Source organism: Podarcis liolepis, assembly GCF_965112155.1.
Source record: "Podarcis liolepis genome assembly, chromosome: 3".
Taxonomy (NCBI): Eukaryota; Metazoa; Chordata; class Lepidosauria; order Squamata; family Lacertidae; genus Podarcis; species Podarcis liolepis.
Window position 1 is genome coordinate 121288665 of NC_139557.1, and position 576716 is coordinate 121865380.

A 576716-nucleotide genomic window follows, 5' to 3' on the forward strand; every position below is an offset into this window, starting at 1 on the left:
TCTCCTCCAGCACCATAATTCAAAAGCATCCATTCTTCGGCGATCAGCCTTCTTGATGGCCCAGCTCTCACTTCCATACATCACTACTGGGAAAACCATAGCTTTAACTATACAGATTAAAAGGTAAAGATAAAGGGACCCCTGACCATTAGGTCCAGTCGTGGCCAACTCTGGGGTTGCGGCGCTGATCTCACTTTATTGGCCGAGGGAGCTGGCGTGCAGCATGACTAAGCCACTTCTGGCGAACCAGAGCAGCACACGGAAACACTGTTTACCTTCCCGCCAGAGCGGTACCTATTTATCTACTTGCACTTTGATGTGCTTTTGAACTGCTAGGTTGGGAGGAGCAGGGACCGAGCAACCGGAGCTCACCCCATTGCGGGGATTCGAACCCCCTACCTTCTGATTGGCAAGCCCTAGGGTCAGTGGTTTAGACCACAGTGCCACTATACAGATTATTTACCTCTAATCCCTGCATTGCAGGGGTTGGGCTGGATGACCCCCTGGGGTCCCTTCGAACTCTCCAATTCTATGATTTGAAGGTGAGAGAGCCTGGTGTGCAATCAAAGAAAAGTGGCAAGTAACCGTATCCCGCCAGATAAACAACCATTAAGATTTAATTGAAAATCCAACAGGAAGAGAGGGGAGGGAGACAGCAAAGCACACCAGCCGGGACAGAGCGCAGCGATTAACTGCTTACGGATACTGGATAAGTGGGGTGAGGTGCAGAATTGGAGGGGTTTCTGACTCCTTAAGACTAATAGATTTATTCAGGAGTAGTGATTAGGCATTTCATAACTCACATTTTTGCATCTTCTATTTTACATAAAGAAATGAATTGAATACATAAACGTATAATCCCTTTTGACTTCCCTTCCCGCCCCCCGCCCCCCATTGTGGATCTTAATATAATGATTTCCCCCTTTATTGGTGAAATATACTCAGAGTCGCAAAGTGATTTCATGCTCTTTATTCAGCTCATAGTGGTGAGGAGGAATGAATGAAAGTCCCCTCAAAGTATCTGCTTTATATACATTATTTACACAATGGGCTGCACATGATTGGCTAATTCTGGAATTCTACTGTAAGCCAATCAGGTTGTGGATTCACTTATATCTGGAGCAGGATTGGGTGGTTCCTGCCAACCAATCATACTGCTGCATTGTTCTAGGACCAATCGGACTGCTGCAATTTGGATCCTATTGTTCTAGGACCAATCAGACTGCTGCAGTTTGGATCCTATTAAACTCAGTACCTAACAATTGGGGGGGGGGGGGACCCATAGATCAGTGGCAGAACGAAAGCTTTGCACGCAGAAAGTCCCAGGAGCAAATCTTGGTATTTTCAGATTTTTTAAAAAAACACCCTTTTTTTTCAAAAGGAGCAACTGAACATGAAAGACCTCTTGACTGACACCCTAGAGGGCTGCTGCCAAACAGAGTAGGCTCCACTGGGCTGAATGGCCCAGGTGGGCCATAGCTTAGTGGTACAGCCTTAGCCTCTGCCAGAGGACCACAGATCACTGAGAAAGCAGCTGCGCTGTATGCAAAATGTCCCAGACTCAACTCCCAGCATCTCCTGAGACAGCTGCCAGTCAGTGTAGACAATACTGTTAGATGGACCAAGGGCCTGACCTGGTATTAGGCACCTTCCTCTGTACACCCTGTGGTTGGGTGCAGAGACCACTCACCATCACTGCCTCGCAGAAGGCTTTCCTCCAGGGATATATATTTTGGCCATATCCTGGAAATCTGTTCCAGGCAGAAGCAGAACTTGGGCAGTTTATTCAGCGGATGTCCGTGCAGTACAGACAGGATCAATAAACACTTCTCATTACAAGTCTCAGTACTTTGATTTAACAAGAAACCGATAACCAGATGCTCGAGCTGCTTTCTGAAGTGCACATATCTTCCTCTGCTTCACCCCCCCCCCAGCTCTGCCCAATATCCTCTACTCCCTTTCCCTCTCCCACGTGGCACAGGGCAGAGCGAAGCCTCTCCTGCAAGAAACCGCTAAGCTGGACATTCCCCTTGCTTCTGGGCATCCGGGAGGCATTTATTTGCCTCATCCCCCAATGTAATTAGGATTTTTGCCACTGATTTCTGCTACGTTAATGAAGTACCGGAACTAACAATCTTGGTATACTTGGTATATAGTATCCTGCCTGCCTGCGAACCTTCCACCCCAGCACAAATTTATAATAATGCTACTTTTGGACTTTTGGTCAGCTTTAACCCAGTGATTTCTGTCATCTCCTTAAACACCCTTTGCCAGAAAAATTGTACATACCACACTTTCTTCCTATATTAATTAAAAAAAATTAAAAAAATAAAAATAGCACCTTATAGACCATGGGTAGGCAAACTAAGGCCCAGGGGCCGAATCCGGCCCAATCGCCTTTTAAATCCGGCCTGCGGATGGTCCGGGAATCCGCGTGTTTTTACATGAGTGGAATGTGACCTTTTATTTAAAATGCATGGGTTGTTTGTGGGGCATAGAAATTCGTTCATTATTTAAATATATATATATAGTCCAGCCCCCCACAAGGTCTGAGGGACAGTGGACCGGCCCCCCTGCTGAAAAAGTTTGCTGATCCCTGGTTTATACCAACTAAGTTTGTTCTGGTATAAGCTTTTGTGTGCATGCACACTTCTTTAGACCCTGGAATCTTCTGTCTATGAAGAAGTGTGCTTGCACACGAAAGCTTATACCAGAACTAACTTAGTTGGTCTAGAACAGACATAGGCAAACTCGGCTCTCCAGATGTTTTGGGACTACAATTCCCATCATCCCTAGCTAACAGGACCAGTGGTCAGGGATGATGGGAATTGTAGTCCCAAAACAGCTGGAGGGCCAAGTTTGCCTATGTCTGGTCTATAAGGTGCTACTGGACAATTTTTTGGTTTTTTGTTTTTATTTCGACTGCGTCAGACCAACACAGCTACCTACCTGTTCCTATATTAAGTTCAGGTGGATCTGCATCGCACGTCTACACTAACCAGCAGTGGATCTCTAAGGATTAAGGCGGGGAGTCCTTCCAAGTCCTATTTGGAGATACCAGACTTTGATCCTGGGACCTTCTGCATGCAGATGTTCTAACACTGAGCTCCAGCCCTTCCCCAGAACTGTTATTTTTCTTGAAATGAACTCAAAATGCATTTTTTTAATAAATAAAAATACATAAAGAACAAGGAAGTCTACCCCCTTCTCCTTTCCAGGAGGCGCAGTCTGGATGCAATGATTAGCATGACTGATGAAGACGGATACCCTGTGATGTACTTAATGGCATATCGTCTTCTGTCTATCTGTACCGCTGCTGTTGCCATGACTACGTCCATCCCGCGTGATGCCTTGATGCATTGTCCTGGTGTTGAAAAACAAACAACAGCTCACAACTGTTGTTTTGCAAGCCTCCTGGATAATGGCCTTCCCTGGAAATGTTCCGCAAAACACCAAAATAGATGGCTTACAAAGAAACACATTTCAAAGGATTTGCCTCTCAAGGAGAAGGAAGCAAATGTCAAGGACCTCTTACACCTTCCCGGATGCTGAAGTGGTAGGGATGGATGCCCACAGAGACAGTGAAATAATAATAATAATAATAATAATAATAATAATAATAATAATAATAATAATAATAATAATTTATTATTTATACCCCGCCCATCTGGCTGAGTTTCCCCAGCCACTCTGGGCAGCTCCCAATCAAGTGTTAAAAGCAATCCAGCGTTAAATATTAAAAACTTCCCTAAACAGGGCTGCCTTCAGATGTCTTTTAAAGATAGGATAGCTGCTTATTTCCTTCACATCTGAAGGGAGGGTGTTCCACAGGGCGGGCGCCACTACCGAGAAGTCCCTCTGTCTGGTTCCCTGTAACCTCACTTCTTGTAATGAGGGAACCACCAGAAGGCCCTCGGCGCTGGATCTCAGTGTCCGGGCTGAACGATGAGGGTGGAGACGTTCCTTCACATATACTGGACCGAGGCCATTTAGGGCTTTAAAGGTCAGCACCAACACTTTGAATTGTGCTTGGAAACGTACTGGGAGCCAATGTAGGTCTTTCAAGACCAGTGTTATGTGGTCTCGGCAGCCGCTCCCAGTCACCAGTCTAGCTGCCACATTCTGGATTAGTTGCAGTTTCCGGGTCACCTTCAGAGGTAGCCCCACGTAGAGTGCATTGCAGTAGTCCAAGCGAGAGATAACTAGAGCATGCACCACTCTGGCGAGACAGTCCTTGGGCAGGTAGGGTCTTATCCTGCCTACCAGGTGGAGCTGCAGGTGGCATCTTGATGGAGTTAGGCAATGGGTCTTCTTGGTTTCTAAGAAGAGCCTCTCGGATCAGGCCAGTGGACCCATCGGGTCCAGCCTCCTGTTTGTACAGTGGCCAACCAGATGTCCAACCAGTGAAATAAAAAATTTAAGGTCCTATACATATATATATATAATGTTCATAAATGTACCAACCAAGCGCATACATAGATGTGTGGACCACATGTCTGGAGCAGCACAGGAGGACCGCCCTGAAACCATTTTCAAATGTTCTCTCTGCAAGGAGGAAGGAGGTGGGGGCGCCTCCCCATTGTCCTTTCCTTCACAAATCCTGTCTGAAAGGTATGTCTGTGTATGAATAGGGTGAGCCTGTGACCTGGCTCAAGAACTAAGTATTTGTCATTGCAAAAGACTGGCCAGGCTCCCCAGGGTATCCAATCAAGTAAGCATTAACCTGCCAGACAGAAGGTAAACAACGCACTCAGATTTCTGTTGTAGACCGCCCTTTCTGTGATGTAGGTATGATGTATCGGAGGGGTACACCCCTTCTGTGATGTAGGCTGGATGTTTTGGCCTCTGTTATTTTCTCCGACCGATGGAGAACCTGCAAAGGGCTCTATAAGGGCTCTTGTGTCCCTCCAACTGGGGAGGCAGCGATGAGCCCTCACAGCTAGTAGACACTGGTCACCTCCTCCTTCTCCATGAGTTTGCTCAGTCCTCTTTTACAGACATCCAAGTTGGTGGCCATCTCTGCCTCTGGGGCGAACAAGTTCCATTCTGTTTCTTCTCCCTGTGTGGACTCTTCCCACATCCAGTTTCGTTGGATGTCGATGAGTTCTAGTGCTTATGTGCTGGGCTCGGGGGTAAACCATGAAACGCAGTCCAGGACCGGTCCAGAATCCAAAGGTTCCGCTGGGAGTCAGTCCGACAGGGCCAAGGCAGGAAACCAGGCAAGGACAGGTACAGGATCTCAGGCAGGATCTAGCATACAGCAATGTTGCCCCTGCAACCTGGGGCGGGGTCCGACAGCCTTTTATCTCTCTTGGGGTAACGGCCGGTCCTGATCCCCCAGCCACTCACCTCCCTGTCTCGCTCGAAGGCAAGCACTCCTCCTGCGAGTCCTCAGGTCTCTCCTTCTCTCAGACCTCAGTCTCTGCAGCTCGGGAGATGTCGGTAGGTTACTAGACCCAGAGGCCACCTCAGCCTCCCCTGACCCAACCGGTAGTGGAGCAGCTGTAAGTGGTGGCCCAGCTGGAGGCAACGAGGTCATCCCCGCATCTGGAGCCAGGGCAGGCTCAGGCCCCTGACTCGGCCCAGCTAGGGAACCTGTGCAGACTGGGACTCTTCAGGATCAGGCCCCAGACTTGGTTCAGATGATGGCTGAGGCAGAGGACCCAGTGCCCTCCACATATTTTGGAACACAATTTGTGCTGATGGGAGTTGCCATCCAAAACCTCTGGAGGGCACCAAGATGGGGATAGTTACTGGGGAAACAATGCCAGTTTGGTCCACATCTTCTGCTCTGCTGTGCAACGCTGAGACGTAGGAATAGGAAAATGGACATGTGGGGCCTGGACCAATCTCCACTGGTGACCACAACTATTGCCTCTGACTCATTGATCTTCTCTTGCCTTAGTCAGTATATAGCACTAACCCACAAGTTTGCAGACTGATGGCTGGAGACAGCCGGATGGGTTCGATGGACCTTTGGCTTGACCCAGCAGGGCAATTTTTAATGGCTCACCCCAAAGGAATTTCGCCCTTCTGTTCTTGCAGCCGAATATGACGGTTTTGAAAAGCTATTTTTATTTCACCAGACGAGAAAAGAAGATAGTTAAAGGTGGCGTAATTCCTGGGGCCTCTAATTGTGAATTGATCACAGGGCTTGAATGTGTGAACTCTGCCAGCAACGGCGAATTCTTGGTCGGAGGTCTCTTGTTCTGGCTTCTTGCAAGAGCGATGACGCGGAAAAGGCTCTTAAGTGAAATGCAGACTATGCCACTAATTGATTTCTGGCGTAAATCTCTTTCTCTTTCTCCCCCCAACATCCCTTGCAGGCTCCTGTCTCACCTTCAGTCTTTCCTCTGACAAATCTATTGCCAAAATAAGTATGTTCTGTCAAATTGGCTCATCTACCCACTCTGTACTGCGGGGTCCTCTTACATTCATTTGCAGGAAGCGCGTTCCTGCAGGTGTAAATCTATTTTCTGAACTTTTACTTTCTCTCCAAACCCATCTCTGGAAATAGCCCTGTTACAAACTTTAGTTTGCAAATGTCCCAGGTTGTGTTTTGCTTTGATCTAGGAAACTCAGCTTTTGGACAATTTAAAATAAACCCCAAATGCTGTGGGAGCACAGATAATGAAGTTGGCTCCTTGCAAACCATGGTTTGAAAATTGGGAGCTAACCATGGGTGCATGTGATCTCTCTCCAGGTTCAAGTTTCTCTATCCAAAGCCTTAGCGATGTCACGCTTTTTGTGTACTGGCACAAGCCATAGTTAACACACAACAGGTTTCCAAATATCTGATTTGAAAGGGAAGACCTGGATTAATGTGAGGTTATTTCCTGAATTTATTAGGCACTTAATAGCCAACCACTTACAAGTTCCTTCAGAATAGCGCTGTTGAGCTTGAAAGCCTCCTCCAAGTAAGCTTATTGAGCGTTCATCCTGATTTTCTTGCACAAAGATTGCATAGAGTCGAGGCTATGTCTGGTCTTGATTGAACTTTCATTTATTTGTGTGTGAGGGAGAAATTAGATATTAATGACCTCTCATGGGTGATCTATAAAAGATCTGGTTGGATCCTTAGATCCAAAGGACGGGGCTAAACTCAGTCTCTAGTCAGTGGCGTATTGGGGGTTGCTGGGGCCCAGGGCAGGCAAGCCACTGACACCACCAGAATGCCCTCCCCAGCGGAGCCAGGCAGGGCTGTGCTGCGCCAGGGCAGGGATCCCCACTGAAGCTGGTGCCTCCATGGCAGCACCTGGTTGTGCCCACTCAGAATTTTGCACCTGGGGCCCTCCCTCCGCTGCCGCCCCATGCTACACCACTGTCTCTAGCGAAAGAGAGAGCCCCCCAGTAGAGTTTTAAGGTCACAAAAGCAAGCAGCAGTATTTGTTGTCATTGTTGTTTAGTCGTTTAGCCGTGTCCGACTCTCCGTGACCCCATGAACCAGAGCATGCCAGGCACTCCTGTCTTCCACTGCCTCCCGCAGTTTGGTCAAGCTCATGCTGGTAGCTTCGAGGACACTGTCCAACCATCTCGTCCTCTGTCGTCCCCTTCTCCTTGTGCCCTCAGTCTTTCCCAACATCAGGGTCTTTTCCAGGGAGTCTTCTCTTCTCATGAGGTGGCCAAAGTCTTGGAGTCTCAGCTTCAGGATCTGTCCTTCCAGTGAGCACTCAGGGCTGATTTCCTTCAGAATGGAGAGGTTTGATCTTCTTGCAGTCCATGGGACTCTCAAGAGTCTCCTCCAGCACCAGAATTCAAAAGCATCAATTCTTCGGTGACCAGCCATCTTGATGGTCCAGCTCTAGCTTCCATACATCACTACTGGGAAAACCATAGCTTTAACTATACGGACCTTTGTTGGCAGCAGTATAAGCGTGGGGATTTGGGCTGTTAGAACTTTTAAATGCAGGCACCCCCCCACCCCAGCTATGCACAATCGAAATAATTAAATTCTATTCAAACCCAGAAATGGCAGAAGAGAGCTAGAGAGTCCTTGCGGCTCACATTTGAATTCTTTGAGGCCTCTTGGGTGGATGGCATCTGGACCCAGCAATCTGTCAAGTTTTTATTTCATCTCTCAAGCCTAGAACTTGACAGTACTGGATTTACATATAAGCTAAACAAGCTATAGCTTAGGGCCCCACTCAAAAAAATTAAAGGAAAAAACACACCTGGATGTACGTTGATAAAATACATATTTTGTTACAGTGGTTCCTCGGGTTAAGTACTTAATTCGTTCTGGAGGTCCATTCTTAACCTGAAACTGTTCTTAACCTGAAGCACCACTTTAGCTAATGGGGCCTCCTGCTGCTGCTGCGCCACTGGAGCACGATTTCTGTTCTCATCCTGAAGCAAAGTTCTTAACCTGAAGCACTATTTCTGGGTTAGCGGAGTCTGTAACCTGAAGCGTATGTAACCCGAGATACCACTGTATGTGCAAATGGCTTTAGATACCTATTAGGTCCATAAATTACCATATAGCACATATTCAACATAAAACAGTGACAATTTGTTGTTGTCAAAGGACAGCTGGACATATAAAGGGCCCCATTACCTTCAGTAGCTTAGGGCCTCATCAAACCTAAATCCGGCCCTGGAACGTGACCTCGTACCAACGCTATTTGCCTCACTCTGTTTTCCCCTGGACCCCAGGGTGGGTTGCAGCAATAAAGCGCACAACAATCAATAGCCCCAAATTAAAATAAATTGGACAATAGCACCATTAGAGGTGAAATTCAGTGCAGCTATGGATTAAAGATGCAATATACTCATGAGTATTCGCATTGACTCTGGCCAGTTTTAATGGCTCCATCTGGGCAGTGTTAGAGAACAACTATCAAGATGATTTGCAAACTTCCTTATGCGTCCAGCGCTCACCTGAAATGGCATCTGGTTTCCGGATGTGCACTATTTGAGCACCCCCACGCATGCCTTTGCTCTGGTCAGCCCCTGCTCTAATCAACCACCCCTTTTCAGAAGACCCTGTTTTTCATCGAACGTCCTGTTTGCCCCTAAATCCAGGTGGACGTTACACAAAGCACCTGGCTGACTATTAATAAACGGTCCTGCTGTGTCTCAGTGCTGCAAGAAAATGTCAAGCCATCAAGTCCACCCTTCACATTACAGCAGCAAAAGGGGGCATTTAAATATTCCCAAGCATACCTTGCAGACGTGCAAGAATTAAAGAGAGGCTCGTTGCCCTGATTTAATTTAAAACATCAGTGCATTCTTCAGATGTACAGGTCTTATCTGACGTCTACCAACCAAAGCCATTTGTAACCATTATAAATATAACTGGGATAGTATGAGCAGGGTTTCGGGGGAGACAACAAAGGACATCTGTAAGATTGGTTTTTGTTTTTTTTAATGAATAGAAGAAAAGAACTCCATAATTCACTGCTTGTTCATTCATTGCATTATATTTCATGCCATTTAACTTGTTGTTGTTGTTTAGTCGTTTAGTCGTGTCCGACTCTTCGTGACCCCCTGGACCAGAGCATGCCAGGCCCTCCTGTCTTCCACTGCCTCCCGCAGTTTGGTCAAACTCATGCTGGCAGCTTCGAGAACGCTGTCCAACCATCTCGTCCTCTGTCGTCCCCTTCTTCTTGTGCCCTCAATCTTTCCCAGCATCAGGGTCTTTTCCCGGGAGTCTTCTCTTCTCCTGAGGTGGCCAAAGTATTGGAGTCTCAGCTTCAGGATCTGTCCTTCCAGTGAGCACTCAGGGCTGATTTCCTTAAGAATGGAGAGGTTTGATCTTCTTGCAGTTCATGGGACTCTCAAGAGTCTCCTCCAGCACCATAATTCAATAGCATCAATTCTTTGGCGATCAGCCTTCTTTATGGTCCAGCTCTCACTTCCATACATCACTACTGGGAAAACCATGGCTTTAACTATACGGACCTTTGTTGGTAAGGTGATGTCTCTGCTTTTCAAGATGCTGTCTAGGTTTGCCATTGCTTTTCTCCCAAGGAGCAGGCGTCTTTTAAGGCAGATCTAAAAGCCTGGGATTGAAATGGAGACTTTGTGGAGTCGTCCGTTCCACCGCCTGCCCCAGTTTTTGTTTTCAGTTTGTAACCATGCTGCTATGTAAACTGCATTTTGCGTTAATTAGATGTTGTTATTGCTGCTAACTGTTAAGTCATGGGTGAACATATCAGACGACACCGCGATTCTTCAAGCAGCTCTTGTTTATCCACAGGCCAGAACTGAACTGAACTGAAGGGTTCAGCCAGCCTGCTTATATAGAGCTCCACTACAACACAACAGTAACCACTTTCTGTAACTATCCAATCACTGAACGTCACTTTCAATCCCTTATTTGCATACGTGGACCTGAGTGAAAACTATCTACAGTATCCCCCTGCTGGCCCAGGGTGAGAACTAGGCATAACACTAACCATTTTTGGTTCCTATCATGTGCTTCACAGCTTCAAATCTGACTGGCTTCCAAGTTATCAACGTTTAGGATTAAGGATAAAGACTTTGGGTAGTATTTAACTTTTACTCAAGGTAGGTCCATAGAAAATAATGATCAGGACTAAGTTGGTCAATTAATTTCAGTGGGTCTACTCTGAGTCAAAGTGAGTCAAATTCCACCTTGCATTCTGATTTTACAGTAGCCATATTGGAACAAAGCCAGCAACATGAAACTGCTGAATGCACATCCATCGAGAGCTTCAGTGCTATCACTTCTGAACAAACAGGATCAGGTGTTTTTTTTCCAGTCAGGACTCACCAGTGGCGTAGCGTGGGGGGTGCCAGGGGTGCCGGCCGCACCGGGCGCAACATCTGGGGGGGCGCGCTCGCTGCCTCCGGAGTCGCCGAAGAGCCTCGGGCGCAGGCTGTAGCGGAGCCGCATGTCTCGCGGAACCGACGAGCTGTGTGCGCGTCCGGGCTGAAGGCGCCCGGCAGGCAGCGGCTCTCAGCGCTTGCCGCGGAGGACGCGCCAGGCAGCCCCTCCTCACAGCCCCGCCTCCGCCGGTGCTGCTGCAGCTGCTGGGCCGTTGCATTTTCCTCGCCTCTCTGCCCCCTCCTCCTCCGGGCAAGCGGCGTCGTTTGGGCGGCAGCGCCAGCGGCAACTCGCAGGTTAGGGGTTAGGGGGGGGCGCAAATTACTTGCCTTGCCCCGGGTTAGGGGGCGCAAATTACTTGCGTTGCCCCGGGTGCTGACAACTCATGCTACGCCGCTGGGACTCACCAAAACTCGGTCCTGGCACCTCTTACGAAAGTGCCATTGCCGTTATAAGAGAACATGGCAAAAAAATTGCACCGATCAGGACTAATGGTGTTGCTTTTTTTATTGCACTACATGTTTAATTGGCTTACCAATGCCAAGATGTCTGTGGTATCAAACATAAGTCTGTCTGTGTGAATAGCTATTGTCAGTGCATTTCTACATTTACCGTATTTTTCGCTCTATAACACGCACCAGACCATAACACGCACGTAGTTTTTAGAGGAGGAAAACAAGAAAAAAAAATATTCTAAACGAAATAGTGGATATATGATTTTTGTGGTTCATGCTGTGGCCACAGACATGTGATCTGACAGTGATTTTGGAGTAGCCCAATGCAAAAATCCTGAGGATCCATGTGGATCCATGCTTTGTAACCATGGAGGAGGGAAGGAAGGGGAACCATGGATCCTCTGCTCACAACTGCAGCAGATCCCCCCCCCCCCGCCACCCGCAGGCATTCGCTCCATAACACGCACAGACATTTCCCCTTACTTTCTAGGAGGAAAAAAGTGAGTGTTATGGTGCAAAAAATACGGTAATTTCCTTCCCGCCTCCCTGTTTACAAACCACCCCACTGCTTGTTGCCCCTACCATGTGTATATACTGTATACCTCAGAAGAACACTTCAAGCATCTGATTAACTGGATTATAATATAGAAAGCTACTGCAAGGTTGTATCCTTAGGCAAGTATGCCTGATATCAGATCCTCAAAGTATCCTTTTACTTTCTAGGGATAGTCCTGGATTTACAGAAGCTGTCCTGGTTTCTGATTTCGTCTCGGAATATCCTGCTTTTCCTTAGGATGTCCCTATTTTAATCGGAGAAATGTTGGTGGGTATGGAGCTACGCGACCCCTGAGCCAAGGAGATAAATAACTATACAACCTTCAGAAGACATCTGAAGGCAGCCCTGTAAAAAGAAAGTTTTTAAATGTCAGCTGGGTGGGGTATAAATAAATAATAAAACTATTATTATGGAATAGGATGCCCCTATTTTCAGAGAAATGTTGGACAGTATGGGATATTGTAGGCCAGGGCTGCCAACTTTTGAAGGTGTCCCTTTGGGTGTTCGTCTAACAGCACTTAAAAACCTGCTAATGCACTTATTATACTTTGTTTGCAAAAGAGCAAAAGGAAACAATCTCAACCACCAACATTAAGGTGGGGGGAATTTATTTAGTGAACAGCATTAAATGACCAATAAAACTACATTCATAAACACTTTCATTCTACATTATACTCCTGCAGGAGCATCTCCACCACTGTCATCCAGCCTGGACACTGAGGTCCAGCTCCGATGGCCTTCTGGCAGAAGCGAGATCACAGGGAATCAGGCAGAGGACCTTCTTGGTGGTGGCACCCACTCCCTTCAGATGTCAAGGAGATAACTACACAACTTTTAGAAGACATCTGAAGACAGCCCTGAACAGGGAAGTTTCTAATCTTTTATTGTGTTTCTGTATATGCTGGAAGCCCCCTTGAGCAGGGGGCAACCCAGTGAGATGTGTGGGGTGCAAGTAATAAAGTTGTTGTTGTTGTTGTTATTTTATTATGTAGGTGCCTCTTTTAAGGAAGCTTTTAATGTTTAATGCATTACTGTATTTCAATATTTTGTTGGAAGCCGTCCAGAGTGGCTGGAGAAGCCCAGCCAGATGGGCAGGGTATAAATAAATTATTATTATTATTATTATTATTATTATTATTATTATTATTATTATTATTATTATTATTATTATTATTATATTCAACCAGGCATTTTAAATGTGATTGTGTGAAGCCAGGAGGGGGGTTATCAGTCTGCTTCTGTTTTTATTATGTATTTTGTGTTCTCATTTTGTAATTTTACATGAACTGCCCTGTAATCTTCAGGTGCAAGACTGTACAGTATACATCAATAGGACTGTAATATATATCTATAGGACTGTAATAAGTCAACCAAGAATAAGGAAAGAAAAGAAAAGGGACAAAGCTTCCCAACGCAAGAGGCGGGAAGCCACTTTGGTTTATTCTCGCGAGGTTTCCCAGCTCTCGCGTGGCGCGGCGGCTTCTCGGCCCGCTCTCGCAAAGCTCGCGAAATCTCGCGAGGCGTCGGCCGGGTCCTAAGCAGCCGCGTCGCCGCTGTCGTCAAGCGGGCCATGGGGAGCGGGGCGGCGGAGGAGGCGGGCGCCCTGGCCGGCGAGGGGCCCCCTTGAGCCCCGGCGAGTCCAGCCCGCGTCCTTCGCGAGATGGAGGCGAAGCGGAAAGAGCCGCGGAAGGCGCTGAGGATCAAAGTCATCTCCATGGGCAACGCGGAGGTGGGCAAGGTAAGAGCGGGGAGGAAGGCGCCTTATTGGCTCGCGGGGCGGGGAGTGACAAGGCGCGCAACCAGTCAGTCGCCCCCCCGGCCGTTTTGGCCGTTATGGCAGTTGGGCGTTAGCGTGGGATGGGGCGCTGATTCTTTGGCCAAGCGCAAAGGCTTCTGGGAGGACAGGAGCAATCCTTATCTGTTGAGTTACATTTGCATATATGTATATTGCAGGCTTCCCCAAACTCCGCCCCCCAGGTGTTTTGGGACTACAACTCCCATGATCCCTAGCTAACAGGACCAGTGGTCAGGGATGATGGGAATTGTAGTCCAAAACGTCTGGAGGGCTGAGTTTGGGGATGCCTGGTATAGTGTGTGTGTGTGTGTGTGTGTGTGTGTGTGTAAAAATATATATACAGTGGTGCCTCGCAAGACGAAAAGAATCCGTTCTGTGATTCTCTTCGTCTAGCGGTTTTTTCGTCTTGCGAAGCAAACCCATTGACGGATTAGCGCTATTAGCGGCTTTTAGCTGCTTTTAGCGGCTTATCTGCTGATCGGATCAGCTGATAAGCGGCTTAGAAAAAGGGGGGGAGGAAAGAAAACCCGCAGGAACTCGCAAGACATTTTCGTCTTGCGAAGCAAGCCCATAGGAGATTCGTTTTGCGAAGCACCTCCAAAACGGAAAACTCTTTCGTCTAGCGAGTTTTCCGTCTTGCGAGGCATTCGTCTTGCGGGGCACCACTGTATATGGTAATGTTTATATTGTTACGGAAAAATCTAGGTGTGAGGCTACTCAATCACCCAGCTGGTCGGGCAGAGCCCACGGGTCCCTGCAGAATAAAGGAAGGAGTCCAGCCACCAACCGGAGCAAATACAGTGAAACTTCGGGTTACATACGCTTCAGGTTACAGACTCCGCTAACCCAGAAATAGTACCTCGGGTTAAGAACTTTGCTTCAGGATGAGAACAGAAATCGTGCTCCAGCAGCGCGGCGGCAGCAGGGGGCCCCATAAGTGGTGCTTCAGGTTAAGAACGGACCTCCGGAACGAATTAAGTACTTAACCTGAGGTACCACTGTAGCTGTAGACCAAAGTTTATTGCACAAAATTCAAAGAGGAATTTTGAACCCCGAGGATGGGGTGACAAGGACTTTTAAAAGTTTCTATCTTATCCCAGCATACAGTTCATTAAGCATCATCACTACATCATTGGTACATCAGAAAAGGGGAGGGTTATACATGATTAACATAGGAGGAATGTGTTGGGGCAACAGGTGGATACAGGATATGTATTGGGAAGTACATTCTAAGCACCTACTAAAGGTAAAGGGACCCCTGACCATTAGGTCCAGTCGTGGCCGACTCTGGGGTTGCGGCGCTCATCTCGCTTTATTGGCCGAGGGAGCCGGCGTACAGGTCATGTGGCCAGCATGACTAAGCCGCTTTTGGCGAACCAGAGCAGCGCACGGAAATGCTGTTTACCTTCCCACCAGAGTGGTACCTATTTATCTACTTGTTCTTTGAAGCACCTGCTACAAAGGGACAGTAGAACTTTGGTTTGCATAGTCTGCCACCTGGGCAAGTCCGGAGGAGTGCCTTTGCCCAGCGAATGACACCTATGAGTACCTTCCTGTGAGTACGTGACCTCCTGCTTGAGGGATTATGGGGAAACCGAGTGGTTTCCAAGTCCTTGGCCAATGAAGCAAGGAACCTTGGCAGTGGAATGAAGGAAACTGGGAAAGGAGTTTATTTTATATGATTTTTAAAGCTAGGTAACTTCCTGAGCAGTCAAGTCGAAAGGATACATTTATGCATAATATTTGTAACATTTAACAACTTTAGAGATGTGCCCCCCCCCGTAATTTCCGTAACAATATGCTGACTCCGAGGGACTCAACTAAGACAGCATAGCATGGTTCTGATTACTGCCCACGCCCACAATAACCCTGCGAGGTTGGTTAGGTGAGAGGGACGTCTGGAGGACCCGTTTCCCGCTTTGTTTTTTGTGCCGGACTCTGACTGTTTTATCCAACCAGGACACACACATATCGTTATCTTTTCTCATTTCATTTGAAAATAATTACAGGGCCACCCAATCCTCTTTGAGTTGGTTTTGGTTGAGTGCCGCTGGGAAAGGGGAATCCATTGGATTTCATCCACAAACAGTAGAAGTATAATAGGTCACCCATTTTCCCTCTACAAACACTGACGTTTGAGGAGTTTGGGAAGTTTTGCTTCCATTGTTGTTGTTGATAATTTCAGGGGCAGACACCTGTTTCTTGTTTTTGTTTTGCCTATTAAGTTAATATAGAGTGATTGCAGCATGTTTAAACAGTAATAACTTGGGAACTTACCCTCTCAGTTTTTAGGAAGATGTAAATTGTAGGCGTTTTAAAATAGAAAACATATATTCTAAACCATATCTTGACTTACTAAAGCAAGATATGCACAGACTTTTTGCCTGCTCAACCTCTTTGCTCTTCCCTTTGGAAGCTTATAATTAACCACAGTTTACTGGTTCAGATGAAATAGGAAACTATGGTTAATTAGAAGCTTCTTGGTTTAATCAAACTGAAGTGTGGTTGTTTCAACTGCCCTTTTGCTTTTTAAGTTGAAATCAAAATTTAAAATAGCTTATATTGAATCAGATTTGCCAGTCATGCACATACACATACAGATATGTGTTTTAAAAAGACGTGCTTTGCACTTAACCCGGCGAAATATGAAATATAGTGGGTTGAACAGACAGCTCAGCCAATTGGGTAACAATCTCCATTCTTTTGCATTTTAGAGCTGCATTATAAAGCGATACTGTGAGAAGAGGTTTGTGCCCAAGTACCTTGCAACAATTGGCATCGATTATGGTGTCACCAAGTGAGTACCCTGTTTCACAATAGAGAACACTTGACACAGCAGCTCCTGAAACTAAGAACCACGGCATTGTGTGTGTGAAACAGAAAGACGGGAAATTATGCTTTGATTTTTCACTTACTTCAATAATTCAACATTTTGTTGCTATGATATTAACGGAAATTGCCACTGGGAAACTACAGGTGTTTGTGGGCATCTCATTTTGTGCTATATTTTGCATACAAGTGGGTCACATCCCAGTGGAGCAGATTTTACATCTCTGATCAATCCCTTAAAGGTAAAGGGACCCCTGACCATTAGGTCCAGTCGTGGCCGACTCTGGGGTTGCGGCGCTCATCTCGCTTTATTGGCCGAGGGAGCCGGCGTACAACTTCCGGGTCATGTGGCGAGCATGACTAAGCCGCTTCTGGCAAACCAGAGCAGCGCACGGAAACGCCGTTTACCTTCCCGTCGGAGCGGTACCTATTTATCTACTACACTTTGACATGCTTTCGAACTGCTAGGTTGGCAGGAGCAGGGACCGAGCAACAGGAGCTCACCCCGTCACGGGGATTCAAACCGCCGACCTTCTGATTGGCAAGTCCTAGGCTCTGTGGTTTAACCCACAGCGCCACCCGCGTCCCGATAAATCCCTTATTAGCTAGTAAAATTCTCATTGAAAGCAGAGTACAGGCGGCAAGCATTTTGCATGGGGGTTCCATTCCTGCTCCCTGCACATGTTGGCAGAGTGCACATAACTGCACCCTGCCCCATTCTTTTCCGCCCCCATTCTGCCCTCTTCTTGATCCTAACGGACCCACGCGTCAGTGACTGCACGTCAATTGGGCATGCCTAAAATGGTCATCGCCTGTTCGTAATCTGGGTGCCTGTGGGTCACCCTTCACTGATCATTTATCCAGTTACAATTTTTCTTTGCAGATTAGCCCAGAAGCCTTTTACTGAGCCCTAAACGATCACGCCAAAATTCATCTGTGTTCAACAGTCGCGTTGCAATGCTTGCCTAATACCCATGTTGTAGAAAAGTTGAACTTGGTCTGAGAACGAAGGGTCTCAGGAGTGTGTTGCACTTGTCCCTTACGGCTGTGTTCCTCTTTCTTTCAGAGTGCAGGTTCGGGATCGGGAAATCAAAGTGAATATTTTTGACATGGCTGGACACCCCTTCTTCTATGAGGTAAGCGAGGTGGCAGCTTCCTGGCCATTAGTTTAGGACATAAATCCATAGACCTCTGGTCCTGGCAAGCTAAATTGCTCCATGGTGAAAATTGTGGCCCACTTCATACCCTCACATGAGCTGGAGGGCTTTGACTAATTTGCATTTAACATTTATAGATTGTCTGGGCATTTTGGCTTACGATCATTGTAACTGTAGGATATCTATTTTAAATCTTAGTAACTATACGAGAGCTGAAAAGTAACGAATTTGTACATGGCCTGTCCCGATGCAGTTAATCTGCTAAAATTGCTGGTCAATCCAGCAGCAGCTCTTTTCTGCCCGCACAGATGATGTCAGATCAGTTGAAAAGTGGCACATGTGTAAAGGGAAACTGATCCAGAGATTCCAAGCCATTCTCTTTCCTGTAGCACCCTCTTGGTCCCAAATATCCAGTTGTTTGTTTCTGTGCTCTGTTAGGTACGCAATGAGTTTTACAAGGACACGCAGGGCGTAATCCTGGTGTATGATGTTGGGCTGAAGGAGTCATTTGATGCCCTCGACTCGTGGCTCGCTGAGATGAAGCAGGAACTTGGACCACATGGAAACATGGAGAATATTGTCTTTGTAGTTTGTGCCAACAAGGTAACCATTCCCAAGAAGAGGCTAAGGTGTGGAAAATCTTGCTTGTAACCATGGGCTCTTGCAGAGGCTGCCCCCACTCACAAATCAGAGAACAGTATGTAGTTTGAAGACTTTACCAGTGTGAATTACTGGATATTAAAAAGGTTAGGTAAAGTCATGGAGGCTAGGTCAGTAGCTGTGAGCCAGGATCATGCTTCCTCCCACCCACCTGTGTTTCAGGTTGATTGTACCAAGCACCGTTCTGTGGACGAAAGTGAGGGGCGGCTGTGGGCAGAGAGCAGAGGCTTCCTTTATTTTGAGACTTCTGCTCAGACTGGAGAAGGAATCAACGAGATGTTCCAGGTAAAACCAACTAGAAGCCCTCATCCAGCCCTTTTCCTTGGCTCTCAATGGTCTGTGCTCTGTAAGGTTTCCAATAAATGCAACAAATGAAATAAATAACATTTTGTAAAAGAATTATATCAAGAGAGTTACCCTTGAAGGTGAAGTTGTATGCCCCAAACAATTTGTTTGGCTTATTGCTGCATTGCAGGGGGTTGGGCTAAATGACCCTCAGGGTCCCTTCCAGCTCCACGTTTCTCTGAGTCTGATCACAATGCACCTGCTGAGCACATCACCACTTTTTCATTTTTAGAGCTGCTTCTGCAATTTTCCTTCTCTGGGGATTCACACCCTACACACCCACTTTCCTTCTCTCAAATATATTTTCCCGGTCCCATGTTAAAATGCAAGGAATGACTTAATTGCTTGAATTCCATTTTGTTGTCATCTGTTTTTAATGACTTTCAAGTGAGCAGCCCTTCACTTTTAAGTAAGTAGAACAATAGGAGCTAGTAGTACGAGAGACTGGCCCTGCTGACTGTGGGAGGCCTTGTGGGTTTGGGGTCAAGAGAGACAAGGAACAGTGGTCTGGCAGATTATAGGTGAAGACAACCCCTTTTGACTGTGGGGTGGCTAAGCGGCCATTGATGTGGGGGAACTGAAAACCCCAAAGAATGGTCTGAATGTCACTGCAACTCCCAGAGATCCATGCAGTGGCTGTTCTGACACCTTCAGATAAAAAAGGAACTGGCTGAGGAAGAAGCAGCAGTGGAGATGAGGTGGTGGCGGGTGGTAGGTTTAAGAGTCTTGATCTTCCCCACAAAATCTATAGATGTTCTCCCTTTCTCAAGTTTCTTGATATGAGGTAGCAGAAGGACCTGAGGTTTGGTCCCATTAATGAAATAGGGATTGTCAAACCACGGGCACATATAAAACTTTGCTACCTGTTCCTTCTGTGTGATTGTAGACTTTCTATTCTGCCATCGTTGATTTGTGTGACAATGGGGGAAAGCGGCCCATGGCCAGCATGAGTGTCAGTTTCACCAAGGAGCAAGCGGACACCATCCGAAGAATCCGCAGCAGCAAGGACAGCTGGGACATGCTGGGTGTCAAGCCAGGGGCTACCAGGTAATGGAGGCAATCCCTGCTGGTTTAGAAGCCAGCAAGGGGGAATTTGGCAGACAGAGAATGGGAAGGGGCCCTTGGGCGAAGCTATAACTTTGGGAGCTTATTCGGCTTGTGCTTGTGGTGACCTCTCTTAATGGATGCCTGTCTTGCCCTCCAGGGATGAGGTGAACAAGGCCTATCGGAAGCTGGCGGTGCTGCTCCACCCGGATAAGTGCATGGCTCCTGGCAGCGAGGACGCCTTCAAAGCTGTGGTCAATGCACGGACTGCCTTGCTTAAAAACATCAAGTGAGAAAGGGAGGAAGCAGCTTCTCCCGAGGACAACTGATCCCTTTTGAGAGGGCTGCCCTTCTCCAGTCCAAATGAGAGACCTCAAGCGTTGCCTTTGAGCAAGGATGGTGGGAGCAAGATCCAGAGGGAACCACTACAGACAGTTTCCCCCTCCGCACCTCAACCATCCAGAACTGTGCCCTGCACTGTTGCAACCAGCTCGTCCATCTGTGGTGGATTGCCAAATCCATCTGAATGCATCCGTAGCTGTACTTTCCTCTGCAGGGAAGCTGGCTTTTGATTGAGTTGACTCTGAAAAATATTTATTCTTTGTTTAAAGAGCTGCTCCTCTGTACTTTGTTATCCCAAACTTGGTGCTTTTAAGTCCAGCCTTTTCTCCTCCTCACCCAATGCCTGGCAATGTGTCCTGTTCCTTTCGAATGGTCCTCAATAAGTGAGCTATGGCTCCCTGCCCTCCCTTTCCCATGGTCATAGCTGTATAAGGTGGTCACCTCACATAGCATATAGCCATTCAGACCGGAGCACAAGGAGGAGTGGCTTAGGAGGTGGGCTGCCCCATCTAGGCTATCTAGAACACCTCAAAAACATAACTGGAAGTGGAGGAGCAAAGAGGGTGGAGATAGGATCCTCCCCTTTTGCTCGTGGCCTCTTTTCATTTCCCTTCTTCCAGTCTCCTAAGGCAATGGGTTTGTCTGGCTGGGAAGATTAACTGGAAAATGTGCTTGTGAGGGACAGGGGATAGCAGGATTCACTCTGAGGCTCTGTGGTTTCCATCTTTTGCATCCCTTTGCCTGACTACTCATAAAGAGACATTTGCACCTACAGGTGTCACGAGGCCACTTTTCAGAAAATTGCCCAGGGAGCACCAAAATGTTCCAACCGGGAAAGACTCTGAGATTGTCTCTCTACAGCCCTGCTTCCTGGAGTGTCAACCATGGGAAAAGGAAGCTTTCTCATGGATTACCTTTGGGTCAGAGTTGGAGATGAGCGAGAACTGCAGGACTGTACCGCTTGGCATTTCTTGCCTGCCTTCAGTGCAAACTGTTTAGCTTTTGATCAGATAATGGAGGGAGAGATTTGCACACACACCCCCAGCCAAAAACGATGCCCTCCCCTGCAATGTTTGTATAGATATATATTGATTCACATGTGCACTTTAAGCCTTGGGCAACGGTTTTCAGCTTGCAGGCTTGTATGAACCCCACTGTAGTTTCTTCCCCTCCAATTGCCCGTGAAGCTCAGTCTTAACAACCATTGTAAATGCCTTGTGATATAAATTCCCTGTGAACTTAAGGTTTTGCTGTATACCCTTGCGATTGCACTTTCCTGCCTTTGTTTTCTGCCCACGGTGTTGCGTGACTGAGATCTGCCTCCATTCCGCCTGCCATTTTGTTCTCCTGTTGAGCTTTTGACCTTGTGAACTCCCATCTCCAGGGCAGGCTTTTCTACATGTGGAAGGTACTGTAAGCCCTCAGCAGTTGGTGTGGTCCCCGACAAAGATGGCTGTGCAAACCAGAGCAGGCTTGGCACCACAGGAAGCTGCCTTGTACTCAGTCAGACCGTCGGCCCCGCCAGCTCAGTGTTGGACACACTCAGTAGCAGCTGCTCTCCAGGGTTTCAGACAAGGGGCATTCCCGTCCTTACCTAGAAATGCCACGGATTGAACCTGCCATCCTTCTGCATGCCAAGCAAGTGTTCTGCCATGAGCTATGCCCCTTCCCCTCATCAGGCTGCTGTAAGTGCAGGGCTGCCCCACAGAAAAAGGGTACCTTTGTATTTTAGGAGACTGTAGATCTATACTGGCTACTCTCTTATTTCCACTTCAGGTCTGACAATTGGGGCAGCCCAGCAGGCATGAAACTAAACCAGGGTGGAGGTGGGGGAAATCCACCGTAATCTTTCCTACTGTATATATATATATATATACATTGCAGGTTTTGGTGTCTTCGGGTGTCTTCCCGTGTAAGAGTTGGGGTGTCTAGGCGACGTTTCGACGAGGTCTCACTCGTCATCTTCAGGCTGGTGCTTTCGGCTTCTTGTTACTGGAACAGAGCAGGATCTCAGTGTTTGAGTTCTTATAAATACTGTTGAGGGGGTGTGGTGTATAGCCTCCAACGTTCTGGGCAGAGAGGAAGTTCCCAGGTTAGTGTGCCTTTTCTTCTTTTGTTCCTTAATTACTTGAGGGATATCTTGAGTGATTTCTTGAGTGATATTCTGAGTACCACTTAGGTGGGTCATTAAGTGTGGATTAGTTGCTAAAGCTTTCGTGTCTTGACCTCTTGAGCTTGTGAAGAGTTTTTCTGAGAAGATGGCTGTACTGCACTTAGTTGTGCTCTGGCTTGGCTTCGTGTATAGGGGCGAGCTGTGGTTTTGTGCCCTGTGCCAGCCAGATCTGTGTAGGGATTGCAGGGGGGTGCAGCATCCGGAGGTGCCACTATGGTTTGGCTACTGGATGGTGTCTGTAATTTGTCTGTGGAGAGGGTCTGGGTTTGGGTCTGGTGTGGTTGATTGGTGATGGCGTTCTGTGTGCCTCTGGTTCTGGTGTCGGTTTTTGTGGGGAGGGCTAATTTCCAGATGTCTGGCAGGCGGGACGTGTCGTCACGCTTGTTCATGTTGTGAGGGTGTTTCTCTATCTCGATGGCTTCCATGATTATTCTCTTGTGGTGATGTTCCATGTTAAAGAGCAATTTGGAATCTGCAAAATTAATTTCGTGTCCTGTTTCTTTCATGTGTTGGAAAAGAGAGGAAGTTTTTTCTTCTTTTTTGACGGCATTCTTGTGTTCTGCGATACGTGCATTTATTCGTCTGTTTGTTTGTCCAATGTACGTGGCTGGGCAGACACCCGAAGACACCAAAACCTGCATTCCTGTACCCGTGAAAATCTACGAAAGCATATATATACATTATATATATGTTCTGGGCACCACAGTTCAAGAAGGACACTGACAAACTGGAACGTGTCCAGAGGAGGGCAACCAAAATGGTCAAAGGCCTGGAAACGATGCCTTATGAGGAACGGCTAAGGAAGCTGGGCATGTTTAGCCTGGAGAAGAGGAGGTTAAGGGGTGATATGATAGCCATGTTCAAATATATAAAAGGATGTCACATAGAGGAGGGAGAAAGGTTGTTTTCTGCTGCTCCAGAGAAGCGGACACGGAGCAATGGATCCAAACTACAAGAAAGAAGATTCCACCTAAACATTAGGAAGAACTTCCTGACAGTAAGAGCTGTTCGACAGTGGAATTTGCTGCCAAGGAGTGTGGTGGAGTCTCCTACTTTGGAGGTCTTTAAGCAGAGGCTTGACAACCATATGTCAGGAGTGCTCTGATGGTGTTTCCTGCTTGGCAGGGGGTTGGACTCGATGGCCCTTGTGGTCTATTCCAACTCTATGATTCTATGATATATATATATATATATATAGAGAGAGAGAGATAGCTTTCTAAGGCAGATTTTTTTTACCCCTTTGGTTTCATTCTTGCATCATCACCCCCCCCCCCTCATTTTGGGTGCAGAGCCTTTACATTTTTGTTTAAAAAGGCTATTGAAGCTGCAAGCAGCTGTCCCATCACAAGGAAAGGCTTTGTCGGGAGGTCTTGCTCTGTAACGAAACTGTTCTGCTAAGATGACAAATGCCATCCCATCAGAACCAGAGTGCAACATGAAGAGATCAGAGCACACAATATTGCCACTGTGATTTATCCGGGTCAGATCCTGCCCTCGAGAATGGGCAGCAGCTTCCTGTAATTTTGATGTGATCCTGGCATGCTAAGTGGGGCCTATGGGAGGTACCCTGTTCGCTAGTGAAGGCATTTTTGGGGTGCTTGTATAGTTCAACTTTGCATGATCTCTGTTGAATCCTCACTTGCGCAGCCTCTTTGGATGAGCAGGGAAATGGAATAAGCCTGGGACATGGAGCAAATGTGTTCTCCCTCTTTGCATCTGCCCAAGAACCTTCCAGTGATCATGACCTTGTGACCGATTTCTCTGTAAAATTCCCTCCCAGTGCAGGCTTTTCTTCTGAAAGTGGAAAAAGGTAAATGCAAGGTGACTTAAACTCCAAGCCATAAAGGCAGGGATCTCTTTCAAAGCATTTTCTGTTTTTCAGAAACAGTTCCTACTCTCCACCCACCCCATTCTCGGCCTGCCTTGTGTGATAAATGGATCTGAATGCACTGTATTTATTTGGTATTTACTTACACTCAACCTCTCTCACCATACATCTGAAGGTGTGGATCAGCTTACTGTGAGCTGACTGAAGATGTTGGAACGCCAGACACCTGCATGTTCTTGCATAGAAAGTGTTTCTTCTTTTGAAGTTTATGTATTATTTTTTTACAAAATTAAATTGGATTTAAAACACACTTGATGCTTTTGTTATCGAACATGTGCATTACTGCCTTTTTGAGACCCTTGTATGATGGAAGAGGTACAAAAGCAGCTTGATTGGGGTTTGGCGAAGTGCTGTTGAGCCAGTCCAGTTTGGTAAATTGCTCTGGTTGGATTTAGACCTTAGACATTTGCAGATTCAACCCCTACCTCAGCCCTAATTCATGAGTGGCTCTGTTGCTGGGCATGACAGTCCCAGAGCTTTATTCGTGTGACTCTCCGTTACCTGCGAGTGCTGCCCCCATTTCAGTTAGGTTCGAGGATATGGACAAGATGTTTGGTTCTTTCAGCGCAACCGCTTGCACACTGGACCCTTGCCCTTCTTGGCTGATAAAAACTAGCAGGAAGGATAAAAACTAGCAGGAAGGAGACAGCTGGCTGGGCCAGGGAGGTGATTAATGCCTCCTTGTGAGAGGGGCTGGTCCCTGAGTGCTTGAAAGAGGCAGTGGTAAGACCACTCTTAAGAAACCCACCTGGACGGAGAAAACGTAACTACCGGTCAGTTGACAAATCTCCCCTTCTTGAACGAGGTTCTTGAGTGAGTGGTCATGGACCAGATCCAGGCACTCTTGGAGGAAACTGATTTTCTAAATCCATTTTGATCAGGGTTTAGGCCCAGTTTGGCACAAAAACTGTCTTGTTCAGCCAGGAGAGAGACAGGGGTCCATGTATAGCCATTTATAGCCTAACTTCTGTTTTTTATGCTTTGGTAATCTGGTAGATTACTGAAGATGCTTCAGTTGGTGCAGAATTTGGTGGCCAGGTTGCTCACTGGGGTTATTTATCTCTATCTATCTATCTATCTATCTATCTATCTATCTATCTATCTCTCCTGCCCATCTGGCTGGGTTTCCCCATCTGGCTGGGTTTTCCCAGCCACTCTGGGTGGCTTCCGACAAAATATTAAAATACAATAGTCCTTCAAATATTAAAAGCTTCCCTAAACAGGGCTGCCTTCAGATATATCCTAAAAGTTTGGTAGTTGTTTTTTCCTTTGACATCTGGTGGGAGGGCGTTCCATAGGGTGAGCGCCACTAGACCGTTTGAGCATATGACATTGATTCCAGCCCGACTACATTGGCTGCCAGTTAGTTTCTGGGCCCAATTCAAAGGGCTGCTTTTGACCTATAAAGCCTAATGCGGCTCAGGACTGCATTACCTCAAGGACCACCTCTCATATGAAGCAGCCTGGATCATGCAATTACCCTCTGATCCCCTTCTTCACGTGCCTCTTCCCAAAGAGTGGCAGCATGAGAACGGGCCTTTTCTGCAGTGGCTCCCTTGCTTGTGCAACGCTTTCCCCAGAGAGGCTTGCCTGGCTCCTTCCTTACACATCTTTATGCGCCAGGCAAAGATTCCTCTTTAACTCGGCCTTTGGCTGATTAACAGTCTGTGGCCTTTTAAACATGTTTGTGGGAGGGGGTTATTGGCTTGTTTCAGTTTTATAGAATCATAGAATCATAGAGTTGGAATAGACCACAAGGGCCATTGAGTCCAACCCCCTGCCAAGCAGGAAACACCATCAGAGCACTCCTGACATATGGTTGTCAAGCCTCTGCTTAAAGACCTCCAAAGTAGGAGACTCCACCACACTCCTTGGCAGCAAATTCCACTGTCAAACAGCTCTTATTGTCAGGAAGTTCTTCCTAATGTTTAGGTGGAATCTTCTTTCTTGTAGTTTGGATCCATTGCTCCGTGTCCGCTTCTCTGGAGCAGCAGAAAACAACCTTTCTCCCTCCTCTATGTGACATCCTTTTATATATTTGAACATGGCTATCATATCACCCCTTAACCTCCTCTTCTCCAGGCTAAACATGCCCAGCTCCCTTAGCCGTTCCTCATAAGGCATCGTTTCCAGGCCTTGGACCATTTTGGTTGCCCTCCTCTGGACACGTTCCAGTTTGTCAGTGTCCTTCTTGAATTGTGGTGCCCAGAACTGGACACAGTACTCCAGGTGAGGTCTGACCAGAGCAGAATACAGTGGCACTATTACTTCCCTTGATCTTATTTTGTATTCATTGTTATTGCTTTGTATTTTTATGTCGTGAACTGCCCTGTGACCTTTGGATGAAGGACAGTATACAAATTATTATTATTATTATTCAGGTCAAGCCTAAGCTCTGCCCCAACCGAAAAAGAGGGATAAACCCTGACAATAAATAAGCCCCAACGTGACTGGGGAACATGTTTCTGCATTGTTCTTGCACCCCTTTATTTCCCATTCTGTAGCTCGGTCTTTGAGCACTGGCATTGCATGCACAAGGTTCCATCTCTGGTATCTCCTGGTAGGACTGGGAAAGACTTCTGCCAGAAACACACCAAACTGTTGCCACAAGTCAGTGTGGACAATACTGACCAAGATGGACCAGGATAAGGCAACTTCATGTGTAACACAGACACCTGGGAAACAGTACAGCCAGTGACGTCACAGGACCCATGTCCCTCTTGCCCTGCTGGTCGCCTTCTCTTTGTGCTGGAACACCTAAGTTTTTCTTGTACAGTGGTACCTCGGGTTAAGTACTTAATTCGTTCCGGAGGTCCGTACTTAACCTGAAACAGTTCTTAACCTGAAGCACCACTTTAGCTAATGGGGCTTCCTGCTGCTGCTGTGCCACTGGAGCACGATTTCTGTTCTCATCCTGAAGCAAAGTTCTTAACCTGAAGCACTATTTCTGGGTTAGCGGAGTATGTAACCTGAAGCGTATGTAACCTGAAGCGTATGTAACCTGAGGTACCACTGTAATGGGCATTTCTGCTGCTGGAGAAGACACCTGAGTTTTACTTCAATGACCACTGGGTGACACTATAGGCACATGCTTAAAGTAGAGCTCTTAAAAAATGTATTCTGAGTATATTCTGAGACACGATTTTCGGCACCGCGGAAGCGAGTCCCCATGCCGTGCTGCGCTCAGTTCGGGGGCAGCTTGTGGGCTGGTCAAAGGACCTCCGCAGGCCGGTTCTGACCCATGGGCCTTAGGTTGCTGACCCCTGCACTATACCTTTAAAACAACAACAACAACAATAACACCTTTATTGTCCCCTGCACTATACCTTTAAAACAGACTCAAAGCACATTTCCACCCTCAAAGAATTCTGGGCTTTGTAGTCTATTCCTCACAGAGAAAGAGGAGTTACTATTTTATTGCCCACCCTTTGCCCTGAGGTCCCAGTGTGGGTTAAGTGTTACAAAAATTTAAAATACAACACTTTCGATTCCCAGCCGCCCTTTGTTGTTTAGTCGTTTAGTCGTGTCTGACTTTTCGTGGCCCCCTGGACCAGAGCAGGCCAGGCACTCCTGTCTTCCACTGCCTCCCGCAGTTTGGTCAAACTCATGCTGGTAGCTTCGAGAACACTGTCCCACCATCTCGTCCTCTGCCGTCCCCTTCTCCATGTGCCCTCCATCTTTCCCAACATCAGGGTCTTTTCTCATGAGTTGGCCAAAGTCTTGGAGCCTCAGCTTCAGGATCTGTCCTTCCAGTGAGCACTCAGGGCTGGTTTCCTTCAGAATGGAGAGGTTTGATCTTCTTGCAGTCCATGGGACTCTCAAGAGTCTCCTCCAGCACCATAATTCAAAAGCGTCAATTCTTCAGCAGTCAGCCTTCTTTATGGTCCAGCTCTCACTTCCATACATCACTAATGGGAAAACCATAGCTTTAACTATACGGACCTTTGTTGGCAAGGTGATGTCTCTGCTTTTTAAGATGCTGTCTAGGTTTGTCCAGCTGCCCTTAACAAACTGCAAACTCATGCCATTTGTAGGCTTTTGGATTTGTTTATTTATCTGCCCCCTGTTTGAGAGGTCCAGCTGTTTAATCCCTTTGAACAATTCAAATCTGTGTTTCCTATAGAATGGTGAATTGGGTCCCACCAGAAACCAGACAAAAGTTATGTAAACGAGTTACATAACTCCTAATGTATGAATACCCAAAATATAGGCAAGGAGAAGAAGTGTATTAATGAATGCAGAGGAAGGAACTGCAAATTCATAAATGATGAATACGAATTTCACAGCAGTTTACTGAAAATCATAGACTCATAAATCGTAGAGTTGGGACGGAGCCCAGGGAAAGTCATCTAGTCCAATCACCTACAATTCAGAAATCTTCGAACCCACAACTCTGAGATTAAGAGTCTCGTGCCCTACATGTTCTACTGACAGAGGTATCTTATTGATAACCAGCCATGCCTGGTCTGTAAGCACATGAGGGTAAAAATGTAAAGGACCCCTGGAGGGTTAAGTCCAGTCCAAGGTGACTATGGGGTGCGGTGCTCATCTTGCTTTCAGACCGAGGGAGCCAGGGTTTGTCCACAGACAGCTTTCCGGGTCTTGTGGCCAGCATGATTAAACTGCTTCTGGCACAACAAAACACTGTGACGGAAGCCAGAGTGCATGGAAATGCTGTTTACCTTCCCGCTGTAGCGGTACCTATTTATCTACTTGCACTGGTGTGCTTTCGAACTGCTAGGTTGGCAGGAGCTGGGACAGAGCAACGGGAGCTCACCCCGTCGCGGGAATTCGAACCGCCGATGATTGCAAAGTATTTCAAAAGGACCTGCCCAAACTGAGTGAATTGGCGGTGAACTGGCTAATGCAATTCAATATAATCAAGTATAAAATCAAGGTGAAAAACATCTTAATTTCACATACAACTCACTGGATCTGAACCGGCGGTGACTTGATCAGAAACAAGAGCTGGGGTTCAAAGTAGATGAAAATGGAGACCCAGTGTGCAGTGTGGAAAAGGCAAATTCCATGGTAAGGATCACTCAGAAAGGAACTGAAAAGAAAATTACTAATATTGACAGAAGTGAAAAAAATAGGAAAGGGAAACAGGGGAAACTCCCAAAAACTTTCAATGATCTCCAAGAAAATTTAGATCTAATAGATATCTGGAGATACAAAAACCCTATAGAGAAACAGTTCACCCATTTCTCTGGAGTACACCAGAGCTGGGGTAGAATAGACCAGATCTGGGTCTCCAGGGAACTTTCGCTGAGAGCGGGGAGATGTACAATAGAACCCAGAACGCTATCGGATCACAATTCAATCTTTTTGGAAATAAAGGGTACCCCATCAGGCCCGTATAGATGGAGAATGAACGATTACTTACTGGATCAGGATGAGATTACTGATAAGGCAAAGAATGTCTTGAAAGATTATTTTGATCATAACCTACATAAAGAAACTAAAATTAATGTGGTATGGGATGCCAGTAAGGCAGTCCTAAGAGGTTTTCTGATTCAACAGAACAAATATAGGAAGAACCTGAGAGAAGCAAAGAAGGAGGAGGTAATTAAACAACTAAAAGAAGTAGAGGACAAACTAATAACAAACCCTGGGGATGAGAGGTATATTCAAAATTATAAATTATTACAAACCCAATACTCATCACTGCTGAATCAGGAAATAGAATGGGGAATAAGGACGATGAAACAAAGATACTTTGAATCAGCAAATAAAACTGGTAAGCTGTTAGCGTGGCAGTTGAGGAAAAAACAAAAACAAAAGGTGATTAATAAAATTAAATTCGAAGACCAAATAATAGAAGATCCCAGCGAGATTAAGGGAAAGTTCCTTCAATATTACGAAAATCTGTATAAAAAGAAAGAGACAGAAGATACAAATGAGATAGGAATGTATTTGGAAAGGAACGGGAAAGAGGATTTAACAGATGAGGAAAAGATAATGTTAAACGAACCAGTAACTATGGAGGAGGTTAGAGATGCAATTAAGAAAATGAAACCCGGAAAAGCCCCTGGCCCAGATGGCCTTTCTCAAAAATACTACAAATCTTTAGAGGAACATCTGGCCCCAGTACTCTGTAGTGTAATTAATAATATCCTCCAAGGAGGGGAAATGCCTGATTCGTGGAGAGAGGCACATATCACATTAATACCCAAAGCAGACTCCGACACACTTAACATATCAAATTATAGACCAATATCATTGCTTAATAATGACTACAAGATTTTCGCAGGAATAATGGCTAATAGACTTAAGAAATATTTGAATAGAGTAATTCATAAAGACCAAGCCGGATTTCTGCCGGGCAGGCAAATAAAGGAAAATGTGAGACATGTAGTCAACATAATCGAATATCTGGATCTCAGGATTGATATCCCTGCTGCCCTAATCTTTATAGACGCCGAAAAGGCCTTCGACAATGTGTCCTGGGAATTCCTTACTAAATGTATGGAGAGGGTAGGAATAAGAGGGCCATTCTTAGAAGGCATTAGAGCAATCTATTCAAACCAAAGAGCGAAACTTATTATCAATGGTAATTTAACAAATTCATTTAAGATCACAAAAGGTACAAGGCAGGGGTGTCCCTTATCACCCCTGTTATTCATCATGGTCCTGGAGGTATTACTGAACAAGATTAGAGGAACTTCGGAAATAAGAGGGATTAAGATAGGTAAAAAAGAATATAAAGTTAAGGTTTATGCCGATGATCTCGTAATATCAATAGAAGAACCTCTAGAGAGGATAAATGTAGTCATTGATGTAATGGAGGAATTTGGGAGACTATTGGGGTTTAAACTGAATAAAATAAAAACAAAAATGTTGGTAAAGAACTTAGACGAACAAACAAAAAATAAAATTGAATTAGATTCTGGGATAAAGACATCAAAAAAGGTTAAGTATCTGGGCATTTGGCTCTCAACGAAAAATATAAATTTGGTGGAAGATAATTACAATAGAACGTGGAGCGAATGCAAAAGAGATTTAGACTGCTGGAGCAGATTACACCTCTCATGGGAGGGGAGAATGGCTGCCATCAAGATGAACATCCTCCCCAAAATGATATTCCTGTTCCAAAACATCCCGGTAATCAGGGGTACAACTATGTTTAAGAACTGGCAGAGGACCCTTTCCAGATTTATTTGGCAGGGCAAAAGGGCCAGAATCAAGTACAAGTTACTCACTGATAAAAGAGATAGAGGCGGATTTGCACTCCCGAATTTACAACTTTACTATGAGGCCTCGTGCTTATGTTGGGTGAAGGAATGGATAGTGTTGGACAACACCGACTTACTAGACTTGGAAGGTTTTAACGTTAGGTTTGGATGGCATGCCTACCTATGGCAAGGCAAGGGAGGTGTGCACAAAAGTTTCTCCAATCACATCATAAGAGGAGCGTTATTGGAAGTGTGGAACAGGTGCAAGAATTTGGTAGAAAAAAATACCCCTTTATGGTTGTCACCCATAGATATTCTAGTAATTAAAAAAGTGAATATGGAAGGTAGAAGATGGACCTATGCGGAACTCTTGAAAAGATCTGAGAAAGGATGGGAAATTAGACCCTACGAAGAGTTAAAAGATAAACTAATGGGGTGGATACAATACCACCAAATTCACTCTTTATGGAATGAACACAAAAAAGCTGGTATGAGTAAAAATAAATCCCAATTCCAGTTAGAAATAATAGAAGGGAAATCTAAGCTCCTAACTAAAATGTATAACCAACTACTAGACTGGGACACTATGGATGAGGAAGTCAAAGAAGTTATGATTAAGTGGGCCATAGATATAGGACACCCTTTAGAATATGAAAAATGGAAAAAACTATGGACCAAGGACATGAAATTTTCAGCATGTGTCGGCCTCCGAGAGAACATGGAGAAGATGATGTATCGCTGGCACATCACACCAACAAAATTAGCTAAAATGTATAAAACCGGAGATAAGACCTGTTGGAAGTGTAAAAAGAAAGAGGGAGACTTCTTCCATATGTGGTGGTCCTGTGATGTAGTAAAGAAGTTCTGGGGCTCCGTCTATGATGAACTAAAAAAGATGTTAAAGTATACCTTTCCAAAAAAGCCCGAAGCATTCCTTTTAGGAATGGCGGGTAGTGAAATTAGCAAGGACGACCAAACCCTATTCCAGTATGCAACAGCAGCCGCTAGGGTACTGCTAGCGCAGAAATGGAAAAACACCAGTATTCCAACAATCACGGATTGGCGAACTAAACTAATTGAATATATTGACTTAGCAATAATGACGCAGAAAATTAGGCATCAGGAAAACACTAAATTTATTAAGGACTGGAACAAATTTTTTTCATACATAGAGATGACATTAGGAAGCACCAAAGTCACAGTAGGTATAATTTAAAAATTGCGAGGTAAAACACGATAGTTAGTAAAGGACACTGCTGTAAATACTGCTGAGATAGAGGTCTCGTCGTGGTGGTGGGAAGTCAAAGAACGGAAACATTGTATATTGATTTTTGAATTATTTTACTATCTTTGTTTTTTTTGTGTTTTGTTTTACTATTAATAATGTATATGTCTTTTTTAGATGCTGGATATAATAAAATCTTTTTTAAATCGAAAAAAAAAAGAAAAAGAAAATTACTGATATAATTTGGCCGTTATACCAATCAATTGTGCTTGGAATACTGTGTATGGTTTTGGTTGCCTCATCTCAAAAAAGGATATTGTAGACTTGGAAAAGGTTCAGAAAGGGGCAGCTGAAATTATCAAGGGAGCATAATAATAATAATAATAATAATAATAATTATTATTATTATTATTATTATTATTATTATTATTATTATTATTATTTATACCCCGCCCTTCCTGGTTCAAAAACCGGGCTCAGGGCGGCTAACAACAAATTTAAAACACTTAATTGTAAAAGCAGCATGAAATACAGTATAAAAACATGAACAACAATAAAATTCAAAGTTCAGAAATCAATTTGGGGGAAAGCCATCCAATAAGCATTAGATAGTCACTAGGGCTAGCTGGCTGAATTGGTCCTACTTGGGCCAGCGAGGAGGCCAGGGGAGAATTAGCTGTGGGGTCTCAGAGTGGGTGATCTTCATAAAAGGGGAGGGGAAGAGAAGGGAAGGGAAATAAAAGATCAGGCTGAGTTCAAATTAAAGGCCAGGCGTAATAGCTCTGTCTTATAGGCCCGGTGAAAGGAGGTTAAATCCTGCAGGGCCCTGGTCTCCTGGGACAGAGCATTCCACCAGGTCGGAGCCATCACTGAGAAGGCCCTGGCCCTGATGGAGCGTAGTCTGACTTCCTTAGGGCTCGGGACCTCTAAACTATGGTTATTCATGGACCTTAAGGTCCTCTGCGGGGCAGACCAGGAGAGGCAGTCCCGTAAATACAAGGGCCCTAAGCCACAAAGGGCTTTAAAGGCCAAGACCAGCAGCTTGAACCTGACCTTTTACTCCACCGGGAGCCAGTGAAACTGGTAAAGCACTGGTAAAGATTCTCCTTTGAACAAATGTTGCAGTGTTTGGGATGCTCTAGATTTAGAGAAAAGGTGAGTAAGAAGTAACAGAATAGAAGTGTATGAACTTGGCGAAGAATGGAGAAAGCGGGGTTCAGAAAAGTTTTCTTCCCTCTTTGATAACACTAGGGCTGGATCTACGCAGAAATTAAAAAACGCTATGAACAAGCCATGGAAAAACCCACTTAAAAATAGATACACAATTTGCCATTGAGCTCTACAGCGCCATCTGGTGTCACTTTTTATAACGTTATAATTGCAGCTGCGTAGCTGAATCCCCAACTAGTAGACATTCAACGAAGCTGAACACTGGAAGATTTAGGATAGATAAAAGAAAGGACTTTTTCATGTAATGTAGTTAAACCTTGGAACTCACTTTCACAGGAGGCAGTGATGCATAGCTGTCAACCGTCTCTTATTTGGCAAGAAACTCCCTTATCCCAGCGCCATGTCCTGCTGCTGTCCCTTATTGATGATTTCCCTTAAATTTCCCGGGTTTCAAAGGAAGCAGCTCCTCTCCCTCCCTCCCTGCCGACCAGGGAGGAGGGAGGCTCCAACTGTGTTGCTTGGCTGCGTTGCTCACCCAATAAGGAGTCTAAGAACGACTGGGGGGTGGAGCTTGCATGCCTTGTGCCGATCAAATCTGCCGTGTTGCCTGGGGACTCGCCTTTGCTCAGCGCTTCCCAGCAGAGAGGTGACGGTGGTTTTCCTTGCTGCATCCCCTTTGCTGGGTTGCTGCGCTGTGGGAACCACCGCTTGACGCTTCATTTGGCTGCTGGCTGGGCTTTCTGCCTTTGGCTCAGAGGGGCTCAGAAGTTGAACATACCTGTGCCCCTTGGAAAATCCCTTATTTTGGCTGCTGATCCCTTATTTTCGAGGCTGCTGGTCCCTTATTTTCAAATCTGTGATAGCTATGCAGTGATGCCAACCATCCATTAATGGAGTTAAAGGCTAGCCAACATGGTGATGATCTGCTGCCACAAGCCTCTGGTGGGCCACTAGGAGGATAGGATTTTATTTTATTTAAACACATCCCTTTCTTTCTTCTCCTTATACCTGGAACTGCCTTGCACATCCCGCCTCTATTACTTCTTTCAAACCCCTCCTCAAAGCCACCTTTTCCACAAAGTGCTTGGCCTAATAAATGCCCTCTTGTACCTAATCCTAAACCCTGGTATGGAGAGACAGCCCCACTTTTATTCTGGATATGTGAGGTAAACCAGCTTTTATTTACCATGGCTTATTCACCTTCCAACCGCTGCCACCAAATGTCTGCGCTCTACTGCTTTGCCAACACCTTTCGCTGTATCCCAATCGCTGCGGTGATTTAAATGTGGTATAAAACCAGCCAGACACACTTTATAAGGTAATAAAAATAGCAAATGCTCTTTGTTTATTATTAGCTGTAAAGGTAAAATAAGGTAAATATTATACTTAAATGTGTTACCGTCACCTTAAGGTTTCATGTTTACTTTTAAAGGGGGACTGTTATTTTAATTGGCATTGAAAAATAAGCTGATTTTGTAAAGCGATAACCCTGTTTAATTTATATGTTCTAACCCTGTTTAATTTATTTGTTAATTACCCTTATTCCTCTTTCCCCAGTTACAGATAGGTAGCCGTGTTAGTCTGCCATAGTCAAAATAAAAAAATTCCTTCCAGTAGCACCTTAAAGACCAACTAAGTTAGTTCTTGGTATGAGCTTTCGTGTGCATGCACACTTCTTCAGATACACTGATATCTGAAGAAGTGTGCATACACACGAAAAGCTCATACCAAGAACTAACTTAGTTGGTCTTTAAGGTGCTACTGGAAGGAATTTTTTTATTTCCTCTTTCCCCAGTTAGCAAATTCCCAGCAACCCTTAACCAACAACAGTGCACAGAATATTTGATGGAAACAATGTGCTTCAAATGTACCGTACTTTAAAGGCATAGTGTGTACACAACAGTGTGATGCAGCAGCAAAAAATGTGAATTCTATTCTAGGCTGCATCAACACAAGTGTAGTGTCCAGATCAAGGGAAGTACAGTGGTACCTCGGGTTACAGACGCTTCAGGTTACAGACCCCGCTAACCCAGAAATAGTACCTCGGGTTAAGAACTTTGCTTCAGGATGAGAACAGAAATCGTGTGGCGGCGGCAGCGGGAGGCCCCATTAGCTAAAGTGGTACCTCAGGTTAAGAACAGTTTCAGGTTAAGAACAGACCTCCAGAACAAATTAAGTTCTTAACCCGAGGTACCACTGTAATAGTACCACTCTATTCTGCCTTGGTCAGACCACACCTGGAATACTGTGTCCAGTTCTGGGCACCGCAGTTTAAGAAGGATATTAACAAGTTGGAATGTGTGCAGAGAAAAGCGACCAACATGATCAGGGGTCTGGAAACCAAGCCTTATGAGGAACGGTTGAAGGAGCTGGGTATGTTTAGCCTGGAAAAGAGGAGACTGAGAGGAGATAGGACAGCCATTTTCAAATTCCTCAAGGGCTGTCACATGGAAGAGGGAGCAAGCTTGTTTTCCCCTGCTCTGCAGGATAGGACTCAAACCAAATTTTTGAGAAAGGAGATTCTGACTAAACGTCAGGAAGAACTTTCTGTCAGTAAGAGTTGTTCAGCCGTGGAACAGACTCCCACAAGAGATGGTGGTCTCTCCTTCATCATAGATTTATAAGCAGAGGTTGGGTGGCCATCTGTCATGGATGCTTTAGCTGAGATTTCTGCATTGCAGGGGGTTGGTCTGGATGACCCCTGGGGTCCCTTCCAACAGTACAGTTTGTTCTGCCCCAGTGTTGACTCCACAGACTGACAACAGCTTCCTTGGGTTTCAGGCAGTTTCCTTTCAGTCACATAAATATTTTTTGGGTGCCATCCACTTGTCCCACACAGTACATTTTATATCCTCGTTTTAAACTGGAGTGAAATTGCAAAATGAAAACCTGCAAGAACAAAGTGCTTCTCTTCGGCAGCGTTTGATTTCCCAACGACTACAGAAATACTTTCTGACACCACGTAGTATAATAATATAGGGTTGCCATATTTCAAAAAGTGAAAAAATAAAATGAATGGTTTTCTCCCCCAGGACATTTCAGCGATTTACGACCGGACACTGTTTCCAGCAGACATATGGCAACCCAAAATAATAGTAACAACAAGAAGAGAAAATCCTCACCATCAAGTGATGAATGTGATTCACATTATCTAGTTGTACTCCTCACAACCACCTTGCATGGTGTTGGCAATTTGGGCTTGTATATTGACCCAAACGGACGCGGGTGGCACTGTAGGTTAAACCACAGAGCCTAGGACTTGCCGATCAGAAGGTTGGCGGTTCGAATCCCTGTGACGGGGTGAGCTCCTGTTGCTCGGTCCCTACTCCTGCCAACCTAGCAGTTCGAAAGCACACCAAAGTGCAAGTAGATAAATAGGTACCACTCCAGCGGGAAGGTAAACGGCGTTTCCGTGTGCTGCTCTGGTTCACCAGAAGCGGCTTAGTCATGCTGGCCACATGACCCAGAAGCTGTACGCCAGCTCCCTCGGCCAATAAAGCGAGATGAGCGCCACAACCCCAGAGTCGTCTGCGACTGGACCTAATGGTCAGGGGTCCCTTTACCTTTACCTTTATTGACCCAAGCCCTTATGAAATGATAATCCTGTTAACCCATCTATTTATTAGGATAATATTCCCCTCCCCGTTTGAAGTTGCAGTAGAATGCGAATTCACCAGAATATTTGGTATTTGCTTTGCTCTGCCTCCAGTTGTTGGAAATCACAGGAGGGAATGATCTTCTGCTCAAATGCTGCCTGCGGATTTCCCACGGGTATCTTCTGCTTGACCACTGGGAAAACGAGATGCTGGGCCAAGATGGTCCATTGGCCCGGTCCAGCAATCTCTTCTTACGTCCAGCCCCCAAGGAAGCCAAGGCCGGCCACCAGCACCCCGCCAGCTGATGGCGCGCGGCGCGCTCCTGAGCACGTGCAGAGCGCCCTTCCTTCCTCCCCTCGCATCCTTCCTGGGCGCGGGGCGGAAAGGGTTACCTCTGCAAGCGGCCGGCGGAGGGTGGGATTTGGGAAGGTCCTTCCTTCCCTTTCCCTTTCCCAGGCTCCGCAGCCCCGGAGCGGAGCGTGGGAGAGGCCAAGCCGGGCCGCCCGGAGCGCAGCCAGAGCCACGAAAGCGGCTCCTCCTGTTGCAGCAGGTCTTCCTCGGCCGGAGCCCGGGCGAGGGCCACCCCGGAGGCGGCGCGGGCCGGCTCAGCCTCCTCCGACGGAGCCCCGAGGCCGTGGCAACTGCGGCAGAGGCGCCTTCCCAAGCAGCGCGCGTTGGCTGGGTAGCCAAGGGGACCTCCTCTCTCCTCCTCTCCCTTCCTGGCCTGGAGAGTCTTAGTTCGGCATCGTCTGGCCTGGGTTCCTTGGGAGACCCAACCTCTCCCTCCCTCCGCCGCCGCTAACCACTGGGCGCTGCTGCCGCCGCCTTTTGCTGCGGGAGAAATCGCCCTCCATCAGTTGCAGCTGCGCCCGGGCGCACGCACCCACACGTGCGCCTCCGGCTTCCCCCTTGCACTTGTTTGAGTTCGTTTCTCCTTCTCTCCACCCTCTGCCATCACCCGCGCCGAGGCCTCGCTTCGCTCCTCCTTCTCCCTCCTCTTTATTCTTTTTTTTGCCTGGCGCACACACACTTTTGGCGTTGCGCTGGGGAGGAGATTTCTGCCTCGCTCCCTCCTTCCCTTTCCATCCATCCGCGCATTTCTCCTCCGCCTGCGACGCGCGCCAGGCGCAGCCGCCCAACCCAGGCGCTCCGCGGGTCTTCCAGGCGACGGGAAGCACCTCCCCGGGCCGGGGAGAGAGGCAGGGGAGCCGGGGTCCGAGACGCCAGCGAGGCAGAACCGGGCGAAGAGGGACGGAGGGCGAGGGATGCGATGAGCAAGGGAGCCTGAAGGAGCCGAGCCGGGCCGTTCTGCTGGCAAAGGAAACGTGGCTCTTTGGGAAAGATGCTCCTTTAGTTTGGGAGTCCGGAAAGAGGCGTCGGCGTCGGTTTCCCTTCTGCTGGATGCCAGCTCCGTCGCTGGCGCCCCATTTCTTCCAGCTGGCAGACGGGGAAGAGATGCCGGAGGAAGCTTGAATGGAGCCTGCGCGCATCCCCGCCGCTCCCTCTCTCCGTGGGAAAGAGCTGGCCGGCTGTGCCAGCCCTCCGGGTCCTTTTGACGGGGCCTGAGCCCAAGACTTGACCCACACCGGCTTGGAGACACGCCCTTGGGGAAGATGGTAAGGAGGGAGAAGAGGCTTTTGGGGGCGAGGGACGCTGGGGGTCGGTCGGTGGGGAAACCGAGGGAGACAGCAGGGTGGCGAAGGGTGCCGGGGTGCCAACTTGAATCAAATATTGGGAGCCCCAAGTAGGCCCCACCCTGCTTAATCGATCACACACACCATTTGAATGGCAATGCCCATCATCTTTGGGGAGGCCAGGCCCCCTCAAGTATTTTATTGGGGGGTCCGAAGACCCCTTGGCTCTTACGGAAGGGAGCGTGCTCCCCCTGGAGACCAACTTGTTGACCACTAGTCCTGCTTGCCTTTTCAAACCACATCTGGGTGCTGAAACCTTCGCGGCCTGGAGGGGCAGTGGAAGGGCGGGAGATGTTCAACATCTGCCCAAGAATTTTGCTAAAGCCGAGCTGATAGGGATCGATTTGCCACTGGAATGATTTGCCAGCATCTTTCCCGTCTCTCTTCTGTGTTTGAGGGGGTGGTCTGCAGTTCCAGTTCTTCGGACTTTGCAGGAACAGCCCCTCGACTCATCGGCTTCTTGAACCGTTTTCTGATGAAAGTTCCTCTGGCGCTTGGCCAGCTGTTTCCCCACCTTCCCGCATGTGAATTCTCTCAGCACAAAAACATTCGTTTGGGTGGGGTTCGGATGAAAGCAGAGAGAAGCGTGCTTTTGGGTGCAGCCGGTTTGTGGCGATCTTCTGCTTGCTTGGGGGGGGGGGTTTGCTGCACTAGGCCGGAGGTTGGCATTAAAATGGAGGCCATGTGCGTTTTGGGTGACCAACACATTCCCCCTCCCTCTCTCTTTCTGCCAGAGGTGTGCGCACGCTGGACTGTGAGAGACATCGCTTCACACTGGCCTTGGAAGGAGGCGCTGAATAATTGCTCCGGAAGCTTCCGCGCCTGTGTCCCGCTTTTAATGGGAGCTGGACCACTGCTGAGGTAACTTTTTCAGCAGATCCTCTTCGCAGATTGACGGTCGGTAACAGCGAGCGAGATGCCTCGGAACAGGGCCTTCTCCGAGCCCGAGTACTCGGCGGAGTACTCGGCCGATTACTCGGTCAGCTTGCCGTCCGACCCCGAGCATGGCGTCGGGCGCACCCACGAGGTGACGGTGAGGAACTCTGGCTCCTGCCTCTGCCTGCCGCGATTCATGCGCCTGACGTTCGCCCCGGAATCCCTGGAGAACCTCTACCAGACTTACTTCCGCAGGCAGCGCCACGAGACCCTGCTGGTCTTGGTGGTCTTTGCCGCGCTCTTCGACTGCTACGTCGTCGTCATGTGCACGGTGGTCTACACCGCTGACAAGCTGCCCACCACCCTGGCGGCCTCGGTGGGGCTGGCCGCCCAGATCCTCCTCTTTGTCCTATGCAAATACCAGCTCCTCCCGGACCGCGTCACCCGCAAATTCATGCCCTACATCCTGTGGATCCTCATAGCCGCCCAGATATTCTGCTACCTGGGCCTGAACTACGCCCGCTACCACGAGGCCAGCGACACGGTGGGCTGGCAGGCCTTCTTCGTCTTCTCCTTCTTCCTCACCCTCCCTCTGCGCCTCACGCCCATCGTCCTCATCTCGGCCGTCTCCTGCGCCATCCACACCCTGGTGCTGGGGGTCACCATAGCGCAGCAGCAGCAACTGCAGCTGAGTCAAGAATCCATCCTGGGAGGGTATTTGCTGTGGCAGGTAAGGAGCCGGCGTTGGCGGGGGAGACTACCCAGAGGCCATCCAATCAACCCCCATGCCCAATAATAATAATAATAATTCCCCAGCCGCTCTGGGCGGATTCCAACAAAGTATTAAAAATACATTAAAATGCCACACATTAAAAACTTCCCTTCAGATGTCTTCTAAAAGTCTGGAAGTTATTTTTCTCTTTGGCATCAGGTGGGAGGGCGTTCCACAGGGCGGGTGCCACTACTGAGAAGGCCCTCTGCCTGGTTCCCTGTAACTTGGCTTCTCGCAGTGAGGGAGCCGCCAGAAGGCCCTCAGCGCTGGACCTCAGTGTCTGGGCTGAACGATAGGGGTGGAGACGCTCCTTCAGATATACTGGGACGAGGCCATTTAGAGCTTTAAAGGTCAGCACCAACACTTTGAATTGTGCTCGGAAACATGCTGGGAGCCAATATAGGTCTTTCAGGACCGGTGTTATGTGGTCTCGGCGGCCGCTCCCAGGCACCAGTCCTGCTGCCGCATTCTGGATTAGTTGTAGTTTTATAAAGATTACTTTATTGGTGGCCAATCGGCCTCTGCTTAAGGCCCCCTCTCTAACCGACACTGTATGCACACTCCTGTTTGCTCGGCTTTGGGTGTGCTTCCGCTGCTGGCTTGGGAAATGGTTGTGCGCATGGCATTTTCCAAAGCCCATCCTTCTCTCTCCTGTTGTTACTAATGAAATACTGAATTATGATGCATCGCGCGCACACACACCTCCCATCAGCTTCGGTCTGAATTGGGGGAAATGAATGACCTAGGTGTGTTCTGTAATTGAGTACAGAACCCGAGAGCCCCCACCCCATCTTCCCAATCAGTCTGCTCAGATTCCTGCATCGCAGCGGAGGGTTGGTCTAGATGTCCTTTGGGGGTCCCTTTCAACTCTGCGATTCTCTGATTGTCGTGGAACGCTAAGCAAAAGGGAAAGGGTTTTTGGGGCGGTGCGTGATTGAACTTGCGCAGGCAGGGAAGGGCTTTGCAGGCGGGAGAGCTGTATCTGTTTGGAGGCCAGTTGAATTGAATGGGTATGACTAACTGAAGTCCCTCGATTTGAGTGGATTTGCTATGAATATGACGTAGTTTGATCCAGCCGGCATGTTTCAGCAGGGCGGTGGATGCCCTCGCCCTTTGCTTCTGCTCAGGCACGTTAACGGAGGAGATAGTGGGGTTTTTTTATCAGCAAGGATGGCTATTACATGAATTTCTACCTATATTCGGCTTTTTTAAGACTTTTACTTCCTCGCCTGTGTGGCATCCCTAGCTTAATGTAGTTGTGAACTGTGCAGTTTTTGGATTGCCAAGAAGCAGAGTTTTCCATTCCTAAAAACCTCTCTGCTGCCACTTAATAAACTAAACTTCGTGCTGGCTTCCTAGTCCTCATGACTGTATGGCGGTTCAGTAGTGTTGGAGGCACAGAGTTCTGTGTGTCCCTAATTATCTCCCCTTTTTCGTAATGGTCCCCCTCACACCTGCTCTAATGACTTAAAGCGCCCCCCCCCAACCACCCCTGTGATTTGGTTGCTGAGAAATGGCACGGGCACATTTGCATACGGCATCCAGTGCCGGATTTATGTATAAGCTAAACGAGCTATAGCTTAGGGCCCCACACTCTTGGGGCCCCACAAAAAATTAAATAAAAAAACCTGGATGTACATTTCCAAAAATATAAGATAAAAAAACAAATAAAATAAAACCTACATACAGCAACAGTGTTTTGTGTTGTGTAGGCTCCTAGGATGTAAGTCATGGGCCCCGCCTGCTCCCTAAAATATCACTGGTTTGCTCATTTCTATATATAGGGTGCCCACATTCTGCATGGACTTTTCAACAATTACTTTTGATAAAATGCATATTTTGTTTTGTGCAAATGGCTTGAGATACCTATTAGGTCCATAAATTACCATATAGCATATATTCAACACAAAAAAACAGCGACAATTTGTTGTTGACAAAGGACAGCTGGACATATAAAGGGGCCCATTACCTTCAGTAGCTTAGGGCCCAATCAAACCTAAATCCGACCCTCATGGCATCCCAGCAAAAATTACCGTATTTTTTGCTCTATAAGACTCACTTTTTCCCTCCTAAAAAGTAAGGGGAAATGTGTGTGCGTCTTATGGAGCGAATGCAGGCTGTGCAGCTATCCCAGAAGCCAGAACAGCAAGAGGGATTGCTGCTTTCGCTGCGCAAGCGATCCCTCCTGCTGTTCTGGCTTCTGAGATTCAGAATATTTTTTTCTTGTTTTCCTCCTCCAAAAACTAGGTGCGTCTTGTGGTCTGGTGCGTCTTATAGAGCGAAAAATACGGTAGGTCCATAGGGAAGCAGGCAGTTTCTACAGGTCTGCCTTGAACTTTTTAAGAAAGGTGAGACCTAAATGTTTGAAACAAATAAATAAATATTGGTGGGCATAATTTATGTGAACTCCATGATTCAATTGGTGAAAGATGAAGGGCCTTTGCGAAACCCCTGGGTGTAATAATAATAATAGTAATAATAATTTATTTCTACCCCACCCATCTGGCTGGGTTTCCCCAGTCACTCTGGGCGGCTTCCAGCAAAGTATTAAAATACAGTAATTTATCAAATGTCAAAAGCTTCCCTAAACAGGGTTGCCTTTAGAGGTCTTCTAAAAGTCCACTGTTTCAGATATTTTGGGCACAGAATGATGCACTGGAGAGCAGCACAAGGTCTGTAAACAGTACAAACAGTATGCTCTGCTCTTTATCCCAGGAGATTGCATATAATTCAGGGATGGTTTCCTCCTTTAGGGGAGCAGCTGAGATTTCCCCTTGAGTAATAACTCTTGCAAAGAGAGTCCACTATGGTAGTCCAGTTGTCTGCGTTGGGAAGCGGGGGAAAGATGCTTGGTTTAGACAACGCGGTGCCTTCTGGATTTTTAAAAATATATATTTTTATTGGGATTTTTATGAAAGTGATACAAAGCAGTTCCAAGAACAAGTCAATGACCAAACAGTAAAGAACAGTCAAACCAGATGGGATCAGGGCGGAGGCATAAAGTAACCAGTAGGAAAAATTATATCAGGTATATACAATATGAATCACAATTTTTTTTGAAGTTGTATCGAAAGGAAAAGATGGTCAGAAGTTGAAAAGGCATGCAACTCAAAGACTTTATTTTCCATATGTCCAGTGATGAAAATGGAAGAGGTTGTTGCAGTTGGTCATTAAAGGTAAAGGGACCCCTGACCATTAGGTCCAGCTGTGACCGACTCTGGGGTTGCGGCGCTCAACTCGCTTTATTGGCTGAGGGAGCCAGTGTACAGCTTCCAGGTCATGTGGCGAGCATGACTAAGCCGCTTCTGGCGAACCAGAGCAGCGCACGGAAATGCCGTTTACCTTCCCGCCAGAGCGGTACCTATTTATCTACTTGCACTTTGACGTGCTTTCAAACTGCTAGGTTGGCAGGAGCAGGGACCGAGCAACGGGAGCTCACCCCGTCGCGGGGATTCGAACCGCCAACCTTCTGATCAGCAAGCCCTAGGCTCCGTGGTTTAACCCACAGCGCCCCCCACGTCCCGCAGTTGGTCATTACCGACGTTTAAATGGAAGTCTTACCATCCAGTAATGAAAGAGGCCAGTTTAGCTTTTCCCATCCACTTGTTGTTGAACTACAACCCCCATCATCCTTGACCACTAGCCTTGCTGGCTGGGGGCTTATGGGAGTTGTAGTCCAAAATATTGACAAAAGCTGGTGTGGACACAGGTATAGATGGGCTAGTGATCTGGCTCTTAAAGAGGGAGCTTCATATTTTTAAGTAAAATATAAGATGATAACAAGATAAAATCCACTAACCTCCTCTCCACCCTCCTCGTCTGAGATCAAACCACATTTAGACCACACCTGGAGCTCTGGCTTGGGAAAAACCTTTCCTTGATCTTTGACTAGCCAGGATGAATTTCCATGCTTTTCCTAAACCTTCATTTTTTGGCTAATGAAATCAAATAAAGCAGAAGAAACGAAAGGGCTGTTCCGTGGATGAGGCTTAGACTTTCTATGTTAAAGCTAAATTTGCTCATAGCAAATAGAAAGAAGAAAGGAAGAAGTCGACTCTTGAGGACTGTTGGGTACAGTGGTGCCTCGCAAGACGAAATTAATCCATTCCGCGAGTCTCTTCGTCTAGCGGTTTTTTCGTCTTAGCGGATTAGCGCTATTAGCGGTTTAGCGGCTATTAAAGGCTTAGCGGCTATTAAAGGATTAGTGGATTAGCAGCTAAAAGGCTATTAGCGGCTTAGAAAAAGGGGGGGGGAGCGAAAAAAAATCGGAACACTTGCAAGACGTTTTCGTCTTGCAAAGCAAGCCCATAGGGGAAATCGTCTTGCGAAGCAGCTCAAAAACGGAAAACCCTTTCGTCTAGCGGGTTTTCCGTCTTGCGAGGCATTCGTCTTGCGGGCACCACTGTATATCCAACTTGGGGCATTTGGGGAAGAGCTTGTAACTGAAATATAAAAGAACTTTTTAATACCAGCCCCAAATGAAAGAGATCCTTTATGCAGAGAGAAAGCTGACGAAGGCACTGGGAAGCAGGTGGAGGTAAGAATCGGAAGGGCCACGCGCATGTTGTACTCGCGCAATCCTTGGGAAATAAATATTTTCACTGGGCTTTCCTTCAGAGTAGAGTCAAAAGGTGAGGCAGGGTGACTGGGCCTGCAAATTCTCTGCTATGAGTAGTAAGGCTGCAAGCCTCTTCACTTACCTGAGAGTAGGGGCGTGAGGCAAATTAATCTGCATTTAAAGCATGGGTAGGGAAACTAAGGCCCGGGGGCCGGATCCGGCCCAATCGCCTTCTAAATCCAGCCTATGGACGGTCTGGGAATCAGCGTGTTTTTACATGAGTAGAATCCGTCCTTTTATTTAAAATGCATCTCTGGGTTATTTGTGGGGCCTGCCTGGTGTTTTTACATGAGTAGAATGTGTGCTTTTATTTAAAGTGCATCTCTGGGTTATTTGTGGGGCATAGGAATTTGTTCACACACCCCCCCCAAAATATAGTCCGGCCCCCCACAAGGTCTGAGGGACAGTGGACCGGCCCCCTGCTGAAAAAGTTTGCTGACCCCTGATTTAAAGGCAACGCTACTCGATTCACACTTTCCGAAATATTGCAATAACCGAGACAGGCATAAATATGTATCTTTACGTGAAAGCAACCTACAAGTGCATTACGTTCGTGAAGATTGCTTTGCATATACACAAATGTGTATATATTCGGAGAGGTTTGTGCTATGATGCAGATGAATTTTCACGAGGAACTTTCAGAAAACAGTTTGCAGGCCGATGTGCAAATGCGGAGAACTTAAGATGGGGAAAATAAGAAACTGAGCGAAGCAAGGATGGGCAGGTTTTTCTCATCCCTACCGGAGAGTAACCTCCGTCGAACATAAAGGAGGCTCGTATCCAAGTCAACAGACGTAGGGCTATTGCTGCAAGAGACCTACAACCTTTTCTATCTTCCCATCCACAGAATTAGCTCATTTATCCTTACCCTTGCTAAGAAGCTATGCTGATTGTCAGGAGACTGGCTTGTGGGTAGATTAGGAAACTGAGCGGTTTGCAAGGAAGTTGTGCCACTTCAGGCTGTAATTGGAGAATCTACCGTATTTTTCGCTCTATAACACGCACCCGACCATAACACGCAAGTAGTTTTTAGAGGAGGAAAATCCGTAGGTATGCCACCCGTAGGCATTCCCTCCATAACACGCACAGACATTTTCCCTTACTTTTTAGGAGGAAAAAAGGGAGTGTTATGGTGCAAAAAATACGGTATTTTTTTTTTCCAAACACTTACTTACACTGAAACTCCCAGCAAATAGAAAACCAACAGAGTAGTGTCAGTTACAGATAGGTAGCCGTGTTGGTCTGCCATAGTCAAAATAAAAAAATCCTTCCAGTAGCACCAGGTCTCTCCATGGTTTTGCAACTCATTACCAAACTTAAAACCATGGAGAGACCTGGTCTGAGCAGAGACATTGGATTCTTATCTCATTATACATGACTAAGCCATTTCTCACCTTCTCACCCCTTGCCTTTTCCTGTAAGACCTATTACAGTCGTTAAGAGTCGTCAACAGGCTCATCTCAGCTATCTGCCAATCACCCATTCCCACCACCCTTCTGAGTAACACCCCTCCCCACCTTCTCACTATATAGAAGGATCTGGCAACTTCTGTTTCAGTGTATCTGAAGAAGTGTGCATGCACACGAAAGCTCATACCAAGAACTAACTTAGTTGGTCTTTAAGGTGCTACTGGAAGGAACTTCTTTATTTTAACAGAGTAGTGTGTGTGTGTGTGTGTGTGTGTGTGTGTGTGTGTGTAGAGCCTTTCTCTCTGATGTGCTCATTTTGTATCAGCAGAGATATTGTCTTAGGCAGCGGGGCATTCAAAAAGTTGTGTTCTCACCATTGTGCCTGTATGATGAGCCACTGCTTCAGCTGCCTGCCTGTATAGCCAAGGCCAACAGGTCTTGGAATTACTGAAACCTTGTAAACTGGGAAGGAGCAGGTGCCTAAAATGTATAGAAAGCAAGGACAGGTAGCCAGTGGCTTCAAGTCAGCAGTTTTTTACCTGGACTTAAGCGGCCTTAGAGCATGCATGGTGTTCACAGGAACAGGATTTGCTCAGGAATGTTTCTGAATTTCTTGTTATTCACGTTTTATACTGTATTTTATGCTTTTTTGTTGTTGCATCAATTAAGTGTTTTAAATTTGTTGTTAGCCACCTTAAGCCTGGTTTTCTGAACCGGGAAGGGCGGGGTATAAATGAAAATTTATTACTATTATTATTATGTAAAAACACGCTGATTCCTGGAACATCTGCAGGCCGGATTTAGAAGGCGATTGGGCCAGATCTGGCCCCCGGGCCTTAGTTTGCCTACCCATGGCTTAGTGCATCGTCTGAACGCAAGCTCACAGTTTAGCTCTTGCCAGACAAAATATGAGCTGCAAACCAAGTTTCTCCAGTGGTTTGTGGCTTGAAGCCTGGATTGGGATGCTAAGACAAACCGTGGCTTGACTCAGGGTAGCAGTAAGAAAACCAAAGAGGAAGAAGGCGAGTGCTAGCTCCTCTTGCAGAACTCGCATGCGTGGTTTTGACTTAGCATGATGTGCAAACCATTCCACTGTTGGCATGAAATAAAGATTAGCTTGCAATCCCCGCAGACATGCTTGCTCACCACGCAGTTAAATGCCATGTGAATATTTGCTTTGCAAGGGCAAAGTTCACGTGTTAACACTTCCGTGTGTTTATCTTGTGTTGATTTGAAGCTTCTTTCCAATGGATGGGAATAAAGGATTTGGACACACTGAAGCAAGCAAATAAATACATATTTTTTCAAAGAGAGTGCTTTCCAGAGTAACTAATTGCAGTCACAAACAAATGAGGCCATTAATTATGGATTTCACCACAAGCCACTGGGAAAGTGAACTCGAGGTGTCTGTCAGACAAGCCTCTTCAGAGGTCAGGATGAGATCTCTCAAAAATATAGCTCCCCCCCCCCCCCCGCAGTGGGGGATTTCTCCCGCCAGATCTGCGTAAAGAGAGCCCTGCTGCATCATAGCAAAGTCTCATCCTGTTTTCCCACAGTGACCAGCCAGTGACCCGACTTATGAAGCCTAGGCTGGGTGGCTCAGGGACTAGAGTGCCGAAGGCCTGGTAGGCAAGATACGCAGGTCCCCTGAACACCTTAAATAATAATAATAATAATTAATAATTAATAATTAATAATAATAATAATAATAATAATAATAATAATAATAATAATAATAATATATTATTTGTACCCCGCCCATCTGGCTGGCCGCTTCCAACAAAGATTAAAAATACATTAAAATGTCACACATTAAAAACTTCCCTGAACAGGGCTGCCTTCAGATGTCTTCTAAACATCAGATAGTTGTTTATCTCCTTGACATCTGCTGGGAGGGCGTTCCACAGGGCGGGCGCCACCACCAAGAAGGCCCTATGCCTGGTTCCTGTAGCTTTGCTTCTCGCAACGAGGGAGCTGGACCTCAGCGTCCGGGCAGAACAATGGGGGTGGAGACACTCCTTCAGGTAAACAACCTTACACCAGGGTTAGCCAATACAGTGTGCTCCAGATGTTGTTGTACTACATCTCCCATCATCCCCAGCTGGTATGGCCAATGGAATTGTCATCCGCAACGCCTGGACAGCATCATGTTGGCTACAGGTGCCTTAACGCCAAATCAACTCAAAGCACGGTTTCCAGAATCTTGCTTGCTGGGTGGTCACAAACTGTGGCTTGCCAATTCAGAAGCTTCTGGCAAGCCATGGCTAAAATCCTTGTACCAGGGCTTGGTGTCATGTCTTCTCTGCAACCAAGGCAGAGGTTGTTTGTAGCATAGCTGTGAATGGTAGCTATGGAGGTCTGAGCAGTGGCGTAGGAAGCCACTCAGGCTCCTGGGGTGGCGCGCCCAGGGGCAGAGCAAACAGCCCATAGTGGTGGGGCAGCGTGAGGGCGGAGCAAGCTGCCCATAGGGGCGGGGCAAGGTGAGGGCGGAGCAAGCCGCCCATAGGGGCGAGGCAAGGCGAGGGTGGGGCAAGTTGCCCATTGGGGCGGGGCAAACCGAGGGCGGGGCAAGCCACCCATAGGGGTGGAGCAAGACGAGGGCAGAGCAAGTTGCCCATTGGGCGGGGCAAGGTGAGGGCGGGACAAGCCTCCCATTGGGCGGAGCGAGGTGAGGGCAGAGCGAGCCACCCATAGGGGCGGGCTGAGGGCGGGGCGAGCTGCCCATAGGGGTGGGGCTTCCCGGAGTCTGCCTGCCTCTTCCCATTCAGCCGCCCTACAGCTGGGGAGGGAGGCAGTGGGTGGACCATTTGGGCAGCGTGCAGCCTGCCTCCCAGGAGAGACGCGGGGCTCAGGTGTGCTGCAGGCCTCGCGGGGAGTGCCGCCTGACATTTTGTCACCCCCCTCAGTAGTGGCACCCGGGGTGGACCGCACCCCCCTTCCTCTGCCCTGGGGTCTGAGTGTGTCATTCAGAAAGGATGGAGTGTGTGTTTATCACGTCACTATTTCTGGGCCTTTGGCGAAGGAGGAAGCACGTGCGCCTGTTCTCCCTCCAGGGCTTCACATTCGTGCTTTTGTGTATGTGTGCTTAGTATTTGGAAAAGCCGGCCTTTTGAAACGGTGTAGGCTGGCTGCAGAACACGGCTGGCGGAACCACATCCTGATGGGTCTCACGAACCTGCAGACAGCCAACAGCTGTTTCAGAGATGCTGTCTCTGGAGGAAAGCCAGGGTGGTGTAGTGGTTAGAGTGTCGGACTAGGACCTGGGTTCAAATCCCCTCTTGACATAAAGGTCACTGGGGGAGCTTGGGGGCCAGTGACTTCCTCTCGGCCGAACCAAGCTCACAGGGTTGTTTGGGGGGGGATTAAATGAGGGAGGGGGGAGAATCTCGTAAGCAACCTTGGAAAAAAGTACAGTGGTACCTCGGGTTAAGTACTTAATTCGTTCCGGAGCTCTGTACTTAACCTGAAACTGTTCTTAACCTGAAGCACCACTTTAGCTAATGGGGCCTCCCGCTGCCGCCACGCGATTTCTGTTCTCATCCTGAAGCAAAGTTCTTAACCCGAGGTACTATTTCTGGGTTAGTGGAGTCTGTAACCTGAAGCGTATGTAACCTGAGGTACCACTGTAGTGGGATAGAAACACAATAGGTTAATAAGAAGGGAATAGAGAGAATTGTTTGTGCTTTGTAGTAGTAGTAGTAATGATGATGATGATGATGATGATGATGATGAAGGCACCAGCTGAACCTCCTTGGGGAGAGCATTCAGCAAACGGGTACCACTGCAGAAATGTCCCACTCTTGTGTTTTATCCACCCTGAACCTTTCAACTTTCAGTTTCATTGGCAATCCAAAGGCGTCTTCTTGTTTCAGTTTATTGGTTAATTTTTCTAGTAGGGCTGTTTCCCATACTATTTGGTACCATTGGTCCATGCTCACTCCTGACAGGTCTCTCCAGCGTCTGGTTATGGTGTTTCTGGCTGCTGAAAGTAGGTGGGTTGTGAGTTCTTTGTGGTGTAAATGGGCATTATTGTCTTGGAAGATGTTTAGTAGGGCCGATTCTGGGGTGATGTCTAATACTTGCTTAGTTATTTTACATATTTCTCGTGTGGCTGTTGTCCAGAATAGTTGGATTTTGGGGCACTCCCACCACATATGGAGGTATGTGCCTGTGGAGGTGCACCCTCTCCAGCATTTTGGTGAGGTTCCTGGGCGTATTAGCGCTAGTTTCCTTGGTGTTAGGTACCACCTGTAGGTGAGTGTCTGTGACCGTAAAAATAAAATTCTATTCTATTCTATTCCTATTGCTGGAAACTGTAGGATGGGAAAGCTCTCTTGCACTCTGGTCTTACCTTCGCAGTTTCCCACAGTGGGATGCTGCAGGATGCTGGAGTAGAGGGGCCAATACAACAGGTGCCTCTTAAGTGTCTAAACAAACTGCTTTTTACGAAAAACCCCAGGGTGCAACTCAGCGTGGAACTGCTGCCATTCCTGCTTTCAGACCCGGAGCTCCTCGGAGCCAGAGCTTGCCTCACTAGGCTGGTCCGGTGCTATTTATAGGAGCGAGTTGTGTGTACACAAATTTTCTGTCACAATAACTGCACGCAAACACACACACACACTCGGAGGCCGGCTGGCCCAGTGGGGCGACGTTGGGAGTTTGTTTGCGTGTTTTCAGCCTCTCTGCCTCCCTTGCCCTCTTTAGAGCTAATTGCTTGTGTTTAACGCAGGCAAGTAAAGCCCCGGGCGTCCGTCTCCGCAGGGAGCAGCCACCTCCTGAGCCACGAGCCTGCAGGAGAATAACACACACTTGGCCAGGGCGATGGCAGGCCTTGGGCTTTTTTTTTCCAGAACCTTTCCTGCTGCATTTAAGCCCGTTTTTGGACATGCACCTTGCTCATAGGGGGGTACATCCGAAAAATCAGCAGTGGGGGGGAAGAAGGAGGTTGTTTGTGAGCGTTGAACCCGAGGGCTTTGCGCTTGCAGATCACAAGGACAATCCACAGCCTTTTCTGAGTGGAGAAACGCAGAAAGCACAAGCAGGGACCTGCAACAGAATACTGTCATGCGTGGATCATACAGTCCTAGAATGGGAAGGGACCCTTAGGGTCATCTAGTCCAACCCCCTGCAATGCAGGAATCTTTCGCCCAATGTGGGGCTTGAATTTCTGACCCTGATATTTTTTTAAAAAAATAATTTTTATTGAATGATTTTATGTTACAAAAAACAATACAGCCATACTACCACTAAATATAATTAAGAAATAAAAATTACATACATCGATAGTTTGTTATTTGTTATTTGCCGTCTTATTTCCTCCCAAACATTGCATACAACACACATATGTGCAGACAACCACACACCCGCACACAAAATGATAATAATAAAAGTAAATATTTCCCCCCTTTTATCTTCCAAAATCTTTTCTTCAACTTTGACTTCCTGTCAAGTCCCTTTGCACATATTTTATCTTACATTTGAATGTACACAAAACAATTAACCTTTCTATATAATTTTTCTAATACATTCTGAAAACATAATAAATCCTTAATTGTTATCCACCTCTTTTTAGTTCCTTTATCACTCGAATGGTAGCATGGAGTCAAAACTATTACTGTATTTTTGAACATATCTTCTATAACCATCCCATTTTTCAGCAAATTTTTGCTTTGAGTTTCCTCTGAGTTTACTAGTCAGTTGAGCCGTCTCCACCAATTCCTGTAATTTGATTTGCCAATCTGTTATTTTTGGAGCCTCGTGATCTTTCCATCCCTTGGCCACAATTATACGAGCCGCTGCGGTTGCATACAAGAATACCTCTCTTAGATTTTTGGGGATCTCTTTATCTAAAATACTTAATAGAAATGCCTCCGGTTTTTTAGTAAAAGTTATCCCCATCATCTTTTAAAATTCATCGTATATTCCCCCCCCCAAATCTTAATCTTTTCACACGTCCACCACATGTGGATCATGTCTGACCCTGATACTAAAAGCCTGGTGCTCTACCAACCAAGCTGTATCTGCCGTCCATTGCTATTCTTTCTCCCAGCCAGCCAGCCAGCTGTTTTCTCCATCCCATGCCTCCCAACTTCCGTTTTCTGGTCCTTGCCCCCCACAGACAGTGTTCTGCTTAGTCCACACTGGGCTGTTTTGAGGTTTCTTCCCTTTAGATTAAAAAAAAAGGGTAAAGGACCCCTGACCTTTAAGTCCAACTCTGGGGTTGCAGTGCTCATCTCGCTTCACTGGCCGAGGGAGCCAACATTTGTCCGCAGACAGTTTTCCTGGGTCATGTGGCCAGCATGACTAAGCCGCTTCTGGCGAAACCAGAGCAGTGCATGGAATAATAATAATAATAATAATAATAATAATAATAATAATAATATACCCCGCCCATCTGGCTGGGTTTCCCCAGCCACTCTGGGCGGCTTTCAACAGAATATTAAAATACAATACAGTGGTACCTCGGGTTACATACGCTTCAGGTTACACACTCCGCTAACCTAGAAATAGTGCTTCAGGTTAAGAACTTTGCTTCAGGATAAGAACAAAAATCGGGCTCCGGCGGCACGGCGGCAGCAGGAGGCCCCATTAGCTAAAATGGTGCTTCAGGTTAAGAACAGTTTCAGGTTAAGTACGGACCTCCAGAACGAATTAAGTACTTAACCCGAGGTACCACTGTAATCTATTAAACATTAAAAGCTTCCCTAAACAGGGCTGCCTTCAGATGTCTTCTAAAAGTCTGGTAACACTGTTTACCTTCCCGCCGCTCCCGTTGCTCGGTCCCTGCTCCTGCCACCCTAGCAGTTCGAAAGCACGTCAAAGTGCAAGTAGATAAATAGGTACCGCTCTGGCGGGAAGGTAAATGGCGTTTCCGTGCGCTGCTCTGGTTCGCCAGAAGCGGCTTAGTCATGCTGGCCACATGACCCGGAAGCTGTACGCCGGCTCCCTCGGCCAATAAAGCAAGATGAGCGCCGCAGCCCCAGAGTCGGTCACGACTGGACCTAATGGTCAGGGGTCCTTTTACCTTTAAACTATGGAACTCACTGCCGCGAGAGGCTCTTGTGTTCGAATCCTGCTCGAGGGTTTCCCATTGGTTGGCCGATGTGGGAACAAGATGCTGGACGAGATGGGCTCGTGGCCTCATCCAGCAGCCTCTTCCTACATTGGCTTTATCTCTTTGTCCAAACCCGGAGAATACAAATGGCCGAGGGAGAAACCACCGCTGCAGAATTGGGCCAGGCTGCTCACAGCTTTCCTTTTGGGTCATGCTCCTTCCATGGTTTATGGGCTTCCCGGGAAAACGGTGATCTCCACCCCAGAGAGAACGGGTGCAATTCTTTTGCAGTCATCGATCGCTGGGTTTCCGAATCCCTCTCGGATGCTTCCTCAGTGCTCCAAAAGCAGATTGGTTGTCATGACAACCCCGAGGAGCTAAAAATAGCACGTCCCTGGTGCACATTTGTTGGGGTGGTGGAGGCTTCCCTCCCTCACCCCCCCTTCAGAACCTGTGGAAGGGGATATCCCTCTTCTCTGATGCATTTATTATGATTCTATATGAACATGATCCTTTCTCCTACCTTCTGTGACTGGATTAAAGACTTTCTGATGGATCGGACAGAAACGGTGAAGATCGGACGTGTAACATCTAATTCCTTAACAATCATCACTGTCACACCCCAGGGATGTGTGCTAAGTACACCCCAGGGATGTGTGACCTGTATTCATTGTATACATATGATTGTGTATCATCTGACCCGTCTACTGCAATTATAAAGTTTGCAGATGACACCACCATAATGGGTTTAATAACAGGTGGAGACTAATCAGCGTATAGAGGGGAGGTCCAAAAAATATCTACATGGTGCCTAGGGAACAACTTGCACCTTAATATCAGCGAGACAAAGGAGATGGTGTTGGACTTTCGGAGGAAGAGAGGAGAACTAGCCCCACTGTACATCGGGGAGGGCTGTGTGGAGAGAGTCTCTTCTGAGAAGGCCCTCTGCCTGGTTCCCTGTAACTTGGCTTCTCGCAGAGAGGGAACCGCCAGAAGGCCCTCGGTCCTGGACCTCAGTGTCTGGGTAGAACGATGGGGTGGAATTGTGCTCAGAAACGTACTGGAGAGACAGTCCACAGGCAGATAGGGTCTCAGTCTATGTACCAGATGGAGCTGGTAAACAGCTGCCCTGAATGTTTATTGCATTCATATCCCACCTCCCCCACCCCCAGGTGGAGCGCATGGTTCTGTCCCTCCTCATTTAATTCCCAGGACAACCCTGTGAGGTGGGTCAGGTTCAGAGGCGGTGAGCGGCCAAAGGCCCACCCTGTGAGCTTTGTCCGCAGCTGAGTGGGGGATTCGAACCCTGGTCTCCTGGGTCCTGGCCTGACATTCTCACCACTGTAACCACGCTGGCTCAGTTTGCACGCCCGCTGTTTGACAGTGGTTCAGTTGTTTTAACCGTTGCTTCCCGAGCCCTGCCGCGCTTTGCACCAGGTAAATATTGACGAAAAACTTTGCCTGCTGATTTGCAATCAAGGAGGAGGAAAAGGGAAAAAAAAAGACAGATACACGAAGAGTGTGGGGAGGGAGTTGTGGGGAGGATTAAAAGAAATATATACAAGTTGGTATTAGTAATGGGGATCTTACGGAGAGCCTCCATGTTCAGAGCCAGTGTACCTCCGAATATCAGTTACTAGGAACATAATTCTTGTAGTCTGCCCTGGGTACTTACTGTAGGATATAAGAGCAAGATAGAAATAATAAAAGGCAGTAACAGTAAATTAAGACAGCATCTTAAAAAGTAGAGACATCATCTTGCCAACAAAGGTCCGTATAGTAAAAGCTATGGTTTTCCCAGAAGTGATGTATGGAAGTGAGAGCTGGACCATAAAGAAGGCTGATCGCCGAAGAATTGATGCTTTTGAATTATGGTGCTGGAGGAGACTCTTGATAGTCCCATGGACTGCAAGAAGATCAAGCCTATCCATTCTGAAGGAAATCAGCCCTGAGTGCTCACTGGAAGGACAGATCCTGAAGCTGAGGCTCCATTACTTTGGCCACCTCAGGAGAAGAGAAGACTTCCTGGAAAAGACCCTGATGTTGGGAAAGATGGAGGGTCACAAAGAGTCAGACACGACTAAACGACTAAACAACAACAACAATTATTATGCTGTAAGCCACACAGTGTGTTGGGGAAACCCAGTCGGATGGACAAGATATAAATGATTTTTTAAAAATTTATTATTATTATTATTATTATTATTATTATTATTATTATTAGCATCCCTCCTCCACCATTCCTCACAAACATGCATCCATCACCTTCAACGTTGCCAAGCACTCCTCTCCAAAGAGCAAAAGCCCACCAAGAACTGTGGTTTTACTTTTTGGAGTTTGTAAGAAGAAGAAGAAGAAGAAGAGTTTGGATTTGATATCCCGCCTTTCACTCCCCTTCAGGAGTCTCAAGGCGGCTAACATTCTCCTTTCCCTTCCTCCCCCACAACAAACACTCTGCGAGGTGAGTGGGGCTGAGAGACTTCAGAGAAGTGGGACTAGCCCAGGGTCACCCAGCAGCTGCATGTGGAGGAGCGGAGACACGAACCCGGTTCACCAGATTACGTGACTACCGCTGTTAACCACTACACCACAGGGAACATTCACTTTAAAAATGACTGCTCATTTTAAGTAACTGGAAAAATCTATCTACCTTATTTTATGTCAACCTCTTTTATTCCACTGTACACATTTGGATAACGCATGTTTTCTACTTTGTCTCCTTTAACTCTCTGTGCTGTTCCGTCAACCATAATAATAAAGATTTGATTCGATTCCTCTCTTACATGCCTTTTCTTCGAACCAAAATCCCCCAAATACTGCAACCCTTTCTGCAACTTCTGGGGAAGTCTCTCCTCCTCTTGATGACTTCTGGTTTCCCCTTTCTGAACCTTTTCCAGATTAACAATATCCTTTTTGACCCATCCTGGGTGCTCTTTAGATATTTCGGACTACAGTTCCCATGAGCTCCATCTCTCTCCCTCTCTTGCGCAGACCCACATACTTTAACTCAGGCTGCCAAAAGTTTTGTTTATCCAGTTAGACAAACTTTCGTTTTATTTTTTAAAAAGCTATCTTATGAGTTTTGCATTAAGCACGTCTTCCATGGGGTTGCTGGGAGACAGTAAACACAACATCTCGTTTATCTTTCAAATATCACTGCATTTGAATCGCTGGTTGCCGTTTCTTAAAAATGAAATAAAAACCCACGATTCTCAGGCTTCCTCCCTCCTCCAAAAAGAGTTATCCTCCTAACTCAAGGACCAGCAAGGAGGCTAGAATCAGAGGCAGCGTCAGCTTCAGAGCAAGTAAAAGGTGACATGGTAGAAATTTATAAAACCATGAATGGCATGTAGAAAAATATTTCTCCCTCTTTCGCAACACTGGAACTCGTGGGTATCCAATGGAAGAAGGCTGGAAGATTCAGGACAGATGGGGAAAAAAGGACTGCTTAACGCAGTGCGTTGTTAAACTATGGAACTCCCTGCCACAGGAGGCAGTTGGCGGTCACCAAGTTGGATGCCTTTAAAAGAGGATTAAACAAATTCATGGAAGGGAGCATTGTCGGTGACTACTAGCCACCTGTTGGAAGCCTTTAATGTTTGATGCATTACTGTATTTTAATATTTTGTTGGAAGCCACCCAGAGTGGCTGGGGAATCCCAGCCAGATGGGTGGGGTATAAATAATAATTTATTATTATTATTATTATTATTATTATTATTATTATTATTATTATTATTATTCCACGGTGCAGGATACTCAGCTATTGCTCTGGCACACAAGCAGGCAGATTCCTCTGTTTATTAAGATTTACTGTTGTTGTTTAGTCGTGTCCGACTCTTTGTGACCCCCTGGACCAGAGCACACCAGGCCCTCCTGTCTTCCACTGCCTCCCGCAGTTTGGTCAAACTCATGCTGGTAGCTTCGAGAACACTGTCCCACCATCTCGTCCTCCGTCGTCCCCTTCTCCTTGTGCCCTCCATCTTTCCCAACGTCTTTTCCAGGGAGTCTTCTCTTCTCATGAGGTGGCCAAAGTATTGGAGCCTCAGCTTCAGGATCTGTCCTTCAGATCCTGTCCAGGCTTGATCTTCTTGCAGTCCATGGGACTCTCAAGAGTCTCCTCCAGCACCAGAATTCAAAAGCATCAATTCTTTGGCGATCGGCCTTCTTTATGGTCCAGCTCTCACTTCCATACATCACTTCTGGGAAAACCATAGCTTTAACTATACAGACCTTGGTCGGCAAGGTGTTGTCTCTGCTTTTTAAGATGCTGTCTAGGTTTGTCATTGACAGCACAATAATAAAACATAATAAAACATCAGCTGGCGATTTGATCATGAAGAACATAGATTGCTTGCCGGGGGGGGGGGCGATGGGTGTGCAGACGGCAGAGTTATTTGCATGCCTGCGGTGTGTCTTATCGTCTAAATAGTCTGTAGATAGTGCTGGGATGGAATCAGTGACCATGGTACATGCCAGCACCAAGGACATAGGGAAATGTTGTTGTGAGACGATGGAAGGAAAGTTTAGGCTGCTAGGGAGAATGTTGAAAGCAAGGATCTCCCTGGGTATCTTTCTCTGAAATGCTACAGGTTCCAGACGTAGGGGCAGCTTTGCAGTGTTAATGCATGAATAGCATACCAAGGAGGGGTTTGGATTTGCTAGGCACCCTGGGGGAACATTTTGGGACAAACTGGGCCTGTACGAAAGAGACAGGCCCCACTTGAACTGGGATGAAAATAAAATAAAAGTCATTTTGGACTCACAGCTGTCCATGGAGGCGCAGGTCAGTGCTGTGTCCAGGGCAGCTGTTTATCAGCTCCATCTGGTACGCAGGCTGAGACCCTCCCTGCCCGCGGACTGTCTCGCCAGAGTGGAGCATGCTCTAGTTATCTCTCGCTTGGACTACTGCAATGCGCTCTACGTGGGGCTACCTTTGAAGGTGACCCGGAAACTGCAACTAATCCAGAATGTGGCAGCTAGACTGGTGACTGGGAGCGGCTGCCGAGACCACATAACACCGGTCTTGAAAGATCTACATTGGCTCCCAGTACGTTTCCGAACACAATTCAAAGTGTTGGTGCTGACCTTTAAAGCCCTAAACGGCCTCGGTCCAGTATACCTGGAGGAGTGTCTCCACCCCCATTGTTCTGCCTGGACATTGAGGTCCAGTGCCGAGGGCCTTCTGGCGGTTCCCTCATTGCAAGAAGTTAGGTTACAGGGAACCAGGCAGAGGGCCTTCTCGGTAGTGGCACCAGCCCTGTGGAACGCCCTCCCAGCAGATGTCAAAGAGAAAAACAACTACCAGACATTTAGAAGACATCTGAAGGCAGCCCTGTTCAGGGAAGCTTTTAATGTTTAACAGACCACTGTACAGTGGTACCTCGGGTTACATACGCTTCAGGTTACAGACTCCGCTAATCCAGAAATATTACCTCGGGTTAAGAACTTTGCTTCAGGATGAGAACAGAAATCGTGCTCCGGCAGTGCAGCGGCAGTGGGTAGCCCCATTAGCTAAAGTGGTGCTTCAGGTTAAGAACAATTTCAGGTTAAGAACAGACCTCCAGAACGAATTAAATTCTTAACCTGAGATACCACTGTATTTTAATACTTTGTTGGAAGCTGCCCAGAGTGGCTTGGGAAATCCAGCCAGATGGGCAGAGAATGAATGAATGAATGAATGAATGAATAAATAAATAAATAAATAAATAAATAAAATTATTATTTTTAAAAGGTGGCAGAGAAGCTTTCAAACTGATGGTCCATGACAAAGCCAACAGGAGCCGAGGAGAGTCTGGTTTGGAAAAATCCTCCCTCTGGGGTGAATATAAAGGCAAATGCGTTTGTGGCAATTTAAAATATAGAGGGGTAGAACTTGGTATTATGAGTGCAGAGGCACTGGGCAGCGATTCAGACAGAACAAGGCAGCACAGGTCAAAACGCGAGTGCCAAAGACGCTTGAAAAGAGAGAGAGTGCATGGAAGTGTTTATGTGCTAAAGTCTCCGAACCAAAGAACTGGAGAGCTTGGTCTTAGGGGACGGCACTGATATAGTGGGCAGAATGAAAACCTGGCAGGGATGAAGACGACCAGTGAGAACACTGTCATCTCTGGATATAATTGTTCAGCAGTAGTAATTTAGACCCTCACAGTTTCATTACTGCCAGTTCTACTGCTTCTTACTGTGTGTTTCATCCCAGAGTGATAAAAGATTATTGAAGAGGTTGAAAACCTTTTATCCCACAATTTTCTAAGTTAAAATGTTAAATGCAGCTTTTGCATAATACTTAGGAGTTCTTTTCCCTTGTTCTCTTTCCTCTTACTGACAAAGTATTGCCTCTTCTCCCTGTCGCCACCCATTTCCATGTGCTGGTAGCATGTATGTTTGTTTGAATTTCTTTCTTATGGTATTTCCAAGGCAGGTAGTTAAACCTGCACTCCTAAACCCACTCACCTGGGAATAAGTCGTACTGAATGCAATGATATTTATTTCTGGGGAGACATGAGTTTGAATCCAAACTAGCACTATGTGCTACTTAAAATGTGTCTGTGGGAGAAGGTGGGGGAATAGGGGTTATGGTTTTGCTTTGCTTTGGTTTGGTTTTTGTTACGCATTTTGTGTTTTTATCTTGTATTATTACCCTGTGAACCACCCTGAGATACTCAAATGAAGGGTGGTATACAGATTTAATAAATAATAATAGCTGCTATCCTTCCCCAGAAGGACAGTTTCAATCTGTCCCGTATTTCCAAATTTGTCCTTATTTCTTTCCATGTTGTTTTATAATTGTCCTTGAATAGGTTTGTGTTCTTCAGGGAGAGCCAGACCCCCAGATATTTTATTTTCTTTACTGCTGTTATTTCCGTTTTACTTTGCAGCTGATCTGTTTGTTCCACGCTCATGTTTTTCACCATCATTTTTGTTTTACCCTTATTAATTTTCAATCCTGCCAACATTCCAAATTCTTCAATTACTTTTAATGCTTCCGCTGTCGAAGTTATAGGTTCCTGTACTGTCAAGACTATATCGTCGGTGAAGGCTCTAACCGTATATTATTTTTTGCCACACTTTATCCCTGTAATTCTTTTTGTCTCACTTATATTTTTAAGTAGTACTTCCAATATTGATATAAATAACAGAGGTGACAATGGGCAATCCTGTCTTGTACCCTTTGTGATTCCGAAGCTCTCTATTAATCCACTGTTTATTATAAGTTCTGCGTTTTGTTCTTTGTAAATTGCCTCTATACTCCTTAGAAAATTTGTACCTATGCCCATTATTTCTAAATTCTTTTTCAAAAAGGACCAAGACACTTATAATAATAAAATATAAATGCTACTGGAAGGACAGAGAAGGATCCTCTGGAGGTGATGTCACACTGCACACCACCAGAGAAGGCACAGTGGTAGCTAGAAATCTCCAAAGCAGGGGTCAGTGAGGCTTACCAGCCATGGGCTGGATCAGTCCCGTGGAGATTGTCCATGGGCTGGACCCGTGCAGCGCGACACCGGAAATTCATGCCTGTGCAGAAGTGATTTTCGACGTCTGGGCATGCAAAGAAGTGATTTTCGGTATCTGCGCATGCGCAGACGTGATTTCTGGTGCCGCTCATTGAGTCTCTGCACGCTCCGCTGGTTTAGCACAGTGCACGGGGACTCGCCGAGCGGGCGGCTCGGTTTGGGGGCAGCTTGTGGGCTGGTAAAACGGTCTTCGTGGGCCGCATCTGGCCCATGGGCCTCACGTTGCCAACCCCAGCTCCAAAGGGACGGACCCCTCCACAGAATTTCTGTGGGTGGCGATATCTGGCTCGGAAAGGAAGTTGGTACTGCGGACAGACTATTGTCCCCCCAATCAAAACGAGACCTTGAACTGATGAGTGAAGTCTAGGAAGCATCTGAAAGGGGAGACACATGGACTGATGCGGTGTAAGCCAGATTCCTATACAGGGGTACATCAGGTTAAGACCTTAATTCGTTCCAGAGGTCCGTTCTTAACCTGAAACTGTTCTTAACCTGAAGCACCACTTTAGCTAATGGGGCCTCCCGCTGCCGCCACACTGCTGCTGTGCGATTTCTGTTCTCATCCTGAAGCAAAGTTCTTTACCTGAGGTAATATTTCTGGGTTAGCGGGGTCTGTAACCTGAAGCGTCTGTAACCTGAGGTACCACTGTATTCCAACGTCGGGGACATGCACAACTGTTTCACACCAAGTCAGACCGGTGTCCCCTCCAGTCCAGCATCTGTGTGCAAATATTTTAAAATTAGGCATCTCTGTAGCACCTGAGCCCAGGCACGATCTGGTTCCTCCACGGAAGGCAAGAAACTGTTTGCTGCAAAGGCCATCAGATGCAAAGCTCCATTTAAGAAATTGCTCTCCCCAGGTACCTCCCTCAGGCCCCTCGACACACAGGTGCTTAGAGACCTGGCAGGTTTTTTCTTTTTTCTTTTCCAAAACACCTTAGCCAGTTGTAATTAGCAAGGTCATGTGAGAGGCATCTGAAAGGCAAGACCGGGGGTGGAAATACCGTATTTTTTGCTGTATAAGACTCACTTTTTCCCTCCTAAAAAGTAAGGGGAAATGTGTGTGCGTCTTATGGAGCGAATGCAGGCTGCGCAGCTATCACAGAAGCCAGAACAGCAAGAGGGATTGCTGCTTTCACTGCGCAGCGATCCCTCTTGCTGCTCTGGCTTCTGAGATTCAGAATATATTTTTTCTTGTTTTCCTCCTCCAAAAACTAGGTGCGTCTTGTGGTCTGGTGCGTCTTATAGAGCAAAAAATACGGTGCTTTGTGTTCTGGGAACAGCCGGGACACCCACACATACTTTACCAGGAGCGGTGGGCCTGGGAGGGTTGCCAATGTTTTTGTCAGCTCTTGCTCCTCTGCCTTTAACAGCAGCTTTGATTTTCAAGTGCCCCAGCTTCTCTCCGTGCTCCACAAAGCTTCCCTTGTTGGTGTAGGCCAGGTACCCAAAAAATGCGGCCCTCCAGATGTTTTGGGACTACAATTCCCATCATCCCTGACCACTGGTCCTGGTAGTTAGGGATGATGGGAGTTGTAGTCCCAAAACATCTGGAGGGCCAAGTTTGGGGATGCCTGGTGCAGGCAGATTCTGCGCAGTAGCAGAACAGTTTTGTACGTTGGTTTCTCCACATTCTCAGCAGGAACAAGACAGCACTTTATGAAAAAACAAATTGAAATAATGGGAATTAGAGGAAGAATGGGAAAGGCTATAGCAGAGATATATTACCAGCAAAGAGCAAGGTTAATAATAAATGGAAATTTGACTGAAAGTTTTCCAATCACCAAAGGGACAAGGCAGGACTGTCCCTTATCACCCTTATTATTTATACTAGTTCTGGAAATCCTTTTGAAAGGAAGACAAAATAAAAGGAATTGTAATTGGGAAAAATCCTATAAAGTTAGAGCATTTTCGGACTACTTAATAATAACAACACAAGACCCAAAAGAAAGTATTCTAATGGCATTAGAATTAATTAAGACATATGGGGAAATGGCAGGACTAAAGGTAAACTACCAAAAAACCAAATTATTAACTAAAAATTTAAGTGCAGATGAAAGTAAATAAAATAACTCCAACAACTGGTGAGTTTAGAAATTAAAAATAAGGTAAAATATTTAGGGATCTGGTTATCAAAAAAGAGTATTAATTTATATGAAGACTACCAACTCCCATCGGGGGCTGAAAGGAGTTGTGGTCCAAAACATCTGGAGGGCCGAAGTGCAGTACTGACCAATGGTGACTTCTTAGGCGTAGGTGCGACAGGAGCTTGGTTGCTCTCGTCTTCCATACCTGCCTCTCCTGGAGCAAAGAAATGGCCTCCATCTTCTGCAGATTGACTTACCACCTCTTTCTTTCTCCCCTTCAAGATCTTGTCCAACGTTGCCATCTACCTGTGTACCATCTGCGTGGGCATCATGTCGTACTACATGGCCGATCGTAAGCACCGCAAAGCCTTCCTGGAAGCTCGTCAGTCTCTGGAGGTCAAGCTCAACCTTGAGGAGCAAAGTCAGCAGCAGGTAAGAGATGAATTGCTCCGACAGTAACCAACATTATCTCCCTGTGTCACGTCTGCATGAGCAGTTGAGCTGGATATCCAGGGAGGACAGGTCTACTCTTGGTGGTTCTTTGGTTTCTAGTGGTTCGTGGAGTCTATGTCCAATAGACATCTTTCTTTGCTGCTCCTCTCCAGAGATGGGCTATGGCTCAGTAGTTTTGCATCTGAGGTGAGACACCCACATAGCAGAAGTTGCCCCCAGTTCTGGGCGGCTCCCAACAGATGATTAAAAACACGATAAAACATCAAACATTAAAAGCTTCCCTAAACAGGGCTGTCTTCAGATGTCTTCTAAAAATCAGATACAGTGGTAACATGAGCAGAACGCAACCCGCGTCTGCGCGGGTTGTGATTCGCCGCTTCTGTGCATGTATGTGACGTCATTTTGAGCATCTGCGCATGTGCGAGCGGCGAAACCCGGAAGTAACCCTTTCCGGCACTTCTGAGACGCAATCTGAAAAGATTTAACCCGAAGCAAACGTAACGAGGCATGACGGTAGTTGTTTATTTCCTTGACATCTGATGGGAGGGCGTTCCACAGGGTGGGTGCCACTACGAAGAAGGCCCTTTGCCTGGTTCCCTGTAACCTCACTTCTCACAGGGAGGGAACCGCCAGAAGGCCCTCAGCATTGGACCTCAGTGTCCAGGCTGAACGATGGGGGTGGAGACGCTCCTTCAGGTATACTGGGCTGAGGCTGTTTAGGATTTAAAAGTCAGCACCAACACTTTGAATTGTGCTCGGAAGTGTACTGGGAGTCAATGAGGGTCTTTCAGGACTGGTGTTATATGGTCTCGGTGGCCACTCCCAGTCACCAGTCTAGCTACCGCATTCTGGATTAGTTGTAGTTTCTGGGTCACCTTCAAAGGTAGCCCCACGTAGAGCGCATTGCAGTAGTCCAAGCGAGAGATAACTAGAGGATGCACCACTCTGGCGAGACAGTCTGCGGGCAGGGAGGGTCTCAGCCTGCGTACCAGATGGAGCTGATAAACAGCTGCCCTGGACACAGCACTGACCTGCGCCTCCATGGACAGCTGTGAGTCCAAAATGATTTTTATTTTAAGAACCAATGGTCTGGGTTCATCAAGGGGGCCTGTCCCTTTCGTACAGGCCCAGTTTGTCCCAAAATGTTCCCCCAGGGTGCCTAGCAAATCCAAACCCCTCCTTGGTATGCTATTCATGCATTAACACTGCAAAGCTGCCCCTACGTCTGGAACCCGTAGCATTTCAGAGAAAGATACCCAGGGAGATCCTTGCTTTCAACATCCTCCCTAGCAGCCTAAACTTTCCTTCCATCGTCTCACAACAACATTTCCCTATGTCCTTGGTGCTGGCGTGTACCATGGTCACTGGTTCTATCCCAGCACTATCTACAGACTATTTAGACGATAAGACACACCGCAGGCATGCAAATAACTCTGCAGTTTGCACACCCTTCACCCCCCGGCAAGCAATCTATGTTCTTCATGATCAAATTGCCAGCTGATGTTTTATTATGTTTTATTATTGTGCTGTCAATGACAAACCTAGACGGCATCTTAAAAAGCAGAGACATCACCTTGCCGACCAAGGTCTGTATAGTTAAAGCTATGGTTTTCCCAGTAGTGATGTATGGAAGTGAGAGCTGGACCATAAAGAAGGCCGAAGAATGTATGCTTTTGAATTCTGGTGCTAGAGGAGACTCTTGAGAGTCCCATGGTAGACAGCTGCCTTGGACACAGAATTAACCTGTGCCTAGATGCTCGACTAGATTGCCTGATCCAGGTTTTTAGTAGGCTCTTACGTTCGCCTCCTCCAAAGAACTTGAAAGTGGCTTACATAATGGATCGCAAGCATCGAAGGCTGTGACAGTCCAGAACATCTGCAAGGGAGCAGGTTGAGGGAGGTTTGTTTGCAACAACTGTGTCATGTGCAGAGGGGAAAGGTGCGCTCGCACACCATTCCTGGGTGCTTTGGGAAGGGGGCTAAGAATAGACATGCCGCTCTTTTTATAGACGCGGCTGCATCCAATTCACAGCTCTCGGCCCCCCGTCAACAGCTCCTGCTGTCTGTCCCACACCAAGGCGGCTCCTAACGCTCTCCAGACCCGCGTCACCAAAGTGCTATTGATGTCAAGCCGGAACTGCGGGTTCATGGGGAGATAAACTTTTGCAGGCGTCAGAGAGTGCTCGGCTGGGTCTTTGAAGAGATATTTATGCATTGCTGTGAGAGAGACAGACAGCATATCACCAGCCCAAGGCTTGTGCTGTACGACTGATAAGCAGAGACAGGTTCCCTGTGAAGGGTAAAAGATAGAGAGAGAGAAAAAAAGGCAATGGAAGTGGAAAGGAACACGAATGTTTTTGAGATGTTGACAAATTCCTTTAAGCAGAAACTTGACCTCTGCTCTGCATTCTTGTGCATGTCCCTCTTCCTTTTATACATCAGGACAGTTAGCGAATGGCACCAGTTTTGCATAAAGACACCAATAGGGCTGGATTGACCCTTCAGCTCTAAAAGAGCTCTGCCTGAACAAATTCAACTTTGGAAGTACAGCGGTACCTCGGAAGTCGAATGCAGTCCATTCCAGAAGTCCGTTCGACTTCTAAAACCAAAGCACGGCTTCCGATTGGTTGCAGGAACCTCCTGCAGCCAATCGGAAGTCACAGAAGTCGTGTCGTACGTTCGGGTTCCAAAGAACGTTTGCAAACCAGAGCACTCACTTCCGGGGTTGCGGCTTTCGCGAGCCAAAATGCTAGACTCGCAAGGCGTTTGGGATCCAAGGTGCAAGTATTCTTAACATGTGGCTGCTAATTGGATACCAAGATTTTTTAAAGTTTATTTCATAAAATTTATACGCTGCTTGGTTGTGAAGAACCTCAAAGCCTTTTACGAAAAGATGGAATCGAGAAAGAATTACATCCCTACTTTAAAAAGCACAAAAGTTAAAATGCTAAAACGGAATAAAATGACTTCCGCTTTCTAAGAATCTGGGAAGGCTTGCCTAAACAAGAATGTTTTTAGCAGGTCCCGAGAAGAGCATAAGGAAGGCGCTAGCTTGATCTCAACAGGCAGGGGTAAAGGGACCCCTGACCGTTAGGTCCAGTCGCGGACGACTCTGTGGTTGCGGCGCTCATCTTGCTTTATAGGCCGAGGGAGCCTGTGTACAGCTTCCGGGTTATGTGGCCAGCATGACTAAGCCGCTTCTGGCGAACCAGAGCAGCGCACGGAAACGCCTCTACCTTCCCGCTGGAGTGGTACCTATTTATCTACTTGCACTGTGACGTGCTTTTGAACTGCGAGGTTGGCAGGAGCAAGGACCGAGCAACGGGAGCTCACCCCATCGCGTGGCGCTGTGGGTTAAACCACAGTGCAGGTGATGCCACACTAAATGACCAAGTTCTTACAAACGCGGAACGGGTATCGTAGAATTGTAGAGTTGGAAGGAACCTGTAGAAGTATATATAGGATATAGGAACAGGATCAGAAAATTAGCTTGTGCAGTGCTTAGCTTTGAAAGTGCTCTATAATTAGTCCACTTTTAAAGCTTTGTTTTAATAACATTTTGTGAGAGTTACAGCCAGTAGAATGTATCACTTTGAACTGGGACTTTGAGTGAACATTTTGGAAGGGTTTAAAAAAACACCAAACATTGGTGCATATTTATACTATTCTTCCCTCTTGAAACATGCACGCATTTTGTGCTTCTATACTTAGGTTCCATCTTTTAACCATATTTGGGTAACTTTCTCCTAAACCTTACTAAACCGGGACATGGTTTGTTGCTTATAAAAGGCTTTATGGAGGAAAAGTTCCCAGTGGGCTGAATCCTTGTTGTTTGGGTACCGAAGCCTTGCTTTCGTCTGTAGATCAGTCTGGATTCTGGATAAATCACAGCCTTGCAAATGTTCCTTTCTCAGACCTTGTTTGTTCATTATTGCTGGGGAGAAAACAACTCGCTGCTTTAAAAGCACTGTGGTGGGGTCAGGTTCAAATAGCACTGAAAAAATAAACGGAAACCTTCCTGTCACTATCTTCCTCAACCCAGCTAGCATTGAGTTTGTTTGCTCTAAACACTCCTAATCTGCCTTTTCGGCTCAGAGAATTTTCAAGGCAACTTCCAGCAATGAAGACAAACAATGATAGCAAAGATAGCTCATAAAATATAATTACCGAAAAAAATATAGCCAATAAAACAGCACATTTCATAGCCACAGTGGCAATAAAAAGAACCCGAGAGATATTATTCACGGAGAGCTTGGGCAAATTAAGCATTTTTGACTCGGTGTCTAAAATGCAATAATATACCGTATTTTTCGCTCTATAAGACGCACGAGACCACAAGACGCACCTAGTTTTTGGAGGAGGAAAACAGCAAAAAAAAATTCTGAATCTCAGAAGCCAGAACAGCAAAAGGGATCGCTGTGCAGTGAAAGCAGCAATCCCTCTTGCTGTTCTGGCTTCTGGGATAGCTGCGCAGCCTGCATTTGCTCCATAAGACGCACACACATTTCCCTTTACTTTTTAGGAGGGAAAAAGTGAGTCTTATAGAGCAAAAAATACGGTATATCGTGGAAACCACAGGAGAGGAGAATGAAATTGTGTTCAGATTCTGCATGTGGGTTCCCCACAACAAACACCCGGTTGCCCATTGTTAGAACAATATGCTGGTCTAGACAGCCTGATCAATCAGGGCTTTTTAGGTTCTTACCACTTGGCTCCTCTGCAAATTTTTAGTTTATTTGCAGTGCTTATCTGTCTCTAGGAAAGCCCTGATGTGTTCATCCTAGCACAGCTTCCTCCTGCCGCTGTAGGCCTGGAAAGGAGGGAAGCTGCTAATGTTCAAAATTCGCCAGGCGCATTTTGCACCAGGATGCAGGTGGCGCTGTGGGTTAAACCACTGAGCCTAGGACTTGCTGATCAGAAGGTCGGCAGTTCGAATCCCTGCGACCGCGTGAGCTTCCCGTTGCTCAGTCCTTGCTCCTGCCAACCTAGCAGTTCAAAAGCACAAAGTGCAAGTAGATAAATAGGTACCACTCCGGCGGGAAGGTAAACAGCGTTTCCATGTAATGCTCTGGTTCGCCAGAAGCGGTTTAGTCATGCTGGCCACATGACCCGGAAGCTGTACGCCGGCTCCCTTGGCCAGTAAAGCAAGATGAGCGCCGCAACCCCAGAGTCGGCCACGACTGGACCTAATGGTCAGGGGTCCCTTTACCTTTACCCTATTGGCCACCAAGTGAAGATGTCCGGGATCCCTTGAGCTGGACACTAGACTTCTGTGGATGCAGCCTAGAATAAGGTTACCAGATGTCCCCGTTTCCCAGGGACAGCCCCAGATTTACAAATCAGTCCCCTGACAAAATCCTATCATTCCTACTGAAGTTGAAAAACGTCCCCAGATTCATTGAAAAAAAATCTGGTAACCTTAGTCCTAGAATAGCATTCACTTTTTTTTTTGCTCTGCTTCATCACACAGCTGGAGCCTGAAGAAGAGGAGGACGAGGAAAGCAAGCCTATATCTCAGGCTTCCTCAAACGTGGCCCTCCAGATGTTGTTGGCCTACAACTCCCATGATCCCTATCTAGCAGGACCAGTGGTCAGGGATGATGGGAATTGTAGTCTCAAAACATCTGGAAAGCCAAGTTTGAGGAAGCCTGCTCTATCCTTTACATGTTATGTTGCTCTTTCGGGGAAAATGGTGGTGGTACCTAGACAAAGCTCCTCTATGTTTGTATGGCAGGCAGAAAAACTGGGGCTGATTTTCCTAGGATGAATAATAGATTTGTGGAGTTGGTTCATCCAGTCCAACTTCCTGCGATCAGCATTCGGAATTCTCCCGGCACATTTAGCACTTGGCTTTTGGCCACTTGTGACCAAGTGAAGATGCCCATGTGCCAGGATTGGTGCCTGATGTCTCCACCATCTGGAGGTACATGCCTGGGGATCATTGGATCTTGACCGTTTTCACACACTAGCAACACCTCCTGTAGAATTGTACCTGTTATGTTTTATCTGCACAATCAGAACGAAATTCAGGAATCTAAAAGTCGCGTTGACAAATACCACTAGGCGTTCCGTTTCGGCGGCTGTAACCCTGGTTTAAGGAGCCATTTGGCGCATAGCTTAAATATCTGAGTTTCTAATGCACTGGGAACTGCCTTCCACCCCCTCCCCAGTCAGTTCCCCACCATAAAAGCCATTGCAGCGGCTTTCCCTGGAGAAGAGTGTCTTCGCCTGAGTCCAAAACGGTCCATGTTTCCCTGTGGCCAAATCATAGAGAGCATTGGAAGCTATACTGACACTGATCCCTCAGCCCATTTACCTGAGTGTTTTCATCATCTGGCAGTTCCTGTTCGGGGTTTCAGATGGGGGTGGGGAGCTTTCCCCCCTCCCTACCTGGAGACTCCTGCCTAAAGCGCTGGGGAGCAGCTGCCAGCCCGTGCAGACAGTACTGAGCTAAATGGACCAATGTTCCCACATGGAGGAGGTAAAAGTCACCTGGTGGAATTGATGACTTAGCCCATTTGCGGGTGGCGCTGTGGGTTAAACCACAGAGCCTAGGGCTTGCCGATCAGAAGGTCGGCGGTTCGAATCCCTGCGACGGGGTGAGCTCCCGTTGCTCGGTCCCTGCTCCTGCCAACCTAGCAGTTTGAAAGCACACCAGTGCAAGTAGATAAATAGGTACCGCTCCGGCGGGAAGATAAATGGCATTTCCATGTGCTGCTCTGGTTCGCCAGAAGCGGCTTAGTCATGCTGGCCACATGACCCGGAAGCTGTACGCCGGCTCCCTCGACCAATAAAGCGAGATGAGCGCCGCAACCCCAGAGTCGGCCACGACTGGACCTAATGGTCAGGGGTCCCTTTACCCTTACCTTTACCATTCATCCATCCCAAATGCGGGCTAACCCAATTAAACAATTGGGTTTTCTTTTCACCACATCCTTTTCTGGGTGTTTGGAATGGCCTGTCCGTAAGAGACAGACCCTTTTTCAACGGTTCCCGGGTGTGTGTGTGATGGAGCTTCTGCTCTGCAGCTTAGGATTTGCGTCCCCGCAGCTTCCTGTTGCTCTCGGCTGGAAGGATTTCTCCTTGTTTATACTATTATAGATTGCCTGTTCTCGGAGAAATCAGGAGGGAGGCCCTGGTGACAGTGCAGTTCCCATAGCAACACTCTCTCTGTATCTGCTGCCAGAGAGTAACCCCTGTAGGCTCTCGGTAAAAATCCACTTAATTAACCAAGTTATTTACATTCAGAGCAAATCCCAAAATAAGATCCGAACATGCCTTTTGAAATCTCTCTCTATCTGTGCGGATGAAACCATCCTTGCATGGAAATCATAGAATTGTCGAGTTGGAAGGGACCCCATGGGTCCATCTAGTCCAGCCCCCTGCAATGCAAGGACCTCAACAAGACCTCCTCTTTTCTTTTTGGGGTTGGTGTGTCTGTCTGTATTTATATCCTTGTTGCATTTGGCCCTCCAGGTAGCTCAAGGTGGTGGCTTACACGGTTTTCTTCCTCCACATTTTTTATCCTCACGACAACTCTGTGAGGTAGGCTGGGCTGAGAGGCAGTCAGCTGCCCAATGAGTTTCATGGCTGGGCGGGGATTTGAACCCTGGTCCTCCCAGGCTCTAGTGCAGTGCTCTAACCACTAAGCCACACTATCTTGCCTTCTGTTGTGGGGCAATCACCCTCTTCATTGACTTAAGAAAATTATACAGACAGCAAAACGAAGAGGCCTAAATTAACATTGCCTGCTACCCATAAGAAATAATAATAACTATTACAATAATGAAAATACTAAAAATACATTTACTTCCCCTTTTGAACTTCTATTCTGGTTACCATCATCAAATATCCTTTATTAGGCATAGCAAACCACACATTATCAAACAGACACCGTATACAAATTGTGCAAAATACGAGCTCAGGATAACAAGGTTTGTCCCGGTCAGATCTTTAACTCCAGAGGAAATCATATTCTGGTTACAATAAACTACTATTCTATATGAATCTATTATATCCTTTGCTGTCCCATATATTATTTTATTTCCCGAATTCAACCTAACCTTCCCCTCCTCCCCACTGCTTCCCTTCACCTGTGTGAAATCTTTCCATCATAATATTTTTCCCCCAGTTGCTTTAATAAAATAGAAGAACATGAAAACTTACACGCTTAACAATTGCCTATTAAGAGTTCTGCTTTAACATCACATTTCTTCATGTATTCCCCTATGCACTCCCATTCCGTATAGAATTTTTGATTGGAGTAGACCCTGATTGATGCAGTCATTTTTGCCATCTCGGCAAACTCACAAATCTTAGCTTGCCATTCTCTCATTTGTGGTCCTTCCTCTGTTTTCCAATATTTTGCCATAAGTATTCTTGCGGCTTCGGTGATATACAAAAATATATTCCTTTTTTCCTTGGGTATGTTGTTTGTTTTCTCTGGCTCCAGTGCGTCTGAAGCCAGGAGTACACAACATTAGCCACAGTCCATTGGTATCCCGCAGTTTCTCAAGAAATGTTGCTGTTCAGATGCTGTCTTCACCGAATAGGAGTTTAGGGTGGGGAGCTTTGCATGTGCCGGGAAACAGGTAATGGGCATGAGGGGAGTCTCCACCAGCCCTCCTGCCTTAGCCAAGGAATAGACAAGCTGTAATAATAATAATAATAATAATAATAATAATAATAATAATAATAATAATGAAGCAGTTGCCCCATTGTAAATCCACAAAGAAACACAGGTTGGGCTGCAGTAGTTAAATCTTGAAGTCATCACATTGCAACCTTTGCTATTTAGTAAAGTAAAGGTAAAGGGACCCCTGACCATTAGGTCCAGTCGTGGCCGACTCTGGGGTTGCGGTGCTCATCTCGCTTTATTGGCCGAGGCAGCTGGCGTACCGTTTCCAGGTCATGTGGCCAGCATGACTAAGCCGCTTCTGGCGAACCAGAGCAGCGCACGGAAATGCCATTTGCCTTCCCGCTGGAGTGGTACCTATTTATCTACTTGCACTTTGACGTGCTTTCGAACTGCTAGGTTGGCAGGAGCAGGGACCGTGCAACGGGAGCTCACCCCGTTGCGGGGATTCAAACCGCCAACCTTCTGATCAGCAAGTCCTAGTCTCTGTGGTTTAACCCACAGCGCCACCCGCGTCCTTGCTATTTTGAGTGTTAACTAATTCTAAAATTGGCATTTTGCCTTTATTTCTAAGTTGAAGCCTAGACGACTAAAAAATAAATGAGTTTACAAACAGTTAAAATCATTAGTAGGATTGGAATATCACTTGTAGTTTAAGGTTGATTCTGGACATAATGGAAGTGGTAAAGGGTTTGGATTAACACAGAAGATGCGGGAGAAAATGATTAAGAATGGGGCACACAAAGGGAAGGATGGAGGTCCAGGAGATTCCTTGGGATCTTGTTTTTATGGTTTATGTTTGATATATCTCTGTAAAAATGTAAGTTGAAAAACCAAATAATTTTTATTTTTTTTAAAGAGTTTCCAGTATCAATACCTACAAATCCTAGCCATTACCTCAAAGTGACTCGGTTAAAAGGATTCCATTGTAAACTGCTGATGGGACTTCAAGAGATGTTATCTTTCAGACATTGAAAGCCTGCTTATAAGATTTGTTTTTCCCCTTTTGTAAAAAGTGGCAGTGTCCTGTTTCAGTGGGTCAGGAAATCCCCAGTACGATCTCTGTTAGAACCCTTTGGGAATGAAGGAATCACAGAACTGTCAAGTTGAAAGGGACCCTGGGCATCGTACGATAATCTTTATTGTCATTGTCCCATACAGAACAACTAAATTGAAAAATCTACATAAGACATTCAAAACCCAACAAGCCTGCTATCCCAGCTATATCCCCCTAAAAACTCTGATACCCCATTTTTAAATACAATATACTTCCATACAGACTCCTTAAAGGTAAAGGTAAAGGGACCCCTGACTAGTAGGTCCAGTCGTGACCGACTCTGGGGTTGCGGCGCTCATCTTGCTTTATTGGCCGAGGGAGCCGGCATACAGCTTCCGAGTCATGTGGCCAGCATGACTAAGCCGCTTCTGGCAAACCAGAGCAGCGCATGGAAACGCCGTTTACCTTCCCGTCGGAGCGGTACCTATTTATCTACTTGCACTTTGATGTGCTTTCGAACTGCTAGGTTGGCAGGAGCAGGGACCGAGCAATGGGAGCTCACCCCGGGGATTCGAACCGCCAACCTTCTGATCGGCAAACCCTAGGCTCTGTGGTTTAACCCACAGTGCCACCCGCGTCCCTTCATTGTCCCATACAGAACAACAAAATTGAAAAATCAACATAAGACATTCAAAACCTGACAAGCCTGCTATCCCAGCTATCCTAACCTGGTTAGCCCCCTAAAAACTCTGATACCCCATTTTTAAATACAATATACAGCGGTACCTTGGGTTAAGTACTTAATTCGTTCCGGAGGTCCGTACTTAACCTGAAACTGTTCTTGACCTGAAGCACCACTTTAGCTAATGGGGCCTCCTGCTGCTGCCGCGCTGCCGGAGTACGATTTCTGTTCTCATCCTGAAGCAAAGTTCTTAACCTGAAGCACTATTTATGGGTTGGCGGAGTCTGTAACCTGAAGCATATGTAACCTGAAGCGTATGTAAGCCGAGGTACCACTGTACTCATATACAGACTTCTTACAATGCGTTTAAAACCAACATCGCATTTGGGTAGAAACTGTTTCTCAGGCATCTATAGTCCCAACTCCTTGCAGTGCAAGAATACGCATCTGTCCCATCCGGGGATCAAACCTACAACCTTGGAGATTACCTGCACTGTGCTCTAATCCAGGTGTGTGCAGAGCATCTCATGGGTCAAATTCTGCCTATGGGAACTTAGGTTCCAAGCCTCTTCTCTCATGAGCACAAAGCTGGTGTCCTGGGAACCTCACAAGCGGGGAACAATGAAAGGAAATTTCCTCCCCTCCACCCTGAGCAACTAGTAATCAGAGGAATATTTATGGTACGTCAAAACGCTTTCGGAGCCGGCAGTTAAAGTACAGGTTGCCCTGAGAGCAGTCCAGCGATTAGCATCACCTGCATCTTAATTTCCTGAACAGGAAGGTCTTAGCCTACCAGCAGAAGGATAACAAGGAGGGAGCCAATCTGGCCTCTCTTGGGGGTGAATTCCACAGTATGGGGGCAGCCAGAAAAAAGGCTCCGCCTCATGTCCCCATCAGATGTTGGTGAGACCTAGAGATGGTGCTCACCTGAGGATCTTAGCACCTGGGCAGGTTCAGATGGCACTTGAATACTCAGAATACATTTTTTTAAATAAAAAAAAACCCTAAGCGATTTTGAAATTAGCGATGATGATGATGATAAGGGAAGTTTTTAATGTTTAATAGGTTATTGTATTTTAATATTCTGTTGGAAGCCGCCCAGATGGTCAGGGTATAAATAAATTATTATTATTATTATTATTATTATGCATTTAAGATCGAACTTTTCAATTCTACCCCCACCAGCATCAATACTCCAAAGCTGCCCTTCATCCCTGCGTCTCAGAATGACGGAGCTTGCTTTGATCACACCCAGAACCAACTTGCGCCTCGGTTCTGCTTAGCAAATGTTGTCCTGGCCTCATCGGCAGCTCTGCCAATTAGCCTAGGCAGCCACAGAAGAGCTAATTAGTCTGGCAGGCTTCATCTTTAAACACCCTAATAGGGTGCCTAGAGAGCTGGAGGGAGGAAGGAGAGAGAGGTGTGTCTCTGATATAATCTGAATTATTACTCTTGCCTTCTGAGCGGCGTCTCCTGCAGTGTGAAACTGCTGCAGTTTTCGGCTGAAGGAGGGTGAGCTTGGGAGCTTCAGATCAAACCACAATTTCAGCATCTGGGGGCCCTTTTGCCCATTCCCCCCCCCCCCGATCTGAAGATTAATTGTCAGAAAAAGTGTGTCTTGTGTATGCAGTTTAACCCTGGTGTCTGCAGATTCTCCCCTGTGGGAAAAACAAACAAACAGCAGGTGTAATCTGGACATATCCTGGCAGTTGGATATAAAATTGGGGAGAATGAGGAGAACAAGACTTAAGGCTGGTGGGAGAGCAAAGCACTTGATGAGCAAATTGGAAGGATGTTAACTCCTTCAGTTTTCTCCTGCAAATGTGTATTCCTTGCATTCCAGGGAGTTGGGCTAGAGCAGGGGTCAGGGGACGCGGGTGGCGCTATGGGTTAAACCACAGGGCTTGCTGATCAGAAGGTCGGCAGTTCGAATCCCCGTGACCGGGTGAGCTCCCATTGCTCGGTCCCTGCTCCTGCCAACCTAGCAGTTCAAAAGCACGTCAAAGTGCAAGTAGATAAATAGGTACCGCTCTGGCGGGAAGGTAAACGGCGTTTCCGTGCGCTGCTCTGGTTCGCCAGAAGCAGCTTAGTCATGCTGCTCACATGACCTGGAAGCTGTACGCCGGCTCTCTCGGGGGTCAGCAAACTTTTTCAGCAGGGGGCTGGTCCACTGTCCCTCAGACCTTGTGGCGGGCTAGACTATATTTTTTGGGGGGAATGAACTAATTCCTATGCCCCACAAATAATCCAGAGATGCATTTTAAATAAAAGCACACGTTCTACTCATGTAAAAACATCAGGCAGGCCCCACAAATAACCCAGAGATGCATTTTAAATAAAAGGACACATTCTACTCATGTAAAAACACGCTGATTCCCGGACCGTCCGCGGGCTGGATTGAGAAGGCGATTGGGCCAGATCCGGCCCCCGGGCCTTAGGTTGCCTACCCATAGACTTGATGAACCATCACAGCTCTGCAATTCTATGGTTCTGTGTTCAAGTTACAGTAAACGCAAGCTAGAATATATTGTGCATGCAACCTGGAAGAACAGTGCTCTTTGGGGGGGGGGGGAGTTGGAATGATTTCGGTGGGAGTGGTGAATCGGTTTTATGCAACACACTTTAGTGCAAGAATTCTAGCAAGCTGAAGTGGAGCGATTGAGATTTGCAGGGAGTGTGTGACGCCATTTTCTAATGCTGCTTCCCATGTCGTACATACCCCTTTCTGCTGTCTCCAGTCCAAACAGGCTTGGCGGTTTTGGGAACCAAGCAGGAAGCCTGCAAAACCTTTGCAGCCTTTTGCTGTGATACCTGCGTAGCAGGGGGTTTCTGTTAAATCCCTGACAGATGGCTGCCCAGCCTCTTCTTAAAAACCTCCATTGAAGAAGAGTCAACCACTTTCCAAGGCCGTCTGTTGAGCAGCTCATAACACCAGAAAGTTTTGTCTACCGTTTAGTCAGAATTTTCTTTCTTGGAATTTGAATCCACTGGTTCAAGTCCTACCCTCTGGAGCAGGAGAAAACAAGCTTGTTCGCTCTTCCATGTGGCAGCTGTTGTGAACAAGAATCTGCCCTTTTCCCCCTTATGGAGTATCCAAGAGCCCATATAGAGTCCTTATGTAGGTTCCCTATTGGTGGGAGAAAATAACAGCGGCCAACCAGAGAATATTGAGAAGCAAAGCAGCTAGTAAGCCTGATCTTTATTGATCTGTTGCAACAGGGTCCTCACTCCCCACACGCAGGAGGGAGGAGGAACACAGAACAATGGTGTACAAGCCTTTATTTAGACTTTTGAAACTGCCACCCTGTAGATCAAGACCAGCCCCAGAAACATCATACCTACATCACAGAAAGGGCGGTCTACAGCAGAAATCTGAGTGCTTTGTTTACCTCCTGTCTGCCAGGTTACCTGTTTAATGGTCACTTGATTGGATTGCCTGGGGAGCCTGGCCAGTCTTTTTTAATGATAAATTCTTAGTTCCTGAGCTTCCAGACCCATGATTATCTTGGTTGCCCTCCTCTGCACACCTTCCAGCTTCATAGCTGTCAAGTGTCCCTTATTTGAAGGGACAGTCCCTTATCCCAGCGCCGTGTCCCGCTGCTGTCCCTTATTGATGATGTCCCTTAAATTTCCTGGGTTTCAAAGGTAGCAGCTCCTCTCCCTCCCTCCCTCCCTGCCGGCCAGGGAGGAGGGAGGCTCCAACTGTGTTGCTTGGCTGTGTTGCTCACCCAATAAGAAGTCTAAGAACGACTGGGGGGTAGAGCTTGCATGCCTTGTGTGTGGCTAGCTAATGCAAGCTGAGGGGTTTTTGAATGCTTGATGCCATTTTGTTGCATGTGCTGCTGCAAACTTTGCAGTGCAAAGCCAGGCCGGGGAGCCATCTTAAGTTGAGGCTGCATAGGCCTTGTGGTGCATGTGATTCAGATTCTATTCAGTTGAACCTCTGGTTACAAAGTTGGTTGGACAGTGTTCTCGAAGCTACCAGCATGAGTTTGACCAGATTGCAGGAGGACAGGAAGACTGGAGTGCCTGGAACAGGTGAGGCTGCAGGTCCCTTATTTTCAAGGCTGCTGGTCCCTTATTTTCAAATCTGTAAGTTGACAGCTATGTCCAGCTTGTCAACATCCTTCTTAAATTTGGGTGCCCAGAACTGAACACAGGACTCCAGGTGTGGTCTGGTCAAGGCAGAATAGAGCGGTACTATTGCGTCCCTTGATCTGGACACTTGACTTCCGTTGATGCAGCCTAGAATAGCATTCACTTTTTTTGCTGCTGCATCAAACTTCTGACTCATGTTAAGCTAGTGGTCTGCTAAGACCCCCTGATCCTTTTTCAGATGTACTACAGTGGAACCTCAGTTTTCAAATGTAATCTGTTCTGGAAGAACGTCCAACTTCCGAAACATTTGAGAACTGAAAGTGGGAGGAGCCTCAGTTCAATAGGGAAGCTCAAAATGGAAGCCGCGTCAGACGTTCGGGTTCCAAGAAACGTTTGAAAACTGGAGCATTTGCTTCCAGGTTTTTGGCGTTCGGGAGCCGAAACGTTTGAAAACAGAGCTGTTCAAGAACTGAGGTTTGACTCTACTAGTAAGTCAGGTGTCCCCCATCTTATATTTGTGCAGCTGATTGTCTCTGCCGAAGTGTAGAAGCTTATGTTTGTACCTACTGAAACTGATTTTGTTCGTTTTGGGTCAGTTCTCCAGTCTGTTAAGGCATTTTGAACCCCAGACCTATCACTTGGGGTGGCAGGTATTTAGAAATACAGTGGTACCTCGGGTTAAGTACTTAATTCGTTCCAGAGGTCCGTTCTTAACCTGAAACTGTTCTTAACCTGAAGCACTACTTTAGCTAATGGGGCCTCCTGCTTCCACACCGCCGGAGCACGATTTCTGTTCTCATCCTGAAGCAAAGTTCTTAACCTGAAGCACTATTTCTGGGCTAGCGGAGTCTGTAACCTGAAGTGTATGTAACCTGAAGCATATGTAACCTGAGGTACCACTGTACCTCTGCCTTGTAGAAACAGATGGTTCCTCGCCTCCTTCTGTTCTCTCTCTCACACACAAAAAGAAGTTTATTACTCTTTTTCCTTCTTCATCTCTTGGCTCAAATCATTTCTTTCCACTTCCTGTAATTCGGCCTGGATGTCAGGTGGGGTCGCTATGGCAACCCATTTCCATGGCTGCAAATGGCAAACATTTCCAGACAGTTGCCCCTTCTGGTGCCACAAAACACACACACCCAGACAGAGCAAGCAAATGTCTCCCTGGCAAAGGGGTGAATGTATTTCTTCCTGCAAAAGGTTTCCATCACTCCTGCCTGCTCAAACCGGGTCTCAACCGAGCTCAGAAACAGGGCCGTGGTTTTTGTCCCAGCGCAAGGAGACAAGGAGAACTGGAATTTCTCTAAAAACAAGCTGGATTCTCAAGCCAGCTCTGCAACAAAACGTTGCAGTTCAAAGTGTCCCTCTTCAGGGTTTCAGCAGCCGGTCAGGGCCTCATCGATGATTCTGCACGCGGTCCAGTCTTCCTCCTGCACCAGCAGGCATAGTCTTCCTTAGACCGCTTTGGGTTTGGGGCACTGAAAGTACGGCCTGTAATTCAAACGACAGTACAGTGGTATCTCTGGTTGTGAACGGCATCCGTTCCGGAGGCCCGTTCGCAACTTGAAAGGAACGCAACCCGCCTCTGCCCGGGTCGTGATTCGCCGCTTCTGCGCATGTGTGTGATGTCATTTCGCACATCTGTGCAGGCGTGAGCGGCGAAACCCAGAAGTAACCCTTTCCGGTATTTCCGGGTTGACGCAACCTAGAAATATAGAATCATAGAATCATAGAATCATAGAGTTGGAAGAGACCACAAGGGCCATCGAGTCCAACCCCCTGCCAAGCAGGAAACACCATCAGAGCACTCCTGACATATGGTTGTCAAGCCTCTGCTTAAAGACCTCCAAAGCAGGAGACTCCACCACACTCCTTGGCAGCAAATTCCACTGTCGAACAGCTCTTACTCTCAGGAAGTTCTTCCTAATCTTTAGGTGGAATCTTCTTTCTTGTAGTTTGGATCCATTGCTGCGTGTCCGCTTCTCTGGAGCAGCAGAAAACAACCTCTCTCCCTCCTCTATGTGACATCCTTTTATATATTTGAACATGGCTATCATATCACCCCTTAACCTCCTCTTCTCCAGGCTAAACATGCCCAGCTCCCTTAGCCGTTCCTCATAAGGCATCGTTTCCAGGCCTTTGACCATTTTGGTTGCCCTCCTCTGGACACGTTCCAGTTTGTCAGTGTCCTTCTTGAACTGTGGTTCCCAGAACTGGGCACAGTACTCCAGGTGAGGTCTGACCAGAGCAGAATACAGTGGCACTATTACTTCCCTTGATCTAGATGCTATACTCCTATTGATGCAGCCCAGAATTGCATTGGCTTTTTTAGCTGCCGCGTCACACTGTTGGCTCATGTCAAGTTTGTAGTCAACCTGAAAATGTTCAACCTGAAGCAAAGGTAACATGAGGTATGACTGTATAGAAATTATTTGAATTGCAGGTTACGAGGTTTCATAAGCCAGTGTGGTTAGAGTGTTGAGCTAGGCAGTGGCGGAACAAGCCGACCAGGAGCATGGGGCAGCGCGCATGCCCTGCGCCCTGGCGTGGGGCCAGCTGCCTGCAGGGTGCTCCGTGGGGCCTCCGAGGAGTCTGTCTGCCTCCTCTCCCCCCTCAGCTGCCCCACAGCTGAGGGGGAGGCGGCAGGCGGACTGTTTGGGGCAGCGCGGAGCCCAGGAGAGATGCGTGGCTCAGGCGCACTGCAGGCCCCGTGGTGAGTGCTGCCTTGTATTTTGTTGCCCCCCTCAGTGGTGATACCTGGGGCTACCCCCCCCCCCCGGAGCTAGGATCTGGGAAACCTGGGTTCAAATCCCCAAAGCTATTGGGTGACCTTGGGCCAATCACTCTCCTACCTCACAAAGTTGTGTGGGTGTATAGGGAGAGCTTATGTACTGCCCCAGCGTGAGCTCCTTGGAGGAAAGGCAGATTATGAACGCGAATAATATAATAATAGTAATAATTTATTTATACCCCGCCCATCTGGCTGGGCTTCCCCATCCACTCCAACAAAATATTAAAATACAGTAATGCATCAAACATTAAAAGCTTCCCTAAACAGGGCTGCCTTCAGATGTCTTCTAAAAGTCTGGTAGTTGTTGTCTTTGACATCTGGTGGGAGGGCGTTCCACAGGGCGGGTGCCACCACCGAGAAGGCCCTCCGCCTTGCTCTTTTTCACCGTTTAACTGTTGCTTCTTCTGGGAAAATCTTTTGGTTTACTAGGATCTTCACTTCCTCCATGTACCAATACCACTTTCCTTTAGCAGACATGGGCTTGGCTTCTGTAACTGTCCCCAAGATGCCTCAGAGCCTTCTGTTTCAGATCTAGACCATCTCCTATGGTGGGTGCTTATGGCAGATGTATTTGTACATGGAGTTTGGCAACACACGCAGCTTCCTCTTGGCTTACAAGGCTTATTATTATTTTATTTAATCATTTATTATCAATTAAATTTGTATACCATCTTATAACCGCAGGTCTCAAGGTGGTTGCAGCATAAAACCACAATATAAAAAGACAAAATACGTAATAAAAACAAAAACAAGGCCATAATTCCCCGCCTCCCAACACATTTTAAAAGGGCACAATTCCGAGCAGAATCCAAAGTGTTGGTGCTGACCTTTCAAGCCCTAAACGGCCTCAGTCCTGTATACCTGAAGGAGCGTCTCTACCCCCATCGTTCTGCCCGGACACTGACGTCCAGCACTGTGGGCCTTCTGAAGGTTCCCTCGCTATGAGAAGCCAAGTTACAGGGAACCAGGCAGAGGGCCTTCTCGGTGGTGGCACCCGCCCTGTGGAACGCCTCCCATCAGATGTCAAGGAAATAAACAACTATCTGGCCTTTAGAAGACATCTGAAGGCAGCCCCGTATAGGGACATTTTTAATGTTTGGTGTTTTATCGTGTTTTAAATATGTGAAGGCAGAGCAGATCCATCCTGGTTAGTAGCCAAAGCCCCCCTAGCCCTCTCCTCCTCCATGAATTTGTCCAATCCTCTTTTAGAGCCATTTAGAGCATGAGTAGGCAAACTAAGGCCCGGGGGCCGGATCCGGCCCAATCGCCTTCTCAGTCCGGCCTGCGGAAGGTCCAGGAATCAGCATGTTTTTACATGACTAGTATGCTTCCTTTTATTTAAAATGCATCTCTGGGTTATTTGTGGGGCCTGCCTGGAGTTTTTACATGAGTAGAATGTGTGCTTTTATTTGACATGCGTCTCTGGGTTATTTGTGGGGCATAGGAATTCATTCATTCATTTATTTTTCAAAATATAGTCCGGCCCCCCACAAGGTCTGAGGGACAGTGGACTGGCCCCCTGCCGAAAAAGTTTGCTGACCCCTGATTTAGAGCAATGAATCCCCCCTCCCCTTTAGACTTCCCAGCTCAGTGTGCAATGGTTGGGGGGCTGAGCCTAGGTATGTTGGAGATGAGTGTGGCTGTTCAGGGACACTTTCCTCCCACCTCCTTGCTTATCCCCCCCCCCCCCACTTTGGAAGAGCCCCTGAACCTTGTGCCTGTAGTCCTCCGGTGCCTGGACCATCCCTTTTGCAGCCCTGGTGCTTAGAGCTCCTGTAGGTGGTTGGCATGGCAACTTCAAGCACCCGCTTCCTCCTTCCATAGAGAGAAAGATGCTAGAGTCAACACCAAGCAGCTGCGAGGAGGGAGCAGGCTGCTGGCAGGTCACGCTCCCACCCAATGGGTGGCCTTTTGTGGCTGTGGTTGTTGTTGCTGCTGTTTTATTTAAAAATCTGTAGAGTGCATTCAATGTACAGTGGACGCTCGGGTTGCGAATGTGATCTGTGCGGGATGTCCTGAATGGGGTAACTGTGCCCCTGAAGGACCAGGTGCGCAGCCTGGGAGTCATTTTGGACTCACAGCTGTCCATGGAGGCACAGGTCAAATCTGTGTCCAGGGCAGCTGTTTACCAGCTCCATCTGGTACGTAGGCTGAGACCCTACCTGCCTGCGGACTGTCTCACCAGAGTGGTGCATGCTCTGGTTATCTCCCGCTTGGACTACTGCCATGCGCTCTACGTGGGGCTACCTTTGAAGGTGACTCGGAAACTGCAATTAATCCAGAATGCGGCAGCTAGACTGGTGACTGGGAGCGGCCGCAGAGACCATATAACACCGGTCTTGAAAGACCTACATTGGCTCCTAGTACGTTTCCGGGCACAATTCAAAGTGTTGGTGCTGACCTTTAAAGCCCTAAACGGCCTCGGTCCAGTATACCTGAAGGAGCGTCTCCACCCCCATCATTCTGCCCGGACGCTGAGGTCCAGCGCCGAGGGCCTTCTGGCGGTTCCCTCATTGCGAAAAGCAAAGCTACAGGGAACCAGGCAGAGGGCCTTCTCAGTGGTGGCGCCCTCCCTGTGGAACGCCCTCCCATCAGATGTCAAAGCGATAAACAACTACCTGACATTCAGAAGACATCTGAAGGCAGCCCTGTTCAGGGAAGTTTTTAACGTGTGATATTTTACTGTATTTTTGGTTTCTATGGAAGCCGCCCAGAGTGGCTGGGGAGGCCCAGCCAGATGGGCGGGGTATAAATAATAAATTATGATGATGATGATGATGCACATTTGCAACCCACAGTGGCGCATCTGCGCACGCGCAGGTTGTGATTCGGCACTTCTGCGCATGTGCAAAGCATGATTTAGCTCTTCTGTGCATGCACGAGCGCCGAAACCTGGAAGTAACCCGTTCTGGTGCTTCTGGGTTTCGGAGGTCCGTAACCCGAAAAAACGCAACCTGAAGTGTCTGTAACCTGAGGTAGGACTGTATATTTCCCCACCGGCTGGGGGTCCTGATCCTAAGAACATAGAAAGAGCTTGCTGCTTCAGGCTGGTGGCCCAGCAAGTCCCCCATAGGAGCCAACTCCTAGGGGCGGAGGGGTCTTTGGACCCCAAAATTAAAAAATCGAGGGGGCCGTCCTCACCCCAAAGTCGATGGGCATTGCCATTCAAATAATGTGCTTGCACAGCATCATGGGGCATCAATTATATGGGGCAGGGTTTACCTGGAAACCCCCCCTCCCCATATTTTATTCAGGTTGGCACTCCTGTAGAAGAAGAAGAGTTTGGATTTGATATCCCGCTTTATCACTACCCTAGGGATTCTCAAAGCGGCTCACATTCTCCTTTCTCTTCCTTCCCCACAACAAACTCTCTGTGAGGTGAGTAGGGCTGAGAGACTTCAGAGAAGTGTGACTAGCCCAAGGTCACCCAGCAGCTGCATGTGGAGGAGCGGGGAATCGAACCCGGTTCCCCAGATTACAAGTCCACCGCTCTTAACCACTACACCACACTGTCACTGGGGAGGCTTTTCCATTTTCCTTGACCTTGCAGAGAAATCATTTGGTCAGTTTGGGAGTCAAAATGGCTTCATGGCTGTTTTCCTGAGCTGCTTCAGATATGTGGTTTATATATTTATGTACGTATTTGCTTGGTACATTTATCAACATTTATTATATATATAAGACCTTAATTTTTTTTTATTTCAATAGCATGCTGTGGGAGGGGGAACCCTCTTCAGCCTGAGGGCCATATTTTCTTTGAGGCAGCCTTCAGGGACTGCACGGCAGTGGTGGGCCAAAGGGGTGGAGAAGCAAATGCAATATTTACCTTCGTACAGTAGTCTAGTTTCTGTGCACCACCCTCCTCTCAAACTTAGCAGAGGTGAAGGCCAGAGGCAAAAAACCTTGTTATACAAAGCTTGGTCAGCAGGGAGGGTGACCTAGGGCGAGTCTTCGAGGTGTGTGTGTGTGGTCAGGTAGAGAGACCTTTAGGGCCACATTTGAACCCAGGGCTTGTGAGCCACTCTTCATGCTTTATTTCTCTATTTTTCTTGGTTTGGCATGCGCGGCTGTTGCAAAGAGGGGCGGAGGCAAGCCGGTTTGCCTGGACAGCTGAAGTGTTTACAGCAGCCGGTGAAATGAGCACTAGGGGCTTTTTCTATCTCCTGCCCCCCCATCCTCTGTGTTCAAGCCTTGGAGTAAGGCTGGCTTGAGCCGTTGATGTTTGCTTTTTTGCGTTGCCATTTGCCTCCCCCTGGGAGTTGTTCAGGAGGATGCTGTGGGTATAATTTGATGCTTTGGTTTTAATGAGGATGATTTGACAATACAGATCAGTTCAGGAAATGAAGGATGAGATGCTAAGTGCCGGCTGACGCTGAGTGTCTGATGTTCCGAAGGGGGAAAGCAAACTCCCAGCCAGGAAGCGAAGGAAAGCTCCCCAAGAAAGCTAAAGATGAGACGCGAGAGATCTGTAATGAGATCTTCCGATATTTCCACTTTGGGTTGAAAGCAGCTTTCGTTCAGAGCTGTGGACCGCTGTCTCCCCACTTGCAATTTCTTGCAGCTGGTGTTCAGAGGCGTACGACCACCGGCAGTGGGAGTAGTGATCATCATAGCTATTGTGGCTTGCAGCCATCGGTATCCTTGCCCTCCACAAATTTGCCTAGCCCTTTCCGGAAGCCGTCTCAAGTTGACGGCCATGGCTGCATCTTGGCAGTGCAAATTCGACCGTGCACGTTGCAAAAGGAGTAGTTTTGTTTTGTTTTGAGTTATTAAAGCATTCAAATAGAGTGGTACCTCAGGTTACAGACGCTTTAGGTTATAGATGCTTCAGGTTACGGACTCCGCTAACCCAGAAATAGTACCTCGGGTTAAGAACTTTGCTTCAGGGTGAGAACAGAAATCGCGTGGCAGCAGCAGGAGGCCCCATTAGCTAAAGTGGTAGGTACCTCAGGTCAAGAACAGTTTCAGGTTAAGAACCGACCTCCGGAACGAATTAAGTTCTTAACCCGAGGTACCACTGTACCACCTTTTGAATTGCAGGGATAACACACTCTTTACAGAGAGTTGGTTTTTCTCATGTTTGCATAGGATGGGATGAGCCTGTCAAAATATCCGATCGTCAGCAATGAGAAGGGCTGTGTGATGTGTATTATATTTAGTCACTTGCTTCTGTATTGTTAGAAAAAGCCAAAAAAAGGAATGTACAGGCTGCGAGAGCTAGCTGAGGATCTCCCTGATGTATTTTGGGACTGATTCAGACAACCGCAGCAGGGTGGCTTGAATGGGGAAAGAGGTGGGCAGCCTCCCACGTGGGTAGCTGCTTTGGGGAGATGGGTAGCTCTCTACATCCAGCCTTTGCCAACCTGTTGCATTCCAGATGTTTTTTACTCCTGGCTGTAGTCAGCTGGCTGTGGCTGATGGGAGTTGTGGTTCAAAACATCTGGAGGGTACCAGTATGCTAGGCCCGGGGGTAACCCGAGCAACGCGGTCCAGGTCCGGTCCCAAATCCAAGGGTTCCGCGAGGAGTCAGTCTAACAGGGCCAAGGCAGGACACAAGGCAGGAAACCAGACAAGATCAGGCACAGGATCACAGACAGGGTCTGGCAAACAGCAACGTCGCTCCCGCAACCTGGGGCGGGGTCCGACAGCCTTTTAAATTTGTTGGGTAACGGCCGGTCCTGATTCCCCGGCAACTCACCTCCCTGTCTCGCCTGAAGGCGAGCACTCCTCCTGCGAGTCCTCAGGTCTCTCCTTCTCTCAGACCTGAGTCTCTGCAGCTCGGGAGACGTCAGTGGGTTACTAGACCCAGACGCCACCTCAGCCTCTCCTGACCCAACCGGTAGTGGAGCAGCTGTAAGTGATGGCCCAGCTGGAGGCAACGATGTCATTCCCGCATCTGGAGCCAGGGCAGGATCAGGCCTCTGACTCGGCTCAGCAGGTGTTTGCTGCAGGGGAACCTTTGCAGACTGGGACTCTTCAGGATCAGGCCCCCAACTTGGTTCAGATGATGCCTGAGGCAAAGGATCCGGTGCGGACTGAGACTCCTCTGGTTCCGAGTCCGAGTCCCAGGCCATCACAACCAGGTTGGCAAAGGCTGGTGTAGACCGTACAGGGGTGGAGAGACCCATGGCTGGCCCTCCTGCCCACCCACATGAGAACATAAGGAGAGCCTTTAGCAGGATCAGGCCGGTGGTTCATCTGCTCCAGCATCCTGGTCCCACAGTGGCCAACCAGAGGCTCCAATGCGAAACCAGCCAGCAGGATTTGAGCACGAGAGCAAGTCTCCCCTCCTGTGGTTTTTGGCGCTGTGCACTGCTTAATGTGGAACATCAACCCCATGTGCATCCTTTAATGCCCCCTTGCAAACCCACCAGCATTTATCTGATGAAAAGAGGGACGTGCTATTCCATCATCATCATCATCATCATCATCATCTTTAGACCCTGCCAATCTGTTTGTTTTTTTAAAGTAATATTTATTAAAGTTTCATAAACAATCAAAAGCTTCAAAATTTAAACATAGAATACAAAAACCAAGAAAAATAGAAAAAATACAAAAGAAAACACATAAAAAAATACACAAATAGAGAACAGTTAACAAAATAGAAGAAAAAGGAATAGAAAACACCAATAAGCAAAACAGAAAAAAGATTAGTATTTTCATATCTTATATTTCATTCGCTAATTTCTTGACCTCCTCACACCTCCCTTTTTGTATTCCAATTCAGATATTTAGTTCAGCAAATCCTTACCCTCTATCATTCATCCTTACTCAGCATCTTTACCTATAATACATATATATTTTCCACCATTATCAATCCATATTTACATATTCTTATTAATCTTTTTACCAACACCACTTGTTTTCAATCCAACATCCCTTTAACATTCATTAATTTTACAGTATTTCTGTAGATAGTCTTTAAATTTTTTCCAATCTTCTTCCACCGCTAGATCCTGCCAATCTGACTTGGTTGCCCCGGCCCCTCTGGGTGGCTTCCAACATATATAAAGACATAGTAAAACATGAAACAAAAAAACCTTCCCTAGACAGAGCTGTCTTCAGGTGTCTTCTCAAGGTTGTATAGTTATTAATCTCCTTGGCTCAGCAGGTTGCATAACTCTGTACCCTCCAACATTTCTCTGATGAAAATATGATACGATACTATACAGTAAAAAGGTAAAGGGACCCCTGACCATTAGGTCCAGTCATGACTGACTCTGGGGTTGCGGCGCTCATCTCGCTTTATTGGCCGAGGGAGCCGGCGTACAGCTTCCGGGTCATGTGGCCAGCATGACTAAGCCGCTTCTGGCGAACCAGAGCAGCGCATGAAAACGCCGTTGACTTTCCTGCCAGAGCGGTACCTATTTATCTACTTGCACTTTGACGTGCTTTCGAACTGCTAGGTTGGCAGGAGCACGGTCCGAGCAACGGGAGCTCACCCTGTCGTGGGGATTTGAACCGCCGACCTTCTGATCGGCAAGTCCTAGGCTCTGTGGTTTAACCCACAGCACCACCCATATACAATATGATAGTCTTTATTGTCATTGTCCCATACAGAATAACGAAATTGAAAAAATCTCCATCAGACATTCAAAAACCAACAAGCCTTCTATCCCAGCTATCCCAGCCTGGCTAGCCCCCTAAAAACTGATACCCCATAATTAAATACAATATACTCCCATAGAGACGACCTTACACTGCATTTAAAACCAAAATCACATTTGGATAGAAACTGTTTCTCGGGTGGCTAGTCCTAGTCTTTATAACCCTGTACCTTCTTCCAGAAGGCAGACGCTGAAAGAGATCATTTCCAGGGTGCGCACTATCCTGCGCTATCTCTGCAGCTTTCTTATGGCACCTGGAAGCATAGATTTGATCCAAGGTGGGAAGAGTGCACCCAGTTATTCTCTCTGCAGTCTTTACAACCCTGGACAGCATTGATTTTTCCCTGAGCGTGCAGCTCCCAAACCACACACACCTTAGGGACATCCTAAGGAAAAGCAGGACATTCCAGGGTCAGATCAGAATCCGGGACAGCTTCTGTAAATCCAGGACTGTCCCCGGAAAATAGGGGCACATGGAGGGTCTGTGGTTGTTCATGCAATGTCCAGCGGAAACAGCTGCTGTCCCAAACTTTCTCCGTGCAAAATCCAGAGTTTTCTTATGCTTGGAAAATCTGAAACTCTCCCCTCTGCTTTAAAAGCTAATAGCTTTCCATGGACACCACTGTTTTCTGTTGTTGTTGTTGTTAAAAAGTGGAGTTTTTTTTTAAATGTGGAACTTCTTCTAGAGAAGCATGGTTGCTCAAAACAGCAACTGGGGAGAATGGATGCGAAAACTTGGGTTAAAATCGCCTCCATATATAAACCACTTGGGAATGGACTGCTAGGGGACAAATTAATTGAGTAAAATTGTGGATTTCATGGGCAAGTCTGTGTGGGCCCTATGGCAGCTCGCTGTGTTTGTATGATTCGTTATGCTCAAGGTACAGCCTTGGTCTCCGCTGCGTTTGGCCAGCATGTCTAAGGAATTGCTCCTGTAAGAAGGCGATGGCGTGTTCATGGAACCATCATCGTTCTTTGTGCTGTAAGTCCCACCAGAGGGAAGCCGCCGGCACATTAATGCCAGAGCCTAACAGTGCGTCGTGACGCTCCGAAATGCGGCGGTTGCATTCTGCTGGGGTGGTACAGGTGGTGTCTACAAACACAAGAATAGGAAGAAGATTTCGCACGGAGGAGGGGAAGAGGAGAGTGGCAGTAATAATGTCTCATTTCCAAAGGAAATGTTGTAAACGCTGTCTGGGGTCTGCACTAGCACATTGAGGCCTTTGGATGGTAGCAGGTGCCCTAAAGTGGCCACTTAGGGACCAGCAAGAAAAAGATCAAAAGAAGGACAGCTTTGCATATAAAATGTGTGCATGCTGACTTATAGGCACAGGTGGAAATCGAGGAAAGGTTGCTGTAATTTAAACAGAAATAGAATACATCTGGGCAGGATGGTGATTGGGCGTTCCAGCTCAGGCTGCCCTCCAGGTACTAAAGCAATGGTCCTCAAACATTTCTCTCGGTGCCACATTTTCAGAATAAACAATGGTTTGCGCCACAGCAGATGTTTTATTGATTAGAAACACATCGGAAAACAAAATGAAACAACTCCTAGCAGTGCTTGATTTATAACACAGAACACAACTGCTTTATAATACGTTTGTGGGGCATCTGGAAGGTACAAAACAATTCAGCGACACATTCTCCAAATTAAAAAACAACAACATTTTTTTGATACTGTTGTTGGCATCTGTCTGTCTTGGGAGACAAAGGGAGGAGGGCGCCTTTGTGGGTGAAGCCAAACTGTTGGAAGATTGCAGCGCCTGCTGTGGCTGTAGAGACCGATGTGGGAGAGACATGTTTTGTTGCAGCCGGGGCAGAGCAAGGCGACTGGTTGTTCTGACGCAGGAGTGCCTTGACATTTCTTCCTTCTGTGCTACTCCCAGCGGTCATTTTTCCACTGGTCACTGCTGTGAATGCATGACCTGACTACATGTTTCCAGGCGGTCGTCTGCATGGGATTCCTGCACGGGGGAGTTGATGTTACTATATTATACTACAGTGGTGCCTCGCAAGACGAAATTAATTCGTTCCGTGAATTTTTTTCGTCTAGCGAATTTTTCGTCTTGCGAAGCACGGTTTCCCATAGGAATGCATTGAAAATTAATGCGTTCCTATGGTCAAAAAAAGTCCAAACAAAGCCAAATTTGGTACAAGAGTTTATTAAGTGCTCTTTAAAGTCACACATACTGTAAAGAGCATTTCAAAATTCAAACCCAGAATTTTTTTTAAAAAACAGCAGAGTGGCCCAATGGTCACAGAAAATCATAAAAATGCAGAAAAAAACCACAAGCTTCCAGATTCTTGCAAACCCCTCCCCAACTGTGCCCCCAGCCACCCAGCACACAGAAATTCAAACCCAGATTTTTTTAAAAAAAACAGCAGAGTGGCCCAATGGTCACAGAAAATCATAAAAATGCAGGAAAAAACACACAAGCTTCCAGATTCTTGCAAACCCCTTCCCAACACCAAGTCCTTGAATTCCAAACACCCCAACCCAAAATCCACCCCCCCAAAAAAAAAGTTTTAAAAGCTTAACTTACCAAATGGCTGCAAAAGAAGTTTTGGAAAAGCTTCAAAAATCACCAAAGTCTTTAAAAACCTCAAAAAAGGCTACTATGTACACTGCGTTCTATGAGTTGCTCCTCGAAGTCAAGTCGCAACTGTATTAACGGTGTTAAGAAAAAGGAAACAAACTTGCAAGATGTTTTCGTCTTGCGAAGCAAGCCCATAGGGAAATTCGTCTTGCGAAGCAGCTCAAAAACCACAAAACCCTTTCGTCTAGCGAGTTTTCCGTCTTGCGAGGCATTCGTCTTGCGGGGCACCACTGTATGCTGAAATGTTTAAATGTTTCTTTGATTGCCCTTGAATCTTCCTGCTGCACTTGCCACCCTCTCCTGCCGCACCAATAATAATAATAATAATAATAATAATAATAATAATAATAATAATAATAATAATAATAAATAAATAATAAATAATAAATAATAATTTATTATTTATACCCCGCTCATCTGGCTGGGCTTCCCCAGCCACTCTGGGCGGCTTCCAACAAAATATTAAAATACAGTAATGCATCAAACATTAAAAGCTTCCCTAAACAGGGCTGCCTTCAGATGTCTTCCAAAAGTCTGGTACAGTAGTACCTTGGGTTAAGTACTTAATTCGTTTCGGAGGTCTGCTCATAACCTGAAACTGTTCTTAACCTGAAGCACCACTTTAGCCTCCTGCTGCTGCCGCACCACCAGAGCATGATTTCTGTTCTCATCCTGAAGCAAAGTTCTTAACCTGAAGCACTATTTCTGGGTTAGCGGAGTCTGTAACCTGAAGCGTATGTAACCTGAAGCGTATGTGACCCGAGGTACCACTGTAGTTGTTGTTCTCTTTGCCATCTGGTGGGAGGGTGTTCCACAGGGCGGGTGCCACTACCAAGAAGGCCCTCTGCCTTGGCTTCTCACAGTAAGGGAACCGCCAGAAGGCTGCTCGGACACTCAGTGTCCGGACAGAATGATGGGGGTGGAGACGCTCCTTCAGATATACTGGACCAAGGCCGTTTAGGGCTTTAAAGGTCAGCACCAACACTTTGAATTGTGCTCGGAAACCAGTGTGGCTCTTTATCTTGAAACTGGGCCAACTCCTTCATGGAGAGCCAGCCTAGTAGTTCACTCTAGACGTTCAGGACTGCAGTTCTCATCAGCCCCAAGCAGCAAAGCTGTACGATGCAGGAACTGACAGGAGCTGGACTCTAAAATACCCAGACAGCCCCAGGTTGGCCAAGGCTGGAAATTTCATCCTAAGGTTTTCCACATGCGTATGCTGAGCTCTGCCTCTCTTGCTTGCCACAGGAGGAGGAAATTCCAATATTGTTGTTGTTGTTTAGTCATTTAGTCATGTCCGACTCTTCGTGACCCCCTGGACCAGAGCACACCAGGCCCTCCTGTCTTCCACTGCCTCCCGCAGTTTGGTCAGACTCATGTTTGTAGCTTCGAGAACACTGTCCCACCATCTCGTCCTCTGTCGTCCCCTTCTCCTTGTGCTCTCCATCTTTCCCAACATCAGGGTCTTTTCCAGGGAGTCTTCGCTTCTCATGAGGTGGCCAAAGTCTTGGAGCCTCAGCTTCAGGATCTGTCCTTCCAGTGAGCACTCAGGGCTGATTTCCTTCAGAATGGAGAGGTTTGATCTTCTTGCAGTCCATGGGACTCTCAAGAGTCTCCTCCAGCACCAGAATTCAAAAGCATCAATTCTTTGGCGATCGGCCTTCTTTATGGTCCAGCTCTCACTTCCATACATCACTACTGGGAAAACCAGAGCTTTAACTATACGGGCCTTTGTCGGCAAGGTGATGTCTCTGCTTTTTAAGATGCTGTCTAGGTTTGTCATTGCAATCCCAATATTAATTGACTGTAATTCCAGGGTGGTCTTGCAGATGAATAAATCTTACCCAGCCTTCTCACATTCCCCTTCTTTGTGTCCCCGCCTCAGGAAGGCCTGATGCTGTCGATTTTGCCCAGGCACGTAGCTGACGAGATGCTCAAGGATATGAAGAAAGATGCCAGCCAGAAGGAGATGCAGCAGTTTAACACCATGTACATGTACCGCCATGAGAACGTCAGGTAAGGAGCGGGACTTCCTTTTGCAGGGAGTTCCACATGCGAGGTGCCACTACCGAGAAGGCCCTGCCTGGTGCCGAGGCAGGTTTTGCTTCTCAAGGAGACACAGAGGGGAGCCTTTTGCCCAGAGCTCAGCAAACGAAGGAGGCACAAGGTTTGCAGCTGGGAAACTGAGATTAAAGGCTAATCCAAACTTCATTTTGTGCTGTGCTTTCCAGGTGCACCTCCACACTTTAAAGCTCTGCGTCTGAATAGGTTCGCTGCCGTCCCCAGAGCATTCCCCAGGAAAAGCACCTCCAAAAACAGGGCTTACATTGCAAGAAATATTGAAATATCTGAAATATTGTTGGTGCTGTACATAAATAAAATGAATAGTCTCACAATTTAAAAGTGTTGAGACAAAGAGGAGAGGGGAACTGAGGAAACTTCACGCAAGCTGGGTGAGATGTAAAATAGTAGCCTTAAGCTGAGATACAGGCGGACCAGAAGTTGGCACCTGTCTGTCTTGCGAGACATCTGTAGAGACTGATGTGAGAGAGACATGTTTCGTTGCAGCCGGGGTAGATGAAGGCAACCAGTTGTGCTACTGCAGTCATACCGTGACATTTTTTCTCTCAGTGCTGCTCCCAGTGGTCTTTCTTCTTCTGGTCACTGCTACGGACACACGACCTGACTGCTTGTCTCCAGGCATTGCGGTCATCTGCAAGGGATTCCCAGTAAGCAAAATATAACCAAAGACAACATGAGATCTGAATAAAGCTTTCAGTAACAACAATAATATTTTTTTTATTTATACGCCACCCTTCCCGGTTCAAAAACCGGGCTCAGGGTGGCTAACAACAAATTTAAAACACTTAATTGTAAAAGCAGCATAAAATACAGTAGAAAAACATGAATAACAATAAAATTCAAAATTCAGAAATCAATTTAGGGGGGAAATCCATCTAATAAACATTAGATAATCACCAGGGCTAGCTGGTTAAGTTAGTCCTATTTGGACCAGTGAGGAGACCAGGGGAGAATTAGCTGTGGGGTCTCAGAGCAGGTGATCTTCATAAAAGGGGAGGGGGAGGGAAGAGAAGGGAAATAAGAGATCAGGCTGAATTCAAATTAAAGGCCAGGCAGAATAGTTTTGTCTTACAGGCCCAGTGGAAGGAGGTTAAATCCTGAAGGGCCCTGGTCTCATGGGACAGAGCATTCCACCAGGTCGGAGCCATCACTGAAAAGGCCCTGGCCCTGGTAGAGGATAGTCTGACTTCCTTAGGGCCCGGGACCTCTAAACTATGGTTATTCATGGACCTTAAGGTCCTCTGTGGGGCAGACCAGGAGAGGCGGTCCCGTAAATAGTAGAATCACCAGTCTGAAAAAGTCAATTTTGGGAGGAATCTAGTTGGCCCCCAACTTGGTACAGGATCTTCTTGCTGCAGCAGCTATTCGCATGACCTGCCAACCTAATCTCCTTTGGTCCTTCTGTTTCACAGCATCCTCTTTGCGGACATCGTCGGTTTCACGCAGCTATCGTCCTACTGCAGCGCCCAGGAATTGGTGAAGCTTCTAAACGAGCTCTTCGCTCGCTTCGACAAATTAGCAGCGGTAAGTTTCCATGGCAGACCGTGCGTTCCTTCAGGATTTGCCCTCTAGGATGCTGGCCGGACTGGTTGAATTGGGGATGGGATGTCATGAGAACAGTCCTTGTTCCAGTTATACACCGCTTTGTGTGTACAATTCCTTCTCCTGTGCGGCGCCAGAGGCCAGGAACAGGAGGGACATAATTGCACAGCTGTCAACTTACAGATTTGAAAATAAGGGACCAGCAGCCAAAATAAGGGATTTTAGTCAACCAGTTAAAAGGGACCAGATAATTTTGGAGAGCAGCGCCGGTTTTTAGCCCTTCGTTTCCAGAGGTTGCTGCTCAAGACACCAGCTGATGAAACACTGCAATTAAAGAACTACAAGCAGCAACCGCTTTTCGCGCAAAACGAAGTCCAAGCTATGAAGATGCTGCTGCAGTTCTGCATCTTTTCTCTCGTGCTCCATCTGCAGCTCTCAGTTCCATCAGGCGAGGCGGGGGGGGGGGGGGAAGAGCGCCCGAAGTAAACCCGCAGATCAGACCATCTATGCTAGTCTACCACTACAAATCTATGGGAGAAGCGATTGCGGTCCTTCCCTTGTAGCCCTTGGAACACCTGCCCGCGCCTCCGCCTCCTCCTCCTCCTCTCTCTGAACTGCTTTCTCTATGGTTGCGCTCGCTCTCCTCTCAAGGCTCCTCAGCAATTCATAGGCTGCGCCAGGCTGCCCATCTTATCCGGGTCCTTCGGTGGTGCAGCCGCAGTACGGCCTAGTGGGAGCGGCGGTGACAGGCAGAGGGGAGGCCCCAGGCAGAGATGCTCAGTTCAACAGCCGCGAGGAGGATGGTGGCGGAAGGGCCCGAGGCTCCCACCAGTCCCGGCAGGGAGGGGCTCCCGGGGGCCAAGGCTGGTGAGAGGGGGCCGGGCCGGGCAGCCAAGCAACACAGTTGGAGCCTCCCTCCTCCCTGGCCGGCAGGGAGGGAGGGAGAGGAGCTGCTTCCTTTGAAACCCGGGAAATTTAAGGGACATCCATCAATAAGGGACAGCAGCGGGACACGGTGCTGGGATAAGGGACTGTCCCTCCAAATAAGGGACGCTTGACAGCTATGCACAATTGCCCAAGCAGCGCTGAGTTCTGCCACCTTGTTTTATTGGCCTTGTGGGCGTTCTCAGAAAAGCGCTCCATTGCATGAGATCAACAGCGCTCAGGGACTGAGAGGCTCATATCCTGGTAAACTGATACCTTTATATAGCTGCGTTTCCTGGAATATCAGAATATAAAACCTATTTACGAAGCCCAGGGACACATTATCCTCTGTTCTAATTCAGCCTCGACCAGGATTTAGCCACTCTCTTCAGGAACAAGAGATTTCAACAAGAGATTAAGAAGTTTCCTGAGAGGGCGGGGGGTGGGGGGTGGATTTGCTTTTCATCAGTGGAAGAGAACTGCCTCAGAAATTGGGGCGGGTGGCGGGTTTTGCCTTGATTAGAGAGTTCTAAGAAGAGGCTGGAGGGCCCACCAATCAGGGATGCTGAATTTCCAGCGTTGGCAGAGGGCTGGATTGGATGACCTTTGGGAGACCCCCTAACTCTGTGCTTGTAAAAAGCTGGGCACTGCTCTGGAGCACGGGGGAAGCTAGTGTGGCAGAGTCGAAGCATAAGATGAGCATGGATCAGGCCAGGGCCAGATTTTTTTTTATTATTATTATAAAATATTTATTAGAGTTTCAGAAAAAGGAATTACATAAAATCAAAAAATACAAGAATAAAAGACAAAAATAAAAATACAAGAAAAATACAAAATAAATACACATACAGAAAAAAGATAAAAAATAAAAAATCAACCTTTCCGTATCTTACATTCATATCCTTGTTTCCTTGACCTCCTCATACCTCCCTTTTTTGTATTCCAATTCAATTAATTAATTCAGCAATTTCTTTCCCTCCTTTTATCCTGATCTTTGATCTTAATATATTATAACATTAAATTTTTACCTATTTAAAAAACCAATTTTTCCATATTCTTTTATATCATTACAGCTAAAACCGCTTAACTTCATTCAAACATCATTCTAACCTTCATTAATTTTACAATACTTTTGTAAATAGTCTTTAAGGCCAGGGCCGGATTTAGGTTGGATGAGGCTATAAGATACTGAAGGGAATGGGGCCCTTTATATGTCCAGCTCTCCTTTGTCAACAACAAATTGTCGCTGTTTTTTGTGTTGAACATATGCTGTACAGTAATTGATGGACCTAATAGGTATCTCAAGCCATTTGCACATGTTGTTGTGCAACCAGTCCATGCAGAATGTAGGCACCCTATATATAGACATGAGCAAGCCAGTGATATTTTAGGGAGCAGGCTAGCAGGCGGGGCCCATTGCTTACATCACAGGAGCCTACACAACGCAAAACACCATTGCTGTATGTAGGTTTTATTCTATTTGTTATTTATCTTATATTTTGGAAATGTACACCCCATGTTTTTTGCTTTAATTTTTGGGGGGCCCCCAAGAGAGCGGGGCCCTAAGCTATAGCTTGTTTAGCTTATACAGTGGACGCTTGGATTGTGGACGTGATATGTGCGGGGTGCACGTTCGCAACCCGCAGCGGCATGTCTGCGCATGCGTGGGTTGCGATTCGGCACTTCTGCGCATGTGCAAAGCGTGATTTAGTGCTTCTGCGCATGCGCGGCCGCCGAAACCCAGAAATAACCCATTCCGGTACTTCCGGGTTTTGGCGGGTCCGTAACCCAAAAAAACGCAACCTGAAGCGCCTGTAACCCGGGGTATGTCTGTATGTAAATCTGGCACTGGATCAGGCCCATCCAGTCCAGAGTCCTTTCTCACCATCTCCAACCAGGTGCCCCCACGAGAAGCCCATATGCAGGAGCTGGGAGAGACAGTACCCTCCCCACCAGTGATTCCTCCCAGTAACTACTGGTATTCACACTGGCTCTGATGGCGGAGCGAGAACAGTGGACAAGGACCCGAGGACAATAGGTTTCAAATCCCTGCTCAGTCACCTTTGGCCAGTTGCTCCCAGTATAAATTACCTCTCAGGGTTCGCCCTGGAACTGGCAGGCTATGCACAGCCCTAGAAAATGCATATTTTTTCTCCAATAAGAAACAGACAAACAAATGTGTAAACCTCAGTATTTTTGGGTTTCTAAGAATTCACAGGCAACGCTGGATGCTCTCTGCGAGTCTGCTGTATATTTTGCAAACTAGTTCATTTCTTCGCTATGCGTTTCGACACCTCTTAAGATGTCGTAATCAAATTTTGCTTTTATTTAGCTACGTATTTATTTCTTGCCCTTCCTTCTAAGGTCCCACTGCTGGTTACAGCATCAGAAGCAATATTAAAGCAACTTAAAAAAAACTTACAACCATAGAAATACGGTTCCTGGTACCAAGGGGGCATGTGCTTGTTTATATTTGGATACAGTTGGCTGCCATCTTGAATCAAGATGGTGGACTGAACTTTGAACAGCACTGATTTTTTTGTTTTTTTAGGATTCCTAAGCAGGGCTGGGGAGGAGCCTGCTGGTCTTACAATAAAGAAGGGCTGAATTATTATGACCTGTTATAATGCCAGCTGTTTAAAATCCACATTTTTGTGGCCGAGAAGAATAAACCATCAATAAACACTGGAGCAAAACTCCTCCTTTGTCTGCCTGGGAGCAGTTCTATGGATGAGCATTTGAATCCTTTTTAAACTCACGTGATAATCCTTTTATACTACCAATATCTGCTTGGGAAATTGCTTCTTTTTTTAATTACTCTTGCAAATTTTCATGGTTACCGTCCTCTGTTATTTAATTAAGGCCTTGTTCCGTTGGGAAATAAACAGAACTGGGTTGGTAAGATTTGTGAATGTAACTCGAAGAGAAGAAACAGCTTCTCTTTAACTAAACAGAGAGGCTGAATGGATAAGGAAGGGTGTTTTGGGCTCCCAACGCTTTCTGTTCAAACAAACGTTTTGAATATAAATGTTTTAAGTAGAAATATCTTTTTACTGATCGTTTTATTGTTCTGTTCTTTTTTTAAACTTCTTAGAGGCGGTTCTGTTTTTTTGCACTTAAGCGGGATGTAAATTTATTATGAAATAATAAAATAAACAATTTTAACAACTGCGGGTGCCGATAACATGGTGCTGATTAACTCCAAGGTTGCAGGTTTGATCCCCGTAAGGGGCAGCTGCATATTCTTGCATTGCAGGGAGTTGGACTAGATGATTCTTGCTGTCTCTTCCATCTCTACAATTCCAGGATTCTCTTCTTCTTTGGCGATCACTCGTAGCTGAGGAAGATTGTCTTCCGTAAACACAGTTTTAACAATGAGTCCATAAGTGACTGTGGAGGCCAATTCTGGATCCACACGTCCTTCCATAGCTGTCAACCGTCCCTTATTTGGCGGGAAAGTCCCTTATCCCAGCGCCGTGTCCCGCTGCTGTCCCTTATTGATGGATGTCCCTTAAATTTCCCGGGTTTCAAAGGAAGCAGCTCCTCTCCCTCCCTCCCTGCCGGCCAGGGAGGAGGGAGGCTCCAACTGTGTTGCTTGGCTGCGTTGCTCACCCAATAAGGAGTCTAAAAACGACTGGGGGTGGAGCTTGCATGCCTTGTGCCGATCAAATCGGCCGCCTTGCCTGGGGACTCGCCTTTGCTCAGCGCTTCCCAGCGGAGAGGTGACGGTGGTTTTCCTTGCTGCATTCCCTTTGCTGGGTTGCTGCGCTGTGGGAACCACCGCTTGAGGCTTCGTTTGGCTGCTGGCTGGGCTTTCTGCCTTTGGCTCGGAGGGGCTCAGAAGTCGAACATACCTGTGTCCAGAAAATCCCTTATTTTGGCTGCTGATCCCTTATTTCCGAGGCTGCTGGTCCCTTATTTTCAAATCTGTAAGTTGACAGCTATGCGTCCTTCCACAGTGGGGACATAGGGTTCCGGGTGGGAGATGGTGTGCATTTGCCAAGCGTGCCTTCCTCTTAGCATGTTTCTCCCTTGCATCCTGAGTTCGAGTGTCTTCAAAGCCCATGACACCTTTAAACCTCTTTTGTTGGCCACCAGCATTACGCTTTCCATGAGGCAGATTTCTACATTATGTCCTGGCAACCTTCCACTGTCGGAATTACTTCCTTTTCTTTTCTTTTCCCCTTTCCTGCTCTTCCAGAAATACCACCAGCTGCGTATCAAGATCCTGGGAGACTGCTACTACTGCATCTGTGGTCTGCCTGATTACCGGGAAGACCACGCTGTCTGTTCTATCCTGATGGGCCTTGCTATGGTGGAGGCGATTTCGTAAGTGTTCCTATTAATACATTTATTTATCTGGTTTTCAAATTAACATTTTACAATCACAAACATACATCATAAAAACAAGATTCCAAGGAATCTCCTGGACTCCCCTCCTCCCCTTTGTGGGTCCTATTATTAATCATTTCTTCCTGCATCTCTTATGATAGTAGTCCAAATCTTTCACATCTCCATTATATCCAAAGTTCATCATTAAACTACAAGCGTTATTCAAATCCTACTAACGATTTTAACTGTTTACAGTGGTTTTTAAGGTAAATTGTAAGGTAAATTTAAGGTCCACCCCATATGGGAGATAACCTGGGGAACTGCTGTGGGAGCCAGAAGTACAGTGCAGGTGATGCAGGAAGCAGGCAGGAAGAACAGGAAGGTCAAAAAGAGGACGGTAGCAGCGTGACTTTGCCTTTTACCAGGTCTGGAAAGGTCACGCCCACCTACTAGTCACATTCAAGAGGAAGGATGCTCCAGGCCAGGAGGAACAGGAAGTTTCGACTGGCTGGACCAAACATTCCCTTGCATGCCACTCTAGCAAAACAAGGAATGTTGTACTTGACTGCTCCCAGTGGATTACATCCCACACCCTCGTGGTCCCTTCAGCTCTATGATTTGGAGGAATCATTTCTCCCTCCCTCCCTCCCTCCCTCCCTCCCTCCCTCCCTCCCTTGCTTCCTTCCACAAAGATCCGTTGTTGAGATGGTTTTCCTGGACCACTTTTCCTGCTCTTTCCTGAAATCTGTGGGATCAGAGATTTGCAGCCCCAAATATGGCTGGTTCATCTGGTGTGTACGGATCTCCCAGAGGCATGGACTTGCCTGTAATATTTCTCTGAGGAGTTAGGATCTTTGGACCACCTCCCTGCCCTTGCCTGCCTTCCTTGAACTAAGCAAGTATTCTTCCTTCCCTGACTCAAGCCAGGATTCTCACACCTTGTGGTTCTTCTCCTAAAGAGGTGGCCCAAATGCAACTCTCCAGGCCCCTCTATGTGGCCCTTGGGACAATCACCAGGCCCCTCTCCCCAGGCCACACACTGCCCCTCGCTCGCCTGGAGGGAGCAGAGAAAGGGGTGTGTAAATGTAAGAGTAGAAACTAGCCTCCTAAGGGGGGAAAATGGCATTTGTCGCTCCACCCACTTTTGTCTCTCACTCCAGACATTGCCATGTGGCCCCCAGAAAGTTTGTCCAGAAGGGAATGCTGCCCCCAGGCCCAAAATGGCTCCTCTTATTAACGCCTGGCTGCTTCTGAGCTGTGAGCTTTTATATGAGCTGGAGACCTTTCTCGACAGATCTTCTTTCCACCCACAGAGTTCATCACTAAACAATCTCCCTCTCCCGCTAATTATTCCTCCTCATTTTTCTAAAACAAAACTTGGTCTCAGGGACGGAAAGCTCTTAATGTTTATGGAAAATTACCAGGGGATAGCAGTGAAAGCTGGCTTAGTAGCTCGTTTATAGAAACAAGGGACAGTCGTCTAAATTCCAGGCGTGCAAGAAGGGAGAGAGGAGTGGTGGGTTGCTCAGCTCTGTGTTTTTGGAAACTCAGATCTCTTTCGCTATATGAATGATAGAGTCCTTCACAGCTGAAGGATCCCTGAAGGATCCCTGACAGAAGGCCACCCAACTTCTGTTTAGAAACCTCCAACGAAGGAGAGTCCGCCACATCCCGAAAGAGTCTGTTCCACTGTCAAACAGCTCTTACTGTCGGGAAGCCCTTCCTGATGTTTGGTGGAAACATCTCACACCCCTTGTCCAGAATCTAATAGAGATGTCTTCTTAAGGACACAGTATAAACCTGCTAGATCAGGTTGGTGGCCCATCGAGTCCAGCATCCGGTTCTCACAGTGGCAACTCTCTTCCCTACTGCGGTTTCCAGCAACTGGGTTTCAGAAGCCTTGCTTCCTCCAGTTGTGGAGGCAGAGCGGAGCCCTCCTGGCTAGGAGCCATCGATAGCCCTCTCCTCCTCCATGGATTTGTGGCTATCCCTGCCTCTTCAGTACTGCTGCTCAAGTTTCCAAACTTTTGGCTCAAAGTCGTTTTTTAAAAGTCAAACACAAGGGTTGTGTGTTTTTCCTATTAAGCGGAATGATTCTTCTTATCATCATCATCATTATATCTCTCTCTTTCTCTATCATCTATCTATCTGTCTAATCACTCTCTCATCTATATCTATCTATCTATCTATCTATCTATCTATCTATCAATCATCTATCTACCTATCTATCTATCTATCTATCTATCTATCTATCATCTATCTCTATCTATCTATCTATCTATCTATCTATCTATCTATCTATCTATCTATCATCTATCTATCTATCTATCTATCTATCATCTATCTCTATCTATCTATCTCTATCTATCTATCTATCTATATCATCTATCTATCTATCATCTATCTATCATCTATCTATCTATCTATCTATCCATCTATCTATCATCTATCTTATCTCTGTCTATCTCTATCTATCATCTTTCTTTTTTTCTTTCTATATCTATTATCTATCTATCTATCTATCTCTATCTATCTATCTATCTATCTATCTATCTCTATCACTATCTATCTATCAATCTATCAATCTATCATCTATCTCATCTATCTCATCTACCTAATCTATCATCTATCTATCTATCATTTATATCTATCTATCATTTATTTCTGTCTATCTGTCTACCTACCTACGTATCTATCATCTATAATAATATATAATTTATTATTTATTATTTATAACCCGCCCATCTGGCTGGGCTTCCCCAGCCACTCTGGGCAGCTTCCAACAAAATATTAAAATACTGTACTACATCAAACATTAAAAGCTTCCCTAATCAGGGCTGCCTTCAGATGTCTTCTAAAAGTCTGGTAGTTGTTGTTCTCTTTGCCACCTGGTGGGAGGGCGTTCCACAGGGCGGGCACCACTACCGAGAAGGCCCTCTGCCCGATTCCCTGTAACCTCACTTCTTGTAGTGGAGGGAACCGCCAGAAGGCCCTCGGAGCTGGACCTCAGTGTCTGGATAGAACGATCTATCTATCATCTACCTACCTACGTATCTATCTACCTATCTATCTATCTATCTATCTATCTATCTATCTATCACCTATCTATCTATCTATCTATCTGTCTGTCTGTCTGTCTGTCTATCTATCATCTATCTATCTATCATCTATCTATCTATCTATCCTCTATCTGTCTATCTATCTACCTATGTATCTATCTAGCTATCTATTTATCTAGCTATCTGTTTCTATCCCTATCAGCTGCCCTTCACCCTAATGTCCCAGAGCAGGTTGCAGCATTATGACCATGTTAACCAAGACAACAAGAACACACCAACAGCATACAAATCAATATGGCTAACTTGATCCAACAACCAACCTCCCTCCCGCAACACGCATGTAAACAAGCCTCACTGCAGTCAGCTGAAGGCAGCTAACCATGCCCTGGGCCCCCCAGCCCCTCTCACTGAAAGCTAATAAATGAAAAGAAAGAGAGCCTATCCATGTGATACTATACTGACACACAAACCTTGCACATACACTATGGAAAAGAGGGCAAGTTTGCTACCCCCTTCTCTTCTCTCCATACCTTATATTGTATACAACATTTAAAGTGTCACATTGAATAGAACTGTGCAAAGGACTTCATGATCTGAAAAGAGAGACAAAGTATGTATTATTATTATTATTATTATTATTATTATTATTATTATTAATGATTATTATTTGAATTTATATACTGCCCTATACCCGGAGGTCTTAGGGCAGTTCACAGAACAAAATCAAAATATAAAACCACAAAATATATAATCAAAATAAAAACAACAACCCAATAACCCCCCCAACCCCCCCAACCCCACATTTTAAAAGGGTATAGGATAGGGGACTTTGGTAACCCAAGAAAATCTTTAATAAAAACCATTTTAAAAACCCGACATTGACAACGATTTAAAGCAACTTGCGTTTGAAACCTTTAAAAGTGTACAGGCGACGCAGCCAAAGGAATGGCAAACAAATGCTCGCAGGTTGTCTGTGAGCTGCTGGGTGCAGATTTTTGTTTCTCAAGAATTGAATTGTGTGTTTCGTTGTCATCGTGGGCTCCTTCCTCCCCAGCTACGTCCGAGAGAAGACCAAAACAGACGTGGACATGCGCGTGGGAGTCCACAGCGGCACCGTCCTGGGCGGCGTCCTCGGCCAGAAGCGCTGGCAGTACGATGTGTGGTCCACAGACGTGACGGTGGCCAATAAGATGGAAGCCGGCGGCATCCCAGGGTGAGAGGAGTTTCCCCACTGCTTCCTAAATGTCCTGTGTCTGGGATGGGGACCATTCCAGCATCATAGGCTTGCTAAGATGTATAAGACTGAATCAGATAAGTGCTGGAGAGATTCAATGAGGTTGAGGAGTATGTTCTTTCATATGTGGTGTTGGACTTGTAAAAGGGTAAAAGAGTATTGGGAAACGATTCATAATGAATTGAAAAAAATGTTTAAAAGCACTTTCCCAAAAAAACAACAACAACCAGAGTCCTTTTCGTTGGGGATAATTCAGACAGAAATCCCCAAGTGTCTAAAAAGGTTATTTATGTATGCCACTACTGCGGCCCGTGTTTTGCTAGCCCAAAAATGGAAAACGAGCAAAGTCCCAACTAAAGAAGAATGGCAGTTTGATGGAATACGCACAGCTTGTGGACCTTACATATAGAATAAGAGAACAAGGAGAACATATGTTTAAAAAAGATTGGAAAATGTTTATTGAATATATGGGGGGAAATTGTGTATATTTTAAAAAGTTGACAACATTAAGATAAATTCAACAGTGTAGATAAGTTTTGATGGATGTAATAATGGAATACTGAATAGTTTAAAGGTAAAGGTAAAGGGACCCCTGACCATTAGGTCCAGTTGTGGCTGACTCTGGGGTTGCGGCGCTCATCTCGCTTTATTGGCTGAGGGAGCCAGAGTACAGCGTACAGGTCATGTGGCCAGCATGACTAAGCCGCTTCTGGCAAACCAGAACAGCGCACGGAAACGCCGTTTACCTTCCCGCCAGAGCAGTACCTATTTATCTACTTGCACTTTGACGTCCTTTCGAACTGCTAGGTTGGCAGGAACAGGGACCGAGCAACGGGAGCTCACCCCGTTGTGGGGATTTGAACCACCAACCTTCTGATCGGCAAGCCCTAGGCTCTGTGGTTTTGTTTATGTAAAATATGCAGGGATTTATGACATGCAAAATGAACCATTGAAAGAGAAGAAGGGAAATATTTTAAGGTTGTTTAAATGAATACTCTGAATTGTGAAGCAGAAAATTTATATATATGGAAATCATTCCAGCAGGCGAGAAAGAAGAGAGGACAAAAGAAATAGGAAATACAGAGAGAATCGTGTTTCTTTTCATAAACTCATGCTATATAGCCATGGTGGTCTAGTGGGTTGGACAGCATAAACCCCCAGGTACAAACCCCCACCCAGTTATGACATCCACTGGGTGACCTTGGGCCAGTCACCTTGTTGTTGTTGTTGAGTCGTTTAGTCGTGTCCGACTCTTCGTGACCCCATGGAACAGAGCACGCCAGGCCCTCCTGTCTTCCACTGCCTCCCGCAGTTTGGTTAAACTCAAGAACACTGTCCCACCATCTCGTCCTCTGTCGTCCCCTTCTCCTTGTGCCCTCCATCTTTCCCCAACATCAGGGTCTTTTCCAGGGAGTCTTCTCTTCTCATGAGGTGGCCAAAGTCTTGGAGCCTCAGCTTCAGGATCTGTCCTTCCAGTGAGCACTCAGGGCTGATTTCCTTCAGAATGGATAGGTTTGGTCTTCTTGCAGTCCATGGGACTCTCAAGAGTCTCCTCCAGCAAGTCACCTTAACCTACCTCAAAAGCTTGTTGCAAGCAGACTATTTTTTGGGGGGGCGGGACTTTTTTTGGGGAGGAAACTATAGCCAAATGAAAGCTATAGTTCTCATTTACCTGCTGCAACTACTCCATAGAGCTGAAAGCACAGAGAGTCAGAAGGATTAATCTGCAGGATATTAAGCATTTCACTGGTTCAGGTATTTAGCAGGAAGCCCAGAATTCTTACCCCATTCTGCCTGCGCAGTAGAATAAGTTTTAGTGAGGAGGATTTGAATGAAAGGCAAGGGAAGGAGAATAAATAAATTGTTGTAAAATAAGTTGTAATACAATAGAAAGTAAACGGCAGTTACGGCGGCAGGTCAAGGAAGACAACAGGAACATCGTGGACGTAAGCAGGGGAAGTCAAAATGTAAGAAATTATTCACTGAAAGTGAATTGAATAATGTCAAGTTTTGTGTCAAAAGCTAATAAAAATTATTTTTTAAAAAAGAAGGCAAGGCAAGGAGGAGAATTCAACATACAGATTCATGGGTTTTGTTTTTGTTCCTAAAAAGTAAGGGGAAATGTGTGTGCGTCTTATGGAGCGAATGCAGGCTGCGCAGCTATCCCAGAAGCCAGAACAGCAAGAGGGATTTCTGCTTTCACTGCTCAGCGATCCCTCTTGCTGTTCTGGCTTCTGAGATTCAGAATATTTTTTTCTTCTTTTCCTCCACAAAAAACTAGGTCCGTCTTGTGGTCTGGTGCGTCTTATAGAGCAAAAAATACGGTAAATCATTATAGCAGTTTTCCAAAACTAATTTTACATAAAATTTACTTAGTCCCATTAACATCTTTCTTTCTTTTCATTTTAACTTTTATCCATAGTATTCTACAACATCACATATTTAAATCCTAGGCCGATTTGGTACTCGCAAGTAATTCTATTTAAGTTATCTCAACATATTTAACTAAATAGTCTTTAAATTTCTTCCATTGATCTTGATACTCCTCCTCCTTCTGGTCACAGACTCTTCCGGTCAGGTCGGCTAGCTCCGAAAAGTCCATCATCTTCATCTGCCATTCTTCCACTGTTGGTACTTCTTGTGATTTCCAATTTTTGGCCAGCAAAATTCTAGCAGCAGTTGTGGCATACAAAAACAATCCGACATCTTTCTTGGGCAATTCCAAACCTATTATTCCAAGAAGAAAGGCCTCTGGTTTCTTAATAAACGTATATTTCAACATTTTTTTCAATTCATTATAAATCTTTTCCCAGAAGTTTTTTCACCTTGGGACAAGTCCACCACATATGGTAAAAAATACCTTCTATTTCTTTACATTTCCAACATGGATTATCACTCTTATGATAAATCTTTGCTAGTTTTACAGGGGTTAAGTACCATCTATACATCATTTTCAGATACATGGGGTTGGTTTTTTTTTACCGCTTCCCCATTATACGTGGAACGTGTTGTTTTGCACATTGATCTTCCGTGCTGGCTCTAGAACAGGGGTGAAGAACTGTGTTTCTCTGGACTACAACTTCCATCATCTGTGACCATTGGCCATGCTGGCAGGGGCTGATGGGATCTGGAGCGCAGCAACCTCTGGAGGCCTCTGGCTCCCCACCTCTTGCGCTGGGGCTGTCTACTCGGCTGCGTTCCCCCCCCCCTTGCAGTTGCTACGAAGCACAAATAAATGCGTGCTCGTAAGCTGTCAGAAATTGTTGCTTCGGGGCAAGGATCAGGCCAAAGAGTGAAACGCAGTCAGCCGAGAAGCAAAAAGGAGCTAATGAATGTTCATCATTCCGAGAGGGTCAATGGCGAGGGCCTTTCGTGCGTCTGCTTTGGAGGCAAAGGGCTTGGCTATTAATAGCGCTATCTGGGCTTTATTTAGAAGTTGCAGTACCACCCCCACAGCCCTGAAATGCTAAAGGACTGGCCAGCTGTGGCTTCTGTGAAGGCCAGATTTGGGGAGTTGTGTTCCCGCATTGCTGCTTGACAGCGAAAAAGTATTTCAGAGCTGGGAGCTATGTGCCATCCAGGTGTTTATCCTATTCAATTCCTTTATGTATTAACAATGATCTGCGTCCGGTTCTGGGCGCCACAATTTAAGGAGGATATCAACAAGCTGGAAAGTTGCGCAGAGGAGGGCAACTGAGATGATAATAATACAGTGGTACCTCGGGTTACATACGCTTCAGGTTACAGACTCCACTAATCCAGAACTAATACATTGGGTTAAGAACTTGGCTTCAGGATGAGAATAGAAATAGTGCTCCGGCGGTGCGGCGGCAGCAGGAGGCCCCATTAGCTAAAGTGGTGCTTCAGGTTAAGAACAGTTTCAGGTTAAGAACACACCTCCAGAACACATTAAGTACTTAACCCGAGGTACCTCTGTAATAATAATCAATTTTATTTATACCCCACCCTCCCCGGCCAGAGCCAGGCTCAGGGCGGCTAACACCAGTTAAATTACAGTAAAAACCTAATAGGAACCCCCCCCCCAATTTAAAATGCAGCCTCATTTTAAAAGTAGCCCATAGATCAAAACCATAAGGGGAAGGAAACATAAAGGTCAGACCGAGTCCAAACCAAACGCGGGGGGAACAGCTCTGTCTTGCAGGCCCTGTGGAAATATGTCAAGTCCTGCAGGGCCCTAGTCTCTTGTGACAGAGCGTTCCACCAAGTCGGGGCCAGTACTGAAAAGGCCCTGGCCCTAGTTGAGACCAGTCTAACCACCTTGCGACTTGGGACCTCCAAAGTGTTGTCGCTTGTGGACCTTAAGGTCCTCCGAGGGGCATACCAGGAGAAGGGTCTGGAAAGCAAGCTTTATGAGGAACGGTTGAGGGAATCAGGGATGTTTAGTCTGGAAAAGAGGAGACTGAGAGGAGATTGGAGAGCCATCTTCAAATATCTTAAGGACTGTCACATGGTAGAGGGAGCAAACTTGTTCTCTCCTGCTCCGGAGGGTTGGACCCAAACCAATGGATTCAAGTTACAATAAAAGAGAGCCCAACTAAAGATCAGGAAGAACTTTCTGATGGTAAGAGCTGTTTGACAACCAACAAGAGTTTGGGTGGCCTTCTGCCATGGATGCTTTAGGTGAGATTCCCGCATTGCAGGGGGTTAGACTAGATGACTCTGGGGGTCTCTTCCAACTCTGTGATTCTGTGAATTTTTGTACACCACAATTTCATTAAAAAAAACAAACATCCAAGCAGTTTACAACTGTAATACAACTTCTACCAGCACCAGCCACCCATGACCAGGGCATGATGGGATTTGTAGTCCAACGACATCTAGAGTACCACAGAGGTTCCCCGGCCACGCTCTGGCTTTTCCTGCAGTCTCCCCTTCCGCTATCTCTGACACCTCTGTCCTTGGCAATGACCGCCTTGCTTTTGATGTGGTCCTTACAGGCGTGTACACATTTCTCAGAGCACCATGGACTGCCTGAAGGGGGAGTTTGAGGTGGAGCCGGGAGACGGCGGGGCCCGCTGCGAATACCTGAAGGAGAAGGGGATCGTCACCTACCTCATAGTGGTGACCAACAAGCCGCTCAAGAACGGGATCAACGGCGTGGTGAGTGTTCTTGGCCCATAGGAACAGATGTCCCATTTGCCCAACGTTAGGGCTGGCACTGCATGGATCCTGTGGAAGCAAAGGAAGTTTGGCCTTGCAGTGCCGGTTCCTTTTTAAAAAAATATATATACATTTTTATTTATTTTTTAACATATCAGTTCCAACAGTCATACAACATATCTTCTCATCTTATACAGTGTTTTAGACGTCCGTCAACACCTCTGATGATTTTCCATTCTTTATCACTTATTCTGCATGTATTAATTTCTATATTGCATTTAATTGTCCTTAACTAATAATTCTTTTCATAGTCTTTCTTGTAATAGTTCAGATAACCCACCTTACAAAACTTCTTGCAATCCTACCAGCGTAATCTGTTCATCACAATTACTTTTCAGATAGTTCATATATTTACTCCAGTCCTCTAAGAATCTCTGATCCTGGCATTCCGGTTCCTACGTTGCAGTAGATTGGGGAGTAGCCAATGTGCTGCCCTCCATCTCTTGCCGGACTCCCATCAGCCCCAGCCAGCATGGCCAAGGGTTGTGGCCCAATAAAACCTGGAGAGCACCATGTTGGCAAACCCTGCCCAGAACACAGAGAAAGCTGAGATTTCTCCATTGCAGTGGGTTGGACTAGATGACCCTTGGCTCCCCCTTTCAGCTCTACGATCCATTGCAAAGCAAGGATGATGAAAGATCAGCCTTGCTGTCATTTTCTTGCACCAGAACTGGGCTGGTTGGCGAATCGGATGTTTATGTTACAAGTCTTTCCCAAGCTGGTGCCCTCTGGATCTTTAATAATAATAATAATAATAATAATAATAATAATAATAAATTATTTCTACCTCGCCCATCTGGCTGGGTTTCCCCAGCCACTCTGAGCGGCTTCCACAAAGACAAATAATAATAATAATATTTCATTTATATCCTGCCCTCCCCAGTCAAAGCCGGGCTTAGAGCGGCTAACAACAGTAAAAATAGCACAGTTTACAAAAAATCACAGTCAATTAATTGAAATACATTCTAAAATCAATTCATTCTAAAATCAAATTAATGGCAACCATTGGGCTAGATTTCTATGAGGATTACCAAAGGAGAGAGGGGGTCAGACTGTGCCTCGGCCAAAGGCCTAGCAGAACAGCTCTGTCTTGCAGGCCCTGCGGAAAGATGTCAAGTCCCGCAGGGCCCTAGTCTCTTGTGACAGAGAGTGTTCCACCAGATCGGGGCCATGGCCGAAAAGGCCCTGGCTCTGGTTGAGGCCAGCCTAACCTCCCTGTGGCCCGGGATCTCCAAGATGTTTTTATTTGAAGACCGTAAGGTCCTCCGTGGGACATACCAGGAGAGGTGGTCCCGAAGGTACGAGGGTCCTTTAAAGGTTAAAACCAGCACCATAAACCTGATCCTGTACTCCACCGGGAGCCAGTGCAGCTGGTATAGCAGCGGGTGAATGTGATCCCACGGCGAGGACCCTATAGGGAGTCTCGCCGCAGCATTCTGCACCCGCTGGAGTTTCTGGGTCAGTCTCAAGGGCAGCCCCAAGTAGAGCGAGTTACAATCATCCGGTCTGGAGGTGACCGTCGCGTGGATCACAGTGGCAAGGTCAAGGCGAGAGAGGTAAGGAGCCAACTGCTTAGCTTGGCGGAGATGAAAAAATCCCACCTTTGTTATAGCTTTGGACTACAACTCCCATTAGCGCCAGCCAGCACTCCTGATGAGAGTTGTAGTCCTTGGGGAAGGCTGCTGCTATAGGCGAACAAGTGAAAAGGGATTTGATGGTGGGAGCCTGCTTCTCTGCCTGAGTTAGTCTTCATGTTCTACATTTCCATTCCAATCCTCTTGGGTGCTGAGGATCAATAGTTGATTAACAAGCCTAGTTCTCCGTTCAGCCGGGAATTTAAATAGCCTGTCCCAGCGGGCTAATTGCTCTCGGGGTCAAAGAGGATGCCTTCTCTTAGTGCCGGGCTCAAAATTTCAGAGCCAGTAGCCGCAATGGCCGTGCCTGCCTCTATAGTTGAGGGCAACAATTCTTCTGAATATCGGTTGCTGGAAACCCCAGGAAGGGAGAGGGCTCTTGGGTTCGAATTCTGCTTGCTGGTTTCAGACAGGCATCTGGTTGGCCACTGTGAGAACAGAATGCTTTTGGGGGGAAAAAATCATTTAAAAGCACCACTGGGACATGAAATTTATTACGGTCAGAGACCAGCCTGAGAAACACAAATGGAACTACAATCCCAAAAGCAAAACAAACATTTAAAACAACACACAGTAATGGATTTTAGGTGTAAAAGTGCGATAGGCATATAAACACACAAAAACTTTAAAATAGACTACTGTAGAGGAATGACCCAAAGTTGCCCGTCGATCTGGGTTTGGGAATTTTCTTAACAAACTAGATTGAATCAGGGGGTGGTCTGTGCCTACAGATCTGTGCGCAGAATCTGGCGACAATCCTGGTCGTCTTGTGGTCTTTGCCTAAGAGGAGAAGATCAAATTTTTGCTTTACTGGGTGGTCAGCAAGCCTCACCAACAGGGGGTCAATGGTTTCTCTACGTGCCTCATCCTAAAAGGGACATCTAAAAAATATGTGTTCAGGGCTTCCTATCTCCCCCAAAGGACAGGCGCAAATTCTCTGGAAGCACCACTGTAAGTGTTTATGTGAAAAGTTTATACCATGGGTAGGCAAAGTAAGGCTGGATCCTGCCCAATCGCCTTCTAAATCTGGCCTGCGGACGGTCCGGGAATCAGGGTGTTTTTACATAAGTAGAATGTTTCCTTTTATTTAAAATGCATCTCTGGGTTATTTGTGGGGCCTGCCTGGTGTTTTTAAATGAGTAGAATGTGTGCTTTTATTTAAAATGCATCTCTGGGTTATTTGTGTCGGAAATCAAGCCTATATCGGGAGTAACTGGCAACACTCCCAGGCACCCGGCTTGGTCTCCTGTTGACCTCCCTGTCTGCATTCCCAGCAGGCTAGGTCGCGATAGGCGATTCTTCTCAGCATGAGAAGAACACACCCCCTCCCTCCTGCTCTCCCGGCAGGGAAAAGGAGATAGACAGAAACGTTTTTACATGCTTTTATTTCTGTCTTTGAAGAATAACAGAAAACATGACTGCTCTCTTCAAGCTCCAGCAGTCGAGAGACAGCAGCTTCTTGTACTTCCTGTACAAGAGCAAGAGGAAGAGCTCATATTACACTCTGAGCTAATTCCGGTGCATTGCCCTGTGAATTGACTGTCCCTCTGTTTCCCACAGAACAGTCCCAACATTCCCATTAAGTTTTGCTTTCAAGCTACCAGTTTGCACCCGCATTGCTTCTATATCGTAACAATTTGTGGGGCATAGGAATTTGTTCATATTTTTTCCCCAAAAAATGTCTGAGGGACAGTGGACCGGCCCCCTGCTGAAAAAGTTTGCTGGCCCCTGGTTTATACCCTGACTTTCCTAAATATAGTAAGGTCCAAGGCAGCTACTGACATTGTGATTAAAATGATTAAATTAAATCAAAATGTTAAGCCAGCCTTGGGCAACCTGGTGCTCTCCGGATATTTTGGACTAAGGTTCAGAAAAGGGCAGCCAGAATGATGGATGGAGCCACTCCTGTACGAGAATAATATTGCAGCATTCGGGACTTTTCAGTTCAGAGAGATCAGAAGCGAAAGGGGATGCGATGGAAGTTAAAAAACAGGAAGCATCCCCTGAAAAGCCCCCATATGCGATTCAAAATAAAACTTTAGAATACAATTTCATTATAAACAAATGAAATTGGGTGGGAGTGGGAGGAGACAGTCAGACTCTTCCGTAGCCCCACGGAACGTCCTTCCCCGACTTGCCCCGCCCCGTGGTGGCTGGCCCCGCCCCCACGGGCTCCTAGCCCCACCCCCACGGGCTCCTGGCCCTGCCCCTGGGCGCAGGGCACATGCGCCACCACCAGGCGCCCAATCAGCTTGCTCCGCCGCTGGCCTCAGGATCTCCTCTCTATTCCTTGCCTTGGACCTCCTTTGCCCATGTCCTTGTTTCTCTCTGCAGAAGCTGTCCGTCTCTTCCTCGCACGGCGAGTCGCCGCAGCTGATCAACACCAAGGAGTGCAACGGGAGCATCAACACCACTTGCACGACCCCTGATGAGGCAGAGGAGTCAGACACCAGGGTACGATGGGGCTGGGGAAGGCCGAGAAAGAGCCACAGGGCCAGAACGCACCACTCAAATGCTTTCCCCAAGGAAAGCACGTGGAAATTGAGAATTTATTTATTTTTGAATTTGCATTTTTTTTATTTGTTAACATTCTTATATTACATCGGTAAACGTCATATTACATTACAGGACTTACTATAATATAATTTCCAACATGTATACAAAAATTATATACAAATTTTATATACAGTGGCACCTCGGGTTAAGTACTTAATTCATTCTGGAGGTCCGTTCTTAACCTGAAACTGTTCTTAACCTGAAGCACCACTTTAGCTAATGGGGCCTCCTGCTGCTGCCGTGCCACTGGAGCCCGATTTCTGTTCTTATCCTGAAGCAAAGTTCTTAACCTGAAGCACTATTTCTGGCTTAGTGGAGTGTGTAACCTGAAGCGTATGTAACCTGAAGTGTATGTAACCCGAGATACCACTGTACCTAGAAAGAAAATGAAACAAAAAAAGAAAAACAATCCCTCCCCCAAAACCATACTAGACTTCCTGTCTATCCCGTTGTATATTCCTTTTTTCAATCAATTGCTAGCATAGATAGTGAACCTTTACTGTATTTTTGAACATACATTTTATATCTATCCCACTTTTCCATAAATTTTTGTTTTGAATTGCCTCTCAGGGTATTGAGAAAATTTGCGCACCTGGGCATATCTAACCAGCTGTAAAATGTAAAAACACAAGTTGTTTGTTTGTTCGAAGCACGTTTCCCTCTCCCTTCAGCTGAGAGAGGTTCCCAGACTGGCTTACAAAGATCAATAAATGACTATCATAAAAATAATGGAGCCACAGAGCCATAAAAAAGATGACAAAACGCAATGGGAGCCTCAAAGATCTGCACACCAGTCACTGAATATGCTGGAATATCTGGGGATTTATTTGTTTTTTTTAAGCCTTTGATAGTTGAGGACCCTGCAGGCATCTTTGGGGAGAAAAGCATCCCGAAGGGGTGTCAAAGCGTTGTGAGATTTCACCAGGAACTGACCATGTGTTCTCACACCTATATTGTTTCCAGTCTTGAGGGCTAGAAACTTGGCTTTGTTTTAAGTGAAACTTGGGATGTTGAACTCTGTGTGCAGTACCAATGACGAAGATCCTGAGCGGAAGCAAAAATAGAGAAACTTTGAGATGGATTTACAGGAGGAAAGGCTTCTCTTGATTTTCGTTCACTTGCTTGCATCCTGCCTTCAGTCTAGGATGGCTTAATCAACACTCACCCTCCCTGCTCCCCTGTGGAAGGAAAATGCATTTTTAGAACTCCTTCGCCAAGAGCTGTCTCTGCACACACACACACACACACACACACACACACACACCCCACTTACTGGCCCCTGGTGTGAGATTTCACATTTGCATTCCCTTTTAAAAACAGGAAATTTATGTGCTGTCTTTCCTGCAAGGAGCTACTGTATTTTTCGCTCTATAGGGCGCACCGGACCATAGGGTGCACCTAGTTTTTAGGGGGGGGGTTAAAGAAAAAAAACCCATCCCCCCCCAGCCCCAAAGAGCAAAGAAGCCAAGACAGCGAGCGGGATCCATCCTCTTTAGCCGGGCTTCCTCTTTAGCCGGGCGCAACCTCTCCAGCCGGGATCCCGCTCGCTGTCTTGGCTTCTTTGCTCTTTGGGGCTGGGGGGGGGGACCTCGCCTTCGCTCCCAGAGCTTGCTGGGCTGGGGGCGGGGGAAGCCTGAGCTTCCCCCAACCCCAGCCCCCAGAACAGGCAGCTATCCGCAAGCCTTTTGAGCCCAGCAGGAACTCCCGCTGTGCTCCGAAGGCTTGCGGATAGCTGCCCGAAGCCTGGAGAGCAAGAGGGGTCGGTGCGCACCCACCCCTCTCGCTCTCCAGGCTTCAGCGAAAGCCTGCATTCATTTCTCCTTCATTTTTGGAGGGGAAAAAGTGCGTCCTATAGAGTGAAAAATACGGTGCATTCACCCAGCCTAATTTCACCTAGCCTAAGTTCACCCAGCGGTCTTTGTGGGCTGAGTGGGAGTTTGAAGCCCCGGACCCCCAGGCCCGAGCCTGGCACCCTAACCACTGCGCCAAACTGCCTCTTCCCTTCTGCTCAGGTGGTGAACCCCTCCTTCCCCAACCCGCGGCGGCGCCTGCGCTTGCGTGACCTGGCCGAGAGGGTGGTGGACGCCTCCGAGAACGAACAGGAGCTCAACAAGCTGCTGAACGAGGCCTTGTTGGAGAGGGAGTCGGTGCAGGCGTAAGTCTCTCCTCACCACACCTTGGAGTGTGTCTGGTGTGGTTGTGGGTTGGAGGGAGTTGTGGTCAGAAGCAGCTGGAGGGAACTGGGTTAGTGCCCATATACGGAAGTCCTTGGCTATTTTCTGTTAGGGTTTCTATATCTTTAGACCTGCCACCTTTCTTCCAACATGGAACCCAAGGTGGTTCTTCAGCGGTCTTCCACCCAGGCTTAGCACCGGCAAGGCAATGCAGTTGTGCAGCTGTAAGCACTAACTTGCTTAATAGACATGCCAACAATCCTACTGTTCAGGATTGGAGAGCTCTGAAGCGCATAGCCCGATATTTGAAGGGGACTTTGCACTACAGGCTGAGGTTCACAAGCCAGAAGACTGGAGGTCTTGAAATCTTTGCAGATGCTAGTTTTGGAAGTGACACCACGGATGGTACAAGCACTTCTGGAGTGTGCTACATGTACAACCACTGTCTGTTTGACTGGTTGTGCAAGAAGCAGACGACAGTGAGCCTACGTTCCTGTGAAGCAGAACTCAATGCCCTGTCATTTTCACTCATGGATTGTGAATGGTTGATGCAACTGTTTCAGGACATCAAGGTTTCTGTGAAATGTCCTATACAGGTGTATCAAGACAGTAGATCCTGTTTGGCTTTGCTGAACTCAGAGAGTTGCAAGCAAAGAACCAAGTACTTGCAGATTAAGCTACATCGTGCAAGAGAGTGTATTCAGAAAGGACTCATTCAGGTTTCCTACGTGCCAGGAAATGAAATTCCTGCTGATCTGTTGTCTAATGTTGTTAACAGAGAACAACTTAAGGTTTATGTACAGAGGCTGCAATTGGTACTACAGGTACTACAGGTTACATGGAAAGGGGGAGGATGTTAGGTTAAAAGGCTTCCACCTTAAAAGGCTCAGGCATGATTGTTGTGTATCACATGCCTGTTTACTTCCAGCACTGTTTGCTGGGAACTTCCGTTTTGTATATAGCTTTTGTTTCTGGCTGTTTTCCTGGACACGGAGGCAAGCAGTCATGTTTTCCTTTGTTCTGAACTATGTTGAATAAAGCTGTAAATATGCTCTCCTGTCAGCATCTTTTGTTATGGAGACTCTGCTGGAAGGGTGTGCACGGGTCATGGAATGTCTCTGAGGCTCGTGTCGCTAATTGACTGATGCTGTTCCACGGGAGACCGGTGATGATCGTCCAGAGACGACTGGGGGCCTGCCTGATGCCTCCGTCTCCCTGGCAGTATCCCAACAGTGTGTCCTCAGACCACGTCCCGGGAGCAAATACAGTGGTGCCTCACAAGACGAAAATAATCCGTTCCGCGAGTCTCTTTGTCTAGCGGTTTTTTCGTCTTGAGAAGCAACCCTATTAGCGGCTTAGCGGATTAGCGCTATTAGCGGTTTAGCGGCTATTAAAGGCTTAGCGGCTAAGCGGCTAAAAGGCTATTAGCGGCTTAGAAAAAGGGGGGGAAGCGAAAAAAATGGCAAGACTCGCAAGAATTTTTCGTCTTGCAAAGCAAGCCCATAGGGAAATTCATCTAGCGAAGCAGCTCAAAAACGGAAAACCCTTTCGTCTAGCGGGTTTTTCGTCTTGCGGGGCACCACTGTACCTGATTTACCATTTTGGAAAATGGAAACCTGAGGTTCTCAGGAAGCAGGGCACCAGAAAGAAGCCTGGAGGCCAGACCAGTGTCCCACCTGGTCCAGCATCCTGTGGCCAACTGGATTCTCCCAAGGGAAACCCGCAACCAAGACCTCAAAGCAGGAGGCCTCTCTCCTCCTGTGGTTCCAGCAACCAGCAGATGGAAGCATTGCTTCCTCCAGCAGTGGATTCCCAGGGGTTCCCAAAACTCTGCTCTGCAGCTCTTGTTGGACTACAACTCCCATCATCCCCGACCACTGGTCTTGCTAGCTAGGGATGATGGGAGTTGTAGTCCAACAACAGACGGAGACCCAAGTTTGGGAAACGATGGGGTGTCGAGCATAGCCATCAGTGTTAGCAGCCCTTGAAAGCCTTGTTCTTCATTTGGAAGGCTCAGAGAGGAGACAGTGAAAAAATGCCTTAGATAACCCGGTTGGCTGGCATCCGTCTGTCTTGGGAGACCAGGGGAGAGTGCACCTCGGTGGGTGAAGAAGACCACTTCCAGTCAGAGTATGTAGCACTGATCTAGATGGGCCATGGTGTGATTTTGCATGAGGCGGCTGTACAGTGGGCCTGAGGACTCATCTCCTGCCCAAGGACATAGAATAGGGTTACCAGGCGGTCCCTGGATTTGCAAATCTGTCCCCGGACAAATTCCGTCCCTGGAATGTCCCCAGATTTGCAAATCTGTCCCTGGGAAATGTGGCAGTGGCAGCCTCAGCAGCCCGGACCCAGCCTGGTAGCGCAGTTGGCTCTGGCTGGCTTCAGGAGCTGCTCACTGCCGTGGCACCCGCCATTTTTCCTCCCTGCAATCCCCATATGATGTGTCTTATGTGCAAAACATCATATGGGGACTTCTGGTGAGGAAAAAAGGTGGGTGCCACAGCAGTGAACAGCGAGTGCTACCAAGCTGGCTCTGGGCTGCTGACTGCCGCTGCCGAGGGGGAACCAGGAGCGTCCGGCGGTACAGATCTCCTGCCCCCTTCCCCCTTTGTTTTGACGGATCGGGGGAGGCTCGGGAGTTGCGGGTGGGCGGGCATTGCCCAGTTTTTTAAAAACTCTGCGCATTTATGTTTCACAGGGTGCAAAAGAAGGGCTTTGCACCTTTATACAACGTGCATGTGTGCTTGGGCCCAGGGTCTTTTGCCTCACCATCCCCACTACTGACTCCCTGTTGCTACGCAGATTCAATAATAATAATAAAGAAGTGTCTCCAGATTCATTGAAAAAAATCTGGTAACCATAACATAGAAAGATGGTCCATCTAGGGCAGAATCCTGGTCTCAAAATGGCCGACCGCATGCCTGTGGGAAGCCTACAAGCAACAGCACTCACCTGTCAGATTTCCAGCAGTAGAGCTGGGACATAGCTGTCCTGCAGACCTTCTAGGAATCCTAAGTTCTCCGCACGTCTCTTGTTTCTGGCAGGATGAAGGGCAGATCCACCTATCGACTCTCCATGCGCTTCATCGACCCTGAGATGGAGACCCGGTACTCCGTGGAAAAGGAGAAGCAGAGCGGGGCGGCTTTCAGCTGTTCCTGCGTCGTCCTCTTCTTCACCGCCCTCGTGGAGATCTTCATTGATCCACAGTGAGTGCAGCTTGGTCAAAAATGACATGCATGTCAAAGCTAGAGGGTCAAGCATTGCATGTTCCTTTTTGGTGCTTCTAGACTGTCAGTGTTTCGCAGGAAGGATTCGAGTGCATGCCGTAGGTTTGCATGATCATTGTAAACCATTTCAGTTTGTGTGTGTGTGTGTGTGTGTGTGTGTGTGTGTGTGTACACACACAAAATAAAATGATAACAAAAATAAGAAAGTGGATCAATGCACCCTGTTGCTCTAGTGTAACAAATTCACCAACACACACACACATACACACCCTTTAGGAATGTGGGATGAACAGTGTGAAGCCCTATCACGATGGAATTTTAATATAAGGAGGCTGCATTTTAATGTTTTAATGTTGTATTTTAATCTTGTTTTTTTAAGTTGTATTTCGATCAATTGTTTTATATCGGGTGTTAGCCGCCCTGAGCCCGGTCTTGCCTGGGGAGGGCGGGGTATAAATACAATTTATTATTATTATTATTATTATTATTATTATTATTATTATTATTTATTTAATATGTTCAAACATTCAAGATTAAAAAACATTGGGTAAGCTTTGTGTAGAGATGTCAAGAGCTGGGAAAAAACCCCCTGGAAATATGGGGGGACATTTTCTCTCATTTTCCCCCTTTTTTCAGAATCAAGGAGGGTGAGGGACTCAGAAAAAAATGGGGGGAGAATGGGATTTCCTCTGCCACAATTTTTCTGTCCCTGCCCCCCGCACCAGGTTTCACATCACCAGTTTTGTGCAAGAAAGCTGGGATGAATGCTGAAAAAAGCAGACTCTGTAGAGACCCCCTTAACCCTGGAAATCTCAGGGGCAGCCCTGAAGCCTGCAGAACATCTGCTAGAGGCTGATGGGAAGGTCTGCTCCTTCCACCCACGTTCCATCTTAAGACAATGAGTTGACCATAGGCTGGTTTTCTCCAGATGGCCCTCTTTGCAGAGCATTCATTGGTCTGCACAAAGTTCGTGGGGAGGTCACATGATGTTGGCTGCTTATTGACCTGGTGGCTAACCACTGCACCACACTGCCTCTCATTATATGCTTTTAGATTTATTTATTTTCCTGCCGAGAATTCTGCTTCCTCTCAAGTCTCTGTAGAGCAATGGATCCTTGACTTACATTTTGCCTTTCTCTTTTTCTTCCTGCCTTGCAGGCTGATGACAAATTATGTGACGTTCGTTGTCGGGGAGGTTTTGCTGCTCATCCTTACCCTCTGCTCTCTGGCTGCCATCTTTCCCAGGGTAAGGGCCTCTCCCCACAAGGCCTCTCCCCTTCCCTCTCAACACACACACACACACACACACACACACTCTGAATGTGCAGTCATTACTCAAATGCATCCATCAAATGTATATTGTGCCCTTTCTTGCAATGGAGCTCAGGGTGGATTTGTGGGGAAATAAGACTCCTGCGCCCCAAGCAAATCCTTCTGCACTGGGGCTCCATGCTTCCCCAGGACTCAGCCTGGGGGAAATGTGCTTCCATTGTGTTGTATCTGAATTAGCGCTGAGTAATGTGTCCCATCAGCACTATCAACTCCCCTATCCTCTTGCACATGTGTTCATGCTTTAGTTATCTCCCTCTTGGACTACTGCAATGCATTCTATGTGGGGCTTGTTGGGATACTGCCGGGGAGACGGGGGCATCAGGCAGGCCCCCAGCTGGCTCCAGCCACCGGCCGGCAGCCGGTCTCCCTTGGAACAGCATCAAACAGCGACACGAGCCTCAGTTACGTTTAGAAACCCGTGCATGCTCTGTCAGCAGTGTGTAAATCACCACACAGCAGATGAGGCGGACAGAGGCAGATGTGCAAGCATATTTACAGCCTTTATTCAGCACAGTTCAGGAACAAAGGAAAACATGTCTGCATCCTTTCGTCTCCGGCAAAACAGCAGTATAGCAAAAACAACATACAATTGAAGTTGCCAGCAAGAGCTGGAAGTAAACAGGCATGTGACACAAAAGCCTGCTCCCTTTTAAGGAAACTACAACTAATCCAGAATGCGGCAGCTAGACTGGTGACTGGGAGCAGCTCCTGAGACCACATAACACCAGTCTTGAAAGACCTACATTGGCTCCCAGTACGTTTCCAAGCACAAATCAAAGTGTTGGTGCTGACCTTTAAAGCCCTAAATGGCCTCGGTCCAGTATCCCTGAAGGAGCGTCTCCACCCCCATCGTTCAGCCCGGACACTGAGATCCAGCACCGAGGGCCTTCTGGCAGTTCCCTCCCTGCGAGAACTGAAGTTACAGGGAACCAGGCAGAGGGCCTTCCCGGTGGTGGCACCCGCCCTGTGGAACACCCTCCCATCAGATGTCAAGGAAATAAGCAACTATCTGACTTTTAGAAGACATCTGAAGGCAGCCCTGTTTAGGAAAGTTTTTAATGTTTGATGTTTTATTGTGTTTTGAATATTCTGTTGGGAGCCACCGAGAGGTGGGGGAAACCTGGCCTGATGGGCAGGGTATAAATAATAAACTATTATTATTATTAATTCTAGGGGTGATTCCGGCCCTCTGGAACATATTTTGGGGAAGGTGTGGTATTCCTCCAGGGTGTGTGTGCGGGGGGGGGGGGGCAGGGGTCATCTAGCCCAACCCGTGTGGGATGTGGCCCTGGGTCCGAGAAAGGGCTTCTCCTCCAGCTCTGCTTCGAATGCCTTCCTCTCCCTACAGGTTTTCCCTAAGAAGCTTGTGGCTTTTTCCACGTGGATCGACAGAACGAGGTGGGCCAGGAACACCTGGGCCATGTCTGCCATTTTCATCCTCACCATGGCGAACATCGTAGACATGGTAAGCAAGTCTTGTGGAAGAGCTCTGCCCGCCTGCCCTCTCCTTGCTCCCGCGTCCAAAGCACGGTGAAAAGAGTCGTTCTGGGATGTGCGAATGTCTCGCTTATCACTGAAGGCAAGCCAGTGTGGTTGTTTCCAAAATACGGCATTATACTAAAAGCGTTGTGTCCTGGGGTGGGGCAGCCACACTCCTACCGGCAGCTTTCTGACTGCAGTTGTACAAAAGCACAGTCATACCTCAGGTTACAGATGCTTCAGATTGCCATTTTTTGGGTTAAGGACCTGCCGAAACCCGGAAGTACCGGAACAGGTTACTTCCGGGTTTCAAGGGTCGTGCATGCGCAGAAGACCAAATCTCAACCTGCGCGTGCACAGACATGTCGCTGCGGGTTGCGAATGCTGCGGATTGTGAACGTGCATCCTGCACGGATCACGTTCGCAACCCGAACGTCCACTGTAATGGGCATCTGTGCTACAAGGACAGCTGTCCCCATCTGGGTGACTTCCAGGTGATTTGGACCACAGTCCTTGGTCCCACAAAACCTCTGGAGGCCACTGGGTTGCCTTTTCGTAGGAAAAGGAAATGCATGGTTTTGAGACACTTGGTTTCAAAAGAAATATTGCTTAACAGAAAGTGGAGAAGATGCATGTGAATGTCTTAAATAGCTTTTTTAAACGTAACCGGCTGATGGAAAATCGGAAGTCCATTTGAGTTTCCTTTATTTCTTCTCTTCTCTTCTGGGTGGAACTCTGTGCCACCTCGACTCTAGCCCTGAACGCACAGAGGGTCCATTGGGGAGGGAGTTCTCATGGGCCCAAAGTCTCCCCATCACCGCCCTCCCCTCCCCTCTTTTTCCTGACATCCCTGTGAACTCTCCCGCTTCTGGTTTGCAGAGCAGTGCGGTGCAGATCATTAAGGGAAATTAGCAGAAGGCCAGCTGCGGCCGGTTTATTTTTAGAACCTGTTAATAATTGGCCAGACCTTGAACCCTTCCCGGCTGACGCGGCTGATACGGAGGCGCTGCCATTTACACGCTGGGAGACCTTGAGGAGCTTTAAGAAGGCCTTTGGGCGCTGTGGGTTGGATTGATGGGGAGGGAGAGAGCTCTGATCTCTCTTTGCAAAAAAGAAAGAAAGAAAGAAAGAAAGAAAGAAAGAAAGGGGAAAACACACACAAGTGTTGCAGGAATTTATGTATAGGTTGGGGGGGGGTTGCCCCTCCAGCAGATATCATGCACATGCAGCCCACTACCAAAATCATCACAATCGCTTTTGTGACTTTTGTGATTTGTCCCCACAAAACACTTCATCACAGTTTCTTCCTATCTATTCAAAGGGCCTCTGCTGCACGATACCAAATGTAAGAATTCACTGATAAATGTCTCTATGTACTGGCTCACTGGGAAAACTTCAGAAATTCCTATAGACCTGTGAGCTCAGCTCCTCAGCAGCCCCTCTGCCTGAGGGATGATCCCTGGCCTCCTGATACCTGAGTGCCAGACAGTAGCCATTCCAGAAATAACAAACCCAGATGAAGACAAAAGGGCGTGATTAACTTGGCTGGGAAACAGGGAAATGTAAATATCTCTTTTGTTACACTTGATTTAAATGTTGTGACCCGAGAGAAAACCACCATTTCCCCCCTCAGCCCTCAGAATGACAGTGTTGTGACTCTTTTTCACCCTCTGGTGGCTAGGGATCTTAAAACAAATCTCCCTGAGAAATCTGTTTCCAATGGGTGGGTTTGTGCAAATTCAGCAGGAACTGGTTATTTATAAGGATTATAGCACTAAGGAAAGAGATGGGTGAATGGGTAGATTTGAGTGAATTCCATTTTTTAAGAAAGCAAGAAGAGATGGAAGAATCATGTAGTTCTCCTAAAAGCAAGCTACTCCACCCACAAGTTTCCCAGCAGGAAGAATGAAAGTGATAATTTCTACAAACTTACTGAGTGAGATCCATTGTTCTCTCTGAGATGAATGCTTTCCTTTGCTGGAGACTGGGCAGGTGAGGAGGGTCAGTGGCTGAAACCGAACAAGCACCAGTTTCTGTTGTGTCTGATGAAGATGGTTTTATTTTGGCAAGCTTTGGGGAACTGATTTCTTTTGATAGATACGTTTTAATTCAATAGGTAGTTTAATTACTTCTAAACAATGACCTTCTGTAAGTTTTTAGCTATGTGTGTTTTATCTGTGTTGGTTTGAAAACATTGTAAGCTGCCTCAAGTCCCAGTTCTGGAGGAAATAAATAAAGGAACAACAATAACAGCAGCAACAACAACTCAACTGCCGTAGGGCTGGGTGATAAATTGTTATATCACCCAAAACCAGTTTGAAGTCCATATCGTGATACAGTATTGGTTTCATGTTTTTTTGACCTGGCAATATATTGTGTATCATGCTTTGTGTGTGTGTGTTGCAAAAATCACAATGTGGTAAAAACCATGAAGCCAGCCCATGCCTCTGTATAGCTCCGTCCCTATTTTAGACATCGTGATATACCAATATATTGCGATGTTTAGCTGGCGATATATCACAATGTCGAAAACCAGCTCCATCCTTACATCAGACATTGCAATATACTGGCATATCACGATGTTTAGCTGGTGATAAATTGTGATGTTGAAAACCAGCTCCATCCTTATTTCAGACATCACGATATACCAGTATATCGCAATGTTCAACTGGCGATACATTGTGATGTTGAAAACAAGCTCCATCCTTATTTCAGACATTGCAATATACCAGTATATCGCAGTGTTCAGCTGGCGATACATCGTGATGTTGAAAACAAGCTCCATCCTTATTCCAGACATCACGATATACCAATATATCGTGATATTTAGCTGGTGTTATATCGTGATGTTGAAAACCAGATACCACCCACCCCTAATCTGCTGTTTCTGCCTCTGCAGCTCAGCTGCCAGCAGTATTACAAAGACACCTCTTACAACAGCACGATGCAAGCACTGCTGGACGGGGGCTGCGTGGAGAACCCCAAGTACTACAGCTACATCACCGTATTGGCGCTCATTGCGACCATCATGCTGGTGCAAGTCAGCCACATGGTCAAGCTCACCCTGATGCTCATGATTACCGGTTCGGTGGGAGTGGTCAACATCGTGGCCTGGGAGCACATCTTCGACAAATATGATGAGGAACGATTCCAAGAGAGCAGGTAAGCCCCCCGGGGTCAGGGGTGTTGGCATCTTGGGGTCGAAAGCCCAGTTGGCTCAGTCCCAGCTGAAACGTCTCCCTCTCAGCCTTGCCGCTGCGAAGATTCATCAACCTCTGCTCTGACGTACATCAGCGACTCAAGCTTGCAGACTTGAGCACACTTGACTCAGCAGTGTATACTGCGCTACAGAAGAGGCATGAGGCTGTAGATACATACTAAAACTACGCATTTATTTTACATAAATCAGGACAAGGAAACATGTTGTCTCTCCTTGCTGTCTTCTCATAAAAACAACAGCTGTACAGAGTGGACGTTCCGCTTACGCCAGCAATCTGTGCTGGAATGTAAACAGACATGTGGCACGCAACAATCCAATGTCTGCAGCAAAAGGTGGAATGGAATCCCAACATTGGGGAGCGGTGTGGGGTGATGCACCTAGGGGGGTGGTGGGGAGGCAGGAATGGAAGATCTCACTATGTGGAAGAGCACAGTTCTTAAAAAAAACAACCAACCAACCCACACCACTAAGATCTTCCTGTGTTCTGTGACTTAAGCCTGCAGGTTGGTACGGTTCATAATGGAGGAACTGCTGCAAAGCTATTATTTGCAAAAATGAAAATCATAGCGTGTTCTTAAACCACTACGAATATGATCCTTTTACATGGGTTTGTATGTATAATGGTATTTTAGGCACTGTGACTTGCAGTTATTTTTGTTGATCACAGTTTAGTGATTATTTATTGTAGTTGTTAAGAATGAATTCCAGTTCAATTACTATTTGCTGATGTTTTGAGAGTTAATTTTATTGGGTACTGTTATATTCTACTAGATTATTGACTATTACTTTATTTGGTATAAGTCATTCCATTTTAAAGTTAGGTTTCATTATGACATTTTGTATTGGATCAGATTGTTACAAGATGTGTGTTCTTTGTGGTATATTGTATATTTTGTTGCTGCCACCTTGTGTATAGCAATATGGGACACTCTGTGGTCTAAACAACTGAGCCTCTTGGGCTTGCCAATCAGAAGGCCGGCGGTTCAAATCCCCGTGATGGGGTGAGCTCCCATTGCTCTGTCCCAGCTCCTGCCAACCTAGCAGTTCAAAAGCATGTCAAAGTGCAAGTAGATAAATAGGTACCTCTCTGGTGGGAAGGTAAACGAGATTTCCGTGCACTCTGGTTTCCGTCACAGTGTTCTGTTGCGCCAGAAGCGGTTCAGTCCTGCTGGCCACATGACCCGGAAAGCTGTCGGTGGACAAACACCGGCTCCCTTGGCCTGAAAGTGAAATGAGCGCCGCAACCCCATAGTCACCTTGGACTAGATTTAATGTCCAGTGGTCTTTTAGCTTACCTTAGAAAGGTGGTGTACAAATTAAAAGTGAAATGAAATATTTCTAAATCCTACATAAATCCATCTGTGTAGAAAACTAGCACATCGAGGGGAAAGGGACTAATTTAGTCTTCTCCCAAAGAGTGGCTTTCTCCATGCAGGGATATTGTTTGGTTTATACCGGGGGTGGCCAGCTTCCAAGAGACTGTGATCCACTCACAGAAGTAAAAACTGGCAGTGATCTACCCCCATTTTTTAGGGGTTCAGGTCAAAGTTGATGAGCTTTTTGAGGGGAGGGGAAAAGCCCAGTTTTAGGGGGTTCGGGAGGCATAAGTTTCTTAGCTTTGGGAGGGGGGGCGCAACGTTTTTACATTATATTGAGGTCAAAGATAAACAGCAACTCACCAAAGGATCGCTGGGGGGAAAACAGCCTCGGTTCTCCAACAATGGAGGGCGAGGCTGGAAGGGGGCCAGTGATCGACCGTGATCGACCAAAACCTCACAGGGATCAAACACTAGATCGCGATCAACCCGTTGGACACCCCAGGTTTATACCATAGTGATTTGGTTTTGCTGGAGGTGCAAATCAGCCTTCCACTGTGTGGCCATGACTAATTTTGCTCTGCTCTGCAGGTCCTCGCTGATTCCGTCCAAATATTCAATGACAGCGATGATCTTAGTGATGATGCTCAGCTTCTACTATTTCTCGCGCCATGTGAGTAGCCTGCCGGTCTCTCTCATTCCCAGAATCTGAAGGTCCAAGACAGCAGCAACAGAACATAAGCAATGATGTCCCCTTGGGATGTGTATAGAGTCCAGATGTTCCTGGACTCCAGCTCCCATCAGCCTCAGCAGCATGGCCAAAGGATTGGGAATGCTGGGAGTTGTATTCCTACAACAACTGGCAAGATAACCTTGCTACTCTCATATGCAAACTACTTCTCCATGTTCATTCATGTCCTTCCAGAGCATGAAAGGATGGGCAGATTTTACTCAGTTGTGTTGGGGAACCATTTCCCATGGAAACAGCGGCACTCATCTGCCAGGGGCCAAAGCTGCTCTCTGCCTCACAGGCTGGCCCAGAAACTAGCATATTTTCCAAATGCAAAAGTACCTGACACAAGCGTAGCTTTGGATCATCTAACTATAGTGGCAGATTGTCCTTATTAAGGTATCTTAAGGCGCAACCGAGATCGGACACCCCACGTTTATCTGAGGCATTCCTGGGATGACTCTTTGGCAGGTGGAGAAGCTGGCCAGGACTTTATTCCTGTGGAAGATAGACGTTCACGACCAGAAGGAGCGGGTCTATGAGATGAGGCGCTGGAACGAGGCCTTGGTCACCAACATGCTGCCAGACCACGTCGCTCGACACTTCCTTGGCTCCAAGAAGCGGGACGAGGTGAGCATCAGAAGGCGAGCGGCTTGAAGGATCAGGCTGGGAGAGGGTAGTTAAGGCTGTCTCTCTGCCAGAGACCAGGGAGAGCTTTCACCAGCCACAGCGGATGGTTTTGGGCTAGATAGATAAATGCTGCGGCATTTGGAGCTTCCTGTGTTCATAGGTTGATTTCAGATTAAAAAAAACAAAACATCTGGCTGTTTGCTGCCCTCGGCCTCATCCAGCTGTGGTCTTCAGCTATTAAAGCAGCGTTTCCCAAACTTGGGTCTCCAGCTGTTTTTGGACTACAACTCCCATCATCCCTAACTGGCAATACCAATGATGAGGGATGATGGGTATTGTAGTCCAAAAACAGCTAGACCTAGGTTTGGGAAACACTATATAACCTACCTATGGGACCGCCTCTCCTGGTATGTCCCAGAGGACCTTACGGTCTTCAGACAAAAACATCTTGGAGATCCTGGGCCACAGGGAGGTTAGGCTGGCCTCAACCAGAGCCAGGGCTTTTTCGGCTGTGGCCCTGATCTGGTGGAATGCTCTGTCCCAAGAGACTAGGGCCCTGTGGGACTTGACATCTTTCCGCAGGGCCTGCAAGACAGAGCTGTTCCACCAGGCCTTTGGCCAAGGCACAGTCTGACCCCCTCCTTTGGTAATCCTCACAGAACTCTAGCCCAATGGTTGCTATTAATTTAATTTGATTTTGAATTGATTTTAGAATGCTGTGTTGCTTTTACTGTTGTTAGCCGCTCTGAGCCCAGCTTCACCTGGGGAGGGCGGGATATAAATAAAATTTTATTATTATTATTTATTAAAGAAACTATTACAGATCTCATTCGTCCTTATCCCTGCCAAAAATCTCAGCATCCAATGAGTTGATTTGCAGATTTCACCACTGGTCAGATCTGTGTCCTCTGGAGCTCCATAGAGGTTTTAAGCAGGACTTCCAAAGTGTAGGGTATTCTCATCGTCTGCTCTATCCACTAATGGTAACACCCAAATTGGCCGCGAGATCCTGGACTTTGTTTCTGCTTCCTTCCTCTCCCTCCTGTTCAGGAGCTATACAGCCAGTCTTACGACGAGATTGGCGTCATGTTTGCGTCCCTCCCCAACTTTGCTGACTTCTACACGGAGGAGAGCATCAACAATGGCGGGATCGAGTGCCTGCGCTTTCTCAACGAGATCATCTCGGATTTTGACGCGGTGAGTGGTCCCTGATGGTTGGCCAGTTTGCTGGAAGGGAGTCCAGAAAGGGAGGAAAATGTATTATGTGGTCTTGAATGTCTTAGTTTGTGTTTTCCTTTATGGCATTCCTGCTAAGGAAATTTACAATTCCAAATAAAAGAACCAGTAAGTATATAACTCTTCAGTTCTATGGTTCTGTAAGGTACAAAAGCTAATGCAGCAAACCAGCAGAATTTCCTCGGGCTGATGATCCATCATGGAACCACAGAATTGTAGAGTTGGAAGGGGACCCCCAAAGGCCATCCAGACCAACCCCCCGCAATGCTGAAATCTAAGCTAAAGTGTCCGTGACAAATGGCCGTACAACCGCTGCTTAAAAACCTCCAAGGAGGGAGAGCCCACTGCCTTCTGAGGGAGTCCGTCTCCCCATCGAAAAGCTTTTCCTGTCAGAAAGTTCTTCCTTATTATTATTATTATTAATAATAATCAAATTTATATACTGCCCTTCATCCGTAGATCTCAGGGCAGTTCGCAACATAAATAGACTATTAAAAAGAACACAAAATACAGTGGTACCTCGGTTCTCGAACATCTCCATTGACGAACGTTTCGGAACCCGAATGCCAAAAACCCGGAGGTAAATGCTTCTGTTTTTGAACGTGCCTCGGAAGTCGAACGGCTTCCACTGCGTGTTTTTCAATTTTCTCAATTGAATATGTTGACAGCCCTTTGCGCCTCAGTTTTCGAACATTTCGGACCTTCTGGAATGGATTACGTTTGGGAACCGAGGTACCACTGTACATAATTGAACAAAAATAAACCAATAACCGCGCCGCCCCCCATTGCTTAGTCAGAATCTCTTTTCTTGCCATTTGAATCCGTTGGTTCAAGTCCTGCCCCTCTGGAGCAGCAGAAAACAAACTGGCTCCCTCTTCCATGGGAGAACCGTTCAGGTATTTGAAGGTGGCTCTCATAACACCTCTTGGTCTTCTCTTCTCAACTTCCTCCACTGTTTCTCATGGGGCCTGGGTCCCAGACCCTTTGCGCATGCACCCGGTGCATTATGTGCTTGCTGGAGTGGGGCGGTGCGTTATTTGCTTGGTGGGGAGTATGTGCATCTGCCCCTCCATCCAGGGAAGGGGGTCATTAGCCAAGAAGTGCAGACCGGCCCTAGAGTGCTTTTGTTCCCAACCAACTCCACGGCAACTGCTAACTGGTTTGCTGCCCTATAGTAATCACAATTTTTTTGGGGGGTGTGCTTTTTGTCCCTTGATTCCCACAGCTCCTGGATGACCCTCAGTTCCGCTGCATCACCAAGATCAAAACCATTGGCAGCACCTACATGGCAGCTTCTGGAGTGACCCCCGACGTCAACACCAATGGCTACAACAATGCTGTTAAGGTAAACGGAAGGGGATAGTTTGCACAGCTATGGGCATGAAGTGAATAGAAAAGCTTATTCCAACAGCTGGTGAGAGTTGCAGTCTAAAACATCCAGAAGGCACCATATTAGCAAAGGTTACAATGACAAGGGGACGTGGGTAGTGCTGTGGTCTAAACCACTGAGCCTCTTGGGCTTGCTGATCAGAAGGTGGGCAGTTCGAATCCCCGCAACGGGGTGAGCTCCCATTGCTCGGTCCCAGCTGCTGCCTACCTAGCAGTTCAAAAGCACACCAGTGCAAGTAGATAAATAGGTACCACTGTGGTGGGAAGGTAAATGGCATTTCCATGCGCTCTGGTTTCCGTCAGTGTTCTGTTGCACCAGAAGCCATTTAGTCCTGCTGGCCACATGACCTGGAAAACTGTCTGTGGACAAATGCCATCTCCCGCAGCCTGAGAGATGAGCGCTGCAACCCCATAGTCTCCTTAGACTGGACTCAACCATCCCAGGGGTCCTTTACCTTTTTACAATAACCAGGGGAACTCCTGAGTCCAGCCTACTAGATTTGTGTAAGAAGCACTGCAGCATGTCAAATCCTTCTGTAGAGCCTGAATGAGAGAGACTTGACCATTGCTCCTCTATTTCGAGTGACAGAGCTCTGAGAAGGAGCCGGGAAATGTTAGATATGGGAGCTTATGGAAGAGAGAGGAGTCACGGGTTCTGCTCATTCAATGCTTGAAAAAGACTTTTTGCATCCATTTCAGAATTAACAAATGGGCTTCAATGTGCAGAATATTAGGAATAAAGAAAGAGCATTAGTGTTCAATAAATAAAATTTGGCTGTATTCATTCCCTTTGGAGATGTGCAAAGTAACTCATTGTGTTAACAAGAATAGAGGATCCATTGCTCAGGAGGCTCGTGAAGTACTTTGGAGTGGAGTTGTGCCTCCCTGGGGGGCCTAATCCTGTCTGCTTTCCTTCTTTTGCTTGGCTCAGAAGGAAGATCTTTCGGAAAAGGAGCGCTGGCAGCACTTGGCAGATCTTGCCGACTTCGCCCTGGCCATGAAGGAGACCCTGATGAACATCAACTATCAGTCCTTCAATAACTTCATGCTGAGAATAGGCAAGTGGAAGATTTCGGCAGAGCCTAAAGAAGGCGGATAGACATTTTTCTCAGCGGTATCAGGCACAGAGTCCTTCACAGACATTGGCTGACAGGAGAACCGGGACAAACAATAACGCTGAATAGCTTTACGGAATTTACTGCTGCAAGACGCAGCGATGGCATTGGGCCCAGGTGGTTTTAAAGAGAGATTGGGCAGATTCATTGAGAGGGGAGGTCTGTCAGTGGCCCTAAGCCTCAATACCAAAACAGAGCCTCCAGATTTCAGGCAGTATATTTTGACAGGTTGCTGGCAGAGGGAGGGTGGGAGTGGTCAACTGGGAAATGGTTGTGGGCTTCGCTAAGGCATCTTGGTTTGATTTGGCAAGGGGTTTCTTGCGTTCTCCAGCCTCCTCTTAGTTTGGCCCTGCACACTGGGGCAAAGTACACACTTATAACTTGAACAGAGAGCCAGTGTGTTGTAGTGGCTAGAGGGTTGGACTAGAATTTGGCAGAGCAGGGTTCAAATCCCCACTTGGCTGTGAAGCTCCCACTGGGTGACAGTGGGGGCCAGTCTAGCCTGCCTTTCAGGGTTGTTGTGGGGATTAAATGAGGGGGTGGGGAGAACCATGTACACCACCTTGAGCTCCCTGGAGACAAACTTGTGGGGTATAGAAGCAATAAATAAATAATAAACATTTTTTTTCTCTCTCCCTCTCGCATGGCTTTGGCAGGCATGAATAAAGGGGCAGTGCTTGCGGGGGTCATTGGTGCCCGCAAACCTCACTATGATATTTGGGGGAACACGGTGAACGTGGCCAGCCGAATGGAGTCCACAGGCGTCATGGGGAACATTCAGGTGAGGAGGGTCATGAAGGGTTGTGGTGGTGGGAATGAGAGTGACTCACACAAAACTTCCAAAGAAGCCCTAGGTTCTCCAAAATATTAGTTGAAAAGCCACACCTTGTTAGCGCATTTAGAGGAGGAGGAAGAGCCAGCCGTACTTTTCATTTTGCACAAAGCACCCTTTCCGCCTTAAACTGCTGTCACAGCTCCCAGGAGCCTCAGAGCAGTGCAGGGTCAAAACAGCCCAGCAACCCTGAGTTCAAGGGGTTATTGAAGTCTATGCCTATTTCTATCTCTTGACCATCTTCCCATCTTTAGGAGCTTAATTGGGAAAGCAAGGCTGAAAGCACAGCTTGGGTTTCCTTGCACACTGTTTAATTGTGTGCTTTATGGATTGTGTGATCAAATCACATGGCATTTCCAGATCTCACATTGCCCTTTGCATGGGATTGCCCTCCAGCAGATGTTTTCTCTTTCTGGCTGCTGTTGGTGGTGGCAACAACTAAGCCCAAGCAACCCAGCTCCCCTCCAGAACGTGCCACTTCCTGCCCATTCTCATTCTGTCAATCTGAAGTCTCGTCGATACAAGACAGGATGGGGTGAAGCAGCCAACCTGCTGCCCTGCAGATGTTTTGGGCGCCTCTTGCCATACCTTGTCATTGGCCCGACCGATGCAGCTTGGAGTCCCCTTGACATCAGATTGTGGGAGGGAGCTTTGCAAGGTTGGTCCCGCCAGATGGTTGCACCCATACCTTCTCCCTCCTCTTTTCCAGGTGGTGGAGGAAACCCACTTCATTCTGAAGGAGTACGGGTTCCGCTTTGTGCGTCGAGGGCACATCTTCGTCAAGGGCAAAGGAGACCTCTTGACCTACTTCATGAAAGGCCGCGAGAAACAAGGATCCTTCGTCAACGGCTCTTGCGTGACTTTGCCTCACCAGGTGGTTGACAGCTCATGATACCTCTTGGGCCTCGCATGCGTCCGCTGCGGAAAAGGGTGGGTGCCTCTTGCGCTGCCCAAGGAGGCGCAGTTCTCGGCACCTCCTACTCTGGACTGATATACACACCACTAACACCATTAGATTTACAGGAAACCACCCCCTCCCTTTGCCTGTCCCTTTCTTCTGGGAGGGTTATTATTTGTAAAGGGGCTCCCTCTGACAGCAGTGCCTGCCTTTGCCTCGTGACGTCGACTGCAGAGGAGTAAGGAGGGGTCGGTGGGAGGAATTCCTGTCTCTTGCACAAACACACGGGCTCTTGCACATTTGGGTCTGGAAGCGGGAGTAGAATTTCCACTGCAGCATCGCTTGAGTAGGGTCAACCTTGGCTACGTTACCTTTTTCTAGTCCAAGAAAGGGGCAGGGGATGTGGTCTTAATTTTCCACGTGCCTGGCCTCTGCATAGAGCTTTTTGCTGAAACAAATGCCAACTCAGGGGTGGGTATTATGGCAAGCAGGCTGGGAGAGAAAGCCAAATGAGATTCGTGGTTGGGTTGTTCGTTCTTACCTTTGGAGCTCACCTTTTGCCACAAAACCACTGTAGGTAAGTAGGAGGAAAAAAGGGGGGGGGGAAGAGAGAGCAAGTGCAATCTATTTCTTTTGAGACTAAGAAGATGTCCTATTTCAGATATATTATATATATAAATATATATATAAAAGATACAGATTAACTTTATATTTTTAATTGCGTCTTAATTCTGAGAGTGAGGTGGCTCTTTCAAGCCACGCCTTGCATCTTTTTTCTGCTCTCACCTCTGCTGATGCTGTAAAAGAGAGAGATTTATATAGCCTGGTCCAAGACTGTTTTTACACCTTCATCCGATTGTTAAGTTGAAATACAACCTGTAATTATTTCTCTAGTTTCTCAAATAGAATCAGTTTGGTTTTAAAGTTACAAGGCGTCTTGTTTTGTCTTTGTTGGGGGTGGGAGCGAAAACGCTCAGTTTCCTTGCGCAGAGTCCAGAGAGATGCCATGATACCACAAGCAGACAAGTGGACAGTGTGGAGTTTGGTAGGATGATGGCTGAACTGGCTCCGGAGTGGTGGATATTTGAGAATACCAGCTTTCATTTAAAGAACAGGTTTCCACGTCTCAAAATGAAGCCTAAGAGTGACAGTATGTGATTTTTTGAAAAGCAAACCATTCTGAGCAGGAGCAAGCAGCTGGTTTGGGTGGCAGTGTTATAGAACGGCCCTCCTGCACTATCCTTGCAGGGTTGAGCTCAGGAACCTGATGGGAAGATGTTTTCTTCCACAATTAGCGGAAGGTCTCAAGGCAGAGAGGATATGCAGTACATTGCTTGCCTATTCCTCCTGTTGCAGAAGTTAGAAAGTGCAGCTATTTGAATGCAGAAGCTCCTTATCCAGGTAACAGAGGCCAGTGGTGAGGGAGCCCTTGCTTCCAGTTGCTTTGCAGATGGGATCCTGCAGACTCAGTAATGGCAGACGTCTGACGGCGATAAAGACACAAGCTCCTGAAACTGAGGCAAATGCCTCTGCCTTCTGCTGAAGACATACAGGGGTGCTTATCCTATTCCTAAATAGCCCTCCTAGATCAAGCCAGTGGCCTATCTTGTTCAGTATCCTGTTATGTCTCAAAAGCAGGACGTGAGCACAACAGCCTCGCTCTTCCCATTTGTGATTCCCAGCAACTGGCGTTCAGAGGCAGACGGCATTATGCCCAAGTGAGTGCGCTTGCTTGAAGCATCTGCTCAGCTTCTGTTAGTTATGAAATCACCTTAGTAGATCAGGCTTACTATTACATGGCTTGAGTCCTGTTAAGGGTGCTCTTGTGGAAGAATCCATGTCCCAAAGTTTTTTAAGTCTGTGGTGTCTTCCACGCCACGTCCAAGATGTTTCTTGGGAGCTGGACGGGCTCTGTACAGAAGGAAGCTACTGGCACAGGCCCAGCCAGCCAAGTCTCCACAGCACATGCCATGCTCTGATGTCTCACCGCTGAACAAATCAGAGGGGCATTAATAAGGTGATAGATACAGGTAGATAGCTGTGTTGGTCTGCCGTAGTCGAAACAAAATAAAAATATTCCTTCCAGTTGCACTTTAGAGACCAACTAAGTTTGTCATTGGTATGAGCTTTCGTGTGCAACCACACTTCTTCAGATACACTGAAACAGAAGTTGCCAGATCCTTCTATATAGTGAGAAGGTGGGGAGGGGTATTACTCAGAAGGGTGGTGGGAATGGGTGATTGGCTGATAGCTGAGATGAGCCTGTTGACGACTCTTAACGACTGCAATAGGCTCATCTCAGCTATTTGCCAATCACCCATTCCCACCACCCTTCTGAGTAATACCCCTCCCCACCTTCTCACTATATAGAAGGATCTGGCAACTTCTGTTTCAGTGTATCTGAAGAAGTGTGCATGCACACGAAAGCTCATACCAATGACAAACATAGTTGGTCTCTAAGGTGCTACTGGAAGGAATTTTTTTTAATAAGGTGATGCGTGGAATCAGAGGGCTAGGAACCCTGAGCTGGCCCTTTGCTGCCCCAACATTTTGCTCAGTGTCACCTGCCCTACCCTTCCTCCCACCGCTGTCAGGTCCACCAGTGCTAACCTTTGCTAAAAAACACACCCATGGCCTGATTGGAATTCAAGCTGCCACCAGCCAACTGATACTTATTAAAGACCCTGCTGAAACAACCACTAGCACTAACAAGTTAATTTTATTTAACCAACTTATTTCTAGCAAATGTATTAGTGCCGGTATATGAAACAGAATACCAAGCTAGTTAACTCTGGGATGTGACACGACTTTAAGAGTAGAATAATAACAAAAAGCCAACGAGCATGCAGAAATGGGAAGATTGAGACACAGTCTTGGGGAAGCTGCTCAAGTGAGTGATGTTTGTCCAGCTTCAAGATGAGATTGCATGAAATTGCTTATTTGAGTTCAGTTACAGGCCCAAAACAGCCTTGGTTTCCCTGATGGCAAAACTAATGGAGACTGGATGCTTAACAGGAGAAAAAAAAAGACAGCAAAATATTAGAGCTTAACTATTGGCCTTTTATAAAGAGCAATATAAGACTGATATCAATAAGCACATATGCTGCAGATTCTTGTATATCCTCACCAGTGAAGTACACATTACTGTCCATGTGAGCAATTAATTTGCTTTTGAACGTATTATAAAAGTAGAAACATTTAATTTTTATAAAAAGGAAACTCCGTATTGCATTTTAAGGTTCTCCACGTAGTTCCAGCTGCTTTTGCATGGTTGGCAGCTGTTTTGGAGATGACCAGTGGCCAAGAAGCTTCTTGCATTTAAAATTGCAGCATCGAAACACTCTAGCCGGCCTCAAAAGGAAATAAAAGAAAAGAACTGTTTCCCATGTGAATCCTGCCACGTGAACCTGCTTTGGCCCCTTTCATGGTAAGAATATGGGATGGAAATGACTTCCACAATGTCACAGAAAGCACAAAGGTTGAAAAGTGAAAAAAACTGCCGCACCCATAACTGGATTAGCAGCATCTAGCAGAATATTTTGCCGGTAGCTGCTTCCATCACGCTTCAATAACGCACACCACTTTAGAGGTGCACACTTTGCCCACTGGGCTGGCAGAGAACTCCAAACAGCCAGCTGCTTAGAAGGCATCTTTTCAGCAACACAGGGAACAGAGGTTTTCTGTGTAGGGTCGATCTGCAGAAGTGCCACTGTTGATAGGTAATTCACATTGCAGCAATCTCAGAGAGCTGTGTTGTCATCGGAAGTCACGCCCGTGGAAGGGGCAGGCAAACCCGGTAAAGAAGATGGACTCTGATTTTCTTCTGAGGTTGTGATGCAATGAAAAGCTTCATGAAGAGATTTCTCTTGAAACAGGGGCAAATGAACTGCCGCCATGTCTAGCACAGAGGCTGGAGAATTTTCTGTTGAAGAAGAAAAAGCGGGTGGGAGGAAGAGTAGAGGGTTACAGTACAAAACAGCCAGTCTCCCTCCCCAACACAACTTATTTCCTCCAGACTCTGGGGAAGTGACTTGGTTTTGTTGTTGTCCCAAATATCTACACATGGCGGAGAGAGAATATATCCCAAAAGGAGTTTCTCAAGTGTCGCTTTCACAAGCTAATCTGGACTCTCTAAGGATGGTTTCATTGGTTACATCATTAGCAGGAAAAGGCACTCTGCAACTGCCTATCTTTCTCCTTTTTGGGTTGCATGCATATTCCCTGGAGACCAAAGGCCATCCACTCATCCTCACAGCTTGTTCACACACTCATAAAAAGGGGGAATGTTTATCTTTTGCATTTTATGAAGTAAATGGTGGTACAGGGAAAGACAGCCAGGGGAGCCTCACAAGGTGGTAGTATTGTTTATTTCGGAAGCCCTAGTTTTCTACACTTACAGCAACATATCTTGAGTGTAATAACTCTTTGGAAGCAACTAAAACACAAACCCAGAAAACGTAATTCATGCAAATGCGTCGTGCCATTTAGGCACACTCTATATACTATTTCTGTGAGTTCTGCAGAGGACTGCTCAAAACGGGTGAGGAACCTGTGGGCTTTCAGATGATGCTAGACTACATATCCTATAACTATGACCACTGGCTAAGCTATTAGGAGTTTGTAGTATTTGAAGATTCACCTCTTTAGTTTTTTTTTTGCACAATCAAATCCTAGCTTAATACACCAAGATATCCATGAGCTTTATACAGGTGTAGGCAGTCCCTTTGCCTCACCTTTCATGTGAGCATTGAAGCTCACCCTTCACTTCTGATTCTGTGCAGGGGAACCCTGTGCCTTATGTTGGAGGTTGGGCTTCCGTGACCCCCTCATATCTGCATCTCCCTGTTCTGCCTCATTATCCATAGAAACCGCCTGCTTCTCTGTAACTTTTGCTCTGGGAAGCGCCAAGTCCTCTTTTGAAGAAGATTCCTCCAGCAGGGGCATGAACAATATCTTAAGAGGTGTGCACTTTTGAACCGTTCAGTCGGCCATCTTGATTCAAAATGGTGCCTGCCAATATCCAAATGTAGACTAAAATCCTCTCTTTCATCTCAGGGACCATGCCAATTTGGGCAATGATTACCTTCAGAGGTGCCCAAATAAGTGGCATTTGGAATGGTTCAGTCTGCCATCTTGAATCAATACAGCGTCGGACGATATTCAGAAGTAGACAAAAACTGGCACCTACATCTCAGGAACCAAATTGGGCGATGGTATTCTAAGCTGTTTTCAGATGCATAGAGAACAGACGGACAGGGAGTGGGAGACGGACAAACAACTTTCTAAAGTATATAGTAGATTATCAACCCCAAGCTGCAGTTCTCTCACCTTTACATGCAACAGTGACCTCGGTTGGGAAGGCACTCACAGGATCTCCGTAAGTTAGTTTTGCTGTGAATGGGAAAGTCTGATCTTCTCCTGCCACACCATAGTTAAATTTAAGTAGGTTGTGTAAGGAATTCCCCTGCAAATGTCCTTCAAGGAAAGCAGCAAAACGCTCCTGCAAGCAAGGAGAGGCAACTGTAGAACCACTAAGATCTGTAGGAAAAGCTCAGCTCTGCATGCAGCACCCTGGATGTCGCCAGAGGTCAACCACTGTAAAAAACACACACACCGCTTTCCCAAATGTGTGGATGGATACGTTTGTTCTAAAGCACCAGCCTGCCTTATTCAGAGGTTATCCAGCCTGACAGGAAAAGTCTGTGCCGGATTTGGAATTGCAATTCAAATTACAGCTCTTATTCCAGGAGGTTGTTGTTGTTTGGGGGTGGGGGAGAAAGTAAAGAGAGAATGAGCTTTCAATCTCGCTCCCTGGCTTAATCCCGACCAGAGGTGTTGGACAGAACAATCCTGTGCTGGAGACAATTGTTCTCCTTCTGGGGGGAGATGCACTGAGTCCCACACTCAAAATCCAGTTTTTTCCCTGGGCTGCCACTAGGAAGGCACTGGACATAGCAAAAGATCCATCGCATCCTGGTCACTGTCTCTTCGAGCTCTTGCCGTTGGGACGGAGATACAGGACGATGAAGACAAGAACAAGCTGTCTTAAGAACAGCTTCTTCCCCAGAGCGATCTCGGCCCTGAATGGGAAGCCCGGACTTTGAAAGTCATCTAATCTCCCTTGCTGTATTATACTGTATTGCTTAATTAGTGTTTTTATGGAGCAGTCAAGTAATTTCGTTGTCCCCGAAGGGGGCAATGACAATAAAGATATTATTATTATTATTATTATTATTATTATTATTATTATTATTATTAAGTTGGGACGGTGTGTTGCTAGGCTCCCCTGTTGCATGCATCTTGCTTGATCCAACTGGATGGCTTTACTCAACTGGCCTTCAATCACAGAGGAAACCTTTTGCTCCCATTGCTGTGGGCGTGAGGGATAATCCACAGAGCGGCTACCAACAGGTGTGGGCTGCAGGCAAATGAATGCAGCTGAATCAGTGACTGTTTGGTGGGTTCCAACCCCATGGGTGGTATCCAACTAACTCATTCTGCCAGTGCAAGAATGCAACTCGTCACCCACTGTGCATTCCCTGCACACTCCCCAAATCTGCTGCAGATTTTTGAGATAATCCACAGAACAGATTTAGGGGGCATGGAAGGAAGGGGGTGGAGTTCCACTACGCAAGTGGAAATCCTTGAAATGATGGAGCATGTTGGCTGGATACTGCCCCATGTCCTTTATGAGAGAAAACAAAGCTAGAGAGAGAAGAACCTAGGCTTCTCCCTGCAGCCAGCAGCGTATCACTTTGAGGATCAGGGCCTTTAGCAGGATCTCTATTATTATTGTATTAAGTATTGCGTAGAGCTTTGTGAGGCCAAAGCTTACTTGTCCAAGGCCACCTAGTGGCCAGCCTGCATAGTGCATATTAAGAGTGTCTAAAGCAGGCTTGTGCAGAGCTTATCCGAGGCCTTGTTAGAATACAGTTTGAAGCTCAAAAAAGCAATCGGCTCTTGGAGGGGTCCCCGGCCGCCTTAGACCTCTGAGGCCCAGGGTAAGAGGCTTGCCTCCCTGCTCTGCATGGGCCTTGTCCGAAGACACTGTCCATGCCGATGCTCACATGGGAGGGGGTCAGTGGGCCAAGGCAAAATCAGTAATATTTACCCATTTAAAACAGAATTTTAAAAAAGTTCAGTTATATTAAGTGTCTGTTAAACATATTCAGTTTGAAAACACCATCTTTTGTAATCCAAGCACACATATCCTTGTCTGTAAACATGCTTTTAAAACTGAATGCATGACAACGTAGCATGACTTGAAATCTGTTTACTAAAAAACGCAAGCGCAATTTTGAGGTCAGTTATTATACAGATTGCTTATTTATCATGAATCGTAGTCATTATTGTGCAAAATATGAACCTGTCAACCAAACACAAGGACCATTTACTTTCCATGTAATGGAGAAACGCCTTTTCTGACTAGCAAGTAGCAGGCAGTGCTCCTGCAAAGTTCTAGGTACTTGGTATCCATGTATGATCTTGCTCAGGGTTTTTACAGACAGCCAAACATAAATAACTAAATTTTGGTTATTGTATTTTTAATGTGTTCTGGGGTTTTTTCATTTTCATTTTTCATTTTCTCATCTTAAAAAAATGGAAATCACAACTCCTCCCCTAAATTCTGCTGTGCCAAAATCCTGTGGGTTGCCCCATGATTTACATGGTTTGAAACACAAATTGTACCAGCAACTGGCCAGGAGCAGTTGACCCCTCATGGTGGAAGCAGTCAGAAGCCTCAAGGCAAAGCAGAGTTTTGAGACGACAGCAGCTCCACCCACCCTGACCTTCAGTAATGCTCTCCCTTTTGACCGATCGTTCAATTACAGTGAACAGGCAGAATAAAAATATTGCTTCCCGTTTCACACACATGGACTCTGGAGTGCACAAATAGGGTCTCTCCTACCTGTAACTGATCTGCCTGGAATTTTCTCCCAGCGTAAGCGTTCAGGTGGTTTGAGAGCACAGACAAGAAGCGCTTGATGTCTGTCTGCAGATGCTTGCGAGCGATGTGCTCCAAGGGGATGAAGGGCGGCACGGAGTGGCGCAGGATCCGGACTGGCTGGTGAATGTGGAGGTCCAGGTAATAAGAGTCCAGGTAGGTGCCTTCAAAGGCAGTGCTGATGCACAGACAGACTCCTTGCTTGGTAAGCTTCCCACTGAGGCCTAGGGAAAAACATCCTTACTCCGTATTGCGACAAATCAGATTTACAAAAGCGGGAGTATTAAGAGTAGACTGCTCCTTTACAGTGGGGAGGAGCATCAGATGATGAACAGTTTCCAGCTTCCTCTAATATTGTGCCAATTTATTTCTTATTTTTGATCCTGGCACGTGGTTTCATGAAACACCCAGGGTGCCCAGCTACGGTCTGCTTCTGCTTGGTCCCAAGCTTTCTCTTCCCTTTTTGGCCTTCTAGACTCAAAGGACTTGTCATTGGAAAAGAAAGAAGGAACTTGCACCCTTAGGTGCTCAGGATGACCCCCAACGTTTGGGATACATAAGAAGCAGTCCTAAGAGGAGAATGAAGCACACAAACAGCTGCTATAAAAAAGGGTATTAAGCTATATTACGAAAATAGCAGATTGTGAAATACCGATGGATCTCAGAAATATGCTTGTAAATTATTTGGAAGAATTATTCAAATGGGGGTTATTTTGACCCCAGTAAAATGTCAATAACTATTTGTAGAAATAAACATATTTATCCTGTGTCTGAATGGTTTTTGGAATTTGGGATGTTGCTATTATGTATGTTAATTTATTATAGCCATACAAGAGAGATATAATGTATGAGAATAAACTAACAGACAAACAAGTCATTTCTATAATGAAAAATTTGAAGAGTGTAAGATGCTTTTCATTAGAACTAAAAGCTTTCCTTCTCCTTTATTTGTTATTTATGGTGTGATGAATGCCTATTTCACCAACACCTTTTGTATACTTTTTACATTTACAATAAAAACGAAGAAAAAAGATCGACGCAAGTAGGGAATTAAGAGATGAACCACCCCACAACCTCTGTGTTCTGCAGCAGAGGTGCCAAATGCTGAATTAAGTCATTAGAGCAAAAAAGACAGAGACCTGGGGGAGACTCCACCCAGCAAAGACCTAGCCAAGCAGCATACAACTGAGGAGATTACCTGTCAGACGAAAGACGTGTAGTAACTCCTTGGTGCTCTCAGTCTTCCACTCCAGAAGGACTTGTTGAATCTCTGTAGCCTTAGAAGTCAGAGGACCACTTTTGGTTTTGTCTTTGGCCCCAACAATCTACAAAAGACCACACGCTCAGCTGTTATTAAGTGGCATGTTCTGGCACTACAAGCAGAAACCAGTTCAAGTGCTGTTGAAGATGTATGAACCTGGACATCTCTAACTGCAAAAAGCCACCACAGCAGAGGCTTCAGTCTAGGATTTCTAGAAAGATTTCTTACGCATAGCCAATTTCCTTAAGGGTTAAGACAAGAATGTTAAGTTGCTAAATAAATATAAGCAACTGTTCTGACTTGATCATAAGGTATTTAATTTTTGCACATTTCCCCACTTGTGCATGCAACCGTGTGCTGCCATAGGCTTAAACTTCACCATGGTTCACGGTGCACGTTGCACCTACTTGAGAACGACACACTTCCAATTTGGCCCTCAGCAAATCTCTTTGACGCCTCAGTTCCTTGATCCTTGCTTTCATTCTGTCCACATTCTCCTCATGTTCTCTCTTTTCCCTTTGTTTCTTGCGGGCAGAAGCTTCCAGCGTTTCCAGGTGGGAAAAGATACCTGCAAAGAACCACAATGCAAGTCAATGGCAGCAGCATCCATTTGTTTCTACTGCAGAGAACAACCGAACTATATTTGCATATTTGGTGCAGTGGACAAATGCAAAACTTGCCATTAAATTCACCTCGTGAGAATTAACTTCTCTAATTTTAAGTTAAGACTGGAAGAAGAGCCTGCTTTGTTGTTGTTGAGTCGTTTAGTCGTGTCCGACTCTTTGTGACCCCCTGGACCAGAGCACGCCAGGCACTCCTGTCTTCCACTGCCTCCCGCAGTTGGGTCAAACTCACATTAGTAGCTTCGAGGACACTGTCCCACCATCTCATCCTCTGTCGTCCCCTTCTCCTTGTGCCTTCCATCTTTCCCAACATCAGGGTCTTTCCCAGGGAGTCTTCTCTTCTCATGAGGTGGCCAAAGTCTTGGAGCCTCAGCTTCATGATCTGTCCTTCCAGTGAGCACTCAGGGCTGATTTCCTTCAGAATGGAGAGGTTTGATCTTCTTGCAGTCCATGGGACTCTCAAGAGTCTCCTCCAGCATCATAATTCAAAAGCATCAATTCTTTGGCGATCAGCCTTCTTAACGGTCCAGCTCTCACTTCCATACATCACTACTGGGAAAACCATGGCTTTTATTATACGGACCTTTGTTGGCAAGGTGATGTCTCTACTTTTTAAGATGCTGTCTAGAGCCTGCTGGATCAGGCCAAATGGGGCCCATATAGGTCAGCACCTTGTTGTTACGGTGGCCAAACAGATGCCCATTATGGGAATCCCACAAACAGAATCCCAGCATAAGAGCCCTTTCTCCCCTCCTGTCGCTTCAAGAAACTGGTATTAAGAAGCATTTGCCACCTCCAATCTGTGGGATAAATCAGCCTCATATAAACAAGATGCCCAGGTAGGTTGTGCTCTGCTCTCCACAGTCAAGGCAGTAATGCTCCTGAGCACCCGTTGCTGGCCTGATCTGGCCGCAGGGCGGCTCTAACGATTCTTCTCTGGTCTTCCTCAGCCATATCAGTGACTAGAGGACACACCCCTTGCGCCCCGCACCCACGTGTGGCTTGTTTATTTAATTTGTCCTCCATTTGATTGCAAAACAAACCAAGAAAGCACAAAAGAAATAAAAACAATAAAATTATCAACAATAATAATTTTATAATTTATACCCTACCCATTAAGAAAAATTGGCATCCATGATGTAAGACTTTTAAACTTTTTAAAAGTTATAGCTACCTATCTATAGATACATATATATATATTTAGTTAAATTAACATTTAATAGCTTTTTAATCTGTCTATTTACCTACCCTACATATATAGCTTGAATTGTATTAATGTTTAATAGCTTTTAAAAATCTATCTATAGATTTTACCTTTATACCTGAAGGAGCGTCTCCACCCCCATCGTTCTGCCCAGACACTGAGTTCCAGGGCTGAGGGCCTTCTGGGCCTTCTTGCTGGTGACACCCTCCCACCAGATGTCAAGGAGCTAAACAACTATCTGACATTTAGAAGGCATCTGAAGGCAGCTGTGTTCAGGGAAGTTTTTAATGACTGATGTTTTAATGTATTTTTAATCTTTTGTTGGAAGCCGCCCAGAGCGGCTGGGGAATAATTAATTAATTGTTGTTGTAAAAAGATGGGCGGTGTAAAAATAACAAATTATTATTATTACTATTATTATATTACTATTACTATATTACTATTATTATATTACTATTAATATATTACTATTACTATATATATACTATACAGTATATATATTGAATTCTATTAATGTTTAGTAGCTTTTTAATACACATATTGTTTTAGTTCAATTAACGTAAAACAGCTTTTTTATCTATCTACATTGAATCTATCTATATTGATTAACATTATATATATATAATATATTATATTATAATATATATTAATCTATCTCTATTGAATTCTATTAGCGTTCAATAGCTTTTTATTCTCTTTACCTGCCTATCTATATACCGGTATATTTTGAATACTATGAACCTTCAGTGACTCCCCTTTGCCTTCAGCCTTTCCTCCTGACTCCCCGGAGCCCTTTCCATGCCCGGAACCGGGCGCGGCCCAGTCCTCACTCACCGCCGCCGCCGTCCATCCTCCGCCAAGGGCCGCCCTGACAGGGTCACTCGAGCGCCTCCCTCGCCGGAAGAACAGGCCGCCGTCTCCGCGGCAACCGCCGCCTTCGAAAAGCCCGCGCGACCGGCGCCCAGCGGCGGAAGTGCGTCACGCGCTCGCGTGCGTGGGGCGTCCTGGGCGCTGTCCCGCTTTCGAATGATAACCCTCAAGAGCGGCCTCGTTCCGTTCGAACAGGACTTTCCGTACAACAAGATGGCCGCCCTCTTGTGGAGATTTCCAACCCCCCTTCCTGGCGTCCTTCTCTCTCTCGCACTTCCCCTCCCAGAATTCCGTTCGCCGCCGTCCTATTGGCGGAGCCCTGATTTCCTGGAGCCGCGGGCCCCGCCCACCCGGAGCAAGATGGCGGCGCGGGCGCTGGTTCAGTACGTGGTGCTGAGGGGGGACCTTCGGCGGGAGCCCCTCTCGTGGCCCTTGGGCGCCTCGGTGGCCCAGGCCTGCCACGCGGCCCTGGACGTGGTGCACGCGCACTACCACCACCCGGACACGGCGGCCTACCTGGCCCAGGGCGGCAGCATGAGGACCGTCGTGCTGGAGGTGAGGGGGGAAAGGCTTTGCTTGTTTATGTATTTGTTATTTAGTCGTTTAGTCGTGTCCGACTCTTCGTGACCCCCTGGACCAGAGCACGCCAGGCACTCCTGTCTTCCACTGCCTCCCTCAGTTTGGTCAAACTCATGCTGGTAGCTTCGAGAACACTGTCCCACCATCTCGTCCTCTGTCGTCGCCTTCTCCTTGTGCCCTCCATCTTTCCCAACATCAGGGTCTTTTCCAGGGAGTCTTCTCTTCTCATGAGGTGGCCAAAGGTTTGGAGCCTCAGCTTCAGGATCTGTCCTTCCAGTGAGCACTCAGGGCTGATTTCCTTCAGAATGGAGAGGTTTGATCTTCTTGCAGTCCATGGGACTCTCAAGAGTCTCCTCCAGCACCATAATTCAAAAGCATCCATTCTTTGGCGATCAGCCTTCTTTATGGTCCAGCTCTCACTTCCATACATCACTACTGGGAAAACCATAGCTTTAACTATACGGACCTTTGTCAGCAAGGTGATGTCTCTGCTTTTTAAGATGCTGTCTAGGATGCTGATTATTATTATGTATTTACATACCACCTTTTCCTCCCACGGAGCTCAAGGTGGTGCACATGGTTCCCCATCCCAGTTCATTCTCACAACAGCCCTGCGAGGTAGGCCAGGCTAAGAGGAGGTCACCCGGTGAGCCCCGTGACTGAGCGGGGATTCGAACCTCGGCCTCGGCCACTTGGCTCATCAGGACAACCCCCCGCCTCCCCAGGGCAGTACTTCCCAGTGGTCAGAGTTGGCTGAGGAGTTACAGCCCTGCTGGCAGCTCCAGGTTGGGCTAGGAGAGACACTGCTGCTGCTGGCTAGTGTAGGCAATACTGAACTGGACATGCCAGTGGCCTGGCTTGATATGGCGACCCTTCCTTGGTTCTTCAGTAAGTGGGTGGGGATTGTGTTGCTTTTTGCCGTACAGCCAGCCCACCAGTCTTCCAGCTCAGCATTGGCCTGTGACGGAAAGACCCAGAAAGGCTTGTTAGTCAAGGGGTTCTTCCTCTGCCCAATAACATGGGGGGTGGGGGTGGGTGGGTAACCTGTCTCTCATCCCTTTAGCCCCCTGTAATCAAGAGTCACTCCTGTGGCAAGTGTTAGAAACAGAGATATGAAAGTTAGGAGTTAAATGGCACCTTCTACCTAGGTTGTGGGTGCAACAACAGAATGTCCAGGCACACTTTTTAATAACAAGAATACAAAGCTGAAAATGAATGAACTGCAGCTAAAATATTGTGTTCATTTTTCACATGGCCTAGTCCTTCCTCTGCCCACCCCTATGTATTCTTAAAAGGGCCTCTTCCCCAGTCTTCAGAGAGTAGCTTGAAGTGGGGAGGCAGAAAATGGTCCTCCTTTATTTCCACTCTGCAGTTTTAATCTCAAATCTTAGGCCCAGTACTGCACCCAGAGCTCGCGCTAATGAAATTCCCTGTTGCAAAATGCGTTGAGAACCATGGGAGTTTCGAACACTGTGTGGCAAAGTGGAGGATTAGAGGGGAGCTCTAGCAGAGCGCTTTGGGGCAACTCTCTTTCCAACAGCAGCTTGACTGTTGCAGGGGGCATGCAGGAAGTAACACTGCTAGAGAGGGGCTGCAGGTGAGTGGCAGAGGCTCAATCTCTGGCATCTCCACATAGGGATGAGAAAAGACTCCTTGTCTGAAGTCTTTTGATAGCTGCTGCCAGTCAGTGTGGACAATACTGAGCTAGATAGCCCAGCAGTATAAGGCAGCTTCTTGTGTTGGTGAAGGGCTGCAGCTCAGTGAAAGAGCATCAGTCTCCAGGTAGGTCTGGGAGAGACTCCATGTCTGAAATCCTGGCAAGTCACTCCCAGTCAGTGTGGACAATACTGAGCTAGTTGGACCAAGAGCTTCCTTTGTCTCTGCTTGTGCTAAAGCTGAGGAGGGGGAACCTGCAGACCTCCAGATATTGTTGGACTCCAACTTCCATCATTCCTGTCCATAGACTGATAGGAACTGCAGTCCAGCAGCATCTGGTGGAAGGTCACAGGCTCCCAGTCTCTGCAGTAGGAGAGCTCTCAGCTGATGCTGTTTATTTTATATTTTATAGCAAGTAAATTTCTTCTGGTATTAAAAAGCAGAGGTGAACTAGTCCTTCTGCTGTAACCCTGTGGAAGCTACTGCAGTTTGGCATTGTTTTAATGTTGGGTGTTGCAGTAAGAATCTGGTTTCCTTCCCCTGCCCACTTTTCTTTCCTTAGGCCCCAGATGAGTGTGCATTGACTGCGTTAGCAGAGGCACTGCAGCAAAACAACATCGATCACAAAGTGTGGGTTGAACAGCCAGAGAACATTGCCACTTGCATTGCTCTCCGCCCATACCCTAAGGAGCACGTACACCAGTACCTGAAGAAATTCAAACTGCTGAAATGATCTTATGTATTTCTGGCCCTATTCAGGACTGGCCAAGAAAATCCAGTTCTCAGGTAGGCACTTGTGGCCGAGAGTTTATGGACAATTTGCAGTACCATGGTGAAGTGCAATAACTGAATCAGGAACCATCTTTTCATTGCATGTTGCTGGTAATTGTGGTTTCAACTGATGTGCGTCTCTGCAGATGATTAAAGAAGGGTTTGTTCAGACCGATATAGAGCTGGGGTTCTTTTATTTTAGCACAAAACACCCCTCTTATTTTAAGAAGAAACTCTTGATGCACACCTTGATCGATTTAAAGATGAAAAAACCAGAGGCAGGATTCTGGGTGACATTGATCTGTGCCTGCTAAAATATTCTTGGGGGTTTGAAAGCTGACAGCAGTATTCATGTTAGAGAGAGAAAAATATAGGGCTGTGGGAGGAAATCTGTGGCCTCACAGGTGGTGTTGCTGGCAGCATAGCCAGTGGTCTGGGTTGGCTAGGAATTCCAACATCTGAAGCAGTGGGGAAGCTTACATGCCAACATCTGGAGGGACAACTCACATCATCATCATCCTTGACCTGCAGCCACGCTGGCTGGGGCAGAGGAAAGTTGGAGTCCTACCACAGTTGGAAGGCCACATGCTCCCCACTCTGTTTTATGGCCTGTTGCCTAGGAATTCCTTTTCCTTTATTAGCATTGTTGCCAAGATTGCACACATGGGAGGGGACAGCCAAGTAGATTGCTGTAAGGCAAAACTTGAGGTTATACTTGTCTCTTGGACTGATGCTATACATTTATGGAAACAAAACTTGCTCATTGACACTGATTGTTGGGCTAGGCTCAGAAGTGGGCTATCAAACAATGGAGAAGGCCATTTTTATTTTTATTTTTTTTGCAAAGGCTTGGAAAATGTGTTGGGGTGGTTGTCTGCTTTTCACAAGTACAGTGGTACCTCACAAGACGAATGAGTTTTTAGTTTTTTGAGGTGCTTTGTAAGACGAATTTCCCTATGGGCTTGCTTCGCAAGACCAAACGTCTTGCGAGTTTGTTTCCTTTTGAAGTGGGAACTGGGCTGGCAGGGAGCGAGGGAGCGACCTACTTTTTTCAGAGGGATCCTCTTCTGGAAAGGGCACAGAGGAGGCAGGTGGGCTGGGATCCAGTGGATCTGGCTGGGTCTCTGCGCCGCCTCTGCCTCTCTCTCTATCTCCCCCTCCCCACGTGGCTGCTCCATTTTGCCCTAACTGCACGAAGGCAGGAGGAGGGGGACCAAGGAGGAGGAGGCATCCACTGTGCTTGGGCCGCCGCGAAGGCGCCTTTGCGGGGGTGGGAAGAAGCCAGGAGCAGCTGCCGAGACTGTGGGGAGCCCGGCGGCGTGGCGCAAGGTAACGGGGGGAGCAAGGGAGAGTCCGCGCCGGGTGCTTCGTGCGTCCGCCCTCAGTTCCTGGGCTCGAACTTCCTTTGGCACCTCGTGGAAAGAGAGGGAGAGGAGTGGGCTGGGGCTTTGATGTGGGACGCGGTTTGGCCGAGCGAAGACGTGGCAAGGCTTGGCGACAGAGGAAGGGGGGCTGTTTTCGTGGGGAGGTGGGAGGGGGTGTCTTTGCCTCTTCCCGGCAACAGATCCTCCAGGCTGGGGAAACTCCTCCTGCTGGGGAGCGACCCGCTTTGTGCTTTGCCCGCTATCCCATTATAATACAGTACCAGGGTGCATCCGTGCTTCGGAAGACGAAAAAATCCGCAAGACGAAGAAACTCGCAGAACGGATTAATTTCGTCTTGCCAGGCACCACTGTATGTAGGAATCTCAAAGGCCTTGCTGGAATCTGAAGACGTTTCTGACAAAATCGCTCACCAAAGGTGCCAAGTAAACTTAGCAGTATTCTTAGGGATTGCAAACTGGTTAAAAGAAGCCTTTGCCAACTTGCTTCTCTCCCAACTGTTTTGGATTGTAACACCCATTGACCACAGTACTAGCTAACTTCTGTGAAGTCTGCAAGCTGGACATGAGCGCAACAGCATTCTGTCCACCTGAGTCCCAGTAGCTGGTAATCGGGGGCACAGTGCCTCCAACATTGGAGTCCAAAATCTGGAGGACCGTGAAAGTATTTCAAGACAGAGCAAGTGAATAACACTGTTTCTTCACAGCAGGCCTTTGAGGTGCTGCTTCACACCTTTTGCTGTGCTCTGTATTCCACAACCATGTGCAAGAACCCATTGTCCTCAAAATGCAACACTCAGTCACTCTGGCTGCATATTTCTGAAGTGTCTTGGGCATATAATTCACCACCTGCTTCAGTCTGGCTGTGAAATTCCTAGCCATGCAATACCTAGATTTGTTATTTGGGATTCTTAAGTTTAACTACTTAAGTGTGTTTATAGCCTTGGAAGGCACCAGAGCTTGTGGCAGCTGGAATAGTTTGTTTCCGCTCCCCTTTTATTTCTGGGGAAGGTGATGTGCCGGACGAGTGCTGAAGCCCCACACATTCCTTGTTGTGGCCTGGGGTCTAGGAGCTGCCATGCTTTGAAACTCAGCAGCTACTTGGACCAAGCTGCTCCCTAGAATCCATTACAGAGCCAGGTTAATAATGTAAGCAATAACTTGGATGTTACGTTCAGCAACATGGTGGGGTTTCAGTTCTCTTCCGAGTGCTTCACACCGGTGCTTGTGAGGGTTTCTGCAGGGTTGAGCCATGTTGTGTGAATGGCAAAGCAAGGAAGGATGAAACCTCCCCAGACCCCTGGCTGCAACAGGAGGGAGTAAAGCATGTTATAGAGGCTCTGAGGCCTGGTGCTGAATCATGGCCCTGCCCCAGCTTCATAAAAACTCCAGTACATATGTGAAAGAGCAAGGAAGGAGTGTTGCTCTGTATAGCAGATCTCGGCAGCTGAGGGTAGGCTCAGAGGTGCTCTGAAGTGTACACTTTAATAACTAGCATGGTCAAGAGGACTGCTATGCAACCATTTTTTCCTCCACACGCAGGTCTAGCGCTACTATCGCTCTTTCCGGAAACCATGCAAAATGTGTTCTATAAGGATCTATAAGCTAAGCTGGGATTGGTGATGATGGTGGAACTGGCATATGGCGGCTGCCAGTCACAGAAAGCGTCCTAAAGTGTTAACAAACAACTGAGAGGGGTTAAATCTAAAGCCTCGCCCTCAGTTATTTGGTTTCCATTTGTCAAATTTGTTTTGCAACCGCAGGTAGCAGTCCTTCCTCCAGATCTCCATCATCCATTATGGACTGGTATACCTTTTTTGTGTCCTATAGCTTGAATTCTAGATATTATCTTTCTTGGTCTTCCATAAGTGCTGTTGCTATTTGGGTTTTTCTTTCTGTGCATTTGCAAGCAGCAATGGAACTCAGTTTGTAGTCAAGCTTTGTTAAATGCGTCTTGTTTGCTACTAGGTGCTTTTTGTTTATCTGAAAAATCTCAATAAAAATATTTAAAAGACTACCGTTCATGGGCTCCCTTTCCTTCCTAGCCCTTCTCCCCATGAAGCCACTTCCCCACAGCCCACAAAAAAGCACATACGCACACAGAGCCCCCCATGTTGTCCTTTTTACGCAATAATGCAACATAAGCCACCGACTTTGTCTCTTTGTTTTTTTAAACTCTTGCAAATTCAATTAACAAAAAGCTACACAGTTTTGTTTTCACACATCAACAAAATTTCAGAAAGAGGAAAGAAAGAAATACCCCCCCCCCGTCCAAAAGCAATGCTATTTAAGAGCAACCCACCCCACCCCAAAACTAAAAAGAGAAGGAAAGCAATTTATACAAGAGGTTTGAGCTATTTACACTGAAAAGGCCTCAGAGGGGCAAAGAACAAGCTTGTCTCCCGTTCCACAGAGAATTGCCTTTTTTATTATTATAATCATCATCATCAATATTATTTTAAATAGTTTTAAGCTACCTTGGCTGTTAAACACAATCAAAGCAGAGAGAGAGAGGACTGCTTAATTTTTAATAAGAATTTTATCTACAATAGTAGCCCAAGGACGCAACTCTGTCGCAGGCTTCTGCTGTCAACCCCTCCCACTTCATCTCCAAAGGGTTACCGCATCACAAACCCTGTCGAAATGAAAGGAACGATGGCACAGCGTCGACCCTCGGCGTTTTGCTCCCCGAGCCACTGCTCCCCAGCCCTCCCGACCCCTAAAAAATATTGCAATTATTCCCCAAACTGTACTTGTGTGTCTGTCTTTTCAAAAATTATTATATTAGCTTTTTGTACGAGCTCCCCACCCCTTTTTTCATATACACAGAGGCCTTTTTTTCGCTAAGGAGGCCGTCTATATACCAGCATAAAACATGGAAAAAAATGGGTCAAAATACTCTATCATCATCGTCATCATCATGATTATTTCTTTAAAACCGACAAACTCACAATTGCTAGAAAAAGCTGATTGCACAAACGGGTTGGGAGGGGAAGGGGGGGCGGTCAGTCAAGGGCGTGTGCGTTTTTTAAGAACAGCTAAAAACATCCCAGAGACGAGACGAGTGCGATTATTCACCCAATTCCTGCTTCGCTGAAGACGCAAATCAGTGACAGATCCAGCTGAAACTGAGAACTCGACTCCTCTTCCTTCCCACCCCCCAGCAAGACGCCTCCCCTCGCTCTCGTAACACGCTCCCCCCCCCTTAAAACCAAGTAACCTCCATCAGGGATAAGAAGAAGCCAGCAACTGATTACAAAAATAAGGATCATCTGTCATTTTGGCTCAACTGGTTTGTCACTTTGCGACATCATCCATTACCTTTTTTTAAAAAAAAGAAAGAAAGAAAGAAAGGGGAGGGGGAACTTTTTTTTTTGCTCCAAACACTACGAGAATGGCTGCAAGTTTTTGAGATATCAAAAATCTCAGAAAAATATAATATATATATATTTATATTTATATATATATCTCTATGTCTTATTATTTAAATTTCACATTCCTTTGAAAAGCAGGTTATTCAGTCAGTAGCTGCTGCAGGAGGCTTTTCTGCTGGGCCTGGGGGGTCTGGGGGCCGGCAGAGGCTTTCTGGGCCCCCACAGGACCCGGCTGGTTCAGGTAAGGGTCTCCGCCCACCAAGTTGACCGTACACTGTACATCAGCAAACACCTGCACCTGCTGCACCTGCCGAGAGAGAGAAAGAGAGGGGGGGCATTAGCCATGAGGGTGCCGGGGGAGGGGGTGAGAGGGGGGAGAGCTTCCCGGTGGACGGAGGCAGGTACTACGGTGAAGTGGAAACTCACTAGAGAGAATTCCTCTAGCCTGTAGTCACCACAGAGAAGAAGAACTCTTCTGTCTTCTTGCCCTACAAAAAGAAAACCGCTGCACTCATTTGGATCGGAGCTCAGAAGAAGTTCTCGCGTCAAAGGTTAAGCCGGGGCAACCCCGAGTTTCCAGACACCACTGGCAGAGCAGGGCTGCAACAGGAAGGAATCAAACCACCAGGCCCTGGGCAGCCCAGGAGGTCAATTTTCTCCGCCTTTCCCAACTGGATGTCCCCACCCAGATGCTTTGGGCTGCACCTCCCGTCATCCATGTCTGCGATTCTAATGTTGTGAACTGCCCTGAGATCGAAGTTTAATAAATAATAATCAGCCCTATGGGGCACAATCGAAGGAGTCGTAGCCCAAAGCGGATCTGGAGGGCACCAGCTTGGGAGAAGACTGGCTTTACGTTTGGATCCGGACCCCCTTTTCGCAAACTCTCTCCCAGCGGTCAAGAATAATGGGGCACCACCTCCCGCTGCGAGCCTTTCCTTGAAGTTGCAGATTCTCTCCCGCTGCTCCGGGGCAGAAGGCAGGTCTCTGTCACGAATGGCACCTGGAAGCAAGAGGGGCTGAACACCAAGTCTCAGAATATTTCCCCCAACGCCCCTTTGCCCTTTGAATTTTCCTCTGCTCCTGCCGCCTTGGGTTTTCCCGGCATCTGCTGGCAGTTTTAGTAATGTAAGTTCTAGTAAGTACAGAATCGGATAACCCACACGCCGAAAGCGTCTCTCATAACAGGGCAATCCACATTGTTCCAGAATGATGTAGTACGTGGACAGGTGCCTCAAATTGTCTATCCCCGATGCCCACGTTTCATCTGTCCCTCTGGTCAGTGTCCACTCTGAGGCCCCCACCCCACGCCAGATCTTCATTCCTGTGCCCCATCCATCACCTTCCATTCCCCCTCCCACAAATGCCTAGGGACACAAAACTGCCTCCAGACACACAGAAATATTGCCCCGTTCTATTTAAATCACCCCTCTGCTCCAGAGTCAACACATTCCTTGCTTGAGGGCCCCAGTGGGCGAAAAAACTGCTTTGGCTGCAAGAAAAGGTGAAGAGCCACAGTCGGGAGTTCGGTTCAAAGTCAAAGTGAATGTTTTCATCTGGCTCTGGAGTGCCAAATCTCTGGGTAAAAATAAACTTGAGAGAAGAGCGTATGGAGAAGGGTAATGAACAGATTTGAAATGCTACACTTACCTCAATTTACGGGATATAGAGCAGTTTTGTGGGCCAAGGAGTCGTTTCTGTAATCTTGAATTCCTCCTTGATCTAGAGCAGCCTTTCTCAACCTGTGGGTCTCCAGATGTTGTTGAACTACAACTCCCATCACCCCTAGCTAGCAAGGCCAGAGCTCAGGGATGATGGGAGTTGTAGTCCAACAACATCTGGAGACCCACAGGTTGAGAACAGCTGAGAAGAGCATTGGAAGGGGAAGGGGGGCTAAGCAAGAGTTTTATTGTGCCTCACCAATATCACCCCCCCCCCCAATTTTATACAACTTTTACTGCTCTTATGGCTCTCCTGCAGTGATGCCCGAAGAGGTTTTAAAACCTCTCAAGGCCCTCATTTTTAAATAAAATAATTTTTAAATGGTTTAAAAATAGTAACTGACTGTTCCCATAGGTTCCTCATTGAGATACTGAGATGCCAGAAGTAGCCCCCGATCCACAAATGTGTCAACTTTTAACAAAAGGGTATGGGCGTAGCTGGGGGGCAGCTGCCCCCCTAAACCAATACAAATCTGAGGGTCTGCCCCCCCCCAACAAAAATCCTGGCTACGCCAATGCAAAAGGGGTTATTTTTTACTGACCAGTCCTGAAGGTTCCCTGCTATGGTGCCAAAAAGTTTTTCTGATGCCCCAGACTTCAAAATGTGTCTTTTTGACTATATTCACTTTTATATTTTGTCCACACCCACTGGCCATTTTGATGTGTGCCTCTCTTAAGGATTGACCATGAGTCAAATTCAGCCTTTTCCCCTCCCAAAGGTTAGCCACCTGTGATCGAGAGCCATTGCTGCCCTTAAAATTCCAGTAAATGCCCTCCGTGTTTCTGAACGGATTGCAAGTAGATTGTCTGACTGCGGGCCGCAGGAAACAGAGGGCACTTGGGTGAATCTCCAAGGAAGTCAGATCTACTGCTATTTCACGTTGGTTGAATTGGTTCTGCTATCACCCTGTGACTGCAGAACCCCTAAATGGGATCCAAACCGGCTCCTAGGGGACAGACTGACTAACCACGGTTTCCAGTGGGCAAGCAAGCTCAGTAAACCCTTGTTTGAAGCTAGCAGGATGGCGAAGCTCTTACCTGATAGCTTTACCATTCATTTGTACGGTTTTTAAGCCACAGTAGAACTCTGAAAAGCCTCTTCAATGTGAAAAAAGCACTCCTGAGAAATGTCAATTGGGCGAAGCAAATAAACGAAGGAAAACATTTTTAGCATTGAGAGTGTCAGCTTGCCCAAAGCGGGGGTGGGGGATGGAGAACTTGCGGCCCTCTGTATGTTATTAGATTCAAACTCCCATCAGCCCCAGCAGGCCCGCTTTCAAAGAGGCCGTACCATTTAATGCACCAAGAGGAGGAGACCCAGCTGATTAATTGCATCTTAATTTCGTATGCAGCTTTCAGCCCCACATGTGAGAAGCAGCCCAACTAGATTTCCTAGATCCAATTCAATCTGGTTTCTGGCCTGGATTGGGGGCTGAAATCACCCTGATTGCTCTCATGGATGATCTACCCTAAATGGCGAAGAAGGGTCTGTGTGACTTTTCTCAGCAGCTTTTAATACCATCCTTCTGAACCAGTTCTGAACCATGAGGTGGGGCCACTGCCCTTAACTGGTTCTGTTCCAACCTGAGAGTTGGCGGTGACACTACAGAGTTTCCCCAAGGCTCTATTTTGTCCTCCATACTGCTTTAACATCTACATGGAACTGCTGGCCAGGGTGCAAAATTTGCTGGACACAAAAGTGCTTAAATCCTCCCCCCAACACCTACCAGCCTGCCCCCGCCTCCATGTTAAATATGGTTTTCCCTCTCCTGCTTAACCATCACTGGGCAGCTTGATCCTGAACCTACTAACTCAAGAAGGAATTTCTGTTCTCCTGCGGCAAGTGCTGAAGGAATCATAGAATTGGAAGGGAGGGTCATCTAAGTCCAGATTCCTGAAATTCAGGAATCTTTTGCCCAGCACAGGACTCAAACCCACAACCCTGAGGTTATGAGTCTCATGCTCTCCCATCCTGAGTTCCTCACACACTGCTGGGGCCCTGCCATGGGGGTTTTCATGTGCCATCTCTGTTGCTGCGAGGATCTGTGTGGGCCTGAATGTGCAGGATTCACTGGCAAAAAAACCCTCATGCAGACCTGCCAAAGAGAAAGGAAGGTGGCTGCCTTTGGTCAAATTTCAAGCAGGGCAGTCTCCAGAGTAAGTGGGCGTTTCTGACCCCAAGGACCCAATTTGCTCGTAAGCCAAAGCCCTGACGTCGTTCTGGACTGCTCTCCACGTTTTCAGAGGAAGTCCAAGGCAACCGAGGCTGCCGTTGCAGACTTCCCCGAGGCAGTACTGGGCTTAGGAGAGTTTTACTGACCTGTGCGCCATCTGCTTCTGTTTTCAAAAGGTCAGAAGAGAGCTGGTTGCAGTACAGACCTGCGGGTCTGAGAGCCTGGTCGTTTACCTGGGAGAGGAGGGGGGAAAATAAAAATAAACCAGGAATTCAGAAATGGTTTGGAAGCAGCGTTTCATCCCAGTGTCTCTCCGGCAAATCTGGTCTCTCACCACCGGAAAAGGGAGACCAACGAACAACCAAGCACAATGGAAATGCTTGATGCAGCCCAAACTCACTAACTCTGCAGCTAGCCACTGATCTTCACACACACACAAAATGAGAATCCGTCGGGCATACCTAGGACCAGACTTAAAGTGGCTGTTAGTCGCTCCATCCTCAACTGAATGGGGAGAAGCACAAAGAACCACATTTGTTGGCCCGGATCCATCCAGTCCAGGGTCCCCTTTTCCTTGGGGGCCAACCAGAGGCCTCCAGAAAGCTCTGAAGCAACAGCACTCCCTTCCTGATCGCCCCTGAACACAGACAGATTTGTCTAATCCCCTTTAAAAACCATCTTTGGGGGCTTCCAGACAGATGGACAGAGGGCTCCCTGTGCTACATAGCTACTGCTCCTCCGCTGTAAGTTACAAGCAGAATTGCAATGGACTTTCCATAGGTGCGGACGTTATTTCTGTGTATATTCCACTGTGTTCTACCCAAAAGAGAGCTGTGTGGTCAGAGCTTCCTTCCTTCCTTTCTCTCTTTCTCTCTTTCTCTCTCTCTCTCTCCTTCCTTCCTTCCTTCCTTCCTTCCTTCCTTCCTTCCTTCCTTCCTTTCCTTTCCTTTCCTTTCCTTTCCTTTCCTTTTTTCCTTTTTCTGTTCTTTCTTTCTGTCTCCTTTAAAACCAGCTCATTTATTTAAGTGCCATCAAGTTCTTGCCTATGTGCATATTGTGTTAATTCCACGCAGGGTGAGGAGATGGGGACTGTCGCTGCAAACAGAGAAACTAAGGAGGAGGAGAATTTCTTCCAGGGCAGGGAAAAGGGAAAGAACTTGAAGGGGGGGCGCCCACTCAATCTTCCTTCTCTGCCTGCTTTAGCAGAGTAAGCCAGCGGCAATCAGCTTCTAGGGTCTCAGAAGTTGTCACTGCTGAGAGGTGCTGAGAGTTTCCAGGCTCTTGGTTCCCGCAGAAAGTGTAGTATCGCTCAGAGATGTCAATTTCTATAGTGTTTTTCAGACAAGCCTTTCAAGCACCCTCTTGCTAGTCATGTTACTGCTAATCTCTGTTCATGCGCTGAATGGGGACCCTCGTCACGTGCGTGAGCATCTTGGCCAATGGAGATTCACACTTCAAGCTCGATAAAAATAACATCTGCTTTGAAACTTCATGTGTGATTCCCATTGCGTAAAACGTGGTTTCCCCTCTACCAGCTGCGTATCAAAGTAGCTTAAGTTAGAAGACAAAAGAATTTCCAGTGAATTTCAACAAGCCTTGGAGCTCAATGGAATACCTGGGCAGGAGTCCTGGGGCCGGTGGGACACTTAAAAACAGCAGAGTGGGCAGGAAAGAGCAGACTTTTAAAACCGACTCAGTGCCCCGTTTTACACTCTTAAAAGTTGCTTAGAGACTCTTTACGTAGCAAGCGACCGCTAAACTGAATTAGCAATATTATTACAGTGGTGCCTCGCAAGACGAAATGAATTCGTTCCGCAAGTTTTTTCTTCTTGCCAGTTTTTCGTCTTGCGAAGCACGGTTTCCCATAGGAATGCATTGAAAATCAATCAATGCGTTCCTATGGAGACCGTCCGGGGACAGAGGGGAAACGCCGCGCGCCTTCCCCTCTGTCCCCGGACCTGTTTTAAAGCAAGGGAAGGGGCAGCGGGGAGAATCGATTCTCCCCGTTGCCGCCCCTTGGTTCAAAAGGGGTCCGGGGACAGAGGGGAAGGCGTGCGGTGCTTCCCCTCTGTCCCCGGAGATTGCGGGGCTGACAACGAGGAGAAACGATCTTCTCCCCGCCGCCCCTTGCTTCAAAAGAGGTCCGGGGTGCGGGGGCAAGCTTCGTTTTGCGAAGCAAGCCCATAGGGAAATTCGTCTTGCGAAGCAACTCGAAAACGAAAAAACCTTTCGTCTTGCGAGTTTTTCGTCTTGCGGGGCACCACTGTATTTAATAATAATATTTAATAATTTATTTTAATATTTTATTTAATAATATAATAAAAAAAATTATTTAATAATATAATATTAAATAATAGGATTGCAGAATTGTAAAGTTGGAAGGGGTCCCCCAACGATCATCTAGTCCAACCCTCTGGGTGCAGGAATCACAGCTAGAGAATTCCTGGCAGATGGCATTCCGGCCTGTTCAGAAACCTCCAAGGAAGGAGAGTCTGGGTCCTCCCTTCTGCAGCAGCAGAGAACAAGCTTGCGCCATCTTCTGTGTGACAGCCCCTCAAGGCTCTCATTTCACCAGGCTATCATATTTGGAGACGGGAAGCAATTGGGCAGAGAGGACTGTCCACCACTTCCTCCTCCTGCTGCTGCTGCCCTCTGCTGGTGGGAAGGAGAAGTGGCCAATGGCAGAAGTGCTTAGCACCCCTTCCTTGCCAGTTGTTTTCTTGACCTCAACCCCACTGACAGGGATCCAGGGTCTACCACCAAGCCACTGTCTGGTTACGGTTGCTGCTTTCAGTGGCTTTCGCTGATCTTGCCACCACCATTATGAATTATTATTTAATTGAATGTATATACTGTCCTAAGGGACAGCGGGTGATGCTGTGGTCTAAACCACTGAGTCTAGGGCTTGCCGATCGGAAGGTCAGCGGTTCGAATTCCCGCGACGGGGTGAGCTCCCGTTGCTCGGTCCCTGCTCCTGCCAACCTAGCAGTTTGAAAGCACGTCAAAGTGCAAGTAGATATACAGGTACCGCTCCGGCGGGAAGGAAAATGGCGTTTCCATGCGCTGCTCTGGTTCTCCAGAAGCGGCTTAGTCATGCTGGCCACATGACCCGGAAAAACTGCCTGTGGACAAACGCTGGCTCCCTCGGCCAGTAAAGCAAGATGAGCGCCGCAACCTCAGAGTTGTTCACGAATGGACTTAACTGTCAGGGATCCTCTACTCTATACAGTGGTACCTCAGGTTAAGTACTTAATTCGTTCCAGAGGTCTGTTCTTAACCTGAAACTGTTCTTAACCTGAAGCACCACTTTAGCTAATGGGGCCTCCCGCTGCTGCCGGAGCACGATTTCTGTTCTCATCCTGAAGCAAAGTTCTTAACCTGAGGTACTATTTCTGGAGTCAGTAACCTGAAGCATATGTAACCTGAGGTACCACTGTATAGCGCCTTATACCCAGAGGTTTCAGGGTGGTTCACAGAGTAAAATCAAAGTATAAAACTGCAAAATAAAAATAAAAACAGTCCAATAAACCGCCCCCCCCCCACAGGCCTCCCGGCCTGCCCTCTCTCTCTGCGTATGGAGAGTCAGCTGCTTGCACTGACCTGCTCGGAGCACAGCTGGTTCATGCCTTGCACCTGCAGCTGGCTCATGGGCATCTGCCCAGCCATTGGGTTCATATTCTGGACGTTGGCGTTCCCGCCGGCCATGGAGACAGTGATGCTCATGTTGTTGTACATTCCCTGCTGGGCTGGCGGAGGCTGGGTCTGCCCAGCTTGGCCAAAGACACTGCAGACCGAAGAAGAACAGAGAGAGAGAGAGAGAGAGAGAGAGGAGAGAGAGGTTGTTACGCACAGAGGACAGAGCAACTCGCCAGATTTTCAGGGGTGCCAATTTTGTGTGTGCCCCTTGCCCCCCCAAAAGCTTCCCTGCGTCCCGGAACTTTTAAAACGTAGACGTTAAGCCTATGGAGGCGTACACTCTGCACCCTCGGGCCTGGCTTACTTGTTACTCCCCATGGGTCCTTGCTGCCAGGTCTTCATATCGGGCGACTGGTACCCAGGCGTTGGCGGAGCCGACTGGAGCATGGGGCTCTGAGAAGGAGGGATCTGCGGCGACATCAAGGGGCTGCTGGGGCTGAGCGACGGGGCAAATGCCGCCTCCCCTTGCTGGTTCATTCCTGGGACGAGAAGAGAACGACAATCCTCAGGGTGAACCTACATGAACCCCGGAGGACCCAGAACGCCATCTGTCTAGAGATCCCTACAACAGACCTTCCTCCCAATACCCTGCTGTCTGTGCCAGCTGTTAAGGAAGGGAGAGATGCGAGAGGCCGGGAAATCCACCTCCACGTCCCTACCTGGCGCCTGCGGACCTCGAAGCCTGCATTTCGTTCAGCTGGAAATATTAATTTATGTTCTTGCCATTTTGCTCATTTACCTTATGACAGAATTGCTGGGTTGCTAATGGGTCCTGTTTATATGACTCCTCACAATTTTAGTGTACTATTTCTGCACCCCACCCTGTTTATTTTTACTACCATGTTTTTCACTCTATAAGTCACACTTTTCCCCTCCTAAAAAGTAAGGGGAAATGTGTGTGCATCTTATGGAGCGAATGCAGGCTGCGCAGCTATCCCAGAAGCCAGAACAGCAAGAGGGATTGCTGCTTCTGGGATTCAGAATTTTTTTTCTCTTGTTTTCCTCCTCTAAAAACTAAGTGCGTCTTATGGTCTGGTGCGTCTTATAGAGCGAAAAATATGGTACTTTGTTCACTGCTCTTGGATTGAAAACACTGAATGAAAAGCAAGCTATAAAGACTGTAAGCAAGCAAATAAGATGCCGTCTAAGCTGCCAGGCAGTTGCAAGACTTTATCTCCAGGGAGAAAGACTGGGAATCCTGCAAAATCTGAGCTGGGATTCAGACACAGGGTAGTTCCAGCGACCCCCAATTTCCTGGCTGACCTGGCAGGTGGCCAGAGAGGCCTTGGCCATCGGTAGATGTCATGGATGAGTTTGTGTCAGGGCTTATCTTGAAGGCAGGGGAGCCTAGAAAGCAAAAGGCTAACTGCTTACAAGCATCTGAAGAGAATGCTTGTTTCTGCCACATCCACACCACGCCTTAGAATCACATGACTTCCCCCAAAGAATCATGGGAACTGTAGCTCACAGAGCTACAGTTAGCTACAATTGTGAGCTACAATTGTGAGCTACAATTGTAGCTCACAGAGCTACAATTCCTAGCTCCCTCAAGAAACTACACTTCCCACGATTCTTTGGTGCTTCAAATGTCTGGGGTAGATGTGACTAGTTGAAAGGCAAATCCATTTTCACACACTGCCTAGCAGCCCTGGTGACCTTGAGGCTCATAATTTCATTAAACTGGAAATACAAATTTAAGTTGTTGTGATTCTGCTTGTTCACCTTCTGTTAGAATTGCTTCGTTGTTTATCGGCCCCGTTCATGCAACTTTTGTAATATTTCCGCATTGTCTTCCCTCTGTTTCTTTTTATTACTTTGTTTTCTGCTCTAGGATTGAAGACACTCCATGAAGAGTGCACTACAAAGACTACAAAGAAATAAGTGCACTACAAAGACTACAAAGAAATAAAGGGCTGCCGGCCCATTCCTTTTTGCCTTACTCTCATCTCACACCAAACAGGCATTGCGGGATTTTTGAAGCACAGAAAACCTTGCAAAAGTGTGGAAGAAGGTCCAGGGTTATAAAGACTAGGACTAGCCGCCCGAGAAACAGTTTCTATCCAAATGCGATTTTGGTTTTAAACGCGGTGTAAGGAGTCTCTATGGGAGTATATTGTATTTAAAAATGGGGTATCAGAGTTTTTAGGGTGCTAACCAGGCTGGGATAGCAGGCTTGTTGGTTTTTGGATGTCTTATGTAGATTTTTCAATTTCGTTGTTCTGTATGGGACAATGACAATAAAGAGTATCGTATCATATTTGATTAGACAAAGCAGGGAGGAGCACACAAGGCCCTCTTAAACCTTTCCAGCCTTCTGAATTCTCTGCCTGCAGCCGGAAGCGGAACAGTCCATAAGGAGAGATGCAAACCCTCATTTTCTGCCCAGAAGTTGGAGAGGAAAAAGTAGCCAGACTACCATTAGCTTTGGCAAAGCCCTTGCCTCACTTCTCTCTCTCTCTCTTTTTCTCTGAGTAAGGCACAATGGAGCAGAATCCCACCCCCCTTAAGCAAGCCCAGCCCGGGACGCACCTGATCCCGAATACTGGAAGATGTTCTGCTGCATCTGAGGGTTCATGCCAGGGCCGAACTGCCCTCCTCCGACTCCTGCCATCATCCCCCGGTTCACCATGCTGTTGCGACCGGCCAGCGCCGCCTCGGGGTTGGACGCCAGCTGCGAGAAAGGGCTGGTGGAGGTAGGGGGGTTTCCTGGGCTCGTACCGTAGTTGGGGGGGAAGGGGAACTGCTGCGGGGGAGCCTGGGGGAGGCGCCCGGCCCCCAGCGGCATGGGGACCCCGGCCGAGGGGGGGAGGTTGCCCGCGAAGCTTTGCTGCTGCCTCATCAGCATGGCTCGTTGCTGCATCAGCTGCCTCTGGCGGTGCTGCTGGCTGTACAGTTCCCTCTGGCGCTGGGCCAACATCTGAGCATTCAGGGGTGGCTGAGGAGGACAAGGAGGAAGAGCACAAAGAGGTTAGGGGGCGAGGAAGGTGGCACGGAGAGAGACAAGCAAACAGAGGGGTTTTTAAAAATGAGAACAAAACAAAATTACCCCCCCCTCCAACGTACAGTCATACCTCGGATTGGAGTAGCTTCGGGATGAATATTTTTGGGTTGCGCTCCATGGCGACCCGGAAGTAACGGAGTGTGTTAATTCCGGGTTTCGCCACTCGCGCATGTGCAGACGCTCAAAATGATGTCACGCGCATGAATGGAAGCACCGAATCGCGACCCGCGCACGTGCAGACGCGGTTTGCATTAGCTTCTGGATGCGAACGGGGCTCCGGAATGGATCCCGTTCGCATCCAGAGGTATCACTGTACAAACTAATACTAGAATGGTATGCAGAGTAATAATAATAATCAGTAATAATACACTGGGGCGAGAGATTTTGGGTATAACATGCAACTTACAGCATGGGAGAAGTTATGGAAAGAATATAAAATCCCTACCAGAGAAGAATGGCAGATCAAGTTGATGGACTATGTTGAAATGGCAAAAATGACGGGAAGAATCAGAAATCAGGCAGACCAAAACTTTAATAAGGAATGGGGGAAATTTTATAATTTATCTTAAAAACCATTGTAAACAGTTAAAACTGTTAGCAGGGCTAGAATAACACTTGTAGTTTAATGGTGAATTTTGGACATAATGGAGATGTAAAAGATTTGGATTATTATAAAAGATGCAGGAGGAAATGACTAACAATAGGACCCACAAAGGGGAGGAGGGAAGTCCAGGAGATTCTTCGGAATCTTGTTTCTACATTGTATGTTGGATATGTGACTGTAAAACTTTGATTTGAAACACAAATAAACAAACATAGATAGATGATAGATAAATGTTACATAGATAGTCAGACAGACAGGTAAAGGTAAAGGTAAAAGTAAAGGGACCCCTGACCATTAGGTCCAGTCGTGGCTGACTCTGGGGTTGCGGCGCTCATCTCGCTTTATTGGCTGAGGGAGCTGGCATATAGCTTCCGGGTCATGTGTCCAGCATGACTAAGCCGCTTCTGGCGAACCAGAGCAGCGCATGGAAACACCGTTTACCTTCCCACCAGAGCGGTACCTATTTATCTACTTGCACTTTGAGGTGCTTTCAAACTCCTAGGTTGGCAGGAGCAGGGACTGAGCAACGGGAGCTCACCCCGTCGCGGGGATTCGAACCGCCAACCTTCTGATCGGCAAGTCCCAGGCTCTGTGGTTTAACCCACAGCGCCACCCGCGTCCCTGTATGTTGGATACGTGACTGTAAAAATTTGAAATGCAAATAAACAAACATAGACAGACAGACAGACAGACAGACAGACAGATAGATAGATGGTAGATAGATATAGCGCAAAGGAGCCTGGAAGTGCAGACACTTGGGGGGAAAACGCAACCAAAGAGTGGAAAGATCACGCAGTTCTGCCCTGTGTCCTCCACAAACCTTCCCAAGCTCAGTAAGGACTTAAGAAGAGCCTTCTGGGCCAGGCCACTGGCCCACCCATAGCAGCACCCTGTTCTCACATAGGCCCATGATGGGAAAAACCCACAAGCGGGGCCTGAGCACAAGGACACGCTCCCTCCCTGCCGCTTGCCCATCACACGACAGGATCTGCCAGGGCAGAGGCAAAGCCGGCAGCCCCAGAGGGCCCAGATGTTCTTAAAAGATGCAGAAGTCAGTTTGGAGCAACACCGTTGCAACCTTAAGGTCTCTTCCTCGTTCAGCTGTGGTGTGGAGCAGCCGTGAGCAAATATTCCTGCTCTCCATTGTTGTTGTTGTGCTTGGTGCAGCTGCTAGCTTGGGGGGGGGGGAAGTGTGGAGATATACCAGCTGCCTCTCCTGCTCCTACCAGCGGCTTGCTTGCCTCGAAGAACAGCTGCTGCTTGTCTCTAGGATGATGTATACTCGTTCCTTTACAATCCTATGCCTTATAGCCCACAAGCTTATCCCTTCCCCCAACAGCTTGGAAACTCAACCCAACTCCTTTCCGTTTCCTCTTGCCCAGCTCAATGAGACTCTCCACATTTTGCAAGCAAGAACTGGCTAAGAATGTCGCAAGAGCCCTTGGGGTGGTTTAAAAGAGGACTGGAGAATTTCATGGGGGGCAGCAGTGCTTCTGAATGCTGGTTGCTGGAAACCAAAGGCAGGGGAAATGTCCTTGTTCCCTTTGGCCTGATCCAGCAGGCTGTTCCTATGTTCTTATCACCTTTCCTAGCACCTGCAGAATATTCCTCTCTCAGGAACAACCAAAACTCCAAACATGGGAGCAGGTATTTATGGAATTCACTGATGCTTCCGGTCTGATGTCTGAAAACATGTGCTGTTTTCACTGCTGGTGCTACACTTAGTCGATATATCCAGAGTTGACCACTCTGAACCAAGCCAAGCTGTTTTTAAAATTATCTATTGGAGTATCCCTCCATCAAGTGAACTGATTCAAGAGGGGTGGTCGCTGGCTGAAGAAGCGATCACTGAGCATAATGCCATTGGCGGTCGTTCTTATGCAGAAGTCACAAAACCTTAGAGAAACCTGGTTGCTGATTTGGCTACTGGGCCAAGTTCTAGGTGCTACTATCAGTATACAAAGCCCTTAACAACCTGGGGCCGGTTTACCTATGAGATCACCTTACCCTAATTGTGCCCACTTGATCGCTCTGAATAGTCGAACTGGTCCTGTTGCAAGTGCCACGTAACACCCGTTCCCCATTTGTAAGAACTCAATCTTCAAGAGTGGCAGAACCTACACCTTGGAACTCCCTGCCTCTTGATATCAGGCAGTTGCCTCCACTGTATTCCTTTTGGTGCCGGATAAAAACATTTCTGTTCAGGCAAGCTTACCCAGATGTCTAGAAGGACGATGTGAGTCATAATCTGCTTTTAATCTTATTTTAACTTTTCAAATGTTTTAATTTTTATGAAATAAATAAATTGTGCATTGCTTTGAAACAATTTGTTGGGTCTCTGGACCGTAATAAAGAATGATGATGATGAAATAAATTACTAGAATAAACAAAGAAGGCAGAAAGCAAAGCCCACCCTATTCCAGATTAAACAGTGTGTGTGTGTGTAGTTCCAACCCCACCACTGGTTGGTGCCAAGCTCTACAAATACGGGACCTCAGCTGTGCTGGCCCCAATGACCACAAAGGAATCGCTTACCTGTGGCGCCATCTGCTGCTGCATTCCTGTCCTCATGCCGATGCCGCCTGCAGAGTTCACTGCAAACTGGTTCAGGATAGCCTGCCGATTTTGGTGTATCAGCTACAGAGAAGGCAAGAAGGGAGACCTCAGGGCGTGACAGGCTGCCGTTTGGGCACAGCTGCCCTTCGGCAAACAACATTTGCTCCCTCCACATCTATTGCTCTGGTGTTCTGGACCCAGGAATGGCCACCAGGAGGGTTGTTTGCATGTTAAGAGAAAGCCCAGTGACGAAAGCAGCTGTGCAAGATAAGGAAGGGAGAGGTGCAACCGTGCCTGGACCAAATCTTCCAGGGAGCCTTTGGCAGCTGGACAGAGCGCGTTTCAGTGGTCCCTCCAGCTACTTCCCCCAAATGGCCCTGAGGTCCTTAAAATACAGTACAATTGAACCTTGTGTGCATTTAAATAGCACGGTTTCAACCATACGCAACTGAAGGCAGGCTGGCTGAAATTGTGCAAATTTGACAACAACAACAACAAACAATAAATGCAAGCAATGTGGAGAACTTGAAATCTCTTTCTGTGCTGTGTCCGCTTGGGGGTTTCCTGGTGGGGAAAGAGCTTTTAAACTTCCTGGCTTGCTTGGGGCGGGGGGAAGGCATGTGCGTGAGCGTGCTCTGGTGGGACCTCACGCAAGCACCCCTAGGCTTCTGGGTTTCCCCAGCCACTCTGGGCGGCTCCCAACAGAATTTTAATAATAATAATAATAATAATAATAATAATAATAATAATAATAATAAGTGATCAAACATTAAAAACTTCCCTAAACAGGGCTGCCTTCAGATGTCTTCTAAATGTCAGATAGTTGTTCATTGCCTTGACATCTGAAGGGAGGGCGTTCCACAGGACGGGTGCCACCACTGAGAAGGCCCTCTGCCTGGTTCCCTGTAACCTTGCTTCTCGCAGGGAGGGAACCACCAGAAGGCCCTCGGAGCTGGACCTGAGTGTCCGGGCAGAACGATGGGGGTGGAGACTCTCACTGGGGCATGATCTCTCCCCTTTCCCTTCTAGCCACAGGGAGGTTCCAAGGAGTTTAGTTCCATGTGACTTTTGTGTACGACCGGAACCCTTGGAACCGAACCCCCGTGCGAGATGCAACCGTGCTGTGATCATTGGTGCCCTTCAGCGACACGGAGGCCTACCAGACAAGCAGGGCGTGGCTCCAGCCGGCCCCGAAGGCCACGGGGCTCTGGCAAGCAAAGGGACCGGCCGCACTGGGTGGGAGCTCACCTGCTGCTGCCCCTGGAGCCGCTGCTGCAGCTGCAGTCGCAACTGGTTGGGGGCTGTCGGAGGCCTGCTGAGCACCTGCCGCTGCTGCATCCCCATGTTGGTGGGGTAGGCCCCACGGGGCGGCGGCACCTGGACCGGCATCGACCCAAAGGACTGCTTCTGCCGGACCATGCCGGGGAAAGGGCCGGGGAGGTTGGTGGTGGGGGAAGCGGAGGGGTAAGCTTGTGGGTACATGCCCGGCTTCTGGTCCATCATGAGAGGCGGCGGCGGCGTGGCTTGCTGGGGCTGGAACCTCTCCGTCAGCGCTTCCAGGCCGCCTCCCTGCTCACAGAGAATGAAACAAAAGCGTGAGGCCACCGTGAGTCCCGACATGGTTCCAAACATATGCAGCACTTTCTGCGACTTTAAGGGCTGCTTCTCTGTTGCCCGGCTGCAAACCCAGGCGAGTCACCGGCAAAGTGGAAACTTTGGCCAGGGAGCGGCAGCCCCTCTCAACTCTGCAGGGCAGAAGTGTTCGCAAAACTGTTCACTCAGAACACTTTTAGGTGCATGCGCAAAACACCTAGGTGTAATTTTTATTTATTTTTAAAAGTAGCGTACGAAGTGGCTTTCAATTGCTTACGACTAGAAGAAATAATCCACTGACAGGTTTCCCCTGGCAGGAGAGGTTTGGATTGTGGCTGACGTCTGGCAACTGAACAACAAAGGGAGGAAAATGGCTGAAGCGTCCGAATATGGAAAAATAAACTGCAGGGGTGGTGGTGGGGCAATTCAGTGCCCCTTTTCACACATGCTTCTTTTATTGTTGAGGTGAGACCCTCCCCTCTCACACACACCCCTCCTAGGCATGTCACACTTTATTGGGAATGTGTTCTGCATCTAGTAAAAGCTCTGAAACCCTGAAAGGTGTGTTCTGATGGGGACAGGGAGAGATCTTCCACTGCGCCTGGACGTCCTCAACATTCACTGTTTTCCACTCCTCCTCTTTTAAGGCAGTTTTGCATCAGGACTAAGTCCCTAGCCTTTATTGGTGGGCACAGCCTCAAACTGTGATGCTGAATGGGTATGTTGTAATAAAACCAACCAGAAGCTGACGCACTAGATGAAAGCATCAAATAACACCTGTAGAGTTTCCATCCTTGTAGAATCTTACTTGTGGAATCAGCATCTCAGAGTTTAAGGGCTTATACATACTTAGATGTCCTTCACTTTAAAGCTCTGTGCCAAAGTATCTCCTCTCCCCCCCCCCCTTTTCTTTTTTGTTCCAGAGCTTTCCCAATGCAAACTTGCTCTTTAAAGCTCAATCGGAGCAAACAGTCATCTGTGGAAAACCCAAATTGTCATTTGCTCCGATTGAGCACTAAAGAGCAAGTGTGCACTGGGAAAGCTCAGGGCAAAGAAAACACACAACAACAACAACAACAACAACAACAACAACAACAACAACAATGCACAGAGCTTTTTAGCATGGACCTCTGCTTGGAAAGAGTGGGGCAACAGTTAAGTGTGGATATGCCCTAAATCATTGGGACAAAGAAGGGAAGAGTGGATACCTTTAGGAACGCCTCTGTAACAGAGGGGCTATGGTGCATTGGGAGAGTCTTTTGACTCCAGCTTTTACAGGGTAAGGGGCACATGGGCTACTCCTGTTCTTTGCTACTTTTCAAGCAAGCGCTCCACCCCCACCCCCTGGGCAGGAACTCCGGGTGCTGGAGCGCCTTCTGGAGGAGCAAACAGGAGCAGGCCTTGGGGCTCTGACACCTAAGAGGCAGCTTGCTACCTGGACCAGTTTGTCGATGCCAAGCGCTCGGTCCAGCTCTGCCAGCTCGTTCTCGTCTTTGCCGCTCAGGAAGGACACCAGCTGCTCGAGAAGAGCCTTCTCGTCGTTTCGCCCCTCCGGGGTGGTGGGAGGGCACAGGAGCTCATCGAGCTGAGAAGCGATGCAATGGCTGTAGGGGTGCAAACGAGGAAGGTGACGCAATCGAAAGGCACTCGGTTGTCTATAAGAAAAACCCGTTTACTTTGATATGGGCCCATCTGCTAATGCAGATGGTTGCAAGGGGGAAACCATTTGTGCGCTCTTGTGTATAAAGTTAGTTTGCGGTTTCCAAAAATCTGGGGGCAACTTTCACCCCCTCCCACCTCCGCAAAGACCAATGACCCCTATCCACCAATGTCTGTGTAGTATTACGATGAACGCAATGCAAACTAAGGTTGGGCTGGAGGATCCACCTGCCTGGCTCTGAGGTTGGTATCCGTTAGAAGCCAGCCAAATGTCTCTGGCAGCTCACAAGCGAGGCATGAAGACAGTGGGCTCGCCCCCAGCATCACTTAAGCAGAGGGGCATCTCCTCCTCCATGAATCTGCCCCATCCTTCTTTAAAGTCATCTTGGCTGTTCTGTCCTCTGAGGGGAGCCAACGAGGATGACCTTGTTCCAGCACAGTGGTGCCTCGCAAGACGAAAATAATTCGTTCCGCCAGTTTTTTCGTCTTGTGGTTTTTTTCGTCTTGCGAAGCACGGTGTCGGAAAAGTTTTGGAAAAGCTTCAAAAATCACCAAAGTCTTCAAAAACCTCAAAAAAGGCTACCACACCGCGTGCTATGAGTTGCTCCTCGAAGTCAAGTCGCAACTGTATTAACGGTTTTAAGAAAAAGGAAACAAACTTGCAAGGCGTTTCCGTCTTGCGAAGCAAGCCCACAGGGAAAATCGTCTTGCGAAGCAGCTCAAAAAACCAAAAACCCTTTCGTTTTGCGAGTTTTCTGTCTTGCGAGGCATTCGTCTTGCGAGGTACCACTGTATAGGCTAGTTTGTTAGACTAGAACTGGGAACTTTTCTATCCATGTTATGTTTCCTGCAATGAACGACTTTGCTATTACCTACAAGCATCTCTGTGGGTGTGCTTGTGTGCGCGATTGCAACAGGGATAAGTCTGCTCTCTAACCAAGATTCAACCCCTTAATGTTGCCTTACTCTGCATACTAAAACGGTTTGGACAGGTAATTGGAACCCAATACTTGGACAAACTTGAACTCTGGTCCCCAAGAGACTGGTCTAGTACTCTAACCACTACACCAGCGGTTCTCAACCTGTGGGTCCCCAGATGTTGTTGGACTACAACTCCCATCATCCCTGAGCTCTGGCCTTGCTAGCTAGGGATGATGGGAGTTGTAGTCCAACAACACCTGGGGACCCGCAGGTTGAGAACTGCTGCACTACACTGGACTGACTGCTTCCTGAGTCCATGCTGCCAGCCCCTGGGCATTGCCCCCCTTGCAGTTTACATCCTCCATGAAGTGCCCAGCTGGTTCTAGGTGTCACGATAAGAACAACAGCTTCTAAGAACTGGGGACAGGCTTGGGGGAAAAGAGCTAGAAGGAAGCAGAACCCTACCCCTCACTCTCTCGCTCGTGCCCCCACTCCCTCCCTGCGATCTATTTCCAATCTCAGAGTTGTGTGGGCGTGTAATAATCCTGATGATGGGGCTAACTGAAGTCAAAGGGGTGGCTGGGCCTGACATCATCAGGAGCAAGGACATCATGCTCACTGGAAAGAGTCAGGAAGCCAGAGGTCGCTCCCGCCATGTCAGAACTTCCTGAGGAGTCAGCAAGTCTACACAGTTTGCTCCAGATGAGCACCACATGTAAATCACAGGGTGGGGATATCCAGCCTAGCCCCTCAGTTGCCAATGCACATGGTTGATGGCACGAGAAGAAAGAATAGGGAAGACAGGGATAGAGCAGCAGAAACTTAGACTTGGTCCATAACAAGGCATCGCTTCCGCCTTCTCCCCCGCTACAGTTCCACAGCTAAAATTCTGCACCAAGATGCACTGATCCTGTTCTATAGGACTGCCTGTCTGCAAAGTGTGCAGCAAACGGCACAGGGATCTCCCACCAAGGAGATTCAGGGGCTGCAAATGGTGGGGCACAAAAACCAAGCCCAGTGATTGGTTCAGATAGAAAAAGACAACAACCATCGAACCTGGGCTCGTGGCTGAGCTTACACTCAACATGGAACCAGTGGCGGTTCTGGCCTTTTAACAGCGTTGTACCTGCATGAGGTGCATGCTTTCTGTATTCACACTTTGAATTTTTAAAATATACACTTGAATAAGAAGTTTGATGGAAACCAGCTCTAAAGAAGGAGCAGGAAATGTATAACCAGGTTGAACGGAAAGGGTGAAGTCCAGAGGGTGGAAACGCAAGAACAGGCCTTTTCTGTGGTGGCCCCCCTTTGCGAAACGCTCTCCCCAGCGAGGTTTGCCTAGCGCCTTCATTATGTATTTGTAGGTGCCAGGCGAAAACGTTCCTCTTCCACCAGGCCTTTGGCTGATTCATATTCTACAGCCTTTTAAAATGTGTCTGTGGGAAGGGGGGATAATCGTTCTGCTGTTTTGCTTATTTACTTGTTTTTATCCTGTATTTTATTCTGTGAATTGCCCTGAGAGCTTATGATGAAGAGCTGTATATAAATCTAAAAAAAAGAAAAGAAAAAGAAATGCTAAGGGTGAGGAAAAAAACCTCTTGCATTTCCAGCATCTGAAGTAGGAGCAAGGCCAGGTTATTATTCATGCGGATGGATGCAAGCTGGTGGATGGTCTGGAACACAAAAAAAGGAGACCTAGACTGTTCTCTTCAGTCTGAATTTGTACACACAACGGCGTGACGGCTGCTTGAGAGGCAAGCTCTTCCAAAGAGCAGCTCGGCACATGGCTCCAGCATGTGTTGTGGAGGTGTAGAGAAAACTGACAGATTTGCACACTGATTATTTGGCCAGAAGGCTCCATAAACCAGCTTCTGCCGTGGGTGCATTGATGCTTGTTTGTGTGAATCAGAACCTAAATTTTCATGCGAAAGTCCCCTGGTGGTTCAGGATCCTATGTTTTTTCCCCAGATTCCCAGAGAGGACGTCTGGTGAGATGTGCAAGAAAAGCTGAGCTAGAAGCACAGAGAGTCACACGCATGGCCTCAGGGCAGTGCCGTGGAAATGCCAGTGTGTTGTGGGAGTGCAGAACGTGCCACCTGAGCTCTTTTCAGCTTTCCCTGGGGGGTAAAAGGGTGGGAAAGCACATTTCAAGTTCTTATAGGCGCTTATAGTCGTTTAGTCGTGTCCGACTCTTCGTGACCCCCTGGACCAGAGCACGCCAGGCACTCCTGTCTTCCACTGCCTCCCGCAGTTTGGTCAGACTCATGCTGGTAACTGGGCTATTCAGACAGGTTTATGCGTTGATATTTTATGACCCACTCTATCCTATGGGATGCGGGTGGAGCTGTGGGTTAAACTAGAGAGCCTAGGACTTGCCGATCAGAAGGTCGGCGGTTCAAATCCCCACGACGGGGTGAGCTCCCTTTGCTCGGTCCCTGCTTCTGCCAACCTAGCAGTTCGAAAGCACCTCAAAGTGCAAGTAGATAAATAGGTACCACTCTGGCGGGAAGGTAAACGGCGTTTCCGTGCGCTGCTCTGGTTCACCAGAAGCGGCTTAGTCATGCTGGCCACATGACCCGGAAGCTGTACGCCGACTCCTTCGGCCAGTAAAGGGAGATGAGCGCCGCAACCCCAGAGTTGGTTACGACTGGACCTAATGGTCAGGGGTCCCTTTACCTTTTATCCTATGGGATCAGGGTGAAGGACACATCCTAAACAACCCTGTCCTAGAGGAGTCCCCCACCAAGGCAGTGGAAGCTACTGAAGTAAAAGAGACCACCAAACAGTAAGGAAATTAAACACTGCACTTTACAAAAGAAAGGGAAGTCAACTATGGAGAAAACAGTTTCATCCCCCCCCCTCACATTTCCTCGCCTCGGTTAACAATCCCGCATAACACAGAATAACCAGCTTGCTCCCTCCCCTAAGCCAAAGTCTAGGGGGGAAATATAGAGGGGAAAACCCCACAAAAGACTTCCTACGGCTGCTGCATCTGGTACTCAGAACGCCCTGTTGTGGGGGCTCCTTGCAGGTGATCTTCAGAGAAGAAGGAAGGGAGCAGTTGTTGTCGTCGCCCCCCCGCCTCCGTCCCCCCAGCCCAGTCCCGCTCGGCATAGATCTTGCAGCAAGCCCCAATCACAGCCCTCTGGGGAAAGCTTGGCTAAGAACAACGGGGATTGTAATGAACTCTGTGCATTCAGCTCCATCTCAGCTTCAAGGCGGCTCGCCAAGAGCAAAACCGGGGCGGCGGGCCAGGAACCTGAAACTGGATCCTTTCCCGCTCAAGAGCGCTAATGGACTGGGGCTCCCTCCTGGTTGCCCCCGAGCTCTTCTCTGCTCCAAAACAGTTTTATGTTCCTTGTTAAGGGGACGGGAGAGGGAGGAGGAGATTTCTGTCCTGAAAACCCTGCCTTCTCAAGACAGCATGTAGTTTGCTCCCTGCTCCAATCCCCCTTTCCCATTGCAGTGAGAAAAATGGTTGTTTCCATATCCAAGGACAAGGACCGTGGCAGAGGGTGTTGTGTGTTGGCATGGTCAGTAGCTGCAAGCTGAGAAGGAAGTTGTGTGCCGTCTCTCAATTCAAGCAGAATATTAACTTACAGAAGCAATAGCTTTGGGGCTAAGAAATGCTGTGGCTTAGCTGTTTTGTCCATGCTTGGGCTGGTGGTTTATCTCCCCCCAGGCAAACTTATAAATGGGAAGTCAAGATGGCCAGATAGAGATTATATATCCTAGTTTGTGTGGGGAGAGACAGGCCGCCAGACCAGGTCTGGACGCAGCGGCACTAAGGGTTTGCCCACATTTCCGCTTGCCTGCCCTATGCCTAGAAAAGCAAGAATTTGAGCGGTTTCCCTCTTGCCCTGCGTCCTTTCCTAGGGCTAAATCGGAGCAAACATCTATCTGGAGAAAACCTGAAATGCCGTTTGCTCCAACTGAGTGCTAAAAAGTGCTTTCCCCCAGGGGGATGTGTGAGGAAGCCTTCAGCCAGACCAGGGCTGAGCTCCAGTTAGCACTGCAGCAGCAAGACTGTGGAAGGAGCACAAATCTTTCTCCCAGTTTCTGGCCCAGATCTGAATCTGTTTTTATATTTATAGCTTTTTTATATATATAAAAAAATCATGTTTATAATATGCAATTGTTTCTAGCTGCTTTTATATATGATACTTTTAATGTGTGCCATTATACTGGAAATGGTTTCAAGATGCCTCGTGAGAAGCGATTAACAGATGAAACGAAATGAAAAACTCCTAGGGATATTGCGCATGGACATTTGCCTCCAAAGCTGGTCCCAGGATGGCCAGCTGCATGTTGACACCTGACCATAAACCCTGCCTGGAATCGCCAACAAGCAACAGGAGGATGGCGGCGGGGAAGCCCCTATACTTACTCGTCCGGTTTGCTCATAGGTCCCCGATTAATGGAGGTCATGGGGTTGTCCGCCCACGGGATCTGCTCCCCGATTGTTGGCTGACCGAACTGATGATCTGTGACTCCCAGTTCCAGCTCAGGCAATCCTGCAGGGAGGAAGGAGGGAGGAGAGAAGAGAAGTTAAATGGCAGGATCCCACCCTGTCCCGCTCGGAAACTTCAGCTGGTGCAGAATTCAGCGGCCAGGTTGCTCACCGGAGCAAGATGGTTTGAGCATATTCCACCGATCCTGGTCCAACTGCACTGGCTACCGATTAGTTTCTGGGCCCGATTCAAAGTGCTGGTTTTGACCTGTAAAGCCTTAAACTGCTCAGGACCGCAAAGAGAACAACAACTACCAGACTTTTAGAAGACATCTGAAGGCAGCCCTGTTTAGGGAAGCTTTTAATGTTTGATGCATTACTGTATTTTAATATTTTGTTGGAAGCCGCCCAGAGTGGCTGGGGAAGCCCAGCTAGATGGGTGGGGTATACATAATAAATTATCATCATCATCATCATCATCATCATCATCATCATCATATGCCTCAAGGACCGCCTCTTCCCATATGAACCTACCCGGACCCTGAGATCATCTTCTGATGCCCTCCTTCATGAGCCTCTTCCACGAGAGGTCAGGAGGGTGGCAACACGAGAGCGGGGCCTTCTCTGCGGTGGCTCCCCGTCTGTGGAATGCCCTCCCCAAGGAAGTCCACCCGGCGCCTTCACTATACACCTTTAGGCACCAGGCAAAAACGTTCCTTTTCAACCAGGCCTTTGCCTGACTTGATCTGCATCCTATGCCCTTTTGATTTGATTTGATGTATTTGATATTCTATGTGAACCGCCCTGAGATCTTCGGGTATAGGGCGGTGTAGAAATCAATCAATCAAATAAATAAATAAATAAATAAATAAGATGATGATGATGATGATGATGGCTGACCGAGTAGCTGGGGAAACTCAGCCAGATGGGCAGGATATAAATAATAAATAATAAACAATAAACTATTGTTATTGTTATTGTTATTGTTATTGAAATGACAAAACCAGGAAAGTGTGTGTGTGTGTGTGTGTGTGTGTGTGAGAGAGAGAGAGAGAGAAATGAGAAATCTGTGAGCAAGACTTATATTCCTTTTTAAAGGACCTCATTTTAAACTGAAGTGTTTTCACACACACACACACACACACACACACACAACCACGTTTAAGGAATAATATTTCCAAGACTAACTGGGGCTAATGAGGCTGCTAACGTAAAAGCTTTATTATTTTAAAATTGAATTCAATTTGTGCTCTTCAGCCCGGTGTAAGAAGTTGAAAAGGCAGCGCAGGGTGAAATCTAAATGAGCGCAGGCATGTTCATCCAGATAGCTGTGCCTGCCCAGGATGGGAGAGACCACATTAAAGGTTTGCTGCGGACTGCCAATTAACTGGCCCAGTCTTTTAGCCGATGCATTAAGAGATCCTTCCAAGGGCCTTTAGAGTTCCACAAGAGACATCGCTTCAAATCCCCGCAAGCGGGGATGAGCCAATCAGAAGCAATGTTGCAAATGCTCAAAAACTTCCACCCAGGATGGCAAATTCTCTTCTTAATTATGGGCCAAAGTGATGGGAAAACTGTGTTTATTATGTGTGAGATAAGAGAGAAGAGGCGGGGGTTGCCAAAGGCACTGAAAGGTCTACATTGGTTGCCCAAAGCAGAAAATCTAAACCACTAGCGTTCAACATTTCTACAACGAAAATAGGGGCGTCCTATAGGGACGCGGGTGGCGCTGTGGGTTAAACCACAGAACCTAGGACTTGCCAATCAGAAGGTTGGCGGTTCAAATCCCCGCGACGGGGTGAGCTCCCGTTGCTCGGTCCCTGCTCCTGCCCACCTAGCAGTTCGAAAGCACGTCCAAGTGCAAGTAGATAAATAGGTACCACTTCGGTGGGAAGGTAAACGGTGTCTCCGTGCGCTGCTCTGGTTCGCCAGAAGCGGCTTAGTCATGCTGGCCACATGACCCGGAAGCTGTACGCCGGCTCCCTCGGCCAATAAAGCGAGATGAGCGCTGCCACCCCAGAGCCGGCCACGACTGGACCTAATGGTAAGGGGTCCCTTTACCTTTACCCTTTATTCCATAATAATAAAAATACAATTGTTATTATTCTACCCTGCCCATCTGTCTGGATTGCCCCAGCCACTCTGGGTGGCTTCCAACATATATCAAAAACATAACAAAACATTAAAACATTTCAAAACTGCCTTCAGATGTCTTCTAAAGGTTGTAGAGTTACTCATCCCATTGGCTTGGGGGTCTCACTAGTTCCCAAAGTGAGTGGTAGCACCCTCACCTCCACGGGGGAAGGTGTAAATAAATGGTTATCAGCCTTTGAAAAGCTAGATCAAGTTCATCAGTTTTGCTGACTTAATTAAACTGAGTGGTTTCAATTGGATTCTGAAGAAATGTGCAATTACCGTATTCTTCGCTCTATAGGACGCACTTTCCCCCCTCCAAAAATGAAGGGGAAATGTGTGTGCATCCTATGGAGCGAATGCAGGCTTCAGGCAGCTATCCGCAAGCCTTTGGAGCGCGGCGGGAGTTCCTGCTGCGCTCGGAAGGCTTGCGGATAGCTGCCTGTTCTGGGGGCTGGGGTTGGGGGAAGCTTGGGCATCCCCCGCCCCTAGCCCCGCAAGCTCCAGGAGCAGCGTCGAGGTTGCGCGCAATTTTGCCGCCGCTCCTGGACCGGGGGGGGGGGGAGATAAATCCCCCCTTTATCCCCCCCTAAAAACTAGTTGCGCCCTATGGTCCAGTGCGCACTACGGAGCAAAAAATACGGCAATTGTTGCTGAAGTTTATTGTGCTGTTATCTTCCGTTGCGGGTCACAGAAACTGTTATTCTGAATAATGCTTTTAACAGGGTAGGGTATGGGGAAATTGGGGGTAATTTCATGGAGCCCTGAAAACGTCTGGGGACCCCTGATCTAGAGCTTTGCCCTGGTTTTGAACATCTGCTTAGCTGGCCGAGCCCTGGCCATCAGGTTCTCCTCCCGTGGACGGGCAACACTGCTGATAATGCGAAACCCGCAAAGTGTGCGCTGCAGCCATGGGTTAGAGAGCAAAGTTGACCAGAGAGAGCAGGTTTTGTTCTTGCGCTGGCTATGCAGCAGAGAGGGTTGCCTGGCAACCGGAAAATAAAGGGAGCACTGGCAACAGCAGCGGCGCTGCCAATTTACAGCTGAGCAAGGATATGCGCCACGTGGGGGGAGAGTGGCTCAGGTGCGCACTCCACCCATAGGGTGTCGCCTGCCCAGCTGCCCCTGGGAAGTGCAACTGGAAAGCAAACCCGGAGATGATCTCAGCTGTGCATCTTGCCTTTCCAGAGGCCAAACCAAACATCCTTCCCGAACATGCTAGCAAGCACAATCACATGGCGTCCTTTCCTTTCTAAGCTCCGAGAACGAGTTGTTCGCTGCTCGTGAAAGACAAGGCGTATACCCCCCCCCAACACTGTTTGTGTGTGTTTTAAAAACAGTAACTCCAGGAGACCAAAACTTGCATCCTGCATCGCCTAACTGACCGCAGTTGGAGACACAAGGCAGTGCTAGGTGGCCTTTTCGTCTGAGACAGCATAGCTGTTTCCTAACATTCTGTCCTCTTGAGGTAGCACAGATCTACCATTCTTGCCATTTGTTTAAAAAAACCCAAAACCAAGCGAATAAACCTTCAACCAGATTATTTTTATGAGCAGTCATCTTGCGAGCCAGATAAAAATACAGTCATACCTCGGGTTACAGACGCTTCAGGTTGCGCGTTTTCGGGTTGCGCACTGCACTGAACCCGGAAGTACCGGAGCGGGTTACTTCCGGGTTTCAGCACTCGCGCATGCGCATAAGCGCCAAATCGCAACCCAGGTGCGTGCAGATGCGGCGCTGCGGGTTGCAAACGTGCCTCCTGCACAGATCACGTTTGCAACCTGAGCGTCCACTGTATTTGATTTCTTTTACATCTGACTTTTTAAAAAAATATTAACGCTACAGCTTTCTTTTTAACATTAGCCCTGCTGTGCTCGGATAACCTCTAACTCAGTTAATATCTAAACAGAATCTATGCCTCTGCCACATATACTGACTTTAGAAGAGGCTTTCCTTTGTAAATGAAGAACCAATTTGATCCGACATGAATATTTACGCTCTAGACGCCAAATGCAGGCAATTTCATTTTCGGCGGATGAAAACAACCTGCTCTAGTCTGCCCTGCTTAATCTATCAGATCTTGCTTCGATCTCTCAGTGGTGAGACAGAGATAGGGGTGGGGCTGAGCTAAGTGAATCTCAAAGGACAGGCTGCTTGCATAGGCTGCTTGGGTGTGAAGGCCATGGACTGCTTGAATATTCCCTCTGGCTCACACTGCATCATAGGTTTTGTAGTGTTTAGAAATACCGAAAACCTTTTTCATCTGTCTGATGGTTGTGCTGCAGGATTGGCTTGGCAGCGGGTGAAATGGTCAGAAACTCTGCATTCAAACTCAGTTCTGCTTTCTGTGGATTTTGGCAGCAGCAATACAGGAGCGCATCAGAAGAGGCTCCTCGTTGCACAATTCCCCAAACGGGAGTGCCGATATCCCAGATGTGGCGACACTGACAAAATGAGGGGCTTTGGGATTTGATGTGCAGGAACTGCTAAAGCTGGGGATAATTCCTAAAGATTTCCACACACGTTTAGAATGCCACAGAGCTGATCTCCCCGTCCTGCTAACTGGGACAATGATAGGAACTGACTTTTCTGGGTTCTGTAGCGAAGCTGCTTCCCTGCGCTGACTTTCAACACAGCTCTGCTATTGTCTCCTGTGCCTTGCTTCAGGGTGAAAGACGGAGCTGGCAGGCTGGGGGGCATTTGCTTAACATGTCAGAACTAATGCTAGGCTGCTTATTTCCCTAGCAGGTTAAGCATGACTTTTAAAGACACGTTTATTTGCTCAGGCCCTTTGGAGGGAGTTGAGTCTGTTAGTTTAATTCATCTCAGTTTCGAATTCCTATGAGGTTTTAAGGTTTCTTGAAGGTTTAAACTGCATGGTTTTACATCATGTGGGTATACCGACCTATGATCTTCAGATCTTTAGGCACCAGGCGAAAACATTCCTCTTCAACCAGGCCTTGAGCTGGTTAACATCCTATACCCTTTTAAACAGGGACGCGGGTGCTGCTGTGGGTTAAACCACAGAGCCTAGGACTTGCCGATCAGAAGGTCGGCGGTTCGAATCCCCGTGACAGGGTGAGCTCCCGTTGCTCGGTCCCTGCTCCTGCCAACCTAGCAATTCGAAAGCATGTCAAAGTGAAAGTAGATAAATAGGTACTACTCCGGCGGGAAGGTAAACAGCGTTTCTGTGCGCTGCTCTGGTTCGCCAGAAGCGGCTTAGTCATGCTGGCCACATGACCCGGAAGCTGTACGCTGGCTCCCTCGGCCAATAAAGCGAGATGAGCGTTGCAACCCCAGAGTTGGTCACGACTGGACCTAATGGTCAGGGGTCTCTTTACCTTTTAAATGTGTGTTTTGGGAAGGTTTTTGTTTTGTTTTTATTATGTATTTTGCCTTTTTTATATTGTATTTTTATGTTGTGAACTGCCCTGATGAAGGGCGGCATGCAAATTTAATAAACAAAATAAGGGTACTTTAGCAATAAACTGGTGAGCATAACTCACAACAAAATGGGAGTGGGAGACAGACTACAGCGTGGTGAAAGTCCCAGCACAGTTCTGAGTTTTGGCGGCTCATCATTTCTCAGGCCGACTACCTCAAAGGGTCATTGGGAGAAGGACTATACAGTGGTACCTTGGTTTAAGAACAGCTTAGTTCATGAACAACTTGGATTAAGAACGCTGCAAACCCGGAAGTAGGTGTTTTGGTTTGTGAACTTTGCCTTGGAAGCAGAACATGTTCCACTTCCTGTTGAGTGTGTTCTACTTGTAAATTGAGTCCCCCGCTGATATGGGAAAGCACACCTTGGTTTAAGAACACTTTGGTTTAAGGGGGGGGGGAGTTTGGATTTGATATCCCGCTTTATCACTACCCGAAGGAGTCTCAAAGCGGCTAACATTCTCCTTTCCCTTCCTCCCCCACAACAAACACTCTGTGAGGTGAGTGGGGCTGAGAGACTTCAGAGAAGTGTGACTGGCCCAAGGTCACCCAGCAGCTGCATGTGGAGGAGCCGGGAATCGAACTCAGTTCACCAGATTACGAGCCCTCCACCCACTCTTAACCACTACACTACACTGGCTCCCAGACTTACGGAACGGATTAAGTTCGTAAACCAAGGTACCACTGTGTATTTTGTCTATTGAAAGAACGCCAGGGGTCCTTCCCTCTGGTGCCACAGATGCGCCTACCTGTGTCAGGCTGGAAGGGGCTTGGTCCAGGTACCGCCCCCCTGCCTTGCTCAGAAGGCAAACCAGGGTGAGGGCTGCTGCCGTTGGTTGCGGAGAAAGGCGCCGTCCTGAGCTGAACCGGCTCCAGGGGGTCGCAGAATTCGAAGGGGGACCGGCCGGCCTGCATTCCCTGCCCACCGTTGACAGCTGGAACACAGAAGTAAAAAAAATCAGAGGGTGACTGTAGGCCCAGGAGCAACTAAGAGGGATGTGAGAGAAGGATCAAGCTGGCACCTGGGTTGCAGAAACTTCAATGGGCTCATTCGGGACAGCATGGCTGCTCGCCCTCCAGGAACCTCACTTCCAAGAGTGGCCAGGCTTAACGCCATGCAGATCAACGGTGAACAATGGCAAGGAATATCCAGGCCATATACGGCAGTGTTTCTCAACCTTTTTCCTTCTCTGTTTTCTTTTCTGTTTTCTTCTCGGTCACTCCTCTCTCCCCTCTGCGGCCCTCTAGTCTTGTGCTGTGGCCCCCTTGGAATATCCTGGGGGGGGGGCAGGGGACTATATCCCCCCCTCCACCCGTTGAGAAACGCTGATGTAGTCTCCACCATGTGCTGGAGTTCTTGCACAGTCCACCAGAGGGCTCTCCTGACCCCTCTTCTCATCCAAACTACTCCTCCAAATTAAATTGGCTTACTTTCTTCTTCTTTTTTGGACCGCTGCTCTTTTCAGTTACTCTTTTCATGCAACTGCAACTAAAACACTCAAGTTGGTTTGAAGCACAAGTCCACAAGCTGAAAATCCTGACTGCAAACTTTCACATTTTTTATTTCCAAACTCTATTTCTTCTTGTTCACCTTCCCAATAACGATTTATCTCGTTTGAGAGCTAAGCATTTAAACAGACAAGCTTTTTTTTTTTTTTGCACGATTGCCTGGAAATTTACCAAAACCACAAAAGGATTTTTTTAATTTAAGAAGCCTCAAATTTGAAAATTTTCAGAAATCAAAAAGTTCTTATTCAGATTTTTTAAAAAATGTTGCCAACTTGACAAGTGTTTTGGGTTTAATGGAATCTACTTGGTTGCCTTAACCAGATCAGGCCATATAGATATACTCCAATATCCACTTCCTACAACTTTTTTTTTGCCGTATACATTTCAGGGTCCACTCCAAACCATTCCAAAAGATCATTTTGTCTTCTGGACCATCTCCAAGGCATGTGTAAGCTTTTGTATCACACAATGCCCTTTGCCAGGAAGAACAGTTCCGTGTTAACTCAAAAGCTTGCACACTCCCAGCCAACGAAAGCCCATTCCAATAAAACAAGAATAAAAGGGAAAGTGATCACCAGCCAATGGAACTGACGGTCAACTCTAAAAGACTTTTCTGCATCACTGATGTCCCCGAATCTCCAGCAGTTACAAGGAGCCCAGTCAAGTCAAAACATGCCAATGACTTCTGAATGGCCTTATAAGCTGGATTTTCTGCAGGCATTCAGATCCTTGGAATAAGGATTTTTAGCATGCAAGGAACAAGCTTGGGTGGAAAGCAGCTGCCTGACGTTTGGGAATTTATCGGAGAGGGGATGGAAGAAGCAGGGCAGCTTGGGAACTGACAGCACTCTTTCAGGCCTCCTGACTCTGGGAAGGCAAAGCTCCTTCCTTTCATGCGTCTTGTAGCTGTCACTCACAAACGTCACTAGGGCTCAAGAATCTCCTCTCATGACCTGAGGTGGGCTGCTCTCATCTGGTGGCTGTTGACCCTCTGTTTTAGGTGCTACTCAACAATGGTAAAATCAAGCAAATGAATGCTTCTTCCCTGTGAGTGAGTCCTTTTATTTTGGTTTACAGCCAACATGGTGAATTCCAGACGATTTGGGGATGCAACCCCAATCATCCATCACCCCTGGCTATGCTGGCTGGGGCTGAAGGAGCGTCTCCACCCCCATCGTTCTGCCCGGACACTGACGTCCAGCTCTGAGGGACTTCTGGCGGTTCCCTCCCTGAGAGAAGTGAGGTTACAGGGAACCAAGCAGAGGGCCTTCTCGGTGGTGGCACCCGCCCTGTGCAACGCCCTCCCAGCAGATGTCAAGGCAATAAGCAACTATCTAACTTTTAAAAGACATTTGAAGGCAGCCCTGTTTAGGGAATTTTTTAATGTTTCATGCTGTATTGTGTGTGTATGTGTAAGCGTATGTTACCTACGGGACCACCTCTCCTGGTATGTCCAACGGAGGACCTTACGGTCCTCAAACAAAAACATCTTGGAGGTCCCAGGCCGCAGGAAGGTTAGGCTGGCCTCAAGCAGAGACAGGGCTTTTTCGGCCGTGGCCCCGATCTGGCGGAACGCTCTGTCCCAAGAGACTAGGGCCCTGTGGGACTTGACATCTTTCCGCAGGGCCTGCAAGACAGAGCTGTTCCACCAGGCCTTTGGCCAAGGCACAGTCTGACCCCCTCCTTTGGTAATCCTTATAGAACTCTAGCCCAATGGTTGCCATTAATTTGATTCTGAATTGATTTTAGAATGTATTTCAATTAATTGATTGTGATTTTATGTAAACTGTGTTACTTTTATTGTTGTTAGCCACTCTGAGTCCGGCTTCGGCTGCAGAGGGCGGGATATAAATAAATAAATTATTATTATTATTATTATTATTATTATTATTATTATTATTATTATGTGTGTGTACACACACACACACACACACACACACACACATGGTTGGAAGATGCCCAGAGTGGCTAGGGAAACCCAGCCAGATGGGTGGGGTATAAAAAATAAATTATTATTATTATTATTATTATTATTATTATTATTATTATTACTACTACTACTATTATTATTATACATGATTGGAGTTGCAGAGCCACAGCTTACGAGGCAGGGTGGCAACAGGACATTTCTTATGTGGGGCACATTCTTCCATCTCGGCAACACCCACAAAAGAGAAGACTAAGGGAAGATTAGGCAAACTTCTCTTCCTGGTCAGGTCACCTACTCCATGCATGCGACAAGGTAGGCTTTTGCCTCCCCAACACAATAAATTAGTTCACGTACAAGACGAAACTGCATTTTTGCCAACTTAAATTGACAGGAAATTGGCACAGGACTCTAGCCAACATTTAACGTACCCATCTCCTACCTTGGGATCCGAGTAGCTAAATCTTAAGCCCGCCCATGTTAAACACAGCCAAACCAAGTGTTGGGTTGGTTGCAGAATTTGGAAGGGGAATTCCCCCTGCCTCTTTCTCCTCAACCAACGCCTGGCATTCAGCATGCCAGTGCAATGGTACCAGGCTCCAGCCTATCAGACACATTGTGAAGAACATGGATTAAGCGATTGGACGAGAAAGTTAGAGCAGGTCCAGCCCTGGCAGTTACAGAAAGGGAAGAAAGACTTCGCAGAAGTACGTACAGCTCATCCCCGTGGGAGTTCTTGCGGCGGTGCCAGGCTGGAGGGAAGGGGTCAGGATCTCTGACTTGATGGCAATGCCGCCACTTTCGGCCGCCTCCGACCCGCACAGTCCTGGTGGCAGCTGAGCTTTCTCCAGCGACGGCAGAATCTGGTCGAGGTCCGACGCAAACTGAAGGAAGGAAGCAAGGGCACAGGTCAGCCACGGAAGCTCCGAGGGCAGCCACGGGTGGAACAAGAAACCAACCACAAGCCTTTTGCTCTGGCCTGGATGGCGCAAATTCGCAAAAGCCCTGAACAACTTGGGTCCACTCCCTATGCTCCATCCTGATAAGAGCACTTCTGGGGGGTTCCCCACACCTCTGAAGTTCAGTTGGCCTTCCCCAGAGACCGAGCCTTTAGCCCTGTCCTGTGGAACTCCCTGCCAGTAGAGGTTTGGCAGGAATAATCGCAGCTGGCTTTCAGACATATTTGGAAAGCCGCGTAATTCAGACAGGCCTGTGAAATGTTCATAAAAAACACACACCTATATTCATCTTTTTATGCTAAATACTACGCTGATTTAGATAGCTTCCTGGCTATGTTTCTGTATAAAGCTTCCAGAATGGCAAACAATCAGTAATAAAATTACAGATAGGTAGCCGTATTGGTCTGCCATAGTCAAAATAAAAAAATTCCTTCCAGTAGCACCTTAAAGACCAACTAAGTTAGTTCTTGGTATGAGCTTTCGTGTGCATGCACGAAGAAGTGTGCATGCACACGAAAGCTCATACCAAGAACTAACTTAGTTGGTCTTTAAGGTGCTACTGGAAGGAATTTTTTTATAGTAATAAAATTGTAATAGTAAAGGTAAAGGGACCCCTGACCATTAGGTCCAGTCGTGACCGACTCTGGGGTTGCGGCACTCATCTCACTTTATTGGCCGAGGGAGCCGGCGTACAGGTTCTGGGTCATGTGGCTAGCATGATTAAGCGGCTTCTGGCGAACCAGAGCAGCGCACGGAAACGCTGTTTACCTTCCCGCCGGAGTGGTACCTATTTATCTACTTGCCCTTTGACGTGCTTTCGAACTGCTAGGTTGGCAGGAGCAGGGACCGAGCAACAGGAGCTCACCCCGTCGCGGGGATTCGAACCGCCGACCTTCTGATCGGCAAGTCCTAGGCTCTGTGGTTTAACCCACAGCGCCACCTGCGTCCCATTGTCATAATGCAGCATAAACTTAAGACCATTGCGTCCATTTAGCTCAGTGTTGTCTACAAGGATCAACACTGGCTCTCCAGGATTTCAGAGCAGGAGTCTCTCCCAGGCCTATAAGGAGAGGCTGAGCACCTTCTTCATGCCTTGCAGGTGCTCTACCACTGAGCTAAAATCCTTCCCCTTTCTTTTCTGCAAGTACAGTGGTACCTTGGTTTAAGAACAGCTTAGTTTATGAGCAACTTGGATTAAGAACGCTGCAAACCCAGAAGTAGGTGTTTTGGTTTGTGAACTTTGCCTTGGAAGCAGAACATGTTCCATTTGTAAATGGAGTCCCCCGCTGCTATGGGAAAGCACACCTTGGTTTAAGAATGCTTTGGTTTAAGAACAGGCTTCCGGAATGGACTAAGTTCGTAACCCAAGGTACCACTTTTATTTCAAACAATGCTTAATTGAAAAACAAACAAACAAACCATGATCTAGAAAGTTCTACACTGGAGGTCAGAAGCTGTTGTATATTCTACATGGACCACATCCTGCAGAAACCCAGCAGTAATTTGACATTTGGCTGGATGGCAACACACAGCCTCCAACCAGAAAAATAATAATAAATTGTTTCCTTAAAGGTGCTAAGTGGAGGGGGGGGGGGGGAATGCTGTATGGAACAAGCTGGGCTTGCAGTTACAGCAACAGCAGTGTTCAGTTTCCCCGGTCTGTTCCAGGCACACACCGTGCCTGGACAAATCAGATAAGTCCGCCGCCGTAATGTAACGGAAGAAAAGGGAAGGGTATGCATTACATTCAGTTTGATCCAGAGAGTGATAGCACATCACGGGCTCAAAAAAGTGAACATCCAGAAACATTCCGAGAGTGAAAACATTGGCAAGGTGAGGTGGGCTTCTCTTTGAGCAGAAACTGTTCCAGTTTGGAAACAAGACATTTCAACTCTCACACCCACAGAGCAAGATGTTTGAAATGCTGAATCAGTCTCTCTCTCTCTCACACACACACACATATTCACATGCATGGGGAACAGTTTCATAACCAGGAGCCTGCAGAAGAGAGAAAGAGAGCAGCCATATCCACCAGGTGGGAGTTCTGCATCCACTGTGCTCAGGAAAACACAGGCACACATTTCTGTTTATTCGTGTTCCGAAAAACGTGAGATTGCTGGTTCGCCTTTCTGTACCTGGGCATTTCCTCTGAGGCCAACAGGGCCTAACTAAACCGTAACATGATGGCCCACGGGGCATCATCTCAAGAAAGATTCCCTCCTGCGGAAGAGAGAGACAGCAAATGCCTCGTCCACTTGCCACCCCGGCATTAAAAACTATTAAAAGTTACTTGCATTAAAAGCTACTTGTAATTAAAAGCTGTTTTGAAAACCTGAACGTCTTTTTGGTGGACTAGATTTTTTTTAAAAAAAATCGCTTACACTATCGGCTTAGCTACTTTCTTTTTTTTTTAAAAAAAATTAAATTAAATTTCCAAAAATAAAGAAAAAGAAAAAACCACAAGAGATAAACTTACATCAAAATGTCATACAGTTCCACGTGTTGAGATTACAATGAATCTCATTGACTTCCTCGCCCCCCCATCCCATCCATGGGTCCACTTAATTCTATTTTAACCGCATATCCATATTTCTCCAATTATTTTGTCTTCCTAATTATCCATACTTACACTTTCATTACAAATGTATTTAGAATCCTGCTAATGTTTTGATCTGTTTAACAATGTTTAAACTAACATTTGTTAAAAGACCAGAAGCCTTTTTTATTAGGAATTATAGGTACCGAGATCCCAAAAGATCAGAAGAAACTGTTCATGTGTGCTACGGCCGCCGCTCGGATGTCCATCGCCCAGAGGCGGAAGGAGGAGACAACCCCAATGAAAGAGGAACGGCCAACCAAGTTGATGGACTTTGCCGAAATGGCAAAGTTAACTGAGAAGCTCAGGGACCAAGAGGATGAGGAATTTTAAGAAGAATGGGAAATGTTCATAATGTATATACAAAAATATTGCAAACAAGGCTGAGCCACTTTCCATATTGTGTTCCTCCTCAAAACAATCCCTAACTTGCACTGAGCTGCACTCTTCAGAATTCCTCCTCCTGGAATGAGGCCACTCCATGGGTTTTGGAAGCTCCAAGCAATGGTGCCCCACACTCTGAGAGCTGAGCTCCAGCATCCTTCAGGCCCTGGGAGCTGCCTTCTCAGACAGAATGGGGATTCACTGCTTCCCCTGAACTTATTGCCACCGAAGGCTGATCGCCGAAGAATGGATGCTTTTGAATTCTGGTACTGGAGGAGACTCTTGAGAGTCCCATGGACTGCAAAAAGATCAAACCGATCCATTCTGAAGGAAATCAGCCCTGAGTGCTCACTGGAAGGACGGATCCTGAAGCTGAGGCTCCAAGACTTTGGCCACCTCGTGAGAAGAGAAGACTCCCTGGAAAAGACCCTTAAAGGGGAAGATGGAGGGCACAAGGAGAAGGGGGTGACAGAGGACGAGATGGTTGGACAGTGTTCTCGAAGCTACCAGCATGAGTTTGACCAAACTGCAGGAGGCAGTGGAAGACAGGAGTGCCTGGCGTGCTCTGGTCCATGGGGTCATGAAGAGGTGGACATGACTAAACGACTAAACAACAACAACAAGAAACTGATGTGTGGGTTGCTTGAGTTGCAGCTGAATTGTTCCCAGGTCCCCTGTCAAGATCAACCTTCCCCTGTGCTCTTGATCAAGGGAAGCACAAGACCAAGATGCTGTTGGATAGTAAATGCCTCCCCACAATGGGTGAATGATCTTTGCCACAGCTGCTTTGTCTGCTAAGGATGGGGCCTCGGATGGGTATTGATGCAGGACAGCTATGTCTCATTAGCTCAGATCCAAGGTTCGTTCCCTCTCTCTCTCTCTCAGATCAAAATTTCTCCACAGTTATTCGTAAGAAAAACTGCAAGAGACAGCCTTGTCTGCTTAGATTCATTCTATCTCTCCCTCCTCTCTGTCTCTTCACTGACACATTTTAGCAAATCTCCTCAACAAAGGAATACACTCTGGAAATGTACTCGAAGGTGGGAATGTGATCTAAGGAGACAATTGGAGAGGAAATGATATAATGAGAAACCAAGCCCATCACGGTGCCTTAAGAAATAAGAGTTTACTTGCATCGTTTTGCTCAACAAGTGTAAAACAAAGCACTCTCCATTTAACACAACCAGTCCTGTCTATTGTATGCTATACTACTGCATACATACTATAGCTAGAGTAGCCATGAGCTGAGGCTGATGCAGTGGAGAAGAGGAGGTTAAGGGGTGACATGATAGCCATGTTCAAATATATAAAAGGATGTCACATAGAGGAGGGAGAAAGGTTGTTTTCTGCTGCTCCAGAGAAGCGGACACGGAGCAATGGATCCAAACTACAAGAAAGAAGATTCCACCTAAACATTAGGAAGAACTTCCTGACAGTAAGAGCTGTTTGACAGTGGAATTTGCTGCCAAGGAGTGTGGTGGAGTCTCCTACTTTGGAGGTCTTTAAGCAGAGGCTTGACAACCATATGTCAGGAGTGCTCTGATGGTGTTTCCTGCTTGGCAGGGGGTTGGACTCGATGGCCCTTGTGGTCTCTTCCAACTCTAGGATTCTATGATTCAGTTCAAAACTTCTGGAGGCTGGCAAAGTTTATGATAATGACTTGGGTGATTTGCATGCTGCTTTCATCGTAACTGATTGATTGATTGATTGATTGATTGAATCTTTATTTGTGTCAGCCATCGGCCATAGCAATACATTTTATGGTTTTTAATCAATAGTCAAATAGTGGATCTTATTCTGATTGCCCCAGCTAAAAACCTTTTGCTGTCCCCTGCTCATCTTGATCTGCCAAGAGAAAGGACACTGAGGCAGTGGTCGGGCGACCCGGAATGGACATTTGGAGCAGATGGTTTACTTAGCAGAAGTGCCACAGAAGCACCTCTCTAAACAAGGATGTAGCTGCCATTTAGGCCAAGGCCAGGCTGGCATTAGGGATCTTGACCGCCCATAAAGCACACCTCTCAAATGCAGCCTGCGGTTCTGCTCTCTGCATCTCAGAAGCAATAAAGAGCAAAGGTCCAGGAGGGGAAAAAAAGCAAAGTCTTACAGAGTCATGGAAATCAGTGCAAAGGCCACTGAGTTTAAGCCTCTGTAATGGGAGGATTACAAAGGCTAAAAGAAAGCAACAGGGAAACAGCCCAACAGAGAAAAACTACAGTGGTGCCCCGCAAGACGAAATTAATTCGTTCCGCAATTTTTGCTGTCTAGCGAATTTTTCTTCTTGCGAAGCACGGTTTAAACGGTTTAACAAAGTCGCAAGACGTTTTCGTCTTGCGAAGCAAGCCCATAGGGGAATTCGTCTTGCGAGGCAAATCGCGAATGAAAAAACCTTTCGTCTAGCGAGTTTTTTGTCTTGCGAGGCGTTCGTCTTGCGGGGCACCACTGTAACAAGTAGCGGAGATGTAGAGCACTTTCCAGACCAGGAGCAGCCAGGAGGGAAATGCTCTGCATGTAGAATGCTGCTGCCTTGCTGCTTTCTGGAGTGGCGAGGGGGAATCACATTACCCTGATCCTCAAATCACCACACTATGAATTTCTGAGCCCTATTCAAGGCATCAGCATTAGTACCCAAAGCCCCAAATGACAGGAACCTGAGAGAATGCCTTCGCCCTCCACAACTGCCCTGCCCAGCTATCAAGGTTCTGCAAAGAATGCCCTGCTTGTTATTCCAGCTTCAGCTTCTGTGGGGCTGGCGGTGATGTGCGACAGAGCATTCTTGGTGGTGGCCCCCCAGTTATGCAGCTCCCTCCCAAATGACATGCAGTTGTTCCACACGTAGGCCTCGTTTAGGCACTTTCTGTTTAACTTGGATCCTTGGACTGTAGCAAACCTTCTTGGCTGACTGCGTTTCCTTTCCAGGTTACTGCGGTTCCTATTCCGCTTTCATTTTTGGCTAGGTTTTTAACTGGTTTTAAAAATGTTTTGTAATGCTGTGCGCGCGATACTGTATTGTCAGCCACTCTGCGCTCCCATTGGGAGGAAATGCAGGACTTAAGTACCTGGGGGGGGGGGAATAATAACTAAAGAGATTTATGTTGTGCTTCCTCAGTGCTCAAAGCACTTCACACGCCCTGTCTCAGAATATCACTGTAGCGAAGGCCAGGGCAATTATCCCCCTATTGCAGAAGAGGGTTCATGGCAAACTGGCTCAAGGAGCAGTGTTTTCAGTTTCAAGTCTGTGCACATGTGGCCGGGTGTGCAAGGGTCGCAGCAAGAGAGGCAGTGCCGTGTAGTGGTTAGCGTGTCTGACTAGGAACCAGGAGAGCAGGGTTCAAATGCCCACTCAGCCATGACGCTCACTGGGTGGTCTTGGGGGGCCAATGGCTGCCTCTCAGCCTAGCCCACCTCACAGGGATTAAATGAGGAGGGGGAGAACCAAGTACGCCACTTTGAGCTCCTTGGAGAAAAAGGCAGGGTAGAAATAGGATAGATAGATGATAGATAGATAGATAGATAGATAGATAGATAGATAGATAGATAGATGATACAGTGGTACCTCGGGTTAAGTACTTAATTCGTTTCGTAGGTCTGCTCTTAACATGAAACTGTTCTTAACCTGAAGCACCATTTTAGCTAATGGGGCCTCCTGCTGCCTCCGCAGCGCCAGAGCATGATTTCTGGTCTCATCCTGAAACAAAGTTCTTAACCTGAAGCACTATTTCTGGGTTAGTGGAGTCTGTAACCTGAAGCGTATGTAACAGATAGATAGATAGATAGATAGATAGATAGATAGATGATATAGATAGAGAGATGATAGATAGATGATAGACAGATAGCTAGATAATATAGATGATAGAGACAGGCATAGCTGTCAAGTGTCCTTTATTTGAAGGGACAGTCCCGTATTCTAGCGCCATGTCCCGCTGCTGTCCCTTATTGATGGATGTCCCTTAAATGTCCCTTAAATGATGTCCCTTAAATTTCAAAGGAAGCAGCTCCTCTCCCTCCCTCCCTGCCGGCCAGGGCGGAGGGAGGCTCCAACTGTGTTGCTTGGCTGTGTTGCTCACCCAATAAGAAGTCTAAGAACGACTGGGGGGTGGAGCTTGCATGCCTTGTGTGTGACTAGTTAATGCAAGCTGAGGGGTTTTTGAATGCTGGATGCCATTTTGTTGCACGTGCTGCTGCAAACTTTGCAGTGCAAAGCCAGGCTGGGGAGCCATCTTAAGTTGAGGCTGCATAGGCCTTGTGGTGCATGTGATTCAGATTCTATTCAGTTGAACCTCTGGTTACAAAGTTGGTTGGACAGTGTTCTCAAAGCTACCAGCATGAGTTTGACCAGACTGCAGGAGGACAGGAAGACTGGAGTGCCTGGAACAGGTGAGGCTGCAGGTCCCTTATTTTCAAGGCTGCTGGTCCCTTATTTTCAAATCTGTAAGTTGACAGCTATGGAGACAGGTGATAGATAGATAAGATAGATAAATATAGATAAGATAGATAAATATAGATAGATAGATGATAGATAGAGATAGATAGATAGATAGAGATAGAGATAGATAGATGATAGAAATTGAGAGAGAGGGAGATTCAAAGGTCTGCTCTTGGACAGACCCAGAACTGTGTTGGAAAACAATGTTGGTTAAGAACATTCTGTTGTGGATCTAGAGACCAGCGAGAGAGGTGCCCCCTGAAAATTTCTGCTTGAGTGGCTCTCTCCTCCAGCGACCGATTTCATGGCACAGATGAGATTCCGACTTGCCCGCACAGTTATTATTCATTTATTTCATCCATTTATACCCAGTTCTTTAACACTAAAGGGGCTCCCGGAGCAGCTAACATGTACAAGGGTAAAAAAAAAGAAGCAACCAATTCAAAACACCCGCTCCCTAAGAGAGATCACTGGAAACCAACTGAAGAGCACTAGGAACGCACGACAGCCCTCTTCAGACATTCCTTTGTATGCGCGCGACAAACATCGCCAGGAGGAGGAAGCAAGGATGAGCTGCTTGGCCTGGCCTCTGCATGATGGGGGGCAACTGTCTGCTGCAGGGGGGAGCCTGCTGTACTCACATACGCTCCCCCCTGCACACAGCCCCCCACGGAGGGTGAGAGAGCAGGTAAGGCTTGAGTGTGCTCATCCCTGCTGCTTCTTTTTGCATGGAGAAAGGGGCATCTGGAGAGGGCTTGGGAGGCACAGGAACCAGATGGAAGCATGGTGGTGCAGGATAGGACCTCGAAAACCAGGGTTCAAATCCCCACCTGGCCACGGAGCTTGCTGGGTGACCAGGACCAGTCACTCACTCCCAGCCAAACCCACCTCGCAGTTGTGGTGAGGATGAAATGGGGAGTAGAATTATACAGCCCCACCTTGGAGGAAAGGCTGGCTATAAATTTGACAAAAACAAACATAAAGGTAAAAGTTAAAGGACGCCTGGATGGTTAAGTCCACTCCAAGGTGACTGTGGGGTTGCGGCGCTCATCTCGCTTTCAGGCCGAAGGAGCTGGCGTTGGTCCACAGACAGCTTTCTGGGTCATGTGGCCAGCAGGACTAAACCGCTTCTGCTGCAACGGGACACCGTGACGGCAGCCAGACCATATGAAAACACCGTTTACCTTCCTGCTGCAGTGGTACCTATTTATCTACTTGCACTGGCGTGCTTTTGAACTGCTAGGTTGGCAGGAGCTGGGACAGAGGAACAGGAGCTCATCCCGTCGCGGGGATTCGAACCGCCAACCTTCTGATCGGCAAGCACAAGAGGCTCAGTGGTTTAGACCACAGCACCATCCACGTCCCTAAACAAACCAAGAAACCAACAACTAGATAGGACTGCTTCCACAATGGGGTTTGCCCTCTCCTCTCCCTTGTGCCCCCTGAAATGGGCTGTGGGGGTGGGATCAGGAGAAACCCCCTCCCACAGAACAGCACAGGGAGGAGAGGGCTGTTCTTGTCTAGCCAAAATGCTTGCCCTGAAAAAATGATTGCCTTGGTGCACCGCTAAATTCCTCCCCAAGATTCTTTGTTTAGCTAGTCCAGTCCTGCGAATGGCTGCAGTTACTCGGGACCTAGAAAGAACCTTGCCCACTGCTCCCCGATCCTTCTGAACTGGAGATGCTGCCAAGGGCTGCAAGTGGTGGACCATCTGCATACAGAGCAGGTAAACTAAAGGTACAGTTGTGTTTCCTAGTCCAGGATATCAAAACCAAATGGCAGCAGGGCCAGTGAAGATAAACAGTGCATCTGCTGAGCTTGACAGATCACAGGAGAGGCCTGAGCAAACCCATACATTTCAGGATATGCAAAACCTGAGCTGTTAAATCTAACACTGAGCGCCTTGCAAGACCAAAACTCTTCCCCGAGGTAAATATAGTTTCAGGGGTTTCAGAAGCTTCCAAATTGGCGTTTTTCAGGTGCGCAGGTTCCTTCTGGCCTGCACGGCCAAAAATGCAAAGAGCACGACAGGCTTCCTGCGAAACCGAGGTGCCCCTTTGCTTCTGATTTAGCGCTGCGATGGAACATGGGAAGCTGACATACGACGAAGCTCCGTTTACAAAGTCTGGGAAGAAACCAGAAAGAGAAGGCCAGGAGCAGCTGATGGGAAGCCGTCAACTCAAGGGCCTTTTGTGGGGCAGGATACAAAGAGAGCTGAAGTCCCTGTGCCGGATGGGATCACCAAGTGGGGATTCCCAGATGAATGGGCCCCTTAATTTAATTAGGGCGCTTTAGGGCACTATTTGTTATCTGAGGCTTTCCAAGGGGCTCTGGGGCTATTCACACACAGAAGCCCCATTCTGACACAAGCCTGTAAGTGGCCTCGCACTTGAAATGTCAAACTCTCCCTGGTCTGTTTGATAAAAAGGATTAACACAGTCTTATCCATGTTGTCATCTTCCTCGGCTGGAGAAGACAAGAAAAGAAAGCAGTGCCCTCTCCTATTCATGGCCAATTGTAATGAATATTTATACGCCGAAATCTCTCTTGCAGGGAAGCGTCACTGCCATTTAATAACTCTATTACAAGAGATAATGGTACCTTAAAGTTGCCGGTTCCCAGCCAGCGAACAGGAGGGAGACTGAAAATTCTCTTAGCCGTGCTTAGCCCATTCACAGACTCGCATCATATGAGGCTCTTGAATTCAGGAAATGTCGGGGATGAATAGCCCAAAGCCCTTTAAAAGCCTGTGAACTCCCCTGCCCTCCTGTTGGTGATGCCAGAGGGGCTTCTGAAACAAGGTATGTCTCTCCGTCATGCCAACAGAATCCACAATGAAGCCTTGCAACAGGCTTGACTGCAGAGATTTAATACCACTGATTTAAGCAATCATTGGACGCAAAATTTAATAAAACAAAAACACCTCAGTCCGCACGGAAGTTTTTCTTCTGCCTTACGCCATGGCAGGCACAAAGGGGCAGGCGTTGTGCCTAGCAAACAGTTCACACTGCAGGCCTCTTTTCAGTGTGCAACTAAATTAAGTGATCTTTGAAGATTTGCCCACTGACGCAGGTACACTTATCTGAGAACTGGGTCAGCTGCAGGACTCTTATGACCAACAGTGACAACATGGGTGGTGCTTTTGAGGTCTTGCAATTTCACTATCGAAACCCCTGCCTTTGACTTTTGAGTCATCAGATGCTGGTGTTGGCATGTGGCTATTACTCCATCTTACTACGATTTATAATAATAATAAATTTGTATTTATACCCCGCCCTTCCTGGTTCAGAAAACCGGGCTCAGGGCAGCTAACAACAAATTTAAAACACTTAATTGATGCTACAAAAAACAGCATAAAATACGGTATAAAATGTGAACAACAATAAAATCAGAAATCAATTTAGGGGGGAAATCCATCCAAGAAACATTAGATGATCAGCAGGGCTAGCTTTATATTTGTGGTGCTTTATACCATAACATGAGCAAAACAAGCCAACAAACCAGCTCCTTGTTCTGGGCTCTCTGGTCTGAAAGCACAGCCCCCCATCAGGACTGCTATAGTGGCATTGCATGTCTCAAAATATATGAAGAGCTGGTGGATGTAAGGAAGACCATTTCTTGCCTCTCGGTTGCCAAGTGGCAAACCGGGCTTGGGTTTTCCTTTGTAGCGCAGCTCGCCAGCCAGAAAAGGAAAAATGGATCGCCGGTGGGGTGGCAGATCGTTGACCCCACCCACCTGTCAAAGTGGTCTGCCACGGGTCAGATCCAGTTCTCTATACCTGTTCTTAAGGCTTTGAGGATGGGGTGGAGGAGAGAGGGCCACTAGCCGAGTGGAATCCTAGTGAACTTTGGCTCTCTGAAACCGGCTAGAATCCCTCCCCACCACAAACTCCCTTAGCCTGCAAAAGGGGCCCTGAAATTGAGGAAGGGGCATTTCAACCAAGCATGAGTTTCTGTGTATTTTCAGTATCAGAAAATAAATGAGCAGAGTAGACATAATATTACTGAAAACTATCAGTAGAAAACTCAGTAGAACCATGCAGCTTGCAGGCTCTTGATCAGGCAAAAATCAACATGCTGTTCCTGACGTCATTCCTAATGGCACTACCTTATACAGAGTCTGACCACTGGTCTATCTAGCCCAATATCCTCTACTCTGACTGGCAGCAGCCCTCCAGCAATGGAAGGCCTTCTCCGAGACTCATTTTAAACAGAAGAATGTGAGGACTGAACCTTGTGTGTACAACCCTTGTGTCTCACCCACTGCTTCCTCAAAGGATCAAGGCTCAACAGACAGACTGCAAAAGGGTATTTCTAATAACGCCCTCCCTTCAGATGTGAAGGAAATAAGCAGCTATCTTATCTTTAAAAGACATCTGGAGGCAGCCCTGTTTAGGGGAGTTTTTAATATTTAATTATGTATTGTTTTTAACACTCGATTGGGAGTCGCCCAGAGTGGCTGGGGAGACTCAGCCAGATGGGCGGGGTATAAATAATAAATTATTATTATTATTATTATTATTATTATTATTATTATTATTATTATTATTATTATTATTACTACTACCCCCTTCTAATATTGTGAGTTGAGCATCCACAAATCTCAGGGTCGCGCAAAAAGCTCACTTGCACTGGGATAGGTCGTGCAGCTGCAAACAGTTGCAGTGCCAAACAAGGAAGGCGCAAGCCAAGAGCAGCGACCCAAGACCCAACGTGGAGCGACATGTTTGCTGCTCTTCTAAGAGGAAAGGACCCCTTCCCCCGGGAGAGAAGACCCACCTGGCTCTGCGGCTGCAGTTTTCCTTCCTCTGGCGCGGGGGGCTTCGTGAGCAGGGACTGAGCGACGCCGCAAGGCTCCAGCTGCTCCGGGTTCTCCTTCACCTTGACGTCATCCAGGCTCAAGGTGGGGTTGGACGCCAGCTCTTTCTCGTCCTTGTCCAGCAGGTAGCGAAGGAGCTGGTTGTCCTTCGATTCCTTCTTCTTTGCGGCGTCGGCCTCCAGCCGGGCATCCGGGGCCCCTGGGGCCTGGTTCTGCAGGGCAGGGGCCGCTGTGCCCGGCCCTCCACTGTCCTTCTTCTCCTGCTCCATGGCGGCCAGGCTGCCCATGTCCGAAGGGCTGCCCTCCTGGAGGAGCCGGTGCAGAATCTTGTGCCGCTCCGTCAGGGAGCTGTGGGAGGACGGGCAGGCACTGCCCACCGGGTTCCCGGAGGCAGGAGTCCCGGAGGAGCCCGTGCAGGACAAGGGCTCCTTGCAGCTGGTGTCCACGTCAGCGTGCCGCAGCTGTTCCTGGGCCGTGGTGGCCAGGAGCTGGACCAGTTTGTGGCTGGTAGCCTGCAGGCCCTTGTGGTCGCCCTCGGAGAGCTCCACAGGCTTGGTGCTGCCCGGGCCGCCATTAGAGTGGATCATGTCGCACAGGATGGAGGCGATCTCCTTGCTGTCCTTGGGCTCCGTTTTGACGGGCGGCAGGCTCATCCGGCTGGGTGAGTTCTGGTTGCTGGGCTGCCGCAGGACAGGGGAGGGCGTGGAGTAGCCCACCGGGGGGCTGGGCCCTTCGGCCAGTCCCTGCATGGAGTTCAGCGGGGTGCTTGGGTACGGCCTGTTGCCGAGGGAGCCACCGGAGCCACAGCCGCTCACCATGCCCACCGGGGAGTGCGTGGTGGGCATGGGGGGAGAGAAAGGGTTGCTTGGCACTCTGGGCCGGTGGACCAGCCCGGGGCTCACCCGATGCCTGGGGGACATGAACTGCGGTGGGGTGACCCCGGGGCTGCCCATCGGGGAGCTGTTGTGGCTCATGGCATGGCTACTGTTCTGGGGACCGGCCTGGCCCTGGCTTAAGGCAACGTTCGTTCCCATCTGGCTCCCAGGCGAACATCCGAAAGCGGCTTGGCTGGGGGCAGTGTTGCTGCTGCTGCCGTTGCCACCGCCATGTAGGCTGGATCCCGGCGGGTGGCCTGCTGCGCTGGCAGTTAGCATGCTACCGTTGGCAGGAGGGAGAGGGGAGGGCACAGCCATGCCTTGTCCGGGGGAGATGTTGGGGTTCAGCGAGGGGCTGACGCGGGGAAGAGGCATCCCGGAGTTAGTGTTTTCTTGAGGTGACAGCGTGCCGTGTTCTCTGAGTCAGGAAAAAGAAGAGAGAGGGGGCATGATTAGTGGAGGAAAGAGAGCGGCAGCTTGGATGTTTCATATGTCCTAAGGCTTGGTACCCGCATCACTTGGTAGTCCACATCACTGGAGGGGAGAGGGGTATAAATAATAGATGGTGATGATTTGTGAGAAACATTAAAGGTAAAGGGACCCGTGACCATTAGGTCCAGTCATGGCCGGCTTTGGTGTTGTGGCACTCATCTTGCTTTATTGGCCGAGGAACCAGCGTACAGCTTCTGGGTCATGTGGCCAGCATGACTAAGCCGCTTCTGGCAAACCAGAGCAGCGCACAGAAATGCCATTTACTTTCCCGCTGGAGCGGTACCTATTTATCTACTTGCACTTTGACGTGCTTTCGAACTGCTAGGTTGGCAGGAGCAGGGACCGAGCAACGGGAGCTCACCCCATCACGGGGATTCGAACCGCCGACCTTCCGATCAGCAAGCCCAAGAGGCTCAGTGGTTTAGACCACAGCGCCACCCGCGTCCCATGAGAAACATTATATAGGAGCTAGTTACCCACATGGAAATTAGAAGGGAGATCAGTGATCCCATTGCTTGATCACCTCTGCATTTGCCCCACAAACATTCACAGAACCGCACCACATTTGGCCAAATCCCCATCTAACCTTCTTTCTGTAACAGAAGAAGTCAGGAAGCCCAAAGAAGGGAAACCTTCTAGCTGGTTCTTCCTCCTCTTGAGCATCAGAGAAAGGCATGATAACCCCCTTGTGATTTTTCAGGGAACTTTGAAACCCAGGGTCTGCCTTAGGGGTTTCCTTCAAGCTCCACCTTCCCAGGGGTCAAAGGCCCAAGCGCACTTCTCTTCTAACGAGAGGAAAGGCGAACGAGAGGAAAGAAAGCAGGCGGAGAAAACAGTCTTTTAAAGTTGAGGGGTGGGGGTGGCAGAAGGGGAATGAAAAGGCCAAAGTCATCCTCACACACCCACCCTTCTGGTTCTCTGAAGGTAAAGCGGGTGTGTGTGTTTGTGTGGCAGTGGGGCTGCTTGCTCACAGCTGTGTCCTCTGAACGGCCAAGGCTCAAACACAAGCTCCATCTGTTCACATACACACTCTCTCTCACACACACCATACTTCACAAAATGCGGTAAAATGGGCCATTTCCTGTCAATGAACAATCTTCACATTATCATCGGAAAACTATCCTGTATGAAGGGGACACAACAGAGGGTGCAGCTACACTTCTGTTGGGCCTATGACCTCTTCTGCCTCGCCTCTTTCCCCGGGAAAAGCCCGTTTTCTGAAGACTGATGTTTCTTCTGAGTTTTTCTCAACAAGAAGTCCCAGACCAAATGGAAGAGAGGGAAGTCAACTGCTATCACTGATACATAAGAGTGCCACCTCTGTACCGGGTGTCTTGTGGGGTCGCAAAGGCAAAAAAGAGGCAGGTCGCCCAGCCAAGGAGCTCACAGCTTAATTCAGACCATCAGAGGGTGGGAGAGAAGGGAGGAAGAGTAATGTAACTGGGGGGTTCTTGAGACTCACCTCTCAATTATGTGGATGCCCATGATGAATGGCTGCATCTCCGGGCCTTGAGGGCAGCAAAGTCTGCACTTGGTATGAGCGCTCAGGACAGTCCCATCGCTCAGTGTGAACCGGTAAGATGGGCTGAAGGCTGTGCCCCGTGTCATCACTGGGGAGGAGGGAAACATGGAGCGAAGGGGAAAAAGAGAGAGAGAGAACGTGGGTTAATGGGCTGGGTTGCCTTACATTTCATCATTGTCAGGTGTTGGTGTGTTTCCTCGAGAGCAAATAGGCAAGACTCCAACCTGTCTTTTCCAGGCTTTATTATTAGTGCAAAGTATTTACAGTGAAGAGTGTTGCAAGTTCATGTCCGGCTCACTCGCTAGCAGAATCTGGGAGTGGGCGGTCCTTGTACCTCTCCCAGCGTAACAGTTGTGTGACCCCCAGCCTTCTCCTCCTCTCCTTGCGCCGAAACTGACTGGGCGCTGGCAAAGGGGTACTTCCCTCCTCTCCAGCCTGCTCTCCCTAGCATCCCCTGGTCCCACCACCTCCTCTCCACTGGAGGTGGGGCTTTCCTCCTCGCCAGAGGAGGAGCTGCTTTGCAAGATCTTCGGAGGTTCCCTATAACACAACTGCCCTTCCACCTCTTGCTTCTGACCTGATGGCAGTTCCCTGACAATCATCATCATCATCATTTTTAATTTGTACACCGTCTTTCTATCTTACAATATTCAAGGCGGTTTACACGCTGAAGAAACAAAAAATGTACATCTTCCAACATTCTAATGCAATACAAAAATGTGATAATAAAACATATCTTTAAAATAGGCAACCTACATCAAATAGTAACATTCAACAATCATTAGAATATTATTAAATAATAATAACATATAAAAGTTAAACAGAAATCCACTCAACAGTTACAATAAATAATTTCTAAACTATAATCAATAAAACAACGGCAAGCCACAGTACATAAAATACCGTATTTTTTGCTCTATAAGACTCACTTTTCCCCCCCTAAAAAGTAAGGGGAAATATGTGTGCATCTTATGGAGCGAATGCAGGCTGCACAGCTATCCCAGAAGCCAGAACAGCAAGAGGGATTGCTGCTTTCACTGCGCAGCGATCCCTCTTGCTGTTCTGGCTTCTGGGATTCAGAATATTTTTTTCTTATTTTCCTCCTCCAAAAACTAGGTGTGCCTTGTGGTCTGGTGTGTCTTATAGAGCGAAAAATACGGTAATACAATACCAATTGAGAAGCATTGTTCTGCCTTCTGTTTACCATGGCCAGTTTTTGCTGTATAATGGTGTTTTGTTTTTTGTTTTGGTCCTCAAATCAACGTGGAGGCTGGTGAACATGGCTCCCATTTGACAGATGGGAGAACTGAGGCAGTGGCTTGTCAAGGTTACCCAAGTCAGTTTGTGCTGGCTCCCAAATATTATTCCTGCCCCTTGCCCTAGTGCCCAGGGAAATACAGGGAGATGTGGGGGGGGGGGAGAGAGAAAAAGACCCCCAGGACCTGGGTACCAGGAGGAAGCATCAAACCACCACCACCACCCTACGCACAAAATATCCATAGAACTCATTATTGCCAAATGCTCCCAGGGCTACAAATGAGGAGAACCAATTCATGGAAAGGCAAATACGTTATTCTCTCAGCCTCCACACTGTGGGGGTGATGTACTGACCCACCTTGCAGAGGTCTTATAAGGTCACACAGGGTAATGCATGTAAGGTGCTTTGAGCACTCAGGAAAAGTGGCTTATAAATTTATCCATTAAAATATTTGTGCATATCAACGTGGTTTGCAGCAATAAAAAGATAAAGAGCTAGGAAATTTGACTATCTGTTCCATTTTTACCCCACCTTTCTTTCTCCAAGGAGTTCAAGGGAGCATGGGTTAGCTATCCCCTGCCCTGTGCCCACTTATATCCTCTTAATAATAATAATAATAATTTTTTATTTATACCCCGCCCTTCCCGGTTCAGAAAATCAGGCTCAGGGCGGCTAACAACAAATTTAAAACACTTAATTGATGCAACAAAAAACAGCATAAAATACAGTATAAAACGTGAATAACAATAAATTCAGAATTCAAAAATCAGTTTAGGGGGAAAGTCCATCCAATAAACATTAGATGATCACCAGGGCTAGCTGGCTAAATTAGTACTATTTGGGCCAGCGAGGAGACCAGGGGAGAATGAGCTGTGGGATCCCAGTTAGCAACCCTGTCAGGCTGAGAGAGACACACAGAGAGAAAACAGAGCAGAAGAGAACAGAAGAGAGGAGAGAGAGAGAGAGAGAGAGAGAGAGAGAGAGAGAGAGAGAGAGATGAATATGCCTGATCATGGTATACGCAAGGGAGCTTCAAGGCCATTGGGTACCCAATCTCCCTCGTCTCAGTCCAACACTAACCACAATGCCCACGTTAGCCTTCTGGATAAAAGGTGCCCCCCTTCTTAAAAAAAGAAAAGAAAAAAGACTTTTGACCATCTCTATCCTCTTTCAGGACCAAGAAGGCAGCCAGCCTTGAATAACTTGGCTCACTCACTTTCGTTCTTCCTTCCTGAAAGGGCCGCAAGAAGGCCTCGGACTTGGCACGCCACCCCTGAACTGCAGGCCAACAGCCTCCCAGGCAAGGTTGCCATGGGAGTGTGGAGAGACAACTGGCAGCAGGTTGATGGAATCCTATTGAGTGTGCAGGCAAGGACCCCCCTTGCCAGCCAGAGAAGCCACGGGCATCAGTCAGCCATTTCAGCTACTTCCTTTGGGAGCGTTATTTGCCTTCTTTGTCTGGTGTGTCCCCCCCCCCCCTTTAGTTTTATTTTTCAGTCCGGAAAGCACTTATCCAGCAACAATGGCAGTGCGTGCAAAGAGAGGAGCCTTTTTACCTTCCTGAAATAGCTGCTTGGCGTAAGATGGCTCCCTGCCCTGAGGCTGGAAGAAAGCGTAGATGCATTTCCTCACTAAATCCTCCCAGCCGGTCCGGCCTGCCGCTCTCAGCGAACTGGTGTCGATGGAGATGATTTTACCTGAGCGGAAGGGAGAGAAGCACATTAGGACTGAACATCTAAAGAAAGAGCAATGGAGGGGTGCGGATTCAGAAGCACAGCTGACTCTTATCTATGGATCTGTAGGTGGTTTTTTTATTATTTTTATTGAAATAAAAGTCCTCTGGATAGTTCTGGTCGTAGTTGTTGTTTTTTTTAAATGCACGAGCTGCCTTGACTGCTTTGTTTTGGAGGTTGAAAGGCAGGGTAGAAATTCCTCAAGAAATAAATAAATAAATACCAATAATGCATTTATTTAGGGAAGCTTTTAATGTCTGATGCATTACTGTATTTTAGTATTTTGTTGGAAGCCGCCCAGAGTGGCTGGGGAAGCCCAACCAGATGGGTGGGGTATAAATTATTATTATTATTATTATTATTATTATTATTATTATTATTATTATTATTATTATTGTATTGAATGTATATCCTGCCTTCATTCTTCCAGTTCCATCACTTGAGCTTCCCCGCTGCCCTGGCAAACAATTCCTACCCATTCTCCTGCTCAGGGCTCTTTTTCTAGAAATAAGTAAGTAGACTATTCCACACAGAGCGTTGGCCACTGTCCCTTCTCCTCCCTTCCCTTGCTCACTTCCACTGATCCCTCCCCTCCCGCCATGTTTCCTTATGAAATGGTTCAGGGGAACAACTGGGATGTGCCCACTGAGTTCTCCCCAGTTTTGAAGATAACAGAAGCCCCTCTTGCTGACACAGAACTCCAAACATACATAGGAACTGCAGACTGTGGCCAAGGTAGTGCACTTAGGCTACCAGTTGCTCTCAAGCAGGCATCCCCAAACTCAGCCCTCCAGCTGTTTTGAGACTACAACTCCCATCATCCCTCGCTAACAGGACCAGTGGTCAGGGATGATGGGAGCTGTAGTCCCAAAAAAGCTGGAGGGTTGAGTTTGGGGGTGCCTGCTCCCAAGTCAACCCTCTCCATGCCACAATTGGTGGCTGCACTGGGGTGAAATGCCCTCTGGGGCCAAGGGCTTGGCTACCCTTCTGAATGGTACCTGTAGTATCCTGCTTGGTCATGAAGGATTCTGATGTAGCAGGAGGTGCGGATCGAGGTAATCTTCGTGCGATGCATATCAGACAGGACTGCAAGTCTGCCGTGAAGAGGAGGAGGAGAAGCAGAAGAAAAGCAAGGTTGGAGGTGGGAAGGGTTATACGGAGCAAGTGCTTACCTGTAAAAAACCCTCTTTCTTTTTACTCGCCTCTTCCAGACTGCAAGCATCAGCAGCAAACCTCACCCAGCATACATGCCTTCAAAACCACTATTCCCAAAGAGTAAAGTAGATCCCCCTTCAAAGAAGATGTGACTTTTGCCAAAGGAATTACATTCCCTGCAACCAACCTGAAAACGGAACACGGAAACAGTGGCTCCTGACTGGTATTTGGTGTCAGAGGCGTGAGCTGTTCCTAGGAGACATCCCAGAGAATGAAGAGGAGGAGGAGTTTGGATTTGATATCCGCTTTATCACTACCCGAAGGAGTCTCAAAGCGGCTCACAATCTCCTTTCCCTTCCTCCCCCACAACAAACACTCTGTGAGGTGAGTGAGGCTGAGAGACTTCAGAGAAGCGTGACTAGCCCAAGGTCACCCAGCAGCTGCATGTGGAGGAGCCGGGAATCGAACCCAGTTCACCTGATTACGAGTCCACCTCTCTTAACCATTACACCACACTGGCTGAACTGGGGCAAACGACTCTTTAGAGTGGTAGGCCTTAAGGAAGGACTCCAAGGAGGAAAGGGAGATGGAGGCAGAGAGATGGGACTTCTTGCACAGAAGAAAAGTCCTGGGGGATGCCAACCCATCTTTGTTAATTTAGAGAAGATCACTGAAGCCAAGCCTAAGCCAAGGCTTTTCTGCATTTCGCAATGAAAAGCCATATTGTTGAGTTAAACCTTACACAGCAGCTGAACTACGGAAAGTTTGCTTGGGGAGATTGGCACTGGCACAGTGTGTGTGTGTTCCTCATTGTTTGGGAGAATTAATTCTGAGGCCATTTGGATCTGGCAGCACTGTAAAATAAAAGGCAGCGGTTGAAAGCCAACTACTATCATCTCCTGGGCAAAGTATCTGCTCATAAACCCCTGTGTGATTTATTCCTTCCAGTCATGATCTCCTGTGTAAGCTGCAATGGATTAATTCAGCTAATGCAATTGAACAAAATGGCCACCGTGGAGATATGAGCCCAAAGTGTTCTGATGGAAAGTCTATTTTGCACCAGGGGGTTGAGCCAGAGTGCAGATGTGTATTGAGATTCCAGTCCTGAACTCAGGTCTGCTAAACACACACACACACACACACACACACACACACACCACCCACTGTGGCGCTTGAGCAAGCTACACATGCTCATCAATGGCTCCTGGCGTTAAGGGAGCCAAGTAATGCAAATCAAGGGGGACACTCCTGCAGTGGAAGTTAGCAAACACCTGAGATCCACTGGCTGAGGATCTTCTTTTAACGGTCTCAAGGGAGACAACTCATTTGCTTCTCTGCAGCCAAGACCAGAAAGGTCTTGTGCTTGTTTCTCCAATGTTAAAGGGGGCTGCCAATATTAGAAGAAGAAGTGTTTGGATTTTTATATCCCGCTTTATCACTACCCGTAGGAGTCTCAAAGCGGCTAACAATCTCCTTTCCCTTCCTCCCCCACAACAAACACTCTGTGAGGTGAGTGGGGCTGAGAGACTTCACAGAAGTGTGACTGGCCCAAGGTCACCCAGCAGCTGCATGTGGAGGAGCGGGGACGCGAACCCGGTTCACCAGATTACGAGTCCACCGCTCTTAACCACTACGCCACACTGGCTCTGTACGAAGGGTAATGTGAAAGACAACAGCAGTTTATTAGGATTGCCACTGGGAAGAGGAAGGGGAAGGCCTGCGCCAGACCTTCTGGAACTCCTGCTTGCCCTGCAAGCAACGCACCTGCCACACTTGCCTCTCACTCAAGCCCGCAGCGCAGATGTACCCGTGGCCAGCTGCACAGGTAGAACACCTCCCACCTCCCCAAGGGTGGGCTTGTGGGCTGCGTACATCGAGCTGCAGGCATCCTGAGTCCTCCCCTCCAAAGTGAGCAGGGAATGCGGCACGCAGAATATCAAGCCCTCAGAGAGCCGCAGTCCCCTTGCAAGGAAGGTCCTGCAGGAGGACGGCTGAGGACGATTTGTCCCTCCCTCCTCCTCCTCTCCCTCTCCCCTCCCCAGAAATGCAACACTGCACACGCAAGCACTATTTCCCTCTCCAAACAAGCCACCGTCTGCTCCTACCTTCGCCTTCCTCCTTGATCAGTTTCGGCTGGGATACGGTGAAGCACTGCATGACTTCGTAACGCTGCCGGGCCTCCTGGTTCTCTGCCGCCGGCTCGTCCGGGGGCCGGATCAGCATCCTGCAGTTGAAGGTGTGGCTGTTGCGCCGGGTGGACTCTTGAGGCCAAGGGACGCCGTTCACTGCAGAAGAAGGGAAGATCAAGGAGCCCTATTGAAAGGCTTTGAAGAAGCGGACGTGCAAAAAGACCAGGATCTGGAAACCTGGCAGAGATGTGAAATCACAGCTCCCTCTTTTTAAAAAAATCCTTATGATTGCAAGCAACCCCCCATTTATACATTCCAAGGCACCACATGTTTAAGTATATTTGAAACACCATTGGAAAAGCCTGCAAACACCCTGTTTTGCCCCTGCAGATGTTTCTGGGTCACTTCTGAGTGAAGTGTGGTGTAGTGGTTAAGAGCGGTAGTCATGTAATCTGGGAAATCGGGTTCGCGTCTCCGCTCCTCCACATGCAGTTGCTGGGTGACCTTGGGCCAGTCACACTTCTGTGAAGTCTCTCAGCCCCACTCACCTCACAGAGTGTTTGTTGTGGGGGAGGAAGGGAAAGGAGAATGTTAGCCGCTTTGAGACTCCTGAAGGGGAGTGAAAGGCGGGATATCAAATCCAAACTCTTCTTCTTCTTCTTCTTCTGGGTTTGGCGCAATTCGTGTGTGCTCAGTTGCACACATACTGAACATGCGCAAATGGGGGGGATTGCCTGTATATGAACATGGAAAGCTAACATATGGAGTCAAAGCCTTGGCTTCTGCCTGCTGTGACTCTCAGTGGCTCCCCAAGGTGCGAGGCCGAGGTCTTTTCCCAGCTCTGCTACTGAAGATCCAGGGACTGTAGCTATGGCACCTGACACGCAAAGCATGCACTCCACCATGGAGCCATCCGTGTCCTTCGGTGGTTCTGATTCACTGACTGTATTGCTGAAACCACTCACGGAGCTTATGATACATTTCGTGGTCTTCAAATCCATAAACAGAACGGAGCGACTACATTAGCGGAAAGGAGCCAGATTTATTTATTTTTATTGAGCCAGCACTACCTCATCGTCTGAGATGCAAACCCTGCTCTGCATTCACCGCCATCGCTAGGATTACTGAGATAATGTATCAGAAGGGCTTTCAACACACACAAAACCACCACATTATTAGCGTCACTTGAACTCGAGAGCAGGTGACAAGTATCTCCTGGGACATTGCAGGTCCTTGAATCTTGTCTTCACCAGCCTAGCAGCCCCCGGCTGATCTGGAGCTCTCATCAGCCCCAGGGAACATGGTTGTGTGATGCTGGCAATGATGGAGGCCTTAGTCCAAAACATACAGAGGACACCGGCTTGCTTTTCTCGGTTATGCTGCAGGTTTGCCACAGCCCTCTTGCTCAGTCTGCAGGCCACTGTTCCTACCAGGCGCTGCCTGGCAGCTGGTGGCCACATGAGGGTCATCAACACCACCTAGTCCACCTCCCTTGGTTACTATTACTGCTGCACCTTTGTGCTGTCCAAAGCGGCACATGGGCACAGATGGGCACACACGCATCCCACCATTAACAGTGAAGGCACCGGAAACAGCAGATACACAGGAGCAAAGATGCCTTATTTAACTGCACAAGACTAGAGACTTCTTGTGATCTTTTCGGTTGCATCATCCAACTGCGTGAATCAGGAACACAAATGCCTAGTATAGTCATACCTTAGATTAAAGTTGCTTCAGGTTGAGCGTTTTATGGTTGCGCTCCGCAGCGACCCGGAAGTAACGGAACGCGTTACTTCCGGGTTTCATCACTCGTGCATGCGCAGACGCTCAAAATGACGTCACGCGCATGCGCCGAATCGCCACCTGCGCACACGCAATGCGGGTTGCGTTCGCTTCAGGATGTGAACAGGGCTCTGGAACGGATCCCGTTCACATCCAGAGGTGCCACTGTATACTAATAACCAAGACCCCACTGCTAATCTGATGCTTCAGTTGTGGACCGCTGGAATCAGGAAGCTTCACTGGGCTCCCTTGCTCCCTCCTACTTCTGCTGGGGGACCAGAATGGCACCATACCAGCAAAGGGATGCTGCACATTGCAGAGAGAGATGCAGCCCAATGTGGGTTTTGCTCGCATGAACATCCAGGGCTGCCTTATTACACAGAGCCAAACTTTTGCCCGGGATCCTGTTACTTTGGGGTGTCAACGGATTGAATCAGAGGCTACCTTTGTCTCTGCTCTACCACTGAGCTGTGGCCTCATCCCTAGGAACTGTACTGCACCAAATCCTTTTCAAAGTGGGGGTGCCAGGGACAGAATCTGGGGGCCCCTGCAAGCGAAGGATGTGCTCCAGCCCCTTCCACAATTCTCTTCCATCCTTGCATAGTTGCATGGCAAAGTAGTTCCCTTGGCAACCATATTCACAAGTTGAATACTGCCTCACTGGAGTCAGCAGGCTTCTGAATACGAGTTGCTGGGAACTGTAGGAAGCAAGGAGAGTCGCTCTTTTTCTCAGGTCTTGCTTGCCGGCTTCTTCCTTTTGGGGAATCTGGTTGGCCACTGTGAGAAGCAGAGGCTGAGCTAGATGGGCCAATGGCCTGATCCAGCTGAAGGCTCTTCTAATGTTCCTTAGGGGGAAAACCCATGTTCAGTACAGTGGTACCTCGGGTTAAGAACTTAATTCGTTCCAGAGGTCCGTTCTTAACCTGAAACTGTTCTTAACCTGAAGCACCACTTTAGCTAATGGGGCCTCCCACTGCCGCACGATTTCTGTTCTCATCCTGAAGCAAAGTTCTTAATCTAAGGTACTATTTCTGGGTTAGCAGAGTCTGTAACCTGAAGCATCTATAACCTGAAGCGTCTGTAACCCGAGGTACCACTGTACTGAGGTCCAGCGCCAAGGGCCTTCAGGCGGTTCCCTCCCTGCGAGAAGCCAAGTTGCAGGGAAGCAGGCAGAGGGCCTTCTCAGTAGTGGCACCCGCCCTGTGGAACGCCCTCCCACCAGATGTCAAAGAGAAGAACAACTGCCAGACTTTTAGAAGACATCTGAAGGCAGCCCTGTTTAGGGAAGCTTTTAATGCTTAATAGACTACTGTATTTTAATATTCTGTTGAAAGCCGCCCAGAGTGGTTGGGGAAACCCAGCTACATGGGCGGGGTATAAATGATAAATTATATTATTATTATTATTATTAGGAACATTGTCTCTGTGAGTTAATGCTACGGTGACACTTCACAAAACATTAAACCGCATCTACACAAAGTGTGCAGCGAGGTAAGGATCAGTTTGAGGCCTGATTAAGTGAGATATTGATTCAAGCCTGCCTTATATTGAATTAGCTCAAGTCGATTTCGTATTGAATGGAGCTAATTTGATACAAACGATGCTGAAATCAATGTTATACGGTGTCGTCTGCAGCGGGGCTGGCACTGGCTTAAAGGGAGCTGCGTTTGAGAAGAGCAGCATTTATTAAAGGGCACAACTGTGTGGCCCATCCAGCTGCATGGGCTTGCAAGGCGTGTGAGGCCACTCAGCCCTTTCTTCACTGTTGCTAGACTCAAAGGGGCCTCTAGGTCACGGGCACGGACCCTGCAGGGCGGGAGCACCCATGAATGCCCGGCAGAAATCCCTCCCTCCCTGTCTCTGCACTGCAGAAGAGCCACAGGCCACAGCAGCTGCCCAATTTGGTAAGTCCGAGCTTGGCATGGATTATTACCCTGCAGCTCACTGAACTGGAAAGGGACGCATCATAACACCACCAGCACCACCTATAGCCAGCCTTGAAGGTTTGTGTGTGTTTATCCTCCTAAGAACCCTGTGAGGGAGGTTAAGCCGGAAAGATTGTGACGAATCTGAAGGTCGCCTGGGTGACTTCATGGTATTTGAATTTAGATCTTCTAGGACCAAATAAAGCACTCTGTTATGCCATACAAATTTCCACATACAGTGGTACCTTGGTTCTCAAACGTAATCCGTTCCGGAAGTCCGTTCCAAAACCAAAGCGTTCCAAAACCAAGGCACGCTTTCCCATAGAAAGTAATGCAAAACAGATTAATCCATTCCTGACTTTTAAAAACAACCCCTAAAACAGCAATTTAACATGAATTTTACTATCCAACGAAACCATTGATCCATAAAATGAAAGCAATAATCAATGTACTGTACTATAAAATAAATAAGACAGTACTGTAGATGATAAAAATTAAAGTTATTATTTTTTCTTACCTGCACTAATGATAGTCATTGTTTGGATGGGGGGCTTTTATCCATTTCTCCAGTCACACAACCAACCAATCAGTAGCTGAACAGGGTTCCACACAGTCACAAAAACAAATTAACTGAAAAAGCCTCAAAAACGCAAAATAAATAGCAAAAACAAAAGCATCAAATCCGTTCCGCAAGTCGGTTTGACTTCCAAAATGTTCGAAAACCAAGGCGCAGCTTCTGATTGGTGCAGGCGCCCTAGAAACAATAGCCGACAGCCGCATTGGACGGTCGCCTCCCGAAAAACATTCGGAAACAGGAACACTTACTTCTGGGTTTTTGGTGATTGGGAACCAAGGTGTTTGAGAACCAAGGCATTTGAGAACCAAGGCATTTGAGAACCAAGGCACCACTGTACTATTGTGCATTTTACCACCGTCAAGTGGCAGCATGCAACATTTTCAGACATGGGACCTATCTGAAGCCCAAATGTGCATGTCTACTGCCAGGTGGTAGTGTCGCTGTTGTGATTCACCTTAGGTCAACTGGATCTACCACTTGAAGACTTATTGCCATGAAGCAAGTGTAGGGAACCTGCAGCCCCCTGGGTATGACTGGACTACAACTCCCATCACCTCTGATGGACCCCACACTGGCAATCTCTAGGGAGTAAATGAGAGGAACAAAGCCATTTGCAGGACGCTCCCCGTACAGCCATTGTCCAGTCTGACTGTACTGCAGCAATCCCTGCTGATACTGGCAGCTGCCCAGAATATAAATGCTGTGAACTCTCCTCCTACTGTTGATCTTGTGCTCCCTGAGCCTCTGCGGTGGGGATTCCTAGCACTCTCAGTCTGCTAGGGGAGCAGAGCCCTCCTTGCTTGCTGCTCCCACATCTCTGCTGGTCCTGACTATTCTGGGCAACTGGTTTCATCTTGGCTGTGTGCCCAAGAGCCTTCTGCTGAATCCCAGCTCTCTTGTGCACTGCTGTCTCTGCTCCCTGACTCCCTCCTGGGCACGGCACTCCTCACATGTTACGTATGATTTGATAGCATTTGGCCTTCCTGTGACTTCCGGTGGGTGCGCATGCATGAGTATAGACTGTATGTTTCTGCACCATGTGCATACATAGGGGCACATGTGTCATGGACCGGTTGGACGCAGAGGAATGGTGGGAGGAACCAGCAGGGGAGCCACCAAGGGAAGAAGGCTCAGAGCCCAGGGAGTGGTGGTGGGATAATGATGAGTAGTCATTGGGAGAAGACTGGGGAAAAGAAGTGTCAGATGCTGAAGAGGGAACAGGGCTTTGTGAGCAGGGGGAGTCTGTGGCAGAGAGAAGTCTGGAGGCAGAAGCTGAAGTCGGACAGTGGGAGGAGGAAGAGGCCAAGAGGCAGATATAAGCCAGGCTGCTGAAAAGCTACAGATGTCTCCGCCTCCCGCTGCGACAAGCTCCCAGAATCAGAAGAGGCATGAAAAGGGTGGAGGCGAGGTTGGCTTCATGCAGGCGCAGTCTCCGATTGCTTGGGGAAAGCTTTGGTGAGGACCTAAGACAGCTGTGTGGAGGTAGGAACTTTCAGTCTTGGCAACTGAAGACCTAATGGTGATGAACTGCTCTGCTCATTAGGCCTGACACTCAGCCCATGTAGATTGTGTTTTTGCTAAGAAAAAGGTAACTCCAGCCTTAAACAGCGTGATTTACTGCCAGCTCACTCTTTGACAGCAAAATGCATGTATGCCATGCATGGGCATGCAAGACTGTGCTGGGCAGAGGGCCCCACATAGTGAGGGGAGGGAGATTCGACTCTCTTGCTTCTGCGCCCATTTTCTACCCACCCTGTCCAAGCCCCACAGGACACTCGCAGAATGGAGTGGAAGGAGGACTGAAAAGCCCCCTCTTTCCACCTGCCCTGCTTTCTCTCCCCACTGCAAATCGTGGTCCCTTCCAACTATACAATTCTATGATTCTATTATTGCAAGCTCCCCACTTGTTTTACATAAAATGCTTGATGTGCTGCTAATAGCTCCCCATGCCCTCCAGAGGACTGTAATTTCTACGGTTTGCAGCCTTCAGTAGACTCCTGCACTGACAGGAGGCAGCCGTAACAGCTATGAGAGTTTACTGGGTCAGTGGCTCGTCAACTAATAAGGCTTTAGCTAATAGGCCATAACTTTGATAAATGGAGCTGTGTTTAGCAAGAAGAGCCTTATCATCGAGTCGATTAAACACTGGCAAGGTTGGCAGGCCGCAGAGTTGACCTACCTTGAACAAAACATTGATCCGGGAGCAGCAAGAATCCTCTTTGCTGAAACCAGCCATGCACTCAGCGTGCCACAGCAGTGAGGACCAAAGAGTGCCCCTTGCGCCTGTGGCTGCAGGTTGAGCCTGCTGCTGGGGCTGGCACCCAGCAAGCAACTAACGTTTTTTTTTTGCCTTGCAGCCTCCACAACAGCAGAAAGCAAAGCTTTTACATCTGTTGGGGTTTCTGGTTGGGTAGTCAACTGAGGTTCTTACTGGGAATTACATTATGATGCTCTTGAGTAAGCATATTATTCAAAAAATGAGCTTAAATGCAGATTAAATGACACGCATTCGGAATGGCAGCGAGTGAGTTGTCGACAGGATTAAATTGGATCCCGTCTGCAAAATAGGGCCGCCTCCTAATCTCCCCAGCCACCCGCTAGTGCTCTTGAGTGCGGCTTGCACCTACTCAACCCGCGCACCTTCCGAGCAGAATTCAGGCAACTAAACTGGAGCCTCAAAGAGCTGAAAATGTATTGTATCAAGCGACCGCTTTGGTTTGTGTCACAAGGGAAACGATGTCCTATGCTTTCCAGACACAGGCACCCTGCTCCCCCCCAGCTCCCCCCTCCCCTTTGATCCATCCAAAAAGCTACACCTTAAGCCTTTCTTCACAAGCGAGAGTACAGAACCCCCTTGGGAAATTGGGTTGCCCTCAAGGAATCAGAGTACTTAGCTCCTTCACTGAAGCTGACCCTTCTAATTGAATCTTTCAGCTTCCAGTTAACTAATGCCTTCATTTGCCTTAAGGTCCACAAATGACAACATTTTGGAGGTCCCGGGTCGGAAGATGGTTAGCTTGGTCTCAACTAGGGCCAGGGCCTTTTCAGTAGTGGCCCCGACTTGGTGGAACGCTCTGTCCCAAGAGACTAGGGCCCTGTGGGACTTGACATCTTTCTGCAGGGCCTGCAAGACAGAGCTGTTCCGCCTGGCCTTTGGTTTGGACTCAGTCTGACCCTTATGTTTCTCTCCCCTTATGATTTTGATCTATGGGCTAATATTAAAATGAGGCTGCATTTTAAATTGCATTTTAACCTGTATTTTAAATTGGTTTGGGTTTTTTTCTCCCCCTATTATGTTTTTTACAGTGATTTTATTGGTGTTAGCTGCCCTGAGCGGCTATTATTATTATTATTATTATTATGATGATGATGATGATGAAGAAGAAGAGAGATTCCCCTTTCTGAAAAGAAACAGGACTATGCTGGGCCAATTCCCCCTCTTTAGATAAATAAGCTTTCCTGGGTAGAACTGGGTCTGATGCTTGCAATCTGTTCTAGATCTAGAGGCCACAGGAGACAGTGATGACTACCGTCCTAGTTAAAAGAGGATTGGACAAGAGGCCTATTGGTGGCTACTAGCCAGGGGGCGATGCTCAGCCTCCACAGCTGGATGCAGCAATGCTTCTGAATACCAGTTGCTGGAAACCACAAGCGGGGAGAGTGCTGGGTCTTGTGTTCCGATCCTGCTTGCAGGTTTCCCATAGGCATTTGGTTGGCCACTGAGAGAACAGGATGTTGGACTAGAAGGGCCACTGGCCTGATCTTGCTAAGGGCTCTTCTTCGGTTCTGCTTAGGATGTCCTGAGGACCTGTTGTCTTACCTGCTCCCTGACTAATTACCCCTCACAGCATCGGGGGGGGGGAATTACCCCATTGGTTGTGACGTGAACTGACATTGCCACAGCTTGCTAGTGATTTTGTTCGCCTGGTTCCGCAGGGTCTCTGGAAGAGGAGGGGGTCAGGAAAGCCAAGCTGCTTACCAAGCGACTTGGGCAGCAAGTTCTTGACAAACTCAGCGTGGTCTCCCACGTGCAAGATGCTGTAGACGCTGGTGTTCATGAGCTCCTCCTGGTTATAGCCCAAGTAGCTGGTCACGTTCTCGGACACAAACACGATCCGCCCTTCGCGGTTCACAACGAAGAAGAAGCCGTCGAGCGCCTGCGGGGCCGAGAGCAAAGCAAAGAAGCGTCAAGGAAAGCGCTGCGTCACACAGGACAGGGCTTTGGGGGACTCTGGCCTGCGCTCCTCACCTCCCCAGTGGAACTGTCAGCGTAATGGGAACCTCCACTCGCTTAAGGATTGGTGGCGATCTGATACAGGGCCTGGTGAGAGGGTCACCCTGCTGAAAATCCAGAGAACAGCTGGCGATTTTGCCATGCAGCCACCATATCTGGGGTGAACTAGTGCTAACTCTGCCACGCACTAGAGCAGCCTTTCTCGACCTGTGGGTCTCCGGATGTTGTTGGACTACAACTCCCATCACCCCTAGCTAGCGAGGCCAGAGCTCAGGGATGATGGGAGTTGTAGTCCAACAACATCTGGGGACCCACAAGTTGAGAACCGCTGCACTAGAGGGATGTCTCTGTAATAAGCCACATGCACGATACTGTACGAGCAGCAGAGTCCACCTCTCTGGCCCAGTCCATTTCGTACCACCTACGTCAGGATACAGAAATCCTGCTCTGCGTGACGTGGGATCTGCTGGACCTCAACAACAAGCCCACAAAAGCTACTGTTCCCTACCCCACCTGGCAAGGTATCTTCATTGCACCTGTGATGTTCTTTGCACCTCCAGGTTGTTGGGCCAGCAATCCTATCGTGACTCGCATGCTTCCTTACAACACTGAGCCTGCCCAGTAAAATGAGGGGGAAATGGCTGCTAGGATTGGTGCTCCAGCAGCCGCTAGGTTTCTGAGTTTGGCAGAAAACCCCAATGGCACCGCTTTTAGCAAGGAGTGCTACTCAATTTGGGGAAAAAAAAATATTTGGAACAGCTGCCACTGCTGATGGCGTTGAGCGATGGCAAGCAAAATCTAGCAAGAGGCATCGTGGGTTTCTGATTGAGGTGTACGTTTTCCAGAAGAGGCTGGAGAGGTCTCCCTCGGGCATGGTTGGTCTGGGGATTCTTAAGCTCTGCCTGAGATCTGAGAGAACTGACAGAGTCCAGCCCCTTCATAATTCGAAGCTATATAGTCACAGGCACATCCACCCACATGTGCATAACTGGCAACATTTGCGCCCCTTTCCCAGATAATTGATTGCCTCGCTAAGCAGACAGACACCATTTACTTGGCTTCACACTCTTTTATTTTTCATTGGAATAATTGTGTTTCCCCCATCCTGCTACTTTAGCTGCTGGAAACAGGAAGCAATTTCATCCCCCCCCCACGCCTCAAATTGGCCCATGACCCGCAATTTCCCTTAGTCACAGCTGTTGCCTGTTGCTAAGCAACCAGAGGCTTCTGCATTCTACACCCCCCCCCATGGCAAGGGGTGAGTTGCAGATCAGAGCCAAGCAGGATCTTGCCTGAATTAAAACTCCCCACCCCCTTTAACTTTTCGCCTGTTTCAGTGCATCTTCCAGCCCTGCCATTAAAAAACAACAACCCTGGACGCTTTGGCGTTTTAAAAAGGTATTTAGGAAAGGAAAAGCAGCATGAATAAGTCAGGCAGGATATACAGCAGGCAAAGGGGAACGGAGTGAATCAGCGGCTCAGAAATGGTAGCGGGTGTAAATCAATCTCCGTTCCATTAACGCAGGCAGCCTGGTGCCTAACCAGCGTGCAACTGGTACTGAATAATCCATTTCCGGAAATTGGGAGCAGGGCCCCCGTCCTCTCTCCTGAGCATCCTAAATCAGAGAGAAATGATTAAAACAAAAAAACCCACATGCCGCTGTTGCGTTTCAAGAGGCGTTTCAAGCAGGGGCACACGGATCGTCAGCGGTAACAAGATAACGAGCCGCTGCAGGGCTTTCCCCCTGTGGCATTATCGTCGCGCTGGCTATGTCGGTCACTCCCTCTGCCCGCTGCGTAAGGGGAAGCGAGCAGCGCAGGCTTTCAAACTCTTCTAGGTCCTATGTGGCTGAGGCAGCCGAGAGGGCAAGCCCACAACCTCCAAAGTGAGGGGTGGGGTGGGGTGGGGCGCTAAAAAAGCAACACAGGTGAACATCGGCAAGGCATTCAAAATGGCAAGGATGAGCTGGGGAGGGATCTGTGACAATGTCTGTTCCAAGAACAAATTTATGGGAGATGGGAGGCTGGGTCTCTAACTACAGCCAGTTGCCAAAACACCTCCCAGGTTCAGAGGTAACGTACCAGCTACTTGGGGGGCAAACAAGGAGGGGGGCTGCAGCCTTCGTCAAAAGCTTCCTGAAAAGAGAGTTACTGCATCCTGTGTCAAAGCGGGATTCAACAGGTGCACCACCTCACCCTGTTTTGGGGGGACAGGAGGCAGGTGGGTATGGAGGACTCCCTGGTCCTGAATGGGGTAACTGCCCCTTGGGAGTCATTTTGGACTCTCAGCTGTCCATGGAGATGCAGGTCAATTTTGTGTCCAGGGCAGCAGTCTCCCAGCTCCATCTGGTACGCAGGCTAAGACCCTACCTGCCCGCGAACTGTCTCGCCAGAGTGGTGCATGCTCTAATCTCCTGCTTGGACTACTGCAATGCGCTCTACGTGAGGCTACCTTTGAAGGTGACACGGAAACTGCAATTAATCCAGAATGTGGCAGCTAGACTGGTGACTGGGAGCGGTCACCGAGACCACTTAACACCTCACCTGAAAGACCTACATTGGCTCCCAGTACATTTCCGAGCACAATTCAAAGTGTTGGTGCTAACCTTTAAAGTGCTAAACGGCCTCGGCCCAGTATACCTGAAGGAGCGTCTCCACCCCCATTGTTCAGCCCAGACACTGAGGTCCAGCTCCAAGGGCCTTCTGGCAGTTCCCTCGCTGCGAGAAGCCATGTTACAGGGAACCAGGCAGAGGGCCTTCTCGGTAGTGGCGCCTTCCCTGTGGAACACCCTCCCAGCAGATGTCAAAGAGAACAACAACTACCAGACTTTTAGAAGACATCTGAAGGCAGCCCTGTTTAGGGAAGCTTTTAATGTTTGATGCATTACTGTATTTTATTATTTTGTTGGAAGCCGCCCAGGGTGGCTGGGGAAACCCAGCCAGATGGGCAGGGTATAAATAAATTATTATTATTATTATTATTATTATTATTATTATTATTATTATTATGCCTGCAGGTAGCTATGAAGCAAGGGCACCAACTTGAAAAACTTAATACTGGGAGTGGTGTGCTGCAGGTAAGCCCCACCCAGCATAACTGATCACATGACACAGGGCACGCACACCATTTGAATGGAAATGGGCATCAACTTTGGAGGGGCTTAGCCTCCTCAAATGTTTTATTTTGGGTGGGGGGGGCGAAGGGACCTCAGCCCCTAGGAGTTGGCTCTTGTGCTATGAAGGGGATCTTGTGCACAGAGGGGAAAGCTAGGTCAGTAGCAGAGCCTTTAGCACAACAGGCAATTTCCAGCCTGCTTAGGTCCATCAACATCTCATGACTTGGGTCAATGCAGTTGAGGTGGCTGGGTTTTGTTTTCACTCCAAGGCAGATTGCTTTAATCGGGTGCAAGCTACAGGTAAGGGCGCCCCCAGTTAAAGATCTGCATTAGATCTGAAGAAGTGGAAGAACCACTACAGAGGGCAGGATGAAGGAATTACCCTGATGAAGGCACTTCTGTTATGCCAGTGGGTCCTCTTTCCGCACTCATTTGCTCCCGCATTTCATTTCGGCCCTGCAGTAAAGCCATGCTTCCCATCCACTAATCTGGAACGGAAGTTAGGCTAATTGGCCTGAAATCCCCTTTTTAAAGACCCCTTCTCCCTGCAACCATGAGTACTAGAAGCTTTTTTAAAAAAAAGAAAGAAAATTAACATTGGTGCTGACTTCCTACTGAGGACCTGCATGCGAACCGCCTTGGAGGGAGCTTTGAGCTGCGCAAACTGTCTCCTAGATTTAAGGCACAACTAGGCGTATTTAATCCATTGGCCTCAGCTATTTTTCTAACCTGTTTTGTAAATGTTCCGGGCTGCAGGACTCTATAGTCCCCGATTTCCACTTTCAGAACAGTCTTAAAAGAAGACTCCTTCCCTGATATTTAGAAGGTTTTTTGCATGACGGCAATGCAGAGCAGCTGCCTCCCTTAAGTACATACCTCCAGGAGAAGAGGCCCCAGAGATTCCTTTTCGATCACTCCTTGGCTGCTGGACGAGATATCAGACTTCTGCACATCATCATCAGCTGTTTTCTCTGCAACACATAAAAGGGCACTTTCAAGTCAAAGGAGATTCGCTTTCAGTTTCGAGTACATCTCATCTGTGTTCCAAAAAGGATGGACAGAAAGCGGGACAAATGTTTAGACCGCTTGGGCCAATAAAGTTCAGGGACTAGGGACATGGCAGGGAAAAGCCACACACACAAAGGCTGCCGAGCTGAAGCCGAATCAGGCTATGCATTGACAGCCAGAGACAGTCCTTGTTTAGGAACAAAAGCAGCCGATCCCTTGCCCTTGAAGAAGAGTTTGTCAGCTGTAGCTCAGGTACAGGGACCAGGCTGAAGCAGCGTCAGGAACTAGAGAGCTGATTGAAGCTGAGGAGTCAGTCCAGGGAGAGGGAGCTGTTGTGGCCAAGCCAGGTAATGGAGAAATTCAGTGTTGAGGATGGAACGGGAAACAGGAGCTGACGTGAGGCACAGACTGTCAAGAAGCATGAAGCCCAGCAGTGTTTCAGTCGCGCATTTCCAGGCTCTGATCACCCTGAGTGCGCACAGAAAGGAATCCTGGCCAGTCTGGATTGTCTAATGGCCCTTTCCCTTTGAACCGTTCTCCTGCAATGTGCGGTGTGAGCTCTCTGAAAGCAACTGCAGTGGAACCACGGTTCCCAAACTTAATCCGTTCTGGGAGTCTGTTCGATTCCCGAAACAGTTCGGGAACCAAGGCGGGGCTTCTGATTGGCTGCAGCAGCTTCCTGCAGCCAATCAGGAGCTGCGGAAGCCGCGTGTCTGGCTTCCAAAGAACGTTCTCACTTCCGGGGTTTGCGTCGTTCGGGAGCCAAATCGTCCAAGTACCAAGGCGTTTGGGATCCAAGGTATGACTGTACTCTGATCGTGACACACAAATTGCAGAGATTAATCTGAAGGGGGACTGAAAAGATACATACACAGCCCTGCCTGCAGCTGAGGATTGGCCCGGCCAGGGTGGTGGTGGCGGCTGCTGGAACCTTCCAGCTCTATGGTTCTGAGTAAGAGAATACTAACATTCTCTCTCTCTCTCTCTCTCCCGTTGCGCATGCTGGGGGACAGAGCTGGGAGGCACAAAGGTTTCCCCTCCCTACAGGACAAAAGATTTGCCTCCCGCAAAGCCAGCCCCTGGGCCAGGAGCGCAGGCGAGGATCAGGCCGTCTTAGAAGGAAGAATGGCTTATCTTGCTGCTTCCACCCCAACTTCATATATTCACATACTTAAGAGTAATGCGGTGGCTTTCCATTCTAATCCTTTAATTGGGCTGTGGAATCCTCCTCCAACTTTAGCAAAATAGTTTCATACAGCGCTTCCAAGCCTATTATTCAAAAGGATTAGCGGGTGGAACGAGGCGCCACGGCCTTCGCCATTGTGCCCGGGAGCCCTTCCCCTCTCTTGGCTTCAGAAAGACGGGGGCATTCACAGACATTTCTAGGCTGGAAGCAGAATTAAGATCAGGAGTAGGACACCCGCCCCGCCCCCCATGCAATGTCTCCCACTCCCCAAACCTGGCCTCCACTTTCATTTAACACACACTTCTTGATGAGCATTTAGATTCTGTGGTTGAAGTGGTACCTTTCACATGCATTTCAGTACGTTGCAGAATTAGGAGCACCTCTTGGTTAGCTCTAGGCAGTGCTGGAGGCCTGGAGCTTGCAGGGGGAGAAGGTGTTTGTGCCCTGAGCTAGTTTCTGCGGCCAGGAGCAGCAAGGGGCAGAAACCAAACACAAATGGTGACGGCGATAGTAATCCTCTCTTGCCTTTCGCAACTTGATGTAAAAAGGACCAGTGTGCGTCTAAGATGAAAACCTCCCAACAAACACTAGCCCAAAACAGGACGTGGCTGATGTTGGTGTGCTCCAATTGGAAAACTGGGGGCGGGGAGGGATTCTCTCTCTTCCACAGCCCTCCTCACTCTTAATAATAATAAATTTTATTTATACCCCACCCTCCCCAGCCAAGACTCAGGGAGGCTAACACCAGGTAAAAACAATTGATTAAAATACAGCTTAAAAGCAAGATTAAAATACAACATTAAAACGCAGCCTCATTTCAGTAGAAACTCAAATAAAAAATGTTTTGGGGATGAAAACGTCAAATCTTCACCAAGGCCAACTATCCAGACTGGTCCTACATGGGCCAGAAAAAAGCCATGGAAGTCCCCAAATAGGAGTTCTATCACAGAAGGAAAAAAGAAAGAGGGGAAGGGGATCAAGTTGATTCCAAGCCAAAGGCCAGGCGGAACAACTCTGTCTTACAGGCCCTGCAGAAAGAAATCAGATCCTGTAGGGCCCTGGTCTCATTAGACAAAGCGTTCCACCAGGCCGGAGCCAGTGTTGAAAAGGCCCTGGCTCTGGTTGAGCCTAATCTGACTTCCTTAGGGCCCAGGACCTCTAGGGTTTGGCTATTTATGGACCTTAAGGTCCTCCATGGGGCATATCGGGAGAGGCGGTCCTGTAAGTACGAGGGTCCTAGGCCGTGAAGGGCTTTAAAGGTCAAAACCAGCACCTTAAATCTGACCCTGTACTCAGTGTGAGAGCGAGTGTGGTGTAGTGGTTAAGAGTGGTGGACTCGTAATCTGGGGAACCAGGTTCGCGTCTCCGCTCCTCCACATGCAGCTGCTGGGTGACCTTGCGCTAGTCACACTTCTCTGAAGTCTCTCAGCCCCACTCACCTCACAGAGTGTTTGTTGTGGGGCAGGAAGGGAAAGGAGAATGTGAGCCGCTTTGAGACTCCTTAAAGGGAGTGAAAGGCGGGATATCAAATCCAAACTCTTCTTCTTCTTCTACTCCACTGGGAGCCAGTGCTTAATATCCCAGGAACCTTTCAAAGGAACCAGCACCTTCCAAAGGAACCAGTAGCCAAATGGTGGCATGAGAAAGCCCAGTCTAGTCTCATGTCTATTACTTAAAGTGGGTCAGAGCATCCAAGACCATCTCCGCCACATAGGCGTGGTCCTTTCTCACAAACAGAAAAGGTGGAAACCTGGTTCCGAATGTACTTCAGATAAGGGAGCTCTGATGCTCCTCCATGTGAAAAGAATCCCAGCTCAGAGAGGAAGCAAAACTCAACCCTTCTCCCTGAAAGGCTCCTTTTCTTTGTGAAGGGAATGTGTTTGCTTAGGAGAACGTTTCATCTTGAAAGCCCCAGCCCACTCCATCGGCAGTCGCAAGTGCTGCAAAACCGGGCACACGTTTACCTGATGCGTTGTGAGAATAGGAGAGATTTGGGCATGCAGAGAGAGGCAGTGGCTGAAAGACTCTATCCCTGTGTGATGTTAACATATGGGAGTGCTGGAGGTGAATTAGTTAAACAAGTTACCCAATCAGAACCCAGGGGGGTGGAGTCAAGAGGGACTATAAAACCAGCTCTGGGAGGAGTTCGTTGGGAGTTGGGTTGGTTGGAGTGGGAGTGAATTGGGGTAGAGTCTGTGGGTAGGTTGAGTTCGTGTAGCGAAATAAGTTGAGTCAGGAACAGTTAGGAGCTAGGAAGACAAGTAAATATCTGACAGGTGGTTTAGTGAGCGAGAGCAGGTAGCAGAAGTTATAGGTCTGGACAGGCACCCCATGATTGTAATTGACCGATACCGTTTATGAAACCACACGCTTGTTAAAGTGCAATAACTAAACAAAAGTTTATATTTCAATTTAACCCTGATTGGACTCAGTATTGTACCAGGTAGGGCCTGGGTGGTGGCAGCGAGAAATAAAGTGGCGGCACAGGGATCAATAGACGGTGAAACGTCCGGGGACCCTGTGTGATCGCCACACCCTGACACAGACCAGTGGAAGCTGGCAAGCTTGGATTGGTTAACTGGATGAAAAGGTGGAAGGCTAAGAGTGCAAGATAGCAGGTCCCATAAGCACAAGTATCCCCATGTGCTCTCGAAGCAACACAGCTCCGCACCATCTGCCTCCTCAACCCTCCCCTTCTGGACAGCAAAGGTGTTAAGAGAGTCCTGAGCCCAGGGCTGGCCCTTCTCTTCGTACGAGCAACTGGGGAAGCAACAGAAGGCGAATAACCGCAGCTCCCTTGATGCAGAGCTTTGATCTTCAGTTAATTAAAATCAAACCTAAAGAGACTCCGGTGCGGACATCGATCAAGGGCTTGACACAGAGTCATGCCGTTCATTAGTACTTTGGTACGGAATTAGTCCAACACGGCCTAACCCACAGGAAAGAACAGGCAGTGGGAAGATCAGCAGAAGGATTTTGGGGATCAGCAACACACAGGTGTGTTCGATATGTGTGCAACTAGAGGGGAAAGAAGAGGAAAGAGGAAAGGTTTGCCGTGACAGGAAGGCTGCATGAGGGTTGGGAAAGTGAGGCTAGCTAGAGCACCTGCAGTCATCAAAAGCTGCAGCGGCAGGAGCAGGGGCCAAAGCAGGCTGCAGATTGCCTATGGAGTGGCTGTCCTAGTTTCTATCACTCCTGGAGGTGCCATTGTACCTCCTGAGCTGTAACTTTAAAGCTGACCTTTAAAGCCCTAAACGGCCTCGGCCCAGTAGACCTGAAGGAGTGTCTCCACCCCCATCATCCAGCCCGGACACTGAGGTCCAGCTCCGAGGGCCTTCTGGCGGTTCCCTCGCTGCGAGAAGTGAGGTTACAGGGAACCAGGCAGAGGACTTCTCGGTAGTGGCACCCGCACTGTGGAACGCCCTCCCAGCAAATATCAAGGCAATAAACAACTATTTTACTTTTAAAAGACAACTGAAGGTGGCCCTGTTTAGGGAAGTTTTTAATTTCTGACGCTGTATTGTTTCCTCTGTTCTACATGCGTGGAGCTTGCGGAACCCACCGATTTAGGGTTTCTGGCTTTATAAAATCTAGGATTCAGCCGCACTGAACTCAAACTCTCAGCTCTCCAGGGTGGTCCTAAAATGGATGTTGTCTGAATTCAGTCCCAAGGCCATACCTGGGAACTGAAATGCACAGCCAGGCCGGATCTACTGGAAAATGATGCACTGTGGAAAGACCTCAGGATGTTGGTGGGGTTTTTCACTGTGAAATATTTCTTGCTCTTTATGGCATTGTCACTATCTAATGCATTTAAACCTCCACAAATCTGCCTCCAAGGTGCCCTCGGGCTTTTGGCCTTCCACCGGAAAGAGCTGCAATCTACGTGGCTGATTCATTCAGTCAGGAGGTGAAAATCCAGCTATACGTTGCTTCATCTCTCTTGAAGCTTCTACTTCACTTTTCATTTATTAGCAATCATTTATAGTGCTCCTCGAGCAAATTACTTTATCGTCTTTCTCTTCAGAGGGAAGCTCTCATCGTACCCCTCTTGCCATTGTGACTTCTGCCAGGTGACGCCCTAAGCCACGGATGGGGAGCAATTTCCAGCTTCAGGGACATTCGCGTCCTGTTCTGGGCAACTTTCTGGGGCCCACATGGCAGTGGTAGGCGGGGACAGAGGCAAAAAGGGCAGAGTGACGGATGTGAATTTTACTTTTGTAGAGCAAGCTCATTTCTGCACACCCCCGTCCTCTATCCTCCATCCTGGCAAACCATCAGAATCCAAGGGCACATCTCAGCCAGCCAAAAACACTCAAGGAGGGTGCTACTGAGGGGTGCAGTGGGCAGGAGATATTGTCTGGGGAGAGTCCCAAGGGCAAGATAGAGGGACCGGGAGGGCAGCAGTTGGGCTCTGGCCCTGAGGTTCTCCACACCTGCCTTCAGCCAAGACAAGTTCCCTTTCTCTTTTCATATGCCCCTTTCTTTAGCCTTGTTCGTACTATAGGATTCTTTAATCATGGTTTGTGGGGAGTTTTTTTGTTGTTAAAAAAGTGCAATTCTAAATTAACTGTTTTGTAAGAGGAGACTCTTGAGAGTCCCATGGACTGCAAGGAGATCCAACCTCTCCATTCTGAAGGAAATCAGCCCTGAGACAGCCCTGGAAGGACAGATCCTGAAGCTGAGGCTCCAATACTTTGGCCACCTCATGAGAAGAGAAGACTCCCTGGAACAGACCCTGATGTTGGGAAAGATGGAGGGCACCAGGAGAAGGGGACGACAGAGGACGAGATGGTGGGACAGTGTTCTGGAAGCTACCAGCATGAGTTTGATCAAACTGCTGGAGGCAGTGGAAGACAGGAGTGCCTGGCGTGCTCTGGTCCAGGGGGTCACAAATAGTCGGACATGACTAAACGACTAAACAACAAAAAGCACGGTTCTGTTCACAGAACATTTGGGTTCTGCAACAATGGGACCTGTAAGGAAATGATGTGGTTTTCAAGTGCCCCTCTTCAGGATTCCAGCCAAACAATCCACTCCATTCAATCCCCCCCCCCCGATATTTTACCACCCCAAAAGCCACTGAGCATGCTCAGTCCTCACTATGCTATTCGGGGGGGGGGGCTTTCTTCCACACCATTCTTTTTTCTAAAGTTTTCTCTCCCCCCACCTTAATTACTTCTACCAACTTCAGGGTTCCCAAAGCTTGTCGATGCAACCTACTTGTGTGTGGGGTCACCCCATTTTGGATCCACATGGATTCACGCTTGGAGAATGGTTTTGATATTAGTGCACTGCTTTATTTATTGTTTCCGTTTTGGGTCCTGCCCTTTGTACCACGGGTGGCAGGCCAGGATAGCCAGTAGTAAGAAAATGTGAAATGTAACTAAACAGTAATTAAAATAGCAACGCAATGTCTTATCAGACCATTAAAACTTAAACCGAATTGTGCTGGACTCAGTGGGCGTTTGCTCGGATCCAGGAAGACTTCTGAGAATAGTTCACTCGCTAAAGCAGCCTTCACCATCCTGATGCCCTCAAACTGATTTAGATTACCAAGTTCCCATCTGCCCCAGCCAGGCTGGTGAAGGTGGCACTAAAAAAACTGGCCCGGGATATATCAAGCCCTTAGTAACAATTTCTTTCTTTCTTTTATATAAAGCTTATCCAAGGCATTTGCATTGTTCAAGGCAGCTAACAGCCAAACCAAATCACGAAAACCAAAATACAAGTAGGTATTTGGGCTCGCCACATAAAAGCTCTCATTCCAGCAGACCACGTGCCTGTCCGGGGTGGGTGCTGGGGAAACGAATTTCCTGAGGCAAGGCATTCCACAAATGAGGTGCAACCACAGAAAAGACTTTCATAGCACTCCCTCCTGACCAACCCCGATTTGGCCACAGAAGGTACACTTCTGTGGCCAAATCGGGGTTGGTCAGAAGAGTCTCTCCCTGGCTGATGTCAGGGAGCAAATGACAAGAGTCTTTTCAACATTTGCGATCTTGCCGTTTTGCGAGCAAGGTAAAGGTAACGGGACCCCTGACCGTTAAGTCCAGTCGCAGACGACTCTGGGGTTGTGGCGCTCATCTCACTTTACTGTCCGAGAGAGCCGGCATTTGTCCACAGACAGCTTCTGGGTCATGTGGCCAGCATGACTAAGTCACTTCTGGTGAACCAGAGCAGCACACGGAAACACCATTTACCTTCCCACCGGAGTGGTACCTATTTATCTACTTGCACTGGCATGCTTTCAAACTGCTAGGCTGGCAGGAGCTGGGACCGAACAACGGGAGCTCACCCCGTCGCGGGGATTCGAACCACCAACCTTCTGATCGGCAAGCCCTAGGCTCTGTGGTTTAGACCACAGCGCCACTCGCGCCCCTTTTTACGAGCAAACATGAGTCCAATTAACTCACTAGAGCCGACGAACACCACTGAGAATTTTTCGTGCACATTCCCCGCTGAAATAAAAGGGGCCTGGGAAGCGGGACGGAGTCTCTACAGAGTTTGGCGTCCTTCGTGTCTCATTACGGAGCAACCTTTTCAAAGCATAAGCAGAAACCACAGAGGCACCACCTCCCACAACAGCAGCAAAAGGAAGCCATTTCTAGCGGCTGCACATACTGCATTGGTGCCTTATGAAGTCGAAAAGGGCTGGTTGCCTGAACTGTGACAGGGGAAATTATGCAGCACCGACTGAACATAAAATTAATGAGCAGTGACTGCCTGCTGATGTACGGCTTCTTAAGGAATGTGATACTAATTGCACATCTCCCCCTCCCCCCATTCTTTAAGCAGCCATTCATCCAGAATTGGTTCGTACTCCACCCATCAAGACTCAACCAGAGCTTTTCCAGTAGGTCCCCCAGAAAATGTTCCCGATTTCAAAGGCTGGAGACAGAGGCCTGGCTCCAGGAGTCATGGTTACTTGTCACGGTCTGACCCCCTGTCAATGTGCTTCAGGATCCTGTCTTTCCATTCCCTCTTCAAATTTCTGGTTCACGTGGCTGGCCTGAAAGTCCAAAACGAACACACTGCGCTTACCGCAAATTAGTTTTTTGCCTCCAAGTCCGAACTGGGATCCCGGCTGAAAACAGAGCTTTCTAATTCTGGTTTCATGGCAAATAATGGGCAGCTGGTAAAGCATGAGCCAACGTTGTAAACAACTGCCCAAGTTGTTGGAAAGCTTATGGACGGAGAGTCTTTTTTCTCTCCAGGATTTCAGGGTGCTGAACTGATTCTGCTTGGGGCTTCGAATACCTGCTAAAGGGGGTGGGGGTGTGCATGTGTAAATAAATAGGCTGCCCTGGAATTTCCGCCAAGAATTTCCTTCAGGAAATACTTGCCTTTTTCTCTGCCAACCTTCACACAGTCAGCCCCACATGAAAGAACACACAGCCCTCCAGTCCCCTGGCTTCTCAGTATCTCCAGCTGAAGGAGGACCACAGTGTCACACCTCAGGATTAAAAGGGAATTTTAAATGGGAGTCCCTCTCCTGGAGCTCGCATAGAATGGTTAGCCCGGCGACCTTCTGGTGAGCTATTATGAGAGCAATTCATAAACTGGCATGGAGAAAAGGGATAGAGGAAAGTTTTTATCCCTCACTCATCTCGCTAGAACTTGTGGATCTTCCATGGAGTTGATTGTTGGAAGGTTCGAGACACATAGAAGGAAGAACTTTTTCGTGCAGCACTAAGTTAAACTATGGAACTCACTCTGATAGGAGGCAGAGATTGCCACCAACCATAATAATAATAATAATAATAATAATAATAATAATAATAATAATAATAATAATTAATAATAATTTATTACTTATACCCCACCCATCTGGCCAGGCCTCCCCAGCCACTCTGGGCGGCTTCCAACAAAATATTAAAATACAGTAATGCATCAAACATTAAAAGCTTCCCTAAACAGGGCTGCCTTCAGATGTCTTCTGAAAGTCTGGTAGTTGTTTTTCTCTTTGACATCTGATGGGAGAGCGTTCCACAGGGCGGGTGCCACCACCGAGAAGGCCCTCTGCCTGGTTCCCTGTAACTTGGCTTCTCACAGTGAGGGAACCACCAGAAGGCCCTCAGCGCTGGCCCTGGGCATCCGGGCAGAACAATGGGGGTGGAGATGCTCCTTCAGGTATACTGGGCCGAGGCCGTTTAGGGCTTTCAAGGTCAGCACCAACACTTTGAATTGTGCTCGGAAACGGAATGGGAGCCAATGTAGGTCTTTCAAGACCAGTGTTATATGGTCTCGGCGGCTGCTCCCAGTCACCAGTCTAGCTGCCGCATTCTGGATTAGTTGTAGTTTCCAGGTGACCTTCAAAGGTAGCCCCATATAGAGCGCATTGCAGTAGTCCAAGCGAGAGATAACCAGAGCATGCACCACTCTGGCAAGATAGCCTGCGGGCAGGGAGGGTCTCATCCTGCGTACCAGATGGAGCTGGTAAACAGCTGCCCTGGACACAGAATTGACCTGCGCCTCCATGGACAGCTGTGAGTCCAAAATGACTCCCAGGCTGCGCACCTGGTCCTTCAGGGGCACAGTTACCCCATTCAGGACCAGGGTAGCTTTAAGAGAGGATTAGACAAATTTACGGAGAGGGCAATCGTTGACTTCTAGCCATGATGGCTATGCTCTGCTTCCACAGTTGGAGGCAGCGATGCTTCTGAATGACAGTTGCTAGAAATCACAGGAAGGGAGAGCTGCTCTTGTGCTCGAATCCTGCTTGAAGGTGTTCCACGGGTATCTGGATGCTGGACTAGAGGGGCCATTGGCCTGATCCAGCAAGCTCTTCTTATGTTCTCATTATACAGTGCTTCTCGCCAGAGCAAAGACGATTCAGGGCATGGCTAGAGACCTTTCAGGCACAAAACGGGGGGGGGGGGGGCTTAGAGACACAGGACCTGATCCCAGTCAAGACTTCAGCATTCAAAGCGGGGCCGAGTGGTTAAGACTGGTCACCTCGGTGTTATCTGCTCTTTCATTATTGCTTCCGGCTCTGATAAGAAACCACTTGGGGAATGTAAACATGCAATTCAACATTTCATGTCAGAAACTCCACTTGAGAGTGCAAGCCCTCCCCAAAGGTTAACACAGTGCTGTTTCCAGTAATGGGGACTTCAATGATTATTTAGTTTTCCTCCAGATATCTGGGAAGGAGCATGAAGGCAGTGGCGCCAAGGCTTCGACTATCGCATTCGTGGTCTGAATGTGACCCATACTGGGGCAGGACAGAAGGCAGGTATTTCAGCCCTTAAAGGCCAACTCTTCAGAGCCCATTCAAGTCCAGGGAATAGAAAAGACCAGCAAAGCACAGCTGAGACTCCCAACTCCTCTTTTTTTCTGATGCCAGTGTCAAATTCAGTGGGGACTTGGGGGGAAACTGGGGGTTCTAGATATCACATTTTGTGCCCATTGCCAGCCTCTCATCTTGCATGACAGAATAGTGAGCCTGCAGAAATTGTACAGGCCTGGATGAGGGAAGACGCAGGGGCAATTCCTCCCCTGCCTTCATCGTCTCTCCTTCCCCTTGTTCTATATATTTAGCTGTCAAGTAGATTGAAACTGTCAGCAGATGAATTAGAATTTTATTGACTTGCTTCATAGGAGGGAGGGCTCTATAAAATAAACGCACGCAGAGCAAAGTGCCCAGCGCTGCTGCGCAGACAGAATTTTACAGCAGTGACTGGAGTTTGTATCTGAAATCAATCCCTGATAGAAGCCAGATTCAAGGGGAGGAGACAGGGAGGCCAGTTTTTATAGATGGGGGCAGCAACTCAGCCCTACTGAAATAAAGGGGTGGAGGAGTTTGCCGGCTCACTGGAATTCATGACCCGAGGGGAAAAAACATGGCTCGTTTACAGAGGATGTGCTTTGCAGCAGCATGCTAAAAAACCTCTTGCTTATACAGGGCTGCAGGTGGCTGGTTGAGAGTCTGGAAGCTGCAAAACACAGCAGCACCCAGGCAAGTACAGTCATACCTTGGGATAAATATGCTTCAGGATAAGTATTTTCAGGTTGCGCTCTGCGGCGACCTGGAAGTAAAGGAGTGCGTTACTTCTGGGTTTCACCGCTCGCGCATGCACAGACGGCCAAAATGACATCACATGCATGCGTGGAAGCGGTGACCCGTGACCCATGCACGCACAGACGCGTCTTACGTTCTATTCGGGATGTGAACGGGGCTCCGGAACGGATCCCGTTCGCATCCCGAGGTACCACTGTACAGTCCAGGGTGCAGAGGACTGGCATGTCCCAATGCTGGCACTTCATGAAAACAATCCCAATTTCCTAGTCTGTAGAACTGTAAGGAAGGGGGAGGAGAGGACGAGAGAAAAGGTGATTGGCAAATCAAAGGATGCTGGTAAAGGGAACTCCTAATCGCTGTCGTTGGACTTGGAGGGAGAGGAACCAATGGAATCAGGAGAGGCAGGAGCAGGCACCCTGGAACAGGACTCGGACATCATTGGGCCCAAGACAAGAAAACAAGGACCTTCTTTCCTGAGACACCTAAACTGAGACACCAAGTGACTACCCCCTTTCAAGTGGGACCTCTCCAAGGGCCCAGGATCTTTGCTCCAAGACCCTCTTGTGCGGCCAAGTCTGCGCACAACTTCAACAAGACCCAGGAGAGGTCTTGTTTTGAGTGCCAGGCTTTAGGCCAAATGGCTGCCTCTTTAAGGGTCTCCACTTTCCAACAAGGATGCAGAACTCGAGAGGTGTCCTCAGGCTTCAATACTGTTAGGTACTGGAACGCAATCCCTATCCATCCCAATACAAGCCATCTCTTCCCATGGGCCTGTCCAGGGTTCTGAAACACCTGCTTCTCACTCACTCTGGTTCCTGACTTGTTCAGTTGCTATGCAGTCTCTGCCTCTAGGTTACCAGGTGCTCCAAGATAATGCGCAGCTTGCTTCCACCAGGGCAACTGGCACTGGAACATCAAGGGGAAACAGTGGGTCCAGGAGAACCCCCAAACAGTGCAAGTGCTCCTTTCAGGGAAGCAATACCCAGGTTAGAACTGGTTATTAACCATTATTTTCTGGTTTTCCTTTATAACCTATTGGCCAGTAACCTGATTAGATGACACAGTTCTGGCAATTTGAGAAAGATGTCCATTTCTATGTCCACTCTCTCCATACTGTCTTATGAGCCTCTTGTGTCTCCCTCAGCCCCCCTCCCTAAAAGAACCCCCTGTCAAGTCCTGGTCACGTTTTGAATAGAGTGGAACATAGAAGTGTGAGATCTTCCTTATCTGTTTCATTCCAAAGCATGGGGAACACAGAGTGCCTCTTATGGAACACATGAATCGATTCACAATTTTGGTTTCCTTTAAATCAAAGAGGAAAGACGAGAACTCCATTAAAATTCAACGTAGCTAAACTGACACGATTAGATTTAGACTGACAATCAAGCTCTGATAAGATCATGATCCAATTTTAGATATGACATAGCCTTTAATGTGGCACCACCAAACGCGTTGATTTAAAATCCTTTATTTAATTTCAAATCCCCTTAATTTGCAAGTCAGAGGTCTGCAACCACTCTGCTGATCAAGCTTGCATACAGTAAGCATAATTCTTTTTAAACTCCTTCTTCATACAAAACAGTGGGCAGCAGTAATAATGATGGAGAATATTGGTGATTCTAACTGTCAACTATTATTCTTAGCACGAGAGTAACAAAAGCAGTAAAGTTCTTATAAGATTCAAAAACATGTGGATTGCCTTGCGCCATCAAGGCTGTTAATTCAGCAGATTATCTCCCCCAAAAGCCAGCCAGGCACTGCAAACTAGCTCTTGTGCACAGCACCCTGACTGTACCTCTCCAAATCTATCATCCCATGGCCTCATCGCTGCAGGAGGAAAATGCAGGGGTCTAAATCAGGGGACTTGATGCTGTGCAGAATGCAGAAACAGACAATAGTCACCTGAAACACCCGGACTCGGTTCATTCCTGGGCAAATAATAATAATAATTTATTATTTATACCCTACCCATCTGGCTGGGCTTCCCCAGTCACTCTGAGTGGCTTCCAACTGAATATTAAAAACAATAGAGTGTCAGCCATTAAAAACTTCCCTAAAAAGGGCCGCTTTCAGTTGTCTTTTAAAAGTAAAATAGTTGTTTATTGCCTTGACATCTGCTGGGAGGGCGTTTCACAGGGCGGGCTCCACCACCGAGAAGGCCCTCTGCCTGTTTCCCTGTAACTTGGCTTCTCACAGTGAGGGAACCGCCAGAAGGCCCTTGGCGCTGGACCTCAGTGTCCAGGCAGAACAATGTGGGTGGAGACGCTCCTTCAGGTATACAGGACCAAGGCCATTTAGGGCTTTAAAGGTCAGCACCAACACTTTGAATTTGCTCGGAAACGTGCTGGGAGCCAATGAAGATCTTTCAGGACCAGGGTTATCTGGTCTCGGCAGCCGCTACCAGTCCCCAGTCTACTCTGCTGCAAAGCTCTTCTACGGAGCTCTCGCTCTCGCGCGCTCTCTCTCTCTCTCTTTAAGTAATGTTTTGGAAGAACCAGGTGTGAAATCAAAAACTTTAACAAAAGCAGTTGTGTTCCAGCAGGGAATTTAAAAGGGATTAACACTGCTGAACAAACACATGCAAATCCACAACTGCGAAAAGTAATTTTCAGATTTAACTTGGGTGTACAAGTTTGATTCCTTCCAGAAGAAAAATCTGATGTATTCAAAACCTGCTTTAAAAGTTCAGGGTGGATTTATTTTTTAAAGGGGTGGTGGTGGAACGCATGCACCTGGACTCTGTGGGCACTAGGAGAGGTGCCTGACCCACCAGGCAACTCACATTTGAAGGGCTGCAGCACAGGCCTTTCATGCAAAAGGCCACGGGTTCAATCCCTGTCATCTCCAGGTAAATGCGGAGAGTTACTTCTGTCTGAAATCCTGGAAAGCCGTTGCCAGTCAAAGTAGACAATACTGCGCAAGATGGACCAATGCCAAAACTGTTATAAGGCAGCCTTTCTATGTTGCTCCTATTTTATTAGCAGAGCAACATTGCTGGCTTCCAGTGGCCATGGTTTAAGCTTTTAAGGGTGTCCGGTTTCAGTGTGCATTCTTTCGGCCTGATTTTATTTGATTGATTTAAAGTTTGTCAATAGTCCTGGAAAATTTAATTAAATCAAGCCGCGGCCTGCTTTAATTAAGGGGATGTAAATTAATCCATATGGGAGATAACAGGCAGATGCTGCCAAAGGGCTGGAGGCAGAGCAAGATCACCTCTGGGTCTGTCCCAGCCCACGATCCACAGGCAGCGAAGAGAATCAGCAGCAAGTGTTGCAGGAGAGGTGCGCCTTGTTGACGCAACCCGGGCAGATATGGGTCAAAAAACAGCTTTGGAAAGGGAGCATTACTAGGACTGCTCTAAACATTTCAGGTGCTTGAGGAAGAGAATTTGAATGGCACCCAACATACACTAATGACATGGGTCGCAATTCATCAGGATGCTCTCCATCTTAAGCCTCTTTTTTGGGAGGGTGGGGATCACTTTGCAGCTTGTGGCCAGTGGTGGGAACAGAGTCAGTCTGGTACACTTTGTGGGTGGGGGGGCGGGAGAGGAAGACTTCTCAGAGATGACACGTAACAATTTGGTAGATTGACGCTGCATATAAACTGCTATTGCAGGAAAAAGCTTTAGGTTGCTGCTTTGGGAAACTCAATGCTGGGCTTTGTGGACCTTGGCCTAGACCAGCAAAGGACTCTCGTAACCAGAGGGGTGCTATGCAAGATGGATCAGCAGCAAGCAACACTGCTTTCTCCAAGGTGCAGACATTCAAACCTCCTTCCTCATCCACTTGCAAAAAAAACTCCAACCCAGCAAAATTATGACTTCATCAAGAGAGCTTTTCTTCTGCTCTCTGGCAAACTGGGGCGCCGAGTGCTTGAAAAGCAGCATTCACGGAGCCTCACTGGCTCAGAATCGCCATGCAACTTTTGTGGGATGGCGGAGTGCTGAAAAATTAACTGCCTGGCCCCTTCCTTTGCCTGGTTTATGGCTGTCTTGGCAGATGCACCCCAGGCTGCTGCCACCGCCGCAAACTCCGTGTCCTGCCAACTGTACATTACTAGCCTTGGAAGGGCTCCAGCCCCGGGAAAGCCGCTCTAAAAGCATTTGCTTGATACTTTCAAACAGCAGCCCAGCATGCAAAGCTCTGGCGGCGGCGGAGGAGGCCTCCGCTGATGTATAAGCACGCGGGGTGGATTCAGAAGGCCTCCTGTGTTCTCCCTTGGGCTCCTCCCTCTAATTCCGAGGGAGAGAAAGAAATGAGATGCTCTCGGCTGGGGAGGAAGAGGAAGAGCTGCCCTCTCACCTCTTCACGAGGGGCAAGCTTTGAAATCCGTCAGCAGGAGGAACTGCCTCTGGGGAGCACTTGGCGAGGGGAGACTGAACTGGGGGTTGTTTCCATTCATTGCTAACTTCCACCTGCTGCTCCGCAGCTCTGCTGTTTGCAGAGAGCTCCAATTAGTGCTCTCGATGCCGGAGAAACATCCATTAAAAATTTCTGCTTACGGAATTTGAAGGGGATTTTTTTTTTTGGTCTCTTTATTTGAAAATCCCTCCCTTCGCTGCATTAGAAATTCCACAGCAGCCAGTCTCTCTTTTCCTACTTAGCTATTCCCTGAACTTATTTGCAGCCAGGAACCTTGTTAGCCCTGGCTTCTGGTTTTGAATGTCAGAGGGCCTACAATTCAGACCGTGTATAGAGTACCGCCAATAAGTCAGCGCAGCACAGATCAATCACATCGGCTAAAATTGTGTAAAATTATTTTTCTTTTCCAGATTATGCTCAACCCTGGGAAGGGATCCGTACAGCTAAGCCACAGAGCCTTGGCGGAGCTAAATCTTTCTTTGAAACAGATGGTAGCAGAAGTGTGGAGGGGAAAGGAAATCATGGTGTCTGAACACTCGTCAGAGGACAGTAATATTTACTCCTGGGCAAAGAGACCTTCCCTTCAAACTGACTGCAAGCAAGTGGATCAGCTCTACATTGCCCTAACAATCCGGGACACTGGGATGGTCTGAACCAGGATTTCTGCCCTGGTGAATTCCTGCTGTAGACCTTCATAAGGAAGCAGCCCAGGAAAGCAGAGGAATCAGAGCATAGCAATAATTAACAGGTAACGTAGCTGCACATGTTTATAGCTCTTTCTGCTCCAGGAAGGAAGCATTTACAAGCTCTAATGAAGTCAGCTTCATCATCTCTTCTGCATCAGCTGGCCTGTGTCCTAGAGCTCTGAAAGGCATTTCCTTTGCACCACTCATCACTCCTGGTGGGTTCCTGAAGCATCCCGGCTCCAACCACAAGCAGAGTGGGGAGAAGGAGCCCCTAAGTTTCACTGCAGAGTGACTGGTGGCATCTGACTCTTCTGCAGCTGAGCAAACAACATTGCAGCTCATTAGGCTTCTGCTGCCCCCCCATGCAACTCTGCTGGGCAACTCGCTGCACCACATCCTATCTTTGCAATGAAAACTGTTCTACTGCTTTATTTAAGGCTTTGAATTCTGCCTGGGTCTGTGCATTTTATGCCTCTGAATATTCATGACAAACTGAAAAACAACAAGAACAACAACATGCAGAATTATTCCGAGACCTTAAGTTTCAATTTTCAAACAACACTGCAAGATTCTATTCCTCGATGAATGTGGACAATGGAAATCAGGTAAATGTGAAGGTATCAGGAAGGCTAGGCAAGGTTTTCCAGTGGTTTGGGGAGTAGGGAAAAGAATTTTCATCAACTTGTGTGAGTCCCTCTCGTATGGCATGCTGTTTTATGTTTCTTAAGGTAAAGGTAAAAGTAAAGGGACTCCTGACCGTCAGGTCCAGTCCTGGCCGACTCTGGGGTTGTAGCGCTCATCTCGCTTTATTAGCCGAGGGAGCCAGCGTACAGCTTCTGGGTCATGTGGGCAGCATGACTAAGCCGCTTCTGGCGAACCAGAGCAGCGCATGGAAACGCCGTTTACCTTCCCGCTGGAGTGGTACCTATTTATCTACTTGCACTTTGACGTGCTTTCGAACTGCTAGGTTGGCAGGAGCTGGGAGCTCACCCCATCGCGGGGATTCGAACAGCCAACCTTCTGATCGGCAAGTCCTAGGCTCTGTGGTTTAACCCACAGCGCCACCCACATCCCTCTTTATGTTTCTTAACTCCCTACAATCACTACCGCTTTACCTTACATCCAAATATCCATGTCCTTCTGCCCCCTCTTGAACAAACATCTCTAGGCCTTAATCTTGCAGCAGGCAGCAGGTGAGTACTGAGTTCTGATTCTCCTGTGCCCCCATCAGGACCAGAGCTCAGTAGGAACTTTCTTGCTGAATCCGTCCAAGGGTTTTCCTAGTCCAGCATTCTGTTTTCAACAGCTGCCAGCCAAACACCTCTGGAAATCACAAGGAGGGGAGCAGGGCTTGAAGGCTCCTTCTCTTTTTCTTGCCTCCAGAACCTGAACATGGAGCTCAGTCCCCACCTTCTCTCCTTGCCCTTTCACCCAACAGTCTCTCCGCCCCAGCCAAAACTCTGCAAGACCCACCTGTCCCCAGTCTTTTAGTAAAGACTCCTGCACCTTATGCTTAGCAGGGAGCATAGCTGGGGGGAAAAACATAAACAGATCTAATAGTGGTACTTTTCTCAAGTATATAATCTGCTTAACCTCTGAGGGCTGCAGTGTGAAACATATCCACACATCACATTTCCCTGGGTATCCAGAGGTGGAAGATCACCAATGAGCAAAAACATAAATCTAATGCACAAATTGGTGCTAATGCCTGCTGGAAAAGGCGTGCCAGCAATGGACAGGGCTGGAGCCCAAAAGGTGAATGAGGCCACAGACACCTTCTTGATGTCTCACACTCAGATGCATGCATCCCACTCCCCATGCAATTGATCATTCATTCATCTCCCACTCTTAAGAGAGAAGATCTTCCTTTATAGCTAGTAAGCTTTCAAATAATAATAAGCTTCACTGGTGCCAATAGGACACCCGCTGCTGCAAACCCAACTGCTCTGTTAGAGGCAGAGCTGGAGAGCGGAGGCCACAGGGTGGATTTAAAGATGTTGTGGGCCGCATCCGGCCTCCCAATCCCTGCCTAAGATACTACTCTGCTATCGTCTCGTGTCCAACAGCCCAGAGTTAAATGGAGTGAAACTGAAAAGGTGCAATTTCCTTCCTCCAACCCTCCCACCCCCACAAACAACATGGTCAGCAGAAATGAGACCAGCTGGTAATGGAGAGCAAAGCTCAAGGAACCACTCCGTGTAGTAGCTCTTGCTCTCGTTAATGTTCAGCCATGCTGTGCCCTGCCAAGAAAACTAATGACTGCTGAAGAGGCAATAAACGGGAGACTCTCAAGCACTTACCTGATAAGAAACTCCCTTCTAGTTTCATCTGTAATGTGCATGAAATGTGACACCCCTCAATACCAAACAGGAGTTTCCAAACTACCTGCCCTGTCTAAATTCTGTCTGACCTCTGGGTTCCACAGAATCACTCCTGAGGCAACAGGAAGCAACGGAAGGAATAATAATAATAATAATAATAATAATAATAATTATTATTATTATTATTATTATTATTATTATTATTATTATTTATTTATACCCTGCCTTCCCCGGCCAGAGCCAGGCTCAGGGCGGCTAACACCAGTAAAATTACAGTAAAAACATAATAAGGGGAAAAAACAATTTAAAATACAGGTTAAAATGCAATTTAAAAAGCAGCCTCATTTTAAAATAGCTGATAAATCAAGACCATAAGGGGAGGGAAACATAAGGGTCAGACAGAGTCCAAACTGAAGGCCAGGAGGAACAGCTCTGTCTTGCAGCCCCTGCGGAAAGATGTAAAGTCCCACAGGGCCCTAGTCTCTTGGGACAGAGCGTTCCACCAAGTCGGGGCCAGTACTGAAAAGGCCCTGGCCCTAGTTGAGACCAATCTAACCACCTTCCGACTTGGGACCTCCAAAGTGTTGTCATTTGTGGACCTTAAGGTCCTCTGGGGGACATACCAGGAGAGGCAGTCCCGTAGGTACCATGGGTGTGTTTCCTACATATACAGCCCAAATGATGTGTTTTTCCAGGAAGGCTGGCGCTTCTGACACCCACAAAAAGGCACAGGGAAAATTTCTCTCTAGGAACCGTTTAGCATGTATGGGAGTATTTTTCAGTTGTCAAAGCCAAAATCAAAATTTGAGCAGAGGGAACTGGATCAAATGTAGTTCCTTGTCCGAAACTTTCAGTTTCAGTTATATCTAGAATGCCCCATTAAGCAACCACTGTTAGTCTTCTGAGAAAGCACACCTGAAAGCTACAAGGGCAGAGACAACTTCACTTCGATACTCTATAAGATTCCTTAGTGCAATATGAAATAAATTATTTAAAGAAACTGTAAACGTTCAGTAAATTTCTATTTGTCCAACACAGCCTTCCCCAGCCTGCTGCCCTTCCAGTATCTTGGACTACAACTCCCACCAGTATGTCCATGCTCGCTGTGGCTGATGGGAGTTGTAGTCCCAAACAGAAGGAGGGCACCAGGGGAAGGCAAACTGATGTGAAACTTGTAAGCTTTCATATCCTCACAGCATCAGAGGTTGATATCATTAACATCAGATTACCATTTTTACCCAATGATATATGGTTGCCCACTAGAGAACCAGACCATTGGTCCATCTGGGTTATAACCACTTACTGTTCAGAGAACAGATCTCAAGTGTTATACAGATACAGTGGATGCTAGGGTTGCGAACGTGATCCATGCGGAAGGTATGTTTGCAACCCGCAGCGTTCGCAACCCTGCGCACGCGGAGGCCGTGATTCGGCACATCTGCGCATGCGCAAAGTGCGATTTAGTGATTCTGTGCATGCGCGAGCGCCGAAACCTGGAAGTAACCTGTTCCAGTACTTCCAGGTTCGGCACAGTGCGCAACCTGAAAACACGCAGCCTGACTGTACCTTTACCAGTCATGTTATCCTTTAACAAGCCTGCAACTGGACATGTCAGAGACAAACCCAACATCTTCTGCCCACCAACTACGTGTGCTACACTTGAGCTAGGGCCTGTTTCAAAATTAGATTCAAAACATTGTGCATAAATACCAGCATACAAAATTTGACACACACAGTTGTTGGATATTATTTTTTTTAAAAAAATAAGCCAACTCTCTACACTGGAAGAAAGTGAGGAATACAGATGACTAGAATCTCAAGACACTTTCGCAAGTACCAACAACACCTCTCTGTCCCCAACACATTTATATTTAACTTGGGACAGGAATAACATGGTTCCTAATGTGGAAACCATCCATTTTACTTTTGACAATAATCCTGAGAAGTGCGAGCATTTAATTAAACAACAGCAGCAGCAACAACGAGGCAGGCACGACCAGGAGGGCATCATCAGTTGCCAAGGCCTCCTGCAAGCGCGGTATTTTACCTCCAAGGAGCACAAATGACAGGAGTAAGGCCATGAAAACATTATGATCGGAACATGCATATTATGGGACACGGCAAATCTCCTTTGCAAAAGCCTGAGGCCCTCTCCCCCACCCCCTTGCATCTTGGGATGCTGAGCACAGCCTTCACTCCCAGGCAAGCTGACAAGTTCCACGCCCAGCGCTTTGTCTTTTGAAAAGAGCTGCTGGTGCCACAAGGCGAGCGTTTCATTCGAGGAGAAATATGGAGCGCCTTCTTCCAAGCTAAGGAGGGACTGCTCTCTCTTTTTGGAAATATGCATTATTTCCACCTGGATATTTCCACAGCCACTGACTCTGTGAAAGGGCTTCTCTCCCACTGCCTCTTGCCCCCACCCACCCAAAAACGGAAGCTGGGCAATGCAGGATGAGGCTGAGCAACACTGGGGAGACCTCAGTGGATGGATTCTCAGGGCGCTTTCCCATGCATCCAGGCTCTTTCTACAATTAATATTTTTATTAAACAAACACCTGGATTCCAAAAGACTTAAAACCAGAGATTTACTTTTAAATGTCAGTTACAACGTCATTAAAAAAAAAAAAAAGTACAGTGGTACCTCTGGTTGGGAACGGGATCCGTTCCGGAGGCCCGTTCGCAACATGAAAAGAAAGCAACCCGCAGCGGTGCGTCTGCGCACGTGTGGGTTGCGATTCGCTGCTTCTGTGCATGTGCGTGACATCATTTTGCGCTTCTGCGCATGCGCGAGCAACAAAACCCGGAAGTAACCCTTTCTGGTACTCCTGGGTTGTCGCGGGATGTAACCTGAAAGAATGTAACACGAAGCGGACGTAACATGAGGTATGACTGCAACTTGGTTTAAAATGAAATCTGAATGTAACATAGGTAAAGGTAAAGGGACCCCTGACCATTAGGTCCAGTCGTGGCCGACTCTGGGGTTGCGGCACTCATCTCGCTTTATTGACCAAGGGAGCCGACGTACAGCTTCCGGGTCATGTGGCAAGCATGACTAAGCAGCTTCTGGCGAACCAGAGCAGCGCACAGAAACACTGTTTACCTTCCTGCCGGAGCAGTACCTATTTATCTACTTGCACTTTGACGTGCTTTCGGACTGCTAGGTTGGCAGGAGCAGGGACCGAGCAACGGGAGCTCACCCCGCTGCGGGGATTCGAACCGCTGACCTTCTGATCGGCAAGTCCTAGGCTCTGTAGTTTAACCCACAGCGCCAAACACGTCCCCAAATGTAACACAGCAAGATGTAAACACTGAAATGTCCTCTAGCTGCTATACCACACTGCAGATGTAGGTAGGAGAGCCTATCTGGGGGCGGGGAGTTCTGTGTTTGAACCCCCAGCCTCTGCCTTGAAGTTCACGGGTGATTCTGGGATAGTCGGCCTAACCTACCACAAAGAGTTTTTGTGAGAATTCTTGTAAGGAGAGAACTATGTATGCTGCCTTAAGTTCCCTAGAGGAAAGACGGGATACAAATGTAATTAATCGGTTGACCAATCTAGTGAATGAATGAAGAAATGAAATATCTTCAGAAGGTAACAGCTCAAGATTCTCTTTCAAACACACTGAACTGAAAGCCCACTTTTAATGTGTGATGTTGTTTGTATATTATGTTGGAAACTGCCCAGAGTGGCTGCGGCAACCCACTTAGATGGATGGGGTACAAAAACTAAGTTGTTATTCTTGTTTTCTTCTTTGGAAAAGGGGGGTATTTGACTTCTAGGACAAGTGTTATAAATTAAAGGGTCATGTATTGTATTTATTATTGTTACAAATTATGAATATTTTATCCACCACGCCAAGCAGTGAGAAAATGTACTTTCCATACTGAAAAACCAGTATTGGGGAGTGGTTAGTTTGTTGGGCTAAGACCAGGGAAACCAGGGTTCAAAGCCCCACTGAGTGATATTGGGCCCATCACTGTCTCTCAGTCAAACCCACTTCACAGGGTTATTGCAAGGTTTAAATGGGGACGGAGAGAACCATATGAGCTCCTTAGAGGACAAAGGGTTCCTCATGTGGAAGACATGGGGCAAGTGATTCCAGGAAGTGAAAGGGAAATTGCTCACAACCGAGCACTCCAAATTCTGCTGTGGATCATGGCCGTTGTCTTTAAGCGAGTGGTCTTACTTAAGTTTTCTTACAGCTAAGTGGGAATCTATTAATTTCCCAGTTGCCACTCCAGTCTCTAAGCAGACAATGGTCAAACGCAAAAGGTCCGAGGACCGCATGGCCAGACGATTTGGATGCTGCTCCCAGCCTAGGTAGTATGAAGGCTTCATTTAGTTGCAAACTAACCACTTTTGATTGTTATGGAAACCCATTAGTACAAGCTCTCATTACCAATATATATATATTTAACAAAATAAACCTGATGATGATTAGGATGCACTCTTGTTCAGGAAATGCATGAATAAAAAAACACGAGCAACGTTATTTGAACCAAATTATTTAAATTGGTCTTTTTTCTGAGCAATTTAAATCAGTGGTTTAAATTGCCTTAATTTAAATCAATCCACCCTGTAGACAGCCTCTTTTTACTAACTAAGCCGTATTTGGATGAAGCTGAAATGAAATAAAAGCAAGGAAGGGGCTGTTCACAATAACACTTCAGTCGTGGTTTGATGGTGGAGATCTCCCTAACAATCTACAAGTAAATATTATTTAGTTACAAATTCTATCAAGGAGAGCAAAGATGGTTCTGAGACTTGACCTCTGCAGTCCTTGCAAAGCCAGAAGGCCATTTCATACAATACACCTTCATTTGCCTCTGTCAATAGACTCAAGGGGTGGCTGCCGGTGATGAGCACGACTGCAGGATCCACGCACTACACTTTAAACCTACACTTAAGTTGCCACTTAAACATGCAGTGTGCGAAGCGACTGCAAATTTGCTGACCAAAATGCAGCAGCACCCTCGCCTCCCTCAAGCTATGCAAAGCGCAACAGGGCCTTATGCTGCTCCCTGTCTCTGTGTACCCCAGACACATTCCCCAAATTTGCTCTGGGTGATTAGGAGAACTCCCAGAACGGGGCACAGGGGTAAGAGATGGCTCCACCAGATAAACAGAAATGCTTGTGCTGAAGGAACTCTCTCTCCTTTGCACGACACAATTACCGTATTTTTCGCTCCATAAGACACACTTTTTTCCTCCTAAAAAGTAAGGGGAAATGTGTGTGCGTCTTATGGAGCGAATGCAGGATGAACAGCTAGCCCAGAAGCCAGAACAGCAAGAGGGATCGCTGTGCAGCGCCTCGTGAGAGCCAGTGTGGTGTAGTGGTTAAGAGAGGTGGACTCGTAATCTGGGGAACCGGGTTCGATTCCCCGCTCCTCCACATGTAGCTGCTGGGTGACCTTGGGCTAGTCACACTTCTTTGAAGTCTCTCAGCCCCACTCACCTCACAGAGTGTTTGTTGTGGGGGAGGAAGGGAAAGGAGAACAGCTGCTTTGAGACTCCTTTGGGTAGTGATAAAGCGAGATATCAAATCCAAACTCTTCTTCTTCTTGGTCTGCTGGCTTCCCAGTGAAGCAGGATGAGGGACGGAAGGGGCTCCATAAGGGCTAAGCAGCTTCCTCTGGCTTTTCAGGGAGGTGGGAGAAGGGATGGAGGGCAGCGCGTCAGTCCCTTCTCCCACCTCCCGGAAAAGCCAGCAAGAACCGCTGTATCTTTAAAGAGCCACGCCAAGCGAGTGTGTCTGTGGCTCTTGCTGGCTTTTCTTGTTTTCCTCCTCTAAAAACTAGGTGTGTCTTATGGTTGGGTGCGTCTTATAGAGCAAAAAATACGGTAATTCCATCCTAAATGCCTGATCTCTAGTTGAGGCCAGTCTGAAAACCCCTATTTGCAGAGATTGCGAGTGACAGCAGGGGAGGCAACTGTAGGGGAGAATGAATGAGTTAAGAGGTTCCAGTTACAGATAGGTAGCCGTGTTGGTCACTTGCTGTATCTGAAGAAGTGTGCATGCACACGAAAACTCATACCAAGAACTAACTTAGTTGGTCTTTAAGGTGCTACTGGAAGGAATTTTTTTTATTTTGACTATGGCAGACTATGGCAGACCAACACGGCTACCTATCTGTAACTGGAACTATGGAAGGCACCACATTGAGCCGCATGAAATGGAAGTCCATCAACCTCACCAAGAAACTTGCACAGGTACAGACTGATATCTTCTTTCTTACTAAATGCAAGAACCTGGACATTATACCCAAGGGTCTTAGAATTAAGAACCCTCTACAATCCACGTATCCCACCGAATATGCAAGAAAACTATGCAACACTTTCTCTAAAGGTGTATCTGAAGAAGTGTGCATGCACACGAAAGCTCATGCCAAGAACTAACTTAGTTGGTCTTTAAGGTGCTACTGGAAGGAATTTTTTTATTTTGAGTTAGGAGGGTGTGTGTTTGTGTGAGCATGTGTTGTGCTGAACTGTTTCTGTGCTGCTGACTCTCCCTGGCAAATGCCTCCTTCAAAGAATCACAGAACTGGAGAGTCGGAAGGGACTCCAAGGGCCATCTAGTCCAACCCCCTGCAATGCAGAAATCTCAACTAAAGCATCCCTGACAGACGGCCATCCAACCTCTGCTTAAAAACCTCCAAGGAAGGAGAAACCACCACTTCCCAAGGGAGTCCGCTCCACTATCCAACAGCCCTTACTGTCAGAAAGTTCTTCCTGATGTTTAACCGGAATCTCCTTTTTTGTAACTTGAAGCCCTGGGTTCAAGTCCTGCCTCCCAGAGCAGGAGAATACAAGCTTGTTCCATTTTCCATGTGAAAGCCCTTGAGATATTTGAAGATGGCTATCATATCTTTGTTGTGGGGAAGGTGTTTAGAAAGGGGACTCAGCCGTGGCAGAAGGATGTTTTTTAATCATATACTTTTATTACTCAGTTGCTGCAAGGAGCATCTAGGCCACACCTTGTGAAAGTCTTGCCTTAAAGCAGTGGTTCTCAAAGTGGGTGGATTAACCCACCAAGAGGCAAGGGGGTGGCAGGGGGGGGGCTGGAGGTGTAAATGACTATTAGACTTTGAAAAGCTGGGATCATTGGATTAAGCCCATCCATTTTGTTGAAATAATTAAATTAGTTTTAACTGGATTTTGAATATATGTGCAATTAATTGTTTTCAATTATATTGTGTTATTATCTCCCTCAATGGCTGTGCAAACCGTTATTGTGAATAGTGCTTTTTATTGGCCACGGGGCAGTGTGGATGCGTTTACTGAACCAAGGGGTGTGTGGCTTGGAAAAGTTTAGGAACCACTTGCCACCTTCAAACACACCAGTGACAAGCAAGAGAAGACCAAAGGGCCTTGCCGGTTTACCTTGTTCAAGCCTCTTCATCTGCTGAATCTGGTCAACCGTTTTCTTCAGAATCTTGCATTTGTCAGGTTTGACGCTTAGGCTGTCGATCTCTCCGATATTGGCTGAGAGCAGCTCGGCCAGCTCTTCCAAGTATTTGTTCTCTTGCTCCCTGCGCCGTTTCTCATTGCTGTTGGAGAAAAGCAACGCTCAGTTACTAAGCTCCTCAGTAACCAAAGCCTATGCATGCTTTAAAATAATTCAAAATTCACACTAAGGGCAGCCCAAATTAAGGACGTGAGTTTCTTTAATATTTGTGGGTGTTTTGTGAATATGACTCCGACTGCAATCGAATCCATTCAAACAACAAGTCATGAGATGTGTAAGCGAGAGTCCAGGCATCAGTTCAAGATTATCTGATCCAACTCCATCCATATTATACCCATTTCAAACGCCAGTAAAAACAAAACCAGACCAGTGTCACTAATGTACAGCATCAGCTAATGATAAAATGCAATGATAAAGGGCTTACAGCAACTTGCTAAGAATCTAAGGTAAAGGTAAAGGCCCCTGACAGTTAAGTCCAGTCTCAGACGACTCCGGGGTTGCGGCACTCATCTTGCTTTACAGGCCGAGGGAGCCAGCATTTGTCTGCAGACAGTTTTTCCGGGTCATGTGGCCAGCATGACTAAGCCGCTTCTGGCGAACCAGAGCAGTGCACGGAAACACCGTTTACCTTCCCGCCGGAGTGGTACCTGTTTATCTACTTGCACTGGCATGCTTTTGAACTGCTAGGTTGGCAGGAGCTGGGACAGAGCAACAGGAGCTCACCCTGTTGCGAGGATTCGAACCACGGACCTTCTGATCAGCAAGCCCAAGAGGCTCGGTGGTTTAGACCACAGCGCCACCCGCGTCCCTTGCTAAGAATCTACATGTTAGCAATTCAATTATTCAGTTGCTGCCTTTGGGAAGGGCTGGAGCTCAGTGGTGGAGCATCTGCCCAGAAGGTCTCAGGTTTAGTCCCTGGCATCTTCAGGTCAGGTTGGAAGAGACTCTTCCAACTGAAATCCTCAAGAGCTGCTGCTAGCTGAGCTAGATGGACCAATGCTTTGACTGGGTATAAGGCAGATTCCTATGGTCAGTGTGTACAATGTAAGGCTAGTCAGCTGGCCCATTTCAGACCACCTTAATCATGAGCATGAAAAGGGGGATTCAAAAAGAATGCAGGAACATATAATGTGTTCTCAAAAAACTGCTTTTCCTGCTCATTACTAGAAGTCAAGAGGATGCAGACTTATTATTGTCAGTTTTATGAGATTTTTGATCCACAGATATGCATTTTCTTACCAAGTACAGTCATACCTCGGGTTACAGACACTTTAGGTTCCACGTGTTCGGGTTGCGCACCGCACTGAACCTGGAAGTACCAGAATGGGTTACTTCCAAGTTTTGGTGCTCGCACATAAGCACGAAATTGCGACCCGTGTGTGCGCAGACGCGGTGCTAAGGGTTGCGAAGGCTGCGGGTTGCGAACATGCCTCCCGCACGGATCACGTTCGCAACCCGAGTGTCCACTGTATTGCACTAGGTTCATTATTATCACAGCCTGCATTTTTGTGCTTAAGAGTTCATTTACTATTCCTATGCTAGCTCTCCAGCTGCAATGCACTTTGGCTGCTTTTGCACAGAAACATGCGAGGCTCTCTCTTTCTCTCATAGGTTTAGGCTCATACTTCTCTTCTACACGCATACTCTGCCTCAGCAGGCTATACGGCTATGAACACAGAACAGCCACTCAACCGCTCAAGCTATAAGGAGGCCACTAAAGGCAAAAAGAAACTGGCAAATTGCCAACAGGAATAAATTGTGATGGCAGTGTGCCAAGAAAGCAAGTTAATAAGCTAAAAGGCAGAAGAGGTTTTTAAAAAAAACAAAATAAAATAAAAGAAGGGCAATCAATCTGTTTGCAAAAGCTGCTAAAGCAATCGCTTTATAAGCAAATCTAAGAAGCTTCCAACACACCATAGAACTATGTAGATGAAGAGCAAGTAGCCTTTACTTGGCTGCAATTACTCGTTTTTATACTTTGGAGCATCTGAGAGCAATTCTGCGGGCTTTTTTCTTTTTTCTTTAATGCAATGATAGCACGGTTCATTGCTGAGTGGGATTTGGCTGCCTTTCCCCAAGGTTGCACTTCTGTTGCTGAGGGGGGTGGGGATGTCCTGCATTTTCACAGCACTGCAACTATAGGATCTTCGTTGCTGGGGGAAGCACAACCGCTCGCTCCCTCCCTCCCACCCAGCGCCACCTCCTGTTAGCAGGGCTTCATCAACACAGGGAACAAAGTCCCCGTCCCTTCCCCAAAATGCAGCCCCAGCAGCTATCAAGTTACCCTCCCAGCTCCCACTCAGTCCTGCCATTTCAATAACCACTTCCATCTTCTCCATGTTGTTCTTTGGAGATTACAGTGGTACCTCAGGTTAAGTACTTAATTCGTTCCAGAGGTCCGTTCTTAACCTGAAACTGTTCTTAACCTGAAACACCACTTTAGCTCATGGGGCCTCCTGCTGTTGCTGCCGCAGGATTTCTGTTCTCATCCTGAAGCCAAGTTCTTAACCTGAAGCACTATTTCTGGGTTAGCGGCGTCTGTAACCTGAAGCGTATGTAACCCGAGGTACCACTGTATACTGAAGCGTTAGAAGCTGTATCTAGACCTATTGACATTTTTTAAAAAGCTTGAGCAGGAGCAAAGCTATCTTTTGCAGGAAACCTCCCCCCCCCCAATGATTTTGTTAGATAAGGGCTACTGTGACTGTCTCTCATGGACTGGTTGAACGAAGAGGAAGGGGGTGGAGATGTTCCTTCAGGTATTCTAGGCCAAGGCCGTTTAGGGCTTTAAAGGTCAGCACCAACACTTTGAACTGTGCTCAGAAACGTACTGGGAGACAATGAAGATCTTTCAGGACTGGTGTTATATGGTCTTGGCAGCCATTCCCAGTCACCAGTCTGGCTTCCGCATTCTGGATTAGTTGTAGTTTCCAGGTCACCTTCAAAGGTAGCCCCATGGAGAGCACATTGCAGTAGTCCAAGCATGGAGGAGAGATTGGTGGCACTTAGGCGCAGTCTCAAAGGGACGCGGGTGGTGCTGTGTGTTAAACCACAGAGCCTAGGACTTGTGGATCAGAAGGTCGGCGGTTCGAATCTCCGCGACGGGGTCAGTTCCCGTTGCTCGGTCCCAGATCCTGCCAACCTAGCAGTTCGAAAGCACCCTCGGGTGCAAGTAGATAAATAGGTACCGCTCTGGCGGGAGGGTAAATGGCGTTTCCGTGCGCTGCTCTGGTTCGCCAGAAGCTGCTTAGTCATGCTGGCCACATGACCCGGAAGCTCCCTTGGCCAATAAAGCGAGATGAGCGCCGCAACCCCAGAGTCGGCCACGACTGGACCTAATGGTCAGGGGTCCCTTTACCTTTACCTTAGGCACAGTCTCAGATTGCTTAGAAAAAACCCCTGGAGAGAACAGAACTTAGGCAGCTATGGGGAGGTGGGACAAATGATCCATGGGGCAAGACCTACCAGAGATGAGTTGCTGTGCTCATTACGCCTGACACTCTGGTGCAAATTGCATTTTTGCTAATAAGGAGTTAATACCAACTTGCACAGTATGATTTACTGCTGACACACTCCTGTCATGTTAAGGAAGGGGTACTGGAACATCTGGAAGATCTGCTGGATAATGGGTTTGCTCTGATGATTGAAATATTAAGTAAATAGTAGCATGAGCACTTTAGTTGAGGTCAAATTAAGAGGGGGGATCAGTAAAGTAACTTGTGCATGAATTTATTTAAAGATTAAAGAACGTAACTCAATGCCCCTGTTGCTATGGCAACATGTAAGCTGTAGGAAAGAGAAGAATAAAGGCAATTTCCCCTAGAGAAAAGCATCATAAGGATATGATTTCAAAGAGAAAGTCTTCCTACCATACCAAAGTACCATCCCCTGCAACAGTTAAAACTCTCTAGAGGTTAATGCAAAAGAAAACGGCAAATTAGCAGACCCAAAGCTAGAACGAGGGCTGACAGCCAATGAAAAAGTATCTCAAGTCGATTAATCATACAAGCTAATTGATGAATTGCTTAATCAATCAGTTAAATTGGCATGGGCGTGCAAGTGAATAAAATAATAGTTAAATGAAAAATAAAGTAGTCTATTTTAGTTGATGCAAGCAAATGAAACAGCAGGAACCATCTTAAAAGAGAAGGAGAGACTGAGAGAAAGAGAAAGAGAAAAAGACATTTTCTAACGAAGGATGAACAGAGTTCTTCCATTCCATTATGCTAATGTTAGGGATGCCTACTTGGACTGGTGAGGGAGCTAAAAAAAACTGAACTCCTCTACTGGAAAAGGGAGGATCTGAATTTTCAGATTTCACTCTATTTTATGCCTCTGCAGCAGGCCCTCCCTGACAGCTTTCCCAGAGAATATGTTAATTTTAGTTTCTCTGCTTCTCTTTCTTCTAGTTTTTCACATCAGTTTTCAATATTTTTTTTCAATTTTCAATTCCCCCCCCCAAGACTTCATGAAAATTCAGCAGCATTTCAAAGCAAATTTATCTGAAATACACTTTTCGTATGTAATGTTGCCTAATATATATATTTCGGTGAAGTTGTTTTCCCTAAAAGAATGATTTTTATATACATTATTTTTACAAATATATGCATTTATAGGCACACTTTGCACTAGTATTTGCATTTCTGTACAGCACTTCCTTGCAAAATTCAGAGAAGTATGAATTCAGAGACTTTTGAAGGATAGCAGTGCATTCGTTCGCACACTGTTTCAGAAAGTACTTATGACATAGCTTTGCTTTGCACATGACCAGTTTTGCACAAAGCAGCTATGTGCTACAAATAATAATTAATTAATAGTAATTTTATTATCTATACCCTGCCCATCTGGCTGGGTTTCCCCAGCCATGTAAAGAACTGTCCACACAAAAGATTCACAATACACTTTATTGTGTGATTTCATGTTGGATCCCCACCCTTTTTCAGATTATCTGTGAACCAGAAAATCTAGATTCAATCGCAAAAATGGTTGAGGAGGATGCCGTGTGGACTCTAGGAAAAGCATGCAGCTGCAAGTAGCACCAAATACACACTGAACTGCCGTGTGGAGGGAACCTACTGCCAAAATGAGGTGAAAATGTTCAAGACATTCCTCCCGGGAGGTGACAAAGGCAGAGCGAATCATGCATGGTTCATGCCTGCCTGCCTGCCACCCACATTTTCAAAGAATTGCAAGGACCACCATGTCCATGTCTGGGAGCCCCAGAAAGATGCTCAAAGCCACAGGGAACCAGGCAGAGGGCCTTCTCGGTAGTGGCGCACACCCTGTGGAACGCCCTCCCACCAGATGTCAAAGAGATAAAAAACTACATTTGGAAGACATCTGAAGGCAGCCCTGTTCAGGGATGTTTTTAATGTGTGATACTTTAATGTATTTTTTATCTTTGTTGGAAGCTGCCCAGAGTGGCTGGGGAAACCCAGCCAGATGGGCAGGGTACAAATAATAAATTACTATTACAAGGGTCTGTCTACTATTACAAGGGCCTTCTCGGTAGTGGCGCCCGCCCTGTGGAATGCTCCGCCTTCAGATGTGAAGGAAATAAGCAGCTATCCTATCTTTAAAAGACATCTGAAGGCAGCCCTGTTTTGGGAAGCTTTTAATATTTAATGCTGTATTGTTTTTAACACTTGATTGGGAGCTGCCCAGAGTGGCTGGGGAAACTCACCCAGATGGGCGGGGTATAAATTATTATTATTATTATTATTATTATTATTATTATTATTATTATTATTCGCAAGACCATTTCTACCTTATAGCACAGCTGTGGGGTGGCCAAGTTAGAAAAAGATGAGGCCTGCATGAGCATGCAACGCCCTTACAAAGTTGAAGAAGGAAGACATTAATCGTGACAGCCAGCTTCTGCGCTTAATGACAAACCAGGGGAATGGAAAGGACAGGAGTAAAGGAAGAAAACAACTGGGTCTGTTTGCTCTGTGCAAATCCTGTAAATCCAACCCAAGAGGCATCTGGATTCTGGACACATCAGTGCTAATCTGGAAGGGAAGCTATTAAGCTGAAGTCCAGGATTCAGCTGGGAAATTCAGAGGGGGAGAATTTTGGAAGAATGGCTGTTTTTGAGATACCACAGGGGGCTGGCACTAACTTCTTGTATTTAACAAAATTTGCTGGTCAGTTAATGGGGAGGGGGATAGTTAATTGAACAAATAATTACATTCTGATGTTTAATCTTATGGATGAATTAACTAAATGTGGCAGTCTTAGTTAAAACCCGGCCTTTGGGCGAGAACTGAGCAGTAGGAGGTTTCCTTTACCTGTTCATGGCGGAAGAAAGACTGCCATCTCTGGATGAAAAAGAGAACATTATACTACTTAGTCTGGCGGGTGGTCAATATTGCTCCTCCAAGTTTTTAATTCCCAGTGGGACTTTAGGATTCTCTCTCGTTTTGCAATCCAAACAACTGTAGCACGTGGACTGAACGAAAAGCCTGAATTAATCAGCAAGTTAAAACAGATTCAGCAACAAGCTAACAGTTGCTCCCAAGGAGTGAAGAGGAGCAGATGGGAAGTTGAGCTCCATCTTGCACAGTAGCTACTCTCAAACACCCGAGCCCTGGTGGGAAGTGTGAACTATTTGAGTTGATGAAATCTGCTCCCATCTGCTTGTGAGGAATGAGAGTGTTAGAACGACAGAGGACGCTCCCCACCCCTGGACGGAACAAATCTGCAAAGTCCTTACTCACCTCTGGGCTAGGGTGTTACACGGAGACCCCTTCCTCTTCTGGGAATCTGGGTTTGCCGGGTCTGTTGAACTGTTCCCGAGGCCACTCATGTTGAGTCAGTTCACACCTGAGGAGCAAACAAGGAACAAGGCTCAAGGACAAAGCAGAGTAAAATGGGTAAAATCAAGGGATTGCGTGGTTGGCCCAGAGCAGATTTCGGCTCAGGTGATCCAGCAGAGGAGATGTGAGGCAGGTGCTTTCTAATAGCTTCCTCTCTCTTTCAACAGCCACATGACACCAGGGCCCAACCTCCAACCAGCTTTTATGCAAAAAGCTTGCCACATAATATTATGTCTTCTCAGCTTTGCTAACCTTTAGCAGGACTTTCTGAAAAGTGCTTAGTCCCATCGCACAGATGCACTAAGGCAGGCAAGCAGTAGGTACGTCTTCACTATGATAACCTCTTCCCACGTGTCACCATCTGCTTTGGAGTTTTAGAGAAGCCCCCTGAATAATTTTCTTGGGGAAACAAGAGGGAGGAAGCCTCTCTCCTTCATTGATGAATACTGCAACTCTGATAAAGGTAGCACTTAGTGAAGGTGCTGCAGGATGGAATGCGCCCGTTCAGGTTTTTCACCTGGGATGACGGTTTTCTGGACAATTTTGAATCCTATGCAAATTAGAAGATTTTCAGTTTGCACTGGAAACTTTTCTGATGCCCTAGAACAGGGGTGGGGAATCTCTGGTCTTCAGGTGCTGTTGGACTCCCATCAGTCCCTGTCAGGATGGATAGTGCTCAGTTGGTCCAAGAACATCTGGTGGGCCACAGGCTCCCCCTTCCTGCCCTATACGTAAAGGTCTAGGGACCTCTGACCATTAGGTCCAGTAGTGACCGACTCTGGGGTTGCCGTGCTCATCTCGCTTTATTGGCCAAGGGAGCTGGCATACAGCTTCTGGGTCATGTGGCCAGCATGACTAAGCCGTTTCTGGTGAACCAGAGCAGCACACAGAAACGCCGTTTCCCTTCCCGCCGGAGCCGTACCTATTTATCTACTTGCACTTTGACATGCTTTCAAACTGCTAGGTGGGCAGGAGCAGGGACCAAGCAACGGGAGCTCACCCTGTCGTGGGGATTCGAACCACCGACCTTCTGATCAGCAAGTCCTAGGCTCTGTTGTTTAACCCACAGTGCCACCTGCGTCCCTCCTGCCCTACAGAGCAACTTAATTCAACATGCTTGTTTTAAACAAAACTGAAAACTTTGAAGCTGCCACGCTTGCCTAATATTGTGTGCGCAGTTGGCATCTATTTACTGCAGTGGTGGAATGTGTCTCCACGCCACCTGGGGTAGGGCGAGGGGAGGAGAATAAACCAGACCCACCCCACCCCCACCGCTGGAATCAAAGGGCACACAGCTGCTGTATCCCCACGCTGCCCTCCCCGAGCAGCCTTGCAAAGCTGGGATCCGGGGAGGGCGGTGCTGGTGCAGGAAGAAAACAACAATCACGCACTGTGCCACCTGCCCACACAGTGGGGAGCCTGGCCAGCCAACACAGAACTTGGCGGGCACAGAGCCGGCACCCGCATGCTGGTACCCGCAATGTGGCGTGGCCCGTGCTCCCCTCCCGGCATTGGTTGGGAGGAACCAACACCGGGAGAGGCTTGCCAGGCTGTGCTGCAGACACACACTTCGTACCCCCTCAAAACTCTACACACGGGGCCACGACCCTTCTGATTCACTGTCACCAATGAACTTATCAAACAGAACGTTTTCCTTGGAGAAATAAGCACTGGAAAAATTCCCATCACGTGTCACTGGGCAATACCCAATGCACTGCTTTCACTAGCACAGGGTTTCCCAAACTTGGGTCTTCATCTGTTTTTAGACTACAATTTCCATCATCCCTAGCTAGCAGGACCAGTGGTGGGGGTGATGGGAATTGTAGTCCAAAAACAGCTGGAGAGACAAGTCTGCGAAACCCTGCGCTAGCACAATGACTTTGGGCAGCAAAACAGTTTCTTCGCCGTGGTGCCTAGTTATGGAATGTCTTCCCTTTTTGCCAGGCAAAAACATTCTTTACTGCCCAGGTGTTTCTAATGTTACATGCTCTTTTAACCCTTTTCTCTATTATATTATTACTGTCCTTGTATTGTGGCACAAATGATTGTACACCACACTGAAATCCCAAATAGAATGAAAGGCAGTATGGAAACAGTTTGGGGCCACCAACTTGCCATTGTCTAAGCGTATCTGGTTGGCTGCTATGGGAAATAAGATGGTGGGTTAGGTGGACCTTTGCTCTGATCCAGCAATGCTCCTCTGATGTTTGAAGGAGAGAGGAGCATCAAGAGCCATCAACCTCCCCACTCCGCTCCTCAGCCAACCAAACAAAAGCATTTAATCCAGACCTCTGTGTGGTACTTGCAGGAAAGAGGTACAAGAACAAGCAAAGGAAGAAGTGCTATAGATCAAACGGTCTTAGATCACCAGCAAGTGAGCTAGGCAAAGAGAGATGGAAAAGGAACTCCTCAAATAGCAAGCTAGAACCTTAGCAAAGTACATTTACTAATAGCCCCTAAGGAAGCTTTTTTAGGCCAAAATTCCACCCTGTATTCCGCCCTAGGTCTCTAGCTACAGCCGTCCTTAAACGAAGATTTTAAAGGTCAGTTCCTTTAAGGAATAAAAGTGTGGCACCCTTGGGATGCCATTTCCTCATTAACACTTGCTTGTAATTTTCAGAGGAAGATGAAGCAGACACCTTGCCAGGAAGACACTTGTGAGGCTAAGACTGCAGTCCTAAGGAGTACACCTCACGGAATGTAATGGGGTTTACTTTTGAGTAAACATGCACAAATCCCTAATCCTAGAAGTGATTAATTTGGAAGTCAGTCCCATTGATTTCATTGGAAGGAGGTAAGCGGTTTCTGCTTGTTACTAAAAAGTTAACAGAGTCACTTGTCCTAAAATGGATTTGTCAGTCTGAAAAGGACTGGGCCAAATGTTGTCATTTTCAATCACCTATAGTCGGTTTGAAATGATTCTCTGCGTGTTGTTTGCTAACATACAAATCATTTTTATCAAGATGAAGGTGTTTGTTCAAAGCCAGAAATCTTTTTAGTAGTATTATCACCCCCAATAGATACCGGTAATTCCCACCTGTGCAAGCTTTGGAAACCTTGGTCACCTGTCCTGATTTAAAAGGGAGAGAATAACCATAAAAATGAGAAAACTGCTGTTCAAGAACCAGCAGCTGAGCCAATGACCACTGATATAATTTTATTTCTCTTCTGTGGCGTACTTGGAGACTAAAACGATGCCAAAACAAACGTAATGGGGAGGAGGGGGAACAGACTTGGCCCTTTCCAAGCCAAAGACTGCAAAACTCATCTGCTCCGGGTACAAGAGCTATGCATTCATTACAGGCTTGATTTTTCAACCATTTCCTCCAGGGCTCTCCAATTTGCTTAAACCGCTCTTTATTTATAGCCAGCTTTGGCTCTGCTTCAAAAAAAATTAAATTCACACCAGAAATTATTATGCCAATATGAAAACTCTTGGCCTGCTCACACGAGCCAGGAAACCATTCACAAAAGACTTGAAATGCTGTTAATGAAAGCTAGGCACTTTGTTCAAAGGGAATGTTTTCCAGGATCAGGGCCACAAACCAGATATCTATACCCTCCCACCCCCTCAAATCCCATTCAGGGAGAAGATAAGAAAGAAGATGGTGACCTTGGCAAAATCGTCTGCATGTCCAATAAAGCCAAAGACAGAACTGCAGGCTTAGCTGAAATATTTGGCTCCATCCAGACTCGAGATGTAATATGTTCAGGGCTTCTTTTTAATTGTAAATCCAGTTTATTTTGCAACGGACCTTGCCAAGGCTGACAAGCCAAAAACAATTTAAACTATCCTAAAAATAGCTTTGATGGTGTAGTTGGAAAAATGATTCGACCCCTAGAGCTCCAAATATGTCTCCCAGCTCTAAAGGTGATACTTGCTCCAGGCGGCGGTGGGGAGAGAGCGGTCATCTGCAGTTGTGCGCACGGACCATCCCTGTACTGACCACCTTTGCTCCACATCCTCTGCCCTCTTCTCAGTTACCAGAAGACGGATTCCTGAGAATGTGCACATTCTAGTCTGCTTGCACATAGGAAATGGCACAATTAGTGGGAGTCCCAAACCATGCATGCTTTTTTTTTTGGGGGGGGGGGGACATGAACGGCCACTGATGGAGCAAGAGGGGTTGCAGCATTGAAACTAAATAAAGAAATCCTGAACTGTTTTGAGATACTGCCTGGAGCAGTTATGTACTTGCGGCAAACCAAGAGTCTAGTGACAGAATTCAGAAATGGCAGAGGAGTAGACAGATTGAACACACTGAGGTAGAAGGCCTGGGATGATGATGATGATAATAATAATTAATAATAATTACTATTATTATTATTACTATTATTATTAGAATTGCCATCATTCTGCCCGGATACCGAGGTCCAGTGCCGAGGGCCTTCTGGCGGTTCCCTCGTTGCGAGAAGCCAAGTTACAGGGAACCAGGCAGAGGGCCTTCTCGGTAGTGGCACCCGCCCTGTGGAACGCCCTCCCAGCAGATGTCAAAGAGAAAAACAACTACCAGACTTTTAGAAGACATCTGAAGGCAGCCCTGTTTAGGAAAGCTTTTAATGTCTAATAGAATATTTTATTTTAATATTTTGTTGGAAGCAGCCCAGATGGGCAGGGTATAAAAAATAAATAACAACTATTATTATTATTATTATTATTATTATTATTATTATTATTATTATTATTATTATTATTGCCTAATAATAATAATAATAATAATAATAATAGAAGCCCCACCCATCTGGCTGGATTTCCTCAGGAGAGAGGGAAACAGACCAGAATGACCTAGCTAAGAAAGCTTTCTTTCCAGCTCTTCCGATTTGTTTCCCTCTATACGCAGAGTCTCTCAGGAGCCGAGTAAGAAGGGAATGATTGAGACACATCAGCGAGAAGAGGAATCCTCTTCTGGATAAGCTGCTCCAGCCCATTCTGCTGAAACCACCTCCATTCTGGCACAGGGAGAAGCAGTTGCTGAAGCCTGCAAGGTGTTACTATTGAAAAGGATGGTCTACCCAACTGATTTACCTGAAGTTACTGTGGACCGATTTCCATTCTGAAGGAAATCAGCCCTGAGTGCTCACTGGAAGGACAGATCCTGAAGCTAAGGCTCCAATACTTTGGCCACCTCATGAGAAGAGAAGACTCCCTGGAAAAGACCCTGATGTTGGGAAAGATGGAGGCCACAAGGAGAAGGGGACGACAGAGGACGAGATGGTGGGACAGTGTTCTTGAAGCTACCAGCATGAGTTTGACCAAACTGCGGGAGGCAGTGGAAGACAGGAGTGCCTGGCGTGCTCTGGTCCAGGGGGTCACGAAGAGTTGGACATGACTAAACAACAACAACAACCGTGGACTCCAGAACTGACCCCTATGACCCTTTGCCAACTCCTGGGATCCTTGAAACTGAAGCTTACCTCCAAACCTATAGCCTGAGGGATACATCCTGGGTTAGTTCCAGAAGCAAATCCACAGGTAATTAGAAGTCAGATTAGGGAGCTGCAGCTAAAGCAAGCATCAGATGCTAGAACAAATATTTCCTGGGCAGCTTTTATTTATTGTTCTGGTTTCTGTCAATCAGATGCCTCTCCTCTAAGCAAACATCAACCGTTCTCAATTAGAGATGATTAAGAGCCATCCAAAAGGACTCGTTTATATCTATATCTATCCTCTTTCAAAGACCCTATTAGTCGCTTAGCTCCATACTTGGAACGTCAAGTGTCTCTTCTACTTTTGCAGATTCCAAAATACTGAAACCACCTGTTGGCGCAGCAAGGCAACGCATGAATCATTAAGTAAACCACTCCACTGAGCCAGAAAGGGCTGGGCCCCGACTTGATTTTGTAAGTGGAATTTTCTGTTTTTGACCTCCCATTAAGAGGAAACGGTCAACAGTCCACGTCAAACCAGCCACATCAATAATGGCCAAGGAAAACAAGCACACTCGGCTGCCTGGGGGCGTCGTCAGGAAAGGGCAAGATTTCAGAGACCCATCTGTTACTGGACGGGCTACCATGCCAAATTCTGCTTGTGTTCTCTTCTCACCTGTTCCACGCGATCCATTCCAGCAACTGTGCAATGCAGGATTCCTTCCACTGGACGCTGAACCTTGACTGGCACTTCCCAAGGCACTACCTTATTGTGCCCCAAATGCTAACAGCTGGCTCCGGATTAGAATCAAAAACAACTTCCCACAATCCTCTAAGCACAGTTGCTCTTATCTTCCCCCAGGCTAAGCTTGATGGAGAGGCTGACAGATGGAGCTACTGGCACTGCTGCCAGACAATATGTGGGGTGTACAGTCAGCAGAATCTCTTTCAAGGATCAGAAGAAGCACCGACCCAGAACCAAAGAATAAAGCTTCCATCAAGGGGCATTCGCATGGAAGCTTCCCACATTAGTGGATCCATGAAGATGTTGATTCACCAACTTCCAAATGTTTTCTCAAAGCCTGCCTGCACATACCTGTGCTTCAATGGCAGGTCACACATGCAAACAGGCACCAGGAAGCCCAGGCTGAATGTGCAAGTACCTAACTGCAAGTTCTCAGCTGGTGCTCAGGAAGAAATTCTTGCAAAAGGAGACAGGACACCAAGTGAGAGACCCCAACTCTGGAGCACAAATAGTGACCCAGCGCAGATGAAGCACGCCTTGCACTGAAAAGCACATTGATCAGATTCACACAATGCACTCCAAGCAAATGTGCCGTCCAAAGGGCATTTCACATGTTATGGGTTGAGGGTATACATAACATGGACATTCTGAAGCTGGTATCTATCACCAGGCAGTGTTTGGTCCTACCATCCAACTACGACCAAGCTTGAAAAGCTCATCCTCTGGTCAAGTCCTTCGGAATCGCCTCCGACGATGATTAACGACCTGAGCCTCTGATAAGGCTCCAGGCACGTTCCCTCATTACACAGAGTATCCACCAGAAGGAAGGACGAGAAAATAGGAGCTACATTGCATAGAGTTTTATTTCTAGTTACACAGACAGAAAAGAAATATACATGCTCTCTCTGTGAAAGCAGAGAGCAACTGAAAAACAAAGGAACAGGAAACCAGTAACATCACATCCGTCTCCTGTCTTCCATGAGACTTCCGATAGCCTGGAATCTCTGAAATGCAAAACAAAGTCTTGCGACTCCAAGCACTGCACAGTGGCAACAAACAGAAATCTAACAGGTGGAGCAGCTTACTTGGACCATAGACCTTGCAGCAGCGTTAAAAGGCAGCAAAATGCCTGTTTAGTTATTACTATGTTTAACTACCATTGGGAAGGAGATGTCATTTAGATTTTCTACTTCAGCTACCAAAATGTCTCCAGCCACCAGCTCCCTTCTCCAGCAACTGAAGCTCCAGAATCTACCTCGTGCCTTTTTTATTTGCAAGGCTCTACAGAAATGGTAGGAACCCTTTTGTCAGTCTGGGCGCCACTAACAGTGGTGGCCAGGGGCCGAAGTGAAAGTGGGAGGAGCAAAGAGTGAATTTTATCTTTGTACAGTAGGCTACTTCCTGCAAATGCTCACACACTTCTCTCCATCCTCCATCCAGGAAACAAGAAGCACAAGGAGTTCAAGGATGCATTCCAGTCTGGCAAAAATGCTTAAGGGTGCATTCAAGGAGGGGGTGTGGCCTGGGGAGAGTCTTGAGGGCCAAAGAGAGAGGCTTGGAGGGCCACATTTGGCTCTCCAGCCTAAGGTTCTCCACCCCTGCTTTACAGTTTAAAAGGCTGGGAAACATTTGGCCCACAGGCCATTTTGGTGAAAGGGCACCCACCTGTCAGTCACCTGACATCATAGGATTATCAGGCACCAAGATCTTTTATCTCCCATCTGAGCACCAAGTTCTAAGATAAGAGATTTTCCCCAATGCTAAAATTGGAGATAAGCTTCTGCCTCCTCCTTTGACAATAAAGTTTACACAGAAAGCTGCCTGTAGAAATGACAAAATAAAAAAATTCCTTCCAGTAGCACCTTAAAGACCAACTAAGTTAGTTCTTGGTATGAGCTTTCGTGTGCATGCATGTGTATCTGAAGAAGTGTGCATGCACACGAAAGCTCATACCAAGAACTAACTTAGTTGGTCTTTAAGGTGCTACTTGGAAGGAATTTTTTTATTTTGACTATGGCAGACCAACACGGCTACCTATCTGTAACTGTAGAAATGACGCCAGGATACAACCCAAGACTGGAGCCTTCCTTTAAAGAAATTATCTAAGCAGGAGGCAAGAAAAGAAACTTCACCATTACATACTGATAGAAAACTAAGGTACAGAAAGATAAAAACTGCCATTGGGCTTCACTTAAACTAATAGTAGTTTTGCTATTGGCCACCATAGAGGCAAACCGTTTGCCCTTGGCCAGATTTTTATGAAGCACAGGTGATGGCTGCATGTTGACAGCCACCAGCACAAGATAAAGGGGTCCCAAAGGAATGTATGGTCCTACAGCTGCTACCTATGAACAGCAACTAGCTCTCACCACTCAACCAGCAATTGGTTCTCCAGAAGATCCCATGAACGCCTCTTAAACGTTCACATCCATGTGGAGTCCCTGCGCCCTGCCCTCCACTGCTAAAGTGACCCCTACCATGAGCTGTGCTGTGCACAGATGTTCTTGAGATGCTGCGAGTACCTGGTTCCAAAACTGGCCCTAGATCAAGAAGACCACAACTGACGCTCAAGGGCAAACAACAGGTGCGGGAAGATGGAAGCCTGAACCAAGTAGTCCAATAAACTGCTCCAATATAATATTAATAATAATAAATAATAATAATAATAATAATAATAATAATAATAATAATAATTTATACCCCGCCCATCTGGCTGGTATTCCCCAGCAACTCTGGGAGGCTTCCAACAAAATATTAAAATACAATAATCCATCAAACATCAAAAGCTTCCCTAAACAGGGCTGCCTTCAGATGTCTTCTAAAAGTCTGGTAGTTGTTTTTCTCTTTGACATCTGGTGGGAGGGCGTTCCACAGGGCGGGTGCCACCACCGAGAAGGCCCTCTGCCTTGTTCCCTGTAACTTGGCTTCTCGAAGCGAGGGATCTGCCAGAAGGCCCTCAGCGCTGGACCTCCAATGCAAGTGCCCTATGTGCGGAGGCTTCCCATTCTTAGGGTGTGAAATGGGAAATGCCTTAAATGTGGATTATCCTACAAATTCATTTAAATAGGTATGAAACAGCTATGACTCCTAGTTACTACATGAAGTCTCAGAGTTTAGAAGCAGAGTGTGCCCAATTACCAGATGCTGGGAGATGTACAAGGGATGAGTAGCTCCTTCAACATCTTACTTATGTGGCATCCAGCTAACTATTACTGAAAACAGAATGCTAGGATAGTTGTGTAACAGTTCAGCAGTCATTAAATTACAGAAGCAACATAAAGATTATAAATGGGACCAAATGCATAAAGGGCTCAGAGTTCTCTTATCCACCCACAAAAGTAGTCATGCATGGATTTGTGATATTTAGTTTTCCACACTTTGGGTCCCAAGGTGGCTGACAAAGAATGTTAAAAACAACAAAGAATAATATAAAGGCTGAGTACAACAAGAAGAAAAAACGAATAGCATTAAGAAGAAAAAATGCTATCCCCAAAACAAGACTCTGATTTGAATTGACCAGCAGAGAAACAGAAAGATTCCGAAATTACCATGTTTTTGCTCATCGCTCAGCAGTGGCTGAGCTGGGTGGGCCCCCTTCAGGAGGGGGGTGCCACAAACAAAAAGGCCCTGTCCGTAATGCCTTTATTCACTTCTTAAGGCATGGAAACATGGAAAAAGTCCTCGGGTGATGATCTGAATGTACAGGTAGGTACATCTGATATATTTCCAAGGAATTCTACACTTACAAAAAAAAACAAAAAAACTAGGCCCCCTCCAAACAATCAGAAGGAAGCCTTCTGCCTCCACAAGGTTTGAAAGGAACCACCATCCAGCTGGAACTCTCCACATGCATTTCTCAGCCCTGAAATGCTCAGGATTAATTACTAAGAACATGGTATGTCAACTCCAATGTTTCCTGCTAAAACACCCTGTCTTGTAGGCTCTCCTATCCTCTCCCCCAGAAGGTGACTGCTCTCTGGATGATTCCCGTATCTGACTCAACATATCAGAAATGATCACCGTTCTAAGTGATGACATTAAAAGCATCGGCCTGAAACAAAAAATGAGCAGAAGTGACTAATAAAATACTGTTGCTTGAGATGATAGCAAGATTAAAACAAAAACAACAAAAAAATGCATTTCCAACAGCAATTAAAAACTTCAGCATTAACCACCATCATGTTCTGTCTGTACATGTTTATTTACATATCAGGAAGCTCCGTTTTAGAAGCCTGCGCTTCAACTGGTGGCCAGGCAAGTTGGCCAGGCAAAAAGGAGGGCAAACCGGGAGCGATGAAGCAAGGGGGTGGCTGCTAGGATAAAGGTGCTCTCTCCCACAATGTTAGGGACAAGCTTCCCCAGTAACATCTATGGGTCGCTGCAAAAAACTGCCCGGCTCATGGTGCCAGTTTGAGCTTCCATTCTTCCAGCATCTTCCAGTACCTTTAAAGCCCTATAAGGCATAGGACCCTCATACCTACAGGACCACCTCTCCTGGTATGCCCCACGGAGGACCTTAAGGTCTGCAAATAATAACGTCTTGGAGGTCCCGTCCCGAGCCTCAAGGAAATTAGACTGGCCTGGACCAGGGCCAAGGCCTTTTCGGCTGTGGCCCCAGCCTGGTGGAACACTCTGTCGCAAGAGACCAGGGCATCTTTCCGCAGGGCCTGCAAGATGGATCTGTTCCGCCAGGCCTTTGGTCGGGGTTCAGACTGACTTCCCCTCCCCTTTCATAAGAACTAGCATGAAAGCGGCCTCCCAATTTTTCTCACAGGCCCATATAAGTTCAGCACAAACAGTTGGGCCTGGTGAGCATTTAAGGTCCCCAACCCTAATCTGCAGGTTGCCATCTGACTGGATTTTATTCTGATCCTGATCTGATTTGAGGATGTATTTTAATTGATTGCCTGATTTTATGTGGCTCCAATACTCTGGCCACCTCATGAGAAGAGAAGACTTCCTGGAAAAGACCCTGATGTTGGGAAAGATGGAGGGCACAAGGAGAAGGGGACGACAGAGGACGAGATGGTTGGACAGTGTTCTTGAAGCTACCAGCATGAGTTTGACCCAACTGTGGGAGGCAGTGGAAGACAGGAGTGCCTGGTGTGCTCTGGTCCAGGGGGTCACACAGAGTCGGACACAACTAAACAACTAAACAACAACAAAAAGCATGTAAAATTTTAAAATCGGAAATCAGCTACCAATTATGGAAAGGTGCATTTTTAACTGCTTGTATAAGCCTGACAGAATAGAAAAGTTTTGAGCTGGTGTTTGAAGGCAGAAACAGAAGGTGCCTGCTAAATCTCCATGGGCAGAGTATTCCGCAGGACTGAGCCATTGACACTAAAGACTCCTGTTTCTTGATGCTGCCAAATGAGCCTCACCAACTCGGGGAAATTGGGTCAACATTAGCACACCCAGACATTATAACAACATAACAGAATAAAGCTTCGCATTAACATTCTAGATTGCGAGTGGATGGCACGTCCAATATGAAAGGACAGCATGATCCAGCCACTGTGACATTTACTGATCAAAAAAGGAACAGGACGAAAAAAAATGTTTGATTAGCCACCAAGTTCTACAAATGAGCAAAGTGGCTGGCCTGGCAGCAGCCTTTGCATTCATTACTGCACAAGGGGATAATTTTGACAGAGCACCATAAAGCCAGTTTGACTGACAGAAGACAAATACCTAGATCTCCAAGGAAATATCAAGAGCTCCCGCTTCTTTTGACTCAGAATTGCATTATCTCAGCTTCAAGCCTGGAGATTCTGCCTTTCACCCAAATGTTTCTTAAACATCTAAAACTGCAGGAGACAAGAGTCAAAGGTCGCTTCCACACTTGCACCTTTTGCATCATTCGCTCACTTTCTATGGAGAATCAGGACACCATTATCAAAACATTGCAGTGCACTGAATTCCAAATTGTTCTGTGGATTTTCAGATCTATTTGTAGCATTTCAGCACTGATGTTCTTAAGGGTTCCTGTACCTTTAATTAAAAGTATCCTGTTTGCAGTACTTTCTTCTCTATCCACTGTCTCCAAATCGTTCGTTCGTGTGTGTGTGTGTGTGTGTGTGTGTGTGTGATGTCCCCTCCCCCTCAGTTTTAATTACCTTTTTCTAGTTGTGATTAATTATTGGCTTCCTCTTTTTTTTAAAAAAAAAGCACTTTTCACTATAAAAATATAAAAATTAACCCCAATTTAAAAATAAACAATACAAAGCAATTAAGCTTTCTCTCCTACCTGGCAGAAACATCACTCTAAAAGGACCTTTGCTGAATGTAACTTACTAGTGAGTAAAGATTAAAGCAGGATCGTAAGCATGGAGGAGGGCACTCCTGGATAACATAGTGCTATATTAAGTGCTATGTTGAGCCTCCATTTAATTTCACTTCCAGCTAATTGTGAAATGCAATGCCTCAGCAGTACTAAAGGCACCACTCTGGAAGCAAGCAAAGTGCTTCAAACTATTATAAACATCTTCTCTTCATGTTAGAAGAGCATCTGATTCCATGTTACTCATTATGGAGTCATTGGAAATTCAAATCTACTTCTTTATAGCAGCTGTTTCCCTTCTGCATGCCAAATGGTGTCATTACTAGAGTTGTGCTTATGGAAATGACACACACACACAAATTTATAACCAGGAAAGTGGCATTAAAAACACGCATTTGTTGTTAACATCGAAACACTTCCCACCTGGCTGATCTTCCACTTGCAAAAGCCAATCTCCTTCATGTTTGCAGAGTTGCAGATTCTTTTCCCACTGCAGACACAGCCTCTTTTGCAGACTGAACAGTTTGGTTCAATATCACCTCTCTCATTAGTTGGTCTGTGGCACTCAGCTGAACACAGCAACACTCCTTCCCAAAGTCAAGCATTCATTCTTTCCACAGCCAACCTCAGCACTGCTACAGCTGAGACACTAAGAACATCGGCTCATTCAGGGATGGCAGGCACACCTGGCTGATGACAACTTGGTTGCCACTGAAGAAGCAGTCGACTCACGACCACAAAGAGCTTCGCTCTGTGGCCAGGATGCGCTCAAGACATTTTGGTGCCCAAAGGAGATACCGTATTTTTCGCTCTATAAGACGCACCAGACCACAAGACGCACCTAGTTTTTGGAGGAGGAAAACAAGAAAAAAAATATTCTGAATCTCAGAAGCCAGAACAGCAAGAGGGATCGCTGTGCAGTGAAAGCAGCAATCCCCCTTGCTGTTCTGGCTTCTGTGATAGCTGCGCAGCCTGCATTCGCTCCATAAGACGCACACACATTTCCCCTTACTTTTTAGGAGGGAAAAAGTGAGTCTTATAGAGCAAAAAATACGGTAATTCAAAGCTCATCCCCCTCCCCAATCACACTGCAAAAGTTCACCCCCCTAAACCCCACTGAAATAAATAGAAAGTGTATATGCTGCTTGTGGCGAAGAATTTCCAGATGAATTCTGCTCCACAGCTCAGAACTTCACGTTTGTTACTACTCAGTAACCCTTGATGCCTGTCGTCTTTGTCCATGGAGTTTTCATCAAACCTTTCCATTCTTAAGGAAATCAGCCCTGAGTGCTCACTGGAAGGACAGATCCTGAAGCTGAGGCCCCAATACTTTGGCCACCTCATGAGAAGAGAAGATCCCTGGAAAAGACCCTGATGCTGGGAAAGATGGAGGGCACAAGGAGAAGGGGACGGCAGAGGACGAGATGGTGGGACAGGGTTCTCGAAGCTACCAGCATGAGTTTGATCAAACTGCGGGAGGCAGTGGAAGACAGGAGTGCCTGGCGTGCTCTGGTCCAGGGGGTCACGAAGAGGCGGACACGACTAAATAACAACAACTCCTCTTGGTGGCCCTTAAAACCTGCTTCATGTGACAATCATTTCACTTTCCTCTTGATAGGGCCATCTTGGGGCACTACAGTATAAAAGCAGGTGGGTCCCCTTGCCAGTTTTGTTGGTTTTGGAACAGAAGAGACTGCAGGTGAGATCTGCCAAGGAGCAAAGTGGCAGAGAAGGACAACCTCCTTCACTTTTAAGGCTCATCTACACTTAGCTTTTGCCCCACTCCTTCCAGGCACAGGTCTATTATGTGTCAGGGCATTCTGCTTGTTTCTTTTCTCTCCTGTAGCTTTCCCCGTGAAAACCCACTCTTCAGCACTCAATCACAGCAAACATCAATTCAGGATTTCACAGGGAGAGCTGGAGTGGGGGTGCTTAGGCAGGGAGCTTTTAAGTGCAGACCATGCCTGGAAAGACCAGAGGAAAGGTAAGTGTGGGTTAGCCCTTAGCCAACTTCAGGAAACCACCATTTCGTCTGACTTCCTCGCTAGTGAACATTCTTAGTGCAAACGTGGCATTTTTGTCTTTAGGATCCAGAAAGGGGGGGGGGACCTGGGTAACACTGAAACGGGATATAACGCTTGCATTTCATCCCACTTAAAATAAAAATTGCAAACTGATGAGGAAATTACGTGGAGAACTAAACCTAGAAATGGAAAAATGAAAACCTTAGAGAAACAGTCAGGCTTCTCATTCTTCCAAATGAAAAGGAAGAGCATATCTGGAAAATAAAAGAACAAAAAGTATGTTTAAATATAAACATAAAGGTAAAGGGACCCCTGAAGTTAAGTCCAGTCATGAACGACTCTGGGGTTGTGGCGCTCATCTCGCTTTACTGGCCGAGGGAGCCAGCGTTTGTCCGCAGGCAGTTTTTCTGGGTCATGTGGCCAGCATGACTAAGCCGCTTCTGGCGAAACCAGAGCAGCACATGGAAATGCCATTTACCTTCCCACTGGAGCGGTACCTATTTATCTACTTGCACGTTGATGTACTTTCGAACTGGTAGGTTGGCAGGAGCTGGGACCGAACAACGGAAACTCACCCCATCGCGGGGATTTGAACCGCCGACTTTCTGACTGGCAAGCCCTAGGCTCAGTTCGTTTCTACCACAGCGCCACCCGCATCCCAATGCTTAAATATATGAAGTCCAAATAGAGAAGAAGCACCGCTCATCTCCTGAGAGCAAAAATGCCCTTTCCACAAACAGGGAAGAGCCCTGCTCAAAGGGCCAGCAGAGGCAGCCGCAATAGAGCAGGGAGGATGGTGGTGGTGCTACTTCTGGAAAGCGCATGGCAGGTGCTGCTACAATAGCCCCCCCCCCCGCCGCCTTGCATGCCACTTACTTGCATGTCACTGTGGTGAAAATGCTACTTTACTCAAGTGACCAGGCAGCTGGCAAACTGAATCCCGGGGATAAAATACGTGGGATTTTTTTTCTTTTAAATGGTGTGACCAGGGCAGTCCATGGCCATATTGCCACAAAGCAGAATTCGAGATGAGCCCTAGGCATGTTGCTAAACAAGAAGAGCCCTAATGAAGTGGCCTTTTGTTGCACTCCATTGTATTAGTTCTCTTTTGGCTTGGAAATTACTAGCCAAGTGAACTGACAGCTCGGTAAGATGAAAGCTGCAGTGCAACTTCACGTCTCCAAATCAATCCTAGTTTAAGGCAGCCACGGGTTCAGGTGATTACAGGATCTGTGCCAGGTGATTAATTTTAAATTATGTACAGCACTCTTTTAAACCCCACACAGACTCCCAAGGCTTGACCAAGAAGGGAACTATCAAAGAACTGCTCCAACAACACTTTTGCAGATGGTATCCCAATTCTGCCCTTTATGTTTTCTAGGTGGCATCTCAGATCAAATAAAAGTGCCTCAACACCAACTGAACTATCCTCTTTAAATTGCTTTGGTTCACAACAAACAGGACCGAAACGAAGCCACAGCTATTTTACTCATGTGTTTCCCTGAGGGCTAGATCAGGTGCCTTAAAAAAAACAACACTGGGAAAAAGACAAGCTGGTAGCAAGGTTAAGGGAAATGAAGGCACCGTTTGAAAGCTGAATGGCGAGCAAGAGAAACTCCCTTTCAAAAAGGTGAGTCAAGGTTAGGCCTGTCTTGCTTAAACAGTGAATCTCTTCACTAAATTTCATCTTTTCCCCAGTACCCCAGCTTGTAAAAGCAGCAAATGTCACCAAACACCCCTTTTTACGGTCACTGCACAGATAAATATTGTCGTGATCGGCAACATGGAGCCAGCCTTGTATACCAGCAGTTCTTTTCTGCAGCACTGATGCAAGGCTTTATCTACTTGAAGCGATGGAGCGCCCCTTGTTCTGCAGTTGCACAGGACTCAACACCGCAAGGATAGAGCATTTCTGCTGCTCCAAAGGGCAGAGCTAGCTCTCATGGGCTTAAGTTACAAGATGGTGGATTTTGGTTAAACGTGAGGAGAAACCTCTGGATGGTAAAAGCAGTTCAACAATGGAAGCAATTACTTAGATGTGAGAGGGCTTGCCCTTTCTGGAGGTCTTGAAAGAGGGGCTGGACAACCATCTGTAGGGGCTGCTCAAGCTCTGGAGTTCCTGTATTAAGGTTGGATAAGATGGCCTACAAGGCTCTTCCATGCGTTGGCCAACCTAACGCGTGTGCCCCTCAATGCTTCCTGAATCTGCCACCTCCATCCATCCCACTATAATTCCTTCCTTTGCTCCTCCAGGTTTATTAAAGGGCCCTCTTCTATATTCCTCTGAGAGCAACCCCATTAAACCCAGTGGGGTTTACTTCTGAGCAAATGTGGGTCACATCCAAACCATATATGCAAAGCACAAGCAACACACATGGCTTCCTCCACAGGATCCTGATAAATGTAGTTGTTTAATTTTTATTATTTTTATTTCGACTGCATCAGACCAACAAGGCTACCTACCTGAATATGGTAAACTACAGTTTCCAAGATTCTATGGGGGAAGCCATAAACTTTAAATGCATGGTGTGGTGTGACCCTGGCTAAGACTGGGAATTGTAATCCGGTGGAACCATGGTGAAAACTGGAGTAGAGCGGTCTTTGTTCCAGACTAGGTAATCTACAACGCTTCTCTGCCCAAAGTTGGCTCTAGCTCTGCCCTCAGCAGAAAGAATTGTCTATCCCTGCTCTCTAGTTACTCAAAGTACCACCTGCATACCAAATCATGCTATGAAATGGCCCCTGCTGTCTGTGAGATTAAGGCATGCAATTGTTAGCCCATTAAGGTTCAAAAAGACTCTTGGTTGTTTTGAGACCCTGATGTATCCATGGAGGAGCTTTCAGCTGCATCCCTTTTCATTATAAGGGGGATAAAACCTATAGAAAATATTGTGTATTCAGCCCCTTCTTCACATACTATTATGCAGCGGTTCCCAAGTGGGGAATAGAGGGATTACCAAGGGGGCACTGGCAGGGACCCACTGGAGGTGTAAACGACTATCAGACTTTGAAAAGTTGGTATCACTGAATCAGTTTAATCAATTTTGTTGAATTAATTAATCTAAATAGTTTCAACTGGATTTTGAATAAATGTGCAATTAATTGTTAGTGTTTTGGATTTTATTGTGTTGTTATTTTCCTTAGTGGGTCATGCAAACTGCTATTCTGAATAATGCTTTTTATAGGGAAGGGTGGGGGCACTGGGAATAAGTTTATGGAAGCAAGGGAGCAGTGGTCCCCAAAAGTTTGGGAACCACTCATTGCTATAAGGGGGGACATGTTTTCACCTGTAAAGCTTCTCCACTGGCTGCACAAGCTTCGACAATGAAGGTATGGCCAGCACCTACTTCTTATCTAAATAGAGGCTCAATGAAAGTAGAAACCACCACATCTGGCAAGAGTTCTAGCTTAGGATGGAACTAGAACCTGGGCTTCAACATCCTCTGCTGCCCTCACCTGTCTTCAAGGCCTTGCTTTGTCTTTAGCTCCTCTTCTACATGAGATTGACGCCATCCTGACAACCTCAAACACGTTCACAGAATATGCAAAAGAAAGCTCCCAAACAGTGAATTATCCAAGCTCCACATGTGTTCAGGCTCAACTTGCTTCCCCTACTTCTTATGCTGCCCACCCCACCTCTCCACTAGTGCCATCTGTTGCCAATCACATATACTTGCCATTCTAAATGAATTCCTGAAAGCCTTATCCGCCAGCCGTGGGCATTTCTGGCCCTGTCTCCTCCCATCTGCTATTACCAGGCAGCATCAGGAGGCAGAATACACACACGTGAAAAGCGACCATGTCAACTATTATCTATTATCATCAGATTCTTGCAGCTTACGCTGAATAGTTCATTGAAACTGAGTCAACTGGTTCAATTCCAGGTTAATGATTTCCGAGCCTTTGCCTCAATTAACAAAAGAAAATAGACCTGCATACATCCTCCTCCCCTTGTCCCAGCAATTTCGAATTATATGCAGATTGTTCAAAGAGATTCGCAACTTTCGGATCTCAAGCATAACCTGAACAGTTGCATGGATGTTTATGAAGCACATCAAAAATCCCAAGCGGACAGGATTAAAATTAATTCTGGAGGTTTGGAACCTCAGATCTGATGACAGATTCCACAGCCACATCCTGGGAAGTTCAGAAAGATTACCTGAATGCCAGGCAAGAGCAGAACCAGTTTCCTGACCTATTTGACTCTCCCATCCGCCTTTTTTCTCTTTACTCATCCTCTTCACTCTGCCTTTCTTTTGCTTTCTCTTCCTGCTTCCCATCGGTTTTCTTTGCTGTTAGCTCTTAGAGGCAGTTTTGCCCATTAAAAGTTGTCCAAATAAACTGCAAACAAGGGATAAATATCAGCCCACCTCCGTTTGTCACACATTTGGACTTGGACACACACACACACACAGAGCTGGATCCCTAAGTTTTGACTGATTCCAGATCCTTTCGGTTGCTCACCCACTGGGCAGGCCTCTGCGAGAGAAAGGGAAAAGGTACATGCCCTTGGAAAAAGCTGCAACAGATCCCATTTCAAAGCTTGCAAGACAGAAGACGAGATCCAGAAACTTCAAGATGGCAGCCCTTGAGAAAACGGAGTACAGTACTTGCCACCTTCCACAAGTTTTCTGCCATGGTAGATATTGTAACACCACAATGGTTGAGATTTAAGAGGCCACCAGAGCGATGACTATTTCTGCAGCAGCAACAGCAGCAGCTGCCTCCAGCACAACCAGTTGCAACAGCCAGAAGCAGCTTCAGCTGTCAATCCAAACAGACAAGACTTTAGCTTGGGAACCACAGCCAGGAAGCATAGATGACAGAGCTCTTTTGACAACAGTAACTTCCTCAAGTCTAGCACTTCAAACAGAGGCGGATTTAGGGCAGCGTGACTGGCAGTGCATGGAAACTCCATGCGGTTGCTTTTGAATAGCAATGTTGGGGGGGGGGGCAATAGGGATGAAACAGCAGGGCATCTAAGACAAGAGCTCCAGGACCTCACTAGGCTGCAAAAGTTTGCCTGCAGACTTTTAAGGAACCCCGGGACACACTTCTTGGCCTGTGTGGTGCAGCTGCACGAGACAGCAAACTGAAGCAGGCCCTGGGACCAGGCCTCTGAACTATCTTCAGGACAAAATGTACGGATGTGCCTCTGAACGGGATTATGTACAAGGTCTTTTTATTTATATATAGCTTATATGTTATTTACATATAAGCACAGGACCTGGTTAGCTGAAGAACTGTCTGCCCCTGTATAGACCTGGTAGATCGCTGAGATCAACAGGGATGTTGTTGTTAGTGGCAACGTGTGTTAATAGACCATCATATGGCTGTGACCAGTAAAGGGCATTTTCTGCCAATGCCCATGTTCTCTGGAATGTTTTCCCTCAATGCTGAATGGGAAGAACCATTCAGGCTACTAGTTCCTGGTGTCATTTGAACACACACCTGTTTCTCAGGTGATGATTAAAGTTGGACCATGCCCTTTTTCCTTTGTGATAATGCTTTATGGTACCGCTGTAGTTTTTACTGCCGTTTTTAGTAGCCTGTCCTGATGGTTTTATTGCATATTTTTGTGATATTTGGGTTTCTTTTCTTCTTCTTTAGCTGTTGTATACCACTTCAAGTAGATAAATAGGTACCGCTCCAGCGGGAAGGTAAAGGCATTTCCATGTGTTGCTCTGGTTTGCCAGAAACGGCTTAGCCATGCTGGCCACATGACCCGGAAAAACTGTCTGCGGACAAACGCCGCTCCCTTGGCCTATAGAGTGGGATGAGTGCCGCAACCCCAGAGTCGTCCGCGACTGGACCTAACAGTCAGGGGTACCTTTACCTTTACACCTCTTAAGAGATTTTGAGCGACAAAAATTGTTTTAAATAAAATAAAATGTGTCTGTGTCTTAGCAGAGCCTTAGCTATTTTAAATTTCACCTTTCTGCCAGGTTATTACATTGCTGCTACCACTGCCACCACATACTGCTAATGTAAACGATCTCCAGCCCTTGATTATATGAACTCCTAATTATCCAAATGTGTTTTTATGTCCTACAGGCCATTTGGATAAGTGCTGCTGCACAGTATTTGAAATAAGAACAATTGAATTCACACTTGTTCCTCCTCTGTTAAGAACTGGATGTAACCATGGTAACCACTGGCAAGCACTGACGTTTCCCCTTGGGACTACTTTATAGATCTAGTGTTGCATAATCAGAGTAGTTATTAAATTCTGATAGGAACTTCAAGGGCTACATAGTGCTGTCTCTCTTCCCCGCCCAAATGAAATCGTTGTCAAACATGTGTGCTCTGTTGCTTTCTGCTTCCTTCCGTTGGTGCCAATGTGCCACATCTATGTATCTGGAGTTCGATGTCAACTCTGTAAAGGAAACAAGCAGGTGTGCAGAGCAAGGTAAACACAGCGCTGCAAGCGACTCACATTACTACGAAGGAAGGAGCCCAAAATTCCACCCAAGGGAAGGAGCAGCTGCAGAAAACACCAACTGCAGGAAAGACGGCTTTGAGAAGCCAGATAGTTACACCCACCCACGTGATGATGGGCTTGATCCAAAATGGAGAGGGGAGAGGCAGCTATTTGTAAAACACAGAATACAGAGGTGATCTGTTGTGGGTCTCTGATGCCTCTTGTTAAGCCTTTAGGACACAGCAGATGCAAACTACAGGACCTCAGGAGTCTCTGTGGCAGAAATTTGAAGAGAGAACGTGTCTGAGAAGTGCAAGAGTGCTTCATCGTAGCATCCCATGCACAACTTTCCGGCTGCCTGGGCTTTGTTGTAGCTCAGGGGTCAGCAAACTTTTTCAGCAGGGGGCCAGTCCACTGTCCCTCAGACCTTGTGGGGGGCCGGACTATATTTTGAAAAAAAAAAATGAACGAATTCCTATGCCCCACAAATAACCCAGAGATGCATTTTAAATAAAAGCACACGTTATACTCATGTGAAAACATCAGGCAGGCTCCACAAATAACCCAGAGATGCACTTTAAATAAAAGGGCACATTCTACTCATGTAAAAACACGCTGATTCCTGGACCGTCTGCGGGCCGGATTGAGAAGGTGACTGGGCTGGATCTGGCCCCCTGGCCTTATCTCTCTCTCTCTCCCCCTCCCCTACACACACACACACTTTCATGCTGTCTGTGCAACCTAAGCCCCGCTCATGCAGATGTGGAATAGACTGGGAGCAACAACAAAAAAAGCAAGGTCTTCACTGGGGCTGAGACCATGCCACTTCCATTCTAGCCCACTGAGACTTCTCCTGTAGATGGAAACAGGTGGGATAAGCTTTGCACTTTGTCTGGCTTCAAAACTTTTTGCATCTAGCAGTAATTAAAAGGACAGGGGAAGAGGTGTGGGGTGTGGGGGAGAGACGGAAAGCCTGCTAAGTGCTCCGTAACTCAAGGACCGGTTATCAGGTTCTCTGCAAAGCCCCCTTCAGAGTGTTCAGAGCCCATTTTTTCAACCCCAAGCTGTGCTGTGATAGACCATCATTCAAGGACCGTGACAGCTTGGGTGGGCGGGCGAAGAAAATTATCTGTACTCAGCAGCGTTGAGTGAGAGCTTCCCCAAGTTCCCGCAGTTAGGCAGCCCCGAGAAAAGTCTCAAGAGGTGGAATTGATAGTTCTTAACTTGCTGCAATTATTTCAATTTCATACATCTCTCTTGCTTTTGAGAGCAAATGGGCTCCAAAGAAGCCTACCGATTAGTGACAAACTCAAGCACTCAGGAAAGTAAGAGCTTCTGTAAACGGAATGGAATGAAGCTCGGCAGGTTTCGTCCACCATTTGTTCAGTCTACTTAGTCACTGATAAGATTAAATCTGCCGAAGAAGGAGGAGGAGGGAGGGAAGAACAATTTCTGCAATGGTTCCTTTCGGGGGGAGGGGGCTCCTCCCCTAAGTGCCATATCCCACATCTAGCTGCGGTTGCTCAACGACAAAGGAATGGAATTTGGCACGTGCTCAGAGGAACTGTGTCCTGCTATTCCTTCACACATGTTTCAGTGATACATCTTGGCAACCAAATCAAGCTCTGCTGAGCTCAGAGTGAGGCACCCGTACAATGAAGAATAATACGCGCCATGTGATCGATCCGGTTTACTTGTCAAAGGCTGACATCTCTGACAGGCAAGTTGAGTATTTGATGAGCAAAACAATTAATGGCTGATTGTCTACTCTACCCACACACGCTGATAGCAGTCAAGTACTTTGATGCAGTATAAGACAGCATTGCAACACTGCGTAACAGCAATTCACACTCATTTAGCAGGGGCTGCACAGACATAAAGACAGTTGCAAAAATAAGGGGTTTTCACTTTGAAGTGTAGCATTATGTCAATAATTTTTCAAGAGAGTGTCATTTCCCCTCCTCCAAAAGGTAATTAGCTACTTGCAGGCTTTATGGGCGCAGGCTCTGCTGGACAGTAAACTCTTGGGAGTTTGCTTATTCATATGGTATTCTGCACTCCTTATCACAGCCCAGCAGTAAATTAAAACAAGCGAGAGAAGCCAAATATCAAGATCGGGAGCCCAGCAGGAAAGAATGTTACTCCTTTCATCCTAACTTATTCTATGTCTATAGATTTCAGCCAATATATTCTGCAAAATTCCAATGAGTTGTATCCAACCAAGTTACTCTCAGAGTAATAACAATAAGAACAACAACAACAACAACAATAATCAATTTATTATTTATATGCCATCCATCTGACTGGGTGGCTACTCCAGCCACTCTGGGCAGCTTCCAACAAATTAAAATACAGTAAAACATCAAACAGTAAAAACTTCCCTATACAGTGGACACGTTGAAATTAATGTAGCTAAATGAGTCATGCCCATTATTCAGATGAAGGGCAGTATACAAATATAATAAATAATAATTTTCAATGAGCCTACTCTGAGCAGGACCAACATGGAATACAGCCCAATAATTTTTTAACGAATAGATCATGTGGGTTTTATTTGGAATTCCCAATATACCCTCACCCCCCCAAAAAATGTTATTTTCTTTTCTGCATTATAGAAGATATCCTCTGACTTTAGCAAACAAGAGCAGCCCAGACAAATCTCAACACAAGAGGAAGGAGTGCAAACATATCTGACAGTTACCTGGATAACTGAACTACCTGGGGGGAACACTTGTCAAAAGGACATTCTGTATATTCTCCTTGTTTGCATTTGAAAAGACTCAAAACTGGATCTGGAAGGAGACCACATCAAGTTGGAAGCCAAGCTCTTCACAACTATAACAACCTATCGGGTCGGGGCTGCTTCAAACATTATGGGCAACTACACTGAATGCGATGGTATACACCAGGCACATCCAACTCACAAGAGACTGTGATCTACTACCAGTATTAAAAAAAAACTGGCAGTGATCTACTCATTGTCATTGGAGGGAGGAGGAGCATGTGTGGGTTTTTTTGGGGGGGAGGCCAGTTGTTGACACGACAGAGGGACAGAGCGAGGGGGCCGTGGGCAGAGACAATCAGTGGTCTAACAGCGTCCAGCGATCAACCACGATCAACTGCAATCTCCAGGTGATCTACCTGTCGATCACAGTCGACCGGTTGGACATCACTGGTATACACACTTAACCCATACTATCTCAATTGGTCTGGTCAGTCTGCAGATTCCCATTGCATGGAGTTGGGTTTCACGGAAGAGAGGGCTATCGAGGGCTACTAGACATGAGAACTGTGCTCTGACTCCACAACTGTAGGCAGCGATGCTCCTGAGCCCCCGTTAATGGAAACCACAGGACGGGAAAGAGATGCTCCTGTGCTCAGGTCTTGCTTGCTGGTTTTACACCAGCATCTAGTTGGCCACTGCGAGAACAGGATGCTGGATTGGATAGGCCGTTGGCCTGATTCAGCAGGCTCTTCATGTCAGGAGTGCATGCAGGAACCAGGCCCTGTGACCAGTAGGGCTTCGCAGGACTGGGGCCTTCCTAAGTTTGTTCTGGAGAGGCAAGGCATGGCTGCACAGGTGAGGCTGCTTGGTAACTCACTGCACCTGGTGGCAAGAGCCGGGAAGGGATATAAGGTCAGCATTTCCCTTCGGTTCTTTGCCACAGCAACACGTTTTCTGCCTTGCTGCGTTTGGCTTCTTGCTTCCTAATCCTTGGACCTCGGCTTCTTGACTCCTTGGCTTCTCGACCTTTGGACCCTTGACTTCATGACTCCTTGCTTCCCGACCCTCGGACCCCTGGCTTCTCGTTTCCTGCTCCCACCCCGCCATCTTGCCCCCGGTCCCAACATCCTTAGCCAGGACTTCGATCGCCCGTAGACCGGACCGTGACACTTCTTTGGTTCTGATGGCGGCATGGACACTTATGCCACAGTCAACCTTTCTGAATTGCTCTTCGTTCATATATAATGAACGGTGCATTTTGCTAATTTTAGACTTTGGACTTCAGGGTCTTATGGGAACTGTGCTCTTTATATGGTTGTATGCAATACTCCACCTACTTCAATATATGGTAAGTCCTACCTTTGCCTCAAAGTCCTGCCCTGATGGTGCCATTGTGAGTGCCTTATTTCAAAGGCTCCAAGCAAGTAACATTCTCTTATCTAAATAAATAAATAAGAATTGTCCAGCAGCACCTTAGAGACCAGCTAAGTATGTTCTGGGTATAAGCTTTTGTGTGCATGCTTATACCCAGAACATACTTAGTTGGTTTTCTAAGGTGCTACTGGACGATTTTTTAATTTATTTTGACTGTGTCAGACCAACATGGCTACCTACCTGAATCTATTCTCTTATCTAATTATTCCACCCTCCAAAGTAGGTCATTGATTTATTTGTACCTACACCTATTCCTCACTCTTCAACTCCAAAGAGTTCCCAAGGCAGCAGGGAGTGTTCTTTGGGAATAAAAATCACCACAAATCCCCCCAGTCTTTGCACTACTATTGTCGGTTGACACTTAGCGACAGGCCAATGGCTCAACAGTAGAGGAGCTGCTTTTCATGGCCATGGACCAGGGTTTGATCCTGACAACTCCAACTGAAAGGGTCTCAACACCTGGACTGGGAAAGATATGTGGCTGAGCATGTAATGATTTTTGTTTTCCATCCTTATTGATTTTCAGTGCTGGACTGCAAAGTCCAGGACCAGCACTCTTGTCTGGTTTCCTCATTACAGCAGTACCTTGGTTTACAACCATAATCTGTTCTGGAGGTCTGTTTGTAAACCAAAACAGGTTGTAACCCAAGGTACACTTTCGCCAACGGGGCCTCCCAAAAAAATTTGTTCGTAATCCAAAAAAAAAGAAAAAAAAGGGGGGGGTTGTAACCCCAAAAAAGTTCATAAACCGGGACACGCACTTCCGGGTTTGACGTGTTTGTAATCCAAAACGTATGCAGACCAGACTGTTCGCAAACCAAGGTGCCACTGTAGTTTGAATGCAATACTCTCAAGAGGCAACACATGACAGTGTCCCTTCCTTGGGTTCTTAGGGTGAAGTTGCAATATCAAAGACCACTTGGTTCTGGGTGTTTGGTATTGTCTCCCTGGTACCTTGGTTCTCAAACGCCTTGGTACTCAAACAACTTAGAACCCAAACACTGCAAACCCAGAAGTTTGTATTCTGGTTTCAGAACTTCCAATTTGAGTGCCACGCTTCCAATTTGAGTGTCACACTTCCGTTTTGAGTGTTACGCTGTGGTCTGTCTGTTTTTGCTATTTATTTTGCGTTTTGTGGCTTTTTTGGTTTTGTTTTGTTTCTGTGACTGTGTGGAACCCAGTTCAGCTACTGACTGCAGTACATTGTTTATTGCTTTCATTTTATGGATCAATGGTCTCGTTAGATAGTAAAATTCATAAATAAGAGACACGGGGGAATGATTAATGGACTTCAATGTCTGTACACTAATGCGCAAAGCATGGGAAATAAACAAGATGAGCTTGAGCTCTTGGTACAGCAAACTAAATATGACATAATAGGCATCACTGAAACCTGGTGGGATAAATCGCACGATTGGAATGTAATAATGGGGGGATACAATCTATTTCAGAGAAACAGACCAGACAAGAAAGGAGGAGGAGTGGCGTTATATGTCAGGGATGTGTATACTTGTGAAGAGATCCAAGATTTAGAACCTCAAAGCCAATGTGAGAGCATTTGGGTCAAAATTAAGGGAGAGAAGAATAACAGAGATCTCATTGTGGGAGTTTACTATAGATCCCCAAGCCAAACGGAGGACATAGACGATGCCTTCCTGGAACAGATGGCCAAGCATGCAAAAGGAAGGGAGATAGTAGTAATGGGGGACTTCAATTACCCGGATATTTGTTGGATGTCAAACTCAGCCAAGAGCATAAGGTCAAACAGATTCCTCACTGGCCTTGCAGACAACTTCATTGTCCAGAAAGTGGGAGAAGCAACAAGAGGAACAGCCATTTTAGATCTGGTCCTAACCAATGTTGATGACCTGGTTAGTGGGGTAGAAGTGGAAGGATCATTAGGCGCGAGTGATCATGCTCTTCTGAAGTTTACTATACAGCGGATAGGAGCAGCCAAGCATACTAGGACTCAATTTCTTGACTTTAAGAAAGCCGACTTCATAAAACTTAGGGAAGTGCTGGGTGAGATCCCATGGACAGTAATACTAAAAGGAAAGGGAGTTCATGATGGCTGGGAGTTTGTTAAGAGGGAGATAGTAAAAGCACAACGTCAGGCAATACCAATGAGACGGAAAAATGGAAGGTGCTTAAAGAAGCCAGGGTGGCTATCTAAAGAACTTTTAACTGAGTTAAGATTAAAAAAGGATGTGTACAAAAAATGGAAAAGGGGGGAAACCACCAAAGAGGAATTCAAAAAAATAGCCAGCACGTGTAGACACAAAGAAAAGCTAAAGCACAGAATGAACTCAGGCTGGCTAGAGAGGTTAAAAGCAACAAAAAAGGCTTTTATGGGTATGTTCGTAGCAAAAGGAAGAACAAAGAAACAGTGGGGTCACTCAGAGGAGAAAATGGTGAAATGCAAACAGGGGACACAGAAAGGGCTGAACTCCTCAATGCCTTCTTTGCCTCAGTCTTCTCCGATAAAGAAAACAATGCCCTACCTGAAGAATTTGGAGCAAATGATTCAGCAAAGGAAACACAGCCCAGAATAACTAAGGAGATAGTACAAGAATACTTGGCTAGTTTAGATGTATTCAAGTCTCCAGGGCCAGATGAACTGCATCCAAGAGTATTAAAAGAACTGGCAGATGTGATCTCAGAACCACTGGCAGTCATCTTTGAGAATTCCTGGAGAACAGGCGAAGTCCCGGCAGACTGGAGGAGGGCAAATGTTGTCCCTATTTTCAAAAAGGGGAAAAGAGAGGACCCAAATAATTATCGCCCAGTCAGTCTGACATCAATACCAGGGAAGATTCTGGAGCAGATCATTAAGCAAACAGTCTGTGAGCACCTAGAAAGGAATGCTGTGATCACCAATAGTCAGCATGGATTTCTGAAAAATAAGTCATGTCAGACTAACCTGATCTTGTTTTTTGACAGAATTACAAGCCTGGTAGATGAAGGGAACGTAGTGGATGTAGCCTACCTTGATTTCAGCAAGGCATTCGACAAGGTGCCCCATGATATTCTTGTAAAGAAGCTGGTAAAATGTGGTCTTGACTATGCTACCACTCAGTGGATTTGTAACTGGCTGACTGACCGAACCCAAAGGGTTCTCATCAATGGTTCCTCTTCATCCTGGAGAAGAGTGACTAGTGGGGTGCCACAGGGTTCTGTCTTGGGCCCGGTCTTATTCAACATCTTTATCAACGACTTGGATGATGGACTCAAGGGCATCCTGATCAAATTTGCAGATGACACCAAACTGGGAGGGGTGGCTAACACCCCAGAGGACAGGATCACACTTCAAAACGACCTTGACAGATTAGAGAACTGGGCAAAAACAAACAAGATGAATTTTAACAGGGAGAAATGTAAAGTATTGCACTTGGGCAAAAAAAATGAGAGGCACAAATACAAGATGGGGGACACCTGGCTTGAGAGCAGTACATGTGAAAAGGATCTAGGAGTCTTGGTTGACCACAAACTTGACATGAGCCAACAGTGTGACGCGGCAGCTAAAAAAGCCAATGCAATTCTGGGCCTCATCAATAGGAGTATAGCATCTAGATCAAGGGAAGTAATAGTGCCACTGTATTCTGCTCTGGTCAGACCTCACCTGGAGTACTGTGTCCAGTTCTGGGCACCACAGTTCAAGAAGGACACTGACAAACTGGAACGTGTGCAGAGGAGGGCAACCAAAATGGTCAAAGGCCTGGAAACGATGCCTTATGAGGAACGGCTAAGGGAGCTGGGCATGTTTAGCCTGGAGAAGAGGAGGTTAAGGGGTGATATGATAGCCATGTTCAAATATATAAAAGGATGTCACATAGAGGAGGGAGAAAGGTTGTTTTTTGCTGCTCCAGAGAAGCGGACACGGAGCAATGGATCCAAACTACAAGAAAGAAGATTCCACCTAAACATTAGGAAGAACTTCCTGACAGTAAGAGCTGTTCGACAGTGGAATTTGCTGCCAAGGAGTGTGGTGGAGTCTCCTACTTTGGAGGTCTTTAAGCAGAGGCTTGACAACCATATGTCAGGAGTGCTCTGATGGTGTTTCCTGCTTGGCAGGGGGTTGGACTCGATGGCCCTTGTGGTCTCTTCCAACTCTATGATTCTATGATTCTATGATTCTATGATTCATGTTAAATTGCTGTTTTAGGGGTTGTTTTAAAAGTCTGGAACAGATTAATCCATTTTGCATTACTTTCTATGGGAAAGTGCGCCTTGGTTCTGAAACGCTTTGGTTTTGGAATGGACTTCCGGAACAGATTAAGTTTAAGAACCAAGGTACCACTGTATATCAACGCAGTTTACAACACCAAAAATAAGATGAAGCCATACAATGAAAGCAGAGAAAGCTAAAAACAAAGATCAGTAACCCATTGTGGGAGATAGGTTCGTAATTGCCTGCATAGGCCTGACAGAATAGAAAAGTTTTCAGCAGGCTTTTAAAAGTTGGCACAGAAGGCATCTACTGGCAGAGTATTCCACAGGCCTGGGCCAACGGCATTAAAGGTACAGATCCTGCAACTGGAGAGTGTTGGGTTTTCTTAATATTGATGTGGTCAGTGGTGCTACTCAGAGGTGTGTGTTTGTAATTATAACCTGCATGGCGGCACATCTGTGAGCTCTTAACAATTCAACACACCTGTAGTATCTTAACAATTTAACTAAATAGCAGGGGGAGTTTACCCGCTGCACCAAATGCAGCGATGTGATAGGGTAATTGATTATTTTGAAAACTGTATTTAAGCTGACCAACTGCTTGGTATTCTGCTGGCTGGTGTAGAGTTGCAGCTGTTTGATGATTATTTAAAAATAAAGTAAGCAGAGATATTGCGGGCAAGTTTTTATCCCATCGCCCCAGTCGCTGCACAAGCTCGGTTGGCGAAGAAAGTCCAACAGAGAGGTGCCTGTAATACATAACCAAAAAGAAGCCACAGTGTGCCTCACTGTAAAGAGCAACCATATTAAAAATACTAAGCATTTATAAGAGCACTTTTAGAGTCCTCCTGAGATACACACATTATCTCAATAATCCTTACAATCTGTGCTTTTCTTTTCAGGAGGTACTTAAGGGGTACGCAATACCGACACCTCCTTTTTGTGGTTAAAAAGTGTAGCACTTACTGTAACAGCTTCATGGTGAGCACTGGCACCTATTTCTCTAGAAAAGAAAGCACTACTTACAGTGTCCATGGAACTAGGACTGGTATAATTGCCCCATATTGTAGATGGCTTGAAGGCAAACTGAGGCTTTCCCAAGGGCACTGCTCATGACAAAAGCAAGGTTTGAACCAAGGGTGTGTCATGATCCACAGCTCAGATTCTTAGATACTCTGCTAGACCAATTATTTCAACTTAAGTGAGTTAGGTAACATGTTTTAATGCAATATTTCCACTAATACTAAGTAAGGGGTGTTGACCAAACTCACAACAGCACACCGCATTCAATGCCCCTCGTTTCATAGAGGAGCCCACATATTTAATTCAAAGCAGGTTCTTGGCCTACAATATTTTCCCATCAATTTCTTAGCTGACAGACTTGCTGGCTAAGTAGCTCTCTGCTCTTCCAAGATGACAAGGGGGAGAAAGGTATGGACTTTCTTGCTGCCTGGATACCTGGGGAGAAAGCCCAAGATTGAGATCCTGCAGCAATCCAACCAGTTCAATTGCTAATGCACATTTTCTTGATGCACCGATGCAGACAGTTTTCTGAAGTCTTCCTGCGCTCTGGTTATCCAATTTATTTTCCTTTCGGGGGGAGAATTAATTGGCATCCGAATACTGAAGCTGTTGGGGGGTATCACGGGCTGAATGCTTTATGAAGGCACATCTGAGACCAAATGTCCTCAGCACTGCATTACTCTTTATGGGATGTGCATTTGCTTCCACAACTAGCCACACACAAGCAGAACTGGATTGGGGTGTATGTGGGCAATGGCTAACATCCAGCCTAAGCAAGCAAAGCAATCACTTCCAGACCCTATTCTTGTCAGGGTTGGAGAAACTGTGACCCTCCAGATATTGTGGGACTCCAACTCCCAACAGCCCCAGCCAGTCAGGGATGATGGGAATTGTAGTCCAGCAAGATCTGGAGGGCCACATGCTTCCTATCCCCTGGTCTGCTTGGCCTGCTAATTCAACTTTGTTCTTCTCTTCTACACAGGCCCAACTGCACGTGTGCTTATGCATGAAAGGCAAGTCATCAAAACGGAAACCGTGGCACTCATTTGTCAATGTAAAATGTGCACCCATGTGCACTAGCTTGTGGCTATAATGTGCAACAATCTGTGGAGGGCTTTTTCAGTGTTGGTGATGGGGAGAATAAGGACACAAAGGGAAGGACAGCCAAGAAACTCCATGGACATTCCATATACAGTGGTACCTCGGGTTACATATGCTTCAGGTTACATACGCTTCAGGCTGCAGACTCCGCTAACCCAGAAATAGTACCTCGGGTTAAGAACTTTGCTTCAGGATGAGAACAGAAATCGTGCTCTGGTGGCACGGCGGCAGCAGGAGGCCCCATTAGCTAAAGTGGTGCTTCAGGTTAAGAACAGTTTCAGGTTAAGAACGGACCTCCGGAATGAATTAAGTACTTAACCCGAGGTACCACTGTACCTCTGAGGCTGTGGAGATAGAGGTGACACAAAAAATTCCATGGAAATAAAATATCAGGTTTTTCACATTCCTGGTCTAGGAAGTGACACACAATGGGACTACGTGAGACCAAGCACTCTCTGCTAACGAAGCCCCAGGGTCAATAGAAGGATCCTTATGGGAGAAGGGCTACACTTAACAAACAAAATAGGCCAATCACACAGCTAGCAATTCACTTTATCCTTCTCCATATGCAGCTTGAAGTTGCTTTTATACTTATGGCAACTGAAAGTTAGCATATTAGGAATCCATCAAGCTTATTCATGACAAGTCACAGAAAACATTATCAATGTGTTACTGCTAAGAGAAGCGGGGGAGCTCTCCAAGCACCACACTCCTGAGATCATCATAATGCTGGAAAGCGACTCCTTTCTGCAAAGGAAGAAAGGAGAACTGGTGATTGCATCATCCTGTGCCCTTTGGACAACCTTTGGGTTCTAATGTCACTGCTGGAAAAATAAGGGAAGTCAAATGGATTTAGCACAAAATATGCTCACAGGACAGAATGTGAAGCACAACTTTAAAAACTGAGGAGCAGAGAGCAGGAAACACCGATCCTAGCTTTCATTTCACACTGTTTCTGGAAACCATTAAGATGGTCCAGAAAAGGGAGAACTCTCAAGGCAGTTTCCAAACTGAGGCTAGATCAGACCAACCTGAGAGGATTTCCAAGGTATCACTGACATCTCGGCCAGTTTTTTAAAAAGCAATTGAACAGGCACACACAGCAGATCATAAACATCACAGGCTAAGAAAGCATGGCCTCATTTTTGCAGGAACAAATGGCTCGCTGTGGCAAGATGGGAGAAAAAGAGAGTCCACACACAGGAGTCCAAAGTACTGAAATTTATAGTGCAAAAAGGACATTAAACAAAGAACTTAAATGCAAAGCCTGAACTATATATTATTAACATCTCTCCCCCCCCACCCCCAATACCTACTTCAGAAGCACTTTCACACTGGGTATTAGCCACAGAGTCAATTGTGCTGCTTGTGTCTGTCTACACAACTTCAACTGGTTTGAAACAGGTGTAAGATACCATGATTCTCTTAATGCACACTAGTAGCTGCAGTTTTGTGAGGCTGCAAAGAATGCAAAATTCATAACATTTTCACCAAATCTCTGTTTCCAGGCTTCCCGTTTAAGAGGAATGAAAACATAAAAGCTATTTTACTTTGGTAGTATAGGTAAAGGGACCCCTGACCATTAGGCCCAGTCGTGACTGACTCTGGGGTTGCGGCGCTCATCTCGCTTTATTGGCTGAGGGAGCCGGCATACAGCTTCTGGGTCATGTGGCCAGCATGACTAAGCCACTTCTGGCGAACCAGAGCAGTGCACGGAAACACCGTTTACCTTCCCGCTGGAGTGGTACCTATTTATCTACTTGCACTCTGACGTGCTTTCGAACTGCTAGGTGGGCAGGAGCTGGGACTGAACAACGGGAGCTCACCCCGTTGCGGGGATTCGAACCACCGACCTTCTGATCGGCAAGTCCTAGGCTCTGTGGTTTAACCCACAGCGCCACCTGCGTCCCTACTTTGGTAGTATAGATGCGTGCTTTCACTCCAGGGTAGTTACTGCTGGATACGTAGTCGGTTGAGGACTTGAAGAAGAGCTGGAACATATGTGTGTTGGCAACATACAGGTACATCTCCCCCACTCTGGCAAAGGTTCTCTGCTTTCAATGCAAGCTTTATTGTAGCCTCACTTTCATTTATTTATTTATAAAATGTGTTAGGCTCCTGTCTATTAAATAACCCAAGAAACATGCAATTTATAAGACAAAGAAACAGTTCCTTAAGCAAACCAAGATGATAAAGGAAAAACAGCAGGAGCTGCCGCAGAAAACAAAGGACTCAGACATTCAAAAAGGCCTTCTTTAAGACGACTGTTTTGACTGGACTGCGTAATGAATAAGGCAACAACGAAGCCAAGCAGATTGCCTGGAAACAGACCTACACTGCCTTAATTTCCATGCTGGAGAAAAGAAGGGATAATAATGAAACAAACAAAATCCCTCTTTGGTTAAACACTTTGAAAGAGGCAGCACCATAACAAAGAACCTCTTGCTTCCAAACCTCACAATACTAACCTCCGCAACTAAGAGGAAGCAGAGCAGGAGAATGGAGAGATGGATTTGGGGCAGAGGTAGGAAGCCTCTGCCCTTCCAGACATTGCCAGAATACAATTCCCACCATCCCTGACCATTTGCCAGGCTGGAGTCCAACAACATTTGGAAGACTGCAGGTTCCCCGCCCACAATTCAGGGTGTTCGTTGCCACTGGTGCCACATTTAATGTCCAATGACCAATCTTCTCACTCAGGGTGGGGTAACTTAATAGGATGACTTTTCGGGGGGAGCCCACAACCCAGTGCAAGTCATCTGAACGTGCCTAGGAGTCAACCCCTGGCCTCCATTTAGAAAAGGCTATTGGAAAGCTGCTGCCAGATGAGAAAATGTACTGGGTTAGGAGAGCCAAGGATCTGACTCGTTACAAGGAAGCTCCGTAGGTCCAAAGTCATTCTCATTTTGCCCATTCTGGCTCCAGTACAAATCTTTGTGCATTTCCTCGTACACGCAAGCCTCTGCCTCCCACACCTGCAGAGCGTCTTGAATTTTCTGTCTCCAAACTAACAGTGATCTATGCATCATAACCATGCATCTAGACAAAACTTAATAGATGTAGTGCTGTGTGTCCATGCTGGGAGTAGGAGAACCTTAAGACAGGGATAATAAAAGCAGCTGGACTTAACTTCTGCTCAAAAATTACCTTTTCTGGAATGGGTCCAATGGCACTTTTTTAAAAAAGGAGTTCTCACAGGGAAAGAGCAGCAGCAATACAGCGGTCAGGGAAAAGAGCTCTTGAGTCTCATCTCCAGGCCAGGCACAGGAAGGTTTGTACAGTGCGGTACAGGAGCTTTTTGCACAGAAGTTAAAAATGAAGGGTGGAAGTGGAGAGCTAAACAGGAGCAAAAGGTTTCAGCGCCACTGGACGCCATGCACCACCTCAATGCCACACGATTGCCAGCAGGAAACCATGCAAACCACCAGCCATCTAGGCACATCTGTGAAGGTCTGCATTGTGTATCAAAAGGGCGCAAGCCTAATGCAAAACCGCACACAAGCTAAACCGCTACACAATATGGCGCACACATATTAATGCATCTTATCAGACTGCAGGCACTCATGGTTCCAAGTCTGGAACAAATCATTGCTCTGGTGCAGCTATATCCAGCCGTGCACTTCCACTGCATGCTGTGTAGCAACTGTTACATACAGCTATTTGTGCCAATTCTGCTTCCCCAGCACGTGGAACTCTGTCAGAGACACGTTAGCATAACGCAAGCGGTACGTTTTGGCTGTTACGGGCAGACTTGCTCACGGTGCTTCTAAGTCCTCAGCCACAAAGCACAGTGCTGATAATCCACTGAAGTGATCAAAAACAGTAAGACCACTCCCCCTGCCTTTTTTTTACTGCGTGCTTTTAAAATGTGCCTTCGACATTTCTGGAGTCTCAAGCCAGATCACGGAGTCCAACATTCCTCACTCAGCAATTGTTTAGAACTTGCTGATACGACAGCAGCAAATTAATTTCCACCAGAGGAAAAACTTCCTTGCTATTGTGCGGCAGCTTATTAGGAGAAAGCAATCTGAAATAATTAACTTTTTTCTTCTGCTTTTAGTGCTTGTCAATGATTAGCGGGCTCGGCAGGGCTTCCCCCCTTCCAAGAACTCTTTCCCCCTCTGACTTGCTTTCCCCTTTAAGGGTCTCCCCCACAGCCCCCCCAACCCCCCCCCACCGTGTGCCTACTTCTGCAAGCAACGTGCAGAGAGTATCCGTGCCAAGTATGACCAATTTGAACTTTTATACGCTGATTTTCAAGGTCACTGCTGAAATGGGCAAGTTTGCACTTAACAGCATTCTCCAGAAACTACGCAGCACTACTGAATACGAGAGGGGGGGGGGGGAGAGGGAGGCAAGAAGGAGCAAACTACCAAAGGTCAGCCTACAGTGAACGCCAGCTTCAATGCTGAAGGCAAAGCAGCCCGTCGCTGGCGAGATCGAGCTGCCCCTCTGCAGCTGGACATTGCCTCTGGTTTGCACGGTTACATAAACAAAGATAAGAGGCGCCGGGGGTCCTCCTCGCTGCCTCCCGCCTTGCAGCCAATGGAGAGCGCCCGGCGGGAGAGAGGTCTTGGATGAAGGACACCCAACCGTCGGAAGCGAGAGGAACGCGGACGCCTCTCCACGGGGCTGTTGCCCTTACCTGGCCGGCTTCCAGCGAGACAAGCGCGCTCGTGGGCTGGGCGGCGGCAGCAGCAGCAGCAACCTGAAGGCTAGCATGCCGCCCCTGCAAGGCTCCCTCGCCTCCCCTCGGCTCCATGTGCTCCGGGCTGCTCGGAATACATTTGGCGTGCGCTCGCTGCTGCTGCTGCTGCGACAGGAGGAGGATTCAGCACCAGAGCCGAGCTGCTGCTGCTGCTGCTGCTCCTCGATCCCCACACCAGCTGACTGGATAATTAAACTAAACACATGCCGCCAGAGCCACTCCAACCCAGCGACGCTCCTGGGATCCCTGGTGCCACCTGGCAGGCTCTGGCCAAGCACAAGGGAGCGGCTCTCGGAAAAACAAGCGCGCAAAGGCGCAGTGGAGAGCGGCGGGCGAGGGCGCACGGCGGCGAGGTGCCCACGCGAAGGAGCCCCGCACCGGCTGCTCCCGTGCGCTTCCCCGGGATGCCGGAAGGGAACTGCGAGGCGGCTTCCTTGAAAGGACCGGGCAGGCGACAAAACCAGAGGAGGCACCTCCGCGCGGCAGAAGAGATCGCAGCCCAGGCGAGCAGGCAGCTGCCACGCTTCTGCAGCGCCCGGCGGAGCGGCAAGCCACGTGCGGAAGGCAGTTTGGGGCGCAACAAGGACTAGATAGGCATCCTCGGATGCTGATGCTGCTTAGGTGAAAGGGATCAGTGACAAACGTGTTGCATTTGTTGTAAATAGTTACACTGCCAACTGCTCTGAAAGCCTCATTTTGGGCTCAGAAGCAGTGTAGACTTAATACGTAACATGGTAAGGACAACAATATGGCAAGTGGGAGGATTCCCTGGATGGAGCTGGCAGACTGGTAGTGCTGGTCACCCATCCCCCGGGCAGTATTATATTCACACACCCTATTTTGTGTCAGAGACTACCTCCATACAAAAAGGCACAAGCAGTGTTTCACACAACGCACAATTGAACATATGGAACAATCAGACAAATCCAGGGTCAACTGCTAGGCTACCAGTTATAATTGTTCAAGAGAACCTCCATGTTGCAGACAGGATGCCTCTGAATTCCAGTTGCTGGAGAGCAGGCAGCAGGGTTGTCTTCACTTAAGTCCTACTTCTATTGTTTCCTGGAAGCGCCTGGCTTGGGACTGTTCCAAGCAGGATGATGGACTAGACTGGTCCTGGGGCAGTTCGGCTTGCTCAGACAAAAATGGTCATCTAGTCTGGCATGCTGCCTACAACAGTGGCTGGCTGGATGCTTCTAGGAAACCAACAAATGTGACACAGTGGAGGCATCAGCTGCCCTTAGTAACTGGAATTTGGAGGTATAGTGCCTCTGCATGTTGAAGCTCCCTTTCCTGTTGAAGGCATACTTGGTCACTGTAACCATGTCAGGGTATTCTGCAGAATGTGCTCCCCTCTAGGGAGGCTGCCCTTGAAAACAGCTTGGAAATGTCAACGGGTGAAAAATGCTGCAGTTTTCTAGTCCAAGTATATAACTGATACAGTGGTACCTCTACTTACGAACGCAATCCGTTTCGGGGTGCCATTTGCACCCCGAAAAGTCTGTAAGTAGAGCACTACTACTGTGCGTGCATGAAGCACAATAGAGCGCTTCTGCGCATGGAGAACCAGGAAGTAAACACTTCCGGGTTTGCCACATTCGTAACCTGAAAAGCCACAGCGTGAAGCAAACGTAACACGAGGTATGACTGTATTTTTAAGCTGCATTGCTTACCTAATTCGTTTCTTGGATCAGTTCAAGTTGCCAGTGCTAAACACTGAAGCCCTGAATGATCTGGAAGCAGAATGCCCAAAGGACTGCCTTCCCCTGCATGTGCCTTCTCATGCGCTCAAGACAACAACTGAGACCCCAGCGCCTCCCTCCCTCCCTCCCTCCCTCCCGAACTGAGGTGGGTGGAGTTTTCATGTTATGCCACTGCTACTTTGGAATGACTTTCCAAGAGAGATCCACCTGGCTTGATCTGTGTCCTCCTATTGATGGAGGGAGGAAACAAGCTAGGGAGATGCTAGCTGCTGGTTGCTATGGTTCTGTTGCTTTGCATGCTGCATTTTTAGTGTTTTCGTATAATTACTTTTATATTGATTTTTTAAAAATGAGATTTAAAAAAAAACTTTCTATGGCAACCTTAGGAGAAGGATAGAACAGTACTGGAAATAAATAAAATAAGCTTAGTGATAATTGAGTATAATGCTGGTCTCTTCTTAAACATGCTGGACCATGGTATCAGCTTTGACATTTCAGGTGAAGCAAGTTGCTAAAGCACAAGCAAAATAGAAGTCCCACATGCACACTTGGGATTGTGACCTGTGTGTCTTACAGCAACAAGAGGAGTGGTTGCATAGACTGCCTCTCTAAAATGGCCCACCTGTCCTTAAAATGATGCTGTTGAGCCCCATCTGCGCTCTGCACTGGCTTTCCACAGACCTCTAGGCACAAGTTTAAGTTGGCGGTTTGGTTTCTTTCAGGCCTCAAATGCAGGTTTGCACATACCCGTGAGATTAGCACATCCTATGGTTCTCTCCCCCTGTCAGGATACGATGGTTTATTGACAATGGAGCCTTTCCACAGGAATCAAACAGAGTGAAGCCCTTTGCGGTGAGACACTGGAGGCTGCAAAGTAGAGGAGGAAGCAGGAAGTGTCGTAGCGCAGATCCACCCTTGTCCGCACCAGGTAGCCTTCTGGTTCCTGCTCACCTGGCCAGGCATAAATCCTCCCTGGGTCTTTTACCTGCCTGCCAACCTCTACTCTTACTCCTGGAACCTGTCTTTAATGGATTATCTAAACCTGGGAAACCTCTTTTTTAATACTTGGACTGAGGCTATGGTATTGAGAAGGGTGGGTCAACCTTTCCTCCCTGTGCTGTTTCTTCAATTTAAAGCTGTCTCCAACCTGTCATTAGTTGCAGACAGGAACGGCCCAACCAAGAGGCAAGGTGAGACAGCTGCCTCGGGCAGCAGACTCCACCAGGGGCAGCAGATCCCCATGTTGATCTTTCTTCCCCCACCGTGTTCCTGATATAGATCTTCCCTCACCCCTTCTTCCCTGACAGGGAGGGAAGCACCATTTTGGGGTGTGCCTCAGGTGCCAAAATGTCTTGGGCTGGCCCTGGTTGCAGAAAAGTGAAATGGCAAGTGGAAGATGCCACCAGCTTGGAAGGCTTTAAAAGATGATTGGATTGGACAAGTTCGTGGAGATGAAGGCCATCAATAGCTATTACAGTGGTACCTTGGTTCCCAAAGGCTTAGTTGTAGAACAAATCAGTGCCCGAACACCGCAAACCCAGAAGTGTTCCAGTTTGCAAACGTTTTTTGGAAGCCGAACATCCAACATGGCTTCCGCTTGAGTGCAGGAAGCTCCTGTAGCCAATCGGAAGTCACGCCTTGGTTTTTGAACGGTTTTGGGAGTTGAACCGACTCCTGGAACAGATTAAGTTCGAGAACCAAGGAACCACTATACAGTTGTACCTTGGAACCCGAACACCTTGGCTCCCGAACAAATTGGCTCCCGAATGATCAAAACCAAGAAGTGATGTTCTAGTTTTCAAACAATTTTCAGAGGCTGAACATCTGGCGTGACTTCTCACTGGCTGCAGGAGCTACATGCAGCCAATCAGAAGCCGCACTTTGGTTTCCAGACATTTTGGAAGTTGAACGAACTTCCGGAATGTATTCCGTTCGACTTCCAAGGTACGACTGTACTATATTTTGCTTCCATAGTCTGCTGCAGGAATGCTTCTGAATACCAGCTGCTTGGAGCCTGTTATGTACTGAGTGAATAGGATCCAATATGCAGCAGTCTGATTGGTCCTAGAACAATGCAGCAGTATGATTGGTCTGCAGGAGCCACCCAATCCGGCTCCAGATGGAAATGAATCCACAACCTGATTGGCCTATAGGAGAATTCCGGAATTGGCCAATCACATGCAGCCCATTGTGTAAATAATGTATATAAAGCAGATATTTTGAGGGGACTTTTCATGCCTCCTCACCACTATGAGCTGAATAAAGAGCATGAAATCACTTTGCGACTCTTGAGTATATTTCAGAGCCACAGGATGAGAAAGGGCTACTGTGTTTGGGTCCTGCCTGAGCGTTTCCTACAGGCCAGATGCTGGAATAGATGGACCACAGACCTGATCCTTCAGGCTCTTCTTCTGCTGGAGGTTGAACCCACAAACTTTTGCATGCAAAGCCACTGCTCTACCACTGAGCAATCCCCTCACCTAACTAAGCAAAATGAGCACATCTGTTTAAAGCACTTGTATTATTCGGCCAACTCAGAGGCTTGAGGAGTCTTACAACAATGACTGAAACCATGAAGGCACACCCATTCTGCTCCTTCCCCAAATCAAGACATTTTTCATTCCTCTCACCCCCTCCAGGCTCAACAGAAAGTTAAACATTGCAGGCTCTGCAGGCAAAAATAGCAAGGAAAAGGGAGAGAGGACAAATGAAAATGAAACGAAGTGCTCTTTAGGAATGCGGCAAGACTGCTCCAGACACCAAGATTGATTGCAAAAGGGGGAACATTTGCCCCAAGCAAAGGCCAGAGACACTGTTCCAAGTAAAGGAGGAGAGGCGTTTCTTGCTGGAGTTGGGCTTTCTGGAAAAAGCACAATTGGCAATTTGCTCATGCACACAACCAGAGGACAGGCTCTCGGGGTTGTCGTGCTGTGTTCTTCAAGAAGGAATCATAGGGACTTTGGGTGCCAAACTACATGTTCCTCAGACTTTTGTGTAACTTCCCATGTCTCCACCCTCCAAGAAGAACAAAAAGCTGCTGTGAGAGGATGCAACATTGAGCAAAAGGACTAGTGGGTGGAGGAGAGATGGGGCTTAGCCCCTTTCTCAATGCCGGTTTCTGCTGAACTCCCAGAAGCAGGCCCGTACAGAGCTTCTCAGTGGCCTGGGATGGGAATCTCGTTGGAATGAAGTTATAAACTCAAACAAAAAAGCAGCCGGTCTCTGTTGGGGTCCCCAGCCAGGAGAGCCCTCTGAGGCCCAGGGCAAGTGCACATGGCTCCCCACCCCCCCTCCATAGGCCTGTCCAGGAGAGGCTGATTCCCACCCATGGAGACAAGGGTGCCTTGTAGACTCCCTTGGGTGATTCTTAAGTCATTGTGTTTTTCTTTGGAGCTGGGAACTCCACCCACCAGAGACGACACTGTTGCTGTTTACATAACAAGATCCTGGGGTGAAAGAGAAGTCTGGAGGTAAGGACTCCTCAAGGACTCCTCAAGCTCCCTGGCCACATGCAAGTTGCAGGCAAGCATCCAGGCGTGCACCTAAGCTAGCCAGGTTCAGAAAGATGCTGTAATATTCAAAGTTGAGAGCCATGAGAGATAAAAGGTTGGCACTTGGATGCAGAAGATCTGGATTCAAATCTCTGCTCAGCCATGAAGCTCCTTGAGCCGCTCTCCTGCACCTATTTTCCTATACTTAGAGGAAGTGGGATACCAATGTGATGAATTCTAGTCACCCAGCGTGCCAATGTAAAATTATTATTATTATTATTATTATTATTATTATTATTATTATTATTATTATTTTATACCCCACCCGTCTGGGTGGGTTTCCCCAGCCACTCTGGGCAGCTTCCAGCAAAATATTAAAATACAATAATTCATCAAATATTAAAAGCTTCTCTAAACAGGTCATCTAACAGCCTAATTCTTTCCTACGCTTTACAATAATTCTGCAATTCACAGAAGGGAAAGGACCAATTATTATGTGTGAGGAGGCCCACTTCCTAAGACCGGCCAGCTAAGCCTTCCAATGTAGCAGGTAAAGCATAAAGCATAGTTCAACCCCAAGCTGAGACACAATATTTTCTGGGCACACGTCCTTTCAAACTTTAATTGGATCTGGTGATAGGGACAGATCTGGGGGTAGGACCCAACAGATACAGCTGTATGGAATGCCCCCAGATCCACTATTTCACCATACTTTGAACATGTGCGTGCACTGATGGCTCACTTTGAAAAGGAATCCTTTGGGCTCATGCTAGAATCAGCCCTTTCTTTTTTCTTTATCCATCTGGGGACATAAGTACCCAAAGAGTCACTCCAGGAAGAGGCAGGAAAGAGGAGTGCCAGGCTGAGATCCCAGAGGATCCCTCACCTTCAAACAAACAGATCAAGCTGTTTTATCACATTCTTGGGGCATCAGAAAGGTGGTTCCCAGGACCAATGAAGGCATGACCAGGGATCATTGTGCAAAACTCCATACAACTCTTTGTGTTCTCTCCACTATTGTATTAAGTCCCAAACCATCCAAGGGAGGCAAGCCAATCCCTGGGCACAGTTTAACAATCTAAGTGGAAGGTTCACCTTTTATCAAAGGATTTCTCCCAAAATTAAAGGAATCAGAAGGGCAGAAAGCTCATCTCATGATCACAGGGTGACTGCTTTCTACTCCTTTTCTTCTTCCCTTACACATTAAAGCTGTGTGCATCTGAGCTCCTCGCTTCAGCCCCAAACACACTGTTATTGAATCTTTGATGGACAAGAGATAAACAGATGCCAAAAGGATATTCACAGTCTCTTTAGCAGCAGAGCATTTCACAACAGCCTGGCTGGTCTTTAAGTGCTGAATTCCAACTGTGGAATGCAGCGAAATCTTGCTAATCCAGCTCTTTCTTTATTCCATGCATGGTTTATTCCCTTCCCCCTCAATATGCCAGTCTCAAAAATAAGAAGGGGGGGGGGGACACAGATTCCTGGGCAATGCCACTTAAATTCATGTCTTCCAGTCAATATATGCATCATCAGAATTCTCCCTGCACATTATAAAACAGTAAGATTTCAGCAGGAGAAAGGATTTTCCACACTTCATTTAACTTCTGATACCTATCAATCACGCCCACGTAACTATAACATTTAGTAGCTGTACTGTTCTCTTGAGCGTTCAAAGCATTTCACGCATGCGTGATCTAAGGAAGCCTTATGCCAGCTGCGTAAGAACAATATTATCCCTAGCTTGCAATATTTTTTGGGAGGGAGCAACTTGGGATTCTCAGTTCCCATCCTTCACCAAGGCCCTATAACAGCTCTGATCTTTCGCAATGGGTATAAATCAGGCACTCCCACTGCCACAGCCAATAAGCACCACAGGCTTATTCTCTATGCCTGCAAGAGAAGGGCTTCCCCCCCAAAATCTCAAAACCCGGACTGGTTCATAGGAGGGAATATGGTCTCTCAGATATCTTGGACCTAAGGCATGTAGGGCTTTGTAGGTCATAACCAACACTTCGAATTGTGCCCTGAAACAGACCTGTAGTCAGTAAAGCTGTCTCTATAATCAGCCCCAGTCAGTAATCTGGCTGCAGTTCTTTGAGCCAATTGAGGTTTCTGAGCACTTTGCAAAGGAAACCCCACAAAGAGCATAGTAATCCAAGTGGGATGTGTACCCTTTTAAATGTATTTGTGGGAGGGAGTGGGGTAGAGGGAGGGTTTATTGGTTTGGGGGGGTGTTCTTGTTTTTATTATGTACTTTGGGTTTTGTTTTTCGTATTTTAATGTTGTAGACTTCCCTGAGACCTACGAATGAAGGGCGGTATACAAATAAAATATGTAAGTAAGTAAATGCAACTTCAACGTGTGTCACTGTGGCCTTAGTGGTGCAAACGCTTCCACAAACATACATCAACTACACACAATTCTCCAATGTTTTACCTTAATACATCTGTGTTAGTTTGCAGAAGAAGTACCCACATTCCTGCAAAAAACACTTCTATTTTACCCAGGCTAAACCTGGTCCATTTTTTCAGCCTGCGCAGAGTTGGTACCCTGTTTTTTTTAAGGTGACTAGGCTATCTGTATATTTTATGTTGTGAGTTGTTGTGAATGTCTAGAAATACTTTAAAGCAATCAAATAAATAAATACTGTCCAGTATTGCTTTTTTTTTTAAAGGGAAATTAAAAAACCCAAGCTTTTATCAGAGAGCCAAGTGGAGGGGCAAGAGCTCTGGAGTGGGATAGAAAGGATGTACAGATACACTGAAATGCCATTTGCAGCTCAAATTTCACGCTCCCTCTTGTTCGGCTGGGCACCAAGATTAATTGCCCGTGCTGCAAAACCCGAGGAAACTGAAGGGACCAAGTTCTCCCCCTGTAGTCCCTTGTTCAAAAAGTGGCTTGCTGCTCATCAATCACCCGCCCAGCTGATAATGGTGAGCAGAGGAGGGGCAAGGAGGAGGGACTGCAGAAAGGGAAACTGCCAAGGATAAGTGCTTCTGAAATGAGCGCAGCACTGCCAAAATGGCTTATTGCCTGGATGTGCTGCCTTCAGGGCCGGATTGAGGTCTGATGAGGCCCTAAGCTACTGAAGGTAATGGGCCCCTTTATATGTCCAGCTGTCCTTTGACAACAACAAATTGTTGCTGTTTTTTGTGTTGAGTATATGCTACATGGACCTAATAGGTATCTAAAGCCATTTGCACATAACAAAATATGTATTTTTTTAAAACACTGTTGCTGTATGTACATTTTATTTTATTTGTTTTTTATCTTATATTTTGGAAATGTACATCCAGTTTTTTTCCCCTTTAATTTTTTTGGGGGGCCCTAAGCTATAGCTTGTTTAGCTTATACGTAAATCTGGCACTGGCTGCCTTGGAACACATAAAGTAAAGGGTGGCAAAACACACACACACACACACACACACACACACACCCCTCCTGATACTCTGCATTAGCTAGTCATGACAGTATCTCACTTTTCTCTTACTAAGCAAATGTCATCTCTGGCAATGACCAGCCTATACTTTCTGTTATCTCCTAACCTAAACCCAGATAATGGGTCTTAGAAGAACAAAGGAACCTAGGAGGAGCTTTCTGGGTCAGGTCAAAGGACCCAGCAAGCCCAGCCGTCTGTTCCCACAGTAGCTGGCCAGATAAAGATGGCAAACCCACAAGCAAGAACTGAGCACATCCTCACTCTCCCTACTTCAGCAACTGGTATTCTGAGGCTTTCTGCCTCTAACAGTACTATTTACATTTATTTTATTTTTTGCCTTGATGTGCATCACTTTCTGGCACTGAATTGCATTTGCTATTTTACTGCCCATTCACTCAGCTTGGAGAGACCTTTTCGAAGCTCTTCACAACTGCATTTTATTGTAGTATTATGTAGACTCCTTTGCGATTTTGATGCACATGTAGTTTCATTTACATACCAAATATAATATAGTATATGATGATGGTGGAATTCACTGCCAGGTATGGTGATGGCTATTAGCATAGAGGGAGAGACGGACTAAACCCGCAGTGGAGAACCTGTGACCTCCCAGATGTTACAGTATTGTGACTCCCATTGTGTTGACCATTGGCCATGCTTCCTGGGGCTGATGGGAACTGAAGTCATAGAATCATAGAACTGTAGAGTTGGAAGGGACCCTGAGGATCATCCAGTCTAACCCCCTTGCAATGCAGGAATAGGCAACTGTCTTGTATGGTGATTGAACCTGCAACCTTGGCAATATCAGCTCCACACTCTTTTTTTTTTTTAAAGATATTTATTAAAATTTTCAAAACATTACAAAATCAAAAAAGAAAAATACAAAATAAAAATCGTTAAAAACAATTCAGTCTTTCAATCACTTATCTTTCATTTGCTTATTTCCCGGACCTCCTCACGCCTCCCTTTTCTGTATTCCAATTCAGTTTGTTAGTTCAGCAAATCCCTCCCCTCTTTGTTTATCCTAGTCTTCAATCTTAAAGTATTGTAACATTATCTGCCAGTTCCATATAGTCCATCACCTTCATCTGCCATTCTTCCAAGGTGGGTAGATCTTGTGTCTTCCAATACTTTGCGATAAGTATTCTTGCTGCTGTTGTGATCAGCTCCACACTCTAAGGTCCCAATCACCCTCTTCCGCAGATTAGGATTCAACAAATTAATGGAAGTGGTCTATCAATGCTTAGTAGCCATGATAATGGTAAAGGTAAAGGTACCCCTGACCATTAGGTCCCGTCGCGGACGACTCTGGGGTTCCACGCTCATCTTGCTCTATAGGTCGAGGGAATGGGCGTTTGTCCACAGACAGCTTCTAGGTCATGTGGCCAGCATGACTAAGCCGCTTCTGGCGAACCAGAGAAGCGCACGGAAACGCCGTTGACCTTCCCGCCGGAGCGGTACCTATTTATCTACTTGCACTTGACGTGCTTTCAAACTGCTAGGTGGGCAGGAGCAGGGACAGAGCAACGGGAGCTCACCATGTCGCAGGGATTTGAACCACTGACCTTCTAATCGGCAAGCCCTAGGCTCTGTGGTTTAGACCACAGCACCACTCGCGTCCCTAGTAGCCATGATAGTGAAGTGGAAAAATCAGAGATAGCATGCTTCTGAATATTAGTTGCAGGGAAAAGCTAAAAACCCCATGTCCTGTTGGTGGGTTTCTCAAAACCAGCTGGGAAACAGGACATTGGACAAGAACCGGAAACTGCAATTAATCCAGAATGCAGCAGCTAGACTGGTGACTGGGAGTGGCCGCCGGGACCACATAACACCGGTCCTGAGAGATCTGCATTGGCTCCCAGTATGTTTCCGAGCACAATTCAAAGTGTTGGTGCTGACCTCTAAAGCCCTAAACGGCCTCGGCCCAGTAAACCTGAAGGAGCGTCTCCACCCCCACCATCCAGCCCGGACACTGAGGTCCAGCTCCGAGGGCCTTCTGGCGGTTCCCTCATTGCAAGAATGAAGTTACAAGGAACCAGACAGAGGGCCTTCTCGGTTGTGGCGCCCGCCCTGTGGAACGCCCTCCCACCAGATGTGAAGGAAATAAGCAGCTATCTTCTTTTTAAAAGACATCTGAAGGCAGCCCTGTTTAGGGAAGCTTTTAATATTTAATGCTGTATTGTTTTTAACACTTGATTGGAAGCCGCCCAGAGTGGCTGGGGAGACTCAGCCAGATGGGCGGGGTATAAATAATAAATTATTATTATTATTATTATGGTTCAATCCAACAAGGCTTCGCTTAATCTCAAAATACAGCACGGAGGGTTTAGGTATCAACATGCCTAGCGTAAACAACCCCCTTCTGGATCTCAATCGCACCAGGAATACACAAAAATCCACTGCCTAGAAAGGCATTTTTTGACACATGGCATGCCTTCAAGCTTCTCTCACACTATTTATGTGCACATGTCATATGGGATAGGAAGTGAAAAATATTTAAAAAAAAAAAAAAAAAACACATTCTTAGCATTGCACATATTACCTTGGAATTACAGAGAGAGAAAATGCAGGCGCCAATGTAGTAGATACAATAATACCCTGAGACAAAACAGTCTCTAAGTAAACAAGGGCTTCCCAGATGGAAAGGCAAGGCTGAGCTTTATTGCATCATCTGACTCCTTTACTCATAATAATTACCCTGCCTAATCAAGTCTTTGTAATCGGAAAGAAACGGTTCCCTTAGCCTACAGATTATTTAAAGGGCCTTAATGACGTGCTGAAAGATCTATTTCCTTTTGTGCCTTTAAAAAAACAAAAACAAAAACAAAAGCCTAGCTCACCTGCCCGATTTGAAGCAACACCTTGGAGATTCATACAGAAGGTGGAGATAAAAGAGAGCAAAAACATCAATGCCATTTCACAACTGAGACTGGTCAGCTCTAGGCTTACAAATCCCACCAATGGGGGGCGGGGCGGCGGGAAATATGTAATTTGATTGCTTGTATTGGAAACAACTTCCCACTCTCTTTTCCTTGGAATACCAAGCTTATCTGGAAGTCTACATTGGAAATAGAATATAAGACCTTCAATAACTGTTGTTTGTTATTTTCATTTTCATTTTATTAGCTTATGAATCAAGGACCACCTCTCCACATATGAGCTGATCTGGACCCTGCGATCATCTGAGGCCCTTCTTTGTGTGACCCAACCATGAGAGGTCTAGAGGGTGGCAGCAGAAGAACGGGCCTTTTCTACATTGGCTCCCCGTCTCCTCTCCCTAGGGAGGCCTGCCTGGTGCCTTCATTACATAGCTTTAGGTGCCAGGCAAAATAATCCTCCTCAACAAGGTCTTTGGCAGACTAAACAACCAACCGTCTTTTAAATGTGTTTGTGGGAGGGAGGGAGATTGGTTTGTGGCTCTTTGGGGTTTTTTTCGTTATGCATTTTGTGTTCTCATTTTGTATTTGAATGCTGTAAACCGCTCTGTGATCTGCAGGTGATTATAAATTTTAAAAGATAGTCTCCCCGTGAGTCACAAGGCCTAGTTACAGGTAGGTAGCCGTGTTGGTCTGCCATAGTCGAAACAAAATAAAAAAATCCTTCCAGTAGCACCTTAGAGACCAACTAGGTTTGTTATTGGTATGAGCTTTCGTGTGCATGCACACGTCTTCAGATACCTCTTCTGAAGAAGTGTGCATGCACACGAAAGCTCATATCAATAACAAACTTAGTTGGTCTCTAAGCTGCTACTAGTCACAAGGCCGTTTGCATGAAAACAACTAAAAATACAGCTAAAGAGAAGGAGTGGACATACAGTGGTGCCTCGCAAGACGAAAAGAATCCGTTCTGTGATTCTCTTCGTCTAGCGGTTTTTTCGTCTTGCGAAGCAAGCCCATTGACGGATTAGCGGATTAGCGCTATTAGCGGCTTTTAGCGGCTTATCTGCTGATTGGATCAGCTGATAAGCGGCTTAGCGGCTTAGAAAAAGGGGGGGAAGGGGGGAAAACCCGCAGGAACTCGCAAGGCATTGTCGTCTTGCGAAGCAAGCCCATAGGAAATTCGCTTTGCGAAGCACCTCCAAAATGGAAAACTCTTTCGTCTAGCGGGTTTTCCGTCTTGCGAGGCATTCGTCTTGCGGGGCACCACTGTATAACCATTCTTCTGCCACAGGTATTTATTTGTTTCATAAATAAATGATTTGATATACCACTTTTTGAAAAAAAACTCAAAGCGGTTTACAAAACAGATAGAATAAAAAAATCATCACTAAGAAACCCTACAACCATAATTTAAAACATACAGAAAGTTAACACCATAACAGAATAGAACTAAAACGTATTAAAACTCATACAAACTTTCTAAGCATCTGGGTGCTTATCTAAATATCTGGGGAGCATCCGCGTAGGCATATCTAAATAAGAATGTCTTCAGCAGGCACCCAAAAGAATTTCAATAGGCAGGGAATTCCAAAGTGCTGCCACACACAGTGTATTTTTTTCTATTGGGGATTGTTGAGATTATTATTATTTTCTATTATTTTTAAATTAGTTTTATGTATTATGTGGCACCTGTAAAAGTGCCAATTCCGTCAACTGAAGCAGTCAAGTGGGCAAATATGAGGTAAGGTGGTCTCATGAACTGGTCCCAAATGATTAAGACTTTTAGAAGACATCTGAAGGCAGCCCTGTTTAGGGAAGCTTTTCATGTTTGATGTATTACAGTATTTTAACATTTTTTTGGAAGCCGCCCAGAGTGGCTGGGGAAGCCCAGCCAGATGGGCGGGGTATAAATAATAAATTTATTATTATTATTATTATTGTTATTATTATTATTATTATTATTATCTTTTTATGTTGATGGTAACTCCTTGAACTCAGCCTGGTAGCACATGGGCAACCAGTGCAGGACTCTGAGCGCAGGTCTTATATGCTGAAGAGTCATCCTTCCTTTCTGTGGTCATCTTCACCACAAAGTGGCAGAGGCAACCAGAACCAGATGCTTTGCTATGTGGAAAGAGCCACATCTTACAAGCCAAATCCTGAAAAACCCTCGGTGTGGAGGCTAGGAACATAGGAAGCTGCCCTAAAGTCAGACCATTGATCCATCTAGTTTGGCATGGTCTTCAATGACCGGAAACAGCTCCCCAGCATTTCACATGGGAGTCCTTCCCAGCCATATTTGGAGATGGCAAGAACCGAACCTGGAACCTTCTGCATGCAGAGCAGGTGCTCTACCAGTGAGCTAGAGAACAGCTGCATAAATTCTTCTGGACAGCAAAGATCTCCTGCAAAAGGACGACTACAGCGCAAGAGGCAGCAGGAGCTCCAGTGCTAGCGCTGGCTGATCTCCCGGGTGGATGTCTTTCCACATATAGAAGGCAAAGTAGCACACAGTGACTCTGCTATGAGCTAAAGTCTACATTACACCTGGGCACTGCAACCCAAAATATTATGAGTGCCTTACATGCCAAGCACAGCAATGGCTTCTGGTATACTAGAGAGGGAGGCACGAATCTCCCTGCTGAGCTCTGCAAGTTGAGAAGACAGTAACTTGCCCAAGATCATCTAATAAAGTCCTGGACAGGCTTCTTAATTTAGCTGAATCTGTAACTAATCCTTTCCCAAGAGTTTGGGACTGATAAGTATTCCTGGAAACAGAATTGAAGGGTTGTATGAAAAAACTATTATTATTATTATTATTATTATTATTATTATTATTATTATTATTAAGCTTTAACATTAACATCTATCTATTTAAAGTTCCTTCATGCCTTCTTCCAAAGAAGGAAGTTCTATAGCTCTTCCAAAAAGCACACACGCTCATACTTTGACCTCTAGGTGAAGGGGCTTCCAGAAAGGAGGGATGGCAACGTAACAGGTGCCCTTTGTGTTAGAACCTGGGTGGTACAGTCACGCAAGCATTAGATCTTAAGTCTTCACCAATTCAAAGTTTTGGTGCTGACATTTAAAGCCCTAAACGGCTTCGGCCCTGTATACCTGAAGGAGCATCTCCACCTCCATCGTTCTGCCTGGACACTGAGATCCAGTGCCAAGGGCCTTCTGGCGGTAAGAAATGAGGTTACAGGGAACCAGACAGAGGGCCTTCTCGGTAGTGGCACCTGCCCTGTGGAACGCCCTCCCGCCACATGTCAAAGAGAAAAACAACTACCAGACTTTTAGAAGACATCTGAAGGCAGCCCTGTTTAGGGAAGCTTTTAATGTTTGATGCATTACTGTATTTTCATATTTTTTTGGAAGCCGCCCAGAGTGGCTGCGGAAGCCCAGCCAGATGGGCGGGGTATAAATAAATAAATAAATAAATAATGCAACACAAAAGTATATTGCATCTGCAATCCAAACTGCAGACGAGGCCCTCACGTCCTGCTTGCCCCCCAATGCCTAACCAGATGCTTCCCACATCTGGTTAGCCACTGGGGGAAAGAGGATCCTAGGCTAGGTCTGATCAAGCAATGTCTTCTTAACAATACCCCGTCCCCTGGTTGCCATTTGCGCACATACCAGGTTTTATCTATGTTGGCACAAAACTATGCCCTATTAGAAGCAAAGTACTTTAAAACAGACTCCTGCCAACCTAGCAGTTTGAAAGCACGTCAAAGTGCAAGTAGATAAATAGGAACCACTCCGGTGGGAAGGTAAACGGCGTTTCCGTGTGCTGCTCTGGTTCGCCAGAAGCGGCTTAGTCCTGCTGGCCACATGACCCGGAAGCTGTACGCCGGCTCCCTCGGCCAGTAAAGCGAGATGAGTGCCGCAACCCCAGAGTCGGTCACGACTGGACCTAATGGTCAGGGGTCCCTTTGCCTTTACTTCACCTTTATTTTAAAACAGAAGGAGATTCCCACCTATGTTATGCCCTTTTGTGATAGCCAAGACCAGCCAAATTTATTGTCTTAAGCGATCCTACCCACGTGCTACATTCAAACTGCAAGATCATGCCTGGGTCATACAGAGTAGCTATGGAACATGTCTCTGCGGAAAATTGCACAACCCTTAGCATAGTTCAGAAATATCATTCAACAGTTTCCATTTGGGCTGCCTGCGGGAGTGAAAGTTAAACCAACAAAGGGCAAAGACTTTTGGAACTATTATGACTTCATTGTTTTGACTAGATTTTAATTGAACCATAATGGTGCATTTTGTTACCCTCTCACTTAGCAAATCAACTCTGACCCATCCAATCTGCACTGTATCTCAGATGATGCTGATGATGATATGCATAGAAGAGTGCACACAGTCAATTATTGACCTTGTAACTGCAGCATCTGCCCATATGAGGAAATTTCATTGATGAATTCCTTCCTTGGATTTTTGATCAGATGCAGAAGATGTTCCTCACCACAGTGCTACAGCTTCCAACATGGTTGCATGCTTCCGTATGAAACTGAGCTCCTTGACCCATTCCAGCCCGAGGTCACACCCACTTCTAACCAGAATCGTCCTTGGCTGCCCTGGTGGATGACCCTTAGGAGATGGACAGGAAGAATTGAACCCTGCTGATTTTCCTGTATCTCTTAGCAGCTTTTGATGCTGTCGCCCATGATAGCCTCCTTGACTGCCTCTGTGAGTTGAGTGCAGCATTTTACAGTGGTTTCACTCCTACTTAGGGGGTTGGTTCCAGACTGAAGGACTGGATATTGTCTTGACACCCTTGAATTAATCTGCAGGGTGTCACAGGGCACAATTTCATGTCCAATATGAATTAGTATCTAGACAAAACTTTAGGAGACTTCAGGTGAGCTGCGTTATCTGTATCTTGATAATATCCAGCCCTTTTCTCTGCAAGACCTGAAGTCTTGCATGTCCTCAGCTGATGCCTGAATATTACAGGCATCAAACTGCAACTGAACACTGGCAAGACAGAGAACCCCATGGATGGGCTGTTCTTGGGTCCAGGGATTGGACTGTGAGCTAGTTCTGGGTGGCAGGTGCTTAGTTTGGGGCTTTGGTGCCACTTCTGTTGTCTATGCTCTGTTAACTTCTAGTTTGGATTACTTCAGTGCTTTATGCCTTTGAAGACCCTCCAGAAACTCTAGCTGGTGCAGAATTCAGCAGGCAGATCACTGACTGGGGCAGTATGGTCTGAACACCAGTTGTGGCACAACTGCACTGGTTACCAATTCTTTTCTGGGCTGAATTCTCAGTGCTGAATTTGACCTATAAAGCCTGATGTGGCACAGGACCCCAGGACCTAAAAGTCTGCCTCTCCTCACATGAACCAACCCATACTCTGTGATGGTCTTCCAAAACCCTTCATTTGCCCTCTCCATGAGAGGTCTGGAGGGAGGCAACACAAGAATAGGCCTTTTCAATTGTGTCTCCCAACTTGCAGAATGCAAGTGCCTCACCCTTTTTCTAGCTTGTTCTGCCTCAAAGTCTGGTAGCATTTCTAGCTCCTTTGCAATCTCACTAGCCTCTATCAAAACTTGTTGAAAAGCCTCATCATACCTGCAGCCCACAAGGTAACACTTGGTCACTTGCAATTGGCTTGGAGCTGAATTTAAATCAGATTCCTCATTTTGTAGGGATAAGAAGGAATAACACAAATCTGAACTTACAAATCGCATCAGCGAGGGCCTTGGATTCAATTTGGGAACTATTTCCAAGTAAAGCCTTTAGGCTTGTATCATCAAAGATCTCTCTTAAAGCATCATATATACGACTAAGATGGTATCTCAGTGGTTTCAAAGCATCAGTCTGACTCTCCCCTCTTGTTTCACACAACGGCTTAATGGTTATGCCTAAGTCTGGTACATGGCTAGTTAGAATTTGCCAATGCTGAATCGATGCAGAGAAATCATTAAAAATCTGTTGAACCAGCCTGAAGAAACTAGTTGCTTCCAGACAACGCTTGGCGGCATCATTGACTACCAAGTCTAAAGAGTGCGCATTGCAGGTCATAAAAAGGCCCAGGATGATCTTATTAAAACCTAACCTCCAATCAACTCTATGCTCTATTTCATACATGCATAAAAAAGAGTTCTCATATATACATTACTTCAAAAATGATAAAATTCTTCAATATATAAAAGTCAAAATTTATCATAAATGTATAAGATATAATAAAAACAAATCTGTATAAAACTGTGCCTCTCAAAAGTCAGTACTGAGCCCCTCTGAGGTCTCTGCCTGAGGCAGCTGCCTTGTTGGCCTAATGACAGCACGGACCCAATTTACTCCACTGCTGAAGGATCTGCACTGGTCCCCTATTAGCTACCAAACCAAGCACCAGGTTTTGCCTGTAGACATTGAAAGCCCCAAATGACTTGGGACCAGGACACCTAGCAGCTGACCTCCCCCAGTAGACCAATCTGATCTTTTAAGACATTTTGAGGTGGCTCGTGATCTTTTGAGAGATTTCGCGGTTGCTCAGCACAGAAGCAGGTCTTTCCTCTGCTCATTCATGAGGCGGAGAAAGTAATGACCTTTAAAAGCCTCTTAAAAGCTTACCGTATATATTTGCCCAAGTTTTCCTTGACTCCAACTCTTTCTTTGTTTTGTTTTGTACACTGCTCACAAGTATTTGTGAGACACACTTGTGCTTTTAGAAAATTTTATTGAATGTTGTTGTTGTATCTTTATTGTTTTTTGGGATGCATTTTAATCGATTGTTTGTTTTTATGTATATTGTGTTTTTATATGATGTAAGCCGCTCTGAGCCCAGCTCCGGCAGGGGAAGGCGGGATACAAATAAATTTATTATTATTATTATTATGTTGTTGTTGTTGTTGTTGTTGTTGTTGTTGTTGTTGTTGTTGTTGTTGTTGTTGTTGTTCATGGAAGAGTCTAATGATTTTTATTATATTATTACATTAAGCAGTATATGTGCACACACATATGCGTGTTTATGTACGCACACACAGAAATAAATAAATAATCCTGCTGTACCAGGGTATGGAACCAGCTGGTAAGAACATAAAAAGAGCCCTACTGGGTCAGGCTAATGGCCCATTTAGTCCCGCATCCTGTTCTCACAGTGGCTACCCAGACGCTTGTGGGAAATACCCTGTGGTTTCCAGAAACTGGCATTCCAGCCAGTAATGGTAAAGAGTTGTCTGCATTCGAACTCCAGGCAGCAGCCCAGCATGGCCAGCACTGTTTTGTGCCAGGCCACACCAGCCACGCAGGAGGCCAATCTTCTCTCTGCTGTGCACAAGGAGCCACAGTTCCTGGCAGCGCCAAGCATGGGGAATTGGCAGGGGTCTTGCAGAGTTACTGTAGATTTGCGGGTCCTGTTTTCCTTCCCCCCTCTCAACCGCCACACTTGTGTTCGAGTCAATTATGCGCTTCTTTAACCTTTGCTCAGCATAATTCCACAGCTACAAGGCGCTGATGATCATTATTATTCTCATTAGCATGAAGAGCCCTCGGTGCCTCTACGGCACTTCACAAACAAAGCCATCTAAGCAGCGGCGTCAGCCCGCCTCCCGCCAAATCCTTCCCCGCCGAGGGATCAATATCTCACTGCCCTTATTATTTTAATTTTAATGCCTCATGAGGGGGTTTCACAACATAAATAATTATAAGCTACTGATGAAAGTATCTCGCTTCCCGCAGAGCAAAGGAGACCTTGGGGTTCAATTAAATGACAAGAGAAAACAATGAAGATGGTACCCTGGGTTTGAACGCCCTCTTCAAAACACACCTCTCTTGTTATTCTTATCCAAAGACTTAATTATCACCCAGATGGTGAAAAGTGCTTCCTATCAATAGTCCACAACAACACTTGCTAACGGATGGGGACCAATCCTGCTGGGTAAGGCTGGCTTACCTGTGGCCTTCCAGGTGTAGTTGAAAACCCATCAGTCCCAGCCAGTATGGTCAATGGGAGTGTCGCTGGGCACCTTCATTAGATACATTTAGGCACCAGGCAACTCCTTTGGCTAGAGTTGAGGAGTGAGCACAGAAGGTGAATTCTGACCAGACGTTCCCCTATTTCTGGACCTGCCTCAAGTCCTGGCAGGGACTTTCACAGGCCAACGGGAAGTGGGCTATTGCAGTTGTTTAAGAGGACAATCTGTTGGGCACAACTGGCCCAAGAGCAGAGGCCACCCAGGAACTGAGCTCATGAAGAGAGCTCCTCACATGACTGTCTGAGGGAGCTTTGCACCACACTCCAAGACTTGACCTGGCTTCCCTCTTATCTGCCTTGGCCTCAGGTGCTGGTGTTTCACTATGGAGACACACAGGCCTACTGATGTCTCTTCTTTTCACAGTTGCCAACAGCGGTTAAATCAACCGAAAACAGGGCAGCCTTGCTGAAAGAGCTGGGTTAGAGAAGAAGAATGAACTGGTCAGAGGAGACAAGCAGAGTCTCACTTTAAGAGACAAACATATAGGAAGCCTAGTTTAGGGTTTCTTCGTGAAGCTGAGGCTCCAGTACTTTGGCCACCTCATGAGAAGACTCCCTGGAAAAGACCCTGATGTTGGGAAAGATGGAGGCCACAAGGAGAAGGGGACGACAGAGGACAAGATGGTTGGATAGTGTTCTCGAAGCTACAAACATGAGTTTGACCAAACTGCGGGAGGCAGTGGAAGACAGGAGTGCCTGGCGTGCTCTGGTCCAGGGGGTCACAAAGAGTCGGAGACGACTAAACGACTAAACAACAACAACAATACACAAAATACATGGAACACAATCTCCTGAACCCTGCAACACAGAATAATACATACGGTTGTATTTGTAGCTTAACATTTCAGTTATTTCCCAGTTACAAGTACAATAAAGTTCAGCTTTCATTTTTATATGCAACCTCAATGGCAGAAATCCAGAAAAATAGCTTTGCATTCTACAAAGGGGACAGAAACACACAATACTGCAAAAATGAATAGAAAAAATGCACATCCCTGACGCCATGCAGGGGTGCACATCCATTAATCCGTAAGGCAGGTATGGAAGCCTCTCATTGCTTTTATCAATTCATTCTTATCATTTGCTATGCAAGAAGTGACGATGGCCACCAGCTGTGCAATGCCTCAGTGTCAGATTCTGGAGCAGACAGGAGAGGAAGGCCAAATCTCTAACGTTCTACATGCAATGTTCCCAGAGGCATCTGGCTGACTGCTTTTGGAAGCACAACGGGCCTTGACCTGATCCAAGAAGGCAACTCATGAAAAATCATCAGGGCAACACTTGCCATATGCATCACTCGAGGCAATATTTTAAGGCTCGCAAACTTCTGCTGGAAAACTCATCAGCCCAAGCTAGCCTTTTCTCAATTCTACAATGCAGGGGTAGTTTATGGTTCTGTATGTTATTAGCTTTGTGAAGCACATGTGGAATTCTTGGGAAGCCAGAACTCCATCAGAAGGTAACCGATAAAGTCTCCCTGTTCCGGTCTCTGTGGGTATTACCCAAAACAGCTGAGGATAACAATCCATTTGCTCTATTTATAGCTCTCTTAAATATAGAAGCATTACCATAATACCACACCAGCCACATGAAGCTGCAAAACCAAACATCACCATAGTACTGAGGGAGGACGAGGGCCTTTTACCAGCTATGACTAATGTGTCAACTCCAGCCATTCTTGGGCAGGAATAGCCTGGCTGTGGTGATTCATGCGTTGGTAACCTCAAGACTTGCTTGTTGCAATGTAATGCAACCCTTGCCTGGTCTGGAATTTCCAGCTGGTGCAAAAAGTTGCAGCTAGACTGTTGGTGAGGACATACTATATCCAGGAGCACATACCTCTGGTGCTTAAAAGCTTGCACTGGCTGCCTGTACGTTACAGGGCCAGGTTGAAGATTCTTGCATTACTTACAAGGACCTTAACAATGCAGATCCAGAATATTTTAAGACCAACTAAACCCTTACATCCTCGCTAGATCACTAAGATCTTTGGGGAATCTCTGTTGGTGGTCGTCCATGGCTCAGATGCATAGCTTGTAACTACCAGAAACCCTGTATTCAGCTGGTGGTCCCAAGCCTGTGGAACTTCCTGCCAACTGAGATTTAACAGGCAAACCCTCCTTGCTGAGCTTCAGGGATAAAGCTAAGACTTCCTTGTTCCTGAAAGCATTGGTTTTATGATAAATGTTGATACTTTTACTGTCCAGCTCTCTGTCAATTGCTTTTATGTACATCACTTACATATGTCAATGATTAAGTGGCATATAAATGCCTTAGATAAAACAATCCATCGGTTCACATGGAGTGTATCCAGAGACAGCTCAGATGAAGGGCAGGGTGGTGATAAATGCTGAGAGGAAGCCTCCCCAGACTGTGTCCTGAGGGACAGCTCTGGAACTTGGTAATTTGTTGAGGATCTGGCATTCACACAAGAATCCAAGTTAGGTTAGGAAGTTGCTTAAGAGTGAGTCAGACCATTGGGTCCATCTAGTTTAGTACTGTAAACACTAATTGCCAGCAGCTTTCCTGGGTTTCACAGAGGGCTGTCTCCCAGAGATGCTGGGGCCAAAACCTGGGACCATTTGCATCCAAACCACTGATCTACAACCCTTCCTCAGCTTAGGTTAGGTTACTAGGCCATTAGTTAAAACCTTAATGTTTCTGCTGAAAAATCAGAGAGTATTCAGAGCAATCTCACACGCCTGTCACTTTTTAAAAAGTTCCACAATATTTCTTAAAAACTAATAAAATATAGTTGGCTTTGGAGAACAATCATAATTTCAAGCCTTCATAAATCAAGGGTCGTCTTCAGAGTCTTCTGAAGTGGCTGACTAACAATCAAGACACTTATCTGAGATTAAGTTTTATTTACTACAGTGGGATTTATTTCTGATTGAACAGGTTTAAGAGTCACATTGCAAGCTGCAGAGGTTGGATGGCCATCTGTCACGGATGCTTAAGTTGAGATTCCTGCTTTGCAGGGGGTTGGACTAGGTGACCCTTGGGGTTCCTTCCAACTCTACAATCTATGTTTCTATGAAAATGAAAAATGCCAACACACGGTAGTGATGGCCCCACGCATGCACACAAGCACCTTGCTGAGGCTCACACTTTCCCTACGACCGTCTAAGGAAGTTGTGGGAACGGGGCCTCCATGTTTCTTCTTGTATTAAGAGTCGAAAATGCATCTGCACTGATCACGAACAACAAGGAAAGCAGATTTCCAAAGTATTCAAGTCTTGATTTGGAGGTACATTAAAAGCAGGTTTTTGAAACAGAGAAAAAAACAAATGTCCAGGGAAATTAAGGGTGTGTTCCAGTACACTACTCCCATGTACATACATGGCTGGTTCTGAGGAAGAGTCATTTATGGAAGAAGAAAAAAAAGGAGAATAATTTGGCAGTGTTCATATTCTTCTCGGAAGCAGACATAACACACATAAATCCTTTGCATGTTCTTAATAATTCAAACTACATTGTACAGATTTCAGCGTGCTTTGCCATCCTTGCCTCATATCACACAGCCACTTCAGCCAAAAGATCGTGATTTGCTCAAGGCCACTTGGGGCGGAGAATAAATGTGAAACCGAGTTTCCCAAGCTGTAAAGAAACTCATCAGCTGCTGTTCCATCCTGGCCCTGGTAAGACTTCAGATGCAGAAGCATCTCATCTGAGCATGCCCATTTGAAAAGTATTAAACAGGGTGCTACCGTGAAAGAGGAGTAGTTTTAATTTTAGCATTTTATTTCAGGCTGATTACAGATCTTAAGATGGAACTTTAAGATGGAGGAAACTCATTTAATTTCTGCTTCTTAAACAAATGCTAATGATTAAACTCCAGGCTTGGATTGCCTATATGTACAGTTTAGCACACACACTAGATTTTCTCTCCTTTAACAACAACAACAACAACAACAACAACAACAACAACAACAACAACAACAACAACTCGTTTTCAGCAGTAGATTCAGATCTGAGCATATGAATTAAGTAGCTCCGCAGTGACCCAAGAAGGGTAACAAGGACCAGAAATAAAGAATGTAATTTCCAAAGCATTTGTGAAAGAAAGCAGGGATGGTGAACTTAGCAAGCCCAGAGTAAGGCAAACCAACCTAAGTCAGTCTTGAACAAGGTGCACACTGGCAGGAAGAGCAAGGGGCATCAGCCGTCAACAGAAGCAAAGGCTATGCGCACATCAGTGTGTTAGTGCACATGTGGGTCACACAGATCCAGTTTTTCCATGCGTGCTTGTGAAGACGTTCATCCACACATGAGCACCTTCAACTGATCTCCATCTCAGTGTTCCCTGTCCACACAAGTGGGTAGTGAACAATGGGATTTACAGTCATACCTCGGCTTACAGATGCTTCAGGTTGCATTTTTTCGGGTTACGGATGCGCCGAAACCCGGAAGTACCGGAATGGGTTACTTCCGGGTTTCGGCAGCCGCGCATGCGCAGAACCACTAAATTGTGCTTTGTGCATACGCAGCAGCGCCGAATCACAATCCACACGTGCGCAGACACACCGCTGAGGGTTGCAAATGTGCATCCCGCATGGATCACATTCACAACCCGAGCATCCACTGTATTCTGACTGTGTTGTCCTCACCTCTCAGTTAGCATTTCCCCATTCTCCCTAAATTCTGGAAACCTGAGGTCCATCGTGGGTATGCACACAGATATTGGCTTACACAGGTAAACACATGGCCAATTTGTTTGATTTTGAGATAAAGGTTTTCAGATATACCAGACTTGCCCAAGACAGTGTTTTTATGAGGGGCCCTTCAAACAAGCAATTTGTTGAATGTTCCTCCTGGTTAACTTACATGGAGGTTAGATTATATTTGGCTTTTATTCAGCATTCTTTTTTATTTGCTTACGGAGCAATTAGACAAAAATCAGCATTTGTTCTGCATGCATCCTGACTGGCTTGCGGGCTGTTTACCCATCTTCCCATTTGTCATTCCTTCATCCTGTCGAACGAGGGGAGTATGCACACATGTAAGCCTATGGGCAAGCAGAATTTCAGAACATTTGAAATATGCCTATGCTTGCAAGCTGGTATTGTTTTGGAAAACAGAAACAATAGGAGACCCGGGGATGGGACGGGAGGGTGATGGGACACACACACTTTTAAAAACATTTTAATAGTTCATAAAGAGCCGTAACAGTGGAATATGTTTTCTTAACCACTTGTTTAAAGGAAGGCAGACTATTTATGTAAACATTTCCCCCCCCCAAAATTTGAACCCGAGCCCAGTCATCACTACACATGGTAAAGAAAGGGATTTCATATTCCTGTGTGCCAATGACTGGAACAACACCAAAAATGCTAACTTGGCAATATGAGCATATAATCATGGAAGCCACATGTACAAATTTCCTACCAGAACACTGCTTCGCAGCACTTGCTAAAAGAGTCACTATCTCAAACGTGGAGCAGTCCTTATCCAAAAACACTCAAGTTACTGAGCTGGTGAGTATACGAATCTGGAAAATGAAAGGCAATTATACACGCATATAATTTTATCACACTCTAGTGTGACCAAAAACCAAAACTGAGGGTGGGGCCACGGAGATGGGAGCAGCTTCGATTATCAGTCAACTCCCAGGGGCCAAAATCCCTTCGGCCTCCCCAATAAAATAGTTGAGGGGGTCATCCCTCCCCCCAAGTTGATGGGCATTGCCCTTAAAATAGTGAGTGTGCGTGCCATGTCATGTGATCAATTATGTGGGCCAGGGCTTACCTTCCTACCCCATTTGATTCAAGTTGGAACCCCTGGTGGTGGGAGTTATCATGCACTAGGAGCCAACCGAGTCTCCACTTCAATCGTGTCCCCAAGTCTATCCCTTAAACTGTTTAAAACCGTTTTTAACATTGTGTTTTAATTGTTGTGACCTGCCCTGTAATCTTAGGATAAGCATCCTGACAGCTGCAACAGGATCGCAACAGAACGTATTGTTGGAACTCTTGTTTAGAATGTTTTGCAGAAGAACAAAGGGCTAGGATTTAAGTGCTTGCGGGTGGCGCTGTGGGTTAAACCACAGATGCTAGGACTTGCCCCGCGACGGGGTGAGCTCCTGTTGCTCGGTCCCTGCTCCTGCCAACCTAGCAGTTCGAAAGCACGTCAAAGTGCAAGTAGATAAATCGGTACCACTCTGGCGGGAAGGTAAATGATGTTTCCATGCGCTGCTCTGGTTCGCCAGAAGCGGCTCAGTCATGCTGGCCACATGACCCGGAAGCTTTATTGGCTCCCTCGGCCAATAAAGCAAGATGAGCGCCGCAACCCCAGAGTTGGTCATGACTGGACCTAATGGTCAGGGGACCCTTTACCTTTAGAGCCTTTTCACCTCCAAGCATCCTACTCTCCAAGGATCCCCAACCCGAGGACATCTACCTTTGTAACAACTAAAAGGCCTGTCTAAGCACATATGATAACAAGCCATAGACTTCCAATAAGTGAAAACTTTACCCGGCTAAAGCCATGTCTTAATGCACAGCAGACTATGCAAAAATAGGGAAATGGCGCACTTGCTCAAAGACCGAACTCACTTCAGTTGTGCAGTGTTCATTCGCAACATGTAGTTTGGCAAGGAGATTATACGTGTCTAGTCTTGTTTGTTGAGACTAACAAGGATATTACTTGCAACCAATCCCCTTAAATACCAATTCTGCACAGTGAAGATTAGCAATGCTACATCACTAAGGGCATTTTGCAGCACAATTATCCAAGTACATAAATCCCCAGGACTTAGGGAACATAGTGGTGGCAGGAGAGGCAGGGTAGAGAGAGATGATGAGCTTGAAGTTGCTGTTCCCTTGTCAAGGAAGACTAGAATGCACAATATACTTTAGGTTTGCTAAAGAATATTCTGCTGCTACTGAAAGCCAAGACCACATTGGCTTCAGCATACACTTGAGAGGTTTTAACTGTGCCACATTTCATGATTTCAGTGACGATAAGCTTACGTTTCCAGAGAGCAAAGGGAACGCTAGTTCTTCAATAAGAAGAGCTGGATATGAGAATCCACCAGAGATACAGCTGCAAACACTGAAGCTAATTCATAGCTGGATCTTAGCTTTCTAAAAGGCAGTAGGGAGATGTGATTCTGCAGGCGCTTAACCTTGATGTTCTAAGATGGAGCTCAGCTTTCTACTCCCAAAGGAAGCCTTTGCACAAACTTAAGTGCTTCCTTCCGAAACGACTTGTCTGAGCTCCCCTGCTTGAGAACCGAGGCCTAGGATTTGACTGCTCAAACAGGGCTGCCAGAAAGAGTCTTGCTAAGTAGGATCAAATATGCATCATTTAGCAAAGGCTCTGCTAGCCAAGCCTCAAGTTGCCAGTAGCCATCACAAGCAGCAGAGAGCTCCCCTATGATGCCCAGTGTCTTTCCTTTCTGCTTGCTCTTTGATGAGACTGCTTGCAATGGCTGCCAGCAACAGGGTCCAGCTGCTATATTTTCCATATAATACAATACTGCAGCCAAGATTAGGGCCTCCATAGCCACTGAGAACAGGTGTCTCTTGTGGCCCCCTTCAAATGGTTTTGGAAGTCTCCAAGGAACAACAGCAGTTCGTGTAATGGGCTGCCAGCTGCAAAAATCCATCTACGCAACCATCAACACTAAAGATCTCATTTTTCAAGCATTTCCCTCCCCGAACAATTTGCACTATTGACATTATAGGGTCTATTCACAAAACTGAGCATGAATCTGAAGCACAGGCCCAAATGACTGAAGCAGCATTGTGGGTTATCCAAACAGGCTCTTTTTATTTTATAGAGTGTATCATGCCTTTTGAAAGTGGGGGGGTTTACGCGGTGGTACATAACGAGATATATAAACAGTCATAATGAAACAATACAAATAATGAAACAGCACAGCTAAAAAGTTTTGTTAAATGAGCCTGCATACACATATAACGCAGACCGAAAACTTCCTAAAGAAAATGCCTCCTAAGAGTATTTAAAAATGTAAAAGGGAGAGAGGCTTCCTGGATTTCCTCAAGAAGTGAGTTCCACAGTCATGGTTCTGCTGCAGGAAAAGCGCCATGTTTTCTCTCTGCAACAGGTATGGGAGCCAATAATAACTTCAGTCTCATCAAAGAGCACCCTTTGGGGACGGCTATGCAGCATGCTGAAAACACTTTCTAATTTCTGCCTGAAATCATGTTTCCCTAGCAGCTTTTAAATGCATGTACGGTTGCAGCACACCATACACAGAGATTGAGTTCTTGGCAGAGCGCATATATGTGAAAATTGTGTATAGCTCAAATTACGTTCGGTAATAAGCTTTTGAAATCAGAGGAAGAGAAAGAGGAGCTTTTCCACTGGCTAACTGGGAGGCATATAAGCCCAGCAGGATTCTCTGCCCGCTTCTCCACTGGCAGTAAGCTGCAAACTTTGTTCCCAGTTCACTTCCTGTCAGCTCCACTCGGCAACATTCCTTGCAGAGAAGTAGCAGGAACGCCATATAAAAAAGGGAACTTTTTACCTTGACTCTCAGCTTGAGGAAAAAGTTCTCCACTCCCTCACCTTTCATCTCTTCCTTCCTGATCACCTCCTTTGGGACCCTTTCCCCAGTCTTTCAGGGTCTTTCCCCCAATAAACCCAGGGGCAGCAACCAAGTGCATAAAACCAAATTCATGTAAGTAAAATGCATGTATGATGCAAACTGACTGTATTGCTTTCATAACGGCAAATACCAATCAGCTTTGGCCCGGGCAGATTTCAGGCTGTGTTTAGAAACCAGAAAGGTCCCATACTACTGACAGTGTTTGCAACCCACTTTTTAACTTGGTGTTTCATTTTGGATTATGGAAGGGACTTCTATGCTCAATTTGGCACCTGATTGACAGCCTAATATTGCTGCCAAGATACGAATGCACCAGCAACACTCCACAGATTATACTCTAAACATTCAGGCGGCATTATATTTCATGGGTTGATTTACAGTAGTCAGGCAACCCTGTGATTGAATACTTAAGTCTGGTCACCATTTCTGACAAAGATGAAGAGCTTGATTGAAGCAACTCCACCTTTTCAGCAGTAAGACAGGAAGGGAGGTCCTGTGCGTCTATAAAGGCAAACGTTTTAGGAATAACCCATGCAGTATATCCACACTCAGCTACCAGAACAGGTGGTGACATAACAGATATTTAAGCAAATCACTGGATCTATTCTATACCAGCGCACAAGAAAAATAAATTGCTTTGGTATATACATCACCACACAGAAGACCATCAACACATTAGGAAGGCAAGGCTCCTTCAAAATACCTCTGGATGCGAACGGAATCCGTTCCGGAGCCCCATTCACATCCAGAGCAGAACGCAACCCGTGTCTGTGCGTGCACAGGTTGCGATTCACCGCTTCTGCGCATGCGCGTGACGTCATTTTGAACTAACGCAACCTGAAAACGCTCAACCTGAAGCGACTTTAACCCGAGGTATGACTGTAGTGAACCAGTTCCTGATACTTAGCCCGCGTCCAGTAGCTACTATCAAGAAATGGTTCTTGACGGGTGTCCTTGAGCTGTAATGGTGTCTCTCCCCAGACACAATTGCTTCTCACCTTTCAATCAGCGGGCCAGGTGCACAATTCCTCCGTTCACCTTTCAGACCATACCCAAGTAGCCAAGGGCACGCCTTGCTAGCTGAAGTCCCCAGCATCTCTAGTTAAATAAACTGGAAGGGCTGGTGAAGACCTGAGGAAGCTGCCCCACACAGGGTACTGGACCAGATGGGACCCAAGTCTGACCCAGCACAACACAGCATCCTTTTTTTGTTATAAAAATAATGGGTCATCTGAACTGGATTCCATGCCCTCCGTTATCTGTTCCCACTGTACAAGATTATCTTAGATGCCATTGAAATTCACAGCAGACAGCCTGGCCGAGTGCTAAACTATTTTCGGTAACATCCAGTAATTGTTAAATTGTTACTTGCTTTGAGCCAAAACAACAGGCTGAACAGCTGGCTTTGGCCAAGCCAACATTTTGATTGAATGCAGTTATGTATCATTACGTAACAACTTTGGGATGGCTACTCTGGTGCTAAACACAATCAATTATATTTATGTTGGGTACATCCTGAAATTTCAGAAGGCTACGATCAAATTAAACAGCTTGTTTGTGGAAAAGAAAAATCCCAAATGGTGGCTGATTATATAACAACATTATAAGCATTTCACACGGTAATCCATATCCCCCCCCAAGGATAGCATCATCATAACCAATGGAAGTTGACACATATTTATCAACCAATCAAGGCAGCATGAGTCAAGGAGAGGGTATTATTTTAATTGAAGCATTTCCCCCCCTGTTAAATCAAAATGGCTTTCTGAGCGACGTACAACAGTCCAAGAAAACACTCCAAGGAGAGATCGCGACTTCCTCTTACTCTTATGAACCAACTTGGACCTGTGATAATCATCTGAGGCTCTTTTTTGTGTGCTCGCTCCACAAGAGGTCCATAGAATCATAGAATCATAGAGTTGGAAGAGACCACAAGGGCCATCGAGTCCAACCCCCTGCCAAGCAGGAAACACCATCAGAGCACTCCTGACATATGGCTGTCAAGCCTCTGCTTAAAGACCTCCAAAGTAGGAGACTCCACCACACTCCTTGGCAGCAAATTCCACTGTTGAACAGCTCTTACTGTCAGGAAGTTCTTCCTAATGTTTAGGTGGAATCTTCTTTCTTGTAGTTTGGATCCATTGCTCCATGTCCGCTTCTCTGGAGCAGCAGAAAACAACCTTTCTCCCTCCTCTATGTGACATCCTTTTCTATATTTGAACATGGCTATCATATCACCCCTTAACCTCCTCTTCTCCAGGCTAAACATGCCCAGCTCCCTTAGCCGTTCCTCATAAGGCATCGTTTCCAGGCCTTTGACCATTTTGGTTGCCCTCCTCTGGGACACGTTCCAGTTTGTCAGTGTCCTTCTTGAATTGTGGTGCCCAGAAGGTGGCAACATGAAAACGGGCCTTTTCTGTGGTGGCTCCCTGTTTGTGGAATGCTCTCCCTAGAGAGGCTCACCTGGTGTCCTCATTACATATATTTAAGTGCCAGGTGAAAAACTTCCTTCAACCAGGCCAAAGGCTGGTTAAACTATATATGCGTGTTGGGTTTTGTTTTGTGTTTTTACCCTGTGATCTTCAGATGCAGTATATAAATATAATTAATAATAATACTGTAGAATTCACATGCTTCCCCTTCATCTTCTTCACCTACATAATGGTGTTGGACCATTCCCTACGTCACAATTGTAAGTGGATTACATAAGGGACCTACAATCAAGATCTCTATGAATTCTGAGATTTCAATCTGGATATTTTAGATCCAGTACTCTCACCAGTACTCTCTCTTACAATTAACACTTTCTCATATTATCAGAAATGAGCCACCTGCTGTGGCCTCAAGCTCTATTTCTGAATATTTGAGAAGGAAACTCAGGATTAGTGGTCTGACAGTAACTACTTTGAAGGTCCCCCAGATACCCTAAATGCAAAAAAGATATTTGGATAAAACAAGAATGATAAAACCCCTCATTGCATCAAGATAGCTTTTTGCAAGCTGTTGAACAAGTCAACTTGCCCCTTGACCTGCTTGCTCAGGAATAGAGAGAGGTCCGTTGTATTCCACCAACTTTTATTTCTACACACAAACTACTATGGGAATGAATGGATTTTATCTATCTATTTATTTACCGTATTTTTCGCTCTATAACACGCACCAGACCATAACACCCACGTAGTTTTTAGAGGAGGAAAACAAGAAAAAAAATATTCTAAACGAAATAGTGGATATATGATTTTTGTGGTTCATGCTGTGGCCACAGACATGTGATCTGGCAGTGAGTTTGGAGTAGCCCAATGCAAAAATCCTGAGGATCCATGTGGATCCATGCTTTGTAACCACGGAGGAGGGAAGGAAGGGGAACCATGGATCCTCTGCTCATGACTGCAGCAGATCCCCCCCGCATCCGTAGGCATTCGCTCCATAACACGCACAGACATTTCCCCTTACTTTCTAGGAGGAAAAAAGTGAGTGTTATGGTGCAAAAAATACGGTATTTATTGCCCACCCTTCACCATAAGGTGCATCTGGCTGCAAGGAGAAAGGGAGGCTCAGAAAGGCTGGTGCAGCCCACACATTACCCTACTGAGAAACAGAGCCTGCCAGAGAATCACAACACAAGGATATTTGTGTTTAAAAATGTTAACCATGTCAGACATGCACCACCAGAAAACTTATATTGCTGGGCTGTTGTTGTTGATGATGATGATGATGATGTTGCCTAACCGCACAGGCCCACCCAGTGTTGCATCATCTACAAAGAGCAAAACACGCAAGGAGTCTGTTCTGCTGGTACAAACTAGCTGAGCTGCTGCTTATTGCTGCAAGGGCGCAAGCGCAAACAGGGCATCAGTATTCTACAGCAAATGCAACATGCAATCACAAGCAGATGCTGGAAAAGCAGGTCTCACTGATTTTCTATGGAGGAGGAGCACCACTCTTCACACTAGGAAAAGGGGACTACCAGTCCCAGCATGCAACGCTCACATATGATTTAGCACTGTCATTAAGGAATGCTATTCAGAGGGATCCCAAAATATCTACCCAGAAGCACTCTGGGCTGATTTTATACTGTCTGAAAACAGGTCCAGAGTCAGCACTAGGTGTCCCCCAAGATAGTTGCTGGGGTCCCAGTACAGTGGTACCTCGGGTTACATACGCTTCAGGTTACATACGCTTCAGGTTACAGACACTGCTAACCCAGAAATAGTGCTTCAGGTTAAGAACTTTGCTTCAGGATGAGAACAGAAATTTTGCTCCAGTGGCGCAGCAGCAGCAGGAGGCCCCATTAGCTAAAGTGGTGCTTCAGGTCAAGAACAGTTTCAGGTTAAGTACGGACCTCCGGAACGAATTAAGTACTTAACCCGAGGTACCACTGTACCTAAGAAAGGCTCACTAGCAGCAACACCTGCCTAGGCACTTTATGTCTCAAGACAGGTGGGTCGTTGAGCCTTTGTTTTAATTTCCCTTATGTCCTAGAGTGACGCTAGGTGGAATGATCTAGGGCATGATAGCAAAATAAAATGGTAGCATTTTTTGCATATTTTGTGCATATTTTACAAGGAATTTCCCCTAATATAATGCATGTTCAGGTTATTTTCACCAAGAGATGCCTACAGTGGTGCCCCACAAGACGAATGCCTCGCAAGATGGAAAACTCGCTAGACGAAAGAGTTTTCCGTTTTGGAGGTGCTTCGCAAAACGAATTTCCTATGGGCTTGCTTCGCAAGACGACAATGTCTTGCGAGTTCCTGCTGGTTTTTTTTCCCTTCCCCCCTTTTTCTAAGCCGCTAAGCCGCTTATCAGCTGATCCGATCAGCAGATAAGCCGCTAAAAGACGCTAAAAGACGCTAAAAGACGCTAATAGCGCTAATCCGTCAATGGGCTTGCTTCGCAAGACGAAAAAACCGCTAGACGAAGAGAATCACAGAACGGATTCTTTTCGTCTTGCGAGGCACCACTGTATTTGTGGGTACCTGTATTAGTTCGGAAAGTCCTAAATAGTAAGTCTGCAGTGTGAACTGAACCAATTTCTCCCCCCTGCCCGGTTTGGGCCCACCCCCTGACCCCTAGCACTGAGTTCACATGGGCTGAATCTGGACCTCAAGATTCCTAACGCTAAGCGACTTAGGGCATGTCTTGTTGTTTTCTGCTTTTCCTTTTGAACAGTGTTACATGTCATGCCTCAGAAAACCCAGAGCAAATGTCACCATGCTTGACTCAAGCTAAATGAATTATTCAGAATAAAAACAGAGTACGTCCTTACATGAAGGCACTTGCTGGAGAGCAAGAGCTGACTATCTGGAAACAAGATGAATTTGCTCACCCTTTCCACACAAGTCCACAGTTTTCTCCTTGAGCATGTCACTTGCCTTGTTAGGTCAGAGTGAACTCCCACTGTGGCATTTCCAACCTCTTCCAGCCTCTGCTAGAGTTCTGCAAACCCACATCAAGCCACACACAGGAGGGGCATTGGGTCAATACTGCTGGCAAACTCTTCTGGATGTTCTCAACCCATCCCTAGACGTTTGCTGAGGACAACTGTGGCCAAGGGGGAAAGTACGGCAAACAACTGTCTATCCTACTGCTTCTCCCCTCACTCTTCTTTTCTAAGAACGTTACAAATGCACAGTGAAATACAGGTAAAAGTGGTGCTTCTATAGCTATAATAAACATCTTACTTTTTGCAGTGCTCCCAGATGAACAAAACAGGATGCAGCAGCTTACACTGATTTGAACCACAGATTTCAGCATGCAGTTGCCTTCTTAACAAATTCAACTGCTTGGATCGGTGTTTCCCAGCTGGTGGTCTGTGGACCCCAGGGGGCATGTGTAACCCAGCCAGGGGGTCCGTGGCACCATTCACATAACAAAAGCTACCACAGATATATCAAAAGTAGGGGGTCCATGACTTGGCTTTTGAAAAACAGGAGGGTCTGCGGTACTTAGCTAATTGGGAACCACTGGCTTAGATGTTTATTGGAGCACCGATATTGGCTTTATTAGTTGCTTTTGTATCCTTTTAATATCGAAGTTGAACTAGATCCTTCAAGCTTTTCACATAACCAACATGAGAAGGAAGGCAATTACACTTTTGTTCTTGGTATCAGAGGTGTGTGAAATCATACTCTCTTCATTGCAGTACACTGTGACCTATTACTCACCAGCCCCATGGGGTTCCTGTTCCATTACAAATAATTCCCTCTTGTACTCACACAACTGTTGTCTCCAATTCTATTTCTTCCCCCTCTTCCTTCTGTATCTGCGTCCTTTAATTCCCATCGTCTCTCTTGTTTCTCCCAGCCCTTGCATCCTGTATGGCTTCTTTTGTTCTCTGCGCGTTAATTTCAGCTCTGAGTTTGCAAGCAACACTTGGGTCAGGATAACTGCACAGGCTTCTTTCACTTTCAGTTTTATCTCTTTCAAGCCTTGGCTAATGTTCTTTCTGTCTTTCTGGCTCGCAGTTTAAATTGAAGCCAGCTGATTTTTATCAAACTGCCTTTGATGGAGCGATCTCTGCTCATCCCACTTTCACGCCTAGTAACAGGTTCTGCAGGTATCTGTACTGTTCCAGAAACTATAACACCTGTGTTAGCGGAGGCGGCAGGAGGGCAAAGAAATCAGCAAGACCCCGTTAGGTGAAGTGAGGCTTGCCTCAACTCACTTTAAACTCTTTTGATATATAGAGACATAATATTAAAAGGACCCCCTGAGTGTTTTCAAAGGTTTGATTATCTCCTTTTAACACAAAACCAACAGCTGTCACATGCTCTTTCGCACTGCCTTGCCGGCCAATCTCTGCCACCTCCAATGACTATCAATAGTATAATATTTATTTATACCACGCCTTTTTCCCTGATGGGACTCAAGGCAACTTACCGTTCTCAAAAGTCTGCTGGAACAAAAAAGCATTCAACCTGCCAATGGAAGGACAAAAAGGAAGGAGCTAGTTTAGCTTCTCCAGGGAGGAAGTTCCAGAGTCTGGGAGCAGCCACCAACAAGGCCCTCTCCCGTGTCCCCATCACAGGTACCTACAGAGTGGGGGGACCGAAAGAGGGGCCGCCCCTGAAGATCTGAAGACTTAGGCAGGTATTTACGGGACCGCCTCTCCTGGTCTGCCCCGCAGAGGACCTTAAGGTCCATGAATAACCATAGTTTAGAGGTCCCGGGCCCTAAGGAAGTCAGACTATCCTCCACCAGGGCCAGGGCCTTTTTAGTGATGGCTCCGACCTGGTGGAATGCTCTGTCCCATGAGACCAGGGCCCTTCAGGATTTAACCTCCTTCCGCAGGGCCTGTAAAACAGAGCTATTCTGCCTGGCTTTCAATTTGAATTTAGCCTGATCTTTTATTCCCCTTCCTTCCCTCTCCCTCCCCTTTTTATGAAGATTACCCGCTCTGGGACCCCACAGCTAATTCTCCCCTGGTCTCCTTGCCGGCCCAAATAGGACTAATTTAGCCAGCTAGCCCTGGTGACCATCTAATGTTTATTGGATGGATTTTCCCCTAAACTGATTTTTGAACTTTGAATTTATTGTTATTCACGCTTTTATACTGTATTTGATGCTGTTTTTTGTTTTATCACAATTAAGTGTTTTAAATTTGTTGTTAGCCGCCCTGAGCCCAGTTTTCTGAACCGGGAAGGGAGGGGTATAAATTAAAAAATATTATTATTATTATTATTATTGAGGAACCTGGACTTTCAGAGAGCTCAAAATTAAACTGCGCAGGGCTCCTGTTGCAAAACAAGGTTTGTCCCAGGAAGAGGCTATGTATGAAGCACATCCCTCTCTTCCTTACCTGCCCCCTTTCCGCTACGGCCACCACAACCTGCTGCTGCTGTTACTGCTAGGGGGAAGTGCTGCATAACCTCCACCTGTCTCAGGAGGAATCGGGCAGCCAGGCAGCAGTGAAGGGCATAGGCCAGCATTCAACTTGCCGGGATGCCGCAGCCACACATACCCTGAAAAGCGTCTCCCCATGCTGTCAAGGTGCTTTGAGCTCCCGTTTTATAATTCACCAGTGGACAGTCACGTAAAACAATTGTTTCCCAAGGCAGAGTTACAATTAGCTGAATAGAAGCTGCTCCTTAAGTGTGCTTGAAATTGCCACGTCGTTCTCATTTGTCAGTGCAGAAAGGAGGAATGGGCTGTCTCGCTAACGCTGTAGCCAGCTCTGCTTTCTTGTTAGTCAGCCCCAAACATGCCTACAATTTAAGACGTGAAAGGGGAACGGACCTTTCTCTCTGGTGTTTTAGACTCTCCCTAGGCAGCACACCCTTCCCTGTTCCATGCCCTCCTTCGGAGTTTGGCTGGAATGCATCCTTGAACTGTGGTCATGCCCCTTGTTTACCTGGATGGAGAACAGAAAAAGGTGTCTGTGTGTAGAAACTTTTGACTTGACTTGCTGGAATGCAAGCTGCTATACAATGCTATACACCTGTTGCTCCACTGAAATATACTCAGAATCCTGTAGTGATTTCATGCTCTTTATTGCAGCGTGTAAAACAGTGACTGAATTGCACCCCAAACCTCAGGCTTTTATATACATTATTTACACAATGAGTCCCGTCTGATTGGCTGATTCTGCTTTCCTCCTGGAGCCTGATTGGTCTTTTCCAATCCGTTGTTACATTCTACGACCCTACCAGCCCAATAGGCTGATTAACTTCCTCCTGGAGCATGATTGGTCTTTTCCTGCAAGCCAATCAGTTGTCGCATTCTAGGATCCTACTTGCCTATTGTTCTAGGATCCAAGCTTAGTACATAACATCCATCCACTTTTGTTTCTAGCCCCGCCCACCCCTGGCAAGAGGCATGCTGAACATTCCCCATGAGGGAACGTTCTCCACCTCTGGGTTTAACATTCAAACAGCCATATACAGTGGTACCTTGGGTTACAGACACTTCAGGTTACAGACTCCGCTAACCCAGAAATAGTACCTTGGGTTAAGAACTTTGTTTCAGGATGAGAACAGAAATCGTGCAGCGGCGGCACAGTGGCAGCAGGAGGCCCCATTAGCTAAAGTGGTGCTTCAGGTTAAGAACAGAACTCCAGAATGAATTAAGTACTTAACCCGAGGTACCACTGTATTTTCTTCAAGACTCCAACTGCACATTGAGGCCACCACCTCCGCGTCTTCCTAAGAGCTAAGCGGCATCTACCTGCCACTAGGGGAAAACTGATTTCCAAAACAGACAAGCCCTGATCTGATCCAGCAAGGCAAGCCCCATGCTGTGATTAAGCCAGCAACTTTACAATTTATTTCACATTTTACCCGGAAACTGTGAGAATGGGATTGCTGCTGCATTGATTTTGCATTACCTGAATAGGGAATCTAATTATTTGTGGGAGGAGAGCATGAGCAGTCCTCTGACAATCTTTGGGAAACTTGTGAAGCCTTCGATGCAAGAAGGGAAAGGTACCTGAGAAAGATTGTTTGCAAAGTTACCGCTCCCACGAATCTAGGGGAACATTTCCTGAATTACCTGTTGGTTTGTAAGAGATGGCTTGTGCACGAAGCACAGAGAGCAGCTGCTTCATGAGCACATTTGCCGTCCTGGGTGGGGGACAAATATCAGGCTTGGGAACACCAAGTGCTCTTGCCCAGCAGCTCCTATTTGTTTCAATGAAGTTTGCCCTGCAGAACTTCCTTGTGCCTTGTGTCGGTGTCTGTTGGAGGAAATGCCCTGAGCCACCCCAATATTGTGGAAACTGGAAAGCATACTTTCATGTTTGTTAAAGCTTTACACAATAACATTCATTAAAGAAGGAACCCTAACTCACGTTCCACAGACATATTTTTTATGTTGCTATTTTTAGTTACAATAGGTATTATTTGCACTAAATTAGCATGCACTAAATTACATGAATTAGCAACGTCCCATCTCCTAACCTGGGACCGTTGGCAGGCTCAGAAGAAAAATCTATTGCAACCTGCAATCGGGAGCTACGGTATTTTTCTATCCAAGCTCATGCTTCTCAATTCATTCCCTTCTTTTTAGCTACTCTTACAAGGAAGAGTTAAAAAAACCCCTCTCTCCTTGCGATTAATTAGCCAGACACAAATTGCAGCCAAATGGTGCAACCATTGCAGCACCTGATCTCGGGAGGGTTTCGCCAGATTAATACACCTCCAACCACCTGTGCCACCTCCCATTAATCTGAAAGACAATGACAGAACGGTATCAAAACCCTGCATTTAATTAAGCAGAAACAAATTGCCACACACCAACACACCTCCACCTTGCTCAACAGGCTACATCAGAAAGACCTGTCATACAGCAGAGGGTCATCATGCTGCAGCTGTCTCCAATTTTGGAACATATACAACCCTCCATGTAAAGAGCCCCACCAGGGAGTTCTCCCCTCTCAAGCTTTTCAAATCCTGTTGAAATGTTCTGTTGGGGGGTGGGGATGGTACATTAAGAGTCGAGTATATACTAGTATATACCTTATATAGTATATACTATATAAGGGACGCGGGTGGCGCTGTGGTCTAAACCACAGAGCCTAGGGCTTGCCGATCAGAAGGTCGTGGTTTGAATCCCTGCGACGGGGTGAGCTCCCATTGTTTGGTCCCTGCTCCTGCCAACCTAGCAGTTCAAAACCACGCCAGTGCAAGTAGATAAATAGGTACCGCTCTGGCGGGAAGGTAAACGGCGTTTCCGTGCACTGCTCTGGTTCGCCAGAAGCGGCTTACTCCTGCTGGCCACATGACCCGGAAGCTGAACGCCGGCTCCCTCGGCCAATAAAGCGAGATGAGTGTCGCAACCCCAGAGTCAGTCACGACTGGACCTAATGGTCAGGAGTCCCTTTACCTTTATATACGAGTCATTACGGGAACAACAACAACAGACTAGGGCTGTTTTCCTCTTGTCCTCCCTATGAGCTTCTCCTAAGTATCTGGAAAGATCTGTAGCTCAGTGGCAGAGCATCTGCTTGGCATGCAGAAGGTTCCAGGCTCAATCACTTGCGTGTGCAGAGAAGGCTGGGAATGTTCCCTGCCTGAAACCCTGGAGAACTGTTGCCAGTCAATGCTGACAATACTGCAAAACCAATGATCTGATTCAGCTTAAGTGCTTCTCCAGGCAGCTCCCCTTATTCAACTTTCATCCAGATTTGTTTAAACAAAGTCTTCATGGAGGTTATATCTGGCCTTTACTGAGGATTTGTTCTGACTCCTTTATGGGGCAGTTATATAACAATGAGCTTTCATCTTGCAGGGAACCTACCTTGGTCTTGGTATGAACCAGTAGGGCTGGAGATTGGCAGGACTGAGCATAAGACCTTCTTCACATAAAGCATGAGCTCTGCCATTAGCCACAGGGAAGGCAGATGGGTATATTGGGGGAGAAGTGGTGGCACACAGAGAAATATGGCTGCCACTGCTGCAAGGCTGCTACAACCAAGGATTTCTCGGTGGGGAGGGGGAATAGCCCCACACCTGGAACAAAGACCACAGGTTCTGACCAGTCCTATGGACCCACTTGGCAGCTGGATGCACCACAACAGAATAACTTCCCATCATGGCAAGTCGTGTGTATGTAATTTAGTACCCTTCCATTGTTTCAAGCCTTGAAAGTCTCACTCTTTCGCCATCAGACTTCCAATTGCCCAAGCATAACAACTGAATTTTGCTCCTAAGATCTACAGGGTGTGGAACACTCACAAATTATAGGCAGGAGACAACAGTGAAGGCAATAGTGATGTGCAGAAAGAGGATTTATTAAAGTGCATGAAGCATGGAGAAAGCGTGGAACTCTTCCCTTATAATAGAGAGAGTGCAATCCTATAACTTTTTATGGAAATGGCTGACAGAATTAACACGGATAAGATTGAAAATAATAGGGTCCTATTCTCTCCCCTCTTCCCACTCCTTGCACAATTAACCCACTAATTTCCTATTTGAAGAACAAGACAACTAAGATCGGAAGTGACAAAAGAATTTATGTAATTGTTGATAACCAGTATGTCCATGGATGAAACTACCTGCCTTGCATATGGACCACACACTGTAGTAGCACATGGTTGAGCATGAGTTTCCATTTCGTTTGCCTAATTCATGGCGTATGAATTTTGCTTCAAGTACAGTTGAAAGAAAGAAAACACCATTCCTGACAAAAGTAGCTGGTCAGGGCCAATCCCTACAATATTATTTGCCAGCATGGGGTCTTCCTGGAATAAGGATGGAAAGGAAGGTTCATTTCTCTACAGTAGGGCACACACTCTGCATAAATAAAATATCATAGATTCAATCCCCAGGATTTGCAGACGGAAGATTTAAGTTCAGGCCCAAGACATTTCATGTTGCTCCTGAAAGTAAAAGAATTTGCTATACTAAAACATGCCCCTGAATAAGGTTTATTCTGAAATATATCAGTCCTGAAATAAATAACTCTTCGAACATCTGGGAGTTCCTCTTTCTTCCTTTCCTCTCAACAGTGATTTCCCCCATTTTGTGGTCACTTTTCTGACTCCCTATGAGGCACCTTCATATCACATAATATTTCAACACTGAAATTGGCCACTCCAGTTACTTTAGATGCATCCCCCAACCAAAAGGCAACACAGATTTTCTCCTTTAGGAGAAGCTGAGAAAGTATCTTCCAGTGAGATGCGGCAGACAGCAACATGGCCTTGGACATGGTTCCCAAGGATTAAAATCTATGGCACACTGTGTGGCCTTAAGCAAGTAATTATCACTTAACCTCAGTTCTTCACCTATAACAGTGGAGAACAATAAAGTTGGAATTCACAGAGCAGATACAGAAATTAATGAGATAAGACACTGTGAAATGCTTGTATGTTAAATGTTCTTTTTAAATGGTTAGCAGCAGCAATTTTGGAACCTGCCAAAAATGGTTTTAAACATATATTTTAAAACTATGCGATTTCAGCTGTTAATTAGCAATCAGCTTGCCTGATAATTAGAGGTATCAAATGCTGCATATGGTGTCTTTTCTCCTTTTTAGAGAAAACACAGGGGCTTCAATATGTTGGCTTGTCAAGGTTCCCACTCTTTAATGAGATCACATTCTTGCAAATAGTGACTCCAAGCCCTTAATTCCTCTCTTGCCTCAAACCAATATTACTACTCCCAAGCAAAGCTACTCAGCTAGCATTACCAACACTTCAGCTGCATGCCGACACACTTGACCTTTAAAGAGCTCAACTGGTTTGAAACAACATTCCTAATTGCTTTTACTTATAAGGATTGTCTGATAGGGCTGCTCGCTCAAGTCAATTATGTAACACATTGTAAGGCAGCCTAAAAACCTTCTAAGACAAATCATAAAGAATCCAGGTCTTGGAATAAGCAAGATCTGTCATCCTAAATGTTTCAGCTGGTGTATCTGCCAGCAGTGCTGTGCTCGGCAACACTGAAGTGATGCTACTGCCTGACTGCACCTTCCTGAGTCATATAAACAGATGCACTCACTATATCCTGGAGAACATGCTTCCATCTCGCCCAGTACTCTCCGCTGGTCTGATCAGCAGTAGCTCTCCGGCCCTGATGCCCCAAATCCTTTAAACTCAAGCAGGTGTTGCTGAAGGACAGCAACAAAGGTTCCCCATACCTGAGGAGGTAGAGCATGTGCTCTGTCGCTAAGCTAGTGGCTTTTTCCCTTAGTCTACTAAAATGGTGAATTTTAGATCAACCTTTGAAATCCTGTTATCCTCCAGATGTTTGGGACAACTCATATCAGCACAGCCATGTTGGGTGGGGCTGATGGGGAGTTTTAGTCCGAAACCCCTGGAGGACACCACGTTGGCAAAGGCCGAATTAGACCATGAGGATCAAATCCACTTAGAACTTCCATTCCACCCCCCCAACCTCAACTGAAAAAGGAAGGGACTGTTGTCCAGAGGTTAGGGCAGCGAGAGAGCTGCCCTAGGAAGATGAGCTGAGGTGCCCTTAAAGGGAGCAGATCTGAACAGACCAGCACTATCCGCAAGCTCCATTACCACCAAACCTGGTGTTTCCAACTGCTGCCATATATAATCATTTTTGTCTTCCAAATGCTCAAACATGCTGGGAATGTGGCTCACCATCTTGGCTCAACCCACACTTCAAAGATTTCTCAGAGCCACCGTTTCAGAATGCATCTTGTTGTTCACATCGTGCAAACCTGAAACTTTCCTGTCCAAAAGACCACACCCAATCCGTTCCAAATTTGGGCAAAATCTCACAGTGACAAAACTAGCCTTGAAAACATGGCCAGTGCAAATCACGAAACAGCTAACCACATAGGAACGCAGTCATCTGATTGCTCCATCCTTCTGTCTTATCAGTCCCTCATTGCTGGAAACAGGCTGTCATTTTTTCCTGCTTTTCTCGTGACATGATGAAACTTCATCTGACCACAAGTCGGCTTTGCCATGCATCCGACCGCAAGGTGCTCTTGCAGCCAATTAGGCACCATGTTGAGGATCCAAATTCAAAGCCTCAGTAAATACGAAGTTCAGTAGGTGGCCTTGAGCCAGCAAATTAAGCTACCTATTTAAGGAGTGGAGGGTGGCTAAAAAAGTGGAGACTTCTAGGAGCTAAGAATGTTGTGGAATGTTTAAAAGGAAAAGGAAAAAAGCACTGTACCAGGTTGGGAAAAAAATATTTGAATTGTTTTGCAAAAGTGTACAACAAGCCCCTTTCTAACTTTGTCCACATGGCTGCTGCTGCCAGGGGAAATAAGAAAACAAACCCAACTGCACAGCCCATTCTTTTGCTCAGAAGGCCTTGGCAGGAGCAGCTCCTGGGAAGTCAGTGGCCTAAGGGTGATGTCAACCCAGGAAGACAAGGCAGAATGATGGGAAAGTCTGCCTGGGTGTTCCTGTCATCACGTAGAACCCACTTGGTTTCTGTCCCCAATATTAGTCCTTAACAGGAATTTTAAAAATTACTATTTAGGCAGCCTGCATTGGTCCTCAGCCTTCCTGGGTCACCATCCTCTTGGGGGTCACACAAATAACAGTAAGGAGAGAAGAGTAAGGAATGGACCAGAGCACTCAATTCAGCTCTGCTAATGCACCAGTTGCCTGGATGCGAGACATCTTGGGAAGCCCACAAAAGCCACTGTTGGAGGAAGAAGTGGTGCGCAAGTTAGATAAATAAAACAGCTAAAGTTGTGTAGCCAGAAAAATGCTAGAGAAGTAATTTAATAATCATAATCTTTCCAAGAGAACAATAATTGGGGTTGCAGCCTTTACGCAGACATTGCAATTCGAGAGGGAGCGCAGGATGCAATTTCCTAATGTTTTAATGATGTTTGAGTAGAGAGCAATTAGAACAACACTTTAAAGAGAAGGCACTACAGGGGATGGAAGGTCAATGCCAACTGATTAAAACAACAAAGGCTTGAGAGAAACTTAAGGCATGGCGTATGCACCTTGCACAAAGCAATATTCATTCCCACACAAGCAATCTAAGGATCAATCCCAAAGACTCGGTTACCTAACAGCATCTTACTGCTGACAAGAAGCACGGTGCAAAATGTCTAATCGGCTGACCACCACCATGAACACACACGCCGTCTAAGCATCTGGACCATGTTATCAAGCTCTGTGGAAGCAGGAGAAATCTGCAAGTCTAATTACACCTTGGGATTACTAACATGGCATGCTCTAATAAATACTCCCCACAGCATCTGCTGATCAAATAACCAGCACTGGAAAATAGTGCATGCTTATCTATGTGGTTATTAGCCCTCGCCAATTAAGAACCTGGCAAGGCAGTGGGCTATGTCAGGCACAGTGGGTGGAAAAGGGGAGAGGGAGGAATAAGAGGAGAAATCGAGAATGCACCAAGACCACCAGCAGGCATTTCTCAAGACACTGATCCACCTATTCCTTTCTGTTGCCATGGAGATCCAAAGACAAGTCTGCCTGGCAGCCTAACCCACTTCCCTTCGCTCACATTGCTCACGGCACGTGGGCTAGGGGCTCTTCTCTTGCTCCTATCATTGAAGTGTGCTTCATGAACAGATGCTTTGCATTATTCTGGAGTCCCACAGGTGCCCTTAGAGATTAAGGGGCATCAGTTTTGTAAAGCTTCCCAGGTCCCTGGCTCCTTGGTTTCTAAAAGCTTTGGAGATAGCACACTTTCATAGGACAGTGAAAGAATCCAGAATTTTGAGCACGCACACACACACACACACACACACACACACACACAGGCATCCTCCCACATGTGCAACCACATATATGCATGGTGCCGGGAAACAAACAAACAAACAAACAAATACCATATTTTTCACCCCATAGGGCGCACCTAGGGGTTTTTTTGGGGGGGGGGGGTAATAAAGAAAAAAATATATTTCACCCCCAGGCGTGGGCTGGGGCAGGGGAAGCCCAAGCTTCCCCCAACCCCAGCCACCAGAACAGGCTGCTATCCGCAAGCCTAGGGAGCCCGGTGGGAACTCCCGCGTGCTCCCAAGGCTTGTGGGTAGCTTCCTGAAGCCTGGAGAGCGAGAGGGGTCGGTGTGCACCGACCCCTCTCGCTCTGCAGGCTTCAGCGAAAGCCTGCATTCGCCCCATAGGACGCACACACATTTCCCCTTCATTTTTGGAGGGGAAAAAGTGTGTCCTATAGGGCAAAAAATACGGTAAATAGAATCATACCAGGAAATGCTGGGAGAGAGCTGGAAAGCCCTCCTGGCTCACGAGGAGACCTTCCCCAGAGCTTGAAGAGGGCATAGGTGAGGGTGGAGGAAGCCCCAAAGAGACCTGAGGTGCAGCGGGACTTTGTTTAGACTGCTCAGCCTCTCCGCCTAACAGCTGACACACAGGGTAGTGCAGCAGCAGCAGCGGCAGCAGCTGTCCCATGCGTCTTCCAGCCAGCCCCAGAGCTTCAACTCTAGATATATTGGGCTGGATTAGAGAGAGAGAAAGCTGGAGAGCAACAAATAATAGGCATTTTGGGGCTTTTTAGAAGGTGCCCCCCCTTTATGCGATTTCACTTATGCGTGCAAGGGCCCAGAACATAACCCCTGCGTAAGTGGGGGCAGGAGCGCCTGTCCATATATGAGTATTTCCATCCTAACAACCTACACAGACACACTTATTTTCTTTTCTTTCAAGCCATCTGGGGCTTTTCGAGAGCTACTGAAAAGGAAGCTTGCCATCCATTTGCACATGCTTCTATTTCCTGAGTTTCCATTTCATCTGTACTTTGCCTTCCACCAGCCCCTCAAATTGCTTTTGTACTTCAGGGAGTTTAAACAACTGTTTGGCGGTCCCATGGGGATTACAGCAGAGACAAAACCTTCCACAACAACTGGGGAAGGGGGTGGAGGGGTTGAGGATGGTGTGCGCATTCAACACAGGACTCTCTGCAACGGCTGGAGCTATAAGCTTGCCACTTCCAGTGTTCTGACTCTGGGATTAGACATCCCCTCCCGTATCAGACGTGCAACAGGTAAAGATCACAAGAGAAAAGTGCACCTGAGTTCACTAATACTTGCCACGCCTTCGATATGGAGGCACATATTTTTATCCTTGTTTTTTATTTCCCCTCTGCAGTTTTGAGATCTGGCATGTGGGTTTTCCTATGTGGCCCCCATTAGCCAAGATTTGCTTGAGCAGGAAATAGACCGGTTGGCTATTAAAACAAAAGTAAAACGACATATATTACAGCAACCCTTTTGTGACATTTTCAGCTGAAATGCTTCCGCTTAAAAAACTGACAAACCATGAAGAGATCATTCAGCTAGGCAAGATTCCGGGAGCACAAACACACAGGAGTAGTTGTTTCTCTGCCACCACCAAAATGGCAAAATAAAAGGAAGAATGCAAAGTTTACTTATTATTTAAGATCCAAAAAGCAAAAGGCATCCAAATTACTGTCTTTCAGGTAGGAAAAAGGGGGGGGGAGTAATCATTTGATGTCTACTGACTAGATGTGTTCCCTCCCCCTCCAAATGAACCCTGAATTTTAGAATTTTGTTGATATTGATGCTGCATTTTATGTTGTATTTTTTGCTGTTTTTAAGTCACATTTTAATCAGTGTTTTATATTTGCTGTTAGCCGCCCTGAGCCCAGTTTTAAACCAGGAAGGGTGGGGTATAAATAAATTATTATTATTATTATTATTATTATTATTATTATTATTACAAGTCCCATCCTCTCCAGGGCTTTTTCCAAACAAATGGGGACTGAGCCTGCATGAAGCCAACCTCTCCTCTGCCCTTTTCATGCCTCTTCTGGTTCTGGGAGACCATGGGGGGGAGGGAGCTCGTCACAGCAGGAGGGGGAGACCCCCTTGACTCTTCACCAGCCTGACTCATCTCAGCCTCTTGGCCTCCCTCCTCCCCTGCTTCATCTTCTGCATCTGATTCTAGACATCTCTCTGCCACAGACTCTCCCTGCCCACTAAACACGGTTAGCTCTTCAGCTTTCTACACCTCCCCTTCCCGGTCTCCTCCCTCTTCTTCCTCTGACCGCTCATTGCTGTCCCACCACCTCTCCCTGGGCTCTGAGCCTTCTTCCCTTGGTGGTTCCCCTGCTGGTTCCTCCCATCATTCCTCTGAGTCCAACCAGTCCATGACACGCAGCTAGAATAAGGCCTTTCAGCTGAGTTGCATTCAATCCCTATTTTTGTAACTTGAGAAGCTGTTGCTGCAAAAAATAAGCCTGTAGGGTACCTGGTGAAAGAGATTTGCCAAAAGTGGTCACACAACTTGCAAGACGATGGAGCAGGAGACCTGAAGCCAGCTACAGTTGGCCTGTCTAAAGTTATACTAACTCTGCCACTACTGCTCAGCATTTGGACACTGAAGTCAGAGCTCAAAAGCATTCCTCAGTGTAAAATTCAATTCAAAGTGTTGGTGCTGACCTTTAAAGCCCTAAATGGCCTCGGTCCAGTATATCTGAAGGATCGTCTCCACCCCCATCATCCAGTGCGGAGACTGAGGTCCAGCGCCGAGGACCTTCTGGCGGTTTCCTCGCTGCGAGACACCAAGTTACAGGGAACCAGGCAGAGGGCCTTCTCGGTGGTGGCACCCACCCTGTGGAACGCCCTCCCATCAGATGTCAAGGCAATAAACAACTATCTGACTTTTAGAAGACATTTGAAGGCAGCCTTGTTTCGGGAAGTTTTTAATGTTTGATGCTTTATCGTTGTTGTTGTTGTTGATGATGATGATGATGGGAGCTGCCCTGAGTGGCTGGGGAAATGCAATGAGATGGGCAGGGTATAAATAAATTATTATTATTATTATTATTATTATCATCATCATTGTTATTATTATTATTAAACAAGAGGAGTACAACAAACTGTTTACTGCTTCTGTTGTTCTACAGTGGTTGCCATCATAGTGAAAAAGCCCCAACATTGAGGAGTAAGAGCCTACCTTGGTTTCATGCCTGAAACAGTGAGCAGAGGTTGTGAAACTGCAGCAATCCCCCCCCCCCCCTCTGTGTGTGTAGATAATTAAAATGTTACATAAAGTCAAATGCTGGAATGACCAGGCATTACACAACACCACAAATAGGATGGTCATACATGCTACAGTCTCTGCACACAAGAAGCTAGTTGAGCAAAAAGAGGAAAGGCGGGGGGGAGACCAAGCACCGCAGAAAAAAGTGAGAATAAAATAAGCAAGAACACACCACATTTCAGACTGAGACAAAATGAAACTAAATGCTCCCTAATGGCTGCTGGTTTCTCCATCATCCACTGGGTACAAGGCAAGTCTGTGGCTTCACGGGTGTATGAGAAAACAAAAATAAAAAGGACCCAGGACTCTGAACTTTGCTCTGAACAGTCAGCAGAACCACATAGTAGAGGCCTTTCTTCATTCCAGACGACAGGGTGGAGAACAGAATTTGTGAAGGAAGAAGTCCCTGCACACTGACAGCTAGCTCATCAGGGAGACAGAGGTTATTAAGCTACGCTGGAAAGGAGACAAAGCAGGCGCTGGGAGACTACTCTTCAGCTACACCCAAATGTGTTCCAATTCATGTAGATTTCAGAGCTGAGCTAACACTTAGATTGTGTCCTGTTACTGGGACAACTCGCCACAGTAATTGTCACTGTCACTGTGAGGCCACACTCCCCATCTCTGAAACTGAGAAGCAAGACATCAGCCAGTAGTGAAGCGACGCTCCGATCGTGCAACGGGAAGCCAACGCAACAGAAAAACGATACATCTTACTTTCCCCATATCTGCAGGTGATGTAGAATCCATATTGTTCTTGGAAGGAGGCGGAAATATCCAGTCTACTGTACTTTGGCAGACCCATGTCTAGGCAAACAAAGCAAGGCAGCTGGCTCAAGAGATGGATTGTCTCAGCCTGGGGGCGTTGTTTGGGTTAAGAAACAAATATGATGGAACTGGTCGAGTATGGAGGCGAAAGGGCCATCGCTATTATGAAAGACTTAACGTTTTATGGATCAATTCAGCCAGTTTATACAACACGCCTTACTGTGTGCGTGCACAGAATTTAACAAAAGGAAGTATTTTGGAAGGAGTCTTACAACTTTTCTGCTGGTTCAACTCGCTCATTAAATGGCCGGGTTTTGAGGGGGGAAATGTCAGCCATTGAAAACACTCTTTCACTAAAGCAACATCCATCTGGCAAACTTGGATCGCGGTTCTGGAATCAGCAGGATTTTGCCTAAACCGTGAAAACAGAAAGACAGCGTAGCAAGGAGAAATGGGATAAGAGCAGCCCAGAAACATGGGCCTCTAAGCGCTCGTAACAGGAGACTGGAGCAATTTCAGATTAAACAAGTCTATAAAAATACATTAATTTCACTGCAGGCACCTATTTCCCTCTATGCCATTTTGATTATTGCCTACACTGACTCCCTTTAACTTTTATCCATATGCACATTCACAAGCTCAAAACCAGTTTGGGATAATTTGGTTGGACTCTTCCTATCCTCCACAGTGAAAAGAATGGAGGAATCAAAGCACAGGAGATGTAGATTTGCAGAAATGTTCCGTCTGATGATATACGCCCATTCCTGATCAGATAAGACAATTTCACACCTACAAATTGATGTCCTCTCTATTTAATAACTGCTCGTCAATACCTTCCTCCCAAGAGCTCAGAATGGATTAAACTTCACAGCTCCCCTGCAAGAAAGTTTTGGCTAAAAAATTGTGACTTCTTTTTCCTGTGAACTGGAACTCAAATCAGGGTTTCCCACACCCAAACCTCAATTCTCCAGCCACAAAGACTTCCACAGCTCCACTCTCAATATGCTTTCTCTGTTATATACTGATATTTACCTTGCTCCTCAGCCTCTGAACATGTTTGCCCCCCGGATACGGTCTCCTCGCTGCCACTGCTAACACAAACCTTTTTATTGCCTTCCTTCCCATTACCGCTACTCTTACAAAACCCTGCTTTCGTTAGTAAGGTAAAGGTAAAGGGACCCCTGACCATTAGGTCCAGTCGTGACCGACTCTGGGGTTGTGGTGCTCATCTCGCTTTATTGGCCGAGGGAGCCAGCGTACAGCTTCCGGGTCATGTGGCCAGCATGACTAAGCCACTTCTGGCGAACCAGAGCAGCGCACAGAAAGGCCATTTACCTTCCAGCCAGAGCAGTACCTATTTATCTACTTGCACTTTGACGTGCTTCTGAACTGCCAGGTTGGCAGGAGCAGGGACCGAGCAATGGGAGCTCACCCCATCACGGGGATTCGAACCGCCGACCTTCTGATCGGCAAGTCCTAGGCTCTGTGGTTTAACCCACAGCGCCACCCGCGTCATTAGTACCCCATACTTTCATTAGTACCCCATCCTTTTTTCATATCAAAAGGTAAATCCCAGTGGTAAAGGTCTGCTGTTCCACCAAAGATAAATATTTGCAAGCAAGATGTTCACCCCACAACATACCCCAGCGATGCAAGTCTCTTATAAAACAGAGGAAGGAGAAGCATTTTCTTGGTGGCGACAAAGCGAGAGACTTGGGTTGCAGCCCCTGCTCTGTATTTTAAAAAGAAAAGCCAGCTAAGGGCCGATGGTTGCTTCCTAGTTATCAAATGAGAACAACACTGGACCACCTCACAGGTCTATTGTAAGTATTACTGGGATAAGCCACCTGCACAGAAAGTACAGTAAGTGGGAAAAGGCCAGGAAAATACCTTGTCCGTTGCTGGAACAATGCCAGGAAAGTACATCGTTCTCTGCATGGAAGGGAAAGCCATGGCAGAGTGCAACTGCCACTTGCAATGGCTATCTCACTGGACTGCTGAACTCTGGACTCGAGAAGAAGGCATCAAATGGCCAGTGAGCAAGTAGCTCACCTCCTTTGCTAACAAACTACTTGGTACACATTCTGGCTCAGCTCCAGCTAGCTCAGTTGGCTTCTCCAAGATCTGCTTTGGCTCAGCGGCAGATTAGAAGGTCCAAATGGCTCCCTCCTGAATCTCTTGAAACATTTCACCTGAGGAAACCCAGGGAGGAAAGAAGCAAGGAAAATTTCTGAGGCGCTAGGGAAGAGAGGTAGAGTAATACTATCTCAAAAGGAGGAAACCAAGGAAGTACCTTGTACCACGTCAGCCCATTGGACGTTCTAGCCCAGTGTCGGCTCCTGTGATTGGAAGCTCTCCAGGGCCTCTGGCAAGGAAGGCCCTTCCACGGCCATCTGCTTTCTTGTTACGGCTGCAGTTAACTGGAGATGCCAGTTGATTTGAACCCAGGACCTTCTGCATCCAAAGCACATGCTCTATCACTGAGCTAAGGGGCCTTCCCTTCCAGGTGGTTCTAGGAGCTATTATCCGATTGCAGGTGCAATTTAAGGTTCCCTCCTTCCTTTCCACTTGTTGACCTTCTGGTATGAAGACAGAAGGCCTGAAGGGCTATTGCATCTCACTAATACAGCAGTTAACTATTCCAGGTTGAACAAAGAATAAAACACCGTGGTTCTCTGCCACCTTTTCAACTCATGTATTGAAACCCATCCTCCACTACCGCTTCTACCATATTCCCCTTTTACTTTGGCGCCTCCTAACTCTCCTTTAGCCATCATGTCACAGATTCCTTTAGTGTGTGTGGACTGGTTGGCTCACAAGTGGGGTTTTTTGAAGCCTAAGATTCTTGGAGCCAGAGATCTGCACACTGAAACAGCTGCAAAGCACACAGTGAAATCAGAAACTGAAGCTTCATGCCAGAAAAGCTAACCCTGTTGAATTTCTGTTAAAAAATAAAAAGCTTTCTACCTTCACAAGCGCTACATACATAATAACATACTTGTTGTCTGTTCAGAAAAACTAACATGCATTCAGCAGCTCCTAAAGAATACAACCAAACCATTATCTATAGTTATAGCTATATCCACATCTATAGACAGATACAGAATAGCATCTTACATTAGAATTTTAAACAAAATTAAGACTGCAGTACTAAACATACACATCTGGATGTGAAGAAGGCATCAATGACTTCTGAGAATATAAATCTATTTTAAGAACTGCAAAGGTTCTCTTCAACATTAGTCCTACTCAAACTAGAGAGTAATTGAAAATGGACTGGTGAGCTTAGGTCCATTAAATGCAATGGGTCTACTCGGAGTGTAACGTAGTTGGATACAAACCACAGCATTTATATAAAAGAGGAGAATTCTGTTTGGGAACAGTTCTTAATGACATTTCAATAAAGAAACAAAATGATCAGTGAACAGCCCAAGAGTCTTCAGAGATCATGCCTCCAACATCCTGGAACAGTTTCCTCTTTTCACTAGTGGTTGTTGTCTCAAGATCACAACACCAAAATGACAACTTCTGAATCTTGACTGTTTAAAGACTCTTACCAATACCATGGCTACCAGGCTAAAGAACATATAGCTTTACTCAGGACTCAGCTATACAGCTGCAAATAAAACGTTTTAAACGTGTGGTAGGTAAAGTGTAATATACAAATGTGACAATAGATGGCTATGCCAAATTCAATGTATTTTTCAAAACGTTTTTTTATGTGTATAGATTTCACCCCAGTTTCTATTTCCAAAATGTTGCCTTACTGTGTCCCTAATCACTGCTTTCAGTGAAACGGAAATGATTTTTTAAAAAATCATTTGTAATTACTATTTTCAAATTGTAAACTGCTTTGGAAATTCTTTAAACTGAAAAGCAGGGTAGCAATGTTTTGACTAAATAATATGAATTAAAAATTGGGGCGGGTCCCCCCCCCTAAATATTGTGCTTTCTACGGAGCTCAGACACACAGATGAGAATTTTTTCCCAGGCTTCATTATAGAATCATAGAATCATAGACTCATAGAGTTGGAAGAGACCACAAGGGCCATCGAGTCCAACCCCCTGCCAAGCAGGAAACACCATCAGAACACTCCTGACATATGGTTGTCAAGCCTCTGCTTAAAGACCTCCAAAGAAGGAGACTCCACCATTATGATTCCATAATAAAAAGCAGTGAATGGTGATACCATTTAGAAAGCACTAGAAGAGGATTTCTCTTCCAGTCACCCTTTTAACATGTGTTTGAGCTGTTTGCAGAATCTATTTCTGTTAAACCAACCTGAGTACGGTTCTAAAAATCACACTGCTTTTAAAACGTTCAAATCACAATATTTTATTCTGTTCTGATACGATACTCTGCGGGTATTAGTTGCTACTGTTTGGGGCCAAGAAATGGGGCAGGAAACATTCGTGCGAGTTCCGGTTTGAACATAAAAGAGGAGACTCTCTCAACCACAAAGAGGAAGAAAGACTCAGCAGTCCAGATACGGTTCCATGGCATTCTGGAATCCTTCACAGAGGACCACTCTGAAAAGCAGCCTTTCCCACAAAATAAAAATCCTTCCTTGGCAGGGCCTACCTTCTTCTTTCTGTCCACTCCCTGCCTCCGCAACTGGTCTATCTGAGACAAGCATGAAGAGCAAGTAGGGATTTCTCGAGTGTGAAAAGGCTTTGGTCTCTGTATCTTGTCAAGCATCCCTCTGCCTTGGAGAAGAGGAGATGCCACGTGATCGCCGTGAATCCCAGAGAGAGCTCTTTTTTGCACCACCCCCTCCAGCCATGCTGGCCTCCAGAGCAGGAGGAGACCAAGAGCAGGCAGGGGGAAAACAGAACTGAAAGCACTTTGCTCAGAAAGGCCTCTTCTTCAAAATGCACAGGACGTGTGCCTCCCCAAGGGGACTTTTATATATATACAAAAAAACTTTCCCTAGTAGTAAACGCCCCTCGCTGAGAACTTTGCAAGCTAGCGGAGAGAAAAGGTATAAATGGAGCACAATTGTTGTCCACACAACACACTTAGAAACGGAGATCGTGCCTCATCCTGCCACAATGATATTTTCTTAATTCCCAGTAGGGCTGGGCGATATATCAATATACAGTCATACCTCTTGTTACGTTTGCTTCAGGTTGTGTGACCCGAAAGTACCGGAAAGGGTTACTTTCAGGTTTCGTTGCTCGTGCATGCGCAGACATGCAAAATGACGTCACGCGCCTGCGCAGACAACAGCAAATCGCGACTCGCGCACGTGAAAACGCGGGTTGCTTTCTGCTCAAGTTGTGAACGGGGCTCCGGAACGGATCCCGTTTGCAACTAGAGGTACCACTGTATCGTCCAAAACTGATTTGAAGTCCATATTGTGATATCGGTTTCATAATTTCCGACCTGGCAAAATATTGCAAATCGTGTGTATGCAACCAATGTGCAGAAGTCACAATGTGGGGAAAACCGTGAAGCCAGCCAATGCCTCTACATAGCTCCATCCTTATTTCAGACATAGTGATATATTGGTATAGTGATGTTTAGATGGGATGCGGGTGGCGCTGTGGTCTAAACCACTGAGCCTAGGACTTGCCGATCAGGTCAGCGGTTTGAATCCCCGTGACAGGGTGAGCTCCTGTTGCTCGGTCCCTGCTCCTGCCAACCTAGCAGTTCAAAAGCACAAAGTGCATGTAGATAAATAGGTACCGCTCCGGCGGGAAGGTAAACAGCATTTCCGTGCGCTGCTCTGGTTTTGCCAGAAGCAGCTTAGTCTTGCTGGCCACATGACCCGGAAAAACTGTCTGCGGACAAATGTTGGCTCCCTCGGCCAATAAAGCGAGATGAGCGATGCAACCCCAGAGTTGTCTGCGACTGGACCTAATGGTCAGGGGTCCTTTAACTTTACCTTTAAACTGCAGTGCTGAAACCTGGATATCACCCAGCCCTAATTGCCATCATAAGTGTGACTTCGGAGCATAGGTAAGCTGAACGAGACATTAAGGAAGGAGAAGGGAACTTGCTACAGGACAGTCCCTTGTCCTTTAAAATGCCTCTCTCCATGCAAGCTGAGCAAGCTATACAGCAGCTTAGACTAAGGCGCTACTCTGATCCACCTGAAAAACCCCATGTGGGCGCATATTTTGACTATCTAACAGGTTGGTGAATAAATGGAACAAACTGCCCAGAGAAGCTATTGAGATCTCATCCCCTGAAGATCTTGGGGAAAGACTCAAGCAACATTTACTAGGGGGTGCTTGAAGTCTTGACTCTAGGGCATTCCACTATTGCAAGTAGCTGGAAGAAATGAGTATGTGATGCAATTAAAGTTTCGCAAATGAGTATCTGCAAGGAGGTATGGGGAGAGGGGGTGTATACAGCAATGCTTTATGCTAAAGCTCACGTTCTCTTTTCTTTTTTGCAATACTACTCTGGTCCAATCTGAGATATATTCATTACATGACATCATGTTTATAAGGGAGGGAAAAAATCAATTTCAGCAAGCTTCAGCTTTTCATTCCAGTCATTCCTGTAGTAATTACTAGCAAAGAAAAGATCTGGATAAATGTACTCTGGACTAGCCAAGTCTTCATTTCATTCAAGTTTTTGGGAACACAAGGTCTACTTCAAAACCTAATTAAAGAAAACTCTACAAGGACAGCCCGGAGTCTGCAGCCAAAGCTCCAGGACAACTTCCTGATAATAATATGTTTTCAGATATGCCCTTCACACAAAAAAGGAGATTATGTAATACTACATTCACTAAGCTTTCCAGTCATGCCCAAGTCTATTAAGTTACTTAACATAGTAATTCATTCACAGATACAGCCAATATACTTTTTTCCGAGGCTAGACGAAAAAATTCAGGTACTGCTTGAGGCTGCTTGAAAAAGGCTTTTGCTAGTCTCGTTGTAGGAGAAAGAATGAAACCTGCAAGTAAATAAAAATACAGGCAAAGAACTTGTTTATAAAAGAGCTACCGTATTTTTCGCTCTATAAGACGCACCAGACCACAAGATGCACCTAGTTTTTGGAGGAGGAAAACAAGAAAAAAATATTCTGAATCTCAGAAGCCAGAACAGCAAGAGGGATCGCTGCGCAGTGAAAGCAGCAATCCCTCTTGCTGTTCTGGCTTCTGGGATAGCTGCGCAGCCTGCATTCGCTCCGTAAGACGCACACACATTTCCCCTTACTTTTTTAGGAGGGAAAAAGTGAGTCTTATAGAGCAAAAAATACGGTACTTCCCTCACTCTAGGGAGACCTAAAAGATTGTCTATATGCAACAAAAAATTAAACTCTGTACAAGCAAGGGATTCTGGCTTCTCAGACCACACTTATTTACCAATATTTTTGGTTCACTCCCATGTGATTGTGTTTCACCAAAGACCTTTAAATATATCATTTAAATAACCAGTGGTGGCATCCTTTGGACATAGTGGCTGCAAGCAGGACAGGTATCCTACCATAACATTTCATGGCCTAGTTGGGGCTGGGCAGGTTCTTCACTGCTCAGGTGGTAGAGAGGTGGTGTTGCAAGGATGTTCTTGTTGCTGGTGCTGCAGCAGCAGGGCAGAACCTACCCACAGCTGTCATAATATATTATGGGTAGCTCGTTTTCTTTACTACAAAACAGTGCATCAAGGGTGAAGGGTTGCTGAGGCTTAGATGAGCACAAACATCTGAGGAAACAAAACGTTCAGGTTTTCCACCGCCTGCAGATAGTAAATATGTGTGCTTCATGCCTTCATGGTGTTGAAACTAGGGAGCTTTGGCATGAGGGCACTGAACTTGTTTATTCCTCCCAGATTAAGGCTCCACAATCAGGCCCCAAAGGATACACCATGTTTCTCAAACCTGCTCTGCTCTTCTTCAGTAATTTAATTCAATCTTCCTTTAATTTCCTGGGAGTTTACCTTAGCGAAGACCTCACTTGGAAAAACAATATAACTCAGGTGGTTATGAAGGCTCAACAGAGACTCCATTTTCTCAGGCACTTGCGAAAGAACAATGTTAAACAACAATTGATGACTTCCTTCTACCGGTCCACAACAGAAAGTGTCCTCTCATATTGTATCACAGTGTTGTACGTTGTCTTGACAGCTATGGACAGAAAGTCTTTACAGAGGGTGGTGAACACAGCGCATGATATCATGGGCTGTCCCCAGAGCCCTCTAGATGACATCGCAAGGGATCGTTGCCTTAGGAGAGTGAGAAAAATTCTCAGGGACAATTCACACTCCAGCTAGCACCTCTTTAATCTTCTACCCTCAGGCAGGAAATATAGAAGTATAATCAGTCGTAAAGGTAAAGGTAAAGGGACCCCTGACCATTAGGTCCAGTCGTGGCCGACTCTGGGGTTGTGGCGCTCATCTCGCTTTATTGGCCAAGGGAGCCGGCTTACAGCTTCATGTGGCCAGCATGACGCATGGAAACGCCATTTACCTTCCTGCCGGAGCGGTACCTATTTATCTACCTGCACTTTGACGTGCTTTCAAACTGCTAGGTTGGCAGGAGCAGGGACCGAGCAACAGGAGCTCACCCTGTCACGGGGATTCAAACTGCCGACCTTCTGATCGGCAAGTCCTAGGCTCTGTGGTTTAACCCACAGCGCCACCCGCGTCCCTATAATCAGTTGTACCAACAGGCTAAAAAATAAAATAAAATAAATTCTATCCATGGGCTGTTAGGCTGCTGAACGGAAATAATATAGTGCAACTGACTTTTGGGGTTGGTGTGTTGTGCGAAAAACACACAGAGTGCAATGAGACTGAGTGTTTGTGGGGGGGGTGAGGCTTGGTTAATTTCATTGTACACAGGTTGTACATTGACAATAAATGTAATAATAATAACAACTTATGCCTGACTCACCCTTTTCTGTGAAGCTTTGGGTGCAAACCATTATTCTCATCCTCACAAGTTCACACACATGTAGCTACACTTGTCCACATCTATCCTCGCTTCTCCCTCCCTGTTTCTTCTTCCCATAGACTGCAAAGCTCCATGGGGCATAGACCTGTCTTTGTTTATGTTAGCCTGAAAGCTTCTGGTGGTATATTCATAATTTCTCTCTTGATAAAGCCAACAGTTCAGTCCTTATAAAGATAAAAATTGGGTTTGATCTTGGCATAAAGCCAGAAGAAAGGGAGCAAACACCTGACACTTTGGGTGTTAGCCAAGCCCATTAATGAGAACTTATCAGATATAAACACACCATTCAATTGTGCTATCTTGTAAGCATGGAATAATAATGGTATCGTGTAAGCGCACAAATTCTAACACTTTGTAAGCACTGGAAGGCACACAAAACGTTCTACTGGAGAACAGCAATTTATCAAAAGGACATGTGGGAAATTAATGAAGTAAAACTGCCTCACTTGCATTGCAAACCCAGCGTCCAGTCTCACCCATCTGGAAGAAACTTAACTTCAAGCGAAGAAGCTTTCTCCACAAATGACATATGTGACTGCCTGCTGCAGAGACCTTCAAGGTATTGCTCAGCACCCTTGGGAGAGTGAGAGGGGCTTGTTCCATTATTCAAATATACACAGATCAGAAATTTATGGGATTTTCTTCACAATTAAAAACCAACAACATTGTTGGGAGATTCTAGACATCAAAGAAGGTGCGAGTCCTAATAAAATGCATTCATCATATACTCAAGATAGCAATAATAATAATAATAATAATAATAATAATAATAATAATAATTTATTATTTGTACCCCGCCCTTCTGGCTGGGTTTCCCCAGCCACTCTGGGCGGCTTCCATAGAAACCAAAAATATGCTAAAATAAATAATAATATTTATTTATTATTTAAAATAATAAATAAATAAATAAATAATAAAAGTCTACTCCAAGTATTATTATATTAGGACAAAGTGTTTCTGGATCTGTTTATTGTTATTATTGAAGATGCAGCAATTGTGATAAAAAAAGCAACTCAACACTTTATCTCCTAGTTTAAGTCGCCGATGAATGAACCCAAATGCAAACCTTCTGATGTCCTTTGCTAGTCCTTGCAAGGTGCAGTTGGGGTGCAAATGGCAATGTAAAGCTGCAGAAAAATATTTCAGAGGGCAGGGGGGAAACTCTGGTTCCAATGGACAGTAAGAGAGGGGTGGGGGACACAGCAAATGAAAATGAGGGGCAACTTGTGAACAATGATGAAAAATATTTCTGAAAAATAGTGTGGTGCAGTTTTAATAACTGGATGTGGCTAAGTCAACCCAGAAGCACTACTGGGTACTAGACTCCAGTGAAGCTTGGGGAAGTAGAGCTACTTTCCCCCACCTGCTTCTATAAAGGTTGCTTTTCTTCCAAAATCATCCATCCATATCCAGCCTTACATCTCAATATTTCTGAATATTTCTGGGAAGGAAGGAAGGAAGGAAGGAAGGAAGGAAGGAAGGAAGGTCTACACCAACTACTGCAATTCAGTCTAAAATCCGGGATGGAACTTCTAGTCACTGTCACAACAAAAACAGGTTACTTACTATTCATGAGATCTAGCAGAAAAACCCTGAGGCATTTCAATCCTGGCACAATGTATATTGCCCCAAACAAACCTCTGAATAGCCCCATCTGTACTATAGATAGATAGATAGATAGATAGATAGATAGATAGATAGATGATAGATAGATAGATAGATAGATAGATAGATAGATAGATAGATAGATGATAGACGATATAGATAGATGGTAGATATTGCCAAATGAGGTGATATCGAGAGGCTTAGCTGCAACCGAAAGGCATTCAAGAACCTAACTAGGTCAACAGTCAGACGATACAAAGTGCTGTGGCATCTTAAAGACAAACTGGTTTACTGTGGCATAAGCTTTCGTAGGCGACAGCTTATAAGTGATTATAAGTAAGACAGCTCGACTGACGGTGTACTATGATGGGGCAGCTCTCGCCAAGGCTCATGGAGGGTAAATGGCACGGACAAAGGAGCTAATCAGGGGTCAGCAAACTTTTTCAGCAGGGAGCTGGTCCACTGTCCCTCAGGCCTTGTGGTGGTCTGGACTATATTTTGGGGGGGGAAATATGAACAAATTCCTACACCCCACAAATAAGCCAGAGATGCGTTTTAAATAAAAGCACACATTCTACTCATGTAAAAACACCAGGCAGGCCCCACAAATAACTCAGAGATGCATTTTAAATAAAAGGGCACATTCTACTCATGCAAAAACATGCTAATTCGCAGACCGTCGCCAGATTTAGAAGGCGACTGGCCGGATCCGGCCCCCGGGCCTTAGTTTGCCTACCTATGAGCTAAATGAACCTGAACTTAAAAGGGGGAAAGCAAAGTCTCGCATACAGGACATTTCAGTGACTACTGCGGGCAAGGGTCCCACAACCGTTTTCTACTGAGAAGGGGCCACATATACAAATTTAGCATTTATTCTCTGAAGAAACAGTGATTTGGCAGGATCACATGTAGGGCTAAGCCAGGGGGGTGGGTAGAGATGCCATATCAGCAAAGGGCTTTCTTTCTTTCTTTCTTTCTTTCTTTCTTTCTTTCTTTCTTTCTTTCTTTCGAAATAGAACCCAAGTGGGTCACAATATTGCAGGTGGTCATTGAAGGCAAGTCTCAAGTCTAAATACTAACTGTCTAAGAAAAGAGGGGTTGTTGATTCCCACCAGCAGGCCAGGGAAAGTCATATCCTAATCTTGGAGGGTGTGCTATCCAATCCAAGTTCCCTGGTCAACTTCTGGGGGTTTCAGATGCACCTGGAGCCGAAGCAAGGGCTAGCTTAACCACACATGGTTCTGCTTGCCTGAAAAGACAGAGGCACAGGAATTTGCCTGATAATGAGTCACACTACTAGATTCACCTGGCTCAGTATTGTCTACACTGACTGACAACCGTTCTCCAGGATTTCAGGCGGGGGACATTAACAGCCCTACTTGGAAATGCCAGGAATTGAGCCCGGTATCTTTTTCATGCAAAGTAGATGATATACCGCTGAGTGATGACACTTCCTCAGATCCTTGGAGGAGAACTTTGCTTCACATCCCACCGCCTGCCTGCAGATAGACTGTGTACAGGTACACGGAACAAGGTAGTTGGTCTTTAAGGTGCTACTGGAAGGAATTTTTTTATTTTGACTATGGCAGACCAACACAGCTACCTATCTGTAAACGGAACAAGGTAGTGATGCTTAGGCTCTGAAACGCCATCCTCCCGCCTTTTTGTTCCTGATGCGTGCTGAAGACCACATTAGGCCTTTTATCATTATAGGACTTGCCGATCAGAAGGTAGGCGGTTCAAAACCCCACAACAGGGTGAGCTCCCGTTGCTCGGTCCCTGCTCCTGCCAACCTAGCAGTTCGAAAGCACGTCAAAGTACAAGTAGATAAATAGGTACCGCTCCAGCGGGAAGGTAAACAGCATTTCTGTGCGCTGCTCTGGTTTGGCAGAAGCGGCTTAGTCATGCTGGCCACATGACCTGGAAGCTGTACGCCGGCTCCCTCGGCCAATAAAGCGAGATGAGCGCCGCAACCCCAGAATCGTCCGCAACTGGACCTAATGGTCAGGGGTCCCTTTACCTTTACCTCACATACAAAAAAAGTTTCATGCTGTCGTCTGGAAACACCATCAGATGTCCAGTTCCTGGATCAAGCCCTGGAATCCCTGGGAACTCCCTCGCCTCCACAGCCAGCCCGGTGCCTCCAAGGGCATTTCCCAAGCGCAGCCTGCACCACCTGGATGGAGCTTGAGCCAGATGTGCTGATAGCCATGTGGGCAAAATGCAGCCTAGAGCCCGGCCTTCTGCCATTCAGCTCCACTCCGACAGCCAAGCCTCAGCAGCATTAAGACGTTGCTTATTCTGTTGGCTGGCAGAAATAAATCGGGAAAGTTCTAACAGCACCACATTTATCAATCAGGGATGCCTCAGAGCCATTCATGTAGCCAAAGTTCCACTTACTAGTGCATTTTCTTTTACGGGAGCAAATCTGAGCTGCTTCGACGTTATATAAGGCTGGCTACATATACGGCTGCAGGCTCCCTCCTTGAATTAGACTGTAAAAGCCTCGTTGTGCCGTAACTCAGCAACAAAAGGCCCCTGCAATGGGAGGGTGGCTTTCCTCCCGTGCTGGAGAAAAGAATATCCCCCACCCACCCCGGAAAAGGACAGAAAGGAATGAAATGGTCCGTGCCCAGTGAAGAGGTACAGCACAGCTTTGTTCCACGCTCTCTTCCCCACCCCACCCTCACCTGCCCTTTACTAACCCACACTTAGAGAGGGGCAACCATGTGAGTGAGGAGAATGCAACGAAAGCAACATGTTACAGAACACCAAGGAATTAGACTGACAGTTCCAGAGGCGTGGACATGTCTGCCTGTTTCAGGAAACGCACAAAAGGCTTTTTGTTGAGTAGGCCTAATGGGGAAATGAAATGCAACATTCTGCACAACATGGGGCAGAAGAGGGGCTATCTTTGAACCTTGCACAGATTGTCGCAGCTGGATAAGTGCATACAAGAGCTGGCAAAATCACAACCATACACACACACACACACACAGTGGTGCCTCAGGTTACATACGTTTCAGGTTACAGACTCCGCTAACCCAGAAATAGTGCTTCAGGTTAAGAACTTTGCTTCAGGATGAGAACAGAAATCATGCTCCGGCGGCGGGAGGCCCCATGAGCTAAAGTGGTCTTCAGGTTAAGAACAGTTTCAGGTTAAGTACAGACCTCCGGAACGAATTTAGTACTTAACCCGAGGTACCACTGTATGTGTGTGTGTGTGTGTGTGTGTGTGTGTACACACACACACACACACACACACACACACACACTATATCTATATCTATATCTATATCTATATCTATATCTATATCTAGATAGATTTTCAGTTTTATACATTTCAATAATTTTATAGCCATTTTAACATTTCAAAATTTGACTTCCTTCCTCCTATTTCTGCAGCTCCTTAAATTTATTTTTAATATTTTCTGCATATCCAAATTAACTTAATTTGTTCATTTATCCATCTACTTTAAATATATACTCCTATGAAACTGCAGGTCATTACAATAGTCCTGCCAATGTTCTTTTCTGTGTACAGTTTGTTTGTAAATATTCAATAAACCATTTCCATCCTTTTGTAAAAAAAAAAGTTTGTTATCTTGATTTCTTCTTCTTCTTCCGGAAAGTTTCGCCATTTCTGCATATTCCACAAGTTTTTGTATCCATTCTTCTTTTGCTGGGACTTCTGCTTCTTTTCATTTTGGGGCAAGTAATGTTCTTGCCGCTGTAGTCGCACACAAAAATAAATTTCTATACTGTTTGGGTAGTTCTGTCCCTGTAATTCCCAAAAGGAAAGCTTCTGGGGTTGGTTTTTCCCCCAAACGTTATTTTAAACATCTTTTTCAATTCATTATACAGTGGTGCCCGGCAAGACGAATGCCTCGCAAGACAGAAAACTCGCTAGGCGAAAGAGTTTTCCGTTTTGGAGGTGCTTCACAAAACAAATCTCCTATGGGCTTGCTTCACAAGACGAAAATGTCTTGCGAGTTCCTGCGGGTTTTTTCCCTCCCCCCCCTCTAAACCGCTAAACTGCTTATCAGCTGATCCGATAAGCTGATAAGCTGCTAAAAGCCGCTAATAGCGCTAATCCGCTAATCCGTCAATGGGCTTGCTTCGCAAGACGAAAAAACCGCTAGACGAAGAGAATCACAGAACGGATTCTTTTCGTCTTGCGAGGCACCACTGTATATCATTTCCCAATAAACTTTAACCTTACTACAACCCCACCACATATGATAAAAAGAAGCTTCTTTCTCTTTACATTTCCAACACTTATTTGATGTGGATTTATACACTTTTGCCAATTTACTCAGTGTTAGGTATCATCGATATATCATTTTCATAAAATTTTCTCTTAGACCGTAAGATGCTGTAAATTTTATATTCATATTCCACAATCGTTCCCATGCTTCCATATCTATATTATGATATCTATTGCCCAATGTATCATTGAGGATTTTACTTGCTCATACTTTGTCTCCCATTCCAATAATATCTTATACATTTTTACAGCACTTTTACATTAGTCATACCTCGGTTTACAGCCTCTTAGGTTGCGTTTTTTCAGGTTGCGGACTGCCGATACCCGGGAGTACCGGAACGGGTTACTTCCAGGTTTCGGCAGTCGCGCATGCTCAGAAGTCCTAAATCGCTCTTTGCGCATAAGCGCCAAATCACAACCCACACATGCACAGACTCGCAGACGCAAGTTGCGAACGCTGCTGGTTGCGAACGTGCATCCTGCATGGATCACGTTCGCAACCCGAGCGTCCACTGTACATTCCAACAGGTCTCTCTCCAGGTGTGATATTTGTTCCCCATATCTTGCTCTCCTTTAAAACCAAGCACTCTAGCTCACCTGTCTTGGCTCTGAGGCTTCTAGCATTAGCCTATAAACACACGGTGTTTCTTTCTAAATATCTCTGGCATGTGCTTTTTTTACCCTACGGCATTCTGGCCTCTTTGAATTTCTATAATTGAATTACCTGTTTTCATTACCTGTTCCTACCCTCCACCATTTGGACAATCATAAAAACACTTTCGCTCATCCCTGAGGGATGATTTATCCCCAGCTGCATGCTCCTCACCTCCTGCTGCCTTTCCCCCAGTAATCATTTTAAAAGCTGCTCTGCTACCTTTTGGATTCTGAGCAGGAACAGCCTGGTTCCATTCTGGTTCAGGTGCAGCCCACCACATCCCCACAGGCCTGGCTTCTTCCAAAATGTTTCCCAGTGGCTAACAAATCCCAGCTCCTCCTGACACCAGCAACTCATTCACACACCAGAGATCCTCTCCTTTTCCTCAAAGAAGATACAACTAGCGGAAGCTATAATCACTCAGCTGTTGTGGTGATGCGGGCCAGGGATTCTGGATCATCAAAGTTCTTATTTTATTTTTTATTGACTTTATATACAATGGTACCTTGGTTCTCAAACTTAATCCGTTCCGGAAGTCCGTTCCAAAACCAAAGCGTTCAAAAACCAAGGCACGCTTTCCCATAGAAAGTAATGCAAAACAGATTAATCCATTTCAGACTTTTAAAAACAACCCCTATAACAGCAATTTAACATGAATTTTACTATCTAACGAGACCATGAAAGCAATAATCAATGCACTGTACTATAAAATGAATAAGACAGTATTGCAGATGATAAAAATTAAAATTAATTTTTTTTCTTACCTGCACTGATGATAGTCATTGTTTGGGTGGGGGGCTTTCATCCGTTTCCACAGTCAAACAATAAATCAGTCAATAAGTAGCTGAACTGGGTTCCACACAGTCACAAAAGCAAATTAACCGAAAAAGCCACAAAAACGCAAAATAAATAGCAAAAACAAAAGCGCCAAACTTAATCCGTTCCGGAAGTCCGTTTGACTTCTGAAATGTTCAAAAACCAAGGCACAGCTTCTGATTGGTGCAGGCGCCCCATAAACAATAGCTGACAGCCACATCAGACGTTTGGCTTCCGAAAAACATTCGGAAACCGGAATACTTACTGCCATGTTTTCGGCGTTTGGGAACCAAGGAGTTGGAGATCCAAAGTACCACTGTCCCAGGGGTCTCAGTCCTTGTAATACAATCCCCAACACCAGTCATGGAGACTTTCCTTGCAACATCTACTATCTCTAAAATGGAATAATGCACCGTACCTCACATGACTCCAGTATAAAAGACAGTACAGTATTAGAGCAAAGGAATATACCAACATCAAGATGGACATGGTGATCTTTGGAAATAAGAGGGGTGGACCGGGCTCATAAATCCTGGCTACGTTATACTTTTCAGGTAACGTTTAATGCTTGTAATCCTCAATCAACTAACTCTGGTGTGAACAGCCAAGTCCAATGCACTGAAATTACAGTAGTACCTCGGGTAAAGAACTTAATTCGTTCCGGAGGTCCGTTCTTAACCTGAAACTGTTCTTAACCTGAAGCACCACTTTAGATAATGGGGCCTCCCGCTGCCACCGCAGCACGATTTGTGTTCTCATCCTGAAGCAAAGTTCTTAACCTGAGGTAATATTTCTGGGTTAGCAGAGTCTGTATCCTGAAGCATCTGTGACCTGAAGCATATGTAACCCTAGGTACCACTGTAAATCATAATCACTGTTGTTGCTGTCACTATCACTGTCATCAACAAATTAAAGTGTTTGACATTCAGATTTCTGTCAGCACCTTCTTCGATTTGAGCTAAACATTGTGTAGATGTGGACAATAAAGTTGAATGTTGGAAGGTTTAGGTCAGATACAAGAATGTATTTCTTCATGGAGCACACAGTTAAACTATGGAACTCGCTTCCCCAGGAGGCAGTGATGGTCACCAACTTGGAAGGCTTTAAAAGAGGATTGGACAAATTCCTGGAGGATACGGCCATTAATGACTGCCAGCTATGATGGCTATACTCTGCCTCCACAGCTGGAGGCAAGCAATGCTTCTGAGTACCAGCTGCTGAAAACCACAAGGTAAAGGTGAATGTAAAGGTAAAGGGACCCCTGACCGTTAGGTCCAGTCGTGGCCGTCTCTGGGGTTGCGGAGCTCATCTCGCTTTAATGGCCGAGGGAGCTGGCGTACAGCTTCCGGGTCATGTGGCCAGCATGACTAAGCCGCTTCTGGCGAACCAGAGCAGCACACGGAAATGCTGTTTACCTTCCCTCTGGAGTGGTACCTATTTATCTACTCGCACTTTGACGTGCTTTCAAACTGCTAGGTTGGCAGGAGCAGGGACCGGCTCACCCCGTCGCGGGGATTTGAACTGCCGACCTTCTGATCAGCAAGCCCTAGGCTCAGTGGTTTAGACCACAGCGCCACCCGCATGCTCGAATCCTGTTTGCTGGCCTGCCACAGGCATCTGATTGGCCACTGTGAGAACAGGATGCTGGACAAGAAGGGCCCCTTTCGGTCTGACCCAGCAGGTTTTTCTTTTGCCATTGTGAATGACAACAGTATTGCACAGAATGGCACAATATTCAAATCATGAAAGATAAAGCAGCTATCACCTTGAAGATGAGAACAAACACCTTGTTTATGTTTAAGTTTAAGGTGCTCAGCTAACACTCTGCAAAAACTGGTAACCACAAAGCGAATTCTACTGATGCATCAATACTTTGGGGTTCCACAGAAAGCAAACACCTTCATGAACTTTCAGAGAGCAAATATTTCACCAGTTCCCAGCTTGGGTATTCCTATGGAACCTACCATAACCAGATTCTACAAATGAATCAACATGCCAAAAAATGAACCCTTTGTGAGCTCTGGAAAATCACTATGGATAGGTAACAGAGTTCCATGAAAGTCTAAACAGACTTAGATAGTTGCCATTAAATATTTGCTAATTGGTTGATGAGGTAGTTAAAGTGTTTAAATAAGGTCTTTATATTGGCCACTATAACTATTTACTTTACAGAATCTGGCACTGATAATAGATAGACAAGTATGGAACAGAATGATTTCCATAAGGCTTTTCTTGACTCATCAAATGCCCTAATCTTCTAGATTTAAAATATGCACATTAATCTTACAAATTTTATTGGCAAGGCAAACAGAGAGAAAACATGGTGCGTCAAGAAGAGGTATTTGTCAAACAGCACACACTTGATAGTCACATTAATGCTTCCTGGTCAATAAAGGATTAAAGTAACATGTCAGTAAATTACAGCAAATACAGTCCGGTATAAACTTTTATAGCTGTGGTTTGATTCCGACACTTGAGATACGAGAGTGAAAAAAATGCGGCTAATGGTTTCCACTGAGCCCTGGAATGAGCCCTGGAACCAAGTGTGATAATGTGGTGGCGTCTCCAGAAATCCATACAAAACTTTAGGCCCAGGCTCAGTGCACTTGAAATTTCGAACCTACCAGGTGAGGACAAATGCTTAAAACAAAACAAATCCATAGAACCCTGTGTACAGGAGATTACCATAGATCAGGGTTGGGGAACTGACAGCTGTGGCCCACTGGGAGCTGAAAATTGGTCTGCAAGGCTGTTCCCCCAAAACCACACTCAGCCAAGAGCTGATAGGGGGTAAAGCCGAAACCTGCTAAATTGACTACATGACTGAGTTCCTCACAGAGAACTTGATCTCACAGCTGATGCCTGCAGAAAGCAGGTTTGGGCTCTATCGTCCATCACCACACATTACCTGATGGGTAGTAAAACTGAAGCTCCAGGCATTTGAAAGCACTGTGCAAGGCTCTTTCCAAGCTCTGTGTACTGCATCGAAGTTCCAATTTCAGGAGTTTGCATGTAAATGTGCACTTAGAATCTTTTTCTCTTTTTTTTTAAATCTCCTAATGTCATGTCAAGTACGATTTAACCTGAACCTAACTTTACAGAGAGAGACAGAACGAGCCAGAACAAAATTAAAATAGTTCAGAGGATTAAATACAAGAATGTGCCAATATACTGCATAAAACATGAAAAATTAGAAAAGGTTCTCAGATTCAAGTAATGTTAGAACCAGCAATTACCTCATGCTGTTTCCCACCCTTTAATTAAATCAACAAACAAAGGAAAAATAGAAACCCTATAATGCTCCAAAGAAAACAAGGAAGATCAAGCTGCTAAGGTTCCTTCAAAAATATTAATCCCACTTCTGGGCCTGGTTCTTACTGTTTCTTGTGTGGCAGGTCCAGAGACTATTTGGGCAACGCTCATCACTCTCTGAGCCAATCTAAGGTGAATTTTAACCTTAAAATGAGTCTAGGGCCATTAGCGCTCACACTAGAACCTCACCCTGGATAGCTGCCACATACCTGCAAGACATTAGCAGACACAGCTCTATACACACCAGAATACAGTTGGCATCACAACCCGTCACATCTCTCTTCTTTGTACTATATCAGGTGTAATGTGATTCAAAGGTCTAGCAAGGCATGCTGAGTGCCAAGAATTATAACCACCAAGGGTAAAGCAAAGGACTGTTAAGTAAAAACAAGGTTTATTTTGAAAGACAAAAATCAATGATTATATGGAGAGAGAAAAGTGATAGGTGTTGTATCTAGAACTTCTGTGTGGTCTCTAGGTGTCAGATGCTGGGTGGTGGTTTCTCGTGAGTAACCAGGCAGGACTCCGACCTGTCTTTTACAGTGCAGATACACAAGGTTCATTCATGTCCCACTTGCAGAATCCTGGAGTGGCCCCTTCCGGTCCCCCCCCCCAACATAAGAACTTAAGACACCCCAAACCTCACCCCCTGCGCAAGCTGAACGACGGAAGTGGTGTCTGTGCCTCCTGGCCAGCCGGGCTAGGTGAGGCGCTTGGGCTCTCAGCAGCATCTTTGAGCCCTCTCCTCACTTGACTGGCCCCTTCCCTCTCTTCTCCACTGGAGGTGTGGCTTTCCCCACCGCTGGACGAGGAAGAAGTTTCTGCAGCTCCCTGTATCCCAACAGTGTCCCTGCCTCCCTCCCCTGTTCCGATGGCAGTCCCCTGACACTAGGTATTAAAAAGAGAGTAAAATTTGCTTACTGCAGAGACCAAGTTCCCTCCAACTAATAATAATAATAATAATAATTTATACCCTGCCCATCTGGCTGTGTTTCCCCAGCCACTCTGGGCGGCTTCCAAAAGAATATTAAAATACTGTGATACATCAAACATTAAAAGCTTCCCTAAACAGGGCTGCCTTCAGATGTCTTCTAAAAGTCTGGTAGTTGTTGTTCTCTTTGACATCTGGTGGGAGGGCGTTCCACAGGGCGGGCGCCACTACCGAGAAGGCCCTCGGATTGTGGGCGACCCACAATCAGGTGCCCATTAAAAAGGTTCAGTTGAGGTGTAATGAACTCGCATGGACAAGAAATCCAGAAAGCAGAATCTAATTTAAAGAGATTGGCTCCACAACAAGCGAATAGTAAGAGAACCCGCACAAGTGACGCTGACACAAACCCCACACATACACCAAGTAGAAGAACAGAAGCACTGCCAACTGACCCCACCCCACTCACCATTCCCCCTTTCTCCCTCTTTTCTTCCTAACTGAACACTGTATGCAACACTAATGCCTCACAACAAATGAAAATGATCTGTAGAAAACACAACTTGAAAAAAGAGACAATGCACATATTATTGTAAACTAAGAAATCTTTAATTAAAATATATTGGGGGGAGGGAGGGAGACTGGCTTCCTGGGAGACTAGTCTTCCACACCAGACTAAGTTTCTGAATTATATTCAATGTTTAAATTTCCTCCAAACCCTCTTCAGCAGTCTGTAATTGGCCACAAAAGTTATACGGCTGTTATTTTATGATTTAATAAATCAAGAGGCTCTTTCCAGTAGGAATTCGCTTAATCAAAAAAAAGAGGCCCTCACTCCACTTTCTTGATTGCTATTGTAATATTTTGTCTACAAAAGGGACACGCATACAGAACTAGTAATGATTTATAGACCTCATTTGCTATGCACTTTTGCAAGGAAACATTTTAGTCCCGTCCCCCCCCCATAAAGGCACACCCAACCTCAAGCCCAATGGGGCAGCCCTGGAACAACTGTACAGATGCAATCCTTAGTGGCACCTGGCACACATCACCAGCTGCATTTCCCAGTTTACGGCTGATGCTGCAGCCTTGACATATTTATACATTCCTGAACGTTTTCTGGCACTAGGACTGTTTGCCCTGCTAATTCTGTTTTGCTGCTCTCCGCAGCTGTGAACTGATGTTCCTTTAGGAGCAGGGAGGGGGTGAAACTGGCTTCTCACTTGCCCTTTTCAGGGCAAAAGTGAAGAGCTATTTTGTCTTCCTTGAAAAATAAAATCTTTTTAACTATATTCCTACCACATTCAAAGAAAGCGATAGAACTGCTTTATTTTTATTTATTTTGCAAAAACCTCGTTGTTAAGATCTTAAGCCTCATTGTTAAGATCTTTTAGCTCAAGCAGGGAACTCAGTAGGCACAAGGAAGCATGCATATAAGTGGAATGCATATTTTTACCACACTTTTATTTATTTTTTACCAGTTATTAACATAACTTTAAAAAAAATTCCTGTAAATTCCAATTTCCTTCCACATCTTAATAAGGTGATTCCTTTACCATCCCCTTCCAAATATGGGCAAGAAGGTAATGACAAGAAAGATGCAAAATTATGAATTTGACACAAGGAGAGGAGAGTCATGATAGACCACTGCAACTCCAAGACTGATTTTTCCGCTGCTGAGAATTCTCATGTCTAGGTAACTCTCGGCTGATCAGTTGCAAGTTTGCAATTTCATGCCACACCTGATTATGCTGATCTGGTGGGCTAGACTGGATTTGAATCTGCAAGCCCAGTTTCAAATCCATGGACCTAATCCTCAGTCCCCTTTCCACAGAAGAGAATTACAGTGGCCCGTCTTGTCAGGTGAGTTGTGAGGATAACACAAATTAAGCATGAGATAGAGCTCCGTCTCAATGGACATTACAAGTGGCAAAGCATTAGATTTTATCTTCTGCTATCTGACATCCATCTGTCATGCAAAAAAGGAAAACAGGTGGGGTGTATGCTTTTCATTTGTACCACAACTCCAGGAAATAGACCTGGAGCTAAGGTACGTGCTTCTCCAAAGGCAAACAGGACTGCACACTTCAGAGGACAGAAACTGCCTCAAAGATTACCCAGACAAGCCACCTCCTCCCCCCAGACAGAGATTTCCCTTCCCATGCTTGCTCTCAATCCAGAGAAAAGAACCCACAGGAAAATCTGCATAAAAGCCATTCAGTGAATTAAAACAATGCCCTGAACATTAAGGCTACCAAGAAAGAGCTGGACAGAAACTCCTCCAAGCTAGAAGCAATCAAACTTTCCGAGGTTTCAGGGGAAGGGAAGCAAACCATTTAACATTTTTATGGGTGAGGGACTGCAAACTGACAACGCTAGCTTGCCAGCTACCTCCTTTGGGGAAAAGAAGAAGAAGAGGAAACTTAACAAGACTAAACCGTTTTCAATCATGGCGTAAGGAGGGCAGGACATCAACACCCATGGAATTTCAGCATCAACCGGTACTCGCTGGAACACTGTTCAAACTTCAAACAGCCATGTATTTTCAATCACAGGTGGCTGCTTGTCCTGAATCTTCTGGATAGGATTGTGGCGGCAGATGATGATGATGATGATTTGCATCGCCTCCTCAATCTTATTGCTTACCCAAGTCCCTCTGAAAAACTACAACCCACAAAACCTGGTGTATTTTTGGATGACCCCTCAACCAAACGTCCATATCTGGCTGCTAAGCAGAGGGCATTTTTAATTCTCCTCTTTTAAAAATATCAAAGCTATGGATTGAGTACCTATTAAATAATTAGGATAATTACAGTGCCAACACCAGCTGGTGCAATATAAAGGTTCCCATATATCAATGCCATTCCTCAATGCAAGTATATTAAAAGCCTGCTATTCGTATAAAAACCTCGTTAAAGTGTATCTCAAATTTTCATTTTAGTTCTTAGATTGGGGTGGGGAACCTTCAGGCCATGGGGGCTCCAATTTGACCGGTGAGAGCATTCCCCCCCCATCACACCCATCAGCTCTTGTCACTGGTGATGTCAGCTGGTGGGGGGGGGGCTTCTTAGGAATCCTGCCTGGTCCAATCCCTTCAGCCTCTGGAAAGTCTCTATCTAAAAAAAGATAATGGAGCAAAAGCAAGGAGACCCTGTTTTCTTCTTCACTGCTGCACAACAGAGCAGTCCCTTTCAGAGCTGCTGTTTGCTTTATGCAGACACTGGCTTTGACAGGGACTGCTCTGTCATGCAGCGATGAAGAAACAGGGACTCTTTGAAGGAGTCTCCTCACCCACCCGCCTTTATAAACCACTGGAGCAATCTTTAAAGAGGGGAAGAGTTTGTTGCACAGAGCGTTCAGCCCCTGCTCAGGTAGGATCACAGGGGCTGCCTCAAAGCAGCCGCCCTTTGCGCAACTAGCTTCCTGTTGCATGTATGTGCTTTCATGGACAACCTCCTTCACTGATTGCAACCAGGCTCTGATGACACCGGTTGCTGTCCACCCCTTAATTAGTTGGCTTTCCAGGTGCCGCAGCACTTTTGTCTGATGCTGCTGGTTTTAAGATAGCCCCTCGTTTGCAAAGTGTGGGATTAGTTACTTTCAATAAGAACGTTAACAAGTTTCTAGATAAAATAATATATTGAATTTACAACAGTGTGGTCAACCTGCTTATAATAAAAGATATACAAGATACTGATGTGCTAACCAATTTTTTTTTAAGCAGACCTTTAGCGTTACATATTCCTCATATAATTGAAATTTCAAAATGCATGATCTCATAGTCACTGCAAGACCTTCGCTACAATAAGCTTCCAGATTCTTATATACATATATTTAAAAATCTCTCAGTGCACATTAAATAAAGATCTGCATAATTTCATGAGCACAAGACACAATGCCCACATTTATAATTGAAATCAAATTTCTTTCACTCAGTTCTCATTCACTGAAGACTGAAAGGTTTGTTAATGTGTTAGGTCTCTCTGTCAGATTGCTTAAAAGCCTGGAGTTGTTTCTCCACCCAACCTTGAAGACTTTTCAGTATTTACTGTGAACGAAGCCAAGCAGTCACCTCTGGTTCTTATAAATGTTAACACGAACATGCAGAGAAAGGGGAGACTCTTTTCAAAGCTAACTGAATTATGCTCACCACTGAGCTGAGGACTGTTCCAAGAAGAAAGCATCTCGTTAGCTACCTTACTAAACATCTTAATATTGTCTAAACAAACCTCCCAGCAATTTATTCTGTTCACACTTTGTAGGCAACGAAGCGAAGTGCCTTTTCCTTGCACCCTCTCTCTCTCCAATCTGAGACACCCAACATATGGCTAAGTGCGAGTGAGCTGCATGCAGCTCCTGTGTAAAGCACACACACACAAAACACAAGACGCAGAATATAAGGAAATGGAGTGATCACTTGGGGGACCAAGTTTCAGTGCCTCTCTCAGATTCTGTCCCCAACGACTGTGGTCTCTGCACACAGAGTTCTTTCTGCAGGATAAAAAGGGTAAACGGTCCCCTGACTATTAGGTCCAGACGTGGCCGACTCTGGGGTTGCAGCGCTCATCTCGTTTTACTGGCTGAGGGAGCCGGCGTACAGCTTCCGGGTCATATGGCCAGCATGACAAAGCCGCTTCTGGCGAGCCAGAGCAGCGCACGGAAACGCCGTTTACCTTCCCGCTGGAGCAGTACCTATTTATCTACTTGCACTTTGACGTGCTTTCGAATTGCTGGGTTGGCAGGAGCAGGGACCGAGCAATGGGAGCTCACCCCGTCGCGGGGATTCGAACCGCTGACCTTCTGATCAGCAGGTCCTAGGCTCTGCGGTTTAACCCACAGCGCCACCCGCGTCTGCTGCAAATGCAACACTGCACAGCCAGGGGTCAGCTTCTGAACGACACTGCCGTGCCCTCCAGTGGCATAGCGTGGGGGGTGCAGGGGGGGCCGGCCGCACCGGGCACAACATCTGGGGGTTAGGGTTAGGGGGCGCAAATCCACGGGTTAGGGGGCGCAAATCCACGGGTTAGGGGGCGCAAATTACTTGCCTTGCCCCGGGTGCTGACAACCCACGCTACGCCACTGGTGCCCTCATTCCTCCCTTGAGTCAAATCGTGAAAGCCCGAACAGTGCATGTCAAAGCCTAGGATCAGCTTTAATTTTAATTTAATTTATTTGGATTTGCACGCTGCCTTTCATTATGCAGATCCAAGTTTGCAATAGAAATGTTTAGACCTTAAAACGAAATGGCCAAATACAAAGCAATAAAATTTACCGAGGCCAGGGCGAGCTAATAATGTTGTTCCCCAGTTGTGCTTTTGCACAAGGGGGTGGAAGACAGTAGGTGCACCTGCCTCTAGGAAATGAGCTCCTGCCTGAGCAAAAGGACTGCCACTCTAAAACAAGTTGAGCTTGGCATGCAACTACTTGGCACAGACACTCCGCTCGTGCCTCTTCCTGTTATTCCCTCAACAGCACTATTGATCCTGGGATTAACGGGAGAAACTGTCCACAAGATGACAAATCCTGCAGGCTTGACATACCTCAGGGCAGGCCGTGGCCTGCGGAACACACGAGGAGCGTGCCTGGTCTTAACCGGAGAGCCTCAGCTTTCTGGATCTGCTTCCAGTTCTTTGCCTGTGCAATAAGCCCTTCCAGCAATTATGGGCCCCATTAAACCAGGTTGTTTTGCCCTCTGTTTCTTGCATCCGGTTCCTGAGTTTCTGCTGAGCTTCTCGCCCTCGATCCAAACTGGCTGAGCCTTTTCAGCCTGCCAAGCCCCTTGCCTGGGATCTGACCTTTCGTCTACCTGTTTCCAAGCCTATTACAGGTGCACCTAGAAAACAGGCAGGAATACCTGGCGGTTAAGTAATGCTAATACGTGCTAGCTTGGGTCTCTTCTAAGGGAAGCCGAGATATGGTATCTATGATTAATCACTTTGGTAGTTTTATCCTTGCGTTTTGCTTCATTTCTGCATCTGGCAGCATTTTCCTATGAAGCTGCAGTTTGATACTTGCCTTATCCAAGGTGAAATAAAATGAACTGCCCCCTTTTCACTATTACAGAGGAGGGGGGAAAACAGAAAGTAACTAGCTTTCTGGCAGATGGATCAAACTTGGCCCTCCAGCTGTTTTGGGACTACAACTCCCATCATCCCTAGCTAACAGGACCAGTGGTCAGGGATAATGGGAGCAGTAGTCCCAAAACAGCTGGAGGGTCAAGTTTGGCCATGCCTGCAACAAATTAAAGCAGAAGACTGGCCACATGACATTACCAGTTAACAAAGGGGGTGCACAATGGGGGTGTCACATTTTACAGCAACCCTGTGTTCATCACCTTGCCAATTTATGCCCATAAGTACAGGGATGTCCAACTCTCAAGAGACTGTGATCTACTCCAGGGGGGGGGCGGACTGGCAGTGATCTACCCATTTTGGGGGGAAGGGCTTCCCAGAGTTGTTGACATTTTTTTAAACGGTAAGTGTGCAGACAACAATGGAACACACACTAAATGCGATGCAGGAAACAACAAGAGGGGAGGGGGCGGATACATGATTGTAAACAACGTGAGCTATAAGGATCCTGCGATCGATCACGATCATCCAGAGGTCGACCTGTCAATCGCGGCTGACCGGTTGGACACCCCTGGAGTTATAACCAAACCTATCCCAGCCCATTTCAAGCAAGCTAGCGCTATCCTGGTAGGAAGTGGGGGCTGAGGGTAAACTCAAGCCTTTTGCCAAACACATTATACTACTGAGGTACTAAAACTCAGGGTGATGATAACAGAAGCCTGAAATTCCTTTACATCTAAACAACATAATTTACATATTATACAGGAACTAAGCTACACCTGGTGAACGTGTGGCACTTATAAGTAACACGAAAAGACCGCCATTAGAAACCTTTCATTGCATTTATTTTCCCAAACTGTTTATCATTTTAAATGCTTTTTATCCCACCTTTCTTAAAAAGTAAGCGGTAAGTAAGTTTACAAGTCAAAGTAAGACAAAAACATGAACTGAACTCATTAACAGCAAACAATAAATAAGAACAAATGCCAAGAGGTTTCAAGTCTCCTGCTGCGGGTTTCATAATCCAATGCATCAATAGATTCCAGAATTAATTCCTAAAATGTCTGCCTGGCGTGTGCCTTTGGGAAGAAAATGCATGGATGTGAGGCACAGGCCCACAACACAAATTTGTCTAACTGCCACCAGACAAATTCAGAGGGTAAGTGGATAGGACCTCACCTGCACAGCATTTTGAGTGCTCCCAGCCACCAAATGGAGAAAAAAAATTAAAAAGAAGAGGAAGAGTCAGGAGACACCACTCCTGTTCATGGCCCTCCCGTGGTAGCATGTTTTATCACTGAACTAGAGAAGAGTATGTAATCATACGCTGCCAAAAGTGGCAAATCATCTTCAGAGATAGGAATACAGTGAGCTTAGGTGGCAAAGAGGCTGACTTGACTGATGTCTGCTATTACTTGTCACAGAAACAGGACGGTCTGGCTTAGCCTTCAAATAAGCCACATGGTGAGCTACAGCCTCACATACTCATTGCGACTTTCTCCTCCGCCTCTGCAGCTGAGGGAAGGAGACTGAAAGCGTCAGTGCTCAGCTTTGAAGAAAGCGCAGTTTCCATTATGTTAGAATAAACTACACTTCCCTGAATACTAACTGTGGTTAGCTAAACCAGGATCTGAAACCGTTGCTTGATCCTGGTTTGTGTGAACTAACCACAGTTAGAATAAACCAGTTTTCAGACTTCAACCGCAACAGGAAAAAGCAATTTGTTCAAAACCAAAAGTAAAAACTTTCACTGCCCTCTCTTAACACACAAAGGGGTGGGGAGGGCATATTAAACAGAGGCTCACCATAGTCCACTGTTTAGCAATACCTCTGACTGTTACCATATTAATGGCATGTATGTTTAAGAAGATGACTTGCTGAAGCTACAGAACTGTTTCCATTCTTTCTGTGGGGTTTCTAACAGAAGGCACTGCATCCTCAAAAAACGACATTACTCAAAGTTCAGTCAGGTGGAAGATGCAATGGGAACAAAACAGTTGTTTTGAAAATTCACTGCCAATTTAGTGACTTACAAGTTGTAGCTTTGGGGGGGGTCATGGGGTGTGCGGGTTGTTGGGAGAGAAATAGTACTTCTGGTGGGGAAAACATTGTATTCCTTCTAGGGTAGCTTGTCCAACTTTGGTCCCCATCCTGCACTCAGCTCTCACCTGTGGCTTCTAGAAGATATCAGTACGTGACAGCAGCCACACCCTGGGAAACAGCTTTGACTGGCTGGCTAAACCAGGTGAGGGTAGCTTATGGGTCTCAAAGTTAGAGACTGCATGTGAAGACTGCTTCTAACAGATTGAGAAGTTGAGATCAAGAGTGGGTCCAACAATCAAGAAGGCGGTTTCTGCACATGCTGTGCGGGAAGTGAGGGGCAGATGGGGCTCGTCAACCTGGGAGAAGGAAAACTCTGGCCCTAAACCTCTGCTGCCTTCTGGGATGTCTTCAGGAGAAGAAACGGCTACGGAGTAAACCCTACACAAATCTGGAGTGGGGTCCCTAAGACGCTTGGATGGCACCTTGTACATCTCCTTCTAGCAACTCCTGCAGCCAAGCTGGTGCCAAATGAATTGCTCTGCTTTCCTTTGGACCACATCAGCCAGGTCGAGAGGGGGGGGTCTTGTCCTTTTGGCAGCCCAGGACCTCCGTACACACTGCCCAGGCTTGCACCTGGGAAGGTCACTTTGGGTCTGCTAACACAGAGGTTTGACTTCAACTCCATAGGCGCATTCCATTGTCTCTCAAGACAGACAGATGCCGACAAATCATAAGTGTTGAAAGCAATGATGGAACTACACCCCACTCCCTATCCCCAATAAGCCAGGTGTTGATATGGCAGATTAGCAGTCATCATGGGACAGAATACAGTGGGTTTTTCTCTGCTCACTGTCCACCAGGGCCATTCTCAGGCTACATCTTAACAAAAGCTCTTGGGTATGCTTAGCCTGGATAAGAGGAGAAACGTCTAAAGGGCTGTCCCATGGAGACAACTTGTTTTCTCCAGCTCTGGAGAGTTGGACCCGAACCAATGGCTTCAAGTTACAATAAAAAAGATTACTATTTTTATTTTTATTATTATTATTTATTTAATTTCTATACCGCCCTATACCCGAAGGTCCAAAGAAACATAAGGAAAAACTTTCTGACGGTATGAGCTGTTCAACAGTGGAATGGATTTCCTTGGAGGGTGGAGGACACTCCTTCCTTGGAGGTTTTTAAGCACAGAATGGATGACCATCTGTCATGGATGCTTTGGTTGGGATTCCTGCATTGCAGGGGGTTGTACTAGATGACCCTCTTGACCCCTTCCAACCCTTCAGTTCTATGATTCCTGCAATCAAGCAATGACCCTCTGCTTCTCAAGCCCAATGGCAGCTAGCAATCTGCACTGCAGTTGGGGCAAGGAAGCCATTCTGTTTCCAACATCCACCAAACTGGTGCTTGTGTGCATTAGAGGCGAGTTTGGTAACATCAAGTGCAACGTAACAGGGCTCGGTGTTGATAATACACTGAAAACAAATTCACAGAACAAGCAGCAAACAATGAAAAATAAGGATTCCTGCTTTGGGCAGTTCCATCAATTAGTTCCACATTAAGAAAGGCTTCTGTACAAAACTTATCTGACAGGTTTAAACAATTTAAACAGCTTTAAATTTAAATTTAAACAGGTTTAAATTTTATTTTATTTAAGGAGTAAGGTATGAAATAATCTGGGAAACGCAACTTACCTCTACCTTTCCAGAGGTGGAAGATAATTCATGAGGAAACTAAAATCAGACTCTTCAGTAAATCACATAAGCCGAGTAAAGGAATCTTAGAACTTCTGCAAACAGGTGCATCTATCGTCAATGGGCAGCTGTCAGCTTAAGTCTCCAGTGGAAGGCCTCAGCATCAATTACTGAATTCTGGAGAGGAAAAAAGCAAGTCTTCCAATTAGCTCAACAACCTTGGACTCGAATTCCAGATTAACCATGTCACAAACGAAAATACTTAATTTCCAGATGGCACTCATTGCACGGATCAAAAGTGTTCCCAATTCCTGCAATCCAGGCATAGATGGTGCTTCGACCAATCCTGGGGGACATCAGGACTTGTCCCCCCAAAGTCCCTGTACCTCCACATGCAAAACCAAACCAAAAACCAACCACTAAACTACATGCAGAGGTTATACTACTTCTAAGGAGAGGGGACACTTCAGAAAAGTGCTTTATACCAAGCCAGACCACTGATCCATCTAGCTTAATATTGTCTACAATATTGTTCTCCCTGCCCAGCTGGAGACGCCAACGATTGAATCTGGGCAGTTTGTTTCTGCCTCTTCCTAGCAAAAGGTATTATGGAATACATATTGAAAACAAGTCGCAAAAAGGTCTGCTTCAACACCAGTGCTTCCAGTTCATTCCCCAGGGAGCGGTAAGGCTGATGTGAGCTTTTCCACCAGCACCCCACTCAAAGACACTATATATGCCAGAGCTACAGAAAGGCACAATCCCCTTTCTCTCCCCATTGCCTTCTAGAACCCTGCTTTGATCAGATTTGCTTTCGAAAGCAATTAAGGCAATTGTGTACTTTTAGACCAGTGGAGGGCAAATGCTGGCCATTGGCCCAAAGACCAGAACAGCTTCTGAGAAGTATGTAGAATTCTTCTGTTAAGTTACCACCTGAATGAATGTAGGGATAAGTTCAAACATGCAACAGTATTAAAAAAAGAAAAAGAAAAAAAGCAGTCTGTTAGAAAGACTCTTGTTTTGAACAGCTGGGATTTCCCCGGATGCAGAATTTCCAAGAAGGAAATGCAGGGATTCTTGCACGTGCTGCTGTTGCATTGCATTTGAATCGTGAGGGGCTGAAGCAGGGTCAACCTTTTTGCTGCGGATTCTGCAAAGACGCCTAGCTATGGGCTGGCTCTCTTTCGTTTTGACATGGAGTCTCCAACTAGTGCTAAAACAGACAAGAGTGGCTGCCTGAATAGTCACTGTCTGCCTGCTGTGTATGCAAAAGATGAAAGTTAGAGGCAGGTGAAGACTTCTTCCTTCCACTCACCGACCAGTTCTTTCTTTTCTTTTCGTTTTTAGTGTTTTCATTGTTCTATATGTTGTAGCAGCAGTTTTCCTGTTTTGCAGTGCCACCTTTCCCAGATAGTAATTTTAATATTCTCAGTGGGGATTTTGTTTTTCTTTAGTGTTTGGTTCAAATTGGAATTTTGTCACTGAGGTTAATGAATGTATTTAAAAATCACGTACTGTTGTATTTTAAATTATTACTTTAAGTTGCCTACAGGCACTTTGTGTTAGGAGATACAAAAATTTTGACAACTGAACCACAAAATAATAAAAAGCAGGTCCAATTCACTGCGGATTGTGTCCAACACCGTGTGGGCTGAGTTCTGCCTGCACAATGGGACTTCCCCCTTTCTCTTCCTGCACACTCCCAAAATTTGCTCCCTGAATCCTCTGAAGGGGAGAGGACGGTTCCACTGTACAAACATAACAGCAGAAATGGAAACAGCCCCAGATTCTCAACCGTCGCGATTTCTGTCCAATTATCAAGAGTTATCAAAATATTTTGCTTTGGGCAGTAGCAATTTCAGAATAAGAGAAATGAAGTATGTCCAACTGGCGTTCAGCCATCTGCCACATTTATGAAACTTGATATGCTAATTTTATTAAGTGCATGGATAAAAAATTGCACGTTAGCTGCAGCCCACAATATTTATTCAAATCCTTTCTGCTGATCAAATTATCAGAGCCTGCTTTATTTGACCTCAATGCAAATGTGACATTAGCATAGTGGTAGCCAAGAAAACACACTCCCGTGTGAGTGTGGCTCCACACAGTTATTGCTACACCAGTAAACGGCGACACGTATGGAACACTCTTTTATCAGTGACACCTTTTTTACAAGAGATGCTGCAAGTTACAGTAGTCCGGAGGCATTCCATGCAAAAGACAAAGTCACATGGCTCAAAGTTTGCAAAAACAACTGTAGCTGCAAGGAGCCCCAGCCACATGGAAGTCATTTTCAGCCAGCACTGTACCAATCCCACATCTTGAATTGCTCCATGGATTATTTTAGATTCAGAGCACAAAGGTTTCCCCTCTTAGGACTCCTCCAGATGACCCGTTTATTGAGTATTTATTCTGATTTTCTTGCAGGGCAGTTATGCAACAAGGAAGATTCATCCTAATTTGTTTGCTGGGTGTATATACGTCTTCCCGTTAATCAGTCTTCACCCCTGACTTTTCAGCACATTCCTCCATCACTTTCCTAACAACATTAAAAAAATAAAATAGATTTGTTGTCCTAGGATGTGATGGTTTGTGTATGCTCTTCGCAATAAGCACCCTCTGCTCACTCAGAGAGATATTTACAGTTCTTTATTTTACATATGTACAAGCAGCACAGTACAATCATGCATCCGAATTGTCCGGTTCAGATTCGGGGAGTGGTCTTCTCCTGTTTCTCCTCCAACAGAAAAGACGGGGCAGCTTCATGGGACGTCTCTGATCCCTGCGCTTTAACCTTCTCCTTTCCTGTCCTGAAGGCACAGGCACAGGCTCTCCGTCTGTTCCTGAGCATCCTGTGCGGTGCTGGGGCTCTGCTTCAGCAGTGGAGAGCCTTCCCACCTCCTGGCTCTCTACCTCTTCCCCTTCCATCACTTCCTCTCTGTCTCCTTCTGACTGTTCCCGCTCTGACTCTTCTCCCCCCCCCCCCCGACTCAAAGGCATTCCTTGGCATAGGGCGGCAGAGTTCTTTAGCCCAGTTCAATTGTGCAAACCTAAATTTCCATTATGTGCTTGAATCCCTCCTGCAACATTGACAGTCTGGCGGTGCCCTAAAAATCATTATACAAGTCCTCTCTCCTGTACTCCAAAATGCATTGAAAAAGGGCTTTTGGCTTATTAATATAAATATCTACCAGAAAACTAAAAAAAAAACCAACCACACCCAACAACCCTTGTAAAGAACAAGTAGTGATCCTAGAGGTTGCATGTGCTGCAGAGGCAAGAAGCAATCTTAGAACGCGACTGTTTGGAGCCTTCCCTTCCTCCACTTCCCACCTAGAAAAATCAAGGTTGTGTTTCTTTTCTGCAAGTGTTGGAACAACCCATTTAGTTTAAAACCAGTAATAGGCATTGCAGAACGGGGAAAATCTCTTCTCCTCTTTGGCCTGGTGACATCTTATTATAAGAGCAACTGCAATTCAAAGATAATTAACACCCACAAATGGTTCTTGAAGGCAATCCACCTATTATGCTTGAATTTCTCTTCCCTTCCCAAGGCCTACGCATTTGCCAAAAGATGTTTTCGTTACTTGCAGATTTTCTTCTTCTTCTTTATACCGCCACTAGACCACATTAATGGATGCCAAGGTCTTTTGCTTCCTTAATGTCATCACAAGCTGTTGCTTCCAGAGTCATCTGCCTTTGAGTGATTCAGCAGAGATGATCGGCTGTGGGAGGATGTAACCGGTTTTAAGATGCATCTTGATGCTCCTTCCATGCACGTAATAAAGCGCGACTGACAGAAACTGAACTTCAACCTGCTACAAGTTAATTACTACTAATAGCAATAATTGGTTCAGCGTTGTATTTTGCCCCATGCATTAAGCCACAAACATTCTCTCCTTGTAAACCACCCGTGAACTCGAGAGTCCATGGTTCGTCCAACAAGTCTTTGGCATCTGAAACCAGATTCCATGGAACCTACTCTCTTATTAAGGGAATCAGAACAGAATCATTTTTTTTTAAAAAAAGTTTAACCAACAAAGGCAGTTGACACCTGAACAAAATAACCCATGGGATATACATGACAGCATTGCACAGACTAATTTATTCAATACTGCCCCCCATATGCTAAAAAAGAAACACTTCAACATCCACAGGCTACAAAGACCATGAAATCATTCCTGCTCTCTTGAAATTCCCCAGAAACAGGCGCTGGGGGGCAAGGGGAGCAATGCTAAACTCCAGCCTCAACAGGCTCCCTATTGAAATTCAACCTGCTCCAGTTCTAAACAGCTGCATTCTGCATTACAGATACGGTCAACCACTCCAAAGAGGAATTTTTCACGCTCTCTCCACTATTAAGATTTGATAGTTTATAACAGAAACCCCAACAGCCTTGAGCAGATGTCGCTGTCACTTTCTCTGCCAAAATTCATAACTTTTGATGGGAAATAGTACTTTGGTGGGGGGTTTTTTTTAATACAACCAGCAATAAAATGAAAGATTATTATAATTTACTAAGATTCTAAAGAGTGATGGGCACTGCACATTACCAGTTTTAATTTAACCATTCTAGTTGTATCTGATGGGTTATGCAAAGAAGTCTAAAATGCACTTTTATGGCGACTCAGTTCATTTTGAGGGTCCCCCCCCCCCTCCAGCCTTAATTAGAAAAGGCAGTAATTTCCTTTCCTCTAATAGAGCTCAAGTAATATGCCTCAAATTATTTACCTTTCCATCTCCTCAGAATGAAGCAACAGCTCATTCTAGGATCTTTTGAATGAAGAATAAAACTAGAATACTCTGTATTTCTATTATAAATTTAACAATCCCTTTTGAAGAGGCCCTTCTCTCTTGCTAATCTCTTCGCTACTGCTCAGAGCACAGGACCAGCAACTTCTCACTCCTAAAAGGGAAGGAGTTTACTACCACAGAAATGGGATTAAGGACAAACAGCTGCGAATGTATAAATGGAAATGAAGAACAGATAAGGCTGGATATAAGCAGTAGTTTCCCCCCATACTGGTGGTAAGAAGAGATCTTCTTCACACAGAAAGCTGCTAGCACCTGCAAACTGAGGTTTAAATAGTGCTTTCATGTTCAGGTGCCGAGATCAGTCAAAAGGGGGCCCTCTTGGTAGCTCCTCTGCCCTCAGAGGTGGCGGGGGGGTGGGCTGGCAGCTGAGGAGTGGGCCTTCTCCATGGGCATAGCCAAGGGAGGGCAGGGAGGGGCAGCTACCACCCCAAGTCAATAAAAGTACATAGCAAACTGAAGTTCTGCCACCCCTAACAAAAGGCCTGCCCCTCCCAACAAAAAGCCTACCCCCCGCCCAACAAAAATCCTGGCTACGTCCATGGCCTTCTTTGTGGCAGTTGAGGACCTCCCTCCCGACAGAAGTACGTCTGGCACCTTTCTTATACAACTTTCAGAGAATGCTAAAGACACACCTCTCTACCCTGGCTTTTGACACTTGGAGCATATGTTTGAAGGACACACCTTATCTTTATAATAATAGTAGTAGTAGTAGTAGTAGTAGTAGTAGTAGTAATAATAATAATAATAATAATAATAATAATAATAATAATATATTATTTATACCCCGCCCCTCTGGCTGGGTTTTCCCAGCCACTCTGGGCGCCCTCCAACAAAATATTAAAATACAATAGTCCGTCAAACATTAAGCTTCCCTAAAAAGGGCTGCCTTCAGATGTCTTCTAAAAGTTTGGTACAGTGGTACCTCAGGTTACATACACTTCACGTTACAGACGCTTCAGGTTACTGACTCCGCTAACCCAGAAATAATGCTTCAGTTTAAGAACTTTGCTTCAGGGTGAGAACAGAGATCGTGCTCTGGCGGCGCGGCAGCAGCAGGAGGCCCCATGAGCTAAAGTGGTGCTTCAGGTTAAGAACAGTTTCAGGTTCAGAACGGACCTCCGGAACGAATTAAGTACTTAACCCAAGGTACCACTGTAGTTGTTTTTCTCTTTGACATCTGGTGGGAGGGCGTTCCACAGGGTTAGGGTTGAAAAGTTGTTTCAAGCTGTTTTTAATACTGCATTTTAAAGATGCCCCTCGCCTCGGGACCTTAGGGTGAAGAGTGGCAGGCAAGCAAGCAGGCAGGCAGGCAGGCAGGGTACCTTGTGCCTCCGCAGAAAGCACAGCTATGGCATCCTTCCTTGGTTCCTGTAGTTTGCTACAGAAGAACAAGAAGTCCCCAATACAATGCAACAGAGAGGCAAAGGCAGGAGATACGAGAAGCAGAATTACACTGGAAAGAGGCCTTCCCATCTCAGTCCACAACTACACTGGAATTACTTTTAACTTCTTTTATATACGGAATCGTTCTTAAATGTTTGCATTGTTTTTATATCTGGAATTGTTCCTTCCTTGTTGCTTACACTTTTCTTGTTTTATTACTGTATACGTATTTTATTGCTATAACCCGTGCTGGGATCTTTAGGTAAAGGGCAGGTAAGCAATCTAATGTACAAACCATCATATCATATCCCGCTACCAGTCTCCTATGTTGTCAGTTCTTTATCTATTATAAGAAAGTCGTGTTTGCTTGAATGGCCCTGAGGAGGTTCTAAATGTTAAGATCACTTATTTCACTGGAGAAATCGGTGAAGCAGGTAGAAGAGAACACAAATAAGAATAAATTTGTCAGTGGGGTTTGAATGAGAGAAGGAATGCACTTCTGAATGCGAGAAACAGAACAGAATTCCAAAGGGAGAAATGGGAAGACTGTGAACTTTAAGATAGAAGAAGAGAGGGTCACGAACATTTAGTCAATGCTGGTTATGTGCCAACGTAACTGGAAGCAAACTACAGCGGTACCTTGGTTTTCAAATGCCTTGGTACTCAAACACTGCAAACCCAGAAGCAAGTGTTCCGGTTTGTGAACTTTTTTTGGAAGCTGAACGTGCTCCGTTTTGAGTGTTACGCTTCCGATTTGAGTGCCACACTTACCGTATTTTTCGCCCTATAGGACGCACTTTTCCCCCTCCAAAAATGAAGGGGAAATGTGGGTGCGTCCTATGGGGCGAATGCAGGCTTTCACTGAAGCTTGGAGAGCGAGAGGGGTCGGTGCACACCGACCCCTCTCGCTCTCCAGGCTTCAGGAAGCTCTGCGTAACCCTCGGGAGACCGGCTCCCAGGGTTGCGCAGAGCTGCCTGCAGTCCCCGGCTCAGCACAGCTCTGCGCGGCCATCGGGAGCGGGGCGCTAAGTCCCGCCCGCTCCAGATGGCGGTGCAGAGCTGCCTGCCGTCCCGGGATCAGCGCAGCTCTGCGCAGCCACCGGGAGCCGGGGGCGAAGCCCGCCCCGCTCGGGATGGCGGCGCAGAGCTGCCTGCCGTGCCAGGACTGCAGGCAGATCTGCGCCGCCATCCCGAGTGGGGCGCTAAGTCCCGCCCCGCTCCGGATGGCGGTGCAGAGCTGCCTGCAGTCCCGGGATCAGCGCACTTCTCCCCATCGCCAGCCCCACAAGCTCGGGGGACAGCGGGGAGGCAGAGCGTGCCTTCCCACTGTTCCCCGACCTGGTTCTTCCAGCCCCGCACCTGGGGGGGAAATAATTTTTTTTTCTTTATTTCCCCCCAAAAAAACTAGGTGCGTCCTATGGGCCAGTGCGTCCTATGGGGCGCAAAATACGGTACGTTTTGAGTGTTACGATGAGGTCTGTCTGTTTTTGCTATTTGTGTTTTTGTTTTTGTGGCTCTTTTGTTTTTGTGACTGGATGGAACCTAGTTCAGCTACTGATTGATTGATTGATTGATTGATTGATTGTGTGACTGCAGTACATTGTTTATTGCTTTCGTTTTATGGCTCAATGGTCTCGTTAGTAAAATTCATGTTAAATTGCTGTTTTAGGGGTTGCTTTTAAAAGTCTGGAACGGATTAATCCATTTTGCATTACTTTCTATGGGAAAGCGCTCCTTGGTTTTGGAACGCTTTGGTTTTGGAACGGACTTCCGGAACGGATTAAGTTTGAGAACCAAGGTACCACTGTAATGCCCTCTGGAATGAAGGCAATGTTTTGTGATTAGGCATTTCACCACTTTTCAAAACAAACACCAAAAATAAGATCCTGGCGTATCTTTTGGCACCCGACTCAAAAGAGGATAAAAGACTATGCCTTCTGAGAAAGCCTTGCTCTCACTCTGTAAGGGCTTTATTTGGCCTCACTGATGCAGCCAAATGGATTGACTACATAGCATTGCACCATCATATTCACTAAATGTTTCCCAACCACAGCCTTAACCCAACCACAGGGGGCAGGGGGTGGGGGGGGGGGAGAGAGAGAGAAGGAAAATAATTCTGAAGCAGGAAATGGAACAAAGGACAATGACTGGTAAATTTTCTAAGATGTTATTACTCTCAATTAAGGATTCTTTTCGTAGTTTAAAGCCAGAAAAGGAAAAAGGGGTGCATTTGGTTCTATTCTTGAATACAGGTTTAGGATTGGCAAAGGCTTTGTGCCAAGCTTTTATTACATTCAGTCACCTGTCCCCACCTTGCAATATAATTATATTTTAAATATGTTGATAACACAGTAATGTGATAGATCCAAGTACATAAACAGAGGGGATATGAATACAAACCAGGCTTGTTTATTATAATCCTAGGTTGATCATTAAACATACCAAAGCAAACAAACGATATTGTACAACTCCGTGAAGGTAGGGTAGCCAAGCCATGACCAAGAGCTTGAGTGTATAATTAAAAATGTGGGTAGAAAAGCTAATTACACATAACCAAAACACACAAACACACACCTCAAAAGGGGGGGGGGGATACGAATTGCCCAGTATGGAGCTCACAGTACAAGTAAGATTTCTGCCAGGAATTGTCCATCTCTGGCTAAATAGTTATCTTCCTGTGAGTTTAGCAAGTCGAAAAGGGAGGGGTTTTTTCTGCTTTATTTTCTGTGGAGTTTTTCCCATTTCATAAGTCCATTAGTAGCAACAAATGGGTGTCAACTGCAAACGCAGTATTAAGGAAGCTTAGCAATTTCAACATTTTTAGCTTGTTTACCCAATACAAGTTAAACGAACATGCTCAATTAGATCACTGTAATTTATGGGAAAATATTGTAGAATTTCGCCCTATGCAAATCACCCAAATTTCTTCCTCAATTCAAACTTTTCTGGAGAACCCACCAGAACCCTAAAAAACAGCTCTGTCTGCCCCACCCACCCACCGCAAAGAAAAACAGAGGCATAAATGGAGACATTCACTGGATCAAAGGCTATTTCCCCCTGCAGAGCAGCGTATTTCACAATGGTTTGTAATACTTTGGTAAACTTCCTTAATGGTCAGCTGCTAGCAGAAGCCAGCAACGCCACAGCCTCACAACCTCATTGGACCACTATCCAAATGAAGTACCTAAGAAGTTATGGCAAAACCACCTTATATAGAATTTCAGCCCCCTCACTACACTATATTCCCCATCTCATATCAGTCAAGAAGCTATATAACTAGGATGCTTCTCCTCCTATAACCTTTCATTAGATTACAGTGGGTGGCGAACGGATGGGGAAGAGTAAAGGCAATGGCTGGGAGAGTAATCGGATGAGACGGATTGCTGCATCAGCAGTAGCCTTGCATAGCCCACCTCTTCAACCCTTTTCTCCAAAAGGGCAATGGAAAATATACCGTATTTTTCGCCCTATAGGACACACATTTTCCCCTCCAAAAATGAAGGGGAAATGTATGTGCGTCCTATGGGGTGAATGCAGGCTTTCGCTGAAGCCTGGAGAGCAAGAGGGGTCGGTGCGCACCGACCCCTCTCGCTCTCCAGGCTTCAGGAAGCTATCCCCCCAGCCCCGGGAGCGATGGCGAAGCTGCGCGCAGCTTCACCATCGCTCTGGGACCCGTTCTGGGGGCTGGGGTCGGGGGAAGCTCCGGCTTCCCCCGCCCCCAGCCCCGCAAGCTCCGGGAGCGATGGCGAGGTTGCGCAACTTTGCCTTCGCTCCCGGACCCCCAGCCCCAAGGCTAAAAACGAAGCCAGGACAGCGAGCGGGATCCATCCCGTTCGCTGTCCTGGCTTCTTTGTGCTTTGGCGCTGGGGGGGGGATAAAATTTATTTCCTTTATTCCCCCCCCCCCAAAAAAAAATAAGCGCGTCCTATGGGCCGGTGCGCCTTATAGGGCGAAAAATACGGTAATTAACAGCAAACTAGAAACATGACAGACATGAACAGGTCAACCCACAGTGCGGAGTGAATGTGAGATCTGGCCTGAGAATCTTTGGCATTGGCATATAAATAAAACTGTGGAAAAATCAAATTCATTCTATACACATTCTGAAAGGATTCATGGTAGAATTACTGGGTGACCAAGGCAGAATTTCCAAAATGGCTCAAGACTCACCAGCTCAAATTGTTGGTTATTTTAATACATCAGTATCTTCAAATGACTACATCATATCAGGATAATTATTTACAGGATACGCAACAGAATAAGGTTTGAATAGAATGACATGGAGAGATGGACTGGGAAATCCTAAGAGAAGTGACTTGCAATGGATAATGTTTGATGTATGTATATAAAAATTGTGGAAAATGTAGAATAGATAGGTAGATATAGATAGATAGATAGATAGATAGATAGATAGATAGATAGATAGATAATTACAAGTGCCAGGATGTGCCAGTGAGTAACAAGGACCACTCTGGGTCCAGTTCTTCCCAACATTCTGCCTGGAGGTGTCTTCTGCCTAGCTAACTATGTTCATAGGATTTCCCCCAAACCAGTCTTATCTTGAAATGTTTTCCCAACCGTTAAGGAGACAAGCCTCCCAAAAGAGGAGTTAGCCCAACAGCACCTCATTTGCAGGCAAACATGGTTCAAATGAAATATCACATCATGCTAATGTTAACAGGGCACATAAATTTGTCACTGAGCAAACGCCCTGGATAAGTTGTTGTTGGCATCTGTCTATGTTGAGAGACAATGGAGTATGCCTCCAGGGGTGAAGTCAAACAGCTGCGTTAGCAGCACGGAAGTGACATCTTCAGCGCATAAGCCTGGGCAGCGTGTCTGGAGTTCCTGGGCTGCCCAGATGACAAGACCAAAGGAAAGGAAAGCAATTCGTGTGGCACCAGAAACAGCCTTCTTGACCATTGGGCCCACTATTAGTCTCATCTGCTCAATCCACCAGAGCCTGTCTTTGCATGCAAGGAATCTCCCTAGCGGTATCACCCAGGTTTTGATATCCATCGGCTACCCTCACCTGGTCTAGCCATCCAGTCGAAGCTGTTTCCCAGGTGTGGCCACTGTCACATGCTTCTAGCTTCTAGAAGCCACAGGTGCACTCATGTAATAATTCACCCAAGCTATGTGCATAACTGGGCCAACTTCCTTACTGCTCCAGAGAGAAAGCTAGAATAGTGCTGGCGTAGGTTTAGGCAACCACAAGCCTAGCATGAAATGTTCAACCTAAGCTTGTAAATGTTTGCTCTCTGAGCCATGCCAACAAAGAGCATGCAATTATTAGGTGGTGGCTTGGAAACAGGCCGGCAGCTTGACTATGGCTAACTCAGTCTAGAGCTACTTCCTAAAGTGCTAAGCCAGAGTGCACAGCTTTAAAAACTAAGGCAAGATGGAACTCCACCGGCTCAAAAGGAAGCTGCAGTACGAACCTCTGGAAACCTCCACTGATGGCCTCACAACATCACAGAGATGAGGCAGCAATGCTAACAACTTGCAATCTGCCCCAGCGACACAGTATCGACTCCCTTCACAGAATGGAGATGTGAATTAGAAGCATGACACTTGGTCACAGTTCCAAAACACAAATGGGAGCCTGTGTCCTATTTACATAGAAAACGGCTGATCTTTAAATAAGATATGTGTAAAGCCATTAAGAAAACAGGCAGGGAGGAGAGCTTGAGAGCTGTTTGGACAGCCTCTCACATCACGATAATAAGACGCTATTATATATTCGGCTGTTTTACATCTGTTAAAAGCTTTTAGGACTATCCACTAACAAACTTGTATCCTTTCCAATCTCTCTCAGCATGACAGAGTAGATGGGACTCCTTCTGTGCTCCACTTTGTAAGACTAATAAAAACTTTCCACTTCCATCTCAGAGCTTTTTTTTAATACCATTAAGCTACAAAGCTTCCCTGATTGAACAGCCCAGCAAAGTGAGCACATTATTAGCGTTCAGATTTGTCTGCATCTCACCAAACTGGATTAGGAATAGCCCATTTAATTGCAAAATTAATTTAGCAAAGCAGCAGAGCTTTTGAACCAGTGAATTAAAGGATACAAGAAGGGCATTTGACCATCACCTGTTGCAGTGAATGAGTTGCTCCAGAACAAGGGAGCAGATGTCAAATACTCTGTCCTTTGCAAATGAAAAGTAAAAAGGAATTTTACCAGTGCAAGGAAGAGTTTGGCAGGCTTGTGACCCCAAAGAAGAAATACTTGTTGCTTTATCCTCCCTTCAGAGGATAAGAGAAACGTTAAAAAGTAGACACTATTTATTTGCAGCCCCAAAGTGGCTTTGTGAAGCATTCCACTATACTGCAAAATCTCTCAAAGGCCTTGCCTGACTGGCAGCTTCCCATGCCCCCGACTGTGTATCACCAGAACAGGTCAATTGCTAACCGGTTTGAAGAAAATACTGCAAAGTGGGCACATCCAGGAATCCAACTGCAGGTCACAGGATGGTTTTCGAACATGTTTCATAGATACCCCAGGGGGTGCAAAATCCATTTTCACATGTGAGCCCACAGGACTAACCTCAAAGCCATCTGCTGTGGTAAAATTAAAGTTTCATATGGCAAGGCTACAGCAGGCCAGAAGGCTTCCAGGCAAGATCAAGCAGAAGCGCTCATAAGAGATCCGTCTTTAGCTTGCCTGTCCACCTCCTTGCACCAGCATCCCTTAGCAAGATGAGCAAAGAATCATAGAATTGTAGCAATGGAAGGGATCCCAAAGGTCCTCTAGTCCAGACTTCCTCAACCTCAGCCCTCCAGATGTTTTGGGCCTACAACTCCCATGATCCCTAGCTAGCAGGTCCAGTGGTCAGGGATGGTGGAAATTGTAGTCTCAAAACATCTGGAGGGCTGAAGTTGAGGACACCTGCTCTAGTCCAACCCCCTACAATGCAGGAATCTCAGTTGAAGCATCCATGACATGTAGCCATCCAACCTCTGCTTTAAAATCTCCAAGGAAGGAGAGTCCACAACCCTCCGAAGGAGGTTGCATGGCAAAAGGGAGAGCGTGACAGTACTTGTGAATCCTGCTGGATAGGTGCTTAAGACCACTTGGCCATAGAGCTCTCTTATGGATTGTTAAGATTTGCTTGGGGGAAAGTCCAGTGCTTCAGCCTTCCTGGGTTTGGCCACCACTTTCTTGGGTCTTTGGCATTCCCCTCCTGCTTGGCTAAGTAGCCAGGTCTGTCTGGTCACCCTGCCAGCCAGATGCTGGTGAAAGTCCAGGAGAGGCTGGAAGTGAAAGCAGCATGAACCCAATTATGTGCAAGTCATTCCCCTCAGAAAGTGGAGGAAGTTCGTGCACAATGGGCCTGCATGCGCATGACTGCATCACATTACAAGGCTGGGAGAGGCACACCAGCTCCTTACCATGCATATCCCTTCTTTGTTTTACACACTTCTGTGCCTCCCTTCAATATACGGTAAATATTCTCAGGGTGGCTCATGCAGCAACATAAAGACAGGATGTTAGCAAATGGCAATGCTGTCCAGTCAGGTGTGCACCAGCCACAGATAACTAGCACAGCTAAATGTACGAACCAATAGCAAAAGAGGCTGCTTCTGAAGATAGCTGACACACATTAATTCTGCGTAGTCAAATACCTGCAGCAGAAGGAAACTATGACTGAACATCTGCATGTTTAGAAAAGAACCCCGCGCGCCGGCTGGATTTTCTCTATCCCAAGGCAAGCCACTTACAAATGTTTTATTTGTGTTTTCAATCAGGCTACAGCAAATTAACTCCCTGGTGTTTGAAGTCTGAAGCAAGCTTGCTTCATCATAATTGCTGCTTATTCATATACAAGCAGAAGCTTGTGCCAACTGAGCTCGCTCTTGTCCTGGGAGAAGGGAATGTAATAAAGTCTACCGCACTGTACAAAGATGCTTCAGAAGAGCTTCCTCTCTCATCTACTGTAAAACACTTCTTTCACCCAGAGGAGGTTGTTTTTCAGCCATGCAACCCTGCCGAGGCTTTTCAAGGCTGATTCACACAAAAGCAGGAGGAAGCACATGGACATAGGGGTACCTCAAGCTCAGGCATGTGAATTCAAGGGTCGAAATATCCGAGGTTCTCTAGAACAGTACAAGGCAGCGATTACTATTAGCCAGTAGCAGCTAAAAATGGACCTGCATCACCATATGCTAGAAATAAACCACCACCATGTCCTGCTATTGAACTTCTCAGGAGCATCTCTTTGGTTGCTGTTGGGAGACGTGATCCTGAGTGAAGCAACTCCAGGAGGGACCCAGCAAGGTAACTGTGTCCCCACGTACCTAATGCAGTATTCATGTCAACAGCACCAAGTCTGTGCCAGCTGCGTATCTTGAGAACCACAACCACAAAAATGAAATGCTAGTTTGGCATATGAATGGCTAGAGCAGCCTGCCTCGACCTTGGGTCCCTAGATGCTGCTGGACTACAACTCCCATCATTCCCAGCCAACATGGCCTGTGGTCAGGGATGATGGGAGCAGTAGTCCAAGAACCTCTGGGGACCCAAGGCTGAGAAAGTAGGGGGTAGAGTAGATCAGACTTCAAATCCCCATGTGGTCATGAAGTTTGCCAGGTAACTGTGGGGTCAGTCACAAACTCTGCCCAACCTACCTCATGAGATAGTGAGGTGTGCAACACCTGAACTCCTTGGAGGGAGGGCTGGATAGAAATATTAACGCGTTTTTTAAAAAAAATTGAGCAGCCCTGCTATATGAACCCAGAAAATCCATTTGGTCCGCTTCTTATTTCCAATGGCATCCATTCAGACACCACTTCTGGAAGCTCACAAGTGGAGTATCAAGGAGTGCTTTTACCTGCTGCTTCCCCCCCACCTCCAGAAACTGCCTCTGAACATGGAGTTTCCCATATTGCCATTGGGAATAAAAGCCATTGATAGACTACAACTTCCTCCCTGCAGCTGCCCAATCCTCTTTTAAAGTCATCTAAACCCATGGCAAATCACACCATCTTGTGGCAACATTACTTATGCACTGTGTGAAGCAGCCTCTGTCAACCTAGGGCTTTGAACACTCAACAGAGCTTCACGGTATCTCAGCAATTCTTACAGCAAACCCATACGAGCACCCGGCTCCTAACTCAGTCTCACAGACATTACATTAGACCAGCTCTATCATTTATACCTCCCACAACTTGACCTCTCTACCCTCAACTTGCCGTAATCGTAGAACACTGCTTGGATCACACAAGTAATACAAGGCTGAAATGAACTGAAGTTCTCTAGCTCCAATATACTAGGGGTGGTTAAACTGCGGCCCTCCAGATGTTGCTGAACTACAGCTCCTATCAGATGGAACCAGCACAGCCAAAGGCCAAGGATTGTGGGAGTTGTAGTTCAGCGATATCTGAAAGACCACCAGCCCTGCAATACAGGGTCTGCAGGAAACAATATTTAAAAGTAACCAAAGCAAAGGGTCAACTCTGACCCAAGGTCAAAACTTAGCTTTTCGTCATCAAGCGCATTTTGCTTTACAAATCATCTCCAACAAGCCAATAAACATCTACATACCGAACTGAGGAGTTCCAACGACACAAATCAGAAGCCATGTGAACCAAATAAACCTAGCTTGGAAGATCTGGAAGTCATTCCCCATTCCTTCCTTCCTCCCGCAATCCCTTTTATTCCATTTGCATGTATTCAGTGGCTTCCCCTCTGAAGAAGAAAGGAATTGCTCTTGCAGTAATAAGAACAGGCTGCTGCAGCGCCCTAATTCTGCGCTCCCTCCTTTCCATGTAGATGTGGCATCCTGACAGCTATGCCGCTGTGTGTCCCATTTCCAGCCTCAGCTGGGAGGTCTGCACTTAATAGGCTGCAAAAGCAGCAGAAAAAAAATACTGATTGGCTCCCCTTTACTAGGAAGAGCCAAAAGCACTTACACTTTTTAACTGAACCCGGCGCATCATAAAACACAGCACCTGGTCTGCTTTTTAAAAATAAATAAAAAATGAAGGGCCCGCGTAAGTCCTCTTAGGAAGAGAAAAGGCTTTCTTCATAACTAGTATAGAGAGACACTTTAAACTGGGGGAAGAAGCACAGGTTAGTCCCGGAGAGGCACGCACACACTTTCCAGACCGATAAAGGTTATAGCAACAGTGGATGTTTTTACCTTCGACCCTTCCCTGCTTACTCCCCAGCAGGGCATTTGCCCCAAGATCTGAAGAGCCACGGATCCTGCTCAGATCCCATCAGTCTCACTGTTGGAAAGAAGTTCTAGGGCTGAACCCCTCATGGTTTGGAAACCATGCCTCTGTGTTGACAAGCTGCAAACGCTAACGAGCACAGCTAGCAAGTTCTCATTTCGGAGAGAAAGAAAAACAGGAGCAGCTGACATGCAACGCTGTTGCCTCCACTGCAACTTCCCATACCTCTCATTGTAACAGAACAGGCTTGCAATGCTTAGATTACATGGAAAGGCAAACTAAGGCCCGGGGGCCGGATCTGGCCCAATCGCCTTCTAAATCCAGCCTGTGGACAGTCCGGGAATCAGCGTACTTTTACATGAGTAGAATGTGTCCTTTTGTTTAAAATGCATCTCTGGGTTATTTGTGGGGCCTGCCTGGTGTTTTCACATGAGTAGAATGCGTGCTTTTATTTGAAATGCATCTCTAGGTTATTTGTGGGGCATAGAAATTTGTTCTTTTTTTAAAATATATAGTCCGGCCCCCCACAAGATCTGAGGGACAGTGGACCGGCCCCCTGCTGAAAAAGTTTGCTGTCCTCTGGCTTAGAGCATGTTGGCATCTTGCCAACTTTTTTCTGTTTTTTCCTGTACCCCCAACATGTTGTGTTGCCTAAGTATTGGATTCCTTGCGACGGATTCAGCTTATGGGCACTTGCAACATATGCAAACAGGTATGGTGCAGGCACGACCGTGCTGTACATTGCGCCATGTTGAACCCAACCTCCTACTTCCTCCAGCTAAATATACTCTTGGAGGCATAATTCTAGAAATCCACATCAGCACTATTGGAGCCTTGCCCTTCCGCTTTCTATAAAAGGAGAAGTTTACGGGGGTTTCCTCGAAGTTAGAATCTGCACAGCTGCTCCCAGTTCAGCACCAGCCATTGCAACAAGAGATCTATGGCTCCAAAGTGAGATACAAAATGGAGGAGGCATCAGGGAAACAGAAGCCCTAGCTGAGCTACTAAGCATGGAAGCTACAGCTAAGCCTAACAACAAACACGGCCTCTTTCAAGTATTTCAGCAGCACATCTACCCAAGAGGAGATCCCAGTGAATGACAAAGATTCTTATATAATCTTTAATACATACTTGCTATTAGTTTTTAGAGAAGCTATGAATGGGCTTATGCCAAATGAAAACAACCTATTAAAATAAAATCACATAGGAATCTGAACTGCATTATTAGGTGAGCTCAGAAGTACAAAACACACAGCGCACCTGTTGCTTCTTGTAGTTGCTCACCTGCCAGGTACTTTCCAAAAAGGCTGGGGGTGGGGATACAGGTGGGGATGCTTTATTAATCTATATCGTTCAGTTTCCCAATCTAAAAGTGAAATGACTAAGGAAACATGGTCATAAAAGTTTGACATACAAAACGCAGTTCGCAAGTCTTAGATGGCTTCACAAAGACAGCCAAAATAATTTCGTTTGATTCTACTGCCTGGTGCTTTAAATCTGCAGTCGAGTTAGTTTCCTGGACACAGCGCTATTAGTTTCTTATGTGCAAGGATGAAGGCGGACGTGGGGGGAGAGATCTGAGGTTTAATCCTTGCGCCAATATTCTTCTGACATGCATTCACTTTATAGCGTTCTTTGGTGTGCTTAATCTAATAAAAAAAAAAGTTTATTAAAAAAATAAACCAGAACATGTGTTTTACAGTTCTCCAGTATGAGGAAAACTCGCTTATACACAATCCTTCACAGACCAGAGTTATAAAGCTTACAGAGCTGTTGGGGGAAGGGGGGAGCGAAGATAGATTTGATGCAGCAGAATTCAATTAATACGTCACATTCTGGAGCTAGTGTACATCGTGAACGTTTAAATGATTTCCTGACTGCTAAACGTTCCTAACCAGCAAAATAGAGCTGTTTGTGACTGGACAAGAGACGTGATGAAAAATGATTAAGTGGCTGATTAAGTGATTGATGAATACTGCTGCCTGTTTGCAATGACAATTGTGGATTCTCTCCCAAAGGGAAAGGACTAGATTTGTGCATGATGGAGATCTGCAAACAATGTAGTTCATGTGGAAGAGGGCTAAATCTTCTGAAGACCAGGACTCCATAAAGCCACTCAACTCACTAGACAGCGGTGAGAGATCTTGCTCTCTTCTCAAATATCTGGCTAGTTCCCCACCCACCTTGGGCTCTTTTGCTGGAAGCAGGAGAAAAGAAGAGAAAATTCTTCGGGTGGGGTGGGGGTGTGTGGATCCCTTTTCTTTACTTGTTCTTTTCATAAGGTAAAGTTGCACACACAAATTCACAGCTAACTGAGTAAATGATCTTGATTTGCCGTGAGGAGCTGTAAGAGATGCGACGTCTCCAAAATAGGACTTCAGGTGGCTGAGCTGTCAGTCGGCATTCTGTCAAAGCAAGGGCAGCTTTGAGAGGGAGGTCTTGTACATTGACACAGAAACAGTGGGTTGAAATCTGGCGAGTTTCTCTTGCACAACACAGCGGACACTCTGCCTCACCCTACCGTGGTCAAGTTATCCCGTGAGGCAGCAGGAGCTGGAGCCAGGAGCCAGGCAAAGGGCATAGGGACGTGGAGGTGAAGTAGTCATTAGAGTGCTGGACAAGGACCTGGGAGACCGTGGTTCAAATCTCCACTCAGCCATGAAGCTCATGGGTTGACCCTAGGCTGGTCACTCGCTCTTTGCCTAACCTACCTCACAGGGTTGTTGTGAGAATAATATGGGGAGGAGAACCATGTGCATCACCTTGAGCTCCTTGGAGGAGGGGTGGAATATTGTTGTTGTTTAGTTGTTTAGTTGTGTCCGACTCTTCGTGACCCCCTGGACCAGAGCATGCCAGGCACTCCTGTCTTCTACTGCCTCCCGCAGTTTGGTCAAACTCATGCTGGTAGCTTAGAGAACACTACCATCTCATCCTCTGTCATCCCCTTCTCCTTGTGCCCTCCATCTTTCCCAACATTTGGGTCTTTTCCAGGGAGTCTTCTCTTCTCACGAGGTGGCCAAAGTCTTGGAGCCTCAGCTTCAGGATCTGTCCTTCCAGTGAGCACTCAGGGCTGATGGAGTCTCCTTCTTTGGAGGTCTTTAAGCAGAGGCTTGACAACCATATGTCAGGAGTGCTCTGATGGTGTTTCCTGCTTGGCAAGGGGTTGGACTCGATGGCCCTTGTGGTCTCTTCCAACTCTATGATTCTATGATTCTATGATTCTGATTTCCTTCAGAATGGAGAGGTTTGATCTTCTTGCAGTCCATGGGGCTCTCAAGAGTCTCCTCCAGCACCAGAATTCAAAAGCATCAATTCTTTGGCGATCAGCGTTCTTTATGGTCCAGCTCTCACTTCCCTACATCCATACTGGGAAAACCAAAATAAAATAAAGCAAGAGCCTTGCAAAGCCTCAAGGAACCAAAGAGCTGAAATCACTGACTGGGGCTGAAGGAGGTTTACAAGTAAGTGTGAGTGTCCCAAGAGGCAGCCTTTGAGGTAACTTAGAAGCCAAGGGTCAGCATGGACTGTGGATTGCCTCAGTTAGCAGAGGCTGCTGTGCCCAGGTGAAGACTTTGGCAGAGGTTCAGGTGAACTCCAAAAATCTCCCGAGCACGAGGAGCAAGCAGAAGACTCTGCAAGTGTAGCCCTCTGGCCCAAGTGGTTAAGTGGGTTGGAGGGGCCGGGGTAATTGGTTGAAAAGAGCAGGGATGAATCTCCAATAACTTTTCAAAGTGGCAGTAACAAAATAACCAAGTAGAATGAACAGTCTGATTTAAAGCAACGGTGGTCAAGTTAAGCTTATTATATTTCAACCTTTCGATCTCGGCCTACAAGCAAGGTGCCCGTTGCACTGGTCACTGCTAACATAAATGTGCTAGTAGAATACGCTAGGCATGAGGAATAACAACCAACACACAAAGCCAATGATAGATAGGCCCAAGGTAACATGGGCTTATGGGACGTGGGTGGCACTGTGGCTTAAAACACAGAGCCTAGGACTTGCCGATCAGAAGGTTGGCGGTTCGAATCCCCACGACGGGGTAAGCTCCCGTTGCTCGGTCCCTGCTCCTGCCAACCTAGCAGTTTGAAAGCACATCAAAGTGCAAGTAGATAAATAGGTACCACTCTGGCGGGAAGGTAAACGGTGTTTCCATGCGCTGCTCTGGTTCGCCAGAAGCAGCTTAGTCATGGCCACATGACCCGGAAGCTGTGCGCTGGCTCCCTCAGCCAATAAAGCGAGATGAGCACCGCAACCCCAGAGTCGTCCGCGACTGGACCTAAGGTCAGGGGTCCCTTTACCTTTACCTTTGACATGGGCTTATTTTACAGAGTATTTCTTGTTACGCTCACAGCTTGGCATTACTAGTGCTGAAAAGGATAAAATATGGAAGACCACTTCAAAGAGTTACAAAGATGTTTGCAAATGTGACGTGCAGGCTGGCAACATCAAGCCTGCCATCTGGGAATCCCTTGCAGACAACCGCAGTGCCAGGAGCCAGACAGACACATCATGCATTCCTGTAGCAAGGACCAGAGGAGGGATAACCGCTGGGAGGAGCTCGGAGGAAAGAAACGCCCGGCTGCATCTGCAACAGCACAACCGGGTACCTCCATCTGCCCCAGCTGCAACAAAACATGTCTCTCCCTTATTTGGTCTCTAAAGCCACAGCAGGCACTGCAACCTTCCAACAGTTTGAACTCACTCCCAAAGGCGCACTCCTGCATTGTTTCCCAAAACAGACAGATGCCAGCACAACTTCAAAGAGATGGGTAAAGGCATTAGGACATCAGGCATGTATACACAATTACCTCAACTGCATGTTTCCTATGCTCAAACCCAGTTGCCTCAATGCCCTGTATGGTACAACACTATACACTGATGATGAGTAAACATCTGTAAGAAGCCGAACTGCCAGGAAAATGACAAAGAAAATGACACACACACACCCATCACCCAGACATCCCTACAAAGACCATGGCTGTCTACAAAAGAACATGCTGGATGTGTTCGTAATACATGGGCACCAGAAAAGAGCAGCCAGGCCGTTGCTGCTGCCCAGAAAGCAACTGGAGCATTGAAGAGAAAGAAAATAAAAATAGATGCAGACGACAACATTTATAGAGCAAGGTGATGTGGACAGCAGAGCTTCTGTGCTGAATTAAAGGAGCAGGTGCACAATGAGCTATTGAATATGCTGTCAAGAAGCCGCTGGGCCCATCTTGTGTCATGAATTAGAAATGCTGATTCCACGAAGTGATAAACGCAGCCCTCTGATGGTTGGGGAGGTCAGCCTCTGAAGCAGGCTTAACTTTAAATGGATTTAAACCAAAAAGAGCTTAAGTTGTTAATGTAGGGAGCACACTGCTTATCAGGGCAGACACAGAAAGAGAAACTTTAAACCGGGCTAGGCAGAACTACACGAGGAGGTCAGTTCTAAGTGAAGGTAAACCATAAACCTTAACACCGCAGTTTCTGTGCAGAGCGATGACGGCCATGAAATAAAACTGTGCCTTCCCTTTCTTTAACTAGAACTGAATAAACTGAATCCTACATCCAGAGCCGGGTCTCTTCCCAACACCTGTGCCATTTTACTAAAAGGCAATACATCTCAGAACACAGATGCACCCTCAGATTCCAGCTAAGTTCTCTTTTTTAAGTTAGGTAAAGGTAAAGGTACCCCTGACCATTAGGTCCAGTCGTGACTGACTCTGGGGTTGCGGCGCTCATCTCGCTCTATAGGCCGAGGGAGCCAGCGTTTGTCCACAGACAGTTTTTCCGGGTCACATGGCGAGCATGACTAAGCCGCTTCTGGTGAGCCAGAGCAGCGCACGGAAATGCTGTTTACCTTCCCGCTGAAGCGGTACCTATTTATCTACTTGCACTTTGACGTGTTTTCGAACTGCTAGGTGGGCAGGAGCTGGGACCAAACAACAGGAGCTCACCCCGTCGCGGGGATTTGAACTGCCGACCTTCCGATCAGCAAGCCCAAGGCTCTGTGGTTTAGACCACAGCACCACCCGTGTCCCCCCTTTTTAAAGTTATTTTAATTGAAATCTGAGGTGGGCATATCAACATTTAAGACACAGGAGCGGCTAAGCCGTTTTACACCACACACTTGTCTTATTGCAAATATACTCGAGAGCTACGTCTAATGTAAACTGCATATGAATTTAGCTTCAGTATGCTTTTTAAAAATAAAATATTAAGGTGATTTCAATTAAAAGAAATAAAGTAGTACAAAAAAAAGAAGGAAAAGTGCGAGGGAGAAAAACAAGAACAAAGATACACATAAAAGTGAGAATATGAAAGAAAGAAAAAAAGCAACATACGATATGCCCATGCTGCCTTCAATATGTTGACATCACAAACAGACCACCACTGGCAACAATGCCTGCCCTCCCTCAAGTTCTCAGAATTGCAAAGATTATTTCTATATGATTTGGCAATCCTTTACTGACTTTACTTCAAATGATACGTTCTCAAGAAGGCCAGCTTTACAGGCCTGGAAAATCTGGCACCATGTGCAATTATTAGGCTATGACTGCGTGTACTTTCCTGTTTTACATCTTCCTCTCCATGCTATGTAGATGGATAATGTGTCTCTTTCGACATGGGCCACATGCCTAAAGGTTTTGTGGTTGCATTGTTTCATTATATATCTACATATCTAGTCATGCTGTATGGTGATCATCTAGAAAAAGGCAACAAAAATGTTTACGGGGGATATGGTAGTTTTCAGCAAAGCCAAAATTTGTGGATCCCTGCCCAGTGTGTTTCCATTTAACACATGAACAGTAATCCCTGACCTAGATTCCTTAAACTGATCAATAACTACGCTGCAACGAAACCCAGAAAAATATCCAGCATCCGTTGATTGCCTCCTGCATCCCAGCCCCTGTTTCAACATGCAATAGCTTATGCAGGCAACAGGCTCAGCCCACAATACCACAACAGGAATGGAACAGGGAGGTGATAAAGAAAGTTTGCAAAATCTTGTGACAGTGGCCGGTAACCTCTGATGCTTCCTTTGTCAATGCCAGTGAAATCCCATAGTAATGATCCAGTCATCAGTCTGCTGAAATCTCAATTTTTATTAATGATGGGAAATGACTACTTTTCTTGTAATTACACGGCATGTCAATTAGACAAATTCTCGGGAAGCTATTGATCCTTTACATGTTGAGAAATGTCCCCCCAAAATACCAGCTTCCCAGCATGAGTGGCCAACTAATAATCGGTACTGCTAACACATGTTACATGTTGCATGTTACATCTCTCTTTCTCTGAAGTTGTTTTAAAGAATTTGCATGCAATCTCCCCACCATTCCCCCCCCTTTTTAATAAACATGCAGTTGCAATTTAGTGCGTCGGATCCAGACATCTTCCCTCAGGATGGCACTCCCGCGGCAGGGTTATCAAATCTCCTAAATATTGGAAATGACAACAGTGACTCCTGTTGTGTGCAACAAGATTGCACAAGCATAGCACAATGCACAACCACATAATAGTCCTCGACACTGAATGGTGATAAACAATGCAACTCATACATAAACCAAGTACCACTGCAAGAACCACCATCTGTACCAACTTATAGGGCTGGGTTTTCAGCTTGGGCAGTTGGGCAGCACTCTCCCACCTCAAAAAACAAACCCAGAACCCACTCTCTCTCCATTACCCCCACCCACATAAATACAAACATTAATCGTGACAATTAGATCACTCGGTCAGTCTTTCTTGAATCCATTTTCTTTCTTTTTTTTTGAAAACTCACTAGTTTTATTTTTTTTAATAATATATTTATTAACTTTTCACAGGTTATACAGAAAAAACAAAAAACAAAAATACAAAAATAAAAACACATATAATTGCATTCACTTATTTTCTTTTAACTTACTTCTCAGACCTCCTCATACCTTCCCTTTTTGTATTCCAATTCAAATTATTCATTCAGCAAATCCGTACCATTAATTTTCACTTAATTTCCCACCTTTCTTTCTTTCCCCCCCCCAATTTTCTTAATCATTACAGCTGACAACCACTTAAATTCTAACCAACATCATTCTAACATTCACTAATTTTGTAATATTTCCCAAGATAGTCCTTGAATTTCTTCCAATCTTCTTCCGCCGTCTCTCTTCCCTGGTCTCAGATTCTGCCAGTCATTTCTGCCAGTCTTTCTTGAATCCATTTCCAGCCCCTGTTGGATCATCAACCGCAAGTCTGCACACACATGCATTCAACCAGCAGTCACTGTGTGTTGCTTGGTGCTAGCCCTGTCTTTTTTTTTTGGGGGGGAGGGGGAGAGAATAGCACATTTGTCTCCAGGAATACCTTTCGTCACAGAAAAAGACTTTAGTGATTCCCACTGAAACCAGCCTGGTCAGGCAAGCAGATCCAACAATCTTCCGTTCAAACATCTTTTGATGTGATTTGGCAATCAGGAGCCAAGGAGGAAACCTCAGGGCACAGCCATTTGCATGAAAGAGATGGGCTAGATCTTCGTCTAGCCCAGCCTAGGACAGGGGTCAGCAACCTTTTTCAGCCGTGGGCCGGTCCACCGTCTCTCAGACCATGTGGTGGGCTGGACTATATTTTGAAAAAATAATAATGAACAAATTCCTATGCCCCACAAATAACCCAGAGATGCATTTTAAATAAAAGGACACATTCTACTCATGTAAAAACACGCTGATTCTCGGACCGTCCGCAGGCCGGATTGAGAAGGCAATTGGGCCGGATCCAGCCCCCGGGCCTTAGGCTGCCTACCCCTGCTATAGGAGCTATGACTGCATCCCAGTTTCCTGAGCTAAATCTACTTTCCACTAAGACCCTTTATTCTTTTAATTACTAAGGATGGTGAAGAAACAATTAACAATGTCTAGGGTAATTTCATTTAACCAAGAGGAAAGCAGAAGGGGATGGGGGGGCAGTGTTAGAAACTCAGATGTATAAGCCAGGCACCAAATGGCTCTTTAAACCAAAGTTACAGTCAGCGAGATAGAAAGTCTAGTTGCCATTTTGGGGCAAGATGGCTCTGAAGTCTTATTTTTCAAATGATGGACTGACTGTCATTTTCAGTTAAACATTTGGCTAGTTCAGATGACAACCTTGAACTAAAATATAAACTTTGAGAACTTAAGGAAGAAAAGTCACTTTATCCAGGGACAGTCCACATATACTTTGGCCTATTCCGACCTTTATTTGTTAATGGTGACATGGACCATTAGGAATATTCTTCACAACTGTGAGCAGGGCAAGGGGGTGGGGTAAGTGAAGACAAGTGACAACAACTAACTATAACATCGTTCGCTGCTGCTGCTCCGGCTGCACAGAAAAAACATTAGGGTTCCTGAAATTCATTCTGATGTGCAAATAAAATACAACTGATAGACTCAACAGGATGTGGTATCGGTGTGTGAAACCAGTCAAGATCCAATGATCCTCAGGCAAAGCAGCTCCAGATGGCTGGTATGGCAGGCACAATCATGGCACCCAGGCATCTTCACTTGGTCGCAAGTTGCTGATTTGTTGTTGTTTAGTCGTTTAGTCATGTCCGACTCTTTGTGACCCCATGGACCAGAGCACGTCAGGCACTTCTGTCTTCCACTGCCTCCCGCAGTTTGGACAAACTCATGTTCGCAGCTTTGAGAACACTGTCCAACCATCTCGTCCTCTGTCGTCCTCTTCTCCTTGTGCCCTCCATCTTTCCCAACATCAGGGTCTTTTCCAGGGAGTCTTCTCTTCTTCTGAGGTGGCCAAAGGTTTGGAGCCTCAGCTTCAGGATCTGTCCTTCCAGTGAGCACTCAAGGCTGATTTCCTTAAGGATGGATAGGTTTTATCTTCTTGCAGTCCATGGGACTCTCAAGAGTCTCCTCCAGCACCAGAATTCAAAAGCATCCATTCTTCGGCGATCAGCCTTCTTTATGGTCCAGCTCTCACTTCCATACATCACTACTGGGAAAACCAGAGCTTTAACTTTACGGGCCTTTGTTGGCAAGGTGATGTCTCTGCTTTTTAAGATGCTGTCTAGGTTTGTCATTGCTTTTCTCCCAAGAAGCAGGCATCTTATAATTTCATGACTGTTGTAACCATCTCCAGTGATCATGGAGCCCAAGAAAGTAAAGTCTCTCACTGCTTCCATTTCTTCCCCTTCTATTTGCCAGGAGGTGATGGGACCAGTGGCCATGATCTTCTTCCTTTTTTGATGTTGAGCTTCAGATCATATTTTACGCTCTCCTCTTTCACCCTCATTAAAAGGTTCTTTAATTCCTCCTCACTTTCTGCATCAAGGTTGTGTCATCTGCATAATACCCCTGGCACCTGGCTAATTACAAACACTGATGGGGAGGTGATAAACTGCCTTGCTGATGTTATCTATATATATTTTCTGTGTATCAGCTACATGGACCTACTGTCTGAGTTTGAGGCAGCTTCCTATGACGCCAAAGAAGGAGACCTGTTTTCTTATTTCCAAGTAGGACCTGCATGCTGAAGACATTACAGTCAATCAGGATCACCTATGTGATGATGTAACTATGTGATGATGTACGATAACTAATTGGGATGTAGCACTAGGGCATTTCTGAAGACTACATCAACAGATGAAGTTTAGAACATGAGCAGCTGCTTAGCAACTAACTGCCTGCACACTCTCCTTCTTGTGGGCGAGACCTGAATCAACAGAGAGAGGCACCATAGGAAACCTAGGAACTTGTCTAATACAGTCAGACCATTGTTCTATCTAACTCGGTACTGCCTACACTGACTGGCAGTGGCTTTTCAGTTTCAGACAGCGGTCTCTCCCAGCCCCACCTGGAGATGCCAGGAATTGCCTGGGGCCTTCTGAGCCTAATGTGTATGCTCTACCACTGAGATCTCCCACCCACACACCTCCACCTGGCTACCTCATTTTCTCCAAATGCCCCCCACATCTTATCAGTATTCACATCAACCTATGGCTATAAGCACCAGCCAGCTATTCAGAGTTGGCAGAGCAGTAAAGAGGAAAGGCAGGAGGGGAAAAGCCAAACCACATCCAGGTCTCTGCAGCAACAGGAGTCTTTAGACCAGGGGTCAGCAAACTTACCGCGCCTCGGGCCAGTGTCTCCAGTGCTGATCGCGTGGCGGGCTGGAGGGCAGAGGAGCACATGCCGATACACATGCGCACACGCTATTTCCAGTGCACTTCTGGGTCGGAGGAGCACCGGAAATAGCTTGTGCACATGTGCATGGGCCTTCTCCAACCCAGATGTGCACAGGAAGTAACACTTGTGCATGGCAGGTATGGCAGGCACAATCATGGCACCCAGGCATCTTCACTTGGTCGCACATGCTATTTCCAGTGCTCCTCCGACCCGGAAGTGGGCAGCTATGCAGCACAGTGCCGGTAAGTGCGGGCAGCAGCAGCGGGCGTCGCCACGGGCCGGATAAACGGGTCCCTCGGGCCTTATCTGGCCTGCGGGCCTTAGTTTGGGGACCCCTGCTTTAGACAGTTCCGAAGGTTCGATTTGAGCCCTTGAGTTACAATGGCATACTGAATGTTCAGACTCATCTGAACGATCAGAAGGAATACAGACTTTATATTAAGAGTGTGCCAATTTTTGAGATCTTTGAGGAAGGCAACATGCAACCCTAGAAGACTACTCTGGAAGCCAAAAGGAATCTAGTAGGTGCATACAGACCAGTCTTCCCCAAACTTGGATCCTCAGATGTTGCTGAGCTACAACTGCCATCATCCTTGATCATTGGCCATGCTGCCTGAGAAGGTGGAGATTGTAGTGCAACAACATCTGGAGACCCAAAGTTTGAGAAAGGCTGATTTACACCAACCTGCCCTGCCTCTTCTTCCCCGCCTCTGTCCCCCTTTACTTAAGGGACTGAAATACAAGGCTTGCGACTGCCCAGCATACAAGACTTGAGTCCATGGTTATAATGCAGGAACTGTGCACACAGAGCAATATATGCATTGCCTTGCATGTCTGCAGTTTCTATACGTGGAATGGTTAATGCCCATTAATGCTAATGGAAGCTAAGTCCCTTGTGCAATGACTGCAGAAAGCAGGGTCCTTAAGTTTACTCCACAGAAATCCATAATAAAAAATGCCCAACAGCACGAAAAGAAAATTGATTCAAAGGCTGAAATGTTCCCAGACAATAGTTTACTGCCTTCTTATTTGCTTCCAACCTGCAAGCTACAAACATATGTATACTTTTTTTAAGTGCATGACCAAGAACAGCCTTTTTAGCACATTGTCACCAATAATAAAGATTATGCAACCAGAGAAGAAATATTACTATGAAAATATCACATACGCACACACATTTTTCTTCATGGAAATATTCCTAACATGGTTCACACACATATGCTGTGGTATGATCTCCCTAAACTGTTTTATAATTTAAGATGAAACTTGTATTTTAACCTGCATGATGTAATTTAGACCAGGGTCACAACTGCATCACAACACACACACACACACACACACACACACACACACACTTTTCAGGGTTGCATTACACACTGCTGCAGAAAATAATCAGTGGGAACACAAAGTTTGAATATTTGATTTCCGCCCCCGCCCCAACCTTTTATAAAAGTGGTAGTGTTGGCTTTTTCATGGAATATTCACTTGAAAGAGGTAGGACATTGAACAGCAACCCTGCCAACCTAAGCACAGCATGGAGAGCACCACAGAATGCTATTCTAATAGAAAAATCAGCAAGCTTTAAAAATTAAGTTACACAAAAACCATTCCATGCAGTCTGAAGGCCACTGGCAAAGTGAAGTGGTTCAGAAGGTAACACAAGACCACATTCACCCAACACTTTCAAAGGCACACGACACAGAAGACAATGGCTGTTACATAAATACAATAATGCACAGCAGAATAAAGTACTGTATTTGGTCAGTAAGTGCTTTTAAGCTCAGAAGTACACAACAAAAGAGTGCCAATTCTTTTTCCTGTAAATGCTGGAGGCTTGACGTACTTACCCACTGGCATTCTAATTGAGTCAGCAATCAGGGATTTTAATTTTTGAAGCCCGAATCACTGCAGTTGGCCTTGATTTAATTTCCAGCGATAAATTACTTTTATGCAGGCTTCGGCTCGGTGAAAAAAAACCACTCGCAGGGGCCAAACATTAAGGACATTAGAAAAATAACTTTTATGGTTAAGCTAGCATTCATATTTGAAAGGCTGTCAAATTGTGCTGAAGAAAGGCCTGGCATGAGTCAGCAGAAGCACCAGCGTTGCCAGGAGAGTTAAAAGCAGGGCTAAGGAGAGACACAGAAAGAGCGAAAACAAAGAAAGGAACAGAGAAGCAAATCGTTTCTGCCTCTCCGAACCTGCTAAAAAACCTGCTGTTATCTGTCACTGTGACATGGATACACTGGAAAGTCTAGATTTTTAATCACTTCCTTGGTTCCCCCCTTCGGTGCCCCTTGAGCAAAGTGAAGTTAAGAAAGCTAAGTTTGAAAACCAGCAAAATGCAGTTCTCAACAAATTCCTGCAGTTAACAGCATATGGATCTGAAGCAGGCGAAAGAAATGAGGTAAGCCTTGAAATTCCCGTATGTAGAAACTGGACCACTCCCAAGCGCACACAGTCGGCTTATCAAAAGAGCCTGCAAAGAAACTGCCCTACTTTGCGCCCCACTCTGATTTCTGTTGCTTGCACATTAAGCCAAACTGCTTTGAAAAGGCCGTTTCACATGATCAGCGACAAGAAGTGCAAAATAAGTGAAGAACCTACAGGAACAGAAGGTGTGATGCCGTCAATTAGAGCTTCAGAGAGAGCTCCAATTTGGAGCTGCTTCTCCACCCCAAATACACCAGCAAAACAAACCTGCAATTTGCACATTAAATCGCAGACCGGTCTGAGAATGCTCCATGCGCTAAAGCCACTCCTAGTCATGAGTGCAGTTGCATCTGACAAGAGCTGCTCGGCGCCTTTCACTTTGTTCTCCTGCTCTTGCACAAACGGCAAAGCACTTCAAGCTCGCACGCCTGTTTTCGTGGCAAACGCAACTTACTTAGTAAGCACCTTATCAAATTTACAAAAGGCCTCCGACATCACTGATCAGATATTATGTAAACTAACCCTTGGAGAATATCCATTTCATAACAGGGAAGATGGATATTCCCCCAAGGAGTCTCTACAGAGAAACATTCGTTGAAAGCACTTACAAATCTACACACAACACGTGCAATTAAAAATGGATACTCTCAACCTTTGCCAAAGGCAAATTATAGCTGCAAAGTAGCGGGGGGAATGCTGGACACAGGAAAACAGATATCTAGCAGGTTTGCTCCAGATCAGAATGGAATACGAAACTAAAATTGCTCCATTATTAAGTATCCACAGGAAAACAGGTTTTCAGCCTGAGAGACCAGGGTTCAAATTCCCATCTAGCTATGAAGTTCACTGGGTGACCTTGGGCCAGTCACTGCCCTAACCTACCCAACAGAGTTGTTGTGCGAATTAATTGAAGAGGGAGAGAACCATGTACACAACCTTGAGCTTCTTGGAGAAAAGGGCAGCATATAAATGCAACAATAAATAGGTAATCACATGCCAGAGAGACAACCTGAAGACAATAATTTAGGCTGGTGGTTTAGGGCCATTGATAAAGGGACAAACAAAAAAAGCCTTCTTCATTTGTAGAAATTATTTGATTGTCTTAATAGTCCTCCTCAGAGTTGTGACAGGAGTGTAGTTACATGCAATGCTTATTGTCAGAGCTGCTTGAAGATCCTAGCTCACAGAGGATCACGCTAGCCAGCGATCATTTAGTAAAAGTCTTTATTGAGTTACAGTTTCCATTCTCAAGCTGCTGCGTGCAACTCTACGTCTAGTAGCTAGATCGGCGAAGCTCCGTCTGAGTCTCCGCCCCGTGTGCACCAACTTAATATCCTAGCCCGGCTCCACCTTTTCCGCCTGACTGTCCTCCTCTGGGTCCCTCTACCCCCCGGGGTCTCTTCCTTCCGGGATTCTTCTGACGCTGACCCCCCGGACCCTCCTGTCTCCTTGCTCCCTTTCCGGGCTGCTTACTGCGCCGCCTTCCTCTGCATTTGAACTTGGCGCGCGCGCCCAACCTTCCACTTTCCGCTTAACCGTTTCTTCGCTCCCCGATGGAGGTGTGGCCACTCCTGACTCGTGCCCTCCCTCCTGTGGTGAGCTGCCAGCGCTTGCCCCCTGGCTCCCTTCCTCTTCCCTGCTCTCTGGCGGTGACGCTGGTCCCGATTTCCAACTGCTCTCCTCTGAGTCCCCTCTGGCTCTATCTTCCTGGGGTGCCCCCCTAGACTCCCCCCTTGCCCTGGCCACTGGTGCTCCTTTCTGTGAATCCTCTGATTCACTGGAAAGACTCGGAGATCTCGGGTCGTCGTCATCACTCATCTTTTCTTCTGCCTCCTCCCCTTCGCTCTCTGTTTCCTCCCTTGCCCTTGCCTCTGCTCCTAAACCCCTGACATCCATCCCCCCCTCGAAGCCCCCCATTCCCCCCTCCCCTCCTTCCGGTGCTGGAGCTGGGTGCTGCTGTTGCAAAGGGACGAACGTCGGATATCGTTCGCTTCCCGTGGCGGGCCTCCATCTGAAGTCTCCCGGGTCTTCCTCCCTGCTCTCGTTGACGACGGTCACCTCCGCTTCCATCTCTGTGCCGCCGTGCTCGAAACCAGGGTCGTCCCCGAAAACGTCCATGTCCGTCTCTCCCTCACTTCCTCCTGGCGGCGTTGCTCGTCCTGGGCATTCCAGCCATTTCCTGCGGAACTGCTCCTCTGGTCTATCGTCCCACCAATACGAGGGTTCTGAGGCAGATCCCGAGGGTGACCCCTCCGGGGAACGTACGTCTCGTGTCGGGTCCTCGTCCGAGTCGAACCCCCGGAACGTGCTGGCCGAAAGCGTGGGCGTGAAAAGCCAGTCGTCGAAAAAGTCTGCTGGCATTGGTCTATGTGGGAAGAGGGCATGAAACTCGTCTTTGAGCAGAGGTTCGTCCAAGGCGTAGCCTGGCACCCAGCTGTTCGCACTGGCCGGGGTGCCCTCCTTGGCGAGAAAGTATTCTACCCCCTCTTCCCCCCATCTGGAGTCCAAAATCTCCGTGACTTCGTTGATGCGCTCCTTCTGTGCCACTCCCGCGTGCCCTGTTCTGTCTCTGACCGGACTCGGCGCCGTTCCGGGTTCCTGGAACCTGTGCGGTGCCTTGTAGGGAGTGAGCACCGATCTGTGGAACACCGGATGCATTCTGGAACCCTCCGGAAGTGCCAGTCTGAAAGCTACCGGGTTGACCTGCTCTTCGACTAGGTAGGGTCCCAGTTGTTTATGCCCTAGTTTCTTCTTGGCCAACGACCTGGCCGGCACTGCGTGGGCTGCTAACCAGACCCAGTCTCCCACGTGGAGCTCTTTGCCAACCCTTCTGTGTTTGTCCGCTTGTACCTTGTATGCGTGCTTGGCCAGCTCCAGGTGGCGCCTCAGCTGATCGTGGACTTCCTGCAGCTCCGACGCGAACGCATCTGCTGTCTGCGGCTCCCCCTCCCCCATTCTTTCCAGTCCCGGGAAGGTTCTGGGGTGCCTCCCGTTGTTGGCGAAGAACGGCGTGACCCCCGTGGACACGTGCTTCGTGTTGTTGTAGGCGAACTCGGCAAGCGGCAGGTAATCCACCCACGTCGCAGGCTGTTGATTTGCATAACATCTCAGGTACTGCTGCATGATGGCATTGACCCGCTCCGCTTGCCCGTTGGTCTGCGGGTGTCTCGCCGACGCCAGGTTGATCTTGACGTTCAGGAAGCCCATCAGCTTCTGCCAGAAATTCGAGATGAACTGCCGCCCCCGGTTGGACAGAATAGACCGTGGCAGACCGTGAACCTTGAACACGTGGTCTATGAACAGTTTGGCGGTTTGCTCCGCCGTGGCCACCTTAGCACACGGAATGAAATGCGCCATCTTGGAAAACAGGTCCACCACCACCAGCACTGCCGTCTTGCCCCTCGAGCTGGGCAGATCCGTGACAAAGTCCAGGGCCACCCTTTCCCAAGGTTCGACCGGAGTTTGCAGCGGTTCCAACAGTCCGGCCGGCGGTCTGTGCACTGGCTTGGCCCTCTGGCAGGTGTCACACCTCGCCACGTAGTCTGCGACCTCCCCTCTCATTCCAGGCCACCAGAAATCCCTGGCAACTAATTCCACCGTCTTCTCCTTGCCAAAGTGCCCGGCAGTGGGCGCGTCGTGCAGCTGCTGCAGCACCTTGGCGCGAAGGTCGTCTCCCGGCACGTAGATGGCCCCTTTACGGATGAGCAATCCATCTCTCAGCTGGAAACCGTCGGCCGCTGCCTTGCCCCTTTGCACTTCTGCCATCTTTGCTTGCGCGAAGGAGTCATCCTGCAACGCTCGTCGCACCGCCTCCAGGTCCACGGTTGCCGCGGCGCACGCCCACACTGTTGGTGCGAAGATGTGCATGGCGGCCGCTGGCGTTGCGTCCTCCAGATACTGTGGCTTACGGGAGAGAGCGTCCGCCATGATGTTAGTGTCCCCCGGGACATACTCTATGCGGAAGTCGAAGTTCGCAAAGAACTCAGCCCAACGTATCTGCCTCTGGTTTAGGAACTGTGCCGTGCGCCAGTGCTCTAGATTCTTGTGGTCCGTGCAAACCTGCACCGTGTGCTTGGCGCCGATCAGGAAGTGCCTCCACGCTTTGAACGCTGCATGAATGGCCAGCAACTCCCTGTCCCAGATGGTGTAGTTCTGCTCGGACTTGCTGAGCTTCCTGGAGTAAAACGCTCCCGGTCGCCACACCCCCTGCGGGTCCTTCTGCAGCAGGACCGCCCCCACGGCTCTGTCCGAGGCGTCTGTCTCCACCCTCATCGGCCTGCTGGGGTTGACATGAAGCAGCTGCTCTTCCGACGCGAAGAGACGCTTGAGTGCCTGAAAGGACTGCTCCGCCTGCTCTGTCCAAATGAACTTCTTTTTCTTGGAGCTAAGCGTGTCTGTGATGGCCGCTGTCTGCATAGCGAAGCCCTTGATAAACTTGCGATAGAAGTTTGCAAAGCCGACAAACCGTTGGACCTCCTTCCGGTTGCGTGGGCTCTTCCAATCCAACACCGCTCGAACCTTGGCGCTGTCCATGGCGAGCCCCTTGTCAGACAGCTTGTAGCCCAGAAAATCCACCTCCGTCACGTCAAATTGGCACTTCTCCAGCTTGGCGTAGAGCCTATGTTGCTTTAGCCTGCTCAGCACTTCCTTGACGTGTCCGTCATGCTCCTGCTGCGATTCCGAAAAGATCAGGATGTCATCTAAGAAACAGACGCACGTCTTGTAGAGAAGTCCCGCCAACACGTGATGCATGAAAGCTTGAAAAACGTGGGAGCCATTTTGCAATCCAAAAGGCATAACTCTATATTCGTAGGTACCCAGTGGCGTGAACATGGCCGTCTTCCACTCATCTCCTTCCCGCATGCGAATGAGGTTGTACGCCCCTCGCAGGTCTAACTTGGTGAACACTTTTCCCTTGCGTACCTTTGCGAGGAGGTCGTCGATTCGGGGCATGGGGAAGTCCGATGGCTTGGTCCCATTGTTTAAAATGCGATAGTCCACTACCAGTCTTTTTTGGGGCGTGTCCCGCTTTTTAACAAAGAATACAGGACTGCCCCCCGCTGCCTTGGACTCTCGGATGAAACCGCGCTCCAAATTATGATCTATGAACTCTTTGAGTTCTTGCAGTTCGTCCTCTGACATGGAATACAGTTTCCCTTTAGGCAGCGCCGCCCCCGGCAGCAGGTCAATTTTGCAGTCATATGGTCTGTGAGGGGGTAGCCTGTCTGCCTCCTTCTCGCAGAAAACTTCCAAAAATTCTGCGTACTTGTGGGGAATCGCTTGCAGCGTGCCTAGCAGCAGCTGTGACTCCTCTTCCTCTCCTTCCTGCCGGGGCACGATGCAGTGTTCAGCACAAAAGGAAGAGCCGAAGGTCAGCTGCTTCTGGTACCAAGCCAGCGTTGGGCTGTGCTTGTCCAGCCAACTCATTCCCAATACAATGGGCGTATCCGATAGTTGAGTGACATTGAAGCTGATGATTTCTTTGTGATTCCCCAGTCGCATCACCATTGGTGGCGTCTGCTTCACCACTTGCCCCCCGAGCAGCTCCCTGCCATCCACCGTGACAACCTGCAGGGGCAGTGTGGCCGGCAGCAACTGTATAGCGTGTTTATCGACAAAGTCCTGCCCTATAAAGTCCGCATTGCTGCCTGAGTCAATGGTGATTGGCACGTCCATGGCGATTCCATTGGGCAGCTGGAGAGATGCGGTGAGCCTCACTACTGGTTTGGGCGGGAGGGGGTTCACGGGCTGTAAAATCTCTGGGGACTGCGTCACTAACACGTCTGGCTGGGCCCCAGGGCCTCTTCCTCCAGCCAGACTGCGTCGTTTCCCTGCTGTGGTCCTCCTAGCTGCGTTGCTGCAGTCACCATTGCTGAGGCTGCAGTGAGCTTGTGGAGCCTCTGGGGACACTCTTTCGCCATATGCCCTGGCTCCTCACAGACGTAACACTTCCTGTTCCCTCTAGGAGGCTTCGCTTTCACTGCTGCCGGTGCTAGGGCTCTGGTTGCTGACTGAGCCCTTGCACCTCCAACCTCCATAGGTTCCGCTCCTCCTCCTGGCGGAGGCGTGGATTGCGCACGCGCTGCTTCTCTGGGAAGGAAGGAGGAGCCCCTGGCTGGTTCGCGCCCTCCACGCCCTTCGTCCCTGCTCCACGGACGTTCTTCCATCCGCACCCCCACTGCCAGTGCCCTCTGAACGACCTCCTGGGTGGTCCGGGGTCTCTCCCCCCTCGCGATTTCATCTTTAATTGAGCTGTGTAACCCCTCCCAAAAGAGGTCTCTTACAGGGGCCGAATCTCTGTCCCATTCCAGGGCACTGACCAAAGCGAAAAAGCGGGCATGGTACTGCCTCACGCTGGCCCTCCCTTGCCTTAGTCCATGCACCTCCTTCCGGGCAAGATCCACGTCAATGCTTGATAAAAAACACCCATCCATCGCTTTAATAAAGGCATCCGCATTTTGGAGCGCCGGATCCTTATCTCTCCCTAAATTGCGCAGCCATGCTTTAGCATCCCCATGCAAATGGGACATGATGAATCCCACTTTCTCTTGCTCATCTCTAAAGTCTTGATTCAGCAGTTGCAGTGCGCACAGTACGTCTGCTCTAAAGTTGGGATACTGTTGCAGGTTCCCATCGAAGTGAGAGACCAGACCGCCTGTTCGTCTCGCCAACCCAATTCCCTCCTGCCTGGGTGTCTGCTTTGTAAGCACGTCTAACCTGACCTGGAGATCCCTGCAGGCGGCAGCTGCCTCCTCCTCTCTCTTCCTGGATGCGAGAGCCGCTGCATTCAGTTGTGACACTGCTTCTCTGAGTTCCGCTATCTGCTGCTCAGCCGTCATGTCGGCTGCCGTTCGTGAGCTCGCTGGTAGGCACCTGCTTCTCTCCCCTCCTCGAGGCTGTAGATGCCCACAATTGAGAGACAGAGCTTACTGTCAGAGCTGCTTGAAGATCCTAGCTCACAGAGGATCACGCTAGCCAGCGATCATTTAGTAAAAGTCTTTATTGAGTTACAGTTTCCATTCTCAAGCTGCTGCGTGCAACTCTACGTCTAGTAGCTAGATCGGCGAAGCTCCGTCTGAGTCTCCGCCCCGTGTGCACCAACTTAATATCCTAGCCCGGCTCCACCTTTTCCGCCTGACTGTCCTCCTCTGGGTCCCTCTACCCCCCGGGGTCTCTTCCTTCCGGGATTCTTCTGACGCTGACCCCCCGGACCCTCCTGTCTCCTTGCGCCGGGCTTTAGGACCTGGCTCCCTTTCCGGGCTGCTTACTGCGCCGCCTTCCTCTGCATTTGAACTTGGCGCGCGCGCCCAACCTTCCACTTTCCGCTTAACCGTTTCTTCGCTCCCCGATGGAGGTGTGGCCACTCCTGACTCGTGCCCTCCCTCCTGTGGTGAGCTGCCAGCGCTTGCCCCCTGGCTCCCTTCCTCTTCCCTGCTCTCTGGCGGTGACGCTGGTCCCGATTTCCAACTGCTCTCCTCTGAATCCCCTCTGGCTCTATCTTCCTGGGGTGCCCCCCTAGACTCCCCCCTTGCCCTGGCCACTGGTGCTCCTTTCTGTGAATCCTCTGATTCACTGGAAAGACTCGGAGATCTCGGGTCGTCGTCATCACTCATCTTTTCTTCTGCCTCCTCCCCTTCGCTCTCTGTTTCCTCCCTTGCCCTTGCCTCTGCTCCTAAACCCCTGACACTTATGATTAAGTTTATCACGTGAGACTGAAATACAGTGGTGCCCCGCAAGACGAATGCCTCGCAAGACGAAAACTCGCTAGACGAAAGAGTTTTCCGTTTTGGAGGTGCTTCGCAAAACGAATCTCCTATGGGCTTGCTTCGCAAGACAACAATGTCTTGCGAGTTCCTGCTGGTTTTTTTTCCTTCCCCCCCCTTTTTCTAAGTCGCTTAGCCGCTTATCAGCTGATCCAATCAGCAGATAAGCCGCTAAAAGCCGCTAATAGCGCTAATCCGTCAATGGGCTTGCTTCGCAAGACGAAAAAACCGCTAGACAAAGAGAATCACAGAACGGATTCTTTTCGTCTTGCGAGGCACCACTGTAGATCTAACCTTCAGCAAGCTGACAAGTAATTATAATTTCCTGTGGCACAATGGAGCACTGTGTCTGGCTGTTAACCAGAAGGTTGGTGTTTGAACCCACCCAGGGAAAACTGTGGGAGGATTCCTGCATCTGCAAGGGGTTGGACTAGAGGACCTTGGGGTACCTTCCAAATCTGCCCAATTCTTTTAGCATTGAAATACAGTTGTACCTTGGTTCTCAAATGGCTTGGCTCCCAAACAAATCGGCTCCCAAACGCCGCAACCCCGGAAGTGCGTGTTCCACTTTGCGAAGGTTTTTCGGAAGCCGAACATCTGACGCGCCTTCCACAGCTTCCAATTGAGTGCAGGAAGCTCCTGCAGCCAATCAGAAGCTGTGCCTTGGTTTTCGAACGATTCTGGGAGTTGAATGGACTCCTGGAACGGATTAAGTTCGGCAACCAAGGTACCACAGTAAATAATAGTATAAAAAAATATGTCTCTGCAACCTTAAAGGTAACTAGAAAGTAGCTTGGAAGAGCTGCAGTCAGAAAATAGGAAACTAGGTGGACTCATGGACTCGCTTCGTGTTAAGGGCGTGGTAAGTCCATGCAATGCTTACTGAAAAGCAAGCAGGAGTGGCAAGAAAAAAGAAGTTGCAAAGACTTTGGCACCAGCATACTGATGGTGAGATGTTTAGTAAGCAGGCTAACATCTGCAAATACGTTTCACACACATTTTTCAGGGAGATGGGCGAGAGATAATGTACAGAATAACAGCTTCGAGCACACACTCACCTCTATTACAGTGGTACCCTGGGTTAAGTACTTAATTCGTTCTGGAGGTCCGTTCTTAACCTGAAACTGTTCTTAACCTCAAGCACCACTTTAGCAAATGGGGCCTCCAGCTGCCGCGCCGCCGGAGCACGATTTCTGTTCTCATCCTGAAGCAAAGTTCTTAACCCGAGGTACTATTTCTGGGTTAGCGGAGTCTGTAACCTGAAGCGTATGTAACCTGAAGTGTATGTAACCCAAGGTACCACTGTATTATATACGTGCACTCAAAATCACAGTTTGGGCAACTTCTACTGGATGCATTTGGCATATTGGTGGCCCATTAACTGTACGCCAAGAGCCATACCCAAAGATCCCTGGTTTAGATCAGCTAACATTAAAGTCTTGTAGGGGGAGCCCAAGAGAGAGATTCCTCCCCCAGTGTCCATCTGCAACCTATCCCTGTCTAGGTGAGCAAAAGAGCACCCAACACTGAAAGCACAATGAACGAATTCTGCAGGCTGAATGTGTCATTCTGCCTCACTGTTTCCACTTGCTTCCTTCTTTCCTTACAACGCTCCTCCTCTCTTTACTCTGTACCTGCATCATCACAGCGTTCTCCAAGACACCAGTTTCCAGAAAAACAAAGGCATTATGCCACTGGCTGAGAAAGCCATTTGGCAGCAACATTCTACCTCCACACAGATAATTCAGATACACAAACTTGAGAGCCCACATCTCACTCTTACAGTATTCGACATGTGATACATGCTATGCCTTTACATACATTCTAACACGGAGACAGGATATCTCCTGTATACTACCCAAAAGTTTTTTTAAAAAATAAAAATAAAAATTCTAGCGTATGCTTCAGACCAGCAGCTGTTAAGATAAAAGGGGCTTTGATGCTCAAAAAAATTACTTCCCCCCCTTGATGGCATTAAAGACATCCCACCCTCAATTAGAGGAGACACCAGTGTTGTTTTTCCCTGGTGAGAACTAGCAACAAAAGCTTTGATGCACTCCTAGCCCTAGAGCGGAAAGTGTACTGCCCCATAGACAGGCTTCAATAAAGACTGCAGGCTATACTAGTTCTTTACAAGTTTCACACCTCCAAGACGAGCAAGTAGTCTTCCCACACCTTATTACCTTAAAAAACCTGGGCCCTGTGAACTCAAGAGGCCACCTCCCTATAACCGCTGACCGTACAAGGCTGATCACTCACTATCCTTGAAGAAAGACTACACTGTGGCAGGTCTGTGGCCACTCACCAATTTTAACGCAATTCATGAACGCAAAAACAGGGAAGGGAGGTTATCAAGCACCTATCACGCAATCCTCTCTTTCAGATCAGAACCGGTGAAGGTCCTGTGTGAGTGTCTGGAGGCGGTTGGAGGATGGATGGCGGGTAACAGATTGAGGCTGAATCCTGACAAGACAGAAGTACTGTTTTGGGGGGACAGGAGGCGGGCAGGTGTAAAGGACTCCCTGGTCCTGAATGGGGTAACTGTGCCCCTGAAGGACCAGGTGTGCAGCCTGGGAGTCATTCTGGACTCACAGCTGTCCATGGAGGCGCAGGTCAATTCTGTGTCCAGGGCAGCTGTTTATCAGCTCCATCTGGTACGCCGGCTGAGACCCTACCTGCCCACGGACTGTCTCGCCAGAGTAGTGCATGCTCTGGTTATTTCCCGCTTGGACTACTGCAATGCGATCTACGTGGGACTACCTTTAAAGGTGACAACTAATCCAGAATGCGGCAGCTAGACTGGTGACTGGGAGCGGCCGCCGAGACCACGTAACACCGGTCTTGAAAGGCCTACATTGGCTCCCAGTCCGTTTCCGAGCACAATTCAAAGTGTTGGTGCTGACCTTGAAAGCCCTAAACGGCCTCGGTCCGGTATATCTGAAGGAGCGTCTCCACCCCCATCGTTCTACCCGGACACCGAGGTTCAGCTCCGAGGGCCTTCTGGCAGTTCCCTCACTACGAGAATTCAAGTTACAGGGAACCAGGCAGAGGGCCTTCTCAGTAGTGGCGCCCGCCCTATGAAACGTCCTCCCACCAGATGTCAAAGAGAACTACCACCAGACTTTTAGAAGAAATCTGAAGGCAGCCCTGTTTAGAGAAGCTTTTAATGTTTGATGCATTACGGTATTTTAATATTGTGTTGGAAGCCGCCCAGGGTGGCTGGGGAAACCCAACCAGATGGGCGGGGTATAAATAATAAGTTGTTGTTGTTGTTCTTGTTGTTGTTATCTCCGTCATCTTGGGGTTACAAATCCTAAATGAAGAAGCAAATGATGGACTAAGGTGAGGTTTGAGCCTATTCCATAGACTCCACTTGGAGACCCACCAAAGCCCAAACATCTTCTATTTGGGATTACCAGGGCTAGAGGGAAGAGGAACATTTGCTGTAATGTTAATCTTGTTTGGATCTCGTTTCCGATGTGCTCGGAGTTAAACATCCAAACAGACTGTAACAATGGGACCTTTCTGCTTCATTTCACCATACGTCACAAGTATGTGCCCACATGCAAATGGACACTCACTTATCTGGGGGGGGGGGGGAAACAACATTCCTTCCCTTTGATGCTCTCCCCACTAGCAAGTAAAATAAGTTAGTCACAGTTCTGTACTGCAAACCCACAGATGTTCACATTTACTTAAAACATGAATCCTGCCATCGAAAACAAATTAAGAAAATTCATCATCACCAGTTTGGTCCTCAAAATTAAATGTAGCTGCAACAACAATGAAAATTAACTTTTTGACACTGAGTTTAAAAAGTACCAGTGGCAATTCTGCAAATAACATAGTGCACTGTGTGAATTTGTCTGACCTTTCCTAGTTTATTCCCTGTTAGGAAATGGTTCAATGGTCAGCTTTGCCCCTCTTTGTCAAGGCAAGGGGTGCCACATATGTGTAGAATGGGGAAACCTATAGAGGGACAGGTGGGAAGCCAGAAAATTATGTTGGACCCTCAGCGCACTTCTCTTTCTCTTTCAAAACAGGTCTTGTAATATAAATGCTTCTCCCAAGTTCCCGCACATAGATAAATGTCCTTTCATAGACCTCCTTTCGCTTTAGGGCCTTCTCGGTAGTGGCGCCGGCCCTGTGGAACGGCCTCCCCTCAGATGAATCATAGAATCATAGAGTTGGAAGAGACCACAAGGGCCATCGAGTCCAACCCCCTGCCAAGCAGGAAACACCATATAGAATCATAGAATAGAATCGAATCATAGAATCTGACAAACAGATTAACAACTGCACGACTTTCCGAAGACATCTGAAGGCAGCCCTGTTTTTTATGTGTGATGTTTTGCTGTGTCTTTATTATGTTGGAAGCCGCCTGGAGTGGCTGTGGCAACCCTATCAGGTGGGTGTGGAGTAAGTAAAAAATTATTGCTAGGATTTGTCAAGGTCACTTTGTTTTAGCTTGCAAATAGCCACATGCCTGTGGGAGTAAGAATCTGCTACAGGCAGAGAAATAATTTTTTAAGTTTATTGTTTATTCAAACATTTTGTTGTTTAAGAAAGTGGTCCCAAAACCTCCCCCCCCCCCAGAGACCACTTGAAAATTGCTCAGTGGGCCACTTAATTATTATTCTACCTGTTGTTGCGACCGTAATACACTATGCTGAATGCTGTGAGTTTTAATTGTCTTTTTACAGAAACACAGCCTGCCCTCTCTCCCAAACCATAGAGAAAGGAAACAGAGGAGAAAAAGTGAAAACTAGAAAGAACAATTTAAAGTACTTGAGGTAGAAAACTGAGTACCAAACATCAGAGTAAAGAGCTTTACAGAGCAATCTAATGCACACCTTTTCAGTAAATCCCTATATAGTTCAATGGGACTTACGCCTAGATAAATGGGTACAGGACTGCATTTTAATTTTATTTATTTATTTAATTTCTATACCGCTTTCTATTTTTAATAAAAACCTCAAAGCGGTGTACAGCATTAAAACAATAAAACAATAGCTGGGCGATGTTCCTCTGGCCTCATTTTACTTAAGAACATTTATATACCACTTGATTTTAAAAAACAACAACCCACGCCTCTATATGGTTTCCAAAAATATAAAACAAAACATTAAATTTATTTTTTTAAAAACACACTGCCAACTAGCATTTCGAAAGCACGTCAAAGTGCAAGTAGATAAATAGGTACCGCTCCAGTGGGAAGGTAAATGGCATTTCCGTGCGCTGCTCTGATTCGCCAGAAGCGGCTTAGTCATGCTGGCCACATGACCCGGAAGCTGTACGGCGGCTCCCTCGGCCAGTAAAGCGAGATGAGCGCCACAACCCCAGAGTTGTCCACGAGCGCATTGCTGTAGTCCAAGCGGGAGATAACCAGAGCATGCACCACTCTGGCAAGACAATCTGCAGGCAGGTAGGGTATCAGCCTGCATACCAGATGGAGCTGTTATTATTATTATTTGTACTGGTGTTGGGGTTAGTAACAAAGACACACTCATTTTTGTAAGGCATTTCTATACCATCTCTCTTGCCGGGGAGGAGGCTGGGGGGCTGCTGCCCATCAGGGGAGCCCTTTGGCCCTCCTGCTCTTCAGCCTGCCTTCTCCAAGCAAGGGAGGAGAGAGCAGAAACTTCAGCAGGTGTCTTGTCCTCTCCCTCTGTGGGTAAGAGGCAAGCAAACAGGCAGTAGCAAAAGTGGCAAGCGTCTCCACCCCCATTGTTCTGCCCGGACACTGAGGTCCAGCGCTGAGGGCCTTCTGGCCGTTCCTTCACTGCGAGAAGCCAAGTTACAGGGAACCAGGCAGAGGGCCTTCTTGGTAGTGGCGCCTCCCCTGTGGAACGCCCTCCCACCAGATGTCAAAGAGAAAAATAACTACCAGACTTTTAGAAGACATCTGAAGGCAGCCCTGTTTAGGGAAGCTTTTGATGTTTAATAGGTTATTGTATTTTAGTGTTTCGTTGGAAGCCGCCCAGAGTGGCTGGGGAAACCCAGCCAGTTGGGTGGGGTATAAATAATAAATTATTATTATTATTATTTAGATAGTTTATCTTTCTGCATTCACTGACACCCTGCAAGCCTCACCTAAATCTGAATGAAAATATATAAACACACACACACCCCTCAAGGACATGATAACCGAATAAACGACCAGCAACACTTGCATGGCTTAAAGAGATTTCTTTTCTTCTCACTTTTCCTTCTGAAGTCTCGTCTCGTCTACCTGATCTCCCTAAAGGGTAGATCTTCCTGTACAGGTGCTTGTATTGTAAATATAAAAAGTGCAGCAAGCTCTCCCCTCGTTCTAAACCTGCAGGCATGTTTCAAAGGCCCAAAAGATGAACTGGAATTTAACTGTGCCTTACATCCATTAGTGTCTGAAATGAAAGACTAAACAACTACAATGTCCAAATGACGGGGAATATGTCCAAAGATAGTAATTCCTATTCTGCTGCCCAGACTCTTCCCCCTGTTATTTCTTAAAATAAATTAAATTGACTTTGTTATAAACCCGTGACTTCTTGACTTAGAGTGAACTGAATGTTCAGCAACATGACCAAAAGAAAGAAAAATTGTTTTATTTTTATTTTACTTATTAAATATGGATACTGCCCTTCATCCGTAAATCTCAGGGTAGTTCACAGCATAAAAATACAAAATAAAAATACAAAATTCATAACAACAACAACATTTTGCTGCTGTAGCTATTTCCTCCAGCAACATGTTAACATTTACAGAGGCAGCTCATGGGTTAATAAAATAGAAGAATTATTAAAGAAAGGTCAGAGCGATGTTGGGGCAAGCTGCCTCTGACCACAAATAAAGAGAGAAGTCTGGACATCCCTTCATTAAGAGCAACCATGTCATGTGAATGACTTTGGCCATGATGAAATTTGATTAAGACCCAGAAAATCACAGATATTGAAACAAACAGTGAGTTTAAGTGTGCAGAAATTATATGTGGCACATTATACCATTTGGCCTGTACCATTTTATGGTGGGTGAGGAGAAGACATGAGCATTTAAATATTGTTTCCCTTTTTCAAAAGCTCTCAATGTGCAAATTAGGACTAGGAAGATATGCTGTGCTTAGAAATTTCATTTAGCATACTTATCTGAAGGCCATCCTGCCCTCAAACACCCATTTCCCAATTTAGTTCTTGATGAATCTCCAGCCAACAAACATCCTATTTCACTCCCTCATCTACCTCGCTATTCTCTAGCACGAAGCTGCCACTAAATATACAGATTCCACAAAGATGGGTTTGCTATCTTGTGTGATGTCCTGAAGTACTGAAACTTTCTGGAATAAACCCATTAATCCTTAGCTAATATACATCCTGGGTCTGAAACAAATTTACTCAAACAGCCAAGTCAACTTAAGCTCACAACATGGTTTGGGCATCTGACCAGTGAAATCAAATCCAGTATACAGAATGTAACTAAAAATGCAAACAAAAAAATTGAATTGAAGCAGGTGGGGTGAAATATTTCTCCCATGCATGAGCTTATGCATATCTGCTAAAATATTTATTTATTCAGGGCTTGTATCCCACTCTTCCTCACACAGAGCCCAGGACGGCTAACATCATCTACAAACATAACTTTAGAAACATAAAATACATTATTAAATAAATAAATATTGATATTAGAATCTATTGGAGATATAGAATCTTTAGGAGATAACAGTTTCAGACATACAAGGCGGGCTCTCTCTCCAGGCTACATTTTCAGCCACACGCAACTTAAATTTTTGAATCAGACAGTAGGCTGAGTATTAATCCAATTAATCTGATTGAATTAACCAGAATAAAGCATAATCTAGAATCAAGATTATAAGGTTTAAGGAGTATTATGCAAAAATCTGACTCCCCAAATATGTGTTCAACTACCTACCTACCTTACCATACCAAACCAAGCCAGGGTAAAGAAAACACCACAATCATATTATACAGATTGTGTAGGTTAATTGCAAATCCACATTGCAGTCAACCTGGAATTCTGCACACATATGTAAGAAAAAATGAAGTCCTTTCAAACTTACACACTAAAAGAAGTACATCTTTTTTGGTCTGAACACCATTGTAAGGAGAGCATGACTTCATTTTTTGTCTGCGGCTGTTTTGGAGCCAAATTTGCATTTGTGGAATACAGTACTTCATTCCTTGAAATCTCTCCAGTCTAGAGCTTGCAGAGCCATTATCATTTTGTCTGTTTTAATATATTGTTCCTTCACAGCTGTGTTGTCTTCAAACATACCATCTATGCACTGTGCTGTCCGTTCCACGGTAAGCAGTTTTCTCCCACCACCCTCCCAAAAATCTGCTCATGGTTCCGTTATACTTCTGATGACATGACGCTGCAACGCCATGTCAATTTGTAAGGACGAACACGAATGGTACAAAAGCAGAATATGGGACCTAAAGTCACTGGAAGCCAAGTAAATATGAAAAGTGATCACCAGGACCAAACAAGAGCGGCTGAAATCCAGTTGTTTCTCTGCTTCAGACGTAATCAATCCTCCTTCTCACAAACCACTCCCAGGGCATTTCTCAACTCTGCTTTTCCGCAAAGTCATAAGTGAAAGTCTGCCGAGGTCTCCAGTAAATGTGGAGAGCTTGCCCAGCGCAATGTAATCCACCATTCTGGTGACAGAGGGAGCAAGATGTATTCTGGCTGAGATCATTCTTAAACATGAGTGAAGTCTAAACCAAAAATTATGAGCAGCTGAATTCTCTAACGCTTTCGTGTGTTTGTTTGTGTGTCTGTGTGTGTTAGCACCATCCCTTTAAGAACTAGAAGAGAAATTTATTTTGCCATGCAGTTGGAAATCAAGCCCTTCTCTGTAGGCCTTCATTATGAGACACTAAAATTACCATGGTGAGAGGATCAGGGACATTCTGCTGTAGTCCCTGGGCCCTGGAATACTCTGCCTAATGAGTCCACGTGGTGCTTTTTTGCCTACCTTCTGCCTACCTTATTTCAGTTTACATTTGGCCAAATTCTTAATGACGATTCTCAGTTACTGAGATGCAATTTTATTTGTAGTCTTTGTACTGATTGTGCTTTTTTTTTGCTTTACGTAAGTTGCTCTGAACCCTTTGGAAAAGCGGCCTAGAAACGTTTGATAAACGCATACTAATAATTAGTAAAGTTGCTGTTCAGTCAGTTAAGCCCTGCCTCAGTTCAACGTACGGTTGTTAGAATTACAGAACCATAAATGGGTCATCAGCTACGCATTCTGAAAGAGCCCACCAATTCTGCACGTGTCCATGGTAGATGATTGACCATACAAGTCTGTGACTAGACTGTTGCTCCATGCATCTCTGGTAGATGATTAATGATGCCAACGCCCGAATTCTGCGTTTATGAAATATGCTGCTACAGAATACACACACAGTTATTTAACGAATACCAAGGAAATCAGTCACCCATCACTAACTCAGAATTTTTATGCACAGAACTTGAGCTTGGCTAGAGGGACAACTCTTCAAGGTCTTTGGGTTTTTTTCTTCAGTAGCACTGGACTGGAGCCAGAGGACTAGACTAGATATCAAGCATCATTCTCATCATGAAGCTATGCAGAGTTTGCGCTGGGAAGACACCAAATCAGACCATTGGTCCATCTAGGTCAGCAGTATCTACACTGACAACAGCTTTCCAAGAGGGACCGATAACTTCTTCCCAACCTTGGTTTCTGCCTGATGCCACTGCAAAGAAATAAAAAAGGAGTAACTCATCTGAAGGAATGCATAGCAAAAGAGCAAAAATGAACTTACTCTTTCCATTTGGAAACACAGGAGCATCAAAAGAAAAGGTGGGGGTATGGAGCTGAGGCAAGAGGCAGGAGCGAGAGGAGAGCAAAACCTGGTGAGAAGCACCAAAAAGAAAATATGCTTAACTCAGTTTTAAGAAAATTGCCTTTCTCTGGCAGACAACAGCTGTTGCTGCTTCCAGGGGAGTCAATAGGCAGCAAAGACCCCCACAATGAATAGAAAAAACGTCTCTCCATGATTTTCTGCATAATGTTTACAGGAAGATTATCAGATCACAGCTGCTACCTGCAGTTAGCCTTTTAACTAGGTTAATAGGCCAGACCTCTCTTCACTTCATTAAGCTATCACAGTGCCGGTGTAAGAATTACATAACCGTTCGGATGAAACAGCCAAACTTGCACGGCCATAATTCTGTCAGTCTAGAAAGGTATATAAAACATGACCTAATAAAAGTAGCACATGCATGTATTATCCCTGGGACAGCCCAGTCTGGACACAACCACATCGACCACATTTTAAACAGGCCTTGAAAACATTCCTGTTCAATCTGCTTTCAGTTAAGCTGTTGGGCTGGGTATTTTATTGCTTAAACTGTTGCAGGTCTTCGTTTTAACTGTCCTAATCTGATTTATCCTATTTGCTGCACTTTGCTGTGCTGTACAGTATTTTATAGATTGGTGTTTCAGTTTTGAAACTGTAATGAGATGAGTTCAATTGTATTTTGTGCTGTTAATTCTATATGGAAGACATCTCGCGAGCCCTTTGCCCTGTAAGGCAGCACGTAAGTGACAGGAATAAAATAAACAAACTGAAGCCAGGATGGAAGAGAGGTCAGCATGCTTAAAACCCTAAAATCCTCTGCCAATAGGCACAGGCTGTTGTTCTCCTCTTCCCCCTGCAGATTTCAAGTCCCGATATTGCAACAAGGACACTTGAGTTATAAGAAACCGGTCACCCTGACCAGTTGTATTGATCCAGGTAGATATTCCCATTTACAGCAATTGGCATAGTGTCTCTGGATTCTGCAGCAATACACAAAAGGGCTGATTCATCTATCATGTTGGCTTGAGGAGAAAGACGAAAGTCACAGTGACCCTTGTTAGTTAGGCTTACAAAGTCAGTGGTTATCATTGCACAAAAACATGAGTAGAGTTCTACTAGACCAGACAAAAGGCCTATCTAATCCAGCTTCCTGTTTTCCACAGTGGCCAGCCAGATGTCTATAGGAAGCCCACAAACAGGGCCCATAAACCCTCCTGCAGCACTTAAATTCTTTTTTCAACAGCTTGGCTGCCCTTCACTTGCACAGAAAAAAACTTACCGTATTTTTCGCCCTATAGGACGCTCTTTTCCCCCTCCAAAAATGAAGGGGAAATGTGTGTGCGTCCTATGGGGCGAATGCAGGCTTTCGCTGAAGCCTGGAAAGCGAGAGAGAGGTGCGCACCTACCCTTCTCGCTCTCCAGGCTTCAGGAGAGCCGCAGCGCCAGCCCCACAAGGTCGGGGGACAGCGGGGAGGCGGAACGCCGCCATCCCACTGTCTGCCGATGTGGTTTGGAGGCTGACGGCGGGGAGACGCGTGCTTCTCCCCGCTGCCAGCCCCGCCAGCCCCGGGGACAGCTGGGAGGTGCAGCGCGTCTTCCCGCTGTTCCCGGACCTGGTCTGCAGGCGGGCGGCGGGGAGAAGAGCGCTTCTCCCCGCTGCCGGCCCCACAAGCACCTGGGGGGGAAATAATTTTTTTTTCTTTATTTCCCCCCCAAAAAAACTTGGTGCATCCTATGGGCCGGTGCGTCCTATGGGGTGAAAAATACGGTACTTGCCCCAATCCTTCCCACAGCAGGCTGTACCACTGCCCTGGAGTTACTTGCTGCACCTAGCTTACATAGTTCTACAGATCTCAATAGTAACTAAGTCAGCTAGGTACTATTTCTTCAATACAACATTCTTATAAAAAAGTTACATGGCCCACTTTCTATTCCTCACTCATCCCCAAATATCCCTTTCCCTGCTTAGATGACACCATTAAGGACCATGCAAGTAATCAGTTGTCAAATCTGTGCAGGGAGAACAGTCTGAACCTCATTTGCTAAAGCCCAAGATTGCAAAGAAAAAAAAGCTGTGTTATTTTCTGCTCCAAAGCCACACACACCCCTCTCGCAGCTTCCGTGGAGCTGCCCGGACTGGTTTAGCTTTGCTTTGAAGGGACTGTTGGGTCATGTTACACAGTCTACTACTGCAATAAAGATTGAAATTTAACCTCAATATGCATCTATAAAGTGACAGCTACCAAGAGCAGATCGCTTGGCTTCCAGGGGAGAAAACTGTCCCAGATCAAGCTAAATATGCCTGGAGGAATTTCTCTGCAACAAAAAGCTGCGCTGGAAGTCTAAAGCACAAATTAATGATTCTGGGTTGGGAGTACACGAACATTCTCGTCTCAAATCTGCTTGCCTAGTTAGCAAAAGCAACAACCCCGGAGTGAAACTGCAGGAAGCTGGCAATTTATTTATTTTTAATTTGGCCTCTCCAAAGCTCCAGGTAGCTTATAAATAATTAACATGCAAAATTAAAATCTTGCTGAAAAGAAAGCTGCAATTCATCGCACCAAACCACAATAAAAACAAATTGAGTGTGGCAAAACTGTACACAAGATCTTCTCTCACGTAGCCACTGAATGGTTCTCTTGTCCTTCAGTTGGCTTTGCCGTTCATTCTCCTGCCGAAGAAACAGGGTTACCCAGAAGCAAAACACTTAGAAGAGTAAGACAGATAGTCAGAGAGGATCTCAGTTGCAGACATTTGTTCTCCAGATCCCTGATGTCACTCTGTCACTTTGGATTTTGGCTCTTCCAACTGAAAAATGACTTCTATTAATTTACCCCACGTAATTTACCCCACATTAGGGGCTGCTATTCCCCCACCACCATCAAAAGAAAGAAAGTGAATGTGTTCATACAACAAGCTACTCCCAATGCAACCTCTGTTAAATTCTGGCCAGACAAGGATGAACAAGCTGAAATGCTGTTGGATGGGACTGGATAGATGTGTACTAGGACAACTGCAGATCACATGATGGATCTGCCACAGTTGTTCCTGCACTTATTACATCCACAACGGAATCGTGCAATGTTCTGCACTTTAGAAAATGCAGCCAATAGGATTCACGTTGATTTGTTTTTGTGTTTTTTTAGACTTGCTTTAATGTGAGTTTTGGCTATATTTGTGGAATACGTACACTACATATTTCTGATGTGTTAGGATTCTGTTAGTTTATGCATTTATATTTCTTTTACAGGATAGGAAAAGTAAACACATGCATACAACACTCGGTCAGTGAAAATTTTGCTTCATGCCTATGACATGGCACTTTGTTTGAATCAATCTTAAGGGCTATAAAGATGCCTGGGTAAGTTTTGTGCAAAATAATGTTTAATGATTAACTACCAAAAGCTAAAATTACAGTCTTTGGAGCTGAGTTCAGGGATTGGAGCCTTTGGGACTTGGGCACAGTCTAAGAAATGGCGTAGCAATAATCATCCCATTTCAACCGGAAGGTAAACAAGAACCGCCTTGGAACATCACCTTTGCCCCTGAGCCAAAAGACACACCATCCCAACCCAAATGTAATGTTGCCAACTACTCTCTTTTTAGTGAAACTGAATGTATGCTGATTCCATCAGATGGTTAAATACTTTTCAACACAAGTGGGTTTAAGTATCTCCTTCCTCACTCACTTTTCCTGCAGCTTTCTAAAAAGGGCAGATAATCCTGGCTACTTTGAGTGTGTCCCATTAGACAAGAGTTTTTTCTGTCTCCTTTTCGATTTTACAGAACCTGAGATTAACAACATTTTACATGGCGACAGCATCTTTGCTTCATTCTAATTAGATTAAAGCCAACTGTCAAGTCAGAGCTGCCACCATGTGTTTCACATCTGTATAATTTCATGTCAACGTGTTTCATAATCATTTTCATATTCTCTGTATTTTATCATTCTTCCCCCAGTTTATTTTTCACTATAGAACAAACCAAAATAAGACCTAATTATTGATTCCTGTTTTTAGTTGCTCTGCTTGCCTTAAAAGTATTACTGCAGCATATGCTAATCACACATTCTGCACAGCAACCATATGCTATGAGAAAATACGGTGTTATCATATATGTATGGTTAATAATATATGGGGGGGAGGGGTGAAGAGGCAAGTCGGCCAACAGTGGAAAAGCTTGCAAAGCTCTAATATAAAACTTCTGTCAAAAGTGGTCTTTTAGTCCTGTTTGTGCAGAGCAGGTACCGTATTTTTCGCACCATAGGACGCACCGGACAATAGGACGCACCTTGTTTTAGAGGGGGGAGAACAAGGGAAAAAAATTATTCCGCTCTCTGCCCAGCGCCCCTTCAGTGAAGCGGCAGGAGGCGCTGCGCAGAGAGTGGGAGAACTTTCCCCCTCTTGTTTTCCCGCTCTAAAACAAGGTGCCCTTTAAGGTGCGTTCAGGTGCGCACCGACCCCTCTCGCTCTCCAGGCTTCAGGTTCCTTTCGACCTGCTCTTTGGGGCTGGCGGGGGGAAGCCCACCACCAGCCCCAAAGAGCAGGTCAGGGAGCAGCGGAAAGGCACAGCAGAGAGGCTGCTGCCATAGGCGCGCGTCACCTCTCCAGCCAGGAGAAGGTCGCAGGGGCTGCTTTAGCCCCGTGCGCGCTCTCCCAGCTGGAGAGGTGACGCGCGCCTATGGAGGCTCCTGCCATAGGCGCGCGTCACCTCTGCAGCCGGGAGAGGGTCGCGGGGGGCTGCCTTAGCCCTGCGCGCGCTCTCCCGGCTGGAGAGGTGACACGCGGCTATAGAGGCTCCTATAGAGGCATTTTTGAAGGGGAAAAAGTGCGTCCTATAGAGCGAAAAACACGGTATATCCTTCATTTTTGCAGACAGCATTTAGATGACAAAGCCCCTGGCCACTCAGAAATGTGATGTGGGTGACTCACCTTGGCGACAAACCATGACTTCCCGTGAACAAACCACGGCTTCCGACCATGGTTTGTTTAGGGATAAACCAACCACAATCCCAGGTCCAGAAGATATACAGTCCCAAGTTCATAGCTTGTTGCTTCTGTTCAGCATGAAGAAATTGGGCAGCATGAACTAGCACACTGATCATTCAGAGTGTGGCATAGCTTAGGCCGTATCATGAGGCTTTACCCTGTATCACCTACATGTATTCTTCTGGGTGTACAAAGGTGGAAAGGAAGGCACACCAGAAGGACAACGACAGCAACAGCTTCCATTGTGCACAAGAGAATCTACCCATGATGAAAATATGCCTGCAAGTATAATTTTTAATTAGCCGGGTGCCACACCACTGTAAAAGCATCTGCATTGGCTGCCCGTCTACAACTGTTCCAGGTTCAAGGTCCTTGTATTTACAATTTTTTTGACAACTTAGGTCTAGAGTACACTTTAGGGACCACCTGAACCCTTATATCCAAGTTCAATCACTGAGATCATCTGCAGAAATGTCATTGGTTGTTCCCCAAGTTAGTGAGGCTCATTGGACAGCAACAAGAAACTGAGCCTTAATTCATCCAGCCAGTACTGTGAAATACTCTGCCAACAAAAAAATCAGCAAGCACCTTCTCTTTCAACCTTTAAACACCAGCTGAAAACTTCTCTATTCCACCAGCCTTATGCAGGCAACAATGAAAACATATTTCCATAATATCTAATTTCACATTTTAAAATTGGTTTTTATTGCATGGTTTTATGTATGATTGCTGTAAAATGGTCTGATTTTTTTTAATGAATAGCAGTACATGTAAAGTATGTTTTATATTTAAAAAAAATCACCATGGTAATATGGCACCAACGGGTTAAAATGTTACCAGAAAAAAGCTGGTTTGGCAAAGAAGCATTACATATCGAGAGAACACAGATATTATGGAAATACTTCAAGCTTCTTGAAACATACGTGATAACAGTGCAAACATTCCGGTTAAGAACGAGCATGAAGCTAATTTCAGCATGGCTATCAAGATTTTATGAAAAAGATTTCTCATAACCCATTTTTTGCCCAAAATCATTCTTCCATGCCCCGGTTTCTGTGGCAAATAGAGTTACACCAATGATACACTCAGATTAGTCCTATCTAGTCCTATGGAAGTGAGAGCTGGACCATAAAGAAGGCTGATCGCCAAAGAAATGATGCTTTTGAATTATGGTGCTGGAGGAGACTCTTGAGAGTCCCATGGCCTGCAAGAAGATCAAACCTATCCATTCTGAAGGAAATCAGCCCTGAGCGCTCACTGGAAGGACAGGTCCTGAAGCTGAGGCTCCAATACTCTGGCCACCTCATGAGAAGAGAAGGCTCCCTGGAAAAGACCCTGATGTTGGGAAAGATGGAGGGCACAAGGAGAAGGGAACGACAGAGGACGAGATGGTGGGACAGTGTTCTCGAAGCTACCAGCATGAGTCTGACCAAACTGCAGGAGGTAGTGGAAGACAGGAGTGCCTGGCGTGCTCTGGTCCAGGGGGTCACGAAGAGTCAGACACAGGACTAAACAGCAAGTCCTAAAGGAGCACACAGGCAAGGAGGCAACACAAAATCATTGTTACCAGAGGTCTGAAGACAGTTTATTTCATCATCTTAGGTTAACTATTTCTCTTTCAGTTTGAGGAACAACAGTCTAAAGACTCAAGTCAAAATCACTGGTTTGCCAGCTTATCCTGGTGCCACAAGTATATCAGTTTAGAGACATGTTCCTTCTATCTAAATAGTGTCTCACGTGGCACACAAAAAGCCGCACATTAAACATCTCCTTTGGTCAGTGAAATCATCCATCTGAGTTCTTCCCCTTGACCCCCCAGTGCGCACACACCGAAGTTTATGCACTGCGACATAACTCTGGTGCTTAAAAGCTTGCACTGGCTGTCCATACATTCCCCGGTGAAGTTCACGGATCTTGTAATAGTTTACAAGGCCCTTAACACCTTGGGTCTAGGATACTTTAAGAACTTCCTCCGTCTCTATTAGTGATCCCACGCATGCCTTGTGTCTACCAGGTGTCCTGCGCACCATATTGTGGGCTCTATCCTGTGCAACTCCCCTGCGGCTGAGAGCAGGAAGAAGTGCCTGACAAAGGCCTTTCCATTCCAGGCGGTATTTCAAAGCAAGTTTTCCATTTTTATTATACTTATTTTTCTTTTCTTTTCTCTGCCATATGCTTTCTGTAGTTTTTATGTACACCACTTAGAAACCTCAGTAATTAAGCAGTATACAGTGGTACCTCGGGTTAAGTACTTAATTCGTTCCAGAGGTCTTTTCTTAACCTGAAACTGTTCTTAACCTGAAGCACCACTTTAGATAAGGGGGCCTCCTGCTGCCGCTGGAACACGATTTCTGTTCTCATCCTGAAGCAAAGTTCTTAACCCGAGGTACTATTTCTGGGTTAGCGGAGTCTGTAATCTGAAGCGTATGTAACCTGAAGCATATGTAACCTGAGGTACCACTGTACAGTATAAATCACTGTAGTAATAATAATAGTAATAAATAATTATTTCCCACCGTTCCATTTACAGTGGTACCTCGAGTTACATACGCTTCAGGTTACAGACTCCGCTAACCCAGAAATATTACCTCAGGTTAAGAACTTTCCTTCAGGATGAGAACAGAAATCGTGCGGCAGCAGCAGGAGGCCCCCATTAGCTAAAGTGGTGCTTCAGGTTAAGAACAGTTTCAGGTTAAGTACGGACCTCTGGAACGAATTAAGTACTTAACCTGAGGTACCACTGTATTTGCAAACACAGTCCACACACAAAAAAATATTTAATTTATTGTAGGGTACACATCTGCCCCTCCTAACCTCCCTCGTGACAAACAAAAAAGTTAAATGATTTTTTTGCTTTTTTTAAGAAAACACACACACAAGACTGGAGGAGAGATATCACACTTCTGACAGCTTGCAAAAGCTCCTTCACCTTGGAAAGACAAGGTGTAAAATGTTCAGAGTGTCATTTAAACACAGCACTCCGTGTGTTACCATGACTCAGCAGCCAAAGCTGGGATTCTATTTCTCCAGGCTCTTCACGCCCTTCCTCCCCGCCTAGATTCTAACTTTGCTTTCAGAGGCCTAAGCAGTTTCCCCCTCTTGACCTTTTTTTCCTTCTTCTTCTATTGGGGGAAAAATGCCTTCGCAGACCACTTTCTCCGCTGCTGGGATGATTAGTTATGGCCTAGCCTGGCCTGGCTTCTTCCGAATGCTGGGAGCACAAGCCCTCTTTCATTTCTCGTGCCAGTGCGCAAGGATCCAGCGTTGCACAGAGAGGAGGGGGGGTGCCACTTGAATGACCCAACCATTCACAGATTTCTCCTCCACCGCCACCTTGGCCAAAGCTACGGCTCATTAGCAGTCTCTGTTATGATCTTTTTCCTCTCTAAGTCAATGTAATTCAAAACGAAAAGGTTTCACACAATGCACATTATAAAGAGCACTACAGAGACACCAATACTCAACACTAATGTCTCACGACAAATGTAAACGATTTTTAAGAAAGGCTGCGCAACCTGGAAAAAAGAGACAAGGTGTCTACTTTTGTATAAGAAAGAAAGAAAGGAAGGAAGGAAGGAAGGAAGGAAGGAAGGAAGGAAGGAAGGAAGGAAGGTAGGTAGAGGGCAGGGGCCTTTGCTTGTTTGTTACGAAGCTATATATTTTTGTGTTTTTATATTGTATAGCACCCCGTGATCCTCAGATAAAGGGCAATACAGTGGTACCTAGGGTTACATACGCTTCAGGTTACAGACTCCGCTAACCCAGAAACAGTGCTTCAGGTTAAGAACTTTGCTTCAGGATGAGAACAGAAATCGGGCTCCGGTGGCATGGCGGCAGAAGGCCCCATTAGCTAAAGTGGTGCTTCAGGTTAAGAACAGTTTCAGGTTAAGAACAGACCTCTGGAATGAATTAAGTACTTAACCTGAGGTACCACTGTATAGAAAAGTAATTAACTGAGTAATTAATAGAGTGACAATAGCTATGCACTGCCTCTGCAGCTGGAGGCATCGATGCTTCTGAATACCAGTTTCTGGAAACTGCAGGAGGGGAGAACATCCTTGTCCTTAGGTACTCCTTGCCAATTTCCCGCAGGCATCTGGGAGGCCATTGTGAGAAGGGGATTCTGGGCTCCAGGAGCCACTGGGCTAATCATAGAATCATAGAGTTGGAAGAGACCACAAGGGCCATCGAGTCCAACCCCCTGCCAAGCAGGAAACACCATCAGAGCACTCCTGACATATGGTTGTCAAGCCTCTGCTTAAAGACCTCCAAAGTAGGAGACTCCACCACACTCCTTGGCAGCAAATCCCACTGTCAAACAGCTCTTACCGTCAGGAAGTTCTTCCTAATGTTTAGGTGGAATCTTCTTTCTTGTAGCTTGGATCCATTGCTCCGTGTCCGCTTCTCTGGAGCAGCAGAAAACAACCTTTCTCCCTCCTCTATGTGGCATCCTTTTATATATTTGAACATGGCTATCATATCACCCCTTAACCTCCTCTTCTCCAGGCTAAACATGCCCAGCTCCCTTAGCCGTTCCTCATAAGGCATCGTTTCCAGGCCTTTGACCATTTTGGTTGCCCTCCTCTGGACACGTTCCAGTTTGTCAGTGTCCTTCTTGAATTGTGGTGCCCAGAACTGGACACAGTACTCCAGGTGAGGTCTGACCAGAGCAGAATACAGTGGCACTATTACTTCCCTTCATCTAGATGCTATACTCCTATTGATGCAGCCCAGAATTGCATTGGCTTTTTTAGCTGCCGCGTCACACTGTTGGCTCATCCAACAGAGCTATTCCAGCAGAGCTATTCGTAGGAGAAAAACAGAGCTGAGTCTGAATAAGAGAAACCCGGATTCAAACTCTCCTCACTCGGCCATGAAACTCGTCTCAGGCAAGTCTCCATCAATCAGTCACCCCGGCCCACATTACAGAGGTGGGTTTTTTTTGAAAGGCTAAAAAGGCCTCCTGAAGCTCCTCGGAGGAAGAGTAGCAGACAACATTTTAATGAGGGAGCAGCAGCAGGAACCTAAAAGTTGCTGTGGCAAGTTTTCATTACGAGAGTATAATTAGATAAGGGGTTCTTATAGGTTGAGTCTTTGAAAGGGCACCTGACTTTAAAGGGGAAGGAAACGAAAGAGCTCCGGGCACACCGATGCCACTTGGCGAAGAAGAAAACAGAAATAATTTATACAGCCCTTGTAACTTGCAATGTTCTTTCCAGTCCTTAGTAGTATCTACATCGCCAAGCACTTTTGCAAAGTTTCCGTAGCCCATGATTTAATTCCCATTTTACTGATGGAAGGAGAGAAGGAGGCAAGCACAGACCACCTCAGAGCCTGATCCAGTTCAATTCTCTTTCACCACCAGAGAGGCATTTTACAGCCAACTGCTCTGTAGGCAGGATCCTAGTTCTTTTTTCTTTTCTTTTTTTAAAAGTAGTTTAATGCTTCTCATGAGCCACCTTAGAAAGATTTGTATCCTGAAAGGTAGGATATCATAACTAAATGTAATGAATTATAATAATCTAGAGCATGGGTAGGCAAATCAAGGCCCGGGGGCTGGATCCTGCACAATCGCCTTCAAAATCCGGCCCAAGGGAAGTCCGGGAATCAGCTTGTTTTGCATCTCTGGGTTATTTGTGGGGCCTGCCTGGTGTTTTTACAAATGCAGAATGTGTGCTTTTATTTAAAATGCATCTCTGGGTTGTTTGTGGGGCATAGGAATTCGTTCATTATTATTTTTTCAAAATATAGTCTGGCCCACCACATGGTCTGGGGGACAGTGGACTGGCCCACGGCTGAAAAAGGTTACTGCCCCCTGTTCTAGAGCATGCATAGGCAAACTAAGGCCCGGGGGCCAGATCCGGCCCAATCGCCTTCTAAATCTGGCCCGCAGACGGTCTGGGAATCCGCGTGTTTTTACATGAGTAGAATGTGTGCTTTTATTTAAAATGCATCTCTGGGTTATTTGTGAGGCATAGGAATTCGTTCATATCCCCCCCCCCAAAAAAATATAGTACGGCCCCCCAGAAGGTCTGAGGGACAGTGAACTGGCCCCCTGATGAAAAAGTTTGCTGACCCCTGACCTGGAGGCTACAGAGAAAGCACTGCCTTGCACATGCCACTATGGCTGTAATCTAGGGAAATGCACAATGAGCTTCGCCCCTCCCCCAAAATGGCCCCAACTGAAGCCCCTTATTATTTATTTCAGTATTTAGGGCCCACAAGAGGCAATTTAAGAGCAGATCATGCATAAAAAAACAGCATTAAAAAGGCAGCGGTCACCTTTATTAGAATGTGTTTAGCACTTGTTGGGGCCACTGGGGCACATAAATCTTCCTGCAGGGACGGGCTTGGGGGTCAGAAGTTGCCCGGGGTTGGCACAGCATGGCCCCGCACCTTACTGTGGTGCTGTATCTAAAGGATGGTTTGGGATACAAACTTATCTTCAACAACAAAAATGGACAGAAAAACAGCTTACACAGTAAAATGGAAGCTGGCATCAACATTCCTTCAACTGGAATGTTTCACTCTGCAACCTCTTTGTGTTATATATTAAAATATGTTTCTCAAGCATAATCACTCAACGAAGCTCCCAACTAAACAAAATCAGCATTTGAACAGACTATTATGTAAATATGTCAACAGAATTAACATATGTGACTGACCAATTTGTATAAATAAATATTTACACCCTCTGTTATATAACTGAAAAGACTGGATGTAAGGTACCTGTGTTAACCAATGTTAAAGAGGCAGACTGCTGAAAATCTTCCAACTTGTACTGCCTCCATGGAGGAATGCAAGTGTTGTTCATGTGGGGCTCTTTTGCTGGGAAGAAATGGCTAAGTGATCCTGAATATAAAAAAATAAATATATATCCTCACTTGCATTTCCTGTTTTGGCATTACAAACACTGTTTACAGTCATGCACAAAAGTAGGATCAACCGATGTATGTTCACCACATTGCTTTGGAACCTCATCAGAGCATTAGAAATTTAACAGGGCATGCAACTTAAAATGAGAGTAATGTTTCGATGTTTATTTGGCATTGCACTCTCAATTTTAAAATAATAATGGTGCATTTAGTAATTTCTACAGCTGGTAATGCAAACTTTAAATAGCTGCAACAGGAAACATTCAATTTAGCAATGTTGCCTTACCTGCCATTTGGCTAGCATTTCATTTGTGATCGGAATATCTTTGGTCAATTTCTTCACAGTATTTTGATAACTGTAGGAACACCATTTACAAGCAGCTAAGTTGGTGTGCCCAATAAGATAAATAACTGAAGTTAGACAAGTCACTCACTCACTAGGTGGTCTTGGAAAAGTTGGAGCTTGTGAGGTTGGAATGGGAAGTGGCTTTGGACTGGGGGAAATTGGGAGGAAATATTGCTTTTTAAAAGCAACTAAAAGCAAATGAAGCCAATTAAGTGGGCAACATCGTTACTTTGCAACCCTGATTCCCTATTTGGTAATATATGAATCAAAAACAAATTCACTCAGCTCTTGTGAAAAGATTTTTTTAAATCTCTACACATCAAAAGTATACACTATTAGATGGTAATGTTTACATGCATAATATGTTCTATGAACTTCCTATAGAGTTGCTCAGTTTTGTTTTATGCTATAGGAGACCAATGGCAAGAAAGGTTGTTTTTGCAATCATTCGTGTTTCTACCTAAAGGCTTTTCTTCTGCCTTTTTACAATTGCATAAGGGTACCAGCAAACTGGGAACAAGTAGTCCCACTCACCACTGGACAGGAGCCAACCGTAAGAACACAGAAATAATAGCAAATCAACACATAACAGAGCACAACCCCCATTTGTCAGGCTTCAAGAGGACATACACGGAAAGCAGAAGAAATATTCAAATCAAAATGTGAAGCGCACACCTTGTTCTTTTCCTGGAATACCTGAAATCCCGGCAGTCACACTATCTGATAGCAACTATTTTGTCTTTTTAAAGGAGTCTGTATTTTTCATTTGCAATGCTAACGTTTATAAGCACAAAGTATTTTGATTCTAATCAAGCATAGATGTACAATACTGTAGTCTTTAACCCATACAAAAGTCCAGCCCTTGCAAGTCTTCTGCAGCTCTTCATTCTACTAGCTAACTCAAGCCACGTTTTTTCTCCTTACACCAGTTTCACTATACAGCCTGCTGGACTGCTTCACTTAGAGCTTACCAACTGGTGCAGTTGACAGTAAGTATCTGCCATCCTTAAACACTGCTTATAAAAAGATACATCCCACCAAAAACACACGCGCACAAATAATGAAAGAAACTGGAAATCTTAATAGAACATTCCACAGAACTGAGAATCTACATTTCATTCTCACCTCCCTTAGTTTTAGGGTCTAGAACAGGCATAGGCAAACTCAGCCCTCCAGATGTTTTGGGACTACAATTTCCATCATCCCTGACCACTGGTCCTGTTAGCTAGGGATCATGGGAGTTGTAGTCCCAAAACATCTAGAGGGCCGAGTCTGCCTATGCCTAGTCTAGAAAGCAGCCTGAAAGACTTGACACGATAAGTTCTAGAACAGGTTGCGAACTCTCCTCGCCAACACAATACTTTTATGGAAGCTCTGTGAGCTTTTATTAAATATCAAGTATTTAACTGTAGTTGCTGTTTTAAGAGCACAGGTGAAAGAGGGGGTGCAATCCATAGAGGACTGATATGGTAACCACTTTTCCCGCCATCACGACATCCACACAAGAGCAGAACTGCGCCAAGTGGCAAGCGATCTCCTGCATTTTGGTCCTCAAGGGAAGAAGGAAGGACTCCTTGGTGATTCACAGTGACTAGTTTTGATTAAGGATTGCAGAATCATTAGAATTATGTTTGGCATCTGCGTATGAATTGCTTTCTATCTGCTCACCTCAGCATTGAGATGAAGAAGCCTTAGAGAGGTACCTACAAGGGTCTTCTTCTGAGCTGCCCACTGCTCAAGACTTCCATTCTAGAGGGGTTTGCTTGGTCTGGTTAGTCTTAAATTTCATTTTATCCAGTTTATGTGTGTTTGCTGCAAAATTCCAATACTGACTATGGAGAGAGGCCAAAGCCATTTGTGTATTTATTTATATTTTTGCCTCTGCTGATTTCCCCACCACCTCCACCCTAGGACCACTTGCACCAAACAGCAATTGCCATTTACAACCCTCAAAGGCAAATTGCTAGCTGAAACTGCCAATGGGCTTTTCCAACCCCTGAAGTGAGGGACATTTCCAAGCCCTCTCAGTGGAGTATGAGAGAAGGATGAAGCGTTTTCCACTACCTCTCAGAAGAATGATTCACTGTGGGAAAAAGAAGTCTCATCTGAGTTTATCTTCTCTCCTTCAAAAGAGAACCATGAAGACAGCAGGGGGGACAGGAGATGGAGACTCTCTGTAGTTGACCTGTCCATAAAAGACGAGGTTTCCTGGAATGCAGACTATGTTTCCAAGTAGTAGATAGGTAGCCGTGTTGGTCTGCCATAGTCAAAATAAAAAAATTCCTTCCAGTAGCACCTTAATTTATGTTTCCAAGTAATTTCATGCAATGTGCAGATTCAGAGCTTAAAAGGCTGCTTCGGACTTCTACAAAGTGCAAGAGCCAACACATTTCAATACCATTGCAGCTAACGGTTTAATTAATGTGACGAATTCCAGTAAGTCACCGTGCGCAAGTCTGTATATCCAGGAATGAAACAGGAAACCTGTGCTGATTCGAGCACCAGGTCACCTGACTGCAATGAAACTAAAATGCAAACAGGAATGGAAAGAGCCAGAGTTTAAATAATGTAATTGTAGTAGCAGAGACTACCTCATTTGACCAAGTTTCCAACATAGAAGCTATAGAAGTAACTTTCAGTGCAAAGATCGCATTAATTCAGAAAAATAATCACATCAGTAAATGAAGATGGGAAATTTACTGTGTATTCTTTAATACATATGTAATCCTTCATTACCTATCTTTAGGTGCCAGGCAGAAACATTCCTCTTCTCCCAGGAATCTGGCTAATTAGCCAGTCTATGGCTTGTAAACTGTGTGTTTATTGTTTTTGTTTGTTAGCGTGTTATGCATCTTTGTGCTTTTATATTGTAAACTGCCCTGTGACCCTCGGATGAAAGGCTGTATAGAAATGTAACAAATAAAAAATAAAATATATTTAAGGTCAAGTTCAAGAAATTGGTATTAACATATAAGGCCCTAGACAGCTCAGGACCAGATTACTTAAGCGACGGCCTTGCCCCTTATTTACTCAGTGGGTCACTGTGGTCTGCAGGAGAGCTTCTCCTTCAAGTTTCAAAGAAAAAGAGGCCTTCTCCACAGGAATGTGAAACAGGGTTTTTTGTGGCTGGTTCTACAGGATAGCATTCATGTCGGGGTATGAGATGTACAGTGGTGCCCCGCAAGATGAATGCCTCGCAAGACGGAAAACTCGCTAGACGAAAGAGTTTTCCGTTTTAGAGGTGCTTCGCAAAACAAATTTCCTATGGGCTTGCTTCGCAAGACGACAATGTCTTGCGAGTTCCTGCTGGGTTCCCCCCCCCCCTTTTTCTAAGCCGCTAAGCCGCTTATCAGCTGATCCGATCAGCAGATAAGCCGCTAAAAGCCGCTAATAGTGCTAATCCGCTAATCCGTCAATGGGCTTGCTTCGCAAGATGAAAAAACCGCTAGACGAAGAGAATCACAGAACGGATTCTTTTCGTCTTGCGAGGCACCACTGTAGAGGTGCCCACTATATGCAGTTTTCTGGAAACAATTGAAGACTGGGTTTTCCCAGCCAGATGAATGGGTCTTTTTCGTGAGTATCTATCCTGCATTGTATATCTATCTATCATATATATATATGGTTTTGGTGTCCTCGGGTGTCTTCCCGTGTAAAAGTTGGGGTGTCTAGGCGACGTTTCGACGAGGTCTCACTCGTCATCTTCAGGCTGGTGCTTTTGGCTTCTTGTTACTGGAACAGAGCAGGATCTCAGTGTTTGAGTTCCTATAAATACTGTTGAGGGGGTGTGGTGTATAGCCTCCAATGTTCTGGGCAGAGAGGAAGTTCCCAGGCTAGTGTGCCTTTTCTTCTTTTGTTCCTTAATTACTTGAGGGATATCTTGAGTGATTTCTTGGGTGATATTCTGAGTACCACTTAGGTGGGTCATTAGGTGTGGATTAGTTGCTAAAGCCTTCGTGTCTTGACATCTTGAGCTTTGTGAAGAGTTTTTCTGAGAAGATGGCTGTACTGCACTTAGTTGTGCTCTGGCTTGGCTTCGTGTATAGGGGCGAGCTGTGGTTTTGTGTCCTGTGCCAGCCAGATCTGTGTAGGGATTGCAGGGGGGTGCAGCATCCGGAGGTGCCACCATGGTTTGGCTACTGGATGGTGTCTGTAATTTATCTGTGGAGAGGGTCTGGGTTTGGGTCTGGTGTGGTTGATTGGTGATGGCGTTCTGTATGCCTCTGGATCTGGTGTCGGTTTTTGTGGGGAGGGCTAATTTCCAGATGTCTGGCAGGCGGGATGTGTCGTCACGCTTGTTCATGTTGTGAGGGTGTTTCTCTATCTCGATGGCTTCCATGATTATTCTCTTGTGGTGATGTTCCATGTTAAAGAGCAATTTGGAATCTGCAAAATTAATTTCGTGTCCTGTTTCTTTCATGTGTTGGAAAAGAGAGGAAGTTTTTTCTTCTTTTTTGACGGCATTCTTGTGTTCTGCGATACGTGCATTTATTCGTCTGTTTGTTTGTCCAATGTACGTGGCTGGGCAGACTTTGCAGGGTATTTCATAGACCCCTTGGTTTTCTAACTGGATTTTATCCTTGGGGTTTCTGAGGATATTGGCTATTTTTTGGTTGGTGCAAAAGGCTGTTTTGATATTGTGTTTATGGAGGATTTTGCTAATTTTATCTGTAGTGCCCTTGATATAAGGAAGGAGGGCCATGCCATTGTTTTCTTCTGTGTCTTGGTTTTTGGGGGGTGTTTCTTTTTGGATTAGCTTCGTAACCCTGTTTTGCTGGTATCCATTGGCGATTAACACATTTGAGAGATTCTGTAACTCAGTTGTCAAGTGGTCTTTGTCAGCCTGCTCTGTTCCAGTAACAAGAAGCCAAAAGCACCAGCCTGAAGATGACGAGTGAGACCTCGTCGAAACGTCGCCTAGACACCCCAACTTTTACACGGGAAGACACCCGAGGACACCAAAACCTGCATTCCTGTACCCGTGAAAATCTACGAAAGCAAATATATATATATATATATATATATCTGCTGTTTTTTGTATTTAAATGTTTTTTGGCAGCTTTTATTGCACATTGCCTTGAGGGGAGGATTGAGAAAGCTTACTGAAAGAGGTAATCTGCCTGTCACTTTTACTAGAAAGACGAAGGGACCTCTCCCCAGGCAAAGGTAGGTGGCCTGGTCAGCATCATATTTCCCCAAATCGTTTGCACTCCAGATATTGTGGACTACCACTCCCATCATTCCTGACCACTGGCTATGTTGGCTGAGACTCATAGGCCGAAGATCTTGGGGAGGGGGCACAAGGTTGGGGGAAGCCACTCTATGTCACTGTTTTCTAACTGAAGGGTCACTTGACCTCCCTCTAAGATGGTTCATACCATGCCTCTTTTGGAGAGGGAAGAAGAGGCAAGGACTTAGATAGAACACCAGGGAAATGGGAAGACATAAACATATTAAAAGGCAAGAATAATATATTAAAAAATTAAAGGTGGTTTCCATATTGCAGGAGAGGGTTAAAGGTGGGTCCTGGCTTTGGAAAGGATGAAGGCCAGCAACCAAAGCTGTGGAAGAAAGCTTGAGGATTGGAACATGGATTCTGACATTGAACAGCGAGAGGCACAGGCTCTGACCTTTGTAACCGAGTTGCTGAGCCTGTTTAACAAGCGCTAGCGAGCCTTAACTTTTGTGCAATAACGAACTGCTTCTCTTGTTTTTCCCTCTCCCATGGCTGCCTATCTGTTCTTAAAACTGCGGCCATTTGGATTTCATCACTCAGTTTCAAGATGCAACCACAGCCTGTACGCTGTTAAGGGAGATTTACCTATGAGAACAAGGTTCACATCCACAGCTGTAATAAGCCAGCGTATTTGACTTAAGAGTTCTGTTAAATGGCAGGCAGTGGCTTCTGGGTCAGATTATAACATCTCTGCTGGCTGCCTCCTTATTAATCTAAGCTTCCTACTCTCGTACCAATTCTCGTAATTGCCTCCAGACCCCAGTACGCACGCAGCCCTTAGAAGGCGTATCCTTGAGTATTCTGTGCCCTGCTGTGGAAACAAGAGTACAGTAAGGCAAAGATTTGGTGGGAATTCAAGGGCTCATAAGCAGATTTTTGGATGAACAGAACACTTCTTTAGGTTCAGGGGTACACTTCTAGAGTTTTGCTTTTCTATGTGGTTGCTATTCCAGTGTTGAAACACACATGCATTATAAGCCAAAGGCAGCATCCCCCCCCCCCCCCGCGCCCCCACTGCTTCATGTACTGCAGGCGTCAGCAAACTTTTTCAGCTGGGGGCCGGTCAGACCTTGTGGGGGGGCGGACTATATTTTGGAAAAAAATATGAACAAATTCCTGTGCCCCACAAATAACCCAGAGATGTATTTTAAATAAAAGCACATGTTCTACTAATTTAAAAACACCAGGCAAGCCCCACAAATAACCTAGAGATGCCTTTTAAATAAAGGACACATTCTACTCATGTAAAAACACACTGATTCCCAGACCGTCTGCAGGCCGGATTCAGAAAGCGATTCGGCCGGATCCATCCCCCGGGCCTTAGTTTGCCTACCCTTGATGTACTGTATGTGAAGCAGATCAAGTAGTACCTCAATGGTGGAGAACTGCACGCAAATGTAGGGTGACTCCATAGTAACCAATGTAACATTTGTAAGCTTCTTTACATAATATTTTGTACTTTAGCTAATATTACTTGAACTCCAATTAACATTAAACTATTTCTGTGTTAAATGGCTTCATCTTCCCTCCAAGAATAGCCATCCTCATGCTCGAATCCTGCTTCCTGGTTTCCCACAGCATCTGGTTGGCCGCTTTGAGAACAGGATGCTAGATTAGATGGACTTGTTGTAAACGGCTTCGAAGTTTTTTTTGGGTTTTTTACAGTCAAGCAGTGTATAAATTTTATAAAATAGAATAAAATAGATATGCCACTGGCCTGATCCAGCAGGCTCTTCTTATGTTCTCATGCAATCTCTTGCATGTCTCACTTCTGGTTGTTTCACTTGTGTGTAAAACGTCATTTTGGAAAACTGTTTCCAGATAATGAAACTTGGAAAATTTATCTTTAAAGCGATATAGAACATGCTAACTATGAGAATGACAAGCGGGTCTGTAGGCATTTTCATCTAGCTGCCCTGTATTTGCTGCCTAATCCATTTTGGAATAAAGTTCAGATCTTCATGAAAGAAAATAAAGTATTGGGCAGGAAAGGCCACAAAGATGGAATAGTTACTGCAGCATTTCAAGTGCTACAGCCAGGCTCCTCCCCATTCCATTTCCCATTCTACGTACTCACAGCTTGCCTTTCTGCTATTGCTATTCTTCCATCATCTTGCTGGGGGCAATCTCAATTTACTCCCTCTCTCATGTGTTAGCAAAGCAGTGGCATCTTGAATAAAAAAAGGAGAAGCCATTGCCCAGTAGCAGAACACATGCTTCACATGTAGTGAGTCTGAGATTCAGAGGATTCCAGGTAGCCAAGCTGGAAAAGAACCCTGGCCAAGATCCCGAAGGGCCACTACCAGTCAGAAGGAACAAGAAGAAAGATCGGATTCAGCACCAGGCAGTTTCGTATGCTTACATTTATTCCTAGCAATGCATTCCCCCTTGCAGGTGTTCCAGGGCAACCTCCAGACTGGTGTTATTTTGTGGGTGGGATTCAGTCATACAGCAAATTCAGGATCTGCAATTAAAATGGATTTGGCACTTCTTGAGCAAAACTCCTCCCCTCACCCACCCACCCAAAACCAATGTTTTGTATTTAAAAAAATGACAGACTAATGCACTGGAGTAAGAGTTGGTTGGCATGCCATCTTATTACCTCCCCACAAACTCCGTGAAAGCAAATCAGCATGGATGCTCACTAAACAGGTCATCTGAAAGGAACCCAGGAGTTGCACTCAAGTACCTAGGCCCCATATTGCTAGGTGCAATCCAAACAGCCACCATCAAACACTGTAAGAGGACAAGCCAGAGTTACAGTAAGCTCTAACAACCCAGAAACATGCTGCTGTGAGAAAGCACAGAGCCGAAAGAATGAGCCAAGGGGTGGAGGGAGGTGGAAGGAAGGGAGAGAAAACATGCAGTCAGCAGCAAAATCAGTGCAGAGTAGAAGCAAGAGAAAACAGCTGCAGATTTCATGTCACCGCCATCCAGCTGCCTTGCCTCTGCTGCTTTCCTCCAATCCAACTGAGCGCATTTCTGGCCGACTCCTACAAAAGCCTCCCCCTTCTCCCCAGCCCACCCCGCCATTGTCCCATGATCAGAAGGAGGGACAACAGCTGCAGGAGTTCCAAGAGACCCCAAAGCGGGTGCTGGATGTCATCCTCCATTCCTGGACAGCATCCAGAGGCGGCCCTCTCCTAATACAGGGGCTGCCAGTGACTGACAGATAGCAAAGGACTACTCTATGCCAGCAGACGGTGGGGTGAAAAAAGAAAAGATTTCAATGTAAATAGAGGAGGGGGGGGGATTTTCTTGTTTAATGCAATTATTTTCCAATCCGCACTTTTAACAATGATTTGTTCATCCATGTATATCAGTCATCTCTACAGAAAACTCAAAGAGGTTTTTTCCTAAGCTTTCTAACAGCATGAGAAACCCCTGGGTATATTTAGGGGTAGAATCAACGAAAGCAGGACGATAACTGTGCGGAGACAGTCTCACGGTTTGGTCAGACCCAATGCCTCTCTCCGAGATCAGAACCCCTTAAGAGGGGAATAGGCTGCAGGAGGAGGAGGAGCAGCAGCGATACACACGGCCATTCGCAAGAAAACTGCCATACAGATGTGCATCGCCAAGGGAATGAACACTCTGGATAGACAAGAGGTCAGTTCCATGGAAGCAATCTGAGAAGGAACACAGGGGTAGGCAAAGTAGGGAAGCGGGGTGGGGGCCTCAAGGAAGAATCAGAAAGCAAAGGCTAAGAAAGGTCTTAAGACCAGGGAGCTCTGCACAGGGTGACCCTTCGTTGCACTGAGAACAGTTATATAGGGGGTGTTGAAGGGTACAGTGCCCAAGTATGCAAAAGTGAGTAAATTGGTGTAAGACAGACCCAAAACAGAGAAACAAACCAGCACCTGCTTCATGTTTGAATAAACATGTCACTGCCTACACATACAGTAGCTGATTGTCAGCTACTTGTGTCCCTAGGAATCTACGAGATCCCAACCAAGGATCTTCTGATCTCCATTAGCTAGCTTGTGTATACTATAAAAAGGTAAAGGTACCCCTGACCGTTAGGTCCAGTCGCGGACGATTCTGGGGTTGCGGCGCTCATCTCGCTTTATTGGCCGAGGGAGCCGGCGTTTGTCTGCAGACAGTTTTTCCAGGTCATGTGGCCAGCATGACTAAGCCGCTTCTGGCGAACCAGAGCAGCGCACAGAAACGCAGTTTACCTTCCCGCTGGAGCAGTACCTATTTATCTACTTGCACTCTGACGTGCTTTCAAACTGTTAGGTGGGCAGGAGCTGGAACTGAGCAACGGGAGCTCACCCCATCGAGGGGATTCGAACCGCCGACCTTCTGATCGGCAAGTCCTAGGCTCTGTGATTTACACCACAGCACCACCTGCGTCCTGCACCTGTGTATACTATAACATAGGCTTAAACGTAAAGATGTGACATGCATAAAAAATCAAAAATAAACCCTTGCATTATTACTGTGCATCTGTGTCTTCTGTAATGAACACTTCATGTATGTTCTGGGTATGGCAAGAGACATATCACTATGGCAACAATGTGATCGGAAACTTGGCAAGAGGCCGGAATATTTTAATGTATGAAGGGGTGACTATGCAGGGGAGTAGGTCCCCAAGATTTCAATAGTTTCAGGCAAGATACGCATCACTTCCCTTATGCAGGAAACACAGAGAGGAGGACCGGGGGGGGGGGGGACCAGGGAGAGAAACCAAGGTGAGAGGACTGAAGTAAATAACCCCAAAGGCTTGATAGGCAAGTTATATGCCTTCTTAGTGTAGCTTAGGAATTCAGCCAGTATGTTTGTAAGAAAGAAGGCAAAAGAAATCCATATAAATAAATGGCACCGGATATGGAAGAACATACCATCTAACTTATTACTTGCCAATCTGGATGAAAATTTCTTTGTAAGTCAATGTCAGCAGTAGCACAGGGTATAACTGTTGGTGCGACAAGGTGAATAGAGCAGATTTTTGGAGACTTCCTAAAACACTATTGTTTGGTGCTACCATTATGAACTAAATCAATTAAATAGCTGGATATCTATTACCACATAATCCTAAAATTATACTACTAAGCTCCCTTAAAGGTTTAACCAATGACAATGTAAACCTAACTGTGACTGCCAAAATGTGCCTAGCAGCCCAGAAAAAAAAATGGATGCCCTCTTAATTTTTGGAAGACCAATTAAAGAATGGACAAATAGGTTTGTTGAAAGATAGACTTTATTCGTAATATTTTGGAACAATACATTTCTGGATAATATCCAAACATATGCTTATTTTTCTTTGTTTTGAGCACCTGCTTCCCCTTCCCCTTATTTTCTTTCAGCACTTAGCAGCCCAATATTTGGCCCTTTTTTATATACAGAAAGAGGTGTGTGTGTAATATGAATAAGCCATCAAAATAAAATTTAAAAACCTGTTGACCAACTCTTATTTATTTAATGTACTATTATTATTCTGCTCAGCAATTAAAATGGGGATGGGGTAGTTTAAATTTACCTAGGTCTGCCTGGAAAAAGACGCCGCCACCAACCTGTGTTAATCACCTAAGGTTGGCTCTAGGCAAGCTAAGGAGCCACATCTCTTATAAGAAAGCAAAACCCCAACCCAGCTGCCAGGAGGTCCCTGGACTTGGGAGGTTTTTACAAGATCCTTGGCTAAAACCAACATGACAACATCAGGTTTATATAACAATATCAGCATAATGCATATGGCATAAACATTAGCACATGGCAAACTGGTGGCCTTAAAATACAGTGTTTAAGTTAATTGTAAGTACAATTAAACATTAAGAATCTGTGACAGGGTAGTCCAGGGAACGAACTGTCAAGTCAATGCTTCTGGCAGTGGTTCTTCCAAGGAATTTCACTGTGAGGAGCTGCAGGAGAGTACTGGCTGTTCTATATGTTATGCTCTCAGTTCAGAGGATGAGAAGAGGCCCAGCAATCCTAGTCAAGCATCCTGAGGGAGCAGCATACACCCTAGAACACGTTCCAATTCCTCTGCAACATGCAAGACTCCCATGAGTTACGTCAAAGTAAAAGGCTTGAAAACCACTGGAATACAGTGCCTGGGCAAGCCCTGCAACTCACAAAAGGACTCCCAAAGTCCTTTCCTTATACATTTCCATCTGAAAGCACATACAGAATACAGTGACCCAGGGGTCAGCAAACTTTTTCAGCAGGGGGCCGGTCCCCTGTCTCTCAGACCTTGTGGGGGGCCAGACTATATTTTGAAGGAAAAAATGGACGAATTACTATGCCCCACAAATAACCCAGAGATGCATTTTAAATAAATGGGCACATTCTACTCATGTAAAAACACACTGATTTCTGGACCGTCTGCGGGCCAGATTTAGAAGGTGATTGGGCCGGATCCAGCCCCCGGGCCTTAGTTTGCCTACTCATGGAATACACATTTGCTTTACCAGCCAAGGAACAGAGCTCACAATTGCACAGGGAAAGTTCCGAATTCTTCCTAAAAGGATGAAATTACATCTGCCAAGGATGTTGGAAGTATGGCAGAATACAGAAGAAGGTGGGACTAGATGACTCAAGGAAGTTGCTTGGAATTTGAATAATTTATTCTTTTAATTTATTCTAAATTCACAAAAAAACTAAAAATGGCAGAAGGGAGTGGCATTTGGGGGATTTTGCACAAAATTTGAAAGATTTATATGTACATGATTTTAGGTCTTGGTTTGGATCGCAATATTTTTCATTGTGATCATGTGAGGGGCTGAGTTCCACAATAAAGGCAGGCCATAAATCTAAAGGGGCAAAATTAAACCCCCAAACAGCCCCACTGAGGGCTGAATATGCTCAGAAGCCATGGCTTGCAGGCTGACTGTTTTGGGGCAGGGGGAGGAGTGAGGAAACTGGATTTGAATCTCTTAATGCAGGTCCCACTTGTAAAAATAATTGTCCTACTTCAAAACAGCAAACTGAAAAAGGCCCCTCTCTGTACGCACACAGACAACCAGTCTAAAGCCGCTCTGAAATAAAGTAAGGAACCAACCCTGACCCAGTTTCCTTTATGTTTCTTCAGAGTCATGCTACTCACATGTACTCAACTTGGTTTCTCTTTTAAATAGGAACCGAACTTGAGATTTCATCATTCCATTCTCACAGCAACAATATTCAGTGCACAGCAAAAGAAAAGTTGCACAAACTGTTTGGACAGTTTGCTAAACAGTTAGCTTTGAAAGCCATTTATTCTGAAAGTGGAACTAAGCTCCCAACCCTCAGGAAAGCAATGTTGCAGCTGTTTGTACCACTATGTATACCCAGCCAAACATAGACTGTCCATTTGCAGTTTCTTCTCTTTTATTCCAGCAAGTTATTGATGTTTTATGCTAGATTAGCTGAAACCAGGCAGTTTGGGACACCTGAAATTTCCCTTCTGACCAATACACCTGAGCAAGATATTTGAAGACCCTTTGACTTTACTGGGTGCAGGATTTCAACCCAGGTTTTTGGATGCTTCATAGTTCTGCTAGTCCTTCATTGCATAGCCAGTAAGGTAGTAAATATTACATGGTACTGTTGCGCTCAGATCCTGCTAACCGGTTTCCAACAGGAATCTGGCGGGCCGTTGTGAGAAGAGGATAATGGGCTAGATGGCCCACTGGCCTGATCCAGCAGACTCTTCCTGTGCTCTCAGAGGAAGGGCAGTTTAGAAATAAACCAGTAATAATATTTGTGAGGGACAGTACAATCCCCATCAAAGTCACGAACACAGGGTGCTTCCATACACAGAGTCAGACCACTGAGCAATGCACTACACACACTGACAGAGGTTCTCCAGGGTTTCAGATAGCAGCCTTTTCCAACACTACCAGGAGAAACTTAGGATCGAACCAGATCTACTACTAAGCTACGTTGCTGCATAAAACTAGGGCCAAAGCAGACAGCGTGACGAAAAATAACAGTGAGAGGATATTTGCTAAGCATAATCCACAACTATTCTGAAATGTTTACTATTGCAAATCAAACTTTCATATATTTGCGGTAATATAATTTACAATAAGTTATATTGCAGCTCTATTTATTCGGCAACTTGCCTGAAGTTGTACTAAATAAAGCTCAGTTCCTTCTTGTTGTTGATGAAATGGAAACCAAGCTAACATGTTTATACAACGCAAAGTTACATGGAAAGATCTGTATATTCTTTTCCCTACACAGAAGTGCTCTCCACATGGAAGACGCATAAATGTTTGATGCATCCCCAAGCGCAAATGAGACCCCACTGGTTCTGGCTGGGTGCATTCTTGCTAGTTTTATGGAAACAGCCCATTCCAAATGCAGCAGTTTGTGCAAAAAAAAAAAACAATCCTCAACCTACCAAACTCTTCAGAGTTGCCAGCCCTAATGCAAATCCAGAGGATAATTATTCCAGTTCCTGGGGTGGAGAAGTATTTACCTATAAGGCTCAACACAGACTACCTTACACAAGCAAGTTAGGCAACGGACAACAGACACTTCCAGTTCCATTATGTATGAAATACTCTCAAGTCTTTTCGTATATCAACCATAGGCCCTATAAAATATTACAGCTCTGATGGTGCAACAGGCTTCCATGTGGGTGAAGCTTCCTCTTCCTCTCTCCCAACACACCTTCAAAAACAGCTCTATAAGGTTGAATCATAGAGTTGGAAGAGACCACAAGGGCCATCGAGTCCAACCCCCTGCCAAGCAGGAAACACCACCAGAGCACTCCTGACATATGGTTGTCAAGCCTCTGCTTAAAGACCTCCAAAGGAGGAGACTCCACCACACTCCTTGGCAGCAAATTCCACTGTCAAACAGCTCTTACTGTCAGGAAGTTCTTCCTAATGTTTAGGTGGAATCTTCTTTCTTGTAGTTTGGATCCATTGCTCCGTGTCCGCTTCTCTGGAGCAGCAGAAAACAACCTTTCTCCCTCCTCTATGTGACATCCTTTTCTATATTTGAACATGGCTATCATATCACCCCTTAACCTCCTCTTCTCCAGGCTAAACATGCCCAGCTCCCTTAGCCGTTCCTCATAAGGCATTGTTTCCAGGCCTTTGACCATTTTGGTTGCCCTCCTCTGGACACGTTCCAGTTTGTCAGTGTCCTTCTTGAAGGGGGCAGGTGGATGGGGAAAAAAGAAATGGAAGTCCTGTTGCACCAGCAGAACCATATTAGCATAGCACCAGATGCAATTAAATATTTTAAGCCCGTGTCTCAAACAAAAGGTCTCTTTTTAATTTAATGTAAATGAAAGTAGCCTCCCATCGAGGCCAAGCACCTACACCAGGCAAAGGCATACTCGGCCCTCCAGATGTTTTGGGACTACAACTCCCATCATCCCTAGCTAACAGGACCAGTGGTCGGGGATGATGGATATTGTAGTTTCAAAACATCTGGAGGGCTGAGTAAAATATGTAAAAATATTGTCCCCCACATATGCCAGTCAAAACTGTATTTGCTCTTTCCCATAGTTTTTTTAGTCCCATAGTCTTTTCTCATATAGTTTGTTTTAACACTGAAGTTGCTTTGCTTCTTTTTCTCCTTGAAGCACAACACAGAACTTTACCTAAAACTTTTTAAAACAACGTTTTCAAACGGTGAAGGATCATGGTTTCTAGCAAGCATAATAGGCAAAACAAAAACATAAAACTTTACTTTCACAAAAATAAGGACATCTCCCCCCATCGCTGAATAGCTTCCCCATAATATTATATCTTGCATTATTGATTCATAATTGCAACTTAGGACTTTGGAATATAGTGTGGGGGCCTTATCAGTGGTACTCCCTCACAGGGAGTTCAGAAAGGCAATGACTATATACAGACCATGGGTGGGATTTAACTAAATTTTACTCAGTAAAAAGTCAGGCCCATTAATTTCAATGGGTCTACTCTGAGTAAAACTACCACCCACATTTTATGGTGCCTGTTGAAGGCTTTCCTCTTTCAAGAGCCCTCTAAGTCAAGATTTCTATAGCCAGTTGGTATGTTTATCGGACTTGAAACTGCTTTATATATACAATTATTTTAACTGTTTTTTAAATACATGCAATTGTTTTAGATATGTTTTTATTGTAATGCAAAATCAATTCAAAATGCTTCATGAGAAGAGATTCATAAATGGAATAAGTAATACAGTAATAGTAATAAGTTCTGACTGCTTCTCTTTCAAACTTCCCGAACTAGCAGCAATCATCAAATTTCTCTCCAAATCAGCTCATTACAAATATACTTGAACAATATAAGCTTAATAATAATAATAATAATAATAATAATAAACAACTAAGATTATATTTTCAAATGCATGATGCTCAGGAGTTGTGGTAAAATACATAATTCCGAAACAGTGGTAAGATACAAGACAGTCATTCCAACAAACCACAATTTACTTTCCATAACAAACTGTAAATTAGTCACACTTATGAATAATGCATTCCTCCTCCAACCTGGGTTTAATGTATCGTGGGTATTTTCTTTGGTTGGTTGGTTGGTTGGATGGATGGAAGTCACTCTGGGTTGCCTTGGGTAAGATATTGGGACTAAAAATTTAATAAATAAAATAAAATATTCATGCTTGCCACAAGAGGCAGTGGCGTAGCGTGGGGGGTGCAGGGGGGGCCGGCCGCACCGGGCGCAACATCTGGGGGTTAGGGTTAGGGGGCGCAAATCCACGGGTTAGGGAGCGCAAATTACTTGCCTTGCCCCGGTTGCTGACAACCCACGCTACGCCACTGGCAAGAGGAAATTTGTGCCTTAAAAAAAAGCTCAGCTGATGCATCAGATATCTCCATTTGATAACTTGATCCCCAAATATCATGCCAAGTTCTTGGAAAGAATGCAACAAGGGCAATGCTGCAATATTTGACAATGCATTGCCACACACCTCGTCAATCTGTTTTTCTTTAATCCACAGCTAATAGCCACAGACTTAAAGAACAATCCTGCAAAAAACAGAATCCTTTGTCCATATATTTGAAATGAACATCAGCTTGATCTACTCCCCACTCCACGCCGGCGGAAAACAAAATATTTCACCACCGCTGAAATATGGTTTTACACTCAAGTTTTTCTATTTTAGGTTGCTTTCCTCCTTGTGGCCAGAGGGGAAAAAATCCCTCTATAAGTAGGCAAACCTATCTATTCACAGTTCTTGAGCACTCTTGCAGTATTAGAACTGTGAAGTATTAAAATTTGTGCATGTGCCTATACACACCTCCCAATAAAAACCAAGCACCCGCCGCTGGAACAAATGAACCCGGGCAATCCAGTTGAGAGCATATGCAGGAATTTGCTTTGAGTACTAGAACTAGACAGGGTGGATCTGATTTACATCAAATCAATTAAATTAAATTAAATCGATCACGATTTAAATCACTAGTCAGTAAGACTTGATTTAAATCTCTCTTTTTTTACAGAAAGACTCATTCTTGCTGGTATAATCTTAATATTTACAACAGATGGTTTCATTTTTGGAATAATAAATTTTCAGAGTACTTTTTACAGTTATATCAAAAATTACAGATTTGGTTATACTATTAGAAATACATAGACAGATAATTATGAAATTATTGTGAGGTTTAATAAGTTAACTGTTTATATTTGCGTAACTTTTCTGATGTACTTTACTGGAAGGAGAAAAATAATCATTTCCTTAATAACAATTTAAACAATTTATTTAACTAAAGCAATAACACTATAGCATATGTATCCATGTTTGTTAACTGATGTGGTTAAACTTAGACTGAGTTTTAGCACACATGAAAAACTTAAAACAAATCCTTATTTCCGGATGAACAGCCTTTGGACTATAATGTAACTTAAATAGAAAACTATCTTTAGAAAGATTTTTCCTCCAAAAGCATTTTATTTTAAAAATCCAATTTAAATTTTTTAAAAAAATCTGATTTTTTTTTTAAAAAAGGCTGGTTTTTTTATTCTTTTAAAAAAATAATTGATTTTTATCCACCCTGGAATTGGGGAACCTTAACAGTTCTTCCCAATTAAAATCCACTTCTGTTTAACCCACATTGTCTATGTTTCAGCATAATAATCCGGAGGGTGGGGGGTCATTTTGTTGCCGCTATTGTTAAAACAACAAGTTCTTACAGATCTACCGCAGATCACCACAAGATGAAAATGTCATAAGGACGTCACGTAGGCCAATGGCCCATCTAGTCTAGCATCCCGTTTTCACCTTAGTCAACCAGCAAGCAAGACGCAAGCAGAAGAACACCCATCTCTCATGAAGCCCACTGCGACTAACCATGATGGGAGAGCTTAGCCACTGTGGCCAGCAGCCACTGATTGTCTTCTCCTCCATGAATCTGTCTAATCCGGGGGTCATCAAACTTTTTCAGCAGGGGGCTGGTCCACTGTCCCTCAGACCTTGTGTGGGGGCTGGACTATATTTGGGGGGGGGGGGATGAACGCATTCCTATGCCCTACAAATAACCCAGAGATGCATTTTAAATAAAAGCACACATTCTCCTCATGTAAAAACACCAGGCAGGCCCCACAAATAACCCACAAATGCACTTTAAGTAAAAGGACACATTCTACTCATGTAAAAACACACTGATTCCCAGACCGTCCGCGGGCTGGATTGAGAAGGCGATTGGGCCATATCCAGCCCCCGGGCCTTAGTTTGCCTACCCACGGTCTAATCCTCTCTTAAAGCCATCCAAGATGGTGGCCATCACTGCCTCCTGGGGGAGCAAGATCCATAGTTTATTTAAAGATGTCACTGTCTTTTGTTAAAACCACAACTAGAGCTCATGCTTACTTCATTCTGCGGACTAATATTTCTTCATATGCAGAAGATTTACACACACAACCAACAGAAAACGATTTCCAACTCCTCTTTCACTTTTCATTTCTTTTAAACTCACACACACCCCCTCAATCCATTTGAAGCAAATTACTTGGAATGAAGCCAGTTCTGCCCCATTGACCTCTGGTATTTTTCTTTCTTCAGTTTTAGGATAGATTTTAATGAACTCATTGTTTCTATGTGGTGTTCACTTTTAATTGAATTTATATTGTCAGTCACTTGGGCGGGGGGAGCGACTCCAAGTTAAGAGACAGATTATATAAATGAAGTCAAATGAATGAACAGACATTGGATTTAAAGAAGTCTAAATTGATGCCACTCCAGATATTCCAGGTGAACATTTAGTTAACAAGGTTTGAAAATACCTGGAAGCCTATTCCCATTTCTGAACTACAAAACCTTTGCTTATTTTTAAAACATGGTGTGGTTTACTTCAAAGAATACTTTCCAGTTTTTGTAATGTAAACCAGTAGAATGATTAGAATGCACAATAAAGGGTAGGATGATGACCCAGTTCTCAGTTACTGAAACGTCAACATGTGCCGCAGTACGTAAAGGTGCAGTGCTCTCAACCCACACTGGAAAAAAGTTTCCTTTCAGTCACTATTTATTTCCATCCTGAATGTCACATTCAGCAAAAAAACAAAACAAAAACAAAACCCAAGTCATTCCCTCTTTCCTACCCATGAGATTAATTCAAGAAGAGGGTCACTTCCAGGATGTGAGCTTCAGAAACTTCAAGTTGCCTGAAGATGAGGGTAGGAAAGCCGTTTACATGCACTCAAACATGAGATTCATGCATATAATTGTAATGCCAGTCAGCAACATTATGCTGCAGGTGTAACGCATTAAACCATATTATCTATAAACACATTCACTAAGCTGATTTGATAACACACTAGAGCAGAACTGGCAAGTGCCTGGAAAAGCCTTTTATATGAAACCAAACCATTCAGAAGGCAGCACAAATGGAGCAGTCTCTAAACATAAACTCTAACACAGCACCAAGTCAGACCCGCATCACCCTCAGTCCTTATTCAAAGACTATTTCATCCCTTGCCCTTAAAAATAAAATAAAAAATCCATCTCTTGAGCTCCAATCACCCTCCAAACCATCCGATACCTCATTACCATCTTGATTTCCTTCAACCAGAAAAACTGCACAAGTACATTACTTATTCTCCCCAGGCTCTCTGAAAGAGGAGTGTGTAAACAATTAATGTGCATAAAAGAGTTTGCTGCCTCTGCTTTTGATAATCCAACTGATGATGAGATGCAACATGCAAAAGCAAAGAGGCCACACTTAAAAGCAGCAACGGAGAACACCTACGCTCCCAGCCCACTCTCTCTGGGCAATGAAGACTTCTGCCTACAGGCCCCCTGTTGCTGTGGGATTGTCACCAGCACCATCAACGGCGCATCTTTGCCCCAATATGGGCCCGTCGCACGGCACCCTGCCCCAGCCATGTTTACGCAGTCAAAGCAGCCCAGACTCTTAATGACCAATCTGGACAAGAAGAAAGCAGCTTCACTACTTTGCTATTAAAACTTGCAGGTGGTTGTGTGTAGTTTTGCAGGAGAAGATGAACACGCGGGCATGTCAAAAGTTTAGGTGTGGGAGAAGAGTAGGCAGGTTTCCCCTACTCCTGAAAGTTACACTATTCATCTGAAATTTTAAAGGGGAGGGTGTATGCGGCACTTGACATAACCCAGAAACAAGCAGGCGTATTCCCCCACCTACAGATTTTTAGTTAAACGACTTTGAACCACCATATACACACTTCCTCCCAACCCAGGCTCTCTCTCTGCCTCTGTACACAGAAATACTTGCTGACACTCTCCTTCCACAAGCCTCCGATTTTAAGACTGAAGTGTCCTCCTCCTGGTCCCCTGCTCAACTGACTCTCCCCGGGATTTGAGGGTGGGGTACAAGCTCTCCCATTCAGAGCCAAAGTTATTACCGTTGCTTCACCACCACCACCACTTCTGATTTGTTGTGGGGAGGAGATAATGTCAATTCCAAGAACTGCTTTCTACTCTGGTTTAACCAAAGATGTAAAGGGAAACTGGATGGTACACCACATCCCCACAGAGCCTGGGGCTGCTCCCTTTCTCCTTGGAAACCCCTTCCCATACATTCCACCAAACCCCAGGCACCCCCTTCCCACTCCATTCCCCCCTTAACTATTCCCCATAACTAAAGATCACTCCCACACAAGCACACCTTCTCTCCACTTCTCTACAGATCGCCTATGGGGTGGACTTTGGTAATATGGCACCCTGCCTGAGCGAAGGCAGAATTGGGCAAATCCCACCCCCCAATATTTCTTATTTTCACAATAACTGAGTACGTACCAGGGAGGATGATGAGGATGATGATTATTACTACTGCTACTACTCTGCACCCTCTCTGCTCTGCACCCTGTGTGAGAGAACTGCCCACCCCCCACCCTAAATCCATCACTGCTGGGATCTTCCATTACTCCCCAGTTTTGGGGTACTTTGCAACCTTCTCTGGCATCTGACAGATCCTTCTGGGAGATCCCCTCACCACCCTATAGCTTTCCAGCTCCCTAGGGTCCTAGTTACCCATTTTTTCATTGCACAGCTCCCTAATCTGGGCTGGGGAGTGCAACCCCTTTGACCTGTCCGCACCGATTTGGGGGAAAGGTCTTCTTCCTGCGGGGGGGGGTACCCCGTGTGTCCCCTTCCCCACCCCAAAAGAAGCAAACTCCCTTCTATCTGCCACAACCTCCTCTTGGCACGGAGACCTCCCACCCCCCGGGGGACCCCTGCTCTCCAGCACCCACCATACTCCCCTGGCAGACCCACCCACCCCGCGACGACCACCCACCCCCCAAATCGCCAGGCTTTTGCACCAACACGCCCCTGCCCCCTTCCCTGTCACACCCAGACCTCAAAATCATACAATCCGCCCCCCCCCCAAAAGCAGCCCTGCTCCTTCTGCCACTGCTCCTGGTGCAGCGCCCACCCACCCAAAAAAAACGCACCCCGGACCCCGCCCCCTCCTTCGCACTCACCCAAATCGCCCATTGGAGGACCCCCCAAAATGCGCCCCGCCCCCTTCTTTAAACCTCCCCCCGAGAGCTTCTTCGCCCCCCCCCCCAAGAAATAATCAATTTTTGCAAACTCCCCCAGCCCCCAAAGCTGCGCCCTCCCCCCCCCCCAAAAAAGCAAGCCTCGGCCCGGGCTTCCCTTCCTCGCCTGACAGCTCATCCCACCCCCTGCGGGCTCACCTGCTGCCTCCGGCCGGGCCGAGGCCTCCCTCCTCGGCGGGGAAGGACCGGGGGTCGTCGCCTTCCTTGGCGGCCAGGAGGACCGGGCGCGCCCGGGGCCGGCGAGGAGCGCGGCGGGGGCGGCCCTCCCGTCCTGCTCGGGCGGCGGGCGCTGGCGGTTCTCCTCGTCGTGGTCGTGGTCGTCCTCCTTCTTCTGGGGCCCCGGCTCCCTCGGCGGGGCTCCTGGGCGCCCGGGGCCCCCTGTCTCCGCGCTCGCTCAGCCTGCGGCGCCTGCTCCGCCTGCTCGGCTCCCGAGGGCGGGCGGAATGGCGAGGGGGCGCGGAGGAGGAGGAGGAGGAGACGGGGCGGGACGCGGCCGAGGGGCTGGCGAGGGAGGACGGAGAGAGGGAGGCAGCCGCCAGAAGGGGAGGCCGCCGCCGCCGCCGCCGCCGAGGCGAGGGGCCGAGACCGCCTCAGCCGCGCGCCGCCATCTTGGGCAGGATGGCAGCAGCCGCCTGAGGGGAACCGCCGGCGCCTCGTCCTCCTCCTCCTCCTCTCCGCCCTCGGCCTCCTCCGGCCACGGGCAGCAGCGACACCAGGCCGCGCTCCCCTCGCCAGCCCGAGCTCGACGCCGCCGACGCCACCGCCTCAGGCTCGGGAAAGAGCGCCTCTAAGCATGTGCAGAGTTCGCAGCAGCTGCCTGTATCCTCCTCACCAGGCGTTAGATATTAACGAGAGCCTTCGTTTTAAGAAGGGGGGGGGGTGTTCTGCTGCTGCTTTTCTCCCTGCAAGTAGGGGGGGGGGAGACAGCCATAGGATTTATTGGGGGGGTGCAGAACCGAGTTATCTGAGACGCAGTTAAGCATTTTTTATTTATTTACTTGGTTTAAGGGGCAGCTGCCCCCCTCTGTACCCCCAATGGCTACACCCACTCATGCACCCCAATTAAATAGTTGAGGGGGCTGCCCCCCTTAAAAAGTTGATGGGCATTGCCATTCCAATGGTGGGTGGGTTGCACGTCAGGTGAGCAATTATGCAGGGCAGAGCTCACCTGTCATCGTCCCCCCCCCAATATTTTATTCAAGTTGCCCCCCCCCCACAGCCATCACCTAAGTGTGAGTGTGCTTGGCAAGGTATTTAGGCCATCACCTGCCTGCGCATGTGGTCAGGGTGCTTCTGTTGTACAAGGCGCCGCTTAAGTTGACAGCGCTCTTTGAAAAGCAGTTTAAAAGTAAAATCCGCAGTCGCGGGTTACCAACGGGCAGCTGGCCAGCAACGCATTCCTGTGCGGCTTTACTTGGAAGTAAGCCCCAGTGCCGTTAGTGCGGCTTGCTCCCCAGTAACTGTGCTGAGAGGGTTGCGGAAAACACAGCGCATTGGAGGCGAGAGGGGCTTCAGACTGTGCATGCTCAGGGGCTGTGCTGCTAGCGTGCAGGTCGGTCCATTCGCACATTAAGCACAGTGGCAGCACACCCAGTTGAACCACCGGTGGTGCTAGCTAAATGCAAACGGTCAAGCGTTTTTTTATTCATGGCTAGCCTCTCTCGGCCCTCTCCTCGCAGCTTCCTGGTCAACCTCTTAGGTTTATAAATCCATATTTCCGCCCCACAATCTATGACGCTGAAACATGAGACGCCGCATTTGCACGGCGGCATCTCAAGATCACTGGCTGGCACAGTCTCCTTCAGTCTTCAGGTGGGGGCTCTTCGCAGCCCTACCTGGAAATATCCAAAGGTCGGACACGAAGGCTTTCTGCGTACAGGGCATGCGCTCTGTCACTGAAGGGCAAAATAAAAGTGGTTTTGCATTTAACACGCAAGCCCTTTTGACAAATAAAAAAAGCATCAGCTGAGGGCGGGGTAATAATTATCAGGGTCACAGTGGGCACAGAATGGGAACTAATCCTTGCCTCTCCATCAGAGCCCCGAGGAAAACCTTTCTTGTGAATGTGCTACTTATAAACACTCAATAGGAGCCCGGCTGGGTCAGGCCAAAGGCCTGATCCTTTGGTGAACCACATGGGAAGCTCACGAGTATGGCACAAGCGCTCACCTGCCATTGTCTCTTCAGTGACTGGCCTTCAGGTGTACACGGCTTCCGATACATGGCATAGCCATCACAAATAGTCTAACATTGTGTATGCCATCAAATGCCAACAGTGTCCTTCAGCTCTCTATATTGGACAAACAGGCCAAACCTTACGCCAAAGAATAAACAGACATAAATCTGACATCAAGAATCACAAAACAGAGAAACCAGTAGGAGAACACTTCAATCTCCCAGGACATTCTATACAAGATCTCAAAGTAGCTGTTTTACTACAAAGGAATTTCAGAAATAGACTAGAAAGAGAAGCTGCTGAATTGCAACTCATTACCAAACTTAAAACCATGGAGAGACCTGGTCTGAACAGAGACATTGGATTCTTATCTCATTATACATGACTAAGCCATTTCTCACCTTCTCACCCCTTGCCTTTTCCTGTAAGACATATTACAGTCGTTAAGAGTCGTCAACAGGCTTATCTCAGCTATCTGCCAATCTCCCATTCCCACCACCCTTCTGAGTAATACCCCTCCCCACCTTCTCACTATATAGAAGGATCTGGCAACTTCTGTTTCAGTGTATCTGAAGAAGTGTGCATGCACACGAAAGCTCATACCAAGAACTAACTTAGTTGGTCTTTAAGGTGCTACTGGAAGGAATTTTTTTATTATCACAAATAGTAGTCATCAATATTCCTCCGTGAATTTGTTTGATCCCCTTTTTAAACCATCCAGGGTAGTGATTGTTACTACCAAGGCAGCTAAGGATGGCTTGGGAGCCCCATGAGGGGGAGAGGGAATTGGGCCCCCAGTAAGCGCAGACCAGCTAAAAATATTTACACAGGATATAAAACAAGTGTGTCATCTCGTGTTGATGTCAATCATAAATATGATGGTATCTGTACCTGTTGAGAATATGAAGAGCCTAAAGGCTCATGTCAAAAATACAATCGCCCTCACGATCGTTGTTGAACTAACCATACACTTTAAATTTTTAACTTGGATGTGTAACACGACAACTTTGTTGCATTTGCACAGTGTTCACTTACGAAAACATGTAAATGCGACTGTTCAGAGTAAGATGAGATTACACCGTCATACTGTCAAAGCCCAGAAGCGTATAGAGTCAGAAATGCTCTGTTCGCTGCACAAGTTTGCAAGCCATTATTCAGAATTGTGCATATACTGAACGCAAGATATATATTTTAAGAGCTACATAAAAACATATGCAAGATAATGGGGCCCTTCCAAGCCCTAGTAATTTGTAGCAGCTTCCTGCCCTCATCATGCTCTCTCGTCGGCCCTAGTTACTGCATCTTCAAGTAATCTTAATCTCATAGTCTAACTTTGTGTTGTGTGAAGTACTGTTGCCTATCCTGAATCCAGGTGACCTGGATGCCTAGTATTTTGAGAGAGAGAAACTCTCTACTTTCTCCACAGCATCATTTATGCTCCTCTAGGAGGACCCGCTTACTGGTATTTTTGCTAAACTAAAAAAGGCCCAAGTAGGCTGAAGAGGGATTTCCTCCCAATGCAAGTAGTATCAGTTTCTGGAGGCGGGTGGGGTGTTCCGTGGAATGCAACTGGGGAGGAAAGACTTTAATTTCTCATCCCCGCCTGCTGCAGTCCTAAAAATGATCAGCCCCCATCCTCTACCTGACGCGCTTTTTGTATTAAAAACAACCACACACGTGTGGTTTGGGTCTGAGCTACGGCCCTTTCGTACTCTGAACATCCTTGCCATATGAAGTGTGAACCAGATCACAGCCGCATTGTACAGCAGCAGCAAAGTCGCAGATTACTTAACCACAAATGCAACTTACATTCGTGGAGACGCCATCAGTCATGCCATTTCTGGCAGCCTCGCCGTAGCATATCATGGCCCTGGCGCATTCTTGGAGCACAGCACACCACTCGGCCCACGCAGTTGCTCAACCCACAATTTTACCACACACAAATCGGCCTCAAGATGACTTCACGTGCACTCGCCGTGCTGGAAATTCATGTTTAGTACACTTGCTGCTCATTGTGCGTAAAAATACTTGTGTGAGGAGGTTGCTTCAAAACTTGTCAGGGTGCTCATTGCCCCGGAACATCCTCTCTGGTGAATAGTCACCAACACTAGTCAATAGAAAATACAGTATGTGAAAATACACTAAGTGAAAATAAAATGCTGAGTGTGGTGAGCAATCTTAATAATGTGGTGAGCAAAATTAATAATATTTTCCCCCACAAACTTCTTGTGAGTGGGATTTGCTGTCCAAGAGGTTTATTTTTAAATCTAACTTTCACATAATTCACTTCTTTAATTTTCCAGTGTGCATTGTTATAGGTGCCTAATACTTTCAGATTCTCAAATTCGGGATGTGCTAGCCAACTTCTTTATATCTGCTCACTAACATAACCCAGATGTCTGAAGATCAAACAAAGTGGGCTGGGTTCTAAATGGCGAATTAGGAGTGTGGCCTGCATGCATTTTCTTCCTACTTTATTTATTTGTTTATCTATTTGTTGCCTGCCCTTCACCCTACAGTTCCAAGGCAGGATACAGCATTAAACACAATTTATTTTTTTAAAAAAAACAGTGTAAAACAGCTTACAATCACGAAAAAAATAAAACAACCGATACACCTCAAGTATCAAAACCCAAGGTAAATAGGTGCGTCTTCAGCATTCTCTGTAAGCTGTATAATGAAAAAGCTGTGCACAACTGTGTGGGAGGAAGTTCCACAGCTTAGGAGCCACCACAAAAAAGTCTCTGCCTTGAGCCTCTGCACACAGAGGGCCTCCTCTGCCGACCTCAGCACCCAATATGGCCTTTTAGATACTTGGGACCTGAATCACTTAAAACTTTAAACAAAATAGACAGAGGTGGGACATGGATGCATATACGGTAAAGGTAAAGGTACCCCTGACCGTTAGGTCCAATCGCGAACGACTCTGTGGTTGCAGCACTCATCTCGCTTTACAGGCCGAGGGGGCCAGCGTTTGTCCACAGACAGCTTCCAGGTCATGTGGCCAGCATGACTAAGCCGCTTCTGGCGAACCAGAGCAGCGCACAGAAACGCCATTTACCTTCCCGCCGGAGCGGTACCTATTTATCTACTTGCACTTTGAGGTGCTTTCAGACTGCTAGGTTGGCAGGAGCAGGGACAGAGCAACGGGAGCTCACCCCCTCACGGGGATTCAAACCGCCGACCTTCCGATTGGCAAGCCCTAGGCTCAGTGGTTTAACCCACAGCGCCACCCACGTCCCATGGATGCATGTAACTGTTCAAATTCAATACTCGCCAATAACCTGTGTGATCCCTGCTTGTGCAGTGCTCTCAAGAGAGGCTCTCCTGGCACATTTATTACCTATTTTTAGGTGCTAGGCAAAAGCCTTCCTCTTTTCCTGGGCCTTTGACTACTTAAACAAGCCTTTTAAATTTGAGGGGGGCAGGGAGTTATATTTGTTTTGTTGTTGCTGCTGTGTCATGCATTTTTGTGTTTTTATACTGTAAACCCCCCTGTGATCCTCTGATGAAGGGCAGTATAGAAAATAAATATGATGATGATGATAACAACACTCGCCCTCTTGTGCTTCCACCCCAGCTAACATCTTCATAAGCACTGGGTTCAGTCCTATCTGCATATGCAGCCCACTCTCATCCACAACATCGTCGGACCCATTAATCCAAACCATACGCTGCCCTTCCCCTGATTTCTAACAGGTGCAAGCCGCTCCTCCTCTGTCTTTCCATCAGTATCAAATCCAGAACTAAGACCTCATTAACAAAGCCAAAGGTTGCAACAAATACATCACTTCCTCAACAGAGACAGACTCGAGCTACCACCTGTTGCTCTCTCCTCCTGGCATGGCAGGGGCACGAAATCCCAACAATAGCCTTCTTAAAATAAGATCACTTCTGCTGTGTAACTTAGCTGCTTGTCTGTTTTCCCGGGAGCGGGAGAGAGCAGGAAGCTGATACGGTTAACCTCTTGTGTTGAGCAAAACATACACATACTAGTTGGATTTAAGTATGGGAGGGATAAGGAAACAGTCCTGATCTTTGAGACCTGGACCATAGTCACGCAGCTTCCCGGTGCATTCTTCCTTACCTGAATATAAATGTTCGTGGCAACCGCATGACATGGGCGGGATATCTTGGGTGTTTCCAAACGGGGTGGATGCTATTCATGCATGCAAGTTTTTCACAAAGTCCACATGGTGGCAGCGTCAAAATACCAACCTATATCAGGCTCTCCAAGTGCCCCTGTTTTCCAGGGACAGTCCAGATTTACAGAAGCCGTCCCAGTTTCAAATTTGATCCTGTAATGTCCCGCTTTTCCTTAGGATCTCCCTGTTTGGAGTTATCCAACCCCCAAGCCATTTGAAGGCAGCCCTGTATAGGGAAGGTTTTTTATATTTAATGTTTTGTTATGCTTTTATATATGTTGGAAGCAGTCCAGAGTGGCTGACACAACCCAATCTAATGGGTGGGGTGTTATTATGGAATAAAGGTAAAGGGGCCCCTGACCATTAGGTCCAGTCGTGGCCGACTCTGGGGTTGTGGCGCTCATCTCGCTTTATTGGCCGACGGAGCCGTCGTACAGCTTCCAGGTCATGTGGCCGGCATGACTAAGCCGCTTCTGGTGAACCAGAGCAGCGCACGGAAACGCCGTTTACCTTCCCGCCAGAGCGGTACCTATTTATCTACTTGCACTTTGAGGTGCTTTCAAACTGCTAGGTGGGCAGGAGCAGGGACCAAGCAACGGGAGCTCACCCCGTCGCGGGGATTTGAACCGCCGACCTTCTGATCAGCAAGCCCTAGGCTCTGTGGTTTAACCCACAGCGCCACCCGCATCCCATTATTAAGGAATAGAACGTCCCTATTTTCACCAGAGAGGAAATCTGGTAAGCTTTTTAAAAAAAAAAAAAAAAACTCTTCCCAATGGGCTACCCCTCTATAGGGTCTCTGTGTTGTCAGGATACAACACAGCTTATTAGTCCTCATCCATCCCATGATTCCATCCAGATTTAGGGCATGCAAGACCTCTTCTGATTCAGAAGTTACAGTGAAATAGAGCTGGGTATTATCAGAATACTGGCGACACTTTGTAGAAATGTTTTTTCCAGATCATCTTCTCCCAGATACCAACCCCCCCCCCCACAACAACAGAGTTCTTGCTAGAGGATGCTATAGCAACGGCTGCAGCCAGTGGTGGGCTCACAGCAGCGTCTTAAAATGTATGCACACAGGCGCTCCAGAAAGATAACAAGCATATATGCATCTTAGGAGTTCGTCGTGCGCATCCAACACGGGGAGCGGATAACTGATTGACCTGCCTACTTACCAGAATTCCCATCCAGCATCTGTGGGGAGTTTCCACACCAAGTATTCTCAGAGGAGGGATTTTTCATCAGGACTGCAGTAGGGGAAGAAAAGAGTTGCATTTCCTCTCCACAACAGCTTTGATCCCATTAATTATCAACTCCCCCATCCCCAGCTGATACAATCTGCATTTAAAAAAAAATCTGTCATATCTAGTCAGTGGTGACCACCCACATCTCTCAAGGAGCCTCCAGGCTGTCCATATTTTGCAGGAGAGATTCAAGTGCATACTGGGAGTTCAGGTTTGCACGTTAATAATTTTATTATTTATTAAATTTGTCTTCTTTCTTCTTCGGCGATCACTTGTAGCCGAGTAAAATTGTCTTCCAAAACACTGTTTTAACAATGAGTCTGTAAGTGACTGTGGAGGCCAATTCTGGATCCACACGTCCTTCCACAGTGGGGACATTGGTTTCCGGGCAGGAGTTGATCACGGTGGATTTGCCAAGCGTGCCTTCCTCTTAGCACGTTTCTCCCTTGCGTCCTGAGTTCAAGCATCTTCAAAGCCCAGGACACCTTTGGTAAAGGCTGTCTCCAACTGGAGCGCTCGCAGGCCAGTGTTTCCCAATTGTTGGTGTTTATACTACATTTTTAAAAATTTGCCTTGAGACAGTCTTCATCTATAGACCTCAGGGCGGTTCGCAGCATGAGGTGGATTAAAGCATTCAGTCACCCTAGAACAACAAATGCACTTAAAAACAAGCCAACGTGCACAGAATATCTTGCAGATTGAGGGCGAAATGCATTGGAAAGGGTGGAATGGACAAGTGACGGGAACGAGCCTGCAGTAAATCACACAAAACAAGTTGATGTTAACTCTTTATTAGCAAAAACACAATCTGCACAGGAGTGCCATGCCTAATGGGTACAGCAACTCTTGTCCGGCAGGTCTGGGCCCCGTGAAGCAGTTGATGAGACTGAAAGCCCTTGCGTCCCCACAGCTGCCTATGTCCCCTCCTCATAGAATCATAGAATCATAGAGTTGGAATAGACCACAAGGGCCATCGAGTCCAACCCCCTGCCAAGCAGGAAACACCATCAGAGCACTCCTGACATATGGTTGTCAAGCCTCTGCTTAAAGACCTCCAAAGTAGGAGACTCCACCACACTCCTGGGCAGCAAATTCCACTGTCAAACAGCTCTTACTGTCAGGAAGTTCTTCCTCATGTTTAGGTGGAATCTTCTTCCTTGTCGTTTGGATCCATTGCTCCGTGTCCGCTTCTCTGGAGCAGCAGAAAACAACCTTTCTCCCTCCTCTATGTGACATCCTTTTATATATTTGAACATGGCTATCATATCACCCCTGAACCTCCTCTTCTCCAGGCTAAACATGCCCAGCTCCATTTGCCGTCCCTCATAAGGCATCATTTCCAGGCCTTTGACCATTTTGGTTGCCCTCCTCTGGACACGTTCCAATTGGTCAGTGTCCTTCTTGAACAGTGGTGCCCAGAACTGGACACAGTACTCCAGGTGAGGTCTGACCAGAGCAGAATACAGTGGCACTATTACTTCCCTTGATCTAGATGCTATACTCCTATTGATCCTCTCTAGTGTTTTTGCCAAGAAACGGAGACTATGCCTATTTGCCTATCTTTGCTCCTCCCGCTTCATGCCTCTCCTGGTTCTGGGGGACTGGTGGGTGGGGGGAGCTTGTTGCAGCAGGAGGGGGAGACCCCCGTGACTCTGCACCTGCCCAACTCATCTCTGCCTCTCTGCCTCCCTCCTCCTCTGCTTCATCTTCTGCCTCTGATTCTACACTTCTCTCTGCCACAGACTCTCCCTTCTCACTAAACCCTGTTAGCTCTTCAGCTTCCAACACTTCCAGTCCCCTGACTCTGAGCCTTCTTCTCTTGCAGGTTTCCCAGCTGGTTCCTCTTACCATTCCTCTGTGTCCAACCAGTCAGTGACCACAAGTGGCCCATGGGAAGACATGTAAGCTCCCCTCAGGCTGATCAGGGTGAATGCCAGCGTGGTGTAGTGGTTAAGAGCGGTAGTCTCGTAATCTGGGGAACCGGGTTCGCTTCCCCGCTCCTCCACATGCAGCTGCTGGGTGACCTTGGGCTAGTCACACTTCTTTGAAGTCTCTCAGCCCCACTCACCTCACAGAGTGTTTGTTGTGGGGAGGAAGGGAAAGGAGAATGTGAGCCACTTTGAGACTCCTTAAAGGGAGTGAAAGGCGGGATATCAAGTCCAAACAACTCCTTCTCCTCCTCCTCTTCTTCTTTTTCTTCTTCTTCTTCTTCTTGTCATCTAACCACTCTGCAAGCAAATCATAAATAATCCCCAATAAAAACCCAGCAGACTCTTACTGTTTTGGGGTGGGGTTCAATCACATCCCGGCAAAGATAGTTGTGCAAAGATAGTTGATTATTGGGATGTCCCGCGCAGAATACCCTCTTCCCTAAAAAGATTGGGCTTTTTGTGATATGTCAAGTATCACTTGCATTGCTGTCGCATCGTCTGACTTCCCCACAAACAAATCAGAACGAATGCTCATTAAATGGCTAGCGTCATCTAATCTCTCCACAAGCAAATGAGGATCAATGCACACACAGAAGGAAAAAAAGAGGTAAAGGACCCCTGGACTCTTTAAGTCCAACCAAAGGGGACTCTGGGGTTGCGGTGCTCATCTTGCTTTCAGGCCAAGGGAGCCGGCGTTTGTCCACAGACAGTTTTCCGGGTCATGTGGCCAGCAGGACTGGTGCATGGGGGACCGTGACGAGTGCCAGGAAAGGCCGTTTACCTTCCCATCACAGTGGTACCTATTTATCTACTTGCACTGGTGTGCTTTCGAACTGCTAGGTTGGCAGGAGCAGGGACCGAGCAACGGGAGCTCACCCCGCTGCGGGGATTCGAACCGCTGACCTTCTGATTGGCAAGCCCAAGAGGCTCAGTGGTTCAGACCACAGCACCACCTCTGGAGGCTTAACCTGGGGCAAAAAAAACCCCCATCTAGCCCTCTATAGTTATGGCTCTGACTTTTGGCACTGAAATTTGCAAAGCCACTGAAAAACTCTGAGATCTCTGAGCCCATAAGTGTCCTCTAACAAGTTTGCTGGGCGAATTGTGGGGTGTTGAGGCCAGCCAAGGCCTGTTCCAAGAAAACAGAGACTTCTGGCAATGTGGGGGCAGGGAGAACAACATCCTTTGCTGCTTGCTGCCATGACTATTGAAAGCCATAATAAACACGTTTGATTTAATGTTCCCCAGAGCAGGGCACTAGGAATTCTTTATTAAAAGGCTAGTCCCAGCTGCTCAGTCTGTCCGGGAGCTACTGGCAGAGCCTGCAAAGCGTGTCAATTAGTGTGTCTGCTTTAGAAATTGGGAGGGGGTTTGCTATGAGATCTTTGCAGCTACCACAATTCTCTCCTAATATTTCCGCATTTTTCTTGCAAGGCTCTTGGGCCATTTATTTACTAAATTTATATATCCCACAAGGCAGTTTACCTGGACGTCAGGGAGAAAGCTGAATTAAAACCCTGAAGTGCTAGCTTTCTACGGCCGGGGAGTTTCTCACACAAAGAATGATCCAACCCTATGTCCTTGCACTTACAGGATGAAGCAGCAAAGTTTCAGGAAGGAGCGCAACAAGAGGGGCAAGAGTGCAAAGGGTCGCCCTGACTGACCCAAAGGCCTTGTCCACACCCTCGATCTTTACCAACTTAAACTTACCCAACACAACAGGACTGGACAGTGACCTGGACACTTCTTGAGACCCATCAGCAGTAACAGCGGAGTCAAGATCCCAGTGGATGCAAGCAATTTTATCTACAAAATGCTTTGCAAAAACAAGCTACCGCCAGTTCTGTCAGCTCCTTCAAGCCAGACACAATGAGGATGCAATGGAAGCAGCAAAGTATGCCTTCAACCCTACTAGGAAGACTCAATGATGAGTCCTTATCAGTGTTCAGTTGCATTTAAACAGAGTTTTTCTGCACTTGTGTTCAAGCTCTAGTTATCTCCTGCTTGGACTACTGCAATGCGCTCTATGTGGGGCTACCTTTGAAGGTGACCCGGAAACTACAACTAATTCAGAATGTGGAAGCCAGACTAGTGACTGGGAGTGGCCACCGAGACCACATAACACCGGTCTTGAAAGATCTACATTGGCTCCCAGTACGTTTCCGAGCACAATTCAAAGTGTTGGTGCTGACCTTGAAAGCCCTAAGCAGCCTTGGCCCAGTATACCTGAAGGAGCGTCTCCACCCCCATCGTTCATCCTGGACACTGAGGTCCACCTCCAAGGGCTTTCTGGCAGTTCCCTCACTGCGAGAAGTGAGGTTACAGGCAACCAGGCAGAGAGCCTTCTCGGTAGTGGCACCCACCCTGTGGAACGCCCTCCCAGCAGATGTCAAGGAAATAAGCAACTATCTGACTTTTATAAGACATCTGAAGGCTATTTAGGGAAGTTCTTAATACAGTGGTACCTTGGGTTAAGCACTTAATTCATTCCAGAGGTCTGTTCTTAACCTGAAACTGTTCTTAACCTGAAGCACCACTTTAGCTAATGGGGCCTCCCGCTGCTGCCGTGCCACCGGAGCACAATCTCTGTTCTCATCCTGAAGCAAAGTTCTTAACCTGAGGTACTATTTCTGGGTTAGCGGAGTCTGTAACCTGAAGCATATGTAACCTGAAGCGTATGTAACCCGAGGCACCACTGTATTTGATGTTTTATCATATTTTTACAATTCTGCTGGGAGCTGTCCAGAGTGACTGGGGAAACCCAGCCAGATGGGAGAGGTATAAATATTATTATTAGCCATCTCCCAGCTTGTTTCCTCACCCTGAGCTCTGGAGTATACCAGGGATGTTCCACAGGTTGGCCATGGCTTCAAAAAGGGCATCAGTCCTAGCAACTGGGAAATCCCCCAGAGCCATCTGCAAACCAATCGGATTCACCCAATTGGATTCACCATCGTCATTAGTCCCCGGCCTCTGCAGAGGGGGAAAAGTGCCGAGAGCCTAAATCTCAACAAGAAGTGACCTGGCCGTGACCAGGGACTGATTTCAATGTCCCCCACCTTTCAGATCACCTCTTCCTGCACAGGAGAGAAAACAAGGTCCAAACAAGTTTGGGGAGATGTGATAATAGCAGATGATCAAAGCTCCTGTAAAATAATTCAATTAGACAAGCAGCAGTTGCTACAAGCTATTCACTGGTTAAACCAATTTTGGCTCGGTGCTGCCCGGTAATAAAATCACAGGGTACAAACAGAGCCAAAGTTAGTGCCCTCTGATTTCAATGGGAAGACCAAGCACATGTTTATATCTCTTCTTGTTGATACCTGTGGGATTTGAAAGTGCTTAACTTTGGTTCTGTTGTGCCCATAATATATGACAGTATTTATTCTTTCGGCTCACTGTGCATTAACTCTTCAGGGGTCAGATGCGAATTTTGCTGTTTTACAATCCACGCCGGGCTTGCAGCAATTGCAAAGTTGAACACACACTCCTTCAAAGATCCATAAGGAGTTGAATGTTCCATAACTGGAATATCTAAAAGAGATCAGATGGATGGTTCTGGAGCACTTTGTACGATTACTTCAGTTATCCCGAACAGAAAAAATTGCACTGGGTAGCTTTTTCAGCTTTTTACCTTGATACGGTCTAGGGTTGCCATATTACAAAAAGTGAAAAGTTGCTGAGCTTTTTCTGCAAAGGAAATTTGCCAAAAAAATCAACACTTCCAACATGAGTTGGGGAGAAAACATCAAAGACCTGATGAAGAGAGCACAGCAGAGGTTATATTTTCTGAGAATCCTCTGGAAAAACAATCTCTCAAAGGACCTGTTGATGGCATTTTACCACTGTACTGTTGAGAGTGTATTAACTGTGTCTGTGGTTTGGGAGCTGCACGGTCAGGGGAAAAACAATGCTGTCCAAGGTTGTAAAGACTGCGGAGAGAATAACTGGGTGCACTCTTCCCACCTTGGATCAAATCTATGCTTCCAGGTGCCATAAGAAAGCTGCAGAGATAGTGCAGGATAGTGCGCACCCCGGAAATGATCTCTTTCAGCTTCTGCCTTCTGGAAGAAGGTAAAGGGTTATAAAGACTAGGACTAGCCGCCTGAGAAACAGTTTCTATCCAAATGTGATTTGGGTTTTAAACTCAGTATAAAGTTGTCTCTATGGGAGTATATTGTATTTTTAAAATGGGATATCAGAGTTTTTAGGGGGCTAACCAGGCTGGGATAGCTGGGATAGCAGGCTTCTTGGTTTTGAATGTCTTATGTAGATTCCCCCCCCCCCCCAATTTCGTTGTTCTGTATGGGACAATGAAAATAAATATTATCATATTGTATTATCATATTGAGTTGCCATATGTCCAGTTTTTTCCAGACATTTCAGTGCTTTTCGAAAAATCCCCCTGGACTCTCTGACCAACGGACAAATCCCAGTTTTGTCTGAGATTGGCAGCCCTAATATGGCCTAACTATGATATTCATCCTAAAAACCAGGGAGATTTGCCTGAATAATAGGAAATTAGTCTTAGATGCAGTGATATGAGCCTTGGTCTCCCAGGTCCTAGTCTGGTGCTCTACGACATCACAATCACTCCAAGGCACAAAACTGTAAGCAAGCACCATTTGTGAGAGTGTGGGATGCGTTTAGGGGTGACGTTAGCCTTCCTCACCAACCCGCACCAGCTAAGGCTGATGGGAGTTGTGTCCCAAAATATCTGGAGGGCACCAGGTTGGCAAAGGCTTTTGCAGTTAAGGTGGGGCACCTTCATTTGCCTTTCTGCTGCACGAGTGAATTTAGGACCACCTTAACTCTTCTCTAGGGACGCGAGTGGCGCTGTGGGTTAAACCACAGAGCCTAGGACTTGCCGATCAGAAGGTCGGCGGTTCAAATCCCCACGACGGGGTTGAGCTCCCTTTGCTCGGTTCCTGCTCCTGCCAACCTAGCAGTTCGAAAGCATGTCAAAGGGCAAGTAGATAAATAGGTACCACTCCGGCGGGAAGGTAAATGGCGTTTCCATGCACTGCTCTGGTTTGCCAGAAGGGGCTTAGTCATGCTGGCCACAGGACTCGGAAGCTGTACGCCGGCTCCCTCGGCCAATAAAGCGAGATGAGCGCCGCAACCCCAGAGTCGTCCGCGACTGGACCGAACGGTCAGGGGTCCCTTTACCTTTAACTCTCCTCTAAAGCTAACCGAGGTGGGTTTTTTTAATCCATTAATTCTCTATTTTAATCAAGAGGAGGCAGATGTTTTGCCGTGTCCTGCTACCAGATGTTCTTTTAACTGGAGATGCCAGAAACTGAATATAACATGTTTTGCATGAAGTCACTGAGCTTTCTGGTATCTCCGTCCCCATTTCCCCAACCATTGTTCTTTCTCCCAGCACCACAATATCACACACACACACACACACACACACAGCTTATATTTTTCAAGGGGGCACAGATTTGCCCCTGGTTCCTCTCTTCGCTGCTCCCTGTTCTAAGCCTTGCATCCACCTCAGAGGGTTAAAAATGTTTGCCCAGCTTAAGCAGATGTCCACTGTAAGAGCGCATTGATTCGCGCCTGCTGCTAACCTATGACACATTTCAAAAGCACGCAGAGTTGTGGAGTCGTTTTTTTTTTAATAATAAAAAAATTCACGCACTGATTTAATATCTCTCATGTCGTTCTTATTTCTACAGCCTGCAAATATTCTCCAGCCAAGATTAATGCATAATTCCATTAAGGTTAATTAGTTGTTTTACATTCCAACAGCTACTTATCCAGTGATAATTCATGCAAGCGATTGGCAGTGCGGAGACTTTTTATTTTTTTGCAAGACTTGCACGGTTTACAGGAAAGTAGCTGTCTACATTTGGATAAATCCTTTGCTAAGTTGGTTGTCGCAGGGTTTTGCTGAAATGTTGAACGTCAAGCTGTTGGCGGAGGCTGGGGAGGGAAAAGGCTCAGGCGCAGCGCCCTCTTGTGCTTCGATACCGGAAGGACAGCGTTTTGGAAGTCTGCAAGGAATGTCTCCGAGATAGTTATGTAACATCATCATAATCTGGGCTCAGCAGTGAAATAATATTTAAAGATACACCATCGTATTACAGTGGTACCTCTGGTTGCGAATGGGATCCGTTCCGGAGGCCCGTTCACAACATGAAAGGAGCGCAACCCGCAGCGGTGCATCTGCACACACGCAGGTTGCGATTTGCCGCTTCTGCGCATGCGCATGGCGCCATTTTGCACATCTGCGCATGCGTGAGCGGCGAAACCCAGAAGTAACCTTTTGCGGTACTTCCGGGTCGCCGCGGGATGTAAGCTGAAAGAATGTAACATGAAGCGGACGTAACATGAGGTATTGTTCTTTTTGTGGCCTAACTTAAGGGGACCCAGCTGAGGTGGCAATTCAGCTCTTTTCACAGAGATGAGGGGTTTTTCTGGGAGGGGGATACAGTACGAAAATGAAGGTGAGAATCCAGGAGAGCCAGTGTGGCGTAGTGGTTAAGAGCGGTGGACTCGTAATCTGGGGAACCGGGTTCGCTTCCCCGCTCCTCCACATGCAGCTGCTGGGTGACTTTGGGCCAGTCACACTTCTCTGAAGTCTCTCAGCCCCACTCACCTCACAGGGTGATTGTTGTGGGGGAGGAAGGGAAAGGAGATTGTTAGCCGCTTTGAGACTCCTGAAAGGGAGTGAAAGGCGGGATATCAAATCCAAACTCTTCTTCCTGATCATCTGTCCCTCTTTGGAGCAGCTTGACCCAGGAAAAGTTGCACTTCCCCTATGAAGCTCCAAACTCCAGGCTGGCTCCTTTCCACCTTGAGCCTGCAAAACTTCCACTCAGCTGCGAGAAGATAACAATGACACAACTAGGAATAAATGGCTGACTTAAAACAAGCTCCCTCCTCCTAATCGCTGCTCCCAGTCGCCGCCTCCCCTCCTCTCACTCCCACAAGGGGAGAGAAATGCAAGCAACAGATGAAGCCCACAGATGTCGATTCAGATCTCGCCTTCTAATCTGGCAACAGACTGGGTGGAAAAAATGGGGGAGCCTGAGCGGAATTTGCAGCTCAGAGTTTGCCTCCTTAATTAATTTTGCCTCCATTAATTGAAGACATGGGGCGAGAGGCCGAGTTTAAAATACAGACGAAGCATCAGTCTCTCTGTCTCTCCCCTCCACCACCAAAACTTTTCTCTTTCTTTATAAGAGACAACCACCCCAGCGTGTAAGAAAGGAACAACAAGCTTCCTGAGCCAGTGTGGTGTAGTGGTTAAGAGCGGTGGACTCGTAATCTGGTGAACCAGGTTCGCTTCCCCGCTCCTCCACCTGCAGCTGCTGGGTGACCTTGGGCCAGGCACACTTCTCTGAAGTCTCTCAGCCCCACTCACCTCACAGAGTGTTTGTTGTGGGGGAGGAAGGGAAAGGAGATTGTTAGCCGCTTTGAGACTCCCTAGGGTAGTTATAAAGCAGGATATCAAATCCAAACCCTTCTTCTTCCTGATCATCTGTCCCTCTTTCGAGCAGTTCGGGGTCAAAAGAATCCCAGATTCGCAGGAAGCTCAGTACGCAAGCGCCGAGCGCCCCTCTGGAGGTGATGGTGTCCAGCGAGCCTCTCAATGTCATCAATGGAGAACAGGGACCTGTGTGAACCTGTCATAGAACTGCAGAGCAGGAAGGGCCCACAGGGGTTATCTAGTCCAGCCCTCTATAAAGCAGGAATATTTTTTGCCCAACATGGGGTTCGAACCCACAGCCCTGAGATTAAGAGTCTCATGCTCTAACCTAGCTGAGAGCAGGAAAAATCCTAGTTGTGCTGGCAGCACCCGCTGGTCGGACGGTGCACTACATCGCTGCAGTGAATGCTTGGGCAATTAACGAATTGGTTATTAGTTAATTGTTAATGGGAGAGTGATGCTTAGATGTTTCGTAGCCTGCCCAGTCTGGAGGTGAGTGGGCGAGGGACACAGGATGTGACACATAAGTCACATCCTTCCTCTTGCAGGGGTGGGCGTGACCTTACCTGTGCAGGTAACAAAAGCACAAGGCACACAGCCACCTCTCTCTTTTCTCCTTTTGGACTTCGTCGCTGGACCAGTAGCTTTTTAGCTAGTGATGCCCTGTTGGCTTTCAGTCAACAGAGGACAAGGAGACTACAGTGGTACCTCGGGTTAAGAACTTAATTTGTTCTGGAGGTCTGTTCTTAACCTGAAACTGTTCTTAACCTGAAGCACCACTTTAGCTAATGGGGCCTCCTGCTGCTGCCATGCCACCAGAGCACAATTTATTTTCTCATCCTGAAGCAAAGTTCTTAACCCGAGGTACTATTTCTGGGTTAGCGGAGTCTGTAACCTGAAGTGTCTGTAACCTGAAGCATATATAACCTGAAGCGTATGTAACCCACTGTATCTCCATATGGGATAGACTCACATGTATATATCTGTAACTAAGTCTGCCTTCAGGGATCCATCTGTGAACTGATGGTGCTGTGAGTAAACTACTTTTATATATCTTAATTAAGATTGTGGCGTGTTTATTCTTTTAAGAGGGATTAATAAGGGGTCTTACCAGGAATCTATACTGGGAAGCTTAAACAAGCTTGCAACCAGCTTCCCTCTGTGCGTTTAAAGGAGAATATTAAAACTCTGCTAAGTTATAGAACTTGCCAACGCAAGTTAGGAAGGATATTAATAAACAATATATCCCCTCCTGCCTCCCTGAACATTCCCACACTTGGGTGCCTTTAAAATAAGTTTGGGCAAATTGATGGAAGATAAGTCTCTCAGTGGCTACCAATCTCGATGGCTATGCTTTGCCTCTGTGGCTGGCAACCGCAGGAAGAGACAGGGGTCTTGTGTTCAAATCCTGCTTTGTGGTTGGCCACTGTGAGAACAGGGTGAACCTTGTTTTATACAGTATTTATGACATTGTTATTTTGTTTAGCTTGTGTTTTCTTCCTCTCCTCTTGTACACTGCTCTGGTATTTTAAGTATTAAGCACTCTTAAAATTCTGCTAAATAAAGGACGCTTAATGGGACGTGTTTGGCGCTGTGGGTTAAACCACAGAGCCTACGACTTGCCGATCAGAAGGTCGGCGGTTCGAATCCCCATGATGGGGTGAGCTCCCGTTGCTCAGTCCCTGCTCCTGCCAACCTAGCAGTTCGAAAGCACATCAAAGTGCAAGTAGATAAATAGGTACCGCTCTGGCGGGAAGGTAAACGGCGTTTCCGTGCGCTGCTCTGGTTCGCCAGAAGCGGCTTAGTCATGCTGGCCACGTGACCTGTACGCCGGCTCCCTCGACCAATAAAGTGAGATGAGCGCCGCAACCCCAGAGTCGGCCACGACTGGACCTAATGGTCAGGGGTCCTTTTACCTTTAATGGGATGTGATTCCATAACTCCACGCACGCTATGCATTTAAAGCATGCCCGCCAAAAAAATCCAGAGAACTCTAGTTTGCCCTAACAGAGCTCCAAGAAACTGCAGTTTGCAGGATTCCTTAGAGGAAGTCATGTACAGTGGTACCTCGGTTTAAGTACTTAATTCGTTCCGGAGGTCCGTTCGTAACCTGAAACTGTTCTTAACCAGAAGCACTACTTTAGCTAATGGGGCCTCCTGCTGCTGCCACGCTGCTGGAGCACGATTTCTGTTCTCATCCTGAAGCAAAGTTCTTAACCTGAAGCACTATTTCTGGGTTAGCAGAGTCTGTAACCTGAAGCGTTTGTAACCTGAAGCGTATGTAACCCAAGGTGCCACTGTATTTTAAATGCAGCCCAAGTGAGCAGTTTCTGGGTTGGTTTGGGTTTCTTTAGGATCTGGGTTCCAAGGTTTGCAAAACTGGCAGGAGCGAAGGCTTCCCGGTTTCCTATCCCAGGCACTCGGGATCATCTCCCCGGCTGCGGCCCCAGCTCACTTTTGGAGCACAAAAACTCTCGCCTCTCTCTTTCCCAGCCTCCACACATGTTTGGACTTGCTCCAAAGATCCCCCGCACCCTTCTCACACCTGATCTCCCGCTTTGGGAAGGCGCTGCCGCTGCAGCCGCTCCGTCCTGTCAACTGCGCAAACATGACAAGTTAATCTAAAGCTTCGCATCTCAGAAATGCCTCCGTATTCCGTTCTGCGCGCCCCCCTTTCCGTCCTGCCTCTGTAGCCGCCGCGTTCCCGCTTCTGGCTTCCCCCAGGAGGCTCTGATCTCTCCTCTCGAGAAACGCAGGGAAGCCCAAGGACAATGCAAAATGAAAAAAATAATATATTTTTTTCTTGCTGTCTTAGCAATTTCTGCTTGGAATTCAAAGGCAAAGGCAGAACCATCTGTTGTGCGCGAAATGTCCAATAATAGGCGCCTCCCTCCCCCTCTCTCTCTCTCTCTCTCTCTCTCTCTCTTTCTTTCTTTCTCCCTTTGTTAATTCTGAAATGGAAACAAGCCAGGCAGGAAGAAAAGTGATCCAGCCGCTCCTCCTTCTTCTCCAGGGGGTGGACTCCGACGTCCCCACGGACTCTTTGCGCTCTGCCTGGTCGACAGCGCATCTCACGAAGGAATCAAAGAACGGAGGCTAAGAAGGGACCCCAAAGGCCATCTAGTCCAGCCCCCTGAATTCACAGCTACAGAACCCCAGGTCAACCCCCCCCCAAAAAAATACTCATAGGAACTCCTTGCACAAAGTCAAAGACTGTTGGTCTTTGAAATATACTCGCAGTCGAGAGTGGATTTCATGCTCTTTATTCTGCTCATAGTGGTGAGGAGGAGGAATGGAAGTTCCCCCAGAATGTCTGCTTTATATACATTATTTGCACAATGGGCCCCACGTGATTGGCTAATTCCGGGATTCTCCTGTAGGCCAATCAGGTTGCGGATTCACTTCCACCTGGAGCTGGATTGGGTGGCTCCTGCGGACCAATCAGACTGCTGCATTCTGAATCCTATTGTTCTAGGGCCAATCAGACTGCTGCATTCCGAATCCTATTGTTCTAGGGCCAATCAGACTGCTGCATTCCGAATCCTATTGTTCTAGGGCCAATCAGACTGCTGCATTCCGGATCCTATTGTTCTAGGACCAACCAGACTGCTGCATTCCGAATCCTATTGTTCTAGGACCAACCAGACTGCTGCATTCCGAATCCTATTGTTCTAGGACCAATCAGACTGCTGCATTCTGAATCCCATTGTTCTAGGACCAATCAGACTGCTGCATTCTGAATCCTTTTTTTTAGGACCAATCAGACTGCTGCATTCTGAATTGTATTCAACTCAGTACATAACAGTCTTCTTAGCTCAGTCTTGTCTATACCAGGGTTTCCTAAACTTGGGTCTCCTGCTGTTTTTGGACTACAACTCCCATCATCCCTAGCAAGCAGGGTCGGGGTGATGGGAATTGCAGTCCAAAAACAGATGGGGACCCAAGTTTGGGAAACACTAGTCTACACTGAGTGCAGCTCAGCAGAGGACCTTCTGCATGCAAAGCAGGTGTTCTGTGCCTGTGCTGGGTTAGGAAACAACTTCCAGAGGGATCGCTGGATGAATCTTTCTTGCAGCAAAAATCAGCAGATTTGGGCGTGCTTCAGTTGTGATTTCTGCATTGCAGGGGGTTGGACTAGATGTCCCTTGGGGTCCCTTCCTGTTATGTACTGAAGCCAGTGTGGTGTAGTGGTTAAGAGCGGTGGACTCGTAATCTGGGGAACCGGGTTCGCGTCTCCGCTCCTCCACATGCAGCTGCTGGGTGACCTTGGGCCAGTCACACTTCTTTGAAGTCTCTCAGCCCCACGCACCTCACAGAGTGTTTGCTGTGGGGGAGGAAGGGAAAGGAGATTGTTAGCCACTTTGAGACTCCTTGGGGTAGTGATAAAGCGGGATATCAAATCCAAACTCCTCCTCCTCCTTCTCCTCCTCCTCCTCTTCTTCTTCTTCTCCTCACCGTGGGCCAGCAGGGGAATACTGTAGATAGTTTTCACTCAGGTCCACATATGCAAATAAGGGATTGAAAGTGACGTTCAGTGATTGGCTAGTTACAGAAAGTGGTTACTGTTGCGTTGTAGTGGAGCTCTATATAAGCAGGCTGGCTGAACCCTTCAGTTCAGTTCTGGCCTGTGAATAAACAAGAGCTGTCTGAAGAATCGCTGTGTCCTCTGATATGTTCACCCACAACTTAACACTTCCAACTCCACAGTTCTGTGATTCTGAGTCTTGTGGCGCCTTAAAGCCATTTTTTGTGGAGCAGGAAAGAATCTGCAGAGCCTGCCACCCAGACAACGCTGGGCTTGATGGGCTGCGTACAGAGATTCAAATATCTCTCATCGGTGAAACTCAAGTAAATTGCCCAGAGCCGGCAACTTATTTCTGTCTCGAGAGAGAGAGAGAGAGTTAAAAATTCTGTTGCGAATCTTTGATAACATTGCAAGCGCGCCATCTGATTTGCATCACTTTCAATGAGGCCTGTAAAACTTTGACCTCTCTGAAGGACATCACACCCCCATCGAGTGCAGGCAGGAGAAGATATTCTACACAGACACACATGGCAACGCTTGCGGTTTTAATATTAGCGTAGGGGCTTTCTAGGAACAAGAAAGGAAGTGTGCAGAACTCCGTGAGGGAAATAAAGGCAGAACCATCTTGGCGCTGGCTGGAAGATGCTGCCCCAAGAGACCCCAAGAGGTAAGACTGCAGCTTTGGCCCTGAGCTTGCTGGGGCTATGAGAGGAGCAATGAGAGTTGCCCTTGGGGTACGATGTTCTGCCCCCGTCCATTGAAGACTCCAGATGTAACTATGCATACAATAAACCATATTTCTAAGACACGAGCCTCCGCTGTGCCTCCATTTCCTCAACGGAAACACAACCCCGGATGAACGCCTGGAATAATAATATTTATTATTATTATTACTTGTACCATACCCATTAAGGGATGCGGGTGGCGCTGTGGGTTAAACCACAGAGCCTAGGGCTTGCTGATCAGAAGGTGGGCGGTTTGAATCCCCGTGACGGGGTGAGCTCCCATTGCTTGGTCCCTGCTCCTGCCAACCTAGCAGTTTGAAAGCACGTCAAAGTGCAAGTAGATATATAGGTACCGCTCTGGGGGGAAGGTAAACAGCGTTTCTGTGCGCTGCTCTGGTTCACCACATGCTGGCCACATGACCTGGAAGCTGTACTCCGGCTCCCTCAGCCAATAATGTGAGATGAGCACCGCAACCCCAGAGTCGGCCACGACTGGACCTAATGGTCAGGTGTCCCTTTACCTTTACCCTACCCATTGGACTGTGTTGCCCCAGCCATTCCGGGTGGAACCCTCTGGAATCTTCCTAGCACACAACAGAGATTTGGGGGGTGCTGCGCAACCTTCGTAACAATACTTTGCTTTCAGTCTTGTTTGCCAGCTGAGAGTGGTTCTTTTGGTGGTGTTGCAGGGTGAGCAGAATTGGCAAGGTTTTTATGGGAGCAGGTGGCACTGGGGTCTAAACCACTGAGCCTCGTGGGCTTGCCGATCAGAAGGTCGGCGATTCAAATCCCCACAACGGGGTGAGTTCCCATTGCTCTGTCCCAGCTCCTGCCAACCTAGCAGTTCAAAAGCACGCTGGTGCAAGTAGATAAATAGGTACCACTCCGGCGCTGCTTTCGTGATCCCTCTTGCTGTTCTGGCTTCTGGGATAGCTGCGCAGCCTGCATTCGCTCCATAAGACGCACACACATGTCCCCTTACTTTTTAGGAAGGAAAAAGTGTTTCTTATAGAGGGAAAAATACGGTAGGTACCACTGCAACGGGAAGCTAAATGGCATTTCCGTGCGCTTTGGTTTCCATCACGGTGTTCTGTTGCACCAGAAGCTGTTTAGTCATGCTGGCCACATGACCTGGAAAGCTTTCTGTGGACAAAGCAAGATGAGTGCCGCAACCCCATAGTCGCCTTTGACTGAACTTAACCACCCAGGGGTCCTTTACATAGTAGTAGTAGTAGTAGTAGTAGTAGTAGAAGAGTTTGGATTTGATATCCCGCCTTTCACTCCCCTTCAGGAGTCTCAAAGCGGCTAACAATCTCCTTTCCCTTCCTCCCCCACAGCAAACACTCTGTGAGGTGAGTGGGGCTGAGAGACTTCAAAGAAGTGTGACTAGCCCAAGGTCACCCAACAGCTGCATGTGGAGGAACGGAGACTCGAACCCGGTTCCCCAGATTACGAGACTACTGCTCTTAACCACTACACCACTACACAGTAGTAGTAATCATAATAATAATTTATTATTTATACCCCGCCCATCTGGCTGGGTTTCCCCAGCCACTCTGGGCGGCTCCCAACAGAATATGAAAAACACGATAAAACCTCAAATATTAAAAACTCCCCTAACTTACCTATTGGCAAGGTTCAATAGCAAGCAAAAGGAACAGCATTTGAAACACACACCATGTCTTGGGTCCCCCTCCGACCTGCATCACATCCTGGGGCTGCCAGTTCCCGCTCTGTCCCTTTCGTCCCTTTCTGCCTTTGAAAAAACCTTCATTCGAGAAACCTGTTCTAAAATACTTAGACCCTCCCAGCGCTAGGACATTGGTGATTGATTAGGCCCTGGAAGGTATCCAAGATAACACTTTGAGAGAAATTAAAAACACCTCCTTGCCTACAGATCCTGTGAAACGCCATGTACCTGAAGGGCAGGAGTCTTAACTTTTGGAAGTGGTTTCAATAACACGACACCTCTTCTCTTTCTCTCTTTCTCCCTCTCCCCCTCTCCTCCTGCCCCCCTTTTCTTGCCCTCTACCCGGAGATACATTTGAATACGAGCCACCTTGTTTTGACCGCAGCGTGCAGAAGGCTCGCCCCTGTAACTCAGCCCTGCTCCAAAACAGCCGCTAGTAAATCTCAGGACTTTGCAGAAGTTAAAATGTTAATTCGTAAACTGGGTTAGAAACAACTTAATGCACCCATCATGATCCCATGGAAAGACTTTCAAGGAGGGATATGTAGAAAATGTAACTTGGGGGAAAAAAAGACATTGCACATATTTTTGTAAACCATGAAATCTTTAAGGAAAATATGTTTTTAAAAAAGGAGGGTTGGCAGGAGAGCTTCGGTTCAGAGTGCTTTTTAATGTGAATCTACAGCGTGGGTCAAATTGCTCCGGGATTCTTTATGGGATCCGTAAGATAAATAAATAAATTTATGGCGCTTGGAAACCTTCTCAGGACTGCAGAGACAAAGGACTGCTGCATCCCTGACCGTTTTGACAGGCCTTCAGTAAAATGACTTCTGATTGGCCAGCTGCACTATGCATTGGGCATAGCTGAGAGAGGGAGACAACCCCGCCTTTAAAAATTAGAACCGCAAAGTGCAGGGCCCCCGAAACAAAGAGGGTCTTGCCGGGAGAAGCAGCAGCAGGGTGAAGAAGAAAAAACAATGTCGGTGTCAACTCTAAGATGAAGTGATGGAAGTGGGAAGAGAAAGTATTTATTAGCACCGACTGGCACCTGCCAAATGCTGGCCAGAGTGGTGCATGCTCTGGTTATCTCCCACTTGAACTACTGCAATGCGCTCTACGTGGGGCTACCTTTGAAGGTGACCTGGAAACTACAACTAAATGCGGCAGCTAGACTGGTGACTGGGAGCGGCCGCCGAGACCACATAACACCAGTCTTGAAAGACCTACATTGGCTCCCAGTACATTTCCAAGCACAATTCAAAGTGTTGGTGCTGACCTTTAAAGCCCTAAACGGCCTCGGTCCAGTATACCTGAAGGTGTGTTTCCACCCCCATCATTCTACCTGGACACTGAGGTCCAGCGCCGAGGGCCTTCTGGCAGTTCCCTCATTACGAGAAGCCAAGTTACAGGGAAGCAGGCAGAGGGCCTTCTTGGTAGTGGCGCCCACCCTGTGGAACGCCCTCCCACCAGATGTCAAAGAGATAAACAACTACCAGACTTTTAGAAGACATCTGAAGGCAGCCCTCTTTAGGGAAGCTTTTAATGTTTAACAGACTATTGTATTTTAATATTTTGTTGGAAGTCGCCCAGAGTGGTTGTCCAAAACGTCATAGAGGGCATCAGACAGGGGAAAGTTGGCTTTCTGGTATCTCAGCCAGGCTCATCCTTGTTTTTTTGGGCCTCGGGTCTTTAGCTGAGCTAGTATTTCACAGCTCCTGAGTTCATAACCCCAAAGCCACTGACCAGCCCTTTCCCTATCTGGTTTCATCTCTCCAAAAGCCTCCCTGGTCGTGCATAGTTTCTCGCTGAGCTGTGCTGGAACGACTCTCTCCAGCCATTAAATCCCACTCACGTCACTTTCTCCCACATCCACCCCCCCTTCTCTCTGGGGCTCGTGCAGAAGAATCCTCTGGCAAGGCTGCCTTCTGCACCTGCTACTCCTCCGAACCCCTTTCTTCTGCCTCGGAAACTTCTGGCTGCAATGAATGGGCTTTGCAGTGATTCACGGTGCAAGGAGACACTGTAGGCAGCGGGGAAAGAATATGAAATTGGGGCGGCTCGTTTCCCCCCCTTCCCCTATTAAAGGTAAAGAGACCCCTGACCATTAGGTCCAGTCGTGGCCGACTCTGGGGTTGCGGTGCTCATCTCACTTTATTGGCCGAGGGAGCTGGCGTACAGTCATGTGGCCAGCATGATGAAGCCGCTTCTGGCGAACCAGAGCAGCGCACGGAAATGCTGTTTACCTTCCCGCTGGAGCGGTACCTATTTATCTACTTGCACTTTGAGGTGCTTTCGAACTGCTAGGTTGGCAGGAGCAGGGACCGAGCAACGGGAGCTCACCCCGTCGCGGGGATTCAAACTGCCGACCTTCTGATCAGCAAGCCCTAGGCTCTGTGGTTTAATCCACAGTGCCACCCATGTCCCACAGCGCCACCAGCTTTGTGCTTTATGTAAGTTGAAATCCACAGATGAAACGAAGAGCAAACCGCGCGATGCATCAATGATGAAATGAAACCTGTGTTGCGGAAGGAGGCTGATGCAGCGCAGTCAAGGGGGGGGGGGAAATGCATCAGGAGAAGAAGCTCAGTGGTTGGAGACAGGCAAACAAGGATGTGGACGCCAATATCTGCCCAAAATGAAGCTGAGGGACCCTAGGCCTGCACTTCAACACAAAGGAGGGGTTAGCTGGGTCTCTTGCTTTTACTTTAACCGATGAGCTCAATAGGAATCTGAGAATTGTAGAGGTGGAAGGGGTCCCTGAGGGTCATCTAGTTCAACCCCCTGGAATGCAGGAATCTCAGCTAAATAATCTATGGCAGGTGGCCACCCAATCTCTGCTCAAACGTCTCCAGTGAAGGCGAGACTTCTATGTTCCAAAGGAGTCCATTCCACTGTCAAACAGCTCTTACCATCAGAAAGTTCTTCCTGATGTTTAGTCAGAATCTCCTTCCTTGAAACCTGAAGCCATGGGTTCGAGTCCTACCCTCCAGAGCAGGAGAAAACAAACTTGTTCCATCCTCCATGTGAAAGCTCTTAAGATATTTGAAGATGACTCTCCTATCTCCCTTCAGTCTCCTTTTTTTCCGGCTTAACATCCCCAACTCCTTCCATTTGTTGTTGTTTAGTCATGTCCGCCTCTTCGTGACCCCCTGGACCAGAGCACGCCAGGCACTCCTGTCTTCCACTGCCTCCCACAGTTTGGTCAAACTCATGTTTGTAGCTTCGAGAACACTGTCCCACCATCTTGTCCTCTGTCGTCCCCTTCTCCTTGTGCCCTCCATCTTTCCCAACATCAGGGTCTTTTCCAGGGAGTCTTCTCTTCTCCTGAGGTGGCCAAAGTCTTGGAGCCTCAGCTTCAGGATCTGTCCTTCCAGTGAGCACTCAGGGCTGATTTCCTTCAGAATGGAGATGTTTGATCTTCTTGCAGTCCATGGGACTCTCAAGAGTCTCCTCCAGCACCAGAATTCAAAAGCATAGATTCTTCGGCGATCAGCCTTCTTTATGGTCCAGCTCTCACTTCCATACATCACTACTCCTTCCATACTCCTTCCATACGATTCTTTATTTTATTTGAAGCATGCATAAACCACCCAACACTTGCAAACATAATGTCAGTGTGCAAAAAAAAGAAGCAAATTCAGCGTACCAAGTTAAAAACTTAAGAATACATGAAATCAATCTGTTAAACCAACAGTGGGGTCACACAAACGGGTGTGTAATGCCTATTTCTGCCTCTAGCAAACTCCCCCCCCCAAAAAAAACAACTACCTCCCTTTTCCATCTGGTGCATTTTCACCATGACAAAGTTCCCTTCCTATTTTCACTCTTTGCTGCTGCTCACTTTTTCTGGGACCCCCAGAAATATGGGTCGGAGGCGCATCCTTCAAAGGACATTCTCTGGGAGCCAAGAAGAAGAAGAAGAAGAAGAAGAAGAAGAAGAAGAAGAAGAAGAAGAAGAAGAAGAAGAAGAAGAGTTTGGATTTGATATCCCGCTTTATCACTATCCGAAGGAGACATCCCCTATGCCTCCTCTAGAGGGAGCCGCAGCTACGGTCCTTGGATCAAGTGGAAATAAGCAGCCGAAATCTGAACATGATTTGTGTAGCACTGAGATACTGCCTTGCAACATATATGTATATAAACTACGGTTGCCGTATTTCAAACCGTGAAAATCCAGATAGAAGTTGTTTGCCCAGACTTCAGTATTCCGGACACGTCTGGTAAATTCTGGATATATGTCAACCCTAAACTGTGCCAAAATTAGGGGTGGGTGAATCTGTCAATTTCAATTTCTCTGTTTCTCATTTTTCCAGTCTTAAATTCAGTTTTCCACATTTCTTCATCAGATTAAGATTTTTTTTTTTAAAAAAAAAATGTAATGTCTGCATGAAAAATTCGTTAACCACTGCCTTTTAGGTCTGTAGCTTTGCCATAGACTGAGTCACATTTTTTCCAAGCAACTTCCCTTGATATAATCTGTTTTTGTTTATTATTTTCATGAATATGTGCATTTTTGTGTGTGTGTGCCAACACTCTGGCAGCTGCTAACAGATAAATTATCACATCAGCAGATTCCAGGCAGGCCCTCAAAACTCAAAGCCCCACCCTGTAAGGACAGCAATTTTTGGAGTGTAAGAAGGTAAAATGCTTCTGGGAAATGATTTATAATGAATTGAAGAAAATGTTGAAATATACATTTACTAAGAAACCAGAAGCGTTTTTACTAGGTATTACAGGGAATGAGATAAACAAGAAAGAGAAGAAGTTATTTTTATATGCAGTGACTGCAGCAAGAATATTGATGGCCCAGAAATGGAAACAAGAGGAGCTGCCTATGATAGAAGATTGGAGAGCCAAAATGATGGACTATGCGGAATTGGACAGAATGACAGGAAGGATTCGGAATCGACGAGATCAAAGATTTACAGAACATTGGGAGAAGTTTATTCAATATTTGCAAAAACTAAGTGATAACCAGATTACGTTTGTAAGTTTTAAGGAAGCTCTGTGATGTGAAAATCTAATAATAAGTATAAACAATGAAATTGAAGCTACCAGAATAAATAACAATAAGTAGGATTGTGTTAAAAGTTATAAAATGAAGGAAGTTCAGACAAATTGAAGGAAGTCAAAAAATGGAATTAAGAGGTAATTAAGAAGTTTGAATGTACAACTTTGTTTTCTTTTTTTGTATTTGTAAACCAATAAAAATATAATTCCAAAAAAAAGGACAGCAATTTTTGATTGTATTTCTGACACTCCCAGGAAGTGGGAGTAAATACTGGTTAATAACCAGGAAGGTTAGGGGTAACTGTTTTTTCTTAAAATAAAAAAAATTCTTTCCTGTAGCACCTTAAAGACCAACTAAGTTAGTTCTTGGTATAAGCTTTCGTGTGCATGCACACTTCTTCAGATACTTCTTCTTCTTTTTCTTAGAGGCTGCCAATGCCTGTTTTTTCAAAGTAAAAATAAAAAAAATGAGCAGCTTGTTAACTGACCATTATAAGAATCTTGTAACATTAAGAACTGGGTGCCGGAGTTTGCTTGCTTTCCTCCTCCCTGCCCATCGCTTTTTTCTTTTTGTGCTGTGTCTGTTTAGATCTTAAGCTAAAAGTCAGGAATTATGTTTTCTCGGTAAGCCACTCTGGAAGCCGTTCCAGCTGAGGAGCGGAGGTAGAAATGCTTTGACTGGCTAAACAAACAAAACTGCAGAACCCACGTGAGGTTGGGATTTATTTTTGGGGCCTGCCTATAAATAGGCGAGCTGCCTTCTGTGGTTAAGCGGTTAACTGAATACTCTCAGTCACGCCACTTGTGCAAACTCTGACCTCCTTTGCAGCCCAACAGTGACAGATAAGGTATACTGCTTTGTTCAAGACAAACAAGAACTCCCAACGCCACCGCTTCCAAGGGATCGTGCCTTGCCAGTTGAATAAACCTCGTATAAACCTGCAGTCGTGTTTGCCAACTTCATAGGGCTTGTTCCAGGCTTGTGGCATACACTCCAAATATATCCTGAAAGCTCTGGCCCAAACGAAGCAGGCACAACCCGACTCATCTTGTTTGTTGATTCCTGAACTTCCTTCTGCCACAGAATGCAAAACTGCGCTCACGTGGCTGGCAAGTGTCTGCTGTCCTCGCAGGCAATGGCCTGAGCATTTATTTGTATGCTGCTTTTCCATAGTTAAAACCATGCGCAAGGTGGCTTACAACATGAAAAAGATTACATACTTCTTCTTTGGCGATCACTTGTAGCTGAATAAAATTGTCTTCCATGAACATGGTCTTAACAGTGAGTCCGTAAGTGACAGTGGAGGCCAGTTCTGGATCCACATGTCCTTCCACAGTGGGGACATAGGTTTCCGGGCGGGAGTTGATCACAGTGACGTTTTGCCAAGCGTGCCTTCCTCTTAGCACGTTTCTCCCTTGCATCCTGAGTTTGAGTGTCTTCAAAGCCCATGACACCTTTGGTAAAAGCTGTTCTCCAACTGGAGCATTTGCAGGCCAGTGTTTCCCAGTTGAAATATACTCGGAGTCGAGTGTGGATTTCATGCTCTTTATTCAGCTCATAGTAGTGAGGAATGGAAGTTCCCCTGAGATGTCTGTTTTATATACATTATTTACACACTAGGTTAATTCCGGGATTGTCCTGTAGGCCAAAGGCTGTGGATTCACTTGCACCTGGAGTTGGATTGGGTGGCTCCTGTGGACCAATCAGACTGCTGCATTCTGGATCCTATTCTTCTAGGACCAATCAGACTGCTGCATTCTGAATGCTATTGTTCTAGGACCAATCAGACAACTGCAATTTGGATCCTATTCAACTCAGTACATAACACCAGTTATCAGTTCCAGTAGTAGATAGGTAGCCGTGTTGGTCTGCCATAGTCAAAATAAAAAAATTCCTTCCAGTAGCACCTTAAAGACCAACTAAGTTAGTTCTTGGTATGAGCTTTCGTGTGCATGCACACTTCTTCAGATACGTATCTGAAGAAGTGTGCATGCACACGAAAGCTCATACCAAGAACTAACTTAGTTGGTCTTTAAGGTGCTACTGGAAGGAATTTTTTTATTTTGACCAGTTATCAGTGTTTATGTAACATTTTCAAAATTTGCCTTAAGAGCATCTTTAAACCTCTGTTGTATTTCGCTTTCCATTCTTAAGTTGGAAGACGATCATCAGACATCTGAACAACATGACCAGTCCAATGAAGTTGATGTTGGAGAATCATTGCTTCGACACTATTGATCTTTGCTTCTTCCAGTACACTGGCATTAGTTCGCCTGTCTTCCCAAGTGATAAGTAAAATTTTGGGGAGACACCATTGATGGGTGACCCTGCTGGGAGTACAAGACTCCCAACAGCTTCGCTCACAAGGATCATGGGAATGTGCAAGCCCACTCACCACAACACGGTGATGATCCCATGAGTGAGATTACATAATTACAACTATATCAAAAGTATATTGCCTTAACTTTTAGACTGTAAGCTGCGTGGACCAAGTGTTGACGCTTGGTAAATATAGGTCAGCTGTGTTCAGGTAGAAATAGCCTGGCAAGATTGCTGGTTGGAAGGATAAAGAAAACTTAAGGTTTATTGCACATGGCAAACAAAGCCATTCTGAGGGCAGGTTCTACATGTGCCCAAGAAGTTGGCCCCAGCGCAGGCTAGCTCATAATGACTGAACCTGGAGAAGAAGCAGGAAGGAAGTAAAGTCTGGAAGGATTTTCCAACAACCCAGTGGTTTTCTGACTATCGCCCCCTCTGGTTCTGGTGGGTTATTGCAAGCTTTGCTTCACTCCCAACAGTGGGGACCTCACTTTAATTTATTTATAGGAAACATTTATATCCACCTTTTGCTAAAAAGTGTCGGGTGGCTAGACTAGTCAAACAGGAGATATACCAATAAAATGTAGGAGCAGGATGATCTCTTTTTCTTTTAGCTGTGTAAATTATCCTATAAAGTGTCATTTTCACTGGTAGGGTTAGTTTTTTTAAAAACAGTGTTGAGCCCTTGTGTTACAGTTGACAATAAAAACCCTTTCTAAGATCACTCATGCCGCTGTTTGTAACTACTGTAAATCCTGATTATCTGAGAAGGAATAAATAACACCAGAAGGATGCCAAGGGTATTGTGGTTACAGTCAAAATATTTTCATGAGGAGCACTGGACGAGTTTTGCTTTTGGGATCTCACGAGAGTCTCTAGTTTGGCAAGGCTTGGGTGTCATTAACTTTGTCTGCTGCCAGCGCTTGCAGAGTTTATCATTAATTATTATGCTCATTATTAACTGCACTTCTACCTCCTCCTTGGAGAATTCTGAACGTGGAAAAACACAGAAATGCATTCCTTCTGGAACTAGATTTCAAATTTGGGGAGGGGGAGGATGGACAGGGGAAAGACGTGGTAAGGAGAAGCCAAGGATGTCCAGATGTGTAATCTCCTTGCGTGTTTGCTGTTAAAATGTCCACCGGCCAACTCCGTCAAATGTGCCAGCAATGTCACATGACCTACGAGCTTCCCACAGGCGTCTGGTCGGCAACTGCGAGAACAGATTGCTGGAGTAGATGGGCCTTTGGTCGGATCTAGCACTTTGCCTCTTCTTAAGTTCTCAGGTTATGACAGTTTTAAAAAATGGCGATTGGAGAGATGACTGTTTTTGTCCAAAGCCACACAGAGAATGATCTGGCTGAGTACAGCTTCAGATTCAGGCCCAGTAGTTCAAATCTAACATTTTGGCTGTTGCCCTGTGTTGGTTTTCATGACAGCAGCACACATAGGTAAAGGTAAAGGTACCCCTGACCATTAGGTCCTGCTGTGAGTGACTCTGGGGTTGCGGCGCTCATCTCGATTTCTTGGCCGAGGGAGCTGGCGTACAGCTTCCAGGTCATGTGGCCAGCATGACTAAGCCGCTTCTGGCGAACCAGAGCAGCGCACAGAAATGCCATTTACCTTCCCGCCGGAGTGGTACCTATTTATCTACTTGCACTTTGACACGCTTTTGAACTGCTAGGTGGGCAGGAGCTGGGATTGGACAACGGGAGCTCACCCCGTCGTGGGGATTCGAACCGCCAACCTTCTGATCAGCAAGTCCTAGGCTCTGTGGTTTAGACCACAGCGCCACCCGCGTCACATACACACACTCAAATGATGCTTGCATCTGCAAGGACAAGATGCGTCCTCCTCCTGGCTCCTGCTGCCTGGTCCAAAACTGAAGATGCGATGGGAGACCTTTTTGCTTCTTATAATTCTAGGAGTCGTAGCTTGTTAACGGGTGCTGAAAGTTTTTAGGAGACCCTCTTTCCTTTCACAGAGCTACAATTTCCCAAGGTCCTGGAGAAGGAGGAATTTCAATCTTTTGGGGATGTCTGGGAAATCCTATTCTGTGGTTTGCTTTTGCCTGAGTTTTAGGATCACATCTCAGCTGAATGAGCTGAGTTATGAACATGCCTTTCGCCTGTCCATACAGACCCTTCATTCCCCATCCCCCTATTTGTTCTGAGTCACAATTAAACTAGAAATTTTTGATTCAGGTAGGTAGCCATGTTGGTCTGACGCAGTCGGGAAAAAGTATAATTGTCCAGTAGCACCTTAAAGGTAAAAGTAAAGGGACCCCTGACTGTTAGGTCCAGTCACGGACGGCTCTGGGGTCGCAGTGCTGATCTCGCTTTACTGGCCGAGGGAGCTGGCGTACAGCTTCTGGGTCATGTGGCCAGCAGGACTAAGCTGCTTCTGGCGAACCAGAGAAGCGCACGGAAATGCCGTTTACTTTCCCACCGGAGTGGTACCTGTTTATCTACTTGCACTTTGATGTGCTTTCGAACTGCTAGGTTGGCAGGAGCTGGGACCGAGCAACGGGAGCTCACCCCATCGTGGGGATTTGAACCACCGACCTTCTGATCAGCAAGTCCTAGGCTCTGTGGTTTAACCCACAGCACCACCCGCATCCCATAGTAGCACCTTAGAGATCAAATAAGTTTGTTCTGGGCATCTAAGGTGCTACTGGACAATTTCTTTATTTATTTGTAAGCATTTACCTGCAAATGGCAGAAAGAAGAAGGCAATTTTATCATTCATTTTTAAATTTTATTTTAAAAGAGGCTGCCTGCTTCAACGTAAAGTCCCACCCACCCATGCAGGATATTTTAATTGCTGGTAAGACTTTTAATGTAATTTGGCGTCTTTCATCTAGCTAGAAGGCTGATCGTTTTAAATTTCCGCCTCCACTCTGGGCACCGATAGTCGGAAAATTGAGAAAACCTTTGAAAGGGTGGAGGTGGCGATGAGGCGAAGAGTCGAGACCCCGGCTGCTCCTTTGAGACAACCTAAGTCAGATAGCATGTGCAGCATTAAAGCACATCCTGTACGAATGAACCGTGGAGAAGGTTTTGCATGGGCTCTCTTGAGTAATTGCATGGAATATCTAATTGCGCAGAGTCTCTAATTGCCCTGGGTGTCTAATTTAGTTGGGACTCTTCTGAAAGAGCCTCCCTTTCCCTTCTGTAGGGAAAGTTGCAGGCAAGAGCATTTGGGACGGGGCGAATGGCCCCCGCCTCTTCCTTCGCTGTTTCTTGGCTCTGTGGCGCATTAGCACATCTGGAAATACTTCCTTGCCTCTTCAGCTGTGAGTGGAACTGAGCAAATCTGTTTCAGATGCTCTATGGAGACAGCAGTCACCATTTCACCCCCTCCCTCTCTCAGAGAGAGAGAGAGAGAGAGAGAGAGAGAGAGAGACCAGGGTTGGCTGCAGCAAAAAACGAACTTTCATCACTGTGTGGGGGAAAATGGGAGGCCTTTCCTAAGCTCTAAGACAAAGAAAAAGTCCAGCTCGTTCCTTCGCCTTCGTTGGGGGAGCTCCAACACTTGAGTTGCCTTGCAGGGCACCGTGGCTTCACAAGCACAGGCAAAGGGTGCTTGAATTGCCCCAGATTCGTTGTCTGATGCTTTTGCAAAGAGCCAAAAGAAGGCAGCAGGGAGATTCTGGAAGGGAAGGGGCCAAATGGCGAAAGCAGAATCCGGAAAATAAAAGGGACCTGCCGATTCAAACCTATCTAACCTGATTTTGCTGCTTTATTGTTCTGTTTCCACACCCTGTAAAAAACCACAACAACATCACAACCCAAGGTCCTTATGTCAGAGGTGGTTTTATGGTAGTGCAACTGGTTTGACCACAATTGGCACCGCACTGCAGGGGGCACCACAATAACAACAACAACAACAATTTATTATTTATACCCTGCCCATCTGGCTGAGTCTTGCCAGCCACTCTGGGCGGCTCCCAAGCGAGTGTTAAAAACAATACAGCATTAAATATTAAAAACTTCCCTAAATAGGGCTGCCTTCAAATGTCTTTTAAAGATAAGATAGCTACTTATTTCCTTCACGTCTGAAGGGAGGGCGTTCCACAGGGTGGGTGCCACCACCGAGAAGGCCCTCTGTCTGGTTCCCTGTAACCTCACTTCTCGCAGTGAGGGAACCGCCAGAAAGCCCTTGGCGCTGGACCTCAGTGTCCAGGCAGAACGATGGGGATGGAGACGCTCCTTCAGATATACTGGACTGAGGCCGATTAGGGCTTTCAAGGTCAGCACCAACAATTTGAATTGTGCTCGGAAATGTACTGGGAGCCAATGCAGATCTCTCAGGACCGGTGTTATGTGGTCCCAGCGGCCACTCCCAGTCACCAGTCTAGCTGCCGCATTCTGGATTAGTTGCATTTTCCGGGTCACCTTCAAAGGCAGCCCCACGTAGAGCGCATTGCAGTAGTCCAAGCAATGCTGTAGAAAGGAGAGCAAGATGCAAGGGGCTGTCAGATTTTAGTGTTGCACAGGGCACCACTGATATTTGAATGTCCAAGTCAGGCTACAGATGCAGAATGCCAAGGGTGTAGGTAGAGAGTTCAAGAACTGCATCAGAAATCAAGAAGTAAAGGGTCCAGATCAAGAGAAGTAATAGTACCACTCTATTCTGCTTTGGTCAGGACACGTATGTCCAGTTCTGGGCACCACAATTTAAGAAGGACATTGACAATCTGAAATGTGTGCAGGGGAGGGCAACCAAGATGATCAAGGGTCTGGAAACTAAGCCATATGAAGAACAGCTGAAGGAACTGGGTATGTTTAGCCCATGAAAGAGGAGACTGAGAGGAGAGCCATATTCAGATATCTTGAGGGCTGTCATGGGGAAGTTGGAGCAAGCTTGTTTTCTCCTGATGGTAGGACCTGAACCATTGGCTTCAAGTTACAAGAAAGGAGACTCTGACCAAACATCAGGAAGAACTTTCTGACTGGAAGAACTGTTGGGCGGTGGAATGGTTTCCCTCGGAAGGTGATGGGCTCTCCCAGCACAGTTATGAGTTTGGTGGGAGAAGGCTGTAGGCCAAGACTCTTCTTACCCCTGGATCCAGCAAGTGTTAGAACCCAGGCGGGCTTCCTGATGGGGGGGATGGCCTGGGTGATGGGCCGTTAAGGGGAACAAAGGAAGTGGATCTGTGTGAGATGGGAAATGACAAATAGGTGACCCTCCTATTTTCCTGCTTGGCAGGAAAGTTTCCTGCTTGGCAGGGGGTTGGACTCGATGGCCCTTGTGGTCTCTTCCAACTCTATGATTCTATGATTCTATGATTCCTCCCTCAACTGGATGGTAGCTAGAAAAAGACAAAGATGAGAGCTGAGAGTTCGGTGTTGTGAGCTAGAAGCAAAGGGGGGGGATGGGGAGGGCAGAGAGAGAACAATGTTTGATTTCTGTTTGAATCCAAGGCTGTGACTATGGGAGAAACAAGACTTTCCTGGGGTGTTGATGCTGTGAGCTCCTCCATCACAGGCTCACAGTATATATATGTGTGTGTAAATAAACCATATATCATAAAGACACCACAGTCTCTGCTGTGCCATATTCCCAAAGGAAACATGGACCCTGGGGAAGCGCTGCTGGTACCCCCAGAACATCACACTGCTCAGAGATTGGGGTGGCACGTAGAAGTATGCTTCATGTTCAGTTTCCTCTCTCTTTTCCTTAGCATGGGGTGTCTGACAGGGAATTGGTGCTGCTGGAAAAATCTGCTTTCCAAAAACCCAGTCCGGAAGGCACCAGGTTATGAAATGGTGCTGCTAAGGATAGACATATTGAGGGACAAGCTCACAAAAGAAAACCTTGCATAAATTTAAACCTGTAATGCAGTGCTTTAACTGCAACACAACTGCCCCCAAAGAGCAGTTGTGGTAACCTTGTAATTCCTGATTCCTGGCCCAGCTGACAAACACAGAAAAATATCCCCGCTCCCAGGTCATTTCCTCCTTCCCATTTCCCATTTATCTTGTTCCTTTATCCTCCTCCTTATCTGGATGTTGGGGGAATGATGACTGGATTTTTAACAATTCCACAAAGGCTCCCAACAAGAATGTGGTTTAATTATGAGATGCCTCCATAGTTTTGTAACTCCCAAAGGGATAATGTATCAAGTTCTTCTTCTAGTTTCGGTCATAATTCTTCTCCTTCCTTCCTATTATGACTTACTGCTACAGATTTGAAAAGTCTCATTAGGAACATTCCTGACCAGTGAAAAAAGAAAAGTTACGGAAAATGTTCGTGGACACCCACATCTCTTAGGATCTTCTTTCTCTTTGGCGACTACTTGTAACCGAGTAAGATTGTCTTCCACAAACACGGTATTAACAATGAGTCCGTAAGTGACTGTGGAGGCCAATTCTGGATCCACATGTCATTCCACAGTGGGGACATAGGTTTCCGGGCAGGAGTTCATCATGGTGAAGGTTTGCCAAGCGTGCCTTCCTCTTAGCACGTTTCTCCCTTGCGTTCTGAGTTCGAGTGTCTTCAAAGCCCAGGACACCTTTGGTAAAGGCTGTTCTCCAATTGGAGCACTTGCAGGCCAGTGTTTTCCAGTTGTCAGTGTTTATACTACATTTTTTTAGATTTGCCTCGAGGGAGTCTTTGAACCTCTTTTGTTGACCACCAGCATTGCACTTTCCATTTTTAAATTTGGTATAGAGTAGCTGCTTTGGAAGACGATCATCAGGCATCCGCACAACATGACCAGTCCAACGAAGATGATGTTGAAGAATCATTGCTTCAACACTGGTGATCTTTGCTTCATCCAGTACACTGATATTAGTTCGCCTGTCTTCCCAAGTGATGTGTAAGATTTTTCAGAGACACCGTTGATGGAATCTTTTGAGGAGTTGGAGATGGCGTTTGTAAGCTTGACAGTATTTTGCAGGAGGGATCTGAGTACACACTGGAACTTGAGATTTGTGCAATTGAAGTGGATTAAAGCACTCTTATTTCATAATTTTATTTGATAGAATTTAAATACCGCTTGAGTGTAGAAAACCTCAAGGCGAAAAAGAACAAGACACTGTTGCCCTAGTGCAACAAATCCACCTGAAAAAAAGAATCAGACTGTTACAATTTGGAAAGGTAATGGGGAAATTGCACTGAGAAGTGTGGAATGAACGGTTAGCCGGGAGACTTAGTTGCAAATCAGGGTTAATGCTTATTTTCATATAACCTCTCCATAAACAAATAAGAACAAATGCTCAGAAAATACTGGATATAATCCAAGCTTTTTGCCAGCAAATCAGGATGGATGCTGAACAAACAGGTCACCTTTGGTTAGTGGGAAGAAGTAGGACACACTCTTGATGCAATGTTCCCCCCAAAATAGGCTGTTTGAAGTTTGTCTGGCTCCTGTATAGTTCATAGATAGGGATGGGGGCGGGGGGAGAATTGCCTTTAGTTCCCATTTAATGGTGAACCTACCCGATTTGTAGCGCAGCTCACCTACAAAATTCACATTTGTCTGAATCTTGCAGTGTGGTTCTCCAGACAAATAATGTATATAACAATGCATATACTGGGTTAAAGTGTGAGAGAGAAAAAAAATGCACATCTTTGTGGAAATAGCATACAAAAATGCATAATACTGGGGGAAATTGCTTTGCAAAAATGTGTGCGTTAGGCAAAGCTGCATATGAAATTGTACATCGTAGGAGGAATTCACATTAGGATACTGGTGGGTTTTCTGAGGACATTAAAAAAAGGCCTGATGTAGAAATACGAACAGCTGAATTTAAGGCTGGAAAAGCGAAGAACTGAAATTGTCAGATTCACCCATCCTTACTCAGACTGAGAGATAAACTTGGAGCCACGACTTCTGTGTAGATTTTGAACCCCAGGAGCAGATTTCTCTGCAGAAATTAACCTCTGGCTTCCGCTTTAATGCTTCAAAATGAAATAAAATGTGATGTAGTTAGAGAATTAAATAAATGGCTAAGACTTGCTATGGTCTCTGAAAATCTGAAGGTCTCTCTCTCACTTGCTATTTAATTAACTATTGTACAGTAATTTACTGCCCTTGACTACAGACCTAAATGATTTAGCTTGGGGTATTGTGGGTACATATTTCATCCTGTGGCGATGTCTGACTTAAAAAGTTTAATGTGCCTTTAATTACAGAGCTCTAATGAGGTGACAATGAAATTATTAGTCTGTTTTTCACTTGCAGAGGGCTCTTAGGCTAAAGGTTTAGAAGAGCATTAAGCACCATCTCTTTGGCGAAGGGATTTCAATGCTGAACATTTCCATTCTTCGAGCTCCCATCTTGATTCAAAATGGTGGCCGGTGTCCCAACGTTGACAGAAGCTGCTGCCCTCACCTTGGGATCCCTCGTGTCGAATTTGAAATCAGCGCAGTTTGGACCATTCACTCCAAAAATTAGCTGAAATCATGCCACGGTCACATTTTGGACTGCCATCTTGATTCAAAATGGCAGCCGGTGTCCCAACATCAACAGGAAACCTCAGGAACCCTCAAGCCCAGCTTGGCAATGATATCGCAAGAGAATGGACACCTGGAAAAACAATTTTCCAAAATATATAGTAAACGACAACTCCAAGTTCCACTAATGTGGAGTTGGATGCAGCAGGCATACCCTTAGAATGAACAAAATATAATAAGGAAGTTGTTTTTGGTGCCAAAACTGAGCAGAACTCACACCAATCTGTGTCGCCCCCACCCCTGTAATTGTCAACACCAACTTTGTTGGACTGGTCATGTTGTGCAGATGCCTGATTATCGTCTTCCAAAGCAACTACTTAAAAATTGAAAGCATCATGTTGTTGTTTAGTCGTTTAGTTCGACTCTTCGTGACCCCCTGGACCAGAGCACGCCAGGCACTCCTGTCTTCCACTGCCTCCCGCAGTTTGGTCAAACTCATGCTGGTAGCTTCAAGAACACTGTCCCACCATCTCATCCTCTGTCGTCCCCTTCTCCTTGTGCCCTCCATCTTTCCCAACATCAGGGTCTTTTCCAGGGAGTCTTCTCTTCTCATGAGGTGGCCAAAATATTTAGGGCTGGGGTAGGGAGATTTCTGCAGTTGCTATTGCTAAATAATTGGGAATCACAAACCCTTGATAAACTCCTGCGAATCCCTATTCTGCCAAGAAGCCCCAGTTCTCCTTCTGCCTAGCCTGATGTAGAGGAAAAAAATATTGGGGAGGGAGGGGGGACTCTGGTTTCAGGCCATTTAGGCTTTTATAGGTCAAAACCAGGGCCTTGGATTGTGCTTGGATACTAACAGCAAGCTGAGACCTTCGGGAACAGGGTGGTATAGAAATTAAGACTGGAAGAAATTTAAAGACTATTTACAGAAATATTGTAAAATTGATGAATGTTAGAAGGATGTTGGAAAGAAACTAAGGGGTTTCCAGCTGTAATGCTTTAGGAGATACGGGGGAAAAAAGGTTTACAAATGGGTAAAAGCTTAATGGTAAGGATTTGCTAAATTAACAAATTGAAGTGGAATACAAAGAAGGGAGGTATGAGGAGGTCTGGGGAAATAAGCGTAAGGAAGATATGTTATGGAAAATTATTTGTTTTTTAATTGTTTTTATGTTGTATTTTGTATTTTGTTTCTTTTTATTTTTCATTTTCATTGTTATATTTTAAAAACTTTAATAAATATCTTTAAAAAAAGAAATTAAATTATTATTATTATTATTAATATATCAAGTCACTGTGATATATTGAGGCCTATTGGCTCCAGTCAAATGCTTGGCTTCCCAAACTGGTGGTGTTACAGGTAATACCGTTTGCCTTCTGCATCTGTAAGAAATCGATCGTTTAGCCTGGTGACTTTGGAACTCCCTGCCTCTTGATATTAGGCAGATGCCTTCACTGGATTCTTTTTGGTTGAAAAAATTTTTGCTTAAACAAGCTGAACCACATAGCTAGAATGCTGATCTCTTTTTTTAAATTTATAGCTGGTTTTAATTGCTTGAATGTTTTAATTAATTTTTACAGGTTTTTTTTTTAAAGTGGTATATCAATTTTATGAAACAGATAAAAATAAATGAAAGGGGCAGGCGCTCCCTCCCCTGTCTCCCTGGCAGGAGTTTCTTTCTCACGCCCACCTGGGGATTCCTCATTCCGGTCTGACTTGGCCTGACAGTTTCATGGGTGTGGCAGCTGCGCATTCCTCCGAGAAATCAGCTTACATGCACATGGCAGTTCTCACCCCCTCGTGCCACGTTGTGAAGCAGACGTGAAACTGCTTGCTGTTTGCTTGGCTGTAGCTAAGCACCTAATTGCAACCCTACCTGCAAGCGTAGCAGAAGTGCAAATGGGTACCTGGAGTAACAGGCTCTCAGCATGACCCTTCACGGCCTAGGACCCTCGTACCTATGGGACCGCCTCTCCTGATATGCCCCACAGAGGACCTTAAGGTCCATAAATAGTAACACTCTAGAGGTCCTGGGCGTTTAGGAAGTCAGATTAGCCTCAACCAGGGCCAGGGCCTTCTCAGTGGTGGCTCCGGCCTGGTGGAACGCTCTGTCTCATGAGACCAGGGCCCTGCAGGATCTGATTTCTGTCCGCAGGACCTGTAAGACAGAGTTGTTCCGCTTGGCCTTTGGCTTGGAATCAACTTGATCCCCTCCCCCTCTTTCCTCTTTCCTTTTTCCTTCTCCTTCTGTGATGCAACTCCTATTTGGGGATTTCCCTGGCTTTTTTCTGGCCCACGTAGGACCAGTCTGGATAGTTAGCCATGGTGAAGATTTGACATTTTCATCCCCCAAAAGTTTTTGATTTGAGTTCCTACTGAAATGAGGCTGCATTATAATGTTGTACTAAATCTTGTTTTAAAGTTGTATTTTAATCAATTGTTTTTACCTGGTGTTAGCCGCCCTGAGCCTGGTCTTGGTGGGGGAGGGCAGGGTATAAATAAAAATTTTGTTGTTGTTGTTGTTGTTGTTGTTGTTGTTGTTATGCAATGGCTTTGAAGCTGGTTAAAGTGGGTTCTGGACTGCCATCACATCAAAGCTCAATCAATTGTCTGCCAGTCAACTAATTCATCAATTCATTAATCTGTTGAATTTAAAGTCTGGGTTTTGGGAAACCAGGCATTATTAATCATATTTTATTCTGCATTTCCTCCAGGGACGGTGTACATAGCCAAGGGCCAGGAAAGTAGGCCTGCCATTAGTGATTGCAGAAATCTCAATTACCTGCCTTTGCAGAAAGGCGATGAGGGAAGCTTTCCTGGCCAAACTTTGGTGTTGCAAGAAACTGTGGCAGTGGGACCTTGCTTGTCGAATGTAATCCGTTCCGGAAGACAACCAAGGCGCAATGGGTGGTCGGCAATTTAAATGGAGAAAATAGAGAAACGCGCCTTGGAAGCCGTTTGTCTTCCGAGGCGTGTTCAAAAACAGAAGCATTTAGTTCCAGGTTTCTAAATAAATAAATATATATATTTTTTATTTATACCCCACCCTTCCTGGTTCAGAAAACTGAGCTCAGGGCGGCTAACAACAAATTTAAAACACTTAATTGATGCAACAACAAAAAACAGCATAAAATACACTATAAAATGTGAATAACGATAAATTCAAAAATCAATTTAGGGGGGAAATCCATCCAATAAACATTAGGTGATCCCCAGGACTAGCTGGCTAAATTAGTCCTATTTGGGCCAGCGAGGAGACCAGGGGAGAATGAGCTGTGGGTTTTGGGTTCTGAATCGTTTGGCTTCTGAGATTCCCTATCAGAAAAAGGTGGCAGCTTCTTGCCTTGGACTAGATGATCCTTCGGTTCCCTTCCAACTCTGCTGTTCTACGATTCTAAGATCTGTAGGCAGAGAGGATTTATACAGAACGTCAAGGAAGGCATTGGAGCAGGTAGGTATGAGACAAGACTGCCGCTTCAGTTTTATTATTATTATTTACCGTATTTTTCGCTCTATGGGACACACTCCCCCCCCCCCAAATGAAGGGGGAATGTGTGTGCGTCCTATGGGGCAAATGCAGGCTCCTTGGCTTCAGCGATAGCAACGGGAAGCCTCCGAATCCTGCACTCCGGAGGCTTCGCATTGCTTTCGCTGAAGCCTGGAGAGTCTGGTTTTTGAGGCTGGCGGAGGAGGAAAGCAGCGCTTCCCCCCACCGCCAACCCCACAAGCTCGGTCGAAAAGCCTGCAGGAGCTGCACGCTCTTTAAAGGATGTGCGGCTCCTGTGGGCTTTTGCGGGAGATGGGGGAATTCCCCCACCTCCCATAATACAGTGGTGCCTCGCAAGACAAAATTAATTTGTTCCGCAAGTTTTTTCTTCTTGCGAGTTTTTCGTCTTGCAAAGCATGGTTTCCCATAGGAATGCATTGAAAATCAATCAATGCGTTCCTATGGAGACCGTCCGGGGACAGAGGGGCAGCGCCGCGCGCCTTCCCCTCTGTCCCCGGACCTGTTTAAAGCAAGGGGCGACGGGGAGAAGATTGCTTCTCCCTGTTGCCTGTCCCCGGACCTGTTTTAAAGCAAGGGAATGGGCAGCGGGGAGAATTGCTTCTCCCCGTTGCCGCCCCTTGGTTCAAAAGGGGTCTGGGGAGAGAGGGGAAGGCGCGCGCAAGGGGCGGAGAGGAGAAGAAGCAAGGGGCGGAGGGGAGAAGATTCCCCTCTGTCCCCGGAGATTGCGGGGCTGGCAACGGGGAGAAGCGATCTTCTCCCCGCCGCCCCTTGCTTCAAAAGAGGTCTGGGGACAGCGGGGAAGATGCGCTGCGCTTTCCCGCTATCCCCGGAGCTTGCGGGGCAAGCTTCGTTTTGCGAAGCAAGCCCATAGGGAAATGCGTCTTGCGAAGCGGCTAAGAAAACGAAAAACTCCTTCGTCTAGCGAGTTTTTCGTCTTCCGAGGCGTTCGTCTTGCGGGGCACCATTGTAGCAGGGAGAAGGTCTGGGAGAAGCGCGCAGCCTGCGTGCAGCCTGTCCGCTGCTCCCAGAGCTGGGGGGGGAATCATATTTTCCCCCTTGATTTCCCCCTCTGAAAACTAGGTGCGCCCTATGGTCAGGTGCGCCCTATAGAGCGAAAAATACGGTACTGACCCTGCTCCTAGCAGAAGGCCTGTCACTCACTGCATCTCTTGCAAGAGGCAAATACTGGCCTCACCTCACGGCAGAACACCTGCAGCTGCTTGAAGAAAATGCACTTTTTGCACACAAATTCCTCTGGAAGGTGAATGCATTTAAATTTGCTTCCACAAAGCTTATTGAATTTTATTATTACGGTCACAGACCAGTTCCGGCTCACTTACAATATCAGAAAAATCATAAAACACAACAGGAATACATTGAGTTGCAATTGGGTTTAACAGAGACAATTCAGATTTAATGGCAGTTAAAAATATACATTAAAGCTTGATCACTAAAATATAACCTAAAGTTTAAAACCTTTATCATTTTGGTAGTACAGCATGTTCCCTAAGTTTTATGGCAGTCGCACAGAATTTGGCCACCCTGAGCGTGATCTCTGGATCCTTGTCCTCTACCAGGAGTTTTAGACATTGGAGTTTGGACCCATTTACCTGGAGGTAAGACAATGTCCAATCATTAGAATCATAGAATGATAGAGTTGGAAGAGACCCCAAGGGCCATTGAGTCCAACCCCCTGCCAAGCAGGAAACACCATCAGAGCACTCCTGACATATGGTTGTCAAGCCTCTGCTTAAAGACCTCCAAAAGAGGAGACTCCACCGCACTCCTTGGCAGCAAATTCCACTGTCGAACAGCTCTTACTGTCAGGAAGTTCTTCCTAATGTTTAGGTGGAATCTTCTTTCTTGTAGTTTGGATCCATTGCTCCGTGTCCGCTTCGTGAGCATTCTTCCTGATTTATCTGAGGGAAGGTTGCACACTGACGGACATTCATCCTGAGTCGCTTGTACAATGGTTATGTGTTTCCCTGCTAATTATTTGTTCATTCCAGACCTTTCAGAGCATCCACCTGTCGTTTTCGTAGCTGCAGAAAGCCCTTTAAAAAAAAAAAAAAGAAGTGGATTTCTTGCCCCAGGGTGACAGAGTGTTGGGCTTTAATCATGCAAACCTAAATTTCCAGTGTTCAATTATTATTATTTATTGCATTTCCTTTCCAAGGAGTTCAAGGCTGCCTGCACACTTCTCCCTCTCCTCCATTTAATTCTCACAACAAGCCTGTGAGGCAGGTTGGGCCGACAAGCAGTAGTAATAATAATAATAATAATAATAATAATAATAATAATAATAATAATTTATTATTTATACCCCGCCCATCTGGCTGGGTTTCCCCAGCCACTCTGGGCGGCTTCCAAAAGAATATTAAAATACTGTGATACATCAAACATTAAAAGCTTCCCTAAACAGGGCTGCCTTCAGATGTCTTCTAAAAGCCTGGTAGTTGTTGTTCTCTTTGACATCTGGTGGGAGGGCGTTCCACAGGTTGGGTGCCACTACTGAGAAGGCCCTCTGCCTGGTTCCCTGTAACTTGGCTTCTCAAAGGGAGGGAACCGCCAGAAGGTGCTCGGTGCTGGACCTCAGTGTCCGGGCAGAATGATGGGGGTGGAGACGCTCCTTCAGGTATACTGGACCGAGGCCGTTTAGGGCTTTAAAGGTTAGCACCAACACTTTGAATTGTGCTCGGAAACGTACTGGGAGCCAATGTAGGTCTTTCAAGACCGGTGTTATGTGGTCTCGGCGGCCGCTCCCAGTCACCAGTCTAGCTGCTGCATTCTGGATTAGTTGTAGTTTCCGGGTCACCTTCAAAGGTAGCCCCACGTAGAGCACATTGCAGTAATCCAAGCGGGAGATAACCAGAGCATGTACCACTCTGGCGAGACAGTCTGCGGGCAGATAGGGTCTCAGCCTACGTACCAGATGGAGCTGGTACACAGCTGCCCTGGACACGGATTTAACCTGTGCCTCCATGGACAGCTGTGAGTCCAGAATGACTCCCAGGCTGCGCACCTGGTCCTTCAGGGGCACAGTTACCCCATTCAGTACCAGGGAATCCTCCACACCTGCCTGCCTCCTGTCCCCCCAAAACAGTACTTCTGTCTTTTCAGGATTCAATCTCAATCTGGCCATGGGACAGCCAGGGAGCTTCGCAGCCAAGTAGAGATTCGAACCCTAATCTCCTAGGTCCTAGTCTGACACACACGGCTCTCTTGTGTCCCGTTTGAGTTGCACCTGCAATATGCTGGCTATCTGCTGGTGACCTTCAGAATCATAAATGGGAAACTGAAATAAGCCGCAACCCTAAGCATTCTTAAAAGTTTATTTCGGCAAAATCAAAGAAGTTGAATACAAGGGACAAAGTTTCCCCTCCTCCAAAGTGAGCTTTGTCCCTTCCATGTCTGCCTGTGGTCGGCTGCTAAAGGCCTGTAAAACAGGCAAAACCCCAAGAGGGCCTGGGGACATGCAAGACGCAATAAATAGTAGGGTAAATAAACACGACGCATTTTCATAACGCAGCTGGTGTTTACTGGGAAACTGCCTTGATTCCAATTAGGGATGAATCTGAGATTCAGTTGGCGTTTTAAGGGTGATCCTACCCGAATCTGCACTTTCTGAAACTTTGCAAATCTAGGCACAGCCACCCATCAAAATTCACACATCTCTGAATTTTGCAATGCAGAACAAGAAGAGCAGAAGGAATAAATGCATCAAAAAGTTGGGGAATGTCCTTGGGGTGGGGGGAGAGAGAAGGGATAGGGGGGTGATTTGGGTTTTTGTTTTTGTTTTTTTGCTTTTCCCCATTATGTGACGTCATTATGTCGACTGAATATAAAATTGTAAAATCTAATTAAAAAGTATTTTTTTAAAAATAAATTTTGCAATGCAGCTCTCCTGCCGAGTAACATGCAACTTTTTCAAAAGGGCACTTACTGGAGCAAAGTGTGCATAAAAACGCATATGTTATGTTAGTGAAACTAGCATGCACTGTATTATATATTTTTATCTACTTCGTATTATTTATATGCCTTTTGATTGCAAAAATAGCCCCCCCCAAAAAAACACACACTCAAAGCAGTTTATGAAAGAGATAAAACGATCAGGAAAAATAACAGCAATAATTTAAAACTTTCCAAAACAACAGCCGACTAAAAGCAGATCAAAATCCGCACCACCTTTCTAAACATCCCATCAGGCTTGTCGAAACACAAATGCTTTGAGGCAAAATTGCTTTGCGAAATGTGTGCAGCTGGAGAAATTTGCACTAGAAGGCTGACAAAGTTGCATGAGGAACTTGGAAATAAATAAATCATGAACTGGTGTGAAAACTGAACTCAGGAAATGGAAAATAAGAAATGGAGAGAAGCCAAAATTTGTCAGATCTGCCCATCCACCTTCAGTCCCGGGAGAGGGATTCCCTGCAGCAGCTCTTAGTCCTTTCTGACTTTCACTGGTTCCCTTTTGCAGAAGGTGATTTTCGTTTCCTGGTAAGGCAGGACAAATTCCACCTGTGGCTCTTTTCACCTTTCTGCAGACAAGGCAGGTGGATCTTGGAGCGGCTCTGGGTAGATGCAACCAGGAAGTCGCAGCCGCCTTGCCTGGACAAGCAGCCAGCCAGCCGCCCACACTCTTGCTCAGAGTTTGCGCCAAGGAGCTCCGGAGCCCTTCCTTGCCCTGCCGAGAATGGGCCCTTTCCTGCGCTAGGGGGGCGAGCAACACACGTTAGCCTGGAGGACTCGGCTGCTTTCTCAAGGTGAGTGTTGCTGGCTGTCTTTTTCCACCTGCACGGAGGGAGCAGAAAATTGGTTTTGGCTGGAATGAATGAGACAGAGCTGGCAAGCCCAGAGATTTGGCCTCTCCCTACAGATCTGGCTGGGTGGCGATGAAGAGACACTCTGTGCATGCCCAGGGCTGGTTTGTTTTCTTCCTCTCCTCCTCCTCCTCCTCAGGGTGCTCTTTGCTGTCCTGTTTTTACCTGGCGTGTTGTTCTGATAAGACAGGAACATCCCTGCTCTTCCTCCTTAGCTGATAAAATCATGTCTGTGTCTTCCAGCACATTCACACTATTGTCGCTGCCTTGAACCGAGTCAGAGCGCTGCTCCATCAAGCTCAGTATTCTGAGACTGGCAACAGCGGCTCTCCAGGGTTTCAGGGTCACTGCCAGCCTTACCTGGATAACCCAGGGATCAGACTTGGACATTCTCCATGCAAGGATGCTTTTTGTTGTTTAGTCGTTTAGTCGTGTCCGACTCTTCGTGACCCCCTGGACCAGAGCACGCCAGGCACTCCTGTCTTCCACTGCCTCCCACAGTTGGGTCAAACTCATGCTGGTAGCTTCTATGACACTGTCCCACCATCTCGTCCTCTGTTGTCCCCTTCTCCTTGTGCCCTCCAATCTTTCCCAACATCAGGGTCTTTTCCAGGGAGTCTTCTCTTCTCATGAGGTGGCCAAAGTCTTGGAGCCTCAGCTTCAGAATCTGTCCTTCCAGTGAGCACTCAGGGCTGATTTCCTTCAGAATGGAGAGGTTGGATCTTCTTGCAGTCCATGGGACTCTCAAGAGTCTCCTCCAGCACCATAATTCAAAAGCATCAATTCTTCGGCGATCAGCCTTCTTTATGGTCCACCTCCCACAAAAATGCCAGGGCTCCTCTTGCAATAAGAACTCCCCCGTGGGAACAGATCGAAAGCCCATTGAGTCCGGAATCCTCTTTCCTACATCAGCCAACGAGATGCCTTCACAATCTTGAGGTGTGGCTGTGAATTTGAAGGTTTCACTTTTGCCTCTGACTGAACCAGGACCCAGCCTTTGACAAACATGGTGTTTCAGACAGCAGTGCCCATCAACCCCAGGCAGCAGATGGGTCTAAGCTCGTAGCCAGTGGCTCATCTTGTGGCAGGCAGTTCCACATGGTGTTTCCCCCCTGCCAATTTTTAAAGTTGATTTTACAAATTATAACCAAATTATTGCCAAATTAATGCAGTTTTATTTGAGTGGCTTCCCACTCGCTGTTGTCAATGTGTCCTTAGCTTCCAATTTTACCTCCTCGAATGTTTTAAATTTCCTCCAATTCTACATGTTTCCCAAGTGTGACGTTTCTCACACTTAAATAGCATTGTGTCTTAGAAAGTGTCCAGTCATCCCACTCTGACAGGTTGCCACTTTGCCATCTTAACCAGGGACATACGCCGCATATATGAATCTCAAGTACCACTTGCGGCTAGCACCCTCGTCGTATTGTTTTACATCATAGATAGCAACTTGGTGATAGAACTGCTTGGTGCAACGTTAAGGCAGATCTGGTCCAGATTTGGTGCTCGCCTGGAGCAGAGACACAGGTGGATAACATAGGGAGATGGAAGGGAGGCAGGCCTTGCTGGCTACATAGCAATTTCTCTCCTGGCGCTGAGATTAGAGAAGCAAATTGCACTAATTTCCATCTCTCTTTATTAATCCCTCTGAACCTGGTGGGCAGTGGGGGGAAAGGAGCACAATGAGAGCATCCATTAACACGTTAGTGAGATAATTTAATGTAATTTCCTGCCTCTCAGGCAAGTCTTGGCATTCCAACTGAGGCCTTGGAGCTGGGAAGAAGTCTTTGCCCTCAATCGTCCCCAAATAAGAGGGGCAAAGGACACAGCTGGGCCCAGGGATGTCTTAAGAATATGCGGTGCTGGGGTGCAAAGATCTGCCTGGCACCCCTGGACTCAACTCTTGGGCCCCGGACCCTCAGGCTGGTGCCCCTGAGAGCCCAGTGCCCATGTGCCCCACACCCCGAGTGCCTATGGGTAAGACGGCCCTCTTTTCGGCTAGTAATCCCTAAGGCCACCTCATTCTTTGATCTGCCCCATGCGTTCTGTCCACACATTCTCTCTGCCATGAAGCTAACTGGGTGATCTTGGTCCAGTTGCTTACTCTCAGCCTAACATACCTCGCAGGACTGTTGTGAAAGGTGAGGTATAAACTCAATAAATAAGTAAATAGAATAATGTTGTTGTCCAATCCATAGCACAACTGCACTTGGAATACTGTGTACAGTTGTGGCTGCTGCACCTAAAATTTAATAATAATAATAATAATAATAATAATAATAATAATAATAATAATAATATTGTAGAGCAGGGAAAGTTTCAGGGGAGGGAACTGAAATGGCCAAAGGGATGGAGCAAGTCCTCTAGTGGGGAAAGCGGCAGCCTGGGAGGGGGGCTTTTTATTTCAGAAAAAAATGGTACATAAAAGGAGGGACAAGATTAGTTTATAAAATTAGGCCCAGAGAATGTGCATAGAAAAGTTTTCCTCCTCTCCGTCGTAAAGCTGGAATGTGGGAAGGTACAAGACAAAATAAAGGACTTCTTCATGGAGTGCAGAGTTAAACTGTGGAACTCCCTGCCACAGTGATGCCCACCAACCTAGATTGCTTTAGAAGAGGATTAGACAAATTCACGGAGGAGGAGAGGGCTCTCTGTGGTTACTGGTCACAATGGCTATTTTCTCCCTCCACTGTTGGAAGCTGAAAGGTGCTTGCTAGCAATTACAGGTGGGGAGAGCTCTGCTGTTGCACCCAAGTCCTGCCTGCGCACTTCCCATGGACACCTAGCTAGCTGCCGTGAGAACAGGATGCTGGGCTAGAGAATTGGTATCTTGTTATAATAATATCATAATTTATTATTTATACCCCACCCATCTGGCTGGGTTCCCCCAGCCACTCTGGGAGGCTGCCGATCAGAAGGTCGGCGGTTTGAATCCCCGCGACAGGGTGAGCTCCCGCTGCTCTGTCCCAGCTCCTGCCAACCTAGCAGTTTGAAAGCACCTCAAAGTGTAAGTAGATAAATAGGTACTGCTCCGGCGGGAAGGTAAATGGCATTTCCATGCGCTGCCCTGGTTCGCCAGAAGCGCCTTAGTCATGCTGGCCACATGACCCAGAAGCTGTACGCCGGCTCCCTCAGCCAATAAAGCAAGATGAGCGCCGCAACCCCAGAGTCAGCCACGACTGGACCTAATGGTCAGGGGTCCCTTTACCTTTACCTTTAGTCTATTAAACATTAAAAGCTTCCCTAAACAGGGCTGCCTTCAGATGTCTTCTAACTGTCTGGTAGTTGTTCTTCTCTTTGACATCTGGTGGGAGGGCGTTCCACAGGGCGGGTGCCACTACTGAGAAGGCCCTCTTCCTGGTACCCTGTAACATGGCTTCTTGCAGTGAGGGAATCGCCAGAAGGCCCTCGGCGCTGGACCGATGGGGGTGGAGACGCTCCTTCAGGTCTGCTGGGCCGAGGCTGTTTAGGGCTTTCAAGGTCAGCACCAACACTTTGAATTGTGCTTGGAAACATAGTGGGAGCCAATGTAGGTCTTTCAAGACTGGTGTTATGTGGTCTTGGCGGCCACTCCCAGTCCCCAGTCTAGCTGCCGCATTCTGGATTGTTATATCTTTATAGGGCGAAGAACAGATAGGAGAGATTTAACAAGAGTTGGAAGGGATTCTGAGAGACATCCAGTTGATCTAGTAGGAGATGTTTCTCCTTGCAGGGTGAAGTTTGACATTCTGTAGGGAAGTAGAGGGCCGCTTAATTTGTCACCCTTTGACTAATGGGCTTTTCCAACTCCTGGCAGCAGGGAGCTGTGGCCAATCCCAGACGATGTCCCTGTGTGAGATGCGCAGCCATAATGCAGTGACTGTGTGCACACATAGAGCCTTTTGCACCACTAAAAACACATAAAGTGTGACGTGGACCCAGGGAACAGAGCAAATTGCAGGGCAATCCTATTCATCGTATGTGAATCCCGGTGAATTCTTTGCAGCTTACTCACAAGGTGGCAGGAGGGCAGCCTGAGTCAGCTTAGGAAACAACAACAACAACAACAAATTATTTATACCCTCCCATCTGGCTGGGTTCCCCCAGCCACTTTGGGTGGCTTCCAACAAAACACTAAAATACAATAATCTATTAAACATTAAAAGCTTCCCTATACAGGGCTGCCTTCAGATGTCTTCTAAAAGTTTGCTGGTTGTTTTCCTCTTTGACATCTGTTGGGAGGGCGATCCACAGGGTGGGTGCCACTACCAAGAAGGCCCTCTGCCTAGTTCCCTGTAACTTGGCTTCTCGCAGCAAGGGAACTGCCTGAAGGCCCTCGGAGGTGGACCTCCGTGTCCGGGCAGAACGGTGGGTTCTTTTTGATGTGGGCAGTGGCATGAACGTGTCCAGAGGAGGGCAACCAAAATGGTCAAAGGCCTGGAAACGATGCCTTATGAGGAACGGCTAAGGGAGCTGGGCATGTTTTGCCTGGAGAAGAGGAGGTTAAGGGGTGATATGATAGCCATGTTCAAATATATAAAAGGATGTCATATAGAGGAGGGAGAAAGGTTGTTTTCTGCTGCTCCAGAGAAGCGGACACGGAGCAATGGATCCAAGCTACAAGAAAGAAGATTCCACCTAAACATTAGGAAGAACTTCCTGACAGTAAGAGCTGTTTGACAGTGGAATTTGCTGCCAAGGAGTGTGGTGGAGTCTCCTCCTTTGGAGGTCTTTAAGCAGAGGCTTGACAACCATATGTCAGGAGTGCTCTGATGGTGTTTCCTGCTTGGCAGGGGGTTGGACTCGATGGCCCTTGTGGTCTCTTCCAACTCTATGATTCTATGATTCTATGAAATACTTGCTGAGAAACCGTGAAGCCAGTGTTCGGGTACAGCACTGGAGATAAAAACAGAAGGCAGAGTAAGGCTCCACTCTGATGCTGTGCCTTTCCCCATTTTGCTTTGGGTATAAATCCATAAATCTGCTGGCAGGCTGCCGAGCGGGCATTCTGCACCTGGTTGCCTGGGCTGAATTTCCTTGCACTGTCTCGGGCTCTTGGTTCATCTAGCTCTGTTGCCTACACTGGCTGGCAGCGGCTTGTCAAGGTCCTTCCTCCAGAGGAGTCTTCCCAAACCCGGGGGCTGGACCTGGGACCTTTGGTGTGCAAAGTCGGTGCTGTTCCACACAGCTACAGCCAACCAGGAAATCAGAATCACAGGACGATAGAGTTGTGAGGGACCCTCAAGGGGCATCTAGTCCAACCCTCTGCGGTGCAGGGATGACAGCCAAAGGATTCCTGACATCTAGAAGATACGTTCAAAAATACAATAATAGTTTTGACTCTGTGCTAGCATTCGAGTGATAAAGGAAGTAAAAGGAGGTGGGTAACAATTAAGGATTTATTAAGTTTTCAGAATGTATTGGAAAATTTATATAGAAAGGTTCATTGTTTTGTGTACATTCGATTGTAAGATAAAACATAGGCGAAGGGACTTGACACGAAGTCAAAATTGAAAAGATTTTGTAAGGTAACAGGGGGGAAATGTTTACTTTCATTATTATCAATTTTGTGTGTGTGTGTGTGTTTGTATGGAATGTTTGGGAGGAAATAAGAGGGCAAATAACAAATAAACTAAATATTGATGTATGTAATTTTTATTTCTCGGTTGTGTGTGGTGGTAGTGTGGTTGTGGTGTTTTTTGTAACATGGAATCGTTCAATAAAAATTATTCTTAAACAAAAAAGGGATCCCTGACAGCTGGCCGTCCAACCTCTGCTTTTAAACCTCGCAAGAAGGAGAGCCCTCCGCTAATCCATCAGATTCCTCTCTTTCGCCTCTTCACCCTTTTCTTCCTTTCCGACACCAGCATTTGTTCGCCAGCCAGCCAGAACTGGGAGTGACAATCAACAAGCCAAGGCTGCTCAGCTGCAGATCACACACTGCTCCCTTGGGCTCACCCAAACCGGATAGTCCTGTTTGTTGTTTGCAGGAGCCGCCTCTTGAGTGACTTCAAATACAGCCTCTTCTTCCTGGTGGGTCCCTGGGCTGGACTCCTCTCAGTCCCAGGAGGAATAAAGGACATCTCTCTCTTTTTTAAAAAAGCAATCGCAATCTCCCAAGGACGCCTGCCGGCCGCTTTGCATCTGTGCCTCCTCCTCCTCCTCGCCTCTGTTATTCATCCAGCGCTCCTTTTCCTAATCTCCTGTTCCTCTTTGAAGAAGCGTGAGCAGGCAGCCAGGGCGTTCATTCATCTTTTTCTTCCAGGGACATGTGTCAGGGTCATAGGACGGATGGGCGGAGAGGGAGAGAGAAAGCGAGAGTGGGGTGTCCAGTTTAAAGGTCCTACTTGGGCATTGGCTCTCCAGCCCTCATAGAGTCCTAGAATTGCAATTCTAATAATAAATAAATAAATAAATAAATAAATAAATAAATAAATATTTGTACCCCGCCCATCTGGCAGGCTTCCCCCAACCACTCTGGACAGCTTCCAACAAAGATTAAAAATACATCAAAATGTCACACATTAAAAACTTCCCTGAACAGGGCTGCCTTCAGATGTCTTCTGAATGTCAGGTAGTTGTTTATCTCTTTGACATCTGGTGGGGGGGGGCGTTCCACAGGGCAGGCGCCACTACCGAGAAGGCCCTCTGCCTGGTTCCCTGTAGCTTCCCTTCTCACAGTGAGGGAACCACCAGAAGGCCCTCCTCGCTGGACGTCAGTGTCCGGGCTGGACGATGGAGGTGGAGATGCTCCTTCAGGTCTACTGGACTGAGGCCATTTTGGGCTTTCAAGGTCAGCACCAATACTTTGAATTGTGCTCGGAAATGTACTGGGAGCCAATGTAGGTCTTTCAAGACTGGTGTTATGTGGTCCCGGCGGCTGCCCCCAGTCACCAGTCTAGCTGCCACATTCTGGATTAGTTGTAGTTTCCGGATCACCTTCAACATGTCCAGTTTAAAGGTCCCACTTGGACACTGGCTCTCCAGCCTTCATAAGAATCCTAGAATTGCAATTCCAAGGCTGCTGTGGCTGACGTCTTTGAACCATCTGCTTCCTGCGTCAACAAGGATGCTGTTAAATTCCTCTTGAAAGTCAATAATCTGGGAGACAGAAACACCACACCCACCCTGCTGTATTCAAACCTTCTAGCTGCAGGTGCCTTTGATGGGCAATTGGGGTTCTCCACCACTGAGCCATTATGGGCCAGTAGACAGCCAGTAGGGGGTTGAGTGTTGGGCTGTGACCAGGAAGAGACAGGGTCTCACTTGATCCTGAAGCTCTCTGGATTTTGGGGGCCAGTCCCAATGCCTCTCAGCCTAACCGAACGGCCTCGTAGGGTTGTTGTGGGTATGAAATTAGGAGGGGAAAAACCATGTCTGTTGCCTTGTAGAAAAAGTTGGCACATTGATTCAAATAAAATAAAATTCGCACAGATTTAAAGCCTTCTGTTGGTCTGTGCTTTATAGTGCTTTATAGAACACCCTCCCACCAGATGTCAAAGAGAAAAACAACTACAGTGGTACCTTGGGTTACAGATGCTTCAGGTTACAGACTCCGCTAACCCAGAAATAGTACTTCGGGTTCAGAACTTTGCTTCAGGGTGAAAACAGAATTCGTGCGGCGGCAGCGAGAGGCCCTATTAGCTAAAGTGGTACCTCAGGTTAAGAACAGTTTCGGGTTAAGAACAGACCTCTGGAACGAATTAAGTACTTAACCCGAGGTACCACTGTACCAGACTTTTAGAAGACATCTGAAGGCAGCCCTGATTAGGGAAACTTTTAATGTTTAATAGAATATTGTATTTTAATATTCTGTTGGAAGCCGCCCAGAGTGGCTGGGGAAACCTAGCCAGATGGGCGAGGTATTGTTGCTGTTATTTAGTCGTTTAGTTGTGTCTGACTCTTCGTGACCCCCTGGACCAGAGCACGCCAGACCCTCCTGTCTTCCACTGCCTCCCGCAGTTTAGTCAAACTCATGCTGGTAGCTTCGAGAACGCCGTCCAACCATTTCGTCCTCTGTCGTCCCCTTCTCCTTGTGCCCTCCATCTTTCCCAACATCAGGGTCTTTTCCAGGGAGTCTTCTCTTCTCATGAGGTGGCCAAAGTCTTGGAGCCTCAGCTTCAGGATCTGTCCTTCCAGGGAGCACTCAGGGCTGATTTCCTTAAGAATGGAGAGGTTTGATCTTCTTGAAGTCCATGGGACTCTCAAGAGTCTCCTCCAGCACCACAGTTCAAAAGCATCAATTCTTCGGCGGTCAGCCTTCTTTATGGTCCAGCTCTCACTTCCATACATCACTACTGGGAAAACCATGGCTTTAACTATACGGACCTTTGTTGGCAAGGTGATGTCTCTGCTTTTTAAGATGCTGTGTAGGTTTGTCATTTCTTGGGCGAGGTATAAATAAATAATAATAATAATAATTATTATTATTATTATTATTATTATTATTATTAGTAGTAGTAGTAGTAGTAGTAGTAGTATTACTACTACTACTACTACTACAACCATTATATTCCTGCCTATTGATATGTAGCAACTGCCTTTAGCTGTTCTCTTTCCGGCGCCTGCTAAAAGCATTCTTGTTCAGGCAAGCCCACCCAAATCCTTAGAAAGTTGGTGTGGTTTTAATCTGTTTTAGTATTTTAACTTTTTATGTTTCAGAGTATGCTTCTAAACCTTTCTTGTGATGCAATACGATAGCCTTTATTGTCATTGTCCCATACAGACCAACGAAATTGAAAAAATCTACATCAGACATTCAAAACCATATATATATGGTTTATATATATATATTTGTAAACCTTGAAGGGTTTTCGTTTGCTTGTTGGCTTGCTTTTTGTTTTTTGCAACCAAGCGGTATATAAATTTTATCAAACAGATGAAAGAAACAAACCATTCCTCTCTTTCCCCTCTCAGTTTCGCTTCCCTCCTTTCCCGCGAGTGTATGGCTCCTTCGCTGGAAGAGAAGACAGAGACTGCAACCTCTCCCAGGCCCCCACCTGCCCCCCATGTGTGGGGCTTGGGGGCTGTGGCTTCCGTTGCCCCCCTTATCTTGCTGCTGCTGCTCTGCTTCCCCTTCAAAAGGTAGGTGGCAGTCTTGGGGTGTCACAGTGGGGTTGTGTTCAGGGTCCTGGGACACTTAGAGAGGAGAACCTGGACACAGGGAGGGTGGTTGTCCCTCCAGGCTGGTGTGTCCTGCAACAGACAGCATGTCATTGATGCAATAATAGTGGATTAGTTGTGGATTTGTAATAATAATAATAATAATATTTTATTCATATCCCACCCTCCCCAACCAAAGCCGGGCTCAGAGTGGCTAAGAACAGTAAAAATAACACAGTTTACATAAAATCACAATTAATTAAAATTCATTCTACAATCAATTCAGAATCAGATTAATGGCAACCCATTGGGTTAGAGTTCTGTGAGGATTACAGAAGGAGGGGGTCATGTTGTGCCTTGGCCAAAGGCCTGGTGGAACAGCTCTGTCTTGCAGGCCCTGTGGAAAGATGTCAAGTCCCACAGGGCCCTGGTCTCTTGTGACAGAGTGTTCCACCAGATCGGGGCCACAGCCGAAAAGGCCCTGGCTCTGGTTGAGGCCAGCCTAACCTCCCTGTGGCCCAGGATCTCCAAGATGTTTTTATTTGAAGACCGTAAGGTCCTCTGTGGGACATACCAGGAGAGGCGGTCCTGTAGGTACGAGGGTCCTAGGCCATATAGGGCTTTAAAGGTTAAAACCAGCACCTTAAAACTGATCCTGTACTCCACCGGGAGCCAGTGCAGCTGGTATAGCACCAGGTGAATGTGATCTCGCAGCGAAGACCCCGTAAGGAGTCTCGCCGTGGCATTCTGCACCCGCTGGAGTTTCTGGGTCAGTCTCAAGGGCAGCCCCACGTAGAGCAAGTTACAATAATCCAGTCTGGAGGTGACCGTCGCGTGGATCACAGTGGCAAGGTCAGGGCAAGAGAGGTAAGGAGCCAATTGCTTAGCTTGGTGTAGATGAAAAAATGCCGCCTTTGTTATAGCTGCAATCTGGACCATCTGCACGTCATTCTGGTTTAATAGTTGTTCCACGGTGCCTCCCCGGTGTTAACACATTCTCGCCACAACAAAGGCAAGATCCCACCCACTTATCAGCATATGCGATAAGAAGAGGTACAGGGTTTCAGCAGGAATCCACAGGGCACGCTTTGACTGGAAGCAAAGCAAAGTCCAGACTTTGAGGGGTTAACTACAGTCCCCAGTAATACATTTTAAATGTGCATTGGATGGGATTTAAATGTACAGTGTAGAGATCACAGAATCATTGAACTGCAGGAAGGTAGCCCATCTAGGTCAGGGTTTCCCAAACTCAGGCCTCCAGCTGTTATTGGACTACTCTTCCCTTCATTCCTTGCTACTGGTCCTGCTAGCTAGCTAGGGGTGATGGGAGTTGTAGTCCAACAATAGCTGGAGACTCAGGTTTGGGAAACTCTGATCTGGGCTAACCTCCTGCAGCATGGGAAAGTATCAACTAAAGCAGCGGTTCTCAACCTGTGGGTCCCCAGATGTTGTTGGACTACAACTCCCATCATCCCTGAGCTCTGGCCTTGCTAGCTAGGGGTGATGGGAGTTGTAGTTCAACAACATCTGGGGACCCACAGGTTGAGAAAGGCTTAACTAAAGGATCCAAAGGACAGTTGGCCATCCAGTCTCTGCTTAAAAACCTCCCCAGATCCTTCAACCATTCCTCATCAGGCTTGGTTTTCAGACCCTTGATCTCCCTCACACATTCAATATCCTTCTTAAACTGGGGTTCTCAGAACTGGACGCAGGACTAACCTGGGGTCTGACCAAATTTGGGGCTTTTGCTGCATCTGATTTAGCAGTCTTGAGTGAAGTTTCCAATGAATTGCCGTGTGACGCGGCAGCTAAAAAAGCCCATGCAATTCTGGGCCTCATCAATAGGAGTATAGCATCTAGATCAAGGGAAGTAATAGTGCCACTGTATTCTGCTCTGGTCAGACCTCACCTGGAGTACTGTGTCCAGTTCTGGGCACCACAGTTCAAGAAGGACACTGACAAACTGGAACGTGTCCAGAGGAGGGCAACCAAAATGGTCAAAGGCCTGGAAACGATGCCTTATGAGGAACGGCTAAGGGAGCTGGGCATGTTTAGCCTGGAGAAGAGGAGGTTCAGGGGTGATATGATAGCCATGTTCAAATATATAAAAGGATGTCACATAGAGGAGGGAGAAAGGTTGTTTTCTGCTGCTCCAGAGAAGCGGACACGGAGCAATGGATCCAAACTACAAGAAAGAAGATTCCACCTAAACATTAGGAAGAACTTCCTGACAGTAAGAGCTGTTTGACAGTGGAATTTGCTGCCAAGGAGTGTGGTGGAGTCTTCTACTTTGGAGGTCTTTAAGCAGAGGCTTGACAACCATATGTCAGGAGTGCTCTGATGGTGTTTCCTGCTTGGCAGGGGGTTGGACTCGATGGCCCTTGTGGTCTCTTCCAACTCGATGATTCTATGATTCTATGAATTTGTATGGGCAACCTGGCCACTTACCCAGATGCTGGATAGCCCAAGAGACTTCCTGAGTCATGCTTTGATTTCAGGGCCTCGGGGTCTGAACCGTGTTTACAATGGCATCGCAAGGAGCATGCAGTAAATCTCTTGACTCAAAAGCCAAGCAAATCTCTCTCTCTCTGTCTCTCTGTTGCAGGAAAAAACGGCAATTATCAACCCGAATTTTTAAGAGGGACCCATCAGATCTCATCAGCGTGGTGAGTCCTTCCAGTGTCTGTCTCTAAGGGAGGTTTGGAAACGCCAGCCAGATGCTGCCCACATCCTAAGGCAGCCTTTGCCAACCTGGTGCCCTCCAGACGCTCTGAGCTAGAACTCCCACCAGCCCTAGCACTCCCATCGTTTTCTTCTTTGTGATGGTTGCAGATGATTGGTGATTTGGCCCCCCAAACATTTGGAGGGTGCCATGTTGGGAAAGCATGGGGAGCCAGCTGGCATTTGTGACCAGCATGGTGGCAAGACTCTGACCCCCCCCCCCAGCAGTTATGCCGTTGATCTCTGAAATCCAACACCGGGGGGGTCTCCAGAATTTTAAGGCACTTTTGGTTTCTGAGCACAATTCAAAGTGTTGGTGCTGACCTCTAAAGCCCTAAATGGCCTCGGTCCAGTATCCCTGAAGGAGCATCTCCGCCCCCATCGTTGTGCCCGGACACTGAGGTCCAGCTCTGAGGGCCTTCTGGCGGTTCCCTCATTGCGAGAAGCCAAGTTACAGGGAACCAGGCAGAGGGCCTTCTCGGTAGTGGCACCCGCCCTGTGGAACTCCCTCCCAGGAGTTGTCAAAGAGAACAACAGCTACCAGACTTTTAGAAGACATCTGAAGGCAGCCCTGTTTAGGGAAGCTTTTAATGTTTGATGTATTACGGTATTTTGATATTTTGCTGGAAGCCGCCCAGAATGGCTGGGGAAGCCCAGCAGATGGGCGGGGTATAAATAAATTATTATTATTATTATTATTATTATTATTATTATTATTATTATTATTATTATATTTGAGTGAATGCCATGGATGTCAACCCTCCTGGTCACGTTTCTCTCTCGCCTCCCCCCCCCATCTCTCCTCCACCCAGACCACTTGGAGATTTTATTATTTTATTCTACAGTCGTACCTTGGTTCTCGAACAGAATCTGTTCCAGAAGTCTGTTCGACTTCCGAAAACATTTGAAAACCAAGGCGCGGCTTCCGATTGGCTGCAGCCATTTTCTACATTCAGTCAGAAGCCGCGGAAGCCGACTCAGACGTTTGGCTTCCGAACAGCGTTCGCAAACCGGGAGCCAAAACGTTTGAGTCACAAGCTGTTTGAGACCCAAGGTACGACTATATTTGTTTCTTTGAGCCAGCCGCTTAGAAGTTTTATTCCTTTATAAGTAAGCACATAAAAATTGCAGTCCTCAAGGCACCCAGGTTCCAAGGTCCACAGGGCTTCAAAAGTCAGAACCAGGCTAGCAGACCTGTTTTCTTTTTCTCTTCGGGTCTCTTGTCCTCTAAGGTGCTGCTGTGCATTTGAGTTGTATGGTACTCCTGCGCTGTCTCTTAATCAGTTTTTTAAGCTGCCCGTGAGCTTTGGAGGAGTCAGGAATACAAAACAAATAAGAATGTGTGCCTTTCTGCTGCTCCTTTGATAACCTGGACAGGTAAATTATTAACTCTTAGAGTCAACCTAGACGCTGCACGTGGCTTGCAATCTGTGACCTTAACTACAGTATTTTAAAAACACCAATCGCCAGTGGTGTTTTGTCTCTCTCTCTCTCTCTCTCTCTCTCTCTCTGTGTGTGTGTAACCCTAGCATGCAGTTAGGGGACTTTAACTATTAGGGCCGCCCCCCACTGGGGTCCCAATTCAGACACATAGCTATTTATTCTGGCAGTTTTAATACTGGGAAAAGAGAAGTCCACTTAATGGAAACTTCTTCCCTAGCTGATTTGCCAGCATTAAGGCCTTAAGTGTACAGTTATGTGTCTATATATATACAACCTTAACCTAGATGGAGAAAGTGCAGTGCATTCACATCCCAAGAGGGTCTTGTTGCTTCCACTGCTGCGGCCTCCAGTTCCAAGAGACCCCAAACATTATGTCTGCAGCGTAGCAGCTAGACTGGTGACTGGCAGCATCCGCCAAGACCATATAACACCGGTCTTGAAAGACCTACATTGGCTCCCAGTATGTTTCCAAGCACAATTCAAAGTATTGGTGCTGACCTTGAAAGCCCTAAATGGCCTCAGTCCAGTAGACCTGAAGGAGCGTCTCCACCCCCATCGTTCTGCCTGGACACTGAGGTCCAGCGCCGAGGGCCTTCTGGTGGTTCCCTCACTGCGAGAAGCCAAGTTACAGGGAACCAGACAGAGGGCCTTCTTGGCACAACTAAATGACTAAACAACTCAACAACAACTATGTTCTCCATCCTACACTCAAGACCTGGAAAAAGTTTGGGAACCACAGATCTAACTCATTATTCTCTATTCCAGGGGGTTCTTAACCTGTGGTCCATGGGGCCTCCTGGGATTCCATGCATGGTCTTCAGGGGGTCCTTGAAGGAAATCAGTCCCCAGTGCATTAAAATAAATTGTGTCCAACATTTGTGTGTGCATGTGGTTTGTGCACACTTTTTTCTGCAGAGGGGCTTCATAGCCTCCATTGCGTTCCAAAAGGGGCCTGTGACTCCAAAAAGGTTAAGAGCCACTGGTATGCCCTGGCTGGCAGCAGATATATTGGGTTCGAAACATGGTGTGTTGTCCCAGATATCGGTCATCGAACCTGGGACTTTCCATATGCAGAGCAGATGCTCTTGCCGTGAGACCCGTTCCAAAGGCATTAGGAGGCATCGTTCTTCTCCCCCGTGGCTCCTCCCAGTGGTAATGTGGGTCGGCTCCTCTAGTTCCTCCGTTCCTCAGAAAGGCATGTTGAAGCTGGCATTTGCCACTAAGTGGCAGCATATACTCAGCTCTGTGGTTTACCGTTCCTTTCGCTTGCGATTAAGAACAGGCCAGGCCAGACCAGCCAGATGCCTTTAAAACACACACACACACACACACACACACACACACACACCCAAGCCCAAGATGCAGATAGGAAACTTCTAAGTTTGTGCAGGAGTCGCTGTTTGTGGTTGGCATCCAGTTGCACACTGCCAAATGCAGCTTGCAGAGTTTGGTTTGGACCTGGGCTTTTGCACAAGGAACCCACTTTCCCCAAAGCATTTTTGTACACTAGAAAGAGTAAAATAACAATTGTTTGGCGCGAAGCCTTGCAATCACGTACAATCATAGAACTGCAGAGGTGGAAGGGACCCCGGGAGTCAAAAGTGCAAATAAACCGGGGCACCAGAGTGGCAAAGGATCAGATGTGGTGTGTTTTCCAGCAAGTAACAGCAAGAAATGTACTCATCTCATTTTTAGGTGTCCCTCTCTTCACATGGTGCAAAGCTATCCCACTCCACAAACATCTAAAGAGCCTATCACACAGAATAGTGATAAGTGAATGTTTGGTTAACAGCACAGCATAAATGAACGCTGGGCAGCCTGATTTAGGGAACAACTCGCTTTTGCATGGCAAATTTGGGCTCCAGGCTCATTACCCCCTCAGCCTCTTCCTTTTGCACCAGAAGAAGAAGGCAAGCACTCCTGAAATGGCGCTGGGAGCAGCTTCTGCTCTTTGGAGCTCCACTTCTGACTGAGCATCCCTTTTTTTTTGCTCCAGAGCCTTCCCCACAAAAACCTGCTCTTTAAAGCTGAATCGGAGCAAACAGCAGTCCAAGGAAAACTTTTTCTGCCATAAAGGAAGTCTAGGTGTATTTTGTCTGGATGCAGCCACAGGAGACCCGCTTTCAGCAGGATTCTCATAGGACTGCATCTTGATTTGCCAAGGCCCCAGAGGTGTCACCTTATCCTTCAATTTTTTAATTTTTTCTTTCATTCCTTGTTATGCAGACGAGACTGGAAGACCGGCTGAGCCCAGCTGAGAAGACCCTTGAAGATGGAGAGTTGCACAACAGTAAGTGGACAGTATGGGAAGGGATTTCTCCATGCTTGAAATGTGCCGTTTATAAGAGTGACATGTGAGCAAGTCGTCTTTCTGCAATAGATTCCAAGGGAATCCCTTATATCAAGTAAAGCAATACAGTGGAACCTTGGTTCTCAAACTTAATCCGTTCTGGAAGTCTGTTCAACTCACAAAACGTTCGAAAACCAAGGCGCGGCTTCCGATCGGTGCAGGTGCCCTGGAAACAATAGCTTACAGCCGCATTGGATGTTCCGCTTCTGAAAAAAAACTTTCAAAAAACGGAACACTTACTTCCAGGTTTTCGAAGATCGGGAGCCGATTTGTTCGTCAACTAAGCCGTTCAAGAACCAAGGTTCCACTGTATTCAACAATCCATTGGAATATAATAGTACAGTAAACAGTAAAATTACATATCTTCAAATTATAAATAAACAGTTTGCACTTAACAATTACAACAATTACTAAACTGTAATCAGTAAAAATAATGGCCACAATGTATAAAACAACAAAACCATGTGACAGGATCAAATTGAGAAACAAGGTCACACAAATGATATATATATATCCCTGAACTCCTCTTTTCTCTCCCAACTGCTTCTCCTTCTTGTTGTTTAGTCATTTAGTCGTGTCTGATTCTTCGTGACCCCCTGGACCAGAGCACGCCAGGCACTCCTGTCTTCCACTGCCTCCCGCAGTTTGGTCAAACTCATGTTAGTCGCTTCCAGAACACTGTCCCACCATCTTGTCCTCTGTCGTCCCCTTCTCCTTGTGCCTCCATCTTTCCCAACACTAGGGTCTTTTCCAGGGAGTCTTCTCTTCTCATGAGGTGGCCAAAGTATTGGAGCCTCAGCTTCAGGATCTGTCCTTCCAGTGAGCACTCAGGGCTGATTTCCTTCAGAATGGAGAGGTTTGATCTTCTTGCAGTCCATGGGACTCTCAAGAGTCTCCTCCACCACCAGAATTCAAAAGCATCAATTCTTCGGCGCTCAGCCTTCTACTGCTTCTAGTGAGAGCCAGTGTGGTGTAGTGGTTAAGAGCGGTAATCTGGTGAACTGGGTTCGCTTCCCCGCTCCTCCACATGCAGCTGCTGGGTGACCTTGGGCTAGTCACACTTCTCTGAAGTCTCTCAGCCCCACTCACCTCACAGAGTGTTTGTTGTGGGGGAGGAAGGGAAAGGAGAATGTGAGCCGCTTTGAGACTCCTTCGGGTAGTGATAAAGCGGGATATTGAATCCAAACTCTTCTTCTTCTCTTCTTCTCTCAAAGTCATGGTCTGGGAAAGGCTCCTAGGGCTGGATGTTGGCGCAAGACAGGTGGCGAAAGCCTTTCTCATCCGCAGGAGCGTGAGAAAGTGTTTTGCTTGACACCCCCCCCCCAGCCCGTCCCTCTACACCTTTGGCCGGGAACTCAGGGCAGCCGGCAGCAAAGGGGAAAGCTCTCTTTCCTGTTGGAACAATAGTCTCCCATCTGCAAATAGCTTGAGGCCTTGCAGGCAAACGGTGTGCCTTTTTCTGCACACACATGTGCTTCCCTTCCAGTCCTGGAGTCGGTGTCTGAGGCAGCGGCTTCTCAGCTTTCGGAAAGTGAAAGCTCTTTTGACTCAGCCCCCAGACTCGTTTGCTTTGCCTATGGTTACGGGGAGAAAACAAAGGTCTCTGCTTCAATGCTCCCAATAGCTCAGATAATATTCTTTGCTGCGTACTGACAGCAAACGCACCTGGCTGTTCTATATCACAAGTCTTGAAGGCAGAGGGCAGATTTCCCCACAGATTTGCTCCACTTATAGAGCCTAATCAGGGCATCTCCTGTTTAAACCCGATAAAGATAATGTTTGCCGAACCTGAGCTCTCAACTGAAACTCAGTGTAGACTCTTTTAGGTGAACTTTGCTAAACCTGAGCTGCTGCGCCGCCTTCTATTTTGACCAGGCAGCTCAGGTTTTGCAAGACTTCAGGGTTTCAGCAAGGCTGCAGTTTCAGCAGACTTACTTGTCCAGTGCAACTCAGCAGGACTCTCTGAGTAAACATGCAAAGGGGCCATATTGTAAGAGGCTAAGGGCTTATCACCACTTCCTCTTGTCCCGCTGCTCAAAAGTGTGCAATCGGAGCAAACAGCAATCCGGGATTTCTCTGTATTGATGTTTGCTCCGATTTAGCACCGAAGAGCAGGTTTTCCCTGGGAACAGGAACAAGGCAAGGGGGAAACCACTCGTGCCCTAATTTGGATAGTGGTTTGCTTTGACTTAGCATAGGGTTCGTCAAATGGGTCTGGTTTCTCTCATAGTTCCAGTCTTCATTTCTTCACATTTCCATATCAGTTCACTTTTTTAAAAAAAATCCTCATGAAAACTACTAGCATTTTAGTGTGAATTTTTCCAAAATACATATTTTCCCCCAAAAGCAATTTCCTGCAGTACAGGGCCGTCTTTACCTGGGGGTGCAAGGGGTGCGAGGCACCCAGGCGCCAAATTTTGGGGTGTGCCAAATGTATACCTACTGTATACCAGTCCCTCTCGATTGGCGGCAGTGAAAAGCAATGGAGCGGAAGTCCCCCCCCCCGTCTCTCTGTTACTCCGTGGCGTCAAATATTCCCGACGAGTCAGGAAACAAAAGCAGTTTTCCCCGCTGCGTCACAGGTGAGCAATTCCCCCCCCCCAAAAAAGCTCAACAACTTTTTTGAGTTTGCCCCCTAAAAAAGGCCGACAACTTTGGCTTCCCCCCTCCCCAAAAAGCTTAATAAAAGTTAATTGGGGGGCGACTAAACTAAATTTGGGGGTGCTTAGCAGATCTTTGCACCCTGGCAGCACATATGCTAAAGACAGCCCTGCTGCAGTATAGTACATTTGTGTGTATTATTTTCACCAACATGGGTCTTTCAATGTACACTTCACCCCAGGATATGCCATTCCCGGGTGGCACTGTGGGTTAAACCACAGAGCCTAGGACTTGCCGATCAGAAGGTCGGCGGTTCGAATCCCCATGACGGGGTGAGCTCCCATTGCTCGGTCCCTGCTCCTGCCCACCTAGCAGTTCGAAAGCACATCAAAGTGCAAGTAGATAAATAGGTACCGCTCCGGCGGGAAGGTAAACGGTGTTTCCATGCACTGCTCTGGTTCGTCAGAAGCAGATTAGTCATGCTGGCCACATGACCCGGAAGCTGTACGCCGGCTCCCTCGGCCAATAAAGCGAGATGAGCGCCGCAACCCCAGAGTCGGCCACGACTGGACCTAATGGTCAGGGGTCCCTTTGCCTCTTTACCTTTATACATCACTTAGGCGGAGAACTGCATTGTAAGATTTACAGAAGTCCGCTTTTCGAAGGGCGCCTTTGGTTTTGGTCTCCTTTTTATTTTGGAAATAGCAAATTGGGTTGGTTCACTTTTAAGTGAGAACAGAACCCAATTCCCTCCGCCCCTCATCCCTAACCTAGCAAGTCCCTTCAGCAAAGCTCCTCTGCTAAATACCGCTTCGCACACCTATTTTTATTTAGTCAATTTTTTATCCTGCCTTCTAAAGTGAACGTTATTTCTTCCAAGGTGGCAAGCACATTTTTTTAAAAAAAACCAAGGCCAAATTAAATGCAGAAGAACTGCAGAAACAAAACAGAACTGTAAAGGTCACGAGAACAATAAAAACAGCAATAAACCCATAAAACACTGAAAGCAGCCGGCAAATGAAAGCATCCAGCCTTTGAAAGCCACAGCCAAATAAATCTGTTTCCATGTGGTGCCTGAAATTTGTAGCGGGTGGCCATGTGCAAGGGGGGCATTTTTTTAAGAAGCAGAGAACCAGCACTGAGAAAGCCCAGTTTTCTGTTTCCACCTGCCAAATCCCATGGAGATGGGAGGCAGGGAAGCCTAAGAACGGCTTTCTCGGATGACCTTAATGCCTGGGGCATCTCAGGCGGAAGTGAGCAATTCTTGGCTACTTCCAGGCAGCTGACCGGCTCACGCAAAACTTGCACAGGGGTCAAACGGTGTCACTCACTTACAGAGCATTCCTCTTGTTACAAACACCATTGCAAGCTAGTGGCTGTTATCCTTTCCAGCATCATTCCCCATCGCTGTTCTTACCAGACTTTTTGCGCTTTGGGAAGCGGCGGAGTAACTGCGCTACTTGGAAACGGGGGACCTCTCCTTCCTTGGAGGTTATTAAGCAGAGGTTTGGGGGGACGACCACCTGCCATGGATGCTTTAGCTGTGATTCCTCAGTGGCTTTTGACACCATCCACCATAACATCCTTCTGGACCGTCTTGAGGGGCTGGGAGCTGCGGGCACTGTCATACCGTGGTTCCACTCCTTCCTCCTAGGCCGTGTTCAGAAAGTGGTGGTGGGGGATGAGTGTTCAGACCCTTGGGCCCTCACTTGTGGGGTGCCTCAGGGTTCCGCCCTCTCCCCCATGCTTTTTAACATCTATATGAAGCCGCTAGGAGAGATCATCAGGGGGTTTGGACTGGGTGTCCATCAATATGCAGATGATACCCAGCTCTACCTCTCTTTCAAATCAGAACCAGTGAAGGCGGTGAAGATCCTGTGTGAGTGTCTAGAGGCGGTTGGAGGATGGATGGCGGGTAACAGATTGAGGTTGAATCCTGACAAAACAGAAGTACTGTTTGTGGGGGGACAGGAGGCGGGCGGGTGTGGAGGACTCCCTGGTCCTCAATGGGGTAACTGTGCCCCTGAAGGACCAGGTGCGCAGCCTGGGAGTCATTTTGGACTCACAGCTGTCCATGGAGGTGCAGGTCAATTCTGTGTCCAGGGCAGCTGTTTACCAGCTCCATCTGGAACACAGGCTGAGACCCTATCTGCACACAGACTGTCTTCCCAGAGTGGTTCATGCTCTATTTATCTTCCGCTTGGACTACTGCAATGCGCTCTACGTGGGGATACCTTTGAAGGTGACCTGGAAACTGCAATTAATCCAGAATGTGGTATCTAGACTGGTGACTGGGGGTGGCCACTGAGACCATATAACACCGGTCCTGAGAGATCTGCATTGGCTCCCAGTACGTTTCTGAGCACAATTCAAAGTGTTGGTGTTGACCTTTAAAGCCCTAAACGGCCTCGGTCCAGTATACCTGAAGGAGCGTCTCCACCTCCATCGTTCAATCGGGACACTGAGGTCCAGCACCGAGGACCTTCTGGCGGTTCCCTCATTGCAAGAAACAAAGCTACAGGGAACCAGGCAGAGGGCCTTCTTGGTAGTGGCGCCCGCCCTGTGGAATGCCCTCCCACCAGATGTCAAAGAGATAAACAACTATCTGACATTTAGAAGGCATCTGAAGGCAGCCCTGTTCAGGGAAGTGGCCAGCCATAGTTTAACTACATATGTCAGGGGTGTCCAAACATTTTTCAAAGAGGGCCAGGTTTGATGAAGTGAACATGTGTGAGCGCTGACCAAAGAGTTGTTGACCTTTTTAGGATTGAAGTTGTTGATGTTTTGGCATTTTACCCCAAAGTTGTTGAGCTTTTCTTAGGATGGAAGTTGCTGAACTTTTTTTTTTTAATTCCCACCCCCAAGTTTGTTAGCCTTTTTTTTAGAATGGAAGTTGTTTGGCTTTTTTAGGGTTTTACCCCAGAATTGTTGAGCTTTTTTAAGGATTCCCCCCCCCCCGAAAATAAACTGCTGCAGGGTCCACATTAAACCAACTGGCAGGCCGGATTAGGCCCCCAGGCCTGACTTTGCACATGCCTAAATGTGGTTCTTCCACTGTCGCTTGACACACCAGACACTCTCACATGTTGCTGCCGAATCTCCTGTTGGCATTGCTCATGGCCGCACGTTACCTCCTGGTGATGTCATAAGCCTTGCAAAGTGGTTTCCTGAGCCTGACCACTTTGGGGCAGGTGTGTGTGTGCGCGCGTGTGCTAGAAGGCGCTGGCAAGCGTGGCTCCCTCTTCTCTAGCTGTGGGCGAGTCGGAAACTTGTCCCAAGAGCCATTGTGGGAGTCAAGAAACCAGGGAGGTGTGTGCAGTCAGTTCCTGGGAGGCGATGAGAGATAAGATACTGAGAGGGAACATCAAAACAACATCTCCTGGCAGCTGAGGAAGGCAAGGTAGATCCTGGCTGGGAGCGTATTCAATTCTGACACATTTATTGATTGGTTTTATTCCACCCGCCCATCAGTCAACCGGTCAACTGACTTTTTAATGCGTGTCTCAAGGCAGTTTGCAGACACGCCATAAAAACAGTTAATATAGTTTTCAAAACCATGCAAAAAAAGGAAACCGAAGAAAGGTTTTTTAAGCAATGCAGGATGAATATATAAGGCTAGAGACCTTTCCACTCAAGCTTGTCTCAAGAAAAATGCCGTCAGTTGCTTGCAAAAAGGACAGATTGCGGGCACCCATCGTTTCTCACCAGGGATGGTTTTCCACAGAGCAGGGGCAACCACACAGAAGGCCCTGCTCAGAGTTGCTGTGGAGCAGGATTCTGATATTTTAGGGACGGGCGGGGGTGTGGGGGTGTGACTCTCTTGCAGAACACTTCCCATGAACTCCAATTAATAATGGGGGGGGGAATAATAAGGGGTCGCATTTCGATGAGGATGGCATTGTGCAGACACTGTACAAAACTCAGAAGGCAGAGCAGGGCCGAGTCCACAGTAAACTGCCATGTGGAAGTACAGCCATACCTTGGTTGTCAAACGCCTTGGTACTCCTCCATTTTGGCTCCCAAAAGCCGCAAACCCAGAAGTGAGTGTTCTGAGGCTTCCAACTGAGTGCAGAAAGCTTCTGCAGCCAATTGGAAGCCGTGCCTTGGTTTTCGAACATTTTTGGAAGCCAAACGGACTTCCAGAACAGATTCTGTTCGACAACCAAGGTACAACTGTATCTTACACATTATTTGGAAGTGAGTCCTCCTGATTTAATGGAACGGTGGCCTGAACTACCTCACTTCCCATTTTCCAGACATTTTAATTCCTCCCTGAACCTGCTGCTGAGGTGCAGCTACCGAATTCCCCCTCCATAGTTAAAGGCCACCTCTGCCCGTAGAACAGGGCATGTTATAGATTGGGATGTTGGGTAATGACAACGCTGTGAAGTTCCAGAGCTGGCCCACGTTTACAATGAAGCCTTCAATCCACCCCTGTAATCCTAGAGCTGGAATGGGACCCCAAGGCTCATCCAGTCCAACCCCCTGCAGTGCAGGCATCTCAGCTAAAGCACCCCTGACAGACGGCCAGCCAACCTCTGCTTAAAAACCTCCAAGGAAGGAGACCCCACCACTTTCTGAGGGAGGCCATTCCACTGGTGGGTGGAAAATTCTTCCAAATGTTTAGTGGGAATCTCCTTTCTTGCCATTTGAACCCATCGGATTGGGTCCTTCACACCAGAGCAGCAGAAAGCTGGCTTGCTCCGCCTTCCACAGGACAGCCCTTTGGATATTTGAAAGTGGCTCGTGTCCCGCTTCTCGGGCCGCTCTGCAGGATCCCTGTAATAATAATAATAATAATAATAATAATAATTTTTTATTTGTACCCCACCCATCTGGCTTGGTTTGCCCAGCCACTCTTGGCGGGTTCCAACAAAGATTAAAAATACATTAAAATGTCACACATTAAAAACTTCCCTGAACAGGGCTGTCTTCAGATGCGTTCTAAATGTCAGGTAGTTGTTTATCTCTTTGGCATCTGATGGGAGGGCATTCCACAGGGCGGGCGCCACCACCAAGAAGGCCCTCTGCCTGGTTCCCTGTAGCTTTGCTTCTTGCAGGGAGGGAACCGCCAGAAGGCCCTTGGAACTGGATCTCAGTGTCCGGGTAGAACGATGGGGGTGGAGATGCTCCTTCAGATATACTGGACCGAGGCCGTTTAGGGCTTTAAAGGTCAGCACCAACACTTTGAATTGTACTCGGAAACGTACTGGGAGCCAATGTAGGTCTTTCAAGACCGGTGTTATGTGTTCTCTGCAGCCGCTCCCAGTCACCAGTCTAGCTGCCGGTTCTGGATTAGTTGTAGTTTCCGGGTCACCTTCAAAGGTAGCCCCACATAGAGCTCATTGCAGTAGTCCAAGTGGACCACTCTGGCGAGACAGTCTGCGGGCAAGAAGGGTCTCATCCTGCGTACCAGATGGAGCTGATAAACAGCTGCCTTGGATACAGAATTGACCTGCGCCTCCATGGACAGCTGTGAGTCCAAAATGACTCCCAGGCTGTGCACCTGGTCCTTCAGGGGCACAGTTACCCCATTCAGGACCAGGGAGTCCCCCACACCCGCCCGCCTCCTGTCCCCCCAAAAGAATCAGGTTCAACCTCAATCCGTTAGCCGCCGTCCATCCTCCAACTGTCTCCAGACACTCACACAGGACGTTCACCACCATCACTGATTCTGATTTGAAAGAGAGGTAGAGCTGGGTATCATCCGCATACTGATGAACACCCAGTCCAAACCCCCTGATGATCTCTCCCAGCGGCTTCATGTAGATGTTAAAAAGCATGGGGGAGAGGACGGAACCCTGTGGCTCTGGGGCGATGATCAGGCAAGCACACTGCCCCCCCTCCCCAAGTTAACAGCCCTTTTGTGTGTGAACCTGAGTGCTGCGATGGGCTTCCCCCTGTTGGAGGGTCTTTCCGGCATAAGTCCCGATGCCTCTGCCTGCCGTGAGCGTAAGGCGATTGGAATCTATTTAACGTGGATTATCCGCCAGATGGAGATGGTGGCATTAAGGGGACATCTGGGTGATTCCGGCTAGGCTGGGGCCAGGGGCGAGATGGCAGCAGCCTGCCCCAACCTGGTGCCCTCCACATGTTCTGAACTGTTGTGCTGGCGGGGGGCGGTGATGGGAGCCGTAGCCCCACGAATCAGGAGGGCGTCTGGTTGGGGAAGACTGGGCTATGCCTTGGGAGGAGATTTCCCTGGAACAGAAAAGGGGCTTTACTTTCACCTCTCCACCCCCCACTCCCAGCCCAGCTTTCAGACCTTTTTGATCTTTATCCCTGAGTTCACAGAGAGCAAAGAGAACAATCCCTTTAACTCCCCGCAGGCAGCGGTTTTTAATTCTCGGGGCAGAAAGCCTGAAGCACAGACCACGTTCTAGGTGGAGGGTGGCAGGGCAGAGATTCATTCGGATTTTGTTTCAGACACATCAGAGACCCTGTAGTGTAGTGTTGTTTAGTCGTTTAGTTGTTTCCGATTCTTTGTGACCCCATGGACCAGAGCACGCCAGGCACTCCTGTCTTCCACTGCCTCCCGCAGTTTGGTCAGACTCAAGTTTGTAGCTTCGAGAACACTGTCCCACCATCTCGTCCTCTGTTGTCCCCTTCTCCTTGTGCCCTCCATCTTTCCCAACATCAGGGTCTGTTCCAGGGAGTCTTCTCTTCTCATGAGGTGGCCAAAGTCTTGGAGCCTCAGCTTCAGGATCTGTCCTTCCAGTGAGGACTCAGGGCTGATTTCCTTCAGAATGGAGAGGTTTGATCTTCTTGCAGTCCATGGGACTCTCAAGTGTCTCCTCCAGCACCACAATTCAAAAGCATCAATTCTTCAGCGATCAGCCTTCTTTATGGTCCAGCTCTCACTTCCATACATCACTACTGGGAAAACCATAGCTTTAGCTATATGGACCTTTGTTGGCAAGGTGATGTCTCTGCTTTTTAAGATGCTGTCTAAGTTTGTCATTGCCTTTCTCCCAAGAAGGTAGTGTGGTTAGCTGTACTCATAGAATGGTAGAGTTGGAAGGGGCCCTGACAATCATCTAGTCCAGGCACGTTCAACTCCAAAGAGACTGCGATCTACTCACAGTATAAAAAGACCAGCTGTGATCTACCCATTGTCATTGCCAGGAGTTGTTCAGCTTTTTTTAGGGGAGGGTTGGCCAAAGGCCAACTAAACTTCATCCATGAGAGCCAGTGTGGTGTAGTGGTTAAGAGCGGTGGGCTCGTAATCTGGGGAACCGGGTTCGCGTCTCCGCTCCTCCACATGCAGCTGCTGGGTGACCTTGGGCCAGTCACACTTCTCTGAAGTCTCTCAGCCCCACTCACCTCACAGAGTGTTTGTTGTGGGGGAGGAAGGGAAAGGAGAATGTGAGCCGCTTTGAGACTCCTTAAAGGGGAATGAAAGGCGGGATATCAAATCCAAACTCTTCTTCTTCTTCTTCATCCCGCGATCTACCTGGGACACCCCCGCGATCTACTGGCAGATCACGATCTACCTGTTGGACATGCCTGTTTCTAGTCCATGCGTAGGCAACCTAAGGCCCGGGGGCTGGATGCGGCCCAATTGCCTTCTAAATCCGGCCCGCGGACGGTCCAGGAATCAGCGTGTTTTGACATGAGTAGAACGTGTCCTTTTATTTAAAATGCACCTCTGGGTTATTTGTGGGGCCTGCCTGGTGTTTTTACATGAGTAGAATGTGTGCTTTTATTTGACATGCATCTCTGGGTTATTTGTGGGGCATAGGAATTTGTTCATCCCCCCCAAAAAAATATAGTCTGGCCCCCCACAAGATCTGAGGGACAGTGGACTGGCCCCCTGCTGAAAACGTTTGCTGACCCCTAATCTAGTCCAACCCAGTGGCCCTTCTAGTCCAGCATCCTGTTCTCACAGTGGCCGATGAGGTGCCCACGTGAAACTCGCAAGCAGGATTCGAACCCAAGACCAACTCTCCCCTCCTGTAGTTTCCGACAACTGCTATTCAGAAGCATCGTTGCTTCCAGCTGTGGAGGCAGAGCTTAGCCCTCTCCTCCTCCATGAATTTGTCCAGTCCTCTTTTAAAGCCATCCAGGCTGGTGGCCCTTACTGTGTCCTGTGGCAGTGAGTTCCACAGTTTAACTGCATACTGCGTGAATAAGGACTTTCTTTTATCTGTCCTGAATCTTCCAGCCTTCAACTTTGTTGGATATCTAAGAGTTCCAGTGTTATGGCAGAAGGAGAAAAGCTGTTCTCTCCTTTCTCTCTCCATGCTACATACAATTTTGCAAACTGTTCTCTCACATGCCTTTTTCCTAAATAATGATGATGATGATGATGATGATGATGATGGTGGTGATTTATTTCTACCCCACCCATCTGGCTAGGTTTCCTCAGCCAGTCTGGGCGGCTTTCAACAGAACAATAAAAACAGAATAAAACATCAAACATTAAAAACTCCTCTAAACTGGGCTGCCTTCAGATGCCTTCTAAAAGTCGGATAGTTGTTTATCTCCTTGACATCTGATGGGAGGATGTTCCACAGGGCAGGCGCCACCACCGAGAAGGCCCTCTGCCTGGTTCCCTGTAACCTCACTTCTTGCAGTGAGGGAACCGCCAGAAGGCCCTTGGAGATGGACCTCAGTGTCCGGGCTGAACAATAGGTGTGGAGACGCTCCTTCAGGTATACTAAATGTGCCTTCTGTCCACCTAAAAAGGTAAAGGGATCCCTAACCATTAGGTCCAGTCATGGACGACTCTGGGGTTGCTGCGCTCATCTCGCTTTTACTGGCCGAGGGAGCTGGCGTACAGCTTCCGGGTCATTTGGCCAGCATGACCATAGCTGTCAATGTTTCCCTTTTTAAAAGGGAAATTCCCTTATTCCGAATAGGATTCCTCGCAAGAAAAGGGAAAAGTTGACAGCTGTGAGCATGACTAAGCTGCTTCTGGCAAACCAGAGCAGTGCACAGAAACACCGTTTCCCTTCCCGCCAGAGTGGTACCTATTTATCTACTTGCACTTTGACGTGCTTTCGAACTGCTAGGTTGGCAGGAGCAGGGACCGAGCAACGGGAGCTCACCCCGTCACAGGGATTCGAACCACCAACCTTCTGATCGGCAAGTCCTAGGCTCTGTGGTTTAACCCACAGCGCCACCCGCGTCCACCTACCCCGGTATTTTCCACATTGTTTGGCCGCAGCTCTTACAGAGGTCTGGCCCAGCCTTGCCTGGAGACACTGGGGACTTGAACTTGGGACGTTCTACATGCGAAACACCCACCCCTTCGCCTACCCAGCTGCAGGAGCCTGACAGGGCTGTTCTGGTAGAAACAGTTAACGCTCCGCTCCAGCGCTGACCACATTTCTTCTTTTGCTTGCTCCTGCTTCCCCCAGAGACGGGGGAATCTTCCAGCAGTAATTCCACACCAAACTGCTGTTGGCTGAGTGCAAGGCTGGAGCTGTGGGGGAAGACATATTCCAGCCACAGGGAGCGCACCCCCCTTGCACCGCGGACAAATCTCCTCAGCAGGCAGGGAGTGGGCAGGGAAGACTTCTTGAGCCTGGGGGGATCTGGGGGTGCCCTCCTGTGGGACGCAGGCATGGGACATGTTTGTGTGCTTGTATGGCTCCCGGCACCCGGAGAGCCAAGCGTGATGAGTCACTGCGGTTTGCTGGAGAGCTGGAGAGTTGAGAAGACAGTGCTGAGTTGTGGGCAGCCGGCCCTGGATAGAGCTGGGGCGTGTGTTGCTGCGCACTGACATGGCCTCCCTGCCCTGGTTGCAGAGCAAAAACAAAAATCCGAGAGCAGTGGACACTTAACACTTTAACCCTGGGGGAGAGAACCACAAAACCCCTTTGCAAGGACAGTTGTGCCATTATTATTATTATTATTATTATTGAAAAGTTTTTATTGTTAAAATAATTCAGCATTAATGCACACATACAGTGGTGCCCCGCAAGACGAATGCCTCGCAAGACGGAAAACTTGCTAGACGAAAGAGTTTTCCGTTTTGGAGGTGCTTCGCAAAACAACTCTCCTATGGGCTTGCTTCGCAAGACGACAATGTCTTGCGAGTTCCTGCTGGTTTTTCCCCCCTCCCCCCCTTTTTCTAAGCCGCTAAGCCGCTTATCAGCTGATCCGATCAGCAGATAAGCAGCTAAAAGCCGCTAATAGCGCTAATCCGCTAATCCTTCAATGGTTCAAAAACCGCTAGACGAAGAGAATCACAGAACGGATTCTTTTCGTCTTGCGAGGCACCACTGTATTGCGAATATACAAGCATACAAACATACATTTCATACAATCCTTAAAAATATTCAAACATACCTACATTCAATCCCACAGATAATTCCTTTTCCCATCACCATCCACCACCCCTCACCCCACCTTTGTGCTAGACTTCCAATCTACTCAATTGCAATTTCTTTCCACTTCTATTACTTTCTTTCACACACCTTTAACCTAATTTCATGCTTCTTTTTCTATTACACATTGTTATCCATCTTATTTAGTATTTCACTATTTAAAACGGAACTTGCTTAGTCTAATAGGAGTTCTGACTTTTCAATATGGTTTTGCAAGTCAGTGGCGTAGCGTGGGTTGTCAGCACCCGGGGCAAGGCAAGTAATTTGCGCCCCCTAACCCGTGGATTTGCGCCCCCTAACCCGTGGATATGTGCCCCCTAACTCTAACCCCCGGATTTGCGCCCCCTAACCCTAACCCCCAGATGTTGCGCCCAGTACAGCCGCCCCCCCCCTGCACCCCCCACGCTACGCCACTGCTAAGGGGACAAGGAACACGCGTGGGGTGGGTGGAGAAGGATGTGGCTAATAATGCAGGAGGGGGGTCTAAGGGGAAAAGGAGCTCGCATGGGGTGGGTGGAGAAGGAGCTTTTCGGAGAGCTGAGCGGGGAGGGGGGAGGGAAAGAGCACTGTTGCTTTAAAGGAGCCAACCGGACAGCAGCCACTTACAGCAGTGTAAGCAGCTCCTTTCCTCTCCCGCTTTGCTCCTTCTCTCCCTCTTTGCTGCTTTACACAGCTAATGGCCCAAGTCCTGCTCAGCGGATCAGCTGAGACGCTGGGAGAATTGTAATTTCCCCCTCTCCCTCATCCCGTGCCCTCCTGTCCCCAGCAGCCTTTTAAAAAACTTTTTTACTGGTTTTCACTGCGCTCGTGGCTCAGAGCCCTCCTGTGCCCTGCCGTCCCTCTGCAGCCTCATTGCTCTGTTTAGAGAGTGCACGGACTTTTGCTAGCTGAGGCTGCAGCAGCTGTTGCTGGCTACGCTTTTCCGGCCCCCTATGGCTCCCGTCTGTCCCTCCTCGCGTGTAAGCGGCTGCTGCCCGCTTTGCTGGCATGGCTCTCCTTCCCTCCCTCCTCCTCAGCTCCACCCCCTCCTCCTGGCTGTAAAGCAAGCATGAGTGCATTCGCTCTGTAACACGCACAGGCATTTTCCCTTCCTTTCTAGGAGCAAAAAACCTCCTCCTCCTCCCGGCTTTGCTGCTGCTGCTGCGCGGCTCTTTTCCTCCACCAACGGCGCGCTGCGCCTTGGAGAGGTTCCCGCTTCCTCGAGGGGGGCTGGCCAAACGCGCCCCCCAAAATGTTGCGCCCGGTGCCGCCGGCACCCCTGGCACCCCCCACGCTACGCCACTGTTGCAAGTATCCTTTAAACACCTTCCAATCCCTGTCTATCTTCTCTTTTGAGATCCTTCCAATTTCTCCCATTGTTTGTTAATTGCATTTGCAGAAGCATAGAATCATAGTTGGAAGGGACCTCAGAGGTCATCCAGCCCAACCCCTTGCAATGCACAAATCTCAACTATAGCGTCAATGATAGATGGCCATCCAACTTCTGTTTAAAGTCCACAGTTGACTAGCTCAGAGTTTCCCAGACTTGGGTCTCCAGCTGTTTTTGGACTACAGTTCCCATCATCCCTGACCACCGCCTGCTAGCTAGGGATGATGGGAGTTGTAGTCCAACAACAGCTGGGGACCCAAGTTTTCGGAAACTCTGGACTAGCTTTTACAGTGGAGAGTCCTGCGTGAAACAGTGAAGGGCTGCTGCCAGCCAGGGCAGGAAGTACTAAGTTAGATGGAGCAATGGTCTCAGGATAGACAGCTTCCTATGTTCCCAGGCCCAGTTTCACTGCTTTTGGAATTTGTGCAGCGCTAAATCTCTGCCTGAGGCGCTCCGAACCCACCTGCAATGTGCTCTTTGCAGGAGCAAAAGCAAAACGGAAGCAGAAACATTTCCTTCCAGGTGGTCTTACTGCTGGGAACCTGTTGCTGTTTGGGGGGCTAGGGATTCACTGACATGCCCAGAAAATTCGGGCTGCACGATCCTAGTTTGTTTTGAGCTCTGCCGCAACAAACTCCACGTTCCCCAGGAGATCAGACTTTTGGCGAAAAGGAAAGTGATAAGGCACTTGCTTTGACCCGAAGTCATGAAACTTGCTCACAAACAAACCAGAACGGGCGTGTGTTCAATAGCCGGGCAACTAATCTCCCTGCCAACGAATCAGGGTGAATGCTCAATAAGCAGGCTGTTTGGCAGTGCCCTGTGGCAGAACAGTGGAGCCAGAACAATATGTGTTTGCGGAAGTCAGTGTAAAGCAGAAAAAAACCCTTCTCTGCACGGAAACCTCAGGGTCCTTGCTCCTTCCTTCCTTCCGTCCTAAACAGGACATCCCTGTTCTGTTTATGTTGTGAGCAGGATTAGTTAGGAGTCAGGCATCCCTTTTTGGTTCCTGTTTTAAAAAAGTATTATTAGGGATAGTATCAAATCAGCGCTAGTGAACGAGCCTCCAGTTAGATAGCAGGGGATTCCCTTCCCTTTTTCTGTGTGTAAAGGTAAAGGGACCCCTGACCATTAGGTCCAATCATGACCGACTCTGGGGTTGTGGCGCTCATCTCGCTTTATTGGCCGAGGGAGCCAGCGTACAGCTTCCGGGTCATGTGGCCAGCAGGACTAAGCCACTTCTGGCAAACCAGAGCAGCGCATGGAAACGCTGTTTACCTTCCCGCCAGAACGGTACCTATTTATCTACTTGCACTTTGAGGTGCTTTCGAACTGCTAGGTTGGCAGGAGCAGGGACCGAGCAACAGGAGCTCACCCCGTCACGGGGATTCGAACCACCGACCTTCTGGTCGGCAAGCCCTAGGCTCTGTGGTTTAACCCACAGCGCCACCCGTGTCCCAGTTTCTGCGTGTACCTGGGCCGTATTTAGGATTGATGAGTCCCTAAGCTCCTGAAGGTAATGGGGCCCTTTATATGTCCAGCTGTCCTTTGTCAACAACAAATTGTCGCTGCTTTTTGTGTTGAATATATGCTGCATGGTAATTTATGGACCTAATAGGTCCATATACAACACAAAACACTGTTGCTGTATGTAGGTTTTATTTTATTGTTTTTTTTTTGTTACATTTTGGAAATGTACATCCAGGTTTCTTTCTCTTTAGTTTTTTGGGGGGTCCCCAAGAGAGTGTGGCCCTCAGCTGTATAGCTTGTTTAGCTTATACATAAATCTGGCACTGGTGTGTACATACACAAACACACCACAAGACTAGAGCCTGCCCAGATATTTAGAAAGTTGATGCAAGTTTTCAGTTTCTTGCTATTTTAACTCTTTGAAAGACTTACATTATTGCTGCTAGCTTTTCTTATTGGTTTTTTGTTTTATCTTCTTCGCAAACCGCTTTGAGGTTTTGTTTTTTTTAAGCAGCCAAGTAGCGTATAAATCTTATGGAATAAATAGAGCCAAACCATTTGAGCCCCACAGGGCTTCCATCTCTAGGAGCCTCCCTGGGCAGAGCATTCCACAGATGGGGGGCCACTGCAGAGAAGGCCCCGTTCTCGTGTTGCAACTTCCTGGACCTCTCACGGCGGAGGGACACAAAAAAGGCCTGAGATGATGATTGCAGGGTCCAGGTCAATGCATGTGGTCGGTTCATTATTATGGTGATTAATTGCATTTACATCCCATCTTTTCCTCCAAAAGAGCTCAAGATGGCGTATATTTAGTCCCCACAACAACCCTGAAAGGTAGGCTGAGAGAGAGGCAGTGTGACCATCCCAAGGTCACACAACGAGCTTCATCACCAAGCCAGGATTCGAACCCTGGCTTCCCAGGCCCTGCTCCAACACCGCAACTACGCCGCCGCACTGGCACATGTGATGCGGGAGCCAGTTTTATGATTTGAAGCAGCCATGGGGCTCTCTGAATCAGAGCAGCGCCAAGGGGAGGATGAAGAGGTCAACGCTTCCACCCGCCCCCACCTTGCAAAACTGGTGTTTGCTCCGTGGGGGGTGGGGTAGTTTGGGGAGGGAAATGCAGGCACAGCCGCTAAAGCCTCTCTGGTCGAAGGCCAACCCACTAGACTGCGCTCGGTTATTTCATCTTCCGCAGAGCGAACCTGCAGGGCGAGTTCTCTCTGCCAGACCCAGCAATTGACAGCTTCTGCCGACAGTGTTGGAACCTGTTCCGTGGCTTTAAATGCTTAACCAAAGGAACAAACTTATTACAAGTGTTGGCGCTCGGCCAAACGATTGCCGAGGTGTTGGGGGGAACAGATTCGCTGCAAAAACAGGAGAGGAAAGGAAAGCCTGGATTCTGTTCACACACACACACACACACACACACACACACACGTGTGTTTGTGTGTGTCTTGTGAAGCGTGCAAATTCCCTGGCAGGGAAACAAACGGGTGGCTTGGCTTGAGCCTAGGTGGGGCCCTTCGTCGGAAACACCGTATTTTTCGCTCTATAAGACGCACCAGACCACAAGACGCACCTAGTTTTTGGAGGAGGAAAACAAGAAAAAAAATATTCTGCATCTCAGAAACCAGAAGAGAAAGAGGGATCGCTGTGCAGTGAAAGCAGCAATCCCTCTTGCTGTTCTGGCTTCTGTGACAGCTGCGCAGCCTGCATTCGCTCCATAAGACGCACACACATTTCCCCTTACTATTTAGGAGGGGGAAAGTGAGTCTTATAGTGCAAAAAATATGGTACTTGCCAAACCAGTGTTTGCCTTGCAGAAAACCCGAACTATATCCGCAGGATCAAAGGCTTTGGTGCTGTTTGTGGTGATGGGAAGGAGCCGTGTCAAGGCTTTGTAAAATGCCCGCCTGGTCCTCTGTCCACCCAGCTTTCCACTCTTACACCTGCAGGTCCACGCCCTTCCTCTGTCTCTCACCTTTCCAACGCAGTGATCCTTGCAGCGTGATTTACCAGAGCACATCACTGCCTGTGATGCCTCCGTGCTCTTTCCCCCGAGCTTCTTCACGTGTTTGTGACTGTTGTGCATGCACAACCAGTTTTATTGCAGAAAACTGTTACCGATCTGAAAGGGGAGAGTCAGGTAAGGCTGGCAAATGTCCCCTGCCTGAAATCTTAAAGAGCTTCTGCCAGCCCGTGTGGACAATACTGAGCTAGATGGGCTCAACGGTGTGACTCAGTATAAGACAGCTTCCTATGTTCATGGAGATATAGAATATGGGGTGTTCTAAGGTGTACAGTGGGAATCAGGGATGCATAATAATAATAATAATAATAATAATAATAATAATAAGATGATGATGATGATGATGTATACCCTGCCCATCTGGCTGGGTTTCCCCAGCCACTCTGGGTGGCTTCCAGCAAAATATTGTTGTTGTTGAGTCGTTTAGTCGTGTCCACCTCTTCGTGACCCCCCTGGACTCATGCTGGTAGCTTCGAGAACACTGTCCCACCATCTTGTCCTCTGTCGTCCCCTTCTCCTTGTGCCCTCCATCTTCCCCAACATCAGGGTCTTTTCCAGGGAGTCTTCTCTTCTCATGAGGAGGCCAAAGTCTTGGAGCCTCAGCTTCAGGATCTGTCCTTCCAGTGAGCACTCAGGGCTGATTTCCTTAAGAACTGATACATTTGATCTTCTTGCAGTCCATGGGACTCTCTAGAGTCTCCTCCAGCACCAGAATTCAAAAGCATCAATTCTTCGGCAATCAGCCTTCTTTATGGTCCAGCTCTCACTTCTGTACATCACTACTGGGAAAACCATAGCTTTAACTATACTGGCCTTTGTGGGCAAGGTGATGTCTCTGCTTTTTAAGATGCTATCTAGGTTTGTCATTGCTAGCAAAATATTAAAATACAATAATTCATCAAATATTAAAAGCTTCCCTAAACAGGGCTGCCTTCAGAAACATTAGTTCTTTCTTTACATTTTCTGCCTGAGTTGTTCTTCGAACTTCTGTGCAAGTGAGGAACTGGAAACTGGTAAGTAACTTCAACATCATCCTTCAGGGTTCACTTCCCCCCACGCAATTGCCACTTAAAATATATTTATTTGCTCAAGGCCTATGGTACAGAGGTGCAGTGGAGTTTTTTAGCCTTTAATTTCTTGAAGAGGCCTCTTACCTGTCCAACAGGGGGTTGCAAGTGGGTGGGTGTGAATCTGTCAAGTTAAGTTCCTCTCCATTTCTCACTTTTCCAACCTTAAACTCGGTTCTCTACAGTTCCACATCACTTGTGCATTTCCATCCTTGCTACAAAGTCCATGTGAAAATTCATCGGTATTTTAGTGCAAACGTCTTCTAATATATAGTAGAGCTTTGTTTGCAAATTCGCCTCTATTTTTTTTTTTTTTGCAAAGCATTTTCCCGCGAAACAATGTATTTTTTCCTTGTTCTTTTCACCAATACATGCATTTTTTTTCATGCACGCTTTGCCATGGTTTTGTACCCATTAATATATTGCAAAATTCGGAGAAGCCTGCGTTTCAGTTGGAGTATTGATCTGGAAAGTGCGGATGAGGTACATTTGCCTTTAAATGCGAACCGAGTCAAATTTCTTCCCATCCCTAGTTACAACCGTATAACCACAAGACCTTCAAATCCAATAAAACGATTTATAAGCAAACCAAAGAATGTACTATCAGACAACAAGTCTGGCCCCAACGGGGAGGGGAGGGGAACCACACAATTTTTAACTGTCCAAAAGCCAGTACATCTTCAGCAAAGGATGGAAACTGTATAATGAGGATGGCTGATGCAACTCTATGGAGAGGAAGTTCCACATTTTGGAAGCTGCTACGGTTTAAATAGTTTTAACAGTCCAAGCCTGCTGCATTGTGCTTGCCATATTAAGGCTGACTAAATATATTTAGTCATGGCTGACTAAATATATTTAGTCATGGACCCTTCATGGATCACTGCCTTGCCGTGGCGAAGGGGCTTGAAGAACTCAGAGAAGCTATGAACTACGCCGAGCAGGGCACCCAAGATGAACAGGTCATAGTGGAGAGTTTTGACCAAACGTGATCCACCTGGAGTAGGAACCGGCAAGCCACTCCAGTATCCCTGCCAAGAAAACTCCATGGACAAAGACAACAGGCATATAAAAGTTATGACACTGGAAGATGAGCCCCTCAGGTCGGAAGGTGTCCAACATGCTACTGGGGAAGAGCGGAGGACAAGTACAAGTAGATCCAGAGCTGATGAAGCGGCTGGGCCAAAGCCGAAAGGACGCTCAGTTGTGGATATGCATGGAAGCGAAAGGAAAGTCCAATGCTGTAAAGAAAAATATTGCATAGGAACCTGGAATGTAAGAACCATGAACCTGGGTAAGTTGGATGTGGTCAAAAATGAGATGGCAAGAATAAATATTGACATCCTGGGCATCAGTGAGCTAAAATGGACGGGAATGGGCGAATTCAGTTCGGATGACTATCATATCTACTACTGTGGGCAAGAAACCCGTAAGAGAAATGGAGTGGCCCTCATAGTCAACAAAAGAGTGGCGAAAGCTGTACTGGGATGCAGTCTCAAAAATGATAGAATGATCTCGATACGAATCCAAGGCAGACCTTTTAACATCACAGTAATCCAAGTTTATGCACCAACTACTAGTGCTGAAGAAACTGAAATTGACCAGTTCTATGAAGACTTACAAGACCTTATCGAAGTGACACCAAAGAAGGATGTTCTGCTCATTATAGGGGATTGGAATGCTAAAGTAGGGAATCAAGAGATAAAAGGAACAACTGGCAAGTTTGGCCTTGGAGATCAAAACGAAGCAGGGCAAAGGCTAATAGAGTTCTGTCAAGAGAACAAGCTGGTCATCACAAACACGCTTTTCCAACAACACAAGAGACGACTCTACACATGGACATCCCCAGATGGGCAACATCGAAATCAGATTGATTATATTCTCTGCAGCCAAAGATGGAGAAGCTCTATACAGTCAGCAAAAACAAGACCTGGAGCTGACTGTGGCTCAGATCATCAGCTTCTTATAGCAAAATTCAAGCTTAAACTGAAGAAAGTAGGAAAAACCACTGGACAGGTAAGATACAATCTAAACCAAATCCCTTCTGAATACACAGTGGAAGTGAGGAACAGGTTTAAGGATTTAGATTTGCTGGACAGAGTGCCTGAAGAACTATGGATGGAGGCTCGCAACATTATACAGGAGGCAGCAACTAAAACCATCCCAATGAAAAAGAAATGCAAGAAAGCAAAGTGGCTGTCCAACGAGGCCTTACAAATAGCGGGGGAGAGAAGGCAAGCAAAATGCGAGGGAGATAGTGAAAGATACAGGAAACTGAATGCAGATTTCCAAAGAACAGCAAGGAGAGACAAGAAGGCCTTCTTAAACGAGCAATGCAAAGAAATAGAGGAAAGCAACAGAATGGGAAGAACCAGAGATCTGTTCAAGAAAATCGGAAATATGAAAGGAACATTTCGTACAAAGATTACCATAATAAAGGACAAAAGTGGTAAAGATCTAACTGAAGCAGAAGACATCAAGAAGAGGTGGCAAGAATACACAGAGGAATTATACCAGAAAGATATGGATGTCTCGTACACCCCAGGTAGTGTGGTTCCTGACCTTGAGCCAGACATCCTGGAGAGTGAAGTCAAATGGGCCTTAGAAAGCACTGCAAATAACAAGGCCAGTGGAAGTGATGGTATTCCAGCTGAACTGTTTAAAATTTTAAAAGATGATGCTGTTAAGGTGCTACACTCAATATGCCAGCAAGTTTGGAAAACTCAGCAGTGGCCAGAGGATTGGAGAAGATCAGTCTACATTCCAATCCCAAAGAAAGGCAGTGCCAAAGAATGCTCCAACTACCGCACAATTTCACTCATTTCACATGCTAGCAAGGTTATGCTTAAAATTCTACAAGGAAGGCTCAAGCAGTATGTGGACCGAGAACTCCCAGAAGTGCAAGCTGGATTTAGAAGAGGCAGAGGAACCAGAGACCAAATTGCAAACATGCGCTGGATTATGGAGAAAGCTAGAGAGTTCCAGAAAGACATCTACTTCTGCTTCATTGACTATGCAAAAGCCTTTGACTGTGTTGACCACAGCAAACTATGGCAAGTTCTTAAAGAAATGGGAGTGCCTGATCACCTCATCTGTCTCCTGCGAAATCTCTATGTGGGACAAGAAGCTACAGTTAGAACTGGATATGGAACAACTGATTGGTTCCAAATTGGGAAAGGAGTACGGCAAGGCTGTATATTGTCTCCCTGCTTATTTAACTTATATGCAGAATTCATCATGCGAAAGGCTGGGCTGGATGAATCCCAAGCCGGAATTAAGATTGCCGGAAGAAATATCAACAACCTCAGATATGCAGATGACACAACCTTGATGGCAGAAAGTGAAGAGGAATTAAAGAACCTTTTAATGAGGGTGAAAGAGGAGAGCGCAAAATATGGTCTGAAGCTCAACATCAAAAAAACGAAGATCATGGCCACTGGGCCCATCACCTCCTGGCAAATAGATGGGGAAGAAATGGAGGCAGTGAGAGATTTTACTTTCTTGGGCTCCATGATCAGTGCAGATGGTGACAGCAGTCACGAAATTAAAAGACGCCTGCTCCTTGGGAGAAAGGCGATGGCAAACCTAGACAACATCTTAAAAAGCAGAGACATCACCTTGCCAACAAAGGTCCGTATAGTAAAAGCCATGGTTTTCCCAGTAGTGATGTATGGAAGTGAGAGCTGGACCATAAAGAAGGCTGATCGCCGAAGAATTGATGCTTTTGAATTATGGTGCTGGAGGAGACTCTTGAGAGTCCCATGGACTGCAAGAAGATCAAACCTCTCCATTCTGAAGGAAATCAGCCCTGAGTGCTCACTGGAAGGACAGATCGTGAAGCTGAGGCTCCAATACTTTGGCCACCTCATGAGAAGAGAAGACTCCCTGGAAAAGACCCTGATGTTGGGAAAGATGGAGGGCACAAGGAGAAGGGGACGACAGAGAATGAGATGGTTGGATGGTGTTCTTGAAGCTACTAGCATGAGCTTGATCAAACTGCGGGAGGCAGTGGAGGACAGAAGTGCCTGGCGTGCTCTGGTCCATGGGGTCACGAAGAGTCGGACACGACTAAACGACTAAACAACAACAACAAAATATATTTACTTGTTACTATTTGCCTTCGGAGCCTCCTTGAAGAGGGCTGGGATACCATAATAATAATATTCATGACAATAACAACAATTAATAATATCACCCCTTCCGTCGACGTATCCTTCAATATTTGGGTTCCTGGAATCTTTTTTTAAAAAGTTTTTTTTAATTAACAATTTCAACATATCAAAATATCAAAACATATCATATTCATTATTTCCTTCCCTCAGCTCCTCTCTCTGATTTTTCAGCACATATAATTCTCTGCATACTGTGAAATGGCATAAATCCTTATATTATCTATCTGCTATGTTGACAATCAATAAATTTGTGTACAGTGGTGCCCCGCAAGACGAATGCCTCGCAAGACGGAAAACTCGCTAGACGAAAGAGTTTTCCGTTTTGGAGGTGCTTCACAAAACGAATCTCCTATGGGCTTGCTTCGCAAGACGACAATGTCTTGCGAGTTCCTGCTGGTTTCCCCCCCCCCTTTTTCTAAGCCGCTAAGCCGCTTATCAGCTGATCCGATCAGCAGATAAGCCGCTAAAAGCCGCTAAAAGCCCCTAAAAGCCGCTAATAGCGCTAATCCGCTAATCCGTCAATGGGCTTGCTTCGCAAGACGAAAAAAACCGCTAGACGAAGAGAATCACAGAACGGATTCTTTTCATCTTGCGAGGCACCACTGTATGTTTATTCAAAGCCTGCCAAGGAGTCGAATTCATTTTGTTGTCTTTTTAAGTAAATTGTAAAAAGTTCCCGTTCTTCTTTCAAGTCACAGTTGTCCTTATCTTGCAGTTTATATGTCAGCAGGGGGAGTACCTGCAGGATCAGATACATCAGATATCCACGGACCTCCTCAATATAAACTTTTTTTTAGCGATAACAAATGGGCTCCTCTTGACCCTAGTGGACAATTTCAAACAATATGAAAGAGCATCAGACCACAAAATGAACAATTCCTCTGGTCCAGGTGCTATAAATCACACATTACATATCAACAAATTACAGGGGGGGGGGAATCAGAGCCCAAAAAGAAGAAAAGCAAAAACATTAAAAATGTAAGGATGTCCAGGATAATTCACCACACCTGTAAGAAGCAGTGGCAGAAACTTTTTAATCTATTATCATCTGCCAACTGACGATGTATTAATGCATATCATTATCTGCAGGTAGTTCTTTGCCCAGTCATCAGGCAGAGAGGCAAACAAATGGTTTCACTGCAGACTTCGAGCGCAGAAACCCCAGCTCCTCAAAAGAAATGCGGGCAAACCCCCCAAACCACCAAACTCTGGAGAAGACCGGAAAGTCGGATCCGCACCACCTGGGACCATCAGGAGCATCGTGCGCGAAAACAACTTCCCCGAGCTCGCTGCAGTTCAGGAAACTCCCGATGACCCCGAAGGAGGCCCGTGTATCTGAAGCGAAGCCCCTGAATGGGAACATCGACAACCAAGTTTATGAAAGCATCGAGGATGGAGAAAGGGCATTATATACCAGGGACCGTTTGGAAAGAAGGCAGGGCTCTGACTTGACAATCATTAGCAGCGCAGGTTGTGGTGCAACCCCAGGGGACCCGTTTGCAGGATCCGCCGAATCGCGCAGGAGGGACACAAGGACTATAGGGTCCAGTGGGGTGCCAGTGCAGCCACCTACAGCCTTGCAGGGCAGTGAGTCCCTGGGCCAGGTGCCGGGCCCGACACCCGAGGGAGCGGACCCCATCCAGACCAGCTATGACATGGAGAAAAGGCTGAGTGCCATGTATGCCAAGGTGTGCAAAAGGCCCAGGCCAGCGCAGGAGTGGCAGCCAGCAAAACACCGCGAGGCCCCCGAACAAGAAGAGGAGGAGGAGCCGCCCCCCATCCCAGAGAAGCACTTTGAGAACATCTACGAGACCTTGAGCCTCGATGCTGAGATGCAGGTAGGCTGCCTTGTGGGATCAGGCCCAGTTACACCCAAGGGGGCGCCTTCAAGGGTCTCTTGCATGTGTGAATAGGTCATCACAGGTAATATGGCCGCATACATCATCCATAGGTCATATCCAATGTACTGGTATGTCGTTGTTGTTGTTGTTGTTGTATTTATTTATTTATTTATTTATTTATTTATTTATTTATTTATTTATACCCTGCCCATCATTAGCCCTCTCCTCCTCCATGAATTTGTCCAATCCTCTTATAAAGCCATCCCGGCTTGTGGCCCGCACTGTCTCCTGTGGCAGTGAGTTCCACAGTTTAACTACCTGCTGTGCGAATAAGGACTTTCTTTTATCTGTCCTGAATCTTCCAGCCTTCAATCTTGTTGGATAGCTATGAGTTCCAGTGTTATGGCAGAAGGAGAAAAACTGTTCTCTCCCTTCTCTCTCCATGCCAAACACAGTTTTGCAAACTCGCCTTTTCCCTAAATAATGATGATGATGATGATGATGATTTCTTTCCACCCTGCCCATCTGGCTAGGTTTCCTTAGCTACTCTGGGCAGCTCCCAATAGAATATTAAAAACATAATAAAACATCAAACATTAAAAACTTCCCTAAACAGGGCTGCCTTCAGATGTCTCCTAAAAGTCAGGTAGTTGTTTATTTCCTTGACATCTGCTGGGAGGGTGTTCCACAGGGCGGGCGCCACCACCGAGAAGGCCCTCTGCAGTGTATTTGTTCTGTTGGCATTATATTATGTTTTCTTTTTATTTATATGCCACCTTTTGGCCAAAAAGGATGCCTCAAGACAATTCACAATCAATAGAGGCACCAATGCAAAATGATACGATAAAAACCAAACAAAATCTTCACGTTTCAAAAATATTCAAATACATCCATTGGAACATCCATGCTGATGTTTAAGAATGCTGCTCTAAAATGTGATTTTTTTGTTGTTTAGTTTTTTATTTGTGGTGTTCTTAGGATGGTAAGAAACCACTTGGAGACTGCATATGTGGATCAGGGAGTCTGATCCCTTTCACGGTGTCAGCCAAGTGGTAGATAAACAAGAAGAGTTCTTACCAAGTAGTAGTAGTAGTAGTAGTAGTAATAATAATAATAATAATAATAATAATAATAATAATAATAATAATTTATAAACCACCCATCTGGCTGAACTTCTCCAGTACTTTATTCCATATTCACAGAGAAAGACGAAGGAATGCCGTCTCTCAGACAATGGCACCCTCTCCGTCTCTCCTATTCTATGTCATCCCTGCACTGGCTGATCTGTGCCTTCTGCCTCTGTGCTTTCTGTTCTCCTGCTTTCAATGCCCGCCAAGTTCTGGGAGAAGAGGGGTCTGGATTGCTTTCCAAAGACACTGAGTCTGCCAGCTTCTTCCTCCTCCTGCCCCTCTCCCAATATTTCCCAGCTTCTCCCCTCTGCAGCCTCTGAGCTATGACCTTCTGCAAACCGCCGTTCTAAATCTATACCGTCTCCCCTCCTCAGTCCAGTCCCTGACAATATAAAGGAATATACAGACCACCTAAATAAATAAAACAAATAAGGGCGCTTGTCGTGGGATAATGCCCCTGAACTCATTTCAACCTCTGATTTGATTGATACTCTGTGCGTGATTCAGAGGCTGAGAAAGCCTTGCCACCTTCTGCCGCAGTGAAGGAGCTCCTGACTCATCCGTCTTTCATCTTGGAATTAAATGATTACGGAAACAGTATCTGGATTGTTATCACTGCAGGGAAGAGCTCACGGATTCATAGAGAACAGCAAATAATGGGTAGTCTTGCTTATTTGACTATTTATACATTTTTTAAATGCCCTGCCCTTTTTCTTTATCAAATGAACGTAGATTGAAAGTGGCTTAGGGAAAATAGTGAACTATTTCTAACGCAATTATAAACAAAAACAAGTTATAACAAGTCAGGATAAAAACTGTTTAGGCAGCTGAAATGATTTCCGTCCCTACGGGCGGCTTTCCCCAAGCGCCAGAGCTGCACCTTCCACCGCTGACCAAGAGTAGTAATAATAATAATCTAATAATAATAATTTATTATTTATACCCCGCCCATCTGGCTGAGTCTCCCCAGCCACTCTGGGCGGCTCCCAATCAAGTGTTAAAAACAATACAGCATTAAATATTAAAAACTTCCCTAAACAGGGCTGCCTTCAGATGTCTTTTAAAGATAAGATAGCTGCTTATTTCCTTGACATCTGATGGGAGGGCGTTCCACAGGGCGGGCGCCACCACTGAGAAGGCCCTCTGCCTGGTTCCCTGTAACCTCACTTCTCGCAATGAGGGAACTGCCAGAAGGCGAAAAGCAGGGGTGAAAAGCAGATCATGCTATTTTTTTAATTTTTTTTTTTGAAAAAGGGAAGTGGGTGTTGAAACAAAGCCGCTGATCGTTTGCCAATCGGGGAGAGAGAAAAGGGACGCTAGAGATAAAGGAGGCTGCCTGGGAGGGGAGAGGTAAAGACAGCAAACTTGCGAGGAGAAGAGACAGGAAGAGTAAAACAAGCAATGAGGAGAGAAATTAGAAAAAAGGAGGAGGTCCAGCTAAGGAAAAGACACTAAGGTAAACAAGAGGGAAGGGGGTGTTGAAAGGAAACAGTTGATTGGCAAGCGGTCGGGGAGAGAGATAAGGGATGCTAGTGATCAGGAGGCTGCATGGGAGGGGGAAGGTAAAAGAACATGGATCCTCAGGGTTTTTGCATTGGGTCACCCCAAATTCACCATCAGATCACATAGCATGTCCATGGCTACAGCCTGCACCAAAAAAATCACGCACCCACTGTTTCGTGGGGTCGCAGTGGCACAAAAATGTGGTTACAAAGCATGGATCCACATGGATTCTCTGGATTTTTGCATTGGGTCACCCCAAACTCACCGTCAAATCACATGTCTGTGGCCACAGCATGAACCACAAAAATCATACATCCATTGTTTCGTTCAGAATATTTTTTTTTTTCTTGTTTTCCTCCTCTAAAAACTAGGTGCGTCTTATGGAGCGAAAAATACGGTAAACCCTCAGGCCTTGCTTTCCTCATTCCCCTTCTTTCTCTCTTTCCACAGGGAGGCGAGACGCCGGGTGCCATCGCGCCAGTGGAGGTATGAACCGAGGTCGGGGTGACGGAAGAGCAGAGGCAGGACTCTGGAAAAGACTGGAAGCACACATGCCCCCCAGAGCTGTCAAGGCTCCTTCCAGGCCCCTCGGACGGAGGGCAGGTGGAAAGGATTTTGGGACCCAGAAAGCATTTCAGGAGTTGGGTTCTCCTCTTCCCCAGTAGACATTTTCCACGGGACCTGAAGGGTGGAGGACTTTGGGTGGTGGTGGTGTTCTGTCATAGGGTGCGGGGGTTGTGGTGGTCCGTGGGTCTTCCAAGAGTCGCACAGGAGCTTGTTGTCACGTGGAACAATAGACTCGGGTTCAAAACAAGCACAGCTGCATCCTTTTTATTTATACCCTGCGTTTTCCACAAGCGCGTCGGTGATTGCAATTGTTTATAATAAAACTTTTTAATATCGCTGGAGCACAACGCTAAATATAATAATAATGCAATGATCAAAAGTTAATCCTACGTTTATTTATTATTTATTTCATAAAATTTATGCACCGCCTGATTGTAAAAACAAGCAAACGAAAAAAACCCTCAAAGCAGTTTATGAAGAGAATAAACCAATAAAATTATCAGCTGGAAACCACAGAAGGAAGAAGGGTTTTATTCGGGGGCTTTCCGTTTCCAGACTTTTATGTTAAGTTGCATGAAGAAGCGCTAAGAGAGTTGCTGTGCCTACTTGGCAAAAGGTATGTTTGTTCCAGTCTTGGCTGCGAACTCCCTGGATGGTCTCAGGGAATTCGCTTTCCCAGCCTCAGTGCTCATCTGCAAAATGGGCACAACAGAAGCCTGTTGCATGGAGCTTTCCTGAGGATGTGCGAACCAACATGTGTGGCTTGAATTCAAAGGGGCTTTTGCGCAAGGACTCCCCAGTCCATGATGCTATAATAATAATAATAATAATAATAATAATAATAATAATAATAATAATAATAATAAATTTATTTATACCCCGCCCATCTGGCTGGGTTTCCCCAGCCACTCTGGGCGGCTTCCCAAAATACATCAAACATTAAAAGCTTCCCTAAACAGGGCTGCCTTCAGATGTCTTCTAAAAGTCTGGTAGTTGTTCTCTTTGACATCTGGTGGGAGGGCGTTCCACAGGGAGGGCTCCAGTTTTTTAAATAGATAGATAGATACAGTGGTACCTCGGGTTAAGTACTTAATTCGTTCCGGAGGTTCGTTCTTAACCTGAAACTGTTCTTAACCTGAAGCACCACTTTAGCGAATGGGGCCTCCCGCTGCCGCCGTACCGCCGGAGCACGATTTCTGAATCCTGAAGCATCCTGAAGCATCTAATCCTGAAGCAAAGTTCTTAACCCGAGGTACTATTTCTGGGTTAGCGGAGTCTGTAACCTGAAGCGTATGTAACCTGAAGCATCTGTAACCAGAGGTACCACTGTAGATGATAGATGATAGATAGATAGATAGATAGATAGATAGATGATAGATAGATAGATAGATAGATAGATAGATAGATAGATAGATAGATAGATATAGATAGATTAGATATAGATAGATAGATGGATAGATAGATAGATACCGCATTTGCAAATATTTGGTAAGTTATTCACAGATAATCTTATCAGGCTGCCTGAAGCTTGTGCACTGAGATGAGAGGTGTGTTACTACTCTTAACATTTTGGATTGCAAACTTGTCCTTTGGTCATTTTTTGAAAAATGATTATTCATGCTGTTTTCAGCAGCCAGACGCATTCTAGGAAGAAAATACGAACACATATGCCCCCAGCGCGTGACCCTGCCCCCAACACGGGAACATCAATGAGGCCTTTGTCTTCTGCCCCAGTTCCCTTCTCCCCTCCGCCCCAAAGACTTTCCCTCAGAGCTGCTCTATCTGCCTTGTAAAACGACAAAGGGACGTTATGTTGAGGCACTGCTGGAACGGGAAACAATGGCAGGCCATTCAGAATTCGGGATCTGGGGCAGCCCAGATGTTGTGGTCCTTGCTTGGCGGAGAGTACTGGCAGTTTCTGAGCATGGAATGTAAGAACATAAGAAAAAGCCGATGGATCAGCCCTGGTCAGAGTCGTGGTCCAGAATATCTGGAGGCACCGGGATGGAGAAACCAGTTTTATTGTGACTTGCAAATGCAGCTGTGGTGTCTGGATATTGCCTGGAATAAGGGGCGCCTTTGCTCACAGTTCGGCAGCTGCTCATAGAATTGTAGAGTTGGAAGGGACCCTGTGGGATCATCCAGTCAAATCCCCTGCAATGCAGAAATATGCAGCTGTCCCATATGGGGATCAAACCAGCAACCTTGGCATGATCAGGATCTCTTCTTTGACGATCACTCGTAGCCAAGTAAGACTGTCTTCCATAAACATGGTTTTAACAATGAGTCCGTAATTGACTGTGGAGGCCAATTCTGGATCCACACGTCCTTCCACAGTGGGGACATAGGTTTCCGGGCAGGAGTTGATCACGGTGTGGATTTGCCAAGTGTCCCTTCCTCTTAGCACATTTCTCCCTTGCGTCCTGAGTTCGAGCGTCTTCAAAGCCCATGACACCTTTGGTCAAGGCTGTTCTCCAACTGGAGCGCTCGCAGGCCAGTGTTTCCTAATTGTCGGTGTTTATACTATGTTTTTTAAGATTTGGCTTGACACAGTCTTTAAACCTCTTTTGTTGACCACCAGCATTACACTTTCCATTTTTAAGTTCGGAATAGAGTAGTTGCTTTGGAAGACAATCATCAGGTATCCGCACAACATGACCAGTCCAACGAAGTTGGTGTTGACAATTACAGGGGTGGGGACTACACAGATTTGTGTGAGTTCTGCTCAGTTCTGGCACCAAAAACAACTTCCTTATTATATTTTGTTCATTCTAAGGGTATGCCTGCTGCATCCAACTCCACATTAGTGGAACTTGGAGTTGTCATCTACTATATATTTTGGAAAGTTGTTTTTCCAAGTGTCCATTCTCTTGCGATATCATTGCCAGTAGTTGCTTTGGAAGACGATCATCAGACATCCGCAAAAGATGACTAGTCCAACGAAGTTGATGTTGAAGAATCATTGCTTCGACACTTGTGATCTTTGCTTCTTCCAGTACACTGACATTAGTTCGCCTAATATCAGGTGAACTATCAGGATCACATTCTAATCAACAAAGAGACGTTTAGAGCTTTGCCGTCCTGTCTAGTAGCCAATCGCTAGCCCTCTCCTCCTCCATGAATTTGTCTAATACTCTTTTATAGCCAACCGAGTTGGTGACCATCACCAGTCCGCCCAAAGTGCCATCATGGAGGGGTGTGTGTGACAAATTATCAAGGAACAATTACTGCCCTACTAGGGTGGTTCATAAAAAACCCTTGAAAAAAAGAAAAAAAAAGAATGCCTGCTCCAAAGGTCTTACTACACTAGGGATTATATAGCTACATATGAAATTTCATGTATATTAGTTAATATCTTGACCTTCCTCCACAAAAACAGCTGTTTGGTTGGCCATTTTCCTATGTCGTGAAGGCTGAAATTTCAGCAAAGCACATGTTTTTGCTAAACTCTTTTCGGGCACCTGCTAAAAGCATTCTTCTTTAGGCAAGCATACCTAGATGCTTAGGAAGTTGAAGTAATTTTAATCTTAATATTGTAGCTTTTGTATGTTTTAAAGCAGGATTCTTAATTTTTCTTGATTTCGCTGCTGTGGTGTGTGTTTTTCTGTTTTTATTTGGTAAACCGCTTTGCAGGTTTTTAAAAAAATAAATTTTATTAAATAAATAAACAACAAATATAAATAAAATAACACAATCCACCCCGTAGATTTAAGTATCTGTCCATAGTCGCCTACTTTGTTATCAGAGGCTCAGAATCCACATTCCTTTGTAAGGAAATATGAAAAAATGTAACACCATTTTTGGAGGCAAATAATAATAATAATAATAATAATAATAATAATAATAATAATAATAATAATAAAAAATTGGGGGGTGATAAGAAATGTTCCACACCGGGTACCACCTGATCTTCCTATGCCTCTGGCTGTCACTGTGGCAGTGAGTTCCGCAGTGTGTGCTCTGCATGACAAAGGGCTTTCTTCAGACTGTCCTGAATCTTCAGCGTCAGTGGATGTCTGCAAGTTCTAGTTGAGGGGGAATTCTCCCTCTTCTGAAAAAGAGTCCTGTGGGGACTGAATATCATTATCATTATCATTTTTAATTTGTATACCGCCTTTCTATCTTACAATACTCAAGGCGGTTTACAAGCTGAAGAAGCAAAAAAGTACATTTTATAACAATCTAATGCAATACAAAAATGTGATAATAAAACATAACTTTAAAATAGGCAACCTCCATCAAAAAAGTAACATTCAACAATCATTAGAATAGTATAAAATAATAATATCAACATCTAAAAGTTAAACAGAAATCCACTCAACAGTTACAATAATATCTAAACTACAATCAATAAAACAACGGCAAGCCACAGTACATAATACAATACACATTGAGAAGCAGAGGTTAGAGCAAGGCAGGTGGAAGGAGGCCTTGCCTGATGGAGTCTCTCCCTCATATGCTCTGTGGGGCCAGAATGCTGGGTGCTGAGGGGGGGTGGCGGCGGGTGGGAATGGAATGGAGTATCCTGGGATCAGGCAAATCTGGCTGGCTGGCACCCTGAACAGGACCACTCAACAAGGCAACCTTCTCTTTCTTGTTTTCCTGTTGCATTTTATAGTGTTTTACTGGTAGATCTAGGAAATGTTGCTTGAAGGGTGGGTAAGAAATCTAACCGTTGGAGTAGTGGTAGTAGAAATAAATGTCATGAAATATTATTATTATTATTATTATTATTATTATTATTATTATTAGCATGCATATCCCATTTTTCTTTCAAGGAGCTCAGAGTGGCAGGCATACTTCATACGCTGTGTACTTGTGTACGTTTCCAAGCACAATTCAAAGTGTTGGTGCTGACCTTTAAAGCCCTAAATGGCCTTTGCCCAGTAGACCTGAAGGAGCGTCTCCAGCCCCATCGTTCTGCCCGGACGCTGAAGTCCAGCACCGAGGGCCTTCTGGTGGTTCCCTCATTGCGAGAAGCAAAGCTACAGGGACCACTCAACAAGGCATCCAATCTAAACTAAAGCAATAATAATAATAATAATAATAATAATAACAATAATATATTTATTTATACCCCGCTCATCTGGCTGGGTTTCCCCAGCCACTCTGGGCAGCCTCCAGCAAAATATTAAAATACAATAATTCATTACTTTGCTGTAAGAGTGAAGCATGTGATCCTACGATTCGATGTGCCCCGGCTTATCTGATCTTTGCAAAAAAAATCCGAAGAGTCCTATCAGCCAGATTGTCCGTTGGGCTGCAGAGCGATCAAGCAGAAAAGATTGACCGGATAGCAGTGCAAAATTGGCAGCCGGAGCATCCGAGCAGCAGGAAGCGTGGCCTGGAAACGGCGGCGGTTGCGCGCAGATGCCCTCCGCGATTCTCTTGTCTGCCCACGGTTCACTGCCCCGACCTCTGGCCTCCATTTGCCCTTTTGTACTTTAATAACTGGCTGGATCCGAGTGCGGGGATTACGGTCACTTAGTGCTTGGTTATATTCCTGTGCGTGGCCATGTGTGATCCAGCAAGGCTGGCCATGTTTGCCGCGCTCTTCTTCCAGGAGGCAGGCTCTGTCGCTTCAGATGGCAGAGATGGCGAGGTTTTTAAAGACACATCTCCCCCAATATGGACCAGCCTGAAGGTTGGCAAGCGAAGCTGTGCTCAGGGCCGGCCCAAGACATTTTGCCGCCTGAGGCAAAACAGAAAATGGCGCACCAACTCCTCGTCCACCCCCTGCCTCTGCTTCCTCTGCCAACCTCCCAGTGCTTCCACCTTCTCTGCCACCGCCTGAGGCAACTGGAGGCAGGGGTAGCCCATCCCATTTTGCCGCCCGAGGTGAAACAGCATGGGGCTGCCATGCTGCCAAAGCCTCACGGGTCACACGGCTGTAGCAGCAGCAGAAAGGCATGCATGGAGGCACCGCCCTGTGGGATTCTGCCGCCTGAGGTGGCTCCTTCAGTCTGTGAAAAATACTCGGTGTCAAGTGTGGATTTCATGATCTTTATTCAGCTCATAGTAGTGAGGAGGAATGGAATTTCCCCCGAAATGTCGGCTTTATATACATTATTGACACAATGGGCCCCATGTGATTGGCTAATTCCGGGATTCTCCTGTAGGCCAATCAGGTTGCGGATTCACTTCCACCTGGAGTTGGATTGGGTGGCTCCTGCGGACCAATCAGACTGCTGCATTCTGGATCCTATTGTTCTGGGACCAATCAGACTGCTGCATTTTGGATCCTATTGTTCTAGGACCAATCAGACTGCTGCATTTTGGATCCTATTGTTCTGGGACCAATCAGACTGCTGCATTTTGGATCCTATTATTCTAGGACCAATCAGACTGCTGCATTTTGGATCCTATTGTTCTAGGACCAATCAGACTGCTGCAATTTGGATCCTATTCAACTCAGTACATAACAGTCTGCCTCATCGGTGGGCTGGCCCTGCAGGGAAGTTGCAGCATGCTGAAGGCAGTGGCGGAGAAAGAAAGGGGCAAGACAGGATCGGGCCTCGGCAGCCAAAGCCTTGCTCTTACTAGGTGGCCACGGCCAACGAGCACAGAAGGAAGCGAGTGGTGTGCTCGGATCTGCCGTCCCTCCTAGCTGTTGCCGACAACATCGACAGCCCAACCAAAGCTAATGGGGGGCCGGCCCTGACTTTGCTGGTGGTTCTACCAATGTGCATGGCCTGTGAGGCAGGACCCAGCAGCAGGGCCTTCTCTGTGGTGGGGCCCTGAGGATGGAACCGCCTCCCTGCCCTCGCTGAAGTGTGTTTGCCCCCAACATTGCCGCCATTCAGATGAGACCTCTGTTCATTTCTGCTTGAAGGGCGGCATATTTCAGCAGCTTGGGAATTGCTGTAGAAATTCAAAACATGCTTTTAGTCATTTGGAATTTTTGTAGTGTTTTGTAGTGATGCCAGCTGCCCTGGCCTCCTTCAGGGTGGAATGGCAGATAAAACTCAAGAAAATCATTACAATCTCAGGCTGAACTTTCCCCAAGCCTCAGCAACACTCCCTGTGGTGGATTAATTTTGGGTGGGCTATATACAATTTGAGGGACGCGGGTGGCGCTGTGGGTTAAACCACAGAGCCTAGGGCTTGCCGATCAGAAGGTCAGCGGTTCAAATCCCCGCGACGGGATGAGCTCTCGTTGCTCAGTCCCTGCTCCTGCCAACCTAGCAGTTCGAAAGCACGTCAAAGTACCTTCTGGTGGGAAGGTAAACAGCATTTCCGTGCGCTGCTCTGGTTCGCCAGAAGTGGCTTAGTCCTGCTGGCCACATGACCCGGAAGCTGTACGCCGGCTCCCTCGGCCAGTAAAGCGAGATGAGCGTCGCAACCCCAGAGTCATCCGCGACTGGACCTAATGGTCAGGGGTCTATTTACCTTTACCTATATACAATTTTATTTTGCACAAAGAAAGAGGGAGGTCCCGTCCCTTGCTGCTGAACATAAGACGTTGCAGCCAGTTCAGTGCTCAAGGTTCCCCTCCCCTGCAAGGAGATTGGGGTTGTGGTTTGTGTGTGTGCACGTTATTTCAATTTATTGCATGCAGGGCCGTCCCTAACGTTAGGCAGGGTGTGGCTACAAAGTAGGGAGCTGTAGCCAAGGCTTGCTCTCTGGCTCACTCCTTGTGGTTTGTCTAGGTGAAAGCAATAATAATAATAATAATAATAATTTATTTATACCCCGCCCTTCCCGGTTCAAAAACCAGGCTCAGGGCGTCTGACAACAAATTTAAAACACTTTAAAACACTTAGTTATAAAAGCAGCAAAAATTCAGTATAAAAACATGAATAACAATAAAATTCAAAAATCAGTTAGATATATCCCCAGGGCTACATTGAAATTAAAGACCAGGCGGAATAGCTCTGTCTTACAGGCCTGACGGAAGGAGTTTAAATCCTGAAGGGCCCTGGTGTCATGGGACAGAGCATTCCACCAGGTGGGAGCCATCACTGAGAGGGCCCTGGCCCTGGTGGAGGATAGTCTGACTTCCTCCAGTTTAGAGGGCCCGGGACCTCTAAACTATGGTTATTCATGGACCTTAAGGTCCTCTGCGGGACAGACCAGGAGAGGTGGTCCCGTACGTACGAGGGCCCTAAGCCACAAAGGGCTTTAAAGGTCAAGTCCTGCACCTTGAACCTGACCCTATAGTTCACTGGGAGCCAGTGCAACTAGTAAAACACTGGGTGAAAATGCTCCCATGGCAGGGACCCCATGAGGAGCCTCGCTGCAGCATTCTGCACCCGCTAGAATTTGTGGGACAGATTCAAGGGCAGCCCCTCGTAGAGCGAATTACAGTAGTCAAGCCTGGAGGTGACCGTCGCATGGATCACTGTGGCCAGGTCGGGGCAGGAAAGGTAATGGACCAACTGCTTAATGCGGCAAAGGTGGAAAAATGCCACCTTGGCTGTTGCTGTAACCTGCGCCTCCATGGAAATCAAGCATTATCTACTCTGACTGGCAGCTGCTGTCTGGGGTTTCAGGCAGGGAGTATGTCCTAGCCCTGCCTGGACATGTTGCTGGGGACATAGTTGTCAACTTACAGATTTGAAAATAAGGGACCAGCAGCCTCGAAAATAAGGAATCAGCAGCCAAAATAAGGAATTTTCTGGGCACAGGCATGTTCGACTTCTGAGCCCCTCCGAGCCAAAGGCAGAAAGCCCAGCCAGCAGCCAAACGAAGCCTCAAGCGGTGGTTCCCACAGTGCAGCAACCCGGCAAAGGGGATGCAGCAAGGAAAACCACCGTCACCTCTCCGCTGGGAAGCACTGAGCAAAGGCGAGTCCCCAGGCAACGCGTCCGATTTGATCAGCACAAGGCATGCAAGCTCCACCCCCCCAGTCATTCTCAGACTCCTTATTGGGTGAGCAATGCAGCCAAGCAACACAGTTGGAGCCTCCCTCCTCCCTGGCCGGCAGGGAGGGAGGGAGAGGAGCTGTTTCCTTTGAAACCCGGGAAATTTAAGGGACATCATCAATAAGGGACAGCAGCGGGACACGGTGCTGGGATAAGGGACTTTCCCGCCAAATAAGGGACGGTTGACAGCTATGGCCAGGGACCGGCGACCCTTCTGCATGCAAGGCAGCTAAGCCACGGCCCTTCCCCATTCTGCAGTCTTGAGCTGCAAAGAGAAAAAGTGAAATGTGTGCCTCTCTCTGTGTGTGTGCAAAACTGCCCTTAGGTCTTTCGAAAGGCTGCTTCTTGCCCAGACAGCCTTCGCTTGTTTGCTCTGTGCCGAGGTTCATTTGTAAGATCTTTCATGTGCCTGATGCCAGCAGCATGCCGGGGGATTTTTGGCAACAGGAAGCCAGAACGGGGTTGAAATTCCAAACCTTTTATTTTATTATTATTGCAGTCAGGGAGTTGTAAATGAATAAACGTCTGATAAGGGCAATGGATAAAAGTCGCCAGGGAATCGAAGAGGCATTTTGCAGCAGGGGGTTGCAAGCATGTCGGCCAGACCCCTGCTCTTTGCCACCGTCTAGGCTGGTGCAGTGCCAAAAAAGGGGAGGGCAAGACCCACACAAAACTTTCCAACAGGCCTAAAAGGGGAAGGGCAATAGGTTAGCCTTAGTGTAGACCATGGATCTTAAAAAGCAGAGCCATCACCTTACCGACAGAAGTCCGTATAGTTCAAGCTCTGGTTTTCCCAGTAGTGATGTATGTAAGTGAGAGCTGGACCATCAAGAAGGCTGATCGCCGAAGAATGGATGTTTTTGAATTGTGGTGCTGGAGGAGACTCATGAGAGTCCCATGGACTGCAAGAAGATCAAACCTATCCATTCTGAAGGAAATCAGCCCTGAGTGCTCACTGGAAGGACAGATCCTGAAGCAGAGGCTCCAAGACTTTGGCCACCTCAGGAGAAGAGAACATTCCCTGGAAAAGACCCTGATGTTGGGAAAAATGGAGGGCACAAGGAGAAGGGGACGACAGAGGACGAGATGGTGGGACGGACGAGATGGTTGGACAGTGTTCTCGAAGCTACGAACATGAGTTTGACCAAACTGCGGGAGGCAGTGGAAGACAGGAGGGCCTGGCGTGCTCTGGTCCAGGGGGTCACGAAGAGTCGGACACAACTAAACGACTAAACAACAACAACAGACCATGGATAGGCAAACTAAGGCCCGGGGGCCGGATCCGGCCCAATTGCCTTCTAAATCTGGCCAGCAGACGGTCCAGAAATCAGTGTGTTTTTACATGAGTAGAATGTGTGCTTTTATTTAAAATCCATCTCTAGGTTATTTGTGAGGCATAGGAATTCGTTCATCCCCCCCCCAAAAAAAATACAGTCCGGCCCCCCACATGGTCTGAGGGACAGTGGACTAGCCCCCTGCTGAAAAAGTTTGCTGACCACTGGTGTAGACGATACTGAGCTAGATAGATCAATGAGTATAAGGGAGCTTTCCATGTTCCAAACGTGGGTGCCTGTCTCACAGAATCGAGGTTTCTTGGCCTTTTCAAAAGCACCAATCTGCCAAACTTCAACGCACATCACTAAATTTCTTTCGCATCTTGGCTTTTTTGGAAACCTGCGTCCTCCCCTTTAATTTAAATTGTTTTATGCTCCCCGCCCCCCACCAATTTATTAATGTGGTGCTGATCAGTTGCATGTGCACACATGTGGTCTCCCATTCCCAGATAACGTTCTGTTTTGTGGTTTTGAAAGAGCAGCTGTCAAGAGGTGTTTTGGAACAGGAGATTGCCCTCTGTGTTCATATGCTGTCTCCCAGATGAGGGAAGGGCAGTGGGGAAGCCAGAGTCATGCGGAGAGCATTGAGATGGGTGTTGGCGGCAGCAGGTATCTGAGCCGCCTGGAAGACAAAGCAAAAACCCTGCAGGACCAGTTCGGGTTCTCCTAGAAACCCTGTTTGCATTGAAAAAGTCAACACCGGGAGAATGTGCTGATTAAGTGATAGCGGGGAGCATGTGCAGAACTATGTGCCAAAAAAAGGGCTGGCATCTTTCTGTTATCCTCAGCGCAGCACGTTTGGCTAACCAACTTGAAATAATGTCATGGGCCTGCAGCAGAGTCATAAGAATGTGGGAAGAGTCTTCTGGGTCAGGCCCGTGGCCCGCCTAGGCCAGCATCCTGTTCTCACAGGGGAAACTTCAGTTCAGTTCTGTTCTGGCCTGTGAATAAACAAGAGCTGTCTGAAGAATTGCTGTGTCATTTGATATGTTCGCCCACAACCTAACAGTGGCCCTCACTGCCTCCTGTGGCAGGGAGTTCCACAGTTTAACTCTGTGATGCATGAAGATTTAGCTGACTTGGCTCTTCCAACCTTCATTGAATGTCCCCAAGTTCCAGCGTTAGCAGAGCAGTGTAATGTTTTTGCCAGGCCTTCCTCTTCACACATGTCACCTTGATTCGCTTTAAATGTATGTTCCGAGATCCCTCCATAGGTTGAGAGAACAAGCCCCTTCCCCAAATGTGGCTTTTGCAGCAGTCGAGGGAGGAAATCCATATCTCATGCGGCCTGCCACACAGCTTCTGGGTGCAAGATTCGCATGGCTCCATTTGGCCCTCCTGTCTGCACACAATTGTGCATTGTGTGCAGGAAGCAAAAAGAAGGAGGAATCATCACATGTTCCGATTTACAAGAAGATCATTGTGTCATATGTATGTTATTGGGGTGGCAAGTATTTTAAAGACACACAAACACAGAACCCTCATTGTGCCCAAAGTTAGACAAAACACAACCACCTTCCAAGCACATTAAGATCTATATTTCTCGGGGGGAATTTTTTTTTTTTAATGGGCAAATGTGTCACGCTGCACCAGGCAAAAGAAAATGCCTGCTATTTTTCATGCTTCCAAATGATGCCTTATCACGTGTTTTTTTTAAAAAAAGGAACTGGACAAATTCATGGAGGAGGAGAGGGCTGTCATGGCTACTGGCCATAATGGCTACCGTATTTTTTGCTCTATAAGACTCACTTTTTTCCCTCCTAAAATGTAAGGGGAAATGTGTGTGCGTCTTATGGAGCGAATGCAGGCTGCGCAGCTATCCCAGAAGCCAGAACAGCAAGAGGGATTGCTGCTTTCACTGCGCAGCGATCCCTCTTGCTGTTCTGGCTTCTGAGATTCAGAAATATTTTTTTTCTTGTTTTCCTCCTCCCAAAACTAGGTGCGTCTTGTGGTCTGGTGCGTCTTATAGAGCGAAAAATACAGTATCTTCTGCCCTCCGCAGTTGTAGGCAGCAGTGCTTCTGAATCCCAGCTGCTGGAAACCACAGGCGGGGAGAGGGCTCTCTTATGCTCAAATCCTGCTTGCAAGTTTCCCATGGGGTCATCTGGTTGGCCACGGTGAGAGCAGGAAGCTGGACTAGATGGGCCACTGGCCTGATCTAGTGGGCTTTTCGTATAATAATATAATAATTTATTATTTATACCCCACCCATCTGGCTGGGTTTCCCCAGCCACTCTGGGCAACTTCCAACATAATATTAAAATACAGTAATGCATCAAACATTAAAAGCTTCCCTAAACAGGGCTGCCTTCAGATGTCTTCTAAAAGTCTGGTAGTTGTTCTTCTCTTTGACATCTGGTGGGAGGGCTTTCCACAGGGTGGGTGCCACCACCGAGAAGGCCCTCTGCCTGGTTCCCTATAATTTGGCTTCTTGCAGGGAGGGAACCGCCAGAAGGCCCTCGGAGCTGGACCTCAGTGTCTGGGTAGAACGATGGGGGTGGAGACGCTCCTTCAGATATACTGGACTGAGGCCATTTAAGGCTTTAAGGGTCAGCACCAACACTTTGAATTGTGCTCAGAAATATGTACCTATTTCTTTGTTGTCGTGAGATATTACAATGGGATGCTATTGTGTGTGTTTGTGTGTACAGGGGCATAGCTAGGGTGCAGTTCCAACCGAATTTGGACCTGCCAAGGAAAATAAAGAATTTATTCATGTATGCTACAACAGCGGCAAGAGTCTTGATAGCACAAGCATGGAAGAATGGGGAAACCCCGACAAAGGAACAGTGGCAAGAGAAATTGATGAACTATGCAGAACTGGCTAAACTGACATACAAACTGCGAGATAAGGACAACTGTGACTTCAAAGAAGAATGGGAACTTTTTACAAAGTACTTAAAAAGACAACGAAATGACTCCTTGGCAGGTTTTGAATAAACATACACAAATTTAGTGATTGGTAACATGGCAGATAGATAATATAAGGATTGAAATAATTTTATAATATGCAGAGAGTGACGTGTGCTGAGAAATCAGAGAGGGGAGCTGAGGGAAGTCTCAGGGGGGCGTTGATGGGGAATGGGGGGGAAAGGGTGGAATATGTTTTGATATACAGTGGTACCTCGGGATGCGAACGGGATCTGTTCCGGAGCCCTGTTCGCATCCTGAACAGAACGTAAGATGCGACTGCACGCCTGCGCGAGTTGCATTTTGCCACTACCGCGCATGCGCGTGACATCATTTTGAGCGTCTGCGCATGCGTGAGCGGCAAAACCTGGAAGTAACCGCGCTCTGTTACTTTCGAAAGCGCTCAACCTGAAGCACATTCAACCCAAGGTATGACTTTACTGCTATGTGGAAATTATCAATAAAAAAAGAAAGAAAAAAAAAGAAACTTGGTCCAAACCTAACCAAACACAGGTGAGATGGCAACATTGTGCCTGCCATGTGGCAGGGGCAGCAACGATGAAAGCCTCCTTCTCTGCCACCTTGCATCCACACGTTGCTGTCCAGCAGATTTTTTTTAATGGACTTCTGTCATCTGGCCAAGAGTGCGTTGCTCTCACACTGCCGGAGGCACGTTAGGGACAAAATTGCTCCAATTCAGACAGATTCAGATGCCAGCAAGTCCAAGGTCTGCTCTATCTATACTGGATCAGCTCAGATTATTGCAGTCTGAGGATGTGGACAGTGTGGCTGGCCACCCTGACCCAGTCATGGCTTCTTAATTTATACCATATGCTCCAGTAAGTTGCGGAATTCAGACTCTTTGGTGGGTGGGTGAGTCACAGAATTTGGGTTATTGGGACTTTAAATAAAGGCACGTTCCGGCTGCCTATATTGAGATTTTAGCAAGGTCACAGATTAGGAAACAGCACGGAGGGAGGAGGAAGGGGCTGTGTGTTGGAACTTATCTCTGAAGGCAGCCTTCCCCTATCTGAGCCTTGCAACAGTTTTTGTGTTTTGCAGTCAGTGCTTCTGCAGGAAGGAACAGGACCTTGGCTGCAATGGCCCTGAGGCAGTAGAATTGCCTTCCAATTGAGGTTTTGAGCTGGTCCTTTCAGATTTCTGGAAGGGAGTTTCAGCTACTGAGTGTTAATTACATTTTCTTGGCCACTTTCACTGAGTTTGTGTGTGTTATGTTTGCATTTTACCAGTCGGTTGTTGTTTTAAAAAAACTGTTCTGTGGTTTAGTTGCTATAATCTTTTCCGTAAGCCGCCTGGGGCTTTGGAAAGGCTGGATATAAATGGAATTAAATGCATAAGCGCTGTGCATTTACTCCAATTGCCCCATCAAATCCTTGGCTACGGTCCTTTGGTGACAGTGCAAATGACTCCGCTTTTGCTTATTGTACTTGGCACCCACCCATGTCGGCTTGACCGAGTCTGGAGCATGCCTCTTCTGTGTGAAAACACCCCTTGTGTACAAAGCAGAGGTTAAGAGATAATCCCTCGGTGGCCGCTGACTCTAGCAGGAACCGGCCTGAATCCTCTTGGGTGCAGAGCAGTCAAAATGCACGTACTTGCCTTGCAAGAGTGACACAACCATGAGCAAGCCAGCTGTAAATTTCCCAGATTCCTTATCCTGGTGTGATTCAGTTACATTGCCCATACTAGCCCTGGAGGTATGTCACAACATCCGCGACCGTTACAGAAAACCTCCATGCCTTGCGCTCTGTGCATGGAAGGAACCTGCACGCGCGCACGCGCACACACACACACACACACACAATCTGCGGTGTTTCTTCCTCTTAGTCACGAGAGGGTGTCGTTATCCTGAATCAGCAAAAAAGGGGAGGGGGCCGCTTAGGATGTCATCACCGCTACCAACTTGAAGACAGCTCTGGTTGATCATTTATGAACATGAGGCTTGCATGTCAGCTGCCGATAGCAATGTAACATGAGATCTCTTGCACTCTCTCTCCAAATGTACTGCTGGACAGTTTGCAAAATGGTTTCTGAATCAGAGGCATAAGCAGAGAAGGAATAAGGAGAGGGGTACAAGGTCCATATAGTTAAAGCTATGGTTTTCCCTGTAGTGATGTATGGAAGTGAGAGCTGGACCATAAAGAAGGCTGATCGCCAAAGAATGGATGCTTTTGAATTCTGGTGCTGGAGGAGACTCTTGAGAGTCCCATGGACTGCAAGAAGATCAAACGCATCCATTCTGAAGGAAATCAGCCCTGAGTGCTCACTGGAAGGACAGATCCTGAAGCTGAGGCTCCAAGACTTTGGCCACCTCATGAGAAGAGAAGACTCCCTGGAAAAGACCCTGATGTTGGGAAAGATGGAGGGCACAAGGAGAAGGGGACGACAGAGGATGAGATGGTTGGACAGTATTCTTGAAGCTACAAACATGAGTTTGACCAAACTGCGGGAGGTAGTGGAAGACAGGAGTGCCTGGCGTGCTCTGGTCCAGGGGGTCATGAAGAGTCGGACATGACTAAACAACTAAACAACAACAACAACACATTATTTCTTGCTTTGCTCTTCCCATTGCATGAGCAGGAGTAACAATCCCTGGCTTAGTGATACATCCAAACTGGGGATTGTGGACTGATTCCCTCCAAACAAACCATGCTGTGAAGCCAGAATTTGTTCTTGGCATAGTGATGGTGGCATTTGAGTGAAGCAAACCACCATCTGGGGGTGGGGGTGGGGATGAACAACAGTTCATTGCAGCCTTTGCTAACCTGATGCCCTCCAGATCTTTTGGACTAGAACCCCACCATAGCCCCAGTCAGCATGGGCATTGTGGTCTAAAAGCTAACTGGAGGGCATCAGGTTGAAGAAAGCTGGTTGGTTTATTGCAACATGTAAATCCAGCTGTTGTGTCCAGATGCTGCCTGGAATTAGAGGTGCTTTGCCCACAGATGGGGACCACTCATGTACATCTCAAAGGCGGAAGTTCAGAGTTATATGCCCATTTGTAAGAAGAGCCTGCTGGATCAGGCCAATGGCCTATCAAAGCCAGGATCCTGTTCTCACAGTGGCCGACCAGATGACATCCGTGGCCCAGTTGTGGCAAATGCTCAGTGCTGGTGCTGACCTTTAAAGCCCTAAATGGCCTTGGTCCTATATACCTGAAGGGGTGTCTCCACCCACATCCATCAGCCCAGACACTGAGGTCCAGCTCCAAGGATCTTCTGGTGGTTCCCTCACTGTGAGAAGCCAAGTTACAGGGAACCAGGCAGAGGGCCTTCTCGGTGGTGGCACCTGCCCAGTGGAACGCCCTCCCATCAGATGTTAAGGAGATAAAGAACCATACAACTTTTAGAAGACATCTGAAGGCAGCCCTCTTTAGGGAAGCTTTTAATGTTTGACAGACTATTGTATTTTTTTATGTTTGAGGTTTTATTGTGTTTTTAATATTTTGTTGGGAGCTGCCCAGTGTGGCTGGGGCCACCCAGTCAGATGGGCATCATATAAATAATAAAATTGTCATTCTTATTATTCAGTAAAGGTAAAGGGACCCCCAAACATTAGGTCCAGTTGCGGACGACTCTGGGGTTGCGGTGCTCATCTCACTTTATAGGCTGACGGAGCCGGCGTACAGCTTCCAGGTCATGTGGCCAGCATGACTAAGCCGCTTCTGGCGAACCAGAGCAGCGCATGGAAACGCCGTTTACCTTCCCACCGGAGTGGTACCTATTTATCTACTTGCACTGCGTTCTTTTGAACTGCTAGATTGGCAGGAGCAGGGACCGAGCAACAGGAGCTCACCCCATCGCGTGGATTCGAACCGCCGACCTTCTGATCGGCAAGCCCTAGGCTCTGTGGTTCAGACCACAGTGCCACCGTGTCCCTTTTTAATTCTTTAGTAGGATAACTTAAAAAAAAAAAGATTTTAGTCTTCTCTTGCAATCAGCAGGGTTCTTTACTGTGCAGCAGAGATTCTTCTGAAGCAGGCAGAAAATATTAGGAGGAGGGAAGAAGACTGGAAGTGTAGCATTCCAGAAACAGAGCCAGGGGAAATGGTCAAAGTCGCAAAGACAAGGTTTCACTACTGCTTTTGCTCCAGAACGAAAGAGGGATTGGGAAGGGGGTTCATTTTTCACTCGGCTGCTGCTAGCGATCTGACGAAAGGAATGCAGGAGGTTCCTAGGCTGTAGGGAAGGGACTCCATCCAACAGCCGAGGCTGCAGCGTTTTTTTGAAATCCAAGACTCGTTGTCTTTGTGTGTGTGTTTATGAAACTGTGTCAGTGGCTGTGGGTTAATTTAGCCTCCGGAGAGAGATCAATTTAGCATGTGGCAAACAAATGTCCCCAAGCGAGAACCGCAAGGGAAGATTTGGGAAGGAGGCCAGGAAACTGGGGGTGGGGGGGACTCTGATTGCTCAAGCTGGGAGAGCAAAAGGAGGAGAAGATATGGGAGGAGGAGGAGGAAGCGAGAGGGAGGTGGAAGCAACTTCACCCTTGCGCTGCCAGCCTTGAATTGAAGCAGGAGCATAATTTTGCACGGGCTATCCAACATTCAGCCAAAATGGCTAGAATTTGAAGGTATGGAGGGATAGGGGTTGTTTTTTGTTTCTTGAAGGAGGAAGGAAACATGCTCCAGCCCTGTGTAATCCTCACATGCCACAGCGACAGAACCCTGTACAGCACATGCGTTCCCCAGAGTCCACCCAGACTGAAGAAAACACAGGCCAGAGGGTGGCCACATGGGGGAAGGATGCAAAAACAAAACACGACAACCGCCAAGAAACCCTCGTTGGAAAAATTGTGCAAGTGCCGCTTTCTGTATACTGAGCAGGGCAGTTTCCAGAAAATAATAGTGCAACTGAAGGGGGGAATCAGGCCCCAGGAGTAACAGACAGGGCATTGCAGAGGCATGGAAGGATAGGTGGTGATGCTGGCAATGATTAATAGTTAACTCCTGGCCTGCTCTTTATTAACGCATTTTTAGGGAGGATTTTCCAGATTAATATATTATCTTCTTCCCTCCCCCCCCCCACAATACACAAGATGTTGTTTTCATTTATTTAGAACAAATTTTTGGAAGTGCCTTAAGAGCCTTTGGATAAATCAGGCTTGAAATCCTTGAATGAAAAAAGTTTTATTTGTTCTACCCTCCGACTCCTTCTTCCATTACAGAATCCTCAGACACCTCAGATCCAGGCACTGCTAGACTGGGACCTGCTTAACTTCAGCAAAGTGACTATCGCCTACTCTCAGAACTTGGAACACCTAAATGTATTTTTCTTAAGAATAACAAATTGAGTTTTTTCTATATCGCCCCTCGCCATACGGTCACAGGGCGGTAGCGGCGTTTGACATTTTAAAACACATCAACACATATTTCTAAAATCAGTTAAAGAAGGAATGCAAACTAGAATAAGCAGAAACTGAGATAATACTAGATAACGAATATATATATATATATATATATATATATATATATATATATATATAATTGAATACTGTGATATTCTAAATGAAATAATGTGATGTGTTTTAACTGGTTTCTAATACAGTGGTACCTCAGGTTATATACGCTTCAGGTTACACGCGCTTCAGGTTACAGACTCCGCTAACCCAGAAATAGTGCTTCAGGTTAAGAACTTTGCTTCCAGATAAGAACAGAAATCGTGCTCCAGCAGCGCGGCGGCAGCAGGAGGCCTCATTAGCTAAAGTGGTGCTTCAGGTTAAGTACAGTTTCAGGTTAAGAATGGACCTCTGGAACGAATTAAGTACTTAACACGAGGTACCACTGTACTGTGTTACTGAATAGTTTCACACTGCTCTGAGCCCTCAGGGCCCTGGCAAATGGCATGTTGAGGCGGAGGTGGTTACCTGACCTCCTGACAGGTGAGCTGCTGCTGTTTCCCAGAAGGGGAGGGGGCCAGGCAGCGTGGAGGGTGGTACAGTGGAAACACATCACTAGGAGTGCTGGGTTGGGTCTGCTGGAGTGTTTGCACCATGCTGACCTCACCTCTTCTAGTAAACACCAGTGACCCACCTGCTCGGAGGTCCGGTAAGGGTCTCCATCCTGCCATGTCATCTGCCACTGCCTTATGGCGAAAAGGAGGCAAGAAATCAAGTATTCCATGATGGCAAGACACAAGATTTGCCCACTCTGGAAGAATGGCAGACGCAACTGATAGACTACATGGAACTTGCTGAAATGACTGGCAGAATTCGAGACATGGGAGAAGAGACGGTGGAAGAGGACTGGAAAAAAATTAAAGACTATTTACAAAAACATTATAAGCTGTATGAATGCTAAGAGAATGCATGATAGAAAACAACATGGCTTCAGTAATCTACTTGTATGATGTATGAACAAGTGATGATTAAGAAAAAGATGAAATTTGAAGTAATATTATGTTTAAGTTAAGCAGTTCAGTACAGGATAAAATATTCAAAATTTGGGACTTAATATTGGAGAACGATAAAATAAGAATTGAAATAAGGTAATAATTTGCCGTTTATAACTATATGACTGAGAACGCAGGAAAGGGTGATGTGAGGAAGTCCAAAGATCATGAAATTAAGAGTTAAGGATAAATTGATTTTGTTGTACTTTTTCTTTTTATGTTATGTTTATTTTTTAAATTTTCTTTGTTGTCTTTGTTAAGGGGTATGGTGATGGTATTCTATACGTTTGTTGGTTTGTTTCTCTTTTGTTTAAAACTTGCAATAAATATCTTTTAAAAAAACAAAACATGATGGCAGGTGATAAAGAGCACCAGGTATCAGCTTGCCTAGAGGCTTAGTGATGACAGACAGCATAGAAGAGCATTGCAGGTTGACATGGCTAAATGTTGTTGTCCCAGATGTTCTGCGAGTATAGAACAGTATCCCTGCCTCCAGAATAGAAGCAGGGAGCTGTGCCACTACCAGAAAATGCACAGGATATCACAGATGTTCACCTCATCCTCATCAGGAAACTAAAATGCCACATAAATATACTTTCTGTGAATATTCAACATTTTAAGAGGAGAGAGGAGTAATATTTGAACTGCAGAAATGGACTTTTGGTCAAAGACACAAGTTATACCCCTAAGATTTGAACTTTGGCTGACAATCCAGCCATGTAATGCTCAACGACGGTATGTCTTTTTCTTCTTCTTCGCTGACATTTAAAGGCAAAACTGAAAGTTTTTTCTAAATCCTTATGGCTAAATACGTACGTTGTTTATAAGCAAAGCCACACCTTTAATTGGAAGAGAAAGAATGATCTGATATGAATATATTGGCAAGAAGAACTGGAGTTTTATTACATATTGGAGCAGTTGGTTTTAATCAGAACATGTCTTCAGAAAATTCGCTCTCCTGATTTTGCCTCTTTAAGTGCTTGTGCTGAATCTTTTCGGGGATTCTTGTAACCTATTTGTCTGCATTGTTATTGTTGTGAGAAATAACATTTTAGTTTAATCTGTTCAATACAAATTTTTCAAAAATTACTAATCACATCACCAAAAAATGAGGACCATACAGGGCAGGTTCTTGTGCCTGAAATAACTTTCCCAGAAAGGGAATATGAGAAACTGTAGTACATAATGGTGACAGGAGACAAAAGATATATTTTATTGACAAATTTAAAACTATTCTATCATTGGGTATGAATGGCACCCACCTGAGAGCTCTTAAATAGCTGGCCTTTTAACGAAAATATGTAACATTCATTGGAAAGGAAATAGTTTCAGTTTAGCAGCTCCAAAAGGGAATTAGTTCTAGTTTGAATTAGATTCACAATTCACTCATGTAGTCCTTGGCTTTCCCCCACCAAGCCTTAAGAATTTTACCAGCGGCTCTGCAAAGGTTTAAAAGATACTTAAAAAATCAAAGCAAATATCAAAACACAGTGTTTTATTCTTCCCAACAGTAATGGTATTTAAGTTTAAACAGCAGCATGACTAATGGCCACAATCAAACAGAGAGTAAGTGCAACAAAACACTTATACAGTATATAAAAATCATTGAATTAAAATTGAATTAACTTTAAAATTGCCCAGAATTCCACCGCGAAAAGAACTTAATTCATGTTCAATTCATCTAGAAATTATAGGAACTACTTTCAGCGCCTGATTAAGGGTGATGCAAGTGGTTCAACTAAACAGGGTGCCAAGCCAAGGGGGCGCAAAACTATGACATAGCACACTTGAGAGCATGCGCAGAATGGAAGGCGAGAGGAGGGAGGGCATAGTCTGACTATGGAACTCGCTGCCACAGGCGGCAGTGATGGCCACCAAATTGAATGGGTTTAAAAGAGGATTGGATAAATAGATGGGGGCAAGGCTAAGTTCTATCTCTACTGTCCAAGGCAGGGGTCAGCAATGTGTGGCCCATGGGCCGCAAGCAGCTCACGGGGACAGTTTAACTGGCCCACAAGCTGCCCCCGAACCGAGCCGCCTGCTTGGCAAGTCCCCGTGTGCTGCGCTAAACCGGCGTGGTGCAGGGCCTCGCTTCCGTGGTGCCGAAAATCGTGTCTGCGCATGCCAAGACACTGGAATACGCGTGTGCGCGCTCACATGCACACATGATCCGGCCCATGGAGAGCTCTCCATGGGACTTGACCGGCCCAGACAGGTAAAACCTTGCTGACCCCTGGTCCAAGGTAATACAGTCATATTTCGGGTTGAATGTGCTTCAGGTTGAGCGCTTTAGGGTTGCGCTCTGCGGCAACCCGGAAGTAATGGAGCGCGTTACTTCCGGGTTTCGCCGCTTGCACATGCACAGATGCTCCAAATGACGTCATGTGCATGGGTGGAAGTGGCAAAACGCGACCCGCGCACGCGCAGTCACGTCTTTCGTTCTATTCCGAATGCGAACGGGGCTCAATTTTGGGGGATCAAAAGCAGGGAGAGTGCTCTTGCACTCAGATTGTGCTTGCAGGATCTCTGTGGGCCTCTGGTTGGCCACTGTGAGAACAGGATACTGGACTAGGTAACAAAAACAACAACAACAATTTATTTATACCCCTCCCATCTGGCTAGGTTTCCCCAGCCACTCTGGGCAGCTAGGTGAGCCTTTTAAATGTCACAAAGCAGTAGAATAATAATAATTTTGTAGAGATCTCTTCGGGGAACATCAAGCTGATGATCAGAACTGAACCTAGGCTAGCTTTCTCCAACCTGGGCTCCTCAAGATGTTTTAGACATTGGAACAGTCTCAGTGGCGTAGCGTGGGGGGTGCCAGGGGTGCCGGCCGCACCGGGCGCAACATTGGGGGGGGGCGCGTTTGGCCGGCCCTCCTCGAGGAAGCAGGAACCCCACTGTCCTCGGACCTCCTCCAAAGGCTGGCGGTGGGGCGGAGAGACCTCCTCCCGCCGCCAGGCTTCGGATGGCTGTCCTGAAGACCTGTGGTGGGAGCAGTGGCATAGCGTGGGGGGTGCAGGGGGGCCTGCTGCACCTGACGCAGCATGGGGGGGGCGCGGAAGAGACTCGAATGCTAAAATCCACGGGTTAGGGGGCGCAAATTACTTGCCTTGCCCCGGGTTAGGGGGCGCAAATTACTTGCCTTGCCCCGGGTTAGGGGGCGCAAATTACTTGCCTTGCCCCGGGTGCTGAGAACCCACGCTACGCCACTGAACAGTCTCCCTCGGAAGGTGGTGGAAGAACTTTCTGACGGTAAGAGCTGTTCAACAGGGGAACAGTCTCCCTTGGGAGGTTGTGGACTCTCCTTCCTTGGAGGTTTTTAAGCAGAGGTTGGGTGGCCATCTGCCATGGATGCTGAGATTCCTGCCTTGCAGGGGGTTGGACTAGAAGACCATTTGGATACCTTCCAACTCTACAGTTCTACATTTCTATGATTGTATGACTACAGTTCCCATCTGCCCCCAACACAGGGCTGATGGGAGTTGTAGTCTAAAGTATCTGCGGTGCACCAGTATAGGGAAGGCCTAGGCCAATATTCAGCATTCACGAGCAAAGCTAGGAGGAAGCGTGGGTTGTGATTAATGCTTAGAAATGTGAATTCTTCCATCTAAATATGGCTCAGTTCACTGACATCATCTGAAAGTCGGCTATGTGTTTACAGATCCCTTTTCCAGCTTCCCTTAATAGGTTTCCAGTGCTGTCTCTTTAAGGGGAGAAAACTTCTCTCTGCTGGCTTCCATGTGGGCGTTTTGGGGTTTTTTTTTACAGCAGAGAGAGCCAAGCCAAACAACCCAGATCCTCTCCCTCCCTCCCTCCCTCATCACGTTTATATATCCAGCCTGCTGAGACTGGATCTTTCTGGCTCAGAAAATATTTGGCAGCTGTGGAGAGTTTAAAAAAAGAAAAGAAAAGAGGCCGTGTGGGTTTGGTTCCTATTCCTCTTGTTACCACAATGGTGGTGAAAGTTCTCAAGACACATTATAGAATGCTTTCCTTGGAAAGAAAAAAAACCACCTAAAAAACAAAACACGAGGCTTTTGCAAAAAGAAAGAGCAGCTCCAAGAGTGTTTAGAAGACAGAAGCTCTAACGGCATCCGCTCCTCTCTTGCACAGTCCGGTGCATTTTGTTTGAATTATCTTGTCTACAGAATACGGCTCAAACCTATTTAATTGCACAAACTACAACACTGCCATCCTTCATGGGGTAACAAGGAATACTGTTTCAGTGTATCTGAAGAAGTGTGCATGCACACGAAAGCTCATACCAATAACTAATTTAGTTGGTCTCTAAGGTGCTACTGGAAGGAATTTTATTTTATTTTATTTTATTTTGTTTTGACTACTGCAGACCAACACGGCTACCTACCTGTAACAAGGAATACTGCAGTTGATGTACGTGAAGATGTCTGAAGACTTAAGAAAAGTGTTGCCTTTGAATTAGCATTGTTGAAAGAGAGTAGCTGTGTATACACCATATATTTAAAGCACATTTAAAGCACCCCCCCCCAAGAATAATGGGAACTGTAGTTTCCCCCTCACAGACGTACAATTCTAAGCACTATTAACAAACAGAAATTCCTAGGATTCTTGCAGGCGGAGGTGCTTTAAATGTATGGTGTGTATGCAACCAATGTGCCGCAAAATCATTCTTTTAAAAAACCTGGGTTAACATCTTTGGCCAGCTATAAAATGCATTCGGGTACCACTGGCAAAGCACTGCCACTTGGTTTAACTTACCTTGCAGTATTCTTGCAATGGTAAAATACTCCTCTGAGCTCCTGGAATGAAGAGTAGAGTACAAAATCCTTACTTTATATTATTTAAAGAAGTTTGTATGACTGGTTCACAGATGTCTATATACCAGTCCACTGAATGTATGAGTTGCCTTAACTGATAAATATTGCGTGGTAAACCGATATTGGGCAATATTAAAAGTTTTACCTAGCAGACGGCTACAATGCTTCTTAAGTGGCCGCAATGGAAGAAGGGTGATGGACAAATGGGCCTTAGGATCTGATGCAGCCAGGCACTTTTTAAGCTAGGCTTTCATCGGACAACAGGGCAGAGAAGGATACCTCCCTTGTGAAATCCCTGCTAGGGCACCATGTGTCAAGGTTCCAGACATCAGTGGGGAACGGAATCAGGGCATCAGGGCCGGCCTACCCATGAAGCAAGGTGAGACCACTGCCTCAGGTGGCAGGATCCACAGGGGCAGCAGATCTAGCCTCCAAGGAATGCACTGCTGTGGGTGCACACCTTACAGGCCAGATCTGTCATTTCCTTGGCAGCCCCTGCATGCTGCCTCTAAAGCAGCCTTTTGGTGAATATCTGTATTCCTCCCCCCCCCCCCCCGGATAATTTTTATTGGTTTCTAAATTACATATTATACATACACATATTACATTACATTTTACATTTATACTTGCTCCTAGGAGCTGACTTCCCTCCTTCCTTCTTCTGGCTTTTTTATATCGTCTCTAAATTTTTCGCATTGTCTTTCTCCATTTTGTATATTGTTCTTCTTCTTCCACATTTGTCCATAAAATGTCTGTAAACAAATAAATCTTTCTATATACACATGATTCTTGTTGTCTGTCTATATTCATTGACAACTACTGTTACATTGGTCACATTATATATTTTACTTCTTATTGTTATTACTGTCCAGTAAAATTCTTTATATTTCCCATTATGAGGTTTATTTCGGTTCTACTGGTTTCACTATTTCACCTTATCTTTCCTATATATGACATAAATTTTCCCCATTCTTTTTGAAATGTTTCATCGCCCTGTTATTGAATTTTCCCCGTTAATTTGGCTTTTTCTGCATATTCCATTACCTTCTGCTGTCACTCTTCAACTGTTGGCAATTGTTGCTGTTTCCAAACCTGGGCCAATAATAACCTCGCCGCTGTTGTTGCATGTAGGAACAATTTCTGAATACCCTTATTCCCGATGAAGAACTTCACTCACCCCTTCTTCCCTGACCAGAGAAATTCAGTGCTATGTCTCCAACAGCATGATGAGTGCAGAGGATAAACTTGCAGAAGAAGCACAAGTGAGACAGTCCTAATTGCTAGGGCATGTCATTCATATATCATGATTAATTTGCAAAGGGTGTTACGTTTTTTATTTTCATTCCTTACAATAAGCCTTTGAAGTAACTTTCAGCTATTCCCATTTTACAGGAGGGAAAACAGAAGCAGAGAATGTCTTGCTATACAAACACCCCATTCTCTAATGCTATGCCAGGGACTACTATTTTGACAATCCGAAGCTGGTAAACATAAACTTTTGATATGGTGACACTGGAATGCTAAATGAACACTGATCTGTGCTGAATGTGTAGTTAAGTGAAATAAAATGACATTTAAGGCTTCTAAGTGTAAATTCAAGTGGGTTATTCCCCTGTTTAAAGCACTCTCGTTAGCTGAAGTTAAAGGGGAGGGCGGCCGCCAGTATTTCACGTTCCAGTACATCTGCTTTGCAAAAGCATAACACGCTGGCCAAATAGTACAAATAGAAAACCGCGATCCAGAACATTCTGTCTGTCCAACAGAACACGCTCCATCCCGTGTGAATTTATAACTTGCCATTTTTGAATGAAATATGGAGGGCTTTCCATCCATCATGTGTTTGTGGAAGGGTGCCCGAGGGTGTTTTGAAGATGCTGCAAACAGCAGTTATGTAACTGGCTGCAGCTACAACCACTCTTAAACGCCTCTTGCACTTTAAATAAAAAGGTGGTTGTTACATGCAGGAGTGTGAGCTGGGGAAACCAGGGAGCATGAACAAGACCAACAAAAATGGATTGCCACACCTCACTTGTGTTTTCCGGCAGCTAAAAAACAGTGCTAAAAATAATGAATTTCATCCACCCATAAAATAGTACATGTTTACTGACAAAATGGGGATTCCAATCTGTTAAGAGTCTAGAATGAGGGACTGGGAGCAATTTTACATCAGTTAAAGCAGAGTATTTACCCAGAACATTCAGCATGGAGTACAGTAGATTTTCATCCACTGATTTTATTGTTTTCTACCTTTTTTATTTTAAAAGCAATATTATTGTCATTAGTATGCTTCTATCTTGTTGCTCTTGCTTTGCTTTTGTAAGCCATTCCAAATGCCTATGGCTTGAGGATGCTATGTACATTTCTTAATTATGGTTGGGGAAGAAATTCAATTCAGTTTGCATTTAGAGGCAAGCCTACGAAATCTGCCCTTTTCTGAAATAATATGCAAACCAAAGCACAGCAATCCTTTGAAATTTGCACGTCTTCAAATTTTGCACTACAGTTCTTCTCTGGTCAAGTAACGTGTAGAAAAATGCATGTACTAGGGTAGCATGTGTGTAAAAAGACTTATTTCAGTGAGAGTAACATTAAAAAATGCATTATATTATAAAAAATGATTTGCAAAAAATATTATTATTCATTTCTATACTGGTTTGTATTTCTAAGAAAAAAATCTCAAAACGCTTTACACTTCAAAACATCAAATAAAACAATCCAGAATAAAACATGACTGAAGAAAGTATAAAGTATAAAAATGTATCCATTAGGCAAAATTGAACACAAACATGTGCCTATTAGGAGGAATTTACACTAAAATGCTGATATCTTTCTTTCTTTTTCTTTCTCTCTCTCTTTCTTTCTTGCAAACTGGTGTGGAAATACGGAGAATTGGGCTTAAAGTTTGCAAAATGATGTAAAACTGACAGGGTTTATTCTTAATGAACTAACAAAGCTCACAGTGACAGCACACCTCTGTTGCTGATCATTTGCAAGCAAATCCCATTGAGCTTAATGGGGTTTCTTCCCAGTTAAGTGGCTCTATGATTGCAGTCTGTGGAAGCAAGTGTGGTATTCTCACGCAGCAAAATGCAAAAGAAACAACTGCTTAGAAACTACGACGAAGGGATTTAATTGTTTAGATCCCTTTTCCTTCCCTGGGTAAGGGCCAATAGAAGTCTGACTTCATAGACCCACATTCTAACACTGTGTTTATTGCCGGCATTCCATATTTCACCATAGGTTGTAGCTGAGAAGTCTCTGGGACGCATTGCACGTGCTGGTTTTGTTACTTTCGAGCACAGAATGTTGGCAGAGAGTCAATTCTCGGTGAAAAGCACAGGGGGAAGTTGGTCATTGATCTCCTACTAGAACCCAGAGAGTCTTGGCTCATAGGTGGGCTTGGATTGCTTTTGTTTTCAAATGTTGCAGAATTGGCTGTGAGAGCCCAGAGCTTTGCAGCAGTCCACATGTGTTGCGTACAGAAGGCCCCAGATTGCAGTCCTTTACATTTCTAATTGAAAGGAACTTGGGCAGCAGCAGGGCAGAGAAAGGCCTCTCTGGCCTGGCACCTTGGACTAGAGTCCCTGCCAATGAAATAGAGAATTCTAAGACCAAAAATTATTAAGTGTTTTTTTTAGGGGGGGAGTTAATGTGCTCAGAAGCTCACCCATGCAACAACTTCAAGGAAAGAGGTGATGTACAGAGCTTACCCTCTGGCAACCCTAGAAATCATTCCCTCCTGACCTGACCTACTGCTGCCACAGGGCCTGTGAGAGTAGCGGTAATAAAGACCGTTACAGTTGTACCTCGGGTTAAGTACTTAATTTGTTCCGGAGGTCTGTTCTTAACCTGAAATGTTCTTAACCTGAAGCACCACTTTAGCTAATGGGGCCTCCTGCTGCTGCCGCGCCGCTGGAGCACGATTTCTGTTCTCATCCTGAAGCAAAGTTCTTAACCCAAGGTACTATTTCTGGGTTAGCAGAGTCTGTAACCTGAAGTGTATGTAACCTGAAGTGTATGTAACCCGAGGTACCACTGTATTATCATTTTCATCGTTAATATAGACTTAATGAATACAAGAAAAACGTTAGTGTATATTAGGGGTAAACTGCCCTCCACTTTTTCTTATGCCCCCCATGCCAAACTTCTAGGCTGGCTATGGGCTTGTGTCCACAGCCCCTGCTAGCCAGAACAGGTAATACAGTAGTGGATGAGACAGGCGAATTTGTAGAATCATAGAGGTGGAAGGGATCCTCAAGGATCATCTACTCCAACCCCCTGCAATGCAATGCAGGAATCTCACCTATAGCATTCCTGACAGATGGCATCCAACCACTGCTTAAAAACCTCCAGTGAAGGAGTGTCCACCACTTCCCAAGGGAGACCGTTCTTACTGTCAAAAAGTTCTTTCTAATCGTTAGTCAGAAATTCCTTTCTTGCAACTAACTTGTAACTATCTAATCTGTAACTATCTAAGGCTGATTGCAGATGACCCATTTGTTGATCATCTATCCTGATGTGTTTACAGGTGGGTTAAAAACTTCCACTGTTTATTGATGTTTATTGATGATTCATTCTGATTTGTCTGCAGGCAAGTAACAGGTTATATAGCAAGCAATTGTTATCTCATACTTCCCAGTGCATTTTCCTGTCACTTTACAAAACATCTGATTTTATTTTTTTGTGTGGTGGGGGAGTGGGTTGGTTTTCATAAGAGCCCCATATCCACTTTAATTGCACAATCTAAGTTTGCTGGTATGTGATTAAAACCCACCCATGAAAGAATAATAGTCTATAAATGGTCTAACACAATATAAGGCTACATTATATATTCAGCTCTGGGCTGTTCTGGTTTTCCTGCTGTTCAAAATCCTTCCCACCATGGCTATTATGATGGGAACTCCAGATTTTGCTAGAGATGGGGGTGATCTTAACTAATAGGTTGCTTTTGTGATGATTAAGCATTGTTTCTGTGAGCAAGCTTCTGCACTGGGACTTGTGTGTGAATCCCAGAATGCAGTCCTGCCTGCAAGACATTGTCCAGGAGCTGAATGCAAAAAGCCTTATACAGGGGGGGAAAGAGAGCATGAGTATTGAACCAGGAGGTGTTGGTTCTTCCAGATTGATTCACACTTAGTACAAAGCTGCAGTTTTGTGTATGTGTTGTGAAGTTTCTTTATTCCCCCACCCCAAGGATTTCTGCTCTGCCTGCCTGCAACAAAGCACAGTCAAAGCAGCCCACCAGAACATTAAAACAAATAACACAACATACTTCATGGTCCAGCAGCCAAGGGGTAAGTTTTAATATACGTGCACAAACACAAGAGTCGGCCTGTTTGCACATGTTGCACTGATGAGCTTCCGCAACCAAGAAACAGGAAGGGCCAACGGTCTCGTTTAAAGAAAAATGCATGTTGTGGTGGGTTTAAGATACTGTTGCTGTTCTGCTGCAACAGTATCTTGGCTTTCCAGGTGGATCCTGCTAGTCTGTGTCAACTAGCTATGTATGGAAGAGATTGCACCTTGAACATAGATCTGCTTTAAGGGCATCTATTGGATGGATCTCATGGATTATTGAGATTCCTGCATTGCAGGGGGTTGGACTAGATCACCCCGGGGTCCCTTCAAACTCTACATTTCTATTGCTTCAACAACAAGCAGCTCAACAAGAGCACCCATTTAAGGCCCGGTCTAGATTAATAAACACAAACCCCCTTCCAATATTTCTGTCATTTGGTGTTAGATTCCTGCCCTCTCCGAGATTTCCAAACAAAGCTTCACTAAAAGCTATGGATATTCCTTAGCAGAAGAAAAACAGGGTCATCCATAGTCCGTGGCTGAACTTCTATTCGGACCCTCATAAAATTACTACCTCTGGGTGATGTAGTGTCAAAGAACTGATATGGCAAAGAATTGTTTATTTTTAAACTTATTTTTACAATTTAAGTAATTCATCCATCGACCCCAGAGTGTGTCACAACAATAAAATACATGGCATGAATGTTAAAATTAAAATAGTTTGTATTCCTTCAAAACTGTTTGGGCTGAACTGCTAATCTTTTCTTCACAAAATCCGAAGGGCTGGTTTTGCTCTAAACCAAAGTGATCAGCGAATTGTCAGCTACAACAACTCAGTATGAAAGAGATACCGTAAGCGTAATTTGCAAAGAAAACTATAAATGGAAGACTCAAAGGTTGTGCCAAGAAAATTATAGCAAGGCTTTGTTTAAACTGGAAGCTAAACCCAAATTTCAATGCTAGGCTCATGGAAGGGATTGGGGAAAAGTTCCCTCCTATGGACTTGTGGTGCGGTTTCAAGTGAATCTTAAATTGTCTCAAACCAACAATCTAGTAAAACCTGTATCTAGTCACTTAGGTTATTTCTGGATATTCCCTGTGAAACCACAATTCTCTCTTTTTCTGTTTGTGTAGAGGTAGCACACACGTTTCAGATACTCTGCCAAAACATAAATGGTTCTGTACATTAAAATACCATATAAAAACAGAACCGCAGCTTCACTGAACTTAAAAGACTTAAAAACTTAAAAGACTTAAAAACAATCTCTTATTGTGCCATCGACACCAGCTGTGTTTCCTTTATAATTCTTCCACAGCTCTGCTGCCTCATTCCCCTCTTCACCGCTGTATTAATTTTATTTATGTCATAAAAAATTATATCCGAATTCAAACTCCTTGATTGGCAGAGAAGTAAAATTTATATACTGCTTGTTTGTGAAAAACAAGCAAACCTCAAAGTGTTTTACAAATGAGGGAAACAATAAAATTATCCTTTGAAACACTATCACATTGTTTAATGTGTTTCCACTCCTATTCTCTCTCTCTCTTATCGCAATATCTCAACCCTTTCCAATACTACATTGTCCTTCATGGAATTCAAATTCAAAGTATGAACTGTATTTTTATTTTTATTTTTATTTTTGCAAACCATCCAGATGACTTTTTGTGGGCCTCTCACGGGTGGTCTAGAAAATAGCTGGCTGAATAATCAACACACAAATATTAGAATCAGTCTGGATAAAACACCATTTGTTTGGTTCTCTGTGTTTCCTCTTTAAACGACTTGACTTTCTTGCATTAAAGTAGGGCCATATTTAAAGAAACTTTGTCTCATCTTCTCCCAATCTTTTCAAAAGAAAATAGTGGCTAAAATGCTGTTTGCAATCAAACTTCCAGTTTATTTCCAGTTTATCATCCATTTCACTGTGTTTTTTAGCTTTCTGAAATAAGAAAACCCTCTTTCCCCCGCAGGCCCAAGCATGAAGACCGATTTGCAAGGTTGCTTCTCTTGCAATTCCGATTTCAATTGTGCATGGTTTTATTTTTATTATGTTGGCCGATCTTTTAAAATCCTTGTTGCCTCAGGAATAGGGATTTTGCAGCATGGCGCCTTCTTCCTTCTACCATGACTGCTCAACTACAGTCGCCTCCAACTGGTTTACAAAATGACATGATTTACATTGTATTTGTGATGACCTGTGATGTTGGGTCGTGTTGTTTGTAAGCCGCTTTGGGATTCATTTGAATGGAAAGTGGCATAGAAATATAATAAATCGAATTGAAATATAATAAATCGAATCGAAATATAATAAATAAATATAATAAATCGAATCGAATAAATCGAATTGAAAAGCGGCTTCTTGTTTGTCCTTCCTGCGCCACCAAATGCCCCTCAGCATTAAACATTAAATCCCCACAGCTGGTTTCCAACGCATTTCTTAATATAAAAATAAAAAATGGCGTGACACACTTTTATTCTGAGGAGAAACGTTGGAGAAACACTGTTTTAATTGTACGAAAACCTCTCTTTTTGTGTGTGGTGCGTTGGGTTTTACAGATGCTCCTAATCAAAGAAAAAGGCAGCTAGCCACTTCGGGGAGGACAGGGGTAATAATATTGATATTTGAGATCAACTGTTGCTGTTCCCCGTGTCGCGCGTCGTCGTGTGAACAGTGTACGAAGCGGGGACTGAGGAGCCAAAGGCGAAATCGCCTCAGGAAGGCGCAGCGGGGGGAGGGGCGACCCGCCAACGGCCGCCTCGGAAGGGAGGGGCCAGCGCCGCTTCCTCGCGCTGAGGAGGGAGAATAACAAACCCCGCCCACTTCGTGAGGGAAATAGAAGGAAGCGGCCGAGGGGAAAAAAAAAGGCGGGCTCCTTTTCTGCTGCCTCAGCAGATTCGAGCGCGCGCTTTGGCAGCCGGGCTCCCTCCCCCTCCCTCCCCCTCCCCTTCCGCCGCGCTCAGGCTTCTTATTATTGTTGTCGTTGATCTTATCTGCGCCATCGCGCCGGGATTGGTCGACACCGCCTTCCTCGTCTCCCGGCTCTCTTCAGCGATTGGCTGTTAGGTTTCCTACTTCAACCCCTCCCTTTCTCTTCGCCGCCCGCCCTACTCAGCTACAAGCTGCCCCGGCTCTTAACAAAAAAAGTCTTTTCCCGGCTCGCTTCGGGATTGGCTCGCTTGGCATCCCAACTCCCCGCTTCGCCTGCCGATTGGCCGCCCGCTCCCCGCCATCTCTGCCTTCCCCCCTCTCCTCCCAGGACCCCGAGGGCTCTGATTGGCTGATGCTCTTCTCTCTCGTTCCCTAACCCAACCCCACCCGCTTGCTTGCGTCGGGCGCGCGCGAACGTGCGGCCGCGGCTGTTCTGTGCGGTTGGGGCTCCCTTCCACGTGGGGAGCTGCACGTAGTCACTTTTCCGCCCGGGCGGGGAGGGGGGCGAGGCGAGGGGCAGCCCCCGCCTCAAGATCACGTGGGGTGGGGGGAGTGGAGCAGCAGCAGAATTAATCTCCTGAATGGGAGAATCGAGGGATTTGTTCTGTGGCGAGAACTTAGGTCCGTGCTGGGCATTGACTTCTGTGCTGCTGTGCATGGTGCAAAATGACTTGTGCATTGTGCAAACTGACTTGTGCATGGTGCAAAATGACTTGTGCATGGTGCAAAATGACTTGTGCATGGCGCAAAATGACTTGTGCATGGTGCAAACTGATGTTACACCCCTTCTATGACGGGAGATAATAATAATAATTTTTATTTATACCCCGCCCTCCCCAGCCAAGTCCGGGCTCAGGGCGGCTAACAAGCAATCATAAAAACAAGTTGAATGAATACCAACTTAAAAACAAGATTAAAATACAACAATTAAAATATCGAAACGTTAAAATATTAAAATGCAGCCTCATCACAGGAGGAGAAAGGAAAAAGAAAAAAAGAAAGAGGGGGAGGGAATCAAATTGGCTCCAAGCCAAAGGCCAGGCGGAACAACTCTGTCTTACAGGCCCTGTGGAAAGAAATCAGATCCTGCAGGGCCCTGGTCTCATGAGGCAGAGCGTTCCACCAAGTTGGGGCCAGTGTTGAAAAGGCCCTGGCTCTGGTTGAGGCTAATCTGACTTCCTAAACACCCGGGACCTCTAGGGTGTTGCTATTTATGGACCTTAAGGTCCTCCTCGGGGCATACTGGGAGAGGCGGTCCCATAGGTACGAGGGTCCTAGGCTGTGATAATGGTGGCGAGGAGGAGGAATGCTTTATTTCCCAGCAGTCAGCATGGAATTTCCTTTGGGAACCTGAACCTTAACCTGTCGCATAATTAAAATGCAATAACTTTCATATGCAGCAGTTTTTGCAGCCTTAGTAACACGCCGCAACCGGTGTGCTTGCACATATATTTATAATAATAATGATAATAAATTTTACTTATACCCCACCCTCCCCGGCCAAGACCGGGCTCAGAGGGCGGCTAACATCAGGTATAAAAACAATTGATTAAAATAGAACTTAAAAACAGGATTAAAATACAATTTAAAATGCAGCCTCATTTCAGTGGAAGCCCGGATCAAAAACTGGTTTTTTGGGGGGGGAACATCAAATCTTCACCAAGGCCAACTATCGAGACTGGTCCTACGTGGGCCAGAAAAAAGCCAGGGAAGTCCCCAAATAGGAGTTCCATCACAGAAGGAGAAAGGAAAAAGGAAGAGGGGGAGGGGATCAAGTTGATTCCAAGCCAAAGGCCAGGCGGAACAACTCTGTCTTACAGGCCCTGCAGAAAGAAATCAGATCCCGCAGGGCCCTGGTCTCATGAGGCAGAGTGTTCCACCAAGTTGGGGCCAGTGTTGAAAAGGCCCTGCCTCTGGTTGACGCTAATCTGACTTCCTTAAGGCCTGGGACCTCTAGGGTGTTGCTATTTATGGACCTTAAGGTCCTCCGCGGGGCATACCGGGAGAGGTGGTCCCATAGGTACCGCCAAGCATCTTCTCTGCCAGCGATGCACTCCTGAATCTGGGGCCTATCTGTTAGTTGCGGCAACACTCTTCTCCACCTTCCCTGTCATAGTGCAATATGATGTCAATATTTACTTAGAAGAAAATCCCATTGTGTTTGAGGGGAGTTTACTTCCAGGTAATTTGGTTCTGTTCTGTTTTGTTTTCCATTGTGTTTTATTAAAATATTCCACTGCCATTTATGAAACGAAACATGAAAATGGAATGGAATGCCTTAGAAAAGACGTTAAGGACTTTCCCCCTTCACTAGGTTGTGTGAGCTCACATTTTCCCCATCTTGCATAAAACGTGCTGAGGTTAATATGCAGATTTACTTGAACTGAATCAATTAAAAAGGAGAGTGATTAACCAACAAACATTCCCCTAATTGTTTGGTAATCCCAGTTGCACCTTCAGTCTACAGCAAAGAGCATGGTGGCACTAAAAGATTTATTATGGGATAATCTGTTGTGGATTAGAGCCCACTCCTGTGAATCCACAAACACTTAGGCATGGTAAATCCATTAGTTCTTAAGGGTGTCCTGCAACTTGTTTTTGCTGCAACGATTACTGTACTCTTCTGCATGTATAACTGTAATGCACAAAACTTTATTCGACACAGCACTTCGAAAGTACCAGCCATGTTCTAGACATGGCACATAGCACAAAGCCACAGGCCCGACACTTTTTTTGATGGACATCCCATTCCCATATCTAATGACTTCATTCTGCGGAGGTTCCCTTGCCTCCTTCTCCTGCGTATGCCCTTGTTTTTCCAGACTGAAATTCTTTTGGTTCTGCAATCTGAGAGCTACATCTCAAGGTATCTTGGAAGGTTCTGGAGCGAGCCTCAGGGCAGTGCCCTAGCCTCCACGGCAACTTTGCAAGGAATGGGTCTTGGGCTCCACTTCTCGGCTCAAGGGTCAACCTTGGGATCGTCGCCCATATTAGCAATACGTTCCACGTATTTTATTTTTTGAAGAAGTTGAGCAAGAGTTCTGTGCAACTCAGAGGTCACTGGTGTCAACTCAAATGGCAGAAGCCAGCTTTTCAAGTCACCCCCCAAGCACTTCTCAGGCTGCATGTTCAGCAAAAAAGCAGCGAGGGAAGGAGGAAGAAAAACAGCATTTCAAGCCTCAAAGTCATTACCACCATGACTTGAAAGCAATAAATTACTGAATAGCCTAAAGAAGAGTCCTGTGTAACTTGAAAGCTTGCCGACTGCTTTGTGGTGTTTTAGTTTGTTCTCACAAACGGTATTACAGTGGTGTTACTCTTTTATCCCCACCAAATGGACTAGCATGTTCACCTGCAATTTTTGCCTGTTCATAAACCCATGTAAAGCGTTTTGGTCTAATTGCCTGAGCCTCGTTTGCTTTATGTTTTTAATTCCAGGGCCTGGATCTAGTCCAAGACACACTTGACGTGCTGATTTCTATGGTCTGCTCTAAGGACAACTGGCTGTGCCTTCTCAGAAATAAGTCCAGCTTCGTTCAATCAGGCTTAGGTAAAGGTAAAGGGACCCCTGACCGTTAAGTCCAGTCGCGGACGACTCTGGGGTTGCGGCGCTCATCTCGCTTTACAGGCCGAGGGAGCCGGTGTACAGCTTCCGGGTCATGTGACCAGCATGACTAAGCCGCTTCTGGCGAACCAGAGCAGTGCACGGAAACGCCGTTTACCTTCCTGCCAGAGTGGTACCTATTTATCTACTTGCACTTTGGTGTGGTTTCAAACTGGTAGGTTGGCAGAAGCAGGGACCGAGCAACGGGAGCTCAACCCGTCACGGGGATTCAAACCACCGACCTTCCGATCGGCAAGTCCTAGGCTTTGTGGTTTAACCCACAGCACCACCCGCGTCAATGAGGCTTATTCCCTCATAAATTGGATTAAGAGGGCAACCTGAGCGTGGATCCAGCCTAGTATACCCAGAATTCATGACTCTTGGAACCACAAGTTCTTCCTTCCATTGTATCACTACCACATGATGAAATAATTGCGATTTTCTGTTCATTCGCTGAACCTATTGACCTGAAGGACTTACGGACCATTTACATACGCCTGTAAAATCAGAATTGTTGGTACATGAGGTCAGCCTCTGCGCTCCAGTGGCCACAATTTTGCCTACTAAACCTTCTTCTTCTTCTTCTTCTTCTGTCCAAGATTAGAAACTTGGGAAGAGTTTGATGCACATTCAGAATATAGTATGGCAAACCAGTTTTGCTGATCTAGCTGACAACATATGACACCACTGTTCAGACCTCTGCGCTGGCTGTCCATTTACTATTGAGCCATGTTCAGGAGCCTTGTATTCATTTACAAAGCTCTGGACAGCTCCCAGTTCGGTCACTGAGATCACCTGCAGGAGCATCGCTGGCCATTTCCCTGAGTTGGTGAAGCTCTTCTGACAAAAACAAAACAAGCCTTCCGCCTCATCGGCCCAGTCCTGCGGAACACCCTGCCACTAGAGAATCAGCATTTCAACTTTTAAATGCTTGCGGAAAACTTGTCAGTTCCATCAAGTTTGTGCAGGCAATTAACAATGCGCCTTCCCACAACAGTTACTTGATTTCAACTTTTTAAAATATGATTTTTATTGTATGGTTTTTACATACATTGCTGCAAACCTCTGTGATTTAAAAATAATAATAATTAGCAGTGTGTGTATGTGTATGAATAAACAAATAGCCTTCGATTTTTGTGGATGTTGCACCTTTCTCACGAGTCAGCTCCGCGTGGACGTCTCTGTCTGCAAGGCTAACTGTGCACAATAAATGTAAATAAAAATCACCTTGTAGTGGGACAAATGCAGTTGTCTGAATTATTGTTAGCAAGTTCTTTAAGCATATGTTAATAACGTGTGTGGTGCTCCAGGCAAATCACAAATTTAGCTCTTAAGAAATTGT

At 46.5% G+C, this 576716-nt stretch overlaps 6 protein-coding genes and 1 long non-coding RNA gene across 16 annotated transcripts; 4 read left to right on the forward strand and 3 right to left on the reverse strand.

Annotated features, from left to right (window-relative positions):
• Positions 1–13312: 13312 nt before the first annotated feature.
• Positions 13313–24283, forward strand: DNAJC27 (DnaJ heat shock protein family (Hsp40) member C27). 2 transcript variants are annotated; one of them, XM_083494803.1, is made up of 8 exons: positions 13313–13538; positions 16310–16392; positions 17491–17560; positions 18020–18184; positions 18404–18526; positions 19473–19633; positions 19791–21862; positions 23371–24283. In XM_083494803.1, exons 1-7 carry the CDS (start codon positions 13461–13463, stop codon positions 19921–19923), a joined length of 813 nt encoding a protein of 270 aa, XP_083350929.1. In that variant the 5' UTR covers positions 13313–13460; the 3' UTR covers positions 19924–21862; positions 23371–24283. The 2 variants fall into 2 exon arrangements, with proteins under 2 accessions (XP_083350929.1, XP_083350928.1); XM_083494802.1 differs by having other exon boundaries at positions 13321–13538; positions 19791–21852; positions 23358–24283.
• A 13402-nt stretch (positions 24284–37685) lies between these two features.
• Positions 37686–134144, forward strand: ADCY3 (adenylate cyclase 3). The gene is made up of 21 exons (XM_083494171.1): positions 37686–38815; positions 39628–40499; positions 63511–63660; positions 92974–93104; positions 94583–94694; positions 99838–99965; positions 104082–104240; positions 109220–109382; positions 113411–113530; positions 115645–115787; positions 118854–119015; positions 120195–120282; positions 121717–121833; positions 124747–125009; positions 126975–127056; positions 127585–127743; positions 128794–128940; positions 130205–130324; positions 131300–131426; positions 132140–132264; positions 133025–134144. The coding sequence occupies exons 2-21, from the start codon at positions 39810–39812 to the stop codon at positions 133205–133207; spliced, it is 3369 nt and encodes a 1122-aa protein (XP_083350297.1). The 5' UTR covers positions 37686–38815; positions 39628–39809; the 3' UTR covers positions 133208–134144.
• A 2108-nt stretch (positions 134145–136252) lies between these two features.
• CENPO (centromere protein O) lies at positions 136253–145169 on the reverse strand. Of its 4 annotated transcripts, none has more exons than XM_083494786.1 (6): positions 145081–145169; positions 142827–142987; positions 142357–142483; positions 141123–141382; positions 138542–138713; positions 136253–137135 (listed from the first exon to the last, which is right to left on the reverse strand). In XM_083494786.1, exons 1-6 carry the CDS (start codon positions 145094–145096, stop codon positions 136954–136956), a joined length of 918 nt encoding a protein of 305 aa, XP_083350912.1. In that variant the 5' UTR covers positions 145097–145169; the 3' UTR covers positions 136253–136953. The 4 variants fall into 4 exon arrangements, with proteins under 4 accessions (XP_083350912.1, XP_083350913.1, XP_083350915.1 ...); XM_083494787.1 differs by having other exon boundaries at positions 145084–145111; XM_083494789.1 differs by having other exon boundaries at positions 145008–145095.
• An 88-nt stretch (positions 145170–145257) lies between these two features.
• Positions 145258–148297, forward strand: PTRHD1 (peptidyl-tRNA hydrolase domain containing 1). The gene is made up of 2 exons (XM_083494903.1): positions 145258–145671; positions 147914–148297. The coding sequence occupies exons 1-2, from the start codon at positions 145273–145275 to the stop codon at positions 148082–148084; spliced, it is 570 nt and encodes a 189-aa protein (XP_083351029.1). The 5' UTR covers positions 145258–145272; the 3' UTR covers positions 148085–148297.
• A 3611-nt stretch (positions 148298–151908) lies between these two features.
• On the reverse strand, positions 151909–448143 carry NCOA1 (nuclear receptor coactivator 1). Of its 6 annotated transcripts, XR_014523525.1 has the most exons (24): positions 447741–448143; positions 366690–366866; positions 252017–252122; positions 245213–245379; positions 219121–219215; positions 214874–215051; positions 206587–206766; positions 204325–204420; positions 203150–203290; positions 200276–200423; positions 197407–198739; positions 184978–185146; positions 181576–181761; positions 175190–175316; positions 169658–169826; positions 167878–168198; positions 166609–166710; positions 162998–163403; positions 160773–160947; positions 160373–160556; positions 156919–157005; positions 155637–155718; positions 153304–153365; positions 153136–153184 (listed from the first exon to the last, which is right to left on the reverse strand). XR_014523525.1 is itself a non-coding variant. In XM_083494097.1 (23 exons), the coding sequence occupies exons 3-22, from the start codon at positions 252103–252105 to the stop codon at positions 153318–153320; spliced, it is 4401 nt and encodes a 1466-aa protein (XP_083350223.1). In that variant the 5' UTR covers positions 252106–252122; positions 366690–366866; positions 447741–448143; the 3' UTR covers positions 153044–153184; positions 153304–153317. The 6 variants fall into 6 exon arrangements, 5 of the variants coding, with proteins under 5 accessions (XP_083350219.1, XP_083350220.1, XP_083350221.1 ...); XM_083494097.1 differs by lacking the exon at positions 155637–155718 and having other exon boundaries at positions 153044–153184; XM_083494096.1 differs by lacking the exon at positions 153304–153365 and having other exon boundaries at positions 153052–153184.
• Positions 448144–469633: 21490 nt separating this feature from the next.
• Positions 469634–539740, forward strand: LOC310702736 (uncharacterized protein). Its single transcript, XM_083494806.1, has 7 exons — positions 469634–469734; positions 495272–495490; positions 504443–504610; positions 507234–507294; positions 511019–511082; positions 535274–536022; positions 539109–539740. Exons 3-7 carry the CDS (start codon positions 504471–504473, stop codon positions 539148–539150), a joined length of 1056 nt encoding a protein of 351 aa, XP_083350932.1. The 5' UTR covers positions 469634–469734; positions 495272–495490; positions 504443–504470; the 3' UTR covers positions 539151–539740.
• A 24358-nt stretch (positions 539741–564098) lies between these two features.
• LOC310702895 lies at positions 564099–570738 on the reverse strand. Its single transcript, XR_014523761.1, has 2 exons — positions 564587–570738; positions 564099–564294 (listed from the first exon to the last, which is right to left on the reverse strand). It is a non-coding gene; the product is annotated as an uncharacterized lncRNA (long non-coding RNA).
• Positions 570739–576716: the final 5978 nt, after the last annotated feature.

Bases quoted from the DNA above. Each gene is read 5' to 3' on its own strand.
- DNAJC27 (XM_083494803.1), top strand. From the start codon at position 13,461: ATGGAGGCGAAGCGGAAAGAGCCGCGGAAGGCGCTGAGGATCAAAGTC. The intron at 13,539-16,309 runs GTAAGAGCGGGG...TTTGCATTTTAG, and splicing joins GCAACGCGGAGGTGGGCAAG to AGCTGCATTATAAAGCGATA. The intron at 16,393-17,490 runs GTGAGTACCCTG...TCTTTCTTTCAG, and splicing joins ATCGATTATGGTGTCACCAA to AGTGCAGGTTCGGGATCGGG.
- ADCY3 (XM_083494171.1), top strand. From the start codon at position 39,810: ATGCCTCGGAACAGGGCCTTCTCCGAGCCCGAGTACTCGGCGGAGTAC. The intron at 94,695-99,837 runs GTAAGTTTCCAT...CTGCTCTTCCAG, and splicing joins GCTTCGACAAATTAGCAGCG to AAATACCACCAGCTGCGTAT. The intron at 113,531-115,644 runs GTACGATGGGGC...CCTTCTGCTCAG, and splicing joins CAGAGGAGTCAGACACCAGG to GTGGTGAACCCCTCCTTCCC.
- NCOA1 (XM_083494093.1), bottom strand. From the start codon at position 252,105: ATGAGTGGCCTCGGGAACAGTTCAACAGACCCGGCAAACCCAGATTCC. The intron at 206,767-214,873 runs GTAAGCAGCTTG...CTTCTTCTGCAG, and splicing joins CTTGCTGCCCAAGTCGCTTG to TGAACGGCGTCCCTTGGCCT. The intron at 153,185-156,918 runs GTCAGTAAAACT...CTCTCTCGGCAG, and splicing joins CAGAAGCAGATGGCGCACAG to GTGCAGCAGGTGCAGGTGTT.
- PTRHD1 (XM_083494903.1), top strand. From the start codon at position 145,273: ATGATAACCCTCAAGAGCGGCCTCGTTCCGTTCGAACAGGACTTTCCG. The intron at 145,672-147,913 runs GTGAGGGGGGAA...TTCTTTCCTTAG, and splicing joins TGAGGACCGTCGTGCTGGAG to GCCCCAGATGAGTGTGCATT.
- CENPO (XM_083494786.1), bottom strand. The intron at 141,383-142,356 runs GTAATCTCCTCA...GTTTTTCCCTAG, and splicing joins ACACGTCTTTCGTCTGACAG to GCCTCAGTGGGAAGCTTACC. The intron at 138,714-141,122 runs GTAGGAGAGACC...CCTTGCTTGCAG, and splicing joins TCCAGGCAGATCAGTTACAG to GAGCGTTTTGCTGCTTTCCT.
- LOC310702736 (XM_083494806.1), top strand. From the start codon at position 504,471: ATGGCTCCTTCGCTGGAAGAGAAGACAGAGACTGCAACCTCTCCCAGG. The intron at 507,295-511,018 runs GTGAGTCCTTCC...CTTGTTATGCAG, and splicing joins CATCAGATCTCATCAGCGTG to ACGAGACTGGAAGACCGGCT. The intron at 536,023-539,108 runs GTAGGCTGCCTT...CTCTTTCCACAG, and splicing joins GCCTCGATGCTGAGATGCAG to GGAGGCGAGACGCCGGGTGC.